The sequence below is a fragment of the Rhinatrema bivittatum genome, chromosome 3, assembly GCF_901001135.1.
Source record: "Rhinatrema bivittatum chromosome 3, aRhiBiv1.1, whole genome shotgun sequence".
NCBI lineage: Eukaryota > Metazoa > Chordata > Amphibia > Gymnophiona > Rhinatrematidae > Rhinatrema > Rhinatrema bivittatum.
The window spans coordinates 464,993,811-465,483,837 of NC_042617.1; the positions used below are offsets into that span (position 1 = coordinate 464,993,811).

Here is a 490,027-nt window from a genome sequence, read left to right on the forward strand (position 1 = left end):
ACAGACGCCCAGGGACAGACCACATATAGCCCAACAATTTTAATTTCCCAGGTCTTGGGAGGGGCAGGAGGGTGGGGGGTTATTATTTGATTTAAAGGGTTGGGATTGGGGGGGCTTTGGGGTGGGGGGTTCCCACAGAAATAGAAAGACAAAGGTTTTCTGATCTGAAGCGTAGGCAGTAGGCGGGGGGAGGTGACAGTGAGGGAAGGGAGAATGAGGGGGGAGGTGAGTGTCAGGGGAGGGAGAATGAGGGGAGAGGTGAGTGTGAGGGGAGAGAGTTGGAGTGGGGATAGGGGAGGGAAGGGAAGGGGGGGTGAGTGACCAAGGGGGAGGAGGATGAGTGACTGAGGTAAATGAGCAAGGGGAAGGGGGAGGGAGAGTAAAGAACCTGACTCTGCCACTGCAACGCGTGGCCTGGTACCTCTAGAATATCATATGGTCATTTAAAAAAATACATGTATCTTTATCCCTCAGCATACATATGTATGAGGGCTTACACGTGAACACAAGCATACATTGAAAGCGAGTATTTCAATGTATTGAATGCACGTTTTCCAACCTATTTAAAAAATATATGTGCTTTTATATTTTACACATGACAGTAAGTACAATTTACACACAAGTTGGTCAATTTTAAAACATGCGTGCATCAAGGAAATTGCCAGTTTTATCAATTAGTTCTTCAGGTCATCAAGACCCTCCTGGTTCTTTAGCCTGAACACTCCCTAGTTCACCCAGACCTCCTACCTGGCCAATAGGACACAATAAACACATGTAATGTCATTTTCACCAGATAATTGGCAGGTTTAAAAATACATGAGTACATTGACAAATTTTCACGTGTGTATTTTAAAATAGCAACTTAAGCATCTAAGTGTTGGCCTCACCCCAGAACACCTCTAGACTGACCCTTTTAATGTGCGTATATGTGTGCACAAAAGTGAATATATGAGTGTATTTTCTACTTTTATAAAATACGGAATTTTTATGCACATTAATTTTTGAAAATTCACCTGTAAATGTGTTGCTCTACAATGCATGCAAATTTACCAGCTTTGTTTGAAGCTGTTCCCATGAGCAGCAGTAGGTCAAGGGAGACAACAGCATGCATAACTTTGCATGGATAAAGTACCCACAAAAAAGCAGGTAGAAATCTTTGTTGATACTTTTTCCCATGGCAATAATCAAAACAAACTAGGTGAAAAGGAAATGGGCCCTCTAAACCCAAGGCACCGCCGTAGTGAGATTGCTATCAAGGGGTTTACGCATCCTGCCAAGAAACTGGAGCAGACCCACAATGCCAGCTCTGCATGTGCGGTTTCAGATAAAAATAAGACGGCACACTGTAGTTCCAAATAGACCAGCTGGGAGGTCCCACCTCAACCAGCTGCCAAGAATAGGAGGGAGCAAGTCAGCTAAATGGCTGGGCTCCCCCAGCCATGTACTACATGCTCCCCAACGGGCTGAAATTTCTGGGGTGTGTCAAGGTATGGTCCCCTGCTGGTGGCTGCCACATTTTCTGCTGTGGGGCCTGCCTATAGGGCCAGGAGTTGCTGTCAATACACATGGGTACCCACTCTCCATTCAGCCCTGGGCGGGAACCACTCCACCAGGCAGCTCCCCTCCAGGATTGAACCATCCCTGACTGGCACAGATGGAATGCTCACTGGTCAGACACACCTCCCTTCCTATCACCCCTGCTCGGGATGGAGGTAACCACAGGTCATGCACCCACAGACTCCTCAGAAGGCAGTGCAGCTGGAGCAGCCTTGCCTTTCTTGGATGGATTAAGAGCTGGGGTTGTCTTGGCACCCGGCATTATCTGGGAGAGTGGACTAACTGCAAACCAAAGCTTGCGAACCAAGAGCAAATCCTAATTCAATCAGCCAAATTATTTTTTTTTATAATTAGATTTCTAAGCCATTGATCAAGGACAACAGTTCTTAATAATATTTGACTTGGACAGTAAGTAGAATGAAATGGTTTCCTTATGCAGGAACCCGGGTTTGAAGTGTGAGTGGTTGAGTGAACAAGGACAGCCAGCCAGGGAGAGGTTTATGATAAATACAGGATATCTTAACAAGCTTATCCAGAGTTCCTGAAGGAAGGTCATACTGGTGAACCAACTCTTCATCTACAAAATTGCCTCTGGAACGCCTCGGTATGCACCTTCGTATCACGGGAATTGAGACTAACTGGTATAAGCAAATGAGGAGAGGATGAAGGCTGGCCTAGGGGTGCAACTCCAAATAACCCTAGATCAGAAGCTTCCCACTTCTCAGCAAAGTGCCCCTGAGCAGCACAATAGAGAAAAAGTTTGAGCCGCCGAAACCTCTACTTTTCTTCCTCTATGAGTCGGTCACTGCCAAGTTGCATGGGTTCTTCAGAGGAGGGAGCAGATGGGGCATATGGGGTAGGGACTAGAGGATGTTGGAACTTAGGTGCCAGCCTGAAGTGCCAGTGAGAAGCCTTGCTCTCTCAAGCCCACTTTTAGAAGCAGAAGTCCACCCAAATGGCTAAGGTAATGAGATTCTCTAGTACGATCAGCAGGTCCAGGCCCATTAGCTCATCCTTTATGCATTCACTCTGAAAGGCCCTGCCAAAAGTTGCTGGTGAGACTCTCTTTGCCCCAACAGAATTCTGAGGCCAGTTTCCGGAATTGGATGGTATAGTCGCCCACTGTGCAGGTGCCCTGTCTGATACAGAGCAATTCAGTAACTGCAGATAAGATCTGACCATGCTCATCAAATACCTGCAGAATTGTCTCAGGAAGTTGTCCAGATTCTTCATCAGGTGTTGTTTCATTCCTGGGCAGGACTCACCAGGAAAGACAGCATGAAAGTCACTTAGCTTGGACTGAGGGAAAGCTGGCAGCTTGTAGCTCAAAGTGTATCCAGCACTGATTAATAAAGCCTTGGCAAGCCTTTGAATCCCCATCATACCTGGGAAACAGAACTGGTTGTTGCTTGGGTGCCAAAGGTCAAGTGGATGCAGCTGGAGGACCTGCCAGTGCAGGTGTCTGAATCTGCATGGATTCCATATGGGTCATAGGCCTTGGAGTACACCAGTCATATTATTGAGCTGGTCTTACTGTTTCTGGATCTGGAGGGCCCATACTATGGAACACGATGCCCCCTGAACTCAGATTACAGAATAATCTCAAAACTTTTAAGAAAAATTTAAAAACATGGCTCTTTAAAAAAGCCTTTACTAAAGAGTGTGGAGGGTAGAGAATGAAAGTACAGGGTAATGCAGATGAGAATGAATTTACTCAATCCTACATACCTGGACTTGACCAACATTACTCAAATAATGATTTTATTTATGAAATTGTAACCGAACTTTATTGGCACCTGTTAGAATGTACGATATCCTACATTTACTTACCTTAGTCTATGTGCCTATTTGTAAACTGTTGCGATGGTATATAACTTAGCGACGGTATAGAAAAGTTTTAAAATAAATAAATAAACTCAGAGATAGATGAAATTGGGATGAGTCCACCAAGCGCATGGCTTCAGCAAACTGTCACAATTGTGAGCCCTTGGGCTATGGTGTGGTTGATGCAGCCTAGCAGGAAATACCTACTAGGCCCACGCTGACAGCAGGCGAACTTGCTCTACTAGGAATGGTTCTAGGTTTCACCTATATTAAGCTTTTTCCTATATGAGCCCAAGCTTCCAGGGGCCAGCAGAGCTTAGGTAAGAGTTCTGTATGAAGCAGTCGACAAAGTTGAATAGCAGGTAAAGGTCATGGCTGGCAACGAGCAACCTGTATTGAGGTTGTGGCTAAATTCAGGGCAGGAAGTGAGCATGCAGTATCGAGGTCCAGGCCAAGATTGGGGCAGGCAGTAAGCAAGCACTGTTGAGGTCCAGGCCAAGGTCATGGCAGGCAGTGAGCAAGCGGTGTCGAGGTCCAGGACAAGTTCAGGATAGGCAGTGAGCAAGTGTTGTTGAGATCCAAGCTGAGGTCAAGCAGGTGCAGTCCAGAAGAGTAGTCAATATCTGTAGCAGAGCTCAGAATCAGGAATCAGGTAGAAACAGAAGGACAAGACGCAGACAAGGGACTGGGGACTAAGACATAAGCAAAGCAAAATAGGGCAATCTCAAGGCAGGACAAGGAAATGTAACAAGAGGCAAGACAAGGCAAGGCAGGCAGGGAAACAACAAGGCAAGGTACTGAGACAATGAAGCAATATGTTCTACAGGATCAGGAGGACCTGTTGCTGAGGCGCCAGTTGGAAACACACCTGGGGTTTAAATCCCAAGTTTGAACTGATATCATCTACCAGTGCAGCTGCTGTTTTCCATCGCAGGGTTCTTATTGTTCAGCGCATGCCTAGAGAGAACTGAGGAGGTGGCGTCCATGCAATGCCAACATCAGGAGTGAGTGCAGCCTGTTGTGGGGCAGTCACACAGCCAGCCAAACATTACACATGGGTTTCTGGCTGAAGGAGCTTAGCTATGAAATCCCACTTCTCACACTGTTTGTGGCAGCATGTACAGTCAGAATGGCCAGAGAATAGACACAGGCTAGGCTCTGGCTGAATATTCAGGAACTTTATTAAGTGACAACAAAGAACACCTCGTGGGAGGCACACATATTAGTCAACTTTTTATACACTGTAAGAAGGGGCATTCTGAACTTGGGGTGAGGTTTTGGTGGTGTGCTAGGTTTTGGGAGGGAATTTTACATGCATAGTCAGAGGTATGAACAGCACAGTTACCAACAGTAAAGATTGTATGTGATTTGGAGTGATGAAAGTATAAAAAGATGAAATTTCTACAATGTACTCTCAGCCTAGCTTGATGCACACTCTACCTAGCTGCTATCAGCTAGGTCAGGGGTCAGGAACCTTTTTGGCTGAGAGAGCCATAAACGCCACATATTTTAAAATGTAATTCCATGAGAGCCATACAATATGTTTAAAACTAAATACAAGTAAATGTGTGCATTTTATGTAAGATCACACTTTTAAAGTACAATAAGTCTCTGAAAATATTACACCAGGCCTTAAGACACCAATACATTTCCTATTAGGAAAACGGACCAAGTCAGGCTGCTATAGAGTCCTACACAGAAACTACACGCCAGCAGAAAACCTCACCTGAATCACGTGCTGTCCCTCACCTAACATAGAATAAAGAGACCAAAACGCATAACAAGAAGCATGCAGACAAAAACTGAATTGGAAACTGCAACAAGCCAGAGTCTCTGTATGCAGTGTAACAAAGGAAAAAAGAAACATCACACATCCTTATAAAACAAATCAAGAAATATAAAATCATCAGCAGTAAAACTGTACTAACAAAAAGAACATATTTCGAAACAGCTGATGAGTGGAATATCCAATAATTAAAAACTCATATAAAACATTTCCAGATACCAACAAAATATTTCAAAATAGCAGACACAAAGATCCAGTAATGAAAAATAATAAGGATACAAAAATTTTTTTGCTCTGCATACCTGGGAACGTTTGATATCCAGGTGTCCTGAGATTGTTCTGAATTAGCAGGAGGTGGGGTGGTTTGCTTGGAACTTTCTCCTCTCTGTCACATACCAGCGCTCTCTCTCACACTGGCTCTCAATGACACACCTATACACACATGCTCTCAGTCACTCACATATACAAATGTTTTTTCTCTCTCACTTATATAGGCTCTTAATTACACATTTACACACATGCTGTCTATCTTTTCACGCTTACACACACACAGGCTTTCAATCACATAAATACATGCTGTCTTTTTCTCTCACACACAGACTCTCATTCACATGCTTACAAACATGTCCTCTCTTTCTCTCATTTACACACAGGCTCTCAATCACATACTCACATGCTCCCTCACCTAAATCAGCTCTCAATCACACATAGACACACATGGTCTCTCTCTCTCATTTAAACACAGGCTCTCAATCACATACTCACATGCTCCATCACCTAAACCAGCTGTCAATCAGACACAGACACACATGATCTCTCTCTTACTTATACACACAGGCTCTTAATCATACATACACATGATCTCTCTCACACACAAAGGATCTCAATCATACACACATACTCTTTCAAACAAACAGGTTTTCAATTACAAACTTACACATACAGGTTCCCAATGGTAAACTTACATTCATGCTCTCTCTCTCACAGGCAGGATCTCAATCACAGACATACTCTCTTTCACATATACAGGCTCTCAATCATTCACATACATGCAATCTCTCACTCACACACACAGGATCTCAAACACACATGCTTGCTCGCTCATTCACTCTCTCTCTCTCCCCCCCCCCCCCCCCCCGGGAACTCGCGGCAGCAGCAGCCACCTCCCAACGCTAACCTCCTTCATTTTCAGCCCTCGCGGAGGCGAAGGCGGAGTCCCATCGGCCGCGGTTGAAGATTTTCATTTTCCTCCGAGCCGCGCTGCAGTCTTCTTCCCGCGCAGGCACCCGATGCTCTCCACTTCCTCTTCCGGGCCGCGGGAAGAAGAGAGCACCGGCGTGCTCTCTTCTTCCCGCGGCCCGGAAGAGGAAGTGGAGAGCATCGGGTGCCTGCGCGGGAAGACCCGCGCAGGCACCCGATGACTCCAGCGCTGGCACCCAGCTGACACCCGATGACTCCCGCGCAGGCACCCGGATGACTCCAGTCGGCGTGCTCTCTTCTCCTCCCCCCCGCGGCCCGGAAGAGGAAGTGGTGAGCATCGGGTGCCTGCGCGGAAGAAGAGACCACGCTAGTGTGGTCTCTTCTTCCCGCGCAGGCACCCGATGCTCTCCACTTCCTCTTCCGGGCCGCGGGGGGGGGGGAGGAGAAGAGAGCACGCCGGTGCCGCTGACTCCAGCTGTCCTGCCGCGTTCCGCCCGGGCTGACAGCATTTTAAGCCCGGGCGGCGGAGGACCGGGGAGCAGCTGGGTCAGCGGGGGAACCGCGAAGTATGGCGACACGTGTCTGCGAGCCAGATGCAGCCCTCAAAAGAGCCATATCTGGCTCGCGAGCCATGGGTTCCCGACCCCTGAGCTAGGTCGAGAGTACAATGTACAAATCTCTTCTTTGTGTACCTTCCATCACTCCAAATCACATAAAATCTTCAATGATGTCTACTGTGCTGTTCGTACCTCAGTGCAGGTAAAACTGCCCCCCAATACCTAGCCCACCACCAGAAACTCACCTCAAGTTTACTTATATAAGAGCCTTCTAAAGAGTCTCTCTCTCTTCTCACTGCAATACTTCCCCTATCTGGGCAGCGTGCAATGTACAAATTGATAAATTTAACTTACATTGTGGTAAAATAGCCAAATCATGCCCCCCTTTTTTTTTTTTTTCAAGGGCACTGTTTTCACGAAACTAATAGCAAAATGATAAACTAGGCCAAAGAAAGCAATATAGCAACTTATTTGTCTCTCAATCTGGCCCTTTCCTAAGGTTCCTGCTGTTTCCCCTGGGCCTCCTGTTCCCTCCTGGGCCTGGCTAGAAATATACTTTCCCAGGGATGTTTTCCCAGCCCAAGATTCCTTGTTGTCTGGAGCTGAAGGTGGGCCTCTGGATCTGGTCCCTTAATGTATTCTGGGGTTTTCATGTGTATACCCCTTCACAACATTTTGGTTTAATGTTAATTTGCTTTTTATCTGTTTCCTAGCTACCAATCCCTCATTGTTTTTTGTAGATTGTAATTCCCCCTTTTTGTGGGGTTTTTGGATGCTGATTTATATTTTTGATTCTGTTATTTCCTAATTTGTTTAATTATGTGATCAGTATTTCCTATATCATAATTCAAGAATTTCTTGATATATTATTTTGAAATATTAATAAAAAAATTTCACCTATAAATTCAATACCTTTTAGGAATATTACCACAATATGAATTTGATACTTTTTAAACATTTTTTTTCAATTTCAACACATCTTTATTTAAAACCTATAGTAAGCAGTTTCTTCAGGGAAGTATATATATTATCCTTGCATATATGTCTCTAAAATGTGTGCATTGGACTACATTATTTTGACTAGAACATGTTTAGCTCAGGATAATAACAGTTCACATTTTGTGGCTTGTGTTAAGAGGGCACCTAGCTGGTCTGTGGTATTCTTTCAGGGGCATCCTTCTTTCTTCTGTTCAGTTTTCCTACTACTCTATGCTTTCAAAAATCAATAGGAGAAATGATCTGTTACGTTGGCCGGCCACGGGACACGCGACCAGCCTCTCTCACCTCCCGCTCTTTCTCCCTGGGGACATCGCTCGGTGCCGGGACAGGGCAGAGAGACTGCTCTTGGCGCTCCCCGCTTCTCCCCGGTCCTGTCTGTCTTCAGGAGCTCTCTCTTCGCAGCGGAGATGCCGCCACCATTGACTTCCTGCCTTTGGGGCTCTAGGCACGCACTTCCCTGCCCTTCTTAAAGGGACCGCGGCGCGCCAGGGTTGCCGGTTCCTCCCCAGAAGCTCATTTCCTAGGGACTATATTAGGCAAGTCCTGACTGTCCGGACTCATCTTATCAACTTCATTCTTCTGGGCCAGGCCCGGAATGGCCTGGCATGCGGACAAGTCCACCAGGTCCATGTTCTTAGCAATGTTATGATCCGGGGAATTTGTGGGCCCCTAGGCCGAGGCGAAGGAACCCACCAGGGGAGTGGAGCCCGCAGTACCCTACTGTCGGCAGGTGGATTTGATAGTTTGGAGACAGGCGAAGCGTGATCAGGCGTAGTTTGGAGACAGGCGAAGCGTGATCAGGCGTAGCAATGGTCAAAGTTTGGAGACAGGTGGAGCGTGGTCAGGTGTAGCAATGGTCGAAGTTTGGAGACAGGTGGAGCGTGATCAGGCGTACCAATGGTGAAAGTCTTCTAAAACTCCACGCTCCACCTGTCTCCAAACTTCGACCATTGCTACGCTGACCACGCTTCGCCTGTCTCCAAACTTCGACCATTGCTACACCTGACCATGCTCCATCTGTCTAAAAGCTTCGACCATTGTTATGCCTGACTACGCTCCGTCTGTCTCAAAACTTCGACCATTGCTACGCCTTACCAGGCTCCACCTGTCTCAAAACTTCGACCATTGCTACGCCTGACCACACTCTGCCTGTCTCCAAACTTCAACTTCACTCTTGGTCTCACTACCATATCTCCCTTATTCCAATTACCCGCCTCTTTGGAACTTTCCTCCACCAAACTTTCCACTCAGGCGATGGTCGACTCCGGGGCAGGGGGAAACTTTATCCAGCAGGACCTTGTGGAACAGTATCACAACCCCACTCGTCCGCTGACTTCTCCATTAGCGCTCTCCTCGATTCATGGGAATTTCCTCCCCAGGGTAGTGACACAGGCCACTTCACCTCTGACCATGTGGCTTAGACCAGATCACATGGAGCATATTTCCTTTTATGTCCTACCTACAGCCGTGAGTCCAGTGATTTTAGGCCTACCTTGGCTGCAGAAACATCAACCACAATTTGATTGGGCTACCCCCGGACTGGTTCAGTGGGGGCCGCGGTGTTCAGAATCTTGTTTGGAATCAGTGGAACCTCTCCAGACCCTGACCGTGGCTACTACCCTCCCGAATCCACTCCTTCCCTGCAAAAAGTCTCCTTCCCTGCAAAAAGTCTCAAGAGACTCAGACCAGGCCATCCTCTCTCCAAAAGAACGTTCTAGGTGTGGTCTTCAAACACTTGAAGGAACAACTAACACAAAAAACAACCGAAATCGAGACCCTTGACAGGAGACACAATCAAGCTATGAAGGGGTTTGTGTCCCTCCTAGCATATAAGGAGGAGGAGATCCAGAGCTTGCATGCCCTTTTACAGCTAGAAAAGAAGGGAAATGACTTCTCTGCTGCTCTTCCGACACCATCGAGAAGCCCAGTCAGTCCATGCGGCAATGCTGAGAAGGCCATTTTTCGGTGTCCTGAGAGATTTCAACCTACAAATCCACAAGACTCATGGATCAACAAGCCTTCTGACCACTCAGTTCCCCTGGAGGGGGGCCTTGAGGAGGGGGTACTGTTACATCGGCTGGCCGCGGGACATGTGACCGGCTTCTCTCACCTCCTGCTCTCTCTATCTCCGGGGACATCGCTCGTTGCCAGGACAGGGCGGAGAGACTGCTCCTGGTGCTCCCCACTTTTCCCCAGTCCTGCATGTCTTCGGGAGCTCTCTTCTCACGGCGGAGACGCCACCAACATCGACTTCCTTCCTTCGGGGCTCTAGGCACACGCGCACACTTTCCTGCCCTTCTTAAAGGGCCCGCGGCACGCCAGGGCTGCTGGACTCTCTCCAGAAGCTCATTTCCTAGGGACTATATTAGGCGAGCCCTGACTATCCGGACTCGTATTAGCAACTACCTTCATGGTCAGTTGCTACTCCTGACCATGCTCTGCCTGTCTCCTAAAACTTCGACCATTGCTACACCTGACCACGCTCTGCCTGTCTCCAAACTTTGACCATTGCTTCGCCTGACCACACTCCGCCTGTCTCCAAACTTCGACCATTGCTACGCCTGACCACGCTCCGCCTGTCTCCAAACTTTGACCATTGCTGTGCCTGACTATCAAATCTGCGGGCTCCACTCCCCTAGTTGGTCCACTTTGCCTCGGCCCAGGGGTCCACAAATTCTCTGGATCATAACATGATCTCCCTATTTATGACTGATTTTCTGAAATCTTAGTCAGCATGTACCGTATCCACTGGAATTCTATTCATGTTCTAGCTCAGTGCTTCTCAACCTAGTAATCAGGACACCTAATCAATTAGGTTTTTAGGATATCCACAATAAATATGCATGAGATAGATTTGTATGGCAGGGGACCCTGGCACACATCTATTTGGTAAGTATTTATGTTCTAATTTGAAGCTGAAATCCAGGAACACACATTCCTTGCCCAGACCATGCCCACGCCCTGTCCCTTTTTGGAATTTTTCATTTGTGCATGCAGCAGGAGATCCACACATACTCGGGCAGCATTTAAAATCCGCTCAGCGCACGCTGGCCCATCATATTCACATATTTCCCGGTTTTGGCACGTCGGACTTTTAAAATTCATCTTTAAATGAACATTTAATAATCACTGTATATTATGTGTGGATAATCGCCCCTTCATAAAGCCAGTCTGATTGGGATGTATGATGAGAGAAAGGACTTTTTCCAACCAAAGCTGCAGAATCTTTGCATAGGTCTGTAAGAGGTACAACCTAAGGGGTCCTTATCTTTCTTATGAATTTTAGTGATTATAGGCATCAGTCAGCACTAGAAAAATAGAGAATCCCACCAATGCCCATAGCTAAAAACAAATTCTAAAACAGGATTCAATGTTCCATAATAGGCTCTGTAAAAATTCACTGGAAATCCATTAGGACCTGGATTCTTTTGCAGAGGCAGGGCAAAAACCACCTGATAAATCTCCAGTCCCCCAGTGGTGCCAGCCAAAGTCTTCATTGCCTCAGAGGGGAGTGTCAGAAGGCCAAGCTCCCACAAAAAGGACTGCATATCCTTCTCCGATGCCTCATCAGAGCTAGAACAGAAATCTGAAAATTTTGCAAAAAGACTTTATTAATATCCATGGGAAGGCGGGTGATGATACCTCTCTGATCTTTTATTCCACATATCACAGTAGATGAAATGTTTTGTTTCGCTATTTTTATGAGTACAAAACCAGACTTATTGCCATTTTCATAACGTTTTTCACGGCCATAATGGAATATTTTTTGTATCACATTGACTTGTAACACTTTTAATTCAATAAAGTCAGTTTTTTTGTATACTTTAACACTGCCAGTCTCTTTATGCTGCGTTTCTAATGTTGATATTTTAATATACAATTCTGTTTTTTGTTCCCTTTGTTGTTTTTGAAAGTTGGTGTACGCTATAATTTTCCCTCTCAAAACCGCCTTTAAAGTTTCCCATCTTAAGATAGGATCATAGTTTTCCGAAGGATGAATCTCTGAAAATTCATCAACTACAGCTTTAATGATGTCCCCAAAAGCTTTATCCTGTAGGACCGATAAATTAAGTTTCCACCTCCCATTGCCAATACCCTCGTGTTACGATCAGCATCCCACAGGTTGCCTCATGGACCACCGCTGCTACCTGTAGGCCAGGTCCCGGCGCACGCAGCAGGACTCTGCTAGAGATCTTGGCCGAGCCAGCCGCCCTCAGTTCGGCGAATCGCCACCAACAAACAGCAGATGCTGCCAGTCCTGCACTTGACCATGCCTCTTAAATGTGCAAGTGACAATGTATAATTTAAAAGGCCTGCAGCAATTAAAGCCCCGCGGTGCTCATGGATGACATCAATATGCTGGCTTATATAAGGTCTTGCTAGCCCTGCTTCAATGCCTCAGTAACAGGTCAGTCTGACTCATTGGTAGTGTGCATTGCCTAAGCATCTTGTCTTCAGTTCATGTGTCTTCAGTGTCATTGTCTTCAGTTCTTCATTTCCAGCGTCCTTGTCTTCAGTTCTTCAGTTCATCTATGTCTCTCTTGCCAGCCCACATATTGTGTTCCTTGCCTTCCTGCCCTGCTTATTCGTCCCACATTTCCCTTCAACAGATACTCAGTGTTGACCTTGGCTTGATCTTGGACCTGCTTGACCTCCACCTGCCATTGACTACTGCCTGCCCCCAGATACCTCGACTTCCACCTGCAACTGACCACAGCCTGCCACCAGTTACACCAGACCTCAGTCCACTCTGACCCAGCTATGTCTGCAAATCTCCACCATCCGCAGTGGTTCTCTCCTATGTTCTGCTGGTCCCGGTGCTCAAGGGCTCAACCCGAGGGAATATGGGCTGGTAAAGGCAAAGCTCAAGTTGGACCTCTGCCCCGCTGGGTCCACCTGCTGACGGTGTAGACCTGCAGGGCTCCTCCCTGTAGGTTGCGTCAACCCTGCTTCAGCCCAAGGGTCCATGTCTGCAACACCTCAATTCTATTTCCAATAGATAAACTAATAGGATTATGGTCATATTGAAAACTAGGTAAAATATCAGAATCACTAATATTGCCAAGAATATAATCTTGTTGAGAGGGGTGGTTTTAGTGTGCCCTTGGGCCTCAGCCCGACCCCAGATGGATCCAGGACCGAACCGAGGGTTGACGGCATGTTCACCATGGCTGACGGTCTTACCCTCTGCCAGGCCTGCAAGCTCCCAAGGCCAACAACAGGATGATGTTGGAAAGTGAATGATCCTCTGACCATTCCGAGCCCTTTCGGACCTGCTGCATGAAACAGCATGGAGCAGCAGGCCTGGCCTGAGGTCGAGGGCAGATGGGCCTTGACACGAAGACATGACAGCAGGATCGATGCAATGGCATCGCGGACGAAGACATGACACCAGGATCGATGCAATGGCATCGCGGACGAAGACTTGACACCAAGGCTGATGCAGACGGCATCAGAGATGAAGGCTGGCACTAGACAAGACACCAAGGTAGCTGAAGACATGACACCAGGGTCGATGCAATGGCATCACAGATGAAGACTTGACACCAGGATCGATGCAAAGGCATCGCGGACGAAGACTTGACACCAAAGCTGATGCGAAGACATCACGGACCAGTGGTCGATGTGATGGCATCCTGGACCAGGGTTGATGCGAAGACATCAGGAACAAGACATGATACCAAGAGTGATGCAACGGCATCCAGGACAAGACGAGGAACTGACGAAGTCCAGATGAGACGAGAAGCTGGGCGGAAGGACATTGGCACTGTCTCTCAGGGCACCCTACTCAGCCCACCCATGGGACTGAGTCGCGGACCACCCTGTCCCACAGCGCGCCCTACACAGCCCGAGGAGGCTGGTCACGGACCACACTGGGAGGGGGACAAGCGCAGGGAAGGATCCAGTCGAAGCAGAACTTCAACGACAGAGCCGATGACGTCCGAAGCTCCACCAACGGCTGGCAGGACATGACGGCTCAGGAGCACAGGACACCAATCCACCTGTAGGCTAGTCCACGTTCGGGCAAGATATCATCCAAAGACCCCCAGCCTAACAGGTACCAGAAGGCTCAAGAGCGCTGAAGATGAAGACACAGAAGCAGGACATCAAGGAACCTGGAACATCAGGAAACGGAGGATCAAAGCGAGACACCAGAACACCTGGACAGGGACCTCAAGCAACGAAGACATAACTTGACATGGCGTGACAACAAGAACTCCATGGAGAAGATGAAGAAGACCTGACTGAGCTCTGGCAGGCAGAAGCCTCCAGAGTGAAGCAACTCCGGTGCAAGGCCAAGACTGACTGACGGAGCAGCCCTTTATAGGGCTGGAGCAGGAAGTCCACTCCCTAGGTGGGGCCAGCACACTTCCTGTGCCTGGCCCTTTAAATTCATTGGAGAGGCGCGCGCTGGTGCCTAAGAGAGAGAGCAGGAAGCAGGGCTGTGCAGGACCGAGGACATGCAAAATAGGCTCGGCGCGCACAGGGGTAGTTTTCGGGGGTTATGCGTGTATCTTGCGCGCGTAACCCTTTGAAAATCTACCCCATAATCCTTCCTAGTCGGGTTGCATTCCCTCCAATAATCTTGCAAGTCAAATAGGTTCATAAAAGACTGCAGCTCGGATGCAATACAAATGTTCCCATAACTATCAGAATGATCCAGAGACACATATTCCAATCCCCTCCCAATAATATAAACTGAGTATTGTAATTGGTCAAAGCTTGCTTAATTTCATCAAGAAATTCTATGTGTGGTGAATATTAGAGCCATATACATTCACAAGAGTGAGATGTTCTCCCTGGTATGAGGCGTCCAAAATAACGGATTTACCACCAGGATCTGATAGCCTTGGATTTCTAATGGAAAATTTGTATGTATGAGGATACAGACTCCACAGCTTTTGGAGTTATAAGAGCCAATAGCTACTTTACCTACCCAACCCCTCACTAGTTTTACATGTTTTTCCCCGGTGAGGTGGTTTTATTACAAAAAAGCCAATTGAGCACCCTGTTTATTAAGATCCGAGACTTCTTCACTGGAGAGGAGACACCCCTACCCCTCACCTTTAGACATTCAATTTTAAACATAGCATTAGCCATTATTATTATAGAAAAATGATTGTAAAACTATATTGTAACCTTGAAGCATTAACATACCATTTCAGTCATGTCTATCTCTGACCTCCTGCCAATTCCAGTGTGCCCTGTGTACCTCCAAATTTTCCTTTTTCTTACAATTACATTTAAAACACCCAAAACAACAATTCCCCCCTTCAGAAGCCCAGAATATCCCCATATAAAGATATCCCAAGCAAAACACCTATTTCCCCCCTAAACATACTACTGTTTCACCCTCATATATATATATATATATATATATGTATTCGACAATCCAATCCCATACTCCAAACGCATTCAAACTCCCCCTTTTCTAGCCTAATCAAAACCCAACAAAAACATGGAATGCTTCATGAATTTGCAAGAACACAATGTGAAAAATCTCATTCAAGATGAAATATTTGGGGCAAATTATTAATCTCACATATTTAAATGTTTATGACCATCATACTGCACAGGTCAGACACATAAAATTTCATGTTTCTGAAATCCTTTAGTGTGCTAAGTTGTAATCATTGGTCAATAGCGAGTATCTATATGTCCATGTTATGAGCCCACCTTTCATTTTTTTAAGCATATTCTCTTTGCCTATAAAATCAATTATATAGTAGAACACAAGCTGAGCTTATCTTTAGCTTGTTGACTGGTCCGGGAAAAGGAACGGCTTTTCGGAGTGCTAGTGTACAAAACAACTAATGTCTTCCTTTATGAAATCTCATCTCCCACCCAGAACAGGCATCCTTCCTCAGGGGTATATACTAGTCATTCACTGGCTGGCTGACAAGCAAACAAAAATGACAGAGATTTGACACGTTGCTAGTACCAGTCTGAACAGACAAAACCCGGGATTCCCAAATCGGGATGAATGACTAGCATTCAGTCATTCGCCTTCTCCCTTTCATGGGGCCCCAGCAACCCCTTTTCCCTGCAACGCATCTATCAGTTAGCCAAGGGCAAAAGAAAAAATACCCCCACAGCACTGCCTTGACAGCCAATAGGAAATGTTTGTTTCCCTTGGGATTTTATATTTATTTATTTACTATTTAATTTATTTGGTTATACCCCATTTTACCCCCGGGTTACACCAAAAAGCGCTCCCAAGAGCAGCAAGTCCCCTCCAAACAGCAAGTAATTTTATTATGACTATTTTTTTTACACCTTGTCACAGTCATTTAAAATCTAACATTAGAACTCCCCTGTAGTAAAATCTTTGTTTGTTGCTTTGGCCATTTTCCTTTTTTGAAGCTACATTTCATCCAGGTTTCTCTTCCTTTTCCTTGATTGCCAATATATCCCATATGTTACTTTTAGAAACTGTAAATTTCTTCTCACCATGACTCTCTGACTGTACGCCCAGCTTCATTACAATTATAGCAAACAATTGGCCTTATTTTCTAAGGACTTATCGCACGCCGTGGTAAAAGGGCTTATCGCGGGATGCGAATGCACATTTTAAATTAAGTATTCAGGGGGCGGAGTTGGGGCGGAGCAAATGTAAAGCAGGGAGGATTTACCACAAACCATGAAAAGACTGCACTCTTTTCACGGCTCCTAACGCGGCCAATAACCACCTTTTTCAAAAGCGATAGGCAGTATTGCTGCATGTAGCGCACCTTGCGATATTATCACAGTGAGGGAAATTTTTGTAACCAACCCCCCACCCACCTAACAAGCAATTCTGGACCAATAAAAAGGCTTGATCTTAGTAGGTCAACGTTCCCAACAACATCTATACATTCCCAAGTGTACTTGGCAAGCTCACATCATGGCTGAGCAGGCCCGCCGCAGACACCAGGATGTGGGTCGACGTCGCTGCAGGTACAGGCAGCGGATCTATCTTCCATGAACCTCATTGCTGGGTATGCCAGAGGATGTTCTGATCACCAGGTATTGTCTCAGCTCTCGTGCTATCCTGGAAATATATGAAGACATACAAGGAGGTCTTGACCCTCGAATCAGAAAGAGCTGTGCTGACCCCGGCCTCACCAAACTGTTGGCTGCCCTGCACTTCACAGCAAGTGGCTCCTTCCAATACACAGTAGCTGTTGTGGGTGGGATGTCCCAAAGCACCTTTACTAGGTGTCTGGACCAGATCATTGAAGCAATTATAGCCCACATGCCTCGATACATGTGTTTTCCTCGCAACAGACAGGACCTGATGGACCTCAAGCATGGTTTCTATGCCTTTGTCTGCTTTCCAATGTAATAGGAGCTATAGACTGCACTCATGTGGCCATCATTCCACCCTGTCGGATGGAGGCAGCCTACCGCAACAGAAAGCAGTTCCACTCCCTCAACGTGCAAGTGGTCTGTGATGCAGGAATGCGGATCCTCTCAGTGATGTCCAGGTTTCCGGGATCAGCGCACAATTTCTTTATACTCAGGCAATCATCTCTGTTTCGCAAATTCGAGGCGGGCCTGTACGGCGATGGTTGGCTTGTAGGTAAGAGATACGTTTCCAGTTAGTATAGCGGTGTTTAAAAAAGGATTGGATAAGTATAGTGGTGTTTAAAAGGATTGGATAAGTATAGCGGTGTTTAAAAAAGGATTGGATAAGTTCTTGGAGGAGAAGTCCATTACCTGCTATTGAGTTCACTTGGAGAATAGCCACTGCCATTAGCAATGGTTACATGGAATGGACTTAGCTTTTGGGTACTTGCCAGGTTCTTATGGCCTGGATTGGCCACTGTTGGAAACAGGATGCTGGGCTTGATGGACCCTTGGTCTGACCCAGTATGGCATTTTCTTATGTTCTTATGTTAAAAAATGTCCCATATCTGTTATGTATATATCTGTAAGGGCACACAAATGTGATGCATACACCTGTCAGGATTGAGTGAAATGTCCCCAGCACACCAGGCCTCAGTGCTTCATACTGTTACCTTTAGTGGTGGAATGGCTCTTGCACCCAACCAGTTGCTATGGGCTGCCAAACTCCAGGTTCACACCAGCCACAGTATGGATAATATGATGGGCCTATATGTTGCATGGATTGCTAACTTCACTAGTGGACAGCCTCAAATTATTAGCTATAGCAAGGGTTAATGGCATTGTCAAAGGTGAATCTACAAATGTGATGTAAGGGCAGTTCACTTCCACAGGTGTACCTGAGGTCATGACGTTCAGGATACTTTTCACACCTTTGGATCACTAATAGTCAGCTGTGCACATTCAGGGGTAGCCAGATTACCCCATGTATGTCATTGGGAATGCGTACCTACATAAAATGTCAGGTTGAGCAGATATGTCCGTGCACAATGACTAGCGTGAATGATGCATACGATCCTAACACAGGTATAGAATCTTTAAAGACTGTGACGTTACGGAGCGACCACCTACACACTGCTGGCATTAATGTGCCTGTTTAGGGGCCCTTGTCATGCTATACATCCTAATAGCAGCACACCTGCTGTAGGCCAAAGCAAACATGGAGACCCCCGATTCAGGTGTTAGGAAACCAGAATGGCTTCGCTCATCCTATCTAGTTCTACAGCATGTATTGAGCACATACACCCATCTGACACAAACATTGTTATTTGTAATGGCTTGGCTATGTTATTGCTACAGGAGACTCAGGATATGGATGCAGGCCCTGGCTTATGACCCCTATACTCTGGCCTGCCACGGCGCAACAGATGAGCTATAATGATGCCTTAGGTTCCACACACTCAGTCATCGAACATACCTTCGGCCTTCTGAAGAGCCGCTTCCGATGTTTGGACAAGACTGGGGGAGCGTTACTGTATGCTCCCCTAAAGCTGCTAGGATTATCTTGCTTTGCTGTGTTTTCCATATTGTGGCTCTTCAGCGTGGAATACCTATGGCTATAGATCCTGATCTCAGACCTGATCCATCATGTGTGCGTGCACGACGTCATGAGAACACAGTTAGTGGCAGCCAGCTTCGCCAATACCTTATACACACTCACTTTTAAGGGAGGCATGGCCCAAAGCCTTGCCCCAGCAGGGCAGATTGGGCACACACAGCTTAGGAGATAATCTACTATGCAGACCTATGTTTGGGTATGCTACTTGCATGCCTTGATAAGTTTGTCCACCCAACAACTCTATGAGGGTGGTCCTAAAAATCTGAGGGTATAGCCCATAACAGGGTGCATAAGGCCTGACTGTAGGCACAGCTGAGGTGCTCTATGTGTGTTACTCATTCAGTGCAATGTGATTAAGCACTTGCTACATAGTGAAGTCCCACCAATGATGAAAGTACTGTACACACTGGTCCTCATGAGTCATACCACACTCACAGCCCTCATCTATTTGCTACCAGTTTACAACATTTATACCTGTAATGGCCCATATCTCTGTCTGTCCCTAATGTCATCATGCCATCACTGTCATATGCATATAAGTGCTTCATATACGGCCATTAGGCCTAATGAAGCATACATACTCATGTGCACCTTTACTCGTTCCTTATTTGCGTCCCCTCAATATAATAGTCATGTGTGGCTTGCAGCAACACTAACGACCCTTCAGTCTGCAAGTGGTATCAGTGAGGGCCTAGGCAGCATAGGCTCAACACACAGCAGGGAACACATACCAGCACAACAACATCCTGATGCCTCATGAATGGGTGCATGAGAAAAAAGCATCTGCCGCTGCACAGACTTCTCTGAAGGTCCCTTTTCACTGTAGCATCCTACATCCACACAACTCTTGTGTCATTGCAGCTGGCTGAAAGGACAGTCATATATGGTGTTGCATGCACATGGTTGTGTAGGGTGTATGCTGCTAAACTGGACATCTGTGGAGGAAGGAGATGCATTTACAGTTAGCTCTTCCACACTGCTATGGCAGTATATAGCCAAAGTGCTGTCATGGGGACAATAATACTGTTTCTCGGCCTCCAGACCCACATGTAGTACAGACATAAAACATCTGTGACAGTTGGTACAGTGCCTGCTCCCATCACTTGGTGGTTGCATTTCACACACACCCTTCACTGGCCTCCCTCTGACAGAATATCCATGTACATGTAGTCAGGCCTACATGTTCATGGATTCCCACTGTGGAATACATGCTGCTCATATCATGTATTTGGCTTGGCCTGAGAATGTTACACCAGTGATATGGGAGTCAATGGGCAGCCTTTAATAGCTGTCAAAACAGGGCAGTCGGGACTTCAAAGGATGCAGCCACTATTTATCCTATTTATGAATGCCAATCCAGAGGTGCTCATGTGCACATTGTGACATGGTACATGCATATGGATATTAGTACAGTATCCTACGCTTTGCCCATCAGGTCCCCACTAACAGTGCTAACAGTTTTGTGAAAGTAGTACTAGTGATGGAACAGCACCAGAGGTCAACCTTGGTGTCAACTTCACACCCTGCAGCCAAGGCTTTCAGGAAACCTGGTTCATGCCAGATATGGGACACATTATCAGATGGAGTAATTAAAGACCACAGTGCACATGTGAAGCAAGAGAATAGCCACCTGGCCATGCATGGTCATGTTCAGATCACACACATAGACCGTGAGACTGTGAATGATACCCTCCATTTAATGGAGGCCTTACATTCAGCTGTCATACCATGTGACTTGTTTCAGCTAGCAGCAGTGCTGTCAGCACTGAGCGGGCACATGGGAGTCCACACCCACATGTCACTTTTGCATGCCAAAAGGTGATGATCTGACTCTTGCCAGTGATATGCCAGAAATCCTTCCACCAGCAGCACAACTGATCTGCCTGGCCACCAAAGGGAGGTTGCATGCATGTGTACAGTGCTCTATTGAGTGATTGATGGCCGTTACTGAGGAGTGAACTGTCACAAGTGGACTGACAGGTGGACAGGACAGTGATGGTGTCCCCATAAATGTGGTGTCATCTGGCCCTCAAATGTGTATAAAGGGCAGAATGTTGTGCCCCGGAATCTATAAAAACATGGAGATGTGTGCACTTTGCCAGTGAGGCTGACATGACTATAACAGAGTGCCTGTTCACCCAGGCTCTTAGCAGATGGGGTGACCAACCCCCACAAAGGGGTCACAGTGCAACAAGCCACAGATCAGGGTGTGGCTGGCGCCAGGTAACCCACTCCAGTTGGTTCAATAGGACGGAAAGCATGCTGTGTAATGTGGAAGCACCACTGATCAGGCAGTTTGACGCCTACAGCACGATAGTTTTTTAAATTTTTTTTCGTTAACTGCGAAAACATCGTGAACCGCGATGCTTTATTTTCGCAAATTGCAATGGCATCGCGAATCGCGAAAATCTGTTCGCGATTTGCGAAAACATCACAGATTGAGAAAATTTTGCACCTATGAGGTAACTATTTCATTTTCATGGAAACGCCCTTTTTACTAGCGCATGCATTAGCCATGCGTTAACCATGCGATATTGGTAAATCCAGCCCAATATCTCCTTTCTCACTGGAGGTCTTCTTCTAAAAATAGGCAGTGATTCCTTCCCATTTAAAACACTCTAGTTCTATAATACCTCTCCCATTGGTCTCTTGGAGAAAATGGAGGAAGCATTACTTTTGTTCCATCTTTCTAATATGTGATTCATTTCTCACAGCAGTTTTCTGAGTTGAGGGTTTCTACAATTGTAGTTATGAGAATTTCATTCCAATTTCTCTGTAATATTTTTAAAGCCACAGTTGACTCTTCATAACAATATGGTACTTCTTACTTCTCTGCCTACACAATGAAAAGCATGCATTATTTCCAGCAAAGTCATCCTTAGTTTCTCATTCATCCTGCATTTCATTTCCCTTCTTAACATGTCATTAAGAAGACCTATTTCAAATTGTTCTTTTAACATAATCTCTGCATCTCTTCCTCTGAAATCATTTCTGTCAAGAACTCAAGGCTGTTTTTCTTGGAACTGTTAAGCAAAAACTCGGACTGATTATCTCTTTCTTTGCCTTTGGTCATACAATTCTTTAATTCTTAAACTGATTGGGACATTATCCCCATAAATTTGAAGGAATAGGTCAAACATAGTTTCTATAGATGTAATGGTTGTAGGTCCCATGTACATACCAGTTTATCTGACGAGTCCTTTCATATGATCCTTAATTATTTTAAGATGACCTTCTGAGAGTGCTCTCAAAACCTTCAGAACCACATATGTTTAACTAATCCATTCCTCAAAAGACAATCCGACCTTTGCAAATCATGCAAAATTCGGCCGCACGGCTACTAACAGGTACCAATAGAAAAGAACATATTACGCCGATACTAAAGGAACTTCATTGTTTACCAATTGAACAGTGAGTACATTTCAAAACCTTATGCATTCTTCATAAGACAATACAAGGGGAAAAGGTGGAATGGCTGAACGCCGCAATACAGGTACATACACTGCAAAGAAACTTAAGGTCTGCCAATAAAGGTTTATTATCTATTCCTTCGATGGTTTCAGCAAAGTTAACATCAGTGAGAGAAAGGGCTTTATCTCTTGCTGCCCCAAAAATCTGGAACAATCTTCCTGTTGAAATAAGACTTGAAACAAACATAATAACGTTAAAAAAAAAAAAAGTCAAAACATGGTTTTTCCAACAGGTATTTAATGAAGGCGACAGTAAGTGAGAAATCAAGGCTAGTGAAGAGTTGAGGAGAAAGATAGACTGTTGAATGTTTTGTCTTATATGTTTCCTGTTTAGGACTATTTTATGATAAATTGTAATAGAAGTCATAATTTTTAGCATTGTTGTTATATTATTTATAACTGCTATTTCTTTTTTAATTGGACTATGAATTTATGTAAACCGATATGATGGTTCTACCAAATAGCAGTATAGAAATGTTAATAAATAAATAAATAAAATAAATAAATAAATAATCAAGTCTTGTGGTCTTGTAAAAAAAAGTATAGGACTCATTTATTTTCTTCTCTCATAGTATTATCAACACAGGCATACTAACAGAAGTAATAGACATTTAGTGTAGCTGTGTTTAAAAAAGGATTGGATAAGTTCTTGGAGGAGAAGTCCATTACCTGCTATTAATTAAGTTGACTTAGAAAATAGCCACTGCTATTACTAGCAACAGTAGCATGGAATAGACTTAGTTTTTGGGTACTTGCCAGGTTCTTATGATCTGGATTGGCCACTGTTGGAAACAGGATGCTGGGCTTGATGGACCCTTGGTCTGACCCAGTATGGCATGTTCTTATGTTCTTATGTAATACTTCCTACTGATGATTGAATTTGGCTTGTAAAGATTCAAACTGAGTTTTTGACTCCTCCATTCTAACTCAGTGAAACACTTCTTTCTAAACTAGAATAAACAAAAAAGCACCCTACTTAATTTCCAACCCTACTTAATTTCCAACTTTTTATGTTGGTAGAAATGATTGTTTGAGATGTCAATTATGTAACAAACCATTGCTAAGCAAAAACTGGGTAGTAATACATTTTCCTTTCACAGTACCAAATTAATGATCTAGGATATTTCAGTCCCAACACCCTATTCTGCAGTATGGTGTATATGCAAGACACCTCATGTCCATGATGTTATAATTACTCCACGATGTTTGATTCCACAGAGGTAGGGGAGAAAAGCAGGCACAAAAAATAAAAAAATAAAATATTAAATAATCCATGCAAAAAAATGAAATAAGTTTTATTAAAATTAAGTTGGCAAGTAAGAGAAACAAAACAGAATACATAAATAGTAATTAGACTTTTCACAAATATAACTTTTAAATAACCACTTAAATTAAGTGATCTCTCTTTTTGTACCCAGAAATATCTGAATCCTTCTATGAGACTGGTATTTCTTCTCACTTTTTATATATCTTAAGTAATGTTCTTTTGTTTCTTCACAGATTTTTCAAGAAAGTAAATTCACTGTCTAATTTCTTTTCTTAGTGATAAAAATATCTGAATTTCATTATATAAGATCAGATAAGTAAATAGCTTACTATTTTTTTCTGAATTTTAAGCAAATTCACAAACACAGAATTTGATTCTTTTCTCAAATTTCACTTCTTTTTTAAATCAGCTACGCTGTAAAACTTTTTAAAATAAAACTTATTTTACTCAAACTTTAAATTGTATCATTCTGGAAATACTCAAATAAGTGTGTGTATGCACTTTTGAACTAGTCTTGAATATTTGTGTTTCATATTTCTGGCCATAAAGGTTTGCAAATGTTTATATGTGCTCAGCTCACAGTTTGAAGCTCTGCTGCGTAAGTGTGCTAGCTTCTGCTCCATCTTTCTTTCATTCAGGCCATGTCTAGGTGCTGATCTATCTTATGGACCATCCTCTTTTATTTTCCCTTTCAAGAAACAACTTACTATACTGACTTTAACAAAATATTTAAAAAATGAACTATATTCTTTTTTTTTTCTTTTTTTATTTATTTATGATTTTTCAAATTTACAGATAAGTGGGCCTTGGGCCAAAGTGAGGGGTGGTATAGCCCATAGGAAGGAGTCCCGTGAGCCTCACTGTCAGGAGGCAAGGTCTCAGCTGACGTCAGACACAGAGGCAGATTAGAGTCTTTATTAAAGGGATAGAAGCACTACCCGTGGAGAGCAGGGTGCCAAAGAGGAGGTCTCAAAGACCCAGAGGGAATACCCTGTAGAGTAGTAAAGGTCCACAGAGTGAGTACACCAGCGAGGTCTTCAATAGTGGTGTTAGTGGCCCGCAGCGCAGGGCACACCAGAGAATGTCCTTCATAGATCCGGTAGTGGTCCACAGAACAGGATACACCGGAGAGGTCCTCGGGTGAGATGACAGTGGCCCGCAGAGCGGGGTATGCAGATGAGGTCCTTGTAGAGATGCTAGTGGCCCGCAGAGCGGGGTACGCTGGTGAAGGTGCACGGTAGAGATGGTAGCGGTCCGCAAGGCGGAGTACGTCAGTTAGGTCCTCGGTGTAGTAGGAAAAGACCCGTAGAATGGGTATATCCAAAGAAGTCCTCCGAAGAGATGGTAATGGTCCGCAGAGCGGGGTACACCAGGGAGGTCCTTGGTAGATCAGAAGAAGGTCCACAGACAGGAGTACTCACGAACAGCTGTGTAGGTTCCAGGAAAGCCCCGGAGAACGGGGTAGGCAGAATCCCAGGCATAGGCTCTCCGAGGAGCGGATAGCCAAGACGAGGAAAGGGCCCCCAAGGAGCGAGTACCCGAGACGTCCACGCAGGGAAGCAGTAACTGGAAATGGAGCGAAGATCCTTAGGAGTGAGACAGATTTAGCAAGGATGGAACTCTTTGCCAAGTCATCCATAGGCAGGACCAGCAGGCTTAAGTATCCGAGAGGGATGACGACATCCGGAGGGGATGCCCCCGGGTTTCCCGCCATGACGTGGTTAAGACTGGCCCGCGCACATGCCTAGAGAGTCTCAATGGCAAGATGGCGGTCGGCGGCGTCCGTGCCAACCCGGGAGGCCTGGCAGCAGTAGGCAGGTCGTCAGCAGCTAGCGGAGGCTGCCAATCTACCCCATGGAGTCAGGGAGACAAAGAAGGAGGTGAGCAATAGTAGTCGCAGCCGTCTGCGACCGACGGGCGTAACACTTATGTCTGTCTTCCACAGAATTAAATGCAAGTGTAATTCTCATTCACAAGAAATACAAATAAACCTTATATGAAATAAAAACATGTAGCTCTCTGTAGACCTCCAACCTTTCTAATTTATCCACTTATACACTCTTAGTACACATAATGAAGGAAAGAATGTCAAAATTTATTCATTTGCTTATAGCTTCAGTATTCTTTTTCTTTTCTATAATATTTTTCTCTTCTAAAATCTGTCCTTCAGAAGCATAACATCTATTGTTAAATTTTCTGAATTGTTCTTATCAGGTGCCAATTTGTATAGAAATTCCCTTGTGCTTGGCTTTTAGGTCAAAATGCCAATTTAATGGTTTAGGTATTCTTCAGATTCTACCCTGCAAGCTTGTCACAGTTATAGTCTGTACTGTAAATCACTGACAGAACATTCTGTCCCTTGTCATTATATTTCAAAAGAAACTGTAAAAGGATACTATTCAACAACTGTTGAGGGGGTTCTGTGTAAAACTGGCACATACACGTGAATTTTCAGAAGGACAGGAGTATGCAAGTATTATCACTGTCATACAGAAAAGTATATGCTTATAAATGGCATTTCCAAGGTGTTCTTGGGCAGGGTTTTGACGTGTACAGACATATATTGATTTTGTAAACAGACTTTGGGGCGGATTTTCAGAGCCCTGCTCGCCTAAATCCGCCCAAATCCGGGCAGATTTAGGCGAGCAGGGCCCTGCGCGCCGGTGAGCCTATTTTACATAGGCCTACCGGCGCGCGCAGAGCCCCGGGACTCGCGTAAGTCCCGGGGTTCTCCGAGGGGGGCGTGTCGGGGGGCGGGCCAGGTCGTCGCAGCGTTTAGGGGGCGTGTCGGCAGTGTTTTGGGGGCGGGTACGGGGGCGTGGCTACGGCCCGGGGCGGTCCGGGGGCGTGGCCGCGCCCTCCGTACCCGCCCCCAGGTTGCGTCCCGGCGCACAAGAGGCCCGCTGGCGCGCGGGGATTTACGCCTCCCTCTGGGAGGCGTAAATCCCCCGACAAAGGTAAGGGGGGGGCTTAGACAGGGCTGGGTGGGTGGGTTAGGTAGGGGAAGGGAGGGGAAGGTGAGGGGAGGGCAAAAGGAAGTTCCCTCCGAGGCCGCTCCGATTTCGGAGCGGCCTCGGAGGGAACGGGGGTAGGCTCGGCGCGCGCCGGCTATACAAAATCAATAGCCTTGCGCGCGCCGATCCAGGTTTTTAGCAGATACGCGCGGCTCCGCGCGTATCTACTAAAATCCAGCTTACTTTTGCTTGCGCCTGATGCGCCAGCAAAAGTAGGCCAATTCGCGCTATTTGAAAATCTACCCCTATGTGAATACCTCATCAAAGATGCATGCATGCGTTTACATCTTCCAGTTAAGTTGTGGAAATTAAAACCTGACTTCTCTTTTGTCTGCAGTTTTTGGGTGGGGAGTCTGCAGTAAGTGGTGGAGAGAGTGGATGAATTGGTGAAGGTTTGAGTCAATTGCTGTAAGTCTCAGCAAATTGGTGCTTGGAAGTATGCACACAAGTATTTTCATAAATGAGATATATGCATAAATCAGTCAACGTAAAATAGTGCATCCGCATATAAATTGAGGGATATTACAAGCACATCTTAAAATTATTTAACAAATGAATATATGCAAATACTTTTATAAAATAGCTGTTGAAACTAAGTGAATCTCTGCATTTAGAAAATGTGTGTGACTGAAAAATATGTGCATACGTTTGGAGTCGTGATATGTGGTGTTTTATAAACTAGGCCGCTTCTGCTGCCCAGTTTATAGAATACAGGCATAACTTTAGCCTCACCTACTGATGCGTAGTTGAGTTATGCACGCTATTGAAAATTGTCCTCTAAAAGAGTACTGTTCAAACAGCACACAAAGGCTAAAGTCTGTAGGTACCTTTTACCCATAGACTTTAGTCAAAATTTTCAAAGCGGATCTATGGGGTAGATTTTAAATACTTGCGCGATCACGTACTTTTGTTCGCACACCAGGCGCAAACAAAAGTACGCTGGATTTTATAAGATACGCGCGTAGCCGCGCGTATTTTATAAACTCCGGGGTCGGCGCCCTCCCCCCACCCCCCACCCCTCCCTAACCCACGCCCCCCGGCCCTATCTAAACCCCCCCCACCTGTGTTGGCAAAGTTACGCCTGCTGAAAGCAGGCGTAACTCTGAGCGCGTCGCCGGCAGCCCCGCTCCGTCCTCCGGTCCCAGGGGCTGGTCCGGAGGCCTCGACCACGCCCCCAGGCCAGCGCCACGCCCCCGAAATGCTGCGTCGTTTTGGGAACGCCCCCGTACATGCCCCCTCCCGCCCCTTTTCGAAAGCCCCGGGACTTAAACGCGTTCCGGGGCTTTACGTGCGCCAGCGGCCTATGCAAAATGGGGTAGATTTTAAATACTTGCGCGATCGCGTACTTTTGTTCGCGCACCAGGCCTCAACAAAAGTATGCTGGATTTTATAAGATACGCGCGTAGCCACGCGTATCTTATAAAATCCGGGGTCGGCGCGCGCAAGGGGGTGCACATTTGTGCAACCTGCGCGTGCCGAGCCCAGCGCGCGCTGCCTGTTCCCTCTGAGGCCGCTCCGATTTCGGAGCGGCCTCGGAGGGAACTTTCCTTCGCCCTCCCCCAACCTTCCCCTCCCTTCCCCTACCTAACCCACCCCCCCGGCCCTATCTAAACCCCCCCCTAACTTTGCGCGCGTCACCGGCAGCCCCACTCCATCCTCCGGTCCCGGGGGCTGGTCCAGAGGCCTTGACCACGCCCCTGGGCCAGCGCCACGCCCCGGGCCTGCCCCCGAAACGCTGCGTCGTTTCGGGAATGCCCCGGACACGCCCCCTCCCGCCCCTTTTCAAAAGCCCCAGGACTTACGCGCGTCCCGGGGCTTTACATGCGCCGGCGGCATATGCAAAATAGGCACGCCAGCACACGGGGGCCTTTTAAAATCCGCTCCAATAGGCGCGCCGGCGCGCGCGGGCCTTTTAAAATCCGCACCTATGTGCATAAATCTGCTTTGAAATATTCCCTGTTTGCAGAAACAAACACCCCCCCCCCCCCCCCCCCCCCGGTAGCCTATATGCACAAAGTTACACCTGCTCAAGAGCAGGAGTAACTTTGTTCAAGTGGATTTACGTGCATACTTTTGAAAATTGAAAGAATGCACATCAATCTTGAGTCTGCCTCAACTCATCCCCCGCTCCCTCGGGAACACAGATTTAGTATGTAGGTAAAAGTACACTCAAAATCATGTTCTGCACATACTTTTACGTGCATACTCACTAGGGTAATTGTATTTTCAAAGAATCACACAAATTATCAGGTTTTATGAACCTAGTTGCCTTTGAGAATTATTCCCAAAATAACAGTTTTATATCTCACGTAAGTTTTATTTAAATTCAAGTGCTGCCACTTTTCACTTACCTATATCCTTTAATAAGAGCAAATTTTAACTGCTGCCTGCATTCCTGCTCAATTTTTATTTTAACTATTTTTTTCTTCCAAAATAGTTCTTCTTTGCCTTTCTCTAAAGGATCTATTCTTAAAAGAGTTATTTCCTTTAATTCCTGTCAAATATATTTTTTAAAAGTAACTCTCATACAATCAATTAAAATAATTTCCAGAATTCAAGAGACATGCTTTCATCAATTGCCCATTACAGCTCCTTCATAACTTCCTTCAAATTTCTTTTACTTTTAAAAACTTTTATTGACAAGAAAGCAGCAGCAACCCTAATTATGATACCTTCTCTTGCCCCTTCCAATGACCAACGACTTTTTGACCAACTATCAAACACCACTCCCCCCCCCCCCCGACCCCCCAATAAGGCTTGATCCAGCCATTTCAAACTTTTCACAGTGCATCTGATACTGAAAATATGTTCCCAGTAAATACTTCCCCTCTTACACAGAATTCCCCCTCCCTTGCCTCATCCTAGCCTTATCCCAGACTGGATTCATTTCTGAGTAGCACCACCAGCAGCCCTAGAACGTCTGGGGGTGCCACCAGACTCCCGCACCCCACAGAGCCTGACTGCAATAGCCAGAACTGAGCTAGATGCTCCCTTCCACTTCTACTACGTTCCCTCACTACCCTAGCTTTCTTGCAGTAGCCAGTTTGCAGCAGTGCCATGATCCAGATTCCACTTCTTGCTTCATGTAGCATTCCTGGACTCTATTGATGGTGGCAGGAACCACCAAAATGACTCCCAACTGCCTTCACTGATCAGCTCAAACCCTGCTGTGGTCGTGAGAATAATTCAACAGCACGCCCACTGCCTCTACCCCACTGCTGGCATTGATATTGCCTCTGTGTTGCTGCTAACCCTCTCCCAGTCATGGCCTGCAGCAGCAAAAATATCTTTCCACCATCCCTGGGCACTAACATACAGGTAATTTGTTTTGTATATCTATATATACAAACACACACGCAGACAGACATACAAACACCCAACACTCACACACATAAACATACACATGTAGAAACTTTTTCCTTCATTCCTGAGTGGAACGTGTAATATCTGGAAAAATCCATATGGACTGACCCAAAAACAGTGATTTCCTATTGCAGAAAAAAGCTTTAAGTATCATTTCTCTATCTTGGGCGAATACACATTGTATAAACAAAGTTGCTCTCTTATTAATCTTTGCTTCAAAAGATGTTTCTAAGAATTGTGTTAGATCTAGCTCTGGTTCAGGTATACATTCCTTAGGTGCTATCGAAACCGTCTTAGTCATGTATATTTTAGCTAATGTAGGCATCAACTCTTTAGGAATTTTTAACACTTCCAATAAATACTTTTTAAACATTTCTAAAGGAGATACCTTTTCATATAATGGAAAATTAAGAATACGAAGATTTAAATATCTAATAGAATTTTCTATATTTTCCAATTTTCTTTGTTGTATCATATCAGATTTAATCAATTGTACTTGATTTTTTTGCAAGGTATTAACTTTCTGATCTAATTCAGCTATATTTTTCGTATTTAAGGAGATATTAGATTCCATAGGTTGAATTTGCCCCACCAAACTAGAAGTAATATCTACCAGAGAGGACACCGATTTTTCTAATACCATTATTGCAGTCCATAGAGAGTCCATTGTGACTTCAGTAGGCTTAGGAATGGCAGGGTGTAATAGATTTAACGCTAATCCTTGGTTTTCAATAGAACTTCTTAATTCCCCCGATGTTACTTTTTTCTCTCTAGGAGTAGAGGCTTTTACTACAAGGGGAGTTGAAATTCCTTCCCCCTGTACTAAGCCCTCCGTGAATCTTACTGCTCCGGATTCCGGGAATAAAACTTCTGAGGGAAAAGGGGGGATAGACGGAGCTCCAGGACTTAGTGACTTGTATGTCCGGCGAACATTCCAGCTGCTCCTCTGGATTGAATGCCAAGGACTGCCGCGGAGACATAGTAACCACTGCAGGAAGCATAAACCCCTCGATTTTCGGTTGTAGGATATCAGAGGCAGGGATACCCAGTGGCGTAGCTAGACAATTTGGCGCCTGGGGCAAGAGACTTCTTCGGCGCCCCCTCCCTCCATCAATGATTTGTATTGAAATCGGTGCTATTTTTCTACACTCATTTTTATGAGCGCGCGTGCAAATAAGATAATTTCAAAACAGCTGATGAATAGAATATCCAATAATTAAAGATTAATGCAAATTTTGAAAGCTTTACCAAACACCAATAAAATATTTCAAACAGCAGACACATCACATACTACCCAATAATTAAAATGGTAGTCAATCAAGAAAAATGAACTTAAAAAGCCACCTTTACTTACCCTCTCCAGCAGTTCTCCTCTTAAAATTTAGTAATTTCATCTTTCATCCAACTTTTCAACAAAATCAGCACAAAAGTTGAGGTATATGTATTATCACACTTCATTTTTTTAAACTGGCAGATTCCTTTCTCACATACACTCACACACAGAAGCTCCATTCCTTTCTTACATATACATCACATCGCATACACACACACACACACACAGAAAGAAGATCAGCGCAGCTGGTCTAGCTGATCATGTGGCCGAAGAAAGGAAGATCGGTGCAGCCGGAGACCAGCCGCCGAGACTTAAGGGGTGCCGCGGCAGGCAGCCAGCCCCCGACTCTCCCTGCCTCCCCCCCAGTGCCACCCTCCCGACGCCCCCCCCTGGTGGTCCAGCGGAGGGTCCAGGAGCGATCTGCCGCTCCTGGGGCCTCGGCTGGCACTAAGCAAAATGGCGCCGGTGGCCTTCAGCCCCTGTCACATGGTAGGGGCTAAAGGTCACCGGCGCCATTTTGCTTAGTGGCAGCGGAGGCCCCGGGAGCGGCAGATCGCTCCCAGGACCTCCGCTGGACCACTAGGGGGGTGTCGGGAGGGTGACACTGGCGGGGGCGGCAGGGCGAGTCGGGAGCTGGCTGCCTGCCGCGGCGCCCTAGGCACAGGCCTAGCTCGCCTAGTGGTTCCGCCGGCCCTGAGGCAGAGCCAGGCATTTTGGCGCCCCCTTAGACCCGGCGCGGCCGCCCACCCCTCGCTACGCCACTGGGGATACCAGTCTCTAGCTCCCTAATCCTCGCTTTCCTTTTAGAATGTGGCATAAGTACTTTAATCGGAACTCACTCAGGGGTCTACTTCATATATCTCTAGGACTGTTAACTATTTATTTATAGGAAATTGCCTGACAAGGGTATTTAGAGAGTAGGAAAGAGATTAACTATTGAAAATCTTGTACTCACAAAGGTCCAAGTATTGAAGGAGAAGGAGCAATCTTCAACCCTGTTTCAAAACAAAGCCACGCGCCCCTTTGGTATGGGAGCAAAGTTTAGTCTTAGGTTCCCATGCCAATGTGTAGTGAATAGGCAGGGTGTCAAAAATGTATACTTTGAACCTGATGAATTACGTAATTTTTTTAGACTTGGTGAATTCAAGTTAGGAACTATCTTGATTATGGTATATTCAAGTGATATGTAACACCCATATCTCTAATTCTATTAATTTCCACTAAGGTATTGATTTTATTTCCTAGATTGCTCAGGTTAGGAATTGTCTTTCGTTTCATTAATATTATATAGTAAATTTTGCAATCTGGGTCAGTTTGATTGGTAATTGAATTATTTCTTGTGCCATGTAATTATGGTATAATGTGATAGTGTAGAAACTGTAAAATTTATTTGTATTTTTCCTAAAGTATACCTGTGTTGATGGTAAAAATTCTATAAAGAAAAAAAAAACCAAGGCCCATGGCTTCCCAAGATTCTTAACAAGGGCCACAAAATCTGACCCTTGTCACAGATTTCAGAGGTCCCCGTGGAATCATGGGTTACCAGGGACTCCCTTCACTGATCCAGAAGGCAGGAAGTGGAGAAAGCAGATGTTTCTCTAGCTATTTCCTCCACTTCTGCTGTCTGCAGTCTGACTGGCACTTTACTGTATCCACAGAGCCTGACTCAGGCATTGAACAGTATCCAGCATGGTTCAACGTGTGAGTCAGGCTCTAGGTGGCACAGGAGATGAATGTGGACCAAGGTACCATTACTTTCATGTTTATGCTGACTGACAGGGTCATTTTTCAAAACACGGGCCGTTATCGCGTGCGGCCAGTAGTGCTGGAAATAACTACACCTTTTGCAGGGGGTGCTCTGGAGGTGACAGTGTGCACCATGACCACAACCGCAGCAGGCAAAAGCACAGCTGGATGCACACTATCGCCCCTGCCCCTGTTCTGGCTGCAGCTCTTCATTCCGCTATATTTATAGCAGAATGAAAAATCTAGGCCTGAGGTTGCCACTGGGAATTACATTTTCTTTTTCTTTTGTTTCATTTTCAAAAACAAAAACAGGAAATTTCATTGAAACAAAAGTACATTCCTAAAATAAAGTAATTTTTCTGACTTTTACATTACTGTACATGCAAAATTAACAAAATCTAGGTAAATAGGCCATAGAATTGCTGCAGAATTTCAGAAACTTTGCTACAAAATTTTCTGTTGTTCCATAATCTACCCCAGAACTGCAGCAGAAAACTGGGTTTTGTGACATACACATATACAGTATACTCACACACACCCACACAAATACACTTACATGTTCAAAGAACTGTTAATGCTGCTAGTTATTTTATAATGAAAAAGTAGTTTTACATATTAAATATTTGGATATAAAAAAGTAGGTAAACATGTAGTATGCAACACAATTTTAAAATCTTTTCTACAAAAATTACTCCTGAGTTACTACTAGAGTTGCCAACTTACTCCATTGTTTCAGATATCAACATAGAAGTAAGGGTAAATTAAACAGGTATTACCATTACACAGATAAATGTCAACAAAAATACCTGTATGATATCCTCAAATTTTATTTATAACAAACTTTAAAAACATTAATACAGCTTATACATTTATTGCACCATATTACACATCTCAATACATTCACACTCTACATTCATACTGACAATATTAATACATATAACAACAAATATTGTACATCAATTAAAATACAGAACATTTTTCTTGTTATATTTATCAATATTGCACTTAAACTACTAACTGTGTTTTCAAAAAAATCACATATTGTTGTTATATGTATTGACATTGTCAGTATGAATGTGGAGTGTGAATGTATTGAGATGTGTAATATGGTGCAATATGGGGCGGATTTTAAAAGCCCTGCTCGCGTAAATCCGCCCGGATTTACGCGAGCAGGGCCTTGCGTGCTGGCGCACCTATTTTCCATAGGCTGCCGGCGCGCGCAGAACCCCAGGACGCGCGTAGGTCCCGGGGTTTTTTGAAGGGGGCATGTCGGGGGCGGGGCCGATCGATGCGGCGTTTTGGGGGCGGGGCGAGGCGTTTCGGGGGCAGGACCGGGGGTGTGGCGTCGGCCCGGGGCGTTCCGGGGGCGTGGCCGCGCCCTCCGGAACCGTCCCCGGGTCGGGTCTCGGCGCGCCAGCAGCCCGCTGGCGCGCGTGGATTTACATCTCCCTCCGGGAGGCGTAAATCCGTGGATAAAGGTAAGGGGGGGTTTAGATAGGGCCGGGGGGGTGGGTTAGGTAGGGGAAGGGAGGGGAAGGTGAGGGGAGGGCGAAAGAAAGTTCCCTCCGAAGCTGCTCCGATTTTGGAGCGGCCTCGGAGGGAACGGAGACAGGCTGCGCAGCTCAGTGCGTGCCGGCTGCCCAAAATCGGCAGCCTTGCACGCGCCGATCCAGGATTTTAGAAGATACGTGCGGCTACGCGCGTATCTTATAAAATCGCGTACTTTTGTTTGCGCCTGCTGCGCAAACAAAAGTACGCGATCGCGCAGTTTTTAAAAATCTACCCCTATATTTATAAGCTGTATTAATGTTTTTAAAGTTTGTTATAAATAAAATTTGAGGATATCATACAGGTATTTTTGTTGACATCCATTGTTTCAGGACAGGTTTATCCATGCCTGGCTTTTCCCAGTGCATACATGAATTTGTAGTTCTAATGCCTCTGTTGGTTTCCCTAAGAAAAGCAGCAATATATATCCATGTATATATTGGATGCCAACCTAATTTCACCACAATTTCGCAATTTTGTGGATGTTTCTCACCCAGTGTCCATTATTTATTATTTACTTTTATATTCCGCTTTTTCAAGTACTTCAAAGGGGATTACATTCAGGTACTGTATGTCATTATTTTTGTGGTTCCAACTGAGCAGGATGGGTCTCATATTCAAGCTCTAGGAGGTTCTGGAAGTGTAAAGACTCATCTGGAGAGAAATAGTTAAAAAAAACACAGATTGACTATGAAATTACAGTGACTCTAGCCTGTATCCATGGAGATCAGCAGCAATACCCTACTATCAAATCTCACTTTTAGGCTGGATAGGACATCCTAAAAGTGGGAGTACTGTTGTGACTCCTTTGAACACAATATCCCAGATTTTGGGACTCTCTGGGCCTAACTTATGTCTGAATCAACCTGCTCATCAAACAATGAGGCATTGTTCCCTGAGGTCTTCCTGATAGAAGACCTAGACTTATATGTCAGAGAGCCCAAGACACCCAAACCTCAATGGCAACACCTCTGAGAGAAGCTTAGCTATTCCAGGCACCTAGAAGCCACCATAAATGGGATTTTTAGGATAGAGGAGGATCCACAAGTGCTCCAAGAATCCTTAATTGTTCCTTCAGAATGGGACGAGGAAGGTAACACTGGAAACTTTAGACATGCCCAGACTAAATATGAGTCACTTAACTTTGCTTGGCAGCATGTCCAGATGATAGATGGGAGGCCTGTCCCTGGGTTAGAGTCCCATAACCTGGCTCTACCCTTCTTCGTAGCCAAGGGAAATCTAGAGCAACTCTTGGTGCCCTTGTCTTACCACCAAGTGCTTCAGTTAGCTCACAGAGACTTCCTAGGGGGCTACGTAGGGGAAGAGAAGACCTAGGAGAAAATTATGGCCCAGTTCTATTGGCCTGGCTTGTATAAACAAGTCTGGGACAATTGTCAGATCTGTCATACATGCCAGCTAATCAAACCCGCTGTAGTTCAAGCAGCTCCCCCTAGTTGCAGGTGTTTCTATTAAGCAAACTAGGCAGTTGCCTTGGAACACCAAAATTTTGGAGTCAGAAAAATCCCACCATCACAAGAAGGGACCTGTACCAGAACCAATACCACCAAAGAATTGATCACTGTGCAGAAGCCTTTGCTGCTTATAGGAGGAATTATTGTGCTGGAGCTCCCTCCAATAGGTAAGTAGGGAGAGGGTGCAAATATTCTTACACCAGCCCTGCCCCTAGTTCCAATGCTCATAATAGAGACCTACTTTGAGAGAATTGTTTATGTTTATGTTTATTGATTTTTATAATTTGTTGCCTCAGTAGAGACCTTCACAATGATTTATAAGCCAGTGGAAGCAGGGAAATACAATAATTCAGTTAAAAATAGTTACATATTATAAAATAATAGATAATTAAGAATTAGTAAACACATAAAATATAAAATACTTAAAAACCAGTTATTACAAAGTAAACATAAGAGCATAAAAAGGGTAATAAAATAAACAATGTTTGAATATCGTAAAACATAAATACCGTAAAACCCAATGATCGTTACTTAGTTGTGCCATGGATCTCAAAGCTGGAAGCATATTTGATGCCCTGAAAAAATACATTTATTAAAAGGCTGGGAGCCATCCTGTTTATATTCATGCTGGACCTGGCAATGGTTATTAGCTGGCATACATCACTCCTGCAGTGAAAGAGAGGATATCCTTCTCTGCCCCCGGAAGATTATTCCAATTCACTGTCCTCCCATGTGGACTGCACATAGCATCTGCCATGATCCAGAGCTTGGTCAACTACTTCCTGCCCTCACAAGAACTATATTGCTGTGACTCATGGAGAACCCACTTAACCCAGCTACAGGCAGTGCTTACAATGCTGCAGAAGGCTGGGCTGATGGCTGACCCCTTGAAGTGCCTATAAATGCATTTTAACAGGAAAGAACAATGGGTATTTAAACTTCAAAGTATGGGTTCATCCAGGATGAACTTACAAATAGAGTGAAATAATGTGATCTTAATGAAGGGTTAGCCCAGTTGTCATTTTGTGGTTAGTAATAAGTGGGCATGATTGATAATCTGATCTAATGATCAGTTTGGAACCATGAAGCTGTGTATTATGAATATCAGCTAAATAATAGAGTCCTTACACTGGAAAGGCAGGTATACAATGAACAAAAATAATGGTTGTTCCCCAGCAGTCTTATGATGAGGCACACCCTCAACACATTTTATTGTTTTTTATTTTAATATATGTTATGTAAAGTATGAAAGCTCTGTGGACAGGACCGTACTAGGCAGGATAAGAGATTGGAGTCAGTATGAAGTGTGTCTCCAGTCTGAGAGTTTTTGCTCCGCTATCCCACAGGCCTTTGTTACGCGAATAACTCTGTTAAAATTCACCTTTTATATTTAAGAAATTATATATATTTTTAAAAAACGATAAAATTTGTTTAGGGTGTATTTCATAATACTGTTGGGGAACAGCCTTTATTTTTGTTCATTGTATTCTTGCCTTGGATCACTATTATTCAGTAGTATTCCTAATATGCAGCTTGATATTCACAAATTGATCATTTGGACCAGATTATCAATCATGTCCACTTATTACTAACCACAAAATTACAACTGTTCTAACCCTTCATTTAGCTCACACTGTTCCACTCTTTTTGTAAGTTCATCCCAGATGAACTTATACTATGGAGATCAAATAACCTTTGTTCCTTTTTGTTTAATTGTATTTGTACAATTCTGAATGATCTGATCAACAACAAACTCTCTCAACTCTCCATATACATGACCCAACTCTGAACAATGTTTAGCCATCGATGCCTCATTTTTTTTTAGTTTTTAAACAGGCAAGAAGTTCCATTAAACAGGTCGTAACCATGTGTTTGGTGCATCCCAGATAAATTTGGGATGGGGCAAACTATGGGGGTCATTTTCAAACGTTATCACGTGCGATAGCATGCTGGGGGCGGAGTCGAGGTAGTGAGGAGGCGGACTCCACGATGTCTTCACTGGCGGCGATAAGGTAAGAAACTTTATCGTCGCCAGTAGCGCGCCCAATAGCACCACCTTTCACAGTGGCACTATTGGGTGCGAAAGCCGGCAGCGAAAACACCGCAGTGGTGCGAAGGCTGCTGGCTTTCGCAGGCCTGCCCCTCCTTCGCCCCCCGTTTTTGCTGGATTCACCATTCTGCGATAGAATGGTGAATCCAGGGCTATATCATATACTACTATTTCAGATCTACAATCTGCCTCAAAGGAATTTTTTTCTAATTGGTTGTTGCCACTGTGATCCTTGAAATGTGGAATTACAAAATAAAACAATTTCCCACAAGCATAATAACTATATTCTTTATTGTCCCCTGGTCAGTTCAGATGAATGGGTTTTTCTCCCCTACCAGCAGATGGAGACAGAGAAGAAAAAATGTATTGTATGGATGAAGCAGAAGTGTGTGCCACTGCAGTCACTCAGTATTCTCTGCCTCCACCAGATGGTAGAGGTGCAAAATCTGCAGGCAGACTTGGAGATAAGATAGTTATTCCCAGAGGTATTAAGTTCTGTTTTAGGACCAATCCCCTGGCTGAATAGATCGAAAAGGGAGTCGATGGCCCTTGATGACTTGGAACCTGTCCTGAAGAGATGGTATGAGATAGCCAGTACTGCTGGTTCCCTCACATATTAGCCTTTTCTCCCTCTCTCTGAATTCTCTTGCCCTCCACAGATTACTGAATGGGAAGTACTTCATTCTTTTTTTTTTTTTTAGTTTTTTTGTTTTTGTTTTAGGGGTTTTGTCCCTTTATGAACTTAGTTTAAAAAAAAGAGAGTAGAATTAAGGCAGCACATTGATTAGCAGTACAGTTTACTAATTTGGAGAGAACCGTGGCAGGAGGGAAGAATGGTCTCTTCTCAGGTCTACGGTATGGGCCATTTATGGGGCTATAAGGGGACCATGCGGAGGAGAGAGGAAGCCATCTAAGTTGGTTGTGGTGCATGCACTGAGAAGATGGCTGCTTCTGCTGAGCACAGGAAGCGCAGTATGGCTTGCAGGGAACACAGGGCCAAACTACACTCTTCCGGGGTTGTACATGAGCTGCAAAGGAGGAGGTGAGTGCTTCTTGGGGGCCTCACAACCAACGATGGAAAAGGGAAAGGCTGGAATTAAAAAGCAGTCCCACAGGTTGGATTCCCTTCCTAGTGAGGATATTAGCAACTTGGGAATGGTGGCCATTTTATCCTCTTCCACTGCGGTGCAGATCAGATCTGGGAAGATCAGATCCTCTGTGTTTGTTGCTTGGACCAGTGAGACCCAGCACTGCATGAGGCAAAACAGCAGCTGCATCAGAATTATTTGAGAAGGATTTCTCCTCTGCTCGAACATAAAGGAGATAATTTGTTTTATACTGAGTGACTGCATGTGGCACACTGTCTTATGTACCAGCCGAACAGTAAAGCCTTTCTTCTCTATCGTCATCTGCTGGCAGGGTAGAATAATCTATTCATCTGCACTGATCTGTAGGACAAGGAAAGAAAATTAGCAGGTGAGAACCAATTTTTCCATTCAGACCCAGCTAACTTCCGACCTATTGCAAACTTACCACTCATCGCCAAACTGATGGAAAAAATTGTCAACAAGCAACTGTCAGAATATCTGGAAGATCATAACATTCTATCCCCAGCTCAATATGGCTTCCGAAAACGACTAAACACCGAATATCTCTTATTATCGCTCACTGATACCATCCTCGTGAACCTGGAGAAAAAACAATCTTACCTGCTGGTTCTATTTGATCTTTCTGCGGCGTTTGATACGGTAAAACATACTACACTTATAGACCAACTAGCTAATATAGGGATCAAAGGCACAGCTCTCAAATGGTTTCACTCCTTCCTAAGCAACAGATTCTACAAAGTAAGGATAAACAACAAAGAATCGCATCCAATCCTTACAGAGCAAGGAGTCCCGCAAGGATCATCACTTTCTCCCACCCTATTCAATATCTACCTCCTCCCTCTCTGCCACCTACTCTCAAACCTCAAGCTTACCCATTACCTCTATGCAGACGACATTCAAATCCTTCTCCCGATTACAGAATCCCTTCAAAAAACCATCACTTACTGGAACGAATGCCTACAGCCCATTAAGGAATTACTCTCAAGCCTCAACCTAGTATTGAATGCCAATAAAACCGAAATGCTCATTGTCTCTCAGGATCCCCTCACAATCTCTTCTAGCCTCTCTCTACCAAACGCTAATAACATGTTCTCACCAGACGTCAGAGACCTTGGAGCATGGCTTGACAATCATCTTAACCTAAAAAAGTTCGTAAACAATACCACGAAGGACTGCTTTTACAAACTGCAAGTCCTCAAAAAACTTAAACCCCTCCTTTACTTCTCCGACTTCAGGCTGGTACTTCAATCCATTATATTATCTAAGCTCGACTATTGCAACTCCCTGCTACTAGGTCTACCCAACAACACGATCAAACCATTACAGATGGTACAGAATTCTGCTGCCAGAATTCTAACAAGCACTAACAAAAATGATCACATCACCCCAATCCTTAGTAACCTACATTGGCTTCCCATTAAACAAAGGATACTCTATAAGGTACTCACAATCATCCACAAAGCGACAAACAAAATAGCTCCCATCACGTTAAGCTTTCAACTCCAACCGCACACATCTTCTAGACCAATCAGAAGCGCTTACAAAGGAACACTGCATGCCCAACAAGTAAAATCATCTCTGAGCAAAAGAGCGCTATCCTTAGCAGGCCCCCACCAGTGGAACATGCTCCCCCCAAATCTAAGACTTGAACCCAATCATCAAGAGTTCAAAAAAAAACTAAAGACTCTTCTTTTCCAACAAGCCTTCCCAGACTCACAATCCTACCAAGACGGAAAGTCTTCCCAAATAAGAAGTATCCCCTAAGTATGGTCACCATACCAAGTCCTACCTTCAGGTCTCTGCAACTGGACAACAATCTTTGAGTTCTAAAAATTAATCTTATTATTTATATTTTCCTCTGCAACTGGACTACAATTTCTAAGTTCAAAAATTCATTTTATCTTATTATTTATATCTGGCATGGTTAATATGTCACTATATCCAAGTTAAATAGTTAAATTATACAGATTATATTACATAATTTTATTAATTACAATGTTAAACTATACTATATTATTTATTATCATTATGTTAAATTGTCATCCAGTTATATTGTTCCATATGTGCCACTGTTCTATGTAAAGCCCCTTATCTCTGTTGGGCAGTTTATCGTTATATGTAAACCGGAGTGATTTGTAGTCTCTATAAGAACCTCGGTATATAAAAATTAAATAAATAAATAAATAAATAAATAAACCTAGCACCTATCTCCCTATTGTCTTCTTTAATAATATGGATATAGAGAGTGACAAGTAAAATACCGAAATACTAAGCAAATGTTTTTCTTCGGTATTCATTGAAGGAAATGCTGATAGTTGGCAAAGGTACATATAACACTGGGATAGATGCTACAAAGATTGCTTGTATGGAAATAAAAAGGAAAGTGAACAAATCTATGGGGTCAGATGGGATACACTCTAGGATATTAATGGGGTTCGAGAGGTTTTCGCAAGTCTGATGAAATTATTGTAAATAAATAAATAAATACATTTATGATAGGTCTGTTCAATATCATTGGAAATGGAAGGGGTTCCACAAAACTGGAGTAGGGTGGGTGTCATCTTTCTTCATAAGGCCCATTGTGATATGTATTCAGGAAATTATATGTGTAACTTAGTAACATAATAGATGACATCAGAAAAAGATCATGTGGCCCATCCAATCTATCTAGGTAATCCTGTCCAAACTGCTAAGGATCCATCCCAGCTGCTAATCATAGCAGTGGCGTAGCCAGAATTGATTTTTTGGGTGGGCACAAGGTTAACATGGGTGGGCTGTAGGCATGCAGGTCTACTAGTTGGGTTTTTTTACTGAGAAATAATGCCATATACTGCACCCTAGAATGGCTTTCTAAGTAATTTGCAACAGCCATTATGCATCATGTATGAAACTTTAAAATAATTTACTTCAATTATTTCTAGCACTTACCAGCATTAAAAATTCTTTATTAATCAGAATTTATTTTATATTTATTGCAGTTTATAAATGCGCAAGTATAGAAAACAATCAGATCCAATCATGCAATAAAACAAAAATTAATGTATTCTTTCATGAACCATCTTTGCAGAAAACCTTGAAATCTTCATAAATACAATAAAATATAATTAATCATCAGAACCAGGTGCAGCACAGAGCTAGGGCAATTCACATTACAACTAACATGAAAAAAAATTCAAATTCTGGTGTCACCTCAGCAAAAAATAACCCTCCACTTCTATTTTGTGAAGTAACACAAACTCTTGCAAAGAAAGAGGCATCTAGAACCTTGCCATACAGTCACAGCACTGACTCTCAGGATTCAAATAACAGCAACCTTATGAAAAAGCAGCAATGCAAATACTACACCAGGCCCTAGAACATTAATACATCACCTTTGGGAATAATAGAACAAGCTGGACTACTACTACAGAGAAACTACACACTAGCAGAAATACTACATTTCTGTCACACACAGGCAAAACTGAGACTGACCCTTACCTAATATAGAAATAAGAGACTATAAATTAGAAACAGAAACATGCAGATAAAAACAAAATAGAAAGCCTGAGAAACTAAAATTTCTGAACAGTGGAATACTTGAGAGAGCAAAATACAAAAATATAAGAAATACACATTCCCAGAGATGACATATTTAAATTGCTCGTAGTAATAAGGCTAAAGTACAACAGATTATCAACAAAACAAATCACAGTGAATTACATTTTTTTGTATCATTAAGTAGACCTCATACATAGGCGTAGATGTGAATGCTATTCAGCATAATGTTTTACCCCAGTAATATAATCATGGGTCAGAAATGAATTTTATATGCTTAGTGAGTCCAAAGTGAAAAGAATTCAAAGTTGATGTAGCATGACATTTCTCATTGCATTCATTGTTACAGAATTTCTTAATGCATCATAGTAATGACAACATTCAATTTTTTAAGATAATGTAGGAATGTGAGGAAACGCATTACTTCCATGTTGGTGAAAATGCCACGAAAATCATCTCACATACATTCGGCTCCTTGATGACACGGTCAGTGTCAGGCTAGTACACCTCGAGCCTTGTAACATCTTTGACTCTCAGGCATTTCTTCACATGCAAAAAAAGCTAAGTAGCTACAATATCTTAAGAAATTGAATGTTGTCAATACTATGATGAGTTAAGAAATTCTGCAACAATGAATATAATGGGAAATGTCATGCTACATCAACTTCGAATTCTTTTCACTTTGGACTCACTAAGCATATACAATTCTTTTCTGACCCATGATTATACTACTGGTGTAAAACGTTATGCAGAATAGCATTCACATCTACGCCTAAATATGAGGTCTACTTAATGATACAAACATAATTCACGGTGATTTGTGGTACTTTAGCCTTCTTATTACTACGATTTTATACATGGCTACTACCTGTCCATAAATTTTGAGAGAGCAGTTGTGTTGCTTATATTTAAATTGCTAACATCTCAAAATAATTTTTTTTTACCTTTGTTGTCTGATCTTTGTATTTTTCTAATTAGTTGGTCCTGGTCTCTTTTTCCCTTGTCGCTCATTTCCTAATTCCTTTTCAGTGTCTTTCTTCTATTACTGTCTTCTTCCCTTCCACACACACACACACATACACGCTTTCTCTCACAGACTCCCCCACACACTCACACTCTCACTCTCATATGCTCTCCCCCCCCCCCCCCACACACACACAAGCTCACATTCTCTGCAGACACACATACAAGCTCTCACTTTCTCACTCCTCCCCAGGCTTATATTCTTATGCACACACAGACGCATATCCAGACTCCCATTCTCACCCACAAACCCATGCTCCCAGTCTCACCCACACACCCACATATTCAAGCTCCCATTCTCACCCATACATACACACACACATTTAAGGTCCCATTCTCACCCACACATACACACATTCAAGCACCCATTCTTACCCACATATTCAAGCTTTCATTCTCACCCACCCAAACAAACCCAGACTTTCATTCTCACCCACACACAAACCCAGGCTCTAATTCTCACCCATATATATACACATTCAAGCTCCCATTATCACCCATACACAAACCCAGACTCCCATTCTCATCCACACATACACATTCAAGCACGTGCACAGCTTCCGCTTCCTCCCCCCAAAGCAGGACGATCAGCTGGCCTCTCCTACTGCCACCGGCCTCCTGCTATCTTTGGGGTCGAGCTGTACGACCCGCCGATCTTCCTGCTTGGGAGGAGGAGGAAGCGGCAGTTGTGCGCTGCGCCTCCGCTTCCTCCCCCTCCCAAACAGGAAGTTCAGTGGGCCGTATGGCCCGAAGATAGCAGGAGGCCGGTGGCAGCAGGAGAGGCCAGCTGATCTTCCTGCTTTGGGGGGAGGAAGCGGAAGCTGTGCGCGGGGCTTCCACTCCCTCCCCCCAAACAGGAAGATCAGTTGGCCATATGGCCACAGCAGCACTTCCCCATGTGTGCAGTGATGGTGCGCGAGGCGTGGGTTCTTTTGTTCGCTGTCGTGGGGATGGGATCTGAGTCATAGCCCATGACCACTTGTAAGATATCTGTATTAGAGTGATTAGTGTAATGGATAGGTTAGTGGAAGAGTAGCCTAGTGGTTATAGCTGCAGGCTACAAACCAAGGTTCCCACTGCCTCTCCTTGTGACCTTGGGCAAGCCACTTTACCCTCTGTTGCCTCAAGTACAAGCTTATGGCCTGATTTATCAATGTATTTTCCCATAGATACAAAATGGGAGAAAAGCCTTAGTGAATCAGGAATTAGATTGTAAGCCCTTCGGGAACATGGAAATATCTCTAATACCTCAATGTAATCTGCTTTGAAGTGCTGAAAAGTGGAATATAAATAAAATTATTAAAAGTTTAAGTTACATGTGTGAGCTTGACAATTGATTGCATGCTGTAATACTACAAGTAGTCTGTTATTATGTTACTGGGTAAGCCATGCTTGCTAATGTATCAGTGCAGTATGTCAGTTCTGTAATGTTATGTTTAGAGCTTCTGATTTTAGGTGTTTAAAAATTGTAAATTTAGATGTTATTTTCTAAATTTCCAGCTAATTAGGGGTTCTTTGGGGGTATCAAAAATCAGTTTTTATCAGTGTTTTTGCAGCACAGGTACTATTTTGGTACTTTTTCCATTTGAATCAAATACATTCATTTGTGTAGCTGAGGATTCATTAGCATAGAAAAGGTGCAAAAGCAACGCAAAGAATCCAAGGTAGGCAAAGGAGCAGTGGTGTTTTTATGGTGTTTATCAAATAAAGACATATTTTATCATTTATTTTGCATCAGGAGGGTTAGGTTAGAGCCAAAAATTGCAAGCCCTAATTATGTTATACTTTTACAATGCCTTACTTGAAACAAGTTTGACGCAGAGCAGTTTACATAAAAAAAAGTTGCAATAACCAAATTACATATCACAATTCTGCCTGCTATGCAGCCCCACAACCACCACCACCAGCAGACATCATCATTAAGCCTCACTCACAGCTGCTCTAGTAGCCTTATTCTTGATCCCATGAGGTAGCCACTCCAGCCCTACTTAACCCAGCCTGTCCATTCTCTCCTTGCCTCTTCAATGAGTCACCTTGCCCTGTGGCCTTCCAAGCCTTCCTGACCTGCTCAATGGCTCCTGGGCCTCCCTGTCCTGCCTTGAGGCCTTCTAGGTTTGCCTAGCCCGGCCATGTGCCCTATTTGGGCCTTCTTATTGTTGCTTGTTCTAGTCCTGTCCTTGTCCAGTCCTTGTCTCAACTTGTCTTGTCCTATCCAGTTTAGATCTTCTCCTGTCCAGTCCAGTCCAGTGCTTGTCCTGTTCAGCCATGTCTCCAGCCATAGCCTGGTCCTTTCTTCCAGCCCATGTCTCCAGCTCTGCCTTGTTCCAGCTCTCAGCCTGTGCTGTGTTCCAGTTCCGGCCCAACTTCTGGACTCAGCTTGCCCAGTTTCAGTTATGTCCTGCCGGCCACCATAATCCAAGGGCTCAACCTGTGGGGGAGGTGGCTAGTAAAGGCTGAATATCCAGTCTAGCCCTGTCCCAGAGTCCAGACCTGCTCCTGTAGGGATAATTCCTGATTCCTGCCTGCCTGACCATGACATTATATCCTAATCCATCTATAGTGCACCACTGGAAGTCTTTTATTATCCACATAATCATGTGGATCCATAATCCCTTGAATTTGCAGTATGCTGTTTGTTAGAGAAAATAAGAGATGTATATGTGTCAAAGGTTCATATGCATGTTGGAAGTGTCTACAATGTTAAGTAGGTTACTAAATGAATGTGTGAAAGAGGAGTACAACATTATGAAATTTAATTTTACACATCTACTCCAATTAAGTTTTGTCCAGGAATCCACTTGAACATGTACTATATAAACGTAAATAAATATATGATTAATATGCTGTATTTGCTGAATATCTTCACATATTTTGCTGTACAGTGGAGTTGGAATACTGCATGCCAGTTGTTTTAATCTAACAGCTTTTTAATACACTGCGCAGTTTTCTGAGTTACTGTTCAGTTTTCTGACAAGGTATGCCTGTGAGGTCTTCAAGAAAGAGCAGTTTTTGTTATGTTCAACTGCACTACTTCTTCCTTGTCTTATCTAACTTCAGTCTTAAAATATAGTATCAGTATGCTGACAGATATGTTTGGAAATGCTTCCCGACTCAATTTCCCACACTAATCTACGCCATAGCCCACCTAGCTGCATATTAATAGTGAATAAATAATATAGCAGCAGGACAGAAGTGAGAGGCTCGCAACACACAATTGTACTAGTACCTGCTGCACTCAATTCCAACCATTCCCTGCCCCTTTGTGTTTTCTATTCTTATCAAAGAAGCTGCAGAAAGTAACACACGAACTTGGGGCCGATGCAATACAGTGCGCTCAGCCGAGCACACTGTTTTTAACCCGCTGTCGGACATGGGTTAAATAGGCGCTAATCCACCCCCTAATGCAAAAGGAGGATTAGCGCCTATTTAACACGCGTCACGTAGCGGAGTGAATGAGTTAGTGCTCATCACATGCCAAATGCATGTGAATGAGGCTATTACTCATTCACTCCAAATGCAAAAAGATAAATGTGCGTCTCAGACGCACATTTATCGCTCAGATATTAACGCCTGCCTGGAGCAGGCGTTTAATAGCTGAGCGCATTGAAAAGAAGTACAGAAAAGCAGAAAAAACTGCTTTTCTGTACTTCTTTTTTAAAGTAAAAAAATAAATAAATAAATAACTCTGCCGACCGCCGAGTTATGAAGACCGACGCCAATAAACTCGGCATCAGTTTTCATAACCGGCAATCTGCCAGTAATTAAAATGGCTTGCCAATAAACTCGGCGGCCCGTTTTCATTGCCGGCAGACAGGCAGGTTATGAAAACCGAGGCCGAGTTTACCAGCGTCGGTCTTCATAACCAGCAGCCGCGGCCCCCTATTTACATATTACATGGCACCCCCCCTTGCGGGCGCCATGCATGCATTAAGAAAGCGGGCGCTGAAAAGTCAGCACCCGCTTTCCGCGAAGATTATTGCCATCGGCCCCTTTCTCTCTCCAAGCTTGATCACCCAATTATTTTTGTCCCCTGGAAGATGGATAGTGGGAAAAAAGCTGATAGTTCTAAACAGCATCCCCCTGTGGCAGAGGACCGTCTCCGGCTTGTCATGGCTTGGCTGGTGGAGTGCTAAATTTGCTATGTGCAAGGCTTCTTGCTGGAACCTCACAGGGTTGGCTCAGGGGTGGCTCAAGGCCATCTGCTGCCTGAGCGAGAGGAAAAGATGGTGCTCCCCTCCCCTCTCGCCCCCTGAGGCGTGCACAGGTCAAATTACTGAGATGGCAAGGGAGGTGGTGTCCCCCTTAGAGTCCTGGCCCCTTTTAATGATTTGAAATGCTGGGAATGGGCGGGCAGGGGTCAGCGTTTCTCAGACATGTGGCAGAAAACAGTGTCAGTGATATTTCTAAGAAGCTGGCAATCCTGCCACAGTCCCCGGGAACCCTATCATCTGCTTCCCACCCTTCCCCAGTATTTGCACCCCGGAGAAGTGGAAGATGGGGTGGATGGTGAGAGTCTATGCATGGAAAACTCTTTCAGGGCCAGTGCAAAGGTATTAGGTGCTCGGCGAACCCTTACACCCTTACACTTCCCCATTCCCCCTGCTCCACCACAACAATTAAAATTATGCATCAATAACAGATTTTACATAAAAAAAGGACTTCAAAGTACAGTCTTCTGATTTAATTCACAACAATATTTAAATGCAATGCTGTGATGCCAGTGAGAAAACCCTGCAAAAAAGACACTTGAAGCCCATATGGTATTAGGCGAATTATAAAGTGTGCTGGTGCTGTGTTTGAGCTTAGCCCTCAAAATCCATGAATGAAACTGAACTACAGTTACAATATAGTAAACCTCCGTACTAAAACTGCACTAACTGTCAGCAGTCCACAGTAAAAGTCCTACCCATAAAAATGCAACATTGCAAATATTACACCAGGCTCTAAAATACCATACATCCCCAATAAGAAAACAGAACAAGACAGGCTGTTATAAATCCCTTCACAGAAACTATACAATAGCAGAATACCTTACTTCCGTCACACACCAGAACACAGATGACCCTCACCAAAACAGCATAAAGTGACCATGAGGTACAAATAGAAATGTGCAGACAAAACTAAACTGGAAATCGCTAAAAATCAGACTCTGTATATAGTGCAACAATGAAAAACTGAAACATCACCATTGCTCATAAAACAATAAATCAGGAAATATAAAACCATACTAATAAAAACAATTTCAAGATAGCTGATGAACAGAATAACATTCTAAAATTAAATTCATATAAACATTTCCAAAGTTCCCAAAAACCAATAAAATATGTAAAAATAGCAGACACATCAAAGAACATCCAATAATAATTGAAAGAAATAAAGATAAAAAAAAATTCCAGCTTTCAATACCTGGGAATTTTTGATATACAAGTCACTCTGAAATTGTCCTGGATTGAAGTGGGGGAATTGGGGGCTACCCACAGGCCTTGTCCACTCTCTCTCTTATACACATACTTTCTAACACATATACTCATTATCACATACATACACATATGCTCGCTCACACTCTCACATGTTCTCTCTCACACACACACGCTCGCTCACACTATGTTCTCTCTCACACACACACATGCTCTCACACACACTCATGCTCACATTCTCACATGCTCTCATGCACGCTCATATTTCACAAGCTCTCTCTCACACACACATGCTCATATATATGCATACTCACTCACATGCTCCCTCTGCCTCCCTTTTCTTCTCACTCAGCCCCCTTTGCTTTCCTTCTCTTCCTCCTCCCCCTTTCTCACTCACCTCCTTTACCTTCTGTCCCCTCTCTCACTTAAATACTTCCCTCCTATGCCATTCCTCTCACTCACACCCCTACTTTTTCTTCCCTTCCCTTATACTCTACTCAAGGGGCCTCTTCTTTTTTTCACTTTATACTCCAGCGCCAGCGGGGTTGTCTTTCTGCCTGTGGGGTGCGGGATTCCCGCTGGCACCTCATAATTTCAGCTGCTTCTGCTGTTTTCTTCTTGTCTTTGGGTCTGGGACACTCTCCACCCTCCATGAGTATGTCATAAACCTGCGCCACCGCTGCCTCTGTCTTTGTGCTCGCAATACCGGGAGCCCTGAGTGCATTTATTTATTTATTTATTTATTAACTTTTTATTTACCGACATTCGTGAAACAGATCATGCCGGTTTACAAAGAACTCAGGCGGGAAATACAATAAAACAATATATAACAATATAACAATATAACCTAATAACAGAAACAAAATTCAGAATACAAAATGAAACCAAAGGAGCGATAACAAAAAGGGGGAGGAAGGGGGAGGGAGAGGTGGGGAGGATAGGCAGGGGGGGCAGGGCATGGGGGGGAGGGAGGGTAGGGGTAGGGGGAGACGTAGGGGAATGGGGGATGGTGAGGCGGGAGGGGGGGGAAAGGGCATAGCTAGATGAAGTATAAAACAAATAGAAAATAGAAAAGAGGGAGACTATGTACAGTTGAAGTATGTACAGGTACTATTAACTTAAGTAGTCCTACGGACGTGTTGGAAAACCGGCCGTATCAATTGTGGCGACGGTATTCACTAGGATATAGTTATTTAATGGGAAACTGGTGCATGTATAAATGTGTGCTGCTTTTGCCTCTACTTCTGCTTTCTTCCTGCTTGTGGGGCTAGGAGCCCCAGGAGCACGTCAAATTTCGCTACCACCATAACACTCTAGCTAGAAATTCCATAGAAAAAACACCAGCGGGGCTGAGGAGCCCCTCAGATACATCACAAATATGTGCCACTGGTGTGTTTCTGCTGCAAGCAATTCTAGCTGGATATATGGCAAGAATCATATCAAATGCCCCAGTAGAACAGACCATATAACTCCCCATTCTCAAAGACCTGCATTGGCTCCCCATCCCTTCTCATAATCTTTACAAAAACACTCACTATCATCCACAAAGCCATTTACTCCCACCTACTCCAACTGGCTCGACCATCCCTTCACTTCTGCACACCCGAATCGTCCACTAGAACAATCAACAAAGGAACCCTTCACGTGCCCTCTCTGAAAACAGCACACCTATCCATCACAAGGAACGTGCCCTCACAATCGCAGGCCCCTCCCGTGGAATACCCTGCCCTCAACACCTCTGTCTCGAATCATGTCATTTCAAATTTAGAAAGAAACTAAAAACTTGGTTGTTTAAACAGGCATTTTCTGACTAACAATCTCTCCCTGCTATAACCAGCTATCATCTTCTATTACCACTGTACGCTGTGATGTTTATGTACTATTGTATATAATGTATATAATAACAAGCAATTATGATATTATCCAACATGATATGTACCAATAGTTACCTATGTTAATAACTCCGCGCCCAGTTGCTCTGTCTTTCTATGCTGTTTTCTGCGTGTTCCCCCCCACCTACCATGTTTTTCTGCCCTTGTTAAGTGTATTTCTAAAGCATTTTCTTATAATGTAAACCGATGAGATGTACACACTAACACCGGTATAAAAAAAAAGGTTTAAATAAATAAATAGCTAAATATATGGTGAGGTGGCCTCAGCACAGGTGTTTTGAGGAGACACATTTTTGCTGCCTCAAAACTTTGCCACCTGAGTTGGCCGTCTCAACCTTCCTAATGATAGAACTGCCCCTGGGTGGCTATTCTATGCTCTCTTCCCTACTGGTCTCCTGCATGGGAATGGGGTCCAGAACCCACCCAGCAAATTTTCCCAGTGGCAGGGAGGGGAAGCAGGGAGAAATTTAGGATAACCATCCTGAGGGAGGATGTTACCTGAAGTACTTTGGAAATAAATAATTGCCGATAACAAGTTTGACAAGTTTATTTTTACCAAAATGACAATGATTAGAAGCAATCCTGTAGTAAACAATACAAGTATTCAAGTTCTGAAGCATGTATTTTTGGAATACTTCCAAAACTGTTTGTCAACTATAGACAAGTAAACAATTAGAAATTGTAAATACTTTCCACATTTTTCTTTTCTAGTAGCAGTGCAAAAACAATATTAACAATTCTATTCTCTTGTTTCCAAGAACCTTCTTCTGGGTTCAGTTCCAAGTCGGATAAGTATTACTTTTATTCTTCTGTGTGTTACTCATCACTTTACATTGTTTAACCTTCAGATCTGTATCATAAGAAATTAAGGCTCTGTGGGTACTTTTTCTCTTTTGCAGGCTCTTCTAAAACCAAGTGTCCCTCTTATGGTAAGTATTTTTTTTCTTTTGTCTTTTGCTTTACTGTCCACTTTCAGGGCTGTCTGTCCCTTTGTGTACATTTCCTATTGGATTCTGCTAGCTTGCTAGTCTGGCCAATACCTAGGCTGTGATTTCCTTTTAGAGGTATATGCACACACTTATCTGGGATCCAAGTTCAGTTGGTTGTAATACAATCTCTAGATGCGATGGTCTCTGGCACAGCAGCTGTCTCCTCCAGGCGATGGATCCTGAGATCACTGGCATCGGTCCTCCGTCTGTGTCCTTCTCCAGAAGGGCATCTACGACCTAACTATAGCAAATCAAAAACAAAGATTACCTCCCTGGCACTGAGTTACCCTTCGGCAAACTAAAAGTCTTTCTGTTGAGGGTGGCCGGACGGCTTGGTGAAACTGTTTTATCTAGCTAAGAAAATAAAAGATAATTAGGAAGTCCCTGTCCTTTATTGTCAGGGGACAGCAGTAACTGTACAAAACAAACCAAAATCCCACTCCCCTTTAATTAAAATAGGCAAAACCAATTACCGTGTTCCTGTTCAATTGCTTCTACTATTATTACTCTGTCCCTTCTTTTACCTTCAGGTACAGGAATCTCTCTGGTGATCGGAGTCAAATCTTTTTTTACTTCCTTTCTCTCTTTCTTTCTTCAAATTTCCCCAGGACACAGGAACTCAGTAACAGCAGAATTAATGGTTTCTGGCTGTTTCCCTTAGGGTGCAGGCTATCTTCATCACAAATACTTTTGGGGCTTGGAAGAGCTGACCAACAGCAGTCCTGTCCTCTGCTAACACCTTCCGCCCTATGCTTAATTCCCCACAAAGAAAATCTCTTTCTGTCAGAACAAATCCTTGCTTCACTGTTGTCACTGTAAGTAGTGCCACTTTTGAAATGTTACTTTCCTTGGAACTGCCACTCTCAGTCTTCTGGTGGCAGGGCAGAGGTGTCAGCCACTTCTATTCATTTTCTTTATATTTTAAAATAGCTTGCATGTCCCAAAACAAGTTCTAGGGGCTAGTCACCTTATTTTTAGAGCTTTCTACCCTTGGCAAATTACTGACAAAAGCCAAGAGGCTTTTGAGCTATACAATACACATACAGGGAGCCTGCAGGAAAACCTGGACTGGATTTCTGAATAGATGGAGACCCAACACAGGCACTTTCCCTGGCCACATAAACACACCAAACCAGCCTTGCACAAGTGATGGGGGCTAGCACTGGTCACCCCAACACTCAATCTGGTCCAAACATTTCTTTTCAAACTATTTTTCCCGGAGCTACATGGACTTGCTTACCGGGATTCATCTTTCTCTCCAGGATCCTCTCTCCTACAGTCCAGAATCAGAGGCTATCCCAGCATCCCTTATTGCTGTCCCCACTGTGCTATGTGCCACCAACTATGACTCCCAGGATCAGGGGCTGCACTAGCTTGTCATGGAGGGGCGTAGTAGCTTGAAGGGGCTGCAGGAGCTTGGTAAGTGCCCTCTGCTGCTTGTCCTTTCCCCCTCTTGCCTTTATTTTACTCTGTCTTAGTTTTGTTTTACTTTGATTTCTTTTATTTTTACTTTTGTACCTGCCCCTACGGTGCTGATATAACCTGGTTCCTTTAAGAGTCCAGGCTAAGCTGTCATTGTTGCAGCTCAGTTATCATGGGCAGTAGCTGCAGCCTTTCTCTCTCCTTCACAGCTGACATGGGGTGGGGGAGGGGGTGTGAAGAGACAGTACCCCAACAAAAATAGCAGCATGTTGTCTCTGCCAAAGCCTGCGCAGGCAACTTTTAGTTAATCATTTTTTTAATCTGTTCACTTAGGGGTAGATTTTAAAAAACTGCGCCCGCGCAAAAGTATGCATGACCGGTGCAAACAAAAGTACGCCGGATTTTAATAGATACACACGTAACCGCACGTATATTTTAAAATCTGGGGTCGGTGCGCGCAAGGCTGCGCAAAATCGGCAGCCTGCGTGCGCCGAGCTACACAGCCTGCCTCCGTTCCCTCCGAGGCCGCTCCGAAATCGGAGCGGCCTCGGAGGGAACTTTCATTCCACCCCCCTGCACCTTCCCCTCCCTTCCCCTACCTAACCCACACCCCCAGCCCTATCTAAACCCCCCTCCCTACCTTTGTTGGCAAAGTTATGCCTGCTGGGCCGGCCGCCAGCACGTGATTCCCCGGCCCGGGAGCAGTTTCGGAGGCCTCGGCCATGCCCCGAAACGCCCCCCTGGCCAGAAGCACGCCCATGGCCCCGCCCCCGAATGACGTGCCACTGCGACATGCCCCCCCCCCCCCCAGGAAAGCCCCGGAACTTACATGCGTCCCGGGGCTTGTGCGTGCTGCCGAACCTATTCAACATAGGCTCGGTGCACACAGGGGGAACTTGGGCAGGTTTTCGGGGGGGGGGGGGGTACGAGCGTATCCCTTTGAAAATCTGCCCCTTAATACCTGCTGTCAAAACAGATATTTGAGAGTTATGTAGAATAATAAACAGTGCAGGAACTTTTTCATCAAGAGGAAGATGAATGCTATTAGTCTGTCAGAAACTTTTCATCAAAGCAGTAATCCATTTGTTATAATTCGACAAGCAAAATTCAAATGTGAGCGCAGTGTTTTTTTTGAACAAAAGTAACTATTTTGTGTTCACAAATACAAATCATAAAGAATCAGTAGTAACATGAGTTACATGATAGATATGTGGTCTAATGGAGATATTTTTCTAAATTTAGCTCACACCTTTTCATTGGTAGCTCAAGGTGAGTTACATTAAGTACAGTAGGGATTCCCCTTTTCTCAGAGGGTTTACAATCTAAGGGCTCATATAATAAGGTGTGCTCAGCAGAGCATATAGTTTTACTTTACAGTTGTGTGAATATTTTTTTTGTGTGCATGCTCAACTCCTAATGCAGCAAGTAGTTTTGTCCATAAAAATGTGTGCATAAAACTGTGCGTTTTGGTTAGCGTCCTCACATAAAAATTAGAGAGTAAAGAAGGCATTAGCTATTACCTTCCCCTCAATGCAAAGAGGCACATAGGCTTAACCCAATTTGTTAAAGCTCATATATTAATTCCTGGCCAGAGATAAAGTTTCTGGGGGCCAAAGTTAGTTTGACAGGGCTGAATCTAGAGTAAGTAGCGCACGGATCCTGTAGTCAGGATTTTATGTGTAGCATACCTGATTTGTGCACCAATCAGATTTTCTGCTCAGAAACTGCACTTTATATACAGAAACAAGATTTGTGCGCAGAAATGCAAGATGCATGAATCTGGTTTGCTGCACATAAATCATGTTTTGTGCACAGAAATGTATGCTTTATGCCCGAATTGGGTTTTCCATACTTAAATCATTATTTATGTATTAAAAAAAAAACCCTGATTTGTGCACCATGCATAATTTCTGTGCACAAATCCTATTTTTTGCATATGAAACACAATTTATATGCAAAATGCATGATTTGTGCACATAAATCATTTCTCCTTTCTGAATTAAAATGTCTAGTGTACATTTTAACTTGGGTTTGTGTGTTGTTCTCAGGTCAATGCACTTTTAAATTCCTGATGCATTAGTATACTGCATTAGGAGTTTAATATCATTTTAGCACTCATTTTATGCATGGGTTATTACATCATGCCCCTAAGTTTGTACTTGAGGCAATAGAGGGTGAAATGACTTGGCCAAAAGTACATCAGAAGGATTTGAACTGTGGCTTCCCTGGTATGTAATTAGATGCTCTGACCACTCTGCTACTCCTCCGCACTTCAGTAAGAGAAATGGGTGTCACTCTCTTCAGCTTGAATCCTGACTCCTTTGCCAGAGTTGATAAGTTTGTAATCTTTCACATTCTTCCTTGTACCTCATTTTTTTTTAGCCATTTATAACCTGGGTAGCAAAAATAGTGCTCTGATCGTAAGATGGTAAAGCATTTTCTGGTCCTACTTACATATATGGTGATATATAAGAATTAATGATTATGGTTTTGTGCAGTGAGGGTGAATTCATTATAGTAACTGAGGAAAAACAAATAACATACAAAAGAAATCATCAACCTTAAAGGACACATAACTAGGGGCACAATTTTATTGCAAGCATGATAAATCATGAAAAAAAAACTGTGAATTACCAGCATCTGCTGACATAATGAGAAATCTCCAGCATCTGCCAACACAATGTGAATGCATTGGCTGATGTTATAGATCAGAGCTGGGGGGGGGGGGGGGGAGGAAGGAGAGCAGACTGAGGCCAGAGTTGGTGGGGGGGAAGACGGTGGCGCAGCAGCAGATCATGACAGAGTGAGGAAGAAGGATGCTGTGAGCACTGCAGTGGCAGATTCAGGCACAGGAGGGAGAAAGGAAGTGGCCAGCAATAGATCAAGATTCAGAGGATGGGAAGATGTGGTAGCCACAGTGGCAGATCAGTGCCTCGAATGTATTGCTAAGCCACAAAAGAGTAAAAATATATATACATTTTCATCGGAAGATATTGTTAGAAGAGTAATAGGATTAAAATTGATAACTACTTTCATGTGTAAGCAAAATCCTTCCCACCCCAAATTCCTTTAATTTAACCCACTCCTCATTCCCTCATCATTAAGACATCCATAACTTATGCTCAAAAACGTTTTACATTAAAACACACTTTGACAGATTGAGGGTCAATATGCAAAGCCATTTAGATGGATAACTCACAAGTTATCCATCTAACTAACACATTATCCATCTAACTCCAGGTTATCCAAGTAAGCCATCTAACTCCAGTTTCCATCTAAATGTTAGTTAGGAATATTGACCTCCTTATGTTCAAATCTTTTTTTTTATTAATTTTCAAAAAGAAACTACAACAGAATGCTATTAAACAGACCATAGCATCATTGACAGTTCAATTGAAACACAGTTTGGGTGGCTCTGACATTGCTTGGCATTCAAGTGTTAAGGATGCCACCTAACTCCAGGACAATCACATCGCCGATTCAGTCCTGGTTTTCCCCATTGCATTCATATATTTGTAGTTGTGATTTTCCCCATCCTAATGAGCATAGTGTGGATATCATTGGGTAACTGGTATTTTGACTTTAAAATGAAAGCGATGCAAGTTGAAATGTAATTGATATATAAGCAAATTTGTAATAATTCTTATGAATTTCAATGAGAACTCTATTATTTACTGAGGGAGTTAGAAACACTTTGGGTGGTTTTTCACAATAACAATGCCCTGAATGCAGCACACAACACTTTACTAGTGTATAGCATCGGAGCACGGAGCATCAACGCCACTAAAGAATGATGCATCAGCATAATCAATGCACAATGCATCAACACATCTAAAGCACAATGCATTCATGCACGTTACACATGATAAATCAATGCAAACGACACAAGGTGCATCCAGAAGCTCGTTGCAACGACACTGATGGATTCAATATGCCACAGCTATGATGCATTGAGACTTTGCTGACGCAACAATTGCATTCCCGGCACAATGTACGGTGCACCCACACCCTGTTCCTGCCTTCCCATCCTAAGTCACTACGGAGGTGGTGTCTACAAACACCCCCATTACTGCAGCCCTCACAACATTCTGTATAAAGGCTTTCTGGCATCAGCACATCTCACCAAGCAATGAGATGTGTAACTATTTCCATTTTCTGTTTTTTACAGGATTTGTATTTTTGCCATTTCTTCTATGCTAACTGTGAACCAGATTGTTCTTCTGCTGCAATATCAATTTCTTATCTTTGGTCTAAGTTCACTTCTCATTAGCCACCACTGTGTCAAGTTTTGTTCTATATGGAATTTTTGAAGTAAACTTTTTTTGCATTTGTGCTTTAAACCAATTGTTTTTCCTCATTTGCTGCTGTGATCCTTTAAAGAGTTTTTCCTCTTTCCTGAGTGGTAATTCCTACTATAGAAGTCAGCATTGAGTATACATAGTTTTAGGATTATTTTTTCCCTAAGTGCATCACTACCATTTAGAAGCCTAGTCTTACAATGTCCTCCTACAATTCCTCACAATTAACTTTGTGTTTTAACTGTCTCTATAAGGAGGAGCCAGTGAACCGAAGATACTAGAAGAGAAAAAAAAAGTTAAACCAGTCCTAACCAGATTGAGTCATCCTTTCAGTGTACAGCCCTGCTAAGAAAATACACAGCACTGCAATCTTGCTAAGTTATTTGTTTCAATATATTTATATATCTTCCTCTCTATCTACAAGGCTCATTCTTTAAACCACGATGCCGTTATCGTGTGCGAATAAGGCCCTAATACAGGCGATACCAGCCGCATCGCGGTGGTACAATATAAATCAGGGGAAGGGGAGGAGTTTGGGTGGGGTTATGGTCCAGCAGTGTCTGCGGGAGATAATGTTTTCCACATTATTGCCAGCAGTACCGCAGGAAATAACAACACCTTTTTCCATGGCGCTATGGGGGCGAAAGTTTGCGGCCCAGTTGCAACCGCAGTGGGCGAAAACGCACTGCCGTGATGCAGTCGGCTGAATCCTGGGGTCAGGTGTGCCCTTTAGAAGTTTTTGTGTTCTTCTGTTAAATCCTTTTCTCCAATCCTTTTCTACTGCAAGGTTTTTAATATTTTTTCCCTCTCTTAGGCCTAGAGTCATCATTTTGCTATAAATTTTGTGAAAATAGTGCCCATGATAAAAAAAAAAAAAAAGGGGGTGCGTTTAAAGGCTAATTTTCCTGCCTGGACAGGTTTTTATTGCATTTTGAGGCGGTGGGTAAAAGAGAGAGAGAGACTCCATGGAGGGCTTATGTATCAATTAACTATACCACTGTAAGAGGGGCTACTAGTAAGTCGGGGGTGAAGTTTTGTTTGGTGGGCTAGGTTTTGAGGGGCAGTTTTACATGCACAGTCAGAGGTATGAATAGCACAGTTACCATCAGTAAAGATTTTATGTGATTTGGAGTGATGAAAGGCATGAAAAGATGAGATTTGTACAATGCACTCTCTACCTAGCTATTATCAAGCTAGGTAGAGCTTACTGTAGCCTTCCTAATGAGTGAAACCTCAGGTGATGTAGTTAATTTTCCTATGCTAGGAGGCTCATGTTCAATCTCTTGGTTCTAATGCTGGATATAGCACATCCAGCATTAATAACTAAAGAGGTAATTTAAATCATTCTTTTTCTAATTTGCATGTGTTATGAAGTTATTTTTGGGAACTCTGGGAATAATGCTTATAGCACATGGAAATTGCTTGCTTTACTCACCCTCAGTACATGAGTTAAACATGGGCATGCAGCTAACATGCTTTACTACATAGAACTGTTATTTTCTGAGGGAAGGGAACAGAAAATTATAATATTTTATCAAAAGAATTGTGTATGAACAATCTATCTTATGCATATTCAGTATGGATAGCCTGAAAAACAGGCCTGTTAATTGAGGGCCAGAAATGGGTGTGAAAAAACAATTAATATGCTTTTTACTCCAATTTGTGCTTTTTACACAATTTGTGTTGCACAAATGTACAGAATTTGTGCAGAATACCCTTTCCACACAGAATTCTGCATTTTCCCCACAGAATTAGACGCAGAGACCGCAGAGCAGCAGCAGTGGCAGTGGAGACCTGCATGGACTGGAAGAGAAGAAGAAATAGTATTAGTTGGAAGGGAGAAAGGAGCAACAGCAGGCTGGCCTACACACTCCAGAAAGAGATGAAAGAGTCAGCATTGGACCATGTAGGCCAGACAAGATGAATCTGCCAGCATCAGCCTTGGCCTATGCAACCTGAACAAGGAGGTGGTCGTGGGAGGACAATGGAGCCTAAACAGCGAGCTTGGAGGGAAGGTAGGAGAGAGCAGAGGGTCTTGCTAAAGAGGGGGGGTGACAGACAGAGACACAATTGGCAACCCCCCAAAAATGGCTTGTCACCCCAGTTTTCAAACATTGTATTAGGCCTGGGTTAACCCAAACCCCCTGGCAGATTTGATTGGATGCAATCTGCTAAATTCAGACCCATCACCACTGATCTAATTTTTGTCCTCTTTTTCCTCCTTCTCCCTTCTGTGTCAGCCAGCAGCAGGAGAAATGTTTTAGGCCTACATCATCTCCTGCTCCCGTGGAGCCTATCTCTTGGTGGAAGCTGCAAAAATTATGCTGCCTTCTATCACAACCGGGCCATATGGCAGCAGGAGAAGACGTAGGCGTAAATGTCGTTGCTCCTGCCAGCTTGCTGATCACAGGGAAGTGGTTTTGCACCCCAAAATGATTTTCTGCCACAGACCCCATCCCATGGCAGCCCAAGGAGAGGCACTACAGTAGGACTGCCAAGGACCCCATCCCACAGCAACAGAAGAGGCCTAGATGACATGGAGAGGCCCTAAGAGAGAGAGAGAAGAGATTAGCGCCTGTAGAACTGACAGCATGTGAAAGTGAGAGTCTGGAGAATGAGAGATGTTTGTGAAACAGAACATGTGGGCGTGAGGACGCCTGTGAGAGAAAACATGTGAGAATGAGAGCATGTGTGTGTGAGGGAGCCTATGGAAGTGAGAGCTGGTTTGTGACAGTGCATGTGAAATTAAGAACATAAGGCTTGCCATACTGGGTCCATCAAGCCCAGTATTCTGTTTCCAACAGTGGCCAAGTCAGGTTACAAGTACCTGGCAGGATCTCAAAGGATAGATAGATTCCAAGCTGCTTTATCCCAAGAATAAGCAATGGATTTCTGCAACTCTACCTTAATAATTGTAAATGGACTTTTCCTCCAGGAATGTGTCCAAACCTTTTTTAAATGCAGTTATACTAATAGCTTTCACCAGATCCCCTGGCAATGAATTGCAGAGCTTAATTATGCGCTGAGTAAAAAAATATTTTTTTGTTTTAAATGTATTACCCAGTAACTTCATTGTGTGTGTTACAGAGCGCTAGGAGAGCAGTCCGCTTACCAGGAGATGTGTGTTCTTGGGCCACGGCTCGATCCCAGAGGAACTCCGAAGAGGTGCCGCGGTAGGCGAGGCATGCCCGAGCATGGGCTGGACAGGAGCGAGGCTGGACTGAAGACGGATGACTGGAGATACTGACCCTCCTCCGGACCTGCACGCTTTGGAAGACCAGCAACGCAATGGTGGTCTTATGAACAGTTGTCCGACCGTTCCAAGCCCTTTCGGACCTGCCGCAGGGTACGGCAAAGAAGCGGCAGGCCGGAGGGAGGGCAAGGGCAGTGAAGACCGGAACATGGAGATTCAGACGAAGACTCAGGAATGAGGTACTTGGATGCACAGACGAGACTCAGGACGAGGGTACAAGGCATTCAGAAGACTCTGGAACGAGGTACAGGCCTTCAGAAGACTCAAGCAAGTACTGGGTTGAGACTGCGATGCAGCGTGCCCTACACAGTCCACCCGCGGGACTGGTCACGGACCACACTGGACTCGAAGAGCCTCTAGACGAGATGTGGAGCAATGAAAAGGGACAGCCGCCAGTGGCTGGTCGCGGACCACGCTGACGGTACAGGTTCTGGCAGAGTCTTTGGCACGGACGGAGCAAGCACAAGGGACTCCATAGACCAGGGACAAGTACAGAAGCGGAGGTCTCCCGGAGGCTAGTGCTGCAGAAGTGAGGAAGGCATTGCATCATGAAGCGCCCTACTCAACCCGCCCGTGGGGCTGGTCGCGGACCACGACATGGCATGCCAGGAAGAGTGGCAAGAGGAACCAGGGGTTTTTGAAAGAATAAACAACTGATTAACATTTACTCGTTCCATTCCACTCATTATTTTATAGACCTCTATCATATCTCTCCTCAGCTATCTCTTCTCTAAGCTAAAGAGTCCTAACCTCTTTAACCTTTCTTATAGGGGAATTGTTCCATCCTAGTTATCATCTTGGTCGCCCTTCTCTGTAACTTTTCCAATTCTGCTATATCCCGGATTTTATAATATGCCTGCGCGTGCATGTTATAAAATCGGGAATACATGGGCGCACGCTGGGTAGCGAGCGCACGCATAGGCCACACGCACTTCTTTTAAAATCTACCCCGGTGGTTATATTATGTTATCCAAAAAAAAATTACTGAATTTTTAAATATTGTGCACAGAACTTGTAATTTTTTTGCACAGATTTTTATATTTAGTTTGCGCTGAAATCCCCCAGAAGTAGATTTTGTATGTTGACGTTTTATATATGTTTAATATGGAACTTCCCATTACACATTTTGATTTAAAGGGGTTTAATTAAAGTAAATAAATACATTGAATATATATATATATATATTATAGATATATTTAGATATAGAGAGAGATACACTCTCTCCCACACACTTTTTAAATTTTTTATTATCCAATACATATCATGTTAATCTTTCAAACTTAACAAATGCCGTAAACATTTGCACAGCTTGGCACTCACTGTGCCCAAAGTAGGCAAATGAGCACTGTGCAAAAATGTTCACAGCAAAGCTATCGGGTCCTTCTTACTGCAGGAAATTTTCTGTCTCCTTGGCCCTGAGTTTACTGGGACAGCGTCATAATACAGGAAAAAATCTTGAATCCCCGTTCTCCCTCAGCATCCACCAATTCTTCACACCCACAGCCTCCTCTCGACTCTCTAGCCCAAATCAACTGCCCCTCCCCCCAACACACACAGAATACTCTTCCTTCCTACTGGCTGCTCATCATTACCAAAATGGTGCAGCAAGTCTGCACTGTGCACTATAACCGCTGGGGCAGATTTTCAAAGGGGTACGCACATAAGATATGCGTGTAGCCCCCGAAAACCTGCTCCACGCTCCCCCTGCGTGCGCCGAGCCTATGTTGCATAGGCTGCCGGCGCGCGCAAAGCCCCGGGACGCGCGTGTCGGGGGCGGCATGTCATCAGGGGCGTTCCGGGGGCTGGGCCTCGTGCATGGTTCCGGCCCGGGGGCGTGGCCGCGGCCTCTGGACAGGAATATGGCGGCACCGGCAGCCGGCCCGGCGGTGCGCAGGCGTAACTTTTGGAATAAAGGTAGAGGGGGAATTAGGGCTGGGGGGTGGGTTTAGGTAGGGGAAGGGAGGGGAAGGTGTGGGGAGGCGGAAGGAAAGTTCCCTCCGATTTCGGAGCGGCCTCGGAGGGAATGGAGGCAGGCTGCGCGATTCGGCGCGCGCAGGCTGCCGATTTTGCGGCGTACTTTTCTTTGCACCGGTCGTGCAAACAAAGTACGCGCGGGGCGTAGTTTTTTAAAATCTGTTCCTATGTGTGTCACGGGGAAATGGACGGGCGAGCCAGTTTGAAGAGAATATCATCCTACCAGTAGTAGGGGAGGCCTAGGAGATTGAGAGGGGCCCTGAAGAGGCAAGAGAGATGATTTAGACTCAGGAGGAAGGGAATGTGTGAAGGATTGGAGCGTTTGGAGGGAGGACATGTTTGAATAACTGGAGAGTGTCGGGTGGGGGCATGATTCAGGGACTTTTCTCCACATCAAGACATGGAGTCAAATTCTGTGCCACAAACTGGCTCTGTAAAATTTGCTCCGTTTACTGCAACTGGGTGAATGGGGGAAAAATGAGCTAATAGACTCATTAACCCATATGAATAATTGAAATATGCAGCCAAAATAATTTCAGACATGGCCATGATCTACCAGTTTATCAAAGGATTTTTCCCGTGTTAAATTGATAGGGAATATTCATTAATGCATGAAAAACCCTGTTTTTGTGCATGTTATTCTTAACATATTTTAGTGACGTTAAGTGGTTGCCATGCAAGGAAACAGGTATGCTTTCTTCCCTCATTCCTAATAAAATGCAGACATTTCAACCTGGTTTACAAATAAGGATGATTTTGTTTGAAATAGAACAGTCTAGATACTAAAGGGGATGATTTTTTAAGCCATTTTTCATGCATAAAACCTGGTTCTATGCATGTAAAAGGCTGTTACAAAATCAGCGGGGGCTCTGTTTGCATGAAAGTACACATGTAACCCAGTTTCGCTTCCTCTTTTATGCAAATTAAGCAGAGGTGTTCCAGGGGTGGGTGTGGAGGCTGCAGAGCTGGGGCAGAGTCAGCATTTAACACTTATACTTTTTGATTTTAAAAAGTATACACGTAAGTGTAGGTGCACAAGGTATGCTCTCGGAAGACAGGGCCGCTTTTACCAGTGGGCAGAAAGGGGGCAGTTGCTCCGAGCTCTAGGTGAGCACACAGGGCTCTGCCCCAGGAATCTGTTGGCCAGTGCTCATCTCAGGCAGCAAAGAACAGCCCTCTGCTTCCTGCTACAGCACTTCCCCTCCCATTAAGCATGCAGGGAATAGGAGAAGAGATTAGCCTGGAGAAGACACACTTTGGACTCTAATCCGGCCCTCCTCTCCAGTTATCCAGGGGCAAGAAGGAAGTGGTGAATTTGAAGCAGATACTGCAGAGCAAAGAATAGCCATTTCTGCTCCTTAATCCAGTCTCTTCTTCACCCTCTTCCTGTCTGCAGGGAACAGGATGGGAACTTGTGATGCTGGAGTGAACAGCAAAGAATAATTTGTTTTTTGATCTGCATATTTCTATTTCTAATTTCTAATTTAGTGAGGGTTTGTGTTCTGTATATGTAAACAAGGTATTTTGTTAGGGTAGTGTAGGGTCTGTGGAGGAATCTGTTGCAGTCCAGCTTGTTATGTTTTCCCAATAGGTGGTATAGTGGTATTTTAGAGCCCAGTGGGATATTTTTAGTACTAACTTTTCATAGGCAGAGTTGGAGCTGTTTGGGCTCTGGTAGTACTGCTTTGGTATTGCAGGTTTGTGTGGCACCCCTATGGGTTGGCCAATAAATGCGACTAAGTCCCTGTCTAGAACACACCATCAATGAGCCTTCCATCCCTCCAGCCCCTCCCACTTGGCGGGTCTGGATTGGATGTCTGAAATCTATTTAGCTCAGCCATTTTAGAACACTTTGCAATCAGTTTGAGGAAGCTTTGGAACAGTAAGGATGTTTAAGTTTTACAACACTTGTGAGGCCTCCCAGCTTCACCCAGAAGGAGTTTCAGTTGGAAGTGATTACCCTCACCGCTCATTCCCTGCCAGAGGGGCCTTTCTTCCACTAATTTACAGAAGAGAGAGATTTTTATGCCTGATTCCCTTTTGGGGCAAAATGGCTCTTAACCAGAGGACCAAAGACCTGTGAGTCCATGCTAAACCTTAGGTGGACAAGCACAAGTGATGGATCCTGCTGCAAGAGACAGAGAAGGCTGAAGATGTATCCAGCATTTATATTTGGAAGTATTTTGTGTGTGGGGGGGCGGGGGGGGTTGGATTCCCCCCAAATGAGGATTACAGTGCTTAGGTAGCCTGATCCCATTCTGACCTTTTCCCAAAAGAAGTCCCCAACCGGATCTCCACCCATGGGACCAGAAATGGGGTTAGGAGTCCAGGAACGAGATGGAGCAAGGCAGAATTTTTGTTGTGAAGTAGGACCTCTCAAATAGGATTCCCGGGTAAGCCACTGAGTGAGTTTTGTACAAGTAAAATCACCATGGGAGATCTACCCTGATGCCTGAACAAAGGACACCTACCTAGTAGCAACAGTAGCATGGGATAGACTTAGTTTTTGGGTACTTGCCAGATTCTTATGGCCTGGATTGGCCACTGTTGGACACAGGATGCCCATTGGTCTGATCCAGTATGGCATGTTCTTTTGTTCTTACAGAGAAAGTTATTCATGTATCACAGTCAGATGTAACTTCAATATTTATGGACAAATGGACTTTTATTTAATGATTATCAAATCAGTAACTTTACTTTAGCACCCATGTCTGGTCCTGTTGATTTGTCCCTGCATGTTACCATGGTCCGGGGCATAAGCGAGAGCTTCCCCCCCCATAAAAAGAAATTCCCAGGATTAAGAGTTAAGCGTGGGATGTAAAGTGCTAGCTGGAGCAGGCCCAAACAAATAAACACATGTGTGTGCCCCAGGATAAAAACCCAGGTAAGGGTTATATTTGCTATATGGTATTGCAGGTTTCCTCTCTGTCCTCCATGTAGCATTTTCTTTTCCTGTGAGCAAATTGTCAAGATGCTGCCAGTAAAAGTGATTTTAGTGTATGCTATTGAAAACTGCAGGGAGGATGGTTTAGGTGACATATGCTATAGTTCTGGTAGTCACATGGTTTAGATGTTTGTATTATACCCGATTGTTCCCAAGCAAAGAGCCAGATTCATTTAGGCTTTTCTCCTATTTTATGTCTATGGGGAAAAACCCTTAGTGAATCGGGTCCAAAGTTTGATATATTATCTGATATATAGGTGCTGAGAGATGTTATTGCAGGGTTTGATGTTGCTTCACAGCCTCTGGTAATAGAGGAAATTTGGGTCATTGTTATTGAGCAGCCAAAACAATTTGAATTTTTTTCTGTGGTGAATAGTAAGGGGAAGCATTCTTGTTCAGCCCAGCTGGCCATTTCAGAGACTGCCTTCAATCAATGCAGTATGGATTTCTATTAATTTAGTGCTGCAATATGTCTAAAAGGTAAATTTACTAAATCTTTAACATCCTCCTTACACTTAAATTTAAATGCAACTGTTAAGCTGTGTGTTCTCTCTATATCTAGTATTTAGAAGCAATAATATGAGGCGCACTTGTTCATTTGTACCACACAGCATTGTTGGAACATCAGTGCAAAATTATAATTATTAGTTCAAAAAGTCCACAATGTCCCTTTTTTTTTTTTGTATTCATGCAATTAAAACTTTATACAAAAAGCACAAAGGAAGGTGATCTATAAAAGCCGTCAGGATGAACAAAGAAAATAGATGCCTGTAGTCTTTTACAAATCCTTTATTGAAGTGGAGACACAAGGGTAGCCCGACTCTGGCCGAGTTTCGCCGTCTAAAAACGGCTGCCTCAGGGGCTAAAACATAAATAAATAATTTAAGAATAATACAAAAACAGTATAAAAAATATTAAAAGTTGCATCATATATTAATAAATAAATGAATAAATAATAAAACTCAACATCTATTTGTAAACAATTGGATGTTTTAAATGTGAAAGGTCATTTTTTGCCTGTGAAAATTGTAGTATGAGTTCCAATACTTTGGCACCAGATCTGGCATTTTGATTGGTTTAGAAAACATCAAACCGATTGTCATTATTTATTTGATTGAATGCCAGTGTGGCATAAGAGAATGGTTTCCTTTAAAGTAGGGGCCAGGGACTGGAGCTGCAGCAGGACCTGCCCGGCTGCCCAAGTGGGCCGGGGATGGCAATAGCAGCAGGCGGTACCCGGGAGCCCACACAGACACTGCAAGGCATGATAGATGGACAAGCACTTCCCTGGCATAGCGTTCCCATCAATTCACACTAGCGCCGCATTGCTGCTGTCCCCTTTTTCTTCTCTCAGCAGGGAAGAATAATGCAGTGGAAAGTATTACCAACCGGCAAGTAAAAAACAAATATGTGGTACCTGTCAAAATAACATTTTGAATGCCAATGATGCAAACATTACCATGAAAAAAAACTACAGAGTGCTACCCTTGTGTTTATTTTGTTTTCTCTACTGCCGTTTTTGGGAGGGGGAGGGGAATAGATAAGCACGTGAATCAATTCATTTAGCAGTAAGTAATGCAAGATTTGGATAAGGGGACAATGGATTCTGATACAAGGTGTTTTACAAAACCAGAGTCTCCAGTTTCCTGCAGCAGTTCTTTCAAAATTCTGTGGCAAATTTGTATAATTTTGCATATACTTGCAATTTACATAATTGCTTTTTTTTTAATTTACTTTATTTAAATAAAGTCATTTTTCTGACATTTCTGTGTCCAGTTAATTTATTTGTTTCTTTATTAGAGGAAAAGGGATCTTAGTGATTGGGTCTGGGGAAGCAGGAGGGGAAGGTTTTTGAGAATGGGAAGAGAGGAGATTGCAGAGGAGAGACAAGAAGAAGAAATCTTAGGCAGGAAAGGAAGAGAGATAAGGGATGGAGGAGGAGGACAGAGGGAGAGGGAAGAGAGGATGGGGGGATTCAGGGAGGATAAAGAAAGGGAATAAGAAGAGAGGAGGGAAGAGGATCAGGAGTGGGATTGGAAGAAAGGAAGTACTGGAGATAGGAGTGGATAAGAAAGAGGAAAGATTGGGATGAAGAGCAGGAGGAAAAAAAAGAATAGGAATGGGGTGGAGAAGGAGGGAAGCCATAGCCCCCTCTAATCACACCCCATCCCCTTTTTCCATTATCCTCCTTATCAAAGCCCTTTTGATCCCCTAGTGTTCCATCTTTCATTTTCAACTCATGAACACCTCACTCACCTGGTCTCCTCCCCCCCTCACCCCAGGTCACGTCCTCCTTCCCACAGATACCTCACTTACTGTAGTTCACTCCTCTCCACCCCCACAAACCCTTTCACTCACTCTGGGATCGTCCACAAACGCCTCACTTATCCCAGTTTAATCTCTCCCCAAGAATCCCTCACTTATTCTGGTTCTCCCTCCCCCATGCATCCCTCACTTACCCGGGACCCCCCCATGAATCCCTCGCCTGGTTTCCCTCCACAAACCCTTCATCCTTATTCCCCTCTCCACACTCACCCCAGACCCCCCACCCCACGAATCCCTCAATCACCATGGCCCCCCCCAAACCCCTAACTTTCCCCATTCTGTTTGTTCACTGCTCCCCCTGACCACCCCCCCCCCCCCCCCCCCCCCCCCGTGATCCCTGGTTCACTCTCTTCCTGCCTCACCAGTGTTCCTCTCCCTCACCGGCTCTTAAGACTGTGGAACAGGAGGAGGAGGAGGAGGGCAGCCTTGCAGCTCCTCCGGCACATCCTTCTTCCTCCCCATCCCCTGCAGGGGCCTGATCGTCATTGCTTTGAACCACTGACAAGGGAGGAGGATGACCCAGAGGAGCTGCAAGGTTGCCCTCCTCCTCCTCCTGTTTCACATTCAGAGGAGCCAGTGAGCGATACCAGGGAGAGAGCGAACCGGGAATCATGGGGGTGGGGAGGGCAGATTGCGCCATCTACTACCACCAATGTTATTCTTCCTGGGCAGACGGAGGAGGGGAAATGTTCCATCCACTGCCGCCAATAATTTTGTTTTGAAAGGGCCCCAGTCTCCTGTGACAATTCACCTTGGATTGGCCAATTCCGTGACCAAGGCCCAATATTTCACCCCTTACTGCGGCCACATAATTGTGGGATACTGAGGACCCTGTATATAGCCAACTTGTCACTCAATACATAAATAAAAGGAACAACAAAACTGAGTGGTGAGGAGACTGTTTTTGTTTATAGACCTCCGTCAAAAACTGCCACCTACTTGCAAACACAAAACAACTGCAAAAAAACCCACACAAAAAACATAAAAAAATCCTGATTGCAAAGTTATTTAATGCTGACCTTCAAGAGTCCTGTCATTTTTGTTTTTCATGGTGTAACCCCCATCTCTGGGTAAAGACTTAACACTGATGAATCTGTTTATCCTGTGGCTGGCTCAGATTCTTCACACGCTTACACTTTCACCTTAGGAATGGATTATTTTTGTGGCGGGGGGAAGGAAGTTCTCCTCCACTGTTACTTTCCCTGGGAGAGGTAGGCCTTCTCTTTGCCCTTGGTGGACGCGAGTGCCAACAAATAATCCCGAACACTCAGTGTGAGTGACCAAAAAATAAACTTTGCTGACTGGGTTTGTTGACAAAAATCCATGGCACAAATCACAACAGTTTTCAGTTCTCAGATAGCATTTACAGTTCTTAGTCTTCATCTGTGCAAGGGTCTCAATCTCTCTCTCTCTCTGCCAGGGCAGGGGATATAATTACCCCCCAGGGCTTGAAAAGGAAAGGCACCCCAGATGGACAGGGGTATTCTAATTTGGGCAGACGAAATCTCCTTCAAACTGGCATGAAAAAAGTGGCAACACAGGTTCTGTACAAATTCCTAATTTGCCTCTTCCCCAGGGTGAAGACTCCAAGGGGGGGGGGGGGTGTGTGTGTGACTTCAGAAGATCTCAAATCGGTCTTACTCACAGTTCTTCCAATGTCCAGTGTTTCTCTCTCCCTTGACGGAAAAGGATCCCCTCAGGAATATGCAGCTCTCAGATGTTCCTGTTGTCAGGGTAGGAAGGGGGCAGTAAAAGCCTTCCTCCCAGATCTTGTAACCAAAATGCTTCTTCCCAAAACTGATCTTAACACCAGAAACACCTTGCAGCAGGTCATCACCATTCCTCTGACCTCGATGAGGGTGCAAAGGGGCAGGGCTTCCTTACCCTGGCCTCCCCAGAGGGCGACTTCCCTGTAATCTTCCTTCAGGCCAAAAGCCAGGGGGTCTCACAAGGCTTCTTGCAACAAAATTGGAAAAACCCCTCAAAATAACCCAGAAGACCAACCTAACCATCGAGAATGGACTGGAAAAGTAGCTTCCCGACCCTCTCCCTAAACTGCAAGCTAGTGGCGCCTGAGTCCCAAGTTAGGCCAAAACAAACAACTGAGGCAGCAAGTCCTGACTTCTCCTAACTCCAAAACCCAAACTGCACTGCCCCACTCTCTAATGGAGAGAGAGCTGCTTTTATTAACTCACAGGGGGGATGACTATCCCAGCTGTACCGAATGTGCCTCCCCTAATTCCTAAGGAGGGAAGTCTATATCCATGTATATGGATTTATTATCTATATGCATTTTTTTTTAGTTTGATTTCCCTTGGAGAAGCAGAAAATTAAAGAAGCACATGGCATGTGCACACTGCAGCAACTGCCAAAAGAAACATGGCAGATGGAGAGGAGGCCCAGAGGGACGCTTGCTGTAGTGTCTGTGTGGTGCAACTCCTGAGCATTTGCCAAAAAAAAAAAGAAATAATTTACTGTAACTCCCCAGGGTCAGGGGAGATTCCCACTGCTCGGTGCCGAAGATTTAGTTGGGACTAGCTGTTCCCAGTTGTCCCTCTGGCACCTGGTGCACACATAAATTGATGGGGAAGTCCCAATCATTCTTTCCCACAATCCTACCCCTTGTTATCTGCTCAAGGAATAGGCCCAAAGGAATAACTGAAACAAATTTATTTTCCTCCTTCCAACAAGTTGGAGGATGGTATATAGGTGCAAGACAAATCAGAATAACAAGTAATTTAATAGTTTTCTAAACATACAAAACTCAACCATGAAAGAACTTTATTTACAATAATAGAAGGTGTTTAAAATCATGAGAGGTCTAGAACGGGTAGATGTGAATCGGTTATTTACTCTTTCGGATAGTAGAAAGACTAGGGGGCACTCCATGAAGTTAGCATGGGGCACATTTAAAACTAATCGGAGAAAGTTCTTTTTTACTCAACGCACAATTAAACTCTGGAATTTGTTGCCAGAGGATGTGGTTAGTGCAGTTAGTATAGCTGTGTTTAAAAAAGGATTGGATAAGTTCTTGGAGGAGAAGTCCATTACCTACTATTAATTAATTTGACTTAGAAAATAGCCACTGCTACTACTAGCAACAGTAACATGGAATAGACTTAGTTTTTGGGTACTTGCCAGGTTCTTATGGCCTGGATTGGCCACTGTTGGAAACAGGATGCTGGGCTTGATGGACTCTTGGTCTGACTCAGTATGGCATGTTCTTATGTCCTTAGTTGTACAATATATGAACCCATGCTATTACCATGGCTGAGAAGAATCTAAATTTCCCCTAAGTTTTAGCTGGTTTCAACAACAAGTTTTAGTAACAGATCAGTATCTATGCTCAGCTTTAACACTTGGTGATTCCTAATGTTTCAAGAATCACAATTCTTAAAAGTTTTCCTGGAACGAAAGTATTACACCAGATGAGTACAACTATAACTCAGTTATTGGAGTTTCAATTTTAGAGCCTTCTCAAAAAGACTCAAGAGCTCTTTTAAGTGACAGTGTTTACTATGTGATGTAAGTGGGTGAGCTCACCCTGCCCTTTGATGGTAGAATGTCCTCGGCTGTTGCTAGTGCTGGGGTGGGGGTGAGTACATACTAATCTGATTTACTAAAATAAATGAAAAAGAAACTTCTCTACTCTATTACCACCAGACTTCAAGTCTAATAGGGGTAATGCTTGGCTCTGGCTGTCTAGCTATCAAATGGAAAAAAAAAAACAGTTCAGGATCCCTTTCTAAGCAAAAGGGAAAGCGTAACTTGCACACTTGTCACACCTTCACGTATGCTTGTCACCTCCTTGCACGGGAGCTGCTGCAGTGCTGACAGGCTTAAGGTATCTGAACCTGCGCACTCTCTCTGGATGTGCTGGCTTCAGGCCCAGCGCGACCAGGTGTGCATACTGTGCATTTGCTCGGGGCGGCACACCCAGGGGGGTGGCTGGGCCACTGGAAGAGTTCAACTCGGTGGCTAAAGAAGGAGAAAGGCTGCTGGCGGGATGAGTTCTGCCAGCAGCCTCTCTCCTTCTTCAGCCGGCGGCGGCCTGCAGTCTTGCTCCTTCGCCGCCGGCGGGTCTGGGGCCAGTGGAAGCAGTAGGCATCCACCTAGAGGGGCGGCGAAGGCATGGCTGCTCCTCTTTTTCGCCCACGCAGCTGGAAGTGCTGGGTCCGAGCAGGCGGGTAGAAGTGGCAGAAAGACTGGTGTGCACCCCGCCGGGCCGTCGCAGGCAACGACAGCGTCGGTTCTGCCTGCGTGGCATTTGAGCGTAGGAGGAGAAGCAGCAGCAACAGTGCTCCTTCTGGCACAGGAAGCAGCCCCCAAGGCCTCAATAAAGAGGAATAGCCCCAACTGTCAAGGGGACTTCAGAAGGAGGCTGCTGCTGTGCTTCTGACAGGAAGGAGGCAGGAAGTGAGAGTGTGCGCGTGCGGGCATGTATGTGTGTATATATGTATGTGTCTGACAGCATGCCTGTGTGTGTCTAGATGTTGGAGCATGTCTGTGAGAATGTCTCTATGTGTCTATGAGAGCGTGTATGTGTGTGTGTGTCAATGTGAGATAGAGCATGTGTGTCTGTGCGTGTCAATGTGAGAGCACGTCTGTGTATGTGTGTGTATGAAGCACCGGCAGCGAAGGAGAGAGGCCAGAGGCCGCCAGCGGCTGAAGAAGGAGATGGGTCACTGGTGGAGCTCAACCCGCCGGTGGCTGAAGAAGGAGCTGTCAGCTGTCGGTGGAGCTCAACCCACCAGCGGCTGAAGAAGGCTGCTGGCAGAAGAAGAAGAAATGCCACCAGCAGAGCTCAACCCGCTGGCAGCTGAAGAAGAACAGAGGCTGACAGCGGCTGAAGGAGAGGCCTGTGTTTTTATGTGCCCGTGCACAACTTCCTCTCCCCCCCCCCCCCAAGCAGGAAGGCTGTTGGGCTATGGTGGAGCTCATCCCACCATGGCCCGATAAAAATAGGAGGCTCTTTATGTATACGTGTGAGCTTGTATTTGTGTGTGAGTGAGATCCTGTGTGTGTCTGTGAGAGCATGTGTGTATGTGTCTGTGTGACAGCGTCTGTGTATGTGAGTGTGTGAGATCCTCTGTGTCTGTGTGTGAGCCTATGTGTTTGTGTGAGAGCCTATGTGTGTGTGTCTGTGTGACAGCTTATGTCTGTATGAGCACATATGTGTGTGTGAGGCTATGTGTGTGTTTGTGTATGTCTGTATGACAGCCCATGTGTGTGTGTGTCTGTGTGAGAGCCTATGTGCCTGTGAATGTGTCTGTGAGAGCCTGTGTGCTTGTGTGTTTGAGAATGTTTTTGTGCCTCTCAGAGCCTATGTGTCACTTATAGTCTCTCACAGGCGCACACACACATACATAAAGTATCAGTGAGGGAGAAGGAGCCTGTGTATGTGAGAGAAAGAACGTGTGAGAGAATGAATGTGTTATTGTGCGTGAGTGTGAGAGGGAAGATAAAATATGTACAGCCCTACCTCCCCCAACCCACAATGATCTCAGGGTGAATGGAAATCAAAAGATCCCAGGTATTGAGAGCAGATTTTTAAATCCTTATTAGTTTTAATTATTGGGAGTAATTTGATGTTTCTGCTCTTTTGAAATATTTAATTGTTTGGGAGGAAATAGAACATTTTTTAGTTATTGGATTTTTCATTCATCAGATGTTTTGAAATATTTAATTGGTGTTTGTGAAATTTTGGATACTCTTATTCATTAACTGGTTTGAAATATGTATTCTTTTTACGAATATGATTTTACTATTATGATTGATGTTTTAATTTTCTTGATTTTATTTAATGTTTTATGAAGAATGGTAATGTTCCTGTTTTTCCATTGTTGCTTTGCATACAGAGGCTGGCTTGTTGTGAGTGCCAGTTCAGTTCTTCTCTGCACCTTTCTGTTTATACTTTCTAAACTCTTCATTCTATATTTGGTGAGGGTCTGTCTGTGTTTTGCATATGTGACGGAAGTGAGGGGGTGGGGCGTGCCAGTTTTTAAAAATATAGATTGCAGGAGGGAGCTGGGCTTTATTTGATGGGCCAGGTCTGATATTGAATGAATCGTGGGGTGGGGGATAGCACAGTAATTGTTTGCACAGGGCAGCAAAAAAAATCTAGCACGGCCCTGGCTGGCTTCCTGTCTCTGCTTTTCAGGCTGCTCTCTTACTCTGTGTTCAGTCTCAGCAGGTAGCCTCTTTCTCCCCAGCTCCCTGTTCCAGCCTTCAGCACCCTACAGCAGGCATTCAATAGTGGCACTCTCACAGTTTCATCAAGTTCTCATTCAGGCTGGCTCCTCTGCTCTAGTCAGGATCTGTTCTTTCCACAGCACCTCTTGCGACCAGATGTTCTGCTACGGGCACTTCCTCAGTGAGCATTCACTCTTGGCTTGTCGGTGTTTCCCTCCAGATCTATGGGCAGTCTGCCTCTCTTAGCTGGATTCACTCTTTTTTACCTACTTCAGGCTCCCTGGCTGGATTTTCTTCACTCTGGTTTTCTGCAACTCTGACAGGCAGCAGGCTCCCTCTCACCACTTCTGCACTATTCCCCTGTTACCTCTGTTGGTCTCTGATCTCCGCATCAGCATCTTTCAGGGTCAGGCAGTCTCCTGCAGCATCTGCTCCAGCGGCTCCTGGTGATTCTCTACTCCACTGGCCATCTGAGCTTCCTCTTGTCACCTTCCCCTCCTGTTGCCAAGCTCTAAGCACCTCTGCTGCCTCTGCCTTGGGCTCAGCACAGCATCTCTTCTCTGCAGCTCCTGAATGACTGACTGACACTCCCAGGCTTCAGGGCTTCTTCTTATGCCCTCTGGATTAACTCCTCTTCCTCCATGTGCTTCCTTGATTCAGCACGAGGATCCTCGTGCTTTTTTCTTCAGCAGCAGGATTGCTCTATGGCTTCTGCCTTTTTTGTGTGGGTGCTGCATGCTGCAATTCTTCTCGGCCTCCAGGGGGAGCTCACTCGCCTCTAAGCCGCTCTCCTCTCTTCTTCCAGCTGACCTTCTCCCCAGTGCTCCTCTCTCTGCAGCACGGCTCCAGTCCCTGCCTGTGCTGCCACTGCTGTGAACTGAGCAGCTCTGCCGGGTCCTCCCTCCTTATCCTTTTTTTCTGCCTGCCTTTTCAGCTACTGCAGCATTTTCCTTGTTTAACTCCTGACTCTGCCTGCTCCTGGGACCTCGAGGAGTAAGTAATGTAAATATTTATTTTAGCCCCCAGGCTACAATACCAATCCCTCTCTCCCCCTAGATCTGCATTGTTGAGTTTTGCATTTTGCGTTAGGTGACCACACAGCGTTAATTGTAAGTGTGACCGTCTCTAGCATGATCAGCAATGAAACTGCCAGGAAAATGTAATATATGTTTCAGCTGGCTGGTGCAAGGTTATGGTCAGGGCTGTGCTTGGGTCTTCTTTCTGTAATGAACTATTGTTTTATTACATAGGTAATGGTTGAAAGTGTTTGGCTGTTGTTACCGTCCTGTCATTTATCAGGAATAAGGTTGGAGATTGTACGTTAGGGGAAGAAGTGAATGAAATAGCTGTACTAACGGGTATGCTGGAGATAAGGTTTTTTTTTTTTTTTAACTTTGAGCCTTGAAATAAAGAAATTAGTTCCACGGTCTTGTGGTGCATGCAAAGAATCATTTGTATACGGTACAGTGCGGAGGATGAAGTTGTGCTTTGACTGATGATACACTGGAAGGAGAATGACAATTTGTAATCAGGTCCACTCTGTCCTCCATGCAGCATTTTCTTTTTCTGTGTGCAAATTGTCAAGATGCTGCCAGTGAAAACGATTTTAATGTAAGCATCGCAGGGAGGATTGGTTTGGGTGATATATGCTGTAGTGCTGGTAGCCGCATGTTTTAGATGTTTGTATGATACCTGATTGTTACCGAGCAAAGTTCGATACATTATCTTCTTTAAAATAAAGAGAAATAAATCACTGTTTTATTTGAAAGAATGGAGACTCGTCCAGCACTGCCCCAGACGCAGTCTCGATCACTGTTTTGCAGATGAGGAAATTGTATCAGATTAATACATATTAACGCCATCAAAAACAACCCAGGAGGGGGAAAAAAAAAAGGATAAATGCATTTTGCTCTCTTTTAATCTTTGATATCCTAAAACGTTCAGCTGATGGCTAGAAAGCTAGGTGTTTACATTTATTACATAGGTGAAAAAAAATCACTCTGCGGCTGTTAACATTAATAAACAATCCCGGTAGAGAACATCAACTCTGGCAAGCCAAGGTCATACCCATTAGGCAAAACAAACTGCTGAAATATTCCTACTTACTTCCCTTTTTATTCTAGTGCTTTTTGCATGTAGGTTATTTGAATTTCAGAGCACAGTATTTCTTTCTGTGCTGCTGCTTATCTCCAGGCTTGTGGTTTAGACATTATTTTTTCTTTGTAACTGGGCTTGCTGCATTGGTGCTCATGGTTAAAAGTGCTCGATCCTGTCCCCATCCTCCCTGGCTACTTGGAATAGGAAGAGGTGGACACAAATTGTGACAGTGGATAAAGCAAAAGCTGCTTTTTGATATCTGTTAATTTCTTCGCATGAAGGAGAAAGAAGAATGTGATTTTATTCTAGGTGATCAAAACAGAGATTAAAATAGATGCAGAAAAAGGAAACCATAAGGATTTTGTGTCAGTGAAAAGAATGAACCAAAATATGATATATTGGGTTTTTTTTAGGAAATGATACTGATATTATTTCTATTCATTCACGTTAGACATTCAGGTTTGTTTGAAAAAAATTAATTATGTCCTGAAATACAGTTTGTTTAATGTTTTTTTTTAAACTATTTTCTTCCTAAACTGCTATGATCCGTTTGTTTTTCTGCTGAAGATAAAAGTACAAATATTTGCACTTATTGTTTCTCCTTGGAAAGACTTGCCGCATTTTGGATTTAAAAAAAAGACTCTCTCCCTGCAGATGTTTTAGCAGACATCATGACTGGGATTTTCTGCATATCAGAGCACTAACATCTCTTTGTCTGTTGCTTTAGCTACATTTGAAACATAGTGCTGGAAATGACATTTGAACATTTCTTGGGTTATTTGTGAGAAAGAAGCTCATTCTCCTTGTCCAGGTTTAGTCTTCTTGATGTATAAAGAAGACTATAAGGCAGTGGAACCATCTGCACTTCCTTATTCTTCCTCCCCCATGCAAATAGAAGCTCCTTAATAATGCGGAGGGGAAGGAAGAGGTGCAGTAGTGTATCACCCACTATCCTTAGTATCTCCTTTGTCCTCTCTTTATGGAATTTCTTTGCTGAAGGCTAATTGGATTTGATAGATTAATCCAATATTGAGAAAATAAAACTGCAACCAAACTTAAACCCAATTGCATTACTTTAGATCTTGAAATGAAAAGGTGAAATGCAATTTTTACATATGTTTGGTCACCTTGCAATTATCATGTATGGCCACCTATGTCCCTTTCATCAATATTTGAACCACTGAGGACATCTAGGAAAGAAATCCATTTTCCAGCACGGTTTTCAGCTGGGATGATCATTTTTCATCACAATTTTGACTTTTTAGCATGATAAAAACATTAACTACCAACACCCACCCCTTTCCTCCTGAATAGCATTCAATTCCTTTTCACCCCTAGCACTTATTGTTTCCTAATGTTGCCAGGTAGATCCAGTCCTTGTTATGCCGAATTGCATGCAGGGACTTGTAGTTTCGATTTCCCTATTGCATTCCTGAAGAAAAGCACAACTGCAAGTCCCTGCATGCAGTGGGGTGAAACCAGGATTAGATCAGCCTGTCCTGAAAATCTGGAGCCATTTCGTAACTCTCTTGTATGCTTTTTCTCATTACCTATTGCTCTCACACACACTTTCTCTGACTCACTTTCTCACCCTCCTATGGCTTACTCTCGTGACCCATTGCTCTGTATCTTATTTTCCAAGTTGCTCCCCTTTATCCCCAGCCCTCATTGCTCCCTTTGTCACTCCTACATTGATCTTTCTCTCATCCCCCCCTTATACCCATTGCATCGCTGTCCACTGCTGCACACAACCATTCTTATCTGCTGCAAACCACCAACATAGCCCAAGTCCACCACTCTCCCGATGTGGTCCTTGCCAGGGTTTCTGGGTCTCTATCTTGAAACTTATCTGTCTCCTGCCAGTACATACTGTCAGTGCCATGGCCACTATGGCTTGTAAGAGCCCTGCCTCCCTTCATGACAGCAGTAGGTTTCTTCTATTGCTACTGAGGCCTTTGTCTGACATGAGAGGAGTGGTTGGGTAGTTCAGCTGCATTAGTGGCAACAAGGTCCACAATTTCATGCTTTGCTCTAGGGAGCAGAGGGGAGCACTGGAAGTGGTGGGGGAGGTGAGGACGTGGAGAAGAGACTTCATGTGTCATCTACCTCCTCCTGCCACCTGCAGGACTTTTGCAGCCATTCAAAAACTCTACCATAGCAAGTGCATTTCCCCGATGTTTTATTTAACCAATAGGAAGCCATTTTTTCTGAAGTTTGCTGTATTAATGACCTAGTAATACTAATTGTATTGCATTCTGCAATTAAATATAACATCGCTAATGTCAGATAAGTGAACCCTATCATGTTGGTATAAACCAGTGCATTCAGCTGTTAACAGTTCATGTCTAATAGGGATGCCACTGATATGCCTGACAAAGTAATTTATCTTTTTGTTAATCTTTTCCTATTAAAGGGGCATGCATCTTTCTACACTCTCCTGGTGGATGATGCTGTACTAAATGATTTTCACATTTGGGAGCTTTAATTTCAAGTGAACCAAATCCTTCTTGATTTTGCATGTCAGCTGGATGGTGGATAACATGGCCAAGTTGTTTCCACCCAGATGAATTAAAATGACATCCAGATGAATGTGGGTCTCTGCATGTTGAATCAACACTGGCATTACTTGGTCCCACAACATCCATCCTCTGCCCAACCATTTCACCATTTTGATGGTAGGCCCAGATGTTGTCTATGAGACTTATTGTTACAGAAGATAAAAGGAGTGCTCAGTTATCCAGATTGTCCCACCCTGTTTTGGCTCGTCTGAAAGTCAGATCATAAAGGATTAATGCTGTGCCTGCTCAGAGATTTGTGTGGATTCATGTGTCTGCTTGGGGATATGTGATAAAAGCTGCTGATCTTCAACATCCATTCCTCTTGACTGAGGCTGGAGGTAGACTTGAACACCTTACCAGGTTTATTCACTTTCATTGATGCTTTCCCTAACCCTCCTTATTTATTTATTAGCATTAAAAGCCCATCCAAGCATGCGGAAATACTGTGAAGTGTGGGAAGTGCTTAAGAGAGACAGGTGGTATTAGACAGTCCAGGCTGATCTCAGGTACTGTATGGTAGTGGATTGGGTTTTTTTAATTCATAGAGAGAGGGGCAGAGCTGGAGAAGACAGCCAGAGAGAGAGGGTTTGAGCTCAATTTCCATATGTGGTAGTAGAGAGTAGATTGGACAATTCAGAGAGAGAGGGGGGTAGAGCTGGATAGTGAGGCGGAGCTAAAGAGTACAGGGAATGAGAAGGGCGGAGCTGAATTCCCATACATCGAGGGGGCAGAACTGGAGAGTACAGGGTGGGAGAAAGGGGTGGAGTTCAGTTTGCATCCTGCTATGCAGGTGCAGGACAACTGCCTCTTCTTAAGAGTTTGATTTAACTATTTGTAGCAGAGCATTGCCTCTGCCAGTAGTTTATCCTTTGCTTTTCCAGCTTTGATAGAGTTTTGGAATTTGTGGGGGTCCTTCCTTGTCATTGGCTTTTCCCTTTTTTGGGATGGGTATCCATTTCCCCTGATCATGTGCAGAAGGGTCTTTCTCCTCTCCGGTGGATAGATCAAGAAGTGTCTGACAGTTGGAGATTTTTTTAGAAGAAGTTAGTTGAAGAGCTTTGACGATATTTTTGCCCACTCCTCTACTAGGAGGGCTAATCTCCCTGTCTCTAGAAGGATTGTATGTAATCTGAGGAGCTTTGTTATTTACTTTTTTTGCTTGCGCCCAGCAAACAACAAGGCAGAGACTCTGAAAGTGCAGATATTGTTGGAGAGATTTTTGTGACCAGTTCCTGTGGTGAGGCCAGTGTCACCTTGCAGTGGGAGTTGGAAGTTGGCTGTTTTATCCCATGGCCAATAAACAGTAGATAAAACTGCTGGCTTGTAAGGACTTTTGAAGAGTATTTGGAATCATCTAATGTTTGGAACAAGGGCATTTTTTTCCAATGACCCTTTGCCTTATGCTGGCTGTTGAAGAGATTTTTCCCTTCCTCCAGAGGGAAAGGATGTTGGAAACTGGTTTGGTTAGAGAAAGAAGAGTGAGTAGAGGAGGGGCTATGGATAAAGAGACCACAGCTTTTGTTGTTATGATTCTTATTTTGGTGTTCATGATGTTTGCAGTCCTAGCCTGGATCTTGATTTTTAAGTTAAAGTAAGTTTTCAGTTGAATACCATTCTTTGACTCGGTGCTTTATTCAGTGATATAATTTATTATGTGTTTCCAATATTGATATTTGTGCCTTATTGTAAACTGTTATGATGGTACCTAACTGAATGACGGTATAGAAAAGTTTTAAATAATAATAAGAGTGCTTTTTCCTCCAAGAAGACTTTTTTCTATTGTGAGCATCTACCAACCAGTGAAAGAGAGAGTTCATGATTAAGACTGAGTTACCCACTACTGCCCCAGGGGCCCAGGAGGTTGAACCTCCCCCCTGCCAGATGAACCCTGGCAATCCCAGCAGTTGGTGTGGACAATGAGGTCGATGCAAAACAGTGCGTTCAGCGACGTGCACTGTTTAACCCGCGGTTGGACGTGCGATTGGGACGCATGTCCACAGCCCCTTCTGCTATAAGGGGGTTAGCATGTCCAAAACCCCGCAAAACTAATACTGCTCATTACATGCAAATGCATGTGGATGAGGCTATTAGTTATTCTCCCCAAATCTAAAAAAAAAAAATGTGCACCCGACCCGCACATTTTTATGCTCAGAAATAAACGCCTGCCCAGAGCAGATGTTAATTTCTAAGCAGCCCAAACAATTGTACAGAAAAGCAGAAAATATTGCTTTTCTGTACAACCTCCGACTTAATATCATGGCGATATTAAGTCGTAGGAACCAAAAGGTTAAAAAAAAAAGAGTGCCCGTGGTCAGGTTAGGGAAACGGATGCTCAGTTAACGAGCGTCCATTTTCCTAACCCGTGGCTGTGCACGGGTTAGGAAAACGGACACTCGTAAAATTGAGCCTCCATTTCCCTAAGCCGCTGACAGCCACCCCTCCTGGTTATCTGCTGCCAAGGAGGCGCTAAGCGCGCCCATTTGTCCCTAGCACCTCCTTGGCAGCTCGACACCCCCCCCCCGCTCCCCATTTACATATTGCATCGCGCTCCCAGGAGTGGTGTCTGGGCGCACGTTAAGAAAGTGGGCTCTCAACTCTGAGCGCCCGCTTTTCACGCTCATGTATTGCATCGGCCTATATGTATGACAAGAAGAGATCTGGGATATTGAGGAATTACTCTGGGAACTGTGTGACTTCTTATTCCAGTGAACCCCATGAGGGAAGGGAGGAGGGGGGGGGGGGGCGGTGGTAAATATTTTACTTATCCTACCAAAAACGCCCAGAACGGATTACAATGCAATACTCATACTAACATATTCAATAGTAAGGCAACCACAGAGACCCTGATAATATAAAAATAGTTTTGTCTGACGCCATCACTCTGCTCTTCCTCTCTTTCAGGAAACAATTCTTCAAACCCTATCTAAACTGCCTCCGCTCAGCCACTTGGTGCAACTCCAGTGGCAAAGTGTTCCGTATCTGTGGTATTGCACATGAGACCTGAACACAAACCTTAGCGTGCGTGACCAGTGGCAGCGATAGAATCATCAAGTTACTAGCCAGCTGATAGAAAGGTAACGTCCTAGCCAGACAACCTGGACCCATCCTATTTTGAACCTTGAATGCCAAAACCAGAACTAGAAAAGAAGCCTGCTGAATAACATGTAGCCATTACAATTCGGGAGAATAAAGAAAACACAAAACTGTAAGCCCAGCCCAGACCAGCAGTCTTGCTGCAGCATTCTGTCCATGCTGTAACTGATGTTTGGTCAGCCAGCCAGTCCCAAATATAAGGAATTACAATTTTCGAGACACGACTTAAGGAATACAGAAACTTGGCAAAATCTGGCTGAGTGAAAAATTGATGGATCCTCTTTATTTTACCGCAGATAGTAAAAACCCGTTTTAATCACTCCAGCAACCTGGTGGTCCAGCCCATTCTCCCTCTGCCCCTTATCCTCAACTGCCAGCCATCAAAGCTTCCCATCAATGCTTGAATCCTCATTTTTCACTGCAGAGCCTTCTGCTATCTTGATAGCACTGACTCTCTGGGTGCCTTTTAGGACAGGGGTTTGTTTGGGGTGTGAGGTTTATCCCAACTTCAGTGGCTCTCACCTCTTTGATTTTTGTTAGCTCCTTGACTCAGGAAGGTCTATACCTGCTTGCTTCCTTGCTGAGTAGGGCAAATAAACAGTCCAGATGCTGCTCATCAGTCAGATGTTGAAGACAAGTTGCTTGTGAGGCAACCTCCATGTTCCTTTTTAAGCCATGGTTAGGACAAATGCTCAATGTGGGTCTTTTTTTTTTTTCTAAACTTGCCAGTGGCCTTTGAACTGCATGACAGAACCACTAGCTGCTTCCAACTGTACCAGTTGCCAGGTTCCCAGTCTCTTCTTCTGGGGCCGGTCCCTCACCTTCTGCTCAAAATGGAGTCGGGACTATGGAGGCCACCTGAAGTCCTGGAGCAGTAATTCCAGTGTGGTATCCCTGGTTTCAGTACCCATGGGTTCAGTGGAAGTGTTTTGGAGGCAAGGGACAAGGGTTAATATCTTAGTTAGGTAAATCCCCGCCAGCTGAGACACGACTCTTGCCTTTGCTTTTTAACTCCTAACTTTGCCTGACATTGTTCTGGCTTGTGCTAGGCCCTATCCTTGTGGCTTCCTCTGAAGCAGGTATAGCTGTCCACTTAGAGGTTTGTCGAAGGCTCTGATCCCCATTGTGCCTTGCCTAACAGAAAAGATCCCACAGAATTGGATGGATCCATTTCTGTATCTGGGAAAACAGCACCAAAACTTCTGTACTGATGGGGAGAAGTCCAGTTACAAATGCCTAATAATCAGTAATATATTGAAAAAGTAGTAGTCTGCAATAGTAAATTAGATGCTTGAAGAAGTAAAGCCTTTTTTTTTTTTCTTAATTGCTCTGGGTTGAGCCAGGTGGAGCTTAAAATGGTACCGACTGGCAATAGAGCAGCAGAAAGGTGGGATGAGCAATCCGGCTCACCTTTTTAAGCCTCCTGCTAGCACCGCCCCCGTTTTCTAACCTCCCTCTTGAACCCACCACTGTGTCTCATACCTCTTCAGGATGAGGCGGCCGGATCCCTGTTATAACCATGCATATGGCACAGGGCTCTAGCGTAGTGAAGAACCCTGTATTGCAGCTGCTCTTTCTGCAGAGTGTCCCAATCCATCCATACGTAGGGATCCTTGCTAAGGAGTGTGGCCTAATAGTTAAGTCATGCAGTGAAGAGTAGAGGAATGAACCATCTCTGGCATAGCATCCGCACTGGAGGCTGCTGCAATGGCTTTTTTTTTTTTTTTTGTTGATTCTTTTAGTTTAGAGTTGAACGGGTAGGAGCTGTTCCTTAAGCTTCTATACTACAGGCCCAAAGCCTTGGCTGAGGAGTTTTAGACAATTAAAGAGATTTATTTAAACTCACATTCAGTGGTTGATAATTTATCTTTCTTTTTAGGCAGTTTACTCATTAAAGATGTGACAGAAGGCTTGTCCCTAAATGTATTTTTACTTCTGTTTTGGTTTATTTTAATTGATGTTGTTCCTCATTCAGAGGTTTTAATATTGAGCATGTAAGAAATATAACTATCTAAATAAATACATTGGATAATTTTTTTGTTGGGAGGGAGTTTTTACTCTCCCTTCTTAGCCGAGCGAGAGAGAGGTGCAAGGATTTGATTTTTTTTTTTCACAAGGCATCCCTCAGTCTAAGGGATTTGATGCCAACCCAGCAATTGGTAGAAGAAGTGGATACCCAGCTGGTACTGTACCCAAGAGGAGAAACCGAGCCACCACACTGATGCTCAATAATAGCAAACTGCTGAGGAGGTGCCCACAAGGTACAATGGAGAGGAGAAAACGTTTGAGAGTTTAAGAGCAAGCAGTGGATCTCGGATATTTCAGGGGACATCCCTAAGGAGATGGGAGGACCCTTTTCCAGATTGTCCAGGGCAGCTTCACATTCTATCCAGGAATAAAAAAGGGATCCTGAGGGGTAGAGTTAGGGGACCATAAATTTAATAGATTTACTGCTTTTAAGTTGCATTTATGGAGGCTGTCCATATTGAACATTATCTTCAGTAACATTTTATGTTGAAACACCATCACCATGTCCAGCTTCTTTATTGGCACAAAGAAAAAGATAAGGTTTGTCTTTCCTCCCAACAGAAGACCGGTATTTTGGAGCTGACAGTTAGTTCCAGGACTTCTCCCCAATGCTGAGTGTCCCCCATCGGAGACCCTGGGTCGGGGTTACACATATATGCAGTTGGAGTCTCAGCTATGGTTTCTGTATGTTTCAGCAAAGCTGGGAGGGTACACGTATGCCACATGTAGTCCACACTTCAAAGAAAACTGCCAAAGGAGCATAAGCAGTAAGGCATCGCCCCCGCTACTGAGAAGTGTTTGTGTTTCAAGGGCTAAGAGGGTGGATGTGGCTCAGAGGGATGTGAAGATTGACTGGGCGATGCTGGCCGAGGGCAGGGGAGAGGTTGTTATGGAAATGCAGTACCAGGGCGGAGTGGGGAGACGACAAGTCATTTTTGATGGGCTCTCTTACTAGTTAACTATAAAAGGGACTGGAGAAAGGAAGAAGGGGAAGAAATCATTCTCTTTTTACAAATGGATTTTTTTTTAAATGAGATGCATGCAAATTAAATTGATCCTAAGTAAATTTAGCTTGTGAATTGAGGATGATCACTTAACCTTAACCCTTTGATTAAAATGACTAGGATGAAGAAAATACATAGGAGATATATTTGAATAATTTCTATGTAAAACTAAATAATATTTCCTCTCTATAATATGTGTCATTATTTTCATTGTTCTAAATGTCACATTATATTAGGTTAGTATACCCTTATAAGCAAGAGCTTGCTTTATGTTTAGATGTGACATGGCTACAATGACTATCATATACAAAAAAAGCAGTGAACAAATTGCAATCATTTTTTTATTTAAAAATAAATATAGTGTGTGTGTGTTTGTGTGTGTATATATATGTATGTGTGTGTGTATATATATATATATATATATAAATATATGTATGTGTGAAAACTATATATATGTGTGAAAAAAAAAATATATATATAGTTTACACATATGAGGCCTTCTTTGTGAGCACGATAATCATAAAATCCATCTTGAGTGTTTCTGATGGGTATGAGTGCAGTTGTAGGCAAAACCATAGTTTGCATTAGAACATAAGAAATTGCCATACTGAGTCAGACTAAGGGTCCATCAAGCCCAGCATCCTGTTTCCAAAGTACCCAAACACTAAGTAGATCCCATGATACTGATGCCAGTAATAGCAGCGGCTATTCCCTAAATCAACTCAATTAATAGCAGATAATGGACTTTTTCTCCAAGAACTTATCCAAACCTTTTTTAAACCCAGTTATACTAACTGCACTAACCACATCCTCTGGCAACAAATTCCTTTGCTTAATTGTGCATTGAATGAAAACAAATTTTCTCCAATTAGTTTTAAATGTGCTACATGCTAACTTCATGGAGTGCCCCCTAGTCTTCTATTATCCGAGTTAATAACTGATTGACATCTTTCCGTTCTAGACCTCTCATAATTTTAAAGACCTCTATCTTATTCCACCTTAGCCATCTCTTCTTCAAGCTGAACAGCCCTAACCTCTTTAGCCTTTCCTCATAGGGGAGCTGTTCCATCCCCTTTATCATTTTTGTCACCCTTCTCTGTACCTTTTCCAGTGCAACTATATCTTTTTTGAGATGTGGTGACGAGAATTGTACACAGTACTCAAGATGCGGTCTCACCATGGAGCAATACAGAGGCATTATGACATTTTCTGTTTTATTCAACATTCCCTTCCTAATAATTCCTAACATTCTGTTTGTTTTTTTGACTGCTGCAGCACACTATGACACCTAGATGTTTTCCTGGGTGGTAGCTCCTAATATGGAACCTAACATCGTGTAACTACAGCATAGGTTATTTTTCCCTATATGCATCACCTTGCACTTGGCTACATTAGTTCAAATTTGATCATGTTACAATTACTGTTGCCAAGTGGCCCCACCATCGTTACCTCTCTCACCAAATCCTGCATTCCACTAAGAATTAAATCTAAAATAGCTCCCTCTCTCGTTGATTCCTGAACCTATTGTTCCATGAAGCAGTCATTTATTCCATTCAGATACCTTATGTCTCTAGGATGTCCCGATGTTACATTTACCCAGTCAATATTGGGGTAATTGAAATCTCCCATTATTATTGCACTGCCAAATTGGTTAGCTTCCTTGATTTCTCTTAGCATTCCATCATCCGTCTCATCATTTTGGCCAGGTGGATGGTAGTATACACCTATCACTTTACTCTTACCCAACACACATAGGATTTCTACCCATATAGATTCTACTGTGCATTTAGTCTCTTGTATGATCTTTATATTGTTGGACACTATGCCCTCCCATACATAAAGCGCCACACCCCCACCAAGTTGATCCTCCCTATCTTTGCGATATAATTTGCTCCCTGATATAGCACTGCCCCATTGGTTATCCTCCTCCCACCAGGTCTCTGAAATGCCAATTATGTCTATCTCATTATTCACTGCTATACACTCTGACTTTCCTATCTTACTTAGACTTCTGGCACTGGCATACAGAGATTTTAAAGTGCATTTTTTGTTTGTATTAACAACCTGCTTTTCAGTTGATAGGGATAATTCGGAATTCTTTAGCTCAGCTGATTCTTTACTTATAGGCACATGGACTACATTTGCTTTTATTGGAACCTTTCTGTTGGGTTGCTCTAACTCTCCTGTTTCATTAGTATCCTTCAAAGATACATTCCTCCGAACCATGCACTGCTGAGTGACTGTCTGCTTTCCCCTTGTTCTAGTTTAAAAGCTGCTCCATCTCCTTTTTAAAAGTTAGTGCCAGCAGCTTGGTTCCACTCTGGTTAAGGTAGAGCCCATCCTTTCGGAAAAGTCTCCTCCTTCCCCAAAGGTTTGTCCATTTCCTTACAAAACTGAATCTCTCTTCCCTGCATCCATGCATTGAGACTCCAGAGCTCTGCCTGCCTCTGGGGACCTGCACTTGAAACAGGGAGCATTCAGAAAATGCCACCCCAGGTTCTGGATTTTAGCTTTCTACCTAAAACCCTAAATTTGACTTCCAGAACCTCCCTCCCACATTTTCCTATGTTGTCGATGGCCACATGTACCATGACAGCCGGCTTCTCCCCAGCACTGTCTATAATCCTATCTAGGTGACCCGTGAGGTCCACATCCTTCACACCACCTTCGCACCACCAATCACCCAGCTATCTATATTTCTAATGATCGAATCACCAACCGTGATGGCCGGCCTAACCCTTCCCTCCTGGGCAATAGCCCTGGGAGATTTGTCCTCCGTGCGAGAGGACAACGCATTACCTGGAGAGCAGATCCTTTTTACAGGATTACTTCCTGCTATACCAGGGTGATGCTGCCCAACTGGGAGACCTTTCTGATCCAAGGCAGCACCGGGGCTGCCAGACTGGATTTGGGACTTGGCTAGTATGTCCCTGCATTGGTACAGAAACCCCCGCAAATCACTCCTATTTCTGCCAGACTTTGCAGGAAGTGGAAATTGGGGTTCTGAAGGTGCTGTGGCCAGTCAAGATCTGCTCACCTTGACAGTGCCCTGCAGAGAGTCCACATTCAGCTGTAGGGCATGAAGTGGAGTCTGCAACCATTGTACTGCCTCCATAAGGACCGTCAGGTATTCTGGGTCTGCAGAAGCTGCTCCATTTTAGCCAGGCCTCTGTTTGGGTTGGTCCAAGCTGTCATGACACACACCACTGAGGAAGAAGAGGAGGACCCACACCTGGACAGGAGCATACCTTAGAAAGGTCGGGCAGTCTGGAGCTGATGTCTTCTGCCTGAACCAGCCTCTGTTCCCACAGGTTGGGCCATTAGGTGCAGGCAGACAATGACCCAAGACTTACCAGGCAGAGGCTGAAAACTGTAAACAGAGCAGAACCCAGGATTGGAGTTAAGGACTAGGAACAAATCAGGAGCCAGGATATAGTAGGAAACAGGCCAGGCAACAGGGGTATGATAGAGTGAACTCCTTTGAGGACAAGGTGTGTCAAGCTAGAGCTCCTTATATCCAGCTCTCAATTTGGGACACACCTAATTCCAGGGGCGACTCAAGACAATCTGCTCCTTGAGGTGAGGGATGAGATGGTGCCCTCCACCCCAACCAAGGTGCAGCATAGATCAAATTACTGAGGGGACCAGGGGAGGGGGGTCCCCCCTGGAATATGCCCTTTCAGGGATTTGAAATGCTGGGGAAGGGGAGAAAGCAGGGGTCAGGGTTCCCAGAGGAGTGCCAGTGATGATATTTCTAGGGAACTGTTAAACCTACTACACTCCCAGGAACCCTACCAACCCTACCAACTGCCGCTCTCTCAGGGCAGATGCAAGGGTATTAGGATCCCTAGGTGAACCTTATAACCATGTGTCACCATACCCCTCCCCCTGCCACACACACACAATTTAAAATTATGCATTTATTTTAAAATGTCATATTAACCACTTTCCCAACCCAAAAATGGAGATTTTACATGAAAAAGGGCATTCAAAGTACACTCTTCTGGAGATAAATATAATATACATATCATGTGATATTTTTATGTGCGCTGCAGAAAACCCTGGAAAAAATACACTTGGAACCCATATGGTATTAGGCCTATTTAGATGAAGGCTAGGCCCTCAGATAGCCATGAGAAAACTTAATTATGATTATAATATTATAAACCTCCCATACCAAAAAGCACTAAATGCCAGAACTCACAGTAGAAACCTTACAAATGAAAAGGCCACTGCAAATATTACAACAGGTCCTACAACACCAATATACCATCTATTAAGTAACAGAACAAACAGGCTGCTATAGATCTATACAGAAACTACACACTAGCAGAATACCTCACTGTAGTTACAAATATGGAACACAGACAGACCCTCACCAAATAGAATAAACTGACTATAAAGTATAAATAGAAACAGGCAGACAAAAATTGAACTGGAAATCACCACAAGCAATGCAACAATGGGAAAAAAAATCACTATTCTTGATAAACATAAATACAATCAAGAAATATAAAACATCAACCATACCAATAAAAAAAAATGTCAAATCAGCTGATGAATAGTAAAATATCCAATAATAAAAAATGCATACAAAACATTTTTAAAATTTACCAAATACCAATAAAATATTTCAAAAGAGCAGAAACTTCAAATAACATTCAATTATGTAAAACTAATGGGGATGAAAAAAATCTTCTGCTTTCCATACCTGGGAACTTTTGATTTCCAGCCACCCTGAGATTCTCCTGGATTGGTGGGGAGGGACGAGGAACATGCACAAACTTTATCCTCTCTCTGTCATACACCTACTGTAACAAATGTTAATTCTCTTTCTCCCACACACTCTAATACACATGTTCATTCTCATGTACATGCTTATTCACTGATTCTTTCCCTCTCATATGCATGCACAAGCACTCACATACTCAATGGTTCTCTCTCTCACACAGACACACACACACGGGCACTCTTTCATTCTCAGTGGTTCTCTCTCTCCTCACACACACACATACACACTCTCTCATGCTCTGTGGCTCTCTCCACACACACACATGCACCCTCACACCCTCTCTCTCTCTCACACACACGCACTCCCCATCTCTCACACACAGGCTCTCTTTCTCTCGCATTCACACACAGGCACTTTCCTTCTCTCTCTCTGACAAACATGGGCACTTTCCTTCTCTGTCATACACACATTCAAGGGCGCAGGAGGTGTGCGCAGGGAGCGAAGGGGGGCACGTCACTCTTAAGATGCACTGCAGGAGGGGTGGGCCATGTCACTGAAGTGAGCTGGGGGGACGGGGGAACACATTGTTGAAGCTGTGCAGAGTTTCTTCTTTTGCCACTGGGCCAAAGATGCGCCATGAGGGGAAAGGGCCGCGCCACTCTAAGATGCATCGTGGGAGGGGTGGACTATGTTACTGAAATGCGCCATGGGGGTGGCGTTATATAAGCTATACTGTTGTGGATAGTTTTTTCTGCTCGTGGGGCTGAGAACCCCACGGGTGCTTCAGAGAAGATGTGCCTCCAGCCCGAGGATTCTTCTGCCTGCGGGGGTGGGATCCCTGCGGGCAGTTTGTTGAAGTTTTGCCACTGGTGTTGGCCTGAAGAAAGGGTGAGGCAGCTGTGGCAGAAGTATTTTGGGGCCACTTTTTCCTGCCTCTGAATTTTGTCGCCTGAGGCCGCCACCTTACCCTGCCTCATGATAGAACCACCCCTGCCTAATGCTGGTCCCTCGAGGGATCCTCCGGAGATGAATCTCCCTAATGTTGTTTAGTTTCATAGTTCCTACAGGTTTCTTCCTGAGCCAGGGCTCTGAGGCTCAAATGCAAGATCTCCTGGCCTTGAACAGCAAGGGCTACAAATTGCCATGACCTCCCTGGACCCTCAAAACTGTCATGTTCAATGTGAGAGTCAGCAGTCTTACTGAGCTCTCTGAACATAGGGGCTATTCCCCCCCCCCCCCTGTAACTTTTATTAATAGTTATCCAGCTAATTCGAGACCTGAGATTTCTCTAAGGTTAGCTGGTTAACTTTACCCAGCTAGCACTGAATATGACACTCTTAGCCAGGTAAATTTAAACACCACCCCTGGAATGCCCCTTCCTTGCTCTTTTTTTTTAATCTCGCTGAGTTATAGTTGAATAAAAACTTACCTTGCTGAAACTTAACTGTTCAGCAGGACAGTATATTTGACTAAGAGTTTGTCTGGCTAAATCCCAAAATTAGATGCCCGAATAGTCTATTCCAAATTCTTTAATGGGTGGAGACGTATGAAACAATTGTTTCATACGTCTATTCCTTTGTTGTTCCTCACGGCTTTTTTAGATTGCCTACCTTGTTGTTTTCTGGGTAAATCCCCAAATTAGCCAGACAAACCTTTTTGAATATGAGAGGCCAGTTTTCCTAACTTTAGCAGCTGGACACCTATATTGAGCCCTTGAGAAATTGACTGGTGCTGAGTGCCTAAATTTAGAAACTTTCCGGCTGACATCCTCCCTTGCCTAAAAATTGGTGCAACAGACACTCTATCCAGTATTTTGCTGTTTCCAGCAGATGGTGGATGATGCAATAGGATTCTGGTTGCTGTCTCCTAGGAGTAAGCTAGGCCTGTTCGCTAATGGTCAAGCTAGGGGGACCATAAGAAGAATTTTATCTTATTTATTTAAAATGCTTATATTCCACAACCTCCAGACATCTGTTCGGTGCAGATTACAAAATTTGTTTATACAATATTCATAAAATATAATACATCACAACATTTACATTAAAAATCCAACTGGGAGTCAGTTTGTTCTTCCTAGTCCCTATAGTATTCCTATTCTAACTTCCTTACTTGCTTTTCTCTCTCTCTCTTATTTATTCAGTGAGAGTTCTTCTGGGGTTTCTCTGCCTGGGCTGGCCTATCACTTAAAAAAAAGAGCAGAGAGAATCTGATAAAAGGAGCTTTGGGTTTGGTGCACAGAAAGTGAGGTTTGTGAGATCACCTGAAGTGCAGGGGATTTTGGTGAAGGATTTACAGCCACATGGCAGATGTTTTGGGAGCTGGCAGCAGAAGAGTGCTGATGGCTCCTTCTGCTTTCTGTGCAAAGAGGGAGCCTCAGGGACATCCCAGGTTGACTCCCACGGGTTCCTGGTGAGGAGAAAGATCTCTCTGAATCCAGTGAGAGAGTCTGGGCAGGTTGATCACGTGGCAGCTACCATTTTGGTTTGAGCAGGTGACTCTGAGCCCACAGCCATTTTAGAGAACCAGGCTGGAGAGTCTATGGGGTTCCCCATGACTTGGCCGGAGTCTCCTTCAAATAGGTAGCCCCTGGGTTAAGACTTGGAGAAGTTCTTTCATCCCCCAGAGTGGATGTCCTGGTATCGGCTGTGACCTGCAAGACCATAATTCCAGTAGAAGACAGTACAACTCTTTTTGGGATTCCTATGATTGAAAAGTTGAGTCTCTACTTAAACAGTCTTTTGAGGTTGTGGCTCTTTCGTTAAAGGCTTCTGTGTATGGAGGCTTTGTGGTGTGAGCATTCGATCCAGCTGGTTCCAGAGGAATCAGATGATGGTGATACATGTGGTGTGTTACAAGAGGTCGTGCTTATAGAATTGAATGTGAATTTTATGAAATTTAAATCATTTATATCCCATATGATCCAAAGTATTCAGCGGTTTCCTAGTAGACTCTGATATGAACTTATTTGGACTTTTACCATGAACATGATTTCAATGGTTTTGGCTATGAGGTTGCTAAAGATTTAACATTGATCAGCCGACAATGCCTCTAAGATGCACTTTAGTAAACTTTCCTTAAGAAGAATGTTCTCTTTGATGAAGACTTGGAGAAGTTGAAGGATTTAGGTGAATCAAAGTTACAGTGTCTGCCAGGGGATAGGAACTGTGGCTTGGTTAAAGTGCAGTATGACTGTCAACATTACTGGGAGTCCTGGAAGTGTTGTCCATGTAGGTCATATACTTCTCAAAAGCCATGTGGGTTGATCAGGAGACAGTCCTTTCATGGAGGAGAAAGAAACCTTGTAATGGTGTAGCTGGTACTTTGTGTGGAGCCTACACTGCACAGTGATAGGCTGTGGTTAGTCGGCTTATCAGGTGTTATCAGGAATGAATCTGGATCACCACAGATGAAGGCTTTTGGGCTGCAAAGGTTCCATGTTTTCATATGGAGACACTGAATTTGGTGATAATGGCAGTCTGGCAGAGCGAGTTCCTGTTCTCGCTAGATCTGTCAGAAACCTACCTCCATATCCCCATCAGGTAAGATCATCAGAGATCCCACTATTTTTTGTAATTCTAGGTCAGCATTTCCAGTTTAAGCCCTTCCATATGGTTTGGCCATGGTGGTGGTTGCTGCCTCCCTCCAAAAGGAGGGGATCTTAGTCACTTGAATTTGGATGATTGGTTGATCAGCGCTAAGTCAGAGAAGGAGTGTTGCTGATCAACTTTCAGAGTTGTTCAGTTGTTGGATAGTGAATTTTGGCAACAGTAAGTTGATATGGTCTCAGTTGCTGGAATACCTGGGGGTTCTCTTCAAAATTCAAGTGGGTAAAGTGTTTCTGACCCAGGAGTTAACAAATTGTATACCCAGATTTGGGGATTTTTGAGTTTCATAGTCCCCAGGGCTTGGGATTATCTTCTAATATGAAATAAATTATGATTTTAATCCAAAATATACAAGAGAGAGAGTATGATGAAAAATATTAATAAAGGCACCAACTTATACAAAAAAATAAAAATCAAGGGGTGACAGAAGCCAGGAAAATTTTAAGGCTTAACCAGACAAACAATTGTCTCATAAAGACACCCCAGTCCTCTCAATCATTCACCCCACATGCTATAAAGAATGTCCATAAGTGGCTCAAAATCACTAAATCTTTTTTTTTTTTCATGTAAATAAAAAGCCCCAACATTAGCTAATGTTCGTCAAAGCTGCATCAGAGATAACACAGAAATAACTTACTTGTTATATTTAGACCTTCCACGGTCTCTCCCAGCTCTAAATGAAGTCTCTAGGTAAAAACTCCTAAAATGGCAAGCCGGATGATTTTTACTTTGTGTGCAATTTGGTGCCTTTATTAATATATTTCATCATACTATCTCTTTTTTATATTTTTTATTTCAGTTCTGTGTTTTTGCAGGATTGTTTTAGGAGGGGTGACTGGGGTCATAATGATTAAACTCAACAATTATCAAAACCTTGGGTTGGGAGAGGGGAACACAAGGCTGAAGGTTCATCTAGGCAGTGGCTCCCAAATCTGTCCTAGGGAACTGTAAGGGAGTTTGAAAGAAACTCCTTTGGTACACCTTTAAGAGCCTGGTCCTCCTTAAGAGCAAACCCAGCAAGGGATTCTGGGCTAGGGAGGATCCCTGAAACCTTAGATAAGAAGGCAGGGCCCAAAGAAAAGGCAGGAAACCAGCAAAAACTGCATACATAAGACTTGCCATACTGGGTCAGACCAATGGTCCATCAAGACCAGTATTCTTTTCCAACAGTGACAATCCAGGTCACAAGTAGCTAACAGGATCCCAAGGGGTCAATATAGAAACACAGAAATCACAGCAGAAAAGGACCAAACGGTCCATCCAGTCTGCTCAGCAACCTTATGGTAGCATCAGCCATGCCATATAGGTATCCCCCATAATGGGGGTGGCATCTGCCACGCCATACAGTTTACCCCCATACTTAGTTTCCGAAACTGCAAAGTTAGGGTCCTTGTTGGTTGCTGTCTGAGTCCAGTTCCCCATTACTTCTTGCCGTTGAAGCAGAGAGCAATGTTGGAGTTGTATCACAACTATAAGGCTTATTGGGTAATGGTAGTAACAGCCGCATCAGCAAGTTACCCCTATGCACTCTTTTCTTCATTTCCATCCGCTAGCCTTTAGGGATTCACAGAATTTATCCCATGCCACTTCCAGGCATCCACTACCCTCTCCATGAAGAAATATTTCCTGACGTTTGTTCTGAGTCGTCCTCCCTGGAGCTTAATTTCTTGACCCCTAGTTCTACTGATTTATTTCCAATGGAGAAGGTTTGTCGATTGTGCATCATTAAAACTTTTCAGGTATCTGAAAGTCTGTATCATATCTTCCCTGCACCTCCTCTCCTCCAGGGCCATTCAACCTTTTCTCATAAGTCATTTGATGGAGCCACCCCCCCCCCCCCCCCCCCCACACACACACCCACACACACACACTTTTTTTTTTTGCTGCCCTTCTCTGAACTGCTTCCATTCTGTCTCTTTTCCTTTTGAGATACGGTCTCCAGAACTGAACATAGTACTCAAGGTGAGGCCTCACCTAGTACCTGCACAAGGGCATTATCACCTCTCTCTATGCAGCCCACCTTTCTTCTGGCTTTAGCTATTGCCTTGACACATTACTTCGCCGTCTTTAGATCGCTAGACACTATCACCCCAAAGTCCCTCTCTTGCTCCGGGCACGGCAGTCCTTCACTCCTCATCACATACAGCTTTTTTGGATTATCACACCCCAAATACATGACTCTGCACTTCTTGGCATTGAATACCAGCTGCCATACCTTCGACCATTGTTCAAACTTCCTTAAATCACATCTCATTCTCTCTTCTCCTTTCGGTGTATCCACTCTGTTGCAGATCTTAGTATTATCCACAAAAAGACAAACTTTGCCTTCTATCCCTTCCACAATGTCGCTCACAAAGATAATGAAAAGAACCGGTCCCAACACTGAATCTATGGCACTCCTCTTAACACCATTCTCTCTTCAGAGTAGGTTCCATTTACCATCACCCGCTGTCTTCTGTCCATCAACCAGTTCATAATTCATGCCACCACCTTGGCGTTCACTCTCAAGCTTCTCATTTTATTCACAAGCCTCCTTTGCGGGACCATATCAGAAGCTTTGTTGAAATCCAAGTAGATCACATTGAGCGCCTTCCTTGATCCAGTTCTTTAGTCACTCAATCAAAAAAATCAATCAGATTTGTCTGACAGGACCTTCCCTAGTAAATCCATGCTGCCTCAGGTCCAACAATCCTCCTGACTGTAGATAGATCGCTATTCTTTCCTTCAGCAGATTGTCCATTTCATTTACTGCCGCCGAGGTGAGGCTAACTAGCCAGAGTTTCCAGTCTCCTCTCTGCTTCACTCTTGTGAAGCTGGACCATTACCACTCTTCTCCAATCACTCGGCAAGCTGCTTATCCCAAGAATAAGCAGTGGATTTCTGCATCTCTACCTTAATAGTTAATGGACCTTTCCTCCAGGAACTTTTTTAAACGCAGCTGTACTAATAGCTGCGTTCATATCCTCTGGCAACAAATTCCAGAGATTGATTATGCAGTGAAAAAAATATATTTTCTCTTATTAATTTTAAATGTATTACCTACTAACTTCATTGTGTGTCCCCTGATCTTTGTACTTTTTGAAAGAGAAAACGACTGATTAACAATTACTAATTCTATTCCACTCATTATTTTATAGACCCAGGAACATAACAGCATGCCATACTGGGTCAGACCAAGGGTCCATCAAGCCCAGCATCCTGTTTCCAACAGTGGCCAATCCAGGCCATAAGAACATGGCAAGTACCCAAAAACTAAGTCTATTCCATGTTACTGTTGCTAGTAATAGCAGTGGCTGTCAACTTAATTAAAGGCAGGTAATGGACGTCTCCTCCAACAACTTATCCAGTCCTTTTTTAAACACAGCTACACTAACTGCACTAACCACATCCTCTGGCAACAAATTCCAGAGTTTAATTGTGTGTTGAGTGAAAAAGAACTTTCTCCGATTAGTTTTAAATGTGCCGCATGCTAACTTCATGGAGTGCCCCCTAGTCTTTCTATTATCCGAAAGAGTAAATAACTGATTCACATTTACCTATTCCAGACCTCACATGATTTTAAACACGTCTATCATATCCCCCCTCAGCCGTTTCTTCTCCAAGCTGAAAATTCCTAACCACTTTAGTCTTTCTTCATAGGGGAGCTGTTCCATTCCCTTTATCATTTTGGTCGCCCTTCTCTGTACCTTCTCCATCGCAACTATATCTTTTTTGAGATGTGGTGACCAGAATTGTGCACAGTATTCAAGGTGCGGTCTCACCTTGGAGCGATACAGAGGCATTATGACATTTTCTGTTTTATTCACCATTCCCTTTCTAATAATTCCCAACATTCTGTTTGCTTTTTTGTTTGCCGCAGCACACTGAACCAATGATTTCAATGTGTTATCCACTATGATGCCTAGATCTCTTTCTTGGGTGGTAGCTCTTAATAAGGAACCTAACATTGTGTAACTATAGCATGGGTTATTTTTCCCTATATGCATCACTTTGCACTTATCCACATTAAATTTCATCTGCCATTTCGATGACCAATTTTCCAGTCTCAGATGGTCTTCCTGCAATTTATCACAATCTGCTTGTAATTTAACTACTCTGAACATTTTTTTATCATCTGCAAATTTGATTACCTCACTCACTGTATTTCTTTCCAGATCATTTATAAATATATTGAAAAGTACGGGTTCCAATACAGATCCCTGAGGCACTCCACTGCCCACACCCTTCCACAGAGAAAATTGTCCATTTAATCCTACTCTCTGTTTCCTGTCTTTTAGCCAGTTTGTAATCCGCAAAAGGACATCGCCACCTATCCCATGACTTTTTATTTTTCCTAGAAGCCTCTCATGAGGAACTTTGTCAAACGCCTTCTGAAAATCCAAATACACTACATCTACCGGTTCACCTTTATCCATATGTTTATTAACTCCTTCAAAAAAGTGAAGCAGATTTGTGAGGCAAGACTTGCCTTGGGTAAAGCCATGCTGACTTTGTTCCATTAAACCATGTCTTTCTATATGTTCCGTGATTTTGATATTTAGAACACTTTCCACTATTTTTCCTGGCACTGAAGTCAGGCTAACTGATCTGTAGTTTCCCGGATTTCCCCTGGAGCCCTTATTAAATATTGGGGTTACATTAGCCACACTCCAGTCTTCAGGTACAATGGATGATTTTAATGATAGGTTACAAATTTTTACTAATAGGTCTGAAATTTCATTTTTGAGTTCCTTCAGAACCCTGGGGTGTATACTATCCGGTCCAGGTGATTTACTACTCTTCAGTTTGTCAATCAGGCCTACCACATCTTCTAGGTTCACCGTGATTTGGTTCAGTCCATTCTAAATCATTACCCATGAAAACCTTCACCGGTACGGGTACCTCCCCAACATCGTCTTCAGTAAACACCGAAGCAAAGAAATAATTTAATCTTTTTGCTGTGGCCTTATCTTCTCTAAGTGCCCCTTTAACCCCTCGATCATCTAACGGTCCAACTGACTCCCTCATAGGCTTGGTTGGCATGTCCATATCTCCTCTCATCTGTCTCTTCTCTAAGCTGATGAGTCCCTAGCATTTCTTCATAGGGGAATTGTTAGATCTAGTTTATTATTTTGGTGGTCCTTCTCTGTAACTTTTCAAATTCTGCTATATTTTTTTTTTTAGATGTGGTGACCAGAACTGCACACAATACTCAAGATGAGTTCATACCATGGAGCGATATAGAGGCATCATGATATTCACTGTTTTATTCTCCATTCCTATCCTAATAAACCCTAGCATTCAATTTGCTTTTTTTGGCTGCTGCACACTGAGCAGAAGATTTCAATGTATTTTCAGCAATGATATCTAGAAACTTGCATTGTGTAGCCATAATTTGGGTTACTTTTCCATAAGTGCTTCTCCACATTAAATTTCATTTTCCATTTACGTGTCCAGTCTTCAAGTTTACAAGATGGATCAGTGAAAGAGATTATTTATCACAGTACACAGGCCTGACTCTGGCCGAGTTTCACTCTGTATATAGAGCTGCCTCAGGGGCTACTGTGGTGCTTAATCAGTAATTTTCAAGTCTTCAAGTTTGGCAGTGTCCTCTTGCAATTCCTCACAATCCTCTTGTGATTTAACAACGTTAAATAATTTTGTGTCATTGGCAAATTTGATCACCTCACATATTGTTCCCATTTCCAGGTTGTTTACAAATATATTAAAAAGCAGTGGTCCCAGAACAGATCCCTAGGGCATGCCACTATTCACCTTTCTCCATTGTGAAAATTTAACATTTAGTCCTACTCTCTGTTTTTTCTTGAACAAGTAGCAGTGAATCGGTTATTTACACTTTTGGATAATAGGACTAGGGGGCACTCCATGAAGTTAGCAAGTTGAACATTGAAGACTAATCGGAGAAAATTCTTTTTCACTCAACGCACAATTAAGCTCTGGAATTTGTTGCCAGAGGATGTGGTTAGTGCAGTTAGTGTAGCTGGGTTCAAAAAAAGTTTGGATAAGTTCTTGGAGGCAAAGTCCATTAACTGCTGTTAATCAAGTTGATACAGGAAATGGCCTCTGCTATTACTGGCATCAGTAGCATGGGATCTTCTTGGTGTTTGAGTGTAGGCAGACAGTGCTATTTTGGTATGGGAATTTTATTATAATGTCATTCTGTGTTCTTAAGGCTTTCTGAGGGCAAAGCCGACACTCAATGCTTGTTATAATAGTCCTAATGCTATATGGGTTTCTGGAGATTTTTATCTATGATCTGGTATTTTTTCCACAATTTAAAATAGATAAGGATGAATCAGTTGCAGTAGAATGCTTCCAAATTTATTTTAAATGTAATATTACATAGGAAAAATATTACATTGGAGAAGACCACACTTCGAGCAAACTCTGTTGGCATTCCCAAAATCCAATACATATAGACTTATATGCTGTTTGTTTCTACAAAGTCATGATTCAGTAAAACATTTCAGATTGTCCAGTCACAGTTTCACGTTTGTATTTTATTTTAACAACATATATCCTACAAGTTTTACATCATCAGTCAACAGATCAGCATGGCCTAAGTTCTAATTATAATTATCTACCTTCATCTACAAGCACAGCACATTTTGTTATTGATAAGAAAGGATCACACATTATATCTATTTTCTACCAATTATAAATATCTTATCTTATCCATGGAGCAAAAAAGTCTAACAGTATAGCCTTGAGCAAGTTTGTTTACATATATTTTATTCCTATTATAATCTAAAATAGTAGCTTCTATCTTTGTTTATAGCAAGCATATAAGTATGCTTATAGCAAGCATAGTAAAAATCAGTAAAGAATATTATACCGGTAAGTTAAATTGGACTTTTTTTTACACAAGAAGAAAGTAGTGCATATATCCAAAAAATTGGAAGAAAGGGATAAATAGCAAACAAGTCCAAAAAAATTATAAAAATCATAAAATATTACAAATAGTAAAAATAATAATTATAGGCATACAAGTTAAAAAATGTATAAACAATTTAAATATAACAAGCAAATGCATTTATAAGGACACATGTACCATAATCACAGACCCAACATGGCCATATTTCAGCTTGCCAAATTACCCGAAGCCTATAGTATTCTTTTGTAGTGGGGGAAGATATTCTCCTGGGCCCTGGATATTTTCTTACAGTCTGTATTATAGATACTAATAATGATGCTGGAAACAGATGGGTGTTCTAACACAACTTTAGTGAAAGAGGTTTTAAAGATGAAATATAGCACTTTTTGCAAGTCTCTTACCCCTAGATTCATCAAAATGCTATAATAATATCCGTGCTAAGTTTTAGAATTACCGCATGTTGCAGTAACATAGCGCTTTGCATTGCACGCCACGATAATTCCTATTCTGCATCTCGTGCACAGAGAGGGAGAGACTATCTATAAGGCCCTCATAGTAGTCAAATATTTATATTTCTATAGAAGGGCCAGCTACTAGCGCGAGGTGGTGGTGGTTTAGGGGCCAGTTTTACATGCAGAGTGAGATGTACGAACAACACAGTACACCTTGGTGAAGATTTGATGTCATTTGGAGTGAGGAAAGTCTCACCAAGATGACATTTCTAATAAGATCTCTCGCCCTAGCTTGATGAACTCTATAACAGGGTTACTTTGTTGCAGCAATCCAAAATTTTATATTTGATAAATCTGTGACTGGCTTTTCTTCAGCATGAAATCTCTAAACAGCTCCCTCTCTACTCTAAAAGGCAAAATTTTATATTTTTACACAGAAAAATTTGCATATATGCATATAAGTAGCTATTCTGTATCTGTTGCATACTTTAAAAAAAGTTGCAAGTATGCGTGTATATTCATTTTCTCATTCAAATATACACATTTCAAAAATGGGCAGTCCAGGGCCAACAAATATGTTTATAAGTTGCTATTTTAAAAGACACATACATGTGTACCTTTTCCAACACGCAGATATTTTCATACCCGCTAATTATTTGGCGTAAGCGATTAAGAAATGAGTTTATTGTGTAGTACTGATTGGACAGATTTCGGTAAACTGGGGGAATTCAGGCTGAAAAATCAGGAGGGTCTTGATGTCCTGGGAAAATTGGATGGACCATTTTGATCTTTATCTGTCGTCATTCACTATTTATTTATGCTTTTTATTTATGACTTTCTAAATAAACCAGCAATTTCAGGATCAGCAAACTGAAATCCACAGGAAGCTAGCTGCTTTTGCTTCTTATGGGGTCAGACAGGGTAGGAGACCAACTGACAGCAGGAGCTAATGAGACTTTAGTTTTTCTTCCCCGGCAAAACATGCAATAGTTTCACTTAAGAGTGAGAGCCTGACCTGAAAGGACAAATGCTGAGAGCTGAAACAGCATAACTGTGTTTACAGCAGCTGTTAGAACATCCTGGCATCAAAGAAAGAGAGAGAAAGTGAAAGCTGACAAGAGATAAGGGTTCATTCAGCAAGGTGATCTCTACCCCAGGATTCACCAAAGCAGGGACTCGAGCCAAGTGTCTCTCCTCCTGGAGAGAGATAAGTATCACATAACTTCTCTAAGGTGCATTCTAGTGAGAGGAGCAGAGCAGCTTTGGAATACAGCCCAGCACAGACTCCCTCAGTGGCTGCAGCCAGCCAGAACACGTTCTAAGGTGCCAGGAGTCTGTGAAGAGAACTCTGATAATTCAGAGGACTGGACTTTCCCTCAGGAAGTAGGCATCAAGATATAGCACTTAACCTTGAGCAAGCACCAGTTATTTTTTTAACAACAGTCAAAGGGCTCAGATTTTTATTCCTGGGTTGTCATTATCTCATTTGTGTGCGCACACTGGTATAGAAGACTGCTAGAATTAGGATGTTGGATGCTGGGGAAACCACATGTAAAACTGACGGGTGGGGTGGGGTAGGTCAATGGTTGGTTGGCTCTGATTAAGTTAAACTGGTATTGTATTGCATAGCCCTTGCCATGTTTACTTTGCATAATGATTGACAATATTTAGCATTTCTTTTATTACTGTGTATATGGTCTTGTGCATTTGTCACTTAATCTTGTTTTTTTTTTTTTTCACCTATGCATTCCTCTGGTTTAGTAAAAGATTTGTTTTGTCCTTTCCTGTGTGGTGATTTTACATGGTACATGGTGTTACAAGTAAGGGGTTCTTAAGAATAGGAACCAGATGGGGTTGGGGACAAGTTCTTACCCCCTTCAAGACCAGCGAACCCACAAGGATTTATCATAATATTTTCTATGGTTAACTGCCCCTCCCTTAGCCTGGGTAACTTAAACTACCTTGGGGTAGAGGGCACAGTCAGAAAGTGCTCTATGAAAAAATATCACGAGTAAATTTTATCAAATAAGGAGAGTGAACACAAATAATCTTCCAAGTTAAATTTAGAGATAAACTTGAGAAGTTTAGCATTGTCCATCCTTGGATCAATGCAGGTATTCCATTCACCCCCTACACTAAACATAGAAATGACGACAAAAGAAGACCAAATGGCCCATCCAGTCTGCCCAGCAAGCTTTCACACTTATTTTTTTCATACTTAGCTGTTACTCTTGGCCTTTATAAGTAACTTTTTGGTTCTATTTCCCTTCCACTCCACCATCAATATAGATAGCAGTGCTGGTGCTGCATCTAAGTGAAGTATCTTGCTAATTGTTTAGGGGTATTAACCGCCATAATAAGCAAGATACTCCCACGCTTGTTTACCCAGCCTGTGCAATTCAGTCCTTATTGGTTGTTGTCTGAATATAAATCCTCTTTTCTTCATCCCCCCCGCAGTTGAAGCAGTGAACTGCGCTGGATATGTATTCCAAGTGAAGTATCAGGCTTAATTGATTCTGGGTAGTAACCGCCGTAACAAGCAAGCTACTCCCCTGCTTTTTTGTGGATGCAAATCCTTTTTTCCACATTTCCTCTTGCCGTTGAAGCATAGAGCATGTTGGTGTCACATTAACCGTGTGTATGTTCATTGAATAAGGATATTAATCTCTAGGTAGTAGCCGTCATTTTAAAAGCCATGCGTGCGCAAAAATGCCATTTACGCACATTTTAAATAGCCGGGAAGGGCGTGCGTACAACAATGTATGCGTGCCCAGAAAAAGTGGGCAGAACATGGGTGTTCCAGCACTGATGCACACTGCCTCTAATTTTCCTCAGCCAGCACGTGTAGCATACACGCACCACTTTGCTACTGCTTCTTGTTAGGCGCAGGAGTCAGGAGAACTTTGGCGGGGGGGGGGGGGGGGAAGAGAGAGACTCTTTATAGGGCTCAGTCTGGTACTCTATATATGGACCATTGTAAGAGGGCATTTTCATTCGGGGTGAGTTTTCGGGAGGTGGGTTGAGGTTAAGGTAAAACATTCTTTAATGAGGTCAATTTAACAATGGATACCTCTGAATGTGTCTGTAACAACACCCCCCTAACCCCAACCCACCTCCCGAAAACTCATCCCGAATGAAAGTGCCCCCTTACAATGGTCCATACATAGTGTATCAGATTGAGTCCTCTAAAGAGTCTCTCTCTCTCTCTCACTCTCTCGTTCACTTGACCTGAGCAATAGCAAAGTGTGCAGACATGCGCACGTAGGTTATAAAATATCATGCATTTATGGGTGCGTATGGCCCTTTTAAAACCTACCTTTAAGGGAATATCATTGAAGGCTTTCATGCAGTTTAGGAAAACAAAACAGATTATCCCTCATTAGGTCCATATACATTGACTAAAACAAAGTGAACAGAAAACAAATTGCAAACTAGCAGGCTCTGGCATCCTTCAGAGTCCCATACTACTTTACTGAGAGTAATTGGAAGAAATCTATGAGAGCGAATGAAAATACCACTGCCTTTATAATTTAAAGAAGCATATGTTTGTTCTACCCAATCTGCCTTAAATATTTTGATACCATTTCTGTCAGTAAATGAGTTTCTTATAGGAGAGCAATATGAGCCCATTCCCTTTTAAGAAATGGGAAAAGAAAGGCCCAGAGCATTCAGCAAACAGCCTTTAGCTTTGAGTCACCCATTTTGTAACTGAAAACAAATGAGATGAGAATTTCTCAAGCAAAAATACCCAGACGAAATAAGAACAAGTTTAAGGCTTAAATGAGTCTGTACAAACACAAAAGGAAAATAATGGTTCTCTCTGTCTGACCATTTTTTCTTATATTATCAACTTTTGAGTCACACAAGTTCCTGATATTTACTGTTTTATTGGAAAAGTACATTGCACAGTGTTCACAAGGAGCAGCTGAGCAATTGCCATTGTCAAAAAGGAAGCATGATACAGCAAGAGCAGCAGCATCATTTGTAGTTAAGCTATTGACTATATTGAATAGCTCCTTTTTGAATTTTGATCCTCCTGGATCTTAGCAGAAAGATACCATTTTTTTTTCGGCTGCTATAAAGTTCATGTTTAGAAACCCTGCCGAGGTGGTAAGATTATCTGGACATTCAGTGGCACTTATCCTGCTAAAAGTGCCCCCGAATATATCCAGATAAGTTACCAAGTCATAGCTACCCGGGTAATTTAGTCTAGGTAACTGATATTCAGCGCTACCTAGTCAAGGTCAAATCGTGCCCCAGGAATGACCCCATACGTCTTTTTACCCGGGTAAATTTTGTGTGGGTAATGATTTTCCTGGACTAAATGTAGCTGAAGAATGGGAGAAAATGTCCAGTCTCAGTTTGTTTGGCTAACTCGAAAAGTTAGCTAGACAGACCCTTTAAATACTAGCATCACTGTACAAGCATAGGTGAATCTATCATTGAAATAAGCATGTCTGCATCACTGATTTAAGTGCACTTTAAGAGAACACTGCAATCATCAAAACCATATTTTCTTGCTCCTGTCATTGTATGGATTTAAAGGCAATATTACCTACTCCTTAGACCAAAACCAACAGAAATGTAATTACTCATATGCCTGTAGAGTCCTTGTGATTTTCTAGAAGTTAGGTATGTTCTGGGTTTTGCAGAATTAGTAAGCAGCTCCACTCATCAAGCAGGTGAAATCCTGCATCAATATTCTTTCCAGAAGCTGAGAAGAAAGCTATTGATTTACGTGGCTTTCAAAACATATCTGTCTCTTGGTCGGATTATTATGCTGTCAAGTTTAAACAGAGTGGTCTTTTTTCAGAGAAAATAATGTTCACTTGAAGAATGTGTGGTATAAAGCTAAAATGACTCCTGAAAATATTCTGCATGCTCTTTATATTCCTCTGCCTAATACTCTGAAATTTTCTGCTGATGTTATCAGTAAAGAACCAGAACAGAGAGCCCCACAATGCTATTGAGCACCCTGCTTAAAATTATCAAATTAGATCATCTAACTCTGCTCCATGTAATAATAATAATGATCTGCAAAATTAGAAGTAAACAAACTGGAAATTAGAATGGAATGGGTGTTAACCATGCAGTTTAGATAAACTTAATTATAAAGTATCATGAGTTGATGGTTAGGTGATTTGTGTGGTCTACATTGATTTTATTGTCCTGATTAAATGTAGATTGCTTTTATGTATTTATTTTTTAATCATTTTTGTTGATTAATGTTATTTTAATTGCCGGTGGGTTTGTTATTTTGTTTTATTATATTTATTATGAATATATTGTTGTAATCCACCTAGGAGTGTAGATAGGCTGGCTAGAAATTTTTTAAATAAATTTGTTTGTCTCTAATAAATAGCAGCCAAGGCAGTTCCAACAAGGGCTTTTATCCTTCTAAAAGATTCATAATAGCTGGATCCTGATTTGGTAGTGCAAGATACACAACTAAAATCACAGTTTTATTCATTTTAGTGACATATTCAGCATCTAATAATTGTCATATTGGTAACTTAATAACAGAAATAGAATCATGAACTACCAATGCCACATCCCCTCTTTTTTTAGCCAACGTGAATTCAAAAAGACAGTGACAGACATTCTGGAGAGAAGTTGACTCCACCTGTTTCGCCCATCCAAGTTTTGGCAATAAAAACCATACTTACTGATTCCGCCAGGATAAAATCATACAGTATAGATGTTTTACCAGTTAAAGATCTCAAATGAAATAACATTATATTCCAGTGAGCTTTATGAATATGGGCATTGTCATCATGCCCCCATCTAAATTATCACTGACAGCAAGTACAGAGGGATTTAAAAATGCTGCACTTCTGATGGTATTTTGCATTGCTATAGTGGCTTCTGTCCATAACCACCCTGATTTGCTGTACCCCTTTATTATAACACATTCCAACAAAAATTAATAAGCGACATATAATAGAGAAGCAATTATATAGATGAATAGGACCTTGACAGGAGCCGTCATAAGCTATTAAAAATAAAATAAAGTGCAGGTCATAAACAAATGAATCCCACCCAATTAACCTGAACAAAAGAGAAGGAAAACTAGCAAAGATTGCCAGATTCAAAGGATCATAACACTCAGTTGTTAATTTTCTACTTGTATGTTTGAAAAGAGGAGTTGATTTTTGGAAATGTTCGTGCGCATGGCCGGGATATGCACATGGCTGGGCCATTTCTGATAAACTGTACACAGATATTTTTCAGGAAATATCTTTTGAAAATGCATACTTTTGAAAATGCAACTCTCCCCCGCCCAGCCCCCGGGAATGCCTCCACTCAGTCCAAGTAAACTCGTGTGCAAACATGACGTGCGAATAAGTTTACTTGCTGATCAGGCAAGTAGTTTTTTAAAAGACCATTCCTTTTCTTTCTGCTAGACCTGTCATTATATATGGGATTTCCCTCCTCCACAGCTGACAGAGATAGTGAACATCACACCTCTTTTATGACCTCACTCTGGGCTAAAGGGGGATATGGTCCTAATCCAATTCAGTAGTCTCTGCCTCCAACAACTGCAGACTTGTGAAGAGGATGTTAAATTCTCAGAGCTACAGTGTGGTCCCAGTCTGGTTGAATCCTTGTTGCACCTGGGACAACAGCTTGTAGGGATTGATTTTTCCCAGTAGGATCTTTCTCCCAGGCCCTATCCTGGTCAAGCTCCTGGGGGTTATTCCAGTACTTTTACGGGTCTGTAAAATTTCAAGTGAATGGTTGCTTGATACATAGGAACCTGGTAGCCTTTAAATAAAAAAAAACAAATAAATAAAACAGTGCCTGCAGAACTGTTCTCTTTCTCTGTCCCTGCACTTTCTCTCTCTCTCCCTCTCTCTCTCTCATGACGATGAAAAAAGAAAAGTGTAAGGCTTGGAAGAGCAGAAACAGGAGAAAGCTGTGTGCTCCCTGGAGCTGGTAAGTAGTGGTTGTGCCGTTTATTTCCTTGGGGGAGGAAAGTCAGAATCAGAGCTTGTTGGTGGGTTTTTTTGGGGGTTTTTTTGCTGTTTGTGTTCACAACACATAAACAGCAAAAAAAACCCCAAACAGCTGATGGTGGGCAGCTGCTGAATGTGCTTGTTCACTATGGGGAGGGGAAGCTTAACTCACCATAACTGTGCCTTGTTTTTCCTTGCTGTTTCTGGGGCATTGCAGACATGCATAAAGGAAGAAAATGCTCTGCAGACTTAAACAGCTCTCCAGCATAGTGAGCTCCTTCTGCCTAATCTGTGAAGGAGAACCAAGCAGGAAGCCTTAGGGAGATGACTGTAGTTCAGTCCCTTAAGCTAGGGAAGAGCAATTGAGAGCAGAATCAGTGATTGTACCAGGACTATTTCTGCAACTAAATAACTCCAGACCATAAGTGAAAATGAATCTTTACTCTCTTTGCAGGCATGTTAGGAGACAGCCCCAGTATGGGATCTGGGGAGGCTTATCCCCTCCAAAGGCACAAAGGGGCCATGAGGATCCCTGGCAGGGAACCTTTGCTCCAGATTTTCTTATTCACCAACCAACCTAGTTTCCTTTATATAACAATTCAACAACTTCCAAATGTCAAGGAAACCCTTATCTTGTCTTCAAAATGCCAAATTGCTACCACTGTTCATGGGTCCAGCTCCGCTTGCCCGACAATGGCCATGTTTCGGCAGCGCTCTGCCTACTTCAGGGACCACGGGAAAAAACCTCTATTGTGTCCGTGATACGGGTCCACCGTTAGAAAAGCACATGGATTTATTTTCGCATGTAAAGTCTTTGAAGTAAGCGGCGCCTTCATGTGTTAACACAGTCATTGTTGGGCAAGTGGAGCTGGACCCATGAACAGCGGTAGCAATTTGGCATTTTGAAGACAAGATAAGTACCCAATAAAGGACAATGATAAGCGAATGGTGGGTCAGACCGCATACCGGGAAAACAAAAGCACAGACAATTGAATAAAAATTGCAAAATTGAAATTTAAGAAGAAAATTGTTGAATAAGGAAATTAAAGGATAAAATACGGGAGCTATTTAAACAGGCCAGCTACAGAGTGGTTGGTCCATTAATAGCAACCGCACACAAATCAGATTTTCTTATAGCAATGCACAAAGCCTATCTAGCCATGCAGGGTCCTACACATCCTAGTACTTGTGAGGCCCTAATGGATGACATTTGCCCAGGGGCAGCGGCCAAGAGACCAAGGGAAAACCCAGATCCTCCTTCAAGGGAGCATTTAAGCTCTCATGCTTCCAGGATAGCATCATGGTCTAGGGGAGATTCACCTGGGGCTCCCCAAAGGATTCTCAGGAGGGGGAGTTTAAATCTTGAAGTTAGAAGAGCTGGCCAAAGGAAGTTACCAAAGGCATTCCCCTTACACAGTGGGGTAGATTTTAAGAAAGTGCGCCTTCGCGTACTTTTGTTGGCGCACCAGGCGCAAACAAAAGTTCGCTTGATTTTAGTAGATACGCGCATATCAGCTAAAATCCAGGATCGGCGCGCGCAAGGCTGCCAATGTCGTGTAGCCGGCGCGCACCGAGCCACGCAGCCTGCCGCCATTCCCTCCAAGGCCGCTCCGAAATCGGAGCGGCCTCGGAGGGAACTCGCTTTCGCCCTCCCCTCACCTTCCCCTCCCTTCCTCTATCTAACCCACCCCCCCGGCCCTATCTAGACCCCCCCCTACCTTTGTCGGGGGATTTACGCCTCCCGGAGGGAGAAGTAAATCCCCGCACGCCAGCGGGCCGCTAGCGCGCCGAGACGCGACCTGGGGGCGGTTCCGGAGGGCGCGGCCCGCCCCCGAAACGCCGCATCCCACCCCAAAACGCCACGCCGATCCGACACGCCCCCCTTGAAAAACCCCGGGACTTACGCGAGTCCCGGGGCTCTGCGCGCACCGGTAGGCCTATGGAACATAGGCGCACCGGCGCGCAAGGCCCTGCTCGCGTAACTTTTAAAATCCGCCCCACTGATCTTAGGCATATGGTCTTTACTGAATGGGATTTCCCACAGGGGAGAGAGTAGGGAGGACTAAAGGTGGGAAGTGTTTAAAGTAATATCTAACCTCTGCCTCTGAGGTAGAGGAATAGTTACCTCAGAATCCATGAGTCAATGATGTGGTGTCAGCACCACCATTTCAATAAAAAGGGATTCATCATAGGAAAATAGAGGCAGCTCTTAAATAGGTCTTTACAACAAATGTAATGGTCCTGCAAGCCTCCATTTGCAGAGTCTGTCTAGCCCGAGCTGCACTGCATTGGGTCCAACAGCTCCCAGACAGCCTTGAGTCTTCCTATCTGGAATCAGCCTTAACATTCATGGCTGGCAATATGTACGACCTGGAGAATATCCTCCAGGGCTCTGGCCTTGAGGATAGTGTCCAGGAAGCTTTTATGGCTGCTCAGTTGGGTGGCAAACTCAGCATCAAAGTCTTGTATGTGTAAATTGCTTTTCAGGGGCATTCTTTTCTTCAGAGAAGAACTAGAAAAGCTAGTGAATGATTTTAGAGAAGCGAAATCCCAAAGGCTTCATGAAGATATAAACTGCAAAGGATCACGGAGACTCATATCTCAATGTTTTGAGACTGGTGCAGGTATAAACTGTAAGGCAGGCCCCATCAGAAACATGAAGCTGTAGCCAGTCCTTTTTTGGAGCAAGGAGAATGAAGGTAGAGCTGCCTGCAGCAACAGGTGGCAGCTGTTCGGTCCAATGAATCTCAGTGGGTCCCCTTGGAGGTAATCCCAGTAGGGGGTTGCTTGATGAAATACTACTCAAAGTGGATCTGAATCACCTCAGACCAATGGGTCTTGGACATCATGTGAAGGGGCTATGTTCCTTAGTGCAAAATGTGGTCCCAGAAGTCTTTGTGGTCTCCCCTTCTGCCTCCCCTCTCAAAAGAGAGGCAGACACTATCAAAATTACAGAACCTATAAGCAATTGTCCCAGTTCCCCAACAAGAGAGGGATCATGGCCTTACTCAATATATTTTGTGGCTGCAAAAAAAGATGAATCATTCCACCCAGTGCTAGACCTAAAAGGAGTCAGATACCTACATGTCCCTCATTTCCAGATGGAACATATCTAGCATCCCTGGACTTAGCGGAAACTTGCTTTCTTATTCCCATCCTGATGTCTCATTATGACCTATTAAGGTTCTGCATATTGGGTAAGCATTTTCAATTCTAAGTCATGCCTTTTGGTCTAGCAACAGCCCCCAGAATGTTCACCAAGGTCATAGTGGTGGCAGCAGCCCTACATATGCAGGGCATTGTGGTTCACCCATATCTAGAAGATTGGCTTATAAGAGTCAAGTCTGCTCAGGAGAACTATCAGACCACTGAAACAGTACTCCACCTTCTTCAGTATTTAGGCTGAGTAATGAATTTCTCAAAGAGCAGTTTAGAAAAGTCACAGACACTAGAATTCCTAGGGGCCTTCTTTGACACAAAGAAAAGGTGAATATTTTTTTACATCGGCCCAAAAGTCCAAACTAATAGACCAAGTGCTAGTTTCTCACCCAGAATATTGGACTACTTCCATCTTCTAGGCTTTGTGGCATCAATGCTGGATCTCATCCCATGGGCAAGGGTTCACATGCAAGCCCTCTAGCAGGGTATACTGTTACACTGGTCATCTACCTCTCAGAACTAACATCATCAGCTTTGGGCTCCCTCAAGGATAAAGAGCAGCATGAACTGGTGGGTTTAACCCGCAGATCTACAGAAAGGGATGATCATAGAATCTCCAGTTGGGCAGTGCTCACAATGGATGCCAGACTAAAGGGATGGGGTACACTTTGCCAGGGCCAGTTAGCCCAAAGGCACTGGTCAAGAGATGAGATATCTCATTCAATAAACATGTTAGAAACCAGACCCATAAGGCTGGTTCTGCAATGCTTCCTCCGGTTAGTAAGGGGGAAAGCAGTCAGGGTTTTCTCAGACAATGCCACAGCAGTTGCATATGTCAACAGGCAAGGGAAAATTGCAGCCCCTCGCTAGGGCAGGAAGCAATTTGGCTGCTCGAATGGGCAGAAGAACATCTTCTCTGCCTCTCAGCAGCCTATATAGCATGGAAGAAGAACAAGCAAGCCAAATATTTCATCAAGAACAGGCTGGACCCAGGAGAATAAGCACAGAGTCCAAAAGCATTTCAGATAATAGTGAGTCGATGGGTTCCCCCATACACGGACCTTATGGCAACACTTGAGAATGCCAAAACCAACACTTTTCAGTAGCAGTGGAGAGCCAGGGTCCAGAGGCAGAGATGCATTGTATGTCTTCCAACTGTGGCTTCTTGTAGGCTGGGCAATAAAGAATGTGGAGATCCATCTGTTCCTGGTCATTCTAGTGGCCCCAGATTGGCTGAGGAGGCCCTGTACATGGATCTGATTAGACTTCTGGACAGAGCCCTGTTGATTTTGTAAAAAATGCAGGGTCTTCTCTGGCAAGGTCAAATGCCAATGGAAGACCCATCTCCATTCTCTCCTATGGCTTGGACTTTGAAAGGGAGCACCTGCAAAAAAGTGGTTATTTGGCATCAGTAATTTCAACTATGTTAAAGGCATGGAAGTTTTCTATTGTCATGAGCAGGGAGGCTGGATTCAGGTAGTCCCCCAACAGGAGCAGTATAGAATTTTAGGACAGAGCAGGACAAGGTCTTCTGCCTGGTCATCCCCCTCCCCCTTGGTTTAAGCCTGCAGATTCTGGGGGCTGGCAGGACTTTCCTGGCATTGTTCATGATAGCAGATGAGCAGGACTGGAACTGGAGACAGGCAGGAGCTGGAGATGAGGATTAGAACTGGAGGGAAGGCCTGGACTGGAACTGGAGTTAGGCAAGAGCTAGAGTCAGGCAGGGGCTGAGGACATGGGCTGGAATTGGAGATAGGGACTGGACCTGGAGGCAAGGCAGTAGAGGGAGACAAGGGCTGGAACTTAAGCCAACAGGGAACACTGGACAAGACAAGACTCGATCTGAAGAGGACAAGACTAGACTTGAACAGGACATAGGAACAGGGCAAGGAAAATACAAGCACCGGTAACCCGGAACTAAAGCACAGCAAGATGCATATAAGACAAAACAAGGAGTCAACAAAGAGGTCTAAACAGGCCACAAGGCAGGGCAAAATGGCTAAGGAGACCACAGGAGAAGGGCAGAAGTCTGAGGAGGCCACAGGACTTTGTAGGAAGGCCACAAGACATGGCAGGAAGTCCAAGGAGGCCACAAGACAAGGCAAGAAGGCCAAGGAAGCCACAAAGCAAGGCAAAACTAAAAAGCCACAGGGCCATGCAGAAGTAAGGCAAAACAAGGTGGGTCAGTGCAGGGAGCCAAGGTGACTCGATGAAGAGGCACCAAGTTGTGGGAGAGGCTGGGCTAAATAAGGTTGGCCTTGCTGCATCATGGAACCATCAAGTAGGTGACTAGAGTGGGAGAAAGTGTGGATCAGTGAGGACCTCCGCTGGCGGTGGGGCTTTCTAGCAGCCAGAATCATTACACCTATGTTAGAGTTGGAGAATTTTTGAGGATTTCTGCTACAAGTACAACCATTCTCCTTGTGAAGAAGACATCCCACAGATTCTAGATTTCTTGCAAATAGGCCTGAACAAGGGGGAGTAGATTCTCAAAGGGTTATGCACGTAATATACGTGCGTAACCCCTGAAAACCTACCCCTGCGCGCGCCGAGACTATTTTGCATAGGCTCGGCGGCGCACGCAAGCCCACGTATGTCCCGGGGCTTTCAAAAATGGGCGGGCCTGGGGTGGGGCGGCTGTCCGGGGGCATTCCCGAGTCCTCTGGCACAGCAGTCGTGCTGTAGCACACAAGTTACGCTTGCCAGAGGCAGGCGTAACTCGGCGAAACAAGGTGGGGGGGGGATTTAGGTAGGGCTGGGGGGTGGGATAGGGGAAGGGAGGGAAAGATGGGTGGAGGTGAAAAACAGTTCCCTCCGAGGCCGCTCCGATTTCGGAGCGGCCTCGGAGGGAACGGGGAAAGCCATCGGGGCTCCCCTAGGGCTTGGCGCGCGCAAGGTGCACAAGTGTGCACCCCCTTGCACGCGCCGACCCCGGATTTTATAACATGCGCGCGGTAGCGTGCACATGTTATAAAATCGGGTGTACATTTGTGCGTGCCGGGTAGGGCACACAAATGTACCCCGCGCGCGTAACATTAAAAATCTGCCCCGGGATTGGCACTTGGTTTCTTGAAGATCCAAGTAGCAGCATCACATGCTATAGGGGGTAAAATTAAAGGTATCCAGAAGCTGCACATCCAGACATAAGAGCATTTCCTGAAAGGGATAAAACGCATTATATTGCCATTCTGCCCAGGTATACCCTAGTGGGATCTCAACTTGGTGCTAAGGGTCTAATAAAACAGGCATCCATTAAGGGCTTATCTCTGAAAACTTTATTCTTCGTAGCAATATGCTTGGCTAAACACAGCTCAGAGCTGCAGGCCCTGTCCTGCAGAGATCCTTATCTAGTAATTTCACAAGATTCAGTTGCCTTTCACCTGGTCCCACCTTTCCTGCCCAAGGTAGTATCTATATTTCATGTGAACCAATCGGTATCCTTTCCAGCCTTCAGCAATAGTAACTGTCGGGGAAAAGATAAGAGCCTACAACTGTTAGGTGTACGTCAGATTCTCTTGAGATATCTGAAAGTAACAAATGTTTTTAGGAAAACAGAATTGTTAGTGTTGTTTGGTGATACCCAGAAAGGGGAGGCAGCCTCCAAGACCACCACAGCTAGATGGATCAAGGAGGCAGTCTCATCAGCCTAACTACTGTCAGTGAAACAGTCCCTGATAGAGCTCGGGGCTCACTCTACAAGGGTGTAAGCATCATCCTGGGAAGAGGCAGCTTCAGTATCTCTGGAGGAAATTTACAAGGCTGCTATCTGGTCTTCATTGCACTCTTTTCATAAACTTTAGTCTGGACCTACAGGCCAAGGTAGATGCTGCCTTTGGGACAGGAATTAAGACAGCCCTGTCTTCTTCTCACTGTAGGAAGGAGTACTAATGACTGGTCTAGCAGGAAGAAAAGGAAGGTTAGATTATTATTACCTGATAATTTTCTTTCCTTGAGTCATGCTAGACCAATCCAGAACACAGGATTAAGTAGGGTATGATCATAAAACACACTCTTATTTTCTATGGGTGTTTGTTCTCTCTTTTGGTGATTGATCCGAGTGAGAAAAGTGGGACTATCATTTGGGCCCTATGACATTACAAAAATAAAAAATGGGGATAATACGGGAGTATTCACAGTGCTCTGGCAGTAGGCTACTGAGGACTAGGACCACACTCCCCTTATAGCCAGAGTGAGGTCATAAAAGGTGTGACCTCTGTCTCCATCAACTGTGGAGGAGGGAAATCCCATACATAACGGTCTAACAGACCTCAAGGATAGAAAATTATCAGGTAAGAATAATTTAACCTTGCTGCTCGTAAAATACTGTTTTACCTGCAGAAGTCCCTAAGAAAATTATTCTCCCTATTTTTATATTGGTTAATTATATGCTTTGTAATATTTTATTTGTGTTACATGGGGTTATGTATTCATAGGTTGTAGTTCACAATCTTTACTGTATTAGAGATTGACTTTATTTAATTTATATGATATAACCCATTCTGAGCAACCTTTTTAGAAGATCAGATTCAGTTTAAAACAATAATTTAATCTGACAGTTTTCCATAAATCATTGGAAGGAATATAGAAAAGGAATTTCAAGGACTAGAGATCATGAGATGAAGTTGGAGGAAGGAAGATCCAAAGGAAACATGAGTAAATACTGCTTTTCATTGAGAGGATGGTAGATATCTGGAGTATTGTACAACAGAAGTGGTAGACACAAGCACTATAACAGAGTTCAAGCACACTTAAATCAGATGTAGAGGGTAGTGATTGGAACAAGGTTGGGAGTTTTCACTATTGTAACTGACTCACCTTTGACTCCCACAAGAGCACAAAGGAGAAGGAAACTCAACTTAGTGACACTGGAGGTCATGGGTTGGCCTGATTGCTACCAGCAAGCAACAACTCTCCAGGAACCAACCAGACTGGACAGGAATAACTGAGTAGACTGGATGGGCAATTTGTTCTTAATTTCTGTCACTATTTCCTATGTGATTACTGTATGTAAGAGGTCATAATAGGCATGCCTTGATATTGTGATGTCATAGTGAATCAAATAAAGCTTCCACCAGGCTCAGGCAGCTCATGAACACTTGCAAATATAACAGGAAAATAAAATTAAAGTAAATAGACGTGGTGCAGCCGCAGCAACTGTGGAGAGCCCAACAGTCGTGCTGGTTGAGCTTCTCACTTACTCCCTGTAATTGCGGGCAAAAACTCTGGTCCTCAGAACTTGTGAGTACACATGGATTATAGTAATAGGTACCTTTCCATCCACCATTGATTTTAGTTGAACCATTCCAGGTGGAGTATAGAGCATAACTGTGAGACATCATTTGCCATTGTTGATGCCTTTGTGGTGCTTCTGACTATTGAACAGCCAATGTACAAAGGATTTCTTTGTGAGATATTTCCAGCTGGTCATGCTGGACATTCTCAATGGTCTGCAGCATATACATGATATGCGTATTTTTCATATTCATTGCATATGAGGTTTAAAATCTTAATAGATGGAATAATCCCAGTAATATTTAGGATCACACTGAGGATGTGACACCAGGGACTTGTGCCTAGGAGGAAAGGGTTAGGATAGCCATTGTAGTTGGTGATTCAATCATTAGGAAAGTAGATTACTGGTGGGTTGCCAGGTGTGAGGATGACTTGGTAACTTGCCTGCCTGGTGCGAAGGTAGGGGATCTCATACACCATCTAGATAGGATTTTAGAGAGTGCTGGGGATACATGTTGTGATACATGTGGGTACCAATGATATAATAGGAAGGCACAGGAGGGAGATTCTGGAAATTTAATTTAGGTTGTTAGGTAGGAAATTGAAATCCATAAGCTCCAGGGATGCATTCTCAGAGATGCTCCTTTTTCCACTAGCAGGACCCCATGTTACGAATGTGGACCCTTGGGCCGGTCGGAACAGGGGATGGAGCGCTGTGGAGGGCCACAGCAAGCGTCCCGACCGGGAGGCGGCTCGACGGACTTGAGGAAGGCTTGGGCACTGGAACAAGGTGGAGTCCTATGCGACTAGTCCTCAGAGGAATGCAGGATCTGGTGCAAGGGGTTACCGTAGTGGAGCCACTAAGCAATAGAGATCGTAATGCAATCAAATTTGACATAATTACTGGAGGGAGGACATTAAGTAAGGTTAAAGGCTAAGGTTAAATGTTTGCATGAGGCATGGACATTATTTAAACGTACCGTTTTGGAAGCCCAAATAAAATGTATTACATGCATTGAAAGGGTAAAAGTAAGCCCAAATGACTACCAGCATGGTTTAATGATAAGATAAAAGAGGCGGTTAAAGCTAAAATTGTTAAAAATAAATAAATAAGGAAAGCAGACCAAAATGAAAATATACAAGAGCATAATCACTGGTAAGTTAGATATAAAACAGGATTAAAATATTACAAAAGAATATTTGAAAAGAACCTTTCCAGTGAAGCAAAAACTAATAGTACATTCAAAGCAAAAAGCCTATGAGGGTGACATTTGGGCTGCTAGATGACAGAGGGGCAAAAGGGGTGTTCAGGGAGGACAAGGAAATAGCAGAAAACTGAATGAAGTCTTTCTCTTGGTCTTTACTGAGGAGGATGTTGGGAAGATACCCATACCAGAAACATTCATAATAGTGGAAATTCTGATCAAATATTTATGAAAATGGAGAATGTAATAGATCAGATTGACAAACTAAAGAGTATCAAATCACCAGGTCTGGATGACATCTATCCCAGAGTTATAAAAGAACTAAAATATGAAATTGCTAACTTACTACTATTAATCTTTAACCTATCATTTAAAACAGCCAGAATACCTGAAGAGTGGAAGGTGACCTATGTGAAGCTGATTTTTTATAAAGGGCTCCAGGGGTGAGCCAGGAAGCTATAGACTAGTGGGCCTAATGTCCATGCCATGCAAAATGGTAGAAGTCATTCTTAAAAACAAAATCTCTAGCCATATAGGTAGACATGGCTTAATGGAGAAGAGTCAGCATGACATTAGGAAAGGACCAGTCTTAACCTACCAAAATTTTTAAGATTTTTTTTAAAGTGTAAATAAACATGTAGAGAAAGCTGAGTCTGTTGATTATAGTGTGTTTGGATTTTAAGAAGGCATTTGACAAAATTCCCCATGAGACTCAGGAAAATAAAAAGTCATGAGATAGGAGGCAATGGCCTGTTGTGAATTGGCAACTGATTAAAAGACAGGAAAGAGAAGGTAGGCCTAAATGGTCATCTTTCCAAATGGAGAAAGGTCACTAGTGGAGTACCAAGGGGATCACTACTGGGACCTGTTTTGTTTAACATATTCCTAAATGATCTGGAAAAAGGAACAGCAAGTGAAGTGATCAGAGATGCAGATAGCATGAAATTATTCAAAGTTGTTAATATAGTAGTGGATTGTGAGATACTACAGAGGGAACTTGTAAGACCAGTATACAGGCAATTGATTATCAGATGAAATTTAATGTGGGCGAGTACAAAATGCTGGGGTTTTTTTTTATTGAAAGTTACCACCCAGGAAAAGGACCTTGGAGTCCTTGTGAATAATGTGTTGAAATTCTCATCTCAGTGAGTGGCTCAGTGAGAGAGTCATAAAAGCAAATAGAATTGATCCAAAAAGGAATGGATAATAAAATGGAAAATATCATATTGCCTTTGCATGGAGCAATGGTGAGACTATATCTTGAATATTGTGTGCAATTTTGGTCGTCCCCATCTCAACAATGTCAGCAGAACTAGAAAAGATGCAGAGGAGGGCGCCAAAAATGATAAAGGGGGTGGAAATGTTCTCCTATGATGTGAGGCTACGCAACCTAGAGATCATCAGCTTGGAAAAGAGACAGTTGAGGGGAGGACACGATAACAATTTATAAAATCATGAGTGTGGTGGAACATGCACATAAAGGATGGTTATTTACCCTTTCAAAATATACTAAAACAAGGGGACACTCCACTAAACTTAGCCACCAGCAAATTTAAACAAATCATAGAAAGTGCTTTTCACTTAGCGCAAAATTAAACCATGGAATCTATTGTCAGAGGGATCTGGTCAAGGCAACTAGCATTGCAGAGTTTAAAAAAAGGTTTGGACAAGTTCTTACAGGAAATGTCCAGGTAGACTAAAGAAAGCTATTGCTTTCCCTGGATGTGAGTAACAGGAAATAGATCTACTCTATGGGGTCTGCCAGATACTTGTGACCTGGATTGGCCACTGTCAGAGAGAGGATGCTGAGCTCGATGGACCTTGGTCTGATCCAGCATGGCATTTCTTATGTTCCTAAAAAGTATGTGTCCCAAGTATTGCAAGAGCTGGCTTGCTTGTTTTATGTCTACCTATTATTTTCAATCAATTGAAGATCTACTGTTTGCTGCTTTGACAGAAGTAAAGTTGGCTATCATGAAGAAAAGAGCCCTCTCATTAGCTTGCCCTGTTCTCTGGAATCAGATTCCAGTGGAGGCATGCTTGCAGGATAGCCTTTTGTCACTTAAGAAAGCGATCAAGTTTTGGCTGTTTCAACAGGCCTTTTTTTGTTAGTAAGAATACTAATTTTTATTCTTTAGCTCATCCTGCTTTGATTAACAGCTGTTACTCAGGCTTTGCCTATTTTGTTGAATTTCTGCATGGGTTCTAATTTGTCTCTGAGAATTGTAAGTTTAAACAACCATCCCATAGTCATATTTTTTAATTTGACAGTGTTAAGGATCAGTGGATAAATCACTGCTTTTTTTTTTTTCTAAAGGTCTTACTTGCTCTGTTTTGAATTTGTCTTTTTGATTTATCATTGCTATTTGGATTCCTGATTTTTTTTCTGCATTTTCAAATCTATGTTTTATGGAGTGATCTTACATTATTTTTACTAATGGATTGTTGAACTGATATTTTTATTGTTATTTCATTCTTTGATGTAATTATGTTTTAATGTTTGATTTTGTAATGTCTATAATGAGATTCGCTTTGGCCATTTGAAAATGGTAAGGCAAAAAAAATAAAACAATGGAGGTACATTTCTGTGCTGCTACCTTTTTCTTTTGGTACTTGCACCAAATGTTAGAAGGTTGATGAATTACGCTATTTTGGCTTTTTTTGGAAGCTTTTGGTGGATGATCAATTCTTTGGTGAGGAGAGTTGTGGTAAGGTCATTACATTTTAAATTTAATAGATGATTTTCTAGGCGGTGGTGAATTGGGGAATATGAGTAATGGTTGTGGGTTTAGGGGTGAGAGTTGTGTGGATGGGGGAGAGGAAGTTGGTGGGTTGGGTGGAGTGCTTTTTATTTAGGATGTTTCTTGTATACTTTTTTTGTGTGTTAGCAGATTGAATGCTGCGTAACTTGCTCTGGGTTGAAAGGGTGGGCTGAGAAATCAAGTCTAACTGATAAAGCACTCATCAACAGTTAATATTTTTTTAAAGAGGTTTGTGCGTGTAAAAATGGCATATATGCATGTGTGTGTGTGATGTTCACAGGAATCTAGGATTTTCCAAAGGGGTCATGTATACTTATACCCTTGCCTTTGCATGTAAAAGTATGCACAAACAAAATGGGAGTGTATGGAACATGTCAGAGTGTGATTTGCAAGTTCACGCACACTTTCCTATTTTATAAACCATGTACGCACGAACGTCATCAAGAGTGCACAGACATTTTTACACCAGCTATTTAGCGTGCCAAATTCAGACTTCTTTTGTCTTTTTTTGACCTTGTGTTTGGCGGGCTGGCTTCTACTATTACTTACACTGCAGCAGGCTGAGATGAGAGGGAAGAGGGGTGGGTAGGAAAACTGGAACACTGTTATTCTTGCACAGCAGTGTATATGTAAATATGTTTTGTTGGGTTTGTTCTGCCTGATACAAGGTTTACTTGTATTCTTTTGGGGCATCTATCAGTGATTGGCATAGCATTTCAGAGAGGGTGTGTGTGTGTATGTGTGATGACTGGCGCAGACTGGGAAGGGTGAGTGTGTATCACTGGGTCAGACTTGGAGAGTTAATGGCTGGAGAAATAAAGTCCAAAATGAGTTTAATAAACCTATGGATACTCATGGCACAATGGATGTGGAGAGAGAGAAAATGGAGAAGTTCCCCTTATAGAGAGTGTATAGTATCAGGGCATAGTTTTTGGATATGTCAGAATAGCAGGTCATGTGCAGATTCAGGTTCAACAAGGAAATCATACAATATCTTTGCCAGAAATTAGAGCTATACTTGTGCCTTTCTACCGAGGTTGTGGGTTAGCCAAGCACCCATTGGTCAATAGACAGACTCACTCTTTCCTCCCAGCTGATCAAAGGTTCCAACCAGCAGAGAATCCTTTGCTGGCGCAAAGCCTTCAAATTTGGAGGGCTGAGTCTATGAACAGGACTGTGCTGGACTGGTTTCTCCTTCCCCGGTAAGGAAAATCACATTTTGAAGTTCCTTGGTTGTTTTTCCTACAGGAGATTTATATTGTGCTTTGTTTCTTCATTAAACTTCATATCACGTATAGTTCTTGTATTGCAATAATTAAATCCCTGACAGAATCATGGCTGGAATAAGCCAGTCAGCCACCTCCATATGTATTGATCAGTTTCTGGCAGCATTTCTCAGGAAAACGCATCACTATATATCTTTCCCTCAAAGAAGGCAGCAACAGCAACAAACTGTGACTGATTTCTATCAAATTGCACACTTTCACTCTGTTCTGGGGGCTATTGATTGCACTCACATTCTATAAGAGCATTAGCCTGCTGTTAAGTTCACTTAGAGGTAGATCTTCAAACAATATGCGAGCGCGTACTTTTGTTCGCGCAGCAGGTGCGAACAAAAGTACGCTGGATTTTATAAGATACGCGCGTATCTTATAAAATCCGGGGTCGGCACGCGCAAGGCTGCGCAAAATCGGCAGCCTGCCTCCGTTCCCTCCGAGGCCGCTCCGATTTCGGAGCGGCCTCGGAGAGAACTTTCCTTCGCCCTCCCCCCATCCCCCCAGCCCTATCTAAACCCCCCCTTACCTTTGTTGGCAAAGTTACGCCTGCCGGCCAGCAGCCCCACTCCATCCTCCAGTCCCGGGGGCTGGTCCGGAGGCCTCGACCACGCCCCCGGGCTGGCGCCACGCCCCCGAAATGCCGTGTCGTTTCGGGAACGCCCGGACATGCCCCCTCCCGCCCCTTTTCGAAAGCCCCGGGACTTACGCGCGCCGGCGGCCTATGCAAAATAGGCGCGCGAGGGCCCTGCGCGCGTAAATCCGGAAGGATTTACGCGTGCAGGCCTTTTAAAAGCCGCCCCTTAGAGAATAGCCACTGCCATTAGCAATGGTAACATGGAATAGACTTAGTTTTTGGGTACTTGCCAGGTTCTTATGGCCTGGATTGGCCACTGTTGGAAACAGGATGCTGGGCTTGATGGACCCTTGGTCTGACCCAGTATGGCATTTTCTTATGTTCTTATTCCTTTGAGATTCGCTGTATGACCTGATTTGAGTCTTGTCAAAACAAGTGGCCACTTCAGTTGTGGTGAGGCATTTGTTATGGCTGAGGAATTGGGAGACAGATTCAGCCTCAAAAGCGAAGTTAAATTGATTGCCCTTTAGGGGACAACTCCTGTTTGGGGAAGATTTAGTTAAGCTAGTGAAGGAACTGGAAGAGTCAAGACCACAAAGAATCCCGAAAGATGGTAGGAGTGCAGTCTGATGTAATTTTACCTGAGTATACCTGACAGAGGCAAGGCAGAATAGACAAGGCAGACCTCAGAGTGGCTGGAAACCCAAACCACTAGGAAACCCAGCCTACTGACTTTATACAGAGATTGCATGAGGAGAGGTCCCATATAGCAAAAAACAAGTGGGTACTAGAGCATATTTCCTGCAGTTAAAAGCCCCGATAAGAGAGATTTTCACAAGATCCCCGTACAAAACAGCAATAAAGGCAGCCAATCAGAAGACAATGCACAGGCTACTCCAAATTGAGGCAATTGTGCCAGTTCCATGCAAAGAAGAGTGAAGAGGCAGATACTCAATTTATTTCATAGCTCCAAAAAGAGGAAGGGACATTTCAGCTAGTATTGGACCTGAAAGGAATAATCAAATCTTTGGAGATACCACATTTTCAGATGGAGTCTCTAAGAACAATACTTGCAGCAATACGGAAAGGGGAATTTCTTTCGTCACTGGATTTAACAGAAGTGTATCTGCATATGCCCATCAGAAGGGAGCATCCATGCTTCCTAAGGGTCATGATAGGTCGACAACATTTCCAGTTCAAGGCAATGCCGTTTGGGCTAACTATGGCTCCCAGAACCTTTACAAAGGTTATGATAGTGGTGGCAGCCTTCCTGTGCAAGGAATTGATCTGTTCACTTCAGGAAGAAGTCCTAGCTACACAAAGGGTGCTGCAGATACTAGAACAACTAAGATGGGTAGTGAACAGAGCTAAGAGCTGCTTACAGCCCTCCCAATAATTAGTGTACTTGGGGGCCAGATTCGATAACATTCAGGGCAAGTTTTCTTTATAAACCAAACGATAAACAGGCTGCAACAGCAAGTCAGGGCAATTTTGAAAGCACAAGCTCTGACAGCCTGGACATATTTTCAGCTCCTCAGTTTGATGGCAGCAGCCATAGAGGTGGTAGCATGGGCAAGAACACATAAGCACCCACTTCAGGAGTCTCTGTATCCAATAGTATGCACAGAGTCAGCAGTACCAAGAATTTTACCACTCACCGTAAAATCCAGGAGAAGACTAGAATCTCCATGAACAAGCAGGATGGCAGTCCTCACACATGGTTGACATCATCTGATGGAGCCCGGCACAGAAAATAATTTTGACTGAGCCTCACTAAACATGTCCATGCATACATTATGCCACTGGGCCACACGGGATCCCTTCAGTCTTTCTGTTTCTGTGGAGCCCGGTGGTCTTGTTTTTTTTCTATAAGCCTCTTCTCTGGATTTTTTGTGTGTGCCTAGCAGAGTCATTGTTAGGAGGCACCAATCACACTGCAGCCACAAGGGTCCACTTTCTCCATCAGTGTTACATCCCCTTTCTGTAAAAGGGGGAGTGGCTTTGCTCTCTTGCTCTAAACGATGCCTACACTAATATAAATATCTTATAACAGTGCTCAGTAGCCTGGTTGAAAGGCAGCTAAACTGCGGGAGTGGGAGTGCAGCTGTATATTCTGTCCTTTAACACCCTCCCCTATCCCTACATTCTCACCTGTAATCCTGTCAGCTATACTGTCCATTGCTCTTGAACTTCAAACTTTTCTTTCCCTCATCCTGCCATTTCCACTAAACCTTGCTCCATCTCATCCTTTTTGCTTTCAGCACACCTCTGTATTCTTCTGCTCCTCCTCCTACTTTCAGCTGGTGATATAAATCCCAATCCTTGCCCTTCAAGACAATTTTCACCCCATCATCCCATATCAAGCCACAATCCCTCCGATCTTATCACTATTCCCCTTCTCCCTCCCTCTTCTCTTCCTTTCTTGTGCTCCTTGTGGAATGTGAACTCTATCTCCAAGAGGTTTGCCTTTATTCATGACCTTTTTATCTCTTGTTCTCTTCATCATCTTGCCTTAATGGAGACCTAGCTTTCCCCTGACACTGCTTCAGTTGCTGCTCTCTGTCATGGTGGTTATCTCTTCTCCTACATACCTCGCCCAGCAGTGGTGGTGATGGACTGCTGCTCTCCCCCTCATGTAGATGTCAACACCTTCTTCCACCTCAGTCCCATTCTTTTTCTTCCTTTGAGGCCCATTCCATCCATATATTCTCTCCACTACTTCTCTGAGTAGCAGTCATCTATAGACCCCTTGACAAATCTCCCTCTTCCTTTCTCACTGACTTTGATTCCTGGCTTACCTTCTTCATTGATCCATCTTCCCCTTCCCTTATCCTTGGGGATTTTAACCTCCATGTTGATGACCCCTCTAACTCTTGTGCCTCAAAACTCCTTTTTTGACCTCTTCATTTGATCTCTGACCCTGTTGTACCACCCCTACTCACCAATATGCCACTGCCTTGATCTAGTCTTTGCTTCCAGCTGCAGTCTCTGACTTCTCTATCTTAGTTCTTCCAATCTCAGACTATCACCTGATAACTTTCACACTAAACCACCCTTCCCCACAGACTTGTCCAGTCACCACCTACACCTTAAGAATCTCCAAACTCTTGTATTATTTACATTGTTGTTTTATCTCATCTTTCCTCCATGACATTGTCTGAATCTGTTGTTGAAGCAGTTTCTTCTTACAACACTATACTCTTCAGCCTTAGACACTCTTGCCTCTCCTCTTACTTGTCCTGTAAGGCGCACTAAACTCCAGCCTTGGATCACCCATAAAATTTGCTATCTATGTTCCTGTGCCTGCTCTGCAGAACATCTCTGGCTAAAATCCCATCCCTATGCAGTCTTCATAACAGTTCAGATTCATGCTGACCACTTTCCAGTTTGCTATTGCACTTGCCAAACAAGTTTACCATGTCCATCTGACAAACTCTCTTACATCCAACCTTCGCTGCCTCTTTTCCACACTCAATTCCCTTCTCCTCCCTTGCCTCCTTCCTCCCCTTCACTTTCTGCCTAAACTGCTAACTACTTCCATGACAAGATTCACAAAATTTAGTCTTGAGTTCTCAACCAGGTCATCTTTACCTGCCTCTCCCCTACTTCTTTCCTCTACCCTTCCCCTAGCCTCTGCCACTCTCTCCTTCTTTCCTGAAGTCACAATGATGGAAACTGCTCATCTTCTCTCTTTCTCCTACTTATTCCTCTGACCCTGTCCCCACCCATTTCCTTAGTTCCATCTCCACTGAAATCATCCCTTCCATCTATCACATCCTTAATCTATCACTCTCCACTGCTATTGTTCCTGTTGCCTTCAGACATGCTATAATCATACCACTACTTAAAAACCCCTCACTGGATCCTATCTGTACTGCCAGTTTTCATCCCATCTCTCTTTTGCCTCCAAACTACTTGAACATGCTGTTCAGTAGCACTGTATTGACTTTCTTACATCTCAAGCCATTCTTTATCCACTCCAGTCTGGTTTTCACCCTCTACATTCAACTGAAACAGCCCTTACCAAAGTTTCAAATGACCTGTTTATGGCTAAAGCCAAAGGTCTTTACTCTGTCCTTTTCCTCCTTGACCCGTCTGCTGTTTTTGACACTGTTGATCACCACCTTCTCCTTGATACTCTGTTCTCGCTTGGATTTCAGGACTCTGTCTCATCTTGGTTCTCTTCTCTCCCATCACACTTTTAATGTTTCCTTTGGTGGTTCATCCTCTACTGCCATTCCACTATCAATTGGTGTGCCTCAGGGTTCTGTCCTAGGCCCTCTTCTCACTATATACTAATTCTCTTGGTACTCTGATTTCCTCTCATGGCTTTCAATACAATTTTTATGTTGATGTCTCCCAGATCTAACTTTCTACACTAGAAATTTTACCAGAAATCCTGTCCCAGATCTTGGCCTGCTTGTCTAACATTGCTGCCTGGATGTGCTGAGACAGAGTTTCTTATCTTTTCCCCCATCCCCACCTCCCTTCTTCCTCCTTTCTCTATTTCATTGGATCACAGTCATCCTTCCAGTCCCCTCAGCCCATAACCTAGGAGTTGTCTTACACTCCTCTCTTTCCTTCTTTACACATATCCAAAATGCTTCTAAAACATGATGTTTCTTTCTCTATAACATTGCCAAAATCCATATCTATCTTTCTGAACACATTACCAGAACCTTTCTTCGCTTTCTCATCTCCTCCCACTTAGACTATTGCAACCTACTCTTCATAGATCTCCCAGCAAGCCATCTCTCCCCACTGTAATAGGACACTAAATTCAGCTGCACGACTTATCTTTCTCCAAAGTTGTTACACTCACATAACCTCTCTTCTGAAGTCACTGCATTGGTTCCCTATCTTTCCCACATACAGTTCAAACTCTTCTTTTTCACCTACAAATGCTTTCACTCTGCAGCACCTTACTCCCCCGCCCTCTCTTATCTCGCTACACCCCTCCTCGTTCAATCTGCTCTTTGGACAAATCACTCCAAATTGTGTCCTCCTCTACTGCCAATTCCTGACTCTGTGCTTTTCATCTGGCTGTGCCATGTGCTTGGAATAGTCATCCTGAACTGGTGCGTCATGCTCCCTCTCTTGCCGTGTTTAAATCCCATGTAAAGACCCATCTTTTTGAAGCTGCTTTTAAATATTAGGCCTGATTGACTGCTTTTAGCCTCATTAACTAACTTTCTTTTCTTTTTTAACCATTGTCTTGTTTAATGAAATGCCACACATCTCTTGTCCTGTGTGTTTGTCTTATTAGATTGTAAACTCTATTGAGCAGGGACTTTCTTTTTTGTTTGTTTGTGCAGCACTGTGTATGTTGGGTATTGCTAAAGAAATATATAGTAGTAGTAGAGATCTTCTCCAGTCACAGGAGCTATCTCAGTTTCATGGTAGGAAACCACATTCAAGTTCTGCCTTTTGGACTGATATCCACCCCACATGTCTTCATAAAATGCTTAGCCATGATGACAACGTACCTGCGCAAGCTGGGGGTGCATGTGTTTCCCTATCTGGATGATTGGCTGATTAAGAGCATATCTCAGGCAGGAACCGAAGAGTCTGTGCACATTACCATCCAGGAGTTGGAGTTACTAGGGTTCTTTATAAACTACCCCAAGTTTCATCTCTGCCCGTCATCTCAATTAGAGTTTATTGGAGCTCAGCTAGATATGACTCATGTGAATGCCTTCTTTCTGCAGCAGGATAACAACAAAGAATAGATGCCCAAGACGTATGTGTTTAATTAAAAGGGCACTTTTAATTAAACACATATGTCTCCACCAATTAAAGATTTGGAAAAAGACTCTTGGGCATCTATTCTTTGTTGTTATCCTCACGGTGTTTGATTGCCTACCTTGCTGTTTTCTGGGCCCGTTCTTTCTGCGGCAACCAGCTGTCATTCTGATGGCTCTTGTGGCAGAGATCCAAAAGAGTAAACAGACATCAGCTTGGCACATGTTGAGGCTTGAGCTGTGCACCCAGGGCTCCTGGTCCACCCGGGAACATTAATATCAAATAAACTTCCTGGAGCTCCAGGTGATTTGGTATGCACTTTGGGCTTTTAGAGATCGTCTCTCCAACTAAATCATGCTGATTCAGATATATTACATCCACAATCAGGGATGTACAGGATCTTACTTCCTGAGTCACGAAGTGGTCCATCTGGTGTTCAGGGCCACCTGCCTGGCCGGTCTGGAAAACAGGATGGCGAACAGACTGATTTGGTCCTTGAGACCTCATGAATGGTACCTGGACCAGGGGTAGTGAATCAAATTTTTGCCTGTGGTGTATCCCGGAAGTGGACCTAGTCACAGGTCACTGGAATAGAAAGGTCCCTTTATTCTGTTCCACTTACAGCTAGCCTCGGATGTCTTCACCCTCCACTGGGACCAGGGATGCGTATCTTCCATTTCCACTAGTCACAAAGTATTTGGTAAAGCTCAGGGAAGACCAGGGGACTGTGATTCTCATTGCCCCTCACTGGTTAAGAGAAATTTGGTTTCCTCGCCTTTGGGAGTTTTCCATCCAGAATCCGATCATACTGGGGACTTTCCCAGAACTCATCACTCAGGGCCAAGACAGATTGCATCATCCCAATCTCCAGGACCTCTCATTCACTGCCTGAATATTGAGAGGTTAATTCTGCACCACTTGATCTTTCTGAAGATGTGCTTCATGTCGCTTAGCTTCCAGAAAGTCTTCCACCAGAAAGTCCTATGGACTGAATTGGAAGAGGTTTATTGTGTGATGTGAGCAAAGGTCCCTTCTCCTGCTAAACACAAAAGCTGCTTGATTACCTTCTACATTTTTCTAATGCTTGGCTTAAGACCATCTCAGTCAGGATACATCTTAGTACAATTTGTGCATATCATCACCATTTTTTAAAAGTTTTATTATATTCTGCTTTTCGGCACTTCAAAGCGGATTACATTCAGGTACTATAGATACCATGTAGAAGCCCAACCTTGTACAGCCCTTAGTTGAATGCGTTATGTGAGGCCTGCTTCATTTGAAGCCTTCCATCAGATCTCCTACTGTGTTATGGGAGCTCAAAGTGGTTTTGTCCCAGCTGATGAAAGCTTCCTTTGAGCCACTGCTCTTCTCTGACCTGATGTATCTGACCTGGAAGGTCATATTTTTGGTGGTGGTTACTTTCACATGCAGAGTTAGAGCTTCAGGCTTTAAGGACTTATTCACCTTACACTAAGTTTTTTTCACAATAGGATGGTCTTGCATACGCACCCTAAGTTCCTGCCTAAGATGATGGAATTCTATTTTAACCAGTCAATTATTCTTCAACTTTTTTCCCCAGGCCTCATTATCACCAAGGTAAACAAGCCCTGCACAGTTTGGACTGCAAGAGAGCCTTGACCTTCTATCTGGAGTGGACAGAAGTCCAAAGAAAGTCCACCCAGCTTTTTGTTTCTTTTGATCAGGGTAAGCTGGGGATCACTGTTGCCAAGCAGACGCTCTCCAATTGGCTAGCAAATTGCATCTCCTCTGTTATGCCAAGAAGGGCTTGACTTTTGTGAGCTATGTCAAGGCTAACTCTGTTTGTCAGGGCAGCATCGGTGACCAGTCCCCATGGAGGATATCTGCAAGCCTGTGATGTGGACTTCGGTCCACTCATTCACATTGCACTGTTTGGACAGGGATGGCTGACACGACAGCAGATTTGACCAACATGTCCTCTGGAACTTGCTTGAGGTATAGAACCCAACTCTATTCCTTCCTAGGGCCCGTTGTTTTTCTTCATGCTGCCCTTCTTTAGGGTGTATACAATATTAAAAAGACCTGTTGCCAACAAAAACAGTTGTTGTGCCTGTTAGCTCTGGTTTTGTTCCCATTTTTGTTGGGGGGGGGGGGACGTCTGTAGCTAGGATTGGCATCCTGCTTGTTCTTAGAGAAAGCAGAGTTGCTTATTTGTAGGTGTTCTCTGAGGACAGCAGGATGTCAGTCCTCATGAGACTATCCCTGTACAGTTGGGTTTCCACTACATGGTTTGTTTATTCTTGCTATTGTATTAGACTGAAGAGACTCTGTGTGGCCGCATGGTATAATGCATGCATTGTCATGCTCAGTGAGGCTCCATCAAAAGTCTAAGAATTTTGACATAAATTTCCTGTGCCAGGCTCCATTAGTTGATGTCACCCATGAGCCCTTCTAAATTATAAATGGCATAGGTGGGTGAAGGGACAACATAATGGAAACAGCAAGGAGTCCCTGGGAGCTCTGATGTGAGAGCACTTAAATACTGTACTACGTTAGCCTACAATTCTAGTAGAAGACAGGGGCCCAGAGAAACCTGTAATTTGGCAGGTAGATCTCCATTGGCATGTGGATCTTTCAGAGATATGTGAGGGTATGGTGATACAGGGATTTGCAGCTGGATGCTGGGAACGTTATGGAGGTAAAATGGCCTCTACTGGGGAGAACTGGTGTAAGCAAGGAAAAGGTAAGGATGGGTCCTATAGTTGCATCAGACACTTGTAGTGCTCAAGGTTGGACTTCATCACAGTAGGATAAGACAGACTTTGTTCCCTTTTACTTTACTTGACATCGCCTGCTTTTGGGAGATATAAGTGAATGATTAGAATTGCTGCAGACAGCTTCTGGGAAAGGGGCTCCTACCTACACATCTGTATGATACCTCGTCTCTGCTGGAAGGTTTGCTGTTGGTGAAAGGGCCACTAAATATCTGCTTCTGGTCTCCCATGCAGTGCTGTTAGTAGTGGGGAAGCAGACAAGATGTTTCCCTCTATAGACTATCCCAGAGTTTGTGGCTTGGCAGGTCTCGCATCTCAGGCACTTGAGAAGGAAACAGCTAAGTGATGACTTGCAGCTCAGCTGTGGTGTGCCCATTAAAGCACAGTTATTCAGGGGAGCTAAGTGTAGAATGCAGACCTAAACAACTTGGAGTTTAAACAGAGGCAACTGTAAAGGTAGATGAGTGGGATGACAGAGGTTAGAGCACAGAGCTGCCTGGCAAGCTGCATGCGTCAGTGTGTGGGGAGAGAGTGAGCTCAATAGGTTGTTTTGAAAAGGGCTAGACTCTGCTTCTTAGAATGTATAAGAAAAAGACGCAGAATATAAATTTAATTTTAGTTTTTTTATAATAACTTTATAAATACTTTACAATGTGAAAAAGGGCCCAGGAACCTCTGGAGACAAGATACTGTTAGGCCTAGGTCCTGTTAGGTCACCTCATGGCCACCAGCTCCAGTGCAGCTGTGAAGCCCTCATAAGCTTGGGCAAGGCACTCCACCACCTCCACCTGCCTCCCAAAGTCAGCTTGCAGGCCATAAATATCCTCCCCAATCCTTTGTATTAGGCCTCAGGGGTAGGTGGATGCTCCAGCCACAGATCCTGCATCTGCAGCCATGGGGTGCAGTCCTGAATCTGGGGGAAGCTGCTCAGCGACCTGCTTGCCTTCCTCACCCAGCAGTGGCTGGGCAGCTTCAGGACCACTGTTCAGAGATCCCAAGGCAAAAGAGAGGCGGACCTACCGTCAAGGGGAAAAACCTCCTCAGGCTCGAACCTGGGGCTGCCAGTTGAGAGGCTGTGGCTGTTGTGCTACTGTAGGGTCCATGGTGGTGGTGTCTGCTGCTCTTCTGCAGTGGATACAGCTGCTGCTATAGCAGGAGTCCATGCACTCTTCCTCCTCTGATGAGTTGGTAGTGTCTGTAAACAGAGACAAAAGTGTATGTCAAATCATCTGCTGGTGTGCTCAGGGTTGTGATTTGCTGCAGCATAGAAACTGATAGCATTGCATTTATATGAAAGGTGGAGGCTCACTTCCTATTGCCTATCTGTGGGACACCATCTGCTATTGGGGGGCAGGAGTTTGCAAGGCCATATTTAGTTTCCCAGAGATACGAAGCCTTCTGAACAGTGGTTCTTTGCAGAATGGTGTCTAGTTAAAAATAAGGCCTCGCAGTAGCCCCGGTGGCAGGGAGGTGTGTGTGGGAGTGTTGATTTCCAAGCTGTCAATGGCCATGATGCTGCCACAATTCAGTTAATCTTTGCTGGAAGGGAGAAAGTGAAGATGCCCAGGTAAGAGTATAATGAGTACGTTCTAACACTCTTCTTACTTCGATAGTAGGCCTGTGTGTGGAAAAGTACTGCATCATGACAGTTCTACCCATTACCCTGGGATTTTATAAGGAATACTTGGTTATGCCTGAGGGATGCTAGCAGACATTGATAAAGACAGTGTCCTGTTCATTGAGGGTAATAGCGGGGCCTGTGATAGAAACAGGAAATAGACTGACTAGATAGACATGACCCTAATGGGCATTTAGGGAACTTACATCCAACCTGCTCCTGCCTGGCATGCATCTGGTCTAACCACTCTCTCTCCTTGTGGCACAGTTCCCAGTCTATACAGATAAAAAGGAATACAAATATTTTAGTTCTATGTTGCTGGTTTTGTGACCATCTCATTTTTGTTATATGTTTTCCTTAAAAGACCCTGACCCTGTTTTCTTGTCTCTACACCAGTGCTCCTCAACCTAATCCTTGGGGCACGCCCAGCCAGTCAGGTATTCAGGATTCCCACAATGAATATGCATAAGATAGATTTGCATGCACTGCTTCTATTGTATGCTAATCTATGTCATGCATATTTTATTTATTTATTTATTTATTTATTTATTTATTTAAAAGTATTTATATACCGCTTTTTAAAATAAAATTTTATCAAAACGGTTTTCAACATGTTAAAATAAAGTAAAAATAAAATATAACTAAAATAAACTTAAAAGATATAAATTTAACTAAATAGCTAGATAAATGTTAGCTAAAACAAATTATTAAATAACAAAATAATAATAATGGTAATATGCCATGGGTAAAGAGTAGGGAGGGTAAAAGGGATGGAGGGGGGGAGGAGGGGGGGGTAGCAACTTATCGAATTGTAATGTCCTAGAAAGAACACGGATGGGATAATAGAGGAGAAACGTTAAGGTAATATGTATCTGATGAGAGAAATTTAGGGGATGGAGTTTCATTTTTGATCGGGGAGATGCTTAGTGGGAGTGTTAAATGCTTGTTGAAAAAAGAATGTTTTTAAAGCCTTTTTGAAATGATGAGGATTTGATATTAAACGGAGTGGGTTGGGTAAAGAGTTCCAGAGAGATGGTCCTGCTACTGAAAAAGCTCTTTTCCTGGTGATATCTAATCTAGCCTGTCGTGGTGATGGAATGTCTAAGAGATTTTGAGTAAGTGATCTTAAGTGTCGGGTGGGTTTGTAAATGCGGAGTAAGGTGCAAAGCCAAGTGGATGTAGAGTTGTAAATTAAACTATGGATGATTGAGATTACTTTGTATTTTATCCTGTATTTTATGGGTAACCAGTGAAGGGAATGTAAAATAGGTGTAATGTGATTGCGAATGGAGGTACCGGATAATAAGTGAGCTGCACTATTTTGAACTAATTGTAGCGGGTGAATTGATGAGTCAGATAGACCTAGATAAAGAGCGTTACAATAGTCTAGACCAGAAAATATAAGAGATTGTAGAACAGTCCTGAAATCACGATAGAAAAGAAGAGGACGAAGACGTTTCAGAAGCTGTAATTTGTAGAATGATTTCTTTGTTAGGGAGGAGATTTGTTGATTGTGGATATCCTGAAAATCTGACTGGCTAGCTAGGTGTGCCCTGGTGGGAGAAGCACTGCTTTGCACTGGCCTTTTGTGCATCAATATATAACTGTTTCGCATATGCCCCACCTCGCAACCCCCCAAAACCACCACATCCCTCATCTACCTTCCTATTTTCAACAAAGTACTTACCTCGCAGGGGTAAGAAGCTCCACAATTAAAATTCTGTTGCAGGGCCTGGTTTGTTTCTATGCACCCCCGGATGAGGAAAAACAGGTCCTCCCTTGCTACCACTAGAGATGCCAGGCTAGCCTTGTTTTTGGTGGTTAAATCTGGCTGCTTTGCTGGGGGAGGGGTGAAATGTGCCCACTCTGTCAAAACTGGAAGTGGGCATGTGTGTGAAAATGAAGCGTGTCCAAAAGTTTGAGAATGCATGAAATTGTGTCTGTTCAGAAAAGTATGCATGTGCTGTACAGATGTGGATATGTATATTTTAGAAGCTGCATGGATGCAGCTGCATAGATTCTAAAATAATCTAGTAAATCTGTGTGGAATCATATGGGCACATATATGGGGCCACGCGGAGTTGTTTGAAAGTTATCCTCTATGGGCTGATATAATAAAACCTGTGCTAAAATTGGAGTTAAATTTTAGTACAGGTTTTATTTAAAACGCGTATTAAAAATAGGGTACCCCGCGGGATGCAGTAAGCTAATGGGATGCAAATTGATCAGGAGCTTAAAAAAAAGCATGCTAAATGAAAAATACACTAAAATTGGAATTAAACTGAGAACTCTGCACTGAAAAAGTGCTTTAAAACAGGAGTAAGGAGGTAAGTGTTTGAAGTTGGAAGAAGAATAACCAAAATGACCTTGCATGCAAAATTGGTGCTGGACATCCCAAATTGAGCACAATTTTGAATGCAAATCTATTTTGGTCACACTCTTTCCAACGGACTATGAACCGGGGAGACCAGGGTTCGAGTCCCACTGCTGCTCCTTGTGACCTTGGGCAAGTCACTTTACCCTCCATTGCCTCAAGTACAAACTTAGATTGTGAGCCCTCTGAGGATAGGGAAATGCCATTCAGTATCTGAATGTAATCTGCTTTGAAGTGCCAAAAAGCAGAATATAAAAATCTAAATAAATAAATAGCTTCAAGTGTTTACCTTTGTACTCCTGGTTTAATGCACTTAAGTGGATTTTCAGGTTAATTATTTGGCCTGAGTTGGAGTAAAAGTTAACGTATATTTCAGATGGCCATGATATTCTATTGCTGTGCCCATGTGGTACTGTCTTTCTACCAGACTAGGTACAGCAATAGAATAACTTTGGCCATCAGAAATATGAGTTTACTCTACCTCACACCCAAGAAGGAGTAAGCACCCTAGGGCTTGCACCTACAGCTGAACAAAACATAAGCTCTCTTGGGTGGGCACCATCAACTGAATGGGATGCACTTGGTGTTGTGAGTCCACACTTTGAAGTACTGTTCAGCTGTAGGTGCCTTGCCCAGAGAGCTTATACTGAAATATAGATCCTCCTAGGTCTAAGGTGGATTACCACACAGGGCGTAACAATTGACAACTAGTGGCTAGAGTTATTCTATTTCTGTGCCCAGTGTGGTAGAAGCAGCTAGACACTAACATACTGGGCACAGCAATAGTATAATATGGCAGCCAGAAACATGAGTTAAGTTTTACTCCTGCTGTGACCCAGGAGTTAAAATTCCAGCATTATGAAAATGTGCATAAAGCTGTCTGCTCTTTAACGCACCTCCCTGAATTCCTGAGGAATAGCTAATGCCTTATTTTACATGGGATTTGCATGCACCCATGCTAATCTTAGTGCTGGTTTTTACTCCTGTTTTACCACGTAGATTTAGACATTGAAACCGCTGTTATATACCAGAGTTCACTTGCGCCAGAAAAATATGCACTAAAACAGGAGTACAAACCTGCGCTAAGTTAGCATTCCTTATTACATTTTTCCATATGTGAATAATTAACCATAAGAGAGTTAGAAATGCATTGTAAAAGCAGTTTTTGCTGATTTGACACCACATTAAGTTGTCTGTTTTCTTCTACTGTACATTTAAGATGTGAAGAAAAGGGTTCATTGGAGAACTGTTAATTCTTGGACGCAAATTAGTATATTTTTAATAAGCAATAAGGCTCTGACTGAGTAACATATGCTTATCTTTTCATATACTTGTGCATTTTCTGCCTGCAAAAAGCAGGATACCAGACAGAGTTTGCACTCATCAATCAAACTGCATTTAGTATGCCCTTACAACATGACCGAACATATAAGCAAGAAAGGTCAGAACTGAGGGCTTTTGGTATTTGCTCTAAAAGTGTTTTGATTTTTTTTTTTTTAAAGACAGCAGGCAGAAAACTAAGTTAACAGTAATATAACTAGGAATGAAATGAAAGTAAAAAGTAATTAGAGCACTTACAATTATCTTTGTACCTAAGGGCCTGCAAGCTGATTTACAAAGGGAAACTCTGTATGGAGTTTCTCTTTGAAAATGCAGCTGGCAAACACAACAAAGGTATAACTGTATGAATGAAAGAAGGTGCAAGGTAAATGTGAAGATTACAAAATGAAATCTTGTGCATATTTTCAATCCCCCAACATAACTCCATCCCTTTTTTTGGACTTCCACGGAAGCTGATTTACAAATTCCAGCTGATACAGATTTCAGCTGTGCGACTGATTTGAAAGGATTGGTAGAAGGGAACATAGTTCAACAGGTTTAAAAAATCTTCTCTGGCTACCTGTTTCATTTCGAGTACAATTTAAGATTTTGGTTTTGGTGTTCAGGTCCTTGAACACGTTAGGCCCTTGTTATTTGAATGAACAGATTAAGAGGTATATTACATCTTGTGTTCTGAGGGCCAGGTCTTGAGGGTCTGTTGGAGGTGTCTTCTGTAAAGTGCCAACCGTGGTAGGCTCTAATCTAGTTCTAGATAGGACTGCATTGCATTCATCTATCATTTATGTGATCAATGCTTTATTTAACATGTTGACGCTCTTACTCTCTTCGACTTGTAGTTGTCACAGCTTAGAGGGGGGGAAGAATATGGCCGAAGGGTTGCCAACCTTTTGGGAGTGAGGACCCCTTTTCAGTCTCCAAAATTTTCGCGGACCCCCAGATGCTTCTCTTTTATTGTTACCTGCAGCAATATGCCATATATAGAAAAGTTATTAATGTAATAACAAAGAAATAATTATATGCATCCCAGACGTATTCATAATATATAAAACTTATTAAATAATGCTTACTATTATAAGCAGAATGCATATACCTGCAAAAGACAGCAGTAAATGTGCAAGGATGTACTCACATTCAATTACTTATGGTGTAACTACTGGCAGTCAAGCAGCTGGATCTGTTTGGATCTGGACCGACTGATGGGAATGGACTGATGAATGGAGAGAGAGAGAGACAGAGAGACTGGCAAGTGGGAGAGAGAGAGAGATTGGGGGAGGGGGGAGGGAGAGAGAGACTGACCAGGATGGACTGATGGAGGGAGAGTGAGAAACTGGTAGAAATGGACTGGTGCCAAGAGAGAAAAAACTGGTGGGAATGGACTGCTGGAGAGCCACTGATGAGGTGGATAAGTGGAGGGTGATAGAGAGTGAGACTAGGGGGAGATTGGTAGGGAAAGAGAGAGAGACTGGTGGGATGGAGTGGTGGAGGGAGACAGACTGATAGAGAGAAAGATAGCAATTGGTGAGAATGCTCTGGTGGTGGAAGAGACAAGTAGGCATGAATTTGTGGAGGAAGACAGAGCGACTGGCGGTCTGTACTGTAGAATGAGAGAGGGAGACTGCTTGGAACGGACTGTGAAGCAAAGACAGAGTGAGCGAGACTGGTGGGAAAAGGTGAAGGAAGGATGTTTGGGAGAGGCCCACATCACTAAAAGAGATGTTGAGAGAGATTTGGTGCACATATTTCCCTCCCAACCCCCCCCCCCTGCAAGGTTTGTTTTATTATTATTATTGTTATTATTATTATTATAATAATGATTTTTAAAGAAAATTTCCTGTGACAGAGGAACCACTCTGTTAGTTTGATCTTGGCAGGGATCCAGTGGCGCTCTCCTCAACTGCCTGTTAAGAAATTCTATATATGCAGAGTAAAGACACCCCCCATTCATAAAGCAAGAGGCACTGCTACAAATTTTGCACCATTATTGCAAGGTGCTGGGCATGCATGGCAGTGGCCTCTCCAGACAGAAGACTTTTCTAAGTAACAAAAGAAAGCCCTGGCCAGTTTCAGCCATTTAGTAAAATTACCACTAAAATTATTCAAGAGCATAAATAAAAAAATTCTTCTAGATAGGAGTGGGACAAATCCCAATGTAAAACCTGCACCTCACATTCAGCAGTACTCTGTGTTCACAGGAACTCCCCCAACAAAGGGTGCAGAGCAGAACAAGGACATTTCCCCTTAAGAATCACCATAGAAACATAATCATCAAATTCTGTTGTCACCTTAACAGCAACACAAATTCCCACCACTATCAGGAACATTTATAATTCAAATTCCTGCAAAAAAATGTACTTAGACTATAGAAAATCTGCCATACCATAACACACTATCTTCCAGATTCAAACAGGAAGAACCTTACTTATGAAAAGGCAGCACTATGAATATTACACCAGGTCCTAAAAAACACCTTCTATTAGGAAAACAGAACAAATAAGGCCGCTATAGATCCCTATGTAGAAAATACATGCTAGCAGAATACCCCAGCTAAGAACATAAGAAGTTGCCATACTGGATCAGACCGACGGTCCATCAAGCCCAGCATCCTGTTTCCAACAGTGGACAATCCAGGTTACAAGTACCTGGCAAGTACTCAAAACATTAAGTAGATCCCATGCTTCTAATGCCAGAAATAGCAGTGGCTATTCCCTAAGTCAAATTGATTAATAGCAGTTAATGTACTTCTCCTCCAAGAACTTATCCAAACCTTTTTTAAACCCAGCTATACTAACTGCTCTAACCACATGCTCTGGCAACAAATTCCAGAGCTTAATTGTGCATTGATGAAAAAGAATTGTCTCTGATTAGTTTTAAATGTGCCCCATGCTAACTTCATGGACCGCCCCCTAGTCCTTCTATTAACCGAAAGAACAAATAATCGACTTACATTTACCCGTTCTAGAACTCTCATGGTTTTATAGACCTTTATCATATCCCTCCTCAGCCGTCTCTTCTCCAGGCTGAACAGCCCTGACCCTCCTTAGCCTTTCCTCATAGGGGAGCTGTTCCATTCTCTTTATCATTTTGGTCACCCTTCTCTGTACCTTCTCCAGTGCATCTGTATCTGTTTTGAGATTCGGTGACCAGAATTATACACAGTACTCAAGGTGTGGTCTCACCATGGAGCGATACAGAGGCATTTTCCTTTTTATTCATCATTCCCTTACTAATAATTCCTAAGATTCTGTTTGCTTTTCTGACTGCCGCAGCACACTGAGTTGATAGTTTAAATGTATTATCCTCTATGTCGCTTAGATCATTTTTCTGGGTATGAGCTCCTAATATGGAACCTAACATCGTGTAACTACAACACTTATCCAAATTAATTTTTATCTGCCATTTGGATGCTCATTCTTCCAGTCTTGCAAGTTCTTCCTGCAATTTATCATAACCCGCTTATGATTTAACTACTCTGAATAATTTTGTATCTTCTACAAATTTGATTACCTCACTTGTCGTATTCTTTTTCAGATCATTTATAAATATATTGAAAAGCACCGGTCCAAGTACAGATCCCTGAATCACTCCACTGTTTACCCTTTTCCACTGTGAAAATTGACTGTTTAATCCTACTCTCTTTTTCCTATCTTTTAACCAGTTTTGTAATCCATGAAAGGACATCGCCTTCTATTCCATGACATTTTAGTTTTCTTAGAAGCCTCTCAGGAGGGACTTTGTCAAACACCTTCTGAAAATCCAAATACACCACATCTACCGGTTCACCTTTATCCACATGTTTATTAACCCCTTCAAAAAATGAAGCTGATTTGTGAGGCAAGACTTCCCTTGGGTCATAAATGCAGAACACAGATAGATGTTCTCCAAATACAGAATATAAATACAAATGTGCAGACAAAAACTGAACTGGAAACTGCAAGAAGCCAGACAATGGAAAACCAGCAGAAACATCGCTATTCCACTTAAAACATCTAATACAGTCATGAAATATAAAATATTATTAATAGTAAAACCATACCAATAAAATATTTCAAGACAACTGACACATATAACATCTAATAATTTAAAACTCATTTAAATTATTTTTAAATTTCCCAATCAACAATAAAATATTTCAGAACAGACATCAAATAACAGCTAACAATAAAACTAAAAAGGATTTAAAAATTCCCCACTCTCCTTACCTGGGATCTTTTGATTTCCAGTCACTCTGAAATATCCATGAATTAGTAGGGTTGGGGAGAGGATTGCAGAAACTTTCTCCTTTCATGCACTCATTCATATATGTACACATTCATTCTCACCCAAACACACATGCTTCTTTTCTCTCACACACAAACATGCTCACTCTCATACACACATACTGAGATCACACTTCCCCTCTGTCATACACACACAGTATCTCTCACACTCACACTTCATCTCCATACACACAGGCTCTCTTTCTTTCACTCTCTGACACACACACACATTGCCTCATGTGTACATACTCTCACACACACAAACATGCTCACACAAAAACATATGATACCTTTCATACACACACTCTTACACACATACACATTCCCTTTCTCTTCTACACTCATGTTTTCTCACACTCGTGTGCTCCCTTTCTCATATACATACTCTCTCACACAGGGCTCCCTCTCTCATATACACGCACAAGCTCCCTTTCTCTAATTCTCTCAGGCATACATAGTCACACACCCTCTCTCTCACCTAGGCTGCTCCCTCTCTTTGTCCTGGAATCTGCATGGGAAGAGGAGTCTAGTGTCCTCCTTCTCACTCAGGCTGCTGATGGGATGGAGTGAGCTGGCGACCCCACACTGCCTCCTGCATTCTTAGGCCACTGGTGGAATCGGGTGAGCCGATGGCCCTGCAGCTTCCTGCAGTCTTCGACCACTAGTGAGATGGGGTGCTCCAGCAGCCGCATGGCCTTCATTCCTCGGCAGCTGACGGGATGGCGTGAGCCAGCAGCCCTCCTGTCTTCTGCATACTTTGGCTGACAGCAGGATCAGGAGAGCCGGCGGCCCCATGGCCTCCTGGAGTTTTTTACCACCTGCAAGTTGGGGTGTACCGGCGGCTGCATAGCCTTTATTCCTTGGCCGCTGGTGGGATCAGGTGAGCCGGTGGCCTCTTGCAGTGTTCAGCTGCCAGTGAAATGGGATACGCCGGTGGCCCTCTTCACTCTTCATCCACTGGTGGCCTATTGGGCCTTCTCTTTCGTGGCCACTGTGGAATGAGATTTATCGGGCTTCTTCTTGGCACAGGATTTCACGGACCCCCCTGTAATGGTCTGGCGGACCCCAGGTTGGGAACCACTTCAAAAAGCTGACTAGAAGCAAGCTGTGCATCAGATCACAATCTTATCTAGATCAAAACAAATACCAAATGAAAGAAAACTAGTCCAGGTCCATGAGGCTTTTTCCTCATTCTACTACAGTACATGGGAAAGACCTTGATGAATCAGGTCCAAAAGAGGATAAAGTAAACTGGAATCTGGAATACCTCAAAAACATCAGCACAAAAACAAATTTAAAAATATTTTCTAACTAAACAAATTAAGGTCAACCTAAACAAAATTTGGCTATTTATGAAAAAAAATGCATAACACAGAAGAATGAATTTGTGGAAAAAGCAAGCAGAAAATAAAATACGCAAGGATAAGTACAGAAATTCTAAATAAAATGTAAATTTAGGAAGAATGTTAAGTAGTTGATCAGTGCAAACATCAAAGCTTTAAATAAGAAAGCTAATAGAGAAATACAAAAACATTGTACAGAGGCAAAAGAAAAATTGAATCAACAAAAATGTGAACACATCCAAGAACTGAACAAACAGTTTAAATGTTTAAAGAATTTTAAATATTAGAAATGTAGACTGAAATTAGAGAGAGTAATTTACTAACAAAGGAGCGAATGTACTAACGTGTGTTAAAAGCACTATTAACATGTGCAAGCTAGTTTACACATTTTAACAGTGCTGTTAATGAGTATAAATCAGCTTGTGATGGTTGTAATGTGAAATCTGTATTAATGAGATGCAGAACTATCCAAAATAGCGAATTACCTAGTAGCACAATCAAAAATTATGTGTGAAAACTGCTTTGCAGATACATTAATGCAAAAAAATTAACTGTTCATCAGTGAGATGTAGTTGAGATTTTGTCATATCATGCAATACTTTACCATCTGCCTTATTTGCATGCCATTATATGCACAGTAAACACTGCTTTTATACACATGAATGGCCAGTGTCATCATACTTTAGTACATCTGCCCCATAGTAATATAGTAGGTAAAGGCAGATAAAGATCAAAAGGGTCAACCCATCTACCTACCGTAGTTATATATATCTCAGCTGCCAACTGTAAAAGTTTGACTGCTTGTAGGATTTTATTCCTTGAAAAAACCCAAAGGGACATTGTATAAACCTAAACGGTTTCTTAATTATGTGACTGATATCAAACAAGGTGACAGTTTTTGGCACTGGTTTTTTAACCATTTATCATTATATACCAAATCAGTTTGCTCCCATTTTTTGATTTGTGGATCTAAGTCTTTTATAACCTTACAGGTGAATTTTAAAAGGCTGGCGTGCGCCAAAACTGTGAGATAAGTGAATACGTTGGGCCGGCGTGCACCGAGCGGATTTTTAAAGCTCTCAGAGTATACGCATGTCGCCCGTTGCGTGCACAAATGAAAAGTTCCTATAAAGGGCGGGATATGGGCATTCCTGAATTTCAACTTTAGATTAGCCTGTAAATACTTACGCGCACAGACACACACCAGGGTCCCCTGCCGCCTAACTTTACTTCTGCTATGGAGAATGCGTAAGTCATAAAGAGAAATAGATCAGTGGGGTTTTAAGGGTTGGGGCTGACAGGAGAGAAGGGAGACTTTTAAATTAGGGGAGTTTGGAAGTCCTGTCCCTTACCTGGGCAAACTGGGAACGAACTGGTAAAACTGGTAATGGCGTAGGCTTGTGTGACTCTTAATATTCCCCCACTTGCGCGGTAGAAGCGGCATTTGCACACCTAGGCCCATGTCCTCTTAAAATTACGTGCACATGTTCAGGCTGTTTTATAACACACGCGCGTATAGGCACGTGCTATAAAATGGCTACATCCCTAGGCGCGGACTGATGAAGGCGCGCAGTGTGCACCCACGCGCTGGTTTAACATTCACCATCATGTTTTTTTAAATTTTCAAATGCGATTAAAAAAAAAAAAAATCCAAGTTCAAACTTATCTCAAAATACTGCTGTTGGTATCAAATGTAGTTATCCAGGATACAAAATCCACAGTCGTCTTTCGTGACTGGAACACAGAATCAGATGTTGGAGAACAGAGGTGTTAACTCTTTCAAATTGAGTGCGGGTGATTTGATGTTAAAGCCGTCTAAGCATACTTTAGCCGCCCGGCACTGCAGCATTTTGGCTTGTCCAACTCCTGCTTTCGGGGCATATCTTTAGGGCCTAAAATATCCACAACAGCATATGTTAGTGCCAATTTCTAAAATTTTAACTAACCTTTGAGGGTTTTTATTTTATTAGTTGGATTGGTAAGAGGGCTTCATTGATGATATGAGGATTTTGTTCCTTGTCAAAGTCAGTTTTTGTTCCGAGTAAATGAATATATAAATTCTCATATTTAATCCAGCATCTAGTGCCTCTCTACAATAACTTACCACAAGTTTTGTTGTAATCTAAATAGCTACCAAAACTAGTGAAGCTATTGGCCAAACATTTGGCTGTCTAGGTCCTGTGGCCTTGCTGGGTAGTAATTAGTCTTCTCATCAATTTTATAGTTGCTCCTGATAATCCTTTTATGACTTCCTAATCCTTTTATGGCTTCCTTGTCTCCATAAAACCCCAACACAAGGAAGTCATAAAAGGATTATCAGGAGCAACTATAAAATTGATGAGAAGACCCCCTGATGCAGAATACGCTCGAAACATGGCCATGTCGGGGTGATGTACAGATCGTGACATAAAGCTAAGTACTGTGTATTGTTTAACTCCTGGATTGGGATAAAGAATTGTTTATGAGAACCTCCTTACCCAGTTGGACCCCGTTGGACTTAATATGACTTTTTAAAGAAAATGGTTGAAAAAAAGAAAAAAATATTTGACTCAGAGTGAGCACTACAGTTAAATTAAAATAAAGTTGGACCAAAGGTCTATGCAGCTTGTTAGGACTGACAAGTTGCGGTCATAAAGGTCCTACAAATCACCTGTCAGATAATTTAGAAAGATATTACTGAGGGCTTTTTTTTGATTTATATAGTATTTACTTGTCCTCAGAATTCCGAGGTATTTTGGGCTAGTTGTTTGACCACCAACTTGTCAACATCAACTCCTTGGTTTCTGCGGAGTAGAAGCTTGCTGCTTCCAACCCAGCTGCCTATGGCCTGTGGCGATGCTGGAACATGTGCCCTTAATCTGTTGATACTATAGACAGAGGAACAATAATCAAAATATGAGATGTGTATATTGGAAAAGAACAAACAGCCAGCATTTGATATATCTAATAATAAAGAAAATATAAATATGATCAGTGAAGAGAAAATAAAACCCTAAAGAATTGGCCAAGAATATAAAGAACCTGTGGAGCTTTTGCAAAATATAGGTAAGGAAGGAGTCGGATCGCTCACAGATCCGATGAACCAGATATATACATCACTAGAGAATTCTCAGATGACTTCCTTGCCAATATCTTTATTCAAACCTCCAAAATTAACAGAGTAGCTGAATGCTTAGATTTCAGGAGAATACATTTGATATCGCATACATCTATTATGTTAATGACTTTTGCAGTTCATGAAAAATAGAATCACACCAATTTTTAAACACAGGAGGAAAAAGACAAAGAGATGGTATTTATGAACGATATGAAAGTAGAAAAGTCAATATCTTTCTTTTACTGACAATGCCAAGGTATGTATTTGAGTACATTTATAGCAAACTAATAGAAATATGGTAATTAGTTGGCATACAAAAACATGATATCAGCTTAATCATTAATTTATATGGAATCCATCAGCTACACTAAAAATAATAGCAGGAAATACGGAGGACGTGTAAATAAGGCAAGTAATCATATTCTTCTAATTTTAATTTATGTAGGGACCAATATATGAAAAGGATGCTATTTCTGGAGGTTACTGCAGGTAACAAATAGCAAGTGGTAAATTGGCCTTTAGCATCCGATTTACTAACATAATTATTTACACAGTATGGAAGGGCCTTAGAAAAGGGAGCACAGTGCTTTTAGCATGGCATTATATGTATATTTGTTTTCAGGTTGCCATATGCTAAGCAGCCCAGAATTAAAGGCCTGATTAGGACAGCCCTGATTAAGCATAAAGAAGCCCCCTTGCCTGCCATCCCCATGACTCATAGCCTCTCAATCTCAGTTGTACCACCCCTAGAAGTCATACTCTGTCTGGCATGCCTCACCTTCCCAAGCTCAATCAGAACCTCTTGAATCCAAATCTTAATGGTATCCTGCCCTGGCACCTATGATCTCAGTGAGATCACCCAAGAAAATCCCTGTTCTTAAGCAATAGTTCCCCCTGGTAGGTGTGGTACCTCTTACTATCTGCTGGTTTGCTGTCACTGTCTAAGAAAGAAGAGCTACGAGAGATGATAAATTAGATTAGATTATGTATGAAGTCTATGAAATTAGCTTGAACACCAAAAGTATAAAAAGTATGATAATCAACAAAAATAATGCTAACACTATATAAATATTTGCGGAAGGAATAAACTTGGAACCAATTAAAGAATATTAAAATCTATATCTAGTTGGATCAGATAAGAAAAAAAATGTTTAACAAAAGCAAAAGAACTGAGAATGAGTAATGAGTTTCTTAGGCAGACCTTAGATTCAGTTGTAGAATTTGAAAATTATTGTATGTACAGAGAAGAATAATGATCTCGCAGAGTTTATTCTTCTTCAGCATGCATTTCTTTTTAGTTTATAGCAAGGATGCCCCCTGCGCAGAAGCGAACTGTCTGTACAGATATTTTCTTGTAAATCAAGGAAGATTTTGTGCAACCGAGTTAGGACACAATGTGATGCATGGTTATAAAATAATAATTGTATTTGTCAGATGCCAGATACTTTCAGAACCTAAGAACTATATGTATTTGTTACTGATCTGTCATTATGTGATAAGTGTACTAAAGTGTTATAGGTTTGCTAGGTCACAGCAGGTGCTCTTGCCAAATCATTGCTTAAAAAAAAAAAGATATCTCACTGTATACTAAGCTAATAAAATGTTAAATTATTGTGCTGAATTTATATCTACCACACAATAGCAAACTACCACCACAATAACGCCTTTGCATGCTAAAAATACTGCACTTTATTTAGACTATACAAGACTTGCAAAGTATTGCTGCAAACACCATCCTTCCAGAAAAGAATAAAGGCCAGTCTTTTACAGCTGCTCTCTTCCAGCACTGTGACGAGGGTGTAGAGAGCTATTGGATTCAGGTAGTTTTTTGTAATTTGTTATTAGAAAGATGGAGAGAAAAGTGTGTTATTTCTTGTGCATCTAAATCCTCTACTGTTTCCCTTTCTTTTGGCTTATTGGTCTGTTGGAGTGCTTGAAGTTATAAAAAGTGTCTGTCTTTCTCTGTCTCTCTTTTGTTTTGGGGGTGATAAAGGGGGCTGTTTCACTGGACTGAGGATGAAACATGCTTGAAAGAAATATGATTGAGGTGCGGGAGGAAGGCTTGTCTCCATGCAGCAGTCTCTTTATTTGTAAGCACCAGCACTCGGACATAGAAATATAGAATATGATGACAGATAAAGACCATACAGCTTGTCCAGTCTGCCCATCTACATCTCCTGCTCAGCTTAGTAGTCCCTTCCTCTCCCTCAGAGATCATTTGTGGTTCTCCAATGTTTTCTTGAATTTGGATACTGCCCTCATCTCCATCACCTCCACTTGGAGTCTGTTTTGTGCATCCATCACCCTTTCTTAAAGAAATATTTCCTTAGATCACTCCCGAGTCTACCCCTTTTACACTCAGCCCATAACTCAGGGTTGGCCAACTCCAGTCCTCGAGACAAAGCAAGCCTGGTTTTCAGGATGTCCATAATGAATATGTATGATATATAGTTGCATACAATCGTGCATGCGAAAATATATCGTGTGCATATTCATTAAGGACATCCTGAAAATCAGGCCTATTTGAGGCTCTTGAGGACTGGAGTTGGCCAACTCTGAGTTATGGGATGAGTGTAAAAGGAGTAGACTCGAGAGTGATCTAAGGAAATATTTCTTTAAGAAAGGGTGATGGATGCAAGAAACAGACTCCCAGTGGAGGTGATGGAGATGAGGGCAGTATCAGAATTCAAGAAATCATTGGAGAAGCACAAAGGATCTCTGAGAGAGAGGAAGAGGTGGCCACCCCCTACCGCAATTCCATAATCTTCTTTCCGTTGACAGAGACCTGCATCCAGTGCATTTATTCCTTGAAAGTATTTAAATGTGTCTATTATATCTCCCCTTCTTTCCTCCACTGTATTCATCTTTAGATCTTTAAGACTGTCCCCATATAATCTGATTTTATGAATATATTTTTGTGACCCATCTTGATTCTAAGAAAGATGGGATATAAATAATTTTAAATAAATGAAGTACAAAAGGAGGGTAACTTTTTAAAACCGGCACATGGGAGCACATGTGTGTGTGTTCGTTGGCCCGCGCCCAGGGACATGGCCATTTTATAACATACGCGTGTATATGTGCGCATGTTATAAAATAACTTGTTTGCGTACACATTTGAGCGCAATTTCAAGTGGACGCACGCCTGTGCATGTAAATGCCACTTCTGCCGTGTAAGTGGGGATTTTAAAAGTCACGCGCACAGACGCCTTTGCCAGTCTCCCAATTTGTTCCCAGTTTTTCTGGGTGAGGAAGAGAACTTCCAATGCCCCCTAGTTTCCTAGCCTCCCTTCTCCCCTGTTAGCCCTGACCTTTAAAACACCGCTGATCTGCCTAGGATTTTTTGTTTTACAACTTACATGTTATCCATAACAGAAGTAAATTTGAGGTTGATTTTCAAAAGCCTTTCGCGCGCTGAATTAGGGAGATACGCGTGTGGATCTTCAGAGGCCCGCAGCCATGCATGTATCTCCCGGTACGCGAATAAACAAGGTAAGACGGAAGAAGGGCGGGCAGGGGCGGGGCGTGGGCAGGCGGGGCCAGCACCATTAAGGCACAGTCCTGCACAAGCTTGTACCTAGATCCAACGGCCCGTGTAACCTGCTGCTGCTACGGAGGGTAAGTATTAAAAGAAAAAAATGTAGGGTAGTCAGTGGGGTTTTAGGGGTTGGGGACGGTAGTGGATTTAGGAAGTTAGCTCCTTTACAGGGGCAAACTAAGAGGGAATTGGGCCTATCGCGTCGCTGTGCGTACCTACTAAAATCCCCCCTTTATGAGAGCAAGACGGGTAGACTATTTTATAACATGCGCGCCCTTGCGTGTCTTAAAATCTACCTTTGCACATAGCTGGGGACCCTAGCACGTGCCACTGCGTGTAAGTATTTATGTGCAAATTTTAAGTGTGAGTCCGGGAACGCCCATCCCCACCTCAGACAATGCCCTTGCTCTGCCCCTTTTTTCGAACTTTTCATGTAGGTGTGCATTGACAGGTACTTGCTATCCGACCGGCTTTTAAAATCCACTCGACACGCATGAGCCTGACTTGTGTGCGTATCTCCCTGTTTTGGTACGTGCCAGGCTTTTAAAATTCACCTTATATTTTATGATGAAGACCATTTTAGTAGCCACTCTCAGAACTGACTTAATTTGATTTATATCCTTTTGAAGGTGCGGTCTCCAGGATTGTACTCCACATTCCAAATGTGGTCTCGCCTGTGACCTATACAGGGGCAAATATTACCTTCTGTTTTCTGCTGACCGTTCCTCTCCCTATGCAGCCAAGCATATTTCTGGCTTTTGCCATCACCTTATCTACTAGTCAGGCCACTTTAAGATCATCAGATACCATCACCCCCAGATACTGACTTCCTATGCAATCCAGACTTCATTATAAAGTATTTACTCTAATTTTCAGTATCATCAACAATATTAACCCATGTTTATTAGGAGTTACACTTCAAATTTACATACCACAGAGAGCCCTAAGATCACAAAACAAAGGACTTCTAATGGTTCCTTCAACTCAGAACACACACCTAACGCAAATAAGAGACTGAATGTTTTCCACAGTGGACCCCAAATTGTGGGACTCTCTTCCAGAGTCATTACGCCAGATATCAGAAAGAAGGAGTTTCAAGCAAGAGCTGAAGACGTGGCTCTTTAGAAAAGCATATGACTTGATGTAAAATACCAACATGCTGATAACTTCAGCGTCAGTACCAGAGATAACTTTAGTAGAGAAAGCAAGAAGTAGCGAATGATGTAAAGTGTATTGTCAGTAGAATTAGAATTTGTATTTACTGTTGGGTCATCCTAAAAATGAATGAATATGATCTTGATTAGATCCTTACTATTGGGATGTCCGAGAATATATATGAATATGAACGAGAACATATATCTATTGTGGTGTTAACCTAGAATGTGATTGTAAGCACACAGTACGTGATTGTTGGCCAAGAATATGAATGCTGATATTGTAAACCAATGTGATCTACTTTTGGAACGACGGTACATAAAATTCCTAAATAAACAAATACTGCATCAAATTTCACCCTTTGCACTGTGCCACTCCCTTGGGTTTCTGCTGCCCAAATGCATTACTCCGTATTTTTTAGCATCTCCTTATCTGTTCAGCTACTTCTTTAGAAAGCCATTGTGGCCTCTTTATCTTCTTGCCTTTATTTACTTTGCTAACAAGAAGGACCTGAGGCCAGAGAACCTAAATATGTAGACCCTGGAGTGCTTTTCTATTTAAATCCCATATTATTGAAGGCATTAGCTATTACCTCCCGATGCAGAGGGGGTTGTCAGTTTAATGTAACTCCTGGTCAGAACTGGAGTAAAGTTATTCCAGCTAATGTTAGTATATGGGGCTGTGCGGTGGTCTTGTATTTGGAATTTATGTACATAAAACATATGTGCACATATCTAATTTTCTACACAGAAATCATGTTTTACCCAATTATTTATGCACACAAATTGGGGTACATTTTTTTAAAAAAGCGCGAGCGCGTACTTTTGTTCATGCACCCAGGCGCAAACAAAAGTACGCCGGATTTCAGTAGATACGCGCGTAGCTTTTAAAATCCGGGGTCGGCGTGCACAAGGGGATGCACATTTGTGCACCTTGCGCGTGCCGAGCCTTGCGTGCGCTGCCCGTTCCCTCCGAGGCCGCTCCGAAATCGGAGCGGCCTCGGAGGGAACTTTCCTTCCGCCTCCCCCCACCTTCCCCTCCCTTCCCCTATCTAACCCACCCCCCAGCCCTACCTAAATCCCCCTCCTAACCTTTATCCAGGAAGTTACGCCTGCCTCCGGGCAGATGTAACTTGCGCACGCCGAATGTCTGCTGGCACGGCAGGCCCCGACACAAGCCGCTGTGTTGGGGCACTCGGCCATGCCCCCGGACCGCCCCGGACCGCCGCCACGCCCCTCTGGCCAGACCCCCGGACCGCCCCTTTTTGCAAGCCCCGGGACATATGCACGTCCCGGGGCTTGCACGCGCCACCGAGCCTTTGCAAAATAGGCTCGGCGCGCGCAGGGGCAGATTTCCTCAGGTTACGCGTGTATGTTACGCCCATAGCCTTTGAAAATCTGCCCAATTGTGTTTTGTCTGCATAAGTCATGTTTTTTTTTTGCACAGTAGACACTATTTGTGCACATAAAGGGCCAGATTTTCAAAGGGGTATGCGCGTACCCCCCCCCCCCCCGAAAACCTGGCCCAAACGTCCCTTGCGCGCGCCGAGCCTATGTTGCATAGGCTTCCGGCGCGCGCAAAGCCCTGGGACGCGCATGTTGAGGGGCGTGTCGCGATCCGCGCGTCAACGGGGGGCGTGTCGGGGGGCGTGACACGGCCGGTGCATCTTCCGGGGGCTGCGGCACGGGCGTGGTTTCGGTCCGGGGGCATGGCCATGGCCTCCGGACCAGCCCCCGGACCGGAACATGGCGCATGGCAGCCGGCCCGGTGCGCGCAAAGTTATGCCTGCCTCGAGCAGGTGTAACTTTCGCGACAGAGGTGGGGGGGGTTAGATAGGGAGGGGAAGGTGGGGGGATGCGGAAGGAAAGTTCCCTCCGGAGGGAATGGAGGCAGGCTGCGCAGCTCGGCGCGCGCCAACCCCGGATTTTAATGGATATGCGCGGCTACGCACGTATCTATTGAAATCCCACGTACTCTTGTTCGTGCCTGGCGCGCGAACGAAAGTACGTGTTTGCGCAAATTTATGAAATCTACCCCAGATTGTTTTCTGTCCAGAGAATGTCTTATACTTGCTAAGCATGTCTTCTTCATATGTGTTAGCATGTTTTGTTTCTTTTTAACTCCTGATGCATTTTCATACCATTAGCTTACTGCATCTGGAGTTAACAGTTTTTCTCCATGTAAGCAAAAAAAATTGTACTCATTTTGTGTACTCATACTTGATTAAATGAAGGCCACAAAAGTTGAAAGTGATTCCTTCAAAGGTAGGTCATTATTGGACAGTTTTATTGTCACTATTTAATATTATCAGCCCTAAACGAATCATTCTAACCACAGCGTGAGAGGAAATTTCCAGTTTATCTTTTTCTCCATTGATGTGGATTTAATCGGCATGATGAACATGTCAGTGCATGTTGTTCTGTCTAATACTTAGAAAAGTCACCCTATTTCTGCAGAAAAACCCAAAACTAAACTTTGCTTGATAATTCATGGTATTTATGATCCTGCGCAAGCTGTTTTTGATCAATACTGTTAATAGCAGCTGCTAACTAGTTTGTGCCTCGGTATTGCTTCTAAATTGTTTACTCTGTGGTTTTGTAACTGTCTGAATGGTTTGCCTTTTCAGTATTTAAGTAATACAATTGTTTATTTTGTGTGTGTTCTACAATTGAAAGTATTAAGGGGCAAAGTAAGCTGGCACTGTGCTTGCTGTGTAGGAAGTAAGGCTCCTCATAGTATTGCGCATCCTGATGCGTTTGTGAAAGTCCTCCAAGCAGCTGCTCCTCAGGGAAGGCAAATGAAGTACAGACAATGGAGCAAGGTCCTTTGTGTTAAAGTGGTGAAGGGATGCAGAGTGGCAAGTGAGAGTAGACAGACCTGCCTCACTCGGGGAATCACACTTAAATGAGGTCTACAGCCGAGGAGCAAGGGTTTTTAGATACATTGGAACTGGTATGGGATAAAGAAAGATACATCGTCAGCATACCAACATGCTCATAGTTTACTTACGGTTTTTAAAAAAACCAAGGAGGATTTTTAAGATTATCTGCTTCTAAGGAAAAATTGTTCATAACAGAAAACATTTATCCATCTTATTGAAAGATATGTTAATAGGCTTCCTAAAATGTTGTAAGAGAGTTTCTGTCTACAAAAGTAAACTGAATACATACTGAAGATCAATAAAATAGTGTGCATGCTATAAATTCAGCAGTTACAAACCATAAATATCTTAATCTGATGGAATAAAATAAATAAGTATTCTCTTAAACATCTAACAGAGAAAAATGCACAGGAGCTCATTGTGTTAATATAGTTGAAAGTTACGTTTAAACTTTACTGCTAATGGTGGTTGTAAAAAAAAAAAAAAGGAAGTCCATAATCAAAAGCATTTAGCCATAAAACTCAGAAGTTATCCAGCTAAATGAAGATTTGGGTACCTATATGGTTAAACTGAATATATCCAGATAAGTTAGGGGATATTCAGAGTTATCCAGGTAATTTATCCAGCTAACTCTGGTCAACCTATAAAACTGCCCTAAAGTTAGCCAGATAAACGATTCTGGCTAACTTTAAGATAGTTGGATATGTTCAGTGGCATGGCTACAACCACTGAATTAGCAGGATAAGCTCATCTGGCTACCTAGCTCAGCTGCAGAGCGGCTGAGTAATCCTAACCAACTTGTAATGACATAAAAACTTTTCTTTATTGTTTTGCTGCAAACATGTTTACCTTTTGTTCTATGGTGGAAGTGATCTATTTTTTTCTTGATGCAAATTAATTAATTTTTTGTTATTTATGACATTGTTTGAAAGAGTCTGCTGGTGCGTGCACTTTGAAATAATGATTTTATTGCACTCTTCACTGATGCAAATTTATTAATATCTGTAATTCTGTATCTATAAATTACAGGGCATAGATAAAAGATAATCCAAGATAAGCAACTCTTATGTATAAAGAGAGTCGGTGAACTGATCGAAAATCTAGCTCATGTATCAAAGTAAAGAAAAAAAATAGAGAGTCTAATCATACTGCAGGCTCAGCAGTCACCAAAGGTGATGTGGTTATCTAATTGTATGCCTCTCAAATGCTAGGAAGCAACCGAGCTTCTATAACAAATGATCACACTTCATAAATACAAGACAGTCAACAAATATCACAGGGGAATTGTTTACTACGGTGCGTTGAAACTGACACATTAATACTCAGATATGTTTTGTAAAAGGAGCAAAACAGCATGCATTAAATAAGGCCTAAAAAAGTCTGACCAAAAGGTCGAAGCATCACATTGATGCATAAAAGGGATGACTTTTCAAAAATACATAACAGTAAATGTGGGAAAGCACTTATGATATGAATAAGACTTTCAGGTAAATTTTAAAAGGAGCGTGCGTGCGCCCCTAAGTGCACATATTGGGCCCATGAGCAAAGATACGCTTAATTTGATATCGTACGTGCAAGTACACGCATATCGTTTAAAATATCCCTGCCGCGTGTATGTGTGCACCCTATACACACATACTTTGAGGAGGAGAGAGAGAGACAATCTGACACTCTATATATCTCCCACTTAAGTGAGGCACTTCCAACTCAGAGTGAGGTTTTATTTGGGGGGGGGGGGGCAGTGTTACAAGGGTCTACAGGCCCTTGCACCCTAGGCAGACCAATGTAACACCATCCCCCCCCAAAACCCAACCTGAGATGAAAGTGTCCCTCTTATAGTGGAATATATAGAGAGTGTCAGATTCCCTCTCCCTCCCTCTTCCTCTCTTCCCCCTACCCCCCCAGTACTCAGAACCTCTCTGGCTCAAAACCTCCAGACTTGCGCCTCATCAGGACCAGTAGTAAAGTTACGCAGGTATCACGGTGCGTGTTACCATGTTCAGCCTTTGCAAAATTTGGGGTTATGCGTGTAAATCTTGGCCCCACCCCAAAACGCCTATGCCCCGCCAATTTCTACTTCCTTACTCTTGACATGCACACAGGTATGTACTCGCATACTTCTTAAATTTTACGTTGCTTGCACGGCCCACATATAAGTATATAGAGCTGTTTTTGTGCGAGCAGCACTTTTAAAATCTATCTGTAAGTATGCCAGGTCATCAACCCTAAAAGCCATTTGAAGTGCCATCTAAAGTGTCTTATTTGATCACAAACAGAGGTTGATATTCAGCGGGCCACTGAGCAGGAAAGGTAAAGATATGTAGATAACACTGGTATATAAATTTTTAGAAGTCATCTGCTTCAGCGATAAAATGTGCCACTTCTTATTGATGTTGATGAGTTGAATTCAAACCAGCTGATTGGCTAGTGTTTCATGATATTTAAGTTTTTATGTTTTATGTCTGTCTGTTGCATAGGTAATGCATAGATAGTAGATTTTTAATCATACATGAAAAGACCGAAGTTTATAATTTATTTATGGTTGCATAATATTTAATTTGTCCTGTTTATGTAACACGTTAAAAATGTAATCAGTAAAAGGATTATAGAAGTAAAATTTACTATCAGGCAGATTCAGTACGGTGCGCTCAGGCCAAGCGCACTGTTAGCCCCCGTTTGGATGCACGTTTTTGCTGTTATTACCCCTTATAAGGGGTAATAGCGCGTGGAAAACGCGTCCAAACCCCCCCCCCCCCCGAAACTAATAGCGTGCTCAACATGCAAATGCATGTTGATGAGCCTATTAGTTAGTCCCGCTTGATACAGAAAGTAAAATGTGCAGCCAAGCCGCACATTTTATTCTCAGAAATTAATGCCTGCCCAAAGGCAGGAGTTAATTTCGGCCGGCACTGGGAAAGTGTACAGAAAAGCAGAAAAAACTGCTTTTCTGTACACCCTCTGACTTAATATCATAGCGATATTGTCAGAGGCCCCCAAAAATAAAAAAATCTTAAAAAAATAAAAAAATCTGCCCGTGACCCATGGGTTGGAAAACGGATGCTCAGTTTTGCCGGCGTCCGTGTCCCGAACCTGTGGCTGTCAGTGGGTTTGACAACTGATGCCGGTAAAATTAAGCGTCGGCTGTCAAACCCGCTGTCAGCTGCCACTTCCGCCAATAAGGAGGCACTAGGGACGCGCTAGTATCCCTATCACCTCCTTATTAGCTTGGGCCCTCATTTGCATACTGAATCGCGCGCCCAGGAGATTGGCCTGGGCTCGGGTTGGGAAGAGCGGGCGCTCGCCTTGGAGCGCCGACTCTCCCGCGCGGTGTTCTGAATCGGCCTGTATGAAACTTAAGGCCCACAGTTTAGTCCTTATTCAGTAGCTCCTCAGCTCTTCTTGGCTTGTCTTTTGTATTCATTCAATGCTCTTTAATCAGCCTAAAATTAGGGTGAAAATCGATTTAAACTGATTGTCACTATCTAGCAATAGTCTGCAAGCATTGATGAGCTCTATTTGTTCTGATATTGTTTTTCCATTGCTGCAATGTCCTGGAGAAATCACTTGACATGCTCATTACTCACTGCTCTGCAGTTTGTTGAAAATAAATCTAGATGTGAGTGCAAAAATGTATCTTTAGTGACATGTTGCAGCCAAGGCTTATGTATGCCTTGAGGATGTTTTCCACCAACTGCGTGTAGTTGTCTGCCTTGTTGTTTCGAGAAAATGTGTTACCACTAACTGGAAGCTTTCCACACCATCTATTCCTTGCCATGCACTACTTGGTTAAATGTATCATCTCAAAGAAATTCCCGAATCTAAGGCCAACAAAGACACCTTCCTTTCACGTAACCTTGGAAATGTACCACTGAGATAATTGAAGGCTGCTTTAGTTTTGTCTTTGGCCTTGACAAAGTTCTTCATCAGATCCAGGGTAAGGGTGGTAACAAAATTTTCCTTGATTCAACATGTGCTAAATGCAGAACACTTTTCCTACCAGGCTCCAGTCACTGCTGCAGTGGCCAGTTTCTTTTGACATAGTGGGAATCTCTTGCAGGACTATCCCATTTGTAAAAGAAACAGCAGTACTTTGTGTATCCAGTCTGCAGATTGCATCATTCGTTATTGTGCCCGAAAAGCAAGTACTGTCCAAACCCAGTCATAGATTTATTCAAAGATTCAGTCAAAGATGTATATTAGTCATTTCTGGTTTAATTTGAGATCCTTTCCCTTCTTAACTCACTTATCCTCCGCAATTCTCAAGTCAAAGATAGTATATACTAACCCAGTAGCATATCTTGAAAACTAAAGCCAATTAACAATTTTAAGCATCACCATTGTTCTTGGTGATCCATATTAGTAAAGTTTGACTACATTTCAGATGCATTTTGGTCATAGACCAGTGTAATTTTACCAGGATATTTAGCAGAATGTACCTTGATAAATATTCTGCTGAATATATCCAGATAGTCAGCATCTTTACCTGGCTAACTCTACAGAGTAGAACTGCATATCGGTGCTCACCGGCTAACATTTAACCATGCACCCAGAATGCCTTCATCACTGCATCTTTTTATCAGGCTAAATTATATGTAGCTACTGAGTAGAGACCTTCATTTTTTGGTTTTTATTTTTTCTGGGAATTTATCAGGGTTTATTATGTCAAGAATAGAAGCAGGAGAAAATCAGTGGAAAAATGTGACTCATTTTTCTGGGTAATTATCTGCATTTATTTTGGTGGACAGAAACATGACAATAAAACAAATTAAGCAGATTCTCCCAATCAGCAGCATTCCTGTCTCTACCCCCATCCCCTGCCTAGCATGGCTCCTTCTCTCCCCATACCCTGAGAATATTCCTCTTCCCCCCCACTGTGTTGCAGAAATATTCATCCTCACTAGAGCTGGCTCCAGGCTTCTCTGTCCTTCAGCAATGTACTTACTGAGGCACCCGTGCTCTGCAGTACTGCCTTTCTGCTTTTGTGCGGGGCCAGGGAGCCTGCTGGGAATTGCTTTTAGTGGACGTGGCCTGTTTCAAATGCTGCATTGGTGGTACCAAGCAACAGGCACTTTCACGACCTGGGGAGGAGGGGAAAGCGGGAATTGAAATGTACATCAGCGGCACTGGAGGACCAGAACTTTCACTGGTAGAGGGTCAAGACTTGAAACACTGCAGATTCTTTGGCCTGCACTAGCTTCCAGCAGTTGCTGGAGACCTTGAGACATTGCATTTGCTGCTCTAGAGCTGCTCTTTAATCAGCCTCAAATTAGGGTGAAAATTGATTTAAACTGATTGTCATTTTTTGAAAAACCCAGGAATTTATGGGTTAAAAATCAGTTTAAACTGAAAACAAAGGACTCTAGTAATGAGTTACCCAAATAAAATTTAGCTAGACCATCACAGAAAAATTTAAATCTTGGGTTTTGTCTGTGTGATTTGGAAAGTTAACTAGAAAAACCCTTTGAATGTCAACCTCAAAGTACTTATATAGAAATGTTGCATTACCCTAAATAAATAAACATACTTGACAATTAAATGAATGCTTTCCTTCTCCAACCAGTTATCAAAAAACAAACAAAACTTATATAAAGGTACAATATCAGGGTTGATAGAGGTTGATGGGGAATTGCAGGCCATGACTTTGCTGCAACGACTGCAGAGTTAGTTGATTTTCCTGGGAGTCCTAGCATTTTTACTTTGTGTTCCTAGGAGAGCTAGACACTCCTCTGCAGCATCCCTATTGGACCAGTACTGGGTATGTCCCAGACTAAATGCACAATTGAATCTTTCTGGGTAGAAATCCCTTGTGTGTTAGGGAGGACTATAGTGATAGGAGTATACTACCGTCCACCTGGCCAAAATGGCGAGACGGACAGTGAAATGCTAAGAGAAATTAGGGAAGCTAACCCAAACTGGTAGTGCACTATTAATGGGAGATTTTAATTACCTATCAATATTAGAGTGGAATCAAATCAAATCAAATGTGGCTATAGAAGGCGTCAGCAAGCCTGACATTGTGTGACCTTTTTTAAGACACCAATCGGTCTTCTCAGTCATTCGCCTTCTTTATGTGTTTTATTAATTCAAAAAATATTTTTATCGAAAGGTTTTTTGTTTTTCTTAAAAAGTCCTCCGTCGGTTCAAGATGGACTCTTAATCTATTAATACTTGAATATATTATAGCCCAATACGGCCAGTGTTTCACCCATAAGCTTCGTCAGGGGCATGTAAAGGACATATAACAAGAGTCTTTATCCTGTAGTAAGTACAAATGAAACATTTATAAAATCATATCGCAAAGAAGGTAGGAAAATCTTATACTCATCTTAAGAATTAGTCAGATACCCATTCTCCAGGACTTCACGTCTCAGCAATCATAACCGGAACACAGAGGAAGAAAGGAAGCCATATCGCACTTATTTTAAAGCGTTCAAAGTTGTATGACGTCACTAATTACGCTAAGTATTCATGACGTATATTCTGACGACAATCCTATCAAGATAGGCAGTGGTAAATATCAAGTTTTTTACTATTTAACCAAGAAATGAATGCAAGTCCAATTCAGCATTAAGTCCCATAGGAGCAACAGTATTTAGACGAAAGATCCAACATTGTTCTGATTGTAAAAGCAGATGTTCTCGGTTTTTAATTACCCCAATATTGTCTGGGTAAGTGAAACATCAGGGCATGCTAGAGAGAGAAAGTTCCTGGATTAAATAAAAGACAGTTTTGGAGCAATTGGTACAGGAACCAACGAGAGATGGAGCAATTTTAGATCTCATTATTAGTGGATCGCAGGATTTAGTGAGAGAGGTAACATTAATGGGGCTGTTTGCCAATAGTGATCATAATATTCAAATTTGATCATGACTGGAAAGGATAAAATAAGTAAATCCTTGGCTCTAGCACTAAACTTTCAAAAGGAAAACTTAGATAAAATGAGAAAAATAGAAAAAAACTGAAAGTTGCAGCTACAAAGGTAACAAGTGTGCAACAGGTGTGGATAGTGTTAAAAAAAAAATACCATCCTAGAAACACAGACCAGATGTATTCCACACATTAAGAAAAGTGGAAGGAAGGCAAATGATTACGGGCATGGTTAAAAGGTGAGGTGAAAAAGGCTATTTTAACCAAAATATCTTCATTCAAAAATTGGAAGAAGGCCCCATCAGAAGAAAATAGAATAAAGCATAAGAATTGGCAAGTTAAATGTAAGACAGGCTAAGAGAGAATTTGAAAAGAAGTTGGCCATAAAGGCAAAAACTCACAATAAAAACTTTTTAAAATATATTCGAAGCAGAAAGCCTGCAAGGAAGTCAGATGGACCGTTGGGTGATCAAGGGGTTAAAGGGGCACCTAGAGAAGATAAGGCCATCACGGAAAGATTAAACAATTTCTTTGCTTCAGTGTTTACTGAAGAGGATGTTGGAAAGATAACCGTTCCGGAGAAGGTTTTCATGGGTGATGATTCAGATCAACTGAACCAAATCATGAACCTGAAAGATGTGGTAGGCCTGATTGACAAACTGAAAAGTAGTAAATCACCTGGACCGGATGGTATACACCCCAGGGTTCTGAAAAAAACTAAAAAATGAAATTTCAGACCTATTTGAATTAATTTGTAACCAATCATTAAAATCATCCAATGTATCTGAAGATTGGAAGATGGCCAATGTAACCTCTATATTTAAAAAAGGAGCCAGGGGTGATCTGGGAACTATAGACCGGTGAGTGCCATTGTATGCTGTCCCGGGGAAGCATGCCACCGGCAGCTGGCTTGTGTGCGTAGCTAGGTAGGTGTTAGGGGTCGGGGTGGACAGGGGAAGGGGAAGGAAGGTTAGGCAGGGGGTTATAGAAATGAAATCAAACATAGAAATGACAGCTGAAAAAGACCAATCGGCCCATCTGGTCTGCCCAGCAGGCTTCCACGCTTATTTTCCCGTACTTATCTGTTTCACCAACCACGAACTTCAGGGCTCTTGTTAGTAACTGTTTGATTCAAATTTCCTGCCATCTCCTGTCATTGATGCAGAGAGTAATATTTAATTTAATTTATTATTAATATCTATATGTTATAGGTTATATGCTAAATGCTATATGTTATACGTTATATGTTAAGAAACGCTGTTCCATGTAACGCCATTTGTGCGAAAGTTTTGTTATATGTAAACCGACCTGATTCGATACTTGTATTGAGAATGTCGGTATATAAAAATCCGAAATAAATAAATAAATAAATAAATAATGTTGGAGTTGCATCAAAGGTGAGCAAGCTTATGGTTAAGGGTTGTAACCGCCACATCAAGCAAGTTACCCCGATGCTTGTTTACCCAGATTGTACAGATCGATGCCTTGTTGGATGATGTCTGAATGTAAATCCTGTTTTCCTCATTTTCCCCTACCGTTGAAACAGATAGCAACGCTGTATATGCTTTCAAAGTGATGTATCAGGCTTAATTGGTTTGGGGTAGTAACCGCCGTAATAAGCAAGGTACATCCACACTTATTTGTTTACCCAGATTATGAAGTTCAGTCCTAATTGGTTGTTGTCCGAATGCTAATCCTCTTTTCCACATTATCCCCTGCCATAGAAGCGGACTGGGAGGGACCTGGGGAAGCATTAGGAAGCGGACTGGGAGGGACCTGGGGAAGGCCCGATTGCGTTGCCGCGAGTATCAATGGAAAATTAGGCCCCCCAGTGTGTCCCGTCTGCACATGCACGCACGGATTTTAAAATCCGTGCGTGCATGTACGTGTGGCCATCCGATTTTATAACATACGCACGCCAGCATGTGCATGTTATAAAACTGGCGCATCCACATGTATGCAAATGCACTTCTTTGAAAATCGACCCCTTAGGTTCCCATTGTCACCTGTGGAGGGATGAGAAATACATGGCCATGTTCATGCATGACTAAGTGCTGGAGATAAAATGTATTGCACACTCGGCAGTTTCCAAAACTGCTCCAGGTTGTGCCCACAGCAGTTTCCAAGACTTTGCTCTAAGTTGCATCCGCAGCAGTTTCCAAGACTGCTACAGGCCACTCCAGCTCCAGCAGGTCCAATGCCAGCTGTCCAGGTCAATGGCTCATCTCTGGGCTGAACCAGCCCCTACGATGGCTCTGCTCCAAATTGTGCCAACATATTTAAAGATTCCATGCTGTCCCAGCAACTCTAGTCCTTGTCTTTGCACTGGTGAAGTCAGTGCCAATTGTCTCTACAGCTCCATCTCTATTCCCTACCCAGCACCCCCAACTTCCTTTCCCCCACTCCTGACTCCCTATCTCCTTATGCCTTCCTGCCCAGTACATTTCCCCCCTCCTCCTGGCTCCCAGCGAGCAGAAAACAATTGTCCAATCCAGAGTTTCCATCCCTCTTTATCATCAGCAGATAAGGGCAAGAAGCATTGAGGAGAGGAAGATGAGGCAGCAGTGGCGGACCTACAGAGCACACACCTTTCTCCCTTATGCTTCTGGCTTTCACATCCAGGCCCCATGGGGTGAAGAGAGCATCAGCAGCCTCACTGCTAGGCCAGGTAGAAGAAGATAAAGTTGGTGTCCTGCCGGGCCCATATGAACAGGAGCTGGTGAAATTGCACTCTGATCTGGATGAAGGAGGAAGGAACAACCTCCCACTGGCCAGGAAGAGAAGAAGGAAGCAGGAGCAGATTCCAATCATACCCAATTTTTAAAAGAGAAGTCAGCCAACTCCTGCCCAGGCTGATGAGGAGAGAGTTTTCCGCTAACTTTGCGACACACCTCCCAGGACTTTGCGACACACTAGTGTGTCCCGATGCACCTGCTGAGAACCACTGATCTAGTGTTTGGTCTCATTTTGAATGTTGACTGTTCCCATAATTGTGTGTCGGCACCATTTAAAAACTAGAACTGCACTAATACAGTAAATCTGATAAATATAATTAATTGTACATAGTGTCTTATTTTTAGTTTTTATATTCTTTTCTCTTCAAATTTCAGTACTAAAACAACAAAACAAATCTGTGGAAAAATGGCTTTCCCCTTGTTTTTCTCCTGCTTGTTATAGCAAAGTCATTTTTCCACCAATTTTTGTTTTCTTGTTGTTATAGCATTGAAATTTCCAGGGAAAATAAAATAAAAACTGAAAGCAAAGTTCCTTTCAAGTTATTTCAGATAATTTCAAGTACGTTACAGTTACTATTGTTTCTCAAATTGCGCCCTTTAGAAACAAGTAAGACTGAGTGAACCAAGTCTTGATTTGTACCAGGAAATCTCAGGTTTATGTTGATATTAGAGGCTTTCTCTCCAGCATCAGTGATGATCTAAATTAATCATGAGACCTCAGCAAGAAGCATGTGTTAGTGCAATTTGCTTTGTAAGCGTATTTTATATGCTTGTAAAAATAAGACAGTGACTCCAAGAGCAGACATATTATAATGCCATACTATTTTACAAAACGTTTTGCTTATATCATTTTAATCATATATGCCACTTTCAGAATCAACTCAAGCACCTCAGACTATCGCCAAGCTACAAACTTAAAGACTATATAAGTTTGTGCTGCGCAGGGTAAGTGGCCAAGTATTTTTATATTCTGTATAATGTGGCTTAACATAGAAGACTGTAAAATAATAACAATATAGCCCTGAAACAATATTGAGGTCAATATTCACCTGCACAGTATTTAGCCGGATAATATTTTGAATTATCCAACTAAATGTCAAATTTCAAACATCCTCAGTAATTATCCAGCTAAACTTTTGGCGCCCTGCGGCAGGGATCAATTAGCCAGGAAACTTATCAGGCTAACTCCGATATTTGGAGTTAGCCAAATAAGTTTTTTGGTTGTCTCTAGCTGGCTGTGGGAGCAGGATTAAAGGTATCTGGCAACATGTTTCTGGATAACTTTAAGTTCAACCAGCCATATTCAAAATAATATAGCTAGTTATGTACCCACAGGGAAAAGTGTCTCCAAAGAAAGCTTCAAAGTTAAAATCTGTCCAGCGATCCACACCCTTCTTCCCTCTCCCCCAGGTTGTTCAAAGTTACTTACGTTATGCCTCCTGTACTTGCCCCCCCTGTCCTCCCACCTCCCCATCAAGTCTAGCTTTATCCCTCAGCTGGAGCCCTCCTCAAGCCCCTAAATGTGACCAGAAGCTTGCAACTAGTGCCCAGCTCTTGGCACGTCCAGTGTTGACTGTACCTGGATAACTTTAAACCTAATTGGGGATATTCAAAAAATAGCTGGTTAGGTTTAAGTTATCTGGCTGAAAATAGCCAGATAACTTTATTTGGGGATATTCAGCAGGACATTTATCCCATATCTCTAACTTATCTAGCTAATATTCACTGGATAAGTTATCCACTGCACTCTTTTATTTTTTAAATTGTGCTCACAATATTTACAAAGGCAGTAGACACCTACAAATTTGCGGGATAAGAAAGGCTTGTGAAATACAGTAGTTTGCATGCTGTAATGAACAAATATTTCATCCAAAAGAACCACAATTGGCAGGAATTCCACCTACGTGTCACAACCTTCTAAATGTAAACCCTTATGAGTAAATATTGAGGGGCTACGTTTCAAAGACTTTAGGCCCTAACGTTTGGACTTTGACTCCCAGATTGGCTGTTTTGAAAATGTGCAAAACCTGCGTACCTAAATTTAGGATTCTAGTTTATTAGGCTCCTAAATTTAAGAGCCTAAAAGTGGGTGGCTATGGGGGTGGAGTTATAACAGGGAAACAAATTTAGGCCTGGATTCACCATTCACCATTCTATCGCAGAATGGTGAATCCAGCAAAAACAGGGTGTGTGTGTGGGCCTGCAAAAGCCGGCAGCCATCGCACCACCGCAGTGTTTTCACTGCCGGCTTTCGTACCCAATAGCACCACCATGAAAGGTGGTGCTATTGGGCGCACTACTGGCGACGATAACGTGGCTCACCCTATCACCGCCAGCGAAGACACCACGGAGTCCACCTCCTCGCTGCCCCGACTCCTCCCCTCACTGCCTCGATTCCACCCCGACTCCTCCCCCAGCATGCTATTACAGGCGATAAGCATTTGAAAATGACCCCCTTAGGAGCTTAACACTAATTTTGAGAATTTAGGCACCTAATTTAGGGCCAGATTTACTAAGGCTTTTCTGCCATTCTGTCTATATGGGGAAAATGTTTAGTAAATGAACCCTTGAGATCCTAAATAAAGGCAGATCAATCGCCAACCTAAATTTAGGGCCAAAATTTTGGTGTCTCAGTTTGTGAATTTTCTGCTAGAAACTTAGGGCCTCATTTTCTAAAGTATCGCAGGCCTGTGATACTTTAGGTAATGAGGGTCAGGGGGTCGACCCGGGGGGTGGTCTTGTGCTAGCCGGCAGCAATCGCACCGCCGCGATGCGATCGCTGCTGATTTCGCACCCAATAGCGCCACCATAGAAGGTTGGGGCGAACTCGGAAGCAAAAAGGCCCTTACCTTTTCGTCGTCCGCGGCTTCTTCACGGAGTCGGCCCCGCTGACACCCCGACGACTCCTCTTCCGGGGCCGACTCCGCCCCCATCCTGGTATCGCACGCGCTAAGGGATTTTTCGCATGTGAAACTTCCCTTATCGTGTGCGAGCCACTTGGAAAATGACCCCCTTAGTTCCCTAAGTTTGACTGAAAACAAGCACTTAAGTTAGAGACCTAATTTAGTAACCTAAATTTAGGTGCTTAGCTTTATTTTAATATTGGCCTCTGAGACCTTCTTAACGTTTGCTTCTTATTTGCTAAAATTGCTCATTATAATCATTGGTCTCACAAATTTGCATAGTATTTTCATTGCACTTAAAATTGTTTGTTGAATAAACACAGTACTTACCTGAGATTAGTGTCTGTATTGCCTTCATCTTTTCATTCCTGACACAGCCCTGTGTTTCGATGACATCTGTGTCTGCTTCAGGGGTGAATTAATCGGATTGCCATCCAAGTCTTGTAATCCTGCATGGTGATACACAAAGAGCCGTTTTATCCACTGTACTTGCTGTGATCAATAACCAATCAAATTCAAACATCAAACTGACAACAAATTGGAGAATTGCTCCATGATCTTAATCAGTAGCGGCTGATACTCAACATAAATTATAGCACACTGTCTCTTCATTCAAACAACCTGACTCAACTGCTCCCAAGCTGCTTGATAACCCCTTCTAGACAATTGTGGTATTTGTTCTATTATTATTTATTTAAATTCATCAAATGAATGTTGATGGAGTTTACAATGTTGCACCATCAGTGCTTGTACTTTCCTTGTTTTCAAATAGCTCTGATGCTCTATTAGCTGTACATAAACTGCTTGTTTCATACAGCTGATATATATTTTTGGGCACGAACATTGGATATCATCTATTACCTATGAAGATGTACAGTATTTGTTATTCAACAAACCTAACAGAAGTTTACGTTTAGCCCAAAAACATCTCTTACAAGTGCCCACCATTAAAATTGCCCGCCTTGACATTACCAGAAGACGTGCATTTTCAGTCGCAGGCCCCCATTTTTCCATGGTGAGTCCATTTTTCCATGGTGAGCCCATTTTTCCATGGTGAGTCCATCCAACTCACCATGGAAAAATGGAACAACCTCAGCTCAAATCTGTCCCAATTACTATCCCAACTATCACTATGCCTCAACCAAGCCAAAACAGAAATCCTTCACATCCACGATGACCGTCCCTCTTATCCCCTCAAGTGCACCCCCTCCAACCACCCAGGAACCTCAATCAACACGGGAGTGCCACAGATCTCACAAATCTCACTCACTCCATCCACAAGAAACCTAGGAATAACAATTGACAGCCAACTCAACTTTCAACGACACATCTCCAATACAATTAAGGATGGATTCTTCAAACTCCAAACCCTGAAAAAACTTAAACCCCTGCTCCAAGCGCACGACTTCCGAACAGTCCTTCAATCAATTATCCTCTCAAAACTCGACTACTGCAACTCCCTTCTCATCGGCCTACCAGAAATCCACATCAGACCCCTCCAAGTTCTACAAAATGCCGCCGCCAGAATCATCACCAACAACAAAAAATCCTCCCACATCACACCTACCCTCAAAGAACTCCACTGGCTACCCATCACACAAAGAATCCATTACAAAACACTCACCCTCATGCACAAAAAAATACACAACAACAAAATGAACTGGCTAAACAACGCAATACATCCACACCCCACACAAAGAACCCTCAGATCCACCAACACTGGCCTCCTAGCCATCCCCAATCTCAAATCTGCACACCTCAACGCAACCCGCAAACGAGCCATAACAATAGCGGGACCCACCCTATGGAACACCCTCCCCACCTCAATCCCCAATCTCAAATCTGCACACCTCAACGCAACCCGCAAACGAGCCATAACAATAGCGGGACCCACCCTATGGAACACCCTCCCCACCTGTCTCAGAAATGAACCATCACTGCAAACCTTCAAAAAACACCTAAAAACATGGCTGTTTTTAAAAGCCTTCCCACCCGACCCTTAACCTGCCCGAACGCAACCCACCTCATCCCATACTCAAGTCTTCTCACCCCCCTGAATCCCTCACTCCGCTACTTCCTCCCACCCCACCTTCCCCCCTCCCTTCCCTCATCCCCCCCACCTCTATTCCTAAATTACCTACCCAACAAGTCCCTTATCCCAATTTTATTTTATCAACAACACATTCATGTACATATGTTATTTTCTATAACCTTTTGTTATATCCTATAACCTTTTGTTCCATGTACCACTGTTATAATATGTTATAATTGTTTTTTGTAAAATAGGGCGGACTACGCCCTATTCCCTTGGTTATCTGGAAACCGATGTGATATCTCGATTGAATGTCGGTATATAAAATAAATAAATAAATAAATAAATAAATTCTTTTTCAGACAATTTGAGACAGACTGACAACCTGAAGGAATTCAAGAAGAACTTAAAAACCTTCCTTTTTAAATGCGCTTTTGAATCTAACCACATGGCCTAACTCCCTTTCCCTTTACTCGGTCTACCACCCATGTCTTTCCCTACCTGTTTCCATTTTTTGTTGTCAATGATATGTATTGTGCGTAGGTTTTTACTTATTCTTATTTTAATGTTACTTTATTTTATGAATGTAACTACTATGTATGTTTTTATTGTAAACTGTTTGGTTACATTCACATAAAAAATGGTATATAAATAATTTTAAATAAATAAATAGAAATTTTACACCCAATAGCTTATTAGTGGATGTACTCATATTATTCGTTTTATTGTTTGGGTGTATAGATCACATTGTTGACAGAACTGATGTCCCAGAACAGGTCTGACAAGAGTCAGAAGTATAGACTTAGCAACCGAGTCTTTGATATTAGGACCTTATGAATAAGTAATGAGAAGCATATCTAAGAAAATGTTGTGAATTGTTTAAAAATGTCAATGTTTTTGGATTATTGCTGCTATCGCAGCTCACTTATTTCTATATTGTAATACACATACGTTCTTCCTCGAATCATTCTTAGATTTACATTGCAATGACTCTGCAAGATTAGAATATAATGTTCTCAGGTACACCTTTCTAACTGCAGAAGAAGCATATCCTCATTCAAGAAATCTTTGTGCGAACATATGTGCTGCATATTTAAAATCTTGTCATCCAGAACATAGATAATGAATCCTAAAAAACGGATTGTTTATTGAACCAGTGATATGAAGTGCAAAGAAAATTATATAAAAATATGAGACACTAATGATTGTAATGAAGAAACTTCATAAATACAGAAATAAACAATTTGGTGTATGAAGCTCTATTAATATTTATCCATAAGGATTTCCATTTAGACGTTTTACCATATGGACCTGGCACAGGGGAAACAGGAAGAGGTAGATCTTAAATAAGTACGCGCACCTGGTGCGAACAAAAGTACGCCGGATTTTATAAGATACGCACGTAGCCGCGCGTATCTTATAAAATCCGGGGTCGGCGTGCGCAAGGCTGCGCAAAATCGGCAGCCTGCACGCGCCGAGCAGCGCAGCCTGCCTCCCTTCCCTCCGAGGCCGCTCCGAAATCTGAACGGCCTGGGAGGGAACTTTCCTTCCGCGTCCCCCCACCTTCCCCTCCCTTCCCCTATCTACCCCACCCCCCAGCCCTACCTAAATCCCCCCTACCTTTGTTGTGCAAGTTACGCCTGCCGACTCGGCATCCCCCGGCACAGGCCGCAGTGCCGGGGGACTCGGGACCGCCCTCCCGGCCCGCCCCCGAACCGTCGCCAAGCCCCGGGACATACGCACGTCCCGGGGCTTTGCGCGTGCCGGCGGTCTATGCAAAATAGGTGCCCCGGCGCAGGGCTTTTATAATCTAGCCCATAGTTTTCTATTCGGAAGAACATATAGCAGGATTAATAAAGGAGTCCTCTTTATTTCAAGAAACTTTGGGAAGTAATTCCTCATTATAGACTGAATATTTGAAGTTATATAAACAATTGGTACACTCAGAATTTCACGGTGTGACGTTGGGGGAATATGTTAAGCACCAAATAATTCCATGTAGGTCTAGAATTAACAAGGAGCTCAGACTTTATATTGAGCATCATGAATTATCAGCAAATAGGTATTCATACTTAATAAATAATATATTCTATAGATCTCATGTTAATCATGTAGAATAAATAATGAAAACTACTGATAGGATTAGCCCTCAAATTCATGACTTTGCTAACAAAATTATAGAAAAAGTGACCATAGAAGTGTTGATGCAACTTTGCAAGAATTAAAAATTACAGTGCAGCAGTTCTGGCTTACTACTAAACAATTTAAGATCGCAAAGTTTTAAAAACATAAGTTGACGTACTGGGTCAGACCGAGGGTCCATCAAGCCCAGCATACTGTTTCCAACAGTGGCCAATACAGGATACAAGTACCTGGAAAGTATCCAAACATTAAATAGAGCTCACTTTACTAATACTGGTAATATGCAGTGGCTGTTCCTTAAATCATCTTGACTAATAGCAATTCATGGACTTCTCCAGGAAATTGTCAAAACCTTTTTTTTAAACCCAGCTAAACTAACTGCCTTAACCTCATCTTCTGGCAATGAATTACAGAGCTTAATTGTGTGTTGAATGAATAAGAATTGTCTCTGATTAGTTTTAAATGTGCTACTCACTAACTTCATGGAGTACCCCTAGTCCTTGTATTATCTGAAAGACTAAATAGCTGAACAGCCCTAACCTGTTTAGTCTTTCCTCATAGTGGAGCCGTTCCATCCCCTTTATCATTTTGGTCGCCCTTCTCTGTACTTTCTCCAGTGCAGCTATATCTTTTTTGAGATGCAGCAACCAGAATTGAACACAGTACTCAAGGTGCGGTCTCACCATTGAGTGATACAGAGGCATTATGACATTCTCGTTTTATTCACCATTCCCCTTCCTAATAATTTTTAATATTCTGCTTGCTATTTTGACTGCCGTAACACTGAGCCAATGATTTCAATGTATTGTCCACTATGATGCTTAAATGTTTTTCCTGGGTGGTAACTCCTAACATGAAACCTAACATTGTGTAACTACAGCATAGGTGTTTTTCTCTATATGCATCACCTTGCATTTATATCCATATGTAACTTTCATCTCCCATTTGGACACCCATTCTTCTGGTCTCACAAGGTCCTCCTGCAATTTATCTCAATCTGCTTGTGATTTAACTATTCTGAATAATTTTGTATCATCTGGAAATTTGATCACTTCATTCATCATTCTCCTTCTAGATCATTTATACATATATTAAAAAGCACTGGTCCCAATACAGATCCCTGAGGCACTCCTCTGTTTACCTCTTTTGACTGTGAAAACTGACCTTTAATCCTACTCTCTGTTTCCTGTCTTTTAACCAGTTTGCAATTCACAAAAGTACATTGCCTCCTATCCCATGACTTTTAAATTTTCTTAGAAGCCTCTCAGAGGGGACTTTGTCAAATGCCTTCTGAAAATCCAAACACATTACATCTACTGTCTCACCTTTATCTACATGTTTATTAACCCCTTCAAAAAAAGGTATCAGATTTATGAGGCAAGCCTTCCCTTGGGTGAATCCATGCTGGCTGTGTCCCATTAAACTATGTCTATTTACAGTGTATGCTCTGTGAGTTTTTCTTTAGAATAGTTTCCATAATTGTTTCCCAGCACTGAAGTCAGGCTTACCAGCCTATAGTTTCCCAGATCACTTCTGGAGCCCTTTTTTAAACATCAGGGTGTGAGGGTGACCAAGCACATTCCTTAGGCTGAGCAGAAAACCACATTGACTCCAGCCTTTTCTAATGCAATTTTAACTTTTATGAAAATACACAGCACTTTAATACAAAGTAAGACTGCCTTATCTCAGGACAGTGTACATACAAACCTTTAGAGAGGGTCAGGAGCTTCTTGCGCCTGGAGTCGTGGGGGCCTCTTGATCCCAGCTAGGCTCATATTCTTAATATCTCTGCAGTGTCCTGCCTATAGAGCTCTTCCTGGGGATTTAAAGTGGACCAGGCTAAATGCCTGTTCCCACACAAGTTTAAAGGGGGAAAATAGGGTCACTCCATTACATAACCTTCCCCTCAGCTTGGACCTATTGTCTGAGCATTTTCACTCCCCCTGGATCCCATCCAGGAAAGTACCTCACATCACCAGTCCCTTCATCTGGTCTCCCACCAGCTAGGCTTGGGTTCGTGTTTCTAGGGTCACGCTCACCCCCACCTATTTACCCCAGACAATACTAAGACCAACACCCACTGTGCCCTTCACCCAGTGTACACCCCTAGTCCTTTAATAGAATCCTTTGCTGGCTCTGGGTTCTAATCCTGCCTCAGCTGGACACTTTGGAGTGGCTGTGGACCTCAAGTTGTGATTCCTTTGATACCAGTTTTGGGTGCTCTCCTGCACCTGGTGCCTCCTCTCCAGCATTCTTCTCAGCACCCTCTGGGCCTGTCTGTAATGCCATGCATTGGTTCCTTGCAGCCCCTCTCATTGGGGTCTCCATGGCATCTCTATCTGGGCTTTCTGCAGTTCCTCCCTCTGGGCTCACTGCAGCACCTCTCTCAGGCTCCTCCAAGCTGCCTCTCTCGGGTCTCACTGTATCACCTGTATCTGGTCCCATGACAGCACCTTCAGCTGGTCTTTCTGCTGTACCTTCATCCGTTCTCTCTGCAGCGCCTGCGTCCTCTGCTTCCCATAGTCTAATCAGTACTGCATCCAGCAGCCCATTCTGTATTGCCTCTTTTTGGGTAATCTGTTTTGCCTTCTCCAGGCCAGGCTATGAAGCTCCACCTTGAGCTTTATGGTTTCTCCAACTCAGTCACTGCAGGATCATTCCTCTGGCACTCCTCTTGCTCTGTTGCATTCTCCTCGGGGGGCTGTTGCCACTCAGGGTCTCTTTTGGCCTCAGCCCCGTTGCTGCTCTCAACTTGCTTTGGAATGGAGCCCACTGAAGGGTTGAGCTACAGACAAGTGACTCAGCTGTGGTGCAGCCTCTGCTTCCATCTTTAACTCTGTCAGGCAGACAGTAACCTATGTCCAGTGTGCTTTCCAGACCATCAGATTCCTCGTGGCACTCTCTTGATCCATTGCATGCTTCTCTGTGGGCTTTTGCCAGTCAGGATCTGGTTTAATATAAGTTGCCTTGTTACTTCCAGCTTCCTCAGAAGCAGTGCCCCTTTTCTGGTTAGAGCAAACTGATTTGGGTAGTTGTGGCACTCTCTCTGCTTCTAGCTGTACTGAGTCCAGCCCTGGTTTTACTTTAGCCAGGCTGGCAGTTGTACACGCCCTGCCTGCTTCCTGTTTCTTTTTATTATTACTGCTGGAAAGCTGGTGCTTTATTCAGCTCTCCTGAAATTGCCTTTGAATCTCCTGCAGCTGATTCTGCCCTTCTAGAGGCTCTACATCAATGCTTGCATATTTAGTCCCATCATGCATCTAATTAGTTGAATTCTGGTGCTTAGTGCAAAACTTACTGCTGGAGGCTACACTCTGTGCATCTATTAGCAGTTTCACTTTCTGCCTGGGCCACGCCCTGTTCCCGCCATAGGGGTAAATTTTCAAAGGTACGAGCTGGCGTCCATGTGCACGTGCTACCTGGCGCATGCACATGGATGCCCGATTTTATAACATGTGCGTGCAGGTGCATGCATGTTATAAAATCGGGGATCGGCGAGCACAAGGGGGTGCACACTAGTGCATCTTGTGCGTGCTGACTCCTACGGCCTTCCCCCATTCCCTTCCCCCTAATCTAACCTTCCCACCCCCTAGCCGTATCCTAACACCCCCCCCCAATTCCTTTAACTTACCTTTTGTGCCTGCTCCAGGCAGGCGCAAGTTGCGCACGCCAGCAGCCTGCCGGCATGCGATCCTCCAACACAGTGGCAAATGTGCCGGAGGCCTCGGGCCCTGCCTCTCCCCACCCCTTTTTCGAAGCCCTGGGACTTAGACGCGTCCCGGGGCTTTATGCGCATCGCCGGGCCTTTATAAAATAGGCCCGGCGCGCGTAAACCCCCCCCCCCTTACGTGCGTAAGTCTTTTAAAATCTGGCTAATAGTGCACAACTGCTTTTCTTTCTTTAGTTTTTTTTTCTTTCAAAAGGAAACAAAGTGAAATTTTAAAAAAAATACCTCACTGGCGCTAACTTCACTGAGTATTAAAGTTCTATCTCCAGATGGAGCTTGCCTCCTTTGTCTGCTGAAAAACTTAAACCTGCTTCTCTCCAGGCCTCACAGACCACTCTCTGCTTTAAAGGCAGTTTCACTCTTTTTTTTTTTTTTTTTTCTTTTGTGCTTTTCTTTGGGCCACTAGGCTTTACTTCAGTGTACTGGTGCACTCTACAACACTGCTTTGTCTCCAAAATTCTTCTTTGACCGGCACCACAACCAACAAACTTTCTCCGTTCTCCCTGGAGACTTTTTGTTCCTGTGCCAAGCTTAGAAAAAAAATCCCCAAACTGACATCATATGTAAGGATGACCGAGCAAATCACCCGGGCTGGAGCAGAAAACAACACTGACTCCAGCCTTTTCTAATTCAGTCTTAACTTTTATTAACCTACCAGCACTTTAACCCAAAGTAGACTGCCATTCCTCAGGATAGTGTACACACAAACCTTCAGAGAGGGACAGGAACTCCTTGCTCCTGGAGACATGGGGGCCTCGTGATTCCAGCTGGGCTCACATTCTTAACATCCCTCAAGGGTCCCGCCCACAGATTTCTTCCTGCTCAGACAGCTCTCTCCCGCTATGGGATTTAAGGTGGACCAGGCTAAATGCCTGCTCCCGCACAGATGTAAATGGGGGAAAATAGGGTCACTCCATCATAGGGTGGTTATACTGGCCACTTTTCAGTCTTCAGCTGAGTAGTGCAATCAGTCCTGGCTCTGGTGAAGTAAATAAATTAATATTTAAGTACCCATATCTGTCGGTTGTACCAGCACAGTTATTCACCTCTTGGGAGGAAGTAAGTGCCTCTCCTTCTCCTCCTTGGATTCAGGGTAGCTTTTAGGAGTTTTTGGCAGGTGGTGGTGTCCTACTCTTTTAAAAGGGGGGAAGGGGAGAACTGCTGAGCATGACATTTTGTTTTAACTTGCTGGCAGTGTGTGAGGGTGGGGGGAATCGGGCCACTATGGCTTATTACAAATGGGTTTGTTTTTTTTTTTTTTACCTTGGCAGGAGGTGGGGTGATCAGCCCACTAAATATTTTTTTTTACAATTTTCAGTAAGCTGTTGAGTGGCAAACTAACCCAAATAACTTTATCTGGTTAACTTTAGCCGAGTATATTCAGCAAAAAGTAATTTTCATTGAATATTCAGCTAAAGTTATCTAGGTAACTTTATCTGGATAACTTTGTCGCTCACCAACTCACTGAATATTGACCTCCATGTCCTTCACGGTCTTTAAAATTAAAAGAGGCTGACACCTACCCTTGACTGAGAACACTGTTGTCAGCCTAACAGTAGCACCCCATTTAATAAAATATGGTTGTAAATCAAGTTAAAGCAACAGGTGTTGATGTCCATCTCTCATAGTCAGGGGCGGATTGGCCTACTGGGCTTTGGGCATTTCCCGGTGGGCTGGTCAGCCCAACCCAACCACATGGTTGGTGCTTGTCACAGTGGCCCCATGCCCATGGAGCCACTGTGCCCAACACCAACTCAGAGCAGCTCTTCTCTCCGTTCAAAGTTGCCTTTCCGTGTTCGGTGCAGGGGCCACATGGGCTCTGGGCCTGCTCTCCCTCTCTCCTCAGTGAGTACGGCAGCAGCATGGACCCGGAACCTGCCCCCACTCTTCACGTGCATCTCCCCCTGCCCCATGCAGCACCACAACACGGCAAACTTTCCGGCTGCTTCCCCAGGCATCCCTCTTCTCTCTTTGTTTCCTTCCAGTGGGATGGGGATGAAGAAAGCAGCTGTGGGCCGCCGGCAGGGATGAAAAAAGCTGCTGCTCAGCTGAGGGCCACCGCCAGAGCTCAGGCCGGCAGGGCCGAAGACTGGAGCTGCAGGCCACTGGAGGGGCCGAAGACCAGATCTGCAGGCCATATAATCTTGGTCAAGGCTTATTTTTTTCTTTTTCTTAATCCCTGGAAGAAGCCGGAAGTATGGATCATGTCTGGTGCTCCTTCCTGCCCAGTAGTGGGTAGGCAGAGCAGAGCCTTTGGTAGTGTTTCCCAACCAGTGTGCCTCCAGACCTGATCAGGTGTGCCACGGAAAAGTCACCACCGCCCGATGCTCTGATCCAGGGCACCTCCTGGGCTCTGCCCTCAGCATGTTGCAGCAGCAACAAGAGACACCAGCAGTAGCTCTTAAACTGATGGGAACTCCTTTCTGAGAACATGTGTGATCATGCATCTTCTAGCAACAGCAAGAGCCCTGGAGTGTGGTAATTAATGGGCAGCATGCAGGGCAGAGATAGTTGGCTTCCAGTTTGTTCAGCATACACATGGCACACAGCCTCTCCTCATCTTTCCTGTCTGAAACCTTGAAGCCTCTGTCTTATCCTCAGGCTAAGTAAGATGGGGAGAATATGCAATGAGCACTGGATGTGATTCATTTTGAGTTGTGGGAGCAGCAGCAAAGGAGCTCTGTCAGCCACATGCAGCAGCCAAGATAACTGAGCCACTTGCTTATACAACACCAATTTCTCCCTTCTCCCTTGGGAGCTGATGCACTGTGAGAGGTTATCTTTGCTCGTTCTCTTCTGTTTTGGAAGAGAGATTGATGGGTCTTTCAATGCCCTAGCCCTTTTCGCCATATAAATCTCCATAATCTTCATTGCCTGCTCCATGGAGATTGGCGTGTCACATAACATTTTCGTTAATGTAGGTTTGTGAGAGGGGTAGCTGGCTGTGGAACCGCTGAATCTCCTGGAGCGGGAGGGTGCCAAGAAGGGTTGAGAATGGGAAAGGGAAGGGGGCTGCCTCAAGCTGAGGGAAGGGCTGGCAACAAGCATCAACTTTTACATAGCGATGCGGAAGTGCTGGGGCAGAGAGTTGTCGCTGAATGAGCACACGAGCTGCAGCACAACAGCAAATTTCTTTGTCTGCTTATGTGTCTTTGTCTATATGTGTCTGAGCCACTGGCTGGCAGAATGATTGTCTCATGACTTGACAACTGGTTCAAGAACTGATTGGTTGCAAAAGACTTTAACCCCAGACCAGGAATCCAGGATATTTGAGAGATGTAACCAAGGGGGGATGGGGTTGACCGATTGCATAGATAGAAGTGGGACTGCAGCTCAGTTTATTCACCCTAGGATGCGTTGTAATTAGTTGTTTAGGAAAAAAATATGAAATTTATGTTAAGAGATTGTTTTGTATCAATTCTGCCAGGCTCCTAGTGATGTGATGGTAACTCTCAGCGATTGGCTTAGTCTGCTTTTGGGAGCTGCTGGAGCACGTGCTGCACAGCACATGAGTGAGTTAGATACCCAGTGGGACGGTTTTGAAAGAAATCCCCCGGGCTGATGGTTTCCTGCAATCCAACCCTGCGCATGTTAATCATGTTAGCTGAGGAACATTAGTTCGACTAATTAAATATAATTTTCATATGTATACTGCAAAGAAACTGGTGAGTTTTCAATTTCTGTTCCGGCAGGAAAACAGTTATGAACAGGATCAAAAGACAATGCAAGAGCAAACAGGCACAAAACAGATAAGAGTCCAGTATAAAGTAAATAGACTAATCAATCAGGAGCTGAGTTACTGAGGGTGAGTGGGGAACCCACAGAATTTAAGCCATCCTGACCAAGGTGAGGAATACTGAGAATAGAGAAGATCTCAGTGGCTCTCAACACTGTCCTGGAGGCACTCCTAACTAGTCTGGTTTTCGGGATAGCCACAAGGCATATATATGAGGTAAACTGACAGACTTTGGAAACCCTGTGCATGCCTGAAGAAGGTTCCTTGGATGCAAATGTACTTAATAAATATTGATTTTATTGTTATTGAAAACCAGGCCTGGCAGCCACCCTCAAAGATTAGTGTACACCATACCTAGAATGTTCCCTATTTTATACTTAAACTATAATGTAGTAATGAAGAACAACTGTTGAATTATTGAGCACAACATGCTACTATCTGCTCTGAAAAGTTTTCTGTGATTCAGGACACAAGCAAAGTAAACTGAATGTTTAAAGATAAGACTTGAAATAATTTGTAAATCCTTAATCTTAAATCTGGTGATTTTATATTCAGGTGACAACTTGTTAATCTTCAGAATTCATTCTTTATCGAGTAATGTAGAGGGCCAGCAGGTCTGACCATCTCTCGCTTTCTAATTTAAAAGCATGAAGCTACTCATTTCATTGTGCAGAATTATGATTCATGGTTTTGATAATGCATTTCACTTGCATTTAATAAAATGCTTTCAAGGGCAGTCAAGGGGGAACATTTTGATGACGGATTTGTTATGAATGTGGCTTCTTTTTAAGTGAAGAAGCCATAGCCATCATAATGCAAAAGCTCTGTTTAGCTTTAAAAGGTTTTTTAGTTAGAATAAAAATCTGAAAGTCTTATCTAATTTCACACTCAACATTCCCACTAATATTTGCTGCATTGTGAGATATTGTGGTTTTCATTAATGTAGTTGTTATGTGCAAGGACAGCCAGTTCCTCAAGATGTGTTCTCTCCTTTTATCCTGTATAATTGCATATGAATAAAAGATCAAGTGAATCAGATGAATATTCTCTATAGAAGAGGACTCATTAAATCTAGTTAAACTATGTGTATATTTTAGTTGCATAAACTAATATGTCTTCATACATAAAGTCTGTGTACCTTTTTTCTTTTTTTGCTGGTTTTCTCTCTGCAAACATTCCAAAATTTTAGGTTCCTTGTTTTGCTTGTAGTAGTGTGCCACAAAAGAGACAGTCTGTTGCCACATATAGACAATAGTAGTTTAAAAATATGGATCTTTATTGAAGTTGTATTCACTGGGAGCGAGTGGTCCATATGCCTCAGTGATGTCAGCTTCAGAAACATGGTTTTCCCTGTAGTTATTTCCTGTTCCTTTACAGGTCGATTTTAAAAGCGTTGCTTGTGCAAAAATGGGCCTTGTGCGAGCAACACACATTTTAAGAAGCCACAAAGTACGCACGTCAATGGGGGGGGGGGGGGCAGAAAGGGGCGGGGCATGGGCATTTGGGGGCAGGGCTAAGACTTAACCGTATAAGTCTGCATTTTTAAAAAGCTGACTATGGCGCACGTTGGCTTGTTATCTGAGTAACATCATTTCCGGTCCTGATGAGGAGCAAATCTGGAGATCTCGAGTTTTAGGACATTTAGCACAGCGTGAGGTTCAGGGTCAAGTGGGGGTTTTGCGGGATGAAGAACCAAAGAGGTCTTGAAGACCTCGATATGAACTGGGCAAACTGATGGACTACTTGGAAAAACTGGTATTTCCCTCGTGTGAGCATGTTTTAAAATCCGCCTGCATATGCACGTATAAGCTGCACAAGCCCTAACCAACATACATGTGGGAGGGGTACTTTAAATGATATACACATATATGCGAGCACAATGCAAAATTGCAGCATCTCTCCGCTTATGCACTGATCTGCGCATTTATGGGCGTGCACTCGTTTCTTTCAAAATTACCTGTTAGGTTTTCATGTCAATTGGAACTTGGTACAACTGGAACTATGGATCCATGATCTTTTATTCATAGCTACCAGTATTTCCATCATTTTGTATTCATTCCTCCCCTCCTGTCTAGCCCAGCAATTACAGTGACTGTTCTGTGACTGAGAGTCTTGGATCCTAGTCTTTCAAGTACCCAACACAGGTGTGCTCTTTTTCCATCTAATAGCTATCATATTTGTCTAATGGCTAGGACCCTCTCCTTCCCTAGGACTGTGAATGTCGCTTCTGCAGCTTCCCTACCTCTGCTCACCTTGATGAACAGGAGCCATGTGCAGGAACCCAAACTGGGTTTCCTGCAGTACATGGTGCTGATGTCGAGCCACTGAACTAGCCATAGAAATATTTTTTTATTCCAAAATTATCCAGCTACTTCAAGATCCACAGCATGGAAAAGTTACTAATGATGCAACAGTATTTTATGGCCCCAGTTTCAACTTTTTGTAATGGAGGCCATTACAAATAGGTCCTAAAAAACTAGATTTTTTGCATTTTTTTTGACTAACTTATACATAGTCGGAAGATGTTCCTGTATAGATTACTTTTCCCTCTTCTTGTGCCCATATCGTTATCTGTGCTCTGGAAAGCTCATATACAGCATCTTTAAAATAGTTTAATATTGGTTTGATAAAATATATAAATTGCAAAGAATCCTGATATCTTAAGAAACATATTCTCTATAAAACAATTTCAGGTAGAAGCTAGACTGACTTCTAGTAGGAAAGCAAGAGGAAGCTTTACTTGAGAAAAGTTATGGGACTTAAAAACTATATAAAATATGCAACTCTGTGTCTGCATAAAAAATGGATAGCTCCAAAGATATGAAATGGGGTATTAATGATGAAAAATCAGCCAGTAATCGATTTACACTCTGCTTTATTTCTAAATTGCTTATAATGCAAAATGCAGCGTAACATAGTAACCTGGTAAATGATGGCAGGTAAAGACCAATTGGCCCATCCAGTCTACCCAGGTATCATCCTCTCTTGTTTTCTAGCACTTTGAGTAGATAAGCGTATAAATTTCTGTATTTAAATAAACACCAGCCCTCCGCATGACACTTATCCACCCTCTCAAATTTGTTGCTTCCACTGCCCTTAATACCAGTCCTAAGGATGTTTAAATTTCATTACATTGCTAACCTCCGCCGCCTCTGCTGGTAGACTATTCCAGGTCTTGTCTCTCTCACAAGGCCCGTTCTTTATACAACACCCAGGTGTCTTCTCATGCCGCATCACCAAGTTATATAATAATCCATACAGACACCCAAACTAATGAAGCTGTCTTCTGAAATATCCAACTACACCATGCTTGTTAGTGTTGTGGATGTAACCATAAGCCACTCTGTGGAGGTTAACCCCAGCTTTCCTGGAAGCCTAATGCAGCCATATCTCTGCAGTTAGAGTTGTAACCATGGCCATACCATACAGCTTACCAAAGGCTACTTTGAAGACTAATGCAGTCATACCACTGATGTTACAGTTGTAACTGTGGCCACTCAAATAACAGGGTTTTGCCATATACTGACTGTTATAAAATCAGTTATACATGTAGTATGTGAGAAAAAGAGAAAATATTCATCAGGGTCTGAAAAAAAGATATTCTTAGTACATAGGATATGGAGTAACTGTAGACGTACCACTAACATCCGACCCTCCACCCATGGACATGCCCACAAACACCCATTCATCCAAATACATACGCACCTTTTATCCACTTCTCATTGCTGACAGACCTGAATATACTGTAAGTTTTCCTGCTGGAAAGTGACATAAATCTAGGCCAGAGCACACAGCTCCTATTCATTTCTAGGGAGGGAGTTATGCAAGTTAAACATTTTAGCAGTTGAGCATTAGAAAACCCTATCTTGAATAAGCCCTTTTTTTTTTTTTTTTTTTAAATAACATCAAACAAACCGGGTCATTCATCAAGTGTGTTAGGGCCTGAACGTGCATTAAATGGGGTCTAGTGCGCATTGTGTTAAATAGCGCCATGCAGGCTAGCATGCAAATTTTAAATTTAGTATGCATGTGGGAGGAGATAATGCAAATCAAGGCTCCTACCGCATTCCGCGATAGCTTAATTCACACTAATGCGGGATTTAATGTAAAACATGACTACACATTTTTTTTCGGTATCAGGGGAAAAACCTTTTTATCTCAGGCCCATGGCTGTTATCTTGCATTGCGACTATTATCACACATGATAAAAAGAGATATTCTATCAGACACGCATCCCAGGCCTTCCTAGGCCAATAAAAACACCTGTACGTTCCTATCCTGCAGTGTTGCCAGATGGGCGGTTTTCACGCCCAGTTGGGCTACTTTTTCTGAGCGGGCGTGGGAAATGTTTTCCTTTTTTTTGGCTGCGGGATTTTGGGCTATTTTTTTGATGTGTGTGGTTTTTTAAGTTTCTTTCAGGAAGGGTGCTACGGTAGCTGGAAGGCATATTTCTAGTGGTTCTTTGTTATCTCTTCCTGACAAACTGGTGCCAGTTTGACGCTTGAGGGTGAAATGGAGGGAGCCGTGCCTTGGGAGAGGGGAAAGGAAAGCGAGTATCAGATGGCTTAAGTTTGCTTTGCTCATTTTAGAGAGTCAGAAAATATTACACGCGGACACTTCTCTATCCATCTTACTTCTTCCATTAAAAGAAAATAAAGACTAAATATAGTCTATGGCTTATTCTAGGTAGTTGTGCAGATCGCTGTTGACAAAGGATCATCGATATCAATGAGGGTGGCTTTTTCTGTGCAGTGGCAGGTGGCTGTCTCTTGCAGTTCAGGCTTCCCTTTCTTGTGCAGCGGTAATGGACTGGCTGTGAACTCCCTGACAGGCTTCCAGGTATCCCTGGTTGAGAACCACTACCATCTACAACGCATTGTCATATGGCAAAATAATGCAATTAGTTTCACTCAAAAATACAGCACTGTTTTCAGTGCTAAAGGGAATAAAGTTGCCTTATAATACACTGTCAGTGCTAACGGTAACACCTTATAAAGGAGCCCCAGACTTTTCTATCCAAGAGCAATCAACAGTGCTATAGCATTCAATATAACTGCATTGGGTTCCACCATTCCTGGGATCCTGAGTGGGCTAAATGTGAATTACAGTAAGATGTAGCTCGGAAGGAAACTTGCATCACTGTTTTGTTGCTACTTTCACCTTGCCATGGACTTAAAAGAAATGTTTTCTTTGCTCTGCCATCTCATTTCCTCCCTGCTGGGCTTGAAAAAAGAAAGCTGCTTGTTTTACCACCCCTGAGCAGGACTGGAACAGCAGTATTTAATGTCTTAGGTAGAGGGTTGGATACCCAACTTGGAGTTGCTTCTAATACATCTTGCATGGTACAGTTCTGCACAGCTCTCAGATGAACCATATGTTATGGCAACACTGAACATGACAACCTTGATTTTTAGACTTTTCTAGCAATATTTTTTAACTTTTATATATATATTTGTTATATTCCACCTTGAGGAACCTTGTTTTTGTTCTTAGCTTCCTTTCGTTACCCCCCCCCCCCCCCCACAAGTTTGACTTCCCTGTTACAATGTAATTTCCAAACTTAACCTGTTTATTGTAAACTGACATGATGTCCACAACGAATGCCGGTATATAAAAATGTTAAATAAATAAAATAAATAAATATTGTTTATTTTGTAAATTTGTCTACTTGGAGTGGGGGAATTTGTGTAAAATCGTGCATAATAAAAATTGTTTTTGCAACTTTAGAGTTTTGGGCTAGATTTGGTGATTGATTGGGCTCTAAATTTTTGGCATCTGGCAACCCTGCTGCTCTGTCTTCCTAAACCCATAATGTTTGTGGAAAGTTTACTTGTTAAGGGGTACTGGATGCTTCAGGAGGTTTGCCACAGACAACAAGAATAACAACCACAAGAACAGGCAAGGGAAGTTCTAACCCAGGGCTTCCCAAACCTGTCCTGGGGACCCCACAGCCAGTCGGGTTTTCAGGATACCCACAACAAATATGCATGAGATAAATTTGCATACACTGAGTCTCCATGGGTATGCAAATGTATCTCATACATATTCATTGTGGACATCCTGAAAACCCGACTGGATATGGGGTCCCCAGGACAGGTTTAGGAAGTCTTGTTCTAATCCCTGAGCCTGAGCCACTGGCCCTGCAGTGGGGCCTGCTTCAGCACCGGGCACAGCAGAGGAGATAAGGGAGCATATCTTTCCTCCATGAGCTTCATTGTTGAGCATGCCAGAGGATTATGTGATCAGCTTTCGGGCTACTCTGGAATTAAATGAAGAAATCCGAAGGACTCTGGATCCGGTCTCAGAAAGGTCCCATGCTGTGCCGGGCCTCACCAAACTATGGCTACCCTACATGGGAAGCAGCTCCTTCCAAATGAAAAAAAGGGGTCGTGGGGGTAATGTTCCAAACCACTTTTTCCTGCTGTAAGGACCAAGTCATAACAGCTGTAACTGATCGCATGAATCGCTACATAGAATTTCCTCAGGACTGGTAGGACTTGATGGAATTAAAGAGAGGCTTTTATGCCATTGGAAACTTTACCAATGTTCTGGGAGCTATCACCTGCACTCGCAAAGCCATCATCCCACTCCGTGACAGGAAGGAGATCTTCCGCAACAGAAAGTTCTTCCACTCCATCAATGTACAAGTGGCCTGTGACACTCGAATACACATCCTCGACGTGGTGGCCAGGTTCTCGGGAGCTACACACGATTCATTTATACTTAGCTGTCGGTCCTGTATGAACATTTTGAGGGCGGTCTTTACGGTGACAGTTGGCTCGTAGGTAAGAGAGATGCAGCTTTCTCTATTCGATCTCTGGCTGTGTTTGCAGCGAACGGCACAGACATGGGGTGGGCTATGGGAGATGTAACAGCATCGCTGATATTTCAAGTGGCTTGTGAAGGTAGGTCTGCATGCCATTGCGCCAGACCTGGCTTTCTCTCCCCATGCTCTAGAGGCCTGCTAATCTTGTGAGGTTAAACAATGCACTTGCCATAAAGCTTGGTGTGTGAGCAGACACTACACACTTTCTACGGGTTCACTTTAAAAAGTGCCCTTTTCAAATCCTCCCATTTGGAGCAGTTGAAATCTCACAGATTAATTACAACCTTTAAGTGTCCACACTGCTGGTACTCGCAGATCAGGTGTGGTATATTAGTGATGGGTCAGCCATGATGTCAGGCATAGTTTGTCTTGACCATCACACAGTTAAAACAGAAGCAGCTGCCTGTGCATTTTGGGGCCTAGCATATTCTCTGTGACAAGGCTGACAAATTTGTATCTCTGGAGGACATACTGCAGAGCAGCCAGGGACTTCCACATTCAGACCACGAGCTAGAGGTTTTTCTGCTAGGACAGGTGTGGCAGGTCTGATTTACTGCTTCAAGGTTTGATGACTGCTACGAAAGAGTAGTGTTAGCTCGGTTCCGAGGGGCTGCCAAACATTTGGTGGAATCCCCAGACGCAATTTACTATTCAGGAAGATCTGACCTAGATTCAGCTAATGCTATTCTGGTCAAATAGTGTCCAAGAAAAAGGTGACATGCACTTAGTATAGGGAAATAGGCTATTAAGGCTCAGGCTAGCTTGAGATAACTTCTACTGTCTTATAGTATGCTGGGTTTAGCAGCCAGATCTCCAAGTGACTGTGGTGTGATTAATGCCCCCATTCAGGATATGGTTGCAGGACTTGGCTTCTCACCCCTGTTGCTATTCCCAACCTGCCAGTGGAGATGAGGTACAACGAGGCCTTTTGTTCTACCCACTGTGTCATAGAACAAACCTTTGGAGTTCTCAAAAGTAGATTTTGCTGTTTGGACAAAACAGGTGGAGCTTTAATGTGTGCCCCACCCAAAGTAGGAGATTTAGTGCTGCTCTGCTGTATATTCCATAATCTCCCTCTATGCCATGGGATACCAATAGAGATACTTCTGGATCTACCCTCAGATCCCCCATGTGAAACCGCACAAGCCGAGGACACCACGCTGAGTGGCAGCTAGTTTCGGCAAAGCCTCATAGAATGCTACTTTGCCTGTTAGGCCTCAACTACCCCTTCCCCTTCCATGGAAGGGAGGCCTGTAGAATGTTTGCAACTGCTCTTCTCTCTATTATCTTTCTTTCACTCACTGCTTCTCTGTCTGGGTCACTGTGTAACAGAAGATATGTATGCCTACTTAGGCTTCATCTTGACAGTGGAGCAGTACACTGTACTTAAAAAAATTGAAGTCAAAGTAAAGATACCACCAAGTACATATGGCTGGGTTAATGTTTTCTGACTGATAGTGAATCTCAAAGAGGTATGTGTTGCAAGAGAGTTTGTGTAGGACTGCCAACACAGTGCACATGGCTTGGCCTAGCTATAAATCACAAGTAGCTTTGAAGCTTAAAGGCACAGCCTAAAGCTACAGGTAGACAATCTAAAGCAGCGATTCTCAACTGGTGTGTCGCCACGCACCGGCAGGTGTGTCGCGTGCTACTCACAGCCGGCAGGGGTCGAAGAAATGAAGACCAGCGCTGCTAGCCTCTGCCAGAGACCAGGCAGCGGGGTCGTAGAAATGAAGACCTGTGCTGCTAGCTGCCACCAGAGACCAGGCAGGCGGGGTTGAAGAAATGAAGACCGGTGCTGCTAGCTGAGGCCGAAGAAATGAAGACCGGCACTGCTAGCCGCCGCTGGAGACCAGGCTGGTGGAGCTGAAGAAATGAAGACCGGCACTGCTAGCCGCCGCTGGAGACTAGGCTGGCGGGGTCAAAGAAATGAAGACCAGCGCTGCTAGCTGCCACTGGAGACCAGACCGGCGAGGCCAAAGAAATGAAGACCGGTGCTGCTAGCCACTGCCAGAGACCAGGCCGGTGGGCCGAAGACGAGCTGTTCAGCTGGTGGCCTTTGTGTGTGTGTGTGTGTGTGTGTGTATTTGAGATCAGAATGGTGCTTCTGTGTGTGTGTGGTGTGTGTGTGAGAAAGGAATGGTGCTTCTGTGTGTGTGTGGTGTGTGCGTGAGAGAAAGGAATGGTGATTCTGTGTGTGTGTGTGGGGTGTGTGTGAGAGAAAGGAATGGTGCTTCTGTGTGTGTGTGAGAGAAAGGAATGGTGCTTGTGTGTGTGGTGTGTGTGAGAGAAAGGAATGGTGCTTCTGTGTGTGTGTGAGAAAGGAATGGTGCTTCTGTGTGTGTGTGTGTGTGTGTGGTGTGTGTGTGAGAAAGGAAGGGTGCTTGTGTGTGATTGAGCCTATTTGTAAGTGAGATAGAGAGAGCATTTGTGTGATTGAAAGCCTGTGTGTAAGTAACGGAGAGCGAGAGAATTGTGTGATTGAGAGAGACTGGTCAGAGAGATGACGTGTGTATGTGTGAGAGAGACTGATCAGGGAGATGACTGGTATGTGTGTGCTTGTGTAAGTGCGTGAGAGAGAGAGAAGAGACTGGTTGTGCTCCCTAAGGAAGAGGACCGTGAGGGCAGCTACTGCTGCTTCTGCTGTGGCCTGCAAGGGAAAGGAGTAGGAGAACTGCTGGAGAGGGTAAGTAAAGGTGGCTTTTTAAGTTCATTTTTCTTGATTGAATGCCATTTTAATTATTGGGTAGTATGTGATGTCTGCTGTTTTGAAATATTTTATTGGTGTTTGAAGAATTTTTAATAATTTTTAAGAGATTTTAATTGTTAGATAATGTTCTGTTCTTCAGTTGTTTTGAAACATTTTTTCATATAGTTTTACAGTTATTTCTGTGTGGGAATCTATAACAGCTTGGCTTTTTCTGTTTTTCTAATGGGCGGTGTATTCGTGTTTAGGGCCTGGTTTAATATTTGTTGTGTTGCCTTTTTATAGGTAGAATTGTTCCAATTGAGTGCATGTCATAATGCAGGTGTAACTTTGTGAGGATTAGTTTGTGTGCATTATTGCAGATCCTGGGATTTTGTTAGGTGCTTTATTTCTGTTTCCATTTCTCAAGGTTTGCTCTGCATGCAGAGTGGCTTTTTTTTTCATTCCAATTTGCTCCATATTTGTAATTTGTGGTCTTTCTTTACTTGGTGAAGGTCGATCTTGTGTGTATGACCGAGGTGAGATATTTAACTAGCTTGTAGGCACATAAAATACCTCATTTTATTTGTTGTGTTTTCTTAATTGGACATGCATTGGTGGTGAACTGCTGTCTTTTTATAAGTAGGGCTATTGCGCCTGGTAGTTGAGGGAGTTTGTGTTGCTGTTATTGAGATAACACCAGAATATCTTTTTTATATGATGAGTTGTACAGGGAATGTTCTAGTTCTGCTTTATACCCATTACTGAGGGTCAGGGGTAGGGGTGGGGTTAGCCCTGTGACTGTCATGGCTTCAGTGTGTCTCGCATGTGAGGACCATCTATCAGGTGTGTCCCGACAGAAAAAAGGTTGAGAACCACTGGTCTAAAGTATCAATCACAGAGTACCCATTTTACAGCCTCATCCCATAGCTGACAACTGTGTGCATGTGAAGTTATGCACCTGTACTTGGGATGCTTTGTGTCACATGGACCTGCAAAGACACTGCTAACAGGACTGCCTCATCTGTTTCAGAGCCATGCTGACATCAGAGTGTTCACCTAGCAGGCCTTCACTACAGCCTTTGGTAAAGTGTCTGTCCAACATTGTGGTATTCCCACAATGCTCCAAGCTAGCATACCTCTTTGTGGTTGCATGCACCCATACAGAGATGTACCCTGCTACACCTACCTAGGCAAAATGTCAATTATCATGTCCAGATGGTGAGGGCTTTGGCTGTAGCTTCTTGGGGAGGCGCACAAGGATGCTGGTCAGACTGTGTGAAGGCAGGATTGGGAATCAGATGGTGTCATGCCTTCACTTGTATTTGCAAATCACCTCAGAATTGTCAACGTCACAGTATAGTTTCTAATCACTCTAAAAGCACCCACATGTCTCCTAAGAAAAATTCACGTCATTGAACCCAACGCAAAGGTGTGTTAGAAGCTATTTGTTTCGCCTGACCAATCGCAGGCAGCCTTAGTTAGATATGGAGATGTCACGATGCTGCAAGGCTCTTGGCCGGTCTAGCTCAGGGCTAGTCATGTAGTGCTGTTGTATGCATGTATGTACCTAGAAAATATGCAGAGTAGTTTGCTTGTTGCGATAGTATCAGTTACTGTCTTTATGCTATCTGTGGCCATCCTTAAAGCATATAGCTGAAGACTCCTGGGGTGAACAGTTTGCAGAATGGTCCATTTCCAAGGTCATTCACCACCTTTCAGGGGATTTATGGTGGCAGGCCCTTACTGATCCACATGGCTGGTAGGACTTGTGGCCAAGCTGGAAGAGTTGCTTTCCTATAGGCTGTGTCTCATGTTATGATGGTCACTTTTACAGTTAGTTGTGAGCAGTGCAGGTGTGCTGATAGACTCACAGTCATCAGCTCTATGAATAGCATAAAGGCTAGAGAAGCTGTTGTCAGCTGATATCCTCAGGAGCCTACAACCTGCCTCATTCAGAAAACTGTCACTTTGCTGAATGTGTGGGGCAACTGCTCCCAGAGGTGTCATATGGTTGGCGTGATGGCTTATGTACTTTCTGTGTTGGTCTCTTTCAAGACAAGCATTTCTTGCCCTCTTAAGGCTTGAGGGGCCCATGGCAGTTACCTCTGACAAAGTGCTTATCATATATGCATCTCACAGATGCCTGTCATGCTGGCATACCTAATTTTCTGTGTATTCTTCAGACTCTGATGCCCTCATCAGTTAGGGACTAGGCAGCCAGAGACATCAATGATGTAGGATATTAGACATGCCAGGAACATACTCATTGGCCATGTGTAGGTGCACAAATTGTTGGAGGTAGTCTGTCCCCAAAAAAGGGCCAACTTATATGTGTGACTATGTGCGTCTGGGTGAGTGATGTGCTGCGTTAGTCTTGGTCTACATCTGTGTCCGTGGGTGATGTTTGCTTCGTTGTTCCCTCCATTATCACACCTTTGCATACCCCAGAGCAGGCAGTGTGAGAGCATCCATTTTGCGTAGACTGTCTTTCGACACAGGTGATCCTGTACTTTCATTGTTTACAACGGATGCCTCAGAGATACGATTGTATTCGTAGTGGGAGAAAATGACATCACATTTACTCTAAGTCCATTCCAGCTATGGCTCACACTGTTGATTCCTTGTGTTGGGGGGGGGGGGGGGTGTGGAGGTAAAACTTGACAGCGTCAGACCTTGGATATGGTGTGTCACATTTCTGGATGAGTAGATATCTGCCTGTAGTGTACCCCTTTCACTCTCTGAACCAAGATGCTCTTGCACCTAGTACTTAGAGGGGTCCTAATTGTCCTGTTATTTGGGCATGTGCATGGTTCCAAGTGCTTCAGCTGCCAGAGAGGGTTAGCTGTTCTGGGGGGAGGTGTGGCATGAAGCCTGCTAGAGATTCTCTTTTTCGAGACTGTGGCCTACTTGCCCTCCTCTCTGTAGAATAGATCATGGACACTCCACATAGAGACTGCTACACCAGGCCACATTTTTAGTGCCTTACTCTGCCAGATGTATACACTGGCAGGTTACACCTACAAAGATGCTTCCATATGAGCTCTGTATGTGGTGTGTGCAAACAAAGAAGTGGTGGCGCATTTCCACAGTTGATTTTAGGGGACATGTTTAGCAGCTGATTTTTCCCGCATCACTTGTCCTCTATACAACCTGTGCATTATGCACCTCTGGCTACTTGCAGGCTGCTCAAAACACCATGTCAGCAGCTGTTTGAAAACTGAGGAGGAGTAAGGGAATTGTATAGGTTAGATAAAAACCACAGCCCAAGTTTGGACTGCTGATCACTGTGTTAGATCAGCCTGTAAGTAGAAGACATTTTGTTTAGGGTGGAACCTAAAAAGGGTTTTGTCCAGATTGCCTTTTAGGTGGTGTGAGGACCCAAGTAAGGGTCCCAATGTTAAGTCTTGTGGGGTGATTAATGTAATGTCCCCTTAACACCACACAGGCTTTACATGTACACTATATACTCTTTGCCCTGGACACCTGCAGCTGCACATCTATGCTCCCTAGAGATAAAACACACCTAGGGCTTTGCCATTTTCAAGTAGCCCTCTGACTGAAGACTTATGTCATGTTAGCATTCGGTGCCAGAGAGAAGTGCCATTGTTTCGTCAGAAGTGATATATCTTCAGAATGTTACAGGCCAGTGGTTTATAAGAGGTGCACTATGACCTTCGCATAGCTAGATAACCTATTGGTCCCCAACAGAGTGAAGATATAGCTACTGCATCTCTATCCAAACATTTCTACAACTTTTCCACCGGACTGCGTATGGAGGTGAACACTAGTTAGCTAGTGCCCATCTGACATACATGCCTGTGTACCCAACTGTTAGCTAAGTGTATGCTCTCTGGAGAAGGCAGCTAGAGCCAATAAGGAGGTTCCTGCTTAGCTCTCGCTGTCTTTCTTGGAGAACTATCCATGTCAAATGGACCAGTTTAGAAACTCATCCTCATTTGACCACCTCCAAATTGAATAAAATTTTGTATGGATGTTTGATAGGGCCTCAAACAAAACTTTGCAAAATTTTTCAGCTGGATCTCTATTGGTTCAAGAGCTAGAGGCAGCTGAATGAAGGTCACTCATAGAATACTGTGCTCCATGCAACACAAAACAGCCACTTTGTCCAGGCACTGCAGCTAAATAACACCTGTTAGGGCCTGAAAATTTGTTGATTATTACACCCTGGTGCTAAGTTCCTATGCAAATTTTGGAACCTAACATGAGGTTGCCACCATTTTTATGGGCCAGCAAAGTACGTGAAACATTTTACAAAAGACATTTAAGGCCCTACTTTGAATCCTCATTGTTCCTGATGTATACTTCGATTCAGGCCATAACTGGATCAGTAGTCATGGCCCATGTACATCTAGGATTTTCAGTAGGAGGCTTTGCAGCCAACTGAAAGCAAAGGTATAGTTACATAAAGGCATGACATCACCTTTTTATGCAAGTTTTCGTCATTTTTTGGGTGTAAATATCTCTACTGTGTAGTTTTCAATATTTTTCTTTCTAATGTCATTTGAAAGAGCAAAGTGTTTGCTATAAAAGTCTGCTTTCGTCAGAATTACAGTCCCAAAGACAAGCATCATTTGCATGTGTGAATGCACTATGTTAAAAAGAGCCATCTTTGGCAACCAACCTTGAAACATATAAATGAGCTAGAGATGTGAAATTTTACAATGCAGCTCAGTTTACTGTGCTTACCACACTTTTAGCTTTTGATACATATTTGTTTAGACATATTCATAAATTAGTCAACAAAGACAGTGCAAAACTTTGTATGCTGATTAATTACTTTGCATTGGTCAGTGGTGGCTGAGCCACTGCCAATTCAGCAAAATTGACAACCCCTTCACCTTGGGGCCACTCCAGACAGCCAGATAAGGTCCCAGCCACAGGTTTCCAAGCTTTTATTTAAGCACAAAACAAGAAAAGGCAAGACACTAATATGAGAATTGCTTAAACGGCAAATTTCACAAAAATTCACTTAGTCTTTTTTCCTGCCTTGCACATGCTTTTGAATGTCCCATCAATGCATGACAAAGTGGCTTGTGAATAAATGTTCTGCCTGCCTGATGAAGTTGTTATAGGTGCATCAAGGGTAGCAATAATGTGTTCTTCTAGGACCCAACAGGTGTCTCTATGGGGTGGCCAGTAAAATGGCCTGGCAGGACCTTGGGGGTGCAAGAAATTGACCAAAACATCACATTCCTCAATTGAGGCTTCGCATATATGGCCAATCCACCAGGATTTATCATAGATGCAAGGTAAATACTGACCAGGTTAGAAGCTGGATTCTTGACGGGCAGGGAAATATTCACATTCATGTCCTAGGACACTTGCAATAAATGAGGTCATGTCATTCGATATGTTGCTTATGCAAATTTTTGTTGCACCACTGGGCTTGAATTGATGATAGCCAGCAACTGTATGACCTTTGCTAAACCTCTCACCTGAACAGGTCTGACTGCTTCAATGTCCTCATTTGCCACAAAGAAAAATTTGATACCAGGAACCCAAAAGAGCACAATGGTGTTACAGGCTAGGGCATGTTCCCAAAATCTCTGCCACAACACACTGCTAACATGACATTAACATAGTTCCTTGTGAAGCTGATACTTTTGCATGTTCAGTCTTGCATGCAGCAAAATAATACAGAGCAATAAAATGTCCATTTTGAGGGGTCATTTATAAAAGATTGTTGAAGCAAGATGTGTCAAAAGTTACAAGCATGGTAAGCACAACAAGCTTCACTGCATTGTAAAATTTCACATATCTAGCTCATTTATGTGTTACACAGCAGGGCGCCAAAGATGACTCTCTTTAATGTAGTGCACCCATGCATGCAAATGATGCATATCATTGGTGCCTTAATTCTGACCAAAGCAAGATCAGGTCCAAAATGAAACAGGGTGACTTTCAAGTGATATAAAAAAGAAAAGGTTTAAAAACTACACAGTAGAGATATTTGCACCTGAAAATTGGCAAAGATTTGCATAAAAAAGTGACATTGTATCTTTATGTAATTATATCTTTACTTCCATTTGCCTGTAAAGCCTCTTAGTGCAAATCTTATACGTATATGCCATGGGCCACTACTGGTCCAATCAGGGCTTGAATCAAAGTATAGGTCAGGAGCAATGAGGAATCAAAGTAGGCCTTATATTTCTTTTTTTTACAATTTTTCACATACTTTGCTGGCCCATAATAAGGGAGGCAATTTCATATTATGTCCAAACTTTGCACTGGGACTTACCACTAGGGGTTGTACTAATCCACAAAATTTCAGGCCCCTGAGAGATGTTGTCTAGCTGTAGCACCTGGACAAAATGGCCATTTTAGGTTGCACGGAGCATGGTACTCAGAGGTGACTTCCATTCAACTGCCTCTAGCTCTCCAACCAATGGAAATCCAGGTGAAAAATTTAGTAGGGTTTTGATTGAGACCCTAGAGAACCACTGTGTAAAATTTTATTCAGTTTGGAGGAGGTTGAGCGTGGACCCTTGGTCCACTTGATATAGAATGACCCCAGAGCATACAGTCAGCTGTTGGGTGTATGCTGTGGGCCATATGGTCTTGCCTGCTACAAAACTGCCTTCTTGGAATGGCCACTGACACTCTAGCATGCAAGGTCATGTGGATCCCAAACCTTTGATCTAGTGAATCCTTAAGAGAAAAGGCACACAATAAAAGCAGACAAGCAGAAAGTGTTCTTTCAAACCTGTGATTACTTTAATACACAACAAATGTCAACAGATTGAAAGCAAGTCGTCATCTTTGGTAATCACATTCTGCAAAGACCAAATATGTAATTGCACATCACATTGTAACTGAAATAAACAGCACATTAAAAATAGACCCCTGCATACATTGTTACAAATGGTAACATATATACAGTACTAGCAGCTTATCCTTTTGCACAATCATGCTTACAGCAAAGAATATAGGAAGCAGAAGTGGATTACAAGCTGGTTAAAAGACTGGAAAACAGAGAGTAGGATTAAATGGTCAATTTTCTCAGTGGAAAAGGTTAAACAGTGGAGTGCCTCAGGGATCTGTACTTGGACCGGTGCTTTTCAATATATATATAAATGATCTGGAAAGGAATACGATGAGTGAGGTTATCAAATTTGCAGATACAAAATTATTCAGAGTAGTTAAATCACAAGCAGACTGTGATACATTGCAGGAGGACCTTGCAAGATTTGAAGATTGGGCATCGAAATGGCAGATGAAATTTAATGTGGACAAGTGCAAGGTGTTGCATATAGGGAAAAATAACCGTTGCTGTAGTTACACGATGTTAGGTTCCATATTAGGAGCTACCACCCAGGAAAAAGATCTAGGCATCATAGTGGATAATACTTTAAAATCGTCAGCTCAGTGTGCTGCAGCAGTCAAAAAAGCAAATAGAATGTTAGGAATTATTAGGAAGGGAATGGTTAATAGAACGAAAAATGTCATAATGCCTCTGTATCGCTCCATGGTGAGACCGCACCTTGAATACTGTGTACAATTCTGGTCGCCGCATCTCAAAAAAGATATAGTTGCGATGGAGAAGGTACAGAGAAGGGCAACCAAAATGATAAAGGGGATGGAACAGCTTTCCTATGAGGAAAGGCTGAAGAGATTAGGGCTGTTCAGCTTGGAGAAGAGACGGCTGAGGGGGGGATATGATAGAGGTCTTTAAGATCATGAGAGGTCTTGAACGAGTAGATGTGACTCGGTTATTTTCACTTTCGAATAATAGAAGGACTAGGGGGCATTCCATGAAGTTAGCAAGTAGCACATTTAAGACTAATCGGAGAAAATTCTTTTTCACTCAACGCACAATAAAGCTTTGGAATTTGTTGCCAGAGGATGTGGTTAGTGCAATTAGTGTAGCTGGGTGGTGTGAGAAGGGGAAGTAGTGTCAGCCCCATGAGGGAACCGAAGACTCTGGCTTGTCCCACCAAGCACCATTCAAGGCCTGGAAGAAGCAGTTACTGGCTCAGCCTCGAGTTGCAGGAAACCCAGTTTACATTGGATAAGAAACTGACAGGATGATACAGTAAGGGGCGGTAGGAAGAGCTGCGTTAGTACCGGGCGCACCCGCGGTTGCCGCATGCACAGTCCAGCTCACCTACCGCTCGATACTGTATGTAAATAGCTTGCAAATGCAAGCTGCGTCTAAGAAGCGTCCATGAAGCGTTAGGCCCGCGCAACCCATTTTACTGTATAGAGCGCTATACAGTATCCTGGGTGCGCTGGCCTAACGCTTCACGGACACTCTGGTATCTCTCATTTCAAATATCATTTGAAATGACAGGTACCAGGAAGTGGACGGTTCTCCGACGCTCGGGATTGCCAGTCCTCTCTCCCCTCCTCCCGAAGCAAGGCGCGAAAAGCAGCCTTGCTTCGGGAGGAGGGGAGAGAGGACTGGCAGTGTAAAGCAACGAAGCGACTTACTTTTTTTGCAGCCCCCCTCCGGAGACGGAACATCGGCGAAGACGACCGCGGCTCCATGCCTCCAGCTGCCCGTGAAGATGGACACCTGCACGGGCGAAAGCGGCCCCTGTGTGTGCAATTGGGCCGCTCAAGGCGTGACGTCGCATGCCGTTGTCCGTCTCCGGAAGGGGGCTGCAAAAAAAGTAAGTCGCTTCGTTGCTTTACACTGCCAGTCCTCTCTCCCCTCCTCCCGAAGCATGGCTGCTTTTCGCGCCTTGCTTCGGGAGGAGGGGAGAGAGGACTGGCAATCCCGAGCATAGGATTGCCCGTCCTCTCTCCCCTCTCTCTCTTGCAACTTTTTTTTTTTCGCTTTTTCGCTTTTTTTTTTCGCTTTTTCGCTTTTTTTCCGCTTTCGTTGCTTTGGGAGGAGGGGAGAGGACTGGGGCTGCCCCGGAGACCAGCACCCATGGATGCGGCCAGGGCAGGTGAGCGGGGGCTGGGGGAAAATTTGCTGCCTACCCTTACCCCTGCCTCTAACGCGCAGGGGTAAGGGTAGGCGATAAGTTAGCAGGTTAAATGCATGGCAAAATGGCAGGCTAAAAAAGCGATAGTCGGGGCGCGTGTTACTGTATGGGAGGGAATAGCTAATTTGATCGTTTACATGTAATATACATGCCACGGGTGGAAGGGGTTACCCGGTGATTTAAGGACGCGGTAAGAGTAGGTTAAAGGGGATAGTGTATCGCGGGTTGGACTAACGCGGCCGAAAAGTGGGTAGAAAGCGGGTTAGGAGCAGGGTAACTGCGGCCGCACTTTACTGTATTGACCTGTGAAGGAGGCTGATATTGTGAAGTATCTGGAGAAGGCAGAAATTGACATAGGAGAGGGAGAGAGGGGGAGGAAAGGAGAGATGATAAATGGACATTGAGCAAAGAGGGCAGAAGGACATAAGAACATAAAAAATTGCCATGCTGGGTCAGACCAAGGGTCCATCAAGCCCAGCATCCTGTTTCCAACAGAGGCCAAAACCAGGCCACAAGAACCTGGCAATTACCCAAACACTAAGAAGAACCCATGCTACTGATGCAATTAATAGCAGTGGCTATTCTCTGAGTATAATTGATTAATAGCCATTAATGGACTTCTCCTCCAAGAACTTATCCAAACCTTTTTTGAACCCAGCTACACTAACTGCACTAACCACCTCCTCTGGCAACAAATTCCAGAGCTTTATTGTGCGTTGAGTGAAAAAGAATTTTCTCCGATTAGTCTTAAATGTGCTTCTTGCTAACTTCATGGAATGCCCCCTAGTCCTTCTATTATTCGAAAGTGTAAATAACCGAGTCACATCTACTTGTTCAAGACCTCTCATGTAGAAAGAAGAGGGAAGGGAAAGAACAAGGAGCTCAAAGAAAGGAGACTAAAAGAAAAAGAGCACTGAGGAGGGAGGAGTGAAGGACAGGGCCATAGAGGATGCACTGGGAGGGAGGGGAAGGACAGAGATGCTTAGGAATCCAGCATTGTGTACATTTAGTTAGAATTATCTTTTCGTGTGTGCATCATTTTATACTTACCCACATTAAATTTCAGCTGTCCTTTAGATGCCCAGTTTTCCCATCTTGCAAAGTATTTCTGGAATTCCTCACAGTCCGCTTGTGCTTAATTACTTTGAATAATTGTGATCCTACGCAAATCTGATGACATCACTTATTTCTCCCTTTTCCAGATGATTAATGAATACGTTAAACAACACCGTCCTAGGCCAGATTTTTGGGGCACGCCACAATGTATCTCTCTCCATTTGGAACACTGACCATTTAGTCCTAGTCTTCATTTCCAGTTCTTTATCCAGTTACAAACCCATAAAGGGGTATTGCCTTTTATTATTATTATGAATCATTTAAACAGTGCATACTCATTGTATGCAGTGCTATACATGAACACATAAGAGAGAGACCCTGCTCCAGCTTACAGTATAGTCGATACAAATAGACAAGATACAAAACAAATGAGGTTTTATGTTAAGAGGTGGTCATGATTAGGGAAAAAAATTAAATCAGGTGGGCTAGAGGTGGGAGTAATTGAGAATGGTGTAATGGAGTAAACTGCAAGGAATGAGGCTTCTTAAAAGTTTATGTAAGAAATAGTCAGTGGGGTGGATAGGTGTGATTTGATATCCTTAACAAAAAAGTTTGACTAGTACTATAGTACAAAATTGAAACCCAGACTAACCAACGTTTTCAGCTATTAAAACAGAATTCTGCAATCCTAATCAATCTACTACAAACAGAACAAGGGACAACGAAATGCCTACAGTACCTGAATGAAATCCACTTTAAAATTAGGAAAGTCGTAATGTAAATAAAATTTAATAAGTCTCAAAAGTAAGTAAATGTGTGGGTTTTAATTGAAAGCAGGGACCATTTCATTTAATTGGACAAAGCTACAAGACGTCTGTTGGGCCACAAACCAGTCTATATAAGGAAAATTGGACATGGGGTGGGCGGTGAGGGATAGGGAGGAAGGTCAAATAGAAAAACTCATCTTCAGCCCATATCATCCCTAAAGAGGCATGGTATTAACCCAAAGAGATTGCCAGGGATTAGAGAAACCTTCTGCAGGAAAAGTTACCTCAACTGCTGAGAGCTATACTTTTGGTCAAATGCATATGAAAGAAATCCAGGAAACAACTGGGCACTTAGCAGACTGCCTAAACCCCACCCCTGTTTCCTTTTTTTTTTTTTTTTCTAAACACAGACTATTTAAACATTCTAAGCCACCATAACGTTTTAATTTCCTGAGGAGTCTTTGATGATGGACTGTATTAAATGCCTTCTGAAAATCCTTATGTACTAAATCGACCAGCTGACCCTATCCAAATCTCTTAGTAAAGCATGTCCTCCCTTTGCTAAACCCATGCTGGCTCTTTCCCTTAGGACATGTGTATCCATATGACTAGTACATTTGTTCTTTACAATATTTTCCACCATTTTACCCACCATCGATGACAGGCTAATTGGTCTGTAGTTTCCTAGGTCCCTTTTTTAAAAAACTGGCGTTACTTTGGTTATTTTCTAGTCTTCTGATACAATGGTAAATTTGAATAATAGGTTACAGATTACTACTAGCAGGTCTGCAGTTTCATGTTTCTTTAGAACTCTGGGTGAATACCTTGAGGTCCTGGTGACTTGTTTGTATTTAGTTTGTCAGTTTACTCTAGCACCTCGTCCACATTTACAGTGATTTCGGTTTCTTTGATCCATCACTTACAAAGAACAGTTCTGGTGTGGATATTTCTGCAATATTATCTGCAGTGAAGACTAAAGGAAAGAATTCATTTATCTTTTTGCTATGACCTTGTCCTTCCTGAGTGCCTTTTTACATCTTGGTCATCTAAGTGGTGTGCTCTGTTTTGCTTTTGTTTTTTTTATCTCTTCGGCAAGTCTCTTCTTAATAAAGCATGCCAAGAGATAATTTAACATAAAATAATCACTGGATAGCCAAAAGCAGAATGTAATTATTACCAACACTTTAACCACTAATGTCTGATGAAAGAGGGAAAAGAAAGCTAGTTAGACATCAACAGCGATAATGATAATAATTGTTAAGCATATATTAGACCTTCATACTAGGCGTCATCAGGGTAAAATATTCAAACATTTACACATTCCTCTGCCGTATATATAATCATCGGACTCAAGAAAGTGTCCCATTGTTCATAACACACACAGTATCCCACTGTGATGTATTATAATATTTTTATATTTTTTATTTGCAAATAAAATCTCTTATACTATTGAACTGAAGAATGAGTCAACACTTATCTCGTATGAAATCGATCGTCACCAATATCGCCAACATTAACTGTTAATCTTCTCAAAAGATGCCCCTCTTCTTCAAAACCAGCTGACAAGGGTCTGTGTTTCGAACCATGGTTCTTCCTCAGGGTACAATCTCATCAATCATTTTTATTCAGATCTACAATATAAAATGAGTCACATGTTACTGCGAATGCAAAATAAAAAATTCACACAGTTATTGCTGCTACACCATTAACATACGTCAGGGCATCAAACCGGAAGTGTGGTCAAGTGTAGTCCCATCGGACTTCCAATGAATACGAATATAACTGAGCCATTCCTTACATGCCCATTTCTTTTGTATGGGTACCAGTACTCAGACCACCCTGAGCATGCCAGATCCAACAAATTTCATGGATAAGCCAGAGATGGTGTAGTTTCCGAACCATGACTGGTCAGGGTAAGTCTGCAAATCTTCAACCTTTTGGTGGAAAATGCCTCAGACAAAAAAGTGTTTTTGTTCCTGTTCATCTTACTGAATTATTCTGCTGTGATCTCTGGATTTGTTCCTGTTTATCTCCCTGAATAACTTGAACTGAATTCTCTGTGTGTCCTCTGTGCATTAAGCAGCATGAACATTTTCATTTATGTGGCTTTTTGTCTACACCAACTGTTCTCTAGAAAAAATAATTATTGTAACTAAGTTGATTGTGGTTTCTATTTGCCATATATCACGCCTCACAATGCAAATGATGCACATTTGATTTGTATTATCTTTACTTCAGTCTTTGGCAATTGCTTTGCAATAAAAGCAGCCTATTTTTGATTTTTCAGGCTGTCTGTTTCTTTTTCCTAGGATATATTTTTACATTAATAGGCATCTCTCACAGCTATGGTTAACATTTGTTATGTTGAGTGAAGCCGTTGTTATGGCTTTGTTTGCTTACAAGCTCTAACTTTCAGTATGGGCAGGTATTTACAGGCAGTCAGAAGAGAACTAAAGTCACACTTAGTTCATCAGGGAACAACAGGCAGCATTCTTTGAAAAAAGATCAAATAAAAAAGCTAGCCACACTTCACTTTCAGGGATCTTAATGCATTGATATATATGAAGTTTATGAGGCTTGCAGTTGTGTTTTGAGCTTGAGTGCCACTTACTATATTTCCCTTAACTCCATCAGGAGGCAGTTGGGTTCTGGTTCAAAATCTGGGTTAATGGCAACTGGAATATGATGCTTAATTGCTATATTATAGGGAAGATAGCAGGCCAACACATTCTGTGTCACTTCGGCAAAAACTGTAAAACACCTCCTGAGTAATTCAAACTAATGAACTAATATTTTAGCATTCCCAATGTGTGCTTGATGGCAGAGCAAGTAGACATGTCTCCTCTCTGCTGGTGTCTTTGTAAAGCTACCAGAGTGATTAGTAGCCATATTCAGTTCCCACATTTTGTCTCACCTTTCAAATTTTGAAATAAAAAAGCCAAAAAGACTTTTTAGCTAGTTGCAAAATTTGGGGATTTCAAGTAGGACTTAATAATGTTACTAAGTATATGGATCCTTGGCCATATGAGAAAAATTGTCTGAAATATCAGATCCACATACACTTTGCTATATTAAAGACCATCATAGACATATGGAAGCAAGCAGTCTTAGCAATATGGTGGTGTTCTGTTCTGATATATAGAAACATAGAAATGATGGCAGAAAAGGACCAAATGATCCATCTAGTCTGCCCAGCAAGCTTATGCCAGTATCTGCTGCACTATACAGGTTACCCTCATGCTTATCAGTTTCCCAGACCATAAATCCAGTTTCTCTTAACCCTTGCCATGGAAGCAGAGAGAAATGATGGAGCTGCATCAAAAGTATCAGGTTTAGTGATTAAGAGTAGTAAAAGCTGCATATTGTACTTTTATATACCACCTTCTTTGAAACAAAATTGACTCACAGCAGTTTACATCAAATAGTTAAAATCAATAATCAAACACATCAATAATACTTCATAATAGTACATAAATAATAGATGACAAAAATACCTCTGTGTATGTAGTATTGTACCCCCTCCTAGAACATCATGAATAGTGTGGGTTATAAATATTTTACATAAAATATATCAATAATGCAAAAATAATATACAACATATAATTTAGTCCTAAAAATAGGATTGCTTCCTGGCTTCTTATCAAAGAGGCAGTATATATGCTGTTAAAAAGGGAGAGGTTGATATTCAGTGAACCTCTGAGTGAGAAAATTGCCCATGTGACTACCTGGATATTCAGTGAAACACGACCAGATAAGTGTTCTGCAGAATATTCCTGGCTAAAGTTACCAGAGTAACTTTGGAATAGATGTTTTTTTCAGCCAGATTTACCCAGCTAACTTTGTTCCGGGAAGGTCACATGAAATGTGCACGTATTTATGCGCACAAGTGCACGCCAGGATCCCTATCAAGTAACTTTACTTCTGCTATGGATGGCGTGTTAAGTTTTAAAATAAAAAAAATTCAGGGCTAGTCAGCAGGGTTTGAAGGGTTGAGGCTAATAGGGTAAAAGGGAGGAAGGTTACTTAGGTGGGTTATGAAGTCAGGAGCCTTTATCTGGGCAAACTGAGAACAAACTGGGGAAACTGGTAATTGTGTTGGCTTGCATATCTAATAAAATCTCCCCAGTTGCGTGATAGAGCCGGCGTTTGCACGCAGAAGCATGCATCCAGAGAAAATTGTGCGCCTATGTACATGCATACAACCGATTTTATATGATGCACGCATATATGTGCCTGTGTTATAAAATTGATGTGTCCATTTGCATGGGCTGCCATAGGCATGTACATGTGCGGCTGTCTCTGCTTGCATACTTTTCTACGTATCTCCTTACACAAAGGCACATCCTTTCTCATTAGTGATAATTATGATTGGTACCCATTGTATCTGCCTCAGAAGAATGAGTGACTGGCCCATTTAATACCAATTATTTCTGTACCTGGCTGACTTGAAATATATCTTGTATTCTTTTAGTTTTGCAATATGGTAAACAAAATGTTTGAATAGTTAAACCATCATTAGCAGATATCTTCCATTAAGAACAAAGCTAAACTGTTTGGTTTAACATTTGTATGCCCCTTGATAGTCATAGTTACCTGCAAATTTTAATTGCTCAGGACACGCTTTTCTTCCAAATGTATAAAACATCCTTATACCGAATGAAGAGATTCTTAAGGGGGCGAAGATTGCTAAACTTTCTCATTTCTTCTCTCTGTCTTGCTGGAATGTTCTTTGTCTTAAAAGGAACGAAACATTATTTGTTTTATTACGATAAGCACACAGTAACTGTAAAGGGAAACTGCCAAAATTAAAGGTGAAATCCAAGGAGACAGTAAATACAGTCTCAATTAGAGAGGCAAAGTGAGCACACACGAAACCTGTTTGTGCAGTACTTTCAGTAAACAGCTTGATCAAGTTTGTACTGATTCCTGCAGCTAAACTAAGTGTTATCTGTTCACTTTTCTCAAGGCAGAATGGGGAAGCAGAATAGCAAACTGGCCCCTGAGGTGATGGAGGATCTGGTGAAGAGCACAGAGTTTAATGAGCATGAGCTCAAGCAGTGGTACAAAGGATTTCTAAAGGACTGTCCAACCGGCAGACTGAACCTTGAGGAATTTCAGCAACTCTACGTAAAGGTAAGGCATGGGCTTTCAAATCCGTTTTACGTGCCCAGAAGACTGAGTCCAGTTTTATTTCGGCGTGGAAGCTGTTGGCCAGCTCTACTGAGAGTAAGGCCCAGTCAGCTAACAGGTAGCATAGATATCACTTTCAACGGCATTTCTGAAGGATGCTTGTAGGGCCTGGACAAAGAAAAGCTGGAGAAGCGTATGCTTTCTATGTGGCACCAAGTAGCTGCATTTCACAGTCTCCTTGCCTTTCAGAATTTGTATTGATCCTTCAGTAAACTCAAACAATGAAGTATTTGCTGGGGGTAAGGTCCCTGACTGAGTGGGAGGGGCTACCACCAGCAGGGCATATAAACAGCCTTAAGGAGCAGTGAGACTTAAACTACTTTATATGTAACAAATAGAGGTAAACAATAAGCAGAAAAAAGTGACTGCAGACAGACAGAGAAAACCAGGCAAAATCAATAAGCACTTTTTATTGATTGTTAAATGTGGCAAAAAAGCTGTGATTGTATTTTTTTTCTATCATTTAAAGTTGGGATGCTATGAAAAATAATTGATTTATATAAAATGATTAAATAAGTAGGCAGGTAATCCCCTGACAAAACAATAAAACAATAAAGGTTATAAGCACTTAAGTAGAAATCAAGATAAAATATGGATTTTGCAGGCAAAAATTGCATACAGCTAGCAAATATAAGAAAATAGGCCAGTTTCTTTTTCACTGATGGAAGTTGGAAGCGACATTGTTAAATGTTTACCTCAACATATTAATTTTCCTTTATTCGTTACTGATTCTCCCATTTTGTATTTTTTAATAATCCTAATATGTATTTTGCTTTGTTAATTCAGTTTACCTATGTGAAATGATTTGAATAATTGTGAAGTTCTTTACATGGTATATTGATCTTGTTATGATTTTTTTTCCCCTTCTCTTCCAACTCTCACCTGTTTGTCCTGAAGGGGTTCAATTGAAATTCTAAACCATGGGCTTATTAATAGTACAGAGAGCGAGAAACATAAAGAAAGTGATAGAAGAAAATTATAATAAATGTTACTCTAGACAGAAATTTCCTTGGCCTACATTTGGATGTACATATATTTGAAAAAATAAATTTAAAAAACCTTCTGAAAATAATTAGCTGAAAATATTTATTTGAATTCCAGAACTTATTGTGTTTAAAAATCTGAGATCTTATCGCCATCACAAATTCTAAAAATGTGCTAACATTTTTAAATTTAGACACATGAAATATTTCAGTTTCCAGATTTTAAATTCTCACGGAAAGGATGCTGGATGCCTTGAACTGATTCTTGGTATAGGTTTGAGGCAAAACTAAAACTGGAATGTTAGAAAGCATGGGACAAGTATAGAGAATATTTAGCAAAGGAAAAGTGATGGGACAGTGGAAGAGGATTTACCACCTGACCTTGGGCAATCCTCAATGTATCTATGGACTTGTAGGTCCAGTTTCTGTAGGAAAGGCAGGACTGCAACTTCACTGATGCAATGAGACAAATCCAGAACTGGATCAGCTTACCACAGTTGACCTGGGTTGGAGAGGACTCCCTAGCCAGAAATAAATTATAGTCTGCAATATTGAAGTAGGTTGGGAAAAATGGATAGGCTAGATGGACTTAGTAGTCTCTGACTGTCAATTTCTTGGTTTCTTTATTTAACTGAAACCCCAGCTGTGTGGGTTATTTATTTATTCAATTGGTAATTGATGTATCACCCTAAAAATTGCATGTGTGGTGTCTGGTTCTGTAGTTTATATACAATTTATAGCAATATACAAACACAAGTCTCCCTATTAAGTAGACTTATGTGAATTTTGTGAACTATCAGATCATTCATCAAAATGCGTTATGGCGCTAACGCCATAACGCATGTGATAAGAACCCTAATGCATGGCATGAATTCAAATTTTTGGGAGGGTGGGATCAGGGAGGAGTTTGGGTGGGATTTAGGTAAATGAGGGGCAGTTTCGCACCATGCCATAGCATAACACATGCAATCGCATGGATTTAACGCCGGAAATAAATACACCTTTTTTTCCTGGCGTTAGGCTGTGTGATATGCCTGAAATGGCCATAACACAATTTGTGATACATGTTTAGAATTGCATTTAGGCCATTTCTGGGCTTGGGGAGGGGAGTGGAGTAGAGAGCGAGAGAGAGAGTGAGTGACTCTGGGGAGGGCCTCACAGAGTGCAACTATTTATATCTCTATAGAAGGGCCATCTAATAGGTGCAGGTGAGGTGTTGGTGGTGCTTTATAGTTTAGGGGCCAGTTTCTCATGTAGAGTGAGACATACGAACAACAAAGTACGCCTTGGTGAAGATTTGACGTCATTTGGAGTGAGAAATGACATCATTTGGAGTGAGGAAAGTCTCACAAAGATGACATTTTGTACTGTTATCTCACCCTAGCTTGATGGTACCCTGTTATAGAGTCCATCAAGCTAAGGTGAGAAAACATAGTAGAAATGTCATCTTTGTGAGACTTTCCTCACTCCAAATGATGTCAAATCTTCGCCAAGGTGTACTCTGCTGTTCGTACATCTCACTCTACATGAGAAACTGGCCCCTAAACCACCACCAACACCTCCCCTCAACCTATTAGATGGCCCTCCTATAGAGATATAAATACTTCACTACTATGAGGGCCTGAGAGAGAGAGGCTTTCTTTCTCTCCCTTCCCCCCCCCCCCCCCCCCCCCCCAAGATGCATAAAATTTCCCTAAACACACTCCTTTTTCTTAACACGGGCGTTAACCCATTTTGATAAATCTAGGGATATATTTGCAAGCTTGCTCAGATCCATGCTCATATTGAAACATGTTCCAACTTTACAGGCTATATTTAAATGTGCAGTCTTTACAAAATGACACAAAATATAATAAAATTAATTTGAAGTAAAGCAAGATGCTTCAGTTTCTCAAATAAAAATGTGCTTTAGCTAAATATGATTATAAACTGAGCAAAAATGCTGCTTCAATCAAAGCTAAAATTTAATGATCATTATCATAAGAGCTAGCATTGTGTGACTGTTTAATATGTCTCTTTCACATTTCTCTGGAGAATGTGAACTAAACCTAGATAATGACCCTATCAGTATCAATATTGCAGGCAGAGGCAAAAACTATCTCAGATTTTATTGCTTACTTAATTACAGAATGCTGCATGGAAGAAATATCAAGTAATTACATTGCATAATCCTTTTACTGTCATCAGAAAATGTGGTATGCAGTTTAGGGACAGCAGCTGAAGCGCACAATAGGAAACTGTGGTCTCTTTAGGGGGAGACGTGGTGACCAACAGGGAAAGAAATGCTGAAAGCAGTGGTATTGCCAGATCTCCAAAAGGCAGATAGCAGAGAAGGAACAAGCAGTGATCAGTTAAGAATGATTGATTGTATCTCCTGGATATGTTTGTCATGTTCCTCATTCCAATAAAAAACCTTTAAATAAAAAAAAAAAAGAATGATTGAAGCAACACCTAATGGGCAGAGATGCAGACCAGGAGGAGTAAGCATTACTACTATTGAGCAATAGAATAGAGCTGATCCAAGCATCAGCAGTGAGTGCATAGGAAGAGAAAGTGCAAATCTATTAGATGTGACAGAGGATACCAGTTTAAAATCCTATTGCCTTGTTAGGAGGCATTTGTTAAGTTTATGCCATGCGGTAACTTGATATCAATCAATTAGATACCTTGTTGAAAAGTTGCTATGTCACAAGATAGGAAGGGGATCTATTTTATTTTCACCACTGTGATTGAAGAATTTATAAATGAGGTATTACCTTGTTATCAAATCATGAAGCTGCTTTCAGGATTTATCTTGCTGTGCTAATTTCAAGTAAAGGGTATGAAAACTATGTAGTAAAGCATAAAAGCATATTTGTGATATTGTACATTGCCTAGACCAGTGGTTCTCAACCTTTTTTCTATTGGGGCACACCTGGCAGATAATGCTTACAGGTGTGACACACTGGACCATGACGGGGCTAAATGTAAACATATACTCTTGCATGCACAGGACCTCCCCCCCCCCCCCCCGCGTCCCCAAATAGTGGATGCAAAGCAGAACCAGGATGTTTCAAATACAACTCACTATCAGGCCGATATAGTAAAGTGCGGCCGCGATTACCCTGCTTCTTACCCGCTTTCTACTCACAATTTGGCCGCGTTAGCCCAACCCGCGATTCACTATCCCTTTTAACCCATCCTTACCGCCTCTTTAAATCAATGGGTACCCCTTTCCGCCCGCAGCATGTATATGAGATGTAAACGATCGGATTAGTTATTCCCCCCCCATTCAGTAACGCGCGCCCCGACTATCGCCTTTTTAACCTGCAGTTTAGCCGCGCGTTTAACCTGGTAATTTACCGCCTACCCCTACCCCTGCGTTAGAGGCAGGGGTAAGGGTAGACGGCAAACTTTCCCCCAAAAGAAAACCTAAAAAACTAAAATCCCCTCCTCCCGAAGCGACTCGACATGTAAAATATGTGAATAAGTGTAACCAACTTACTTTTTGTTTCTTTTTCAGCCTTTTCAGCCTTCTCTGCCATCCTCCGGAGGGGGCAGCTGGCGGGGGCAGCCGGCGGCGAAAGCGGCTTCCAGCGGCCCCCGCCGGCGAAGACAGACGAACGCACGCCCGTAGTGCACGGGCGCTCAAGCCAGCGAAAGCACATGGACGGGCGTGCGTGACGTACGCCGTGATGTCACGCACGCCCGTTCATGTGCTTTCGCTGGCTTGAGCGCCCGTCAATTTGGGCGCTCTAGCCAGCGAAGCGTATGAACGTACGCCGTGACGTCATGCGCTTCGCTGGCTAGAGCGCCCAAATTGACGGGCGATCAAGCCAATGAAAGCACATGAACGCGCGTGCGTGACATCACGGCGTACGTCACGCACACCCGTCCATGTGCTTTCGCTGGCTTGAGCACCCGTGCACTACGGGCGTGCGTTCGTCCATCTTCGCCAGCAGGGACCGCTGGAAGCCGCTTTTGCCGCCGGCTGCCCCCGCCAGCTGCCCCCGCCGGAGGACGGCAGAGAAGGCTGAAAGGGCTGAAAAAGAAACAAAAAGTAAGTTGGTTACACTTATTCACATATTTTACATGTCGAGTCGCTTCGGGAGGAGGGGATTTTAGGTTTTTAGGTTTTACATATTTTACATGTCGAGTCGCTTTGGGAGGAGGGGATTTTAGGTTTTTAGGTTTTCTTTGGTTAAAGGTGGGATCCACTTCCTGGTGCCTGTCATTTCAAATGACATTTGAAATGACAGGCACCAGCGCACCCAGGATACTGTATAGGCGCTGTGTAAAGCGTCTATACAGTAAAATGGATTGCGCTTCATGGACGCAGCTTGAATTTGCATGCGATTTTAATACAGTATCGAGCGGTAGGTGAGCCGGACTGTGCGTGCGGCAAACGCGGGTGCCCCCGGCACTATCACAGCTCTTCCTACCGCTCCTTACTGTATCGGCCTGTATATAAATAGATATTCTGATTCTGGTGCTATCTCAGTAACAGAAACACAAACTCCCTTACTACGAGGCGCATTGTAAAATACATTTGAAAAAAAACCCCCACTCAGAATCTGTGCTGCAAACCTTCCATACCATTGCAACACTAATTCCAAGAACTCAAACAGCAATAGCCCTCCCTATGAAAAGGCAGCAGTGCACAACCAGTGCATGTCCTATTGAGAATGAGAAAACACAATAAAGAAGACTGATACAAATCCTTACCTACTAGTAAAATACCTCACCTCAGTCACATATACAGATCTGACCTTCACCAAGTATAGAATAAAAGATCACAAGTTACAAATGTGAAGACAAAAACTGGAATGGAAACCTGAAAAAGCCCCTGTGCATGCAGTGCAAAACTGGAGAACTAGAAACAGAAATACATTTCCTCTTACACTAAAGCAAAGTACAAAGACGGAAGAAATGCATATTCCCCAAACTGACATCAATTGGCTCTTGCACCCCGTCACTCCCCCTCCATACCTCCATCATCCTTCACTTTTCTCAATTACTCCCTTTCAATCATCCGCTCACGCTCACAACCCTGCCCAGCATTCCTGACCCTCCACATCTTCTTCCCTGTGCTCCCTCTCCCCCTGCTTGACTTTCTCTACCCGCTTCATCCCATCTCCCTCCCTGCCCAGCAACCTGATCCCTTGTTTCCCACCCCTTCCTGCTCAGCAGCCTCCACACTCTGACTCCTTTCCACCTCTTATCTGCGTAGCATTCCCAACCTCTTTTCCCCCACCTTCCACAGGGTGAAGAGATCAGCAGCAGCATCACTCCCAGACTCAGCAGGGGAAGATAAAGTTTGTGTCCCATCGGGCCCAGAACAGCAGGAGCTGGCAATGTCTCGCTCTGATATGGGTGAAGGAGGAAACAGCCTCTCACTGGGCCAGAAAGAAGAGAAGGAAGTGAGAGTATCCTCCCATCAGGCCCAATGTAAGAGAAGTCAACCAACTCCCACCTGGGCTGATAAGGAGGCAGCCATCTGCTAGCCCTGCGGCACCTCGCGACACACCTGTTGAGAACCACTGACCTAGAGCAGAGCTTCCCAAACCTGTCCTGGGGACCCCACAGCCAGGCGGGTTTTCAGGATATACACAAAAAATATACATGAGATAAATTTGCATACCATGGCAACTTAGTATATGCAGATTTATCTCATGCATATTCATTGAGGATATCCCGAAAACCCAACTGCCTGTGGGGTCCCCAGGATAGGTTTGGGAAGCCCTAGCCTCGAGCCTTTGTTAAAATTATAAATAAATGCTGCTTATCAGCAATACTGTTGTATCAAAACATATATTCATATACCCTCATGAGTGAAAGTAGACTGAACTTGATAATCCATCATGTTAAAAGCAAATGAAACAAAACTAATCTAAGGGCTTGGTTCATTAAACTTATGCTTTTATCTTAGCCTGTGTAAAAACATTTTTGATTAAGAACCTAAGGGGCCTATGTTATAATGGATGTTAGCATTAATGCATGCATTGGCTAATGCCCAGGTACTAAGCATGTTAATGTGCTCCATTTGAATGTGCTTTTGTAATTCTACTGGTTCCCAATGGCTAACATGATTGCAAATAATCAAAATTTAATATTTGCATTTAAATGGATTTATTAGGAATCAACGTTGGATGTGCTATAATCTGTTGATATCTGTGAGGGTTAGTGTGAGCCACCTAAGCCAGGAACATTTACTACACCACAAAAAGTGTAAACTTTCCTGTCCCCCCACCCATATCAAATTTTGTCCTCTGGGCATGTAGCTTTGACATCCGGGTCAGAGTGTCAGTGATGCTATTTTGAATTTGGTACCTCTGTCAGCAAGAAGAAAACTGGCTTCATCCTGCTAGTGAAGATCCAGAAGATATTTTGGAAGGGTGAGTGGGGTCTGGATGAGAAGGATAGAAGGATGAGGAGCCAAGATGGCTTCCTGTGTTTATCAGGATGGATAAAGGAGAGCCTAGATGATGCTTTTGGTGTTCCTGGGGTGGGTGGGGGATTGGCAGCCCAGAGGCATTTTCATGTTGCAAGAGGCCCAAAGGCCATTTTCATTTTGGGGCGTGGGAAAAGCCAGAAGGTCCTTTGATGTTTTGGGAATCAGGGGTGCGGGCCCTCAAGGCCTGATTGATGTTTGAGAAATTAAGGTGTTAAGGTTTCTCTGTGGTAACTGGCCTTTTGACTTTGGATCAGTCAGCATAGGGAAACCTGAGCTGCCTAATGCTGCAGCACCACCATGACTGCACTGTTTTTACCGCAGGCTGTGGTAACATTTACATATTCTGGATCTCATTACCTTTTTTCTTTTTTGACCTGGAAGTTTCCTCCTGTTCCTTTGTACTTCCATCTCCGTAGAAACCAGGGCTACAGTCTAGCCTCATGGGCCTTCATTCACAACTACCTATGGACTTTCCGCCTATTTTATATCCCTCATTGCCCCTTCCCCTACCCCAACATACCATGTCCTGTCATTGCAGTGACAGTCCTAGACCAGGGACAGTGCACCAGGGCTCCTTCTAAAACTCCGCAATCATGTCCCTAAATCCGGCCACCACAGGAGCCAACTTTTCAAAATGATTGGCGGGTGGGTAAGAGCAAAACAAATTACCCCTCCCTGAACACATTGAAGGGCGTTTGCTCAACATCGGGGATGCTAAAGCACCCACTGAGCTGCACCTTTGCCAGCAGCCTCCAGATGTCATCCAGGACCCCACAGCTGACCCAGGGAGCTGAAGACCCAACTCTGGGTTGAGCTGGGGATCTTCCACATGGCAGTGGCACAGAACGTGCCACTTGAGGCAACAGGCCAGTCTGATCTCATTAGTTTCATCCTCTGGACTTCAAAGCCTGATGTAATACCAGCATTAAAAGGAGCGAGTAACTAATATTACCATGCCATTTTTCATGAAGCCTTAGCACAAAGACCCCCTAAGGATCAAATTCACAGATATTTTACTTGTAGGGGTGTCTGTGAGGGTGGGGTGGGAATAGAACAACTGAGAATCACTCACAGAGCCAGGCAGCTTTATTGCTCAGAGCAGCAAAGCTTTAAACAGCTTGTCCTCCAGCATAACAAATTAAAGTTGGCTTACATTTAGCAAACAACCAATCTAACAATAGCAAAGCAGTCTTATTTGCAGACTAAAGTAAGCAAAGTAATAAAAAGAGGGCGTCTGTCTAAACTTTGGGACTGAAAAGTTCTAGTGGGGCTGAGGGGAGCTTCAGGCTGTCTTGCAGTCTGTAAATGAACACAGTAGATAAAATTTATATTCAGTCTTGAGTGCAGATGGGAACTTCTGAAGAATCCGAGGGTTTTTCCCAGTTTTGGCAATAGGGCTTTTGCAAGGCTGGTATGGAATACTTCTTTTGATTATTCTTCCTCCTGCTATCAAGATTATAGCATGGATGGCTGCTCAGAAACACATTTTTAGCCCCTCTTCTCCAAGCAGAATAGCAACAAGTAAAGCAGTAAAATAGACTTTTAAGTTTGGTTAGCTCTCCAAAGCTTTTTAAGCCTTTTTAAGCTTTTTAAGGATTTCCCCAGAAGAATCACCACTACTGTACCAGATGCTGAGGTCCAAACCAGTGCCCAGGTTCAGCTCTCAGTACTTTGTAGCAACATGAGGCAACAGCAGTGGCTCTCAAACGTTCAGGAGCTCCTTTCTAAGTGCATGTGTATTCAACACATACCTCTTCTTCCTAGCTACATAGCACCAAAGAGTGTGGGAATTAATGGGCAGCATGCAGGGCATGGACAGCACAGTCATTGCTTGCCATACTATCTCTTCTTCCCCCTCCTTCCTTGAATTCTTGCCTACTCTCTCATCCCTGCGCTGAGTGACATGTGGAGAACGTGCTCTGAGCACCGGTTGCAACTCGCTTTGAGTGTTGGGAGCAGCAGTAGCCAGTCACATGTGTAAGGGTGGGTACATTCCAAGATACACATTCCTTCTGCAAAGGATTTCAGCCTTCCCTGTGCTTACAAGAACCCATGTGGATGTGCTCTTATGGACCGAATGAAAGGGGGTATGCATCTAAAAGAGAAGAGAAACCTGGTCACAAAATGCTTTTCAGCACCTCATGCTATTACATAGTGCAAATACCAGCTTGCCAGTAGTTTGGTTTCCACCTGCATCGGTGTCTGATGCTCAACAAGGAGAAGCCAGCACACACACAGTTAACTGATAAGGCTGGTAAGACACTTCCTGAGTTATTTCTGAGCTCAGATGACTTTCAGGCCGATACAGTACAGTGCGCTCGGAGCGCACTGTTAACCTGCTCTTGGACGCGCATTTTCCCTTACCCCTTATTCAGTAATGGGCGGAAAACGCGCGTCCAACCAGCAGCATCTAATAGCGCCCTCAACATGCAGATGCATGTTGATGGCCCTATTAGGTATTCCCCACGATACAGAAAGTAAAATGTGCAGCCAAGCCGCACATTTTACTTTAAGAAATTAGCGCCTACCCAAAGGCTGGCGCTAGTTTCTGCCGGCACCAACTTAATATCATGGCGATATTAAGTTGGAGGTCCCGAAGGGTAAAAAAAAGTAAAAAAAAAAAAAAAAAAAAAAAAATTTTTTAAATGGGCCGGTGGTGGCTGTCAGCGGGCTCGAGAACCAACGCCGGCAAAATTGAGCGTCGGCTGTCAAACCTGCTGACAGCTGCCGCTCCAGGTCAAAAGGAGGCGCTAGGGACGAGCTAGTGTCCCTAGCGCCTCCTTTTGCCTGTTTCTACCGCACCACCTAATTTGCATACTGTATTGCGCGCACCGGCAAGTGGCCGATGCGCTCGCCGGGAGAGCGAGCGTTCGTCCGCTCTCCCGCGGACTTTACTGAATCGGCCTGTTTGTAAACCAATGAGGTTTTGCATTTCCTGCTCTCTTTGATCTCTCTATATGGATGTTAAGAGCTGAAAAGATAGTCTAGGGGGAAAAAAGTTTTGAAAGAGCATAGAGACTTTGGAATCAGCCGGTGTTGCGGACAGAATGGTGGACCCTTGGGCCGGCCTGGCAGAGTGCGCTGATAGGGAGAGAGAGCTCCGTGGAGATGGATTAGGCCGGGAGGCGGAACCAAGACAGAGATGGAGGTGGAGTCTTCATCCTGAAAGTCCGAGATCCCTCCGAGAGGAGCCCGTGAGGACCCGGACCGCTGGGACTTAGGTGACGGCAGCAAGACTTGAAGAGAAGATGGAATCTTCACCCTGGAAGCCCGAGATCCCCCCGGGAGAAGCCCGGGAGGACCTGGACCACTGGGACTTAGGTGATGGCAGCAAGACGAGATGAGAAGACAGGCCAGAAGTCGAGGCAGGCGGCAAACACGGAGAATCAGAAGCGGAGCCAGAGTCAGGAACCAGAGAAGCTAACCAAGGAGGATCCGGAAGTGGAGCGGGATCAGGAGCAGCGGGATCAGGAGCATCAGGACCAGGATCAGGAATGGCAGGATCAGGAACAGCAGGATCAGGAACAGCAAGTCGTCACTCAGAGAACTGAGGAACCTCGTTGCAAGGCAACTTCCCTTAGGAGACACCGGCCTTAAGTACTCTGCCGGTGTCTGACGTCATCTAGGGGGTGGGCCGGAGCTTCCTATTGCTGGACCTTTAAAAGGTCCTCCCTCGCGTGCGCGTGCCCCCGGGAGGGGCGGAGTCTAGATCGGAGCTTGACAGCGTCTCCCTCGTGGAGAGGCCTGGTAGGCCTAAGAAACGCCGAGCCCCATTGCGGCCTGCAGCGGGGAAAGGAAGGTAAGGACCTGGTCGCTAGTCTAGCGACCGGGACCGAAACAGCCGGGGGCAGCTGCCTGCAGTAAAGATAGAGCCTGGTTGAGATTTCCCCAGTAAGATACAGAAATTCATGATTCATACAGAGAAGAGGAAGGTGCCTTCAGGTGGGGAGCCTGGTGCTGTGCAGAGAGCTCCACGTGTTCTAGCTGCAGTCAAGGACACAGAGGCTGGTAAATGCAAGTGCCTGTTAAAAGCGGTGCCAGGGCTGGCAGGCCCAAATTTAGGTATAGGTAACATAGGGGCATAGGGTCTGCCCTCTTCTCCCACACGGGCTTCCTACTACTATGGAAACCCATACAAGGGACAGGGCCTTGAACGTGTGGCGGGCAGCTGCAGGCCCCGCACTGAATTAATTTTTTTAGGATGCTGCCACCGCTGCTTCAGAATTGGGATGGTAGCACTTTAGATAAGTGGTTGGGAGAAGACCCCCAGACAAATCTCAGGGGATGGGGCAGCTGCCAACCTGTGTCCCCCCCCCCCCCCCCTCTGGCTCCTGGCTCTGCCTAAGGGTGCTGGCAATGCAAATCTGGCCCTGAGGGCTGGGGGCCTTGGTTGTGGAACTCACACTAAAAGATAGTCTGGCCATACGGGACCTGGGTGCAGCGAGTATTGGCCAAAACCTCTGGATTTGTGTGTTTATGAAACAGTGCTTATTCAACGTGAAGGTGCCAAGCAGCCAGTAGAGAGAATTATTTTGTAAAGAGATCTCCAACATTTATCTTCCCACCCATCCTCTGGGGACAGAAATTATACTTACAGGGCAGTCATGTAAACGAACAGTTGTTACCTATAAAAAACCTAAGACTCTGAAAGGGGCTGCATGGCCACTACAGTCCTGTTACTCATCTAGAACTGTGTGTCCTGAACTAGGTATAAACGTTTTTTTCTTTCTCCGTCATCTAATTTCCATGCAGTGAGGTAACTGGAGAGAATTTTGATTTTTTTTCTAGGGTATCCGGTTTACTGAAAGTATTGTTCATAGTTGCCTGTGATGTTTTAACATTGTCACTGGTTCTTTGCAAATTGCTTATTTGCTTGTGGTTGTTCTCTGTTTCCTTTTTCCTTCTTATTCCCATTTTTAAGTACATATTTATGAATTATTATTATCATGTGGTCAGGGTGCTTTGACTGCTGTGGGGTTGAGAGTCCTGGGGCTCAGAAAATCCCTGATCAGTGTCCCAGGTGTGGTATTTGGGGAGACAGGGGAGGCTGTTTTACCATCCCCCCCCCCAAAAAAAAAAAAAAATCTGGCTTATGAACCTGCACTATGAAAAAAAATGTTGTTTTAGGGTTGACTCCCCTCCCTTGGAAATGGGGCAGGGGTGTCATACATGTTGTGGAGGAGTAGCCTAGTGGTTAAAGCAGTGGACTATGAACCAGAAGACCAGGGTTCAAGTCCCAGTGTTGCTCCTTGTGACCTTGGGCAAGTCACTTTACCCTCCATTGCCTCAGGTACAAACTTAGATTGTAAGCCCTCTGGGGATAGGGAAATACCTACAGTACCTGAATGTAATCCACTTTGAAGTGCTGAAAAAGTGGAATATAAAAATAAATAAATAAAATACATGCACCATCTCTGGTGGCAGCCAAGCTAACTGATCAAGACAGATGCCAACACGGAATGGATTTTAGCTTTATTCTCAAATTGTATAAAGAGGGAGCTGAGTTCAGGGTTGAGAGGCCTACTTATGGCGAGGAATTGAGGGGACAAGATAAAAGGAGAAGGAATCCAGGCATAATAAAGAGACAAGATTAGGAAAGGATAAGTCCACAAACAGTGAGGAGGGGGAAGGAGCAGGAACATCTGGGTGAAAAGCTGGGACACATGGTGAATAGGACTGGATTAAAAGACATTAGAGACTGGAGCTAATGAAGCACAGAACAGAAGAAGGAGAGACAGAAGAGGGCTTCTATGTGAAACCTCTCTTTGCATGACAGTAGAGCCAAATTGTGGCTGAAACTCAAGGAAGCATTACTGAAAAATGTACTGAAGGCCTAGGTAACCCATAAATGCATCATGTACTTCATCAACCAGTGCCAGATGAACCATGAAGATGGTGGGAGAAAATTCATAGGCAACAAGTGGGGGAACAAAACCAGCAGAAGTTATCTGGATCCTCTGTGTAGGCATGTCTTGCACTCTGTCTCTCATTTTCTCTCTCTCTCTATATATATATATATGTAACCACACCCATTTAAAGCTGGTAGTGTGGGTGAACTACTGAAGCCTTCTGCCCTGACACAGACATGTCAGTTAAATTTTCTCTTTTTTTGACTCAACAATTTCCTCCTACTTTCTAATTTCGAGCTCTATCAACCAAGGCTGGAGTTTGGCGTCATGAACATTCATTCATAAATATTCAGGGATTTTTCTCCCCTTTTTGTATCTCCTCCCCCTCACCAACATATTTAGCCTGGTCATTGCAGTGATTATTCATTATTATTATTATTATTATTATTATTATCATTAATTATTAATTAATAATAATAATAATAATAATTATTATTATTATTCATTACAGTGGTTATTCAAAAAAGCATATCAACTCACCCAATGAACAACACAACTACAACACCCTCCAATCCACCCTCAAGAATAAAAATGAAATTCGTCACATCTATGTTTTATAAATAAGAAGTGATACATAAACTGAACTATAACCTTACTTGTTATCCCCTCTGCTTAATAACAGTTTGTACCTTAAAACCCTTGTTCAACTCACAGCAAGATCCTTTATCCTTCTTCAGGTAGGCAGGATGGTGTCCCCTTAGACCTTGAGGTCTTTATCCTCTTAGCTGGCACACAGTCAGTATTAGCAGGAGCTGTCTCTCTGCTCTTCCCAGCAGCCTCTAAAAGCCACACCTTAGTTCTCACCCCTTTCCAGGTGCAATGCAGGACGCTACAGTTCTTCAAAAGACTTCAATCCATTCTGTGTCAGGTTGTGGCTCTGAACCTCTGAGAACCCTTGAATAGGATTTCCCCTCCACACACTCTCTCTCTCTCTCTCTCTCTCTCTCTCTCTCTAATCTCTTACAAACTCCTGCAAACTCCTTCCCTTGTTCCTTCAGAGAAGCACTATTTATACAAAAAGAAATCCCATCCCCTTTGGGAAAAAGCACCTATCTCACCTCCTCTGACCTTCCCCTTTACCATCTCCTCTGGCAATGAATTCCAGAGCTTAATTGTGCGTTGAGTGAAAACATATTTTCTCTGATTTGTTTTAAATGTGTTACTTAGTAAAGTTATGGAGTATCCCCTAGTCCAGACCTGGGCAAGGGGCGGCCCGCGGGCTGAATCCGGCCCGCCTACGGTCTGAATCCGGCCCGCCCACTGCTGAGAGCAGACGGGGAATGAGGCACGCTGCCTTCCCTTGCAGAGGGAAGGCAGCAGTTCATTCTCCGCTCCCTCGCTCCCCGATTGGCCGGCCAATCGGGGAGCGAGGGAGTGGAGAATGAACTGCTGCCGGCCAATCGGGGAGCGAGGGAGTGGAGAATGAACTGGTTTTTTTTTACAGCGTCCGGTGGGGGGAGGGAGTGACTCGAGCGAAGGCACGCTGCCCGATTGGCCGGTGCTGGGCAAGGCTTGCCCAGCACCGGCCAATCGGACAGCGTGCCTTCGCTCGAGTTTCTTTCCTACATACCGGTATGTCACAGTTCCGCCTTTCGTGGTCTTTTTTCAGGGGTCCCCAACCACCGGTCCGCGGTCTCCCGGTCTCTTTCGCTGCCGTTGCCGCTGGGCTGTCAGCACGCTGGGCTGTCAGCACGTTCAAGCCCAGTGGTAACGGCAGCGGTGTTAGAAGTGTGGCACCCGCGGCTGGCCTTTTCTTCTTCCCGCGCCTGCACCCCCCTTCCCGTGACCCGGAACAGGAAGTGATACTCGGAGCGGTGCGCGGGAAGGAGAAAGAGCCGTGCCGCATCGGCTGCAGCGTCGGTCCCCGAGCAATTGACGCAGCCGGTAATCGAGACAGGAGACAGCAGCAGGAGCCTCCCGCGGCCGATGGGATTCTTCTTTCTTGGCCTGCGGGGGCTGCTGCAGCTCCCATTTGTGCTCGGGGGGGGAAGAGGAAGTGAGTAAGAGAGAGTGAGAAGCAGCCAGCCTGCGTGTGATTGAGAGCATGTGTGTGAGTGAGAGAAACTGGTCAGAGAGCTGATGTGTGTGTGTATGTGAGAGACAATGAAAGTGATTGCTCAGGGAGATGACTGATGTGTATGTGAGAGTGTGAGACATTAGTCAGGGAGGTGACTGATGTGTGTGTGTGTGTGAGAGAAAAAGCATGGAAGTGAGAAGTCTGGGTATGTGGGAAAGCATAAGCGTAAGAAGCCTGGAGTTGTGGGAGTGAGAAACCTGGGTGAGTGTGCATGCATGAGAGAGAGAGACTGCTTGGTAAGGAGACTGTGTGTGTGAGAGAAAAAGACTGGTGTGTGTGAATGTGAGAGAATGTGATTCAGGGAATGAGAAGCCTGTGCACGTGGAGAGTGAGCATGGAAATTAGAGAGACTGGTGTGTGTGTAACAGAGAGAAAGTGATTATGGGAATGAGAAGCCTGTGCATGTGAAGAGAGTGAGCATGAGAGTGAGAAACCTGGGTGTGTGTGAGACACAGCATGGGAGGGAGAAGCATGTATATCTGAAAGAGAACTTGGGAGTGGGAAGCCTGTGTGTGTGTGTATGCATGAGTGAGATCAGGTGACTGGTGTGTGTGTGTGAGAGAGAGAGAGAAAAAGTGATTATGGGAATGAGAAGCCTGTGCATGTGAAGAGTGAGCATGGGAGTGAGAAACCCGCGTGGGTGTGAGACACATCATGGGAGGGAGAAGCCTGTATATCTGAAAGAGAACATGGGAGTGAGAGACTGGTGTGTGTGTGTGTGTGTGTGTGAGAGAGAAAGAAAGTGATTTTGGGAATGAGAAGCCTGTGCATGTGGAGAGAACAAGCATGGGAGTGAGAGACTGGTGAGTGTGTGTGTGAGAGAGAGAGACAGAGAAAGTGATTATGAGAGTGAGAAGACCATATATGTAAGTAGAACACGGGAGTGGGAAGCCTGTGTGTGTGTATGGCATGAGAGAAACTGTTCAGGAAGGTGACTGGTGTGTGTGTGCCAAAGACTGTTTGGGAGATGATTGGTGTGTGAGAGACAGAAACTGGTCATGGGGGCATGACTGGTATGGTGTGTGTGTGTGAGAGACATGGGCACTAAGGAAGAGGACCATAAGTATAGAGCTTAGCTTCTACTGCTGCTTCTGGTGTGTGCCATGGCCTGCAGGGAAGGGGAGTAGGAGAGCTGCTGGAGGGGGTAAGTAAAGGTGGCTTTAAGTTTATTTTTCTTGACTGCCATTTTATTTGTGTGATGTCTGCTTTTTTGAAATATTTTATTGGTGTTTGGAGAATGTTTAATAGTTTTTATGAGTTTTTAATTGTTGGATGTTATTCTGTTCATAGCTGTTTTGAAACATTTATTCTGCTTATTAGTATAGTTTTACAATTATTTCTGTGTGGGGATCTATAGTGCTTGCTAGTTCTGTTTTCCTAATAAGAGGTGTATTGGTTTTTAGGACCTGATTTAATATTTGTAGTGTTGCCTTTTCATAGATAGGGTTGCTCCTGTTTGAGTGTATTCCATAATACAGGTGTAACTGTGTGTGGATTAGTTTATGTGCATTACTACAGATCCTGGGAGTATGTTAGGTCGGTTCTGTGTCTGTTACCGAGATGAGATATTTTGCTAGCATGTAAGCGTTTGTATCGGTCTTATTTGTTGTGTTTTCTCAGAGGACATGCATTGGTGGTAAACTGCTGTCTTTTCATAAGTAGGGCTATTGAGAACTGAGTTAATTATATTAGTCCGGCCCTCTAAAACCATCCCAATTTCTCATGCGGCCCCATGGGAAAATTAATTGCCCACCCCTGCCCTAGTCTTTGTATTTTTTAAAGAGTAAAGAACCGATTCACATTTACCTGTCCTACTCCACTCTTGATTTTAAAGACTGCTGTCATATTTCCCCTCAGCCATTTCTTGTCAGAGCTGAAGACCCCTAACCTCGTTAGCCTTTCCTCATAGGGAATCTGCTCTATCCCCTTTATCATTCTGATCGTCCTTCTCTGTTCCTTTTCTAGTTCAGCTATATGTTTTTTTGAGATGCGGTGATCAGAATTGTACCCAGTTCTCAAGGTGCAGTTTCACAATGGAGCGATACAGTTATGATGACATTCCCTATTTTATCCTCCATTCCTTTCCTAATAATTCCTAACATTCTGTTTGCTTTTTTGACCGCTGCTGCACACTGAAACAATGATGCCTAGATTCTTTTTCTGGGAGGTAACTCCTAATGTGGAACTTATCATTGTGTAACTACAGTTTGGACTACTTTTCGCTATATATTTCATTTTGCACGTGTCCACATTAAATGTCATCTGCTATTTGGATACCCAGTCTTGTAAGGTGGTCCTGCGATTTCTCATAATCCACTTGTGATTTAACAACTTGGAATAAGTTTGTCATCTGCAAATTTGATCATCTCACTCATTGTTCTCAGATCATTTATAAATATATTAAAAAGCATTAGACCCAGTACGGATCCATGGTGCACTTTCTGGGGTATTTTTCATGTTTTTCTCATTATATCTAAGTCAGCCTTTTTAAAGTTAAATGCTAGAGCAGTAATTTTTCTTAATGTCCTCCCTCTAGTTATTAAGTCAGATTTGATTGTGTTATGATCACTGCTGCCAAGTGGCTCCACTATCGTTACCTCTTGCACAAAATCCTGTGTTCCATTAAGAATTAGATTTAAAATAGCTCTCCCTCTCATTGGTTCGTGGACCAGCTGCTCTGTGAAACAATCATGTATTTCATCTAGAAACGCTGTCTGCCTAGCATGTACTGATGTGTCATTTACCCAATCAATATTGCGGTAATTGAAATCTCCCATTATTACTGTGCTGACAAATTTGTTAGCCTCCTAATTTCTGTTAGCATTTCATCATTCATCTGTTTATTCTGTCTAAGTGGAGATAGTATACCCTCACTGCTATACTCTTTCCCATCACACATGCAATTTCTATCCATACAGATTCCTCAGTGCATTTAGGCTCCTGAAGGATCTTATCCTGTTTGCTCTATGCAATCCCAAACATATAGCACCTTCACCTTCCCACCAAGTTGATCCACCTTATCATTATGATATAATTTGTACCCTAGTATCACACTGTTCCATTGGTTATCCTTCTTCTACCAAGATTCTGAGATGCCAATTTACCTCTTCGATCAGTGCTATACATTCTAACTCTTCCATTTTATTTTATAGACTTCTGGCATTTGCATACAGACATTTCAAGGAATGTTTTTTTTATTTGTATATACAACTTTTCTAGTATTTGACAGGGATAATTTAGAATCTTTTAATGCAATCTATTTTTTACTTAAAGGCACGTGGACTACTTTTGCCTTCATTGACACCTCTCTATCAGAGTGTTCTAAATCTTATAATTTTAAACATAATGCATTACTCACAAATATTATAGCAGGAATAATTTAGAGAGAGTCCTCTGCCTATCTGTTCAAAAAGGTTATTGAATAAAGAATCAATCCAAGCAAATACCACTTAGGAATAAGATGATTTCATCATATGGGGTGTGAGAAATACCTTGAGTATGGCCTACCTAGCCCATTTAGGGTTGTTAAGGTTGTAAACTGGGTAAGAAACTGGTTGAGTGATAGACAACCAAAAGTAAATGAAGTGCGCTCCAAGGGAGAGGATGATGCCACTGGAGTATCTAGTGGACCAGCAGAGACTTAAACACCTAAACATGTATAACCTAAAAGAGAGGAGAGAATGGGGATATGATAGATTCAAATGCTACAGTGGTATAAATAATGCATAAGAAGTAAAAATGTTTCTATGGAAAGAAAATTCTAGGACAACAGTTATGAGGTTGAAAGGATAAGTGTCAAGAATAACACAAGCAAACATTTCTTCACAGAAAGGGAGGTGGATGCTTGGAAAAATCTCTCCATAGAGATGATGGAGGCCAAAACAGTAATGGAACTCAAGAAAGCATCAGACTAGCACAAAGGATCTTAGCAGTGGGGAAGCAAGGGTAAAATCAGAGATCCATTAGAGTTTGCGATAATGCACCTGGAAGTGAAAATGAACAGGGCTTGTAGTCTTTATCTGCCATCACAATCTACATTTGTATGTTTCTCTGTTGCCTTTCAATTTGCAGCCTATATATTACTGTGATTTTTTTTCTGCAGCACTTGCAAACAACTAAAATGTGTGATGATTTACATATCAAATAATTACCACCAGAAGGATGACAGACCAAAAATCACTACTAAATAGCATGTGACACAAAAATAGGTAGGGCTTGAGACTGAAAAGGCCTGGAAAATGGGTGAGGACTGACTACCTAGAAACATTTATTGGCTACTGTCTGTACCAATGCAGCCTGTCAGGTGTCAAGTTAAAGAACACCAAGACCACATGGGATAATCAGTTTCTTTCTTTTTGAAATATAAAACTATGTGACTGATTACCACTATCAATATCTCAGTTGAGCTAAATTATTAAAGATAAATCATTAAAAAAAAGATCCACCATGAAATATGATCTTGTATTCCTCAAATAATCTGACATACCAATAGGGACACTTGAAGAATGGAAGCTACTTTGAGATAATCACATGATATATGTAATTAAAGAACAGTTTATCCTTCTGTAACGGTTGCCACTGCAATGACGACATGTAATTATATGTTTCGAGAGTAGGGTATTGAGCTATTTGTATAGGACAAGTTCTCCTGTTCTGGTGTATATGTGATTCATTAATTGAGCCCTCAGGTCTGTGAAAGACAGTGTTTCGATAGTATTCAATAATTTTAATAAGGATTGGTTTAGAATGACATGACCTGTTTAACTTTAAAACGTGCTTGCTACAAATATGAGTCTACTAGTTAGGAGCCAGAGAGTAGTCTAAATATGATCCAGAAATAGAAATACAATGCTTTATTATTTTAATGTTTCGCTAAATGTTTTTTTTTTCTTTGCTTATCTAATCATGTAAATTGTATTTCAGTGGCCAGGAATAGAGTTAACTGTAAAAGCAGTGTCTTGCATTAGGTCTGTAAAGGCTCAGTTCTACAACATTCCTGTTGAATATCTGGAGATTGTTGACCTGTAACCTTTTTTCTAATGTGTTGAGGGTACCTTTCAAAGCCATTTGCACACATAAGTCAACTTTATGCGTGTAAATGGATCATTACAAAGTTGCGTAAAGGTTGTGCACATAAAAGTATGCACATAATCCAATTTCACGCATGCTTCTGTACACACACACACACACACACAAAATAGGCATTCTGGGGGATAGAGTTGGGATTTACGCATATACATTTAATTTTAAAAAGTATGCATATAAATTAATCTGCACAGTTAATGTGCAGCCTGCAAAGAGCATGTGTAACTTTATCTGGATAAGTTTGCTTTGAAAATTGGCATAGCATGTGCTTTGGTAACACAGTGTAAAATTACTCTCCTGAAAATATATTTGGGTCAGTTTGAGTTTGAGTTTGCTCCGGCCCTGGGAGGTGTATATCTGTGCATAATTATTTGCAGAATAGAGGCTGTGCCTAGTGAGTCTCTTTAGTTGCTTTCTCTTTTAGAGGCCTTGGAGAAAGTAGTAGAGTAATAAAATTTAGTAGCCATCTTTATGCCAGACCAAAAACGTCAGAAACCATAGTTCTTCCACCTTAAACCACAGCTATTATACAAGAATGCCTTGTATAATAGCTTTTTGTAAGAATAGTTTTGTAAGAATTACAAAACTATCTTGGTTGTTAAGAACAAAAATAAAACCAAACCAATGCTGATTTCATGGACACCCCTTTCAATACGAATTGTTTGTTTTAAACATTGAAGTTTGATTTTTTTTTTTTTAAGTAAAATCACATTCTTAATTGAATCCTTTCTCAGCATTTACTATTAGTACACTTCATTCTTGCCTAAAAATGCAATAGGCAGAGCTCCTGAATCCTTTCTCAGCATTTACTATTAGTACACTTCATTCTTGCCTAAAAATGCATTAGGCAGAGCTCCTGGTCTCCCATGAATTCCGCAGGAAGGGCCACAACATCCAGGCCTTCCCGCTGAATTGCCGAGACCAGGGCTATGTAGCCATCTTGATTTCAGTTTGCCAGGAGGATGAGGAGCATAGCAGCAATGCAGAGCTTTAGGCATGTCCTCCTCCTCTGCTGCCAGGCCCCCAGGGTCACACTTTGAACTGCATGGTTCACAGCGTGACACAGGGTGTCCGGCAGCAGAGGAAGAGGACTTGGCATGAAGTGCAGCATTGCTGCTGTGCTCCTCTTCTTCCTAGCAAATCAAAGGTGAGGTGAGGTGGGGGGAGGGAGAGAGAGGAGGACTAATGTGCTTCCCCAGCTGCTCTTGCCATGGCTACTGCTAAAGGCTCTGGTCAGAAGAAGACACAGGCCCTGGGATGGCGAAAAGCAAGGTGTGGCTTTGAAGTCTTGCACTGCCATTCTGCAAGATAGAGGGGCAGGGAGACTAAAGTGAATAAAGGGAACTCAGGGGTTGCAGGAAGAGTAAGTTTGGAGGATGAGAGGAGATTAGAGGGGAGGATGTAAATGGAGAGTGGGGGGGACTCTCAGGTATTACGGTAAAAGGGTACATGAGTGAGGAGTGCTGGGAAATTGGAGGGAGGTGGGTAAGTGAGGGGATCAGAAGAGGAGCCAGGGGAGTGAGGGGACTAGAAGGGCACTGGGAGGTTAGTGAGAAGAGGGGATTAGAGGGACTGTGCTATATGAAAGAGGAGACTGAGGGGTATGTTTGGAAGGACAGTGAGTGAGAGGACTGGAGGGACTGTGGGGTGTAAAAGGATTGAAGGTGGAGGGTGAGAGAGAGAGAGAGCAGTGTGAGTGGATGCTCCCTTCCTCTCCTGATCCTAGATACACCCTTCCTTGATCCCTCTTCCACCCCCCTCCTCTCATTCCATTTTTCTCTCCTCCATGTCTCTATACTTCTCCATCTCTTATCCTTCTGTTCCTCCTGCCTGAGATCCCTTTATCATTTCCTCCTTCTGCAATCCCCTCTCTCCCCCTCTCCCCATCTCCAGATCCCTTCCCCTGCCCCTCCAGGACTAATCATTAAGATCCTTTTTCCTCTAATACAGATTCAAATAAATTAGCTGGACACAGAAATGTCAGAAAATGGCTTTATTTTTTATAAAGTTTAAAAAATTACCTATGCAAATATATACAGAATTATACAGATTTGCCACACAATTTCAAATATGCCACAAAATGTGGTAACTGTTGCCACAGAATCTTGAAAAGTCTGCTGCAGGAAACAGGGGGCTTTGGTAATTCGATGTAGTATCAGACACCAAAATGACTAACAGCTTTGATGCAGTTTTACATTTAAGCCAATTTATGCTGTACATTGTCATGCAGGCAAGACAAAAGCTAGTGTTTGTTACATATTCAGTATCGGGCAGCTCATACATAAAGGCACATCATTCAGTCAACATCTCTCTCTCTCATAATGGAATCTTACATATAGCACAAAGATTGTTCAAGTAGTGAAAAAAAGTATTACAAAGTTATGGATTGAACAGTTTTGTTTGCTGAATAATGTAGGCTGTGGAATCGCATCTTCATGAACTGATATTGGGAGTGTTTTGGGGAGTTCATATCTGTTGCTTACTTTTGTATTACTCGTTTTAACGGACCAAATTTTCAAAAGCATTTCAACACATAAATGGGCTTTATGAAATTTGCTGGGGGTTGTGCACATAAAGGTACGTGCAACTGCACGCTTTTCCAAGCATTTGAAAGAGGCTTTCCGAGAGTTGGAGTTGGGGCGGGGAAACCATTTATGCACACAATTTAAGTTGTCGAACGTATGCGTGTAAATGTGCACCTACACATTTGTGCCTGATCCCTAACAGTCAGGTCTATCCTGTAAAGTGCGGCCGCGTTTACCCTGCTCCTAAGCCGCGTTTTACTCACTTTCCGGCCGCGTTATCCCTTCCTGCGATCCCGAATCTACTATAACCTACTCCTACCGCGTCCTAAAATCCCCGGCCAACCCCTTCCGCACGCGGCATGGATATTGCATGCAAACGAGCGAATTAGCTATTCCCTAGCATCCCGTAACCCGCGCCCCGACTATCGCTATCTTTCCCTGCCGTTTTGTCGCGCGTTTAACCTGCAAACTTACCGCTTACCCTGACCCTGCGGTAGAGGCAGGGGTAAGGGTAGGTGGCAAGCTTTCCCCCAGCCCCCGCTCACCTGCCCCGGCCGTGATCGTGGGTGCCGGTCTCCGTGGCAGCCACAGTCCTCTCCCCCTCCTCCCGAAGCAAAAAAAAAAAAAAAGCGAAAAAAACGTTGCAGCCCCCCTCCGATGTCTGGAGGGGGCTGCAAAAAGTAAGTTGCTTCGCCGCTGTCAGTTCTTCCCTCCTCCCGGAGCTGCTTTTTCAGCCTTGCTCCGGGAGGAGGGGAGAATAGACACTGACAACGGCGAAGCGAAAAAAACCCAAAAGCAATTTTGGTTTTTTTTCAAAATTTTGTTTTTTTTCCAAAAGCGACAATTTTGGTTTTTTTCCAAAAGCGACTTACTTTTGGGATCTGTCAAGATCCCAAAAGTAAGTCGCTTTTGGACGCCTGCACAACTTATTTTTTTTTGCAGCCATCAGCAGGAACACATGGCGATCGTGGCTCCGGTAGCTCCTCCCGACGAAGATGGCCACCTGCACTGGGGAAAGCGTGCAATTGGCCGCTGAAGACGTGACGTCACGACGTTTGGCGTCACGGGATGTGACGCCACGTCTTGAGCGGCCAATTGCACGCGGCCAATTGCACGCTTTCCCCCGTGCAGGCGGCCATCTTTGTCGGGAGGAGCTACCGGAGCCACGATCGCCATGTGTTCCTGCTGATGGCCGCAAAAAAAAGTAAGTTGTGCAGGCGTCCAAAAGCGACTTACTTTTGGGATCTGGACAGATCCCAAAAGTAAGTCGCTTTTGGAAAAAAACCAAAATTGTCGCTTTTGGAAAAAACCCAAAATTTTTAAAAAAAAACCAAAATTGCTTTTGGTTTTTTTTCGCTTCGCCGCTGTCAGTGTCTATTCTTTGCTCCTCCCGGAGCAAGGCTGCTTTTCGCGCCCTGCTCCGGGAGGAGGGGAGAAGAGACACTGACAGCAGCGAAGCAACTTACTTTTAGCTTTTGGTTTTTTCGCTTTTTTTTTTTTTTTGCTTCGCCGCTGTCAGTGTCCCTTCTCCCCTCCTCCCGGAGCAAGGCTGCTTTTTGTGCCCTGCTTCGGGAGGAGGGGAGGGGGGACTGGCAGTCCCGACTTCCTGGTATCTGTCATTTCAAATGACATTTGAAATGACAGATACCAGCGTGGCGTGAAGCGTTAGGCCCGCGCACCCAGGATACTGTATAGGCGCTCTATCCAGTAAAATGGGTTGCGCGGGCCTAAGGCTTCACGGACGCGGTTTACATTTACATAAAATTAATGTTCAGGATCGAGCGGTAGGTGTGCTGCACTGTGCGTGCGGCAACCGCGGGTGCCGCAGGCACTAACGCAGCTCTTCCTACCGCTCGGTACAGGATAGACCCGAGTGTAAATGTGTCATTGTTTGCTGCGCAGGGATCAAAAGCGTACCTAAGTGTGTAAGATCACTTTGAGAATTCGTGCCGAAGTCAGCATGGATTTTGTCAATGCAGACTTCAACACTACACAGGTTATAAAATTATCCTCAACCAGTGTAAATTATGAGGGTTGTTCCAAAATTTCCCCTGTTTTCTGTTACATATTTTGCATTCAGTCAAATCAGTTGTTTCTTCCATGGTTATTGTTTTTAGTCGAAAGCTGTGTAATCAAGGATATTTAGGATTTTGGTGTCAGGTAGGAAGCTTTAGAATGAAAAACTGCTTAGTCAAGGGCATAATGGCAATTTAAAAGGCTTTTCTAATAATAAAAAGAAAAACCAGCTAAAATATAGGTACTTCGGAAGATATGTTGTCTGGTTAATCACCTTGGATACATACATGACCATTCACGTTTACATGTACAACTTAACATTTGAGCCATATGGCTCAAATCTTGTGGTTAAACGAATAAACGTGACTGCAATATTTGTTTTTAAAGATTAGTGATGTACAGAGTCACGTTTATTCGTTTATGCATAAGGATCGTCTGCATGATATAGACCAATTTTAGTGTGATCTCAAATCTTGTGGTCCCATAGTGGAATGTGTTGTGCATATGGTCAGGTTACTATAAATCAGTTTGTATGTTTTTATTAGTATGTGAAAAATTCCTTACCCTTTGTGCACCAAACCATCCCACTAATATAGTAACATAGTAATGACGGCAGAAAAAGACCAAAATGGTCCATCTAGTCTGCCCAGCAAGCTTCCCAAGGTAGTAACTGCCGCTCCGTGCAGGTTACCCCCACGTTTCTGTTAAGGGTAGTAACTGCCGCTCCGTGCAGGTTACTCCCCCAAGTAAAATAAATACTGTGAATCCCTCTAGCCTTTAGGGATCCACAGTGTTTTTCCATGCCCCTTTGAAATCCTTCACAGTTTTAGTCTTCATGGATCATTAAAACCTTTTAAGTATCTGAAGGTCTGTATCATATCACCCCTGCTTCTCCTCTCCTCCAGGGTATACATATTCAGGTTCTTCAACCTCTCCTCATAAGTCATTTGATAGAGACCACTCACCATTTTGGCCATGCTTCTCCTTTTAGATACGGTCTCCTTTTAGATAACGGTCTCCGGACGCCAGGCATACGTGGAGTTCGACTATCTCAAACCATTTTTAAATGCGTGGCATTTGCAGATGATTTGCTGGTTTATCTCACTAATCCGCACACTTCCCTCCCTAAACTGCTGGATGTCATGGCTGTTTTTGGGGAATTTTCGGGCCTTCGCCTTAATTGGGGGAAGTCTTTGGCGCTCGCGTATCCGGCGGCCCTGCAGGAGACTTGGCCGGTCTCTTTTCCATTACAGTGGGCGACGAGTGAATTCCGCTATCTGGGCATTACTCTCCCTGTGAATCCCGCCCGGGTATACTCGGTAAATATTCCTCCGCTTCTCAAACAGACACGGGATACCTTGACCAGGTGGGGACACTTACCTCTTTCCCTTAGTGGGCGGGTACACCTTTATAAAATGGTGATTCTACCTAAGTGGCTCTATATAATGCAAAATTTGCCTCTTCACCTTACACGTACAGACGGACGCCAGTTGGATGGCGCCTTACGGCGCTTTTTTTGGAGGGGGGGAAAGGCGCGGTTACCCCTGGTTTGGCTGCGGAGGAGATGGGGACATGGGGGCCTGGGCGTGCCGGATATGCGGTTCTATAATTTGGCTTGCAATATGCGTCTTATCTGAGACTGGTTGTTGGGGGAGGCCACGTATACAGCCCTGGAGGCGGATGGGGCGGTCACACATCCCATAGCGCTTACTTGTGCACTGCAGGAGGAAGGCCGCTCCTTACCTTGTGTGTTCCTCCAATCTGTGCTTGTCTCTCCTCTTCGGAAGGCTTGGGTTGCTCTTACAAAATTACTACAGCTCCCCCGGGTTTGTGCATACTTACTGGCGGTGAAAGGGAACCCGGCATTTACGCCGGGCAGCCAGTCTCGGGCCTTTCAGAGGTGGCAAAATCTCGGTATTATTTATTTGGGACACCTTTACCACTCGGAGGGTCACCGACTTTCCTGGTCAGAGCTTCGGGAACTTTATGGGGTGGAACGTAAGGATTTCTTCTCTTATCTGCAACTCGACCATTATATACGTTCGCTACCACCTGCCTTTCTGCAACATAGAGTGTTTCAGACCTTGGAGGAGAGGTTGCATCTATCGCAGTCTAAAGCCCCGTCCCTCTCTTTTTATTACAAAGGTTTCACTAAAACCATTGCCAGTGATTTCTTTGAGGTTATGACTGCTAGATGGAATGTGGATGGGGAATTTCTGATGACAGTGGATGTGTTACGCACTTGCTACAGGGGAATCTCTCAGATCTCGAGTAGTAGCTCCTATCGGGAGTTGTTATTTAAATTCTTGGGACGGGCCTATATTTCGCCTCTACGGGCTTATCAGCAGCGGATTGCGAGTTCCCCCTGCTGTCTCCGATGTCCCGGCCATACTGGAACTCTTACCCATATGTTTTGGTCCTGTCCCATGGTCCTGCGCTTTTGGACTCATATTGCTAAATACCTAGTCGGGCTCTTGGGGATTTCGATTCCTATTGCACCTCGGTGGTTGCTGTTTGGGTACCTCCCGGATTCCCGGCTTCGAGATCTGGGTGTTCGCCTTTTTCTCCAGAAGGCAAGTGCGGTGGGGAAAAAAGTAATTCTTTTGCAGTGGAAGGAGGTGGATCCACCCTCCTTCTGGGTGTGGAGAAACCTCTTGTATACAATGATGCATATGGAGTCATTTTCCGCCAAGGGACCTCCTCGCCTGCGGAAGAGATTCTTAGACGTCTGGGAGCCATACCTACAATCGCTTTCTCATCAGGCTCGGAGTCGTATCCTCAACAACTGACATTATCACACTTCGAGATTGGTCCGACAGTTTTTTAGGAGTTCTTCATTTTTTTTCTCTTTTTATTACCTCTTACGCGGGGTATGCACGTACCAACATTTGGGATGTACTGGGATTTCTTCAGAGAGGCAAATGGACTTGAGTCAACGAGGAAAGGGGGGGTGGGCGGGGAGGGGGGGTTGGGGGATTCTGGTTTGATTTTGCCATTGCTGTATGTGTTGTCAGTATTGCTGGGGATAGAGGCAGAACAACCTGCCCCCGGACGAATGTAACTGGTTCTTTTGTAAAACAAAAATAAAAATGTTTGAACATAGATAACGGTCTCCAGAACTGAACACAGTATTCCAGGTGAGGCCTCATCAAAGACCTGTATAAGGGGATTATCACTTCCCTTTTCTTACTAGATATTCCTCTCTCTATGCAGCCTAGCATTCTTCTGGCTTTGGCTATCGCCGTGTCACATTGCTTTGTCGACTTCAGGTCTTTAGATACTATCACCCCAAGGTCTCTCTCCTGCTCCGTGCACATCAGCCCTTCACCCCTCAACACATACATTTCTTTTGGATTACCACACCCCAGATGCATGACTTTGCACTTCTTGGCATTGAATCCCAGCTGCCATATCTTTGACTAATCTTCCAGTTTCCTTAAATCCCATCTCATTCTCTCTACTCCTTTCAGTGGGTCCACTCTGTTGCAGATCTTAGTATCATCCGTAAATAGACAAACTTTACCTTCTATCCCTTCTGCAATGTTGCTCACGAAGATATTGAACAGAACCGGTCCCAACACCAATCCCTGTGGCACTCAACACCGTTCTCTCTTCAGAGTAGGTTCCATTTACCATCACCCATTGTCTTCTATCCATCAACCAGTTTGTAATCCATGCCATCACCTTGGAGCTGACTCCCAAGCTTCTCATTTTGTTAATGAGTCTTCTATGTGAGACCGTATGAAAAACTTTACTAAAATCCAAGTAAATTACATCGAGCACTCTTCTCTGATCCAGTTCTCTAGTCACCCAATCAAAGAAATCAATTAGATTCACCTGACAGGACCTTCCCCTGGTGAATCCATGCTGCTTCTGATTGAGCAACCCACCGGATTGTAGATAGTTCACTATTCTTTCCTTCAGCAGAATCTCCATTAATTTTTCCACCACCGAGGTGATGCTAACCGGCCCGTAGTTTCCAGCCTCTTCTCTGCTCCCACTCTTGTGAAGCTGGACCACTTCCGCTCTTCTCCAATCACTAGGCACTACATCAGGGGTGGGCAGTTCCGGTCCTCGAGGGCCACAAACCAGTCTGGTTTTCAGGATATCCCTAATGATTATGCATGAGAGAGATTTGCATGCACTCTGCCTCAATTGTATGCAAATCTATGTCATGCATATTCATTAGGATATCCTAAAACCTCGACAGGTTTGTGGCCCTCGAGGACTGGAATTGCCTACCCCTGCACTACATCCTTTTCCAGGAATCTATTGAACAGGTCACACAGTGGACCCGCCAGCACATCTCTTGAGTTCCCTCAATATTCTGGGGTGAACCTCATCAGGCCCTATGGCTTTGTCCACTTTCAGTTTTCTTAGCTCTTCCCATACATTATCTTCCGTAAATGGAGTTTCATTTACTCCACCCCCTTCTACAGTCTTGATAACAAGTGACGGTCTTTCTCCAGGGTCTTCCTTAGTGAACACTGAACTGAAGTATTTGTTTAATATTTCTGCTATTTCTTCGTCTCTCTCTCCACCCATTGATCCTTATCACCTTTCAATTCATTACACTGTGCTGACCTTTTTGATGACCCAGGAATCTGTGATTTACTTGTGGATTGTAAAGGAAAGATGCTGTTGCTCCAAGGTTGTCAATTGCAGGTTGATTTGGCAAGCTATATTAAAATCACAGGATAAGACAGATTTCTAGAGTATTAGAAAGGCTTTATATTATTTCTATATATACATATATATGTTGGGGCAGGTCTGGGTTCTTTTGTAGGCTCTGAAAGAATCCAATAGAATAAAAGCCAGTGTGTGTAATATAACATGTTCTAAGAATTCAATCTGGATTATTTTCATTTTCCCTTTGGTAACCACTTACCTGCTTCTCAGGAAAAGGCCCGGGAGAGGGGGAAACAGTTATTTGTTTTAACCAAAGATATAACTTTATTTATTTTACTTACACTTGAATGTAAATGATAATTTTCTACAATTACCTTTCTGATTTTATAACAGGAAAAACAAACAGATTTTCCCAATTGCCCAATCTCTTCCCTCAGAGTTCAGACTTTTGGTTACTTGTAACATTCTTCCATGATAGGGGTCTGGTTTCTTTAGAACTATTCTTCTGGTTGTCCATTATTCCATATAAAAGGAAAGTTTCCACAACTTGAGTCCTGCAACCCACTCAGATTTTCACTGACCTCTGTCCTACAGCTATTCCAGGGGTAGGTAACTCCGTTCTTCATGCACTGTAAACAGGTCTGCTTTTCAGGACACCCATAAAGAATACACATGAGATATATTTGCATGCACTGCCTGCATTATATGTAAATATTTTTCATACATATTTATTGTGGATATTCTGAAAACCAAACCTGTTTATGGCACCCCCTTGAGCTATCCTGTTGGTAGCACAGGTTTGCTGTCTCCTCTTGTTTCTGTATTGGACTGAGAAAACCCCAGCCTCTGCTAGATGTATGCAGCTATTATGCCTGCAGTTTGTCAAATACTAGGAACGTGTATTGCCCTTAAGCACACCTGCTGTAAAGCAACAACAGCTTCCAATTGTTCTATGTCCTTCTCTCTCAAGGCTTCCTAAAGTGAAACTCACTGTGAAAATACAGTCCATGGGGTTTACATGTAAGGTTTACATGGGAGGTTTCCTATTGGTCAAAACAAGTTCAGCTGTTATGTACAGCAGCAAGCAACAGCTGTTAAGTGAGCAGGTGTGCACACACTGATAGAAATCAATGACAAATTCTGCTGTGACTTCACTACTTAATGTCCCTCATTCCCTCCATGTTTGTTACACTCTGGCTTTTGCACCCCAACCTCAACCCTTACACTTCTTATAGCAAAAAGCACATCCCTGAGGATTTAAACTACCTTGCCACATCTGTCCTATTACCTGGGGCACTCTTCCCTGATGTGATCTCCTCGAACACTGCCAGAACACAGGCAGCACTGCACCTTCACTGTCATTGCCCCTGTCTCTTCTTCAGTATGGCCTTCTGAACTGCCACTCACATTGCTTATCTTCAGAGCTGTCACAGCAGCCTGACACAGACCCCACAGCATTCGGAAATAACTGTCATCTCAGTCATGACCCACTTCTGCCTTTACTAGCACCCTTTATGGTGCCTTCTGCTGCCAAATGACTTCCAAATGACCAGACCCCTGCCATATCCCAAAATGGCTCCTGATAAGAGTTCTTGAGGTCATCTGCCACCATTTTGGAACCAGCTGGCTATGAGGCAAGAGCAAGCAGAGATCACTCCTGTTCCCAGAAGATAACCTGCATTGCTGGCATAAGCTTTTGTGGGCACTGGGAGGTGCGAGTCGGTCGACCTTAAATTATGGCATGATTTTGGGCAGTGGGGATGGCAAAGGGGAAGGGCTCTGAGCTTTCACCAAAGATTTTCATTTACACTTCGGAGATGACCTTGCACGGACTGCAAGGCACTTTTAAATCTCCGTGGCAGTTCATGCAAGCTGCTACTTCTGAGGCCAAATTCACACGTTATCATGACTGGGAATGTGCAAAGTTCCTGGCCATGACAACACATGAAAAAGGACTCATGTAATTTTGCTACAGATGCTAATGAGCTCTAAGGTCATTAGTATCTGTAGCAAAATTCAGCTCAAATAGCTACTGTCTGTAAACACTGCAGATTAGGACACTGGCATCATACTTTGCGTTTTCAAATCTACACGTTATTTTCTATGAAAATGTACTCACACATAAAGCAAATGCAAACATCCATAGCAAAACTGAAAGAAATAGTAAATGTTCATTTTCTTTTGAAATCTGGTGCAAACTTTGAGGGTATAAGGTACTTGCAGACTTTGCACTAAAGCAGACCGTTTGAAAATTGCTTCTATAGATGTTTTGTCACTAGCAGCACATAACCTTTATTTGAACACCCATCGTTTAAGGCAGCAGGCATCATTAGATTAATTTTCAGAATAGATTTTTAAATGGCTTTTTTTTGTTTTTAAATGAAGTAATGTAATTATCTTGCTAATTTGCTTAGATCATCTTCATCAAGTGCCATTTTCGATACAGAGGCTGCATCATTGTCATGTTGGTGGGCTCTTGTAAGTATAAGCCACACTTGGTTTCCAAAGAGGGTTTTGTTCAAGTAGGCACTTAACAGAAATATAAGCAGGTCCTGGCTTATACTTGCAGGATTTTAAACAGGTTCTTTTCCCTCTGGGAGAAGCAGCAGTTTTAGGTTCAAACAACTTAAAACAGATTCAGGTACAACACTCACAATCCAAAATATGGTCCAAGTCAGGTTCTACAGTTATCCTGGAGGTGAGCAAATTCCAAACCATGGGCCAAACCTGGCCCGTTACCACCTTTTCTGTGGCCCACCTTCCTTTATCATGAGCTCTATTAGATCCAACCTGTCAATGCTCTGATTTGATGCAGAGGGCAGGTGATTTTAATGATGTGCAAACGTCAAACCTTTTCCATTGAAATCAGTAGAACTAGCGGTCACGAAATGAAACTTCAAGGAGGACGCCTCAGAACCAACGTCAGAAAACATTTCTTCACAGAGAGGGTAGTGGATGCCTGGAATGCCCTTCCAGAAGAGGTGGCGAAAACCAAAACAGTGAAACAATTCAAAAGGGCATGGGATAAACGCTGTGAACCCTAAAGGCTAAAGGATAGAAATGAAGAAAAGCGTGCATGGAGTAACTTGATGGTGCGGCAGTTATTACTCTTATTAACCAATAAGTTTTGATACTGTTGATGCAACTCCATCATTGCTCTCTGTTTCATTGGCAGGAGGTAAAGGGGAAATGGATTTGTTCAGCAGCCGAGGGCCCTGACTTTTATGGTCTGGGGAAACAAGTATGAGGGTAACTTGCTGATGCGGCAGTTACTACTCTTAATCAATAAGACTGCTACTTTGATGCAACTCAAACATTGCTCTCTGATTCAATAGCAAGGCATCACGGAATTGGATTCATGAGCAATCAACGAGGGCTAGTGTGGAAACAGGCATGGGGGGGGGGGAACGGGGAACTGGATTCAAACAGCAACCAATGAGGGACCTGACTTTTATGGTCTGGGAAACATATAAGCATGTCCTCAACTGCAACAGCTTGGACAGTGGCTGAAGATCTTGCAGAAGCACTCAGGCAGTTAAATAGACAAAATATCTATAATATTAGTATACATTTTAACTTTTTAAAACAAATTTCGCCCATATCTGGCATTAACAAAGGGCTCAACTGAGAAGGAAGAAATAAAGATTGTTGTACTGGAGTTAGGAAAATTTCACATCTACAGTGACAGTTCGAGTGTAGGCGCAGTGGTAGGATCACATCACCAAAAATAAATTGAGAGAAGAGATGCAGAACTGTTCCAGAGAAAAATGATGCTAGGAGATGATAGAGGGGAGTCGGAGGAATCCAAGGGAATGGAGTAGGAAGGACAGAGGTGGTGAGAGTGGGGGGACGACCAGTGCTTGTTTCAGCACCTGCTTTTAGAGCCATCACTGCCGCTGAACATTTATATTGAGGTTTACAGAAAAAAAAAGGAGGGGGGTATCCTCACATTCTTAGCAGTGATGGCTTTTCCTTGGGAGCTGCAGTATATACCATGTAAGTATTCTTCTCTGCAGTTCACAAAAGGCTCCATTTGATAACTGCGCTTCTGGTTTATCCCTTCAAATGAAACTAAAACAACAATCAACAGATTTAATAGAAAGTACTTTTTCACCCAGCACACAATCAAGCTGTAGAATCTGTTGCCAAAGGACGTAGTCAAGGCGACTAACATAGCAGGGTTTAAAAAAGGTTTGGACAAGTTCCTGGTAGGCCTGGATTTGTCACTAGGCATACTAGGCCTACTGGGGCAGCAAGCTGGTTTAAGATTTGCTGCCTTCCAGTTGTGCTGAATCTCATTCAGTAGAGAACAACCCTCTGCTTCCTGATCCAGCCCCTCTCCTAAGCAATGTACAGGGAACAGGATGGGAGGGACTAAGCCTGGAGCAGACAGGACAAAAAGGAATCATTTTGGGGAGGTGAGGATGAGCTGAGTGATGTGAGGAGAGAGGATAGGCAATGTCTGTGTATGTGGAAAAAAAAAAGAACAGGAAAAAGGGACAGTGATTGTGTGGGAGAGAAAGAAGGGATTGTGCCAGCTGTGTGTGTTTATGCCAGATTGCGTGGGAGGTTAGAGAGGGGATACAAGGACTGAAGCATGGTAGAGATACTTACCTCTTCCCCCACCCCCACCAACACAATTCAGATCCTTTCCCCCTTGACTTTGGATTCTTTCCTCAGATCTTGGAGCCTTCCTTCCTACATCTCTCTTCTCCCCAGATCCTGGAACCCAGCCTTCAACCCCCTTCTACTTCCTCCTCCACTTCTTCAATCCCAGAAGCTTCCTCCCTCTTCCTCTTCTCCCATCCCAGATTCCTGATTTTCCCCCTTATCCCAGCCTCCTGTAACTCTTTGCCGGGGTTTTGTTGGTTTCCCTAGCACCATAAAAATATGGTGCTAGGGAAACTCTTGCCATCCTTCCCCTCCTTCTTGAACTTCCCAGGGAGTGAGCTCTTTCTCTGGGGGAAGAGGAAAACCTCTGTGGCCATGTGATGGAGAGTCCTTTCTATAGTGTTTATATTTTTCTGGTGTGGTATTCTTCTCGAGGACAGACAGACTGGACTCTGACTGGGTGTTCAAATCATATTTACTGATTATTTCCAAAATGTCAATCACTGTCCCACAGACATTCAACAAATGAAACTGTATGGTTGAACCATTTACTCGGTGTCCATCTCTCCAGCTGCTGGGAGGAAGCTTGCCACTACCTACTAATTTGTGCAACAGGCCAGTAGAGGAAGAATCCTAGTGGGGGGACCCATGCCACAAAACGTTCCTACTTGAGTCCAAAGTTCAATCTGAAGCCCATAACTTGAGTCCTGGTCCCTCTGGGTGAAGATCTGATTGGGAGTCTCCCAAGGATTGATGGTATAACCTTGAAGGCCCTCTCAGGGATAGAGGCCAGATGTTCCATTTCAGCTTACAGCTCTCTATCTCCTTCACCAGGTTGTGCAAAGGGGTGGGAAAAAACTCCACACGAACAAAAAGAGGGAAAATCCAAAAATCTCTATCCAAAATGTCTCCTTCTGGTTAGTGCTGTCACTGGTCTTGCTTCCTCTAGGAAGTAGAGGGTTGCTAACAGGTCTCCAACCCCTGGTCTCAGGATTAGAGGGGGTTACTCCTGTCCCAAGGCAAAAAACCTTCACTCTCTACAAAAGGGAGGCAGACCCTCTCAGATAGGGTGTGTACTGAGAAAGGATCTCCTCTAAACACAAGAAAAATACCAAGCCTTGTTAGAAGGCCCAACTCAGCAGGGAGAAAAAAAAACATTCCTTACTCCTCAAAACCTAACTCAAAACTGAACTCCACATTCTACCTCTAGCTCTTCCTAAGCCCCTGGGTGATCCAATCACAGCTCAGTGGAGGGACTGAAAGAGAATGGAAAATCCCATGCTGTTACTAGTCCAGATGGTAAGGGACCTAGGGCCATTTAGTGACAAACCAAAGGATTGGTTACACTCCCTATCCCCAGGCCTCTCTCCCTCTTCTCCTACCATCCCCAGTCTTCTTTCCTTCTCACACTCCTCTTTTCTATCCCCAGCCCTCTCACTTCCTCCTCGCCCCATTATTGGTCCTCTTACCTTCTCTTCTCACCCCTGGTCACTCATATTCTCCTTCTCCTCTCCCCATCGCTGATAGCTCCTCCCTGTAGTGATATTTTAAAGTTATTTTCCCTCATTCAGTAAAAACAAGTTATACAGACACAAGCAAGATTGGAAAATTACTTAATTTTTATAACCAAAGATGGAAAGGATTGCCAGTGTGTTTCAGAAATGTCTAATTTTTGCCACAGAATCTACCCCTGACCTGCTGCAGGAAATTGTGGAGCTGTGCCTATTGTCTAACCTTATGGGAGGGAGGAGGTGACATCATCAACAATGCCTATGTGGGCAAAACTCTAAATCTATCACTAATTCTTAGAGGAAACATTATTAGTCAGGTAGACTAAAGAAAGTATATTGTTCTCTCTGGGAGTGAGTAACAAAAAATAAATCTACTTTTTGTGATCTGCTGAGTACTTGTGACCTGGACTGGCCACTGTCAGAGACAGGATGCTAGGCTCGTTGGACCTTGGTCTGACCCAGCATGACATTTCTTATGTGCTTATGGTACTGAAAGCAATGGGAGGAGTTCAGATCACCAAAGGAAGAATTATAGAGAGAGAGGAAAAAAGGGTCCAGGACAGAGCCTTGAGGCACGCTGACCGATAGCCAGATCTTTAGAGGGATAGTCGTGTTAGTCTGGTGTAGCAAAAATGGGAAGAGGTGGGCTTTCATCTTATAGACTAACCAATTTATTGTGGCATGAGCTTTTGAGGACAATTAGCCAGAACATGATTTAGGCAGGATTTAGGAAACTTCATATGCCATGCCTCCATCCAGGCCCTGTTAGTGTTGCTTGATCAAGTAGCTTCAACATGGGGCCTGCAAGAGCCCTTATGCAATGACAGGTCCTACAGCACCCCACCACCTCCTCTCGCACCTGTTACTCTGGATACCCGGGTAAGGGGTGGAGTGCTGCTGGACCTGTCAGTATATGAGGGCTTCTGATTATTGAGTGCACCTGGGGAACCACTTCTCACTGTCTATGGGCACCCTCAATTTTAAATATGGCTTTGCTGATAGTAGAATAGTGATGGAGAAAGAACCACCAGAAGATATAGAAAAAGTATGATGGTAGAGGTAAGAAAACCAGATTCTTGAAATCCAACTGAGTACAATGTATCAAGAAGTAGATGTGTCAAAAGCAGCGGATAGTTCAAGGAGGTTGAGGATTGAGTAAAAGCCCTTGGCCTTAGCCCTGAAAAGTTCACTACAGACTTTGGTAAGAGCAGTTTCTGTGGAATTTAGAGGATAAAAGCCAGACTGAAGAGGATCCAGAACAGCTCGAGATGAAACAAAGTCAGGATTGTGGAGATGAATAGCACATTCAAGCAGTTTGGATGTGAAAGGGAAGACTGAAATGGGTCAATAATTAACAGGGCAGGTAGGGTCCAGTGAGGTGTTTGTTTTTTTTTTAAGGAGCATGTGATCACAGCTTGTTTGAAAGAAGATGGGATGGTCACAGTGGCAACTGGTTAATTGAGGATGTGACAGATTAAGGGATGATTGCAGGAGAGAGAGAACCGAGGAACCAAGTAGGAATGGGGTCAGAGGAACAAATAGTAAATCTGGAGGAGGAGAGTAGATGGGCAGTTTCCTCCTCTGTGATTTCAGAAAAGGAAGAAAGTGTGACCTCCTATGAGTGTTAGTGCCTATCATGTGGGTCAGGGGCGGCTCAAGGCAATCTGCTGCCTGAGGCAAAGGATGAGTGTGCCTGCCTGCCCTTCTCCTCCCGAGACATGGCACCAATCAAATCACTGAGGAGGCCAAGGTGGAGGGTTCCCACTTGGATTCTGGCCCTTTTGGTGATTTGAAATGCTGGAAGGGGGAATGCAGAGGTCAGGGATCCCTGAGAATTGGCAGATAGAGTGCCAGTGATCATATTCCTAGGAAGTTGGTAATCCTGTCATGCTCCTAGGGACCCTACCACCTGCCTCCTACCCTTCCCCAGCGTCTGCCCCCTGAGGATGTGGGAGATGGGTGAATGGTGGAAGTCTGTGTATGGTGCACTCTTTCAGGCCATAGCAAAGGTTTTAGGTACCCTTGAGCCAACCTTCCCCTCCCCTCAGCTCTTCCTACACACAGTTAAAAATTATGCATTTATTTTGACATTTCTTATCAACCACTTCCCTGAGCCAGAAAGAGAGATTTTATATGAAAAAGGACATTCCAAAATATGATCTTTTACGATAGAAATATCACTTACAATAACCTGTATAGTATATTTACCTGCACTGATTGGTTCCAACCAGAAAACCCTGCAAAAATATCCCTTGGAACTCATATGGTATTAGTCCTATTGTAATGCATGTTGGGTGTGCACTAAGGCATGAGTAAACTGAATTACAGTTATAATATACTAAACTCCCATATCAAAACAGCACTAACTGCCAGAACTCAAGCTGTAACAACCCTATCGATGAAAAGGCAATGCCTCAAATATTACACCAAGCCCTAAAATACCAATGCACCTCTTGTTAAGAAAACAGAACAAGTCAAACTAAATATTAGCAGAATACCTCACCTTGGTTATAAATGAAGAACATAGATAGAACCCCCAACAAATTTAGAATAGGAAAACATGGTAATAAACATAAATTTGCAGACAAAAACTGAACTGGCAATCACAAACCAGACTCTATATGCACTACAACAATGGAAAAACAGAAACAAATATTCCTCTTAAAATAAATCAAGAAATTATAAAACATCAATCATCATAATAAACCATACTGATAAAAGGAAATGTCAAAACAGCTGACAAATAGAATAATACCTGATAATTAAACTCATATAAACTGTTAAAAATTTTCCAAAACCCAATAAAATATTTCAAAACACTAGACACATCACGTAATACCCAATAATCAAACTAATAAGGATAAAAATATGTTCTCGCTCTTCATGCCCGGGAACCTTTGATTTCCAGTCACCTGAGATTAGTTGTGGATTAGTGGGGGGTGAGGGTAGAGGGAGCAGGTAATATATATAAAACGTTGATCTCTTTCATACATACTCACTTTCTCAAGTGCGTGTGCTTGCTTTCTCACACACATGCTCTCTCTCCCTCTCTCACACATACTCCCTCTCTCTCTCTCACCCCTTTCCCTTCTCACTCACACCCATTCTCCCCTTCCCTTTTGACTCATCCCCTCCCCATCCTTCCACTCTCATTCACACCCCTTCTGTTCTGTCACTCAATCCCCTTCCTTTGCCCTTACCTTTCCATTCATGTCCTTTCTTCTCATTCATTCCCTTCCTCACATCTTTCCTTCCCTCTCAATCACTCACCACCTTCCATACCTCCTCATCACATCCCCTGCCTTTCTTTCCCTTTTGACTCATTCCCACCTTCCCTCACTTCCTTTTTAACTTGCCACTCCTCTTTCCTTCCCTCTACTCTCACATCGCTTCTGTTCCCTCTGTCACTCCCTTTCCTATCCCTCCTTTTTGACTCATCCACCTCCCTCAGCCCTTACCTTCCCATTCACTTCCTTTCCCTCTCATTCACTCCCTGTTCCACCCAATCACGCACCTCCTTCCCTTACCTCTAAACTCACACCCCCTGCCTTTCCTTCCCTTTTGACACCCCCACCCCCTTTCTTTCTGCTACAAGCAGTCACAATCCGAAGTGGTCATACTGGTCATGCGCCGGCATTGCGCAGGGCCTTCTTCTTGCTGGCAGGGAGTGGGACCCCTGCCAGCATCTCATGTTGATACATTGGCGTCGTGTAAGGTTCTTCTTTTTGGCAGGGAGTGGGACCCCTGCCAGCACATCATTTGAATGTGCCGGCATCATGCAGGGCCACCTTCTTGCTGGCGGGGAGTGGGAATCTCGCCAGTACTTCATTATGTGCGCCGCCACTTCTTCTTTTATCCTTTAAACAAGGCCAAGTGAGCAGTCCCCGCAGGGGTGTTTGGGGGAAGCACATTCTTCTGCCTCAAAATTTTGCCACCTAAGATGGCCACCTCACTCTACCTCATTATAGAACCGCTCCTGAAGTTGGTTTACTATGTGGAGAGGAGGTTACTGAGTACTGTGGGTCGGGGCTGATGGTGCTTCAGCGAATTGAGGATGGGATACTTCCTCTTTGCTGTGTTGAGTGGAAAGGAAATCCTCCATGGTAACTGGCCCAACTGAAAGTTATTGCTATCCCTGGGAGTGAGTAACAGAAAAGAGATCTACTTTATAGGATCTGTCAGGTACCGGTGACCTGGATTAGCCACTATTAGATACAGGATGCTGGACCTTGGTCTGACCCAGCATATGGCAATTCTTAGGTCTTATAGAATTTCAGGCTGTAGTGTGCAGAATAAAAATTTAACCCCTGGTCTGAGGCGGGTATTAAACTTTTCCCTTTATTGGCCTTCAGTAAATAGCAGAATGGAGGACTGCAATCCATGCAATTTCCCATAGGCCTGGAAAGTCTTATTTGCATATGATATTCCCTTATTTACATGTAGTTCATTGCTAATTTTAGTAATTACATGTTTGTGTGAAGGGCATCCTTGTGTGCACATTAAGGCCTTACTGTAAACACCCTAATTTTTGCACAAGCAAAATGGCCTTAATAAACATGCTAACATTTATTGCATAGGCCCCATCATGATAAAAAGCTGTGATCAAAAATTTGAACTGAAAGTGACAATATGTGTGTTATGCCCATCGGACGCAGATGGCTCTGACCACTCATGCTCACCTCTTTTTTCCCTGCACCGTCAATCTTCCAACCACCGCCGACCTTCTCGGCGTCCCCAGGACGGCATGGGCACTGCCAACTGCCATCTTGCCTCCGGAATCCCCTAGGGCGGGGCGCGCGCAAGGGCCTCCTTTGTCCACGTCATGGTGGGAACCTCGGGGGCATCCCCTCCTGATGACGTCAACTCGCTATCGTACTTAAGCTGATCGGCCCTTTGCTTCAATGAGTTAGCAAGGACTTCTTTCGTTGCTGAATCTGCTCCATTCTTGGACTTCCAGTTCCTGATTCTTATTGCTCTGGGTACCCGCTCCTCAAGGGCTCTTCTGCGTTCCTGGCTATCTGCTCCTGAGGGCCTTCCTTCCTTGGACTACTTCCTGACCCGCTTCTTGGGTCACTCTCTTGGAACTACCTCTTGACTGCCTTCTACAGACTTCAACGATACCAGCTTACTGAAGCCTCTCTGCGGTGTGCCTCGGGCCACTACCTTTCCTCTTCAGTAGAAGTTGTTCCAGTATACCCTGAGCTGCAGGGTATTGTCACACCAGCTACAGGATCCGCTTCCGGGTTCCTGCACCTCAGACCATCTCTTCATCATCTACTGTACAGACATCCTCAGCATACCCCACTCTGCGGGCCATTACCGGATCTGCACTTCTGAGGTAACCGATACTCGTCTGAAGGGACTTCCTGGCATACCCCGCTCTGCGGGCCACTACCGGATCTTCAAATCTGTGGTATCACTCTGGGTATACCACACTGCTCAGAACTGTACTTAATGGCATTCCCCGCTCTGCGGGCTCTGCTTTTCTTTCCTTCATAATAAAGTCTCTATCATACAGCTGTGTCCTACGCCACTGAGACCGGACCTACCGACAGTGAGGCTCACAGGGCTCCTCCCTGGGGTGGAGACACCTCTCATCTCGGCCCAGGGTTCACATCATTACAAAAACATAACAATGTGCATCCTAAAGTAGAATAACTCATTTTGTACATTTTAAACAAGGCCAATGACTTTCTATGACAAGTTATACATAGATTTTGTGTCAAGGTAAAACGTTTTTTAAATATTCTATAACTATTCTTTCTTTGCATAAAATTGCATATAGTTTTACTTACAGCAGTTGGCCTGCTCAAAAAATGTTAATTTTTATTGAAAACTTTTCAAATTGTGAATATTTTCAACCTCTTCATTCTATGCCTGAATGTCTTTTTTTTCTTCTTTTTTGTCCCCCAAAGCTGTCTTCTGTCATACCTTACACTGTATGACAACCAGCTTCTTCCCCTGTTCCTCTTTGCTTCCACTTCACAGCTATTTCTGTTACTTTTTCACCTCACCTTATCTCTTAGTCTTTCTCCCATCAGGCTCAAACTACTTCTCTCTTTCTTCCCGAAAACGGTTGTATATATTTCCCCTTCCTATCCTAGCTCCTCGCTCCCCTCCTCCACACCCTTACAGAAAAAACTGTCTTATGCAGATGACTAACTCTCCCACTCACACTGCAGGGTGCTAATTCTCTTTCTGTTTACAATTTAAAAAAATACATACGGTTTTTAAATATTCAAGTATAGCAACAATGAACTGAGAAAAACAATGTAATAAATAGCTTAAACCATTAAATGTGGAAGAAGGCCAACATTTTGTTTAAAGAAATTCCTTTCATCTTTGTTCTTAGAGCAACTGACATTACTCCTACACCAGTAAGCTGCAAATGTCAATAATGAAGGAGAAATAATTTTATAAATGCTTTGAGAGATTTCCATCTCCCACTCTTCAACAATTAAAAAAAATTATTTTAGCAGCTGACATTGTGATCCTGACAGCAAAAGAACAGCATAAAATACATGAAAGCTCAGTATTATACAATTTCTGAGTGTTTTTATTTTCAGCAGCTACTTCTATTTTTTAAAATGTATTTTTTTAAATTTGGCAAATACTGCTTATTTGGGCGTTCCAGCTTAATTGAAATGGTAGCTGGTATTCAGCACCTTGAGCCTTTGTTCACAACTACCCAGGGATTTTTGCCCTGTTTTATCTCCTCTTCTAAATCCCTTAGCACAGTCATTAGAATGACAGCCCTTGGGGAGGGGGCTTCTTATCAGAGCTCCTTCTGGAGCCTTGTAATCAAGGCCCCAAGGTCACGCCACTAAGTGTCACCATTGTCTGTTGACTGGGATTTCCCCTTCTCCCTTCCCCTGAGCTCCAGCTGGCCCAAAGAACAGAATCCTGGCCTGGGAATCAAACCCAGGTTCTCCTCATAAAGAGACTGCCACAGGCATTTTTATCTAGTCTATGCCGAAAGGTTTCTTTCAAAAATATCATCCTTAGAGAGAGAGGAGATCTTAGATTGATAAGCAAGATTCTTTCAGTCTTTAGAAGTGGGGCCATATTACTGATTCTTGGCTGTACCAGGGACCTCAGGATGTGTCCCCCCTTTGAGCTCAGTGGGTAAGGGGGGAATGGAGGAAGGCAATGGGGATTTCAGTTGCTGCCTAAGTTTTTAACTGATGTCAATATTCAGCGGGGTAGGCAGTAGGGTTGCCAACTCGCTCCAGATTTTCAGGCCGAGTTGATCCAGTTCTGGTTTTAATCAACTGCCTACATGAACATGTAGGTCTGATGTCCCTGTTGATTTCCCTAAGCAAAGCAAGCCTATAAGTCCATGCAAGCAGTGGGGTAAAATCAGGATTGGATTAACTTGTCCTGAAAATCTGGATCCACTTGGTAGTCCTAGCAGACAGTGAATGTCAGATCTTTCTTCCTCTCTCATCCTCTCATATACACTTTCTCTTCCTCTCCCTCATACATGCTGACAAAGACATTTAAGTATCCAAACCTAAAATCAGCAGCAGCAGAGTTCAGCTGGTCCAGTGTGACATTTCTGTATCTTGCCTGCTTCTTCCAGGGCTCAAACTTCATTTTGAGCCAATCGACACTGATGACCATGGCCGCACCCTCTGACAATGTCACCGCTGGAAGCCAAGCTGAAGAACATCTCTAGCTGGAGAGAAGAGAGACCCAAACCCAGTCAGAAACAGCAGGGCTATTCCTGTCCAGTGATGCCCCAGCATCCTCTTTAGCTCTTCTGCCACTAGTGGGATGAGATCCACTGGCAGCCTCTTTCTTCTCTTCAGTCTGCCACCAAAATTATCAGAAAAGGCCTAAAATGATTTGCTGATGTTCTTGACATCAGGCCACTGCAGATGACATTGGTGATGGCCAGTCAGTGAACTTGTCTTTCTGGATGAACATAACGGAGTGCTGTGAGGTAGATGGGCCCAATAAAACATGCTGACAGGCCGGTTTTGGCCTATGGGCCTTAGTTTGTCCACCTCTGCTTTAGAGAGTGGTGAGAAGGGTTGGATTAGAAATAATTTGCAACTTTTCTTCATTCTTCTATTGAGGCAGTGGTAGAAAGTATTGACTTCTGTAAGCATGACTTTCTTCTTCTACTATTGGTTTTCCAATAGTATCTTATGGCTCCTGTTGTTTTCCAGCCTTTAGCTTTCCTCCCTACCCCCTTCTTCTGTTTAATTTTACTTATTTAGAGCACAACTTTCAAAAGTGCACGAGGCATCAAATGCATTCGTAAGTGAGGATGTGGAGATTTACACTAATATTTTATAAACTGTGTGTCGGAAGCAGCATAGTTTATAAAATACCACATTTTCTGCCCCAAAAATACAGGCCAATGTTTTAATATGTGCGTTTATCTGGAATGCAAAAACGCAGTCTCTCTCATTTTTATAAAAGTATGCACATATGTCTAACATATGCAAATAAAACCCATCATTGATAAGTGTAAATAGGTATTTTATAAAGTATGCACATACTCCGCTTATGAAAAGACTAACAGGCCGATACAGTACAGTGCGCTCCAGTGGAGCGCACTGTAAACCCGAGTTTGGACGCCCGTTTTCGACACGCTAGTTTTACCCCTTATTCAGTAAGGGGTAATAGCGTGTCGAAAACGCGCGTCCAACCCCCCCCCCTCCCCGAAACTAATAGCGCCCGCAACATGCAAATGCATGTTGATGGCCCTATTAGGTATTCCCATGCGATTCAGTAAGTAAAATGTGCAGCCAAGCCGCACACTTTACTTTCAGAAATTAGCGCCTACCCAAAGACCCTTCATCACTTCGCCTGAACCCTCACCAGTTCTCCCAGACCTCCCATCCAAGAAGTACAGAAAAAGAGAAGTGTGATTTCAATTGTGTAAAAATGTATGAACAAGTTTGGTAAATGTATTCCCCTTAAGGGGTTGAATTTAAGACCTGCGCGCGCACATCCATGTGCGTGTGGTTCCCAGCACACGCACATGGACATGCCGATTTTATAACATGCGCAAGCTGCCACACACGTTATAAAATCAGATGTTCATGTGCGCATGTGTGGACGGCCCGTGACTTGTGCGTGCACATGGGGAGAATGTTCAAATTACACGCGGCGACGCAATCGACCATTTTTCCAGTTCCCTAACCCCTATCTAACCTTCTTTCTCTTTCCCCTCCACCTTTACCCCTAACCCCTACCTACCTACCCTATTTGTTTTTGTTCTGTAACTTATCTGCTTTGATGAACAGAAGAAAGTTACCCTGCTGCCAGCATGCACTTCCCCGAGACAGCGTCGAATGGTGCTGTCCCAGCCGCACCCCCCCCCCCCCCCCCCCCCCCCCCCCCGACTCATCCCTTTGGAGACGCCCATCACGTCTGCGCGTAATGAGGGTTACGCGTGTGGCCGGGTCCTTCCGAAAATGTGGGCGGCGTGCACTAGATCTGGCCACGCGCATAACCCCTGTTATTTATGTGTGTGGCCCTTTTAAAATCGGGCCAATGCTGTTTGCAAAATTCCAACTTGTGCATCCATTTTCAAACTCCACCTCAGAATGTCCCTAAACCTTTAACATGTGTGCATGACGCTGATAGAATGTGCATACTGCAGGCTTTTGCAAAATACTACTTATGCATGTACATGTTGCTTACTTATGCAAATTCTGATTTTACATGTGTAAACCTTTTAAAAATTCACTCCTTAAAATTGTGCATTCATCTTTCCATATGTATACCAACCCAACAAACCCTTTGTCATCCCTCAGAATTACTGTCCATCTTCAGAAGTCAAGAGCTTAATGAGGAATGTTGCAGTTTAGCCTCACTGCTAAATAATGGAAATGGTTGAAACAAAGGTTTGTAATCCCGGTCACGTAAAATGTGGGTGTACAGATTTAGGACTGCTATTGCAGTGTCTAACTTGGGCCCGACATACCCAGAATTTGGTCAGTTAACGTTAGCTTCCTAGTGAAACGTAGGTGGTTAAATCTGTCTGCTTGGCCTGGTTAATTTTCAAGGGCTTTGATCTAGCCAGCTAAGTCCTTATTTAGCCAGCTAGAACCTTTTTGTTTGATGCATGTGTAACCCCTGGGTTAAAAAATTAAAAGGATGGGGGGGGGGGTGTATAATTTTTTTTAAATTAAAAACAGAACAGATATAAGCTGAGGTGAAGCTGTTGTAGCTCATTCTGTGAACAGTCCTGAGATGACCCGTGCCTGCTGTGAGCAGTGTACAAGACAGCTTAGGGAAGAGCTGTTAGAGCTGTCATAGCCCCTTTTGAAGAGTGTTTAAAATTCTGGGATGTCCCTGGCTTGATTTGTCTGGTTGTAGTGGCTCATACTTGTGGAGGTATTGGAGCTGTGAATCAGTCTACTGTTAAAATGTGAACAATAGAAAGCTGCAGAGAAAATAAAGAAAGCAGCATGGTGCAGCCAAGAGGAAGGGGCGGGGGGAAGGATTGAGAGTGAGTCTTAATCAATGCAGAAGCAGAGCTGCCGAGACTTTACTTTCATTTTGCAAAGGTAGCACAGCTAATGGTAGGGCTGATGGGAATTCCATGCTGAATGATATGTAAATTAGTAGCCGCACCATTTTAGGAGAGAGAAGAAAGTGCAGAGAGATGTGGGACACAGCTTAGAGCAGCTACTCTTTCACAAAGTCTAAGTACCATTTTTACTGGGAAAAGGACACTGAGGGAAGGTATAAACATATTTAAGATTGAATGGGATATATGTACGTGTGTGTGTGTGTGTGTGTGTGTGTGTGTGTGTGTGTGTGTGTGTGAAAAACTTACAGTGGTTAAGTGCAAATTTGAAGAAGTTTGCCCAGGTAAGAGACGGACAGGAGCAGATAAAAATAAATTGTAGCCAAGACCATGGAATATTCTTTATTAGAAAAAGTGTAAAAAGCTAAGGAATTCTGGAAGTGTGAGAGAAAATTTGTCTCTAGACTCATCTTTCCTTATGAGACTGGAAAATTGGGCAGCCGAATAGCAGATGAAATTTAATGTGGACAAGTGCAAGGTGTTGCATATAGGGAAAAATAACCCATGCTATAGTTACACAATGTTAGGTTCCGTATTAGGAGCTACTACCCAAGAAAGAGATCTAGGCGTCATAGTGGATAACACATTGAAATCGGTTGTGTGGTGCGGCAGTCAAAAAAGCAAACAGAATGTTGGGAATTATTAGAAAGGGAATGGTAAATAAAACGGAAAATGTCATAATGCCTCTGTATCGCTCCATGATGAGACCACACCTTAAATATTGTGTACATTTCTGGTTGCCGCATCAAAAAAAATATAGTTGGATGGAGAAGGTACAGAGAAGGGCAACCAAAATGATAAAGGGGATGGAACAGCTCCCCTATGAGGAAAGACTAAAGAGGTTAGGACTGTTCAGCTTGGAGAAGAGACGGCTGAGGGGGGATATGATAGAGGTGTTTAAAATCATGAGAGGTCTAGAACGGGTAAATGTGAATCAGTTATTTACTCTTTCGGATAATAGAAGGAGTAGGGGGCACTCCATGAAGTTAACATGTGGCACATTTAAAACTAATCAGAGAAAGTTCTTTTTCACTCAACACACAATTAAACTCTGGAATTTGTTGCCAGGGGATATGGTTAATGCAGTTAGTGTAGCTGTGTTTAAAAAAGGATTGGATAAGTTCTTGGAGGAGAAGTCCATTACCTGCTATTAATTAAGTTGACTTAGAAAATAACCACTGCTATTACTAGCAACAGTAGCATGGGACACACTTAGTTTTTGGGTACTTGCCAGGTACACTTAGCCTGGATTGGCCACTGTTGGAAACAGGATGCTGTGCTTGATGGACCTTTGGTCTGACCCAGTATGGCATGTTCTTATGTTCTATGAGCTACAGTGCTACCCTAGCCCATAACCATTATTTGGGGCTAAAATACGCTTTAACTTCTTTGAAGGAATAGCGTTCGGGGATATTATTATCATCGGTAGAATCCCAGACAACATAAAGCTGCTGTATGAGAAGGCAGGGGAAAAGCTCATCTCTTCTTTAAATAAGCCCTCCTAATCTTAAAGCTGATATTCTAAATTCAGGAAAGGAGGATGTATGTGAAAGTGATTTTTTTTGATACAGCAACAGAAACAGAAAAAGTGGAGAGGGAGAGAATAGTGATCCCTGTCTTATTACAGCTGCAGTATAAAAGGATCAAAGGTGTTCTAGAGTTAATCACTTGTGTTCCTGGAGAATAAAGAAGTGTAGTATAATTTGCAGTGACAGGACATAAAAGTCACATTGCAATCCAAAGCTGCACTTGTAAATAGCTCTATAAGTTACAACTTTAAGATTGTCATGATAACTTTGGACTGAGTCAGTCTAAGTACAGAGTGAGAGGAAAGTTTCTGTGTGTCTGAGTTAGCACTGACAATATGTGCCACAACCTCCATCTTTCTCCTGTTAGACATAGGGATACTTAATTATCATTTATTTTCTCGAGGCCATAGCTATTATTAAGTGACAACACTTAATATACACTTTTTAGTTTCCCTGACCGGAAATCTTTATTGTATTAGCATACAGACCGATTCAGTAAACTGCGCGGGAGAGCCAGTGCTCCGAGGCAAGCGCCCGCTCTCCCAACGCGCGCCCAGGCCACTCTCCTGCCGCGCGATTCAGCATACAAATGAGGGCCCGCGCTAATAAGGAGGCGCTAGGGACAGTAGCGCGTCCCTAGCACCTCCTTATTGGCGGAAGTGGTGGCTGTCAGCGGGTTTGACAGCCGATGCTTAATTTTACCAGCGTCTGTTGTCAAACCCGCTGACGGCCATGGGTTCGGAAAACGGACGCTGGCAAAATTGAGCGTCAGTTTTCCAACCCTCGGGCCGTGGGCAGATTTTTTTTTTTTTATTTTTAAGATTTTTTATTTTTTTTTATTTTTTGGAGCCTCCGTCTTAATATCGCAATGATATTAAGTCGGAGGGTGTACAGAAAAGTAGTTTTTTCTGCTTTTCTGTACACTTTCCTGGTGCCGGCCGAAATTAACTCCTGCCTGTTAAATATCTGTTTCTAAAAATCTCCCTTTCCCACCAGGCTAAACTATCCCACCCCCCACCCCAATTTCACATCAGGTAAATTTAGCCGGGCAAAAAAGAGGAGACTCCAGTTGTATCCCTGAGGAAGGAAGGACATCAGCAACTAGTAGGGGAGATGGAGTAGGGGAAGGGAGATGGCAGGGAGCACCCCCAGCTGATCCAAATGCCACAATAGACCACAGACCACCCTACTCCTCCTGCTTTACCACTGCCACCGTGCAGAAAATGTTATGCAGATGAGGCAAATAGCACACTGCCGGAAAGGGTGGTCAGAGCAGTAGTGGTTATTTTCATCAGCAATCATTTTGATTAGGAAAATACAATCTGCAATCATAGTCATCAATTACATGGAAAGAGAGAATATGGCAGCAAATAAATGCCGACAATCCCCTAATATTTTGTCCATTTTGCCTGCCTACGGCAGTCGTGTAGAACCTGTTTGATTTCTGACATTTTCTCTGTATCCATAAAGCTTTGGATACTTTCTGCTTATGCCGTGCTTTCTTGAAGTCTGTCACTTCCACTGGGAGCTGGTTCTATGAATGCATTGCCCCTTCAATGAAGCAATTGCTTTGTATTACTACTGAGTCTACCCTCTTCCACCTTTTAATAAGACCCCTAGTTTTGGATGATGATTCTTTCCATTGAAAAAATGCTTCCTCTTATACATTATTTTGAGGTATTTGAAAGTCTTTAACATATATTCCCACTCCTCCTGTGCGCCAGGGTTTACATGTTTAACTATTTAGCTCTAATCCTATAAGGTTTATGGTACAGACACTTTATCATCTTGCTAATTCTCTGGAGGTGAGGTCTCCAGGAGTGAACATATTACAGATAAAGTTATTCATGAATGTTATGCTAAAGAATAAATACACTTCCCCCAAACTCTTGTTTGTCACTGTGTCTATAAGCTGCATGAAGCTATCTTTTATGTGGGTCTGTACAGCACTGCATGTATCAAGTTTTCGGTCCACCGCAAGAAATTCCGTATTTCCCGCAGTTCGGGCCTTTGCAATTCGGGAGACCCGAATTTCGGGTTAGTGCGCACTAACCCGAAAACTGGATTTTCCCAAAATTTTGGGAAAATTTGTTTCGTTTTTCGGGTTCCCCGAACCCAAACGATTGCACATCCCTAGTATCAAGTAGCATTTTAAAAACAATAAATTGTAGTAGCAATATCTGTCACATAGAGCAATGTACATCAAATGTGATTCAGAAAAAATGTGTTAAGAGCTGTTGAAGCAGATTTTATAGAGGTACAGTATGTAAAAGGAACAATTTATGACTTTTAACCATACTTACTGTAGATGTACAAACTTCATTGCAGAATAATATCCTGATACCGAACACAACGTGCCTCCCAGCTTACACAAGCATACTGTGTACTAAGGGATTTCATGCCATCTACTCATGGGTGAAAAGACTGTATTGTGCAGATCATCTATAGCTTGGCTGTTCATTTGTTTTATTTTAGATTTTAGCAGAGGGATTACTTTTTCTGTTTATCACATGAAATGCTAAGTGACTAAAAAAACCAACCATTTTTAACAGTTATTTAAACCATTCTCTCTCTAAGCCTATCTCAAACTGTGCTTTTCCCTTTCTAGTAGTAGTTGTTGGTGGGGTTATTAGCTCGAGAAATCCTTGTTTAAAGTGCTGTTACAAATGTCTGGGATGACTCACCTCAGTGGCTCAGTAGCGGTACTGGGCACTGCCATGCAGAGGGTCCCTGGTTCAAGTCCGGGATCAGGCTTCCTGATTGGGTGGGTCTGGGGATGCCGCAGAGGCACTGCTAAGAGCTCTCAGGGGAGAGGGTGTCATGGACATTGACAGGTTTTGGAAGAAGCCCTAATAACTTAGTTCCCAGGCTCAGGAACTGGGAAAGAAAACAAAACCTGTGATAAGAAACTGGAGTACAGATTTAGAGGTGTTTTAAATCAACTAGAGGATAACTAATTCAGTGGAAGTTTTATTTTCTGTTTTATTGGTCTTTGAATGAGTTAGATACAAATGTTTAGCAAGACTTTCTACTCTACTCAGCAACAAGCAAAACACCTTCCTTTCTGCCTTTCTCTCTCTCTTGGCCTTGCCTTATTTTCCCAAATTTAATATGCATCATGTTTGAAAGAACTGAAATATAATTCCCATATTACCTCCTGATTCAAAAGCTTTGCAAATGTTTTCATTATTTAAGAAAAGAAATACAGGTATTCATTTTTGTCTTTGAAAGAAATGATTACATACAAATACAGCGACTGACAGCTGGTAGAAGGGCTTTTTATGACACTAAAATCTAATGACTGCTGAACCAAATCTGTTGGCTGAGTTCACTATGGAAAATAATTTGGGTCATGCAAATGGGTTCAGTTCAAATATTGCAAAGTTTCAAATGGTGGGAGTAGACAAAACTTGTAATACTATTTGATCAACTCCCCTATGAGGAAAGACTAAAGAGGTTAGGACTTTTCAGTTTGGAGAAGAAACGACTGAGGGGGGATATGATAGAGGTGTTTAAAATCATGAGAGGTCTAGAATGGGTAGATATGAATCAGTTATTTACTCTTTCAGATAGTAGAAAGACTAGGGGGCACTCCATGAAGTTAGCATGGGGCACATTTAAAACTAATCGGAGAAAGTTCTTTTTTACTCAACGCACAATTAAACTCTGGAATTTGTTGCCAGAGGATGTGGTTAGTGCAGTTAGTATAGCTGTGTTTAAAAAAGGATTGGATAAGTTCTTGGAGGAGAAGTCCATTACTTGCTATTAAGTTCACTTAGAGAATAGCCACTGCCATTAGCAATGGTTACATGGAATAGACTTAGTTTTTGGGTACTTGCCAGGTTCTTATGGCCTGGATTGGCCACTGTTGGAAACAGGATGCTGGGCTTGATGGACCCTTGGTCTGACCCAGTATGGCATGTTCTTATGTTCTTTCTTATGTTCTTGATTTTTGTAGTGAGCAGTGACATTTCACTGGATAAGAAAAAGAAGCTTTGCTGTGCTAGTAATCTTTTAGTAAGAGAACTTGTCAAGCCTTACCAGATGCAAAAGCTGCTGTACTGAGGAGGAGAATAATCTTCTAACAGCATAGCGAGGAGTAGCCTAGCGGTTAGAGCAGCAGGCTACGAACCAGGGAAAGACAGCATTCAGACCCCACTGTGGCTCCTTGGGACCTTGGGCAACTCATTTCCCCCTCCATTGCCTCAGGTGCAAAACTTCCATTGTGAGCTTTCTGGGACAGGGAAATATCTACAGTACCTGAACGGCCCATATAGGCTAAAGTGGACTTTGGCTCGACTTTTCAAAGCAGATTTAAGTGAAGAAATCTGCTTTGAAGATCTGCGACAGTGCAGGGAATCAGTGCCGACATACAGTACCATGCACAAAGCCACCCAGTGTGTATATTTATGCATATACTTTTGAAACTCAAAAGTATGCATGCAAATCATGCCCTTGCCCTATCCCTGCCCCCTGGCATGCATCTTTGAAGCATGCTTCAAAAGTATGCGCAAAATGTCTTTGCATGTATTTTTACGTACACAACCGCCAGATAATTTTTAGAAAGCCATTTCTGCACATAAAATCAGGGTCTGTGCACTTAAATCCTTTTGAAAATTGCCCTTTATAAGTTGCAAGTGGTAATAATCAATATGGTGTAATAAGCTTGGATGTCTAAAGTTGGAATGTTGCCATCAGATTATTTAGAGGAGTGTGTTGATTTGACACGGTGTAGAGCTGTGTGTGTACATTAGTAAAACATGTTTATATTAACCATTTCCTGGGGCAAGGAAATGTGTTACTGAGGCAGACTTGGGGAGGGCAAACTTCAAAGCCATTTATTCATATACCTTGGCCTGCCTCTTCAGTCCCAATGTTCCTGGAGGTGTTTTTGTTTGGGGGCATAAAGTAGTGCACAGAGTTCCTCCTCCCTCCCCACACACACACCTCCCCCCCACCTCCCCACTGTCCGCAGATAAAGGAGATGCACAGTCCCTGAGGACTTCTGTGCCTATGTATTCATGTGTGTAAATTGTCAAAAGAACAATGGAACACATGGTTTTCTTCGAAAATTGCCTACTAGGTCCATGGACTTTGCACCCTAGGCAGGCTACTGAAAACTGCCACCTAAAGGTCAGTCTCTGAACTCAGTAGAATTTGAGCAGGCAGAAGACACTAAGGGGTGAATTTTAAAAGTCTTGCACGCGTCAGAGCCAGAAGATACGTGCAGAAGTTGGGCCGGCGCGTGCCGCACAGATCTTAAAAGGCACCCGCGTCTGCATATATCTCCTGGGATGTGCACAACATTTCTTTTTCCCGAGAAAGTGGCGGGGCGTGGATAGGGTGTTCCAGGATGTAGGAATGAAACCAGCTCATAAATACTTACGCGCACAAGCGCACGCCGGGGTCCTCTACCGCAAAACTTTACTTGTGCTACAGATTTCTTGTAAGTCCATAACGAAAAAAAAAACCAAACTAGGCTAGTCAGCGGGGCTTTAAGAGTAGGGGCTAACAGGGTAAAAGAGAGGCTTACTAACTAGGGGGGTTAGGAAGGCCTATCCTTTAGCTGGGCGAACTGGGAACTGAGGAAACTGGTAATTGCGTCAGTGCGCACATCTACTAAAATCCCCCCACTTATGTAGTAGAGGCAGCATTTACATGCACATGCGCATGTCCATATAAAATTGTGCGCAAATGTCCCCATGTACAGCCTATTTTATACTATGCGCACATATACACACGCATGTTACAAATTGCATGTGTCCTTTGGCGCGAGCCGGCATACGTGCATACATGTGCACCCTCGCCCTGGTAATAAAGTTACCATCTAATGTTTGAAGTTTCACGTCACTACCGCTGCAATCAGAGGTTGAATTCTTAATATAGGTCTCTCTTCTGTGTACTTCAGTTTTCCCCACTTGTTTCCATTTTGTAAAAATGTATAATCATCCTGTTAATGTGTTTCTTGTATTGATGTGTCAACTCTTTCAAACTAAAATTATAGCAACCCAATGAGAGCTATTCATTTCCTCCCAGCATTTTATCAAATTCATTCTCGTTTCAGCAGTGATGAAAATAAGCCTTGATCACTATCAGTGACTCCATGTGCCTTGGCAAGATCAAGCTGTGGAGCCTGCATTTTGTCAGATTGAGTTTGAATTTTGGCTTAGGACGTTGTAGAAGATTTATAAAATGACCAAAAATGTGTTGTTGCTCTGGAAATGCAAATCCTGTGCTCAAGGAGGGTAATTTTACAACAACCCACATCATTTCTGTGTTGCCAAAGCCCATATACTGCGCCAATTTTCAAAGCAAACTCAGGCATATAAATGTGTTGTGATAATTATCACTGAGAGCAACATGCAGAAATTCATCTCCACTAAGTTACAGCTGCTCTTTGCAGGGCATAACTTGTGCAAGTTAATTTATGCATATAGGAGGTCATTTTCAAAGACGTTACGCGTGTAAATGTGACATACTATTGTAGCAATTTTCAGAAGCCATTTATCCACATTAAATGCACTTCACTCAAGTAAAACCTAGTGGCAATTCAATGGCATATATTGTAGCAATTTTCTAAAGCCCAATTGCATGAGTAAAGTGTATTTGCATGTGCAGAACCCAGTTGTAAGAGTGTAAATGCTTTTGAAAATTACCCCACTATGCAGATACATCTCAGCGCCACCCCCTGGAATATCTATTTTTATGAGTACGCAACTATGTGCAAAATTGGGCTATGCACGTACTTTTATGTGTTCAACAGCTAAGCAGTTTTACAACACACACATACAATTTATGTGCATAAACCCGTGTTTTACACAAGTAAATGACTTTGAAAATTACCCCTAAAGATCTGCCAGACTTGTTTTCGTCTGTTGTCATCTGAATTATGGCAAGTAGCTAATGATGAAAACCCCAATTCCAGTGACTCTGGACTCATCATGCCCATTTGTTAAGATGTGCTTCGGGTAAAAATTTTGTGTCTGGCTTCGTGTCCCCCCCCCCCCCCCCCCCCCCGCGGGAATTTCGTTTTTCCCGTGGTTCGGGGTTTTTTTTTTCGGGGGCCCCGATTTTCAGGTTACTGCGCGCTAACTCAAATATTTTTCCAAAAGTTTGGAAAAAATTCTTATCATTTTTCGGTTCTCCCGAACCATTCCAAATTAGGCAATTTCATTGACATTGCCTAATTCGGGAAAAGCGATTGCACATTCCTACTAATTATAGCCCTGCCTAAGTGACTTTTTTATGAATTTAATTTTCAAGCAGCCCACATTAAAAAATCGGCCAAAAAACCCCAACCCCGGGAGGTGGAGTGCACTCTGATAGAGCCATAAACTAATTTATTATCTCTTTGGGGCTGGAACTCTGGCTAGCTGTTCCTTCAGTCTCTTTCCCCAGGGTGTAGATGCTTTTTCTGGGAAGTAAAAGTTACCTTTCAGGGTCCGGAGTGCTAAGGATTATTTTCTTTCCATTGTCCCTGGGAAAGGGGAGTTGTCTCCTAGCTGTGTGTGCTCTAGGTGTCAAAATAACACTTCGGAGTCACTTGGTTAGTGTCCCAAAACTGTTTAAACACTGATGAAATATGGCACAACAAATTAATCTTCGGCACCATAGAATTCCTTTTGCAATACAGTCTTTCTTCTCTCGATTTGTGCAGGGATATCTTGTACCAGGGGGGCTGGGAAACATCCACCCTCCAGGGCATGGAAAAGTGAAGTTCCCAGGCAGACAGGGGATCCTTGTGTGGGCAAGAAAACCCTCCAGCACTTGCCGAAAACGTTAAGCACAGTCTCTGCACAGAGTCCAGTTCTCTCTCTCCCCAGGGGGTGAAGACGCTAGATGGGTGTCCTTGGTGATTGTTGGTTTCTGTTACAGTTAGCAGCTCTTTTGATATTTCTCTGGTTTCTACATAAGAACATAAGAAATTGCCATGCTGGGTCAGATCAAGGGACCATCAAGCCCAGCATCCTGTTCCAACAGAGGCCAAACCAGGCCACAAGAACCTGGCAATTACCCAAACACTTAGAAGATCCCATGCTACTGATGCAATTAATAGCAGTGGCTATTCCCTAACTAAACTTGATTAATAACCGTTAATGGACTTCTCCTCCAAGAACGTATGCAAACCTTTTTTGAACCCAGCTACATTAACCATCAACTCTCCAAACACCTGGAATCCCAAAAAATACTATACCCATCGCAACACGGATTCAGAAGAACCCTCAGCACGGAGACCCACCTACTTACCCTTACCGACTCAGCACTCAGAGGCCTAGACACCGGTAAATCTTACTTTCTTATACTACTGGACATATCCACTGCATTTGACACCATCAACCACAACACCCTCCTAACCAGACTGTGCGAGATTGAACTAGACGGCACCACAATCAAATGGTTCAGCTCCTACCTAGCAAACAGATCATACAAAGTCACCTTCAACAACAAAGAAACAAAACAGTACCCCCTTCCACACGGCATCCCCCAAGGATCATCTCTGTCCTCCACCCTTTTCAACATTTACGTGCTCCCACTTTGCAAACTCCTCACAGACCTGGGCCTACAATACTTTATATACGCCGATGACGTCCAGATCCTCCTCTCCACGAAAGAAGACCTCCAGAACACCCTCCTACAATGGAACACCATCATGACTCAAATAAAAAAAACTCCTAGCACAAATATCACTCACCTTTAACCACACAAAAACTGAAATCCTACACATCTCCAACCATCCTCCCACATGGAATATCCAAGACCATTCCTCCAATCAAATCCAAATCCAAATTGTCACAACTGTAAGAGACCTAGGCATCACTGGTCTAGACACCGAGCTCAATATAAAAACCTTCATAAATACAATAATAAAAGAGGGCTACTTCAAACTACAAGTCCTCAAAAAAATCAAACCCTACTACTCACTCAAGACTACCGGTCAATACTCCAGGCCCTCATCCTGTCTAAACTCTATCTAAAGTTACCGTTTAAAGTTAATGTTTTTACTTCAATACTTTCTGCACTTTGTAATTACTCTCTCCCCCTTCCCCTCCCTGTTGATTGTATTTTCAGTCTTTTAGTTGCAATGTAAACCGGTATGATGTTTGCATACTAATGCCGGTATATAAAAGTCTTAAATAAATAAATTAAATAAATAAACTCGACTATTGTAACTCCATCCTCCTAGGACTCCCAGCTTCCACCCTCAAGCCACTCCAACTATTACAAAATGCGACAGCCAGATCCCTCACTAACAGCAAGCGCTCCACTCACATAACCCCCATACTGAAAGACCTCCACTGGCTCCCTATCACACACAGAATCCAGTATAAACCCCTTACCCTCATGCACAAATCCATCTACAACGAAAAGACTGACTGGCTTAAGGACACCCTTCATCCATACACCTCTTATACACCTATATTCTAAAAACACCCTTCATCCATACACTCTTACACACCTATATTCTAAAAACACTGGACTACTCTCAATCCGCTCCATCAAACTGGTACACCTCACTTCAACGCGAGAACTCACAATTTCAATAGCAGGCCCCGCACTGTGGAACAAACTACCAACAAAACTCAGAACTGAATCCTCTTCACAGAACTTCAAGACAGCCCTAAAAACCTGGCTCTTCCGAAAAGCCTATCCCAACAACAATTAACCCACACTACTCAGATCCAACCCTATTCCCTCCAAGAGATCTCATAACATCTCAAACAAACAACATACATCAATAATAACATTTAGCTATGTTAACGACAATGTTAAGAAACTTATTAACGTTTGTTAATCAATGTTTATAATGTTATAACTGTTAAATCAATATGTAGTTGTGTTTTTTACAATTTACAATGTAAAGATAATATGACCGTTGTCGCATTTTCACAAACGTATCATGTAAACCGATGTGATACCCATGTTTAATGTTGGTATATAAAAACAAACAAATAAATAAAACTGCACTAACCACATCCTCTGGCAACAAATTCCAGAGTTTAATTGTGCGTTGAGTGAAAAAGAATTTTCTCCGATTAGTCTTAAATGTGCTACTTGCTAACTTCATGGAGTGCCCCCTAGTCCTTCTATTATTCGAAAGTGTAAATAACCGATTCACATCTACTTGTTCAAGACCTCTCATGATCTTAAAGACCTCTATCATATCACCCCTCAGCTGTCTCTTCTCCACGCTGAACAGTCCTAACCTCTTCAGCCTTTCCTCTTAGGGGAACTGTTCCATCCCCTTTATCATTTTGGTTGCCCTTCTCTGTACCTTCTCCATCGCAACTATATCTTTTTTGAGATGCAGCAACCAGAATTGTACACAGTATTCAAGGTGCTGAGTCACCATGGAGCGATATAGAGGCATTATGACATTTTCCGTTTTATTAACCATTCCCTTCCTAATAATTCCTAACATTTTGTTTGCTTTTTTGACTGCTGCAGCACACTGAGCCAACAATTTCAATGTGTTATCCACTATGATGCCTAGATCTTTTTCCTGGGTGGTAGCTCCTAATATGGATCCCTGAAGCAGGCAGCAGGATGGAAGGGGGAGTCAAAACCTTTCTCCTGGATCTCCTAACTTAAGTCCTGTTCCCCTCCAAAGGAAGTTAACACTGGAGTTCTTCCTTGCAGCAGGACACTAAGCCCTCTGTCCTCATCAGGAGTATGGAGGGCAGGCCTTCCCTAACCTGAGCAGTCCCAGACACAGGGTTCCCCGAGCCCTGAGCCCAGGAGGTGCCAGGATCTCTCAAGGCTCTTACCAATTAAATTGTAAAATCCCAGATAAACGACCCAGAAGGAAACTCCCAACTAGCCAGTGAGTGGACAGGAAAGGGAATACCTTCCCAACCCTGGCCAGGTTCCCCATCAGGGTTAGCCCGACTTCTCTGACTGGGCCTGAAAAATGAACACAAGAGAACTCCTCACTACCTCCTAACTGCTAGCAAAACATAAGGAGATGCCCCCAGACCTCTGGAGAGGGCTGCATAAAAAACCTGTCAAGAGGGTTGGTCATTTCAGACCCCTTAAAGGGCAGAGCTGGATTTGAGTGGTAAACTTCCCCCATTCACTAACCTATACGGTTATTATTCGCAGGTAGAATTTAAAAGCGTTGCTCACACAACAATGGCCCCATACATGCGTATGTGGGCGACGCATGAGCCACGTTCATTTTAAGAAGCTGGGAAGTAGTAACGTACATACCTGTGCTCGTGTCACAAATAAGGAGGCAGAAATGGGGCGGGGCAAGACTTATGCGCGTAACCCCCAAATTTTGTAAGGCTGAACGTGATAACACATGCCGTGTTATGTGTGTAACTTTACTACTGGTCTTGATGAGGCGCAAGTCTGGAGATTTTGAGCCAGAGGGATCCTGAACATGGGGTGGGGGGTGAGAGTTAGAGAGAGAATGACAATCTGCTACTCTATATATCTCCCACTATAAGAGGGGTACTTTCAACTCGGTGAGTTTTGAAGCGGGGTGGTGTTACATTGGTCTGCCTAGGGCACAAGGGTACAAGGGTCTGTAGACCCTTGTAACACTGACCTCCCCCCCCCCAAAAAAAAAATCCACCCTGAATTGAAAGTGCTCCTCTTACAGTGGGAGACATATAGAGTGTCAGATTGTCTCTTTCTCTCTTTCCCCCTCTAGTATGGCCACTTGTGTGACTATGCGCGTAAAGGCTGCACACATACGAGTGGTAGGGATATTTTAAATGATACACATATACTTGCGCGCACAATATAAAATTAAGCTTATCTTTGCCCACGTGCCCAATACGCGCATTTATGGGCACACCCGCACTCCTTTTAGAATGTATCTGTAAGAGTTCACCCAGACCTTAATGGTAACAGACCCGAGTATGCGTTACACGTGCACGAGTTCCACTAATTTCAAAACAGATTTGCACACTCAAGTCCGTTTTAAAAAAATATTTTCCACCAAATTAACCCACACAAGTTACTCCTGCTGGAACATGCGTACAAATTTCCCCTTATAATGTACCTACGTGCTTTTTGAAATCAGAAGTATGGGCAGAATTCCAAACCCGTCTCTAGAAATGGTTCTGGGCAGTCCAGGAAACATGACATACACACCGAAATGTACCCGCATTTCAGGCAGGTGATTTCGGACGATTTAATCATGTAAAATACGTTGTGAAAATTACTCACGGTCTACATGGAGCGTTTGAGCTCCTTCCCTAACAATAGCACTTACTTGTGCGTACTCTGGGATACCGTATAGGGAATCAAGGCAGTGAAGTTGCCTATCCTAAGAAGTTGATGATTTTTGTTGTATTCAGATATTTGAGTCCTGATAAACTTGTACTCTATTACACCCAGCTGAAATTCTACCTGCCTCGTACAATGCTATATTTTTAGTGCTGATCGTCCTTGGGAAGAAAACCCTCAGGCGTACCTCTGTATTTTGGGACATCCTCAAGTTGCTGTACTACTGGCTGCCCTCTTACCTGCAAAAAGGGCCGAATCAGGGAGCCCTTGTGCTAAAGATGGCCCAGCAGGGCATCATAGTGAGAGCAGAGAAGGAATTGAGATTTCCTGGCATATGCTAGCCCTGTCAGGAGGAGGCAAACAGCTTTTTAAAAGCTGGGTTTCCCTTCGTAGGGTGTAGCAGGTATATTAATGCACAGAGAAGCATTTGAGCTATTGTTAAAGTGTTTTAAGAAGGACTCTGTTCCCTCTTTGTACCTTAACTAGACCTTGCTCCGTAAGGAAAGAAATAACAGTAAAGTTCCCAGGAATGTTTAAGATGATTTGTAATATGGTCTTGACCTTTACGTTTGCTTTCGTTTCCTTTTCAACGTCATGTTCATTAATTATATACTGCCCTCTTCTACACTTCCTGCTGTCCCTTTCCACGCTGTACATTCTATATCAGTGTCTCCCTGATCAGGTGTGCCACGGACAAGTCACCACTGCCTGATGCTCAAATCCAGACCAGCACCTGATGTCTGTTCTAAGGACCTCGCAGCAGCAAGAGAAACCAGTGGTGACTCTTTATCACATAGCATCTCCTTTCTGAGAACATGCATGCCTCTTCCTCCTAGCTACAGCATGAACCCTGGAGTGTGATAATTAATGGATAGCAGGCAGGGTATTGCCAGCTGGCCCCCTGCTTGGTGCAGCACGTACAGCATCTCCTCATCTGCTTCCTAATGAGCCTCCTCTTTTGAGTCATTCCAGCCTCTGTCTCATCTTCAGGCTAAGTGAGACAGTGAAGGCGAGCACTGTATGTGACTCATTCTGAGTGTCGGGAGCAGTAGCAATGGCGGAGCCCTGGCAGCCACAAGTCGCAGCCAAGGAAACTATCCAAGTCAGCTGCCTGCATCAGTCAGACTTCTCTTGTACTTGTATATAAAGGGAGTTGGTCCACTGTGACAAGTTGTGTTTTGTAGCGATGGCTTTACACCGTTACCAAACATTTTTCTTTCTTTCTTTCTTGTGCCAGGACACTTTTGCAGTTTTAGATCCTCCCTGGGTGTTGGCCATTCCCTCTGCTTTTGGGATTGGTCAGAGCTCCCTTATTTAATCTGAGGCTGAGCATGCTCAGTTTGTGTTGTCTGCAGCTATGGTCTGAGGTGGTGGGCTGCCTTTTGGGAGTTTGGGAAGTTTTGATGGTTTTTGTGTTGGAGAATCCCAGTAGGCCCTGAGTTTGCAAAACGGGATAGTAAGGATAAATCCTTGTTTGGGTTTTCATGGAACAGAAGGCGTTATCCTGATCCAGAGGAGTAGAGAGAGATTTTTTTCTTGGACTTGCAGGGCCTGTAATTGTGAACTGGCCAGCTTTGAAGAGAAGCCCCCTTCCTGGTAGGAGCAGTGTTGGGATTGCTTACCTATTTCATAGTCAGGTGGGCTTGCAGTGCTCAAGAAGAGAATTATTGAGCCGAAGAGAAGTCCTCGTGGCTTTTCCCCTAAGTTTGAAGGGAGGAAATGTTTGGCTTTCACCTTCCTACCTCTGCTTTGAGGCGTTGTTTCCATTTTTCAATATTGGAACAAGGACACTGATTCAGGCTGGGAGATGGACAAGGAGACAGTGATTTGGGGAAGCATCATTCTTTTGTTTATGATGATGGTTTTTTGTGTCCTTGCATGGATATTATTCTTTAAGTTATAGTAAAACTATTTTTTTTAACACCACTCCCAGTCTGCGCAATGATTTTCTGTGAATTTTCGACCTGAGGGCAGCGTGTTGAAGAGAGCCTCTCTAAGTGAGTACTTTGGAGATCACTGAGAGTGAGGAGGGAGAGACTGTTGAAATACCCTTCACCAGCACAGTGGGCCCCAGAGGCTTGTCCTCCTCCCCACTGGTGGAACCCCAGCACCCAGGGTCTAAAGGTCAATGTATGAAAAGAAGTTATACATCCAGGAAGGCAATCATAGTCATGGAAATTGCTGTGACCTTTGTATTAGGGACTTTAAAACCAAGAGGGGGGGTTACATGTCTCTGTCCCTTTTCTCCCTTTGTTGTAAAATTTTGAAAAGACTCGTGGGGCTTTTAGAGCTTCTCTAACTCTTTTGGCCATGAGTCATCTCCATTTCGGAGGTTGGTGTGCTTTAGGATTGAAAAGGTTGGAAAACACTGAGCTATGTGAGATCAGATCATCTGAACACTACTGCAGCAGAAGAAGGCAGAATGGAGGAATTAACCTGAAAAGAGGTTCATATTCAAAGGGTTGGTCTGAATAACCTTTCCAAGTTACCTGGACAAACCCTGAATTTTAAAATTCCTGTTTTGCCAAGTGGATAATTTTAGCCAGTTAAGACATTACTTGACTAAAATTTAACTGAATAAAAAGAGGCAGGGTGGGCATTCTGGGAGTGTGACTAAAATGTATCCAGCATATGTGGATATTTGTCCCTAACAAGATAAACTGCCTGGTAAGTCTGGTCAAAGAAAAAACTGTCCTGAAGTTACCCAGGTAACTTTAGTAAAGTATGTTTATGGAACACTTACCTGGGTATGCGCCGGCGAAATCTACCTGGGTAAAGTTACTCAGGTAGACTTTGCTGGATAGCTTTCTTGCTCTCCAGCTTACTTAATAGTAATCTCAAAATACTTGTTTACCACCAATAATGCAGTGCTCCAGTAAATACCAATAGCACTCCGGAGTATAGTGTTATAACTAGTAATTTAAGTGCCCAGGGCAATCATTCATATTTGAGCTCTACCTTCTCAGTGCTCCGTCCCCAGCCATCCTCCCTAGCCTAACTCTCCACCCTTTCTCTACTCCCAGTGCCAGACTATACCCCCTGCTGCCCTTAAGTATTTATTTATTTATTTATTTATTAACTTTTATTTACCGACATTCGTGAAACACATCATGCCGGTTTACAAAAAACTCAAACGGAGGAAAGTTACAATATAACAATAAAACAGTAAAACAGATAAATAGATAATAAAACAATAGCACAATAGAGCAATAATACAGGGGAGGGGAGTGGGAAGCGAGGATACCGGAAGGGTGGGAGAGGGGGAGCTAGAGGGGAGGGCAAGGCTGGACTGAAGGAGTGAAAAAACACAAATAGATGCAACTATATACAGTTGACGATAAGTACAGTTACAATCAGATGTATGTGGATAGTTAGTCTCCCTCCAGCCAGGGATGGGGACCCTCTCCAAAGTCACAGCTGGCCTAGTCAGTGGGATCCCCTGCAATGATGCCACAGCCAGCCGGTTTATCCCTGGAGTTTACATCCATTGACACAGGCAAAACTGTTCCCCCGCCCATCCCCAAGGCAATTTCCCATAGGCACTTTCCTGCTCTGCCTATGGGGATTCTGAATTTTGTTCCACTCTCTTCTCTGCCCTGGTAAGCCTCCATCCTAAGCCTGCCCCCCCCCCCCCGACACACACTTATCATTTCCCTCACCCTCACCTTGATCCACTCAGTGGTTTTCAGTTCCCCCCATTTCTGATGGTCCTTAAGCCCCTCTACCCTTCAACGGTGTTCAGCTCTCATGATACCTCCTTTCTCTCATGTAGTCCTCCATCTCTGCCCCACCACCACCCTGCCAGTATTCCTCTATCACCCACATCCTCACCCCAATCTCCTTATTGGTCCTTGAGTCCCCTCCAATCCCTGGTGGGTTTCAAGGCCCTGGGGTCCTTGAGCCACCAATCCCATTCCTGGGAATTTCCATGAGCCCTCCCCAATCTCTGGATGGTTACCAATTCACTGTCTCCCTAACAAAGAAAGAAACCACCCTTATTATCTCCAGCAACCCTCTTCCTCCTCCTCTTCCAGGCCAGTAATACATGGTAGAATCAATCATTATTATGGTCACAACCAGCGCATTCTCCTCCAGCCTGCTCTCCTCCTGTGAGAGGGGACTAGATTGGCCATCATGGCATACTCTCTTCTCCTGAAGGAGAGGGTGAAAAAAGGAGCTAGGATTAGCCCACATTGCATGTTGTCTTCTTTTAGTGATGGGTCTGCATTGACCTGTGCAACACCTTTCTCTTTGTGAGTAGGAGGTCCAAATTGTCCCATGCAGCTTGATCTCCTTTTATGAGAGGTGCGACTCAGATTGGCCACATAACACATTCTCCTTTAGGGGCAAAATTTAACCTATGCAACTTCTTCTCAATCTGCTTCACTTGTGTATCATATGGAATACACTGTTGTGGGTGGGCCCTGGGATTGCCTGTGGTGGCGACTAAGGCTGTGCGCTAAGAGCGAATTCCTCTCTCCACCTTAGTTATGGCCCTGACTGGGTATTTTCAGGAGAAGTACTGGGTGCTGGAATGCATCATTATAGTCTGTAACAGGTCCAGATTGGAACTCATGCCATCGAAGATGGTTCAGCAAGATAAGGGAAGGAAAATGTCCTGAGTATAGGGATATACAATATCAAAACCAAAGACAAGGTGGTAGTTTTCACAAATAAAGAAAAAATCCTTAGGCGTGGGTGGAACCATAAACTAAAAAATAGAAGGTAATTTTGAAAATAGACAAACTAGGCTAAATTTGTAAAGGTTTGCATTGCAGTGAGATATCAAAAATTGCTAAATTGACATGCAAAATTATCAGGTAGGTATCTAATACATTTTCAGAAAAACAAGTTAACCATCTAAGAATTAAGTGGATTTTCAAAAGGCATTTTATCAAATCCCCCATAAGAGACTCCTAAGAAAATTAAAAAGTCATGGGATAGGAGGCAATGTCCTGTTTCGTTCGATGGTCCGCAGGCTAACCTCACAAACTGCCACCCTCATATCTCGGGCTGGGCCCTGATCATGGCAAGATGCCCTTGCGTCAGGAGACTCCTCTACTCCGCGCAAGGCCCCGCTCCTCTTCGCGGCAACACACCACTGACTTGCCTTGCGGCTGGACGCCACTGACTCTCTGCCATCGCGCCTCCCTAAAGCTGCCAGATTTAAAGAACCTCTGGCAAGAAAAGCCCCATGGCACGACTTGATGACTTCATGCAGCCAGGTTATAAAAGGACCTCAAGACATTCATGTCTTTGCCTCGGCAACAAGTCTCCCTGCTACAGTAGCAGTGCGTGTTGCTCCAACATTCTTTGTTTTCAGTACTTTATTTCCAGTGATCCTTGTCTTCAGTTCTTCAGTTCCTTGCTTCAATTCTTCAGTGTCTTTGTCTTTAGTTCTCCACACCTCCCTTGCTGCCCACTTGTTCTTCTCCTAGCCTTCCTTTTGTGTCTACGCCTGGACGCCAGAGTTTATTAATGACAATCAATGCTCTAGCCTTGCACCACAAGCCCTGTACCTGCGAGCCAACTCTGTTCTGCCTCTCGAGTATCCTAGGAACTAGGACATATTGACACTCACCTTTCTCAAGTAGAGAAAGATCATAGTAAGCAGGTAGGGCTATATCAGGCTGACCTCAGACACTTGGTCATAAATTGCCAATGTTAACCCAGGTCTGGACAACATTCGTCTCTGACCTCGCAGGAGCAGATTCCTTTGGACCTTGTTGAGATGTACCTCAACTATTTGACTCAGCATCTCTCAGTCTGTCTCCTTGTGTTGGCCATTGGTATCAGTGGAGATTCTTGCCTTTATCAACTCCAGGGCAGCAGGCAATTGCATTAATCTGGATTTTATTTGCCTGTACAGGATCCCTATTCTACCCAATCCCTGCACTGATCTCCATTATTACTACTGATGGTCAGTCCTTGAACCAGGGAGGGACACAACAGTGGACCTGTATCTTCTGATGGATACGTGGCAACCTGAATTCATTTCATTCTGGGTCCTTGATTCGCCTTCCCATATAGTTCTTCTGGGATTACCTTGGGTTCAGGTACATAATCCACTCATTGACTGGCATTCAGGACAGATTGTCTCTTGGTCTCCTTTTTGCTTCTCTTCTCGTGTTCCAGACCTGAAGTCTATAGCTTCCACTCTCATGGCTTCAGTAGTGGAAATTTCCCAAGCCTTCCAAAACAGTAGCATGATTTTGCAGATGTTTTTCAGCAAGAAAAAAGCGGAGACTGCCAAGGCATTCAACTAGTTCCTGAAACAATGCAACCACATGACCGGATATATTCCTTGTCAGGCCCAGAAACTAAGGACATGTTGGAATATATTCAGGAGATTTTGGCTCAAGGCTTCATTTGTCTCTCAAAGCCCCTTGCTGGTGCAGGAGTTTTCCTATTACAAGAGAAGAATGGATCCCTTAAGCTCTATATCAATTACCAGGGCCTCATTAAGATCCTAGTTAAGGATCGTTATCCCCTGGGCACCCAGGTTTTTACCAAGCTGGACTTACAGGAGATCTACAGCATCATTTAAATCTGACAGGGTGACGTGGAAGACTGCTTTCAATTCTAGGAATGGGCGCTATGAGTATACAGTCATGCACTTTGGACTTTGTAATGTTTCTGCCGTATTGCAAGCTTTTATTAATGATGTTTTCCAAGACTCCTCTCTCAGTATGTAATGGTCTACTTTGATAACATCTTGATCTTCTCCCCAGACCTGGACAGCTATAGGCAGCATGTAGTGGAGGTCTTTTCTTGTCTTCATCAGCACCAGCTCTTTGTCAAGTCTGAGAAGTGTGCATTTGAAAAGAATCAAGTCCATTTCATGGGATATGTAATCTCATCTCAGGGGTTTGAGATGGATCCAGATAAGATATCCACAGTACTTACTTGGCTGATATTTATGTTCTTTTTTTTAATGTATTTATTTACTTACTTATTTAATTTATATTGGACCTGAAGGCACGCCAATGCTTTCTTGGCTTTGCTAATTATTATTGGTGCTTCATTCAATACTTCTCCAAGGCAGTGGCTTTATTTACTGCCCTTACACTTAAGAGCACAACAAAGAAGTCTTGGAATCCCCAAGTTCAACAGGCCTATGCATCAGCTCCATTCCTGTGTCACCCTAATCTAGCCAAGCCTTTCGTCTTAGAATTAAATGCCTCCATGGTAGATGCAGGTGCAGTTTTGTCTCAAAGACCCGACTCAGATTCTTGACTTCACCCAAATGTGGCTACCTTTCCCAAACCTGGCAAGTACCCAATCAGTAAATAAATACCATGCTACTAATGCCAGTAATAAGTAGTGGCTATTCCCTAAGTCAGCTTGATTAATAGTAATTTAATTTATGGACTTCTCCTTTAGGAACTTCTCTAAACCATTTTTAAACCCAGCTCCGCTAGCTATCTTAGCCACATCCTCTGGCAATGTAAGGGCAGAAGGTGTACTGTAAGGATCCCTGCAGGACTGTCTTCCAGCTTGCAGGTAGTGTTATGTGCTGTTTTGGACTGTCTATCCAGTCCTCCCAATCCTTTGCCCCACAATTTCCTCTGGTGGCCATCTTGTTTCCTGTATAGATTTGTATTTATACTGAAGTAGTTTCATCAATCACTTGTCAAAGCTTAGGCCTACCTTCCGGTCCTCATGCTCTGACTCCGTTCCTGTCTCCTGAAGACTTAATTTGCAGATTCTTCAATCAATGATCCTGCCTGCTATTATCCTCCTGGGTTTCCAGATTCCTGGTTTGTCCAGCTTCTTACTCCATTCTAGGCCTCTTGCTCTTTGTTTCTATCTGTGGACTACCCCCATCTTTCATGCCATTCTGGCCACCAGCTCAGGAGGGCTCAACCTGAAGGGAAGATGGTTGGCATAGTTAGAATAATTCTACTATTAGCTGCCTGGATTTGGCTATCCTGACACTAGACCACTCATTTCTGGGGCAGCTCACAGACGACAACTGTGACACCTAAGATCTATGAGAATTCAACCACTAATTCCAATAGACAATTTTTTAACAAATAAATAAAGTGTATTATTTTTTCTTGCCTTCTTAGCCATCATAAAAATGTGTTCCATATATTTTAGGAAAATAAGGACAGAATAAAGTTTATTGGGAGGAAGAAATATATGAAGTATTATATCTCTGTCTTTTGTGCCCCTTACCCCCTACCCATCACCAATTATTAATAATATATCTTGATGTTACTTTTCTATTTGTATCAGTAAACTGAACAGTTCTGAACCTGTCAGATCTGGTCATTTGTGTATGCTTAATTTTCTCATATTTCTGAGTAGGTGCTATGCACTAAAAGTTTCACAATCATTGATCTATATTTATGTGTGACTGCAAATTACATCCTAATCTGTTTTCATTTTGTATTGTATATTTTGCTGCAGCTTTAATCGTTCGCGTTTCATAAATGCATATTATGGTGGCAAATACTAGACTCTAGGGATATGCATTCGTTTGAAACAAATGTATTAAACAGGTCAAATGAGGCCATGTTTTGTTTTCTTTTGTTTTACACGAAAGAATGCAAAAAACTAAAAAAAAAATGTTCCTGTAATTCATTTTCAGCAACTTCTGCACACTGTTTGAAAATAAGATGTATTATTTGCAAATAGTATACGTTATTTGCCAAAAACAAATTATACAAAAAAGAATTTTAAAAAGCCCCAAAAACAAAGTAACAAATCAAATGTTGCTGGCACACATTCCTACTAGAATCCCTTAGTAAACCAGAAATACACTTAATACCCATTTCAATCTTAAAGATGAATTGAAATGTCAATTGCTGTAGGTCAGGGGTTCTTAAACATGGATTTATAATATAGAAAAATATAATAATTATAAACAATAGATCAAAATTTTGAATTGATTTTTAGTGCTTTTGCTGTTTTAAATATTTCATCTAAATTTGTTTCTTTGAATTCTTCCCATCCGTGAATGTAAGTTATTTATAACAATAAGTTTAGAGAATTAATCATAAGTTTAGAGAATTTATCAGTTCTCTCTAAACCGAAAGCCTAAAGGCTTGATGACTAAAATCTAATAAGAAGAATGTGTTCTAACACTGTGGTAAGAATTTATAAGTGATTCATGAGATATTATGTCCCTAGCCCCTTAAAGTCACACATAACCCACACAGCAAAAATGGAGAGTGACTGAAACTTGCATACCAATTTATCATGCTCAGTTGTGCCAGTACAGAAGAAGTATGTGGTAATCCATCCTTTAAGAACATATATATCCACTTCCCACTCTGCCCTCTCCCTTCCCACACAGAGTATAAAAAAAGAGTGTTGACAGAAAGTTGCATGCTGTTTCATTAACCCCAATTGTACTCAGGAAAATGAAAATAGCTTTCCCCCCATATAGATGGTGCTTTACAAATACCCACAGTTTGATTTATATTTACGGGTGGTAATGGGGGATTGCCACAGAGCAATAATTTTCTTAAGGAGAAAGTCTTAATTAAACAATGGAGCAAAAGTGACCCAAAACTTATCTCAGTCAAGCACTGTGCACTTTATTTTATTCAGCCTGCCTCATGCAGAACGATTAAACTGCCTGCCTGTACTGACCCAGTGGACACGAAGAAACAGGGAAGGTCTTTCCCATTTTGACCTTATCACAGCAAGCCTGTGGGGCCTGTTAAAATCACAAGCCTGCAGGTGGGCCCGCCAGCAAATGTCTTGCCTCTTAGCCAGCCCCTTCACCGGCACCCTTGATGGCATGCTTGCTAACATTTTTGTTCAGAGCCACAGTTATTTTCCAGTACTATCACAGAACAGATGGTACCTTAATATCCCCTATTTCTGGAAGAGGTAAGTATTCTAGTTCTTATAAGTCTGTTTCAAGGCCTGTTAGACGACTACGATGCCTTTTGTACCCTAAATGTAGATCTTTTCTTTAGTCTGGGAAACAGAGTCGCCAAGTTAACCAATTGCCCAATGCATTATGTCAATATTCTGTCCATCAGAAAGAAATCTGATATCTCAGCATTTATTTCTCATGGTTTAATTGATTTTTTGTTTCTTTCAGAAACATGGTTAAGTAATACTGATCTTATTATCAGCAGTTACGCACTGATAGGAGGGGAGGGGTGTGTTATTGTTTTATAAATCTGTTTTTCCATTACTGTTAGTTCCGTTACCTTAAATCATGGATGTGAGAGTTTAGTAGTCAAATATGAAGGTTGGAGATTAGCATTGTTAAATTGCCCACCAGGGCTTTTATGTAATGACCTAACCTTTATTATTGATGTTTTTACTAACCTGTTAATTTCGTCAGACAAAGTTTTAGTCTTGGGAGATTTTAATTTGCAAACCAAAAAATGTTTTTTCTGATGTTCAAGATTTTTTGACTTCTTTAAAACTAATCCCCATTATCTTGTTTGCTACACATAAGGGGGGCACATTTTGGAACAAATTTTAATTACTGACCCTTCAGTTTTGAATAATTTAGTGCTCCAATGGGATTGATCATTATCTTGTTACTTTCAGGTTTACTTAAATGTTAAAAAGTTTCGAAAGCTCTTGGACCTTTTATTCAAGAGTGGATTTTGAATAAAAATAACCTAGACTTGTCATCTCTTGAGAATATAACCTCTTCCTTTTTTCAGTCCCAGAGTGACATTAATAAAAAGCTCTCTTCAGAAGTTCAAAAAATAAGCTGCCAATGAACCGTGAAGGTACCTTGGTTTAATGAAGCCTTGATTCTGGAGAAACGGAAAATGTGGAAGGCAAAACGGCAATGGAGAAAAAGCTGCACGGAGGATTCCCTTCTTGCTTACTGTTAGGTCAGAATACAAAACACTGTTTAAATTGTAATGGAAGACACATTTTGCCTCTTGATTATAAGAGTCAATTAACCCACCTTTTACATTGTTCAACACTAAAATTCTTATCATGTTCTCATAAAAGTGATACTAAACAATTTAAGATTGACCCACAGGATTTTGCTGACTGTATTGTTCATAAAATTGAAAAGCTGTCTCGGCAGACTCAGTGCCTTCCAATTCATTTAAGTTCCCTTAAAGATGATAGTAGCAGTGCTAAATCAGTTATCAATCATCCCCAATAGAATGATTTCGAACAGCTAGGTTTGACAGAAATTGAAAACCTGATGAACCTATAAAAGATTCCTCCTGCTTTCTGGATTCCTGTTCTTTTTCACTTCTTTACCTTTTTAGATAGGAGTTCTTTGAAATTTAAGTTTAATTATTAATCGGGGCAAAGAAGCTTTCTATGTTGCCCAATTTCTTGTTTTTGTTTAATCATAAATGTTTATATGATTACTCAGATGTAAGATCAGACATTCAGATCTTAACATAGGAAACTGCGTCAGGAGGGGCCATACACCAAGGATTTATAAGGAAGTATAAGAGTGTCTAGATTTCTTTATATTCATATAAACATAGACACTGTTATACTTCCTCATAATCTCTTGATGTGTGGCCCCTCCCGACACATTTTCCCACGAAACATGGTCTGTGTCAGTGGACCGTGTAACCTACGTTAAGATCTGAATGTCTGATGATACATCTGAGTGATCATATAAACATTGATTAAATAAAAACAAGAAATTGGACAACATAGAAAGTTTCTTTGCCCTATGTTTGCTGTTCCTTACAATCACTGTAAGTCGGGCTTTCAACTTCTTTATTGTTAATTATTAATCAGTCATTTCAGGAAGGAAGTGTACCAGCTATTTTGAAGTGGGCCATTGTCTGACCAGTCCTGAAAAAAGGTAACCTGCCCATAGATCAAGCTTCAAGTTACCGTCCAGTCTTTAATTTATCTACAATTGGGAAACTGCTTGAGAAGGTTGTATATTCCCAATTTGCAGATTTCTTTAAAGAAAATAAATATCCTTCATCTACATCAAAGTGACTTTTGTGAACATCATAGTACAGAGACCTTACTGCTCACTGTGGCTAATCAGTTGCTACAGGAATTTCATCAAGGAAAGCAGGTTGTTGCCGTCTTTTTAGACATATTTCTGCATTCAACACTGTTAAGTCCCTCAATATTGCTAAATAAATTGAAAGCCATAGGGATTGGTGGGATGATAATTCAGGTCATACTTAGACTCCAGAGAACAACAAGTTTGTGTTGCTGGTGTGTCTTCTACCTGGTACAAAACATCAACAGGTGTTCTGCAGGGCTCAATGTTGTTGGCTGAACTTTTTAATAATTACCATATTTAAGACCGTTATGTGCTCTTTTGTATCAGCTCTCGATTTTGTTCCAAATCTATGCCGATGATATACAATTGTTTTTCCCCAAAAAAGATATTTTTACTTCTGCACTGAAAACAGTATCTGAGAGTGTATTGCTAATTAATGAGTGGATGATGAAAAATAGTTTGATATTAAATCTTGGAAAAACCGAAATTCTTTGCTTTTCTAAGCAAAAATACTTTTTGGGAAAGCAACAAAATAAATCAGTAATGATTAATGGAATTTCAATTCCATTCCACGATACCGCATGTAGTATGGGATTTTTATTTGATTCTAACTTGACATTTCCTAGCATGTAGCCAGATGGACTCAGGACCAATGGGTTATATGCTCCTCTGCTAGCAGATGGAAACGGAGAGATACAACTTTGTACTGTTCCATCCTTCTTGCCCAAGGTAGTCTCGGAGTTTCATTTGAATCAGCCCATTTCATTGCCATCCCTAGATAGACACAAGGACATGGAAGAATACTGCCTCCTCCTCCATTTAAACGTCAGTAGACTTTTAGTGCGGTATCTGGAACTTTCAGAACCAGTGTTCAAGACGGGACAGCTTGTTTGTTCTTCATGGTGGAAGGAGACAGGGCGAACCAGCTTAGCGTGCTACCATAGTTCACTGGATCAAGTTGGTGGTCACAGGAACCTTTGTAGAGGCAGGAAAGCTATTACCCTTTCAGATTAAAGCTCATTCCACTTGGGCTCGGGCAGTATCCTGGGCGGAAGCTAAACTGCTGTCTCCCGTCAACATCTGCTAAAAGCTGCGTGGGCCTCCTTACACATCTTCTCCAGGTTCTATCACCTGGACGTTCAGGCCCTAGAGGACGCAGCCTTTGCAAGGGCAGTGCTATCCAGACCGCGATCAACCTTCCGCCCCAATCAGGAGTAGCTTTTGTACATCCTATTGGACCTGAGTCCATCTGGCTACACGCTATGAAATGGAGAAATTACTTACCCGATAATTTTGTTTTCCTTAGTGTAGACGGATGGACTCGGCATCCCGCCCACGTCTGCCCAAGAACAGTGCCAAGGAATCATCCATGAAATGAATATCGATTCCAAGAGGTTACGGGTAAGCCGTCACCCAATTCCTAGTTCAGGGCATCTATAATCTTGCTGGGATTCAGTGTTTATGTTTGGTTGAGTACAGTTACGGTTATCCATTTTAAATCAAGTTTTAATCTAGTTTTTCCAATAGTATGTGCACAATCGACCGGATTTTAAATGCCCTGCGAATTTACACGCACAGGGCCCTCGCGCGCCGGCGCACCTATTTTGCATAGGCCGCCGGCGCGCACAGAGCCCCGGGACACGCGTAATTCCCGGGGCCTCGTAAAAGGGGCGTGTCGGGGGCGTTGCGTAAATGACGCGGCATTTCAGTGGCATGGCGTTTCGCGGGCGGGCCCGGGGGCATGGCGCCAGCCCGGGGGCGTGGTCGAGGCCTCCGGACCAGCCCCCAGGTCGGGTGATGGCACGCCAGCAGCCCGCTGGCGCGTGCAGATTTACGTCTGCTTTCAGCAGGCGTAAATCTGCCAACAAAGGTAAGGGGGGGTGTGGGTTATGTAGGGGAAGGGAGGGGAAGGTGGAGGGAGGGCGAAGGAAAGGAAACTTCCCTCCGAGGCCGCTCCGAAATCGGAGCGGCCTCGGAGGGAACAGGCAGCGCGCTCTGGGCTCGGCGCGCGCAGGTTGCACAAATGTGCACCCCCCTTGCGCGTGCAGACCCTGGATTTTATAAGATACGTGCGGCTACGCGCGTATCTTATAAAATCCAGCGTAGTTTTGTTCTCGCTCGCGCAAAATTATAAAATCTACACCAATGGCTTTTGAAGAGAATACTGAAGGCCTGAGATCACTGCAGGGGTGTATTTAAGGTGACATCAGCTTTGAAATCTGACTCCGTAGACCATCTGTCTACACTCTAAGGAAAATGAAATTATGAGGTAAGTAATTTCTCCATTTAAAGCTCAAGTTCAATGCACTCTGAGATCTGGTTTTTATAAATTGAGGCTGTTGCAACACCTAAAGTTTATACTTGATCAGTAAGATTTTCTTATGATTGTGCAAGCTTTCTTGTTAACAGTCATTGATTATTACAATTCCCTTTATATTGTGTTACTTGCCACTATTCCGAAAGCTGGTTTTGGGAGGACATTATTGGTATCATGTTTCCCCACTGTAACAGTCTTTACATTTGCTTCCGGTGAAGCAGAGGATTGAATTTAAAATTCTGGTTCTTGTTTTTAAGATTTTAAAACTGAATAGTCTAACTTATTTAGTCAATCTGCTTGAACCTTACCGTCCAATTCGGTCTTAATCTCACAGGATAAATTATTAGAGGTTCCTTCTCTGAGAATTGCTAGATTACAAATTACCCACTCTCGGACATTCTTAGTGATAGGACCAGTGTTTTGGAACAAACTTCCTAATTATTTACGATGCCTGGATGACATAAAAATGTTTCAAAAATAGTTGAAGGCATATCTGTATCAAACTGCATTTTACACTTCCTTATTATGAATAACTTGCCAGTATTTTTTTTTTCAGGCAGGACTGTTTATAAAGATGATATAAGTTGTATGTATTATTATTCTAGAGTTTTAGTTGAATTTTAAGTTACTTTTATTGTGTTTTTTGTATGTATGTGTATTTAATATTGATTGTAAACCGCTTAGCATGGTGGCCCATTATTTGCAGAATATAAATATTTTTAATAAATAAATATTAATAAATCAGGCCCTTTGCAGCATGAGTTTAACACTGGCGCAAGTATTAACTATCAATATTATCTTGGGATTCAAGTTTCCATCTGAAATAAAATATTGAAATTGGTAGTTCAATTTTGCCTGTTTGTTTTCTTTTTATTTGTTATTTGGATTTATTGCCTGCCTTTTTGAATAAGAATTTCACCCAAAACTGGGTATAACGTATTGAGATGGCAACATACATTCAGAGGACTAAATCTGAAATCAGCAATGATGACTGAACTTAAATAACATACCAGCAAAACAGATTGTAGCAGCACATTCAAGGCACTCAAAATGGTACCAGGCAGTATCACACTTAATTTAATTTGAATGCATATATGGGGACAGATTTCAACTGCTTTCTAGGTGAAGGCAGTTATTGATTTGATATTAAAGGCCTAGCAGATCAGCCAAGCTTTAACTTGCCTCCTGAAGTCTAGCAGTAATGCATTTGGCAGAAGTCTTCTGGGAGAGTCTCATAAAACAGATGCTACTCCTGAGAAAGATTGTTGACAAGTATCTGTTCTTTTGATTTGTTTTATTGATGGAGTTGTTATGAAGGTTCCAAGTGAGGTCTTAGTGGTCTCAAAAGCATGTATAAAGACTATCTTTTTCTCTCGGTCTCCTTCTAAAGCCTTGAAATTTAGTGTCAGAGTTTTAAATTTGATCTGTTAGGGACTGGTAGCTGGTGTAATTGGTGTAAGACAGCTGTAATATGGTTTTACAGTTTGCATCTTATCTGTCAGTCCTGCTGTGTTTTGTACTAACTGGAGTTTGTAGAGGTTCTTATTTGTTATTCCCTTGTATAGTAATCCAGCCGTGTGGCTTCCATGGTGTGGACTATTATGATTAGGTAGAGGGGTAGGATAACTTCATGGTCCCTGGGAATAATTCATCTGTTGAATTGGTAGGTGCCAATAACTACACTGTAGACAAACTGGTGTTCAAAACAAGTTTACTGACAATGTGGCATAGACACAAAATATAACATGCTGTACAAAATGTCTTTCAGATGATATCCACAGAAAATAGGTCAACCTTGTAAATAAGTGAATCTGTAGTTCTTTGATTCCTCAAAACGGTCCTCAGGGTTCCTGTATTTCTGGGTTAGAAGTGCAAAGCCCTTGGATTAGTTTAATCATTATAGGTATCCTTGAGATTTACTTCCCAGTTGGATCTGTTGTTTGCATGATAAGTTTTCCTCTTCTCTTCTATATTCCTTCCTTTCTTGTACCACTGGGCACAAGTAAGGAGTAACACTGGATGAGTGCCTCTGACACTCCCCTTTTCCCTCTGCCACTTTCAGTGAATGCTGGATATAAGTATCCTCATCTCTTTCTACTGAGTCTGTCAGGTTGGCACTGTCTCTTTCATTCTGAGAGAAGCACTTAAAGGAAATAAATGCAGGTTTCCAAAGGGAGGAGAAACAAACTTCCTTTCTAAAGAAAGTTCAAAAACAGAAAGCAGTATTCTCTCGCCTCAATAAAAGGTCCCTCCTTGTCCCCAAAGTCTGGAACCTAGGAATTTCTAAGGGAAACAGAAACATAAAAAAACACTTCTCTCACTCTCTGACTTTCAATAAAAAATATCCTCTTATACCTGGATTTGTGGGACCATAATTAGTTTTGAGTTCAGCAGGAGTGATTCTTTTTCCCTGTGTTTTTAGTGGGAGCTTATAGGTTCCAAATGGGTTTCTCAAAGTAGGGATTTGTGTGTACATGTTTTCTATCCAGAGAATCTCAATTTTATTGGAATTAAGATAGGTTGTTGTTTTTTTTCCACTCTTGGATGGCTGTGAGACACATACTTAGCTTTCTAAAGCTGTTGATCAGTTCGGATTCATTGGTAGTACAAGCTGGACATCATCCACACAGAAGTAGGCTTTTATATCAAATGTTCGGATCAGCTGTGCTAGTGTCTGTGGTATGTTTTGAAAAGTACTTGTGCTAATATAGATCCCTGGAAGATGTCCCAGTTCAAAATCCAAGGTGCCAAAAAGGTATCAGAAAAATGTACCAATTGTTGCCGTCAGAAATAAAGGAGTTGAAGCAGGTTAGGACCTTAACACTTAGACCAGCCCTTGATAGACCTGATAACATGAGTTGTGATATATGGTGTCAAAAGCTGCTGAGAAATCCAATAGCAGTAGAACTGCCTGGCTTGCATCTTGGTATCTGAAGAGACCATCCAGTAGGGCGACGAGGACCTTCTCTGTTCTGTGACCTTGTCTGAAACTGGATTGGTATGGGTCCAACCAGTTTCTCTCTGCCAGTTAGTTCAGTCATTTAGTTGGGTTTGTACTGTTTTTCTAGTTTCCCCAGAAACGAGATATTATCACTGGGCAGTAGTTTTCAGGTTTGTCTGGATCCAAGGTGGCCTTTTTTAATAATGGCCAAATTATGGATATTTTTTGGGATGGTAAGGTTGTGAGGCCTCCACTTGCTAGCTTAACTAACTTGGATGGGCAAGGGGCAAGGGTCCAAGGTACAGGGTTGTGGAGTGTAGGGACCCTCTTCAATGATTGGGTTAAATAAGTCCCATACCTCTGGTGTACTGGTAGGGGTTGAGCTTAGAGGTCTCTGTGTGGGAAATATCTTGATTGTGCTGATGGAGGTCCTTGATTTTATTCTTGAAGGAGGAAGCAAAGCCATTTGATGATAATTTAGATTGAGGTAAAGTTCTGTTGAGGTGGAAGTTGTAGCAGGTCATTTAATATTTCAAATAGTTTCTTGGTTGGGTTTGGAACTTGTTTATTACATTGAAAGATATTTCTTTTTTTTTTTTTTTTTGGCCTTGGTTATAGCCTCAGCACCGGCTCTAAGGCAAATGGAATCCTGGGGGAAAATCAGCGCCATTCTAGCTCTTCAGCAGAATGGGTAATATGGGTGGCGCCCAGGGCACCCCTCGGTTCATGGCATCCCAGGCAACTGTCTAGAGTGCCCTACAAAAAGGCCGGGTCTGAATGGCCTGGCAGTAGGTTGTCATGTTCAGTTTGCATTGTAGTCTGTACTCCTTGAGGAATGTTTTGAACTATTTCTAATCTTCACCCTTGTCATTTTAGAGCTCGAACTTCTTGGGAGTACCAAGTGGAGATTCTATGGGGAGATCATAGAATGTTTTTGTGTTGGACACGTTTGTCCAGGGCTTTTTCTAGATTTTCATTTCTTAATTTTATCTGGTTTGTTGTAGTTGATAGTTTCTTGTCCATTGGAGACAATTTAGGGCTTTCAGCAGGTTTTCAGAAGTATAGGATTTCTCATCCTATATCACTTTCAAGGGTATTTTAATGTCTGTCTGTTTAACATCACTGCATAGAGGGAACTTAATTAGTGAGTAATTGGTCCATGAAAGTGACATTATCTTAATGCTATCCTCATGATTATTCTGGATTATTTACCCCCATGTGAAAGATCAGATTCAGTATGTATCTCTTCTCAAGTGTTGGGGATATGACATCCTGAGTGAGTCCTGGTGTTTGCCATGGTAGTGAAGAAATCTGTTGTGTGTGATGTGTTTTCTATATGTAGGTTTAAGTTGTCCATCATTACTAGTTTGGAGAATCTCAGAGTTGCATCTAATACATTTTAGTAGCTCTTGTAAGGATGATATGTTGCTTCAAAGGGATGGTTAGGCCACCAGAAATCCTATTAGGTTCTCAACTCCTAGCTTATTTAGTAGTAATTCTGATTTCAATAGCTGAGAAATAGGGATTTTGTAGTTTGATTGTGTTTCAGAATAGGCCTGCCACTCCCCCCTCCACATTTAGATTATATCCCACTTGGATTTCTCTTTATAGATAACATTAAGGAAGGGTTAGATGGGGAAACTTATTTGTGGATATTTGAAAATCTGTAACAAAGAATATATGCCATGGGACAGAAGAATGGTCAAGAGTTTGTCAACTGCTCTTCATCCAAAAAATTAGCAAAATCACATATAGGGAAAGTAATTTTGTAACATTGTGAGTAGCTTATGCATCAGCTAATCGTAAAAGTTATACCAATTTTCAAAGCAAACTTACGTGCATACAACTTGTTTTGCACCCAAGCCTACTTTAAGCCTTCCCATCTGTTTTGTCACATTGTTTGGTTACCTTCTGGTCATCAGAGATGATGATCTCCAGGACCTTGTCCTTTAATGACTGCTATTTTTTCCTCTCCCAAATGCTATTTGGTCTTTGGATTTCTGCACACTAATATGGTAACTTTCAAAGGGGTGTGCGGGTGTACATTGATGCGTGTGCATCAATGCACGCCCAGGGCCGCTGCAATTTTATAACATATGAGCACGTAATTGCGTACATTATAAAATGGACTTGTTGTGCGTATGTGTGCACCTAATTTTGCAGTTTCGGCCGCATAAGTCATGGGATTTTATAACTGGTGTGAGACCAAGACCATTTTCATCCACCAATTCACCCAGTGTAGAGCTAGGTCCTCCAAACCCCCTGGTTTAATAGCCTTCCCCCAATTACCCCCTCAGGAATGGCTTGTTTTAAATTTACACTTACACCTCCTCCATATCAGAAGTAAAATTATGCAGTGCTTGCCCAGGGCATAAATATTTGTGTGCATACTCTTCGCCCCACCCTGGAATGCCCACACCATGCCCCTTTTTGATTCTGAGTGAGATGTGCACGCAGTGGGAGATATGTGTGCATGAAAGTTTCTTTTAAAATAAGGCAGGAATATGTAAGCTCTACATGAGCATGCATCTCCTGATTTTGGCATGCGCCAGACTTTTAAAATTCACTTTTAAGGTGATAATTTTCAAAGCCATTTACTTGCATAAAAATGGGTTTATGCACATAAATGGCTTGTAATAAACTTGCTTGGTGTTCGTGTGCATAAAAGTATGTGTGCAACCCAATTTTGCACTTATTTTTATGTGCACAAAAACAGACATACTGGGCAGTGAAGTTAGAATTTGTGTGCACACTTGATTTTAAAAATTTGAGAGATAATTTTCAAAAGGATTTACGTGCATAATTGGGATTTTGAAAATTTCTACAATATATGCTATTGAACTGTCAGTAGTTTTATGCGCGTAAGTGCATTTTAAGCATGGGCCTTTGAAAATTTCTATGATATATGCTACTTTTACATGCATAAATCATTTTGAAAATTACCCCTTAAGCATGCATTTAACATGCATGTGTACACTTTGCAAAGAGCAGGTGTATCTGTGCAAGTGGATTTCTTGGATAATTTTCTAAATGCAAATATTTCTAATAGGGAGAGGTAATTAATATCTTTGGGTGTGAGACCCCACCTTGAGTACTATGTCCATTTCCAGAGACCTCCCTTAAGAAAGAACATTAATAAGTCTGAGGTAATTCAAAGGTGGACTATTATTTAATTTGCTTATTTCTAATATACCTTGCTGTACACCACCTTTGTTAAATCTCTTCAGAAAGGCAATTAAATAAACAAATATAATGTTGCATGGCCTACACTGTAAATCTTGCATGAGCAGTCTTAAGAATCTAAAGATGGCCTCTCTTGAAGAAAGGAGGAAAAGGGATATAAACATTCACATATTTATCAGATTGCAATAAGGTACAGAAACATATTTACTATAGAATAAGAAGCTCAAGGATAAGGGGTCATCATATGAAGCTGAAGAGACAGAAGCTCAAAATTTATGTGAGAAAATATGATTTCACTGAGAAGCTGGTAGACCCTGGTGGAGGTGATACAGTAACAGTAATGACTGCAGAAAATGACCAAATGGTCCATCCAGTCTGCCCAGCAAGTTTCTTATGGAAGCATCTGCCATGCTCTGTAGGATACCCCCTTGTTTCTCTTAAGGGTAGTAACTGCCACTCCATGCAGTTATCCCCAGGTCTTGTAATAAGGGTTGGAACATTTTTACTGGTTGTGGAGCCTTCTTGAAAATTCAGACAATACTGCTTGGCGTGCTTTGTTTTTGGACTTGGCAATAGAAGCTGTCCTGTGCTTTTTCCCTTATGGCTCCGATTAAGTACCCCAGATGTAAAAGTCAGGGTCCATGTTGGTTGTCATTTGGATACAATTTACCTTCCCCCCCCCCCCCCCCCCCCCAACCATTGAGCAGAGAGCGATGTTGCAGTAGCATCAAAAGCATCAAGACTTATTGGTTAAGGATAGTAATCCCTATTCCTTCTGGTAAAGGTAGTAACTGCCACTCTATGCAGGTTATCCCCAACCCCATGCTTATCAGTATCCCAGACCGTAAATATATTGAAAAGCACTGGTCCAATACAGATCCCTTAGGCACGCCACTGTTTACCCTTTTCTACTGAGAAAATTGACTATTTAATCCTACTCTCTGTTTCCAATCTTTTAACCAGCTTGTAATCCATGAAAGGACATCACCTCCTTTTTAGTTTTCTTAGAAGCCTCTCATGAGGGACTTTGTCAAACGCTACATCTACTGGTTCACCTTTATCCACATGTTTATTAACCCGTTCGAAAAAAAAAATGAAGCACATTTGTGAGGCAAGACTTCCCTTGGATAAGTCCATGTTGACTGTTTTCCACTAAACTATGTCTTTCTATATGCTCTGTGATTTTTATCTTTAGAATAGTTTCCACTATTTTTCTCGGCACTGAAGTCAGGCTCACTGGTCTATAGTTTCCCGGATTGCCCCTGGAGTCCTTTTTAAATATTGGGGTTACATTGGCCACTCTCCAGTCTTCAGGTACAATGGATGATTTTAAAGATAGGTTACAAATTTTAACTAATAGATCTGAAATTTCATTTTTTAGTTCCTTCAGAACCCTAGGATGCATACCATCTGGTCCAGGTGATTTGCTACTCTTTTGTTTGTCAGTCTTGCCTACTACATCTTCCAGGATCACAATGATTTGGTTCAATACATCTGACTCATCACCCTTGAAAACCATCTCCGGAACTGGTATCTCCCCAACATCCTCATTAGTAAACACAGAAGCAAAGAATTTAGTCTTTCTGCAATGGCCTTATCTTCTCTAAGAGCCCCTTTAACCCCTCGGTCATCTAACGGTCCAACCGACTCCCTCACAGATTTCTTGCTTCAGATATATTTTTAAAGTTTTTATTATGAGTTTTTGCTTCTACGGCCAACTTCTTTTCAAATTTTCTCTTCGCCTGTCTTATCAGTGTTTTACACTTAACTTGACAATGTTTATGCTTTTTCCTATTTTCTTCAGATGGATCCTTCTTCCAATTTTTAAAGGATGTCTTTTGCTAAAATAACCTCTTTCACCTCACCTTTTAACCAGGCCGATAATAGTTTTGCCTTTCTTCCACCTTTCTTACTGCGTGGAATACATCTGGACTGCGCGTCTAGGATTGTATTTTTAAAGAATGTCCATGCCTGTTGAACACTTTTAACCTTTGCAGCTGCACCTTTCATTTTTTTTCTAACTATTTTCCTCATTTTATTAAAGTTTCCCTATTTGAAAATTTAGTGTTAGAGTTGTAGATTTACTTATTGTTCCCCTTCCAGTTATTAGTTTAAATTTGATCATGTTAGATTCACTAATGCCAAGTGGCCCCACCACCATTACCTCTCTCAACAAATCCTGTGTTCCCCTAAGGATTAAATCTAAAATAGCTCCTTCTCTCTTTGGTTCCTGAACCAATTGCTCCATGAAGCAGTCGTTTATTACATCCAGGAACTTTGTCTCTAGCATGTCCTGATGTTACATTTACCCAGTCAATATTGGGGTAATTGAAATCTATATAGAAACACGTGGTATTGAAAAATTAAACAATCACAACGCTATGAAATTTTATCTTATATGTTTAAGGACCATCATACCACCCACAGTGCTCACAAGTCAGACTTGCATCTCATGCACCTTCACGGGGTCACATTTAATCAATTGGTCCAGATGGAAGGCATCAAAGTTCAATTTTGTGTACTTTTTATGAATTTTTTGCTGTATATATTAAAAAAGGCAACTTCCCTTGTTTCTGAGTTATCGGGGTTACTTATCCTGTAGCTGTCGGGGAAACTTGTCCGACGCGCGCGTTTCGCCACATAAGCTGCTTCAGAGACATCCGTATTCAAACTCTCCTGATCCAGCACATCCCCATATCTTTAGCGGGGGTACAAACAAAAGAATTTCATACAAGGTGCCGAAGGTCCATCAATTTTTCGAACGCCGACACCATCTCCCTGCCCGACGCGCGCGTTTCGCCACATAAGCTGCTTCAGAGACATCCATATTCGAACTCTCCTGATCCAGCACATCCCCATATCTTTAGCGGGGGTACAAACAAAAGAATTTCATACAAGGTGCCGAAGGTCCATCAATTTTTCTAAAGTAAAAGAGCTTATGGTTATAAAAAGATTTCAGCGATTACAATTTTCTTGAAAATATTTAACGATGTATTTTAGCAAGTGGGAAGAAAAGGTTAAGTTAGTCTGACTCACCGAACGCCGACACCATCTCCCTGCCCAGTTAATTCTAGCAGTAAGGAGGCTCGGGTCGGTCTGATTTTAAATGCAGCGGTATTTTGAAACCACCTGATAGTCAAGTGATTCCTGATTTCGGCGGGCAATCACCAAAAGTGAAACCATTCTATGTCCTTGTTTAAACCACCAGGTGTCATTGATTTCAATTGAAAAATCCACTTTTGTTCGCATTGCCTAAGTGTCTGTACACGGTTTTCCCCTCTCCAATGTGGGTTAATGATTTCAAGTATTGTCCACTTGATATCATCAAATTCATGCTTGAATTCCTTAAAGTGAGAGACCAAAGGTTCCTCAACTCGGTTAGTATTGATGCAGCATTTATGTTCAGTGAGGCGAATCTTGATTTTTCTTTTTGTCATGCCCACATATACTAAAGGGCATGGGCAAAATATCGCATAAACAGCGTGAGTGGAGTGACACGAGAATTCAGGCAGCGCAATTGACTTCCCAGATGCTGTAATGATGTGTGTTTGAGACGATCTCAAAGGACAAAATTTGCATTTGTCACAAACTTGAATTGGTTGCACACTCAAGATGGGCTTGGAGCAATTTGAACGCACAACATGATCACGAATATTTTTGCCTCGGGAATATGCGACTCGTAGGGGTTGATTGAACAAAGGGTGGATTTGCTGAATGATCCTCCAGTGTGTTCGCATGGCTTTGCTGATAGATGCAGACAGCACAGTGTGCTTCAGAACAACAGTCTGTGGGTTCGATCCCGGTTCTGGATTTTTAGGCAAGAATAGATATTCTCTATTGGAATAGAGTGCTCGCCGGTATGCTCTCTTCACACATTGTGTGGGATAGCCACGTTATAGAAATCGATTGGCCATCTCTTTTGCTTGAATTTTGAAGTCATCCTGGTCAATCCTGGTGTATGAAATTCTTTTGTTTGTACCCCCGCTAAAGATATGGGGATGTGCTGGATCAGGAGAGTTCGAATACGGATGTCTCTGAAGCAGCTTATGTGGCGAAACGCGCGCGTCGGACAAGTTTCCCCGACAGCTACGGGATAAGTAACCCCGATAACTCAGAAACAAGGGAAGTTGCCTTTTTTAATATATACAGCAAAAAATTCATAAAAAGTACACAAAATTGAACTTTGATGCCTTCCATCTGGACCAATTGATTAAATGTGACCCCGTGAAGGTGCATGAGATGCATGTCTGACTTGTGAGCACTGTGGGTGGTATGATGGTCCTTAAACATATAAGATAAAATTTCATAGCGTTGTGATTGTTTAATTTTTCAATACCACGTGTTTCTATATAGCTCATTTTAATCGTGGGATTTTTCATTAAGAGAATTTGTGTGTTTGGTAATTGAAATCTCCCATTATTACTGCACTGCCAAATTGGTTAGCTTCCCTGATTTCTCGTAACATTTCATCATCTGTCTGACCATTTTGTCTAGGTAGACGGTAGAATACTCCTATCACTATACTCTTACCCAACACACATGGGATTTCTACCCATATAGATTCTAATGAGCATTTAGTCTCTTATATGATCTTTAACCTGTTGGACTATATACCCTCCCGAACATAAAGTGCCACACCCCCACCAAGTTGATCCTCCCTATCATTGCGATATAATTTGTACCCTGATATAGCACTGTCCCATTGGTTAATCTCTTTCCACCAGGTCTCTGTGATTTCAATTATGTCAATCTCATCATTTGCTGCTATACACTCTAACTCTCCCATCTTACTTCTTAGACTTCTGGCATAGGCATACAGAAATTCAAAGTGTGTTTTTTGTTTAACAGCCCGCTTTTCAGTTGATAATTGGACATATTTAGCTCAGATGATTTTTTACATATAGGCACATGGACTACATTTGCTTTTATTGGAACCTCTTTTATTGGGATGCCCTAACTCTCCTGTTCCATTATAATCCTTCAAGGACACATTCCTCCAAACTATGCACTGCTGAATGACTGCTTTCCCCCTTGTTCTAGTTTAAAAGCTGCTCTATCTCCTTTATAAAAGTTAGTGCCAGCAGCTTGGTTCCACTCTGGTTAAGGTGGAGCCCATCCTTTCGGAAAAGTATCATCATCACCTTCCCTCTCCCTCATTCTCTGGCATGAACATCACCTTCTCTCTCCACTTCCTCACCCCTAGCAATAATCATCACCAACTTCCCTTTCTTTCTACCCCTCTCCCCAACTCCCTGGCATCATAACCTTCTCTCTCCTACCATCTCTTCTCCCTCCCTTGCATTATCATCACCTTCCCTCTCCTTCCACTGCTTTTCTGCATCCTGTGCCATCATCACCTTCTTTCTCCATCTCCTCACCCCTGACATCATCATCATCATCACTATCTTCCCTTTCCTTCTACCCCTCTCCCCACCCCCTGACATCATCATCATCTTTTTTTTTTTCTCCCTCCTCCTCATCTCTGGCATCATCATTATCACCTTCTCTCTCCCTCCATCCCTCTCCCCCAGCCTCTGGCATCATAATCACCTTCCATCTCTCTTTAGCCCCCATCATCATCATCTTCCTCCCCCCCCCCCCCCCCCCCCCCGACATCATCTCCTTTCCTCTGCCCTCACCCTTTCTCTTCCTCCTTGGCATCATCATCACCTTCCCTCTGCCTCCACCCCTCTCCCTCAGTCCCCTGGCATCATCTCCTTCCCTCTTCCTCCACCCCTCTTCTTCCATTCCCTGCATCATCGCTTTCTCTTCGCTTTCCCTCCACTTCGCATGCCAAATACCTTCTATTCCCTTTCCTTCCGCCTTGGCATCACTTACCCTTGCCCTCATCTCCTGGCATCATCATCATCTTCCCTCTCGCTCATCTCCTGGCATCATCACCTTCACTCTCTCTCCGCTCCTCTCCCCCACTGACATCATCATCAATCTTCCCTCTCGCTCATCTCCTGGCATCATCACCTTCACTCTCTCTCCGCTCCTCTCCCCCACTGACATGATCATCAATCTTCCGTTTCCCCCACACCCTGGCATCACCTGCCCTCAACCTTACTCGCTGGCATAATTATCACTTACCTCTCCGTCCACCTTTCCTCCCCACTCCCTTGAATCATTCTCATCTTCCCTCTCTCTTCATCCTTCTCCTCATTCCCTGGAATCATCAACTTCCCTGTCCCCCATCTCTTGGCTTCGTCACCTTCCCTTCCTTCTCCCCCCACACACTGGCACATTCATCTGTCCCTTTCCCCACTCCACCCCCCAATCCCTGAACAGCAAAAGCCTGGGAGCAGGTTTATCAAGTGCTGCTTCTTCCTACATTGCGAGCCTCCCTCTGCATTCTGAACTGCTTGGGGCCAGCAGGTCTCACATTCCTACAGAGCCCCGTCCATTTTATGTAGCAGAGGAGAAGAGAAGCAGGAGCAGCTGTCTATAAGTGCTGCTCTACGCGCCTCCTGCTGGTAGGAGGACATTCTGCAGGCCTCTCTAATGACAAAACCAGTAATTAATGTGTGTTACAATGCATGATAAAAAAAACCCGCCAATATATAATACAATAATAAATCAATGAATACATATATACATAGTGGGAATAATTTCCAAAGGCACTTATGCTCACAAAAGCCAGTTTTATGTGCATAAAGGGCTCTTTGAATATAGCTCCAATTAGTATCTGTGTAAAAGTAAACGCAGAGCTCAAGTTGGCATGTACTTTTATGTGCATATTAAACAGGCATTCCAGGGGGGGTTAAAGTGGGGCAGGATCAGGATTTGTGTGCAGGTGTGATTTCCTGCATGTATGACAAGGGGAGTTGTATGCACACTCACACATTTTCAAAGCGGATCTATGTGCATAAATCTACTTGGAAAATTCTAGCTCAAGTATGTGGGTAACAAATATCCACAGACTATGTGGGCTGTTTAAAAATTACCCTCTGTAACAATAAATTATTAAATATAAAACACATCAATTGCAAATTAGTCAACATAAAATAAACATGAAATAAAGTGGAAAGCCTCAATAATTTATACAATGAAATATTCCCTTCACTGCAGGGATGGACTCCAGTTCCGTCGCGGCTTTAATCCAACGGGTCTTCTTTTTTCGGCACCACGGGAATGGGCGCCTCAGTTGGGGGTTGGGTTTCCTCTTGCACCATCGGGGTCGGGTTTTCCTCTTCACCGCTACGGGGATGGGCTCCCGTAGCAGCCTTGCACCCCTTGCACCGTCGGGGTCGGGTTTTCCTCTTCACCGCTGCGGGGATGGGCTCCCATAGCGGCTTTGCTTCGGGGTTCTACATTGCCATTCCTCCCACCCCACTCCCGGGCTATGCCATGCCTGCCTCACTGGCCAATCAAAGGCTGCCTCCCTTCTTCCTACTCCCACTGGCAGGTAGAAGAGAGGAGGCTTCTGATTGGCCTGCGCGGGGGAAGGCAGAATGAAGGAGGCTTCCCATTGGACAGTGGGGGTTGGAAGAAAGGAGGCTTTCAATTGGCCCGCGAGGGCTGGAAAAAGGGAGAAGGAAAGTACAACGGGGCAGTGGGACACCTGGAGACGCGACACACCTGCCGGTGTTTGGCGACACACTGGTGTGTCTCGACACACCGGTTGAGAAGCGCTGAGTTAGGGGATATATGAATATGTCAGGCCAGCACACACCAAGCAGATTTTAAAAGCCACCCGGATACATGCGTATCTCCTGCTGCACACACAAAAATTGTTTTCCAGAAAAGAGGTGGGACATGGGCGTGTTCTGGGCAGAGCATGAGCATTCTTGGATTTCACATTTAAATTAGCGCAGGGTCCCCTGCCGTGTAACTTTAGTGAGGTAAACATAGCAGACGTAAACAGGTCAGTGTGGTTTTAAGGGCCGGGGCTAACAGGGGAAAAGGGCGATTATTAAACTAGGTGGTTTGGAAGACCTATCCCTTACCTGGGTGAACTGGCAACGAACTGGGAAAACTGGCAATGGTGTCGGTGCGCACCTATTAAAATCCACCCTCTTAAAATTGCACACGTGCCCGCCTTCAGCCTATTTTATAGCATGCGCGCATAGACACCTGTTTAAGTTTCCATTCCTAAGTGCACTTATGAGCATAAAACCTATGAATAATTCAATGGTATATATCTTAGTAATTTTTAAAAGCCCAATTATGCTTTTAAAGTGTGTAAATCCTTTTGCATATTTCCTTTTAGCACGTACAGTAAGTAAAACCTACTTGTGTGCATGCTATTCATAAACTTCAAACATACATGTGTATCTTTGTTTTCAGGTGCACATATACATGCATAAAAAGGGGGCAGTCTAGAGGCATTCAGGGTGGGGCTGATATTTACGCGCAGAAGTTACTATTTTAAAATCATGCATGTAGATTTGCCTTTTTACTTGCGTGCTTTTAATACCTGCTAATTATCTTGCATAAGTGATATTAAATGTGTATATTGTGTACGCTTGGTGGGGGGTGGAAGGTCTGGGTAAACTGGGGAGAGTTTATGCTGAAGAACCAGGAGAGTCTCGGTGAACTGGAGAATGACTGGGCAAACTGGTGGAGTACTTGATAAAACTGGCAATTCCACTTACACGTGCATGGTTTAAAATATACTGACTTAGGTGCATAGATCCTGATTTAGGAGAGTATGCTCTACTTTATTTTTGCTCAAGAAATATACACTGGTATATTTTTAAAATACATAGGAAATGTATGCACATTCAGTGCACTGAAATGCTTTCAATGCATTTCATCTGTTTGCGTGTAATCATACAGTATGCATGTATGTTGCAGGATAAAGATGCACGTATTTTATAATACATACATATGAGCCACTGTTTGAAAGTTATCCTCCCTGTCTATGTGCTTATTCAAAATAGGGAATGGTCTGTAATAGTCACATATGAATATACAATAGAAAATATTTTACAGGCACTGAAAGGCTGTACACCAATAAATGAAATGTTAATTCTTTTGCATCTTAACTGCGCAAGAACTTGTCTTTTACTTAGAAGCCATATCGTGAAGAGGAACAAAAAACTATAATATGCTATAAATATTTTTTATGTTTTTTCCAACTTTGGTTTGCAGTTGTTGCTATCTCTTTTTTAATAGTAGACTGGATATTAAATCTGCTGGAGGAAGGAATGGAGATTCTTCGGATAAGAAATAGATACTGCTCTAGCTTTCATCTACTCTTACATCACCTCTGTGCTTGAATCTTAATTTTTATCCCACAGTGCTCAAACTATGAAGCAGGTTGCAACTTTGACTTTGTTTCTGGGCCTTAATTAAAATAAAATTGATCAGATCATCAAAGGGTAAGGAAGTTATGAAAATAATACAAAGGTTGATTTGACGTAATTCAATTTAAAGAACATTGTTGACATCACAGTTTGAACATGTTGAAACTTTGCTTGGAGAAAGAATATAGGTCAAAGTCTCAAAATATTGTACATACAGATAAAGGCCAGCAAATACGTTTTGTGTCATACCTTTTTATTGGACTAAATATAACTAAAAGATGTCACCCACAACTTTATGTTGACATTTATATATGTCTTTTAAGTGGACTAACACCACGCTCTTTGAAAGCAGCATTCAAAATGAAAGGAGACAAGTTATTTTCTTCATGCCGAACTGAATTTATTGTAGTGAACTATAATACAAGAAGTGTCATATTATTCATATATCATTCTCTAATATTCTAGAATAGAAAATAAAATGGGAATATATTGACCCACCAAAAATAGAACATCATCAATAGAATGGAAGAAAGTCAACAGAGTAATACTATAGTGATTATTCCTTTATTAAGCTGTTGAATTTGTTGGCCTGGTAAAGGGATCAGGTTTTCTCCAACTATGTTTTTCTTTTAACTCACCATCTGTCATGAAAATACAACCCTTAATACTTGGCGTACATTTGCTACGCCGCTGAATCTGTAGGCTAAATTAGCTGGATAAGCTTATTCAGCCAACTTGCCGAGCCGTACAGCAGCTGAATATGGACCTCCTACTGTCTAAAGGGACAGCGACTCCGGAAATCTACCAGCTGCCTATCCACCATCAGGCGTATCCCTAGCACATATCATTTTTAAAGTTCATCCACAAATAGTGTCCACACATCATGGAAGGCAGTTATCCATCCACAGCTCTCCTTTTCTTCCACATAAGTCAATTTGAGTAATTGTTTATTTATGGCACAGTTTTCTAATAGGATAGTTCAAAGCATATTACAATAATATAGTAGAATTAAAATACAAAGCGCAAAGAAGCATTTTATAGAATAGAGATAAACTTTATTGCACTCTGTTGAATTGTATTATCAAAACACATAGTGACTGATTTAGGATTTTGCTACCCTAGGCACTGATGGTGCTATCGTGCCCTCACCTCCCCACCCCTGAGAAAGTTCAGAGAACCAGAGAATGGGTCAGAGGCACAGACCCAGAGATTCCTGCGGCAGCTCAGGAGTACATTCTGTGTCAAAAATTTGACAATTCTGAAATACACTGACAAATATTTCCTTCTTTTATATTACATTATAAACCTTGTTTGTCAGTTGAGATCCTTTTATTGAGTGAAGAAAAAGGATCTCAAGTACCAGGACAGGGAAGAGATCTTAGGGATAGGGAGAGGAAGGGAGGAGGACCGGGCTGAGATCAGGAATCAGGGATGAGAGAGGGAGGAAAGTTCTGGGATTGAGGAAGGGGAGGACGGGAGGGACTGGATAAGGAAACTGAGAGCTGTTCTCTGCTAAGTGAGGTTCAGCACAGCTGGAAGGCAGTAAATGTTCAGCTAGCCTGCTGCCTCCCCCAAATTTTTGCTCCCCTAGCCACAGGCCTAGTGTGCCTATTGACAAATCCAGCCTAAATACACATGTGCATTGCTACTTTTTGGACTATATCCAGACTCATTGTGGCATTGAAACAAGGATGCCATGTGCATGGATAACACAACTCTTTCAGGATTTCAAGGCCTACATGGATCAATCCATTCAAAATGAGAAGGCTTATGTAACCCTTTGTTTCTCTCACAATTATTGACAAAATATTGTCAATCATAAATAGGGCAATATTTCTGAAATATTGTCCTTCCAACTTGCTCAGATTGTCCCATCATGCTCATGCACAATTGCCTTTGGCCACCATTTTGCTGCACACCTTCTGTGATTCTTTTTGCCACATCCTAACATTTCTATCTCTCATAGTGGTAGCATCTGGGATCTTCTCAGGGCTGGTAGCTGTGGTTCCCTGAAGTGTGAAGCCCTTGGTCTGCATCTAACATGCCGGCCATGGCATACTCCTTTTCCTCATATCACCGGAAGATTTGGCATTGTAGCTGCTGAGATCACCAAAGTCAGCATGGCTTTACCCAAGGCAAGTCTTGCCTCACAAATCTGCTTCACTTTTTTGAAGGAGTTAATAAACACGTGGATAAAGGTGGCTAAAGGTGAACCGGTAGATGTAGTGTACTTGGATTTTCGGAAGGCGATTGACAAAGTTCCTCATGAGAGGCTTCTAGGAAAAGTAAAAAGTCATGGGATAGGTGGCGATGTCCTTTCGTGGATTACAAACTGGCTGAAAGACAGGAAACAGAGTAGGATTAAATGGACAATTTTCTCAGTGGAAGGGATTGGGCAGTGGAGTGCCTCAGGGATCTGTATTGGGACCCTTACTTTTCAATATATTTATAAATGATCTGGAAAGAAATACGACTAGTGAGATAATCAAATTTGCAGATGATACAAAATTGTTCTGAGTAGTTAAATCACAAGCAGATTGTGATAAATTGCAGGAAGACCTTGTGAGACTGGAAAATTGGGCATCAAAATGGCAGATGAAATTTAATGTGGATAAGTGCAAGGTGATGCATACAGGGAAAAATAACCCATGCCATAGTTACACAATGTTAGGTTCCATATTAGGTGCTACCACCCAGGAAAGAGATCTAGGAGTCATAGTGGATAACACATTGAAATCATCGGTTCAGTGTGCTGTGACAGTCAAAAAAGCAAACAGAATGTTGGGAATTATTAGAAAGGGAATGGTGAATAAAACGGAAAATTTCATAATGCCTCTGTATCGCTCCATAGTGAGACCGCATCTTGAATACTGTGTACAATTCTGTCGGCACATCTCAAAAAAGATATAATTGCGATGAAGAAGGTACAGAGAAGGGCGGCCAAAATGATAAGGGGAATGGAACAGCTCCCTTATGAGGAAAGACTAAAGAGGTTAGGACTTTTCAGCTTGGAGAAGAGACAGCTGAGGGGGGATATGATAGAGGCGTTTAAAATCATGAGAGGTCTAGAACAGGTAGATGGGAATCAGTTATTTACTCTTTCAGATAAACAGAAAGACTAGGGGGCACTCCATGAAGTTAGTGTGTGGCACATTTAAAACTAATCAGAGAAAGTTCTTTTTCACTCAACGCACAATTAAACTCTGGAATTTGTTGCCAGAGGATATGGTTAGTGCACTTAGTATAGCTGTGTTTAAAAAAGGATTGGATAAGTTCTTGGAGGAGAAGTCCATTACCTGTTATTAATTAAGTTGACTTAGAAAATAGCCACTGCTATTACTAGCAACAGTAACATGGAATAGACTTAATTTTTGGGTACTTGCCAGGTTCTTATGGCCTGGATTGGCTACTGTTGGAAACAGGATGCTGGGCTTGATGGACCCTTCGTCTGACCCAGAATGGCATGTTCTAAACTCCTCCCCATCACTGCTGAATGAACTTTCATGGGGAATGTAACCTTGAAGTCCAGAGTAGTCGCTATCCCCTAAAAGAAAGTCTGGATCGTCGTCATTGGAATATCTCTCAAATGATGAAACATTGTTGTCATCCATGAAAAATAGTCTGATGATTTCTTCAGACATGCAGCTCCATTTCCTTGATTCTCTGGACTTTAGAAAGAAATAACACAATGGCACAATGAGATGTAAAAAATAGGACACCTTTGTGCAACCATTGAAAAGGCATGGCATTACTTTGCCAAGCCGGATAAAGGACAGATCCCCACCCACCTCCTAGAAAGTGCAGGCAGAAACAATATTATGCCCTTCAGCTCATGGCAAAGAAGCAATCAGAAGTACTTACTATTGATGTAGTGTCCATTGTGTCTAATATCTGTCCTCTTTCTTGCTTCTCCTTCCTTGTATGTATTTTAATAGGGCAAGGGCACCATACTTATAAAGAAAAGAATGATTGTGACTTTTTTGAGAGAGAAAAGAGGTGATGGAAATTAGGAAGTTCATCATGACATTTTCTTGTTGATATCTTCTAAAGTGTTCAAGGATTCAAGGAGAGGTGAAAAAGAAAATATTCTGAGTGCTGATTAGAGACAGAAAAGCAAGGTTTTCATTCCTGGGGGAAAAAAACAGTTTCTAAGTACAGCATAAAGAAACTGGGATTATGGTCAGTTTTGAACAATGGGTCACCTACAAAAATACATCCTGAGTCATCTATGAAACCAGAAGCATATGTTTGATTGGAATACTGGATGTTATGCAAGTTACATAGTAACATAGAAAATATCAGCAGAAAAAGATCCAAATGGTCCTTACTGTCTGCCCACCAAGTTTTTTGGGGTTTTTTTTTGTAGTAACTGATGCTCCATTCAAAATTAAGCTCTGGAATTTGCTGCCAGAGGATGTGGTTAGTGAAGTTAGTGTATCTTGGTTTAAAAAAGGATTTGGAGAAGTATTTGGAGAAGTCCATTAACTGCTTTTAATCAAGTTGACTTTGGGAATAGCCACTGCTATTACTGGCATTAGTAGCATGGAATCTCATTAATGTTTGGGTACTTGCCAGGTACTTGTAGCCTGGATTGGCCACTGTTGGAAACAGGATGCTGGGCTTGATGGACCCTTGGTCTGACCCAGTATGGCATGTTCTTATGTTCTCCATGCAGGTTATCCCCGTGCCTTCTGTTAAGGATAGTAAGTACCGATCCATGCAGGTTACTCCAGTGAGCACAGATTACCACTTCTCTTCATTTCCATCCTTTAGCCACTAGGGATTATCTGTGTTTATCCCATTACTGTTCTTGCCTTTTCTACCTCTTGCAGAAGGGCATTCTATGCATCCACCATATTTTCTGTGAAGAAATATTACCTGAGTCCAACCCCCTTTGGGGTTTCATATCATGACCTCAGTTCTACAGCTTTCATTCCTTTGGAAAAGGTTTGATTCCTGTGCATCATCAATCCTTTCAGGTATTTAAAAGTCTGTATCATATCTTCCCTGTCTCTTTTCTCCAAGGTATACATATTCAGGTCCATCAGTTTCATCTCATATGGCTTTTGAGGCAGGCCCCACACGATTTTGGTTGTTTTTGTCTGGACCACTTCCATTCTGTTCTATTCTTTTTGGGATACAATCTCCTGAACTGAATATAGTACTCCAAGTGAGGCCTCACCAAAGACCAGGTAAGAATTTTAAAACATGAGGCAGCACACCCATATATGCAGCTATATGGACACTCATGCACCTGACTTCAATGCCAGGAAAAATCGGGGAAACTTATAAAGAATAAAATCACAAAACATTTAATGGGACACAACCAGCATGGATTTACCTAAGGGAAGTCTTGCCTCACAAATCTACAGTTTTTTGAAGGGCTGAATAAATGTGGACAAAGGTGAACCGGTAGATGTAGTGTATTTGGATTTTCAGAAGGTGTTCGACAAAAGTCCCTCATGAGAAGCTTCTAAGAAAACTAAAAAGTCATGGGATAGGAGGTGATGTCCTTTTGTGGATTGCATACTGGTAAAAAGACAAGAAACAGAGAGAGTAGGATTCAATGGTCTGTTTTCACAGTGGAGTGCCTCGGGGATTTATATTTGGAGTGGTGCTTTTTAATATATTTATAAATGATCTGGAAAGAGGTATGATGAGTCAGGTGATCAACCTTATGGATGACACAAAATTAACAAGAGTAGTTAAATCTCAAGAGGATTGTGATAAATTGCAGGGGGACCTTGTGAGATTGGAAGATTGAGCTGCCAAATGGCTGATTAAATTTAACTTGGACAAGTGCAAAATGATACATTTAGGGAAAAATAACCCGTGCTGTAGTTACACAATGTTAGGTTTCTTCTTAGGAGTTACCACCCAGGAAAGAGATCTAGGCATCATAGTGGATAAAACATTGAAATTGTTGGCTCAGTGTGCTGTGGCGATCAAAAAAGCAAACAGAATGTTAGGAATTATTAGGACTGGAATAGAAAATAGAATGGTGGATGTCATAATGCCTCTGTATCGCTCTATGGTGAGACCACACCTTGAATATTGTGTGCAGTTCTGGTCACCGCATCTCAAAAAATCTATACTTGCACTGGAGAAAGTGCAGAGAAGGGCAACCAAAATGAAAAGGGGCATAGAATAATTCCCCTATAAGAAAAGGCTAAAGAGGTTAGGGCTGTTCAGCTTGGAGAGGAGCTGGCTGAGGGGGGAGATATGATAGAGGTCTACAAAATCATGAAAGGACTTGAACAGGGTAATATAAATTGGTTATTTACTCTCTCAGATAATAGAAGGATTAGGGGGCACACCATGAAGTTAGCAAGTAGCTCATTTAAAACAAATTGGAGAAAAGTCTTTCTCACTCAACGCATAGTTAAGCTCTGGAATTCAATGCCAGATGATGTGGTTGTGGCATTTATTATAACTGGGTTTAAAAAAGTTTGGATAAGTTCCTAGAGGAGAAGTCCATAAACTGCTATTAATCAATAAGGAATAGTAGCTTGAAATGTGTTTGTTTGGGTACTTGCCATGTACTTCTGACATGGATTGGCGACTGTTAGACAAAGGATGCTGGGCTTGATGGACCCTTGGTCTGACCCAGTATGGCATATCTTAGTTTCTTATGCACATATATTTTATATTATGTGTACGTGAGCTCATTATATAAAATATACATAAATCTACCTAACAATATGCTTGCGTATCAAAAAATATATGGCATGTATTTTAAAGATAGCTACATAAGTTTTTACTTATCTGGCTAAGTCGTAACAAAAGTCCAGATAAGTGGCACTGTTTAAGAATTACAGTATCCGGCTAAATAAGATAGATAAGGAAAAGAAAAACAATACTTAACTGAATATGGAAGTAGCACTTTTTAATACTTGTCTGGCTGAGTAGTGGATTTTCTGCCACTTATCTGGATAAGTGGCGGATATCTGCTATATGCACATATTTGTGCTTCTAATTTTAATTATTATATGATGGAAATGTAAATTGTATTTTCCTTGGCACCTGACAGCTTTTCCATGTGTAAATTTTCCAACATGTGCGTGTGAAGGAAATTACCAATTTCACCAATTAGTCCACCAGTTTGCCCAGTCTATCTTTAGGTCATCAATACCTCCTTGGTTCTTCAGCCTGCACTCTCCCCAGTTTACCCAGACCCCTCTCCTCACCATATTTGACTTTAAAGATTTCTATTCTGACTTACACCAGATAATTAGCAGGTGTAAATATGTGCAGGTAACAGCACGTCGTGTTCGCAGGTTATAAAATAACATCTTATATGAATAAATGCTTGCCTCACCCCATTTGTGCACCATTACTTACGTGTGTATATTTTAGGTTTAGAAAATAGCATTTGTGCGAACATGTGCTATTTGTGCCAGCATGTACTCATTTTTACACACAAACTCTTTTAAAATTCACTTTTAAGGGCATTATCACCTCCTTTTCCCTGCTGTGTATGCAGCCCAGCATCCCTCGGGCCTTAGCCATTGCCTTCGCACATTGCTTCGCTGCCTTCAAATTATCAGACACTTATCACCCCTAAGTCTCTTTTCTAGTCCGCTTGGACAGAAGTAAAACTAGATTGGATTTTGTGGGTTTTATCTCTCATTTGTATTGATTATTTTTTGGGTGATAGTAATTTTATGTACTTTTGTTCTTCTGAATTTTGTTGTATTTAATGTTTTTGATTTTTCTTGAGAATGTTTTATTGTTTAGAATGTTAACTAATTTGATATGTTCTGAATGGTGATATATCACATTTTACTGAAAAGAACATTTTAGAAATAAAGCCAAGCAATTTATTTACTTGGCACAATGTCTCCAAATGGGTAAATTTTCTAAATACCTTGACAGGCATGAACCTCATTCGTAAGCCAGGTTATATTGAATCTGATCTCAGTTTCTCAACTTTATTGCTGATGCCCTTCATAGTACTGGCATTGTGTCAAAGAGAGCTTCCTTTTGGGTGTGTTATATGCACAAGCAATGTCAAGATGCACATGGAAGTTTATTATAATCAGGCCAATGGCACCCAATACAATTTTAGAATTGGAACAATTTCTGTATTTTTCTGCTTCTGGGGTCCAAATTTTCATGTAACCTGCAGTTAGGGTTGCAAACAGAAAAATATTTGTGGGTCTTTTCAAGCAGTAAGTAGAAGTTTTAAGCTTTATTATTACTCTCAAAAACAGATTCCTAATTTTATTTTCATTTTAAACCTGTTTTCAACAATAATCACAATATGTCATATTTAGATGTAAACAGAGGACTCCTGGTAGAAAAAAAATACTGGTAGATATAACTCACTAGCACAACAATCTATAAGCAAGGAGGGAATAAGTGTAATAGATTTCAAGATGAAATGGCAGTTATACAGAAACACCAGGGAGCAGTGGATCTACTTTAATCTTAGCTACCATATTACTTTTCTTATCAATTTCAATTGTTTTTTTATTTTCCTGATCTAGAACAGTATCATCCAAAGTCTGCAGCTGTGGAATAAATTGTTTTCATGTGAGTTATATGGAGCAGGATGATTGCTTGAAAGCTATTTGCCAGATATAACATTCCTAATGAATTGCTTATTTTTGCTAGTCAAGTGATGATATATTCCCTGCTATGCTTGGTATTTGATTTATTTTGTTTTCATTGAAGTCAACTTTCAAAAGGACAGTTTTAACACCCACTGTAATTAAACATAGGGAGGATAACTTTCAAACAAATGTGCGCAGCGGCATATACGCACATAAATGTCTGCAAGCAGATCTATGTAAGTATTTTCTAAATGGCACATATGATATATACGTGCATTTTGTAAAGTTCATGTAGCTGAATCCCGCAACATATGCACAGATGTATACTTGCGTGTAAAAAATCACCAAAGCTAATGATTTCCGAATTATCCCAAACAACTGAAAAGCAGGTTGTTAAAACAAACAAAAACCACACTTTGAAATGTCTGTATGCCAGTGCCAGAAGTCTAAGAAGTAAGATGGGAGAGTTAGAGTGAATAGCAGCAAATGATGAGATTGACATAATTGGCATCACAGAAACTTGGTGGAAGGAGGATAACCAATGGGACAGTGCTATATCAGGGTACAAATTATATCGTAATGATAGGGAGGATCAACTTGGCGGGGGTGTGGCACTTTATGTCCGGGAGGGTATAGAGTCCAACAGGATAAAGATCATACAAGAGACTAAATGCTCAGTAGAATCTATATGGGTAGAAACCCCATGTGTGTTGAATAAGAGTATAGTGATAGGAGTATACTATCGTCCACCTGGACAAAATGGTCAGACAGATAATGAAATGCTAAGAGAAATCAGGGAAGCAAACCAATTTGGCAGTGCAATAATAATGGTAGATTTCAATTACCCCAATATTGACTGGGTAAATGTAACATCAGAACTTGCTAGAGATATAAAGTTCCTGGATGTAATAAATGACTGCTTCATGGAGCAACTGGTTCAGGAACCAACAAGAGAGGGAGCTATTTTAGATTTAATTCTTAGTGGAACACAGGATTTGGTGAGAGAGGTAATGGTGGTGGGGCCACTTGGCAACAGTGATCATAACATGATCAAATTTAAACTAATAACTGGAAGAGGGACAATAAGTAAATCTGCAGCTCTAACACTAAACTTTCAAAAGGGAAACTTTGATAAAATGAGGAGAATAGTTAGAAAAAAACTGAAAGGTGCAGCTGCAAAGGTTAAATGATTTCAACAGGCTTGGACATTGTTTAAAAATACAATCCTAGAGGCACAGTCCATATGTATTCCACCCATTAGGAAAGGTGGAAGGAAGGCAAAACGATTACTGTCATAGTTAAAAGGTGAGGTGAAAGAGGCTATTGTAGCCAAAAAATCATCCTTCAAAAATTGGAAGAAGGATCCATCTGAAGAAAACAGGATAAAACAAAAGCATTGTCAAGTTAAGTGTAAAACATTGATAAGACAGGCAAAGAGAGAATTTGAAATGAAGTTGGCTATAGAGGCAAAAACTCATAATAAAAACGTTTTTAAATATATCCAAAGCAAGAAACCTGTGAGGGAGTCGGTTGGACCATTAGATGACCAAGGGGTTAAAGGGGCTCTTAGGGAAGATAAGGCCATTGCAGAAAGACTAAATGAATTCTTTGCTTCCGTGTTTACTAATGAGGATGTTGGACAGATACCAGTTCCGGAGATAGTATTCAGGGGTGATGAGTCAGACGAACTGAACTGTGAACCTGGAAGATGTAGTAGGCCAGATTGACAAACTAAAGAGTAGCAAATCACCTGGACTGGATGGTATGCATCCTAGGGTACTAAAGGAACTCAAAAATGAAATTTCTGATCTATTAGTTAAAATTTATAACCTATCATTAAAATAATCCATTGTACCTGAAGACTGGAGGGTGGCCAATGTAATCCCAATATTTAAAAAAGGCTCCAGGGGCGATCCTGGTAACTATAGCCAGTGAGCCTAACTTCAGTGCTGGGAAAAATAGTGGAAACTATTCTCAAGATCAAAATCGTAGAGCATATAGAAAGACATGATTTAATGGAACACAGTCAACACTGATTTACCCAAGGGAAGTCTTGCCTAACAAATCTGCTTCATTTTTTTGAAGGGGTTAATAAACATGTGGATAAAGGTGAACCGGTAGATGTAGTGTATTTGGATTTTCAGAAGGCGTTTGACAAAGTCCCTCATGAGAGGCTTCTACGAAAACTAAAAAGTCATGGGATAGGAGGCGATGTCCTTTCGTGGATTACTAACTGGTTAAAAGACAGGAAACAGAGAGTAGGACTAAATGATCTGGAAAGGAATACGACGAGTGACGTTATCAAATTTGTGGATGATACAAAATTATTCAGAGTAGTTAAATCACAAACAGACTGTGATACATTACAGGAGGACCTTGCAAGACTGGAAGACTGGGCATCCAAATGGCAGATGAAATTTTATGTGGACAAGTGCAAGGAGTTGCATATAAGGAAAAATAACCCTTGCTGTAGTTACACGATGTTAGGTTCCATATTAGGAGCTACCACCCAGGAAAAAGATCTAGGCATCATAGTGGATAATACTTTAAAATCGTCGGCTCAGTGTGCTACAGCAGTCAAAAAAGCAAACAGAATGTTAGGAATTATTAGGAAGGGTATGGTTAATAAAACGAAAAATGTCATAATGCCTCTATATCGCTCCATGGTGAGACCACACCTTGAATACTGTGTACAATTCTGGTCGCCGCATCTCAAAAAAGATATAGTTGAGATGGAGAAGGTTCAGAGAAGGGCAACCAAAATGATAAAGGGAATGGAACAGCTCCCCTATGAGGAAAGGCTGAAGAGGTTAGGGCTGTTCAGCTTGGAGAAGACGGCTGAGGGGGGATATGATAGAGGTCTTTAAGATCATGAGAGGTCTTGAACGAGTATATGTGACTCGGTTACTTACACTTTTGAATAATAGAAGGACTAGGGGGCATTCCATGAAGTTAGCAAGTAACACATTTAAGACTAATTGGAGAAAATTCTTTTTCACTCAACGCACAATAAAGCTTTGGAATTTGTTGCCAGAGGCGGTGGTTAGTGCAGTTAGTGTAGCTGGGTTCAAAAAAGGTTTGGATAAGTTCTTGGAGGAGAAGTCCATTACCGGCTATTAATCAAGTTTACTTAGGGAATAGCCACTGCTATTAATTGCATCAGTAGCATGGGATCTTCTTAGTGTTTGGATAATTGCCAGGTTCGTGTGGCCTGGTTTGGCCTCTGTTGGAAACAGGATGCTGGGCTTGATGGGCCCTTGGTCTGACCCAGCATGGCAATTTCTTATGTTCTTATGCGTGAGAATGCATGCAGTGCATTGAAACCATGTATATCAATACATTGAACACATGTATTTTTCCTACCTATTTTAAAAATATACATGAGTATATTTTACACACAAAAGCAAAGTAGGACTTACTTGCATAAATCCCACTTTACATGTCTAAATCAGCCAATTTTAAAATACACATGAAAATTAAATTAACCAGTTTACCAATTAGTCCACCAGTTTGCCCAGGTCATCGAGATCCTCCTGGTTCTTCAGATTGAACTCCCTAGGCCTCCCACCCAATCATTACTACACAATAAACATGTTTAATATTACTTACATCAGCAAATTAGCAAGGCAAGTTGTGAAATATACACGCATGTTGGCTCTGCCCCAGAATGCTCCTAGACCGCCTCCTTATTTTTTTGTACAAATATGTTTGCAAGAAAGTGAAAATATGCACGAATATTCAAGTTTTATAAAATACAGAATATGCAAGTAGAAGCTAGTCACGTTACATATATGCTCATTTTTCAGTGCATAAAATTTTGAAAATTCATCCCATAGCCTTCGGGAGGCGGCACAGGGAAGACAAAATACACGATCACTTGTTGATGAGGGATGGAACATTTTGTGGTGCTTGATGAGCTTGGGCGTTCCAGGAACATTTTGTTACACCATTGTACTTCCTATATTTCTGTTTAAATGTCTACCATGAACCCATGCTTGCTCTTCATTAAAAAAAATATATATATACAGTTAAAGTGGCATGATGTAGTATGCCTAGATAATTAATCAGCATGTCTATGTCTTTGGCTAGGCAAAAAAGTGACACCCTTAATAATTCAGTAAGAGAATTCAATCTAAAAGAGGAGTTAGATAAATAATATTTTAAGATGTGAGTATACATACTGGCAGCATGATACACTGTGAAGCACCATTAGGTTACAACATTTTGTGATCAGTGGTGGTGCCAGCAGAAAAGTTTCTGAGCTCCTTCCTTCTGACAAGATTGAGAGGGGCTGAGAAAATGGTGAAACTGGATTCCAGAGGAATAGAAGGGGATGGGAGAGGAACTGGAGGCCATTTTTTTGGCAGATGGTGGGGATTGGGCGGGAAGTGTCAGGGATCAGAATCCCCTAGTGTTGATATTGGATCAGGGAGAATAATTGGGGACTAGAGGAATTATATGTTAAGATGTCATGGGTGAGTGGGCAAGATTGGGGGTTGGAGCCCATTCTTGTCTGGGATATCAAGGGTATGGTGTTGTGGATGCTTACCACTGTAAGAGTAAACACTGAATACTGGCAGCCAGCAAAGAGAAAGATCTTTATTAGTAAGATACTGTATCTTAGGAACAATGTGGACAATTTGGCCTGTCTCTGACTTTGTTAGTCTGCACCCAGCCCTGACCCCAGTGTAGCTTTGGACTTTAGTTATCTTCACGGCTCTAGGGACCCGCTTAAGTCCTGCCGGCCAATGGAATCCAAGGGCTCAACCTGCAGGAGGAGGCAGCTAGTAAAGGCTGTCCTGCTTTAGGATGCTTTTGCCAGCTGCCGGAGTAGGCCTTGTGAGTTCGCCCTTTAGGCTGCGTCAACTACGCTGCAGCACAAAGGCTCACACACCTGCCACCTTTCATATCCTGTACCTCCTTGCTTGCTGTTCCTGTGTTCCAGTGTGCCTGTCTTGTCCAGCCTTGCCTTTCCCATCCCGCCTCATCCAGCCTTGTCTTACCCAGTCTATCTTGTCCAGCCTTGCCCTGCCGAGCCTGCCTCGTCCAGCCTCGTCATCTCGTCTAGTGTCTGTTCGAGTATCTTTGTCCATTCTTGCCTGATTTCCTGATACTGACCTCTAACTTTGGACCTGACCATGCTTACCTTCTGCCTGGACCTGATCTCTTGCTTTGCATCTGACTACACCTGCCTGCCACCTGGACCTGACCTCTTGCATTGGACCTGACCACGTATGTTTGCTGCCTGGACCTAACCTCTTGCATTGGACTTGATTATGTTGCTAGCCACCTCTCCTGACCCTTGACCTTTTCCAATATCTCAGTCTTCTGCCTGTCCTGACCCCGGCCTGAACTTGGATTCTTGCTGTCACTACTGCCCTAGAGATTCACCTAAGACCTGCTGACTGCCAGAGCCCAAGGGCTGAACCATTCAATCTTATTTTTAGGCTTACCAGCAAATTATTACAGAACTCAGTGGCTAGACTTTTAACCGGAACTAGAAGAACTGATCATATTACACCAATATTAAAGGACCTTCATTGGTTGCCTGTTATATACAGAGCTCAACATAAAGTGCTATCACTAATCCATAAAAGATCGAATGGTTAACCTCAGCATTACATTTTCATATTCCATCAAGAATTTTTTTGTTTCCGGAAATCCCACAGCACTGAGACACAGCACTGAGACACTTCTACTTTCCCTGTCAGACCATATTCTTAAAGGATTTGACAAAGGGCAATCCTTTATTCTCGCCTTCCTTGACATCTCCTCCGCTTTTGATACCATCAGCCACTCAATTCTCCTACAACGCTTAACTGAAATTGGCGTCACAGGTATTGCCCATAACTGGTTCAATTCCTACCTCAGTAACAGAAACTTCAAAATCCAACTAGGAAATCACGAATCCAAAACTATCCACCTCAATCAGGGTGTACCACAAGGCTCAGCTCTGTCCTCAACTCTCTTCAATATTTACATGCTACCCCTCTGTGACCTCCTCTCTAGTCTCAAGCTGCCTCACTTTGTCTACGCTGATGATGTTCAGCTGCTCATACCCATCACTGACTCCCTACCAAAAGCTATGGATATCTGGAATGATACGCTCCAATCCATAAACAAGCTTTTAGCTTCCATCCATTTAGCTCTTAACACTACTAAAACTGAAATCATGCTCATCTCACCCCAAAATCATCCTAACCCCCCTCCTATTCATACACCATTCGCCCAGCAAGTCCGTGATCTGGGTGTCATCCTTGACGACCATCTCACGCTTAAGAAATTCATCAGCAATATACTAAAAGAGGGCTTTTTTAAACTACACTCCCTAAAAAAACTAAAACCCCTACTACATCCCCCCGACTTCCGCACAGTTCTTCAAACCACCATCTTTGCCAAAACCGACTATTGTAATGCTCTTCTCCTTGGCCTACCGAACAATGCCATTCAACCCATTCAAATATTACAAAACACAACAGCCCGGATCCTGACTAACTCACGCAGAAATGACCATATCACACCGGTATTAAAAGACCTACACTGGCTCCCAATTGCATCACGCATCCAATATAAGACTCTCTCCCTTGTCCACAAGGCTTTATACAACCCTGAAATGAACTGGTTCAACGAATCCTTCCGCCTCCACCAATCCAACAGGCCCATCAGACACCAACACCTCGCCTCCATGCCTACACCTTCTCCCAAACATTACAAACTTACCTCCACGAGAGCCCGAGCGCTCTCTATCGCCGGGCCCACCCTTTGGAACGCAATGCCTGTCGAACTACGACAAGAAGAATGCACAAAAACATTCAAACGTAAGCTAAAGACCTGGCTCTTCACCAAAGCATACACCTAATTCCCCCACTTTCACACTCACACCCATACTCTCCTTCCCTCTCCCCCATTCCTCACTCCCACCTCTAAATTCCTCCTTCGCCCCCTTCCTGTTCAGTCCTCTTACCTTCTCCTGATTTCTCAGCTCGCCTTCTCCTTTTACCCCATCCACCCCTCCTCCCCACCTACACCCCCCACCCCCCTCCCCATCCCCCCTCCTCCCGTATAACTCTACACAATTGTATTTCCATGGCATTGCTGTATTTATGAATACTTTGTACATAGTGATACTCTATATATATTTGTAAATTTTGCTCATAAGTTTTGTTTAATTATTTCCCTCCTCTTTTCCCCCTCCTCATTTGTTCTTATGTTAAATTCGTTATATCTGTTCGATGTAAACCGCCATCCCAGGCGCCTGTTTCAGTTACACTGTAAACCGATGTGATATCCCGGATGAACGTCGGTATATAAAAATTTTAAATAAATAAATAAGAATTACAAGATCAGCAGGTACAGGGATGTTGCTCATACCATCTCCTAAAATTGCTCATTTAAACAACGTAAGAGAAAGGGCTATTTCCATAGCCGGGCCCCAGCTGTGGAACTCTCTACCGCAGGAATTAAGGATGGAATCATACATTAAAATATTTAAAAAGTGTATTAAAACATGGTTATTCGAACAAGCTTTCTAAGAGTTTTAATTAAATGATTTTATACCCCTTTTTAATATTTATTTATATTTAGATATTTATCTTATTTCTGCTCTTACTGTTCTGCATCTTTAACTGTTTAAATTTTATTGTTATTTATTTTACTATTTTAATTGTTTGTATTAGTTTATTATGAAACTTTGTATTTATTTCTTTTCATTTAATTTTGGAAATGCAAATATTTTTAAATGAATATTTGTTAACTAATGTAAACCGATATTATATGTTCTCATGAATAAATTGCTCTCAAGACTTCAATCTTTTGGCTTAACAGAATCAATCTTAAACTGGTTTCACTCCTTTCTAACTGACTGTTCTTACCAAATAAACATTGGTCCTCACTCCTCTGACTGGTACACAATTTCTTCAGGTGTACGCAAGGACCCTCTCTTTCTGCTACCCTTTTCAACATTTATCTGATACCTTTATGTCACCTATTAAACAGTTTAAGCATTCTATTCAAGATCTACGCAGATGACATCCAGTTCTTTATTCCATATTCATCATCATGGTCTAAGACACTTTCCACTGAATGCCTATAATTCAAAACAATTAACACCTGGCTTTCGTATAACCGTCTCAAACTCAGCACCTCAAAGACTGAAATTCTCCACCTATCCACTATTCCTCAATCCACCTGCAGCCCCCCAGCTCACCTTAACCTAGATGGTTTATCACTTTCTATAGTGTCCAAAGCACAAAATTTAGGAGTAATACCAGACTCCAACTTATCTATGTCTCACTAAATCTCTACAATAGCGAAAAACTCCTTTTTCAAACTTCACATTCTAAAACGTCTCTGTTCTTCATTTTTTCAAGACGACTTTCACAAAATATTACAATCCCTAATTTTCAGTGGACTTGATTATTGTAATGTGCTTCTAATTGGATTACATGACAATGCTCTCCGTCCCTTACAGTTAATTCAGAACTCTGCAGCACGCATTCTGACTGGCACCTCTTGAAGAGATCATATATCCCCAATCCTATATTCCTTATATTAGTTACCAATTCATTATAGAATACAATATAAAATGCTCTCCATTATACATAATTTGATACATAATGATTCTTCCACATGGTTATGCACCCAACTCCACATCTATCAACCCAAAAGGAATTTATGATCTATGCATAAAAACCTATTGCAAATTCCTTTGGTTCACATAGCCAGACTCGATATCACCAGAAGGTGTGCTTTTTCAGTTGCTGACCCACTAATTTGGAACTTAATTCCTTATGAACTAAGGCAAATTACTTCTCATAAAAATTTAAATAGGAAAGTTTTGCGATTTTTTTTTTTTTTTTTTTTTTTTTTAGAAAGCATTTAAAACTGTTTTTGCCTCATAAGTTCGCTATTTAAACATTCCCTCGGCACTTAAATAAGGCCATCCCTAATCACATTAATATTTTTTTTGATTCTCTGGCACAGTGCTTATACATGTCTTATTTTACTGTTACCACTTGATTTTTATCCTCCCTGTCTTCTATATTTTTGGTCATTTTTAATTATGTATGTTATTTTAACCTGTAAACTGTTTTGATCAACAAATATTGTAAAAGTGGTATACAAACATTTAAAAATAAATAAATAAATAGACCTGTCGAGAAGGCGGCTGGTATAGGTGAAGATCCAGTCTGTCCTGTTTCAGAATGTGTTTGCCAACTGTTGGCGTAGGCATTGTAGGTTTGCCTTCAAGAGTGCTTCAAATACACCACAGCAGTAAGGGCTCACTCTCCAGTCGTCGTCATTTGCTGAGACCATAAGCTCAGCAGACTCATCCCAGGCCTCCGCCATTGCTGGGTTAGCTCACCAGCTAAAATAGCAGAAAGACCAACTGAATACAATAGCCAATTATCTTCAGGGTTTTGGCTACCCGTCTGGCTCCCATGGCACCCACTCCAGTACCTCTGAAAATGCCTGCTACTCCCATGCTTCATCTGCCTCTTCCTCCAAGGAACAATGGGTATCCTACCAAGTGTAGAGCTTTTTTAATAAATTTTGGATGCAGTTTGAATTGCAAACATCTCTCTTCCCATCTGATTGGTCAAGATTACATATATCTTGACCCTGTTGGGTGGTACTGCCTTAGCTTGGGCTTCATCCCTTTGGTAGAAAGTCAACCTGCTCTTTGTGAGAATTCCACATGATTTTTGATGAGCCAGGCAAAAGTCCTCCATGTCGACCTAGTTTCTTCAGATCCAACAAGGTTCCTGGTCTGTGCAGGAGTATGCTGTTCATTTTCATACACTGGCATCTGAACTCCAATAGGCAGTGATAGCTTAATCATCATCTTCAGACAAGGCTATCTGAGCGTATAAAAGATGAGCTGGCTGTTTGGGATCTCCCTGATATGTTGGAAGGGTTAATCAGTTTGGCTAATCGCCTGGACCTTAGATTTCAAGAATGGCTTGAGAGAGGAGCCTGGTTCGTCGTCCCATTCACCTCGCCCCTTGTTTTTAGCACCAAGTGATTTCCAGGTCACCTCATGAACCATGACCATACCAGAAGCAGTCCATGCAGATAGATTGCCTCAAGCTGTCCATGGAGAAGAAGCAGAGGCACGACAACTCAACTTGTGCTTTTATTGTGACACCTAGCCAGGAAACTCCAGGCCCTAGGTCTGGTGGAAGAAGGTACCCTTGGTCGACCATTTTCCTTTCTATAAATACTAGGTAACAGCACATCTCTAATTTGAAGACACTCATGTTGATACCCAAGCCTTCCTTGATATGGGCACTGGAGGCAGCTTCATTTATGAGTCCTTGGTACATTAGCATGCTATTCCAACCATCCCATTGGACACTGTGCTCACAATATCTTCTGTTCATGGAGAGCCCCCTACATGGACGGGTCATGATGCCATCATTCCACTTACTATGCAGACAGGCCTCTTGCACAGAGAAAAGATCAGCTTGTATGTGCTTCCCAAAGCATTCAATGCTGTCATGTTGGGCCTACCTTGATTTATGTGGCACCAGCTCCACACCGATTGGGGTACTCTACAAATCACTAGATAGAAATTCCACTGCCATGAACAATGGCTCTCAAAAGTCTCGCCTGTTGTGCACCTTGCCCAAACATTCACCCTGGAGCTACTGGGTCTGCTGCTGCAATATACAGAGTATGCGGATGTCTTTAGCAATCAGCAGGTGGAGGTATTGCCACCACATCACTTCTGACAATTTTTCGTCATTACTGATGACCTCAGATGAGGACCTATTAATCAAGTTGACTTAGAGAATAGCCACTGCTATTACTGGCATTAGTGGTATGGGATCTATTTAATATTTGAGCACTTGTAACCTGGATTGACACAGTTAAAAATAGGATGCTGGGCTTGATGAACCCTAGATCTGACCCTGTGTGGCAACTTCTTAGACAATATATAGAGTCCTGCCCCACATGTACCATGAGCAAGAATTCTCAAGCTTGACCTTGGGGGATATTGCAGCTTCTGCCAGCCCCCAAGGAACCCTGGGACCACTTGGCTACTGACTTTGTCATTGACCTTCCCCTCTCAAGTGGCAACACCACTATGTGGGTCCTGGTGGATCATTTTTCAAAGATGACCCTTTTCACACCTCTCCCTGGTCTTCCTTCAGCACCTGAATTGGCCATCTTTGCCCAGCACATCTTCCATCTGCATGGGCTCCTTCTCCACATCATCTTGAACCAAAGAGTATAGTTTACTGCCTGCTTCTGGGAAAACCTGTTCAAGAATTTTGGGATTACCTTGGATTTCACGTCGGCCTATCACCCACAGAGCAATGGACAAAGCAAATGAACAATTCAGACTCTCAAGGCTTTTCTAAGAGCCTACGTAAACCAACACCAGGACAATTGGGCATCCCTAATCCCATGGACAGAGTTTGGATAAGTTCCTGGAAGAGAAGTCCATAAACTGATATTAAGCAATAGGGAATAGCCACTGCTTATTACCAACATTAGTAGCATGGGATCTATTTAATGTTTGGATTACTTGCCAGGTACTTGTGACTTTCACTGGCTATTGTTAGAAACAGGATACTGGGCTTGATGGACCCTTGGTCTGACCCAGTATAGCATATCTTATGTTCTTATATGTAAGATTAAATAAATCATCGAAAAAGCTAATTTTTTTTAATGAGGGAAATTTTCCCCTCTTATTGTAGGTAGCTATTAATATTTTTCAGCTATTGGTTGGTAAAACAAAATGCATTTTGGATTGGGAACATCATCAGGGAAAAATATGGCTTTCTGAGGCACAGGACATGGTTTTGACACTGAGCTGCTGCAGCAGTGCTTCTGGGAGGTGAACAATAAGGTTGTTTCTTTCCAAATGTCATGAAATAAGAGAATCATTTGTTGAACCAGTGTGTTGTCCAGGGTGATGAATAGCAAAGAAAGGTGCCTTGAAAATGGGTGCCACACTTTTTTTATGAGGAAAAAAACACTAAATTTTTGGAAGATATGACTTTCCTTTTAAAAAATTTTACATACAGAAAGATTCAGTTCTTTTGTAACATAATAAGAAAATACATTTTAGCAGATAGGGACCGTTTGGCCCATCTAGTCTGCCCACCTTCTCTGATAAATAGTAAATTAAATCACAAGGCAAGACTCGGGATTCAGGGCTGAAAACTGACATTGTGGTCACTGGGTCGGCAAGCATATTAGAAAATAAATCCTAGACTTTGATCTTTTGTGTTGTTCTCGAAAATAAATAAATAAATGGTAATTCTTTTGGGTCTGCTATAATTATGCCCTTTCATCCTGATTTAGCAAGAGTAGCCCAGACAGAATGAAGTTTTGTTTTACCATTTTTACTATTGACAGCTTGAGCTTGAAAATGCTATTGGTCAAGTAGCATCAAATTGTATTTAAAACCCAGCATCATGACATATAAGAAAGAGTAATTCTCTTGCTGCTATTTAAAGCACAAGACATCTCTGATGTAACTAAATATATACAGTCGTTTAATAGATTTGGGATTTCAATCCCAGCTGTCACGTGGAGGCTCAGCCTTTGTTGCTAAGCAGCTGGTACGCATGGACCAGCTCGAAAGGAAATGATCACACGATTGCAACATATGGAAAGATGTCCTACCTACAGAAAAAAAGCACATGGTCTTAAACCAATTGGAAAGTAAATTATTAATTCAGAGAAATAAGGTAATATTTCTGTTTTAATTATACCTTTTAATTCTCAGCCATTTTATTTGATTCTAGTACGTATTTGATAACACTACTTTTCTTAAAGTGACGGAAAGTGGTGTCTGATTGCCATTACAGGAGAACATAAAATAATTGTCCTGGGAAATATAATTCTAATATCTTTCTATTTATTTATTTTGGCATTTAAGTAGCATTTTACATCAGAGATCTATGCAGAAAACTGAATAGAGCTGCAAGCAGTGCCCTCCCTAGTGAATTTACAATTCAGGTTGTTGATTCAACTCCAGCTGTTTTAGCCCTCAGGAAGTGAAGAGTGGCTCATTATCAGATTTTTCCAGAATATCTAGAGACCAATATTCAACCGCTATCCAGCCAAGCAAGTTCAGCAGATAAAAGTACCCAGCTAACTTTGCTGAGATACTCAGGACACAACCACACCACTGCATATACTTAGCTATCTTATAGTTAGCTGGATAAATTTATCTGGTTAACTAAAGGATAGCCAAATAGCAGCCTTAGAGCCTTAGACATGTCCACCTAATTAATACTGATAAGGCTGAATATTGGCACTTATCCTACGGACAGAGAGATGAATCAAGTTGTGGTAGGGCTCTAATGTGCATTAAACAGTATATACTGCATGATATACGTGATATTTAGCATAACAACCCAGATTCCCTCCCCCTTTACAATGAGCTGCTTTGCATGGGATTTGCATGCTTGAATTTTACAAATCCATGCAAAGCAACTCATTAATAGGCAATCTAATGTAAATAAATTAATGAGGCCAACTTAGAAAAGTTATCAGCTACATTCATTTAACTATACCTATTTGAGAAACATTAATCTAATGCAGGAGTATCGAGACCGTAACGTGAGTCCCAGTGCTCCCACGTTAGATTTAAAGGGCCATCCTAATCCCCCCAAAAAAGGTGGCAATATGTATACCCGTGTGCGGGGTCAAACCTGATTCCCCCTCCTTACCCTGGGGCCGCTGACAACAACAAAAAAATTATTAGCAAATGGTTGTGCAACCCAATCCAATTACCAAGTAAGCCATTATGGTCAAAGGAACCACCAACCCCCTTGAACATCACAAAATAGTCAATAGAATCCCCTGGTCCCAGCCCCCCCTCCCCCATTCTCAAAATTTAAATAAGACCTTGTTGTTATACAGTGGACCCCCCAGACTTCTCAAGGCCTAAAGAATCATTGGTTTCTAGTGAGGGGGGGGGGGGCTATCCATTCACTCCAACCCTCCCCCCACACCCCCCAGTACTTCTGAATCATGACATCCATCAGAAGGCCGGGGTGCCCCCTAGATCCAGGGCCACTCAGTGCTCTTTTTCAAACTGGTACCAATCTGACCTTACTCCAGTCACAGGACTGTGATAGTGGGGCCACGCCCATGAAAAAATATCATGGCTTAGTACATCCAAGGCCAACTGGGTCATTCATCAAATTGCTTTAGGGCCTTATGGCGCAATAATAGGCTCTAACGAGCATTATAATCGCATGTAATACATGATATTTTGGATGTCCCCACCTAGGTATCTTTCCCTATTACAGTCACCTTCTTTGCATGCAATTTGCATGCAGGAATAATGTTAACATTTGCAAAGAAGGTCATACTAGGCAGTTCGATGCAAATATTTTATTGTGGCTGACCGAGAAGGTGGTCAGATGTAATAAAACACCACCACCTCCCTGGCATGCATTAGATGTGCAGCAGGAGGCCCAGGAACCTAACGCGGGTCCCAAGGCTCCCACCACACATATAAAGTGGAGGGAAACAAAAGAAAAAATCATGGCCAAACTGGGAAGGTGAGCGGGGATCATTTCTGACCCCTGTTTCAACCCAGGGCCGCCAGTTGAGGTGGCCCCAACTCCCCAAAAAGAAAAATAAAGTTGACAGCGCCTGGTGGCGACCCCCTGATAGCCATATACAAAGCCCCCCACCCCCGATAGCCTCAAACCCCCTCCCCCACCCCTAACTCTCCCAATTGACATATCTAAAGCCTCCTCCCCTGCCCCCAATAATTTCAGTCCCCCTCCCCCTCCCCTGATAAACTCAGCCCCCTAAACCCCCTTGATATCCATAGACCCCCCTCCAGAATCCCCGTTACCGTTGCTCAATCCCATGGCGGGGACGGATGCACCCTCGCACTGTTCCCAGTCGGTGCCATTTTCCAAAATGGCGCCGACCTCACCTAGCCATGTAACTTGGGTAAGGTCCGAGGATCGAATTTGGGCTTTTTATCTACCTAGATACATGGCTTTTATTTGCCTGACTGGGGCATCTTCCCTGAATGTGTTTACTTTAGGCCATAGCAGGAGTAGGGTCAGACAGCCTTCTGTTTGCCTTAGTAGCTCCCATTATTTTCTGTAGGAGGAAAAATGTATTTTTTTTTTGTTTTCCTTCTATGGAAAATCATGGAAGCTGGCTCGTGGAACATTACTACCTTTAACTGATTCCATTAGATGGAATAGGAAAAACGTTCTCAGGAAAACGTTACAGAAAAGTCCCACTTGGAGTTGCTTTTGGCCACTTTTTAAAGAGACCGTATCATGATGGCTGCATCACTTGTTTCTAGAAGAGTTGCACTGATGGCCCTCCGCCTTCTGCACAAACCTATCAACACATGTCCGCACATTTACCCCCACCCCCTCCAAAAAACCAATAAATTTCCCATTTATTCAGTCTTTCTCACAATCAGAAACATACACTGTAACAACTGACCCTGCACATATGCATTCATATCATACACACACATCACTAAGCCTAGGAATTAAACCGCACAAAGCAGATAATATAACTTTACTTTTATTTCTTCATTTTTCTTTTTAGCTAATTCTCAGGTGAGTTTACAGCAAAATCAGTCTAGATTTATGGCTGATAATTTTCCATAAATCTAGCTATCAATTTTTGATTGGATAGATTTAGGGAAGCCATTGTGTGACTGGGGTTGTCACCCTAAACCGCCTCTTAGCACTGAAAATCAGCTCTAACTGGCTAACTTCTTAGACTGCCCCTGGAGCCGCCCTCTTTCCCAGCTGTTAGGAGGATATATTTAGCCAGCTGGTGGAGTGGAGAAAATGTTAAAATCAGAGGTTTAACTTGCTCACCACCAAAGTTATCTGGTTAAACCTTTTGAAAATCAAATGTAAATCAAAGGGAAGAAAATATATTGATTGGCAAAACTTTATAATAGAATTTCTTCTCCCCCTCCCCCCCCCTCTTCTTGACACTTCTCCAGACCTCTGACGCCTCTTGGTGAAGTGAGGATCTTCTCTCTGCCTTTGAGCAATATATTCCTTCTTCTGTTGCTGTTGGAGAGAGCACATGATATGTCCAGGCAAGTCTGTAAGAGATGTAACCCTCTCCCTCCCCCTTTCACCATCCTGCAGTGCTTATTGGGCACTGTAGGATGGTGAAAAACAGCAGACTCAGGTCAGGAATCAACCAGTAGGGGATAGCTAATACTATAAGGCCAAAGGGTAAGAAAAAACCCCACAGATGTCCACACCCAAATATTTGTTCCAAAACAAGAAGAAAGTTATTGAAAGTTCAAGAATTAAAGCATAGAGAAAGCAGGAAAATGAAGCAGTCCAAAGTGCAAAAACCAAGATACAGCTTCTTACTCCAGAAATCTCAATAGTGATGCACTCTTCTCACATGTAGGTCATAACACCAAATAGAAGAATTTTCCAAAATCATCACCGGGATCCCTTTCTTCTCAGGCCTAATGAGGAAGAAAACCTCTTTTCTTTTCACACTCCAGATTGTGGGCTTCTCCAGGTAGACTAGTGGCCCCATAGACTAAGGGGTCCTTATCTTCCCAGATGACTCTCAGTCTGTATTGAAAGCAGCTCCCTTTTTCCCCTCCAGCAACTCCACAGTCTTCTTCACTCTAGCCCTGAACTCCTCCAGGTTGACTGCAGAACTCCTCTTAACTCCTGGAAAAGCTCCATAGATCCCTAAGTGGAATTTCGGATTTGTTTTAGATTCCAAATTATTAGCTATTCAAATAAAGTGGCTAAGATTGCATTTTTTTTTTAATTGCGATCATTGAGGCCACTAAGACATTTTTTTCTTCTCTTGATTTTCGCTTATTGGTTCAAGCAATGGTTTTATCAAATCTGGATTACTGCAATTCATTCTGTAACACCAATGATGGTTTTGCCCGGATAACAATTCCAGAAGCCATATCTCACACTTCTATTTAGATGGACACTGTTATTATTCCATTAACTTTACTTTCCAACTTTCTGTATGGGGGGAAAAGTTTCCTTTCAAGGCCCTCACATTGCTCTTTACTTTTCCCATAGTCAAGTCTCTTGTACACAGCACTGATAATCTCAGCATTAGAGAATATTAAAGTCACTACAAAATAAGACACTTGAGAGTTAGTTGGCAATTTCGAACAGTTTTCTTTTTCTAATAAGATGCAGTGATGAATTTAAGTCTTTACAGCTATGTACTTCATTTTTAAGATGGTACAAGCTCTTGTTGTAAGTCTGTGACCTCTTACAGTCTTTTTCAAGTTCAGATGTTATTCCAGTTTAATTAGTTCTTTTAGTTATTTGATTTCTTCCCCTGGGTTCTGGGCAAAGCTTTTGTGCTTCCCTCCCAAAGTAGTTGTAGTATCAGACATTGTATTTTAATGGTTTTAATCTTTTATCTAGTACCTCATCTTGTATTAGCAAGGGTAATACCTCTTACTCCTCTATCTCCAAATATTCAGTAGATACTCCTGGGCCATTGATGTGGTCCCCCTCCTCTCCTCTTCTTTCCCTACATTTCTATGGGGCTTGCTGAAGTATTTACTGTTATGTTTTGCAGTTAGTCCAAAATGAGCAGTCAAACCAGTGTAAGGTTTACAATGCGGAGATAGCATTTCTCCTCATTTGAAGGATTTGCATTGGCTGCCAGTTGCTCAGAGGATTAAATTTAAACTGCTAACCTTGATTCATAAATCCATAAACTCAGATTATTTTTGCTTGAAGGATAAATTAATCTGTTGTGTGCCAAATCATTTTTTATGCTCTGCTTCACAGAGCTTACATAGTGTTCCATCTATGACTGTGGTTAGGCTGACTGTTGCAAGAACTAAAGCTTTTTCTGTATTAGGTCCGGAACATTAAACTCCATTCCTTGGGAGATTTGCAGTGTGCCAGATCGCTTAAAATTCAGAAAGATGCTGAAAGCCTTTTTTTTTTTTTTTTTTTGCAAGATTTCTCTTATTTTTTTTATATTTTATGTATGTTTTTATTGTATGAATCAGTTTTTATTATGTATGTTGATTGTAATCCACAGTGGTTTTTGGAGAATTGTGGAATAAAAGAAGAATTAAATAAAATAAATAAATTGAACTCATCACAGTTTTCATGGAAGCTCTCTATAAATTGCCTACAAAGCCATCTCTATTAGAGAGAGGATCCTCCTAGACCTCATTCCTTAATTCCCATTGTTAGACATTTCCCAGTATTAAACGTAGCACACACATCAACATTACAGTAAGGCCTATGCCACCTTACAGAGCGGTAAAAGGACAATTATTCAGAAAGTCTTAAAGCAGCAGGTTCAAACCAGGACAGAAGGCGGCATGTATAAGTCTGCCGGCATACGGGAGCATTCAAAACATAGAAAGGATCTCAGAAAAAGAAGCATAGAGAAGTATATCAGTGAAAGGAAGAAGCATAGAGGTGGGATTATAAGGACTGAGAGCAGAAAAGGAGAAATGCGTGGAGGGGACAAGGAAAAACTGAAATGCTAAAGAAATACTTTTGCTTGGTATTCACTGAAGGAGGCATTGGAGAAGGACTACTAATTGTTGGCAAGGACACATATGGTAGTGAGGTAAATGGCACACTAGAGAAGACAGTATATGAAATTAGAAAAAAATAAAATGGACAAAGCTATGGGGAAATGAAGGAAGGTCAGAGAGGATCTGGCAGGTTTACTGAAGGACTTGTTCAATAGATCTTTGGAGATGAAAGTGGTTTGCTGGGCCTGGTTTGAGTGCGGACTCTTTTCTTTCTGCTTTGAGATCCTGACAGACATCATCCAGTCATCATGGGATCCATACTTGTACTTGTAGAAGGGGGAAATAGTCAGGTGACAGTGCCCTTCTGAGTCAAGGTGGCCAGATTCCTCCCTGGATCATCCTCTTCCATACTGCCTTCTCTCACCACCCATGTTCTCTCATGACCCTTACTGACAAATAGTAACTGATGACAGATAAAGACCAAAATGGTTCATCCAGGTAGAAGACAGATGGGTAGAAACACATATTCATGTTTGGTTTGTTGTCTCCTGGAACTCTTGTCCTCCTCTCATGGGGTACAGTAGCTCTCTGACATCTCCCCTTATTACTGACAAGCAACCCTATATGCGGCTCTTACTTTGATTCACTCGTGAAGCTAGGAGCTGAAGGCAGGAGGGAATAGGAAGTTAGCATGCACACACTGTTATAGTAGTTTTCCCAATGCTATGTAATGTTCTCATGCCATGTAGTGATTGCAATGTCAGGTTAATGTGCACACTAGTAATGTGGACATATTATCTGGACATGTTTCACTGCACTCAAATTAAAATGTATTACATTGCATGTTATGTGATATTCTAGTGTGAAAGCTAAAATTGGCACTAAATGTTCTTAACCTGAGTTCTATTTAATGGGCCCCTCTTTTACTATGACATCTCTTCCGCAGAGCAAATCTAAGGGACACATACATCCACTGGCTTGAGGGGCACTGGATGTATGGAGTGGCTGCCACATGTCCTGGGTATTCAGGGGAGAAAAGAAGTGGGAAGTAAGTCAGACACAAAGGAATAACAATTACATCTAGAAGCATGAACACAAGAGAATAAATATATACAAGTCAAGCAAGCAACATGGCAGACACTACTCAGGAAACACAATAGCACATTCGTGTCCATTGCATAAAACAGAGGAACGTGCCAAAACACCGAAAAGAAACAATGGCACAGCACACATGCATACAGATACAACAGAGAATGGAGGAAGCAGGCATTCTGGAAAAGTTGAATGACTCACATAAACGAGAAAAAAGACCCTTGTAGAAACGCATGATAGACAATAAGAGGCAGGTACAACGGGGTGAGTGTCTCCTGATGAGCTTGAGGCCAGAAGCATGTGGGATTGCACTTCCCAAGAGTCTTTCTTAAAGCAACCGTCCTTCTGGTCACTCTTTCACTGCGTCTTCTAGCAGTCTGCTGCCATAACCTCACTGAAGGGCTGCACGCTCCATTACACAGAGGTCGCCACCTATAGAGACAAAACTGTTCTCGGTCACAAATTGCAATACCCTTTTCCCCTGCAGGTTTTCTCTAACTTTATCTAGGTGCGGGCCTTGTACTTGCTTGCAATCTGAGCAGTTGAACCACTCTGCTTGTCTAAACCTTTCTCCGCTCTCTGACATTGAATGAGACAAATTAAGACTTTTGTTTCATATTAAGTTGAGGAACAAATGATGCAGCCACAGAAAGCACACTTATAACAGCCCTTTTAAAGCAGGTAATATCAAATGACTAGGAAGCTACCTATTTTGTTTATTGGCTTTTTGGATACATTTTATAAAAATAATTTACAAAAAGTACATTTCCCATTAAAAGCAGAGGACAAGATAAAAACTGTTCGGATTCTTTGCCAGCTGACCTCCATGGGCAGTTTAGATCACCGGAACTGACTTTCCAACCTCCCATTTTCTACAGAAGAGGGGCAGAAAGAGCTAGCATACAAACCTGAGGTGGGGCACTTGTCCCAGGCAGTGCAGGAGTTGTTATTCACTACACATCTTTCAATTCAGAAGCTCACAAAACATGCTTTTTATAAAAAAAAAAAAAAAAAGAAAAGAAGAAAACTACAGAATTCTGAATTGGTAGGCCAACTGTTTCGTTGTATATTTTGATGGTTTTGCTTTCAAATGATGTCTAGCCAGTACTGCTGCCTTAGAGCCACTGATTCACATACATAGAAACATAGAAGTGACGGCAGAAGAAGACCAAACGGCCCATCCAGTCTGCCCAGCAAGCTTTCAGACCTAATTGTTTTCATACTTATCTGTTACTCTGACCGCTGAAGTCAGGGCCCTTATTGGTAACTTTTTGGTTCCAATTCCCTTCCACCCCCACCATTGATGTAGAGAACAGTGCTGGAGCTGCATCTAAGTGAAGTATCCAGCTAATTGGTTTGGGGTAGTAACCGCCGTAATAAGCAAGCTACTCCCACGCTTGTTTACCCAGCCTGTGCAATTCAGTCCTTGTTGATTGTCTGAATATAAATCCTCTTTACTTCATTCCCCCCTGCCGTTGAAGCAGTGAACTGCGCTGGATATGTATTCCAAGTGAAGTATCAGGCTTAACTTATTCGGGGTAGTAACCACCGTAATAAGCAAGCCACACCCATGCTTATTTGTTTACCCAGGCTATGTATTTCATTCCTTGTTGGTTGTTGTCTGAATATAAATTGTCTTTTCTTCATTCTCCATTCTCCGTGCCGTTGAAGCAGAGAGCTATGCTGGATATGCATTGAAAGTGAAGTATCAGGCTTATTTGGTTTGGGGTAGTATTCATTCAGCAACTGAGAATAATTTGTAACCGATTATAAACCACCAGTCCTCCCCATGGACATAGGAAGACCTCTGATTTTGTGTGTTGAACAGTGGATTAGATACATTATTTATTTATTTTTAATTTTTATATACCGATGTTCCTGTATATGATACATATAAACTGAATAATCGCCATGAGGCAGGTACAAAGAACATGAGGTATAATGAACAAAAACATAAAAAAGGCAACAAGGAACATTTGGTACAATAGAAGTATACTGAGGTATAATATAAACATTGGACTATAAAGAATGAGACCTCAAAAATAATACTAAGGTATAAAATAAACCTAGGGCTATATAGGATGAAACCTCAAAATGAACTTAGGGGAATGCCATGCTAAAGGGAAATACGTTTTAATTTTAAAATACATCATGGAGCATATGCATCATAGGTCAGTGTGTCCGCTAATAGTTTTTAGCACATGTGCCGCTCAGCTTTTTACAATATCCATAATGAATATGCATGAGATAAATGTGCATGCAGTGGAGGCAGCATATCCAAATCTATCTCATGTATATTCATTGCAGGTATGCTGGAAAAACTGCTTGGCTGGGGGTCCCGAAGGACAGGTTTGAGAACCACTGACTTAGTACATCATGCGCTGATGTTTTAGCATGCGCACACTAAACAAAATTGTTTTGTGAACATTTTAAATCCTTCAAATATCTTCCAGCAAAGACATTCGTTGGTACTGTAGGCCCAATTTAGCTAGAAGTTGTTCTTCCTATGTATCTTTGGCTAACGATTTCACAAATGTTCACACGTAACATTGATCTATTTAATTCTGAGATATCTGTCAAAGATAAATTGACTTTGAGTGAATGAGATTCTGTTACAACAGTCAAATGGGCAGTGAGGCAACTGATCCTGCCACATTTCATTTGCTCCTTAAAGGATTTTTTGCCTGTGTTGTTTATGGGGCTGATGTAATTAAACCCATGCTAAAACGGGATTGATTAATTTGCACAGTAAAATCCAAGACTACCGCAGAATGCAGTAAGCTAAATGGGATGCAAATCGAGCATGAGTTAAAAAAAAAACAAACAAACATGCTAAATGAAAAAAATACGAGTTAACTTGGAACTCCTCACTAATGCGGAAAAGTGTTTTAAAAACAAGAGGAAGGTGCTTAAAATTCAGAGAGTGACCAAGGTGGCCTTGCATGCAAGATTGGTGCTGTGCATCCCAATTTGGGCACAATCTTGTGTGGAAAGCCATTTGGGCAAGTAAAATCTAAAGGTAAGCTGTCTGAGCGAGGCACCTACAGCCGAACAGTTTGCATTTGCTACTGTGCATCCCAGCTAGGGCACAAACTGTATGGCTGTAGTGGTCTATTCCAAAGGACTTCCCTTTTCATTTCACTTGCAGTGCTATGCCCAGTGACCTTGCATGCAAGAATGTGCCCAAGTAGTACTGTTCACCTGTGCCATTGCATGCAAGATTGGCACTGTCCATCAGACACTGTCTACTTTATAGCTCTCCCCATTACCCTGTCTGTGAGTGTATGTGTGTGTAGGGGGGGCAGGGGGGAGGGAGGTTTTGAGGTCGAGAATCAGGATGTGCGTGTGTATATGGCTGGGCACAATTGAGATTGCTTTGGCTGGCACAATGCTAGAAATGTAACTCCTGGGTCTGAGGTAGAGTGAATGTTAACTCTCATTTCCGGTGGCCAAGTTATTCTATTGCTGTGCCCATTGTGTAGTGTCTACCACACTGGGCGCAGCAATAGAATAACATTGGCCAGAAGAAATGCGAGTTTATTCCACCTCAGACCAAGGAAGGAGCTAAATTTCCAGCATAAGCTCTCTGGGGTGTGCACCTAGAGCTGAACAAAATGTAAGCTGTCAGGGACAGGCATCGTCAGCTGAACAGTATGCAGTTTGGCGCTATGCATCCTGACTGTGGCTTACTGTTCAGCTGTAAGTGTCTGCCCAAGAGAGCTTATGCTGGAAATGTAACTCCTTCCTGGGTCTGAGGTAAAGTACCACACTGGGCACAACAATAGAGAACATTGGCCACCCGAATATGTGAGTTAACTCCACCTCGGACCCAGGAGTTACATTTCCAACATGTGCTCTCTAAGGCGGATAAAAGTCCCAGATTTTCATGCTTTTCCCTGACAGCTGAACAGTTACATGCACAGTCCCAAAGTGCATACTGTTCAGCTTTTGGTGCCACCCCTGAGAGCTTACACTGGAGGTTAAACTCCTGAGTCTGCGATGGAGAAAACGCACATTTCTGGTGTCCAAAGTTATTCTAATCCTGTGACCAATGTGACACTGGGCACAGTAACAGGATATCATGGCTGCCAGAAATGTGAGTTAAGTTTTACTCCTGCTCTGACCCAGGAGTTAAATTTCCAGTGTTAAGAAAATGTGCCTTAAGCTGTTTGCCCTCCCTGCATTGCAGGGAAATAGCTGATGGCTTCTTTAATGTGGGATTTGCATATACCTGTGTTAGTTTTACCACTGATTTTTACTCCTGTTTTGGCGCGCATTTTTTCCACGTTAAAATCTGTTAAATACCACAGTTACTTACTGCAGAAAAAATGCAGGCTAAAACAGGAGTAAAAACCCCAATTTTATCGTGGCAGTTTGCCCTAACTTCATTGCGCCTTATGGGCCTGATTTTAAAAAGCATTTACTCTAGTAAAACCAGGTTTACTGGAGTAAATTCACTTACTTGAGTAAGTGGGTTTTTGAAAATTGCTACAGTATATGCCATTGACTTGTCTATAGGATATACTCTCGTAAGTGCACTTTACTTGAGTAAATGGCTTTTGAAAATTGCTACAATAGTAGCTACATTTACGCATATAACTCCTTTTGAAAATTACCCCCTATGTGTTTCTATGATGCAAAGAATAAAAGAAAAATCAAGTAAATACATGAATTGCATATGTAGTTTATTTAGGGTCGTCCTTTTAATATTAGGCAGGGCTTTGCATTAGCATTTCAATTTTAGCTTTTTAAACTGGACTAGTAGCTGTGTTCAGCTGTAAGGATGTCATCTCTAGACACTGATGTTTGTATAAAAAAACTATGTTAGGTACTATGAGGATGCATAATTAATTCCTCTGAGAAAGCCAATAAATTGTGCCTGAGGGAGTTTTGCTTCAGCTGTACCTTTCTACATGTAGTTAACTTCCTGTTTTTTTTTTCCTTGTTGATTTAATGAAGTGTTATAAAAAAAAAAAAACTTCCTCTTCAAAACTCTATCATTACTTCTTCCGCTGTGGGTCCTATGATGAATCATATCTGGTACCTTAAGAATCATAATGTAGTTCCCTTCTAGAGATACTTCAGCGCTGTTCTCTGGTAACTTGGTCTTAAGGTTGCCGGCTTGGGCAGAAAAAAAATAAAAACCCAGCTAAAGCGCAGCAGTTATACACACGCATGCACATAACTTTCACACGCCATCCCTCTTCCTCACTCCTGCCTCAGGTTTCTCAGCTAGCAGCAGCTGCACAGGGATCCCGGCCCCGCTGGTACTAGGAGTAGCTATAATTGTAACTGTTCTGGGAACCAGGACTGTTAGCCAGCTGGCACTGAGTGTAGGAGAAGGATCTCCTGCTGGGACTGTGAGTGTGCACTGGTTCACTGGCCCTGCACACGAAATAGTAGAACACGGCTGCCATTTTTCAAGCAGTGCAAAGCGGGGGCAGGCTTATAGACCACGCAGCAGGTCCTCACTCCTTTCACAGGTTTCTTTGGTAATGGGGTTTGGCGGGGAGCTCCGGCAGGGTCTGTGAGTATGTACCGGCTCACAGGCTCCATGGCTGATTTTGTTTCCTGTTGCTGCCTCTGGTGCTGTGTGGCAAGAAGATCTTTGGCAGGTCCCGAATACTCAATTAACCACGAGAGATGGGGGGGAGGCCCTGGGGGCATGAGGAGAAAGAGAGAGATGCTGCTAGGGGGTTGCTTTTGGGTGCCGCCAGGTTGGGGGAGGAAGAGAAACTGCTGCTGCCTGTAGGGGGTTACTAGGCATGGCGTAGAAGCAGAGAGAGGAGGGATGCTGGGAGGGGTAAGGAAGAGAGAGAGAAGGGGGTACTGGTGGGAGGAAAGGGTTATGGGGATAATTGGATTGGAATGGAATGGAAGGAAAGAGAGGGGAGGACTCTGGGCAGAGAATGGGGAAAAGAGAAGGAGATGCTTGTGGGCAAGGGGAGTCGGAGGAGACTGCTGCGGAGCAGGAAGTGGGGAGACAGAGAGGTGGATGCTGCTGGGTAGAGGCAGGGCCGGTGCAAGCATATTTGGCACCCTAGGTGAATCTTTGGTCATTCAACCCCTCCCCTAGCTTAAACTTCTGCAGCAGTGCCTCCAACACTGGGCTCCGTTCTTTGACGGGATTGGCTCTGGTACAGCATCCCTCTAGACCTTACCCTGGCGGGATTTGGTCACCCGCAAAATCTTGGCAGTCTAGGCGAGCGCCTGGTTTGCCTAATAGAAGCACTGAATAGAGAGGCCTTGTTTGAAGAACTAGCAGTTGGCAGCATATAAGAGTGGAGTAAATAATTCTGGGTATAATTTGGTGGAGTCTCTTACATTGCAGCCCGGATGAAAAGGGTGAGTTGCAGTTACATGTGATTGGAAGAAACTTTGCCAGATAAGTGCCTCGTGCCTTGATCGAGGATTTGCCACAATAACTGGATATCATGTTGGGGTAGTATGTGGAAGAGATGATTACATCCCTTTGAGTAAGCTACAAGATGGCAAAACCAAAGGTCTTTTGTAGGGTGAAGAAATTTGTTAATTTTCCATATTTGGACAACCAACACGATAATGCAGGATTTGAGTCCAATCTGAAATGTTACATTGAGTTGGGCATTTATATATTATTTACAGACTGTTTATACAAGTTTTTTTTAGAATTATTTGTATTTTATTTATGTTCCGAATTTGGAGTTTTTTCTGGCTCAGTATAATTATATTCTGAGTTGTTTCTGGCAGTCAGAACAAATTTTTGGAATGATTGAGCCTTTTTCACTCCATGTTTTAGTATGTTTAGTGTTTCTAATTTAAATGATTAAATATAAGGTTTTGGGAATGCTTAATTAAATAGAAAAAAATAATAAAGCCACAATCAATCTTTATTGATTGTGGATAAAATAATATCAAACACATAAAACTGAGGGAGGGTCATTTGAAAGGGACTTCTGCGGGTAGAGTAGTGCTTTACCACTTAAAATGGCCCTATGGAAAATTGTGCCACTATATGCAAGTAAAATTAATGCATCTACACGCTACTACTTCTATGTATCACTTCTATAGTGCTAGTCGACATATTGAGGGCTACAGAAATGCACATAAGAGAAAGCACTTGCTCAGTAGAACTTACAGTCTAATGAAGACAAACATACAGGTTAATTTAAATCTGTTATTTACTCTCTCAGATAATAGAAGGACTAGGAGGCACTCCATGAAGTTAGCAAGTAGCTCATTTAAAACAAATCGAAGGAAATTCTTTTTTACTCACCACATAGTTACCACCACATAGTTACACTCACCACTATAGCTCTATTGACTTCACATACGGGTCTTCTAAACTATTTGTATATAAGTTGTAATCTCCCAGATCTTTGTTAACTTTCTCCAAGTTCATCCCCCCTGTTCTATGTAAAACATTATAAGCTATTCGTTATATTGTCATTGTAATTGTTGAAATGTGAACCGAAGTGATTAGTAACATTGTTACCTGAACTGCGGTATATAAAACTGTTAAATAAATAAATAAATAGTTAAGCTCTGGAATTTGTTGCCAGAGGATGTGGTTACGGCAGTTTGTATAACTGGCGTTAAAAAAGGTTTGGATAAGTTCCTAGAGGAAAAATTCATAAACTGCTATTAATTAATTAGCAATATTAGCTTGATATCTATTTAATATTTGGGTATTTGCAGGTATTTGTGACTTGAATTGGCCACTGTTAGAAACAGGATGCTGGGTGTGATGGACCCTTGGTCTGACCCAGTATGGCCTATCTTATCTTAAGTTGTTATAGAGGACAAAAAGAGAATTTAGGTATTTCATTTTTTTTCTATTTGTAATTTCTTTATTCAGATTTGAATTTGGAATTTCATTTATTTAGAAATGGTTAAAGCCAATAAGGCTGAGAGTAGGAGAATCATGCATTAAGAGATAAAAGCAGCCTCCACAAGTTGGGGTTTTAGCTTGGATTTGAATAAGACCAGAGAAGCCACAGTATCAGGCCGATGCTATACCGTGTGCTGGCAGCAGTGCATGGTTCAACCCGTGATTGGACGCGCATCATAACCCCTGATGCAAGATGGGTGTATGCGTGTCCAATCGTATGCGTAGGTATTAGTGCTTATCGCATGCAAATGCATGTTGATGAGGCTATTACCTATTACCCCCATGCAAAAAAAAAAAAAAAAAAATATGCACCCGAGGCGCACATTTTTACTCTCAAAATCAACACCTGCCCGGAGCAGGCGTAAATTTTGGAGGAGCCCAAAAAGTGTACAGAAAAGCAGAAAATGCTGCTTTTCTGTACTTCCTCCGAATGAATATCATGGCGATTATTAAGTCCGAGGAACTAAAAAATTAGAAATGTCCCAAAAAACAATGTAAAAAAAAAAAAAAGTGTGCCAGCGGTCAGGTTAGGAAAACAGACGCTCTAAAATTGGGGGGACGTGCAGTTTCCCCTAGCGGCTCCTTTTCACCGCGGCAGCCCATTTTAATTTTGCATTGGGCACCCCCAGAGAGGTGGATCAGCCGCGCGTTAGGGAGCGGGCTCTCAATCATGAGCGCCCCTTTAAGGGGCGCCAATATTGCTTCGGACTATATATGCACGCACTTTTGCCCTTCATAGGGGAGAGAGGTATTCTAGGGGGTGGATTTAGGATGCGCGTGCATAATTTTTCTAATTTGAAAAGAATGCATGTAAGTTCTCCTGGCAAAAATGTTTGCGCCAAATAGCAGGTGTAACGTGCGCGTAGTTATGCCGGGATAATTTTCAAAGGGAAAGTATGCACACACTTACACTTTGAAAATTAAAGTATGCGAGCAAAAAGTACCTGCAGTGGCTGAAAATGACCCCCTACAATAACACATTTTAGTACTATAGCACAGTGCCGTCAACAAGAAAATACAATAAATCCATCAATAAAGGTCCTGTTCCAACCCCCACCTCTCACAGGAGAGGAGGAACAAAGTTCCCCCCCCCCCAAAAAAAAAACCAAAAACTAACCCTAAACCTAGAAAATATATACCCACTAAATCCTGGATAAAAATACCAACTAGAATAAAAAGGAAACAGTCCCTTGCACGCCCAGTTGCTCCCCTCCTTGTTTTTGAATGATGGATAATATATCCTGACTGTTTTTTTTTTCCTTAATTGCAACTCTTTTTCCATTTCGATATACATGTGAGAAGCAAACATAGAATCTGGCAGCAAAAGTGGCTGAACCAGCTTTTGTTTCTACGGTGAACTGGAATCATGTAAATTTTAGTACTGCAGTCAACTCCAACTGTGTCAAAGCTGTTTCTAACCAAATAGATTTTTCTAATAAGCGCTACTTTTAGATGGAAGAGCAGATTATTTGAACTGGTACATTCCTGTAATGCAGAGAGTGGCAGTAATGTTGCTAGTGTAACCCCTGGTTGGAAACCCTGGATACTGGACCGAAAGGCTCGCATCTCAGTTTTGGGACCTTAATTGCACAGTTCTCACCAATCAGCACACCACTTTCGGAGTCCAGGATCCCCTGTGGAGGGAAGCTCATCTTCAAGACCCTTATGCATTGTTCGCTCCCAAATCCCTCTTTCAGCCTCTTGTAAACAGCACTGATGATCACCCATCCTATGTAAGTAACCACAATAATCATGCCGGCTAGAGAATGTGTGGATTCCAACTCAATTTTACTGATGGGTTGTAAAAGTGGATTGATGGCTGTTAACACCTCAAACTGAGAAAATAATAGTCCAATTGATTATCACAAGATGCAATTTAATCAATTTGTGTCCACGCTTTTCCAGCAACAGTTCTCCAGTTGCTTCAGCCAGTTCCTTCAGTACTTTAATTCCCCACTTCTCTTCTCAAATTACTCCCCTGATCCTCCCATGGGAATGGGAAAGAAAAAAGTTTATCCCAATTGAGTTCCAGCATATAAGAAATTCCCAGTTCTCATTCCTTTCCTGTGGTCTTCATTATTCTTCACTCTCAGTTTTTGTGGCACTTAATGGGCACCTTCTCGTACTCCCCGTTTCTGATGATTCTCCCTGATGTCCAGGAGAACTCTTATACCATACTTCAGACTTCTTCTCATGGAAATGGATACGAGTCCATCCCTCTTTGCTGACACCATTTCTTCTTCAGCCCTTTCTAGGGAAAAGGCATCATGTCCTCAAAAAAGCAGCATCTGAGCCCCTGGGCCCTAGGGGTGCTCAGTTACACAAAATGTAAAGGTCTTACTGCAAAAGGGCAACCCAATAGTGGCAGGAAGAGTGGAACAAGCTTCCTTCTCTGGCAACTGAATCAGTTACCAGAACACGGACAGACGCCACAAGGGTACAGCACCATCTCTTTACTTGTCCCAGTCTCTTTTTAGAGAGACTCCAGAGGCCTAACCCAGGAAAATAATGAACTTGTAACAGCACAGGGCATGCTGCCCTTTAGAAGATTAACTCAGGAAATCCAATTCAAAAATCCACTCTTTGAGATGTTAGCAGGGGTTTATAAAGGCTTCGCGCACACATCATCTGCTTCTCCCACATGCTAACTAAGCTCTCTGTACCTCCCCAGGAAATTGGCTCGCTCCTTTTGGTAAGGAATCCTTGAGGTTCCTTATATCAGTTCAGTAGTGCAGGGACATATAATTAGATTTGTACATGTTAAGAATTGTGTAGTCATGTTTGCATTAAAGATATTTATGCTTTCAAATCTAAGTTTTGTGGACCGGTGAACAGATTTGCTAATAGCCACAGGAGACCACAAATGGGAAATCTAATTGCAGGTAGCACACAGTGAAGCACAGATAACATTTGCTTATGTACTAACACAGTTTATACCTTGTGTACTTATTTGCATCTTGAAATGTACATCAATAAAAAAACAAACATGGCACTGATCTTACAATTTTAGGGTTAAATGTAATGAAATGAGCAGAATTTTCTCCATTCAAGCAAATATTCTTTATATTTGGAAAGCAGAGCCAGTGAAAAAAGTTTTCCTAGAGCTCTTTTTTGTGTGCAATTTACCTATTTAAAAAATTAATATACCACACCATAAGCAAAGCTATCAGAGCTGTTTACAATAAAATAAGATCCATAAAATTATAAAAATAAACTACAAACAAACATGATCACCCTCTTCACTGCTAAACTATGTAGCCCTGCAACTCCACCCACTCAAACACCAGGAAATGAAAGCCTTAGGACTTTTCCGTAATTTTTGATAATTTAGTTCCAACCACACTGCAATTAGTAACATATTTGATAGTTGTAGAGCAATGCTTGTAAAAGATCTTTTATGAAAAGGCTGAAATCTGAATCCATATTTTGCTGACGTTGACAATAAGAAGCCCTGTGAAGACCGCAAGACGTGACCTGGAACATATCATTCCAATTTCTACAACAAGTACTTGGGGCCATTACTCCACAAACAGTGAAAACTACTGTTAGTAATCTATACTTTATTCTCTCCAACCTTGGTAACCAATGAAGGCAAACTCTCATTTCTGTTTTACTACAAATTAACCTAACTACAGTATTTTGAATAAGCTGAGCTTCTTGATCACAACAATTGGCATCCCTATCAACAAAATATTACAGTAGTTGAACACCTCAAGAATTAAAGATGAAACCACTATCCAGAAAGCAAAGTCATCCAAAGAAGGGCTTCAGTTGTTTAACCACCCATATATATAAGCAGGCACGCAGTGCCATCTTACAGAAATAAGATACCAAAGAAAACCTGGAATATAACCTGACCCCCAAGCTTTTAATATTATCCAAAATCTCTCTAGAACACAGCCATCCAATACAGGCCGTACCATTCCAACCTCCAAGCCTTCAAACAAACCTCCCTAGTACCAAAATTTCTGTTTGGGTCTTATTCAGAACCAATTTTCTAGCAGTCTTCTAACAAAAAATCTTTGTCAAATAGCTACTAACAAATCAACATTTTCACCTGTATTTGAATCAATAAGCACCAGAAATGGGATGTCATCTCTATAAATATATGCAGTGATACTCAGTTCCTTTAAAAAAAAAAAAAAAAAAAAAGCTATAGGATACTAAAAAATGTTAAACAACAAGACAAGTTCTAAGGCACCCATCAGGACAATGCATAATCTCTTAAACTGTGGACATATGTAAGCACATTTTTGACCATCTACTAACACCATCAAGATGAATTCTTTCATTTTTAACCTAGTTTCCTATAGGAAAACAAGCCTTACAAAATCATTATGTCTGTCTGATTGTCCTTATTAAGATGCCACCTGTTTCACAGCCATATCCTATCTTCCTGACCAGCAGAGGCCCTCAGTGAGCCTCTCCACTAGCCTTGTCAAATTCCTCCTCACTACCCTTGTCTCGCCCAAAGTCTCAGCCTATGTAACCCTGCCCTGCCTGAAGCTCCTTGGCTTCTCATGGTGTCACCTTTGGCTCCATGCCCTGCCTCTCATTCATTGTCTTGTGGCCTGCAAGCCTTCTGCCTTGTTCCTTGTCTTGTGGCCTAGAGGCCTTCTGCCTTGCTCTAGCCATGTCTGGTGGCCTATGGGCCTTCTGCCTTGTTTTACCTTGTGGTCTACAAAGCTTCTGTCTTGCTTTATCTTGAGGCCCTCGGGCCTGCCCTGCCTTGCCTTGCTTTCTGTCTTGAGGTCTCTAGTCTATCTATCTTGTATCCTGCCTTGAGGCCTTCGGGCTTATGAGTTCTTTGTTTAATGTTCTCTTGTCTGCCTTGTCTGGTCCTGTCCTGCTTTTACCAGAGTCTTGTCTTGCCTGTTCCAGTTTCCTGTCCAGTCTAGCCTGTATTTAGAGTTTGTCCTTGCCTTGCCTGATCTGTGTTTGTCTAGTTCCAGGTCCAAGCTGTCTCTCCGGTCTTGCCTTGTCCAGCCTGCCTTGTCCTGCTTGCCAGGCCTTTGCCTGCCTCATCCAAGCCTTGTCTCCAGCATTGCCTCTCCAGCTTTGTCTTCAGCCCTGCCTGTTCGGCCTTGCCTGTCTAATTTGGTCCCACCATATACAGATGTACTGCCATCACATAGACCTACTGCCCCCCCCCCCCCAAACCGAACCCAAGGGCCCACCCTGTGGGGAAGGGAGCTGGTTAGGCAGAAGACGCCCCATGTTCCATCCAGAGTCCCACCTTGAAGTCCTGTGCCACTATCCAAACGGGATCCCCTAACCCCTACTTCCGTGATAGTCCTCCTGTGAGCCCTTCTTAATCATTTTTGAATCATTCATCTGCTTTCATTGGAATCTCTATCTCAGATGACAAAGCACCTGTGACCTCGACTCACACTGTTCATGTGCACTTGATACCCACAACGCTGAGAATGTGTTTCTTTTTATTTCCTGTAGGGAAATAGGACTGTTTATTTTCACCTGGCCTATCATTTCAATATAAATATCTGTCTTTTAATTAACTGTTTCATCCCATTCATATTGTTATAAACTTCTATCATGTCCCTCTCAGCCATTTCTTTTCTAAGCTGAAGAGCCCTAGCCTGTATAACCTTTTCATCATAGGTGAGCTGTTGCATCCTGTTTATCATTTAAGTTGCTCTCCTTTGCTCTTTTTCTAGTCCCACTATGTCATTTTTCAGCTGGGTTGACCATAACTGTCCACAATACTCAAGGTGCAGTCACATCATGGATCAATAGAGAGGCAATATGATATCCTCTGTTTTATTTTCAATTCCTTTCCTAATAATATCAAATATTCTATTTACTTTTTTTATTACCACTATGCACTGGGCCAAGGATTCCAAATCATTGTCCACAGTGAAGCCAATATGCTTTTTCTGGGTGATGATACCTAATATGGAACCCAGTATTATATACCTATAGCTTGGATTATTCTTCCCTATATGCATCACTTTGCTCTTGTCCGCATTAAATTTCACATGCCATTTAGACACCCAATTGCACAGTCTTACAAGGTTCTCTTGAAATTTCTCATAATTAGCTGGTATTCTAAGAACTCTGAATAAATGTCATCTGTAAATTTGATCAACTCACTCTTCACTCCCTTTGCCAGCTCATTTATATTTATATAAAAAAGCACTGGTTCCAGTACAGATCCTGGGGCATATTCCTGTTAACCTTTCGCCATTGAGAGAAAATGACCATTCATATCTACTCTGTTTCCTATCCTTTATCTAGTTACAAACAGAACATTGCCTTCTATCCCATGACTTTTTAATTTCCCAATGAGTCACTTATAAAGGACTTTGTCAAATGCTTTCTGAAAATCCAGATATACTATATCAATTTACTCACCCTTGTCAACATGTTAGTTAACCTTTCAAAAAAAAATCTTATTAGATTTCTAATCCAAAATTTCCCTTTCTAAATCCATCTTGATTCTGCCAAATGAGTCTGTATCTATCCAGATAGTCCTTAATTTTGATCTTCAGAATAGTTTCTACCATTTTGCCCAGCACTGATGTTAAGCTCACCAGTTTGTAGTTTCCCAGATCTCCCCTGGAGACTACGGGCATTACGTTGGCCAGCATCCAGTTCCCAGATACCATGGTTGATTTGAGTGAGAAGTTAAATATTACTGGTAATTAGACTGCAGTTTAATTTGTAATTCTTTCAGAACTCTGGGGTTCCAGTGATTTGTTACTCTAGTTTGTTGATTTAACATAAGAACATAACATAAGAATTGCCATACTGGGTCAGACCAAGGGTCTATCAAGCACAGTATTCTGTTTCCAACAGTGGCCAATCCAAATCAGAAGTACTTGGCAAGTACCCAAACATTAAATCTCAAGCTACTATTGCTTATTAACTAATAGTAGCTTATGGATTTTTCCTCTAGGAAGTAATCCAAATGTTTTTTAAACCCAGTTACGCTAGCTGCTGTAACCACATCCTCTGGCAATGAATTCCAGAGCTTAAATATATGCTGAGTGAAAAAGAATTTTCATTGATTTGTTTTAAATGAGCTACTTGCTAACTTCATGGAGTGTGTCCCCTAGTCCTTATATTATCTGAAAGAGTAAATAACCAATGCACATTAACTTTTTCAAGTTCTTTCATGATTTTGTGGACATCTATCATATCTCCCCTCAATCAGCTCTTCTTCAAACTGAACAGCCCTAACTTCTTTAGCCTTTCCTCATAGGGCAGCCATTCTATGCCCCTTATCATTTTGGTCGCCCTTCTCTGCACTTTCTCCAGTGCAACTAAATCTTTTTTGAGATGTGGCGACCAGAATTGCACACAGTATTCAAAATGCGGTCTCACCATGGAGTGAAACAGAGACATTATGACATCCATCGTTTTATTTGCCATTCCTTTCTTAATAATTCCTTACATTCTGTTTGCTATTTTGATTACCACAGCACACTGAGTCAAAAATTTCAATGTTTTATTCACTTTGATGCCTATATCTCTTTCCTGGGTGGTAATTTCTAAGGTAGAACCTAACATTGTATAACTACAGCAAGGGTTACTTTTCCCTATTTGCATCATTTTGCACTTATCCACGTTTAATTTCATCTGCCATTTGGAAGCCCAATCTTCCAGTCTCACAAGGTTCTCCTGCAATTTATCACAGTCCACCTGAGATGTAACTACTCATCCGCAAATTTGATCACCTCACTCGACGAACCCCTTTCCAGATCATTTATAAATATATTAAAATGCACTGGTCCAAGTACAGATCCCTGAGGCACTCCACTGTTTACCTTTTTCCATTGTGAAAACAAACCATTTAATCCTACTTTCTGTTTCCTGTCTTTTAACCAGCTTGCATCTTTCTGGTCCACTGTGATTTGATTAATTCCCTCTGAATCATGACCCTCAAAGAATTTTTCCAGGCTAGGTATCTCCCCAATACCATCCTCAGTAAAGACCAAAGCAAAATGTAGTTTTTTCTACTATGGCCTTCTCTTCCCTGAGTACCCCTTTGACCCATGGTCATGTAATAATCTGACTCCCTCACAGGCTTCTTGCTTTGAATATATTTCAAAATATTTTTATTTTGAGTTTTTATCTCACTGGCAAATTTATCTTATAATTGTTTTTTGTTCTCCCTTAGTAATGCTTTATATCTGTGTTGCCAGTGCGTATACTCTTCCCTATTTTCTTCAGTTGGATCCACCTTTCAGTTTTTAAAAGATGTCCTTTTCACTTTAATAGCCTCTTTCATCTCACCACTTAACCATTCTGGCAGTCATTTAGTCTTATTTCTCCCTTTTTAAGTGCATGGAATATATTTAATGTGGGCTTCCAAGAAGATGTTTTTAAACAGCATCCATGCCACATGCAATTTTTTAACCTTTACACTGCTACTTTTAGTTTTATTCTGAAGTCCTCATTTTATTATAGTCTTCCCTTTTAAAATTAAATACTACTACAGTATTTTTCCTTAATGTTCTCTCTTCGGTGATGCTAAATTTGATTACATTATGATCACTACTGCCAAATGGCCCTACCACTATTATTTCTTGCCCCCTAGTCCTAGAAGGACTAGGGGGCATTCCATGAAGTTAGCAAGAAGCACATTTAAGACTAATCGGAGAAAATTCTTTTTCACGCAATGCACAATAAAGCTCTGGAATTTGTTGCCAGAGGATGTGGTTAGTGCAGTTAGTGTAGCTGGGTTCAAAAAAGGTTTGGATAAGTTCTTGGAGGAGAAGTCCATTAATGGCTATTAATCAAATTTACTTAGGGAATAGCCACTGTTATTAATTGCATCAGTAGCATGGGATCTTCTTAGTGTTTGAGTAATTGCCAGGTTCTTGTGGCCTGGTTTGGCCTCTGTTGGAAACAGGATGCTGGGCTTGATGGACCCTTGGTCTGACCCAGCATGGCAATTTTTTATGTTCTTATGCTACCATTTAAGTGAACCACAGCAGAGAAAAAAAAAGAGTACAATGCAACTATGTAACTTGAGCCACTAGCCCAGGAAATTGAAAATATCTTCAGACTCCTTATTGTGAAGGTACTTAAATGAACATTGAATAGATGAGTCACAGACTCAGGTACAGTATTTGCATGTCTCAGACCCCTGAACCTCTGCTGATAATTTTGTAGGAAATATTTAAAAATTCAGAGGATTCAAACTCCTAACTTACAGAACTATGACTAGGAAAGGGATTTATGAGAGAAATATAAAAAAGTCCTAGGAAGCAGATTTTCACCCTGACTAACAAGGGTATTCAAACATGTGAGTACCAAGTTCCCAGATAACAGGGGGATGGCCAGGCAGGATAGAGGGGTGTTCACACTGTCTCTCTCCGTGTTCCTGCCTGGCTCTTGGCCTTTTAGCTGAAAGATGACTCATAGAGGATCAGACAGATTTTTTTTTTTAATTTAAAGCAAAATTCAAGCTGAGAGAAGGTGACTTATCCAGGCTGGGTAACAGCACATGACTGGCCATGAGCTTGGCAGAGCTAAGGGAACCCCAGTGACAGATCTGGAGATCCAGCAGTCCCCCTTGAGCAATGGGACCCCAGCAGCAGTTCAGGATGCCAAGTCAGGACCCCAGAAAGGCAAGGACCCCAGTGGCAGATCCGGAAGTTGAGTGGTCCCCTTTGAGCAAGGGGCCTCCAGTGGCAATCCGGGTGGTGGAGTTGCATCCCCCAGGAAGGTGTGGACCCCAGCAGCAGTCCAGGAGGTGGAGTCAGAGCCCCCAGAAAGGTGTGGACCCCAGCGGCAGTGCAGGAGGCAAAGTCAGGTCCCCTAGGAGGATGTGGACCCCAGCGACAGACCAGGAAGCGGAGTCGGGTCCCCAGGAGGACGTGGACCCCAGCATTAGCATGGACCTTTCAGTGGAGCGGAAGGAGATGGATTAGATACAGCAGACTCCCACCCAGGCCAACACTGCCCACCAGCTCAGTTGCATCTTTTCACATGGGTAATACTTGGAATAAAGGGGGAAGGATAATAATATTTGAGTAAGCGAGAATGCAAGAGGTCACTTCTATTCTATTTGGTGGTATACTGTGGGGGCCAGCAACCCCAAATTGCCAAACAATAAATGTTCTTGCTACCTTGTAGAAATGTATACAGTTGTGTAGACTGAGACTATTAACCACGAGTAGATAAGTGTGCTGTTTGACATCATAAGAACATAAGAAATTGCCATACTGGGTCAGACCAATGGCCCATCAAGTCCAGCATCCTGTTTCCAACTGTGGCCAATCCAGGCTGCAAGTACCTGGCAAGTACCAAAACACTAAGTAGATCCCATTCTATTGATACCAGTAACAGCAGTAGCTATTCTCTAAGACAACTTGATTAATAACAGTTAATGGATTTCTCCTCCAATAACTTATCCAAACCTTTTTAAAACCCAGCTACACTAACTGCATATTCTCTGGCAGCAAATTCCAGAGCTTAATTGTGCATTGAGTGAAAAAGAATTTTCTCTGATTAGTTTTAAATGTGCTACATGCTAACTTCATGGAGTGCCCTATTAGCAATGTACATAGTAATGTAGAAATGTATATACTTGTATAGTCTAATAAACCTGTATATATTTGTAGTACTGCCGGCCTTGTTCACAGTCCCATTTGTTTTCCTGGGGTGAAGAGAGGGAAATCCCACCCACTAACAACTTCTTCCCCAGGTGGAGGCTCCAGGCGCCAAGAACATGAGGACCGACGGAGTCTGTCCTAAGGGTACTCCCACCAGGTCTGTCCCGGACCCAGGAACACCCCGTGAGATAAGCGGTCAAGGGGGCATTACATTAAGATGACTCTTCCACCTTTTGCCTTGCTCTAAAGCAAGAAGGAGCAGACAGGTGGTGGTGGAATATGCTGTTCCAATTTTAGTTTCATATGGCTTGAACTGGCTCCTGCTTCTGGTTTTCTGTGGCTAAAAAAGTCCCCCTTAATTTTAGAGGCAGGACTTCTTTTTTCTTACTGTTGCTACTTGTACTTCTGACAGGCTGGGCTGAATCTGTAGGAACACCTAATCTTCTGCACCTGCCTTTTTTCTGCCTGCTGTCATTCTCTCCTCTCCTCTTTCTTCACAGTGGCCTGATGGAACTGAGAGTGGCTACTGAGCGTTTTGATGTCACAATATACTTTATTGATACTGTACCACTCCCTAGTATACTCTAATATTGAATGAGTATCTGTTTATCATATACAATCAAGTTGACAGACTGAATTTACTGCAGCGCTTAGAAAGCCCTGCCAACTTGCCAAGCAACTTGCTAATGGCACAAACTCAGCCTCTGTCTTTCTAGGGCTATCCCTCACAATGTATGCAAAATATCTCTCTCTCTCTCTCTCACACACACACTCACACTCACGCGCTCACACTCACGCGCTCACACACTCACGTGCTCACACTCACACACACTCACACACTCTAAAGTATCGCAGGCCTGCGATATTTTAGAAGATGAGGGGCGGGGGGCCGAAATGGGGGGAGGGCCTGCGCTAGTGTCAGCGATCTCACCGTCGCAGTGCGATCGCTGCTGATTTCGCACCCAAGAGCGCCACCATAGGAGGTGTAGCTATTGGGAGCGAAAGCTACCGCGAAAAGGCACTTACCTTTTCGCTGTCTGCGGCGTCGGCGCAGAGTCGGCCCCGGTGATGCCCCGACTCCTCCTCTTCCGGGGCCAACTCCACCCCCATCCTAGCACGCGATAAGTCACTTATCGCGTGTGAGCGGCGTGGAAAATGAGGCCCATAGTGTGTGTATATACTGCTGGCTGACTCCTTTTGCACATACACAAAATTATAAGAGAGAGAATAAACTGACATGTCTGGCAATACTGTGCTTCTCGTCACTGCACTGTGCTGCAGATAACCAGTGCAATGCACTGTGCAGAAATTGACAAACAGATATTTAAAAAGTCAATGTTTACTACTTCTATAGCTCCAATTCACTACCTGTCCCCCAGGTAAAGAAATAGACATCAGTGCCTCTGTCTCTCTATTACAGTGAAAGCACTGTGACTGCAGTAGTAAAGACAAGAAAAAGCCCTTTGCCAATACCAAAATTCTTCTCCTCCTTTTTTAAACCTTTTCTTTGACTCTAAGAGAGCTTCTAAAAAAACCAAGCTTTCCCAGTGAAATCCAACAGAGAAAATAGTTTTTTTTTACACCTGCTTAGAGCTTTTAGTGAAAGGATGTCAATGTCTCTTGATACAGAATCCAACTATAGACTAGTTAAAAAAAAAAAAAAAAAGTTCACCTTGATTGCTCATCTATTCTGTCTACTTGTCTACTTCTCCCTCTTTGATTCCAACCTGGCTGCTACCTCACAAAGGCAATGGTTAGTTGCTATAGTTACCAAACTCTCTGCAGCACTTTTCAATATGCCAAAGATTTGAATAGGAAATATAAACTAATAACTTAATTTTTTTAAATTCTTGGGCACCCTCCATTCATTTCAAAGGTCATTGAATTAAATGAAAATTGTCTCATTTGTTGCATTTTACCCATTTGTTTCAAACGGATGCACATCCCTACTCATCTCCAAACTTGAAACTGAATGGGCCTTCTCTGGTCTTTCCACTTTCCATATCCTCTTTTGATCACAGAACCTTGGTCTAAAAAATGAGAGAGAGAATGCTTCTCCATGTCTTTACTCTCAAAAGGCTTATATAATCCATTTCAACTTGCATTTTCCACACGTAAGGTGAGTATTCATTACTCGAAACTATGTGTTATTTAAGAAGAAATATTTCTGAATTATTCTCTATCAGTGAAGAAACTGTTTCTGGCACCTAAATTGTTTTTCTGTTTGTCCAATGTATACTATAGTATATGCTGGGGACTGTGCACACATAATTTAGAGATTATTTCAAGAAATATTCATTTAAAAGTTAAAGGTTTTTCCAGATTGATCATTGGGAGTTATCATTGCTGAATGAAGGTTTTCAGTATTTCAGCTTTGGTCTAAGGTTTTTTCTTCCTTTTGGCACTTTTGCTCTTTGAATTTACTTGTTAAATCTTGGTGAAGCATTTTGTGCACTTATCTGGCTAGTTTATTTCACCATATGGTTTCCATATAGGCAGTTTCTCTTTGCCCTTCAGTAGCATTTGTCTTTTCTATAGACTTCCTCTTGTTCCTTTGGCATTTCTGCAAAGTTCAGCAAGCTTCAGTTTGGTCTTTGAGATCTTGCCATCTTTCCCTGTATGTTCTCCACAGATTTCTTCATGACCGGAAAGACATTAGCCTTGTAAGCTACCTAGAATAGAAGTCTGGTAATAAATAAAATAAACTTTTAATAAAATCCCTTCCCTCATTACCCCTTTGGCAGCAAACAACGTTTTGTTATACTAAGTTAACTTAGCCACTAAAATCTCCTGTTGCTGTTCATAGAATTATATTTTACTCTTGCAGCTGCTCACCTGACTCTGCTCAGCCATTTTGAACCACTTTTTGGAAGATATTCAAATTGGGAAGCCATTTCCTTTTAAGATCAGCTTTTTCTCTCCTGCCTCCAACAATCAGAGCTTCACCATGTGGCTTTTCTCCCCATTCAAAGCAGACTTCAAACTGCACAGTGACAAAGGCAAGAATATATACATGCTAGAAAAATGCCCATCAAAAATGACAGGATTTTATAGTTAAATATTTCTTGGTATTATAAATTTAGAGGTAGGTATATACTGTAAAATTTAGATACCGCATTTGCAAACACAAATGGCCTCCACTTGAGGAAAATTATATTTATTATATCAGCAACATTTTCTCCCTGGATGCAAAGGAAAAGACATTGTTATAGGATCAGATGGAGTTATTTTTAAGTTCTAATAATTAGGATTAATTAGATTTCTCATTACATCTTGTAGGTAATATGGAAATTGTCATGTTTCAGGAAATCTAATGTTACACTTGTAACAGCAGTTCTTGAGATATTTATCTGAAGGTCTTTTTGATATTAAATTTAAGGAATTACAGAACTCACAAATAACCTTCATTGGACCAGAACTGTACAGTGGTACAACAAACTCCTGAAATGTACTGTTGATTGTTTGCTATGTGCTAGAATATCTTTTTGATGTTTTGTTGTTTGTGCATCCAGAGTTTTTTTACGTTTTTCATCTTGTTCCTGAGTTTATTTGCTAAAGTCTGTGTATTGCAATTTTCTTCTTTTATTAACTGACCTCAGCATTTTGTTGTGCTTTATATTGCTTTTGCTTCTGATGTGCCTGATACCACTTTAATGTTTGATATGTTTCATTCTTCATTTTTGGGGATTCCTAAAACTTTCAAGTGTTTTGGCAATTATTTGTTGCATTTTAATATTTAATTTCTGCATGTGCATCTGTGAGAGTGATAAAGGGAGGCTGTACTTGTGTAAGTGAGAGAGGAAGGTTATTTGTTTGTAGGTGAGACAGAGAAGGAAGGAAGATGTGTGTGTGCGCACGCATTTAAATGAGAGAGGGATGTATGTGTATGAATGAGAGAGAAACCGGTTCTGTTTGGATGTGTGTTGGTGAGAAAATGTGTGTTTGTGATTGAGGTGGTGTGTGTGATGGAGAAGGAGGAAGAATGTGTGTGTGTGTGTATGCTAGGTGAGAGGAGGAATCTGGGTACAAATGGGTAAAAGTGAATGTGGTTACATATGGGTAATGATGAGAGAATGTGGTTATGTGTGTGTGTCTCTGGGAGTGAGACAAGAAGGCAGTATGTGTGCATGTGGGTAAGGAAGAGGTGAGAGGATATGCATGTTTTGTGTGTTTAGTTGAGAGAGGGAGGCAGTCCTTGTGTGTATATGGATGAGGTAGAATGTATTTGTGTGTAGCCCCTGCCCCAGCTTCTGACTGAGCACAGGAGTTCCCTGGGGAGGTTGTGGGCCAGGAATGGACCCATGCCTCTCTGGGTTCTTCTCATACAGGAGGGAAAGAATCAATCTTTCAAAGCCTTTTTGGGGGTTTTTTCCCACCTCTCGAGCTCTTCTTAAACCACATGCCACATAATAGACTATGTAAAATAAATAAATAAATAAACAAAGTCTTTACTGGTCACTGATTGCAGGAAACACAAAATCCACATCCAGATACACTAAGGTTTAGTACATCAAGGAGCACAGAAAAATATAGTCCACAAGCATGAAAATAATCCTCAGTCCCTGACAATAGCAAATGCTGACAGCTATACAGGTAAACTCTATGGGAGTTCTGGGTTCTTCCCCTGGTACCTGCTTCCTTGGTGCAGCTCTCTCTTTATCCCAATATCTAACTGCAGCAATCCTCAGAATAAGTCAGAAACTCTGGAGCTGATGCTTTCCTTTAGGCATCAGCTCTGGAAAACCCTCTAAGTCTGGCAGACGTCCCTTGACTCCAGCTGGAAACTGCATTCTTTTCCCAACTTAGAAGCACTCTCCCTGGACAGACTTAACACTTCTCTTCCTTAAGACTTTCTCTGTGTCTTCACAAACCATTCAGGAATTCACTAGTTTCTATCTGAAGAAGTCCCTCTGAATTGTATCTTCAGGACATAAGGAATCCTTCTCGACTCCTCAAGAGACACTAATCCTAGGGGCCTGGGAACTTTGACCTTCAGTCCTAACCATCCTCCTAGGATAGGGTACTCCTTCAGCACCTTCCTTTTGAGAATGCCACCCTTCCATCACAACTTCTCCCCAACAGAACCTTTCTCTTTGAAAGAGACTCTCTGCAGAACCCTCTACTACAAGGGCAAAGAAGTTTTATTACAACACAGTACCAGTGTTATGCAGTTGGTACACTGGGGAGTACCAACTGCATAACACTGGTACTCTGGCATCACCCCCATTCAGCGTCTAGTAACACACCGATGCAGTCTAGTAAGGGGCAAATTAGGAAGCCCTATATGTGAGTGAGTGAGAGAGAGAGGCAGGCAGGATGTGTGTGTGAGATAGTTTTGGGGAGGTTGATTTCCCTTTAAGAACCAGCATTGTGGTGCCAATGCAGCTGTCAATGAGGTTGTTGTGGAAGATGCAGCTGAGACCAAAGCAGTAGGGAGCTGTAACCTTTGCCGCATTGGCAATGCTTCCAGCACTGGAATGTTGTGCGCTTTTTCTATTATTTATATTCTGCCTTTACTGACTGGTCAACCACTTCAAAGTGGATTACATTCAGGTACAATAGGTATTTCTCTCTCATCAGAGGACTTACAATCTAAAGAGGTCATTTACTAAGCCATGGTAGGGCTGCAACACACAGTAAAAGACTTAACACGGAGATAATGCACCTTCCCAACATAATGCTAGAATGGTAATATGTTTATGTGCATGCAAATCATCTCATTAAAAGGCAAAATCATGTTAATAAAATAACACGGCTTACCTCAAAATTCACAAGCCAAGTGATTTCAATTAAAGTTAGGTACAACTCAAGAGCTGTAGCTAAATTTCCCCCTGAGCATCAAAATGCTAAAGTGCATCCCAATGCTCATGGGGCTGTCATTTAAACGTCCTGAGCAGCCCAAACAGGGCCCTCCACCCTCTAGTACTCCAAAATCTTCAGGAGTCTTGAAAAAGCTCTCTTGTCCTACCCCATCCCCTTCTCCTGAAGGCAGCATTAAGTGTCCTGGGTTCAGGCCCTCACCCCCCCCCCCCACCCTTTTTAAAGAAGCCCACCCTTGCTGACACCCTGGCCCTTACTTAGCAAACCATGGTGGTTCAGTGGGACCCAGAACACCCCATAAGGCTCTAGGCCCAGCACTGCCATTCTCAAAATGGTGGTAGCTAGCTTATCACATGAAAGGGCCGAAGGTTTAACATCGACTAACAGCATTTTGAAAATGGCAGGGCCGGGCCCAAATCCCTAGGCGGAGCTTTGGGCCCCATTGGACCACCAGGGCTTGCTAAAAAAGGGTCAGAGGGATGGGCTAGGCTGGGGAAATGCAAGGTCCGGGGGAACTTTTTTCAAAAAGCAGGAGGGAGAGGGCCCTGCACCCAAGGACATTCAATGTTGAATTTTTTTGTTGCCTCAAGGAGCAGTAAGGAGGGTAGAACATGGTGGTATCATGATACTTCCTGGAATTTTGGACTACTGAGGTGAGACGTTGTTTGAGCCATTCAGGCTCTTTAAAAGATGGCAGCCGGTGTGAAAATATCATGGAATTCACTTACTTATGATACTAGGTATCGCAGGTAGGTGGGAAAATACCTCAGCATAGTAAATAGACCACTAAGGGCCAGATTCATTAGGGCTTTTCTCCTTAGTGAATCAGGTACTAAGTTTGTACCTGCAAAAATGGGTGATGAAGTGACTTGCTCTAGGTCACAAGGAGTGATAGCTGGATTTGAACCCTGACAGCCCTGATTCTCAGGCTGCTGCTCTAATACTAGGCTATTCCTCCACTGCTGTGATCTATTCCAGATCACAAAAGTAAACGAGACCGTAGCAGAGGTGATTTGAATGCTGCATCAGCGGCATTTCAGGGACTGTGGCAGCTGTTTCAGGCAGTGGAGTCCTGTGGCAGCAGCAGATTGGGCTATGTGCTGAAGCAGTGTGTGGTGGAGGGAGTGAGGAAGAATGCAACCATGTTTGTTGTGGCAGGGACTTGATTTCATTCTGTGCCTTCAGCAGCAGTATTTTGTGCTGTGGGGGAGTCACTGAAGATGATGATGGTGGGGTAGGGAGCCCCATTCTGTGGGAATGATTAATAGAACGGCTTACGTACTGCTGAGTCATTTTTTTTATATGACATAGGGTGGAGCTAACATGACAGACTTCAGGGGTAAGGCGCCACACTCCTTTCATGGGAGGGAACATGACAGAAAGAACCTGACTTTTATTATATAAGATTATTTTAATGGTGATATACAAAACTGATTCATGTAGAACTGTGCTAAGCATAGAGCTATAGAAACAACTCCCTTAAAAAAGGTGACTTTAATAAAATGAAAAAATTAGGACAAACTTAAGAGGGGCAGTTGCAAGGGTTAAAAATCTGCATAAGATGTGGAGTTTGTGTGATGAGGCTGACTGCTAAGTGGCTTTCCACCAGAAAGGGTCCTTGATGGGCTTTCGGACCCTCTCTAACCTCTGCTTTGAAGGCTGTATGATGCAGCAACGCCAGCCCTATAAAAACCCTCCCTCAGATTACTCCCAACCTCAGCGTGGAGTCTCTTCTCTGTCTTTGGCTCCTTCTCCATGTATTCTTTGCCTGGTATCCTTGTTCTTGTTCCTTGCCTATGTGCTCTTTGGCTTGCTCCTTATGCTATCTGGGCCTTCCTGTGGCCTGCCTTGCCTGTGTTCCTGTTCTGTCTGGGCCTCCCAGTGCTTGTGTTCCCAGCCTTGCTCTTGCATTGACTGGGTCTTCCTGTGACCCTTCCTACCAGTGTATTTCTAGCTTCCCATGTCCTGTGCTAGGCCTTTCTATGGCTCTTTGTCCATGTGGCTCCCTAGTACTGTCTGCTTTCTATGCCTTGTCTAGCCCCTTGTTTGTCCATAGTTCTATGTTGTCCTGTGCTGATCTGTCTGTCGGTGCACTCTCTGTGTTAAGTGTGTCTAAGGTACCTTCTTGACCCTTGCCTTCTGCTGCCAGACAGTCCCTGTGGGTGCCCTGTCCCTGATCCTGTGCACTGCCTGCCATAAGACCTGTCAGCCACCAGCACCGGAGAATCCAACCCAAAGGGAAGGTGGTTGGTCAGACAGAAGACTTCAAGGCTGACTTGCCTGCTCCTGACCCCTGCATTCCCCCACCTTTGGGGTATCAGCAAATCAGCCTGCATGACCGTGACATCACACGGAGGTCAGACAAACCCTCCAGGAGAGGCAACCAGTGATCAGGCAAGTCAGTTTTATTTGCTCCAGAAATGCCTTGATTCAAGATTAATCTATATTGGATCAATGTACACAAGCCACATGAATCTAGTGGAAAACCTGAAAAGTGGAGTCATGACTCCGATGTAACCACTAGCATCTGTTCCCTGGACCCAGCTCCTGAAGTGTTGCCTACCTCTATTTTCTACTGGAAATGCAACAGGTGCCAACTTACAAGCCCATTGTTGGAACCGGCATGTCTCTGGTGCAGTCTCCCTAATCCCGCAGCTCCCTTTTGGGAGTGTAAAAAGTGTTGTGTTAATAGACAGTTTATAGTAACTTTGCCCCAAGACCAAGTCCTGAAATATTGACCCCAGTTCCAAACACCTAATACCTGCTTCACAGAAGTCCCAAGACCAGCCTGAAACTATTTCAGCACAACACAGTCCTGAGGTACTAGAGGCCTGCAGTCAAATGTTAGTGGAACAGTCTGTGATAAACAAATCCTGTATTTCTGTTCCCATTATAACGAGATTGAAAGCCATGCCAGATAAATCTGTTTCAATGCTAGCGTCTGCTAAATCAGTGGTTATTCCAGCCTTAAGCAAGCCTAGATAAACTATTAAGAAATCAGTACCTGCAAAACTGAATCCTGCTCCAGAATCCTGTTCTACTGCTGTTCATGTGTCTCTGTCACTTTAGCAGGGTCTAGCTCAGCTTTAGGGGTCTCTGATCAGGCAGATGCACCCAGCTCTGTGCCTGGGAATCCTACCCATCAGGTATTTTCAGTTCAGGGTCTGTGATTTCACCTCTGTCAGCTGATTCCTGTTTGCAAGCTCAGACGCCTGTTCCACCAGCTGTTTCAAGCCAGGCCCTAATGAGATCTGTTGTAGCACCAAGAAAGGTAGCTTGTACCTTTTCACAGCCATGTCAACAGACTCCTCTTTGTTAAACCTGTCTCAGTCTTAGACTCTTTTAAAACTGCTTCTGTTCCAGTTTGAATGAAGCCTGCCTCAGTCGTCCAGAAGCCACTTGCCAACCCAGAGTTGGTTCCAGAAGCCAGGTCCAGTCCTGCTTTTGTGCCTTCCCAGCCAGCAAAAGCTGTTCCTAGCCCTGAGATTGATATCCTGTCAGACCCTGTGTTTGTACCTGCCAAAATGAATCCGGATCCACATTCTAGGCCGGGCCTTGTGTCAGTCTCTGTCATAAAGGAATCTGGCCCTGTGGAGGCTCCAGGATCCAAATTCAAAGACCTATATCTTTCTTTCTTTCTTTCTTTATTTATTTAAAGGCTTTTCTTTGCCGACATTCATAAGGCACATCATCTTGGCTTACAATGAACTGAAAAGGAGGAAATACAATAAACAAAAAACCAAATCGTAGTCAAAGCAAAACAAAGAAGTAAAAAGAAGAGGGAACTATATACATAAAAGAGGCATTATAAAACAGATATTTGAGGGCTAAGTGAGCAAAAGGGCAGAAATGCAGGGGAGAAAAGAACTTTATACAATCAATACAACGTTATCTTAACTAAGAATTCGTGGGTCGAGGGAGTTCCAAGCAAGATTCAGGGGAGGAGAAGGGGTAGAGTTCAAAAAGAATCAGGGGAAATTATGAGGTAGGGAGGCGCTAGAGGTGGAAGGGTGCGGAGGGGGGAGGCTGGCTGGGGAAAAGGTCAAAAGCGAGATCTGTTTAGGCTAAGGTCTACGTTATGTTTGTATCGGGGTAGGCTTGCTTGAAGAGCCAGGTTTTGACTCCTTTTTTGAATTTGGTGAGAGACGGCTCTATACAGAGGTGGGCGGGGAGGGAGTTCCAGAGGAGGAGGTACCAGCTATGGAGAATGCCCTTTCTCTGGTGAGGGACAGATGCGCAGACTTAAGGGAAGGGGTGTGTAGGGTGCCTGCATGGGCACTTCTTATGGGGCGGTTCGATGTGCGGAAGCGAGGCATTTCTTCAGGCCAGGTGTGGTTGAATTTGTGTAGTGAGCAGTGAAGAATGGTCAAGGCTTTGTATTGAGAGCGGAAGGCGATAGGTAGCCAGTGCAGTTCCTTTAAAATAGGGACCCTGCTCCAGGCCATATGTCTAATGCAGCTCCAGCTCACAGAGTCCAGTCCAAGCTGATACCACAGCACATCTAAAGACTCTAGTCCAAGCTGTGCCAGCAGCCCTTCCTGATATTCTAGCTCAGATTTCTTCTGCAGCTTCTAAGCCTCCATTCTAGCCTGCAACAGAATCAAAAACCCTACTCCAGGCTGCACTTCTTGCAACTCCTAACGAGATGCTACTCCAGGCTGGGATCAGTGCAGCTCCATGAAACCTCCTCCCAGCTCCATCTACAGCATCCAAGTCCTCATCTCAGGTGGTGCATTTCTCAGCACCAAGGACTTCTGTCCAGGCTGGTTCTTTCACAGTAACACCAGAGATTGTGTCACTGCTGATTCAAGGACTCCATTCACAGTGATCCTAGCAGTCTCTGTTCAGCCACTGATGAAGCCTGCAGTGCCTTTGGCTCTAACAGTTCCTGCTACAAGTTCACCCCAGGCCAAGTCAGTTCCTGCCACAACTCCAAGTCAAGCTGGGCCCGCTTCTGCCATGACTCCACAGCAAGCTGAACTAGTTCCTGAGCCAGCTTTTCCTGCTATGTCTCTGCAATGCCAAGCTGAGCCAGTTCCTGACATGACTATTCCAGGCTGAGTCAGTTTTTCTTGCCATGTCTCCACAGCAAGCAGAACCAGTTTCTGCCATGATTCCTTTCCAGGCTGAGCCAGTGCCTGCCCTATCTCCATAGCAGGCTGAGCCAATTACTCTGCTCCAGGTGGACTCTGATCCAGCTATCCCAGTCCAGGCTGCATCCGTAGCACCTAAGCCTTTGATTCTGGCAGCACCCACAAGCCTGCTCTGACTTTGATGAACCCAGTGTCTGCTGCCTCTACTGCTCGTCTCTGCCCTTGCCTTGCTGAACTCCAAGCCAACTGTTCAGGGCTATGCTCTCTTCCAGGCTGCCTTCACAGCTTCCCAGCCTTTGTTTTTGGTTGCACTTGCAGTGTTCAAGTCCTTGTCTCTTCCATAGATTCCATACATCCAAGAATTAAAAAAACAAACAAACTGTTTTGGTTAGAGGAGCTGTCCATCAAAGTGACTAGTGTTGCACAACAGAGCTTTCAGCATTTTGGAAAAGCAACATCTTGTGCGAAGAGTGGTATATAAATCAAAAAGGATATTCTTTAGGATTTTAATAAAACTAATTTAACCATTTCCTAGGGTTGAAACAGAGGAATAACTGAACATTTCTGGATTGCCTTTAATTTAAATTCTTTTTCATCTGATTGCTTTCTTCTGCTCCTTTGGGCTCTCGGTTTAGTTGGATTCTTCCCTAACTCGGGTTGCGGTGGCATGAGCCCTCATTCACAGCTACTTGAGGTTCTTCCCCATCAGTATCCCTTTGCCCAGTCATCACAGAGACAATCTCAAGTAGGGGAGTCATGGATCACGACTTCTGCTGGATCCCAGTGAACGGGTACTTTCAATCCCATCTGTATGTGTCACTACGTGCAATATTTGGGATTTCCTCCCTCTACCCAGGAGGCCGGAATGCTGCCTGCCAGTTCGATAAGCAGGAACAAGGTATGGGACCTGAATCCAGGTCTCCTATTCCCACTAGGCCATGAGGACAGTCCTAAATTGTCCATGATGCAGTAATTTATACTAGGACAAGTTGCCATCAAGTCATAGTATGTTGGGAACTGCCTTCCACATTAACAAGTAGTCATGGGGGTCTGTGTATGTGTTGAATGCATACACTATTTTTAGTAGTAACATTTAATAATACTGCATTTTTAGTACAAAGGCCCCTGTTATGTCTTTAAAATTGCGATTTATAGTTTTCCAGTAAGGAAGCAGTACATTTTCAAAACGTGTGTGAAATTGGAAGTATCATGTAGACACATAATTACTATTTTTGGCAAGAGCCCAAACTATGTGCGTACTAGTAATGTTGCGCATAAATGTAAAAGGGAAAAAAATGGGCTGTTTAGGGCATTCCAGGGCAGGGTTTAGACATTTATGCACAAGTTACTATTTTGTAAACCGGATACATGCATATATTACCAAAGTTGTCCATACACTTTTACACCTGCTAATTAAGCTGAATAGTGAAGTCGTGCTTGTCTTTAGTCTGCAGTTTTTGGGTGAAATGTCTGGGTTAAAGGGCAGCGAAATGACTGTAGAGTGAGAACAGGCCAAACCTCAACACAGAGCCAATAAAAATTAAAAACATATACAGAAATGTACTGCAATATCACTGCCTCAAAAGGGAGAAATCTTGTTAGGGAATTTAGCAGTGGTAACTGCAGCTAATAAAGACCTGACAAAATTTATATATTTGGCCTTATAAGTAGCCTTCAAATGTTTACTGGTTAAATGGATCAATCATGTGCTACTGGTTTTGTTAATTTGATACACTAAAATGTCCAAACTTATGCAACTGGAAAATTTGGACATGAGACTAATTAAACGTATGGTGAATGTGGCGTACATATCTGCATGGACATCTTTCTTTGCCCTCTTAACAGTTGATTTGCAGAAAAATGTATTGGAGTTAGGTTCCTTAAATGACTGGAGTACTTCAGACCAAAATGAGTACTGATTTTGATTTGTAGAGTTCTTGTCACAGAAATGGGTTGGTCTCAAATGGTATCTGTTCTCTGGACAGTGAATGCAGATATTAGACGTATGTAGTATGAATGGAGTTTGTAGCTGTCTTGATGTTGGGGGGGGGGGGGTAAGTGAGGTGATTGGGAGTAGGGGGTTGCTCAAATGATGTGTTTTTACTAGGGTTTGTTGTGAAAGTTTCTCTGATACAGTGAAAAAGCTGTAGTTTCATGTTGCAAGATGCTGATGACTATGTTAACAGCTCTGATCTCTGTCATGCAGTACTTGTTTGATAGTTGTTGTCATTTTTTGAATTATTGGAAATTTGTATATATATTTTTTGCATTACTTGTTTTTGTATACTACAGAATAAAAATTATTTATAAAAAATCTCAAAAGGACTCAAGTAATGGTTGCAAAACAACTAGATGCACCAAAAAGTTATAGGATATTGTCATAAAGAAGTTATCAGAAATATTACTAGACATGACACTCATCACAGATTTGCCAGTCCTGAATATCTCATTCATAGAGCCTCTGTAAAGGTTCAGTTTTTTGTCGTGAATAATATAATGTGATACATATATGAAACATATGTCCAAGCGGCCCATCAAGTTTGAAAAGTCAACTCTGTAACCCTGATATCCACAATGTTTTGGCAGAATCTCCTTCTTCAGGGGGAAAAACCAAGTGAACAAAAATTGTTAACTATAACTTTTCTGGTGCTGACGTTAAATGCGCCCACTATAGGTCACAGAACAGGAATGTGTCCAGACTTAAAATGGAGTCCATGGAGTTTTGTGCGTCTCTGATCTATGGTGCACAGAAGGAGCTCCCTGTGTTCTATGAAAGAAGTCTGTAAACCTCATTATTTGATTCCAATAAGTGAAAGCAAAGGAAAGCAAGCATCCCACTTATTATTTTTATAATAGTTTTCCTGCAGCATAAATGCTCCTTGTTTTAAGCATCAAACATAAGGCCTTAAAGGAAAAGGACTACATTTTGTAGCTCAGCTTTTACTTTTTTTATCAGCCTCATAGTGCTCTCCCATTTTGGAAATGTTAGGGTTCTATTTATTTGGCAAACATAGTTGAAACAATAAAAAAAAAAAGTAAAGGTATAAGATTCTGACTAAGGCCAGCAGTCACACCCGGACACTGTTTCACCACCTTAGGGAGTATCGCCTTCATGCACTACATACTTCCATTTAAACATCCCTCACAAGAGTATTTAAGTTTAAAAATATTTAACTAGTCCTAGTGATTGCCCTAATTAATCCTTAGTGAGGCACCAATTCTGTTTTGCTTGTGTTTCTAAGGTAAGAATAATTATTCACATTAACTCATATTATAGATTTTAGTTATTGTATCATAATTTAAATTCACTGAACAAAACATAATTGAATCTTATTTTTAAATAATTTAAAAATGTTTTAAATTGTTCTTTATATTTCAGTTTTTAACTCCAATTAATTCAAATAATTATTTTAATTTCTTAATACAAGTTACAGCAGAGCTAAACCATTTGCTTTAAAAAATGATCCCTCTTGATTTTTGCTGAAACATTTTTACCTGCCAGGTTAATCTGTGAACGTAGAGGCTGAAGTACTTAACTGTGTTACCAATTGACCTTTAACGCATGTGTTAACAGCCAGTGTTAATGATATGCAAATGAGGCATGTGTTACTGCAGACGTTATTTCCTAGTGTGTAGACAGATGGACTCAGGACCAGTGGGTTATGCTTCCCTGCCAGCAGCTAGAGACGGAGCAAGCTAACGTCACAGTATATATACTCCTGTTATGGATGCCATTCAAGAATTGATTGACCTTGAATGGAGCGCTCTGGAGGCAAATTACAAAAGGGGTTGGACATTGGAAGGACTGTATCCCCTGGATCCAGCGGTAACAGAGCATTTGTGTTTTCCAAACGTGGATGCGCTGGTCTGTGCCGTCTCTAAACGGACGACTATTCCCGTGGAGGGAGGAGCAGTCTTGAAGGATGTACATGATAAGAGGATTGAGGCCATCCTTAAGCAAGCCTTTGAAGCAGTGGTGATGTGCCCTAGTGCTTGATCTTCTCTCTCAGAAAGTTGATGATTCTGGAGTGAATTCCAGAGCAGTTATGGAGACCGCTGCCACTTTTTTAGCAGATGTGGACTGCGATTTTGTCCGCATCTCGGCTAGAGGAATGACCGGTGATAGCGGCCAGGCTGAGAAATTGGTCAGCTGATGCAACCTCCAAAGCCAATCTTATGAAAATGCCTTCTAAAGGCTCACTCTTGTTTGGGAGTGAGTTGGAGAAAGTGGCCAGTAATTGGGGTGAATCCCTGGTCCTTCGGTTGTTGTAGGATAAGAAGCGGTTTCAAGCAGTTTTTTCCCTACAGTGGGCAGAACTTTCAGAGGACTTAGCCTTTTGGCAGGTCTCAGTCCTTTTGTCCCAGACAGTCCAAGAGAGGAGCGGGCTTGGGTAGCGGATCCTCTCGAGCTTCCCAGTGAAGGTTTGTCGACCCAACTTCGGGAACAGGAGATAGGGGGACGCCTCTCTCTTTTATCAGAGGTGGATAGAGATCGCAGTGGGTCCTCGAGATGATACATGAAGGATATGCGCTGGAATTCCGCAGTATTCCTCGGGACGTATTCATGGTTTCTCCTTGCCATTCCCACAGAAGAAACAGACAATGGAATCTTCGCTCTTAAGGCTTCTCAGGCTGAGGGCTATGGTTCCAGTACGTACATCTCAGGAAGGTATATGGTGATATTCCATTTATTTTGTTGTGCCCAAAAAGGAGGGCTCCTTTTGTCTCATCCTGGATCTCAAGGGAGTCAACAGTCATTTGCGGGTGACTCATTTTTGCATGGAATCCTTGCATTCAGTGATAATGGCGTATAGTCGGGGGAATTTCTGACCTCCCTGGATCTGTCTGAGGCCTACCTTCATATTCCCATTTGCTTGGAGCACCAACATTTTCTGCATTTTGTGGTGTTGGGGGGCTATTATCAGTTTCAGGCACTACCTTTTGGGCTAGCCACTGCTCCTATAACTTTTCCAAGGTTATGGTGGTAGTAGCGGCAGAATTGAGATGGGATGGAATCCTAGTACACCCATATTTCGATGACTGGCTGATTTGAACCAAGTCTCTGGAAGAGAGCCACCTGGTGACCCTGGTGATCTCCTTGTTGCAGTGGCTCAGTTGGTTAGTGAACCTGGCCAAGAGCAGTCTTCAGCCATCTCAGTGATTGGAGTATCTGGGTGTTCAGTTCAACACGAGATAGGCCAAAGTTTTCCTGCCAGAAGTTTAGATTCAGAAATTGATATCACAGGTTCGTCTTTTGGTGAACACTATGTGCTCGGTTTAATGATGGCAACCCTGGAAGTGGTGCCATTGGCGAGGGCACATATGCGTCCTCTTCAGCACTCCCTGCTGTCTCATTGGATCCCTCAGACTCAGGACTATTTGGTTCGGCTACACTTGCCAATGGAAATCTGCTCTCACCTCCACTGGTGGTTGCAGGAGGATCATCTGAGAAAGGGCATTTCCTTGACCTCACCAAACTGGTTGATTCTCACGACAGATGCAAGCCACTAGGATTGGGGAGCTCACTGCAGGAGCTAATGGTGCAAGGATGCTGGATTGCTAAAGAGTCCCTCTGGAGCAGCAATTGCCCGGAAGCCAGGGCGGTCCAGTTGGCATGCTTGCAGTTCAGCCACAGACTGCAGGGTCAAGCTGTCCGAGTGATGTCGGACAATGCAACGATGGTGGCTTACAAAAATCGGTAGGGAGAAGCCAAGAGCCAGCAAGTGTCGCAGGAAATAGACCAATTTATGGAATGGGTGGAAGAACATCTCCAGATGATCTCGGCCTCTCACATTGCAGGAAAAGATAATGTAAGAGCTGACTTTCTCAGGAGGGAGAGTCTGGACCCAGGAGATTGGGTATTGTTGGATGAGGCATTTCAGCTGATAGTGGATCAATGGGGCCTTCCGTTCTTTGACCTGCTAGTGACCTCTCGCAATGCAAAGGTTCCTCGATTCTTCAGTTGCAGGAGAGACACATGGTCCCTGGTTATAGACACTCTTGTACAGGTCTGGCTGGAAGACAAGTTGATTTATGCCTTTCCCCCATGGCCCTTGGGCAGAATAGTTTGCAGGGTCGAAGGCCAAATGGGGATTGTACTCCTGATGGCACCAGATTGGCCCATTGAGCATGGCATGCAGATCTGCGAAGACTCCTGATAGAGATCCTCCATCTTCTGCCACACAAGAATCTGTTGTATCAGGGACCTGTCCTTCATGAAGATCAAACTCTATTTTGTCTTACAGTTTGGCCCTTGAGAATACATGCTTGTTGAAGTGTGGATATTCTTCTGTGGTGATTGCTATCTTGCTCCACGCTTGAAAATTCTCCATTTCCTTAGCCTATGTGCAGGTTTGGAGAGTATTTGAGGCCTTGTGTGAGGATCAAGGTGTTCTTTATCGTTTGTTTAAGATCCTGCATATTTTGGAATTATTGCAGGATGAGTTAAATTAAGGCTTGGCTCTTAATTCCTTGAAGGTACAGGTTGCTGCTCATGCCTGTTTCAGGGGCCAGGTGAATGGTGAATTCTTATCATCTCATCCTGATGTGGCCCGTTTTTTTGAAGGGAGTGAAGCATCTTCGGCCTTCCTTAAGGTTACCGGTTCCATTGTGGAATCTTAACCTGGTGTTGGAATTCTTGGTGAACTCTACGTTCCGACCTCTGCGTTGACTTTCCTTACGGTTATTGACCTTGAAAACTGTGTTTCTGTATGCTATATGTTCTGTGCATCGAATTTCCAACCTGCAGCCCTTGTCTTGCTGGGAGCTGTTCCTTCAGATGATTCCAGGGGCATTACAACTGCATACTGTCCCATCCTTCTTGCCTAAGGTGGTCTCGGAATTTCATTTGAATCAGTCCATTTCCTTGCTGTTCTTGGATAAGGTCAGATAAGCGGAGAAGTATCGCCTCTTGTGTCCCTTGGATGTCAAGAGACATGTCATGCGGTATCTGGAGGTTTCTGAACCTTTCCGAAAGATGGATTGCCTGTTTGTCCTTCATGGTGGAAAGAAGCAGGGCGAGCAGCTTCATGGGCTATGATAGTTTACTGGATTAGGGAAGTAGTCGCATCCGCATATGTGGATGCTGAAAAGCCGTTGCCTACTCAAGTTAAGGCTCATTCTACTAGGGCTCAGGCAGTGTCATGGGTGGAGGTGAATTTGTTATCCCCCGTCGACATTTGCTGAGCTGCGACGTGGTCCTCCTTACACACTTTTTCCAGGTTTTATCATCCGGATGTGCAGGCCCAGGAGGAAGCAGCCTTTGCACATGCAGTGTTGACTGGACCGCGGACAGCCTCCCATCCTGTTTGGGAGTAGCTATGGTACATCCCACTGGTCCTGATTCCATCTGTCTACACGCTAGGAAAGGAGAAATTACTACTTACCTGATAATTTTGTTTTCCTTAGTGTAGACAGATGGACTCAGCTTCCCACCCTCGGTTACGGAATGATTGTGTCAATGGTCCTCCTGTGTGGCTGTGTGTTCCACTGGTAAGTACGTTCCTTGCTTGAGTTCAGTGTTTCTTGTTGGTTGAGTACAGTAATGGTTGCCTGTATTTAATCAAGGTTTTTGCTAGTCTGTCCACAGTTGCTTTTGAAGAAAATACTGGCAGGCTGGTGTCAGTGCAGGAGTATATATACTGTGACGTCAGCTTGCTCCGTCTACATCTGCTGGAAGGGGAACATAACCCACTGATCCTGAGTCCATCTGTCTACACTAGGAAAAATGAAATTATCAAGTAAGTAGTAATTGCTCCATGTAGATGGTAATGCAAAATCTTTCTGAAGCATAGTTGTTTGTTTGCATCAATGCATCTGCATTACATTTTGTGCGTTTTAAGAGGGGTTTTTTTTGCTTCCTTAATAGTAATGAATTCTTTTTCATACTTTTGCATCTCATTACTTCATCACAGATTTTGCATGAACAATAATACACGCTAGTTTACACATGATAGCATTGTATGAACTGCTTGCAGTAGATAATACAGGCTTTAATGCAGCTAGTACATGTAAGAGGTATTTTTAAAAGGAATTACACATGTAAATGTAACTACTGTCGTAGCAATTTTCAAAAGCCATTTACTAAAGTAAAGTGCAATTGCTCAAGTAAATCATATGGACAATTTAAAGGCATAATTTATAGCAATTTTCAAACACCTGCTTACTCAAAGTGCATTTACACATGTAAAACCCAATTTTAAGTGTGTAAATGCTTTTTAAAATCAGGCCCATTGTGTTATTCTCTGTCACTTGGCTCTGATATTGCAGATGATATTGCAAACTTTCCAGATACATTGATTTAAAATAGTTTGTTTATCATCAGGCACAGTGCAAGTCATTGAAAAATGAAAGAATATTGTCTTCCAACACACACAAATGCTGTTTCCTATAGCTGAGAATGACCACCAATTTACAAATTGTGTTAATCCTATTCATACAGCAACCATTTTTGCACTTGTTACTTGAGACAACTCTATTTATGTATTTATTTATTTATTTATGCATGGTTTTTATAGACCGTCGTTCCAACAGAAGATCACAACGGTTTACATAAATTGCATTCGATTACATTGTAAAATATTGTATTAACAGGTTTTAATTTGAGTAATGGTATCTTTTGTAATACTATTGATTCATTGAAACATTCAAAGTTAACAATCTAATATTGATTATTATTGTTTAGTTTGTAATAGATTTTATTCAAATATTATTTGATGTGCTGAGAAGAAGTAATATTTCCTGAGTAATACTGTTCATTAAGTAGCTTATATGATATATCTCTACATTAGTTCATAAGCTTTTCTGAAGAGCCAGGTTTTAAGTTCTTGTTTGAATTTCTTTTTTTCCATTAACAGTCTTATTGATCCGGGTAGATCGTTCCATAGTTTGGGTCCTGCTATTGTGAACATTCATTCTCTTATTTGGGTTAGAGAGTGTTCAGATCTGAAGGAACTGTTTTGAGATCTGAGATCTCTTTGCGGGCTGTAGCATTTTATTGTTATTCCTGGAGGAGGTGGATCAAAGTTGTTTATGATATTATGATATTGTAAGAGGACACTAAAATTTTCCCTTTCTAGCCTACACTGCTATTTCTTTGACCCAGTATACTACTGTCTGGGTGAGGAAGCGACACAAGAACTAGTGAGGAGATGGCTCAGCATCCAAAAACTTTGGCCACCTTTTCTGCCAGGCAATGTCACCAGACTTGGACCTTGCTGGAAGGCATGGACATTGTGGGGTGAGAGGAATGCTCCCAGTGCCATTTGCTCCAGGACCCAATTCCAGAGCAATGCCATTGTTTCTCATGTGGTGGATAAATATATAAGAAAAAACATTGCTTATACATATTTGCATTAAATAAGCTTAATCTTTACCCAAGGTAAAATGCAAAAAGCTCAGAACTGTAGCCAAGCAATGTGGCGCCTATGGCCAAGTGAAAAACTGCATCCTCACCCAGTACACAACACATGACACCACGAGTTGGTGACTCTGTTAAATGTTTGTATAGCAATGCCCATAGCCGGTGCAAGGGTATTAGGCGCCCTAGGAAAACCTTACAGCATTGCATCCCTCTTCTCATCACACTCTCTTCACACACAATAAAAAATGATGCATGTATAATAGATTTTACATGAAAACGAACATTCAAAGCACAGTCTTTTGAGATAAAAATATTACTTACAATATGTATATTTGTACTTGCACTGCTGTGGTGCCAACCAGAAAACCCTGCAAAAAAGCAAGAGACACTTGGAACCCGTATGATATTAGGCCGACTGAAATGCATCTCGGGCATGGGCATGACCCTCAGAGAGCCACGAGAAAACCGAATTACAATGCAATAAACTTTCTATATCAAAACAACACTTACTGCCATCACTCAAACAGCAAAAACTCAATCTAGGAAAGTTAAAACTGCAAATATTACACCAGACTATAGCGTATTCAGGCTGGCAGTGGCCTCAGGAACAGTCAAGGAACTCTATAAAAAAAAAAAAACCCTTGACTAACCTAATGCTGGTGCAATTATTTATTTACAGTGCTTCACAGATAAATCAAAATAATAGCTCACATCAGATCAGGCATAAATATCAAGGAGACATTCTACTTACGAATATACTGCAAGGTCCTACCAGCTCCCATGGGGCATCCTTAGGTTCTCTAAGCCTGTGCTCTTATGGCAGGGTGAAGGGAACCTCCCTTTACCAAGAATTCCTTGCAACCTTCTGCCTTAAGGAAACCTGGGTTAAAAGCCTGAATCAGGCTCCTTAAGGTAGAATGGGATAGTTGTTGATACACTCCATCACATGCTCTCCCCCTCAGCTTGGCCATGTCCCCTTCATGAAAAAAATACCACGGGTTAGTAAATGTGACTCCCTTGGGTACCTACATTTAAAAGCTCAGCTTTTTTGAATAGCAGCCTCTGAACCACATGAACATTTTCAAAGAAAAGGTGACAAAATGTTATTATTATTGACAAATTAGACTGAAGAACTGTGTTTTAAAATGACTTGTAGTAGGTGACAAGGAATTTGGATGAATCAGTAACTGAGGGGAAACCTTAAACTTATGGCCTAGCATTTCTCCCAACCCATAATGCAATCTTATAACCATGTCACCAAGTTATGACAAGTTCTTGAAAATGTTTTCCTAATTCATTCTTATATATGGAAAAAAATAATTCATCTGAAATTTGATTCTTTCTGTTCTTTTTTCTTGATAGACATACTTTCACCAGTCCTACATTTTTTCAGATAATTATAAAAAATAGGAATTGTTGTGAGCAAATCAGGCCACAGAAATTGGCATACCCCTGTGAACTGCATGCATAATTTATTGACAATACAAGCCGTTAAGCCCGTTAAAACGGGCAACCCTCCCCCCTCACTCTCCCTCCCTCCCCCTCTCACCCCTCCCCTCACTCTCCCTCCCCCCCACTCTCCTCCTCCCCCTCACTCTCCCTCCCTCCCCCTCCCCTCACTCTCCCTCCCCCCCACTCTCCCTCCCTCCCTCCCTCCCCCTCTCACCCCTCCCCTCACTCTCCCTCCCTCCCCTCCCCTCACTCTCCCTCCCCTCACTCTCCCTCCCTCCCCCTCTCCTCACTCTCCCTCCCTCCCTCCCCCTCTCACCCCTCCCTCACTCTCCCTCCCTCCCCCTCTCACCCCTTCCCTCCCCTCACTCTCCCTCCCTCCCCCTCTCACCCCTCCCCTCACTCTCCCTCCCTCCCCCTCTCCTCACTCTCCCTCCCTCCCCCTCTCACCCCTCCCCTCACTCTCCCTCTCTCCCCTCCCCCTCACTCTCTCCTCCCTCACCACCGGGTTCACTGCTTCTCGCCGCCGCTGCTACTGCTCGCCACCACCTCTTACTGCCCCTCGCCGATGCCGCCGCTGCCCCTCGCTGATACCGCCGCTGCCCCTCGCCGATACCGCCGCTGCCCCTTGCCGATGCCGCCGCCACTGCCCCTTGCCGATGCCACCGCCACTGCCCCTTGCCGATGCCGCCGCTGCTGCAGCCGCCATGTTATCAAGCAGCTGACGCTCTGCTGTGACCGATGTGCTCGCACATGCGCAGTAGAGTTGCTCTCTACTGCGCATTTGCGGCACGTCGGTCAACCTTCATTTATTAGGTTGATATCCCTTAAGAGTTGAGTGCTGAAAAATCTGTACTGTTGATAGTAAGATACTAAAAACAATATTGGATATGTCTGCAGTAAACGGCTGTTATTTTGTTTTGCTGTTTTTGCTATCTCGATGTATTTGATGCATAGGAGTAATATCCTTGGATAGAGAGAGATAGAGTCACATAAAACAGAATAGTTGTGTGTCATATGCTTGGATGAGGTTTGTTTGTCAGATGTAAATGATATATTTAACACCAAGTTAGAAGGAACAATTGAGACATTCCTGATGAGCAAGTGAGTGGGGGGGGGGGCCTGTGAAATATCATCATTACATGGTTTCCTTTTGTAATAGTACAAATTCTACTTTAAAATTTTATTTTATTTTATGTAATTTAAAATATGTACATCTCGCCTATCTAATATCTTAAGCAAATTACAACTAAAACAGCCATAAAATTGAACATGACACATGCCATAGCTAAAAACTTACCATTTTCTCTTGGGTGAATATACTGGACTAGTGGCCAAACTCAGATTTTGTATTCATCAATTGCACAACTTCACAGGGCTATGTGCCTCTAGGCTGATCAAAAGCAGTTAGAAGCACCCTCATAGATAGTGCTGAACATGAAGGAAAAAGAAGTGCAAAGTTAAAATGCAGTCCAAAATCAACTGAATTTTAAAGCATTAAAAATTCCTCTGCACAGAAACTCCTCGCTCTTGAATTCTAAACCATTCCAGCTTCTCAGCAAATTCACAATAGTGACGGGTGAAAGATAAAATGTGGCAGAAATTATCATCAGTGGAATATTTCATTTTATAATAAAATAATGGGGTTGCCACATTAATCTACTTGGATATGTGAAAATAAAGGTTAACAAACATGTGGCTAATAGCATTTTATTGGCCTAACTTGATACATTTGTGACTAGCTGTCAAGAACTACACCGCCTTCATCACCTCTTGAAAGCTAGTCACAAATGAATCAAATGTTGGTCCAATAAAAATGTAATACCAACTGTGTGTTTGACTTTTATTTCTACATATCCATTTTACAATGAATGTGCCAGGCACACTGCTGTACCTTATAGCCATGTCAGTAAGTTATGAAGTTTTCTAAAAAATGTTTTTCAAGTTCCTTTAAAAAGAAAACTATACTGCTATACAGCCTGAAAACAGGCTACCCCAAAAATGCTGTGGAATTGAAAGTTTTGCAGAGAAGTGTTCAGCTTTGTTGTTTCTTCAATTAACAATGTGTGGCAGGTCTGAAATTCAAAAAATAAATATCATAACCAAGTAGATTTTTGAGCTACTGTTTTTTGGACCTTTAATTTTAGGCTGTGTAGCTCATACGCGAGATATTTCAGATCCATGTTTAAGGAGCCCAAGCTTGTGAACTAAGGATGATTGAAGCATTTTCTTTATATATCTATTGCAGAATATCAATCTCTTCCATTTCGTCTTCAAAAGAAGTAAACGTGGCCTGTGTTTCTCATGAAAACAAAAAAGGGTATTATTATCCTTATTATGGTAATGCATTATGCATTTCTGTAGAACCGAAATAAAGCACTAGAGCTGACAAGGTGCTTACTATCTATAACTTCAGCTTCAGCTTTCTTTGCAGAAAACATCTCAATTACACTTTATATTGTCTTGCACCTTAATCATTATAAGGCTGTAAGAACAACCAAGCGTCAAATAGCACAATCACCTGTGGAACAAGATGGATGAGGAGGGGGGTCATACTAACCTCCTGTCATTGGAGATCTGTAGCACACAGTGGAAAGCTTCTTGGAGGAAACACATAATTTTTAGAAACTGTAAAAATATGCTGTCACCAGCATGATAGTTCAGGGTCAGTGCGTGCAGTGCTTGTGTGTGAGACCAGGAGTCAATTCTCAAGATTGGCTTCTGCTTCTCAGGCTAGTCGAGGCTGGTGGTGCTGCAGTGGTAGCACTCACAGCCCTTGTGCATGTGTATGTGTTGGGGGGGGGGGGTGCACTGGAAAGTCTTTGTTGCACAATGGTGACATCTAGTGGTTAGACTCAGGATACGCGCATACTAGGCTCTGGAGGGAATTGTAGTCTGTGGCCCCTGGCTAAGGGACTGTATCTGAGCTAGACAGGGTGAAGGGGTGGGGTTTAAATTGGAAAAATAATTCAAGGTAATTGTGACTGAAGATCCATGGTGCCATAGCCCAGTAGAGGCTGATTCCAATTGAACTAGAAACCCAAAGGAACAGGAGGAGAAAGCTAAAAATAGGAAAAGACTGCCCTGCAATTTACAGCCTAATTATAGTTTGTCCTTAATTCTGCTGTAGCAGAGTGGCATCTCAACCTTCAGATTTTTTTTTTTTATCACTTGGAGTACATTTTAACAAAAGAAATGCTCTGAAAAGAATCAACGTTGCCATGCCGTGATCAAGGGAACTGAGCTCGCAATTTTTCGGTGCAGAAAAAATGAAGCCTTGTTGGCTGTGTACCTGTTATCGAGCAGTCTGAGAATTCCACTCTTACTGCCTTATAATTTACTTTTCCCATTTCCTGATCAGAGAATCACTTAGCAAGCACATAATAAGCTTTAATATAACAGAGAGAGAGGAGGGATTCCAGGCTGTCTGACAGAAACCGCATAGCTAATGGTGTACCATATGCCCATGAGAACATTTCGATCTTTGCCACATAACCCACACACCTCTCCTTTTGCGGAGAAGATTTTTGGCATCCGACTTCTGTTGAACTATTTCCTATCTGTAATTTAAATTCATTTGATTTCACTGTAATGCTGTTCTGCACTGAAAATCTGAATATGCCATGCTTTGTTTTCCATAATACTTCTACTGTATGTCTGATTAAGGCAAGCATGTTGTTACTATTTAAAAAATAATAACTTAATCATCCTAATGGGTTAAGGGTTTGAGGGAGAAGTCTATCTGAAGTTACTGATGTAGCACAGGAGGTAGTCATTGTGATTTCTTAGGAAGGACACCTGCATGCCAGTTGTAACCTCTGTAAACATCCCTTGTAAACGGCGACAGCGGGGTTTTTCTGCCTGCCTTTGTACATGTGGCTGGTCACGGTGCAGTAGTGTATGAGGGGCCCTTGCTTCTGGGGTCAGAGGGTGACGGGATTTCTGTTGACTTGCATGATTTCTGTGGCCACCTGCAGGCTGAACTCCACGTTAGTGAGCATAACCAACATGTACCCAAGCCTTAGGTCAGTTCTAAAGGTCAGCCCAGAACACAGATGGGATCCTGGAGAACTGCAGGAAAACAAAATGGAACCCAGGCAGGAGGAAGACATCTGGCACCCTTCACTTATGAAATTCCTTACTACAGCCTAAAGACAGGAAGGTCTCATAGAGACAATCATGTAGAAGTTATATAGGAGTTAATTTTCAAAAATGTTCAGTGCCTAAATTTAAGGCCCCTAAATATAGATAGATTTTTTTGCCCAATTAGGTACCTAAGATTTCATCTAAAATTTCCTAAATTTAGGATCACATCACCTCAAGAAATTTAAGAGGAAAAACTGGAGATTCCATTACAAAGAGAGAGTGCCCAGAAAAAAAAAAATCTTTAATAGTTTGGAATTGGGCAATAACAAGTCCTGATACCTGTTAAGCCAGGAAAAGTGAATTCACTGTGTGTGATATAGAAATCACAGTGAAAGTATATTCACACTGCATTCTTTAAGTGAAAGCAGAATAGAGAGAAATTTGTGAAGAGAAATGTGGGTTGGTGGGGCGGGCCAGGACAGTGCCGGCTGCCGCCACGCTCAACTTACTTCAGATCGGGCCCTGATAATAATCAGCAGAATGGTAATACGTATATATTAAACAGTGTTGCTGAAAATGCAGAGCCCTGTGGTAGCCCTGTTAATTGTATCTGATAGACATCCACCCAATCTTACCTGATATGAGCGACCTGATAGAAAAGATGCAAACCATTCCAATATTTTTCCTTCAGTACCAATTTCAGTTAGCCTTTGGATCATAATGTTGTGATCTATGGTATCAAATGCAGCTGAAAGGTCCAGTAAAACCAACAGGAATGAACAATCTGCGTCAAATCCTCTTAACACTGTATCAGTTAGTGCCAGAAATAAGGTTTCGGTACAATAATGCTTTCTGAAACCAAATTGGGTTGGAAATAAAATGTTATTTGTATCAAGGTGGTCTCACAATTGTGAGAGAACTACTTTTTCTAGAATCTTAGCAATAGCGAGTAGGGTTGAAATTGGTCTATAATCATTTAGGACTTCACTGCCTGCATTATTTCCTTTTAGGATTGACTTGATAGATGCACATTTCAATGAGTATGGGATATGACTTTCATCTAAAGATACATTTATAAGTTTAGTCATTTATGGAACTATTATGTCTGGGATAAGTTTTAATGACTTAATTGCTAGCAGATCTAATGGATGAGAAGCTGGATTTAGTTTCCTCAGGATCAGTTTAATTTCCAATTCAGATGCATGGTCAAAGGCTGTCCATTTCAATATTTCAGCTTTTTGTAATCAAATATTGTGGTTCATTTTGCTAGGAAAATATTTTACTTAAGTTTGAATCTTTAAATCGAAAAAAATCACAAATTCATTACATTTTTCAGTTGATGGTTCAATATTCTGATCACTATTACTTGATCTGTCTATGGTAAGAGTCAAATGACTGGAGAACAGCTACTACTAGGGTGCAGCCCAGCTACGACCATTCCGTTATATCAGAGAAAACTACCACCATTTGCAAGGGACTACCTGAAAAACCAACACACTGCGTTACACATTTGAGTAGTCAACTATTCAAATTAAAATCCAGAGCTCTGGTATACATTAGAAACAATAAGATATAAATACTACCTAGTCTGAGGATCCTGTGTTGATTCATCTGAAAGACATAAAGAAAAGACAGGCAGAACATGCATTGTGCACCAGATGTGACTTATTCTGAGTGTTAGGAGCAGCAGCACTGGCAGCCACATGCAGAAGCCCAAGGTCAACTAACTGAGTTGTCTGTCTGTGCCACACTGACTTCTTCTTTCTCGTGCACTTGTACGCAGAGAGAACTGGTCCTTAGTGATGGGATCATGTGTGTCTTGACCCCTCCCTGCCCCCTCTTTATTTTAAAATTTAAGAGAGAGACTGGCAGGTCTTTCAGTGCTTCTCTTGCTGTTCTGGCCATATGAATCCTTTCCATGTCTGCATTGCCTACTCCATGCAAGTTGGTGTGGCACATATAATTTTTGTTAATATAGGTGTGCCTTGGGCTTGAAAAAGTTGGGAAACACTGACTTAGAGGTCAATAGTTATCAAACGAAACATGAGATTTGAACACTTCTCCTTGCTCCCTGGCTACATTTCATTCAAGAAAATTGTTGCCCACACGAAATTTACCCAAATAAAAAGAAGCGCCATTGGGGACATTCCCAAGGTGCAGTTTTACTATGTCTGGGCAGCACTGAATATCCAGCATGGTCTATTATTGAACCACCTCAGTGGCCAGAATAGAAACAGAAAGCTAGCACTTCCCAACAATATTTCACATAATCCTGTGATGTAGCAAGTATTCAGGAAGTTATGCTATCAGCAGCAGTTAATATTAAATATACTATATACCCACTTTAACAGAGCTCATACACACACTCAACAAAGTAATCTGTTTGATAAACCAATCTGAATTTCCAGAAATGTACTCCATATTGCAGAAGCAATCCAATACTGAAAAAAATATATTGTGATTAATTAATACACATTGGTGGTGAGTCAAGGCCATCTGAAGCTAGCAATCGGTTCTTATAATTAAGATTGATAAAGCACAAAAATGTGCAAAGCACCATCAGGGAGTGCTGGCATCTCTTTTTACTCTGGCCATCAAGGCAGCTGAATAAAGGGCTGTTTTTCCTCCTACTTTATATTGCTTCCCTTAACATACATATTCAGTACTTTGTATGTTTACTGTACGGAATGTATTAGTGTAGAAACTCAGAAACTAGAGGAAAAGTCTTAAAATAGTTGAAAAAGTTTAAAAAACTGAATAGAAATAGCAGAAAACTCGTGGAGGAGCCAAGATGGCGGCTTAGCCTGAGCACTGCTCTGACCGCTCGCTATTTCTTATTGATTTTTTCCTCATTTTTTTTGTTCTGAAATGCCTGCAAAGAGGAAGGGAAAAGTTGAAACCGAGGGGTAGGTTCTTTCATCCGTATCCGGCCAGAAAACGATTCTGAAGTGCATGGGATCGGCATTGCAAATAGAGGTTCATGTTCTGGCTACCGCAGCGGAGGAGGTGAGCCTGCCCTGGCTTCGGAGGAAGAGTCGCTGAACCCTCTGGATGAAAGCTACCCACCGGCAACATGGGCAGCCATGCCGCTACACTCCGCATGGAATCCCGAAGAAGGATTCCAAGTTCTGGAGGCCGAGGGAGTAGCAGTTTTGGATTCTCCTGTGTCTGGCTCTTTTTGGATTAATGGAGAAGGAGCCGGTACTTCTGTGCCGGCTGGCATGATCACTCAAGCGGCAAATGGAGGTGAGCTGCTTTCCACTGGACCTCTCCTATCTACTAATATACCGGTTTTCTTTGAGAAGCCCGCAGTGGTTACCCTAGAGTCTCTGATGGGTAAAGTCTTTTCAGACTGCTCTTCAAAAATTAACTCTCTTTCTCAGCAAGTGGATAATATTCTCAAGAACACGGACTTACAATGACAGGAGATTTTGGATAAATTAAAAAATGTGGAAGAAGAAATGCAGCGTGTTAAAGGAGTTCAGTCTACTAATATTCAAGACTGTGGTGTCTTAAATAGGAAAGTGGAGTTTATAGAAAGTACTTTAAGGCATCTAAATTTGCAAGTACTAAATTTTCCCAGGGTGGTGGGAGAGAGTCCTCAAATTACCTTAAGAAGATATTTCCTAGATGTTTTGGAATTTACCACAGAATCTGCTCCCCCACCCCCCCGGATAAAGTTTATTTTTTGCCTTCTTGCTCTATTGTACAACATCAGACTCCTCCAGTAGATTTGGTCAATTTAACTGATTTTTTTTAGAGTCATCAGCTTATGAAGTCTCTGAAAGAGCCACTTTGTTAATATCATTATTTCCTGAAAAAGATTTGAGTTTGATCATGAAAAGCTACTTCAAGAAATCGAACACACTTTTCATGGGCCAAAAAGTCCGGATTTTTCCAGACTTAACGAAGACCACCCAGGAGAGAAGGAAGGGTTTCTTGGCATTGCGCCTAGAAACCTTAGCCATTGGGGCAACCTTCTTTCTAAAGTTCCCGTGCAAGTGCATAGTAAAGTATAATAGAGATAGTTATATCTTTTTTTCACCAGAACAGTTTAAAAGTTTCATAGATTCTAAGAAGATCACTCTTCAAGTAAGCAGTACCTAGGTTAATTCATCCTTTTGGAATGTATGCATGCCGTATTGAGCTATGTTATTTCTACTTTCTTTTCATTTCTTTATTTCTTCTCCTCTTTTGCTGAACTTCTCCCCAATATATTGTGGTCTAATGGATATTGTAATGAGTATTTTTTTATTTGATATTCTTTGTGAGTATATTTCTGTGAATACCATATTTCTGCAGAAAGTGGATGCTTTGAAAGTTATAAAATTGATAAATTAAAAAAAAAAGAAAGAAATAGCAGAAAACTGAATAAATTCTTTGCCTTGGTCTTTATTGAGGAGGATTATAGGAATATACCCACACCTAAAACATTTCTTAATGTTGATTATTCTGAGCAACTAAAACAAATCTCTCTGATAATGGATTATTTAATAGATCAAGTTGACAAGCAAATGAGTAACAAATCACCAGGAAAAGATGGCATCCAAGCCAGAGTACTAAAAGAACTCAAACATGAAATTGCAAACCTGTTCCTAGCAATCTGTAAACTATAATTTAAAACATCCACAATACCTGAAGACTGGAGGGTGGCCAATATGATGCCAGTTTTTAAAAAGGTACCAGGAGTGATCCAGGAAAAAATAGACCAGTGAGCCTGATGTCGCTGCCAGGCAAAACAGTAGAAGGATGGTTATTTAGCCTTTCAAATAATACTGAAACAATCCATGAAACTTACTAGCAGATTTAAAACAAATCATAGAAAGTACTTTTTCACTCAGTGCACAATCAAGCTGTGAATCTATTGCCAGAGAAATGTGGTCAAGTTGACTAGCATAGCGGGATTTAAAAGAGGTTTGGACAGATTCCTGGAAGAAAAGTCCATAAAACATTATTAGCCAGGTAGAGTAAAGAAAGCTCTTCCTTTCTCCTGTGAGTGAGTAACAGGAAATGGGTTTACTTTATGGGGTATGGCGGATCCTTGCACTGTTGGAAACAGGTTGCTGGGTCTGATGGACTTTCTTATGTTTTTCAGTCTCATCTCCTAAGGCTTAGACCCTGCACCATTTTGTTTGCCTTTCTCTGGAGCACCTCTAGCCTATCTCTATCCCATCTGAAGTACGGCCTCCAGAACTGAACACAGCGGGGCCTCCCCAATGATCTATACAGAGACATTTTTGCCTCATTGTTTCTAATGCTTATGCTTCTCTTTATGAACCCGAGAATTATTCTGGCTCTAGCCTCTGCCTTATCACATTGTTTCACTATCACCCAGAGGTCTATGGACATGAGCTGCTGGTGCCTGTAGAGGAAGGGAGTGCTGCAGGGGTAGAGGAGAAGAAAGGATGTTGTTGCCATTGAAATGCACTGTCTTTCTGGATAAGGCTAGGAGAGTGGTGGAGGAGGCTGGTTTAACTGGCTCAGTTCTCTGGATCTTTTTTAGAGGGCGTAGCAGCTTTCTGCACGGAAGCAGATGATTTGTAGCTAGCTTCAGTTCTTGATCCAGTAGTTCCTCCTTTTCCTTTTTGCTCCTGCTCAGTCAGAACCAGTACTGGGATCTTGGCACTATGAGCCTTCATTCACAACTACCCAGGGATTTCCTCCCTATTTTAAAAGACCCACCCTCCCACTGTTTCTAATCTGGCCATTTATTGCAAGAATGGTCCTGAGGCTGGGGGTCATGCACCTGGACTCCTCCCAGATCCCTGTATTTGGCCACCAGCTGTCATCCTTAATGACTATAATTCCCCTCCCCCCCCACCCCCCAAATAAGTGGCTGTGAGCACTGCTTCTGCAGCATCCCCAGATCCATCTGACCAGAGATGTGGAAGATCAAGTCCGGGAATTGAAGTGGGGCCCTCCCATGTGGCAGCACACAGCACTTCCACTAAGCCACCAGGCCAGCCCAGTTCCTCTATTTCTTTCTCTTTTAATATAGCCACATGTCTTGGGAATTATTCTTCAGAGGGCTATGCTTGTAATGAAGCTAAAAACCTTTTTAAATGTTATTTCTTTTTATGCTTAGCAAACTGCACTTATTTATTTACAGCTGGCATGGTTATGTAAGATAAAATGCTTTTTACCTACCTACGGTAAGAAACGCATAATTGTAATTCACTTCACAGTAAAGAGCATTTCATATTTATGCTAATTGTGCATAGTTCTAGAACATCTGGCCTTGTTAGCTTGGGGGCGGATTTTCAGAGCCCTGCTCGCGTAAATCCGCCCAAAACCGGGCGGATTTACACGAGCAGGGCCCTGCGTGCCGGGAAGCCTATTTTACATAGGCCTACCGGCGCGCGCAGAGCCCCGGGACTCGTGTAAGTCCCGGGGTTTTCGGAGGGGGCGGGCCCAAACCGCGCGGCGTTTTCGGGGCGTGTCGGGAGCGTTCCGGGGGCGTGGCTACGGCCCGGGGCGGCCCGGGGGCGTGGCTGCGCCCTCCGGACCCGCCCCCAGGTCGCGTCCCAGCGCGAAGGAGGCCCGCTGACGCGCGGGGATTTACGCCTCCCTCCGGGAGGCGTAAATCCCACGACAAAGGTAAGGGGGGGGTTTAGACAGGGCCGGGCGGGTGGGTTAGGGAGGGGAAGGAGAGGGGAGGGCAAAGGAAAGTTCCCTCCGAGGCCGCTCCGATTTCGGAGCGGCCTTGGAGGGAACGGGGGTAGGCTGCGCGGCTCGGCGCGCGCCGGCTATACAAAATTGATAGCCTTGCGCGCGCCGATCCAGGATTTTAGCGGCTCCGCGCGGCTCCGCGCGTATCTACTAAAATCCAGCGTACTTTTGTTTGCGCCTGGAGCGCAAACAAAAGTAGGCTATTCGCGCTCGTTTTAAAATCCGCCCCTTAGTGTGGTGGTCTGCACATCACTGTAAACATAGCTGAAACGTTTCTAATATCTCAGTCACACTGCACTGTATTTTCAAAAATAGTTTTAGCATTGGAGCAGAGTGAAAAATAGAGGCTAGAATAGTTTCTATCAACTTCGAAACAGCTATCAATCACTTTGTAATTTCACATTTTTTCAGTGCTAGAATTCAGATGTACTGGTTAGGGTTACTGAGATATATACCTATATTTCAGTATCTTTAGATAAAGGTATACATATACCAGTGGAATTTCCTGAGAGATGACTGCCTAGAAGCTGTAACATGAGATTCTGGCCATTGAAAGTTTCTTTGAACAGTTGCTGATATGCTCAACATGTGCTGATTCACTTTTCTCATAAACTCCACTCTTTACAAGTTAAAGATCTGAAAACAATGCATTTGTATGTGCTACATGAGCACAGATGAGGAATTACATGCAAAATGGGCCAGATTTTAGTACCTACGCACGGGCGTAGATTTGTGTGCGCAACCCGGTGCGCACAAATCTATGCCCGATTTTATAACATGCACGCACAGCCGCGCACATGTTATAAAATCCGGGGTCGGTGCACACAAGGGGGTGCACACTTGTGCACCTTGCGTGCGCCGAGCCCTAGGGGAGCCCCGATGGCTTTCCCTGTTCTCTCCGAGGCTGCCCCCCAACCCTACCTAAACCCCCCCCAACCTTTATTTTAGAAGTTGCGCCTGCCTCCTGGCAGGCATAGATTGCGCGCACCGGCCTAGCAGCCCTAGAAGGCATCTGGTCACACTCCCGCCCCGGACCGCCCACACCCTGCCCCTTTTTTCAATCCCCGGGACATATGCGCATCGCCCGGCCTAAGCAAAATAGGCTCAGCGCGCATAACCCCCCTGTGCGCATAAATCCAGCTGGATTTACACGCGTAGGGCTTTTAAAATCTGCCCCAATATGTTATTGCCTGAATAGTTATGAGAATGCTTTTTTGTTTGATTGAGTGGACTGGGCCACATTTGTTGGATAGAATGCTGAAGGCACACAATTTCTTCAACCATTCTTCTGAAGTTTTGTGTTAAATATATCCAGTGCTTACCACGGGCTATGAAAAAAGGCTGCTACTTTTAAGGATGTCGAGGTCAATATTCTAAAGCCGTTTAGATGGATAATTTAAAGTTATCCATCTAAATGGCAAGGTTTTATATATTCAGCCCCTTATCCGGCTAGATTTTATCTAGATTTAAGTCATTATCTGGCTAAAATCTAGCCAGAAAAAAGGGGCATTGTGGGAAGAGTTAAGCTATCCAGCTAACTTAGCTGATTTTAAACTATAACCAGCTAACCCCTCTAGTCATCAAAATGCTTTAAATATAGCAGAAATAGCGCCTGCAATTTAAAAAAAAATGGGCATAGTTAGGCCTAATTCCTATCTTCTGCATCACATAGGCAATTTCCACAAAGTGTGATACGGTATCAAAGCGTGTGTCATTTTACACAGCACGCATTGATTTATGCGTAGTGCGCTATTTGGTTTATGTATATATTAGCTGCCTCTGAGAGACAGAGAGAGACAGAGTAGGATTCTCTATATATCTAGTGCTTTAGATGAACATATTCAACTCAGGGTGGGTTTGGGGGTGATGTTGCATACACAGTCAGAGGAATTAACTGCAAATTTGAAATCACTGAAGAATTTCAAATTTGCAGTTAATTCCTCTGATTGTTATTGTAACACCATCCTTCCAAACCACCTTGAGTTGAATGTGCCCATCTATAGTGCTAGTCTCTCTCTCTCTCCTCTCTCCCCATTAATGACTGTGGTTGTGCATTAAACCGGTTTTCCCCTCTACCACAAAACAAAAGGTGTAGTTATTTCTGACATTAAATACATAAGAACATGCCATACTGGGTCAGGCCAAGGGTCCATAAAGCCCAGTATCCTGTTTCCAACAGTGGGCAATCCCAGTCACAAGTACCTAGCAAGTACTCAAACGTTAAATACATCTCAAGCTACTATTGCTTATTAATTGCTGTAATAACAGTTTATGGCTTTATTCTCTAGGAACTTATCCAAACCTTTTTTAAACCCAGTTACACTAACTGCTGCAATCACATCCTCTGGCGATGAATTCCAGAGTTTACTGTGCATTAATTTACTGCATTCTGAGGTAGAAGACCCCAGTTTGCATTAACTCCTTCCACTTGCATAACAAATTTAAAATGTGCATGCTAATTTGTGTTGCAACGATTTATTGCATGCATTAGACCCATCGGGCCCTAATGCATTTTGATGAATGACCCAGTAAGTTAGCCAGATAATTTTAGACCTGCTTCAGAGCTGGATAACTTGCTGCTTATCCAGAAATCTTCAAAAGATATTTGGATAAGTAGCGCTGGTTTTTAAATAAAAAAAACTAAAGATATAAAAGGGCCTTCCTTCCCACACAAAATTTAATATGGCTCCATGGGGCCGTGCACACCCGCCCCCCAAATGTTCATTAAAGATCCCAGTGCTCGCAGTTCGGGGTCTCCCCTTCCCCTGTTCTTTTCTAAAATTCTAATTTGGCTGACTCCCCATCCACCTGCAGTCCCTATATGCTGCCCTGCCCCACCCCAAACCCCCCCGATACCCAGACTTGGGAGCCAGCTACATATTTCCCCGCAGTCAGAGGCTGCACTGGAAGCATAAGTTACGGGGTAGTTTATGCTTTGGCGCAGCCTTTGACAGAGCAGTGCTGGGAGTGGGAAAATGAGTACCTTGCTCCCGGTCTGAGTATTGGGGAGTCCGGGGGGGAGGGGGCAGGCAGCAGGCGGGTGGATCGATCATGGTGAGGGGCAACCAGATATATATTTTTTAAAAGATCCAGTGGAGGGAGGCCACTGGAACTTTTGATGAACAATGAAAGCTGAATTTTAAAAGCCCAGCGGCGAATTAATTAGGGATTGCACAAACAAGTTGGGCTTGCTTGTGCCGAGCAAATATGAAATCCGGCGAGATGGATCTCCCGCAGCACGCACATCTCGAAAGTTTTCAAAAAGGGGCGGGGCATGGGTATGATCTGGGCAGGGCATGAACGTTTCAGCACGTGAACTTGAGATGTGCTCGTAAATATTTATGCGATCTGGCACATGCCAAGGCCTCTGCTGCATAACTTTACTTCTGCTATGGATGACATGAAAGTTAAAAAAAATAAGGAAAAATATGCAGATCTGCAGGGTTTTAAGGGGGTTTGGAGGACCTAACGCTTAACTGGGCGAACTGGGGACGAATTGGGAAAAGTGGGAAAAGCATTGGTCTGTGCCATTTTTAAACCCCTCCCCCGATTTACACAGTAGAAGCGGCATTTGCGTGCGCCAGGCTATCTACTAGATAAATAAAGCTTGACCGACGTGCCGCAAATGCGCAGTAGTGAGCAACTCTACCGCGCATGCGTGGGCAGCACGTCGGTCAGAACTTGCCTGTAACAAAAATGGCGCGGCGAGGAGCAGTAGCAGTAGCGGCGGCTGCAAGCACGAGGGAGGGAGGGACCTCCCTCGGAGATCTTCCGTCTGAGCCATCCGAAGGGGTTGTGAATGAGCTGAGAGGGGAGGGGAGGGGTTTGAGGGGGGGAGGGAGGAGAGAGTGACTATGGGGGGGGAGGGGGGAGCGAGTGAGGGGGAGGGAGAAGAGAGTGGGGGGAAGGGGAAGAGAGTGAGGGGCGGGGGAGGGAGGGGAGAGGGGAGTGAGGGGAGAGGGGAGGGGGGAGGAGAGAGTGAGGGGAGGTGGGAGGGAGACTAGAGGGTGAGGGAGAATGAGGGGAGGGAGGGAAGAATGAGGGGTAAGGAAATGGACCGAAAAAAAATGTTAATGTAGCCCGTTGTTACGGGCTTAACGGCTAGTTTATTATAAAATGGCCGCGTCCCTGGGTGCGGGCCGACCTGTGCTTACCAATATGCACCCGCGCACCAGCTTGAAAGTTACTGTCCCTGAGGTGTGGGGGATAGGGGATGCACAGCCCAACAGGGCCATATGAAAATGTGTGTTGGAAGAAGGGGATCGGGCCATAGGCCCTTCTATATTTTTATTTTTTTTATTTAAAAAGCAGAGCTACTTGCCCTGATATCTTTTGGATAAATAGCAAGTTGTCCGGCTACACAAGGCCAGGTAATTAAAAAACCTAAATGGCTATATTTAAGCCAAATGTTTATCCCTCTATATATATGGGACAAGTTTTCCAACTAACTTTAGCCAGATAATTTGTCAGCTAACCGTACTGAATATGGATCTCTTCAAGTCCTTTTCCCATAGAGAAAGAAATGAAAGAAAAAAAGTGACATCTACTAGGTGGGGTTTTTGTTTAACTATAGCAAATTAAGCAACTGAGATCTCATTTTCATTATGCCCCATTTTCACATTCGACTAGACTAGTGACAGATCAAAGTATGTTTGTGCTTAAGAAAAGATTCACTTTAAACAACAAGGATAAATATGAAAGATTTTGCCAATTCTTGTGAAATATATTAGAGGATGTTTTCCATTTAGTTCCCCAGAGAGCAGCTATACATATCACTGAAAACCAGCATCACAATTAGCATTAACTGGCGCGCTTACTCAGCTGGAAACCTGCACTATGCTTTCCCCTCTATGACTGAGGGAGTTTTGATTGGTCTTAGATTGCTATTTTCCAGGCTACATTTAAAGAATTTGCATTTTTGATGCTTACAATGTGGCAGCTTTCAAAAGCCCAAAGGTCACTAGAAAATATTGTATTACAGTGCAAAGCAGCTGTACAGATGGCTTTTCCTTTTGATCTAGGTCTATACCTGAGCTTCCAGCACACTTGGAATAGGAACCAACTTGGCTCCCTACTATTTATTGCTTTGGATGGGGAGGGAAGGGAGCAATCTGAGGTTGCAGCACCATGGGCCTTCATTTGCATGACTCGGAAGATTGTTTTCCTTGATTAGGACTCATCCTCTGTCCTCATTAAGTGAACCATTATAGTGACGGCCCTAGGTATAGGGACACAGAGTGCAGCTCCCTTCAGAATTTGGTATGTGTACACCCTGAATCCCAGCTCTGAGAGTCATTGTTATGCAGTGGCTGAAGATGCCTCCTCTTGGGCTTTGTGAACGATGTTTCCAGAATATCCTCAGCCTCTGCTGGTCTGAGAAGCAGAAACCGGGTCCAGGCATCAAACCCTGGACCTGGTTTCTGGCAGCACCTTTTGCTGCATATTAAAAATGATTGTGTCTAAGAAGTGAACAAGACATTGTATAATGTGTGCATCTGTTCTTCAAAGAGAGTGCAATCTTGAACACAGAGATGTCAGCAGATTTGTTTGAGGTCACACAATTGATGATAGAACCGGGGTCCCCAGATTTGAAGCTCAGTGCTCTTACCCTGCATTGCATTGCTAGCCCTGAAAGACCACACCTGACTACTAGCAAATATCACCATTAACATCCATAACTTTGTATAAGGAGGGACAGGAGCAAGCATAATCCATAATGGCAGACGACATATGAAAACTCGCTTCATCAGTGTGCTAACAGCTGTTTGCTACATTTGCTGAAGTCTCCTGCTCTTCACTGAGGGGTAGATTTTAAAAGGTGCGTGCACGCGTCCATGTGCGTGCGACCCCGCCCCTGGCCCGCCCCTTTTTTTAAGGACCCGCCACTTGTAGGCGTATCGGCAATTACGCGTGTGGCTGGGCCCTTTTGAAAATGCACACAGCGCATGCGTGTAACTGCCGTATTTGTGTGCGTGGCTGTTTTAAAATCTGGCAGTGAGAGTGGTCATTGCAACTTCTACCCAACGAAAAGCTTGTTTTCCTATCTTTTCCCCATGCTCCCTCTGTTTAGCACACCCAAGACTAATACTACCAGGCTTACTCACTCTGCTTGTATCTTGCCCCAACTTTCTCGTCACCCTTGGCATGCAGCCTACCCACAGAATCTAATCTTCCTAAAAGTGAAGATGACCCAGTCATCATATTATCCGACATATGGGTAGAATGGATAAGGATGGTTTCTGTCCCAAACTGCTCAGTCTGTTAACATGTTATGTTTTTATAGTAGATTGTTTTTATATTTGATATATGTTGTTTAGCACATTTTATTTTTATTTATTTAGTTTGTTTAAAAAGGACTTATTGCCAACGTCCTCCGACATTCAGGGCAGTTTACAAATGGTACAATCTTAATAAAAAAAATGAAACAGCAAAACATATAAACATTTATAGCCAAAAAAAGCCTGGATATTGGAGCCTGGACAAAATCAAATTAGGAGGATGGAGTAAATGGGGAGGAATAATAGCGAGAGCATTTAGGGTTCGCATAGATCTTTGAATGCTAGACTAAACAGGTAATGCTTTAAGGCTTTCCTGAAATCCTTAATATTAGGTAAGGATCTTAGGGTGGGTGGGTTGGAGTTCCACATGATTAGACCTGCAATGATTTTCCCTCTGTTGTACAAACCCTTTTATACTAAATGCTTTCCCCACATCCTTCATGGGATGTCCTCTAGTCCTAGTATTTTTGGAAACAATAATAACTGTTCCCTATCTACCTGTTCCACCCCACTCATAGTTTTGTAGATTTCTATCTTAACTCCTCTCAGCCTTCTTTTTTCCAAGCTGAATAGCCCTAGTCTGTTTAGCTTTTCCCACTCCATCCTGTTTACAATTTTGGTCGCCCTTCTGTGTACCTTTCCTATTTCTATATATTTTTGAGATGGGGCGACCAGAGCTGCACGCAGTACTCAAGGTGTGGTCGCACCACAGATCAATACAGAGGCGTTCTTCCATTTTATTTTCAATTCCTTTCCTTAAAATATCTAACATATGATTTTTTCACCGCTGCTGCATGCTGAGCTGAAGAATTCAAAGCATTTTCCACACTGACTCCAAGATCCTTTTCCTGGGTGCTGACACCTACTACGGAAGCCAGCATCATGTATCTATAGTTTGGATTATTATTCCCTATATGAATCACTTTGCACTTGTCCACCATGAAATATTCATCTGCCATTTGAATACTAGGTCTCACACGGTCTTACTGCAATTTATCAAAATCTACTTTTTATTTAACAGCTTGGAATAATTTTGTGTCATCTGCAAATTTGATAACCTTTCTCATCCCTTTACTGTTCCAGATCATTTATAGGTATGTTAGAAAAACATCAATTCCAGTACAGATTCCTATGGAAATCAACTATTTAAGGAGTAGCCTAGTGGTTAGAGCAGTGGGCTATGAACCAGGAGACCAGGGTTTGAGTCCCACTGTCACTCCTTGTGACCTTGAGCAAGTCACTTTACCTTCCATTGCCTCAGGTACAAGCTTATTTTCAAAGACTTATCGCGTGCGATACAGCCATATCATGTGTGATAAGCCTGTATCGCACGTGAAAAGGGCATGCAAATTAAGGGGAGGGGAGGAGTCGGGTCAGAGTCGGCGGTGTCTTCGCTGCCGGCAAAAGCCAGCAGCCGGCATACCGCGGTGGTGCGAAGGCTGCAGGCTTTCGCAGGCCCGCCCGCCCCCCTTCGCCCCCCGTTTTCACTGGATTCATCATTCAGCGATGAATGATGAATCCAGGGCTTAGATTATAAGCCCTCAGGGGATAGGGAAATACTTACAGTACCTGAATGTAATCTGCTTTGAAGTGCTGAAAAAGTGCGAAAAGTGGAATATAAATAAATAAATAAATATTTGACTTTGAGAGAAATGACTATTCAGTCCTAGTTTCTGCTTTCTATTTTTAAACCAGTTACCAATCCACAGAAGGGCATTTGTTCCTATCCCCTGAATCTTTAATTTCCTGATGAGCCTCTGCTGAGGAACTCTCAAAACACCATTTGAAAATCCAGATACACTGTATCTACTGACACACCCTTGTCTACATGTTTATTAACCGCTTCAAAAACTCTAACAGATTTGTAAGACCCCATTTGCTAAATCCATGTTGGCTCTGCCCCATTAATCTGTATTTTATCTACATAACCAATTTTGTTCTTCAGAATAGCTTCTACTATTTAGGCCAGTATGTCAGGCTCACCGTTTCTATAATTTCCCAGATCACCTCTAGAACCCTTTTTAAAAATGTGCATTTTGTTGGCCATCCTCCAATCTTCAGGTACCATAGTTGATTTGATTGAGAAGTTAGAGATTACTAGTAATAAGTTTACAGTATTATATTTTAGTTCTTTCAGAACTCTTGTCTATATGGCATCCAGACCTAATGATTTGCTATTCTTTTTGTCAGTTTTCCCTTTTACATCTTTCCGCTTCATTCTGGTTTGTTCAGATCCTCTGGATCATTACCCTCAAAGAATGTGTCCAGTATAGAAATCTCCCTTATACCCTCCTCAGTAAACACCAAAGCAAAGAAATCATTTAGTTTCTTTGCTATAGCTTTGCCTACCCTGAGTGCTCCTTTTACTCTATCAGTTCAAACATCATCTTCACAGGCTTCATGCTTTGAATATATTTGAAAAAATGTTTTTATTTGAGGTTTTTGCCTCTCTGGCAAACTTTTTGTCAAATTCTCATTTGGCCTGCCTTATTAATACTTTTCATGTAATTTGCCAGTGCATAGGATCCTTCATATTTTCTTAATTTAAATCCACTGTCTAGTTTTTGAAAGATGTCCTTTTAGCTTTAATAGCCACTTTCACCTAACCATTTAACCATGCTGGCAGACACATGGTCTTCTTTCTACTTTTTCTAATGCATGGAATACATCTTGTCTGGGCTTCTAAAATAATGTTTTTAAGCAGTGTTCATATTTCATGCAAACCTTTAACCTGTGTAACTACCCCTGCTAGTTTTTTTTTCCTAATGTCCTCATTTTCTCCTAATTCCTATGTTTAAATTTAAATACTACATAGCAGCTTTCCTTAATATCCTCTCTTCAATGATTATATTAAATTTGATTAGGTTATAATCACTATTGCCAAAGGGCCGCATCACTATTACCTCTCGTACCAGATCCTGCATTGTAGTGAGCATTAGTTCTAGAGTATTTCCCCCTTTTGTTTCTTACAGGAGCAGGTGTTCCGTGAAGCAATTTATAATATCTAGAAACTTTACCTCCCTAGATATCTTGACAAAACATCTATACAATTAATTTTGGGTAATTGAAATATTCTATTATTCCTATCATGTCTAATTTGTTAACTTTCCTAATTTATGTTAGAATTTCACTGTCTGTCTTTTCATCCTAACTAGATGGATAGTACTTTACCCCCACAGCTAGACTTTTCCCCATCACACAGGGAATTTCTATCCATAGAAATTCCACAGCGCATTTTGTTTTCTGCATGACTTTAATCCTGTTTGATTCTATGCCATCCTTAATATATAGAGCTCCCCCTCCACCAATTTGACCTGGACTACCATTTTGATATAATTTGTACTCTGGTATCACAGTGTCTCATTGGTTATCCTCCTTCCACCAGTTTTCTGATATGCCTATTATGTCTGTATCTTTGCTGAGTGCCATAATTCTAACTTCCAATCTTATTTTTTAGATTTCTGGCATTTACATACAGACAATTCAAAGTATGATTTGCAATTGTATTCACAGCCTGCCTGGTAGTTGAAATGGGTAGTTTGAATCATTTATCTCTTTCTGCTCTTATTTAAATTCACCTGGGCTACTTTTGCCTTTATCACAACTTCTCTGTTGGGATCTTTTAACTTTCCTATTAGGTCAGTATCCTTTGAAGATACCTCACTCCTGAGTACTCTATCTCCTTTTTAAATGTTAGTGCCAGCATCCTGATTCTACCCTGGTTAAGGTGGAGCCCATCATTTCAGAATAGACTCTCTCTTCCTCAAAATATTGCTAGTTCCTAACAAATCTAAAGCTCTCTTCCCTTCACCTTTACCACATGCCTGTATTGGGAATCTGAGGCTCTGCCTGCCTCTGGGGTCCTGCGTGTGGAACAAGGAGTATTTCTAAAAATATTTCCCTGGAGGTTCTGGATTTCAACTTTCTACCTAAAAGCCTGAATCTGATTTCTAGATCCTCCCTCCCCTGCTTTCCTATGTCACTGATACCACCATGTACCATGACAGCTGACTCTGCTCCCTCACTGTCTAAAATCATATCTAGGTGATATATAAATCTGCCACCTTTCACACCAGGCAATCAAGTTATCAAGCAACCTTCATGCTCACCAGCCATCTAGCTATCTAACTTCATAATGATCGAATCACCATCTACAACAGCTGAACCATTCCCTCCGGGGAACATGAACCTGGAGGGTATGAGAGTTTACTGTTTCTTCTGGTAGGTACATCCTAGCTACAGTATCACTTCCTGCAACACTATGGTGATGTTCTCCTTCCAGGTGACCTTGTTCCTCCAAAGCAGCACAGAAGCTGCCATACTAGAGTTGGGACTGCTCTTTAGATTTTACTCAACTTTTAATATATGATAAATGTTTGTGCTTACAACGTAGAAGAAAATAGTATGATGTTTGTCTTTTTCTTATTGGTTTGCATTTTGTTCATGAAGATTTTTCAGACATTTTTAAAATATAAATTTTTTTAATATCTTCTATTCTTGTTGAAATATTTGATCCTAAAAAAAACATTATTTAGTAACCTTGGGAGACATTGGAAAAATTATTCTGGTTTATTAAATTGCAACTTTTACTGTAGTTTCAAAGTAGACCATTTGGTTATAAGTTGATACTGGAAGCTGAGAAACCTTTTTGGAAAAGGGGCTGGATCAGTTTCTTGCCTGGGTATTTGCATTGGACTCTATCTTATTTTCCATGCATAGCAACAAAAGCAAAACGATGGCTTGAATTTTATTTGAGAGCTTAATGTGTTTCAAACATACTGTATGTTCTGTCCGAGGTGATACAACCTGCATGGTACCATGCAGCCTGTTCCCTACTGAGATAAGTTGGGAAAATAAAACGTGCCCATTTGCATAACTGCAGAGGGTTATAAGAGAAGTGGCAGATCAGAAACTCCAAGAGAAACACAGCTATCCCAAATGAAGCACAACTTTCATTCTTGCTCTGGCATGTAGCAAGGTTAAGGAATAGTAGTGACGCAGGTGCCTGCCAAATGATTGTGGTAATTGAGCAGTTTGTTGGCAGTACAGCACATGATGCCAGCATCCTCACAAACCTTGGCTGGAGATGACCTTGGGTTACTATAGTGCTCTGCGTAAAGGAAATTAAATGTTCTGTTGCGGTCACTCAGCTCTAAGTGCTTAAGAAAGAATCACCAACACAACAGCAGCTATAAAAGTAGTGACAGTCAACTGGGCTATGACTTAATGCAGTGGTTGCAGCTGATCATTTGAAGGTATTGCTAGTCTGCCATACTGATTGACACCAATAGTTCATACGATACCACAGGGACAACAATATTGGAATATTTTCTAGCACTGACAATCAGTTAATTTACTGCTAGCTAATGCCTTATTTTCTACCAATCTGAATGAAGCAAATAAATTCCAAAGGTTTGGAGTTATTTAGTGAGGTCAGACAATATTATACACAATCTAGAACTTTGGTGCAAAGATTTGTCTCTTAGAGCTTGAATAATCATGTAAATTAAGTACATTAATGTCTATCACTTTCAAGGAAGAGGGACAGAAAATAAAATGTGTTTTGAAACAAGTATATATGCAAACAGGTTTGATTATTAGTCTTCAATATTTTTTATTTCAAGTTTATTTAACTTGTCCAGGTATTAGATGTACGGTCATATATGATGAATGGTTAGGCCATGAACAATTTATATAGGTTTACTGTGGACTTTCAAGGAATAAAATTGACACAAGTCCTGTTATTTTTTGTATTTTAGGAATTTCACTTAATTCAGCTTTTCCTCGATAGGAGCCTTGTTCAGTGACTGATGAAATCACCTGAATAAAATGTTAATTTCTCAATAGAATAAAAAGAGTTTTCAAGAATAAAAAATATTTCTTGCAATGTATAAAAGGTTCATTCATCTGGAACAGCGGTCTTAGAAAAGTCTACTCTCTGTAGGTGTCTGTAATGTACCTGGAATTGTCTACAATGCTAAGTATATTTCTTTAATTTAAAAATAGAAGTATGCTACTCCATGAGATACACTCTCCAACCCTATTGTCATAGCTTTTGCAGAGCTTCAGATTGGAGAAATAGTTCTTCTGTAAGGAATTTTGGTGAACTGGTATGAAGATTTATCTAATTTTTTTTTATCTGTAATATAATTGTCAAAGTCAAAGACTTTGAAAATGGAAAGTAAGTTAACCTCTAGAAGGAAGCCAGCATAGAAGTATTTTGAATCCCCCCTCCCACCACAAAAAAAAAAAATACATTCCAAAATAAAATAGGCCAGCAGACTTCAAGCAAAAGCAAATATGTATGATTTGTTTCATAAATAGGCAACACCTCCATCAATCAGGGGTTTCATAGCTGGCCTGGTGATTCAGTGGCAGTGTTTCTCACTGCCATGAATGAGAAAGGTAAGTCCCTAGTACGATCCCTGAGTCGTGGTTTCCGCTCCCTGGGTTGGCTGAGGCTGGGGATAGGGCTGCCTTTTTTTGGTGTATGACCTGTGTAGTTTCACAGGGTGCCAAGCACTAGAGGGCATCAGCATCCCACTCAATGCAGCCACTGGGTCAAAGAAGAGTTGGGGGACCCTCCTCCAAAAAAGGGTTGCTAAGACACCCCACCAGTAGGGCAATGAGGAGTTGCTGCCAAATGCTTCCCCTTCCTCCAATGCCCATAAAGCCGAAATATAGTTGCTGCCGCCTCCAACGCCAACAAGAGAACAGCATTTACAAACATTGCTTCCTGCCACCAATACCTCTCTCTCCCATGTGCTACACTGTTTGAAGTGCAAGAGAAAGAGATGCTGGTAAGAGGAAGCAATATTTAGACATGCCAGGCCCCCCAAGTGCAGCTTTCCTGACAGCAGGACCAGGACAATAATGAAAGGTAAGAGCAAGGCAAGGAGGATGGAAGTGAGGCTGCTGTTGATGGAAGTGGGAAGAAAAAGTAACAAAATCAATCAATTCAAATAAAACAGAAAAGGCAACTAGGAAGAGCAGCTGGAAAGCTATGACCATAAATGCTCATACTTTGAGCAATAAAATCCGAGACCTGCAGGCCCTAATTGTAGAGGTGGAATTGGACATTGTTGCTGTTATGGAGACATGGATCACTGAGTCTTATGATTGGGATACGTCCATCCCAGGCTATAACTTTTTAAGGAAGGACAGAAAAGGGAGAGGAGTAGCTCTTTATGTCAAAAACAATATCCACACAACTGAATTGCAAGGGACGTGGGTAAAGAAGAAACATTATGGACTGTCCTAAAAAGAAAGTCTAGTGCTTCCATCTTTACTGGTGTGATCTACAGGCCTCCAACCCAGATGAACTGGACAGAGACCTGATCGAGGACATCCAAAAGGTGGGAAAGAAGGGAGAAGTTTTGCTCAATGGAGATTTTAATCTGCCAAATGTGGATTGGAGCATCCCTTCTGCGGAATCTACAAAAAGTAGAGAGATAGTGGATGCCCCTCAAGGTGCTCTGCTCAAAATAATGGTAATGGAACCTACAAGCGAGAGTGTGATCTTTGATCTAGTGCTTGCTAATGGGGATAATGTCTCTGATGTTTGGGTACGGGCTCACCTGAGCTCTAGTGATCATCAGAAGGTATGATTCAATATCATGAAATGGGTACAGAGAAGTCACACAAAGACCACAGTTTTGAATTTCACAAAGACATACTTTGTCAAAATGGGGATGTACCTAGAGTAAGAACTGGAAGACTGGGAGAAAATGGGTAAGGTGGAACAAGAGTGGGTCAAATTTAAAGGAGCTATTACAAAAGCAACAAATCTATATATTAGGAAAGTAAAGAAGAGTAAGAGTACAAAGAAACTGATCTGGTTCTGAAAGGAGGTGACTAAAAAAATTAAGGCAAAAAGAACAGCATTCAAGAAGTATAAAGGATACCAAAAAAAAAAAGGAACATGAAGAAGAATATATGTTAAAACTAACAGAGACGAAGAAAGAAATCAGAAAAACAAAAGGTCAAGTGGAAGAAAGATTTGCCAAAGAGGTAAAGAGGAGTCAAAACATTTTTCAGATATATCAGAGACAGAAGGGATGCCTGAAGTGGTACAGTGAAATTGAAAAGAACTGAGGAGTACTATGTGGAGAGAGATGAAGAAATAAATGGCAGAAATATTAAACAAATACTTCAGTTCGGTGTTCACTAATGAAGAGCCTGGGGAAGGACCGTTGCTAGTTGACAAGATCATAGATGGAGACGGAGTAGATGAAACTGTTTACAGAACAGAAAGTAAGGGAAGAGCTAGGAAAACTGAAAGTGGACAAGGCCATGGGGCCAGATGAGGTTCATCCTAGGAAACTGAGGGAACTCAGAGATGTGGTGGTGAGTCCGCTGCATGACCTGTTCAATAGATCCTTGCAAATGGGAGTGGTGCAGTGTGATTGGAGAAGAGCAGTGGTGGTCTTGCTTCACAAGAGTGGTAGCTGACAGGAGGCTGGAAACTACAGGCTAGTTAGGCTCACCTCAGAGGAAATATTAATTTAGACTCTGCTGAAGGAAAGGATAATGAACTATCTATAGGCAAAAGGATTGCTGGACCTGAGGCAGCATGGATTCACCAGGGGAAGGTCCTGTCAGCCAAATCTGATTGATTTTCTTTGATTGGGTGACTAAAGAATTGGATCCAGGAAGAGCACTCGATGTAATCTACTTGGATTTCAGCAAAGCTTTTGATACAATCCCACATAGGAGGCTTGTGAATAAAATGAGAAGCTTGGGAATAAGCACCAAGGTGATGGCATGGATTACAAACTAATTGATGGATAGAAGACAGTGTGTAATGGTAAATTGAACCTACTCTGAAGAGAGAACAGTGTTAAGCAGAGTGCCACAAGGATCAGTGTTGGGAATGGGTTCTGTTCAATAAGTCTGTGAGCGACATTGCGGAAGGGATAGAAGGTAAAGTTTGTGTATTTGTGGATGATACCAAGAACTGCAACAGAGTGGACATGCCAGAAGGAGTAGAGAGAATGAAAGATGATTTAAGGAAGTTTGAACAGTGGTCAAAGATATGGCAGCTGGAATTCAGTGCCAAGAAGTGCTAAGTCATGCATCTGGGTTCGATAAACCAAAAGAGCTGTGTGTGATGGGGGGCTGTTGTGCACAGACCAAGAGAGTATTGTGGGGTGATTGTGTCTAGCGATCTGAAGATGGTGAAGCAATGTGACGAGACAATAGATAAAGCCAGAAGAATGCTGGGCAGCATAGAGAGAGGAATAACCAGTAAGAAAAAGGATGTGATAAACCCCTTGTACGAGTCCTTGGTGATGCCTCTCCTGGAGTACTGTGTTCAGTTCTGGAGACCATATCTCAGAAGGGACAGAGAAAAGATGGAGGCGGTGCAGAGAAGGGTGGCCAAAATGGTGGGAAGTTCTCCATCAAATGACTTATGAGAAGAGGTTGAAGGACCTAAATATGTATATCCTGGAAGAGAGGAGGTGCAGGGGAGATACGATATAGACCTTTTGAGACCTAAAAGGTTTTAATGATGCACAGTCGACAAACCTTTTCCATTGGAAAAAAAATCAATAGAACCTAGGGGTCACAACATGAAACTCCAAGGAGGATGACTCAAAACCAAGTCAGGAAATATTTCTTCACAGAGAGGGTGGTGGATGCCTGGAATGCCCTTCCGGAGGAGGTGGTGAAGACAAAAATGGTGAAAGAATTCAAAGGGACATGGGATAAACACTGTGGATCCATAAAGGCAAGAAGATAGAATTGAAGAAAAGAGTGCATAGGGGTAATTTGCTTATGCGGCAGTTACTACCCTTAACCAATAAGCCTTCATACTGTTGATGCAACTTCAACATTGCTCTCTGCTTCAACGGTGGGGGAAAAAAGAAAAAGGGGAATTGTATTCAGACAGCAACCAACAAGGGCGCTGACTTTTATGGTCTGGGAAATTGATAAATTATGGGGGTAACCTCCATGGTGTGGCAGACACTACCATAAGCTTGCTGGGCAGACTGGATGGACCATTTGGTCATTTTCTGCCATCATTTCTATGTTTCTATGAATGAAGCTGGGTATTTTTAACTGGGTAATTTTTGCAAAAGGCACTGGTTAACCAAGAGCCAGCCCTGACTGGTGATACTGAAAAGGCAACAGTCAAAGTCCCCAATGAGGAGATATTGGATGATCAATAGTGGCTAAGAGAAATTAGGGAAGCAAACCAATTTGGCAGTGCAATAATAATGGGAGATTTCAATTACCATCCACAAGCAGTGCAAGTAAATGTATTAGTCCCAAAAGAGTTTTTTCAGCAAATTTTCATTTATTCAATTTTCATACTTATAAAGGCAACTGCACTGGTTTCAAGAAAAGCAATTGTGCACAGAGGTCCCCTGACACGGACCCGTGTTTCGCCGTGGCTGCATCGGGAGGGACATGAAGTTTCCAAAAAACACTAAAAAGAAATAACATATAAGGACTAAGTAAGACAATGAACCAAAACAGTCGACCAAAAGGCAATAGAAAACATTTGACACATATCATACCTTCAAATTGATACTTCTAACCTGACAGGGAGAGCGTCTAACCTATGTTCAAACAGACCTTTAAACATGGCTGGCGCTTAGGGAATTGGTCACAAGACTCCAAAGAACCAATCAAAGCGTCAGCTGGCCCTGAGGCGCCAAAACACAGTTAAACAAACAAATGCCATTCGAGTTCCTTATTTAATCCAGATGGAATTACAGTATGTAATGTATGAATCCATCTCTGTTCTCTTCGACCCAGGTGTTCATGGTAATCACCGCCCCCTTAACGGGCGAGTGACCACCTCCACGGGCGAGTGACCACCTCCACCACAAACTTCAAGTCCCTCCCGACGCAGCCAAGGGCGAAACACGGGTCCGTGTCGGGGGACCTCTGTGCAAAATTGCTTTTCTTGAAACCAGTGGAGTTGCCTTTATAAGTATGAAAATTGAATAAATGAAAATTTGCTGAATAAACTCTTTTGGGACTAATACATTTACTTGCACTGCTTGTGGATGGACTTGCTGAAGTGCAGGTTTAGCTCATTGTGTTGTTTAGATTTCAATTACCCCAATATTAACTGGGTAAATGTAACATCAGGACTTGCTAGAGACATAAAGTTCCTGGACGTAATAAATGATTGCTTCATGGAGCAATTGGTTCAGGAACCAACAAGAGAGGGAGCTATTTTAATTCTTAGTGGAACACAGGATTTGACGAGAGAGGGTAACGGTGGTGGGACCACTTGGCAACAGTGATCATAACATGATCAAATTTAAATTAATAACTGGAAGGGGGACAATAAGTAAATCTGCAGCTCTAACATTACATTTCCAAAAGGGAAACTTTGATAAAATGAGGAGGAAAATTAGAAAAAAACTGAAAGGTGCAGCTGCAAAGGTTAAAAATGTTCAACAGGCTTGGACATTGTTTAAAAATAAAATCCTAGAGGCGCAGTCCATATGTATTCCACGCATTAAGAAAGGTGGAAGGAAGGCAAAACAATTACAGTCATGGTTAAAAGGTGAGGTGAAAGAGGATATTTTAGCCAAAAAAAATCCTTCAAAAATTGGAAGAAGGATCCATCTGAAGAAAATAGGATAAAACGTAAGCATTGTCAAGTGAAGTGTAAAACATTGATAAGATAGGCGAAGAGAGAATTTGAAATGAAGTTGGCCATATAGGCAAAAACTCATAATAAAAACTTTTTTAAATATATCCAAAGCAAGAAACCTGTGAGGGAGTCGGTTGGACCATTAGATGACTGAGGGGTTAAAGGGGCTCTTAGGGAAGATAAGGCCACTGCAGAAAGACTAAGGGCCGGATTTTAAAAGCCCTACACGCGTAAATCTGGCCGGATATACGCGCGCAGGGCACTCGCGCGCCGGCGCGCCTATTTTGCATAGGCCGCCGGCGCGCGCATAGCCCCGGGACGCGCGTAAGGCCCGGGGTTTCGTAAAAGGGGCGGGAGGGGGCATGTCCGGGGGTAAGGGGGCGGTTTGGGGCGGGACCGGGGGCGTGGTGCCGGCCCGGGGGCGTGGTCGAGGCCTCCGGACCAGCCCCCGGGTCAGGTGATGGCGCGCCAGCAGTCCGCTGGTGCGCGCAGATTTACACCTGCTTTCGGCTGGCGTAAATCTGCCAACAAAGATAGGGGGGGTTTAGATAGGGCCGGGGGAGTGGGTTAGGTAGGGGAAGGGAGGGGAAGGTGAGGGGAGGCGGAGGGAACAGGCAGCGTGCGCCGGACTTGGCACGCGCATGTTGCACAAATGTGCACCCCCTTGTGCGCCCTTCCAGTTATTAGTTTAAATTTGATCATACGGCTACGCGTGTATCTTATAAAATCCAGCGTACTTTTGTTCGCGCCTGGTGCACGAACAAAAGTACGCGCGCACGTAAATTTATAAAATCTACCCCTAAATGAATTCTTTGCCTCCGTGTTTATTAATGAGGATGTTGGGGAGATACCAGTTCCGGAGATGGTTTTCAGGGGTGATAAGTCAGACGAACTGAACAAAATCACTGTAAACCAGGAAGATGTAGTAGGCCAGATTGACAAACTAAAGAGTAGCAAATCACCCGGACCAGATGGTATGCATCCTAGGGTACTGAAGGAACTCAAAAATGAAATCTCAGATTTATTAGTTAAAATTTGTAACCTATCATTAAAATCATCCATTGTACCTGAAGACTGGAGGGTGGCCAATATAACCGCAATATTTAAAAAAGGCTCCAGAGGCGATCCGGGAAACTATAGACCAGTGAGCCTGACTTCAGTGCCGGGAAAAATAGTGGAAACTATTCTCAAGATCAAAATCGTAGAGCATATAGAAAGACATGATTTAATGGAACACAGTCAACATGGATTTACCCAAGGGAAGTCTTGCCTAACAAATCTGCTTCATTTTTTTGAAGGGGTTAATAAACATGTGGATAAAGGTGAACTGGTAGATGTAGTGTATTTGGATTTTCAGAAGGCGTTTGACAAAGTCCCTGTTACGACTGTTGCTGCCTGACATCTCCACTCCGCCCTCCTTGCCTCTTTGGCGACTCCTCTTGCGGTTGATGGACGTCTGGCTGCCACGGCGTCTGCTTGCCTGCCTGCCATCCTCTCTGGCGTCCCTGGTCCGTCTTGGGCACTGCATCCCTCCATGTTGTTCAGCTGCCGTAGGGCGCACGCGCCGCGCGGCCCTGCTTCTTATTCCCTCTTTGGCGCGAACCTCAGGGGCGTCCCCCTGTGATGACATCACGCATCCCGGATACAAAAGCCTACTCTGTTTGCTAGCTAATCGAGTTAGCAAGGGACACCTTATGGATGGGATTCGCTCTCCGTACCTAGCTACTCTGCCTCTCCATTATTGGACTTACTCTATCGGGGTACCTGCTCCTTGGGGGCCTCTCTCTTTTCTTTCAGGTCGCTGCCTGGAACTGGTACTTGCTCCTCGAGGGCCCATGTTCCTGGACTCGCTGCCTGAGCTCACTTCTGCTTGGAAAAAACCGCTGCCTACACCATCAGTGAGTTACCATCTAGATTCTCTCAGAGCTGTTCCCTGGAACCAGGTACTCGCTCCTCGAGGTCCTGCCTCTATTCCAGCTTCTGTGTTACCTTCCAGGAGAAACCACTGTGTGAGTAATCAACCAACGAGGCTCCATACCAGAACCCTGTGTATGCTCCACTGTACTCACTATCTCAGTTTCTCTCCACTACAGCACAGCTATTGAGGGATCGCTGTTCCAGTGTCCTGAAGGGACTACAAGCCCAGCCGGGCTTCATCTCTACTCACTACTGCCCTTTGTTGCTATGGTTTATTGTTTATTATCATTGTTACTGTTATTATTATTATTAGTAGTAGTAGTACTTTATTTTTAATATTTTAAGTTTAGTATTATTATATTGTTATACTCCAGTGTATTCCTAATGTTCCACATGTCCTTTGTTTCCGCATGTTCATTGTAACTCATGTTTCATTGTACCCGCCCTTCGGCGACAGTTCAGTTTCATGTAAACCGGTGTGATATGTATCCTATACAGGAACATTGGTATATAAAAATTAATAAATAAATAATTAAATAAACTACTGCCACCTCTGGTGGCTTCTCAACTCTGTTTAATAAAAGATAATTCTGTGTGTCCTAAAGCTGAGCCTGACCTGTGGCCCCTCACAGGACTTCCCCCTGTGGGCGTGGTCATCTGCCACAGTGTCCAAGGGTCCACCCAAAACCTTACAAACAATAACATCCCTCATGAGAGGCTTCTACGAAAACTAAAAAGTTATGGGATAGGAGGCAATGTCCTTTCGTGGATTACAAACTGGTTAAAAGACAGGAAAAAGAGAGTAGATTAAATGGTCAATTTTCTCAGTGGAAAAGGGTAAACAGTGGAGTGCCTCAGGGATCTGTACTTGGACCGGTGCTTTTCAATATATATATATAAATGATCTGGAAAGGAATACGAGTGAGGTTATCAAATTTGTGGATGATACAAAATTATTCAGAGTAGTTAAATCACAAGCAGATTGTGATACATTGCAGGAGGACCTTGCGAGATTGGAAAATTGGGCATCCAAATGGCAGATGAAATTTAATGTGGACAAGTGCAAGGTGTTGCATATAGGGAAAAATAACCCTTGCTGTAGTTACACGATGTTAGGTTCCATATTAGGAGTTACCACCCAAGAAAGAGATCTAGGCATCCTAGTGGATAACACATTGAAATCGTCGGTTCAATGTGCTGCGGCAGTCAAAAAAGCAAACAGAATGTTAGGAATTATTAGGAAGGGAATGGTTAATACAATGGAAAATGTCATAATGCCTCTGAATCGCTCCATGGTGAGACCGCACCTTGAATACTGTGTACAATTCTGGTTGCCCCATCTCAAAAAAGATATAGTTGGGATGGAGAAGGTACAGATAAGGGCAACCAAAATGATAAAGGGGGTGGAACAGCTCCCCTATAAGGAAAGGCTGAAGAGGTTAGGGCTATTCAGCTTGGAGAAGAGACGGCTGAGGGGGGATATGATAGAGGTCTTTAAGATATTGAGAGGTCTTGAACGAGTAGATGTGACTCAGTTATTTACACTTTCGAATAATAGAAGGACAGGGGGCATTCCATGAAGTTAGCAAGTAGCACATTTAAGACTAATCAGAGAAAATTCTTTTTCACTCAACGCACAATAAAGCTCTTGAATTTGTTGCCAGAGGATGTGGTTAGTGCATCCAAATGCGGGTTAACAGTGCGCTCCACCGGAGCGCACTTTACTGTATCGGCCTGTATATGTCCCATAATGTATCACCAATGACTGAAACTTTGCTTTAAAATTTGATTTACATTCTATTATAATGCTTGGTGATTTTAATTTACACATTGATCAGGATCAATTACCTACTGCAGCAGAGATTATTCTTGATAACTATGGCGGGCTTTGTCTTCCTACACATAGACACAGCCACATACTCGACCTGCTGTATATTAGCCCATATTTTTTGGCACAATCTCTACCTAGTTTCAGGCGCTAGTTATACCCTGATCAGATCACCTATTAATGTCCTGTAGTTGCCTTTTTAAATTCCCAAAACCTGCAATTATAAGTAAGCCTTATTCTGTGGTAAAAAAATAAAAAGTGTGTGTGTGGGGGGGTGTGGGAGGGGTCATTTTGATACTGATCACTTTAAAACTCTGCTATTACCAAAACTAACTGATTATAAAGCTGAGAATGTAGAACAAGTTGTAAACACCTGGCATGACATAATACTATTTCAACTCTATCTGTCTCATATGATATTGCCAGTGTTAAAATGTGTTTAAAGCATTAAAATAATGCCTCTTGGTGCTCACCCTGCATAAAAACCACGAAACAGATGCTTAGAGGATAACATTCAACAAATGGCGGCGGCTGCATATACACATGTATATATGGCCTTGTGTAGTTTTACCACAGTGTTTTATAACCCGTGAGTATGATATTCTTGCATTTTATAAAATACATGTATCTTTACCCCTCAACATATGCTTGTATGCAGGCTTACACGCAAATACATGCAATGCATTGAAAACGCATACTCTTCCTACCTATTTAAAAAATATATGCGAGAAAGTAAAGTAGGACTTACTTGCATAAATTGGCCAATTTTAAAAACAGTGCGCGTCAAAGAAATTACCATATTACCAATTAGCCCACCAGTTTGCCCAGTCCTTTTCCAGATCATCAAGACCCTTCTGATTATTTAGCCTGAACTCCACTCGGTTTACGCAGACCTCCTACCTGGCAATAATACACAATATAAGTTACGCCAGTAAGTTGGCAAATGTTCACGCATAAGGCTCTTTTGAAATAGCAATTTACATGCATAAGTGTTGGCTCCACCCTGGAATGCCCCTAGACTCGCCCCTGTTTTATGCACATATATATTTACATGTGAAAGAAAATTTTACATGCATATTTCTACTTTTATAAAATATGGAATACATGAGCAGAGACTACTTGTGTGCAAATATGCTAATTTTAACATGCATACATTTTTTGAAACTTCACCTGTTAGAGCACAGGTGGTATAAAGCACTGAATGCAATAATCAAAACTGCATACCTTCTACATCTAGCAGCATACCTTATTCAAGTAAACTCAGTCAAAAAGCAATACTATTTTAGTGGAATTCGTGCTGTTGGCAAGAATTGCTCAGAGCTTTTTCAGGTGGTTAAATCACTAACTACCTCACTTAATAATTCTAATCTGGAGGCACCCGAAGAGTGATGTAATCAGTTTGCAGCATTCTTTATCTCTAAGATTGAAAAGATTTGGGAGAATTTTAAAACTGTCAACAACTATCCCAGTTGAAAATATACTACAGGACTATCCTGGATGAGAGACATTTGATCCTATCTCCAGTGATACTGTCTTTGGTATCATTGCTGGATTGAAATCCTTCTTAAATCCTCTTAATCCCTGTCCAACTACCATACTGAAATTGGTCAGAGAATATGTATGCCAATCGATAGCGAAGATCACCAATCTGTCCTTATTAGATGGGAGTATTACCAACTGCTTTGAAGCAAGCTTCTGTCAGTACAGAAAGCTAATGCGGATCCATCAATTCTTTCCAATTACTGACCGATTTCATCCCTGCTGCTTCTGGCAAAATTAATTGAATCAGTAGTTCTGAACCAATTTACTGCCTTCATTGAACAACATGTGATCATAGATGAGAGTTAGTTTGGCATTAGAAAAGCATTCAGCATGGAAACACTATTATTCACCAGCTTTGATACAATCATCACAGGATTGACAAGAGAGTAGATTATATGATGATCCTTTTAGACATATCAGCAGCCTTTGATACTTTAGATCACAGAATATTACTTTCCAGGCTGTAGTCTTTTGGCATCTCCAGTATAGTTTTGTAATTGTTCTCTTACCTTACTAAAGGTTCACAATAAATGTGAATCTTGAATGCCATTTCAAATTGGAATGTAGAGACCATCAATGTGCCCCAAGGATCATCCTTGTCTGCAACACTGTTCAATATTTACTTTTCTTCCCTATGCAAAGTCCGGGCATGACTGATCATAAACTATAAAATGTACACTTATGACATTCAGTCCTTTGTTTTACTTCACTCCTCATGGGCTGATACATTCAGTTTGGTCCCTGTCACACAGTACGAGCGGTCTGTGGTTGGCTAAAGGACAGATTACAGTCTGGACTCCCATTTTCTCTTGCACACTTTTATTATATACAATCAAATGGTACACTGAAGCAGCTTACCTCAGCAATATTTCTTACCAAAACTCAACACCAAGCAATATTTAAACGGAGCTGTGTTCTCATCTTCCCAGGGCCTGTCTTGCTCTCCTCTGAGCCTACGCTTTATTCCTGCTCAGAGGAGACACCCTGCACCCAGAATGCTCTGTGTTATGAAGAACTGGGCCCAGACATCTGGGACTGATCTTTTAAGGCATTCTGAGGATTTCAGAGTGTGCTTTGCTATATACTGTCCCCCTCACCTCAGTCTTACCCAATTGAGCATCTGTCCCTGCCAGGGCTATGTTCCGCAGTAAGACCCTGCCATGCTTGCCCTTGGGTCTGCCTCAACCTCTTTTCCATTCTGACCCCCGTCTGCCTTAGGTTACGGGGTTCTAGCCCAGGGAATGCCTTGCCCTTTACCTGCTGGGGACTCTTTTTTATCTAGTTTAGCATCCTCTTCTACCAAGGTACCCTTCCCTCAACCTTTTGGGTTTTTAGATGAGGCTCTGTTTTACCACCTTAAACCCTCTTGGTTCTCTGGGCGACCCATCCTGGTTAGCCCCCAGAGTCCGGTTCCTGGAATGTTTATTTCACAAGTCTGTAATTGCAACTTGTCCTCTCTGGGTTGGATCTCCAAAAACATCAGTTTCTCACCACTCCTAGCTTTTTCAGTCTCTTTCCTTTACTGACAGGTAGCGGCCCAATTTTCCCAAAACCAGCCTGATTTCTCTCCGTCTGCTGGACATCTGGTCTCCAGACCTCTACCATCACCTCAGTGTTGTCTTCTTGTTCTGGCTTTATCCCCTCGGCTTCCTGTGCCACACTGCCCTCGGTGAGTGGGCCTGCTGCTCTCCTGTTCGCAACAGTGCATGGGACTCCTGTCCTCCCACGGAAATCCGTACCGCCTGGTTCCATCACAAGTTCCCTAGTACCTGTGCCACAAGTATCATGAGTCCATTCACAGGTCTTTTATATTCTTCTCTTGTCATCCATTGGATCTGTCCTTGCCCTTCTGGGGTGTGCTCTACTGTATGTTCTGGGTTCTCTGGCCCATTTCCAGGGCTCCCTATAGCGCCTTCCTTAGGCCACTTTCTGGTTAGACGTGGTCATCACTGGCTTCCCTGATGCTTCGCCAGGCTCTACAACCGCGCCATTTTCGGGCTGGTCAGTCTTTTCTCTTTGTGCTTTGGGAGGGTGCAGTTCCAATCAGGCACCTCACAATGTTGCTGCGCTTCCTCTGCTTTCAGGCCATCCAAGGTCTTCTTTATGGAAGCCAACCGTCCTTCCATCTCCTTTTTGTTTTAGGATAGGAAAACTGTCTCTTTATGAGGCTCTCCTTAAACTGCCTTTCTCCTCCATCCAGAAGGTTTTCAATCCAGTTTTCCCCCTTTTTTTTTCTATAGTGCCAAACCAGCTGCCTAGGGTTGAGGTCCCCGCCCTGCACAAAATTTCTCTTTCTTTGCAGCCAAGGCACACACAGAAACGTTGTTTGTTCCAATCTCTTTCTCTCTCTCTTTTTGTTTCTCCCAGAAAATAAACTCTTTCACATCTCTCTCTCCAGGGTTAGGAGAGAGGAGAAAACAAAAAAACATCCTGCTAGCTTGTCCGGCCATTACTCAGTGCTTGACCCCTGATTATATTGGCGGGGATAGCCCCTTGGCCAGTTGTGCGGAAGTGAGAGACCCCTGGAAAAGAAAAAAACCGGTGCAGGGTTTTTATTTCTTCCTTCAGTGTGATTTTCCGCACTAGTGTTGCTCTGTATACTGCTTAGAGCAAAACACTTTCTCAAAAAAAAAAAAAAATTCTCTGTACCTTCACTTTGAAGCACAGTTCCTGCCAGTGCAAACACTTTCTACAAGCTTCTTTCTTTTCAGTTACTTGTAGGAGACTTTGATTCTGCCTGTGCAGTCGCCTAGTGCAGAAAATCTCACTTCTGACACCAAATATCACACAGCATTAACGGCTGGAGGCTGGCTGGAGGACAGATAACGGTCTGGACTCCAGTTTTCGCTTTTATTATATACAATCAAATGTTAGAACAAAACAGCTCACCTCAGCAATACATTTTACTAAAACACATCAACCAAGCCGGATAATTTCTGAGTTATCCATCTGAATGCTTCTGAATATGGACCTCTAAATGTTTTGGGGTGTTTCTTTGGGGTTTTTTTTAGAATGAAAACCTAGTGTTGGTAAAAAAAACAGATTTTCATAGTGCAATACCAGTTGAAGTGAAATATTTAATACCAACATTTTGAGGGCATATCAGTGGTTTTTTGTAGTACTGCATAAAATATTAGGATATTTAGGGACTGTTGATCCCTAGGACCAGGTACTTCAAGCAAGTAATGTCCTTAGTCATCTAAGAGAAGGAGAGGAAATATACTGCCCTCAGAGGCATCTTTAATGGTAAATCTCTTGAGGAAGCTACTAGCTTTACTTTCCTTTTCATGTTTTGAAATGAAATGATAGAATAATGACTTACAAAAGGATCATTCTAACATCCTCTGCTTGGAGTCCATAAATTTTGATCAATTAAAGGCAAAAAAAACAGCCAAAACCTCCCTCCAGGTCTGATGGTTTGTGAATTTCCTCATCTTCCTTACCCCTAGTCTGCCAGTATATTCAGAGATGGACATAAAACCAATAAACTTCTATCTGAATGCAAGATGGTCTGCTTAAAGAAGGCACAGTCTTCAAAGCTTGCCTCTCCTAAATGAAAGGTTTTAATTGATTGTATGTTGAAAACAGAATTTGTGCTCCTGCAGGGATAATCTTTATCTTTCACCATGGATTTGAAATTATTTACAGCAACAGCCCTAGATACCATCTCCAAAAATATCAGCTTGGCACTTGCATGACTTTGTCTTCATTTCTCCAGCTGGCCTTGTTTAATTTTCCACGTTCTCCTTTTTCATTTCCTATTTTCGTGAAGGAGGCAGCGTTGCGTGTCCTCTTAACTATTTCCGTTCACATTACAGGAATGTTAAAAAGAATAATTCATAAGAATGTTTGTAAAATATAATTTTACATATTTTATATCGCATCTTAAATGGCTTTCTTTTGATTTTCATGGAGTTTGCTACATTTTGCTGCTCTGTTTGGTTTTCTAATATGCAGTCCAATGCTTTCTCCATGGCAAAAGTTATTATAATGCATGGGGCAGAATTTTAGAATTAGGGCTGGTCCAACATGCTCTGATGACTGCTTGACAACGGGATCTTTTAAAACATCTTGGCTGGGTAGTCCATTTAATTTCTTCGTAGATAGAAATAAAGGACAGCTAATAAGTTTCCATTGCATTGACAGGATATCTGTGATTGTTTTTCCAGCATTATACTCCTTTGAGCACACTATTGCAAAATACGCTACACAGCAACCACATTGCTTCCTTAGCAGACAATGTCAGCGATCCATTTTCAAGCTTTACAGATGTGTTGTGCGGAGTGGTGGACCCCTGGACCGAGACGAGGTTGGTACCGCCTATAGGGTTCCTATAGGTCCTTGTCATTGGGAGGCGGATGCAGGTGGTGGAGACCCAACTGGACCTTCACCTATACCAGCCCTCATTCCCCGCAGGTTGATCCCTTGGGTGCTGGGGCCGGCAGGACTTAGGGAGCAGGTCTCCGGACGAAGAAGATCCTGAAGGCAGAAGGCGAAAGAGAGGTTGGACGTACTAGGGCTCAGGGCCGGTGGCGAGCAGGAGAATCCAGGAGCGGACCAGAGTTCGGGGCAGGCAGCTAGCAGAAGAGATGATGAACAGGCAAGTGGTCAGGGCAGGCAGCTGCACAACGCAAAATCCAGGGACGGACCAAGTCAAGAACCAGAAGAGCAAACCGAGGGGACGAGGAGCCGGGATAGGGACAGGAGCAGGATCAGGAACACGCAGCAGGACCGGGAACACTCGGAGCAACCAGCAGCTCTGAGCAGAGCGGGACCTGTTGCTGAGGCAGGGAAGGAACAGTAAGGTTGGCCTTAAATAGGGTCCTTAGCCTGCGTCATCAGATAGGGATGCCTACAGCCTCCCAAGTGCTGGCCCTTTAAGCCCGGGGCAAGCTCGTGGGCACGTGCTTAGAGGGCCCACCAGGGAGGACAGCATCGGCGACATCAGGCACAGCAGCAGCGGCTCCCTGCTGCAAAGGCAAGTTCAGGAGCCATCGGGGAGGAGAAGCCTGCGCTGGATGAGTCCCAAGGTGCCGGAAGGGATGGTGGGGGGGGGGGGGGGCAGCTGCAACAAGAGATTTAGGGAGTAGAGCAATGACTAAACTATGGGGAAAGGGAAAATGAGGGAAAGAAGCGAAATCAGTTGAAGTATTATTGAAAATCTGAACTGGAGCTGCAAAGGAATTGGAGGGGGTGGGAGGCTTGTCACGTAGGCTGGAGGTAAAGAATGGGAAAAGAAAAAAATAGTGGACATAAAAAGATATCAAGTAAAGGAGAGGCAAGGGCAGAAACTGCAAGCAGAAGGTCAGAAGTGATTCTGGGAGAAGGGGATCACGCAGGAAGAGGAAGAGGAGGGCTGAAGAGAAGCTGGTGAAGTCGGGAGGTGGGGCATGGAGGAGGGATAGTAGGGGAGGAGAAAAGGGAGATAGGGAGAGATACTGTAAGGATAAAGGAGGGCAATCCAAGTGGGATGAGATGGGTAGGAAGAGAACAAGAAAAATGTCAGAAAAAGAAAAAAGGTAAGCGAGAGAAAGAGGAGAGTATTGGTCAACAAGAGAGAACGTTTTGGTATGTGAGAGGCCGATATTCAAAACAAGCCAAGCTCCTAAGTTTAGGAGACTGGCATGTGCCAAATTTAAGGGCCTATGTTTTTAGTTGAAAATTCACCTAAATTGAGGCATTCATAAGTTAGGATCTAAAATTTAGGGCTACTATTCATTTGCCAAGTTTAGGCTCGGATGTTAGTTACCTGGAGTTGGGACCAGTGCTAAACACCAAACCTTTTTCCCCTGTTCTCATTCTGCCCCCATTGCCACCCACTTTTTAGGATTTAAATTTAGGGTCATTGTTAAACTAGAATCCTAAATGTAGGGACTCAGACTTAGTCCATTTTCAAAAGAGCCAATTTAGGAGCCTAATTCCCATGGTTTGGCATCTAAATCCCTTGAAAATTGACCTGTAAATTTGTATTTAAATCCTAAATGAAAAATGATCTAAATAAAGTCTGGAAATCCAGTAGCTACTGTTGGGCGTATATACTAAGCATTTCCCCCCAAAGGTACAAAATGTTAAATAAACCCATTGAAGCCCAACTAACCGTTTTCCTATAGTTTCAATAACTGAGACTTAGGTATGTCTTGTTTATGGCACTCCTTGGATGCAATGGGGATCAGATCCAGCAGGAAAACTGCCTGCAGTCATTCTGTCTTCGACAACGTTCACATGCTCAGAAAGCAGAAACATAATAAATTGCATGATTCTGAGTTATATTATTTGAAAGCAGACACGAAAAAGATTTTAAGTGAACCTAATGGCATTGATCTGGTTGGGTTTTAGAGTTTTAGCCTGCTGGTTCCATTGTAGTTACCCCATGCCATGGTGGTGTTAAGTCAAGTGGTTTTGCTCTGTCCTTTCTTTCTTCTGTATCTTGCTCCTTATCTGTGATCTCAAGAGAGTGAGGGGCAGATTGTTTGCAATACTGCAACCTCCCAACTCTTGGTTTTTTTTTTTACCACATTCCTTTACATCTTTCCAAAGCAGGCTTAAATTTTCTCATAGTATTGGCGTCCACCAGCAATTCTGGTAGGTTATTTACCTCCCTTTCAGTAAAGAAATATTTTCTCAAGTTTCCACTAACCTTTTCTCCCTTTAGTTTCATTTCATGACCCCCCTTGAAAATCCAAGTATACTACATCTACCAGTTCACCTTTATCCACATGTTTATTAACTCCTTCAAAAAAGTGAAGCAGATTTGTGAGGCAAGACTTGCCCTGGGTAAAGCCATGCTGACTTTGTTCCATTAAACCATATCTTTCTATATGTTCTGTGATTTTGATGTTTAGAATACTTTCCACTATTTTTCCTGGCACTGAAGTCAGGCTAACCGGTCTGTAGTTTCCCGGATCGCCCCTGGAGCCCTTTTTAAATATTGGGGTTACATTTGCTATCCTCCAGTCTTCAGGTACAATGGATGATTTTAATGATAGGTTACAAATTTTTACTAATAGGTCTGAAATTTCATTTTTTAGTTCCTTCAGAACTCTGGGGTGTATACCATCCGGTCCAGGTGATTTACTACTCTTCAGTTTGTCAAACAGGCCTACCACATCTTCTAGGTTCACCGTGATTTGATTCAGTCCATCTGAATCATTACCCATGAAAACCTTCTCCATTACGGGTACCTCCCCAACATCCTCTTCAGTAAACACCGAAGCAAAGAAATCATTTAATCTTTCTGCATTGGCCTTATCTTCTCTAAGTGCCCCTTTAACCCCTCGATCATCTAACGGTCCAACTGACTCCCTCACAGGCTTTCTGCTTCGGATATATTTTAAAAAGTTTTTACTTCTACAGCCAATTTCTTTTCAAATTCTCTCTTAGCCTGTCTTATCAATGTCTTACATTTAACTTGCCAATGTTTATGCTTTATCCTATTTTCTTCTGTTGGATCCTTCTTCCAATTTTTGAATGAAGATCTTTTGGCTAAAATAGCTTCTTTCACCTCCCCTTTTAACCATGCCGGTAATTCTGGTTTGTCTTCAGAAAAGTTAGGGCCTCCTCAGTTTTCCTTGTATAAACATTGACTTCACAATAACGGGTCCTGCCACAAGGTCCATTTTCTGAAACTCAAAAAAAAAAAAAAAGAAAACAGGGTTTCTAGGAATGATGCCAGCTCTTCCTGCAAAGCTTTTTTTTTCACCCACAATCCCTTTGACCTGGAGCATCATTACTAAAAAAAAAAATAATATAGTTTCATACTTTCGATATAGTTTGTGAAGGTGGATAAGTAAAAAGAATTACAATTCTTTTTGGAGTCCGTACTGTATATAGGTTATATTTGGACAGCTTATCGTTCAAGTGCTGAATTCACAGCCGAGCTGTCCTATTACCCGTTATCTGTTTCTCCTGTGAAAGCAATGTCTGTATAAGCCCTGAGCCTCGGTTAGCTTTTAGATGTTGAATCACGGGGTTCACGCACGGATGCACAAATTAAATTGATCTTATAGTCGTTTCTGAAACATAGGGAGCACGACTCGGCACAGCAGCCCGCTCTCTCACAAAAAACAGAACGCCCAATGCCAAATTGGTGTTGCAAAGGATCTTTGCTTTATTTACAGAAGGCAAGCAGCAACTCCCAAGTGAGGGGGTTTCCGGTCCAGCACTCACATATAAGCAAGATTCAGTAGCAGAGAAGCCTAGTAACATCAGAACACAAAAACATGCACAACAGTCTACCCGGAAACCTCTCGTCGGCTTTCAGACATGTTTCTGGCACCTGTAATTATAATTATAGAGTTTCAGTCGGGTGAAACTAATGCTGTCTCAGCAGCTCCCTGAACCAGAGGCTTCTCTCAGCAGTCTCTCACGCAGACAGTCTTTTAGACTCTTTCTCCTTACGAGAGGTCTCACTTTTACCCCACAGGATACATAGCAGATGGCAGGATGAAAAGGCACAGAGGTACACCTTTTAACCATACCCCTAAAATTACTGTTTTCTGCAAAAAGAGAAACTGTGTTTTTAGTAACACATGGGTGTTACATTTGCACAGTAAAACATCCTTCCATACAAGTTATGGATTCTAAACTTAAGACAAAACAAGGGCTTGAGGGATATATAACAATATTTTCACTTACTATGTTCTGATATCTATAATGTTCCCCCTCCACCATTTTTCCTATAAAAAAAAAATTGCTGTAGTTCTACATTGTTGTTCTTGTTACAAAGGGATTATTGGTAAATGTGACCAGGATAGCAATACAGATTTTAAATTGATGGAAAGCCCTTCCTATGAAAAGAATTACATAAGAAGGTAAAATGCATTATAGTTTAAATATCTGATTGCATGCAGTTCACACTGTTTTCAATACTATTATTGGAAATGAGCACTAATCATTTGCCATGAGATGTTTTAAAATGTAAACAGTGTCTGTTTTTATTAATCTGTCTGTTTTTAAATGTATTTTTAATGTGGCACTGCAATTGTGAAAACTTGACTTCTAATACTTCTGCATTCCCATGGTGATATCAGTGCGGCTCCATACATGGACGTGCATTCCAGTAGTGGCATCAGTGCGGCTGCGTACACGGACGTGCATTCCAGTAGTGGCATCAGTGCGGCTCCGCACACGGACGTGCATTCCATTAGTGGCGTCAGTGCGGCTCCGTACACGAACGTGCATTCCAGTAGTGGCATCAGTGCGGCTCCGTACACGGACGTGCATTCCAGTAGTGGCATCAGTGCGGCTCCGTACACGGGCGTGCATTCCAGTAGTGGCGTCAGTGCGGCTCCGTACACGGACGTGCATTCCATTAGTGGCATCAGTGCGGCTCCGTACACGAACGTGCATTCCTGCAGTGACATCACAAGATACACTGGTGCCACTACTATGTGCCACAGATGCAGAAGAAGGAAGAGCTGATGTTTTTGTGAAACAGATGCTGTTTCCAAAATCACAACCTCTGGGAGTGAGTGGTTATGTGTTCATTTATAACAATAATAATAGCAATAACACAAAAAAAGCATATTGGTTCCCTTTAATTGCTATCTGGGTATTGAAGCAATCTAAATTTATTTTCTGTCTATTCTCCTTGCACAACGCATGTGGAGAGAGGTGTAGATGCCATTTATACCTAGTATTTTAAAAATAAAGCCTTATATGATGGATTAAATGGAAGAGGAAGAAAACCTGATGTTGTTGACCTATTCAGGAGCTGAAATACATTAAAAGAGATTTCAAAGTATACATTATTTTGGTGGAAAGGAGTCTAATGGATTTGTTTTGAAGGTTTATGCTGTAATCTTACAGCTCATCTTTTGCAAAAAAATAAAAAAAAAATAAAAGAAAGAAGCTCTCGAGCATGGAGGTGATTTGCTATTGTTAGATTTCTCTAATACCAGCAATCTGAACATGCTGTTCTATGAGAAATGACATTAAAATAAAGCAAACTGTACCAATGATACAATTTTAAAGCTTCTATTTTAAGTGACTCTGCACTTTGAGGGAGATGTTGCCTATTGTCTGAGTTGAACCGTGCAAGCGGGCCATTTGCTTTGGGACTTCTGCTGCCCAAACAGTAGAGAGATGCTTTTGTGTAGATCAGTCACTGCTCATTCGTGCACACAATACGTCCCAGTCGGTAAATCACAGGAAATAAAGAATGACGCAGTAGAACGCATAGGGAGGGTAGCTTATGCGTTGCCAAAGCACATGAATTCCGCCAATTTTCAAAGCAAACTTTGCTAAGAAAATTGTACTTAAGAATGCGCAGAAACTCACCTGCACAAAATTACCCCTGCTCTTTGCAGGATGTAACTTGTGCTGGTTAATTTACACACATACTTTTTAAACTCAAAAGTAAGCACACAAAATTCCAACTCTGCCCCCTGAACACCCAGTTTTTGTGTGCATAAAAGTATGCACAAAATAAAGTTGTGCTTTCAATTATTATGCTCCCCTTCCTCCACACACACACACAGTTTTATAGCAAGCCATTTCTGTACATTTATTTATTTATTTAATTTCTTTTACTATACCGATGCTCAAGACTAGGTCTTATCGTACCGGTTTACAATGTAACTGAGGGGAAACCAATTAACATCAAGGTAGAAAGTAAAGTTACATTAAACAGGGAGCGTAAAACCTGGGCAATGGAAGACAGTACAGAGTTTAAACTAAGAAACAATTAGAGAGAGATAAATATATAAATCAACAAAAAACTGTAAGATACATAAACATAGGTTTATCCTAGGCAGTTATTAGCATGGTATGTCCAGAGGGAGAAGGAAAGGGTGAGGTTGGGTGGGGGGGAACGTGAGAGGGAAAAGAGGGGGGGTAGGGATTGGGGAGGGGTGGGGGAGTGAGAGTCAGTGATGGTTGAGGAGATCCTTCAGCGGTAGGCTTCTGCGAACAGCCAGGTTTTCAATTTCTTTCTGAAAGTTGAATGGCATTGTTCTTGGCGTAAGTCTTGGGGAAGTGAATTCCAATGTAGTGGGCCTGCTGTTGAAAGAGCTCGCTTGTGAATAGTGTTGTGGACCGATGATTTGTTGGGGGGGGCCTTGAGCGAACCTTTGTAGGCAGTTCTGATCGGTCTTGCGGAAGTATGTAATTCAAGTGGGAAGGTGAGTTGGAGAGTGGATTGCTGATAGACGGATTTGTGGATGATGGTGAGAGCCTTGAAAAGTATTCTATATTGGATGGGCAGCCAGTGTAGGATTTTTAGTATTGGTGTGATATGGTCCTTGCGACGAGTGTTTTATGAGTGTTTTTACATAGTGTTTTATGTGTGTGAATGGCTTTGAAAATTAAACATATTTCATGACCCCAGATAAAGACATACGCCTCAGTCTGCCCAACCCCATCTCCTGTTCAGCTTTATAATTTAACCTTCCTATCTCTCCAAGATCCCCTGGGCTTGACCGATACTGTCCTCATCTCCACCTCCTCCGTTGAGAGGCTGTTCCATGAACCCACCACCCTTTCTGGAAAGAAATTTTTCATTATTCAATAAAGATTTTTTTCCAGAGGCACAGATTGGAAAAAGTCCTTTCTGAATGAGGTCCTTAAAAGTCTCATTCTCTCCTGATTTCTGTGCTGTATATGGCACGGTCCAGTTGCTGAAAGGTTTATGCAGCATTGTCAAATTTTAGAAAATGTAGCAAATGTGTTTGGTGAAATCATGTACTTTATAATAATAGTAATACTACATTAAACATATTTAATGCTTTATTGCACTAGGTGCCCAAAGCTTATTACAGCATATTAAATGTAGCTAAAACAAGTCTATCAAGCTGATTCCATCTTTTTATATATGCAAACAATACTTGAAACAGTCAGCTTACAATATCGATCCCTAACCTCACTCTACCCATTCACAAAGTGCCAAGGTCAAAGCTTAAACTACCCAATTCCCATTTCCAGCCCCTAGAAACCACCATATTCCCAACAAAGTTTCCACCCCCCCCTTTGGGTCGCCGCTTTGGGAGTAACCTGTCCTCACAGTGGACCAGCTCTCATGGTCAGTCCACTGTGTCAACATCTGGAGGGAGTGTGGGACCAAGACCACCGCTGCATCAGAAACAGCCCCCCAAAAAAGCAGCAGAATGCCTCCAGCGGCCAGGGTGAGCGGTCGTTCCGATGGCAAACATTTTGTCGCATTGCGCATATGCTAGGTGGCAAATCTGCCCATTAGTTGCACCAGGTTTCAAGGTGGGCTCATGCGCAGAGGTCCATTTTGAAAATGGCCATGGCAAAACTGTGCACACACAGTTGCACCTGCTATTTACCGCACATCGTTGTGCCGAGAGAATTAACATGCTTGCTTCTCAAAATCAAAAAAGTATGACAGTAACGTTTAAACCAGCACGTGGACACGCACGTGCACAATATCATTGGCCAGCACCCAGGGATGCTGCAATTTTATAACATAAATGCATATATGCCCGCAAGTTGTAACATAGCCGGCCTGTGCGTACATGTGCATGCAATTGTAAGTGGACGCGTGCCTATGCGCACAAATGTCACTTCTACCCCGTAAGTGGGGGGATTTTAAAAGGCATTCGAGCTGCCATTACCAGTTTTCCCAGTTCATCCAGCTAAGGAATAGGATTTCCAACCTCCCCCCCATTTACTAGCCTCCCTTGTCCCTGTTAGCCCAGACCTTTAAAACCCCGCTGATCTTCCTACAACTTACATATCACCCATAGCAGAAGTTACACAGCAGGGGATCCTGGCGCACGCCTGTGCACGTAAGTATTTACACGCTAATTTTAAGGAGGGGGCAGTACTGGACCTAGTGCTTACCAAACTAGGAATGCCCATGCCCCACCCAGACCACGCCCTCGCCCTGCCACGCCCCTTTTTTAAACTTTTCATTCGTGCTTGCAGCGGCAAGTCCCCGAGTATTCGGACGGCTTTCAAAACCGGCTTGCGCGCGCTGGCCCAACCTTTTTGTCTGTATCTCCTGGTTTTGGCACGCGCCGGGCTTTTAAAATTCACTTTTATGTGCGTTAAGTCCCAACCTTGCCCAAATTCCACCCCCTGGAATGTCTCTCCCCTATACGTGTAAACGTACATGCATACAAGTGCATATGTGTGTAATTGTGCACACGTGTGTATATAACGTCATTTTCTAAAAGGTCAGACCTGGGATAAAGGACTGTTTTACCTGCAGAGGTTCTTTTGAAACTTACTCTCCCTGAGCCTGATTAACAAATATCTTAGAATCTAAAAACCTTGTTTGATAGATTTTACAATAGACTTAGAATTGGGAAAAGGTCCTTTTTGCTGGACAACAGTATCCCACCTTTGTCGTGATCAACTCATTTGGTCATACATCAGTAATTTATTCCTAAAGGCAGAAATCATCAAGCTATGAATTTTGGGACAAAGTTCATAGCTACATTTCACCCACAAACTTTGCCCCAGTTTTCAAAGCAAAGGGGATGTGTATTCTTTAGCTTTAAAACTTGAAATGAGTATAAATCACCCATGGATATTTTCTCCTGTGTTCTCTGTGAGTACTTTTTTATGGAAAATATCACACCCAGGAGGAAACTTTCATAGGAGTTACACATTTAAAAGTAGCATATGTTGTAGCAATTTTCCAAAGTCCATTTATGCATGTACAACCTTTTACAATTCAGCCCTAAGGAATGAATTTTCAAAGGAGTCACAAATGTAAAAGTAGTCATTTTCAAAAACCCATTGACACGTATAAAACCCTTTGAAAATTACCTCTATAGATTTGAAAGTAAAATCTCCACAATTATTTTCCTTCACAGACCCCCCAAAAAAACCTCTGGAAACATCTCCTCTTAATGCGCAGGGACGATAACTTTAAAACAGGCTTGCGGGCGCACGTGTGTCCATGTATGTCAGCGTGCACCTAGAGACACAGCAGTTTTATAACATGTGCACACATATGCGTGTATGTTATAAAAGAACCTAGGGATGCATATGCTCAATGTTGCAAGTGGGCATGCACGATCGCGTAAGGTTGGGTTTGAGCCGCGCAGGTGGGGGAATTTTATAACAGGCATTGACCAGTTTCACCAGTTTGGCCAACAGTTCACCCAGTCTAGAGCTAGGTTCTCCAAACCCCCTGGTTCTTTAGCCTACACTCCCCCCAAGTAACCCAGACTCCTTAAACCCTTCAGGGATGCCTGTAATTAGTTTTTTGTTTGTTTTTTTTTAACTTCACCTTCTCCATAGCAGAAGTAAACTTACATGGCACTGGGCCTGGGCGTGCACCCAAGTGCATAGGTATTTGCACAGGCATCTCTTGGCCCCGCCCTGGAACAGTCATGCCCCGCCCACACCACGCCCCCTTTTCATTCAAAGTGAGATATTTGCATATTGGGAGATGTGCACACATGTGGGCGGCATTTAAAATTGAGCAGGCATGCCCACATCCTACGTACGTGCACATCTCCCAATTTTGGCATGCACCCAGCTTTTAAAATTCACTTCTAAAAGCAAAAGTTGATAAGTGGTTGGCTGGTGCCATTTTTATTTAGACAGGGCCTGGAGCCTAAGGAGTATTCTGGGCCCTACTAGCCCACAAGGGATTTCAAGATATTACCCCAGGGGAGGAGTTCAAGGGCTTGGACTAGGGCAACAGGTGGTTCTTAGACCTGAGACGGAGGGTTGGAGGCCAGGGGAAGATTCGTTTTTACAAGGGGTGGGGTTGGGAAGAGAGGGGAAAGGCCTTTGATGTGAAATTTTAAATTATATTTATAACAGTGAGGCCCCTTCTAGAGGCAGCCGCGAAGGTGAGACAGAGGGTCTCATAAGACCCCCAGGTTTTTGGGTTTTTTTATTATTTGGGACAGGGACCTATAGGCTGCTTGGGCCTTTAACAAGAAGGCACCCAGATCTGTGGAGCCATTGCACACGATTTCTTGAGGCAGCTAAACCGCAGTATTTTTCCTGGTGGGGAAAATACTGTGGGCTTTACTAAACTGTAGAACTGAATACTTCATTTTAGTAAATCCCTTCAGGAAAATACCATGGCTTAATAAATGACCTGAGACTAGAGACCTGAGACTATAGAAGGTTAAGTGACTAAAGGGAGATATTTTAAGAGACATTAACTTTTTTGTTAGGAAAGTAATTAACGGTAAGAGGAAAAAAGAGGCTGCTGTGGTTTTCTAAAGAAACAACTGGAAAGGTAGGGGAAAAAGGTTTGGTTTAATAAAATACAAGAAATTGCAGAAAGAGGAAGACAGTTGTAGTGCCCCCTTCAGGAATACAGATAAACTACCATTATGGGAAGGGGGATTCCATACCAAAAGAAAGATCCCCACTTGGCCCAGTGATTGAATGGGGAACTGACTGGGGGTTGCGGGTTATCAGATAGCAATAGGGATACATGAGTCCCATGCCCAACCCTTCCACCCCTCTCCACGTCTGGGCTCACTGCTTTCTGCCTCCTATTTGCCAGTTCCATGGTTCTTTTCTTTCCAGACCAGGACAGAAAAAACTTGTCTCGCTCCTTCCTCTGTTCAGCTCTGGGCACCCCAAGATAAAATGCACCATTTTCTTTTGTTTTTTTTCTCCCAATATAGCAAAAGATCTGCTTATGTCTTCCTGGTTGCTGGCCAGCTATCATAGGCTCCCCAAAATCAGGTGGTCTCTTCCTCTGTACTGTGCCTGGTTAACCATGTCACTGCTGTTTCTGCAGAAGTACAAACTTCATGCAAAAGCAAGTAAATCCAGTGTCCCATATTTAGTCTCTGCTTTTTTTTAGGTTTGTTTTTTGGGGTTTTTTTTTTCTTTTTAACACTGCACAGCCCACTTCTAAAGCAGTGTGGACTGTGCAGTGTAAAACCCTTTTCAGGTCCAAGGCATAGTTTTAAGAGTTCAACCTTAAACATTTTTTCACAATACTAGGTTCCAGCACAGAATAAGCTCAAGGGGGTAGGGACCCAAATTATAGAACCCTGCCACACAGGCAACATAATTTAGAAAAGCTAAAAGAACCTTGGGAAAGTAGTCAGAAATGCAAAGATGCAAATGGATGAAAAAATAGCAACTATGGTAAAACAGAGGGAGAAGAACTACTTTTAGATATGTTAGTGACAGAAGGAAGTGCAAATGTGGCACTGTGAGACTCAGAGGTGAAGGGGAGGAATATGTAGAGGCTAAGGAAAAAGCAAAATTGTTTTTCTTTACAGAGTTCACTGCAGAAGGACCAGGAGCAAGCACAATTAAGACTTGAAATAAGTTAAACCTCAGTCGATTTTCAGAAAAGTGTTATTTGTAAGGAGCTAACTAAATGTGACTTTTATAAACAGATGGGACCGAATGCGATACATCTGAAGGCATTAAGGGAGCTTAGTGAAATTCTGGCAATTCAACTGGATGACCTTTCCGGTGCTTCTTTAGAGCTGGGTGTAGCTCTGGAGGACTAGAGATGGATGAATGAGGTTCCTAGTCACAAAAATGGAAGTAAGGAGAAGGCCAGGATGTACAGGCCGGATAATTTGCTTAGCTCTGGGGTAAGCAAATTAATAGAATCACTGCTAGAACAGAGGATAGTGAGGTTTCTGGAATCCAATGGACCGCAAAGGTGGAAGCAACATGTTATTGCCAGAGAGAGATCTTGTTTCTTTGATTGCGTGACCAGAGAGTTGGATCAGGAGAGAGAGCTAGATGTAGTGTACTTGGATTTCAATAAGGTCTTTGACACATTTCAGCATAGGCGATTTAGAAATAGATTGAGCGCCCTTGGTATGGGCCCTGGAGTAGGGTTTCCTAACCCTCTCTTGGAAGCATGCCTTCCCAGTCAGGTTTTCAGGATATCGGTAATATCTGTAATAAATATGTGTGAGATAGATTTGCATACATTGAGACCCACTATATGCAAAACTTTCTCATGCATATTCATTACAGATATCCTGAAAATCTGACTGGTTAGGTGTGTCTCCAGGCAAGGGTTGGGAAACCCTGTTCAAGAGTGACTGACTGGGTTAGAAACTGGTTGCGTGGAAGGCAAAAGAGGGTAATCAGTGAAAAATGGAGTTCAAGGACGGGGGGTGTCACTAATAGTGCGCTTCAAGGATCAGTCCTTGGACCACTTCTTTTTTAAGATTTTCCTGAGCGACATTGCTGAAGTATTGTCGGGAAAGGTTGTGTTTATGCCAGTGATACCAAAAGCTGCAACAGGGTTAGCCAGGAAGGTGTGGAAAATATGAGGAAGGATTGAAGAATGCTTGAGGAATGGACAAGGGGCTGGCAGCTAAGATTTAAAGCTAAAAATGTAGAGTTATGCCTTTAGTCTGCAAAAACTGAAGGGAGAGGTACAGTATATGAGGAGGAACTATTCTAAGTATGAAAGAAGAGCAAGATCTGGAGTTTATCATATCTGATGATCTTAAGGTAGCCAAATAGGTAGCTAAAGTAACTGCAGAAAGATGCTTGGCTGCATCGGGAGAGGAATGGTCAGCAGGAAAAGGTTAGGTTATATTGCCCCTGTATAAATCCCTGGTGAGATCTCAGTTAGAATACCGCATCTTCAAAAAGATACAAAGCAGTTAAAATCAGTTCAGAGGGTGGCTATTAAAAGGGTAAGTGATTGTCCTTCTAAAGCATGTAGGGGCAGACTTAAAGATCTAAACATGTCTAAGCTTGAGGAAAGGCGGGTAAGGGAGATATGATAGAGACATTGAAATACCTCCAAGGTTCCATACACTGGAAGTGAGTCTCTTTCAAAGGAAAGGAGGCTCTAGAATGAGGGGTCGTGGGATGAGGACGAAAGGGGTAGATTATAGGAGTATTCTAAGGAAATATTTCTGTACAGAGAGGGTGGTAGATGCATTGAACAGCCTCCCAGTGGAGGTGGTGGAGGCAAACACTATTTGGTTTTAAAACAGCAAGGTATAAACACAGAGCTTCTCCGAGGGAATGATAGGAATTGTAAGCTGAATTAGATGGTATGCATGGGTAGACGGGATATGTTTCTAAAATGAAAAAGTAAGCATAAGTCTAATTCCCACCCGGTTTCCGTCCCCCTCCATAATGTGTCTCCGATAAGCAGAGAAAAATACCCATGTACACATGTACGCACTTACTTTTCCATGCATATCAGGTGGGCAATTTCACAAAAGGATATTTCTGCAGGCAAAACACCACTTTACCTGCATAAATGCCTTTTAAAAAATACCCTCTTGATAACTTCCTTTCTAAAGACTTCCTAGAGGTTGAATTGTGTCTGCAGTGACGGTGTGTAGTTTTTGGCCTTGGTGGTGCATTCTTCCAACAATGACCTATACATTGACTAGCAAATTTCACAAAGGTGCCCTGGAGCTGATAAAACAGCTTCAGTACTGGAAACCATGCCATAACTCAACTTACCGCCCTTGTACGAGAGCCATGAAACGCATGCCTATTATGAATGGATTAAGATAAAATGTGTGTGTGGTTGACTCAGAAAGATAGCTAGATAACAAGAGAAGTGAAATTGGATGGGACTATATATACAGAAACTGACTAGCAGAAGCCAACAATAAAATTGGATTGTTTTAACAAGCCTTTGTAATATGAAGAGTAAAAATAACCACTGGGGAAACTATTGAGCAGATCAGTATAATTCATAGTTTGGCACATGTTTCTTTTTAGCCAGGATGCATTACAAAGAAATCAGACCAATGCAAGCTTCCGGAGCCCAATGCATTTCTGTGATTGTGATACTCATGGCTATTTTTAATATATTTTCAGGTTTTGGATAGTTCATTAAAAAGAATACTGTGTCTAATAAGCCAATAACAAAGTGGAATTCCATTAATTAAAAAGGAATAGAGCCACTTTTAAATTAAATTTATTATTATTTAAACTGCCCTATTGTACTCAGCAACTTATATAAACGTTAAAGGGGTTCCGCTCAGCATAGCTGTGCCATCAGTGCCTCCATATAATCTCTGACCTCCCTTCAGACCATCAGTTCATGTTTGTTTTAAAATGTTTCTCACATATGCAATTAAAATAATGCTTTGCCTCTTTTAGTCTTTTTATGTGTACTGCTCCCTGATTATTGCTCAGTTTAATGCAGTGGCATTATTTCCCAACATGGATCCGTGTTTCAAAATGATCTCCATTATGGGTCTCCCATTGAACATAAGAAGTGCCATGGCCAGTCCAGATCACAAGTTCCCAACAGATCCCCAATAGTTGATCTATTTCATATATCTCACTCCCAGGGATACCAGAGGTAAGTGCTGGCTTTTCCAAGCCTACCTGGCAAATAACTATTTACGGAACTTGACCAATTCTCTTGTGAAGTCCACTAAGTTAGTTGCTTTGACCATGTCCTCTGGCAACAGATTCCATAGCTTGATTGTGCACCGAGGGAAAAAGTTCTTCCTACAATTTTGTTTTAAATCTGCTGGTTACTAGTTTCATGGGATATCCCCTAGTTCTAGCCGTTCCCTATTTACCCGTTCTACCCTACTCATGTTTTTATAAATCTCAATCATATCTTCTCTCAGTTGTCTCATTTCCATGCTAAAGAGCCCTAATCTGTTTAGCCTTTCTCCATAAGGAAGCCCTTCTCTGTACTTTTTTGAGATGGGATGACCAGAACTGCACAAAATACTCCTAGTTTGGTCACATGGATCTATGCAAAGACAACATGATATTCTCAATTTTATTCTCCATTTCTTCCCAGATTACTCCTAATGGAAGGGAAGATTAGCCAAGTGGATAGAGCAGCAGGCTATGAACCAGGGTTCAAATCCCACTGCCACTCCTTGTGACCTTGAGCAAGTCACTCTACCCTCTGTTGCCTCAGGTTCAAACTTGAGGTCATTTTCAAAGGAGTTACGCACGTAAATGTAACCTACTATCATAGCAATTTTCAAAAGCCATTTACTCAAGTGCACTTACGCAAGTAAATCCTGTAGATAATTCAATGGTGTACATTGTAGCAATTTTCAAAAGCCCACTTACTCTAGTAAATGCTTTTTCAAATCGGGCCTTTAGATTGTGAGCCTTCTGAGGATAGGGAAATAATACAATACCTGAATGTAATTTGCTTTGAAGTGCCAAAAAGCAGAAAATAAATTCTGTTTGTCTTTTTGACTGCCACTGCACATTGAGCCAAAGATTTCAAGATATTGTCCACAAGGACTCTGATGTTCTTATCTTGGGTGGTGACACCTAACACAGAATCCGGCATCATGTACCGGTAGTTGGGATTATTTTTCCCTATGTTCATTCCTTTGTACTTGTCCCAGTCTACTAGCCTCACAAGGTCCTTCTAGATTTCTTCTCAATGTACTCCTGTTTTAATAACTCAAAACAATTTTGCATCATCTGAAAATTCAGTCACCTCACTTATTGTTCCTTTCTCCAGATCATTTATGTATTTGCTAAATAGCACAGGTTCCAGTACAGTCCTCTGGGGCACCTTTCTCCATTCAGAAAAGTTACCAGTTAGTCCTACCCTCTGTTTCCTGCCTTTTATCCAGTTACCAATCCACAAAAGGACACTGCCTCCTATCACATTACCTCCCAATTTCCTGAGGAGTCTCTCATGAGGCACTTTGTGAAATGCCTTCTGACAATCCAAATATCAACTGACTTACCTTTATCTACCTGTTTATTTGCACTTTCAAAAAAAATCTCTAATTGGTAAGGCAAGAATTCCCTTTGCAAAACCCATGTTGATTTTTCCCCCATTAAATCATGTTTATCTATGTGGTCAGTAATTTTGTTTTTAAGAATAGCTTCTACCATTTTTCCCAACACGAACATCAGGCTCACTGGTCTATAGTTTCCCAAATCACCCCAGAGCCCTTTTAAAAAATAGGCATCCCATTGGCCATCCTCCAGTTTTATAGTACCATGGCTGCAATTTCATTTTTGAGTTCCTTCAGAACTCTGGGATGAATACTATCCAGTCAGTTTATTAAGATCCTCCAAAATGGCACCAGCTGGCTGCTAGCTAGCTTTTGCCCTTATCATGTGACAGGTCGGTCAGCACTATTTTGGAAATATGGCATCCAGGCCCCCACTAGACCACAAGGGCAAACTTGGTACATCTGGAGGGAAGGAGGCCAGCCTCCAGGTAGACTGTATTTTAACAAAGAGGCAGGGATTGATGGTTGGTCTTGAAGCTTGTGCCCAGGGTTTATCAAAATTAAACCTTTTGGCGGGAGAACTTTGGCTGCCTATAGGGGTGGCAGGAGAGTTGGGGCCGGAAGTCCCTGGACACCTTCAGGATCTTTGACACATTTGGGAGTGGGGGGTGTTAGTCAGAGCTATTTGGGCTCTTTAAGGCATGGTAGCCCCACAGTCCTAGGGCTGCCATTGCACAGTATTTGCAAGGGCAGTAAAGTTGTGGTATTTTTCCTAGTGGTATTTTACCGCCAGAGAATATACTTCAGTAGGGTGGCCATCGTTTCCACAGACCTGGATTGGAACCTTGAGGGGGAGGAGGGGGCCCCCTTATTTGCATTATTTGCTCCCAATGCCCTTAAACCTGGATTCATATTAAGTACCCTCCAGTTCCTGCTATTCATGCTCTTATATACACACATTCTCTCTCTCTCCCCCTCCCCCCCCCTTTCTCACTCATACAGAGACAGGCACATACTCGCTCTCTCTCTCATTTAGACCTGGCCTCCCCATACAAAATTCACTTGCACCCGGTGACAAGTCAGAGACCAAGTACAAGTCCACTGCAGCATCGATTCACCCTACATCTTTACACCCTGCCAGTTCCATTAATCTCACCGTCAGTCAGACACGAACTCCCAATCCCAGTCTGCCCATCCTGCCATTGGCTGCATGGCACCATGGCTGATTGACGGATGTATCTGCCCCTCACCCAAGGGGAGTGAAATGATTGGCAGGAATGCTTGAGTGACAGGTGTCTTCCTCTTTTGGCCACTTTCATGGGGCGGGTTGGAGTCTGCCGATCATCCCCTCTCCTTCTGAATGCTGGGTTAGGCACAGTCCTGGTAGCGGGCTAGACATTACAGTGTCCAGTTACCTTTGTAATCAGACACTGTGCAATTAATTTAAAAACTGGACCGTCCGGTCCAGAACCGGGCATTTGGCCACCTTATACTGCAGAGTTTACAAAGTTGCAGTACCGGGAAGAATACCATGGCTTAGTAAATAAGGCTACAGGTTTGCAATTAATCTAGACTTGTGTGCAAACTCAAAACAGCATGATGTATGAGTAATTTTCCAGGACTGACAGGGAAGGATTATCTCTTGCTTGTCACACCCACTAGCTAGCATGCTTGCATTTTCCTGACTCTCTCCCGCCGCACACTCATATAACCTTTTCACTCCACTCCTCCATGATCTCTTCCCCTACACGTCTTTGCACCCTCTCCAAGTCCCTCTGCTCTGTTCCCCCACACTCTCTCCACATTAATCCCCATGCTGTATCCCCCATGCTTCTTTACACCTCACCCTACTCCACTCTCCCGTGATCTCTCTTCCACCTGCCCTGTATGAATCGTATCGTCACCAGCAGCTAGCACCCTGACACAGCAGAGAGCACAGTCGGGAGCCAGATGACAGCCAGCGGGGCAGGCAGAGTAGAGGCAACCTATCAGGAGAAGAAGGTATTGGTGGAGAATGCACTAAATATATTATAGTACAATGGGAAGAGAAAGAGGTCATGCTGCTGCTGTGACTGTCCCAACATAGGATTTCATGTAAAGAAATAAAAGCTAACTTACTGTTAAACTTCTGCCAGTTGTAATAGTAATTGTTTTACTAGGACACGTTGGAGTTTAGCCTGGGAGACCATAGTTGAAAATGGATTTATAGAGACTATAGAAAGAAAATACATTCCTTGTTAATGGCCCAATTCAAGCTAAAATAATCAGCAATATTTCAGCCAAATGGCATACTTTGTCGTCAGAAACCCACAGTTCATCTTTATTACATATTAATATTGTACATGTAACATGAAATAAAAGCGCCAATGTACTAAGCTGTGAGGGAATATGAGTCAGTGAGCCAGAAGCATGCAAAGATTTTCTCACGGTGCCAATCCAGGTCAGAAGCAGAGGGGATGCACACAGTAGCGTCTGCCATACCTGGTCAGATTTCCCCTCTCCCCACGTCCCCCACTATGGGTAAAGCAGAACCCTCCATCTTGACATAGGCCATAGTTACAGTGGGTGGCAGCAGAGGAGATTACCCTTCCCCCAACAATAGAGATATCAGTGCACAAACCTCCATCACATGCTATTTCACAGAGTTCATGGAAGATATGACCACAGATATATTGGCATATTGGGCACACAAGGCCACAGTCTAGCCAGACCCTGCCAGATGGCCTAGCATTTCCTCCTCTTTTCACCAACCAGCGTGCCTAGTAAAGGGGTATTCTTAATGGCATGGCAACATCATAAGTCCACAGTGTTCACGACTGGCTCCAGAGTTGGTGGAAAAGTTTATCTTTCTTAAGATAAACCTCCCTCTGTTGGGTTTCACGGAATTTCCATGTGAGTGGCAGGAGGACTAAATGTACAGCTATAGAGAGGTAATGCCCACAGCATTGGCCCTCAGCACCTTGTTGTGTTGTTGCCATGTGCCTCGCTTGTCTTTGTGCTTCCCAGCCCTGTCTCTATCCTAGTTCAGTGCCTTGCTATTTTCTCTCCTGGTTATAGTGGGGTGTTTTGACTCCAAAAGAATTCAGAGTTAAAATGACAAGGTTCTCCTCCCACTCCACCTCTTTCCTGGTTCTGCACCTTGCTGTTTTATTTTGCTACTGTTACCACCTGCCCTGCTCCTGGCCCTCTCATGGTGCTTGAAGAACTCTTGCCAATACATTTTTGTACCTTCAAAATGCCTTGAGGTATTCATGCCATGGTTGGCGCTGCTTTACTACTCTTTTTGTGCCTTGGTCTGTTCATGTCATTGTTGCTGATGCTCTTTGACCCTCTCACAGTGCCTTGGGGTTTTGATGCTGTTAGCCATATACCCCTCATGCTATGCTTTGGGTGTTTTTTATGCCACTGTGCTGTTTGTCATACCCCTCACTCTATGCCTTGGGTTTTGATGCCACTCTGCCGTTGGCCAAACCCCACGCTCTGTCTTTTGGGAGTTTGGATGCCATTGGTTTTTTGTGATACCTGTCACTCTTAAGTCTTGGGTGTTCATGCCACTGTTGTTGCTGCTTCGCCCCTCACTCTAAGCCTTGGGGTGTTTATAACACTGCTGCTGCAGTTTTGCCCCTCTCATTGTACCTTGGGGTGTTCATGCCACTGTTGCTGCTGCTTTGTTCCTCTGTAGGTGCACTGTGGTGTTCATGCTGCTGTTGTTGGTGCCATTTGCTCTTCTTCAGGTGCCTCTCTTGGTGCTTTTGGGTCATAGGTGGTTCTGTCTCTGTTATGCCTGTATTCAAAGTTCTTTTCAAATTCCCTTATGGTACTTAGTTTTGGTCTTGCCATGCCAATCCAGTGGTTTACACACTTGCTACATCTCTTATTGTTCCTTGGAATGCTATTTATGCCACTCTTAGTGCTACTTTGCAGCTCTTTTGGTATGTTTGGATTTTGATGGCACTCCTCTTCCTGCCTTTGCCCTTTCTTCATGTTTGATGGTGTTGACAGTACCACTGTGTTCTCTTCTATCGAGCCTGATTGTCAGCTCTCTGTTAAGTGTCTACACTTCTAGGTGACACTAACACACTAATAGGTAAGACTAAAAACCCCGAGTTTGCTTCTATATCCCTCTAAATACCTTGAGGTATTGATGCCATTCTTCTTACTGCACTGCTCTGCACCTGTAGTTTGTGGTTTTAAATGCCAGTGCTTCTGTTGCCCTGAGCCCCTCTTGGTGCCTGTGATGGGTGTTTCTGCCTCTGTACCTGATGTCTTTAAGGTTCTTTTCAAATTGCCCTGCCACTCCGATGCTTTACACAGTTGCTGCACCTTTCATTTATTTATTTCTTTATAATTTTTCTATACCGGTATTCTATAGACAACCATAACGGTTTACAACATAAATAAAATGCTCATAATCAATAAGAATTCAGTAAAAATATAAATACATTGTTGTTAAAAAGACATTAAATTAAAAAACTAAAATTAAATCATTTAAAAAAAAAAACAAACAGTTCTAAATAAAAACAGAAAATTAAAATAAAATAAAATTCAAGCCTCAATTGTTCATAATACCAGGCCCAACATATTTCTTGAATCTGGATAACGCTTAGGTTAATGCTTTATTTAAGTCAGTACCATCATATACCTGTTTAAAAAGCCAGGTTTTTAGATTTTTCTTAATTGTTAAAAATTCTTTTTGCAGTCTTAATTCAGCTGGGATCGAATTCCATAATTTGGGCCTAGCTATGGTCCCTTGGGGATGTTTATGCCACTTCTAGTGCTGCTTTGCTCCTTTTTTAGTGCATTGTGGTCTTTATTTCATTGTTGTTGGTGCTCTTTGCCTCTTTTTTAGAGCCTCAGGGTGATCTTGTCACTCTTGATGCTGCTTTGCTCATCTCACAGTGCTTTGGGGTATTGATGCCTCTGTTTGGACTACTTTGCCCTGTCACTGTGCCATGGGCTATTCATGACACTCTTGGTGTCATAGAGTGCTTGTCCGTCTGCTTCTGATGACTGCCTCCAAGTTTCACTGAACTTGAATAGAAAACACAAATTTTGGAGCCTGAAATAGGATGTATTTCTTCTCCCTTTGACTTTAATGGTGAACAAAAGAAATGTTTTCTTTGAAACAAAATGAATTGTGGGGGAAACACAAAAAATTAAAGAACTGAACAAAAAAAAATGTTCTGCATACCTTCCTAATAAAAATATGAACATTTACTTTGAGATGAACATGCAACTAGATTGTGTTGCGTTGCGTTGAGTTGAGTTTTATAGATCAGAGACATTCTCTTATGTGTATCTGTATGACTAGTAGTGCTATAGAAATGATTAGTAGTAGTAAAAGTGGTAGCAGAACATGCCAAAATATTTTACTGTGTGGACATCATCATACAGCTTTATCATTTAGAAACATAGACATGTGGAGGTCCATATTCAGACTCGGCCCGGATAGCAAAGTTAGCCAGATAAAACTAGCTGGCTAACTTTAGAGGCATATTCAATAGTGTAGTCACACTATTGAATAAAGCTGGGTATCTTAAAGAGTTATCCAGCTAAGTTTATCCAGTTAACTTTAGAACAGCTCTACGGCAAGACCAAACCTAGGGGTGGATTTATCAAAATGCGGTAAGTACCGCATGCGATAGCAAAAGGGGCGTGTTTTATGCTAATATAGCATTTATCACAATTTGTGCTAATTACCTGTGTGAAGAGCTAAGTTAGCGCAAATTGCAATACCATTTCAGATTCTGCGATAAGTGCCAGACCTGTTGTATTTCCATCATTCAACCACCAGGGGACCATTGTTAATGGTCCTAGACACGGGGGGTGGAGAGAAAGGGGGATGGGGAGAGAGAGACAGAGAGACTGGCCATAATATCATGGCCCATAGGTAGGTATTTGTATCCCTATGGTAGGCCCACCTAGTAACTCAAGGTGGGATTTAGGTAAGAGTGTAGGGGGTTAGAGGCCACTTTGACATTCTACGTGACACCTACGAACAGAACAGTGGTCTCTTGTGAAGATTTGCTGGCCTTCGGAGTGAGGAAACTCAATCCAAGATGAAATTTGGGCAAGGTTCTCTCAACCTAGCTTGATGGACTCTCTACCTGGGTAACATCTCTCTCTCTCTCTCTCTCTCTCTCTCTCTCCAAGGCTCTGGAACCATCAATTCACCTGAAATAGGACTTACGGGAGACATCGCAAATGGCGATGAAACCTTACCGCACAGTCACGGCAGCTATCGCACAGCCTAACACAATTCGAAGAGGTGTAGTTAAAATCGGCGTTATGGCTGTGCGATAGCTCTTTGCAGACAGGCTAACCCAGCCAACTCTCCGCCCCTAACTCCTCCTATTTTCTGAATTTGCATCGCACCATACGATATGGTGCGATCGCATGCGTTAAACACGTTTTCGCATGCATTAAGGGCTTATCGCATGCGTTAAAGGCCTATCACATGTGTTAACGGGGCTTTTCGCATGCGATAAGCCCTTAACGGATGCGAAAACGCCTTATCGCATTTTGATAAATGACCCCCTTAGCCAGTTAAGTTATCTTGCTAACTCTGAATATTGGAATTAGCCAGCTAATTTAGTCTTACCATTTATGCCCCCAGAATACCCCCTAACTTATCTGGCCAAATTTTAGCCGGCTGTTAACTTACCCAGCTAGAATTTAGCTGGATAATTGCCCAAATATTAATTTAGCCAACTAACTTCCGAGTTAACAAGTGTGAAAACATAACAAGGCCTTATTTCCAAAAAGTCAGAGCAGAGGCAATGAAGTAGTAGTTAAACAAGGAGAACCAAAAGAGAAGGGAAAGTGTCCTTGTTATTGATGAATATAATTAATGCATAATACATTTCTAGAAAATTCTATTCAAGTGCAGGTAACCAGAACTGCCATATTGTATATTCCAGATGAATCAAAATAGTTCTATTTCTGCTGACCTTTTTCTGTATGGAACAGCACACACATATGGATGATACTCTGAAAACACTGGAGTCTGTCACGCTTGCAAAAAATGTCAAGAAAGATTCTGTAGACACACTACAGTCTTCATAAAACTTTCCCTACACATTTTAGGCAAGCTGTAAAGATAGTCTGAAGACAGTGGAAGACTATTAATTTCAAATTTTAGATTGCCAAATAAATACATTAAATAAATCAATGTCAAACTTATTTGGTAGGCAAAACTTAATGTGCACTACTATATACTAGGAGCTGATTTTTTTTTTATGTAGTTAGATTTATCACCTGCTCAAGAAGTCCAAGATCTCTTTAGTGAAAAACAACATAAAAACATTCACAATCGATGGGAGAACAATATACAATAATGAAACAATTTAAACAAAACATAACACCATAACCAATAACATATGAAAATAGCACATAAAACATAGCAGCATAACCAAAGCAATATTAATATAGCATACACTGCAGCCATTTTATCCCCCCCCCCCCCCCCAAAAAAAAAAACACCAAGTTTCTTTCCCTTCTGAAAATTTGAATAATGTGTATATTGTCTTGTCTCCAATAGAATGTTGTTCCATTTAACTGGTGTAGCTGTAATGAATGAATGATGAATGGGTTAAAAACAACTGAGCAACTTGTAACAAAGGGCAGATAGTAAATTAGCCTGAGAAGAATAAAGTAATGGCTGATAACAAGACAGACAAGATGACAAATGCACCGGACCTAAGTTATGCATAGCTTTAAATGCCATAATGCAATTTCAAAAATGACCTGATAAGTTATTGACAGTCAATGAAGAATCTACAAAGCAGGGGGTAATATGCTCCCTATATCCACTGCCATTAATGACCCTTACCGATGCATTCTGAGACAATTGCCAGCAATAAAAATTACATTTTGGCAGCCCTACCAACAAGCTATTACAATAATTTAGCTTCATCGCAATGGAAGATGCTACTAATTTGTGCAACCGGTCCTTCTCAGACTAAGGCCTGGCTTGCTTAAGTAAATGTAAAGAACAAATCTGTACCCAGGCACTGACAAATTGTTATCGAGCTGAACACCCAAGATTTTCACTTGTAAACTTATGAGCACAGAGAGCCTCTAATGGATTATTAGCTGATAGAGATGAAGAGAAATTACAAGAGAGAGGTTTTGTTTCTTTTTTTAATGAAAAAAGTAAACCATATTTTTGCTGCTGCTATTTGAAATCTAGCCTTGTATCCTTTTTTGTCTTTTTGAGAATTCTAGTAAGCTCGTAGCTTTCTTTCTACTTCTGAAACACAGAAAGCATGATTAAAAGCCACAAATGCATTCTAATATGGAAACTAAGGGGTCAAAGATGAAAATGTTTGTACCTTACTTATTACTGTCTGACATTTTCTTATATAGTTAGCTGTGCAGACTGGTCGTCAAGTCTCAAAACTCTTCCTATACATGGAAGTTCCAGGTTCAGTTCCTAGCCCTACTGCTTATAGTGTGATCTGCAGTAAGCCATGAAGCCTACCTGCACGCAATATGTGTTTACATTGTAAGCTGTAAGTGGAAGGGAACTTGAAACCATGCAACCTCCTAATTGCTGTGTATGCTGATGGTAGTTAATGCACAGTATATATTATTTTAACTGTATGCTTCTGCCATGCTAATAATATATATATACTGTATTTACTATTATATATATTTTTAACACTACCTGCATCAATCACTATTTCAAATTCATTTTTTCTATTTTGCTTTTAAAGGAAATCTGTTATTTTATCAGTTGACAAAATAAAAGTCACCCAAATATATCGATAATCTAGTTTTCAGAAATATTTAGTCATACCATATGCCTGTTGTGACAGAAATGTCAATTTCAAGAATTCAACGATTAGGCAAGAATTCATGATAAAGGTAGAGATTAAGCTATTATCTCGAATAAGGGAAGAAAATACATACCAATCTTAAATCATCACAAGGACAACACTAATTCTTTTAGTTGGCTCTCTTAAATTTCAACACAAGAGCTATCTAAAGTCTGCAAGTATTTAAGCTTGTTTCCTCTTCAATATACAATGCTAATATTCTCTGCAAGCAGAAGATTGTGGCACATGAGTGAAAAATAATCCCCTAATGAATGGATAGGGATCTTGGTATTTAATTATATAAAAGGCTTCACGTTACTGCATCAATAACTTTGATCAGAATTAGTGAGAAAAACTAGGTACTGGGTTGCAATAAGCGCAAGTCAAGTTGAAAATGACTTGAAGTAATCAGAAAAAATTAGTTGGGAGCAAGTTTGGAGAGTCATAAGATCATCAAATGCCTACTGAGAATTTCGGTTAGCCAGATACATATCACATTGTTAGGAATGCTAAAGAAGATGGTAGAGAGTGAATCTACTTAGTCCACAAATGACCTGGATATAGCATCCAATCCATGTGGTGAATGGGGAGTTTAATGAATTGGGGGATGTCATAAATATCAGGCAAGAGGTCACGTGATGTGGTGAACGGGATCGGACGTTTCTGAACCCGCTCCGGCCGACCGGGCTCCTCTTCTCCTCTACCCGTCGGTAAACTTTGCTTAAACGCACCTCTTTGATCCGGACCGCGTGGCTTATGTCGATTGCCTCCTTTATGTCTAAGTCGCCTTCCCCCATGCCTCCCAAATTGGCGAAACGCGAGAAAGAAAAAAGCAAGGGGCCGGATCCCAAGATGGCGCCCGCGACGGCTGCTAAGGGCCCGGAGGGAGACTTGCTGGCTACTGCGTCGCCACCCATTACGGTCAATGAAATTAAGGATGCGGTTTTGGCAGCGTTAGATTGCAAACTTACCGGCATCTCTGAGCAAATTGGGGCACTAAGAGAAGAGATTGCTGACTTTGCTCCGCGGCTCAATCAAGTGGAGGAACGAACGTCCATGCTGGAGGATGACGTTGTGGGCCTGCAGGGGAAAGTAAGTACCCTGGATAAATTACTTCAAGAACAGATTGCAAAGACGGATGATCTTGAGAACCGGGCACGCCGGTCCAATATTCGGTGCCTGGGTATCCCTGAAACGCTGGAAGAACATCTCCTCCGTCCCTCCCTTCTAAAATGGCTGCCAGAGGCTTTAGGCCTCCCGGAGTTGGAGGGCGTACTGGACATTGAACGGGCACACCGCATGGGAGCCAGGGGCTCAGATCAGGCGCGACCAAGAGTGGTAATTATGAAAATTTTTAATTTTCATCATAAACAACTAATAATGCAAGCTGCGCGGAAAAGCGGTTCACTTCAGTTCCAGGGCGCAAACGTCCGCTTAGCTCCAGATTATTCAGCGAGAGTGGCAGCCATGCGAAGGGCGTTTGCCCCAATATGCAGCAAGATCATCGATAAAAAACTACGTTTCACGATGCAATTCCCAGCCAAGCTTCGTATTAATCACGATGGAAAATGGCATACTTGTGAAACCGTCGAAGTGGCTACGCAGTTTCTTAATTCTTTGGACACCGGTTCCTGATTTTCAGCTTTATATGGAGGTGTAATCAACATATAGAGGAGAGGGGGAGTCTTGGGACGCTGAGCACTCATGTTTGACTCCACTACCCTGACCTATGTGTCTGGGAGGGTATTTTGTTGTTTGGGAACATAAAAGGGGGGGGGGTGGGGGGTAGGGCACTGATATCACAGGATAGATGTATGTTTTTGATTTTTCTTGCTCTTTTCTCTCTGGAGCTTACTGGTCTGTGGGTTTTCTTTTCTTGGCAAGTCCTACTAAGGGTCTGGGAGGGTAAGTTAGGCTGGGAGCTTGCCCTTCCGTTTCTTTGCATATTGACTTGGTTCATGGGTTCAGGTGGCAGGGATGGGTAGTAAATGCAGAATAATTTCCTGGAACGTAGACGGCTTAGGCACCCCTATTAAGAGAAAGAAGGTTTTCCAGCATTTAAAGCGGTTGAAGGTGGGGATCGCTTGCCTTCAGGAGACACACTTAACAGTGGCAGAAAGTAAGAAACTCTGTAGGGAATGGGCTGCTGCTTGCTATTTCTCTGCAGCCAAGGGGAAGAAAGGGGGCGTAGCACTCTTAGTGCATAAGTCTATACCCTTTACTCTTATTAAGGAAATCACAGACCCAGAGGGTAGATTCATCATAGTTATAGGCACCTTAGCGGGTAAAGTGGTGACCATTGGCACTCTTTACGCCCCGAATACGCCGGACTCTGTGTTTGTTACCAAGGTGGTTACTCTTCTATTGACCGAGGCGCAGGGAGATATTATTCTTTCTGGTGACTTTAACAGTGTATACCGAGCTGACTTGGATAAATCTTCGATCCCAAAAAGTTTTAAACAAAACACGGCTTCAGGGGTTCACCAAATTTCTACCAGATTGGGGCTCCTGGATGTGTGGCGCCTGCTCCATCCAGAGGATAAAACGTACACGCACATTTCCAGGGCCCATGCTACTCAATCAAGAATAGACTATATACTGCTTTCTAAACCGGTATTTGATAAGGTGGATGCAGCAAATATTGAGTCTATCGTGATTGCGGATCATGCCCCTGTGTGGGTGGATATCTGGCTCTCTAATATTAAAGGGGGACGAAAGCCGTGGCGTTTCCCAGGGTCTCTTACTGCAGACAAGGATTTCCATGCTTACTTGCAAAAGAAGTGGGATGAGTTTGCCCAGAATAACGCACAGCACGTGAGTAACCCTGCCTTGTTTTGGGAAACGAGTAAGGTAGTTCTCCGGGGCGAGGTGATTGCCTACTCTATAGCGCAGCGGAAAAGGCTGAATGCCCGTATATTGCAATTGGACTCTCAACTCCAAGCTGCGCAAAGTCTCTTAGCCCAGTCCCCTTCTCAGGTTAACAGGGATGCCTATAAAGCATGCCTACTAGCTCTCAATTCTCATCTCCATTTACGGGCTCAAAAATCGCTTTTGGCCTCGGAGCAATTTTTCTTTCAATATGGGAATAAATCTAGTAAATTGTTAGCTAGGTTGGTGGCAATAAAGCGGAGGAAGACTTTTATTGGAGGTCTTAAAGACCATCATGGCCGTTATGTCACCACTTGCCAGGACATTGGTACAGTATTGCGTAAGTTTTATGAAAACTTATATACTGAAGACCGGAAGGGGGGCTCGGCTGAGGAAGAGGCATTTTTCCACGACCTTAAGCTCCCTCAGGTCCCAGTGGAAAGGTGGGAATTTCTTAGCAGACCCATTACTGCAGGCGAAGTCCGGGGGGTTATTCAGGCAGGGAAGCATCATAAATCCCCTGGGCCTGATGGATTTACCCTAGAATATTATAAAATTCTCAGTTCCTCCCTCGGGGACCATCTAGCGGCCTTTTACAACCAGGCATGTGACTTAAGCAGTTTTCCCCCACAATTCAATACGGCGTTTATCACTGTACTTCCCAAACCGGGGAAAGATGCTACTTTAGCATCGTCATATCGCCCTATATCCCTCCTAAATTGTGACTTGAAATTATATGCTCGGATACTGGCACAAAGGATAAATTCAGTTCTGCCCTCTATAATTTCCCAATACCAGGCGGGGTTTGTGGGGGGCCGGAATGCGGGAGGACATGTTATTCGATTGCTTTCTGCCATAGAAACGTCCCACTATTATCATATTGAGTCGATGGCAGTGGGGTTTGACTCGGAGAAAGCTTTCGATCGTGTTTCCTGGGAATACATGTTTTCTGTCCTTCACCGCTTTGGGTTTCCTATTAAGCTTATACAGGCAATTGCACTTTTATATAAACAACCCAAGTCCCATATTGTAGCTAATGACACTGTCTCTGAAGCATTTTGTATTGCACGAGGTGTACGACAAGGGTGTCCTTTGTCCCCTATTCTATATATTTTAGCTTTAGATCCCCTACTTAGGAAACTAGCAGAGTCTCCCATTATTCAGGGCCTCCACTACAAGCATGGGGCCTTTAAAGTAGCAGCTTTTGCTGACGACATGTTAGTCTTTCTGTGTAACCCTGCTACCTCCTTACCTCATGTCCTACATGTACAAGCTCTGTTTGGGGAATTTGCTGGGTTAAAAATTAATATAGACAAATCTGAGGCTTTGGATATTTTGGGGACATTAAAATCCTCCTGGCCTGGAGCTTTTCCCTTGAAGTGGGTAAATGCTTCTTTAAAGTATTTAGGCATTTATATCCCGGCTTCCCCTGGCCAGTTGTATGGGCTAAATGTTCTTCCTTTGAAGCAGAAATTGCTCAAGAATCTCCTGGCATGGCGTGCTTTACCATTGTCTCTTTCCGGGAAAATCCTCTTGATAAAAATGATGGAAATCTCGAAATGGCTATACCTTTTTCATATGTTACCAGTTTGGCTTAGGAAACAGGACATTAAAGACATTAACAGGGAGCTTCAACGATATATTTGGAATGGCAAAAAAGCCCGGATACCCCTCCATATGTTAATGTTACCTAAAGGTCAGGGGGGACTGAACTGCCCAGACCTGGAACGCTACAACCAGGCGTGTTTGGCTCGCCATCTCCGTGACTGGGTTTGTCATACTTCTATTTACTCTCCGCTGGCTCATTATACGGCGTGGATGTCGCCTCATGCTCCCGGAGCTACTTTACATCTACCAGCCTCCCTCCTTCCTAAATTACTCAGTACAAGTGTTGTGGTACAGCCTCTACGCCAAATGTGGAAATCACTCTGTAGGAAGTTAATGGTACCTCCGGTGACGTCTACCTGTTTACCTATCTGTGGATACCAACTATTTCAACCGGGTTTGACACAACTATTATTTAAGTCGTGGTCTTCTAAAGGACTGAACAGTATGTGGCAACTGCTGCACCATGAGATGGGGCAGGTTCATATCTGCAGTTTTCAGGATCTCATGGATAAATATGGTATTCCACAAGCTGACTTTTATGGCTATTTACAACTCCGGCACTTCATGCTAGAAGAGCAAAAAAAGAACCCGGCGTTCTTCCATGGCCACAAGGTACAAGACTTTCTCCTGGGTGAGGATGGGAAACGATCGTCTGCTTCACAATATTACTCTGCACTGCTGACATTGCCTCCACTGCCGACCTTAGACTGTGTAGTGGCCAAGTGGAACAGATATTTGCCACAGGACATTTGTTCTAAAGATCTACTTGACTGTTTCCGTTACTTACCTCAAATAGTGGCCAATGTCCTCCTCCGTGATCAGACCTATAAGTTTTTGCATCAAGCCTTTTACTCTCAGTGTCAAGCGTACTATATGGGTTTCATGGAGGACAAGAAATGTGTCCGATGTACCGCCTTGCACCCAGACTTTTATCACTGCTTCTGGAGTTGTCCTACTGTGCAGGTCTTCTGGTTGTATCTGCAGCAATTGGTCTATTCTATGTGGGGACTTAACCTTCCCTTAGACCCCCTCATTTGGTTGTTGGGGTTGTTCCGGAAACTGGACTCATTTCTTATGGGACGACAACAATGTTTTTTCAGGAAGCTTATTTTGATTGCTCGAGCTGTGATCTTGACTCAATGGACCCAACCGAAGCCAGCTTATAGTGGGGTGTGGAAGGCCAGGTTTCATAAACTGATGCATATGGAACTGTTGGCGGCAAAATCTGTTTCCACAGCTAAGTATGCAAAGGTCCGCTTTGGGTGGCAGGCCTATATTGCCACTTTGCCAGCAGAAGATTCTGGAGTAATACCGTGAATTGGTCTAACCTCCTACCTCATACTTCTTATGTACGGCATTACATATATTAGTCCGAAATGTCTCTACACTGTTGGACCTCTTTTCTTATCAAACTCAGTTATTATGCCCTTTGTTTCTATCCGATATCAGTGCTACATGGGTTAATGGGAAAGTTGTGTATGTTTGGGGGGGGGGGGGGATGGGTAGGGCCTTAGTATTGGTTTATATGAAAAATGGTGGACAGTTGGTATTCCCGTGTAATGGATCCTCTGGTGGACACTAATGTTGGACACATGGTTGACCTACTTGTATAGCGGTTCTATGAGGTGATGTGTCTCAACTGCTGTCTACTGTGTTGTTTATTGTTGTTTATTGTTGTTTATATTCTGACTGTACCAATAAAGATATTTACACAAAAAAAAAATATCAGGCAAGAATGTACCGTTTTCAGAGGCTTGTAAGTAGGATCATAGATGATGTTGCACCAGAATTTTTAATACATGACTGAAGGACTTGTATAAAATTATTTTGTGGACTGGGGCAGTATTTGGAAGGATGTAAGGTTTATCATAAAGATGGTCTGTATGTGTCTGAGAAAGGAAACAGAATCCTACCAGATTTTAGAGGGATGCGGCTGATTAAAACAGTCTGTCACAAAATGGTGAAAAGCACAAATGTATGCATTTCACAAGACTACCTATGAAAAACACGGAAGACAAGGGAGGCAGGAATGAGGAAAGGCAGAGGGAAGACAAGGAAAGGAGAATTTCTTGAAGTATATGTGCACCCATGTTTTAGTCTGGATAATAAAATTCCAGATTTGGAAGCCCTAATGTTGGAGGCAGTTCTAGATATTGTGGCTATCACAGAAACCTTGGTTCAATGAGTGCTTTGACTAGGAAGCTATAATCTTTTCAGAAGGGACAGAGTAGGAAGAAAAGGGAATACTTTACATAAAAGCTAATATTAAAGCAACAGAAAGAGAAAGAGCTGTTGATTACCTTGGAAAGAGAAGATGGCACATCCAGCTACATTGGAGTGATCTACAGAAACCCGGCACAGACAGAAGACACACACAAGATTACAGTGCAGGGGGAGGTTGTGCACCTTTAAGCTGCCAGATTTTGATTAGACTGTCTCATCTACAGAATCAGAAGCAGAGATCCTGGAGTCTCTCTACTCCTCAGGCAAACCGTGGCAGAATTGAAGGGAGGGAGCAGTAACGGACCTAGAACTTAACAAATGGAGAAAGTGTTTTATTTTTGTTTTCTTTAGACCCAGCAGTTTCTTCTTATTCCTTTGTACTTCCAGCTCAGTTAGGAATAAGAGGTGGGATCTGGTGCCATGAATCTTCATTCACAATTATACATGGTTTTTCCTCCCTGCTTTATATCCTTCCCCTCCAACATGATTAGTCTGGTCACTAGAGCCTATGGCCCTCATCCAGGGACCATATACCAGGGCTCATTTTGGAACACTGCAGTTATGAGCCCTGAGTTAGATTGCTAGTTCTCCGCCTTCCCCTCTCTCCCAGGGCTCTGAACTCTGCTTCTGCAGCATCCCCATCCCCAGATGATCCAGGGAGTAAAAGACTCCCTTCAGGTGTCAAACCGAAGACCTTCCACATGGCAGATAGGTGGTTAACTGAACTCCAGTGTTCATCAGATGGTTTAATATAAGAACTAAAGCAGAGTGATGTCTTACAAAAGTTAAAGTCCTAGACTCCAGGAGTAACAATTTTATTAAAATGGGGGAGTATCTTAAAGAAGCATCAGGGTAGGAGGTTTTTTGTGAGAACTAAAAGGAGTTATAGTAAGGACAATCAATATTTAAGTCAGGAAAGTAAATAAAAGAAAGAAAAGAAACCAGTTTAATTTGCAAAAGAGGTAGCTGAAAAAGTAACAGCAAAAAAGTATCCTTTTAAAAGTATAAGAGATATTAGGAATAGGAACAAAGGGAAGGCTGTCCAGTAAAGCTGAAAGAAGCAGGAAAGATAGTCAGGATGGTGCTATGCGTGCCATCCGAGGCAGACATGCGGCACAGCCCCCTCACCTTTCTACAGTGACTCCAGCTCCTGTTCCTCCTCGCTGGCGGCGGTGGGCCATCAGCTTCGTCCTCGGGCCTCCCCTGGTGCCTCTGGCCCTACCACAGTCCCTGGCATTCCCAATCCTGCTACCACTTCTCATCGGGCCTCTCCGCATGGCCCGCAGAGAGTCGCTGCTACTCGCACTGCGCCCCTCCCTAGGCACGCGCGCACCATAGATGTTTAAGTAGGGACCATGGTGGGAACCTAGCCACGGCCCCGGATGATGGCGTCAACCCAGCTACAGTATTTAAGCTCAGGCTCCGCTCCCTATCGTTGCCTTTGCAACAGGTCTCCTCACTGGTCGAGAACTCGTTGCCTCCTAGAGATTCGTCTCATCTCTATGTTCCTGTACCTCGTTGTTCCTGTCTCCTTGTTCCTACCTTGCTTCATACCTCGGATTGACTACACGGACTTTGACTTTGCTTCGCCTGACCACACCATTGATTCTCTACAAGCCTGGACCTCTCTTCACCTGACCATGCTACTGCCTATCTCCAGACCCAGACCTCTGCTTCGCCTGACTACGCTCGGTGGAGCCGCGTGCACTCCAGGCCATTCCAGGCCTGGCATCCAAGGTACAAAAACAGCAGCAGTTTCTTGGGGCGCTGGCCTCCTCTATAGATCGCCTCCATGCTCGCCTTGATGCCCTCACCAGCAATCTGGTTTCTACACCGGCTCCTCCTCATCCACAGCCATCTTCGATGCCTTGAGCCCTGCTGGCCCTGCCAGCGCCCCCATGTTTCAACGGTGACTCCAGACTCTGCAGAGGGTTTATCAACCAATGCTATATGCAATTTGCTGTGCAGCGCTCCGTCTTCCAGGACGAACTGACCAAAGTCACCTTCATCCTGTCTCATCTTCAAGAGAAAGCGCTGGCCTGGGCTTCGCCCTTAAGGGAACGATCGGACTCACTCCTAAGGGAGTTATCTCAGTTTGTGGCTGTATTTCAACGGACGTCTGATGATCCAGGGCAGCATGCCGTGGCAAGCACCAACTTGTTATATCTTCGTCAAGGTCAAAGAAGTCTCTTCGACTATACCATTGAATTTCTGACTTTTGGCCTCCGAGCTCGCCTGGCAAGAAAACTGCCTACGAGCTATCTACCTGGATGGACTTTCCTCGCAGCTGAAGGATGAGCTGGCTGCAAGGGAGCTCCCTTCCTCTCTCGAGGACCTTATAGACTTGACAGGCCGAATCGGTCATCTTCTCCAAGAGCGTCACTGGGAGATTCGGATGCCCAAGAAAGCCCTCTTGGGTTCGATCCTGTTCGCCACCAACCACCAGCCCTACTCCGAGTAGGGTCCCCATTGTGGCCAAGACGGAAGAGCCCATGCAGTTGGGCCATGGGTGGCTGAAACTGGAAGAGCGCCTCTGACGGAGACAAACCGGTCTGGTCTGTATTGCGGAGCACCTGGCCACCATCTACAGACCTGCCCGTTCTATCCGGGAAACCTCTCGGCCTAAGTTCTGTAGGGGTCCTGAACTTGGGCGCAACTTCTCTGGCCCCTCAACTGTCTGTACCGGTCACCTTAATCTGGGATTCCTGGTCCTTCCCAGTTCTTGCTATGGTGGATTCAGGAGCAGGAGGTAATTTTATTCTCAAGGATCTAGTTCAGCTCCTGGGTATAAAGACCCATCCTTTAGAGACCTCCTTGTGCATAGCATCTATTTATGGAGAACCGTTTCCTGGTTGAATATTTCTTACTACAGAGCCAGTTCAATTGCGCACTGGTGCCTTGCATACAGAAGAGTTTGAACTGTTAGTATTGGAAAAATCCATCCATCCAGTAGTTATTGGACTCCCCTGGCTCCAAAGGCACTCTTCCTAATTTAATTGGGGTTCATTGCAACTGGTGGAGTGGGGCCCTGCCTGCCACAAGTCCTGTCTACAGAGAGTGGTACTTCTACCCGTGGTTCCTCTGGCTGCCACTTCTTCAGGTATATCCGCTCCTTATGCGGATTTCGAAGATGTATTTTCCAAGCAAAAAGCAGACCTTCTCCCGCCTCTTCGGAGGTTCGATTGTCCCATTGACCTCCTTCCTGGGACCATGCCTCCCCAAAGTCGCACCTATCCTCTGTCTCTCCCAGAGACAAAGGCTATGACGGAGTACATCCAAGAAAACCTTGCGAAGGGATTCATCTGCCCCTCTACCTCGCCTGCTGGGGCAGGATTCTTTTTTGTGACCAAAAAGGATGGATCGCTCAGGCAGTGTATTGACTATCGTGGCCTAAACTCCATCACCCATAAGGACAAGTACCCTCTGCCGCTGATCTCGGAATTATTCGATCGCTTACAAGGAGCATCTTTACGTGGTGCGTATAACTTGGATACGGATCCATACCCAACAACATTTGGAAGACCGCCATTTATTACCCGGGACGGGCATTACGAATACCTGGTGATGCCTTTCGGTCCTCTGTAACACCACCCGCAGTTTTCCAACGCATGATGAACGAAATTTTCAGAGATTTAACTGTATACCAGGTTGTGGCATACTTGGACGATATCCTTGTCTTTTTCTAAGGATTTGGCCACACACCGCACTGATGTCCTCCAACATTTTCATGAGAATCACTTATTTGCAAAATTGGATAAATGCTTATTTGTGAAATTCAGTCTGCCTTTCCTCGGATACATTATTTCTCAACGAGGATTTTCTATGGACCCTGCCAAGTTGAAAGGAATCCAGGATTGGCCGTAACCCATGGGTCTTAAAGCCCTCCAGCGCTTCCTAGGATTTCTAAATTACTATCACCATTTTATCCCACACTATTCTACTTTGGCTGCTGCTTTGACAGCATTGACTCGCAAGGGCCAAGACACCCGAAATTGGACTCCGGAAGCCATCGCAGCCTTCCATCACCTCAAAGAGGCCTTCCAGGCAGGGTCTTGTGTACATCACCCAGACTCGAATCGTCCTTTACAAGTGGAAGTGGACGCCTCCGTGATTGGAGCTGGGGTGGTCCTGAGCCAACGCACTGCTTCCGGTTCTATAGTCCCATGTTCGTTCTACTCCCACAAGTTCTCATCTGCGGAACAGAACTATAGTATTGGAGATCGTGAGTTACTTGCCATAAAATTAGCCTTTGAAGAATGGCGCCTGTGGTTAGAGGGCGCACAACAGAAGTTCATCGTGTTCACTGACCACAAGAACCTGGAACATTTGAGCCATGCCCAGCGTCTCAAGGCCCGATGGGCCCTGTTCTTTTCCAGGTTCAATTTTGAGCTTCGTTATCGTCCAGCTGAAAAAAACCTCCGGGCAGATGCCCTATCACGCTCCTTCGAGCCAGAAGGCACCCCGGAAGAACCTGTTCATATAATAGACCCAGCTTGTATCTGTCTATCTTCTACTCACCTAGTCCCTGCTGGGAAGATTGTCGTACCCCGTTGACTCCGAAAAAGAGTCCTCCGCTGAGAGCATGATTCTAACTTTGCTGGTCACCCAGGGCAAGCACGAACCTTGGCACTGCTCCAGTGGTTCTTCTGGTGGCCTACTATGGTCTCTGACGCCAAAGCATACGTCGAATCCTGTAACACTTGTGCACAGCAAAAGCCCCCAGTCGGCTGATCTTAGGGTCTACTGCAACCACTTCCAGTTCCCGAGGAACCGTGGACCCACCTGTCTACGTATTTCATCATGGATTTGCCTCCATCTAAGGGTCATACCATGGGTAACTATAGACCGATTTTCAAAAATGGCCTATTTTGTCCCTCTACTGGGCCTACCATCTGCTTCAGAACTGGCACGCCTATTCTTCCGTCACATCTTCAGATTACATGGCTTACCCAAGGACATTGTCTCTGTTAGAGGTCCACAATTTGTTACTAGATACTGGCGCATTCTTTGCCAGAAATGCGGTATCAACATCAGTCTAACAACTGCTTACCACCCCCAAGCCAACGGACAAGCCAAGCGAATGAATCACTCTTTAAAGGCCTTCCTGCATGCTTATATCAAAGAACGCCAAGACAATTGGTCTGAACTTCTCCCTTGGGCGGAGTTTTTTCCCAACTACCACCTTGCGACTATTACAGGCATGCCAGCGTTCTCCATCATCTATAGAAAGCAGCCACGACCTCCACTGCCTATACCTTTGTCAGTACCATCCCCTGCAGTGCAAGCTACTGCGGATGCCCTCAAGGTTTTATGGGAACAGATGAATCTTCGCTTACGTCAAGCCGCTTCCTGGGCCAAGAGAACTGCTGACAGTCACCGATGCTCGGCTCCTGAATTCCTTCCTGGCCAGAAAGTCTGGTTAAATACTCGGTATATCCGACTCCGAATACCTTCTCAAAGGTTTGCTCCAAGGTACACCGGACCTTTTATGGTCACCTGACGCATTGGACCAGTTACATACCAGCATTGGCTGCCTCCTAGGCTAAGAATACATAATACGTTCCACGTATCTCTACTAAAACCTGTGGTCTTTTCTTGGCCTTCCCGAAAGGCTCCTGAACCACCTCCATTGGTGGCTGAAACTGATACGACCTACAAGGTACATAAAGTCCTCGACGTCCGCCATAGGGGCCACCGGTGGGAATACCTCCTTTCTTGGGAGGGTTATGGACCCGAAGAAAATTCATGGGGACCAGCTCAGAACATCCTGGACAAACTTTCATCGTGCCCATCCAGGCAAACCCTGACCTCCAAGGGGGGGGGGGGGGGGGGGCGTAAAGGGGAGGTACTGTTACGTGTGCCGTCCGCGGCAGACCTGCGGCACGGCCCCCTCACCTTTCTACAGTGACTCCAGCTCCTGGTTCCTCCTCGCTGGCGGCGGTGGGCCGTCAGCTTCATCTTCCGGCCTCCGCTGGTGCCTCTGGCCCTACCGCAGTCCCTGATGTTCCCGGTCCTGCTACCACTTCTCTTCGGGATCTCCGCATGGCCCGCAGAGAGACTCTGCTATTCGCACCGCGCCCCTCCCTAGGTGCGCGTGCACACTCCATTGATGCTTAAGTAGGGATATTGGCGGGAACCTAGCCGTGGCCCCGGATGATGACATCAACCCAGCTACAGTATTTAAGCTCAGGCTCCTCTCCCTAGCGTTGCCTTTGCAACAGGTCTCCTCGCTGGTCGAGTACTCGTTGCCTCCTAGAGATTCGTCTCATCTCTGCGTTCCTGTTCCTCGTTGTTCCTGTCTCCTTGTTCCTACCTTGCTTCATACCTCGGATTGACTACACGGACCATGACTTCGCTTCGCCTGACCACAACATTGATTCTCTACAAACCCGGACCTCTGCTTCACTTGACCATGCTACTGCCTATCTCCAGATCCAGACCTCTGCTTTGCCTGACTACGCTATTGACTATCTCCTATGAGAAAAATAAAAAGTAATGGAATAGAAGGCAATGTAGTATTGTGGATTACAAACTCTTTAAAGATAGGAAACAGAGATTAGGATTGAATGATCAGTTTTCTCAGTAGAAAAAGGTAAACAGTGGAGTGACTAAGGGATCTTTATTAGTTCCGATGCTTTTTAATATATTTGTAAATGATCTGGAAAAGGGTTTGATGAGTGAGGTGATTAAATATGCAGATAACTCAAAATTATTCAAGTTGTAAAATCACAAGTGGATTGTGAGAAATTACAGGAAGACCATGAGAGACTTGGAGACCAGGCATCCAAATGGCAGATGGAATTTAATGTGTTCAAGTGCACAATGATGCATATGGGGAAAATTAACCCATATTATAGTTACACAGTGTTAGCTTCCATATTAGGAGTTACCACTCAGGAAAATGATCTGGGTATCACTGTGGACAATACTTTGAAATCCTCGATTCTGTGTGAGGCAGAAGTCAAAAAAGCAAACAGAATGTTAGGAATTATTAGGAAACGAATGGAGAATAAAATGTAGGATGTCATAATACCTCTATATTCCTCCATGGTGAGACCACACCTAGAATACTATGTGCCATTTTGGTCACTGCATCTCAAAAAAGATATAGTTGAACTGGAATAGGTACAGAGAAGGGCAACCAAATATGATAAAGGGGATGGAAACAGTTCCTCTGTGAGGAAGGCTAAAGAGATTAGGGCTGTTTAGCTTGGAGAAGAGACCGCTGAGGGATGATATGATAGAGGTCTATAAAATCTCAAGAGGAATAGAACGAGTAAATATGAATCTGTTTTTTTATCTCTCTAAAAATTCCAAAATTAGGGGACACACTATGAAGTTAGTAAGTAGCACATTTAAAATAAATTGAAGAATTTTTTTTTAACTCAATGCACAATTAAGCTTTGGAATTCAGTGCTGGAAGATATGATTACGGCGGTAGCATAGTTGGGTTTAAAAAAGGTTTGGACAGTTTCCTGGAAGGGAAAGTCATAAACTGTTACTAACCAGATAGACTTGGGAAAAGCTGCTACTATTCCTGAGAATTAGCAACATTAGATATATCTATTATTTGGGATCCTGCTAGGTACTTGTAACCTGGATTGGCTACAGTTGAAAACAGGATATTGCGCTTGGTGGACTCTGTCTGACCCAGTTAGGCAATTTTTATACTCCTGTATCCTTAGGCATGGTCACAATCCACTGAAAGAGCTTTAAAATATCTTCCAACTATAGACAGAGAGAATAAATCATCCTCCTCTGCATACTAGACCTGGGAGCAAGCCAGCTTGCCATAGTCATCTTTATAATTTAGAAGGAAAGGACCATTATTGTGGGGATGGATCATGCCAGTCCTTCTCCACTTGCCAGTAACTCTGCTTCCATTGCTACACCCTCTACGAGAACCTTCCACAGAATAAGACATGGTAAAAGCCTAGTGGACTTTTGATAAACAAATATTTCTATTCACTGTCCACTGAAGAAGGGATTAGAGAAAAGACACTGATTGTTAGCAGGGGTATATATGGTAGTGGGGTAGATGGTACTCCATTTACAGAAAAGAGTGTTTATGTGAAACTTAAAAAAAAAACTGAACGTGAACAAATCCATGAGGGTCAAACAAGATTCATCCTTAAATATTAAGGGAGATCAGAGAGATTCCGGTGGATCCACTGAATGGCCTGTTAAATAGATCTTTGGAAATGAAAATGATGGGACTGGAGAAGGGTAGATGTAATCTCTCTTCATATAATTGGTAGCTGAGAGGATGCTGGAATTTACAGCTAATTAGTCCTACTTCAGTGGTGAGAAAATTAATGAAAGCTTGATGGCGGGGGTGGAAGGGAAATAGATCGATGGCGGGGGTGGAAGGGATGGTGGGGTGGAAAGGAAATAGAACAAAAAAGTCACAAGGGGCAAGAGAAACAGATAAGTATGGGAAAAAAAGTGAAAGCTTGCTGGGCAGACTGGATGGACCGTTTGGTCTTCTTCTACCATCATTTCTATGTTTCTATAAAATATCTAGAATCCAGTGGATTTCAGAACCTAAGGCAGCATGGTTTTATGAGAGTGATATAATATCAAACAAACCTAATCCCGTTCTTTGATTGAGTGATTAGAGAATTAGATCCAGTGGCATGCACTGGATATTGTTATACTTGGAATTTAGCAAATCTTTTGATACTGTAAGCTGAACAGCTTTGGGGTGGACCCCATGGGGGTGAAAAGGGTTAGAACCTAGTTGAATGATAGGCAGCAAAAGATAATGATTACTGCTAGCAACATTTTTACAGGGTGAGCAGCCTTTCTGATAATTCATACAATGCTGCTGCTTTGAATGTGCTTTTCTTTTGGACTTGGCCGTAGAAGTAGTCCTGCACTTTTTCCCTAATTTCTACGTATCAGTACCCACCCTGGACTGAAAAAGTCAGAGCTCAAGAGTTGGTTGTCATCTGAATCCAATGCCCCTTCCTCTCCCCGCCCCCACTGTCGAAGTGGAGAGCAATGCTGCAGAATCATGTAAGTTAATTGGTTAAGGGTAGTAATCCCCATGCCTTCTGTGGATGGGTACCTCCCACGCACTCTTAATTTCCAACTCTAGCCTTTATGAATCAACAGTGTTGATTCTTTGCCTTTTTGAATTTGTTTAATGTTTTCAGCTTCACCATCTCTTCTGGAAGGGCATTTCAGGCATCTACCACCCTCTGTGAAGAAATATTTCCTGGTGTTGGTTCTGATCCCTAGTTCTACTATTGCTTTCCTCCGGAAAAGGTTAGATGAACATGCAGCATTAAAATCATTCAGGTATCTGAAGGTCTCTATCATATCTTCCCTGCACCTCCTCTCTTCCAAGGTATAAAATTCATATCCTTCAGCCTCTCATCATAAGTCTTCTGATACAGACCCCCACACTATTTTAGTCACCGTTCTCTGGACCACCTCCATCCTGTCTCTGTCCTCTTTGAGATATGGTCTCTAGAACTGAACATAGTACTCCAGGTGAGGCCTCACCAAGGACCTGTTCTTTGATTGAGCATTATCGTCTCCATTTTGCTGATGGTTATTCCTCTCTCTATGCAGCCCAGCATTCTTCTGGCTTTAAGTATCGCCTTATCACATTGCTTTGCTGCCTTCAGATCACCAAACACTATTACCATGTGGTCTCTTTCCCAGTCCATGCATATTAGCCGGTCACCTCCTATCACATACAGTTCCTTTGGATTACCTCACCCCAGATTCATGACTCTGCATTTCTTGGCGTTGACTCCCAGGTTCCAAGTCTTTGACCACTCTTCAAGCTTTCTTAAATCACTTTTCATTATCTTTACTCTTTCAGGCGTGTCCACTCTGTTGCAGATCCGCAAATAGACAGACTTTACCTTCTATCCCTTCCACAATGTCACTCACAAAGATACTGAACAGAACCAGTCCCAAAACCAATCCCTGTAACACTCCACTTAACACAGTTCTCTCTTAGAGTATGTTCTGCTTACCATTACACGCTATCTCCTGTCAGTCAACCAGTTTGTAGTCCATGCTTTCTCCTTGGCGCCAAGACCCAAGCTTCTCATTTTATTCACAAGCCTCCTATGCAGGACCATATTAAAAGCTTTGCTGAAGTCCAAGTAAATCACATCAAGCACCCTTTGTTGATCCAATTCTCTAATCACCCAACCACAAATATCAATCAGATTTGTCTGACAGGACCTTCCAACTGGGGAATCCATGCTGCCTCAGGACCAACAACCCACCGGATTGTACATAGTCCAGTACCCTTTCCTTCAGTAGCATGTTTATTAATTTTCCCACCATAGAGGTGAGGCTAACCAGCCTGTAGTTTCCAGCCTCCTCTCTGCTATCACTCTTGTGAAGCGGGACCACCACAGCTCTTCTTCAGTCCCACAGCACCATTCCCATTTCCAGGGATCTATTGAACAGGTCTTTCAGCGGACCCACCAACACATCTCTGAGCTCCCTCAGTATCCTCATCTGGCCCCATGGCTTTATCAACTTTCAGTTTTCCTGTCTCTTCCCATAAATTATCTTCTGTAAATGGAGTTTCATCTACCCCACCCCCATCTTTGGTCTTCTCAACCAGCAATGGTTGTGATAACTGAGGAGGCCAAAGAATGCTAGGGGGCACCAGGAGAGGTATAATAAGTAGGAAAAAGGAGGTGATAGTATTTCTGTATGGGGAGTTGGTGAGACCTTATCTAGCATATTGAGACATGTTCCAGAGGTTGTACCTCTAAAAGGATAGAGAAAGGCTGGCGGCAGTGCAAAGAATGGTGACCAAAATGGTACATGGTCTATTCTGTAAGTCCTATGAGATGAGACTTAAGGACTGAATATGTATATCCTAAAAGAAAGACAAGATAGAGGAGACATTGAAATTCTTCAAAGGTATAAATAATGCACAAGATACATTTTCAGAGGAAAGAGCACTAGACTTAGGAGCAACATGAGAAAATATTTCTTCATGGAAAGAGTGATAGATGGATGGATAAATGGAGTTGCCTTCCATTTGAGGTGGTGGAGACAAAAATGGCAACAGAATTTAAGAAAGAGGAACCTTAATTAAGAAGAAGGAGAGGAAGGCCAGATATGAACTGGCATCTCTGGCATTGCCCCAGGAATGAAACTGGGCAGATTAAATGGGCATTATGGTCTTTATCTGCCATCCTATTCTATGTTCCGACAGCATTTTGCAGCCACACAAACAAGTTGCCCAAGTCTAGCACAGCCAAAGGAAAAAGGAGAGGGCTAGGTTAATGCAGAGGTATAATGGAACAACATCTCTGGTCACTACACAAAAAGGAGTACACAGAATCTGCCAACCGAGAAATAACCTGACAGCTTTCCAGATCCCAAGCACTCATGCTTGTAGCAGTCAAGTTGTTTATATTTTCTGTTACGCTTTCTGTTCTGTGACAGAAATAGGCTTCCAAGCTCACTGACCACCACATACTCTACACTAGTGGTTCTCAGCCCGGTCCACAAGATACCGCCTTGTCTGTCAGGTTTTCACAAGACCTACAATGAATGTGCATAAGATATATTTGCATGCACTGCTTCTACTGTATGCAAGTATCTCATGCATACTCTTTGTGAAAACTTAACTGACAAGGGGGTACCCAAGAACCAGGTTAAGAACCACGGCTTTATACCTTTCAGTAGGATTAGCGTTTTATACCAATCCTGTGTATGGTTCACAGTCTGCTAGAGAGCACAACCACATGTGCTCAGAAACCTGTCACACATTGCTAACTCTAATGGGACATTTTGTTCTTTTTTTGTTTTGGTTAATTTTTTTTTAAAGAACTTTTGTCTTCCTTCCTGTTTTTACTGCACAGTGTAAGTTAAACCATTGCTTTATGCAGCAGAGCACACATGGTAATATCACAGATGAGAGCAGAAAATGACCGATCAGTCTATCTAGTCTGCCCAGTTATTCCTGTCCACATTGCTAAGGGTAAGTCCCAGCTGCTAGCCATAGAGCATGACCACTTATAGGATATCACTCCACATTCAAGGCAAATTGTAAGATGATATTGGTCCAGGCAGAGGATTCCCTAATCCAAAGAGCCGCAACAGTATTTCACTTCCTGCTGTCACAGATGGGACCCAGCGCAGGCTGGGACTTGACTCACTGCCATGGACTAGGAACATAGCTCATCAGATCGGCCCATCAGGGCCTGCCCGATAGGTCAGTCTGCCCCATTGTCTCCCTCCTTTGATTTTCTTTGAGTAGATAAGCATGCAAGATCTTCCTATTAAGTTCTCTTCCAGTACTCCTCCCTTCCCATGTCGAAAAATAGGCTTTGTAATAATCTAAATTGCCTCCTACATGAACAAAGGAGAGGTGACACAGCAAGAAAACTGTGGAATCTGATATAAAAAGGAACTGTGTTGCTCAAAATTAAAAGCAGTTTTCTTAGGTGAAAGTGGCCATCTGACTGGGCAGTAAGCTGCAGATTCAAGAGAATTGCCACTAGTTTAACTTGAAGATGATGTCTTTGGTTCTTGGTGCCTTCATTTTGGCGCTACAGAAAATAGATCAGTTGTTGTTGAATTTTTCTCTCTACACAGTGTAAGATGTGATGAGTCAACATCTGTGCTCTGCTGCTGTGGCATAAATGGATATGCCTACGTCCTCAGCACAATTTGGGAACCCTGTTCAAAGCAAGCTAATTATCAGCTTGTGGTTCCAATTTATTTTATAAGTAGGCAGGTACTCTGGCCTAGGCTGAATACTATGTCAGCACTTGCCTTTCAAACAGTCACATTTCCTGTTGTTTTCTCATGGAGCCTGTGGATTGCTACCAGTCTTTAGCAGTTGGCCATCTATGAAAAGCATTATTGAAACCACTATTTGGGAGTGAGAAGGTAATTATTATGCAGGATGGCAGCTCTTAATTTTGAGAGTTTAATAATTATGCATCTGTTGGGTACAGCGTTCTCTACCTTACCATAGTTTAAACAAACAACTTATTTTCTAATGTACTTTTCTTTCTAATTCTGCAGTTTTTCCCATATGGAGATGCTTCGAAGTTTGCGCAACATGCATTCAGAACCTTCGATAAGAATGGAGATGGCACTATTGACTTCAGAGAGTTTATTTGTGCACTTTCCATCACATCAAGGGGTAGCTTTGAACAGAAGCTCAACTGGGCCTTCAACATGTATGATTTGGATGGTGATGGTAAAATTACACGAGTTGAGATGCTGGAAATTATAGAGGTAAGACTGATGCAATATATTTGTGAATATTTTTCAGGCTATAGTTATAGTCACCTGTTCTTTTTAGTGCCCTTTTCTTACAGAAACACTGGTATGCAACCTAAGAGTGCTTTTAAGAAAGAAGTACATGTGTATAGGCAATACATGCATATTTTATTATAGCTTTATAAAATGGCTAGCAAAAAATCTTTAATGACAGAACTGTGGCATACATCAGTACAAAAAGTTATGTACATTTCATAAATATTACACTGTACAGTGTCTGTGCTAACAATTTAAGATCCCAAGCTTTAGTCCAGTGGTTCCCAAACCTGTCCTTGGGAACTCCCAGCCAGTCAAGATTTCAGAATATCCACAATGAATATACATGAGAGAGATTTCCATGCAGTGGAGGCAGTGCATGCAAATTTATCTCATGCATATTCATTGTAGATATCTTGGAAACCAGACTGGCTGGGGTTCTCCCTGGACAGGACAGGCTTGGGAACCACTGATCTAGTTTATATGACTCTTGTCTATGCCTCATGTTTTGGAATCAATAAAATATTTTATTTTTGTCCTACTGTAAACATTTAACATGTGACAAAGCATATTTTATCCACTTCTTGGGGCCCTTTATTGCAAATATATTAATTTTAAGAGCAAAAGAAAATATTATTTAATAAGAAATTGCCATACTTTGTCAGATCAAGGATCCATCAAACCCAGTATCCTGTTTCCAACAGTGGCTAATCCTGGCAAATACCCAAACACTAAGTAGATCCCATGCTACTGATGCCAGTAATAGCAGTGGCTATTTTCTAAGTCAGCTTGATTAATAGCAGTAAATGTTCTTCTCCTGTAAGAACTTATCCAAACGTTTTTTAAACCATCCTACACTAACTGCACTAACCACATCCTCTGGCAACAAATTCCAGAGCTTAATTGAGGGTTGAGTGAAAAAGAATTTTCTCCAATTAGTTTTAAATGTGCTACTTTCTAACTTCATGGAGTGCCCCCTAGTCCTTCTGTTAATCGAAAGAGTAAATAACCAATTCACATTTACCCATTCTAGACCTCTCATGATTTTAAAGACCTCTATCATATCCTCCCTCAGCATTCTCTTCTCCAAGCTGAACAGCTCTAACCTCTTTAGCCTTTCCTCATACAGGAGCTGTTCCATCCCATGTTTTCTTCACAGTAAATGTTGACAAAACTTGGCCCTTGGTATTGTTCCCTTGGTTGGTGTACATATAATAAATATTTTTCAGCGCTCAGTCACATAGGCATCTAGAAGATACTATATACAGGAATTAAAAAATCAAGTTGTCTGGAACAGGTCTTAAAAAATTCTTTATGTAAAAAATGAAAAATTTGGTTCTATCGAGTTTCTTCAGTTCTCATAATTAAGATCTATAAATTCCTGGGAAATTTGACTCATAAAACAACTGATTCCTAATCCTGTCTCACATTCCAACATAGTTGCTTATAATAGGATAAACTCCACTGTATGGTGTTATTACCTTAGCAATGGTTGTGACTATGTACAGAAATATCATCAAGTTTTTACTTAATTTACTTTTACCCTATTGGGATTCTAGTTGACCGAAATAAATTAATGGATTTTTCTGTTTAATACTGACAATTGAAATTTTAAACAGACCACACAAGCACAACCTGCTCTACTTCTAGCTTCTTACCTGCTACAAGATGCTAATTCTCTCCCGGTAATTAATACTTCTGTAGAACTTTCCATCAGATTTGAATTGTTGAAAAATGATATGAAATGAAAATCTGAAGATATGTACATTATCTATGATATATTTAAGTATCCCATTTTTTTGTTTATTCTCCTCTACCATGATTGTCCCCTTACTTCATTCATCTGATTCTCATTATGGAGCCACCATCAGATGGTATAGTTTGATGTAGCAGCTAAGACATAGAGAAGTCACATGAAGATCAAAGTTGTGGATTTCAGAAATACAGTTAAAATGGGGAGGTACCTCAAGGAGTAGCTAGAAGACTAGGAAAAGTGGAACATCAGTGAGATAAATTAAAAGAAGCTATAACAAAGGCAACAAACCTTTATGTAAGAAAAGAGGAAAAGGAAAGCTAAAGAGGTGGCTGAAAAAATAAAAACAAAAAGATCAGTGTTCAGAAAGTACAAAGGAATATAAAAAGAGGCTCACTGGGAAAAATATCTGGTGAAGCTGAGAGACAACAAAAGAAATCAGGATGGCAAAAGCTTGAGTGGAAGAAAGGATTAATAAAGAGGTAAAGTGAGGTGACAAAATATTTTTCAAATGTATCAGAGAAAGGAGGAAAGCCAGAGGAGGTATTTTATGATTGAAAGGAAACAAGGGTCCTGGTGTGAAGAAAGATGAGGAAATAGCAGAAGCATTAAACAAACTCATTTCAGTGTTCACCAAAGAAGACCTTGGGGAAGGACTGATGCTGGTTCATAAGAGCACGGATGGGAGTGGGGTAGATACCACTCTGTTTATGGAAGAGAGTGTGTGGGAGGTTCTGTCGAAACTGGAAGTGGACAAGGCCATGGGGTTGGATGAGAGACCTCCCAGGATACTGAAGGAGCTCAGAGAGGTGCTGGCCGGTCTGCTGAAAAAACCTGTTCAATAGATCTTTGGAAACGGAGTGGTGCCGCAAGATTGGAAAAGGGTGGTGGTAGTCCTGCTTGCCAAGGATGGTAGCAGGGAGAAGCCTGAAAACATCAGGCTGATTAGCTTTACCTTGGTCTTTGGAATACTAATGGTGACGCTTCTGAAGAAGAGAGGCTAGTGAACTATCTGGAATGCAGTGGGTTACATGATCTGAGATAATATGGTTTACCAGAGGAAGATCATGTCAAACAAATCTGATTGACTTTTTTGATTAGGTGACTAGAGAATTAGATCAAGGAAGAGCACTTGATGTGATTTATCTGGATTTCAGCAAGGCTTTTGGTACTGTCCTGCATAGAGGCTCATGAACAAATTGAAAACCCTAGGAATAAGACCTAAGGTGGTGGAATAGATCAGAACTTAGCTGACTGACAGTGAGTAGTTGTAAATGGAAACTACTCTGAGGAGGGAAGAGTGATAAATGGCATGCCTTAGGGATCGGTTCTGGAACCAGTTTTGTTCAATATCTTTGTGAGCAATATTGCGGAAGGGTTAGAAGGAAAAGTTGTTATTTTTTTGCAGATGACATTAAGATCTGCAACCGAGTAGACATACCTGAAGAAGTAGAGAGAATGAAAAGTGATCTAAGGGAACTTGAGGAGTGGTCAGAGGTTAGGAAGTTGGGATTCAGTGCCAAGAATGCAGAATAATGCATTTGAGGTGCATAAATCCATAGAAGCTGTATGTGATCAGAGGTGAAAAATCTGATGTGCACAGACTGGGAGAGAGACAACAGGGTGATTGTATCTGATGATCTGAAAGTGGCAAAGCAATCTGATAAGGCGATGGCTAAGGTCAGAGGGATGCTGAGCTGCATAGAGCGAGGCATAGCCAGCAGGAAAAAGGACATAATGCCCCTGTCCAGGTTATTGGCGAGGCCTCTTCTAGAGTACTGTGCTCACTCTGGAAACCATATCTCAAAAAGGTTAGGGACAGGATAGAAGTGGAACAAAGAGAGGCAACTAAAATGGTGTGGGGTCTATACCAAAAGAGTGATGAGATGAGATAGAAGGGCCTAACTATGTATACATTGGAGGAGAGGAGAGACAGGGGTGATATGATATCGACTTTTAAACACCTGAAAGGTATTAACAATGCCCATGAATCAAATCTTTTTCGATGAATAGAATTTGTAGACAAGTGGCCAGAATATGAAGCTCCAAGGAGGTCAAGTCAGGACCAACGTCATGAAGTATTTATTGACATAAAGGGTGGTGGATGCATGGAATGACCACTTAGAGGAAGTAGTGAGGACAAAGACGGTAAGGGAATTCAAAAGGGCATGGAATAAATACAGAGGATTCCTAGTGGCTAAATAATAGAGATAACGAAAAGGATAATCCTTTTTGACTGGGGTAACCTGCACAGAGCAAAAATTACCCTAAGAATAAACCCCTAAATATATTAAAAATAAAAGCTCGCTGGCAGACTGGATTGGCCATTTGGGTCTTTTTCTGCCAATATTTACTATGTTATGCGGCATACGGCTTCCAGTACTTTTCTCCACATATAGGTCTCAGTTGGTGTTATAGCACCCTCCTGTGACTAAAAGAGCAAAGTGCAGTACTTTCTTACTAGTGTTCTGTGTTCTTTTAATTAAACCCTGAAAAATGTATAGAAAAAATATTTTTAATCTTTCAAATATAAAAGCTAGGTGAAATTATGATTAAAGGAAGAAAGGGAAAAAAATTGGTTTAAATCAGGGAAAATAAAAATAATACATTTTAATACGTATATTGTTTACTTAAACAAAACACGGGAGCTTAGAGCTGTAAACCGCTTTCAGACTGCTCTTCTTTGCATGGCTCCTGATCAGACGTAGCAGGTTATTGATTGGCCTTCAGTTTCCCCTGCCTTTTTTATTTGTACAACATTATTAAGTATGGTTTATGCATATTAAAAAAAAAAAACCCAGTAATGTGGAAGCCGAAAAAGAAGTATAAAAGTACAACACAGGCACAAAGTGGCTATCTGAGCCAATCTGGATGTGATATTACAAAGTTTAGTCTGAGTGGTTCCATCATGTGACTGGGGTGAGTTTTACATTTCAGAATTGCTTCAGCATTAGTGCGGTAATACAAAACAGTCTACCAGGATGATATTTCTTAAAAATAAATAAGCAATATAATATTATTGAGTGAATTGAAATACAGGTGTAAATCAGCAAAAACTGAATAAAAAGAACTTGGGTAATTTACTGGTGAAATATAGTAAAACCTGAAAACATGGAGCACTATACTGCTATTGCTCCTGTCTGGCAGGGCACGATGCAGCACTTAAGAGAAATAGCCGGTTTAGCTCTTCCAGAGGTTGTCAGTGCTGCTTCAGCTTTATTGCTAATTCCAAACAATTTTAATAAAAGGACTCCATGTTCCCATTAGGCACAAGAAGTGCAGCTCTAACTTTTGGTTAGCCATGCAGCTAATGATTTATTTAAAGAGTAAGTTATCATTAGAATTTTCTAAAAGGCAATATGTTTCACAAATCAGCTCATTCATGCCATGCTATCCCCTCCTACTCAGCCCCCCCCCCCCCCCCGCACAGCTAATTCAGTTATATTTTGCACGTCCTCCTATGTTATGATTTTTAATAAGTTTTTTGTATTTACCTTTTTGGTTACTCTCTGCTTTCCCTCCTTTCCTCGTTCCTTTTATTTCTCCTTCTCTTCCTCGCCCCCTAGCCCTTTCTACTTCCCTTTCTTGCCTGCTCCACTCTCCCTGCTTCCTGTTCATTGTAATTTCCCTTCTTGAATTAATTGTAAACCGGCGTGATGTGTGCTATGAATGTCGGTATATTAAAAATAAATAAATAAATAATAAATGTCATCTGTCATCAGGACTGGAAATCCTGACCATTTCTTTGTGTGAATCATAAAGGACATATTTAAAAGTTGAGAATTACTCCTAGGAATTTCTTGCTATCACTTTACTCCCTGTATCCTCTCTCTGTCATATGTGTCTATTACTACCAGGAATTATTTCCTAATTAGAAAACTGGATGTGAAATTTCTCTATAGTGTCAAAATCCTTGATGTCAAATTATTCCAATATTGACTTAAAATGAAAAAAAATAATGCAATTTTGCATGGTAAACCATCCCATAATATAGAGACAGCCAACCCCATATAAAACAAATCAATTAGCAGGAATACAATAAAGAAGGCACTTTCAACAATTCAAACCTTCCAACAGCAGTTCTTTATAGTTTTCCTGAATTCCTTTGAAGGGGAAAGGTGGATTCTGTAGTGAGAGGTGTGCTGAAAAGCTTAGTATTTCAGCTTGAATATGTACCCCATGCATGTTTAGTGGAGATATGCTGGACAGCTGTGTGGTCACCAGGACAAGTTTAAGGGAAGCCCTGCACTTTGATTAGGAAAAGGAATATTAAATTGGTCTGGTGTTAACCATGTTTTAGAAATAGATGTACTTTATCATAGAATGTAACATAAAATAGAATAAAACCAAGCAAGGAGAAGTGATAATTTAATGTCATTTGGGCAGCCTGTCCTCTAGTTCAGCAATTCTCAACATGTGTGTCGCAAAGAGCACGGAGGTGTGTCACTGTCCTCTGCCAGGCCCTGCAGGATACTGCACTCTTCTCCTACTCCAACAGGGCCTGGCAGGACACAGTGGCATTGCCACCTCATTTCCATCTCCCCCTTGTCCCCATCCTCCGTGACAGTAGAACCATGGAGAGAAGGGGTGGAAATCAAACTGTGCTTGCAGAAAGGCCGTGGTGCAGCCTAAGAAACACAAAAAATTAGAAAGTAAGCATCAGGCCTATGGGCAGTGTATATCACTCAGGTCCTGAAGCATCCTTACCCCTCGCACAAGTTACATAGGTAACAGGAAGCCCATGCAGCGGGGGGGGGGGGGAGGAGAGAGTGAGGGGAGATGCTGGGATAGGGTGGGAGGGAGAGGGTGAGGAGAGATGCTGGGATAGGGTGGGAGGGAGAGAGTGAGGGGAGATGCTGGGATAGGGAGGGAGGGGAGAGAGTGAGGAGAGTTGCTGGGATAGGGTGGGAGGGAGAGAGAGAGGAGAGATGCTGGGACAGGGTGGGAGGGAGAGAGTGAGGAGAGATGCTGGGATAGGGTGGGATGGAGAGAGTGAGGAGAGATGCTGTGATAGGGTAGGAGGGAGAGAGTGAGGAGAGTTGCTGGGATAGGGTGGGAGGGAGAGAGGAGAGGAGAGATGCTGGGATAGGGTGGGGAGGGAGAGAAGAGAGGAGAGATGCTGGGATAGGGTGGGAGGGAGAGAGTGAGGAGAGATGCTGGGATAGGGTGGGAGGGAGAGAGAGAGAGAGAGTGAGGAGAGATGCTGGGATAGGGTGGGAGGGAGAGAGTGAGGAGAGATGCTGGGATAGGGTGGGAGGGAGAGAGAGAGAGAGTGAGGAAGATGCTGGGATAGGGTGGGAGGGAGAGAGAGTGAGGAGAGATGCTGGGATAGGGTGGGAGGGAGAGAGAGAGTGAGGAGAGATGCTGGGATAGGGTGGGAGGGAGAGAGTGAGGGGAGATGCTGGGATAGGGTGGGAGGGAGAGAGTGAGGAGAGATGCTGGGATAGGGGGGAGGGGAGAGAGAGAGTGAGGAGAGATGCTGGGATAGGGTGGGAGGGGAGAGAGAGTGAGGAGAGATGCTGGGATAGGGTGGGAGGGAGAGAGTGAGGAGAGATGCTGGGATAGGGTGGAAGGGAGAGAGAGAGTGAGGAAAGATGCTGGGATAGGGTGGGAGGGAGAGAGTGAGGAAAGATGCTGGGATAGGGTGGGAGGGAGAGAGTGAGGGGAGATGCTGGGATAGGGTGGGGAGGGAGAGAGAGAGAGTGAGGGGAGTTGCTGGGATAGGGTGGGAGAGAGAGAGAGTGAGGGGAGATGCTGGGATAGAGTGGGAGGGAGAGAGAGGAGAGATGCTGGGATAGTGTGGGAGGGAGAGAGTGAGGAGAGATGCTGGGATAGGGTGGGAGGGGAGAGAGTGAGGAGAGATGCTGGGATAGGGTGGGAGGGAGAGAAGTGAGGAGGAGAGATGCTGGGATAGGGTGGGAGGGAGAGAGAGAGAGAGTGAGGAGAGATGCTGGGATAGGGTGGGAGGGGAGAGAGTGAGGGGAGATGCTGGGATAGGGTGGGAGGGAGAGAGTGAGGAGAGATGCTGGGATAGAGTGGGAGGGAGAGAAGAGAGGAGAGATGCTGGGATAGGGTGGGAGGGAGAGAGAGAGTGAGGAGAGATGCTGGGATAGGGTGGAAGGGAGAGAGAGAGTGAGGAAAGATGCTGGGATAGGGTGGGAGGGAGAGAGTGAGGAAAGATGCTGGGATAGGGTGGGAGGGAGAGAGAGAGTGAGGGGAGATGCTGGGATAGGGTGGGAGGGAGAGAGAGAGTGAGGGGAGTTGCTGGGATAGGGTGGGAGGGAGAGAGAGAGAGTGAGGGGAGATGCTGGGATAGGGTGGGAGGGAGAGAGAGGAGAGATGCTGGGATAGTGTGGGAGGGAGAGAGTGAGGAGAGATGCTGGGATAGGGTGGGAGGGAGAGAGTGAGGAGAGATGCTTGGATAGGGTGGGAGGGAGAGAGTGAGGAGAGGTGCTGGGATAGGGTGGGAGGGAGAGAGTGAGGAGAGTTGCTGGGATAGCGTGGGAGGGAGAGAGTGAGGGGAGATGCTGGGATAGGGTGGGATAGGATGGGAGGGAGAGAGTGAGGAGAGGTGCTGGGATAGGGTGGGAGGGAGAGCATGAGGAGAGTTGCTGGGATAGGGTGGGAGGGAGAGAGTGAGGGGAGATGCTGGGATAGGGTGGGAGGGAGAGAGTGAGGATAGATGCTGGGCTGAGGGAAAAATCAATATCAGAGGGAGATGAAGACAGGAAGAAAGAAAAGAAACAGAAAATGGACAGACTGCTTTAGAAAAGGAGTTAGAAGATAAACAGGAGGAAAGCTGAGAGCAAGAGTTCAGGACCAAAATGATTGGAAAAATAAACTGCCAAACAAAATAGGTAGGAAAAAAGCATTTTCCTGGCGTGTAGCCAGATGGACTCAGAACAAATGGGTATAGTATGCTCGTGCTAGCAGTTGGAGACGGATCTGACGTCAGCACGGGTATATATACCCCCACAGGAAGCGTAGCAACTCAGTAATTTCCGTCTCCAAAGCAGTTTGGAGAGCCTGCACGCTCGCTGAGCGTGTTTCCAATCTACTTTCTATTTTCTACGTTCTACTTCTTAAATTTCTACTGCACCATCGAGCCCCGCACTCCTGCGGCGATACCCTTGGGGTCCCTCCCCCAGTGGAGTTTCCGGGGTGATTTCCGTGATCCCCCGGAGGTTTAAGACCTCGGTCCGGTGGCCGAATCGTGGCAGGGGCTTAGCTCCCGGGCGAGGCTCAGGAGGGGCGAGCGAGGCGCCTCGGTCCCAGCGTGGACGAGGCAGCGGGTGCATATCCTCAATCGCGGCGGTGAAGGTACTTGCCCTCTCCCCCCGCAGCCGGAGACCGCCCGGGTTCCAGCCGGGAAGCGCCGAGGATCAGGTAAGGCGTACATCTCTTACTTTTGGTCTCCGAGGGACGAGGATCAGCGGCGTGGCCTGAAGGCGGCACGCCGTGGAGGGCGCCATTTTGTTGGCCTTGTTCAGGTATTGTGTGCCCATGATAGGCGCCTGTCTATGACTAAGCGCATATTATATACATCATTGTGCGTATATTGCTGACCGCATATTGCTGAGAGCATATTGCATTCCATTGAGTGTGTATTGCTAACCGCATATTGCTGAGAGCATATTGCTTACCATTGAGCGTATATTGCTGCCGCATATTATATACAATCCATTGTGCGTATATTGCTGACCGCTTATTGCTGAGAGCATATTGCCTACCATTGTGCGTATATTGCTGACCGCTTATTGCTGAGAGCATATTGCATACCATTGAGCGTATATTGCTGACCGCTTATTGCTGAGAGCATATTGCATACCATTTGAGCTGGTATTGCTAACCGAATATTGCTGAGGGCATATTGCATACCATTTGAGCTGGTATTGCTAACCGAATATTGCTGAGGGCATATTGCATACCATTTGAGCGGGTATTGCTAACCGAATATTGCTGAGGGCATATTGCATACCATTTGAGCGTGTATTGCTAACCGCATATTGCTGAGAGCATATTGGATATCATTGAGCGTATATTACTGCCGCGTATTATTAAGCGTCTGTTGTATTAAGCGCCTGTTGTATTAAGCGTATATTGCTGTCACATATTGTTAAGCGCCTGTTGTATTGCGCGCCTGTCGTATTAAGCGTATATTGCTGCCGCATATTATTAAGCGCCTGTTATATTAAGCGTATATTGCTGCCGCATATTATTCTCCGCCTGTTATATTAAGTGTATATTGCTGCCGCGTATTATTGTGCGCCTGTTATATTCAGCGTACATTGCTGCCACATATTATTAAGCGCCTGTTATATTGAACGCATTTTGCTGCCGCTTATCATTAAGCGCATACTTTTCAATGGAACAGAACGCCTCAGCGTCTTCAGCGGGGGCGCCTCCTGCCTCCGGCATTAAAGCCCTCGGCCTCTGCTCCGCATGCCAGCTTAGGGCCACGCACAATGAAGAGCCAGACTCCCTATGAGCCCAGTGTGAGGAGGCCGTGGGACCCTCAGGCCAGGACCAGTCTCAGCCACGGTTTCCTGACAGTTCCCCAGGGGCTACCCCGGATTTAGCGGGCAGTCTCGACCAACCTGGAATCCCGGGGGACCTAGTACCCCGGCGATTAGAGTCCGCTTCCATTTCCTGGGTGGATCTCTTTAAGGGAATTCATGCTTTTGTCCAAATGCAAACAGCTTCCCGACCAGGCCCTGCTGTGCCTGCTGTTCCTGCTGTTCCTGCTGCTGCTGTGGCTGCTGCGGTTGCGGCTCCAGCGGATCCTGCTCCTGGACCTTCACGCCCTTATCATGGGCAGGATCTCCCGCCTCCAGACAGTCCGGTTCAGACGGACCCTGATGTTTCCCCGGACGAGTCTGAACCCCCGGACGAGGGGGAACTTCCCTCCGGGATTGAGCCATACAGGACCATGAGGCGGTTCTTCCCTAAAGAGGATCTCTCCGACCTGGTATCTCAGTGTCTGGCGGAGTTGGATATTTCAGGTCCCAGCGCTACGGTACCCTCTACGCAGAACCCCCTGCTGGAAGGTCTTCGTCCTACAGCCCGCCATTTTCCTTTCTTGCAAGCAGCACAACAACTGATCGATTTAGAATGGGCTGCACCTGCGGCCTCATTCAAAGGGGGTCGGGCCCTGACGGGCATGTACCCCCTGGCACCGGCTATCCAGGATTTACTGGCGTGCCCTCAGGTGGACGCCTTGATTAGCGCTGTGGTCAAGCGCACTACCATTCCAGTTGAGGGGGGGCGGCCCTCAAGGAGCCTCATGACCGGCGACTGGATGCCATCCTGAAACAGACCTTTGAGGTGGCAGCTCTATCTTTACGGATCGCAACCTGCTGCACAGTGGTGACGCGTTCCTGTTTGTCACAGGTCAGGAACAATGCTCCGGCAGCAGACATGGAGTCTGCTCTCTCGTTCCTCACGGATGCTGCATCAGACCTAGTCCGGACCACAGCCAAGGGGATTTCATCCTCCCTAGCCGCCAGGCGGCATCTCTGGAATCCGGAATTGGTCAGCCGATCCTCCTTCGAAGACACGCCTCACCAGAATGCCCTTTAGGGGCTCTTTCCTGTTTGGCAGCGACCTTGATAGACTGGCCAGCACATGGGGTGCCTCTCCAGTACCTCGACTGCCAGAAGATCGGTTCAGAAGGAACCAGCGCGCCTTTCCAAGGCCCTCCAGGGGTAGAAGCTCTCAGCGCTTCACTCCCTATAGGAGTCGCTACCAGGCATCTCGTCCTCAGGCCGGGAGTCAGTCCTTTCGGACCAAGCAGCGCAAGAGGGGAGCCGGCCCGGGTTCCGGTCCCGGCCGTGCCTCCCAATGAGAATCCGCCGATTCATCTGGGGGACGGAGCCATAGGGGGCAGGTTAACCCTCTTCTACCCCAGATGGGTCGAGATTACGTCGGACCAGTGGGTCCTCGCCATCATCCGAGAGGGGTATTATCTGGACTTTCATCATCTCCCTCCGGACAAGTTTGTGGAATCTTCATGTCCCATACACAAGAAGACAGCATTGGAAGCTACCCTGGCGAGGCTCCTGTCCTTGAAAGCCATCATCCCAGTACCTGCATGGGAAGTGAATTCTGGACACTATTCCATTTATTTCATGGTACCCAAGAAAGGGGGCACCTTTCGGCCCGTACTGGACCTCAAGTCAGTCAATCGATACTTAAGGGTCCCGAGGTTTCGCATGGAAACTCTGCGCTCAGTCAAGACTGCAGTACAGCCGGGAGAATTCCTCACGGCCTTAGACTTGTCAGAAGCCTACCTGCATATCCCGATCCATTCGGACCATCAGCGCTACCTACGCTTCAAGGTTCTGGGACGCCACTTCCAATTCCGGGCTCTGCCCTTCGGGTTAGCCACGTCACCGCGGACCTTCACCAAGGTGGTCGTAGTGGTAGCAGTGGCACTCAGACGGGAAGGAATCCTTGTCCATCCCTACCTAGACGATTGGCTGATCAGGGCGAAATCACAAGAGGAGAACCATCGGGCAACCGACAGAGTGATCGCCCTTCTGGAAAGCTTGGGCTGGGTAGTCAACCTCAGCAAGAGTTGCCTACAGCCTTCCCAGTCACTGGAATACCTGGGAGTCCAGTTCGACACCCAGGCAGATACAGTCAGTCTCACTACCAAGAGAAGGTTAAAACTTCAGACGCGTCTCCGGTACTTGATGGGAGCCATTCGGCCCATAGCTTGGGATTATCTGCAGGTGCTCGGCCTCATGGCATCCACCCTGGAAGTGGTACCTTGGGCAAGGGCCCATATGAGACCTCTACAGAGCTCCCTGCTCTCGCGCTGGAGTCCCCGCTTCCGGAACTACTCCGTGCATCTACCTCTACCAGCCAGAGTGCGGACCCAGTTACGGTGGTGGTTGCAGCCCAACCACATGAGCAGGGGGTCGAGGATGTCCTCCCCCACGTGGACTCTGCTCACCACGGATGCCAGCTTGAGCGGCTGGGGAGCACACTGCGAAGAACTCACCGCATAAGGGCGGTGGAACAGAGAAGAGTCAGCGTGGAACATCAACCGCCTAGAGGCCCGGGCAGTCCGGTTGGCATGCCTACGATTTGCTCACAGACTGAAGAACAGAGCAGTAAGAGTGATGTCCGACAACGCCACCACGGTGGCATACATCAACCGTCAGGGCGGAACCAGAAGCCAACAGGTTTCTCTGGAGATAGCCCCGCTGATGGCTTGGGCAGAGGCGAATCTCCAGGACATCTCCGCCGTCCACATTGCCGGGAAGGACAACACCGCGGCAGACTTCCTCAGCAGAGAACGCCTAGATCCGGGAGAGTGGCAGCTGTCCCACAGCCTTCCAGATGATTGTGGATCACTGGGGGATTCCGGACATGGATTTACTGGCGGACAAGTCCAATGCTCAAGTACCCAGATACTTCAGCTGCAAGCGCGATCCGTTCTCACACGGAATCGATGCCCTGGTTCAGCCATGGCCTCTAGGGACTCTGCTATATGCCTTTCCTCCGTGGCCTCTGCTGGGCGCCATCATCCACAAGATTCAGAAACACCGGGGCCTAGTTCTTCTGGTGGCACCAGACTGGCCAAGAAGACCCTGGTACGCGGACATGAGAAGACTACTGGCAAGGGAGCCCCTTCCCCTGCCTCCTCTCAGGGACCTTCTACGTCAAGGTCCCATCCTTCACGGGGATCCGACAATTCTCTCTTACGGTCTGGCCATTGAGAGGGCTAGACTGAAGAAAAGAGGCTACTCGGAGCCCGTGATAGATACACTCCTCCGAGCTCGCATGTTTTCCACATCCCTCACCTACGTAAGGATCTGGAGAGTATTTGAAGCATGGTGCGACACTCATGGCACCAACCCACATGCGACCACAATTCCGATTGTTTTAGATTTCCTGCAGGATGGGCTTCAGTAGGGTCTCTCCCTCAGCTCCATCAAGGTTCAGGTGGCTGCGCTGTCTTGCTACGGGCCCAGGAGGGACGGCAAGACTATTGCCAAGCACCCAGATGTTTCTCGCTTCCTGAAAGGAGTCAAGCACATTCGTCCGCCACTGAAGTGGCCAGTGCCTTTGTGGAACCTCAACCTTGTTTTGGATTTCCTCGCGGGATCCACCTTCAGACCTCTTCGGGGCTTGACTCTACGTTCTCTAACTTTGAAGGTGGTATTCTTGCTGGCAGTGTGTTCGGCACGCCGCATCTCGGAGCTACAAGCACTGTCCTGCCATGATCCCTTTCTCAGGATCACCCCGGAGGCTATCCATCTTCGCACGGTTCCCTCCTTTCTACCTAAGGTGGTTTCACAGTTTCATCTTAACCAAACCATATCCCTGCCTACCACGGCGGGTTTGAAGAAATCTGAAGAAGGGCGTTTATTACGCCATCTCGACATAGGCAGATTGCTGCCCTGATATCTGGAAATGATACATGAAGTACGAAGGACGGACCATCTGTTCGTCCTGCACAGCGGAAAGAAGCAAGGTGAAGCGGCCTCTCGGCCCACCATCGCCCGCTGGATTAAAGAAGTTATCTGAGCAGCTTACGTAGAGGCCGGGAAGTCTCCGCCTCTACAGGTCAAGGCTCATTCTACCAGAGCACAAGCAGCATCTTGGGCAGAATCCAGGATGCTGTCGCCTGCAGAAATATGTAAAGCGGCGACTTGGTCTTCCCTCCATACCTTCTCCAGGTTCTACCGTCTGTATGTCCAGGCCAGGGAGGACACAGCATTTGCGAGGGTGGTCCTACATGGTCCTCAGGCAGCCTCCCGCCCAGGCTGGGAGTAAAGCTTTTGTACATCCCATTTGTTCTGAGTCCATCTGGCTACACGCCAGGAAATGTTGAGATTACTTACCTGATAATCTCCTTTTCCTTAGTGTAGACAGATGGACTCAGCATCCCGCCCAGCTGCCTGTATACATTGATTTCACCGATTCAAGGTAAGCCATGTCATTTGTTTTCATAAGAGCGTCCCCTTTGCCAGGTGTCGACGCCTTCCGGTTGGGAATGCTGGCGGTCTCCAGCCACTATCAATCGGTCAGGGGAATCCTGTTTCACTATTTCACTGAGCGTCAGTACACACACATCCATAACAGCTTTTGCAAGGAAGATTACTAAGTTGCTACGCTTCCTGTGGGGGTATATATACCCGTGCTGACGTCAGATCCGTCTCCAACTGCTAGCACGAGCATACTATACCCATTTGTTCTGAGTCCATCTGTCTACACTAAAGAAAAGGAGATCAGGTAAGTAATCTCAACATTTATTTTCAAACTTTAATATTTACTGAGAAGTAAAAATAATCATGAGGAGGGTCAAACAGCACAATGAGGTTCCAAAATGATGCAACACTGAGCAAAGTGTCAGGGGACAGATTGCAAGTGACAGTGACTTCCCACTTCTTTGACAGCTCTTCATGAAAACTTTGGAATTCATTTGAGTGTCTCCTGCCCACTAACTGGCAACATGGAAATTAAAAGCCTTTTTTCCCTTGAATCTCCCCTGGTGTGCTTTTGTGAGAATGCTAAAATGCCTTCTACCTCCCCTCCCCTCCCCCCCCTACCCGCTTCTTTCCCTCTCACCTCCCCTTTCATCGCCCTCGTCCCTCATACAACCTTATCAAGTCTTTACCTGAACTCACCTAACATACCCCAAGCTCCTACCCAGACCCATTTCATACATTAACCCTCCCCTGCTCAGATTGCTATTTGTTCCACATAATAGCTAATGAATATCATATATTATATCTTCGTATAGATTATCTCCTGTATATAATTTTCTCATTTAATATGTTAAATAAGGTTCTACTCTTTGAATGTTAAAGATAGTTATAAGATATTTGTATGTATTACGTTGTTATCCTGTAAACCGGAGTGAAGGCAAAACGCTATACTTCGGTATATAAAAAACCCCAAATAAATAAATAAATAAAATAGGGAAAGTTGTATCTCTTCCAGAACAGGATTCCAATTTCTTCTGTGCTTCGTAGAATGGTTTCAATCAGAAATTCAAGTTCTGTGGGAATGTTTGGCCTAGCTTCTTGTGTAGATGCTTGCATTTTGTCTTTTCTACTCTTGAACTGTTTGTGAGCTGAAAGATACATCAAGACATGGTGTACTTTTATGCACGCACTGTGCAGCCAAATGCAGGTTAAACCATCTTGGCCGTATAACAGGAATTGGAGAGTGAGCTCTTCACAGATCTCCCTGCCTCAATCAACTCTTAGGAGTAAAGGGACAAAGGGGCAGGATCATGGGTCATGCAAGGCCCCATGACCTCCTGGGGATCCCGCACAGGGAAAGGTGGGGGGAAGGACGGTCTTTTCACGGACATATTTATTTATTTTTATTTATTTAAAAGCATTTTTAACTTGCCAATCCTAAGTTTTTGTCGAGGTATATGAAAACATTCACATTACGATAAAACAAACTAATTACGATAACTAGGGAGGGTAATTTTAAAACAAGCACGCGTGTGCCTGTATGCACAGGTATGTGAACTCATGCACACACATACACATGTATTTTGTATTGTGTGTGCATTTGCACAAGTAAGATATAAAAAATGTGCAACTCTACCCTAAAAGATATGCGGCATGTAATGTTAAACATAGCCGGGATAAGTACCGTGTTAACACTTATCCGCCTATCTTACTTAGCCATATAAGTAGGGGGTTTTCAAACTTATCTAAGTGACAGCAAGGCCGCCACTTAACCTGCAGAAATCAAAATTTCTCCAGATAAGTGGCGCGATTCAGCTCTACTCGTATATTTGTGCTCCTAATTTTAATCATTTATATGAGAAGATTTAACTCGCTTAGTATTCATAGGAAATGTCGGCTTTTATGTGTCTACTTCCTCAAATTTTATCATATGCACGAGAAGCAAATAAGCAGTTGTACTTAGACAGGGCAACTGGTGGGCTTCTATCTGCACCTCGTGAAGACCCTCCTGGCTTTTCAGCCTGAACATCCCCCCCATGTCACCCAGACCCCTCACCCGGTCATTTTTTCACTTTCAAGATGTTTGCGATCCCACCACTGTGTCAGGTTTTAAATTAGCAACTTTTGCGCGTACATGTTGACCCTTCCCCAGAACTCCCCTTGTTCGCCCCCTTTTTCTATGCACAAATTTATTTGCGGTCTCTGTGTTTCGCGAGTAGGTCGCGGTTTTTAATATACCGTTTACTCATGCATGTACTGTTTTACTCGCACACATGGGCTTTTTTATGTGCTCAGTTTTTCAAAATCTATCTTTTGGGGTTTTTCTTCACACAGGGGCCCTTCCTGCAAAACCAGACCAGTCAGTCCACCACACTGAGGGGGTGAATTTTCAAAGGAGTTACGCATGTAAAAATCAGCATATATGTACATAAGTGGCTTGTACTCGCATACACGCTATTTATAAACATCTAAAATAAGCGCATATTTTCACTTTTTCATGCACATTTACATGTGCAAAAAAGGAGCATTCCAGGATGGGGCTAAGAGTTATACTCATAAGTTACTATTTTATAAGTGACTTACATGAGTACATTTGTAGCTTATTTGTGCAGTTTTGCACCTGCTTGTTATCTGGTGCAATTAATATCAGACTCATCTATTGTCTACTCTTGATTGGGAGGGAGGTCTGAGTGAACTGGGGGGAGTTCAGGGGAAAGTACTAGGAGGATCTTGATGACCTGGAGAAGGACTGGGTGAACTGGTGGAGGTATCAGCAAACTGGTGTTTTCAGTTATGCGTGCATGCTTTAAAATGTACCAACTTCCATGCGTTAATCTGGGTTTTATGCAAGCAATATTTTTTTCATGTGTAAAATATACACATGTATGTTTACAAAATAGGTAGAGAAAGTATGTGCTTTCAATGCATTGCATATATTTGTGTGGATATTGGAGGGTAGATAATTTGCGCATACCTGAATCACTCAGGTTCTAAAATACAGTATAAATACAGATATACTACAGTATATCGCTATATGCCCTTATATGCATATATATGGGACTGCATGAAGTTGTTTGAAAGTTATACTCAAAGGCTTCAGTTGATCATTTAGCGCTACTCTCTATTTTCTGTTAACCAGTTTCCAATCCATAACAGGACATTGCCTTCTATCCCATGACGTTTTAATTTCCTCAGAAGTCTCTCATGAGGGACGTTGCAATCATGTGGCTCAACTTTATCCACGTTTATTTACACCTTCAAAGAACTCTAGCAGAATGGTGAAGGAAGATTTCCCTTGAATAAATCACTGTTGGCTTTGTCCCATTAAATTATGACTATCCATGGAGTCAATATTCAAAGCTAGCCGTTTAAGTAACTTACTGGGTGCTGCATCCAGCTGCAGTAGTGCTCTAACGCATATTAAACAGCGTATATTGTGCAATATACTTGATATTATATGCCTCCCTTATTACAGTGACCTTCTTTGCATGCGATTTGCAAGCATGAATAATGCATGCAAAGGAGGTGATTCCCTGTATATACCCAGATCAGTCCAGACTCCTGGGTTTTGCCTCCCTTCCAGCAGATGGAGACAAAGTTTTGCAGATACTGCCTCTTAACCTGGTGTGCCACCTGCAGTACCTCAGTATTTCTCTGTCTCCAGCAGATGGAGGTGGTGCAAAACCTGCTGTTCTATACCTGAGTTTAAAGGAAAAAAAAGAATTTTTGGACAATAGGACAAGGAGAGTTTCTTCCCAGGAGGTTGGCAGGTCCTGGTGGGACCATCCATCCTGGTTGTAGGACAAGGGGTTGGGGACCCTAACTTGCTCTCTGAGTCACACTGAGGGTGAAAGCTGGTGGTCCAGTTCCCTCCCTTTCAGAAGGATTGATGGAAGGCTCTGCCACCCTTCTTTCAGGGAAGTGAGCCTTTTTCTTCTCGTAAAGTTTAAAAAAAAAAGGACTCTTTTTTTTTATTCGGCTCTCCCTGTTGGCAGTGACAGACAGAGGTAGGCCGTTCAGGGGTATCCATCTTGCAGCTCTCCCGATCCCATCTCCTCTCTTGGCGTGCTGCGTGGTTGGGCTGAGCCATGCTGTGCGGGAGCAGCTGCACAGCGTGTGAGAAACACTGCTCATGGTTGTCTAAGGCCGGCCGATGCTCCCGATATCTCTCCAGCGGGGAGGGAACATCGCGGGGGACTGCAGCGGTATCATTAAAGCAACGCGGGCCTGGCAGGACACCAGCTGCATCGAAGCAGGCTGCCGACCCATTCCCGCTAAGCGTGGGAACGGTGGCCATTTTGAAGACCTTCACATCTGCTGAGGAGAGGAAGGCAGAGGGTGGGGATCTCCCACCAGTGCTGTCCCCAGCAGATTCTAGCCCTGATAAAGCCCAGGGGGCCCAAGAGGGGCAGTCAGGGACAGATCCTGATATCCTGCTGGGGATTTTCATGGTCCCTCTCCCTTTTCTCCAGAGTTTATTTTATTAATGCATGAAGCCTTTCTGGCCCAGAGGACCACAGGGTGCTGCTCCTTCAAGCGTAGGGCTTCAGAAGGTTTGCTCAGAAAGAAGCCCAAGTTTTGGGGGGGTTCAGGGACCACAAAGTTTCAAAATGTTATGGGACTAGCAGTGCAGAGGACCACAGATGACATTTCCTCCGAGGAATCTGATTGTGGGTTGCCATCGGGGGATGGCCCTCCCGACCTTAGTCCACCCAGGAATGGTCAAGATCCAGAAGACAAACCTGGGAGGGTCCCTTCCATGAGGGGGATGATCCCAGGGTGGTTTGCCTTTTTCAAAAAGTGGAGCCTGGGACCTATGATTCCGCATGTCCTGTTGGAGTTAGTGATAACGGTTCCACAGGAGGAGTCAGACCAGGAAACAGTGGACCCAGCCAGGACTTTCTCTTTTCATAAGTTGGTGAAACAGTTGGTGGTCAGGGAGTGGGACAATTCAGAGACTGGCCTTAAGATTAGCAGAGCCATGGAAAAGATCTGTCCCTTGCCTGAAGACACGCTGGAGCTCTTAAGGGTTCCAAAGGTGGATGTCTCCGTCTCGGCAGTTACGAAAAGGGCCACCATTCCAGTAGCTAGCGCAGCAGCTCTGAAAGATTTGCAGGACAGGAAGCTTGAGGTTTACCTTAAGATCTTCGAGGTGTATGCTCTAGGCATCCATGCTGCAGTGTGCAGCAGTTTTATGCTTCAGGCTAGCTTGAGCTGGTTGCAGCAGTTACAAGGTAACAAGGAAATGTCACCCCAGGATTCCAAACAGGTGGAACACTTGGAGGCTGTGGTCACTTAGGGGCCGATGCCTTGTTTGACCTCATTCACAGGATGATGATGTCCGTGGTCTCAGCTAGAAGGCTGCTTTGGTTACGGAATTGGTCAGCGGATGTTTCGTCGAAGGCTGAACTGGGAGCTTTGCCTTTTAAGGGCAAGCTCCTTTATGGAAAGGACTTGGAGCAGCTGATAAAGCATCTGGGGAGACAATAAAGTGCCCAAGCTACCAAAAGACAAGCCCAAAGAATCAAAAGTATTTCTTCCGGTACGCTCTCAATTTCGGGGGCAGAGTCATTTCCGTCAGAGCAGAGCTCCAGGCGCTGGCCAGTGGTAGGCCTCGGGGAGGTCGCAGACCTAGAACCAGTCATTTAGTGGATGCAGGCTAAACAGAGATGACTCCAGCCAAGGAAGTGGTGGAGCCAAGCCCGCGCAATGAGGCGAGGCTGGCCTACTCCTCGGTCCCAGTCATCGGAGGTCATTTGACTCAATTTTACAAGGACAGTGTCAAATTCACTTCAGACCAATAGGTTCTAAGTGTCATAGGACAAGATTATGCTTGAGAATTTGCTCAGCCACTATGAAACCTGTTCATGGTATCTCCTTGTTCTTCGGCAGAAACATAGAAATGACGGCAGAAGAAGACCAAACGGCCCATCCAGTCTGCCCAGCAAGCCACGCAGTTCATCCATTTATTTTATTTTTTTTTCCCACCCTTTTTCTCCCTCCCACCCATCACTATTGGCTTCCAGCACCCTCCGGCCCCAACTCCCTTCCACCCCTCCACCATGCAGAGAGCAGCGCCGTATCCGCATCCCAGTGAACATCCAGCTCAATCAGGGGTAGCAACCGCCGCAACAAGCAGGCCACACCCCTGCCCCATACTCTTACCCACCCCTGCTTTGTTTGTTTGTTTCTTGGTTTTGGTTTTGTTTTTTTTTGGAGATGGCAGCCCTCCATGAAGGTGGAACACCAACCACTGGCCACTGGCATCCCGCTCCGTGAATGCCTCTGTGGCTACTGCCGCTCTGTGCAGTGTTTTGCTGCCTGAAGGTGGAACACCAACTACTGGCCACTGGCATCCCGCTCCGTGAATGCCTCTGTGGCTACTGCCGCTCCGTGCAGTGTTTTGCTGCCTGAAGGTGGAACACCGACTACTGGCCACTGGCATCCCGCTCCGTGAATGCCTCTGTGGCTACTGCCGCTCCGTGCAGTGTTTTGCTGCCTCCTCTTTATTTACGCCCACTAGACTTGATGGATCCACAGTGTTTATCCCACGCCCCTTTGAAGTCCTTCACAGTTTTAGACTTCACCACTTCCTCTGGAAGGGCATTCCAGGCATCCACCACCCTTTCCGTGAAGAAATACTTCCTGACATTGGTTCCTAGTCTTCCTCCCTGGAGCCTCAGCTCGTGACCTCTGGTTCTGCTGATTTTTTTCCGATGGAAAAGGTTTGTCGTTGTCTTTGGATCATTAAAGTTTTTTAAGTATCTGAAAGTCTGAATCATATCACCCCTGCTCCTCCTTTCCTCCAGGGTGTACATATTTAGATTCTTCAATCTCTCCTCGTATGTCATCCGATGAAGATCCTCCACCTTCCTGGTCGCCCTTCTCTGTAACGCTTCCATCTTGTCTTTGTCTCTTTGTAGATACGGTCTCCAGAACTGAACACAGTACTCCAGGTGAGGCCTCACCAAGGACCTGTACAAGGGAATAATCACTTCCCTTTTCTTACTCGATATTCCTCTCTCTATGCAGCCCAGCATTCTTCTGGCTTTTGCTATCGCCTTGTCGCATTGTTTCGCAGACTTCATATCATTAGACACTATCACCCCAAGGTCCCTCTCCTGCTCCGTGCACATCAGCCTTTCCCCCCCCCCCCCCCCCCCCCCCCCCCCCCCCCCCCATCGAATACAGTTCATTCGGATTTCCACTCCCCATATGCATGACTTTGCACTTCTTGGCATTGAATCTCAGCTGCCATATCTTCGACCACTCTTCCAGTTTCCTTAGATCCCGTCTCATTCTCTCCACTCCTTCCGGCGTGTCCACTCTGTTGCAGATCTTAGTGTCATCCGCAAAAAGACAAACCTTACCTTCTATCCCATCCGCAATGTCTCTCACAAAGATATTGAACAGGACCGGTCCCAACACCGATCCTTGCGGTACACCACTTAAAACCGCTCTCTCTTCAGAGAAAGTTCCATTTACCATCACACATTGTCTTCTGTCCGTCAACCAATTTGCACTGATCGTGCAGCAGGCCACCCCGTTCCCCAAGAGGAGCAAGGGACAGGACGTTATTACATTTATTTAGTGGTACCAAAAAAAGAAAGGAACTTAATGTCCAATTCTGGATTTAAAAAAAAAGTGAACGTAGCTCTCAAAGTACCCTGGTTCTGGATGGAAACTCTGAGGTCTGTCATAGCAGCGGTACGAAGGTCATATTTTTGGTGGCAGTTACTTCAGCGCATAGGGTCAATGAACTTCAGGCCTTAGTGACTTATTCACCTTACACTAAATTTTTTCATGATAGGGTGGTCTTGCATACACACCCTAAGTTTTTGCCTAAGGTGGTATTGGAATTCCATCTTAATCAGTTAATTGTCATTCCAACATTTTTCCACAGGCCTCATGCTCACCAAGGTGAACAAGCCCTGCAGTTTGGACTACAAGAGAGCCTTGGCCTTCTATCTGGTGTCTATAGAAGCCTATAGACAGTCCACTCAGCATTTTTTTTCTTTCATTCAGAATAAGCTGGGGATCACTGTTGCCAAGCAGATGCTTTCCAATTGACTAGCAGATTGCATCTCCTTCTGTTATTCATAGGCAGGCTAGAACGTAGTGAGCTATGTCAAGGCTCATTCCGTACAAGCCATGGCAGCGTCAGTGGCTCACTTGCAATCAGTCCCCATGGAGGAGATCTTCATGGCTGCAACATGGAGTTCTGTTCACTCGATCACATCACATTACTGTTTGGACAGGGATGGCCAACACGACATTAGGTTTGGCCAGTCTGTCCTCCAGTATTTGTTTGAGGTGTAGAACCCAACTCTGTTCCAGGCTGCCTCCCCTGTAGGGTATTGTTGCGCCCGTCGGTCGCAGATGGCTGCAACCTCTGTTGCTCAACTCTTTTCCCTACACCAGCAATTCTTGGAAGAATGGTGGCCTCTGCTTACAAATGCTGCCTTCCCCGGCATCCCCGGGACGGCATGGGCAATCCCATCTGCCATCTTGAATCGGGGATTTCCTAGGGCACGAGTGCGCGCCAGGCCCTCTCTTATAAACATCTCGGGGGTGTCCCCTCTGCATGACGTCACCCACCAGTGTATTTAAGCTATCTGGCCTATGCTTCCTACGAGTTAGCAAGGACTTCCTTCCTGCTGAATTCCACTCCACTTGGAGATGCTTCGCTATTTGCTACACTGAACTGTTCCTGAACTCCGGAACTTGGATGCTTTAGGCACCAGCTCCTCGGGGGCCTTGTCACGTTCTGGCTTCTCGGAGGGCCTTCCTGCCTGGAGAATCCATCTACTCTTGATTGGGACCCAGCCTCGTTCAGCCTTATGAGTACGCTTCACGTTTGCTACCATCTTGCTGATGGAACCTCCTGTGTACCCCGTGTCTCGGGCCACTACCGTGCTCGCCTCAGCAAACAATCCTCTACACTTCAGAATGAGTACCTTCATCTACCCAGCTCTGCTGCCCTCTTGCACTTCTCTTACCAATGACAGTGCTGATTCTCGGCATACCCCGTACTGCGGGCCACTACCAGATCTACCCTGAGAAATGTTCATCTGGAGGAGGAGTTCCCTGGCGTACCCCGCTCCGCGGGCCACTACCTGGGATATCATCATTGAGCAACCTTACTACTCTGTACTTGTCTTCCTTCCCACTTGGTGGGTACTTCACCTACGTTCCAGTCTAATAAAGTCTCGTTACTATCTGTGTCCGTCTCAGCTGAGGCAATGCCTATCATGGTGAGTCCCCACAAGGCTCCTCCCTGTGTGTGGAGACAGTTCTCACTATGATCCAGGGTCCACAACATTACCAGAACATAGCAGGTATATACATATAAAAAGACCTTTTCCAACAAAAGTGTTGTTGTACCTGTTGGCACTGTTTTTTGTTGTCCCCTTTTTGTTGGGGTGGGCTGCCTGTAGCTAGAGATTCACCCATGTGTAAGGACTGCCGTTCTGCTTGTCCTCAGAGAAAGCAGAGTTGCTTTCCTCTAACAGGTTTTCTCCGAGGACAGCAGGATATCAGTATGCATCAGACCTGCCCAACTCCCCATGGAGTTGGGTCTCCACTTCATGGTTATTCTTTTGCTAAATTATTAGACTGAAGGGACCATGCATGGACACGTGATATAATACATATATGGGCATGCTCAATGAGGCTCAGTCAAAATTCTAGACCATGTGTGAGGACTGACACCCTGCTGTCCTCGGAGACTACCTTTTACAGGTAAGCAACTTTGCTCTCTGGGGTTTCCCAATTGAGGGTTGGAAGTACCACATGCAGTTGTGGCCCTGGAGCTTGGGTGATGCTAGGTGCTGAGCTGCTAGAGCTCAAGACATGCAGGTATTGGAATGTCTTATGTGGACTTTGCACTCATGTGACTAGCTGTGGCCTGAAATCTGTGAAAATCAGGATAATTGCTACAGGAGATGAGGAGACAGGAGCAGTTCCAGAAAAAAAAGTGCCTGGACTCAGGGAGTGCAGAGCAGGGAAGAGGTCCAAGCTGGTGGAGGAGAGGGAATCAGATTGAAAAGTGAGCTGAACATGCTAATGAAGAGAAGTCTAACATGCTGATGAGGGATGGAAATCATTGAAGGGATGGGTGAACCAAGCCTGCAGAGGAAGGCAGCTGGCTAAGGAGGGGTGAGGAGGATCCTGCTGGGAAGTGGAGGAAGGGGAGGAGGAAATGGGAGGGGAACAGAGGACTGGTCAGTGGGAAATGGAGAGCAGTACAGCTAAGGGATTGTAGGTGTAATCCCCTCACCAATGGGAACATTAAATGATGAAAGGTTCTGTCCCTTAAGGATGAGGGTCAGTTTCTCAAATTTGTTTAGTGGGTTCAGACAGTGGGTCATGCAGATGGTGACGTGGACTCTCTGAGGAGCAGCTGGGTAGCCCTCTTTCTCTAGACTGATCAGGAATGTATTGGCCACCTTCTACTCCATGATCCTTGATCCCCTATTTCTCAATTTGAGCTGGCTTGAATGACATACAACAAAAAAAATGCACCTCACTCACAGGCTTAGCCAAACTCTCAACTTTTCTTTTGTATTTTCCACAGTATATGTTAGAATAGGTAAAACAGTATGTACTGAATACTCAGCGTTCATGGGATATATAGTCTGAGTAGATCAAACACATTTAAGCCTACATGATACCCCAAAGTTTTGGAATACCCTCCTCCCAGTCTTCTCTTGAACAGCACTTAGCTGTACCAATCCTCTCATACCTCACTTCCTCTTCCTTTCCTCCTATCAAATTACTTTTTTCTCTGTAGGGAACATGGAGCTCAAATCCCCATATACCTGTATGGTCACTCAGCCTGATCTCAAGGACTACTCACATCATCATGACTTCAAGAATTTTCTCTTCCTCAGTCCTGGGCCTCTCCACTGGCAATGTGCAGTATTCCCTTCATCTCCTCCTTTGGGCCTTTTAACTCAAATAGAGAAAGTACCTCTTCTCCAACACCTCATTCTATCCAGCTCTCGATTCCTCAATCTCAGGCCTTTGACCCTGGGGGAGACAGCCTATGCTGGGCCCACTCCATACTGAAGGGGTCCCCTGGCCCCACCAACCTATGGGCTGGCTTCTCCAAGACGCTACATCCTGGAGGTCCCTCTCTTCCAAACTCTAATCTAGAAAGGGCAACTCCTGCCAAATTGACCCAGAATTTATATCCTTCCATGATACTTCTCCATCAGTCTTACATTCCAGTTCTCTTAAAGGGACAAACTCACCAGAACCCCCTTAACTTCAAAGGCATTAATATGTTCCCAACACCACATGCTATTGCTTCAGCATCACAGCAAATGCCATCCAGTAGTCTCTCAGCAGTATTACTGGCTCACACATTTTATGTAACACTTTAAACCATGGGAATCCCAGGGTCTCCTCCATCCACAATATCTTGTAATATTAAAAGAGAGCACAATTTAGGGGTCTCCAAATATAGGGAGTGAAGCTGGAAAAAGGATATTAAACCCCAATTGTAAAATTCAAAGTATGCCTAAGCAGGTGTAAGAGAATTAGGAGTGCACAAGGAGAAAGAGAGGAGGAGTAAAAGATGGAAAGAGGAAGATGAGAAGATTAGGGGAATGGGAGACACGGGGGGGGGGGTTTGAGAGAGAGTGGTGGTGATAGGTGAGGGTGGGGGGGAAAGACAGGGGTGGGGATTGGTTGTTGGGGATAGGGGTGGAGAAGGAGGGAGGAAACTGGCGGGGACGAACTGGGGTTGGGGAGATGAATGACTGGTGGACCTTTGAGTGCCTCCCTAACTTTTGTTTTGGCCACATGAGTCTTCCACATGGCCGCATTATCTACTTCTCTCTGGACATTTACATACAGGCTGGTCAGTCTCACTCACAACCCGCTGTGTTCCACTTTTCTTTTTTGTTGAGGGCACTGTAATTTGTGTTGAGTTCAACACCCCCAATCATTTTCAAAATTTGACTCCTGTGATCTCACTGATGGCTCCTTGAAACTTTGGGCAAGTCAGTTCGCCCTCCATTGCCTCAAGTTCAAAACCTTAGGGCCCTGTTTACGAAGTATTTTTCCCATAGATACAGAATTGGGTAAAAAGCTTTAGAAAATGAGGCCCTTAGATTGTGAGCCCTCTGGGGACAGGGAGATACCTACAGTACCTGAATATAACTCACCTTCAGCCTCCACTGAAAAGTCATACACTAAATACAAATAAAGAAATAAGCAAGGTTGTGAAATTATTGTTGAAAATTTTAAAATAAGCTAATATAGCTGACGTAAAGATAATTTATAAAAAAAACTTTATGCAGAAGCTTTAATTTGAAACGAGGCATATAATCACAATTTACTGAAGACTGTGCACATAGCCAAGAAAGATATGCATGCATAAGAACTCTTTACTACTCAGGAAAAGCAAACAAGAGAGCATTGACCATGACGCAAATACACAATTCCCAGGACACATTTTTGCAGCTTTTTTGTTTTATTTCCTAGTAGCTAAAGTACAATATCAGTGATGGCAAACCTATGACATAACAGTGCCCAATGTTGTCCTGCTGTCAAATTCTATTATCATTCAAGAGGCAGAACACAAATGAACACAATCACTTTCATATTGGCATGTGCCAACCTAATAATTCTAGATATTTGGCTTTCTTTATGTTTAACTGACCTAAAAAATACTACCCCGTCACATACATACTTTCTTCAAACTTTGTAATTGTAAGACATCTTAGGTAGGGTGCCATGTAAGGAATGACAATAAAAAAGAAAAGAAAAAATAAACCCAAGAATATTCAAAAATTCTTGAGTCAAAATAAATTAGTGGTTTAAGCATAGGAAACATGGACACACTTAAATTTGGGTTTTATGTATGTAAATGCACTTAATTCGAGTAAATGGCTTTTGAAAACTGCTTTGATAGTATGTTACATTTATAAGTGTAACTCCTTTGAAAATTACCTCCATAGCTTTCAGTTTGAGGGATTTCTGTAGCATTAAATGCATGCTGCTGGTGAAGGTTTACTAGGTGTAATACAAAGAGAAAAGCAATTCAAAACATTTAACTGGACGGATTTTTATCTATAAAGAGTAATTAGAATAATAGCATTGCTGAAGCTAGGTGTGGCACAATGTATTCAGTCTGTATAAAACTTTGCAGTGCAGTTTTGATAAACGTAGCTCTGTGCTGGTTTAGATTATACCTGATAATCCATTCCAGACTTGACAATAGCACCTTATTATGCAGTGGGTGTGGGATATAAATAAATGTCCCCTAGGGCATGGGTGACCAACTCTCATCCTCAAGAGCCCCAAACAGGCCTGGTGTTCAGAATATCAGCAGTGAATAGGTATGAGATATTTTAATGCAATGGAGGCAGTGCATGTACCTTAGGCATTGTGGATATGCCCGTTTGGGGGCTGTTGGGAACCGGAGCTGGCCACCTCTGCCCTAGGGACTATACTGAGGTTCACATAATGCAGCATGCTTGAGACCTGATAGGACTTGAGACCTTTCTGGACAATGAACTGAAGTCCAGAAAGGTAAAAGCCTGGTGCATTAACCTTTTCCTTCTTTTGCTCAAATTGCCATAATATCCAATTATGATGTTCTAAGACTTTTTCTTTAAAAATGAAAGATTTCCCATAAACAGCTAGCCTCCCTGAGGATGCAATAAAATCACATACTCCTAATTAAGAAATGCATTCTCATAAACCATCTGATTCATGATATTAAGATATTTAATAAGCTTTAAGATATTTGACTTTTATAAAAGCAGCAACTTTGCAGCAGATTACATGTAGTATATTTGAATAAAAATATATGTGCCCAGGGGGCTAGAAAACAATATATTCTCGGCAAGCTTACAGAAGTAAATGAAAGACATTACCGATTCCAGAAGAGCTTTGAATGAAAGTTCTCCACCACATTTAATACTTGTCCAAGCTAGTTAAGGAGAGAAAAACCATCTAATTAGGATGTGTACAGTGTCTGCATGATCAGAGCTGATATTTTTTCTTGGCTAGTGTTTCAATCAGGTTCTTGAAAGCTATATCAGCCGTCAACCTCACAAGGACCTTTGGGGACAAGAAATATTGGATGGAGGTTAATGAACTCTCTGTTGTATTAATGGAAATGCTTGCAGTCATCACATCATTTATTATCTGCTTTCTTATGCATTACATAGGCAGTTTTATTTTCCATGTCCAAATGCATGTTCAGAATTGATTGCTCGCAGGAATGATACAAAGGAGAGGTAATTTCTGTCTAGGTCAGGACATTAGGAAGGTTTTGTTTATTTGATTTCTTAAACATGAAACACTTAAGAGTTTTTATGACACTGAAATGTTGCTTTAGTTTCATTTGGCTGGTCAGAATTTACCAAAATGTTTTCATGCACTTTCAGTCCTTTTGCCGAAGGGGACATTATTCCAAGCAATTTATATGGGTAAAACGTATGGACTAATTATTGCCCTTCTTCCCACATCTCCGCCTACTTTGAGGGTAAAAGCACACACACACACACACACTACGCATACTTTTACCTGCTGAAAAAATAACAGGCGGAGACAGGTCGGGTGAGTAAATGATGCATGGATAGTGAAAAAGGAAATCTCCATGCATAATTTCTAGTGCACATTTTGCATCTGCTTGAACATAAGCACAAAGTACTTTGGTACTTTGTAGCTGTGTTGCATGCACTGGCCAGAATTTCAAAGGGAAACTACTCCGTTTTCCTTTGAAAATGAGATTGCATTGTACACATGGAACTGCAAATCTCACTGCTGTTTTCTTTATTACATACACTTGCTATGCCCAAGTTCACACAGTAACAATGCTCTTTCTCCATCTTATGAAGTCAATTTAAATTCCAATATCATGAATGTGTATACCACTGTTTCTGTAGGGTTTTTTTTAACTGATTAGGAATGAAAAAAATCTATTAATATCAAAGTACTTGGGCCAATATTCTACAAAAATCTTGAGCTGCAAATCTGGCTGAATATTTGAAGATTTTATACATTTTATGTTGTACATCACCTTGATTTATATGTTAGGTGATTAATGAAATCAATAAACTAAACAGATAGTTTCTTCACTATGATTTTTTATGCTGCAAAAAATATAGCAGGGAATATCTGTTATAGCACATGAAGATTTTCTTCATCATGTTTTACAGAATATGGGTCTTGGCTCCTGCATGATTTACTCTCCTCTCAATACTTCTTATTTCCATCCCTTCAACAGGCCACATTTTCATCGTCCTCTGTTTTGGAGTGCTATGGCAATTAGTTTGTTAATCTAATTAATTTAAATAATTGAACAGAATGAAATAGGTAAAAACTACGCATTCAAACTTGTACAATATATATATGATAAAAAGAGATTAAAGTATATAGGATTTGTTAAAGATAATACATTTTTTATTCCATAGTGTATTTGCAAATGCTTGATTATTCATAGGTTGGGGTGACACAGTTGTTTCTAGGTGGTCAGTAATATGCTAGAGAGGGCTTCTGGAAAACACTTGTTAAATTATTTTATGAAAACAAGGAGCGAATCATGAACTGTGCAAAGCTGGCCTAAGCCCTTTAATAAGACACTGATAGTATAGCATTGTATTTGGTTGAAAGCTACACCTACAGCATGACCACAAGCCTTTGCACCTTGGTCTTTTAAAGATTATAAGAATAAAGTGCCGCCATCTTGCTCTTACTGTACTTTTATGAAACCTACAAAGCAGGATAGGACTATGATCCTTACTCCAACGGAAGAACTGTATCAGTCATAAGAAAAGGACTCAGTTGGCTACATGGCAAAACAACTGTCTCTGAACTGTCTCTAAACTTAGGGGGCGAAATACTAGAACAATCTGTCGCTTGAGGATCAAGTGAGAATCACTTTAATGAGGTCAATTTTACAATTGATACCTCTGAACATGTCTGTAACAACACCGCCCTAACCCCAACCCACTCCCAAAAATTTACCCCGAATCAAAGTACCCCCTTACAGTGGTCCATATATAGAGTATCAGACTGAGCCTTGTAAAGAGTCTCTTTCTTCCTCCCTCCCATTCTCCTGCGCCTAACAAGGAGCAGTAGCAAAGTGGCACACACATGTATATCCGTACAGTTCCAGACATGCGCGCATAGAGAGAATTTTATAACCTATACACGTAGGTTATAAAATAGCTCGTATTTTTGGGTGTGGCAAGATACGTCCATCTATGGGAAGAACTGAAATAAGTCTTCCTTCGAACACTCCCAAACAAAAAACTTGTCATCTGTTTTTCGTAACCATGTATGAACATGTGGCCAAAAACCAGAAGGATACACATGTTGCTCTTCGAAAGATGACATATACAAACACGCAATATCGGGGAACCTTAGTGGCCACCAAGCAGTACCCCTGATTTGCTTATAAAAAAACACCATCAAACTCAAAAAACTTTTCAGTTAAAGCTAAACATGCATATCGAAGAAGGAACTTAGTTGGAATCCGAATAAGTGCCACATGTTGTGATAGGTACTATTCAGTAGTAATCAGTGCTTCCCTCTGAGTAATATTTGAATATAAGAACTCTATATCCAAAGTGATTAGCCAAATTTCCTCCCTGGATACAGAAATATTCTGTAAAAGCTGAATAAAATGAGATGCATCCCGAACATAGGACTTAATCAGACGAATATAAGATCTTAAAAAAAAATCTATGAATTTGGAAAGGGGCTCTAATATTGAACCCAAACCAGAAACAGTCTGTCTTCCAGGAGGAGATATGAGACTTTCATGAATCTTTGGCAAAATATAAAAACAAGGAGCCCTAGAATTTGCAATTAGGAACAAGAATGGAGCCACCTTTGACAACATTGGGTAGCAAAGAACCATCCTGTTGACTCTTTGCAATTCCTTGATATAAAACACATTACAAATACACAAAGCAGAGGGTAAGATAATTTACTTTTGCAATTGGAACAATGATGGATCTGTAAGTTAGGATCTTTGCATCCTAATGGTTTAAATGATCAAAATCATGATTGTGTTTCATCTGCACCGCATTTTGAATAGTTTTTCCCTTTAGACTTTATATGTGTAGGAATTCTGTCTTTTAACATTATAACATCTGTTCTTCGAGTGCCCGTTTTTTGTAGGGAAGAACAAACAGGCCGATACAGTAAAGCGCGGCCGCAGTTACCATGTTTCCCCGAAAATAAGACAGTGTCTTATATTAATTTTTGCAACCAAAGATGCACTAGGCCTTATTTTCAGGGGATGTCTTATTTTTCCATGAAGAAGAATTCACATATATTGTTGAACAAAAAAATGAACATTTATTATATTCTGAATAGTTGTCTGGTTATGCTGGTTTGTGATGACAACTAACTGTGAATCCTGCAGGGTAAAAAAAATCACAGCTGCATGCTCTGGTGTTCTGTGCGACGGGCATGCTCTCAAATAAAAACTTTGCTAGGTCTTACTTTCGGGGGAGGTCTTATATTTAGCAATTCAGCAAAACCTCTACTAGGTCTTATTTTCGGGGGATGTCTTATTTTCGGGGAAACAGGGTACCCCGTTTCTAACCCGCTGTGTACTCACAATTTCGCCGCGTAAGTCTAACCCGCGATTCACTATCTGTTTTTACCGATCCTTACCGCTTCTTTAACTCGATGCATATCCCTTTCCGCCTGCGGCATGTATATGTATGTAAACGATCCAATTAGCTATTCCCTCCCATACAGTAAAGTGCTCCCCGACTATCGCTTTTTTAACCTGCTATCTTGCCGCGTCTTTAACCTACTAATTTACCACCTACCCTGACCCTTGCGTTAGTGTGGTTCACTGGTTGCTCAGCATATTCAATTTAAAGCTTTAACCTTGGTATTTAAGGCTCAGCATGATCCCATACATTCCATTGCACTGTCTGTATTCACAAGAATGTAATTATCTGATTCTACCACCAAAAGCCGCCCAGTCCGAAACCAACCCAATCCACAGAAAAAGAAATGCTTCTCGTACTTAGCCGCCCAGTCCCAAACCAAACCAACCCAATCCAATCCAAGCCCAAGCATAGAGAGGTGAAATTTCACAGTCCCAAACTTTCCCCCAGCCCCCGCTCACCTGCCCTGGCCGCGGCCACGCAAGCCCCAAGCAGCAGCAGTAGAAGGGCGGCGAGAGAGAGCGGCGAGAGAGAGCGGCTTCAGCAGCTCCGCTGGCGAAGATGAATACGTGCACGCCTGTAGGTCCAATATGGGCGCTCAAGGCAGCGAAGGCGCATGCGCACGCGCCGTGACCTCCGACGTCCAGCTGGTCACGGCGCGTGCGCATGCGCCTTCGCTGCCTTGAGCGTCCATATTGGACCTACAGGCGTGCACGTATTCAACTTCGCTGGCGGGGCTGCTGAAGCCGCTCTCTCTCGCCGCTCTCTCTCGCCGCCCTTCTACTGCTGCTGCTGGGGGCTTGCGTGGCCGCGGCCAGGGCAGGTGAGCGAGGGCTGGGGGAAAGTTTGGGACTGTGAAATTTCGTCTTTCTCTGCTGGGGCTTGGATTGGGTTGGTTTGGTTTGGGACTGGGTGGCTAAGTGTGAGAAGCATTTTTTTTCTGTGGATTGGGTTGGTTTGGGACTGGTCGGCTAAATTTCGTCTCTCTGCTGGGGCTTGGATTGGGTTGGTTTGGTTTGGGACTGGGCGGCTAAGTGCGAGAAGCATTTTTTTTCTGTGGGTTGGTTTGGGACTGGGCGCCTAAATTTCGCCTCTCTCTGCTGGGGTTTGTATTGGGTTGGTTTGGGACTGTATGAGAGCCATCCACTTCCTGGTACCTGTCATTTCAAATGTCATTTGAAATGACAGGTATCAGCGCACCCAGGATACTGTATAGGCACTGTATAGCGCCTATACAGTAAAATGGATTATGCTTCATGGACGCGCGTTGGACGCGGCTTGCATTTGCATGCCATTTAAATACAGTATCGAGCGGTAGGTGATCCAAACTGTGTGTGCGGCAAACGCGGGAGCGCCGGGCACTAACGCACCTCTTTCTACCGCCCCTTACTGTATCGGCCCGAAAGTTTGGATTCATTAGTGCATTCAGTCTTTGAATGTTTTTTATATTAAGTGTATGTGTGGATGTATTTGAATGTATTGGGGCCCTTGTTTGTGAATTTTATGGGTGGGTTTTTTTTTTTGCAATGAATTATATTGTATTGATTGATATATAAAAAGATTTTCTGTGATTATTTTAATATTGATTAAACATTTTTTCATTAATATTTAGATTGTATTTACTTATGTATATCTTTTCTTGTTTGGTGATACTTTCAAGTAAGATACATTTATTGCCCCTATTTTTTTTAGCTTTAATTATCTAATAAATTTATCCTAGATTTTTATATTTCTAATTTCTTTCCTCTTCCAAGGCTATTTATAAAATGGTGGGCACTGTGATAATGATGAAAATGAATGAAGATGGCCTGACGCCAGAGCAACGAGTAGACAAGATTTTCAGTAAGATGGATAAGAACAAAGATGACCAGATTACACTGGATGAATTCAAAGAAGCTGCAAAGAGTGATCCTTCCATTGTATTACTGTTGCAGTGTGACATTCAGAAATGAGCTGATGTAGATGCATTATGGACTGCACAAAAATTTAAATGTTCCATTCAGTTTGCAGCTATTTCCACAAAAAAAAAAAAAAAATTGCTTGGACTACCTATAAATGGACTTGCTTCTTGTGTTTGAAACACTTGTGTGCATGAGAATGTCATTTGCTAAAGAATTTTAAAATACGTATATGATATATATATATATTTAAAAAAAAAAGCCACAATGTGAAGTGCGCAATGTCGTTTCATAACAATCCTATTCCTCTGAAGCCTGTGCATCAGTAATGTGCTGCACTGATTTATGATGCTATCTATTGTTCATGTTTTACTGATGCTAGCTGTGCGTCTCCTATACTATTAGCGTTAGTGACTCCAATTCCCATGGTAATGTAATTGTTTAAAATAAACCATTTCACCTTTCTTCTATAAAGTAGTACTGGACAGAGGGAAATTTCCTCAGTTCATGAAGTCTGCTCCACGCACATGTGCTTGTACTGTCAGTGAATATAAATGTACTTCATTTGCATGCCGTTTAGGTTTGCTTTAATTCTTACCTCATTTGCATCCTATCAACCTGGAAAGAGAGGTATCAGAGGAATTTAGTATGATCAAATGTAAGCAAACCCTACTTAACTGTTTCCTTAAGTAAAAAAAAAAAAAAGTATGGGTGTGGATATATATAATATCCCTCTATATAGCTTTATATAAAATTGATATGTATGGATACATATATCTCTATATATCAATATTTATCTGGCTTATTTATGTATTATACAGAGAGATTTAAAATATTGTTCTAAAGGAGATGAAAATAATATTGGGGTTTTTATGGAAGTGCATTTGATTTCTGCCTGAATTTTCAATAGCTTCCAAAGAGGTTGCAATATATGTCCCAAAATAAAAGTATTACATTTGTCTCTTTTCCCCCCAGTTACTTGATCAAAGATCTAAAGTCCATGCTTCTTAGAAATAATTTAAACAGTAATGAACTGCTGCATACCTCCCAATGTTTGGAAGCAAGGATGCAGACACATTTTTAGTTAAAGAATAGGGCCAAGGTATAAATCTCCACTGAAATGCATTGAACTCTATTAACATTTTGACTGGCCAGAGGAGAAAAATAAATATTTTTTACTCAAAATGTTCTTCTCACCCTTCTAAAGAGGGTCATTTACGAGTTCCATATCACAGTATTGTACTATTCCTCACATGTCAATAGTCAATGGTAATACTGGACGTGTATGTAAAATGTCATTTTTGCCTGTTTGATAAATTGTGTAACAGGAAGTGTAATATCCTTTTTCTCAGATTTATCACCTAGACAAAAGGTGTAGCCCTCTTTGAACATGTATTACACACAAGCTAACCAATTTGCAAAAGATTTCTAATCTAAGCTCTCTTGACACTTCCTCTTCTTATAATATTCGGTTCCTTTATGTCAAAGAATGCAATAGCAGAAACGGTGTTGCTGTCAAGGAATGCATTCTGCTTTGATAGAAGAAAAAATAATGAAGGCCAGAAAAGTATGTAGGTGCATTGTTCACAAAACCAAAACAGCCAGCTTGGTTTTTCACAATGTATACTAACCCTCAAGGAAATATAATGAAGTTATCAACTTCATAAATGTCTCTCTTTTCCTCCTTCAGAAGACAATTATAGACCACAGTTTTATTATGTATTGTTTATTGAGTTAAGAATTGATCTGTTTAAACTGGTTGTATACTGCACCAACCAGGGTTTCCCTGTGTGAGCTGTTAATAAGAACAAATAAGTAAGTTAATTCTAAAAGCAAAAAAATAAGCCCATAGGTAATTAGATCCCAAAGTTGCAGGTTACAACTCTCTTCCATGCTATGATCCAGTTAAATCGTGTTTTTTTCAAGATTATGAGCTTAACTAGTCAAGATACAGATGCATCAGATTATTCTCTGAAGTCTTTCCTTAAAGGGAACTATTAAAGACATAGTTGCCATAATAAAAAAATTCCTTCATCAGAATTCTCTTCAACTGTAAAGGTAATATAATATTCATCATTGATTTCTCAGGTTTTTTATGTAGTTATATTAAAGTTCAAGCGAGCAAGACTTGGAATTGTAAAAATATTTTATAATGCCATTTATACATTTAATATTTGTGGGTAAAACAGTTGAACTGGATGACATCACTGAGATCATGAAAGGGTGAAAATGCCTTCAATCAAATTTGAAATTTTGGTAAGTAAAACTAGAAATATCTGTTAAGATTAAATTTGGGGAAATTTTGTACTACTGTAAAATTCCCTAGCAACAAATGTAAAACGATGACTGAGAAAAAAAGTATTGCCCTCTGCTGAATGGTACATCATAAACTACCAAAAATACTTATTAATTCAGAGTATGTGTACTTCCAATCTGGATTCTTCTAGCAGAAATACAGTAGAATTAAACAGGATTATAGAGGTGATCTTGTCCATAGATTTGTTTGCGATAAGACGAAATCTTAATGTTTTGAAATGCTAGAGAGCCTAGAGCTCCTAGGAGACTACTGATACACAATTTCAAAAGAATCAGTCTTAGAGCCAGCATAAGAACATAGGTAAAATAAGATTTGGTATAACATTTGATTCTTTTCTTTAAGCCTAGTCTAAATCCCTAAGTCCTACTTGTGCATTTGTTCTGTTTTCTTCTGCTAATGGGAACTTATCATTAGAAAGCCCTATAACACTGCAGAAAGCTTTCAGAAACAAATATTCACAGAATGTAATAAAAACATGATCCATTTGGGGACAGTTTTATCATGGATTTTCTTCTAGGCATAGCACTGGAAAAATTGTTGGATACTTTAATCTGCCAAACATAGACTAGAAAATCCCTTCTGCAGAATCTACCAGAAGTAGAAGTGGATGCCTTGCAAGGGGCTCTCTTCAAACAAATGATAATGAAACCCACAAGGGAGGGAGTTATACTCAATCTAGTGCTCACTAACGGGATAATGTCTCTATTGTCCGGGTGGCTGCCCACCTCAGCACCAGTGATCATCAAACAGTATGGTTTGACATCACAAATAGGATAAGAAGTCACATGAAGACCCGAGTTTTGCATTTCAAATATACGGACTTTGTCGAAATGGGGACATACCTGGAGGTAGAACTAGAAGACTGGGAGAGGTGGAACAACAGTGGACCAAAATAAAAGAAGCAATTACAAAAGCAACAAATTTATGTGTTAGAAAATTAAACAAAAGTAAGAGAAATGAGAAAACGATCTGGTTCTCAATGGTGGGTGACATAAAAGCAAAATAAGCGTGTTCAAGAAATCTAAAGGATCCCAAAAATACTAACACAGGGACGTATATCTGGTGAAATTGAGGGAAAGAAAGAAAGTAATCAAGAAAGCAAAAACTCAAGCAGAAGACAAAAATTGCCAAAGAGGTAAAGTGAAGTGACAAAACATTTTTCAGATACATCAGAGAAAGGAGAAAGGTCTGAAGAGGTATAGTGAAATTGAAAGGTGACATGAATCAATGTGTGAAGAGAGACAAAGAAATGTCGAAATATTAAACAAATACTTCAGTTCGGTGTTCACTAAAGAAGATCCTGGAGAAGGACCGTCACTAGTTAACAAGACTGTGGATAGGGGTGGAGTAGATGAAACTCGGTTTACAGAAGAGAATGTATGGGAAGAGCAAGGAAAGCTGAAAGTGGACAAAGCCATGGGGCCTGATGAGATTCATTTCAGGATACTGAGGGAACTCAGAGATGTGCTAGCGGGTCCGCGATGTGACCTGTTCAATAGATCCCTGGAAACGGGAGTGGTGCCGAGTGATTGGAGTAGAGCGGTGGTGGTCCTGCTTCACAAGAGTGGGAGCAGAGAAGAGGCGGGAAACTACAGACTGGTTAGCCTCACCTCGGTGGTGGGAAAATTAATGGAGACTCTGCTGAAGGAAAGGATAGTGAACTATCTACAAATCCATTGCTCAATCCGAGGCAGCATGGATTCACCAGGGGAAGGTCTTGTCAGATAAATCTGATTGATTTTTTTTTTATTGGGTGACTAGAGAACTGGATAAGGGAAGAGCACTCGATGTGATTTACTTGGATTTTAGTAAAACTTTTGATACGGTCCCACATAGAAGACTCATGAATAAAATGAGAAGCTTGGGAGTGAGTACCAAGGTGGTGGCGTAGATTACCAACTGGTTGATGGATAGAAGACATCATTTGATGGTAATTGGAGCCTACTCTGAAGAGAAAATGGAGTTAAGTGGAGTGCCACAGGGATCGGTGTTGGGACCGGTTCTGTTAAATATCTCTGTGAGCGACATTGCAGAAGGAATAGAAGATAAAGTATGTCTATTTGCGGATGATACTAAGATCTGCAACAGAGTGCCACGCCGGAAGGCATAGAGAGAATGACACATGATTTAAGAAAGCTTGGACGGTGGTCGAAGATATGGCAGCTGAGATTCAATGCCAAGAAATGCAGAATCATGCATCTGGGGTGTGGTAATCCAAAAGAGCTTTATATGATGGGAGGTGAAGGGCTGTTGTGCACGGAGCAAGAGAGGGACCTTGGGGTGATAGTGTCTAGCGATCTGAAGATGGTGAAGCGATGTGACAAGGCGATAGCTAAAGCCAGAAGAATGCTGGATTGCATTGAGAGAGGAATAACCAGTAAGAAAAAGGTAATAACCCCATTGTACATGTCCTTGGTGAGGCCTCACTTGGAGTACTATGTTTAGTTCTGGAGACTGTATCTCAAAAGAGAAAGAGACAGGATGGAGGTGGTCCAGAGTAAGGTTATAAATGTTGGGTGGTCTCCATCAAATGACTTATGAGGAGAGGTTGAAGGACCTAAATATGTATACCCTGGAAGAGAGGAGGTGCAGGGGAGATATGATACAGACCTTCATATATTTGAAAGGTTTTAATGATGCACAATCAACAACAAATCTTTTCTGTTGGAAAGAAATCAGAAGAACCCAGGGGTCACGAAATGAAAATCAGGAGAGGACGACTCAGAATCAATGTCAGGAAATATTCTTCACGAAGAGAGTGGTGTATGCCTGAAATGCCTTTCCAGAGGAGGTGGTGAAAACAAAATAGTAAAAGATTTCAAAGGGGCATGGGATAAACAATATTCATCCCTCAAAGGCTAGAGGATGGGAATGAAGAAAAGAGTTCATGTGGGTAATTTGCTGGTGTGGCGGTTACTACCCTTAACCAATAAGCCTTCATACTATTGATACAGCTCCATCATTGCTCTCTGCTTCAATGGCAGGGGGAAAAGAGGAAAAGGGGAATGAGATTCAGAATTGTACAGTCTGGAAAAACAAATAAATATGGGGGTAACTTGTTGATGCAGCAGGTCACTACCCTTAACCAATAAGCCTGATAATTTTGATGCAACTCCAACATTGCTTTCTGCTTCAACAGCAAGAAGTAATGGGGAATTGGACTCGAATAGTAACCAATAAGGGCCCTGAATTTTGACAGTCTGGGAAACTGATATGTATAGGGGTGATTTGTATGGCGCAGTAGATACTAACATAAGCTTGCTGGGCAGACTGGATAGACTGTCTGGTCCTTTTCTGCTATCATTCTATGTAATAACCCAATCCTTTGTATGTTAAAGAACTTTTCTTTTGGCTACATAAAGTGGCTTGCAAAAAGTATTTGACCCCCCCTAAAAAGTCAACAGATTTGTGTGGATTACAAATGACAGTTACACAGATTGTTCCAGACAGTATGTTTACTGCAAAGCAATATGCTTTTTAAAGTAAATTTTCAAAGTCACTTCATTATTTCTCTGCATTTTTAATAAAATAAAATTAAAAACTGAAAAATGCTGCTTGCATAAGTATTCAACCCTTGCTCTTTGGAAGCTCTAAATTTACACAGATGAAAGATATTGCCCTAACAATTGATTTACAATTGGCCTCTACTTGTGAATCATTAAAAAAGGTCAGCTTTTCTGGATAAAATTCCCCTAATTCCGGTACCATTGATCAGACTGAATCTGAAGGAAAGCTGTGAAAATGAAGACCAAAGAGCATTCTAAGGTAATTAAAGATAAAGTTATAGACATGCACAAGACAGGAAAAGGCTATCAATCACTTTGAAGGAGCTACAGAGTTTAGTGGCTGAGACTGGGGTGGAGGTGCACCAGTCAACCATATCAAGAGATCTGCATATAACTGGCCTACATGAGAAGGTGGCTAGAAAAAAAGCCATTGCTGAAGCAAAAGAACACATCAACGCACATCTGGAGAAAGTATCAGAGTGACCCAGCTAAAATGTAGGATAAGGTTTTATGGTCAGATGAGGCAGAAATGAGCTTTTTGGCCACAATTAAAAATGCTATGTGTGGCGCAAACCTAACACTGCCCATTGCTCAGCAAACACCATCCCAACAGTAAAGTATGGGGAGGCAGCATCATGTTGGGCTGCTTTTCTTCAGCGAGGTCTGGGCATCTTGTTAAAATTGAAAGGTGGATGGATGGTGCAATATACAGGGTGATACTGCAAGATAACCTGCTTGTCTGCTAAATAACTAAAACTTGAGAGAAAGTTCACCTTTCAGTAGGACAATGATCCTAAGCACAAGGCCAAAGCAACACAGGAGCAGTTGAACAACAAAAAGGTAAATGTTCTACAATGGCCAAGTCAAAGTCCAGATCTCAATCCAATCAAGAATCTGTGGCACTGTTTGAAAATTGCAGTCCATAAGTGTCATCCAACAAACTTAAACACCTTGGAGGAAATCAGTTCCAAACACTGTGCAAAGCTGGTAGAAACTTACCCCAACAGACTTAAATCTGTTATTGCAGCAAAAAGTGGTTCTACCAAGTACTAGTCTGAAGGGGTAGAATACTTATGCAAGCATCATTTTTCAGTTTTTAATTTTATTTTACAAAAAATGCAAAACACTAATGAATTGTTACTTTGAAAATTTACCTTTAAGAGTACATACTGGTTTGCAATAAACATACTGTCTGGAATAATCTGTGTGCATTTGTAATCCACACAAATCTGCTGAATTTTTAGGGGGGTTGAATACTTTTGCAAGTCACTGTATTCCTTATACCCCAACTATTTATCAAAATGATAACAGTAAACCTGTCTGCAAAAATTATCTTGGCCATCTCTTACTCTAAAGAAAGTTTACCTGGTACAGACAGTGACTAACTATGCCAGTATTATTCACTGATGGTCCTTAAGAGCTGCAAATGGGTTGGGTTTTGCAGATACAATTGAGGTAGTGGCATGCAAATCTCTCTCATGTATATTCATTAGAAATATTGTAAAAACAGACCCATTTGTTGACCTTGAGGACCATCAGAGAATACGACTAACTACTCAGTTTTCTTTGTACTTGGGAATCTGAAGCCAAACTCTTTACCCCATCAACCATATCATCACTCTCAAAATATTTACATCTTATTTTTTTGTTAGAACTTGTTTCATAAGGCTTCTTTTTCCTTCTTATCCAGATTTGATTAGTGAGCTTTTGTGCATAATTGTCAGCATGTCTCCTGTTTTCTACATAAAAACATAAGAAATTGCCATGCTGGGTCAGACCAAGGTACCATCAAGCCCAGCATCCTGTTTCCAACAGAGGCCAAACCAGGCCATAAGAACCTGGCAATTACCCAAACATTAAGAAGATCCCATGCTACTGATGCAATTAATAGCAGTGGCTATTCCCTAAATAAACTTGATTAATAGCAGTTAATGGACTTCTCCAAGAACTTATTCAAACCTTTTTTTGAACCCAGCTACACTAACTGCACTAACCACATCCTCTAGCAACAAATTCTAGAGCATAATTGTGATTTGAGTGAAAAAGAATTTTATGAGTTTTTGCCTCTATGGCCAACTTCTTTTCAAATTCTCTCTTCGCCAGTCTTATCAGTGTTTTACACTTAACTTGACAATGCTTATGTTTTATCCTATTTTCTTCAGATTGATCCTTCTTCCAATTTTTGAAGGATGTTTTTTTGGCTAAAATAGCCTCTTTCACCTCACCTTTTAACCATGACGGTAATCGTTTTGCCTTCCTTCCACCCTTCTTAATGCATGGAATACATATGGACTGCACCTCTAGGATTGTATTTTTAAACAATGTCCATGCCTGTTGAACACTTTTAACCTTTGCAGCTGCACCTTTCAGTTTTTCTTCACTATTTTCCTCATTTTATCAAAGTTTCCCTTTTAAAAGTTTAATGTTAGAGCTGTAGATTTACTTATTGTCCCCCTTCCACTTAGTTTAAATTTGATCATGTTATGAACACTGTTGCCAAGTGGCCCCACCACCATTACCTCTCTCACCAAATCCTGCGATCCACGAAGAATTAAATCTAAAATAGCTCCCTCTCTCATTGGTTCCTGAACCAGTTGCTCCATGAAGCAGTCATTTGTTACATCCAGGAACTTTATGTCTCTAGCAAGTCCTGATGTTGTTATATTTACCCAGTCAATACTGGGGTAATTGAAATCTGTAAAAAGCAAGGGCAACTGAATTAAATTTAAATTATAGCCTAAGTGACGGTGTCATCAAGCCAGACATTGTGATTTTAACCCAAAACCCAACCGGTCTTCTAATCATTCACCATCACTGTAAAAATTATATTTATTAATTGAAGAAATATATTTTTTTGTTTTTTATATTTTTTGCTGGGGAATTAAAGGTCTGTCAAAAACTTTCAAAATCAGTCTTTAGTGGACATTCAACTCCAATGACAATATGAAGAAGAGTTAAGTAGCAGTCTCTCAGTGCAAAATATAAACACAACCCTATTTTGCACTGAGAGACTGCTACTTAACTCTTCTTCATATTGTCATTGGAGTTGAATGTCCACTAAAGACTGATTTTGAAAGTTTTTGACAGACTTTTACTTCACCAGCAAAAAATATAAAAAAGAAAAAAATATATTTCTTCAATTAATAAATATAATTTTTATAGTGATGGTGAATGATTAGAAGACCGGTTAGGTTTTGAGTTAAAATCACAATGTCTGGCTTGATGACATCGTCACTTAAGCTATAATTTAAATTTAATTCAGTTGCCCTTGCTTTTTACAGTTTACTGATTTGGTTACTGTACTGACTCTTCTTGTTTAAAAATTGGTAATTGAAATCTCCCATTGTTATTGCACTGCCAAATTGGTTAGCTTCCCTGATTTTTCTTAGCATTTCATCATCTGTCTGACCATTTTGTCCAGGTGGACGGTAGTATACTCCTATCACTATACTCTTACCCAACACACATAGGATTTCTATCCATATAGATTCTACTGAGCATTTAGTTTCTTGTATGATCTTTATCCTGTTGGACTCTATACCCTCCCAGACATAAAGTGCCACACCCCCACCAAGTTGATCCTCCCTATCATTGTGATATAATTTGTACCCTGATATAGAACTGTCCCATTGGTTATCCTTCCACCAAGACTCTGTGATGCCAGTTATGTCAATCTCATCATTTACTGCTATACACTTTAACTCTCCCATCTTACTTCTTAGACTTCTGGAATTGGCATACAGACATTTCAAAGTGTGTTTTTTGTTTGTATTAACAACCTGCTTTTCAGTTGTTAGGGGTAATTTGGAAATCATTAGCTTCGGTGATTTTGTTACATATAGACACATGGACTACGTTTGCTTTTATTGGAACCGTTCTGTTGGGATGCCCTAACTCTCCTGTTTCATTAGTGTCCTTCAAGGATACATTTCTCTGAACCATGCACTGCTGAGTGACTTGTCGGCTTTCCCCCTTGTTCTAGTTTAAAAGCTGCTCTATCTCCTTTTTCAAAGTTAGTGCCAGCAGCTTGGTTCCACTCTGGTTAAGGTGGAGCCCATCCTTTCGGAAAAGTCTCCCCTTCCCCAAAAGTTTCCCCAGTTCCTTACAAAATTGAATCCCTCTTCCCTGCACCGTCTCATCCATGCATTGAAACTCTGGAGCTCTGCCTGCCTCTGGGCACCTGCATGTGGAACAGGAAACATTTCAGAGAATGCCACCCTGGAGGTTCTGGATTTCAGCTTCCTACCTAAAATCCTAAATGTGGCTTCCAGAAACTCTCTCCCACATTTTCCTATGTCGTTGGTGCCCACATGTACCACGACAGCCGGCTCCTCCCCAGCACGGTCTATAATCCTGTCTAGGTGACGCGTGAGGTCTGCCACCTTCGCACCAGGCAGGCAAGTTACCAGGCAGTCCTCACATCCACCAGGCATCCTGCTATCTACATTTCTAATAATTGAATCACCAACTATGATGGCCGGCCTAACCCTTCCCTCCTGGGCAGTAGCCCTGGGAGACTTGTCCTCAGTGCGAGAGGACAATACATCACCTGGAGAGCAGGTCCTTGCTACAGGATCACTTCCTGTTCCACCAGGGTGATGTTCTCCTACTGGGAGACCTTTCTGATCTAAGGCAGCACTGGGGCTGCCAGACTTGATTTGGGACTTTGCTACTATGTCCCTGAAGGTCTCATCAATGTACCTCTCTGTCTGCCTCAGCTCCTCCAAGTCTGCTACTCTAGCCTCCAAAGATTGGACTTGTTCCCTGAGAGCCAGGAGCTCTTTGCATTATCCCCTTTGCAATATTCTACTTAGACCGATAAAGCAAGCCGACTCTCCCCTAAGAATCATGGTGCTATATTTTGTCAGATTACTAGAGCAATATTTCATTCCAAGGAAAGGGGAGGTTATCAGTGGAGTGCCTTAGGTATCAGTCCTAGGTTCAGTACTGTTAAATGTTTCATAAATTATATTAAAGGAGGGTTAGGAAAGGAAAACTGATACTAAGAAATACAACAGGATGGACATTCCAGATGGAGTGATAAATATAAGAGTGATTAAGAGTTTGGCAATTAAAACTGAATGCAAGAAAAAAACAGTAATGCATTTGGGGATCAGAAGTCTATAAGAGCAGTAATTAATAGGGAATAGGGTAGTAATTTGCACTAAATAGGAGAATGATGTTAGGGTGATCTTATCTGATCTCAAAGTTGCAAAATAGTATGACAGTGTAGTGGTGAAGTCCAGTTGAATGCTAAGATACGTAGAAATATGTATAAACAGCAAGAATAAAGAATGTGATAATGCTTCTATGTCCAATTCTGGAGGCTACATCTCCGAAAGGATTAGGATGTAGAGCCTACACCTTAAGCCTGATAGGCAACATTTGTGAGCCTAAATACATATACCCTAAGGGAGAGCAGGGAGATGATAGAGACACTTAAATATCAGACAGATATAAACAATGTACAAATGCCAAGTATTTTTCAGTGAAAAGAAAGGTTTAGAGCAAGAGGTCAGGAAATGTGGCTGAAAGGAAATAGACTCAGGATTAACCTAAGAAAATATTTTTCAATAAAGAAATAGTAAATGCGCATGGAATTGCTTCCCAGTTGACGTGGTAGAAGCAAAAATAGTGTCAAATTCATAAAATAATCATGGGATAAGTATACAGGATCCTCAATTACAGAAAGTGGAGATAAAGCCAAATGTCAAGTAAGATTTGTAATATTGCAACCAAAAGGAAAATAGGCAAACTGGATGGGTCTTGCATTCTGTATTTGCCATCATGGTCTATGTTTTTTATGTTGAAGATTTAGTCCCACCCCCTTATCCAAGTGGCTGCATATACATTTTATTCCCCAAGTAGCCCAGGCAGCCAGAGTCTGACCTGGAAACCTAAATCGAGACTTTCACTTGACTCTATAGCTCAGAAGTTATTGGACATCTGGAAAATTATTGTGCTAAGAAGAATTTCCTTTTCATTTGATCCATGCTTGATACCATACTGCTTGATATGGTGTCTTCTATACCTGGAAACCTTCCCTTAAACAAAGGTAAACTAGAAGAATGCAACAAGGATGGAAATAGGCATTCCAGTCCCACCATTACTTCAATAAAATACATTACTTATAAAATATTTTTTGTTGATATACAAGTCATCAGTGATGAATCCTTAGCAGAATAAGCAGCTTTTTTGTCAGGGTTATGTCTTTTCCCTTTCCTCTGCTGTATTTATTTATTTGGATTTATTATCTGCCTCTTTGAATACAAAATTCACCCAAATGAGCCTACCAGTCCATAAACTGTATGCAAACCTAAAAATAAAAACATTGTTGCATGAATCGGTCATTCTTTTCCTCAGTTGTGGAGAATACACTGGGGACCAGCAAACAATGCTGCACTTTGGTTTTGCACCTCAGTTAAGCCAACAAGAACAATAATGTATAGAGCAGTCCCTGAGAGTACAGGTTGGGTTTTCAGACATCCCCTAATGAATCTGCATGCACACTGCCTCAATTGCTTGCCAGTCTATCTGATTCATATTCATTAGGGATATCCTGACTACTTGACCCATTTACAGCTCTTGAAGGCTAGAAGTTAATCATGCCTTTAGAGGAAACATTGTTGTGGCCTCATTTCTACATGGAAATCGGAACAAAATGCTATACACTGAGGATTGTACACATTTAGCACATGCACTCCTAAATAGAATACTGTCTGGTAAAAACTTTGGTTTTTAGAGCTTGACGTTTTTTCTGCTTTGACAGAGGTTATTACACCATTTATGTCACTAGTGGGGCATTCTGTCTCAGCCAA

At 42.9% G+C, this 490,027-nt stretch overlaps 1 protein-coding gene and 1 long non-coding RNA gene across 9 annotated transcripts; one reads left to right on the forward strand and one right to left on the reverse strand.

Annotated features, from left to right (window-relative positions):
- The first annotated feature begins 75,317 nt into the window (after positions 1-75,317).
- On the forward strand, positions 75,318-478,571 carry VSNL1 (visinin like 1). 8 transcript variants are annotated; one of them, XM_029595946.1, is made up of 5 exons: positions 75,318-75,496; positions 162,686-162,756; positions 201,610-201,776; positions 442,904-443,119; positions 477,243-478,571. In XM_029595946.1, exons 3-5 carry the CDS (start codon positions 201,615-201,617, stop codon positions 477,438-477,440), a joined length of 576 nt encoding a protein of 191 aa, XP_029451806.1. In that variant the 5' UTR covers positions 75,318-75,496; positions 162,686-162,756; positions 201,610-201,614; the 3' UTR covers positions 477,441-478,571. The 8 variants fall into 8 exon arrangements, with proteins under 8 accessions (XP_029451806.1, XP_029451809.1, XP_029451802.1 ...); XM_029595949.1 differs by lacking the exon at positions 162,686-162,756 and having other exon boundaries at positions 201,614-201,776; XM_029595942.1 differs by lacking the exon at positions 162,686-162,756 and having other exon boundaries at positions 75,319-75,496.
- On the reverse strand, positions 315,720-347,093 carry LOC115088056. Its single transcript, XR_003855698.1, has 4 exons — positions 346,951-347,093; positions 340,962-341,109; positions 319,875-320,105; positions 315,720-316,140 (listed from the first exon to the last, which is right to left on the reverse strand). It is a non-coding gene; the product is annotated as an uncharacterized LOC115088056 (long non-coding RNA).
- Positions 478,572-490,027: the final 11,456 nt, after the last annotated feature.

Coding starts and splice junctions, on each gene's coding strand:
- VSNL1 (XM_029595946.1), top strand. CDS start 201,615: ATGGGGAAGCAGAATAGCAAACTGGCCCCTGAGGTGATGGAGGATCTG. Junction 201,777..442,903: donor TTCAGCAACTCTACGTAAAG/GTAAGGCATGGG, acceptor CTAATTCTGCAG/TTTTTCCCATATGGAGATGC. Junction 443,120..477,242: donor AGATGCTGGAAATTATAGAG/GTAAGACTGATG, acceptor TCCTCTTCCAAG/GCTATTTATAAAATGGTGGG.